At 41.7% G+C, this 528217-nt stretch overlaps 6 protein-coding genes, 2 long non-coding RNA genes and 1 pseudogene across 46 annotated transcripts; 5 read left to right on the top strand and 4 right to left on the bottom strand.

Moving 5' to 3' along the window:
• Nucleotides 1-28260: 28260 nt before the first annotated feature.
• RHBDD1 (rhomboid domain containing 1) lies at nt 28261-188833 on the top strand. 6 transcript variants are annotated; one of them, XM_054505986.2, is made up of 7 exons: nt 28261-28418; nt 53872-54380; nt 55635-55767; nt 89043-89131; nt 92482-92538; nt 99240-99383; nt 188751-188833. In XM_054505986.2, exons 2-7 carry the CDS (start codon nt 53948-53950, stop codon nt 188816-188818), a joined length of 924 nt encoding a protein of 307 aa, XP_054361961.1. In that variant the 5' UTR covers nt 28261-28418; nt 53872-53947; the 3' UTR covers nt 188819-188833. The 6 variants fall into 6 exon arrangements, with proteins under 6 accessions (XP_054361961.1, XP_045723801.1, XP_045723804.1 ...); XM_045867845.3 differs by lacking the exon at nt 188751-188833 and adding an exon at nt 145696-147215; XM_045867848.3 differs by lacking the exon at nt 188751-188833 and adding an exon at nt 117081-117878.
• COL4A4 (collagen type IV alpha 4 chain) lies at nt 156343-278614 on the bottom strand. Its single transcript, XM_054505988.2, has 49 exons — nt 278367-278614; nt 276569-276732; nt 261663-261815; nt 260487-260529; nt 256455-256532; nt 240558-240692; nt 238742-238786; nt 237970-238086; nt 234618-234686; nt 230191-230226; nt 228767-228829; nt 228387-228422; nt 228128-228169; nt 224052-224132; nt 223186-223239; nt 222860-222919; nt 221938-221982; nt 221553-221606; nt 220719-220788; nt 219857-219961; nt 216193-216357; nt 214006-214095; nt 212779-212942; nt 207571-207643; nt 206502-206608; nt 204649-204832; nt 203184-203252; nt 202175-202282; nt 201471-201689; nt 199512-199673; nt 198050-198220; nt 197325-197468; nt 195115-195222; nt 193791-193972; nt 192895-192958; nt 188916-188990; nt 184690-184797; nt 183977-184084; nt 177850-177921; nt 176569-176697; nt 176365-176478; nt 175058-175213; nt 172825-172932; nt 171740-171748; nt 168698-168823; nt 162452-162568; nt 160482-160670; nt 158444-158730; nt 156343-158088 (listed from the first exon to the last, which is right to left on the bottom strand). The coding sequence occupies exons 3-49, from the start codon at nt 261722-261724 to the stop codon at nt 157825-157827; spliced, it is 5067 nt and encodes a 1688-aa protein (XP_054361963.2). The 5' UTR covers nt 261725-261815; nt 276569-276732; nt 278367-278614; the 3' UTR covers nt 156343-157824.
• LOC123838782 (large ribosomal subunit protein eL31-like) lies at nt 160623-167876 on the top strand. The gene has a single exon (XM_064587158.1). It carries the CDS (start codon nt 166604-166606, stop codon nt 166979-166981), a length of 378 nt encoding a protein of 125 aa, XP_064443228.1. The 5' UTR covers nt 160623-166603; the 3' UTR covers nt 166982-167876.
• A 325-nt stretch (nt 278615-278939) lies between the features above and the next one.
• On the top strand, nt 278940-406765 carry COL4A3 (collagen type IV alpha 3 chain). Its single transcript, XM_045867844.3, has 52 exons — nt 278940-279179; nt 342285-342341; nt 344371-344460; nt 347637-347681; nt 348331-348375; nt 349119-349181; nt 349853-349906; nt 351118-351144; nt 351689-351763; nt 353888-353950; nt 354104-354139; nt 356237-356278; nt 356495-356572; nt 358281-358343; nt 358741-358800; nt 360012-360056; nt 360560-360613; nt 361551-361592; nt 363636-363720; nt 364941-364976; nt 367178-367342; nt 370161-370253; nt 370955-371050; nt 373244-373314; nt 374135-374317; nt 376443-376611; nt 378240-378332; nt 378986-379090; nt 381147-381244; nt 381779-381929; nt 382279-382392; nt 383357-383524; nt 384971-385060; nt 385360-385494; nt 386211-386309; nt 387428-387517; nt 387848-387987; nt 388444-388570; nt 389817-389897; nt 390228-390326; nt 390558-390605; nt 393617-393802; nt 394442-394572; nt 397136-397208; nt 399482-399553; nt 399641-399766; nt 400584-400682; nt 402774-402986; nt 403620-403797; nt 404164-404278; nt 405662-405834; nt 406628-406765. The coding sequence occupies exons 1-52, from the start codon at nt 279093-279095 to the stop codon at nt 406710-406712; spliced, it is 5013 nt and encodes a 1670-aa protein (XP_045723800.1). The 5' UTR covers nt 278940-279092; the 3' UTR covers nt 406713-406765.
• LOC123838780 (uncharacterized) lies at nt 391328-413923 on the bottom strand. The gene is made up of 4 exons (XR_010410315.1): nt 413789-413923; nt 402215-402313; nt 393650-393821; nt 391328-391425 (listed from the first exon to the last, which is right to left on the bottom strand). It is a non-coding gene; the product is annotated as an uncharacterized LOC123838780 (long non-coding RNA).
• A 76-nt stretch (nt 413924-413999) lies between these two features.
• On the top strand, nt 414000-446081 carry MFF (mitochondrial fission factor). 34 transcript variants are annotated; one of them, XM_064587172.1, is made up of 14 exons: nt 414005-414186; nt 415089-415227; nt 417473-417584; nt 418358-418535; nt 419451-419671; nt 420615-420784; nt 426928-427016; nt 429630-429704; nt 430964-431041; nt 434397-434555; nt 437884-437916; nt 439479-439538; nt 442328-442412; nt 445231-446081. In XM_064587172.1, exons 4-14 carry the CDS (start codon nt 418498-418500, stop codon nt 445360-445362), a joined length of 1140 nt encoding a protein of 379 aa, XP_064443242.1. In that variant the 5' UTR covers nt 414005-414186; nt 415089-415227; nt 417473-417584; nt 418358-418497; the 3' UTR covers nt 445363-446081. The 34 variants fall into 34 exon arrangements, with proteins under 34 accessions (XP_064443254.1, XP_064443258.1, XP_064443242.1 ...); XM_064587171.1 differs by having other exon boundaries at nt 415089-415212; XM_064587179.1 differs by lacking the exon at nt 415089-415227 and adding an exon at nt 419247-419373.
• Nucleotides 446082-452538: 6457 nt separating this feature from the next.
• Nucleotides 452539-463728, bottom strand: TM4SF20 (transmembrane 4 L six family member 20). The gene is made up of 4 exons (XM_045867330.2): nt 463546-463728; nt 458288-458353; nt 454632-454783; nt 452539-452913 (listed from the first exon to the last, which is right to left on the bottom strand). Exons 1-4 carry the CDS (start codon nt 463726-463728, stop codon nt 452625-452627), a joined length of 690 nt encoding a protein of 229 aa, XP_045723286.1. The 3' UTR covers nt 452539-452624.
• A 344-nt stretch (nt 463729-464072) lies between these two features.
• LOC123838474 (protein mago nashi homolog) lies at nt 464073-465131 on the bottom strand (annotated as a pseudogene).
• Nucleotides 465132-495276: 30145 nt separating this feature from the next.
• On the top strand, nt 495277-498114 carry LOC135363784 (uncharacterized). Its single transcript, XR_010409851.1, has 3 exons — nt 495277-495398; nt 496349-496440; nt 497786-498114. It is a non-coding gene; the product is annotated as an uncharacterized LOC135363784 (long non-coding RNA).
• Nucleotides 498115-528217: the final 30103 nt, after the last annotated feature.

Here is a 528217-nt window from a genome sequence, read left to right on the forward strand (position 1 = left end):
GAGGTGCGCCCAAGGGCATATATTGGGGGATTCTGATCACTCCGAAATGAAAAGAGGGATCCCGGTAGAGTGTCCTCTGTCCGGCGCTGTGGGGCTAGCTGCTGATCAATTAGGGAGAAAATGTAAATATCTGGGCTCCCACCCCGCCCCTACCCATCCTTCCTAGGGAAGGGGCGGGAATCCACAAGGGGAAAGGCTTGGCGAGAAAACGAGATGCCCGTTATCACATTCCGGCATCTACCTGTGTTTTTAAAAAGATGTTAGGGACCTACAGAGGGTTCATAAGGCCAAAACCCTACTGTGTAAATATTGGCTTAAGTGTTTGTTTCACGCACAGCTTCCACACCCATTGAATCACCCCATAAAATTTTTACCCTTGACCATAAGGATAATCGGGAGAAAACAAGGATCGTGCCACCTCGACGCTATGGGAAAATGAGTACTTCACGAGTAGAACAGGCCAGCATCCTGGATCTACTTGAACAGACTCTTACAGTCACCTTGGGGTATCAGTCTCACTACAAGCAAACGCTCCCCGAAGTTGTTGTGTTTTTTTTAAGCTGGCCTATAAGCAAGCAGTGTGTCCCTTGCCCAGTTGGCAGTAAGGACCCTACGAAGATGACGTTTGTCATTTGGTGTACTGCTATCTTATTTATCCACCCCATTCCTGGCCGATTTGGGGTTTCCGCCCCGTCTCCACGCCGGGGACCGTCCTTTGCCTCCAGCTCTCAGACACTGCGGGATGCTCGCGGGGAAAGGCGGCAGTGGAAGTGCTGGGCATGCTCCGTGGCCCGGCAGGCTGGGCCGCGGAGGAGCGCGCCTGGGCCTAAAGCGGGGGTGAGGGGCGGGGACTGTTTCTTGGGCAAGCTGCTGATTGGTAGGGCTGCCTGTCTTTCAAGCCTTGCATTGCAAGAGGGGAGGTGGGGACAGAGGGTGAGGGTACCAAGGTAGGTTGCAAAGCGTAGTAAAAAAATAAAATAAAAGAGAAGAACCATAGGCGCCATTCAGTGGCGTGTGGTACGTGAATTGGGGGACCCGGCATCTGCGGAAGCCTGGGAGCCCCTCATTTCTCCTCTTGCCTTCAGGTCCCCCAACATCATGCGGGCTCATCTAAACCTGGTTCATCTATCATTTGTGTACACACTGTTGAATTGAGAGCCCGCCCTTCTCTCCCTCTGACAGCTTGGTGATGGGGGCACACGTGCCCACTACTGCAAAGCTATAAATAGCAGATATTTGGAGCTGGTAAGGAGGCGGTAACAACAGTGACCGAGATTCTGGGAGCGTAGCTTGCTTTATGGGGAGCAGGGGAGGGGGGATGCGGAGCAGGGAAGACTGAAGTTAGTAGTAAAGTGTGATTGTGTGGGGTTTTAACCTTGGCAAGAAGAAAGTCGGATAAAAGGGTTGTTTGTTAGTAACAACGTAATCTAAGACCAAAGGGCTTTTTACAGGTTTGATGGTTAGCGCGGATGGGAGTGGAGGATATTTCACATTTTGTAGGAAAACAGTCCAAATCCATAGACTTTCACTTTTCAAATGATCCTTTCCTTCCCCGCCCTCCCCCCAAAAGCTAAAGGGAATATACCTCTATGGAAAACAAAATACTCTTGCTAAAAGAAGGCAGGAAGATCGATTTAATTTGCAAATATTCTCCAATAACCTTCACAGAAAAGTTTGGATTTTAATCATATAAAACAAATTACTGCATAATTATATAAAAGCTTTTTTTTTTAAATGTCTCAGTGGGAAAGGATTTATGCCTTAAAAATTCAATTTCAGTGGCTAAAATGTTCTATAGAAATCATGGAATAAGTCAGATTGCTGCAACAAATTCTGTTCAGACCAGTGGGTTTCAGGCGGAGGGTAACTGCTGATCATGGGATGTTACTGCCATCTCTTCCTACATGCTAGTGTTTTACTACCAACGTTAAAGGTGGTTAATATTTATTCTAATTATACTATAGTAAGTTCGTTTGTTCTTCACTTTTTTTATTAATGGGTTGAGATAACTCTGGAAATGCACATTTGGTTCATACAAGATATAGAGTAGAAAGAAATGCTTTTGTGGAATCTGAAGTAATTTGGAGCAGGTACAAGTATTATCCTGTCACCGTAGGCTAAATTAGTCATGTGGCATACTGTAATGAAATACACCGTATGAAACATTCAGTCTTAGCTGATAATGCACAGAAACCAAAAAGCAACCTATTACCAAATGTATTGCTCAATGCCGCCATCTATAGGATAGTTAGAGATGATTTGTGTAATAGACTAAAGTGCGTTTTAAAACTAAAACAGAGCTGAAATGGTTCATGGGAACACTGGGACAGTTATGTTGATATTCACAAATGCAGTTATGATTCCAGGAGCTAAGACTTCGTATTCCATGGGTGCACTGCATAATGCTATCAGGGACATTATACAAACTTTATAAATTATTACATATATCCTTAAAGTGATCTCTAATTAGAAACTTATTTTGGTTATGAATTAATCTGTTATAAATTAAACATTTTACATATTGTCAACATAGAGAAGTGTAAGTTACTGTCAAAAATAACAGAAATTAGATTTGAATTGGCTGAAGGTACAACTAAGAATTTGACAATTAGAAAGTATTTCTTATATCAAAACATGTTCTACTTAGGATAAATAGCTTATACCTGGAGGAGCTGTTTAAATATTGTCATCTTTAAGATTTGGGCAATTTAGAATGATGCTTGAAGGGAAATAAAAACTTGCCAATTTTCTCATTGTAATGTCTATTTGTTATTTTAAGATAGCTTCATGGTAACAAATATTTGAATGCCTACTCTGCAAGGTGGTATAAAATATATAAAAGAGACAGCTTCTTCTAGCTTTGATGGCATAATAAGAGATACAAAATACAGATGAATGATACCCAAAGTAGTGTGTGTGTGTGTGTGTGTGTGTTAAATGTGGAATAAAGGGTATTTACTGAGAGCAGGTAGAGATCATGGCGGATGAAATAACTAAAGAAATCTTTGTGGAGGAGAGAAGCTTTAAGCTTGAACTTGAAGGGTGGCTATCACTCAGATAAGTGATAGGCAATTTTTTTCCCCATTCAAGTGCTGTGGAGCACCTCCTTTGTCAGGCATGAAGCTGGGTGATTAAGATTTAGATTCCTGACATATGATCCTGCCCACAAGAAGCTTACAGTAAAGGTGGGAAACAAATGAATACAATTACAGAGCACTGTGATCTCTCTTGTAAAAAACAGTAGGCACAGGGGCACCTGGGTGGCTCAGTTGGTTAAGCGACTGCCTTTGGTTCAGGTCATGATCCCGGAGTCCCGGGATGGGGTCCCGCATTGGGCTCCCTGCTCAGCAGGGAGTCTGCTTCTCCCTCTGACCCTCCCCCCTCTCACGCTCTATCTCATTCTCTCTCTCGAATAAATAAATAAAATCTTTAAAAAAAAAAAAACAGTATACACAGCACAAATGAGATCCCATAACGCCCTATTACCTTCTGTTTTAAAAGTCATCAATCACAAACAATATGATTTGGGAGCCTGGAGATGCCCCTCCCCTTAATAACCTTTCTCTCTCTCTCTGTCTCTCTCTCTTTTAAGATTTATTTATTTGAGAGAGAGAGAGCTCGCAAGTGGGGGAAGGGGCAAAGGGAGAGACTCCTCAAGCAGACTCCCGGCAGAGTGTGGAGCCCAGCTCAGGGCTTGATCCCACAACCCACAAGATCATAGCCTGGGCCAAAACCAAGAGTAGGCTGCTTAACCCACCGAGCCACCCAGGCGCCAACACCTTGTTCTCTCTTATAATTAAAATCTCTCATCCTTTCAGATTTAAAAAAAAATGTGAAGTAGGGAAATTGAAAGTGAGCTAGAAAGTCACATTGGGCTTGAGAATCTGCTAGATCAATGCTTCTCAAACCTGAGAATGTTACTAAAGTGCAGGTTCTGATTCAGGTCTAGGGCAGACTGCTGTCCTACATTTCTGACACATTCCCAGGGATACTGATTCTTCTGGGTACATGTGGGCACGACCTTTTCTCTAGCACAGTTTCAGATGACTGATGATTGGTCGAAAGGCACCATAATATGCTGCTGGGAAATGCAAGCAGAGTACTTACATTTCAGTATTCTAGGCATTCCAAGAGAACAACAGCAATAACGAGTCTACTTAACTGAGGCATTATTGCATTGGGGCTTCTCTCTTTTCATTCACCGGTATCAAATCTTTCTGACAAGTGTGAAGAGTTATTATGTCTCTTACTTGTGTGAGTGTTTTCCAAAGTGTGATAAAAAAATATAGAGTTCTGGCTACATCCAAGTCCTATTGAATCAGAATCTCTTAGAGAATGCTGGACCCCCACTATCTGCATTTTAAGAAGCATTCCAAGAGACTCTTATTTACACTAAAATTTAAGAATCAGCGGCTTAGGTACAAAGGGAAATGTTTAATTAAATATCTTGGGAACAGGTGAATGTACAGCCTTAACCAGTAAACAAAAGTCTCTACCGTGGAGTAGGCAGTGACCCAGGTCTGGTAAGTCTCTGAGTCTTTGGAAAAATCAATTACAGGCAGTCAGCCAGTAAAAATCCAGTTCTGCTCTGGTCTTGATTTCATCCTCCCTCTATCCTAGAGAACTCAGAGAAGATAAATGCACTGCGAACTAACACAGGATTTTAGAAAGGCATTAACACCCTCAACAGACAATTTCAAACCTTTTGCTGTTTTTGGTATAAACAAAGCATCAAATAAACAGATGACTGAGGTTGGAGGAGAGGGAGAAGGTGAAAACTCTGTCACTATTTAGTTCTTCCATTTCAGAAATTTTGTTGACTGGTGATTTTTTAGATTAGTCCCTAATCATTGACACCTATCTAAAAGACTTGCTTTGTCTTTTTAAAAATTTTATTGATTTAATATATTCTCATTTTCTACATTCCTTGGTAAGGACTGGAGGTTTGCCAGTCAATATTTCATCTTAGATAATGCTACCAACTCTTTTGGTCACTTAATCCAAGGAAGGAACCCCCAGCTGTTTCTTGTATTCAAAGAGACATCTGTTGTATCCAGAAAAGCATATGCCTAGGATTTATAGACTTTACAACAACTCTTACTGGTTTTGACCCATTGTTCATCTTAAAGTTGTCTTTTTGGTGCCCTCAGTCTAAAATTTGATAACCAAAAAATGTCTTCAAAATAATTCTGCAACTTTACTTGTTTTTTGATAAGAATTTCCCTAATGATGAAGTTGCAATGCCTTTTATTTAGTAGTCAGGGTCTGGAGGTAAAATAATTTGGTTTTCCTAACAAAGAATCCCCGGGTCTCCCATGGCCCCTCATTTTTTCCCACCTACCCCCCTTAATGGCAAGATTAATAATCATATCTTTTGTTTCCCTTCTTCTTCTTCTTCTTCTTCTTCTTCTTCTTCTTCTTCTTCTTCTTCTTCTTCTTCTTCTTCTTCTTCTTCTTCTTCTTCTCCCCCTCCTCCTCCTCCTCCTCCTCCTCCTCCTCCTCCTCCTCCTTCTTCTTTTTGAAGTAATTCCTCAAACTGAGGATGGCTCATGATTTCAAGGTCCTTTACTTAAAAACAAACACAGGGATGCCTGGGTGGCCCAGTCGGTTAAGCGTCTGCCTTCGGCTCAGGTCATGATCCCAGGGTCCTGGGATCGAGCACCGCATCGCGCTCCCTGCTCAGCAGGGAGTCTGCTTCTCCTTCTCCCCTCCTCCCCCTGCTCCTGCTCTCTCTCTCTCTCAAATAAATAAATAAAATCTTTAAAAAAACAAAAACAAAAACCACAACTACACAACTGATTAGAAGCTTAGGAATATGTGTGTACCAGGAACATGTGAGTTAATTTGAACTCAAGACATTTGTAATTACATCAATGCCTCTGGTGTTGCCAGAGGGTCAGCCACATCAGAATCACCTGGGTGCTTCTTAAATGTGCAGCTTTTTCTATCCCACCCCGACTCTACGAAATCGGATGCTGTCTAGGTTAATGTGTACTTCCTCCATTGAGTTTTACGTGTGCTAAGATTTGAAAACGACTCATCAGCTTATACCTAAAACCATATATTTTAAATGAAAATATTATATGAAATACATAAGGACTCACCTTTGGTCAATAGTTTTATTCTGAAATACTCTACTGCAGTGACTTAAAAAAATTTTTTTTTTGGTAAAGATTTATTTATTTATTAGAGCGAGAGAGCAGGGGAGGAGAGAAATCTAAACAAACTCCAGGCTGAGCACAGAGCCTGACATGGAGCTCGATCCCACAATGCCAAGATCACGACCCCAGCCGAAACCAAGAGTTGGCCAACTAACTGACTGCACTACCTAGGTGCCCCGTGACTTGAAAACTTTTGACCATGACCCCCGGTTAAAAATATTTACAAACACATTGTACATCAAGCCCTGTACAAATGCAGGCAAGCAACTGAAATACAACCTACCCTTATGCCTTGCAGTGCACTCGGATCTTTTTACTCCTATCTCTCTCCTTCGCATGCTCTTCTTCTTTTAATGTTTGCTAAGACCCACTAAGTTAGTTTCCGAGCACATTAAGGTGTCACGATCTGCAGTTCGGCTCACTACATGAGTATTTCTGAATTCAAAAGCAAAACAACCACCACCTCTAGTTCCTTGGTTGTGCTAACCATCAAGTCTCTTAAGGAGGAAATGCACATGTACTTCTGATGGATTCTAGTTCATTTAAATTATACTATTTTTAGTATGAACCAAATATGATTTTTCCACTACTTTTTTTCTTAAGCTGAAGCCAATCTGTACCTGCTAAGCAATGAAATCTGCTACACTCAAATTTTCCATCTATTTTAACAATGGAAATCTAAATACAGGTAAAAGGCAAATTAAGAACACAAAGTAATTCAATTACTATTTTCTTGAACATTACAAATGTTTATTATCAGTTCCCAATTTTATTCTCTTGTAATATTGAGTTAATGTCATTTACCTTGCACTGTGTATAAAGTATTTGGGGGAGAGAGGTGAAGTAGACATAAATGCATGTAAAATATACTCATATACATTTATATTTTATTTTCCACCAGTGTTTGGATTGAGGTTACATAGGAAAGGGACTGTCCTTTTTTGTAAAGGAGATGTATTTAAAAATGAATTACTTATTAGTAATTTAAATTGGTCTTATCAACATTAATTTCATTAAACTAGTTAAAATGTTAAATGTCATTTTGTACCCAACTTACCAAACATAAATTTCTCCAAGTACTAGGAAATTCCATTTTGAAGGGCTAATTTTCATTCATTCACTCAACAAATATTTATTGAACATTTACTATCTGTCAGTCACTATTTCAAGTGCTTGAGGTACAGCACAAACAAAGCAGATAGGTATCTGCTCTCAAGGAACTTATATTCTAGTAAGGGAAGACAAATGGCCATAAAACTAAACATCCTAAATGATTAGAACATCTAGTATGTTAGAAGGTGATAAGTGCCATGGAAAAAAAATTAAATCAAGATTAGGAGGTTTGGGAGTGCTGGTAGTAGTAGAGGGTTGCAATTATAAGTAGATGGTCTACCCAGGTACGTCTCATTCAAGAAGGTAACATTGAGACCCAACAAAGGTGAGCTAATAGCCAACTGGAACATGGTGAAGTGTTTATGCAGAGGAAGTAGCCAGTGCAAAAGGCCCAAGTTTTGGAACATGTTCGCCACATTCAAGGAAACGGTGAGGAAGGAAGAGTTGCTGTGGCCAAGCAGGGGAAGGGAGAATAGGAAGAAGAGAGATTCAAGACAGCACAGTAGATGAAATCATAAAAGATCATGTGGGTCATTTTAAGGACTTTGGTTTTTACGCTGAAGGAGATGGAAGCCACTGGAGGGTGTTTCACAGAGCATGGGCAGAATCTGACTTATATTTCAAAGACCCATTCTGCTGGTTCTGTTGGGAACAGACTGTCAGGGGAGAGGGGACAGGAATGAAGGCAGAGGTGGGGAGACCTGTTAAATGGCTATTGCAGAAATCTAATCAAGAGGTGGAAATTCAGCTGGCAGTGGAGATGGAAGGAAGTGGTCAAATTCTGAATATATTTTGAAGGTGGAGTCAGCAGGATTTGCAGGTAGTTTGGATGTGACATGAGAGAAAAAGGCCTTTTTAATCTGTGCATCCAGAAAGGTAAAGTTTCCATGAGCTGAGGTAGTGTGTCAGTTTTCTATTAGCGGGTTAACAAACTGCTTCAAAGGAAGTCTCTTAAAATGTCAACCGTTTCATTATGCTCTAGGATTCTGTGGGTCAGGAATTCAGTCAGGGCTCTGTGAGGTTGGCTGCCTCTGTTCCATGATGTCTAGGACCCTGGATAAGATGGAATGACTAGTTGGGGGCAAATTGAATGGCTGGAGCCTGGAATCATCTGAAAGTGTCTTCACTCCTATGTTGGGCACTTGGATTGGGATGACTGAAAGTCTAGGTCAATCAGAGTCCTTACACCTGCTCTCAACATGTGGCTAGAGCTTCTCTCAGCATGAAGGCTAAATTCCAAAGGATCAAGGCTGCAGATGGAGCACCCCAAGAGCAAACATGCAGAGAGGGGTATTCCAAGAGAATCAGGCAGAAGTCGTGTAGCCTTTTATGACCTCATCTCAGAGATCATAGAGCTTCACTTCTGTATGTACTCTGTTGGTCGAAGCAGTCACCAACCCCTGCCAGATTAAAGGGGAGGGAACCTGGACCATATTTCTTCCTGGGAGGAATAACAAAGAATTTGTAGCCATTTTTTTTTTAAGTACCACAGATTAGATGACTGTGGGTAAACAGGTACAGGGATGATTGGAAGATCAGGAAGATTCAGTTCCTGATTGAAGAGAATGTTGATTTTCGGATGCTTGTTGAACCTGTAAGTGGAGATATCAAGTAGGCATTTGTATATATATAAGGTTGCCGTTGAAAAGACTGGTCTGGGCAGAAGATGTAAATGTGAAGGTTGTCAGCATATGTGGAATTGAAAGCCCATGATACTGGACAAGACCATCAAGAGACAGAAAGTAGAGAACAGAATAGTGCAGAGGAACCAGCAAAGGAGACTGAGAAGAGCAACTATTACGGTTGTTCTCTTTAAGGAGAAGGGAAGGTACTGTATCAGGGAGAAGAAACTATTGAGTCAGTTGCTGCTGATGGTCTAATCAGAGTAAACCTTGGAATTGGCACAGGCTTTAGCCTTATTGTATTTGTGTTATATATGAGCATTGACCTCAGGTGCACACAACATGCTTGGGGTATGATTTGATTCTTCAGGGAAATCACTAGTGTTCAACCCACTCCTCACATGTATATAGTACAGTAAATGTATATAATAAAATCTGTAGGGCTTACATGGATAATTATGGCAACACATTTCATATTTCCTAAATAACTCTAACTTGAAAAATTGCCATGAGGATAAAGGTATTGGTATGTTTGATGCTATATTAGATAATTCTCAACAAGGACTTTTACCTTCTTATCTTTGAAACCTAGACTTCTAGACATTTCTTAAAATTCAGACAGAAGGAGGGAAGGGGGAAGGGTGATGAGGGAGAGAGAGCCATAGAAAAAATTTCCAAGAGAATATGTCCTAATTTTTTTTACCAAACTTTTAAATAATATTTTTAGATGAAAGCTTATTTCTAGAAATTTACTTCTAGATTAATCAAATTTTACTGATTAAAAAATTTCCCAAACAAATGATAGCTCTCCCCTTTATCTTGAATTACTGTTAAAGATTAATGGAAAGTAATGCAGTGCATCCAAAAGGCAAATATTAATACTAGCACTTAATTTTAAGCTGGAAAAATAAGAAATAAAATCTTATGTAAAATAAATCTATACCAACAATATAATTATGTAAGATAAAAATGACTGTGTCATCGATAGGCACACTATTTACCAGAATAGAAACCATACCTCTTAGAATCTTTATAGAACTACAAAATATACTTAAACACAGTTTTGTGAATTGTGAGACTTTATTATGATTTTAGTTCTGCAATTTCCCCACCATAATATAAAAGTAAAAATAAAGAAAATCCATGTAATTTGTTATATGTCCGCTGTGAATGACAGTTGACCCATCCTTCCTCTACCCAGTGATGATCTGCTGACTCCCCCATGTGACCTTGCTTATGCAGACATTTGCACAGATGACCATACTTCCCACAAAATTGCTTGCTCTCTTTCTGTTTGGACAAGGTTGATCATGGTTTCTTTGTTGGTTACTGAGAGTATTTAAAAATTAACAAAACAAAAATATTTTCTTATCTCTCTCAACAGCTTCTTCACTTTCTTATTCCCTTTTCCTCCTCCTATCACATTTCAATGGATTTTGAAACAGTGCACTATGTGGTAGTTCAGGACCACGGAGAGCGTGACCAAGGGGGGCGCTTCCAAAATACCCTAGTCATGTAGGTGGAAGAAGAGATGATTCTGGAATTGTTGCTGGACATCTTTCACTTAAAGGACACTATTATAAAGAATAACAGTGAAATTCCGACTCCCTGATATTTAGGAGGAATGATTTCTCTGGACTTTCTACCAGCTTTCTAAATGTCTCATTTGAATTCCATCTAAGGAGAAGATACCAAAAGTATGGATAGCCAGAAGTTGCCAGTGTAAAACATCTTTTGAAGTTTCGTGTTTATACTTTGCTACATTTTCACATTTCTTTTCTTTTTTTTTTTTTAAAGATTTTATTTATTTATTTGACAGAGAGAGAGAGATCACAAGTAGGCAGACAGGCAGGCAGAGGGAGTGGGAGAAGCAGGCTCCCTGCTGAGCACAGAGCCGGATGTGGGGCTCGATCCCAGGACTCTGGGATCATGACCTGAGCCGAAGGCAGATGCTTAACCATCTGAGCCACCCAGGCGTCCCCATTTCACATTATGAGACCCACCAGCCTACCATTGAAGAAAATTAAATCATACAGAGATTCACAGAGTTGTAATTGAATAGTTAGAGCCATGTGTGCAGGGTCTGCTCCCAGGTCTCTAGAACTGCTCTAGAACCTGCAACTCATCTTTCAAATCTGTGAACTACTTAGAATCCATTCAGTTATTATCCTCCCCTGTCTTTTAATTTTCCTTAATCTAGTTTCCCTTGAGTTTTCTTACTTGCAACTGGATATGTCCTACTAATGCAGATAGGCAAGATTTAGATAGACAAATGAGAAAAAGGATAATTCTAGGCTAGGAGCAAAGAAGATTACAGGAAAGGAGGTAGGAATGTAGCTTGGGGTTTTCTGGGATAGTGAGAAAATTGGTTTAAGAATATTGAGTGTTTTTTAAATAGCTTCTTTATACTAAACTGAGTAGGAGTATGAATTCTTTCAGCCTTTTCAGAAGGCAGTTGAACAAGAGCTATCCAAGTTTCAAATGCATATACCATTTGATCCAGCAATTCTACTTCTAGAAATGAATTCTAAAAAATAAATATGTAAGGATATTCATCAAAATGTTCTTTTGTCATAGAAAATAACTGAAAACAACATACATGTCCATCAGTAGAAAATTTGTTAAATTTACATATTGAAATACCACATCGCTGTTGAAGATAATTCAGTAGATCTATAAGTGCCATTATGGAATCATCCTTACAGGGAAAAAAAAAAGGTAAGATGCAAGCTGTATAATAAATGCTATCATGTATTTTTTTTAAAAGAGCACATGTATATTTTCATACAGAAAAATTCTAGAAGGGCAAATAAGAAATCTTAGCATGGTTTTCTCCGGAAGAAGGAATTTTTAATCCCATGTTCAAGCAATCTAAGATTTTTTGCTTGTCTTTGAAACAACATTCACATATTACTACTTGAATTAAACTACTATCACTAAATATAACAAGGGTAGAGCAATGAATTTTAATGATATATAATGGTTATTGCTTGCTTAAGAATTTCTATGTAGACATTGTTTTAAGCCCATTAATATATTATTTCATTCGATCATCACAGCAACCTTATGAAGAAGAAAACATTTCCTCAAATTGCACTTGGGGCTGCTGCAGGTAAGGGGGCAGGAGCTCTGAGAGGCATCATGCCATGATTCCAAACTGGCTCCAAAACCCTTGTGTTTATTCTTCTTTTTGCCACCCTGAACTGCCTCTGACTTTGTTGTTGTACCCCTGAGGACTTATTTCTGTGGATAAAAACTAAGTCTCCAGGGTGCCTGGGTGGCTCAGTGGGTTAAACGGCTGCGCTCTGCTCAGGTCGTGATCCTGGGGTCCTGGGATTGAACCCTGCATTGGGCTTCCCTGCTCAGCAAGGAGTCTGCTTCTCCCTCTGCCCCTCCCCCTGCTCATGTGTGCTCCCTCTCAAATAAATAAATAAAATACCTTAAAAAAAAAAAAACACCTAAATCTCCCTGTAGTCTATCAATGATATCCAATAAGGATTCTCTTCATAATGGCTAATTAAACAAATCACTAAATAAACTTTTCCTTCTGTACCAGGTGTGTGTGGTGTAGAGATTTTCTTAAACTGACAGCCAAGGTATACACAGCCTCATAAATTTTATTAGAGAGCAATATATAGTAATGGTGTCTCTCTCCAGCAGTGGATGACGTTCGGTTGTTTAATCAGGATAATGACGAAGTTAGACTTTCATATTGAATAGATAGCTCTTGTAGTTTTGAAGGATGGGTAGAAGAGAGGAGATTGGAGGCACAGAGGTAGTTGACATGGAAATTTCTTGGGCATCTACCCAGCACTAAGTTTCCCCATCTTTTGCCAAGAACACCCTCATATTCCATAGGTCAATTCATAGAATGACTATTAGTTTAGATCTCAGATCTGGACTGCCTTGGGTCAACTGGCTCTGCCACTTACCATCACTGTAAATGCTGACAATTCATTCAATCTCTCTCATGTTTCAAGTATCAGTAACATGGGAATAAAATAGTATTTCACTGAATCATTGTGAGGTTTTAAGCAGATAGAGCATATATTATGAGTGCTCAGTAAATATTAGTCATCATCAGCATTATTATTGTTGTCCTCAACCATGTGTTTTGAATGGGATTAGTCCCACTACTCCTCATCTCCCCCCGCCCTTCAATCCACACCCCATCGCAGAACAGAACCTACCATAGAATGGTGAGGATCACAGAAATCCTGTCCCTAAAGAAGGGGCAAGACTTTGTCAGTTTGACACTCTTAACTTACTTTATTTTTCTTAAATATCATCAGACACATTTTATACTTATTTATTCTCAAAAAGTAGAGAATGTGTGTGATTTGTTCACTGTTGTCTTTGGGTGAGCAATAAAGAAAGGTGGCTGGGGCGCCTGGGTGGCTCAGTCACTAAGCGTCTGCCTCCCCTAAGGTCATGATCCCAGGGTCCTGGGATCGAGCCCCGCATCTGGCTCCCTGCTCCACAGGAAGCCTGCTTCTCCCTCTCCCACTCCCCTTGCTTGTGTCCCCTTTCTTGCTGTCTCTCTCTCTGTCAAATAAATAAATAAAATCTTTAAAAAAAAAAAAAAAGAAAAGAAAGGTGGCTGAAGAAAGCATTCCTGGAAGGGGACTATATGAACAATGGTGGGAAAATCATGAAGAAACACGGGCATTCCATGTGGGCCGGAGTAAGGAGAACATGTGGCTGGTCTATAAATGAGATCATGCGTGGAAAGTATTTAGCACCCATTAACCATCATGACAGCCACGATAAGAAGTGGCAACTACAAAGTCTTTGAGAAGAGTGTCCACTTCATTCAAGAATTGTTCAGGACATTTAGTGCCATGTCCTTGTTGTATACCAGGCACTTGATACTCAACTGTAGGACAGAATGCCATTACATATCCTTGAGTCCCACAGAGAGGACTGTGAATGCAGATCGAAGAGTTTGGGCTTATTTCATTCATAAAGAAGAGCACTGGGTATGAGAAACAGGCGAAGTGACATGAGCAGACCCAGGAAATAGAATAAAATGGGCGGGGGTAGGCTAGTAAGGAGTCCATTTCAACAGACCTAATGAGATAATGTGGGTTGGGGTTAGGTCTGTGGTGGTAGAAATGAAGAAGACGGAACAGATACAGAAAAAATCCAGAGGTGGAGACAATGGGCTTTGAAAACAGGTTGGATGTCCGGGACAATTGCGAGAGAAGTCAAAGATGACTGGAATTTTAATCCCAAGTGATTGCGAGGCTGGTGGAACATCTGATCACTTTTTTCTTTTTTAGAATGAAAGAGTCTATTACTCATAGAAAAGGCAGGATCCAGAAGTCAACAGGTTTGCGCCAGTTCCCTATCCCCCCAAGTCCACCAGGGGAACACAGGTGGTTGAGATGGAGGCTGCACATAAAGGGGCGGTTGGGACAGGAGAAGAGCCCAGGCCCCCAGCCCAGCAAGCAGCCAACAAGCCACCCTCCCATCCTTGCTGTCCCCTGGAGTGGGCAGTTAGGGCAGTCATGCGCACATTGACCTCTGTGGTTGCCTGTGTGACCAGCTACAGAAGCTGCTCAGCATCAGCAATTGGAGAAGCCTGCAGGCTGACCACTCAGAATTTTTTGAGACTTCTTCCTGCCGGTGGTGGATGCCCTCCCAACACCATTATTTAAAGTGCATGCATTGGATTACTTGTTAGGTTTAACTGGCTTGAATTTATTTTCTTTTCTTGGCCCAAACTCAACCAAATTAATTTTTTCTTCCCACGATCCTTATTCATGAACTCTAATTGTTAGTTACTTTGAGGGCATTGGCTGTCTTCATGTAATTTCCCATACACATAATGTAATTATGTGACGAATTAATTTCTGCAATGGGCACAGTTGAAATTATTTTTCTAATTTCTAAAATCACATTTTATCATGAACAATTTCCTAGAATCTGCCTTCTGGAATCCCACTTCTCATCCAGTTTGGGGATTCTCTTTTCTAAAATAAAGATCTGCATATCAGATAATACAGTTACTATACATTTCATCCAAGCTTTAAAAAGGCATTGGGTATTTTACTTTTTAACTCCTCTAGGTAACACAGAACTCTTTTGGAAATTTTTATATTGTATTAATCAAAGCATATCAAGGTTGATCGATTCCAAGACCATGAGCTTTACCTACATAATAGAAAGCAAAATTAAAAATTAGAACTTGCAATTTCTATTCCACTCCATTAATTCTAGTTGAAGTTATTTCTGCCAAGTGTGTTCTGTGGAAGAAAAAGCTTATTTGAAGACTCGTCACTCTATCTGTCCCTCTTCTTTATCCCAGTTGCTCAACAAACGGAAGCCTGAGTTTTCCATAAGTTCTTCAAAGTATAATTTCCAGGATTCTGGCATCCAAAGGTTAATTTTTATGTCTCTCTAAGTTATATTCACGGGTTCTTGAGACATTAAAATAAAAGGTCAATCCTTTGGGGTGAGGGGAATAGAAAATAAAAGAGGCTATTTATAGTTTTAAGTTCTTTTTATAAATTGTTCCTGCTCTGTGTCTCTAGTTTGTGAGGGGATGCTGATGGCTTATCTATTAGTGTGCAGGTGGGGTGGCCTTTGTCAATGCGTCTGGCTTCAGCTAGGAGGTGAATTCGATAACATTATGCTGACTTGCAGGCTACAAAGCCTCTGATGAAGGGTCATCACATCTGATGCCTGATTTTATGTCTGTAACTAACCTTCTTTTCACCTTCTTCCCCATGGACTTCTTAACTTAGTATTTCTAAAGATATTATACAGGGCCATCTTGCTGACTTAGAGGAGGCAGTGACAAATTTAATGTTACTTCACCTCTGCAAGGGTGAATTCAAGACCCATCACTGTGTCCGGGATCCTAATAGCATATTTGAATATTCTGAACTGCAAGGCTGGTTGCGTTAACTAGAATAGCATGGAAATGATGGGAAAAGACAAGCTGTACAAGAAATTATCAGTTTATCTTCTGGAGAAGGTTACCTTGGAGGCCAAAAATTTCTTTCGTCTAACAATGGGTGGAATGCTTTAAGAAGCAGCTTATTTATAGTCTCAGCTAAGTGATGAATAATCTCTTAAACTGGGCCTCACACCCAGGTTCTGTTGTCGACAGGGTATGAACACCAGATAGAAAACACAGGTCCAATACCTTTTCCTGATCTCAATGTTTTTAAAAGACAACTTGCATTTTGGTTCACTTTTCAGTGAAACAAAATAACAATTTACATTTCAATTGTGGTTTTCCCTAGACACTAAAATGTGTAGTTCATTGAACGTGTCAGTCTATCAGCATTTTCTGCAGCTAATGTTTCCAGTGTCTAAAATGGTGTCACTCTGACACTTTCATGATACTATTTTCATCCTGGATAAGAATGCACAATGAGATATATACTCCTTATAATATGTTTACTTCCTGAATTTAAGAGCAGGTGAGGTCAGCAGTCATATTATTTGACAATGGGCTCATTTGGTCAATGTCATCAAATAATTTTCTAAGAGCTAAAAATTAGTCAAATTACTGGCTTACCTAAAATGCCTAGTGGGTTAAAGTAAGTGATTGTTTGGTTCAGTCACAGACAGCGTGCCTAGTTGACAATGTTGTAATTAATACATTATAATAGTCAATCAAAAATTACTTACTGGGCACCGATCAGGTACATTACACTGATACTCAGTAGGGAGCCAAGAGGAAATAACCCACTAAGACATTAGCTAAATGAAGACATATACTGAGCAACCATAAACAGCAAACTAATGAGGTAGACATTTGTCATTATGAAGTATCAACCTGTAACTTTGGAATTGAATGACCCAAAAGCACAGACGTGTTCTGGATCACCCAACCAAACAGGGATCCAAAGGATCCCTTTAAATCAGAGCTGTCCCTGCCTGGAAGAATAGAGAAGATACAGTCGTGTGGGCTGGCAGGGAAGTGACCACACAGCCTGCAAATTCTCAAAGTGGGAAAACTCCATTAATGGCTGTTAGAATCATCTGGGGATTGAGGTGCTTGCACAGATTTATAGGAGCCACCTGAGACCTAATTAGTGTAAATCCAGCATGCGCATTTCAAATAAGCTCTTTAGTTAATTCCGAAGGAAGTGGTGTATAGTTCACGTATCAAGAAACACACAGTATGGTTTCATATAGCATGCTAGGCCTACACCATCTTTCCTGTTTGTTTTGGTAAAGTATAACTCAAGTGCATTTTTAATGTTATCTAAAGGCTAGTAAAGAGATAAAAGAACTCAGAACCATGAGATCATTTTCAGGTATTCTTTCTATTACTATTTGCCTTATTTCCTTAAATCAGAGGTGGTAACCTGGTAGCTTGTTGACCAGATGTGGTCCAGGGTGGTTTTATAAATTGGCCCAAATAGCATTTTTAAAATTAATTGTCAACATTAAATATTAGAAGATGATCCATTAAAATTTGAAATTCTAATCTCTCTTTAAAAATCAAATGATCTGAAAGCACTGAGCCCCAATTCCCAAATGGCCTCAGTCAGCAAAAATGGAAAAGCAGCTGCCCCTTTGGATGGCCAGTTTGCCATAGTCCCATGGCTCCAGATCATCTCCCTGACTCCATGGCCAAGTGTCAGGTGCCATTTATCACCATCATGTGTCAGGTTCTTTCCTCCACCCAGCCCGCTTGACTCTGTATCACCTGCCTACCTCCTCCAGGCACTGGAGTTTGCAACCTCTGTCTGAAGAGTACTTCAAAACCAATTGCTTTTGAGCAGTATTTGATGATGAAGACAGATATTCCACGTTCCGACTTGTTCTAGTGCCTTCCCCTGGGATGGCGAGACTATGCTCCTGGGCAGAATCTGGGCTAATTCATTTAAAGATTGCCCATTAATCAAAAGAAGGTCTAATCTAACTCAAGTCTTTCTAAGAGGTTACACAATTTGCCACATCTAATTGATGTGCATATTTTATTTTGTGAATATTTTTTGACAGCCAAAAGAAAGGCACTGCTAATAGAGACCGTTGGTTTATAGGAAATGCAGTTGGTTAGAATCATTTACCAAAAAATAAATTAAGTAATTTTAAAAACTACTTTTAAAAACTTACCTTAAATCAATCACATGTGGTTAAAAGCCCAAAAATATTCAGTAAGCAACCTGTTTTATATTTCTTCCATAAAAATATAGTTAAAATATGTCATATTATTTCTCAGTAGGGACTTCAAAATTAAACAATATGTTGCCTTCCCCCAAGATTAAATATAACCTGGCACTGGAAAAATCAGCCTTTCTTTCATTACTTTTTGTCCCTTGATCATGTGCACTGAAAATAAGTTTCAAGAAAATTCAAGGTAAAAACCTGTTAATAAAATAACAAGTCGAGGTTTAAGTAAGAAAACTACTTAAGCTGGTATTTTTCTCCTACAAATCAGGTCCCCCTTGTAGCTAGGGCAACTGAAGATTTGTGGACGAACTCATGGTGATTTAGGTTTAGGTGCCGAGTCTCCCACTTTCTGTCTTTGTGAACTTGTATCAGTCATTTTGTTTCAGAGCTTCGAGTCTATAAAAGGAGAGAATAGTCCTACTTCAGAGACTTACTAGAAGAAGAAATGAAGTTTGATGAGTAAAGTGCATGGCCCAGGTTCAATAAATGATAGCCTTTATTTTAATCAGTGATTCTTTTTCTGATACCGACTAAACAGTATTTCCGAAGGCCTGGGAAAAACTCCCCCGAAAAGTCACTAGTCAACCCTTGTTTCAATTTGTCTCTTAAGGAGTTTGTTCACGCCACAAAAGGAAAAGGCGAATGAATATATTATCTATGACAGAGCGTTGTTTAGGCTAAGACCTAGTCATCACTCCCAAGACTCATGCTGATTCTTCCGTTAATCACGAGCATATTCAAAAGAAGGCCACAGAGAAGTATTTGTTTTAAAGATTAACTTTTAATTTTTGGAAGTTAGATCAGAAAAGCTATTAACACAAATGGAAAAAGGAGCTGGTGGAAAGTTAGCTGTTGTTCCAGAGAACATCGTTGAAGAAATGGGGCCTGTTAGCTGGCCCAGGAAGGTGGGTACCCAGCACCCCCAGCCTCAGTCAGAACTTTTCTGCTCTTCCTCTAGCCTTTTCCTCCTCAAAGCAGAAAACTGAGTATGAATAATGGAAAGGCTGATATTACAGTTAATTTTTTCTTGAACCCTTAACTATGTGCCAGTCACTGAGCTATACATTTCACATGCCTTATTTCCGTTAACCCTGGAAGGAATTCTTGCCCCAGGTAAGAGGTTGGTCAGATCACTGAGGCCCTTGGCTAGGGCTGGGACTGAAGTCTGGTTTGTCTGAATTCAAGCTACTTATGAATGCAATAATGATTACTAGTGTTTTCTGTATTTTTTTAAAGGCAGTGAAAGAATTTTTGGTATTTTTTCCTGTTACATTAAAAATAATCAGTTTATTCTTTGAGTTGGTTTTGCAGTTGTTGACTTTGCTTATATATTTTTCTTTTTTCCCCCTATGACTTAAAGGCTCTCAATAGATACAAATGTTTTAAATTTATGCTGATTTATTTTTCGAGTTATGCATTATCTATAACTTAGATTTCTTTGTCCAGAGCTCTAATTGCCTCTCATCATAACACAAGACATATTTATTAAGTAATTGTGAGTTGTACTAAGTTTATTGACTGCTTCTTGGTTCTATTTTCTTCATTCTAAAATATAGCAAAACTGTATGTTTTATTCCTTTTACTTCATTATTAAAGTTTTAGTTAAACTCGTGTGCATTTTTAAGTGTTGAAAATTATGGTGATTTTTAATCTGTATCTTAAAACTTTCCTTTGGCTCAGCAACTTTTACTTTTAGTCACATTTTGTATTTTTTGGCTACTTTGATTTTTTTTTCTAGCATGCTGTTTATTTTTTTCTTCTGCATCTTAGAATCTTAAAATATTTAAGCTGAAGGAGAACTGAAGTAACTTCATGTGATTCCCTCGTCTTACAGTGGAGAAAATGAAGTTTCAGAGGCTCCACATAGCTAACTCAAGGCCTCATAACAGCAGCAGAGCTGAAACCATATTCTGTGCACTTTCCAATTTTTGTTGCTTTCTTGCTTATTCTAAGTCAGAAACATTAGAAACAAAAACCTGGGGGCTCCTGGGTGGCCCAGTCCGTTGAGCGTCTGACTCTTGGTTTCTGCTCAGGTCGTGATCTCAGGGTCCTGAGATGGAGCCCCACATCTGGCTCCACGCTCAGTGTGGAGTCTGCTTAAGGCTCTCTCTTTCTCTCTCCCCCTCTGCCCCTCGCCACACTCAAATAAATAAATCCTTAAAAAATTTAAAAAAAAAGAAACAAAAACCTGTATCAGGCCTTCAAATAGCTTTAAAGGTTTATATAACAGTAATTTCTACCACAGGCTGTTAGACCCATACCCACCCCCACCTTGCCCCATCCTTGATATCTTGTTCCTTATGGATTATATTACAGTCATTCAATCAATTAATTTTAAGGTTCTGGGCTATTAGTCAAATGAATTAAATTTTGTTGGAATGTTTGTTCTTTTGTGCACATGTAGAAAGAAGTTTAGGAGTCATGTTGGCAGTTCAGCCCAAAGGGTCAATTTGCATTTTATTTTTTTTAAATCCAGGTTGTGCTCTACTTAATAGTCAAATGTATGGTCTAGAATAGAATGGATGGCAACATTTCCTCACAACTGGGCCTCATGGCACTTGGGTGGTTTGCAGTGTAAAATGGATAGAATAGTGTGCTAGATTGACCCTGGAAATTTAAGATTAATAACCTTTTCTTAGAAAGCAAATCTTGTCCTAGGAAATGCATACAGAAGCAAAGGACCATCTTATCTGCAATTTACATTAAAACAATTGAGAAAAATTGTGTGTGTACATATATTAATATACTAATATTAATTTATATATAAAGACAGGGAGAGGAAGAGAGAGAAACAAATGTTAACACTTAGGACATTTTGTGTACAACTTTTCTATAAAGTCTGCAATTATTTCAAAATAAATAAAAAAGTAATTGACAACATAAAACCTTGTATGATCTGACATCCACTTAATGGCTGGCACACTTATAATTTAAGAAAAATAAACAATTACCTGTAAAAAACCTTTTCTGCTTACATATATATAGTTAATGTTCTCAAATGACAGTCTTTACTTATGTGGTTAGTGCTCAAAAACACATATCCTCTGGGAAAGACATGCTTTGATTGGAAATCAGTTGTGTTAAAACACAAAAAGACAAATCTAAATGAGGTAAAGTGGAGCTCTCTGTCATTATAGGTGATATTGAGAACTCCTCCCACCCCGTGCTCTGCCCCGTGGTTTCTATTCTTCCTAGCCTATTGTAATACATTGGGTAGAACCTTAGCAATAATTTTGCAAGTTTTTCAACTACGTCTTTGGTCCCTGGATCCCTCCATCTGAGATCCCTCCGTGTCCAGTTCCCCCCGCCCCAGGCACTACCCAGGACTGCCATGTGCTGGTGGACAGGGTGACCCATTGACCTTTCACTGACATTCATTCTCTTCTAAGTGTTCCCTCAACAGTGCTCCATTTTAAACGTTATGTTTGAGTGTGGTTGGAAAGGCCTTTTCAAAGTGATTTTCATTATCAGCAAGCAGTGGTTGAGGTAAAGCTATGTGTACGTGGGTGTGGACAGGCTTGTTATGTGTCCAGGGTAAGTCCTGAAATCACTTGGGCTACAGGCAAATGGGAAGTTGGCCCAGATACCTGAGTCACCTACTACTGCTATGATCATAGCCTCATTTCCCATATTTTTTTTTTTAAGATTTTTTATTTATTTATTTGAGAGAGAGAGACACACAGCAAGAGAGGAAACACAAGCAGGGGGAGTGGGAGAGGGAGAAGCAGGCTTCCTGCCGAGCAGGGAGCCCAATGCGGGATCTATCCCAGGACCCTGGGATCATGACCTGAGCCGAAGGTAGACGCTTAACGACTGAGCCACCCAGGCGCCCTCGTTTCCCATATTTTGATGCAAATTCCTTTTTGGACATTTTTTTTTCCCCTAGCAAGAAAATTAACAGCTCTTCCTTTTCTAAGAATTCGTTATCTAAGTTTCTCATAAAGCACATGTTCCGTATTCATGATACATTCTGCCAGATTTGAGGAGATGTGGTTTAGGGAGTCTCCTGTGAGGTCCCAGATAGCACATAGAAAATATGATTTGGCAGATCGGAGTCAAACCATTCATTGTAGTCATGGAAGCATCAGAATTTTAGTTGATATTAAAACAGAAAGGCATTTGCAGATGTAATAGAAAAATACTAAACTGTTAAAAATAATTATTAAAATAGATTATTTAGGATTTATTATTTGAAAGAAACAGGGACTTTCAAACAATATTCTCTACTATCCTGTAAACATAAAAACAATGGGACAACTGTAAACCCAATTTAATTTTTAGATAATCATGAGTGAAAACAAGATTAAGGAAGATCTATCCAAAACAATAGAAAAACTACTTTTCAAAGTAGAAAAATATGGAAAATTGAAAGAAACACAATCATTCAAAATAATTCCGAAATGGATAGTGAATGGTTGTTATTTCCATTTTTAACAGTTTAGATAATTAATGAAACAATGAAAACTTTAAGCATGTATACGAATAAAAACAAAATTACCTCTTACATAGATGATTCTGCATCTAGTGGCATACAGTACTGGATATTTAATATTTAGAAGTAAAAATAATAGAAAGTTTGAGCCATCATTCCCTTTACCCACTAGGTATGTGAGCTTTGATATATTACTTAGACTCTCTGACCCTCTGTTTCCTTATTTTTATTATTCTATTTTTTAAGATTTATTTATTTGTTTTAGAAAGAGCAAGCATGCACTATTGGGGGGAAAGGTAGGGGGAGAGGGAGAGAATCTCAAGCAGACCCCCGCTGAGTACGGAGCCTGACATGGGGTCGACCTCAGGACCCTGAGATCATGACCTGAGCTGAAACCGAGAGTGGGACACTCAACCTACTGAGCCACCCAGGTTCCCCTCCTCATTTTTAAAAGAGAGGTGAGGTGCCTGGCACACGGCAGACGCTCAACAAATGGTAGCTAATAGTAGTTATAATGACAGTGAACATGTATTGAATATTTGTGTAACAGGCACTTTGGTAAGACCTCAAAATGTACTAACTTACATAAGAAGTGGGGGTCATAGTGGTGGTAAAAGTGAGATTTTGTAGGATGTTAGAGGATTAAGAAAACAATTTTACAATTTACCAAAATAATATTGAGTTGTACAAAATCAAAATCTGTATCTGAAGGTCTTAGCAGGAGTAGGTCAAGGGTTGAGTTAAAGTTCAAAGTATCTTTTTTTTTTTTAGATTTTATTTATTTATTTATTAGAGAGAGAAAGAGGGAGAGTAGGGGGAATGGGCTGAGGGGAGAGGGACAAGCAGACTCCGTGCTGACTGCTGAGCCAGACACAGGGCTCATTCCCACGACTCAGAGATCATGACTTCAGCCAAAACCAAGAATCCAATGCCCAACCACTCAACCAATTGAGCCACCCACGTGCCCCAAAGTTCAGGGTATCTTGAGATAGTCATGCTAAAGGTGCTTTAAAGAGTACTCAGCCTCCAGCTCTCCCGCTGAAGCACTGTCATTCCTGGTGCTGAGATGATGATGGTCTCCAACCATTTCCAGATCTCCTAAGAGTCCAAGTCTCAAGAGAGAACCTTTGACTAACAGATTCCATGTTCTATTCCTGTTCTCTAGTGGTTACTGGGGTAGGGACAAGGAAATTTAGGTTTATTTATCTTCTATGATGGGAGGGGATTACTTCTTAGACAAAAATTTAGACAATACATGAGGAGAGAATGAAGTTTTATTGGTTTAATGCCCCAATACAAGAAATAAAATTATCTGTTTATGGTACGATTGGAATCAGGAAGAGGTTGATCTAGGGGCAGGAGTTTAAGCATTAAATTTTAAGTTGTTTTTTTTTTTTAAAGATTTTATTTATTTATTTGAGAGAGAGAGAATGAAAGACAGAGAGCATGAGAGGGAGGAGGGTCAGAGGGAGAAGCAGACTCCCCGCCGAGCAGGGAGCCCGATGCGGGACTCGATCCCAGGACTCCAGGATCATGACCTGAGCTGAAGGCAGTCGCTTAACCAACTGAGCCACCCAGGCGCCCCTTAATTGTAAGTTTTAAAATACCTGCAGAGTAACATGAATGATTTTAGTGTTATCACAACCCTTCTCAGTCACAGTAGACTAATTGAGAGTTGATTAGTGAAAATTCATATGCAATTATAATAATGTCCATAATAATGTCAGGATAATTAACCATCACAGGTCTACTGCAAGTCCATTGCTATTTGTGGTTTTAGTATACCTTATTACCACCAGAACTTTTCTCACTGGCTGTAGAATAAACTCAATCATGATAGATCCTTAATTCTATATTCTTCCTTTAAGCCAATAAAAAACCATTTGAATTCTAAAGCACACATTTCCATATAAAGACTCAAAGACAAGATCATTATAAGAATTTCTAAAACATGTTAATTGACTGCATAAAAATGCATTATTAATGGGTTTTTTTTAAGTAAGATTTAACATTCTCTATCTTACATCCATATTCTATAGCTAACCTTTCCTGTTATTCTCCAAAATTCTCCATTCCCTTTAGTCCAGTATATACATTGTAATGCTCATATACCAAGAATATTGGACATCATGGACACCTTTTTCATCTGTTACTACTGATCAAAATAATACCCTGGTTCAAATAATACATATAGCATACACCACCCTAGTGATTCCTCACAATATTGTTCTTACTTTATTGTTTCCTTTTTGGCCGAGAATGCTCCATTTCATTCATGCTCATGGGTCCAATCCTACTTCTGTATCAAGGATACTATTCAAATGTCAACTCCGCAAAGCACTCCCTCATCTCTCCAACTCCTATTAATATTCTCTTCCTCTGAAGTCCCAAATCAATTGCACTAAACATAAAGAACAGTTAGCTCTTGGGACACATGTGTGGCTCAGTTGGTTAAGTGTCTGCCTTTGGTTCAGGTCATGATCTCAAGGTCCTGGGATCAAGCCCCACATCTGGCTCCCTGCTCAGTGGGGAGTCTGCTTCTCCCTCTGCCCCTTGCCCCATTCTCTCTCTCTCTCAAATAAATATAAATTTAAAAAAATCTTTAAAAAGTTAGCTCTATCTGGCTTCATTGAAATTTATGTAGATCCCTTGGCTCCTTTTTAGGACTAGACTTTCCTGGAGTATGGCATCCATATCTGATTGGTATCCCCTGACTCAAGAATTATGCTGTGAACATGGCATGTGGATGGGTAGGCCCTGGGTAGTTTGCCATGCTCCTTCTTTATTAGGCCTTGTGGATGACTGGCCACACGTGTCCACAGACTGGTTATCTTTTCTCTTTAAACAGCTTTGTTGAGATGGAATTTACATACCATAAAATTCACCCATTGTGGGTGTATAGTGTCCCTATGTAATTTTTAATACATTTGTAGAGCTGGGAAACCATCTTCACGATCCAGTTTTAGAACATTTCCATCATCCCTCACAGTTCCCTCCTGTCCATTTAGTTAACCTGACTCCCACCTCCAGTCCCAAGCAACCACTGATCTGTTTCATGTCTGTATAGATTTGCATTTTCTGGGAATTTCATATGAATGGAATTCTACAATACATAGTTTTTAGGGTCTGCTTTCTCTCAATTAGCATACTGTTTTTGAGGTTCATGAATGTTGTAGGAATAATCAGTAGCTTGTATCTTTTTTATTGCTTTATCCAATCAACAGCTGATAAGCATTTGGATTGTTTGCAAGTTTTGGTTATTATGAATAATAGCACTGTGACATTTGCATTCAAGTCTTTTGTGGACATATGTTTCATTTCTCTTGGGTAGATTCTTAACTATGGAATTGCTGGGTTGTATCGTAGTGTATGTTTAACTTTTTAAAATAGACCTAGGTTGTTAATAGATCTGTTAGGGGTTGAATTGCATCACCCAAAAAGACATGTTGAAGTCCTAACCCCTAGTACCTCAAAATGTATCCTTATTTGGAAATGAGGTCATTGCAGATGTAATTAGTCAAGGTGAGGTCATTCTGGAGTAGGACTGGCTCTTAATCCTCTATTAGTAGTGTCCTAATAAGAAGAGGATAGAAAAATTTTAAAAACTATTTAAAAAAAATAATCCAGTTGTTATTTGCTCATGGTGTTGTTGCTTGATGTCCTCTCTCCTTCAGGCCAGGTTTTGAAAGCTGAAAATGACTAATCTGCCTTCCTGCCAGCAGCAATCCTACATTTATGAACTGTATAAATGTTGTTACCACAACTTCTCTATTTGTATGCAAGGACCACATTTTAGGAACATTCATTTACGTCAAATGGCTTAATCCCAGGTATTGTTGCTCTCTTACAAACCTTTGATAAAATTAGAAAATTGTTCAGATTAGATGGGTCTTGAATATCATACACTATGTGCATAATGCTGCTTTTTCTCATGATTAAGATAATGAATACTTCGAGTGTTTAGGAATCATCCTACAAAGTAATGTAACAACTGCATAAATTTAATGTTAAAGGTCTTCTTCTGGCACTGATTCTTTGTTATTTGTTCTATTATTTGCTATTAAAGCCCTGCCTCAGTGAAAGGATGTGTGACTGCCTCATGTTAAAGATGTACACTTATTATCTAAGTGATGTTTGCCAATTTAAATAGGACTTGAGTATACAACATGCTGATTTCAATAGGAATTTTAAAAAGTTCTGGTCTACTGAATGAATCATATAGGACAAAAAAGGTCATTTCTTAAAAGGTAGACTTCTTCCGTCCTCTTAAATGTCTATGAAATTTATCACAGATAATATTTGAAATGGAATCTAATTGCCTAAGTATATTCTTAACCTCTATATATGACATTTTTGAGATTACTGTATTGAGACTTCTTGACTTGTGGCTCCCTTAAAATTACTTCTGTATTTGATGGATTAAGATAAGAACAAGAAAAATGATGCAATTATAGAAAGGTGCAAGGGGTGCGAGAGAATGGAAGATAGGATTAGTATTAATTGAATTGATGCATATGATCATGGATCAGAAGGATAAACGGAGACCTCTTCTTTCTGAAGAATTACCTTTTTTCCCCTTAGAAAAGTCTACAAAATACTTCTATAGGCAATCCATCTACTCCACATCCCCCTTCAGTTGACTTTCTAGGAATGCAGTTTCTCATTGTGGGCAAGCTTTCTGATCAGCATATTGTTTTCAGAAGAAAGAGGTAACTTGTAAGGCTCAAAGAATAACTTGCAATTTCCTAAGAATCTTTCCTGTCACTTGAAAATCTGTTATATTCCCCTGCCCCCTGTACATGAGCCAAATTTTCATCTAAATTCCAAACTCCAAAATAAACATTTCCGTGAAGAGTGCTTGCAATAAACAAAACAAAAGACAATCAAAACTCTTCCGATTTAGGCAGTTTCTAGGTAGCCGCGCTAAACACAGCTGCCACAACTTCCAATAAACAGAGAACAGGATACCACCACCTGCATTTGGAGCCCTCCTTGAAAAATGCGTGTCTTCCTCCCAGTTATGAGAAAATTCCATTCCAGCCAGTATGGTAGCTTCTGCATATTGCAGGAAATAAATAACAGCATTACTGCATTTAACTCAACCCGACTCCTACAACTAACCCTAAAACTCGTTCCACAGTAGAAGCAGAACCCCTAATTGAAAGAGCATCAAAGGATACTTCCATCGAAATACTTCACACCCGAAGCCTTTAAATGGGCAAACAGACTAATAAAGGCCGCCTCCAACCTAAGCTTCGGGGAGTGAGCAGCACGCCCGTGACCTTGTTTGGGTGGCCGCCTTTCTAACTGCGGGCTCGGCCAACCGGACGGCCGCTCCCCTGCCGTCTGCGGCTAAGCCGCGAAGGTGGGAGCTTCTGCCTCTCCCCCCAGCACTTCACAGCCAGTGTCCGACTCCGCCACGCAGAAGCAGGACCCCACGGCAGGGATGAGCCAGTTCCTCTGCCGCCACCGGGCCCACTCGCCGCCTGTCCCCACGTCCAGTCCCTGGAAAGCAGGTCGCGCCTTTGCTTCACGTGTGAGGAGGCGATCACCAGTTATTTATGGCAGGAAGGAATATTATCCTCGTGTCACTCGGAGCCGGGGGGAGGAGTCGAGGGTGCAAGGCCCCCACACGGCTGTCTGTGGTGAACCCCCACCTTCCGCGGGGCCCTCGTAACCTGCCCCGAGGAACCGCCATGGCACGCGGGGGGGGGGAGGAGGGGGAAGAGCGCGAGCGCGCAACTGAGCATGCGCGGAAGGAGACTGGCCCTCTTGCTTTACGTCCCCCTCCACCCCCCGCCCTGCCGGCCCTGCTGCGCGAGCCGCGTCGCCCTCGCCCTCTTCTCCCCGCCCCGCAGGCCCCGGGGACCAGGAGCGCTGGGTATCTGGCGCCCGTGCGAGATGACGCACATGCGCGCGAAGACGTGGGGACGCAGGCGGGCCGTAGAGAGCGTGAGTTTCCGCGTCTGTTTGGCACCCCGTGCGTCGTCTGTGCTGCGGGGTGTCTCTCGCCCTTTTCCCAGGGCCGCGGCGCGGGGCGCTGAGGGGATGCGGGGCGCCAGTCGGCACTTCCGGGGCCGGGCTGGGGGCCGGGCTGGGGGCGCGCTTCCGCACTCCGGGCACCCTGGTCAAGTCCGGGAGCCCGTGGGTGCTTCCCGCAGCGAGTCGCCCTGGGGTCCCATCGTCTGCACAGCGGCCTCTTCTTGGGGCTGACCGCCCCGGGAGCTACGTGCTGGGAGGATGGGGTTGGCTCTGTGGGAGTTTGAAAAGACTCCTTCGGAAAGCAGGAAGTTGAAAGTGACGTTGCGTCAGCAACAACTTGCAGTTTCAGGCGCCGGAGGGGTAACTTTGTTTCTATGAACAAGTGTGTGGCGAACACAATCCTCACTAGTGGTATTTCTCTTAATAGGGGATAGGAAGTCCGCATGTGGATTTAACCCTTTTTCTAGTCACACCTTAAAAAGCCTGTCCAAAAATGGATCACATGCTTCATTTTTCCAAACTGCATAAACTTTTGAAGACTCAGGATTGCTATTAGAAGGAATTTCTGCATTGTCATGATTCAGTCATCGAGTTGTGTAGGTCTTTTTGCAGGACACTCAGAGGCAGCTGGATTTTGCTGCTTTTAGTCTTAAAAGTCTAATGTCTCACATTTATGTCGCTTTTTTTTTTTTTTGCCAGCTCCAATAAAGTATAAATTTAAAGACTTATAATTTGCTGCTCACATGGCAGCTTGGGGAGGCAAGTAATTTTACAAAGAAGAATAGCAATACACTCCTAATCGTCCCAGGACTACTAGCATCAGCATCACCTGGGAACTTGTTGGAGATGCAAATTTTGGGGTCTTATCCCAGACTTAACCAGAAATCTATTTTAACAAGATTTGCAGTTAATCCACTGCACGTGGGTGCTAATGTGAATATTGCTGTCGTGATAAAGAGGAGAAGTCACAGAATGGAATGTGAAACCAGGTGAAGCCTTTCCTAGGTGTAAGACCTTGGGATCAGTTAAAGGTTTCTTCGTAGGGCTGTAAATATTCAGTGTGAAAAAGCAGGGAAGATAAGTTTAACACTAACACAAGTAAGAAAACACTCAAAGATGAGATGTTATTTAATAGCTTGTTAGAACTGCATAAAGTTAACTACTTAGATCGTGCTGAAAGGATTTTCATGGTGTTCAGTGTGAGTTGAAGTTCCTGAATATTATGACCATGGCTTAGAGGGCATTTTATTTATTTCTGGATTCTAATTATAGTCTATATAGTCAAGATTGTTGGATGCAGGATATTCTGTTGAAAGTTATAGCAGTATGTTCTAATACCAGTGCTATTGGGGCTGCAGTATTTTTTTTTTTTTTTACAGGTTGGTTGGTTGGTTGGTTTTTAAAATATGCCCCATGCCCAATGTGGGTCTTGAACTCACCACCGAAGATCAAGAGTTGCAGGCTCTACCGACTGAGCCAGCCAGGGCCCCTGGAACTGTAGTATTTTTTTTTTTTTTTTAAGATTTTATTTATTTATTTGACAGAGAGACAGCGAGAGAGGGAACACAAGCAGGGGGAGTGGGAGAGGGAGAAGCAGGCTTCCCGCGGAGCAGAGAGCCCGATGCGGGGCTCGATTCCAGGACCCTGGGATCATGACCTGAGCCAAAGGCATACGCTTAAGGACTGAGCCACCAGGCGCCCCTCCTGGAACTGTAGTATTTTTAAGAATGAGATAAGTAATTGTGTTAAAGAGTAGCTTTTAATTCTTTGGCCTTTTGGTCTTTTCAGCTTAATTATACCTTCTCTTGATCCAGAACTTGGTAAACAAGTTGGGTGGATAACCAGAGATAAGCCTTAGCCATAGAGCTGAGGGGTGTTAATGACTTGCATGCAGAAGCCTAGGCTGAAGATGTTTCTGCCCTTATCTTTCTTTCCCATGTGTCATGTAGATCCAGGAAGTGGAGGAGGCCTCATGGTAACTACTCCCTATACCCCTGTTTCCTGGAAGCATCACAGGAGCTAAGTTAGCTGTGCCCTTCACCTGCTGTTTTTTTTTTTGGATTGTCAGTTGCAGGGTTTACTTACAACTTTTCCCTTCCCTTTTCCCGGGGGTGGGGGGTGGGGGGGTGTATTTTGGATTTGAAGCAGTTGCCATAAAACCTAGACTCATTCAATTTTGAGAAGGATCAGTGCCACACCATGGCTAAACAACATGTCACTTTGATTAGAGCACACTGTTCCTGAGCCACACCATGGCTCTTAGATACTGTGGGTGAGAGTTTTCGGATAAACATGAGTCACTTTGGATATCTGCTTCTGTAATAAATTTGTTAATACTACCACTAAATTAACACTGTCCCATCATGAAACATTCATTTTTCAAAGGCCCTAAACAATTTTCTTGTTCTCTGTGTTAAAGAGGCAGATCTATGGCAGTGGTTTTGGTCAGACCTTGTTTTGAACCCTGCCTCTACTACTTACTGAGTTCGTTAAACAGATTAACATCCTCTCGGCCTTAATTCTCTCTTTTGTAGAGTAGGAGTCATGGTGTGTGCCTATCTCAGGACATTGAATTAACTGAAAGTGCAAAGCATGTCTACCATGTGAAGGCAGAGAGACCCAATAAATGCTGCAGTTGGACAGGGGGAAAAAAGGTAGTTATCACCCCAAACCTAACTTTACCTCATTCATTTCCTCATACTATTTTTATAAATGAGGTAATTTTGTTATTACCTAACTGCACTGCTTTTCTTTTTAAATGCTAAAATCCTGGAGAGTCAAAGCTTTCACGTTGAGAGAAAGCAAACACATGGAAAAAATTAAAACTCTAAAACCTGGTAGAAAAACACTATCTTCAGTTTTATCACTGTAACAGAACAAATTCCATAAAATTGTTTTGGGTGTTTATTGGAAGGTCAAGGTCAGGGGATGATTAATATTTAAGTATCTTCAGTTAGTTAACCAGGACAGTCCACTATAGGGGGGACACTATGTTCCAGGAGGTGGAACCTCACTGAATATATGCACTGTGCATTTATCTTCCATTAAAAAAAAAAAAATATCTCCTGTGTTTTTATGTATATATATTATATATATGAGCATGGAAAATACTTGAAAGGAGTCATACCAGGTCATAGTTTTGTTTACTTGGCAATGTATTATAATATGGAGATGGGGATAAATAATCTGTACATTTATGTAAAGTTACATGGGTGCATGTATATATAAACATCCTTTAAAAAAAAGATTTATTTATTTTAGAGAGAGAGAGAGCATAAGCAGGAGAGGGGAGAATCTCAAGCAGTCTCCATGCTGGGTGTGGAGCCTGATGCTGGGCTCCATCTCATGACCCTGAGATCACGACCTGAGCCAAAACCAAGAGTCGGATGCTCAACCGACTGTACCACCCAGGTGCCCCTAAACATTTTTTTTAAATTTATTTTTAAGATTTTGTTTATTTATTTGAGAGAGAAAGCACGAGCGACTGGGGGAGGGGCAGAGGGAGAGGGAGAGAGAATCCAGGAGACTCCATGCTGAGTAGGGAGCCCAACACAGCTGGATTTCACAATCAGGAGATCATGACCTGAACAGAACTCAAGAGTCGGACACTTAACTGACTGAGTCACCCATGCGCCCCTAAACATTCTTTTAAAAAAACATTTAAAAGATAAATAAAAGCCATTTAAAAGATAGAAATGATGCTTTAAGAAGATAGATTTCCTTTTATGCTTTAGGTCTAGTCACATAAGCAGTGGTCCTTAGATTTTTTTTTTTTTTTAAGCAGGGAACCCTTTTTAGCAGAATCTTACCCAAAAAGCTCAGGAGCTGAGAGGCTTTAAGAGAGGTTGAAGGGCACAGTTCTGCTTGCTGGTGCTCATCTTGAACTTTTTGCAGTGATACTCCAAGGCATGTCCCCAGAACCCTGGAGTCCAGGGCACTGGGTATGAAACTCTTCATCTGTGGGATAGAAATCGTCAAGAGACAGTTATATCTAAAAAGTCATGGCATTAAGAATTATTCTGAGTGGGATTCACAAACTTGTTCTGAAGACAGTTCCCAGGATTTTCGGCAATGTCAAATGTATGTGTAACTTCTCATGCAGAGGAGTGAGTGGTTATTTAAAAAAAAAAAAAAAAAGGAAAGGAAAAAATCCAGTCTTCAATATGACCCATTTTTTTACAAAAAAGAGGAGTTCTATGAATGCTTTTTGAGAAATCATCTCAGGGTTTTTTTTTGATCCCTCTAAGCCGTGACAGCTGTATCACTGTTAAAACTATTTAATATTTTAACTGGATATTGTTTAGCATTACAGATGACTCAAGGAAAAAGAAACAAGAGGTCAATGGAAATATATTACCTGTGTTTATTGTCCCTCTGTTTTTTTGTTGTATGAAAGCAGCTGGTTTGCAATTTGTATGGTAAAGGGTTTTTCTTAAAGAGTTAATTTTTAGTTAATAGTGAGCTTTCATAAGAAAAATAATCTCAAACGCTATTTGTAAGGTTGTTATTAATAGGGGTAGTAGTAATATCACATTTGTCTTTTTTCACACATTGAGCAGGGTTTCCTGGTGACAGCTGGAGTATGGGGGAGGGGGAGTCACTTTCAGTCAGCCTGCTGCTCGGTGCAACATCATGATGGCCATAGTTCAAAGCCTGTGGGATAATTTTGGCTGTATTCAGAGAATAAAATGTGTCAAATTTCTGGGAAGCAATGGATAGGGCAGAAGAGCCATATAAGAGCCCTTTGGGATCTAGATGATAGTCAACTAACAATGTGTGCGTTCAGGTTTGCTTGTTGGTGTTATTTTACCATCTAGTTTCTTGGACATTGTTACATGCACATCATAATTATAAAGCAATAAAGTCTAGTTCCATGGGGGGAAAGGCTCATTACTTTATGGAGAGGAAGGGAGATTGGAAAACAAACTTTGGGAGTGTGCTACGTGCTTTCACATAATGTGCTATTTCATTTATTCTTCACAATGACTCCAGTAAGTAAGTAGAATTTTTCTCATCTATGGATAAAGAAGCAGAAGCTCAGCAGGATTGATTATATGATTTGCCTAAGGCCACATACTAGTAAACGATGGCATCCATATTTGACCCCAAATCTGGCTTCAGCTCCAGGAATGTTCTCATTATACCAACAGCTGTTTCTGCATGGTGTAAACTTGCTTATGCATTTTTAATCCAAAGTCACAATATCAGGATAGTTATGAATGAAATTTAATACATATTACAATGACTTCAACCTTATAAATAATATATAGGGGAGTGTGTATGTGTCTGTGTAGGGTCTGTGTGTGTTGGCAGCTACTTCTAATTTTGGATTTTTTTTTTCCCTTGAGGGATTCTCTTGGGCAACACTGAAAGAAACTTTGCTACATTTTTTTATGTTACAAATACTAGCAATTTGCAGTCATGTGGTTGTAATGAATCAGTTTGATTCTAAGTTGGAACCAATGTAGGAATAAATATTGTGCATACTTCCCACCTAGTCCCTTCCTTTCTACCAAAGTGTTCAAGATTTACTCGTTTCTTTCAAGGTATGTTAATTTTGTATTAATAAGGGACCTTTTGGCTTTCCAAATTTTTAGCTTATAGCTATTATGTCCACCAAGTGATGACTTAAATCCTTTTATTTTTGTGAGATTACTCGCCTGCTTTTGATTATGAGTTTCACAGATCATTTCATCTCCTTCTGCATTGCCCACAGGATAATGGCTGCTCAGTATTTTCATTCTTTATCCCACACCCCATACAAAACCTTAAAACTTATTTTGCTATTGTCTAAACATTCCGTGCACCTTTATATGCATTCCTGTTTTCGTTATCACACCATAATGTCTCTGTTTGTATTTCTGCTCTCTAGGCTTCTAGGCTGTGGTTGCCTGAAAGGACAGTACCTCTCCCTTCATAGGCATTCCTGTTTATTAAATGAAAGAATACAGACAGTGAGATATAAAATTATCTGCTTAATGCTTTTACTGCTATAGTTTCACATTCATTGATTTTCTTCTCCGGGGCTTATAATTAGAGAAATGTGATGAATTACAGGATGGTGGAACAAAGGGGTAAACCCACAGAAAAGCATGCAGGATAATTCCATGATCTTTCTTTTTTTTAAAAGATTTTATTTATCTGACAGAGACAGAACACAAGCAGGGCGAGTGGGAGAGGGAGAAGCAGGCTTCCCACTGAGCAGGGAGCCCGATGAGGGGCTCTATCCCAGGACCCTGGAACCATGACCTGAGCCAAAGACAGATGCTTAATGACTGAGCCACTCAGGCGCCCCTCCATGATCTTTCTTAATAGCCTTTAAGAAGGCTATCAGGTTGAAGGAACCTCTTACTCAATTTCTTTCCTCCTTCTTTCCTTTCCTTTTTTTTTTTTGTAGGTGAATCTAAATGATTCATTGCCTCAAAGTCTAGTCAGAAGTGTTCAAGTGACAACATTTTATTAAGTGTAGAGAGTAATCTTATTTTCAATGAAGAACAAAGGCAAGGAGTATGTTTTGAAAATCAGTAATTAGATGTATTCTTTTAAAAACCTTGTATAAACAAAAGACAAATTTTAGATCATACATTTTTCCTTCTGTGATTACATTTTTCATCCAGTGTCCAAGTTTAGACACTTAGTTTATGGCTTTAAGAGGACTTTGCCTTATTTATGCAGAAGTTGGCTCTTGTGCTCCCATCCTTAGCTGGGTGCGCTCTTCTTTCTCTGGTGATAGCATGGCCATAGCAGACCTTTGCTACCACTTATATAAACAGCATGTTTTGGTTCTCCCATGAGCTCGAGTGCTGTACCAGGAGACAATGAGAGTTAGTAATGCTTGATATAGACTAGAATCTGCTTGCCAGCCCTTTGCAAGTGTAGTGGTTTGGGTAGTGTTTTGAAAACAAAGGAAAGTAGGTTAACTGTGGTATCGGGATAGCTTATTCAAGAACAAGAGATTTACTGGAAGTCTGTGGATAAGCTCAGGGAATAGACAGAAAACCAAACAACCAAGCCTTGGTAAAGGGTAATAGCTAGGTGAGCTCTCAAGGGTTGGGTAAACTTGGTGGACTTGGACAGTACTTTAAGTTTAAAGCTCTGTCCACTCCAGATGTTGTTGGTCTTAGTGTCTCTGCACAAGTTTTAGATTCCAGGGAGAGAGTTATTATGTCAGCTCTGGTCACTATCACCCTTGAGTCAGTGTGGGAAAGGGCACCTTTGATTGTTGGTCCCTCCCAGGACCATATCCAGTGAGGGTGGGAGGCAGCTTCCTGTTCCTGCAAGAATGAGGTATTGTTGCTGCTGGGCAGGCCAAAACTCCAAACTGCCCCCACCACCCAGTGAATAATGGACGTACTGTGTGCTTTGTGGGAACATGAACAGCATCTCTGAAGTCAGCCATGTTCATCTCCCTCTTGACTAGTTCTTGTGCTGGGAGGATTTCAGTCACATACATAATTCACTAACAGTTCTTACACAGAGATTCAGTGGGGGGATGGCTATCATTTTTTTCATTGACTTTAGGCAGATAAACGAAGAAATCTGGTGTGGAGCAAAGGTGAGCATGGAATTGCTCGAATCCTCCTGAAGGGAGTGATGGTGGTTGCTGGCATTGCTGCTCCACGTGTGTCTCCTGGTTAAGGGCCTACGTCTGAATGGCTGTCAGTCGGAGAACTTTAATGAGCCCTCATTACACTAAGACGTGTAGTCTGAGAGAAGGAACTGGCTTATGATTGATACTGGAAATCATAAGTGCTGATGGATCAGAATTGGAGTTGACACTAATTGTCATGGAGCAAAAGTCAAGATTATATACAAAATCCAGTAGTTTCATTTTTACCTGTATAAAGATAATCTAATCATTTCTGTTAAGACTGTAACACTTTAAAAAGGTGGAAAAAAATAAAAACTTTGTCATCTGACTTAGAGACTTTTTTAATCCTAAAATGGAGGCTCATTAAATTCTCAAATTATCAGATAATGTTGACATAAACTCTGGTTTGAGACTTTATTATAAAATTTATTTTAATTAAAAAATGATTTCTGCTTTCATATACATTCCACATACCCCATCATATTGTTTTTAAAATGTATGTATACTTGAATCATATGCAGTTTAAAAATAATGGATCACAGAAAGCCCAGAAAAATGATAATTGGTTACTAAGTTGTAAAAATACTTTAAAGCTATTTAGAATCTTTAATCTTCAGTCTTATTTTAGTTTGTTTACATGGATAAAAACGCTATTATTTCCCAACTTACAATTTTATATATGTAATCTTATTTAATCCTTGCAAAACCAAACGAGCCTGCCTCATGTCCTTTTGCAGGTGAGAAACTGGCAAACAAATTTCTAAGGCATATTGTAGAATTTTTAGCAAAGACCATGCCCTTAACTACTGTCCTATACTGCATACGTTAATATTGCTGCCCCCATATATCTTTTTGACAAAAAGCATTGGGACATTTCTCTTCCCAAAGCCTATCTGTTTACCCTGTTTCCTGACAACTTCTTTATGTTCGGAAACTGTTCAGATGTGTTGTTATTAGCCATCACCTTGAGCTTGTGTTTGCTGTGAATGTTCCTTCATTGCAGCAATATGCCCTGTGAAGCCTTTTGTCCTTTGTGTCTTCTTAGAGTAGCCTGACAGCCTTTCATGTTGAGCTCAGCAAGATTGCTTTTCATTTAACAAAGATGAGTGTTGCTTTCTAGGTGAAAAATAATTAAATGGTTTTAAAAGATGTATTTGATTAACTGGAAGCTGATGTGTGTAAATTAATTATACCTGTAATGATGTCACAGCCTTGTCTTTTGTTATTAACCAGGTAATTGACCAGAAGTTTGGAAGCTTATTGTAACTGACAGTTAGTGGTTTGACCTTGTATGCTGTCTAGAAGTGAAACATGCACAATGCATGTAAATGCAGTTTTTTTCATTGAGCTGCGTGTATTGTCAGAGCATCTGATCTTGCGTTCTTAGTTTTACTCTTCCCTCTTTGCTGAAATTGGTACACTCAAACTATATATTATACTGATTTCTCTGACGAAAAGCATCTGGCCAAACACAAGTGTGGTCTATGTCCTTGAGTAATTATAATCAGAGATAAACATGGCACATTAAGGAAATGTGGTCAAGTAAACAACTGCCAAAATTAAAGGAATCTTGATTTTAAATTCCCCACGTGAAGGAAGGTAAAACAACTTTTGGTAGAGAAGACATAAAGGGGAAAGGTAAGGGCATATTTGATAGGTTGAGAGAGAGAGTTTGTCCCCTCTTACTCTAATTTGTCTGAGAAAGGTCAGGGCACATGGTATTCTAAATCTTTGAGTGATGGGAGCCTCTAGCTTCGGTGAGTTTGGTTAAAAGATAGGATTGTAGGAGTGAAACGGAGTGAAGTGTGGTAATAATGACTGACAAGCAGCAGTTCTTAAGTTAGCCATCCTGCCTCCCATACACTTTACACTAGCGTTATAGCAGCTCTGCTACGATGAGACATAGGCATTCCTGAAATCACCATGCTGTGCAAAATCATGGAGTAAAACCACAGAGTTTATGGTGCAGATGGTGGCAGGAGCAAAACACTCACAAAACTTTGTCAGTGGCTGGGCGCCTGGTGGCTCAGTTGGTTAAGCGACTGCCTTCGGCTCAGGTCATGATCCTGGAGTCCCGGGATCGAGTCCCGCATCGGGCTCCCTGCTCAGCAGGGGGTCTGCTTCTCCCTCTGACCCTCCCCCCCCCATGCTCTCTCTCTCTCTCATTCTCTCTCTCTCAAATAAATAAAATAAAATCTTTAAAAAAAAAAAAAAAACTTTGTCAGTGGTACATTTAAAAAAAAAAATGGTAGCACAGTTACACATGTTAAGTGGTTAAGACATACAAAAATACTACAATAAATACGGCATGTTGCTTTCCAAAAATCCTGAACTGTGCAAGTGAAAGTGGTTGTCAGGGGATTGCAACTTATAAATTATTGTCAAGTGGTAGAGTAAGGATTATCTGGAATTGGGAGGCAAGTTGTAATTGCAGATGTGAATGGGTGTAACTCCTAAAATACTCTCTGAACTTAGGTAGCTGGTAGATGTTTGAGGTGTGTGAGTATGTGCATTTGGTGAATTTCTTTGTAGTTTGCTTCAGCTGGGTGCAGTGTTCTGCTTTCATCTAATGCTTTTTGCAGATGAAATCACACATAATCAAATGGGAAATTTGCATTATGCTTCAGTTGTTCCCTGATATATTAATTGCATTTGAACAAATTTGCTTGTTACAAAACAAGCACTATAGCAGAACTGACCAGACTAGTTAACTTACACTTCTCTAATACAGTTCAAGCATTTATGGTCACAGCACATGCATGCTGTTTCCTTTCTTAGAAATATCTTCCCTCCTTTTATCTTTCAAAGCCTGGTGCAGGCGAGGAAGTTTCATTAAGGTATTCTCTGAATTGGATTGACTTAACATTTCTATAATTAGCACATATTTGTACATTTGCCTATTTCCAAAAAGTGTTGGGTTTAGAAATGACACAAGACACAAGTAAAGGGGGGATAAACAACCAAATGGCTAAGTGGTTCTTAGCAGAAGAAAGCATATCCATTTATTAGGAGAAATTAAGTTTTTTCTAGCTCTGATGGGATTTTGCACAAGGAATAGTAAGTTTGATTGTATAATGTGAAGTTGATTCCTATGTGGCAGTCCCTTGGGGGAGATCGATGTCAAGGCTTCAAATAATATGAAGGTGCATTTCTATAAGAGTCATTCTTCAAAGGCAAAGTGACATGATGTGACCATGCAGCTTTTGAAGATTTGGTAAAACACAGGGCTATAAGTTGGGATAGTGATCCTTTATTCCAGCAATTCTTAAAAGGTAGAAAAGATATTTTTGCTTCTACATGACTTCATTCCCAGATTAAACCTTACTTTGTAGGATAGGACTGCGGGTGTGTGTGTGTGAAAGAATGCCAAGCAGGGTGCATTTCACTGCCCCTCCCCCCCGACCCACCTTTCCAGAGGCCTTCCCAGCAAGGTGCCTGGCCCTGGTGGGAGAAAGAGAAGGCATGGAGGCTTTTGTTCCTCAGCTTCTCTGTTTGTATAGCATGTATATTCCAAAATGAGAAAAAATGACATTTGGGTTATTGTTACTTTTTTGTTTTTAACTTGATTCTTAAATTGATTTTTTTCTTGTTTCTTTTGGCTCTGACTGTGATAATTTCCAAAAGAGGTGGGGTATTTGAATGTTACTTTGTACTACTCTCTTAAATATAGATACACAAATTGACTTGTATCAAGAAAACAATTAGATTTGATAGAGTAAAAGTTTTCTGTAGTAAGATTTTCTGTGTTTGAAATATTTTCAAAATACATATACATTTTGACATGTTTAGTGGAAGTCACCAACTGCCCTTTCTTGGGAAAGACTATTCTTCAGGCTGAGGTTATGCCCTTCCTAATTTTTTTGGTGGTTAAAGTATCATATCTCTTATTAAAAGACAGTGGGGTGACTTCCTGTTTCAGCTCTGACATGTGTAGAGTTTAGAAGTTGTTACCCTGGTCCTCACAACAGGACAAAGGCTGAACAACCTGAAAATCAAGACTTCTTAGATACATCAGAGAACTGAGGACATAGGCAAACTCACTCCCAAATCTGAAGAGGCTTATATCGAGAATCATAGACAAATTTGTGTAGGGGAGGAAAAATTTCTGTTCCCTTCTGTGCTCCTGGGTTCTCCAGTTGTAGCCCTGTAAACCTGACTGACAAAACACAGATCAACAAAAGAAAAACAACTTTATTAGCATTTGGGGGTACACAGAGATGAATAACACAAAGGGATGGTTAGAACTTGGGCTTATATAGCATCTTAACAAAAGAATAGTACTTTTTTGGAGAAGTGACAAGACTAAAAGGACTTTGAGTTTCTATAGGAGGCATATATGTGGGGGAACTAATGGAAGATACAGACTAGTTAGTAAAGTTTGTTATGTAGATTCCACAGGTGGCAGATCAAAGGTTTGTCCCTAGTGATTAACTTTTGTCCTTCCTGGTAGATAGGGACGGGAACACCTATAAATTCATGTCCTGCTGTTAGGTAAATGAGAGGGCAAGGACCTTTACTTATATCTGCTGCTTCTCAGTTGCCTTCAGCTCAGAAAAAATGTTTATGCCAAGTGACATATATTGGTGGCATATTCTGCTACCCTGCGATTAGCTTACCTGGATCTGGGTCCACTGAAGGTAGTAACTAGTAGGACCATTTAAGTGGTAATTTCAGTGACTTTCTGGAGCCTAAGTGTAGGCTACTTTGAGAGTTAAAAACACTCAACTTTTCTGCAGAGACAAACCTGACTCATAACTTCATTTGAAAAACAGGGACTCTGGAGCTAGATTTTATTGTGGTTAAAATTTCTGCTCATCTATAAAATGGGGAAATAATAATAATAATACCTGTTTAATAAAGTTTAGAGGACTGAATGAGACACGTGAAATAACAAAACTAAGACAATTTAGTAATGAGTTTGGTATCTTTATCCAAAGGAAAACAATCCATGGATTTGGGGGCAGGGGATATAATACTCAACAAGCAGTGGATCACTCTTCCCTGGGGATTTTGGGCAAGAGAGAATGGTATAGGATATTAGAAGAGGCAATGTGGAAACAGGGTATGGTTGGCTAGGGGGTAAGGGATTTCCTTATGAGGCTGGCAGGTCCTGTTTTCTAGAGTAAGATGAGCTACCTAAAACCAAAAATGGAGGATTGGTATTAGTGTTTAGATTTCCTTGACAGTGAGGCCTTTCTTGTAAGTATAGACTGACTATGGTTTAGGTTTGTGATATGGGCTGGGCCATTGGTACGGCCTCCATCTGTGGGTCTAGATCTATGAATTAACTTTATCAGATAATAGCACACATGTCAGGCTTGAGAGCAGTACTACCAAAGATGAACTAGTAATATGTGTGTGTAATTGTAGCCAGTGATTTGACTTTTCTTTTAGACCTGTATTTTAGAAAAACTATCAATCAGTAGAAAATGAGTATTTCTGTTTTAAGTCATTAAAACAATAGCTAAGATTTAATGAGTGTTTACTGTGTGCTTGACATTATTTTAAGCACTTTGATGTTTTCAGTCATTTAGTATGTACAGGAATCCTAGGATCATGTTTAGCTATTGTACTTACAACCCCTTTTACGTAGCAGGAAGCTGAGGCTTAGTTTAGGTGACTTGCATAAGTTCTCACAGCACTTAATGCTAACGCCAGTCTGTGGGACCAATTTGGACTCTGGAGCGTGTGCTCTCAATCCCCAAGACACACTGAAAACATACAGTTTTCAGAGAAAATGATAATAGTTTCTGGTGACATCCTATTGACAGTGGTGGGCCATCCATTCTGAGAGCAGTGTGGGACATGAGTGCTTGGTCAGGGAGCCTGTCAGTGAGGAGCCTGGATGAGAGCTGGGCTCTGCGACTGAGGAGGAATTGAATGGGTTGGGGGTTATGGGGGGGCGGGGGAATGTGTCCTGGGTCCGGGAGTGATGCCAGCAGGGCCCTGCCCACATGCCCTTCATGCATTCTGACAGACTTGTAGCCTCCAAGACCTGCAGTTCTTTGCCTGAGTGCTTTCTCTGGCCCCTGTCACTTGCTTTGCCTGCTGTGGAAAGCCACAAGTGACAGGGACTTAAGGCAGACCCTCAGCCCTTTGGGTGATAGCACTGGGGCATATCCATACTAGCTCCCAGATTTCCCAGTGAAATTAAGCCCCAGGCACCCATCATGACGGCTTGCTTGATAATGCACACAGTTTTGGCTGTTCTGCCTTCCCTGTTTTGCTTTCCCACTCCTCCACTAGTCAGTTGGCTTCTAAATAAATTACCATAAATCCCAAGTGTGTCACCTCCAAAATAAATTACTTGCACAGAGACCCTTGTCTTAGTGTCTGCTTCTTGGTGAAGCCCAAACAATGTATAATAATACCAAAACAAACTGCTGTAATCATCAAGAGTGTGCTAATTAAATCCTCATAGCAACCCCTTTTACAGATGGGGAAACCAAGGCTTGGATTGATGAGCTAGTTTGCTCAGGGTAACTAACATAGCTAATAAACAGAACAGCTGGGTGATCTGATCTAAGGCAGCCCTCGTAACCACCGCTTTTGCTGAGCAAAGACCTAGAGACAAGCGTGACCTGATCGGAAAGTAGGCACAGAAGAGTAATAGAAAATAAGGTCAAGTACTCAGTGTTTTAAGTTTAATAATTACAGGGGCCTAAGGGGAGGGTCTCTTGCTCTGCCATTACAAAGCTGCACAAAGAGGTTCTTCCTTTTAGTGGTTGCTTGGGTTGGATTTATGAAATCAGAAGGCCCCCACATTATCTAGACTTTGGCACGTTGGTGATTTTCCCAGAGTTAGGAAAGTGCAGGGAGGAACAAGGCCTGACTGCCCTTCTCAGGGGCCACCATCCTGGTCTTGCACATGCATGTGCACGATTCTGGGCAGGTTTATAGCGAAGGGGACCTTTACACTGCCCCCCTTTCCTGATGATCTTATCCCTGAGAAATCTAAGGCAAGGTGACTTAAGAGGCCCTGTGTCTGTGTATGATTTTCTGAGCGGCCCTCCCCGATTCCACTGAAATTGTTTGAAAGCCATCCAGCAAATGGGCAGCGGTAACGGAGTAGAAGTATCTGTGTGCATAGAAGGACTCCTGCTTACTACAGAATCATGTTCTGCAAAAGCAGGGTAATTCTGTAGAACTATTTTGTGTTTCTCTAAATCTACATCCTTTATCACCCTGTGGGGGTGAAGCACTGTTGCTTCTCTCATTATGTGCATGGAATAATCAGAGCAACTTTTGTTTTTTTAAGATTTATTTATTTTAGAGAGGGGAGGCAGGGAGAGGGAGAGAGAGTCTCAAGCAGACTCTGCTGAGTGTGGAGCCCGACATGACACTTGATCCCATGACCCCGAGATCCCGACCTGAGCCAAAACCAAGAGTTGGGTGCTCAACCGACTGCACCACCCAGGCGCCCCAGAGCAACTTCTTACCTCGTTTGAAACAAGAAACAGTTGTATGCACTTTGTCTTTTTCTTTCTCTGAGCCTAATTCTGCCTCGCCTATGGTAGATGGTCAGTATGTTGTTTGTTGACTGATCGCATAGGTGACTTTGTTAAAATTTAGCCTCTTCCAGGCTGAGAAGGAGTTTAACTTTCTTCTGCCAGGCCAAATGGATGGATTTCTCCCTGTGTGTGCATCTCTGTGTCTCTTTCTCCATCTGTATATCAGTCTCCGTGTTTGATGCGTGTGTTTGGGGAAGATAGATCAGTCTTATGACTAGACTCATACTTTCTGAGCTTTATGTGCCACAAAGCAGCTTGATGATCCAACTCAGCCTGAAGAAACGGCCCATTCCAGAGGTTGGTGTTCTTGGACACTCAGAACCCCAAAGCAAGGAGCAGACCTAGGCTGAGTAAAACCAGAACAGCTAGCAGAAGTTGGGGACAGAGTGCTATCTCATCAAGAATAGTTTCTCTGGTTCCTTTTATTTATTTATTTATTTATTTTTAAAGATTTTATTTATTTATTTGACAGAGAGACAGACAGAGAGGGGGGGAACACAAGCAGGGGGAGTGGGAGAGGGAGAAGCAGGCTTCCCGCCGAGCAGGGAGCCCGATGTGGGGCTCGATCCCAGGACCCTGAGATCATGACCTGAGCTGAAGGCAGTCGCTTAAACAACTGAGCCACCCAGGCGCCCCTCTCTGGTTCCTTTTAATCTTCATTATGCTTTTGACCTGAAGTTTTCAAATTGCTGGGGGAATCCCCAGAATATTGCTCAGCATGACCAAGGCTTTGTCTTTTCCTTTCACTTTGACAGAATCCCTGGTTCCTTGGAATGTATGGTGAATCTTAATTTCCTCTATTCTGTGTAAATAAATTGGCACCCAAAGCTCTTCTGTTGTTACTGTTCTTGAAACTATTTTAAAGCATTTCCTAAATCTGAAGTTCCTTTCCTGAGTCTTTTGCCTTTATGCGAAGCCAGCTCATTGTTCCCCAAAGCAGAGACTTTTCCACAAGTTTGATGACATGTGGCCCCATGATAGAGCCAGAGGAGACAATGATCTTGATTCTCTGGTTCCTAGAAGGGCTTGGCCTAGTTCTGCAGCCTCAGCTCAAGTACTACTTCAAGAGTTATCTCTTGACCAAGATCACTGAGTCAGATGGGACAGTGGAGGAGCTCCGGGCGCTGGTAGACAGTGAGGGCAGGACAGAGACCCAGTAACCCATCAAGATAATCCATGATCACCAACACTTTCAGCCCTGGGTGAAGCCTTTTCCCATCCTCAGTCAGTCCCTAGTGAAGTAGAAAAACTTGGTTTTTGTTGTGATAGTGTTGGTGGCTTTCTGTGTTTTCTTGTTTTATCTTTTACTTCTTTGGCCTTTCTGTCCCCTTTCTTAATGGTGGGGCCGGGATGGAAGCTGATGTCTTCTTTTTAAACTTGTGTACTTTCTACTGCACCATATTCCCTCTTAGGTGAAGCTGATGGAACCTTTGCCTTAAGCACTCTGAATCTTATCACTTCCTGAATATTGTTAAGAATCCACAGGAAAGAACAGATTATCAGGTCCTGACCTGACAGTTTCTTTTGGTGATTCCATTTATTGCAGTGGGCATGTATTTCTGTGGCTCAGAGTAGATGATTGTATTATTTGAAATCACTTTCCCATCTTTAATTGAAACTACTCTTTTCATAGCTACCACCTAGCTCTGCCTCAGTTATTTTTGTGTTTATAAAATAAATTTTATTAAAATATCTGCATGCAGCGGCTCCAGAAATTCTGATGGCTCTAGAATTTCTGTATCTAAGGGTCTCAGAAGTAGAAATCTGATTGGAAGTGGGGTGCAGGTTTGGGAGCTAGTAACTAGGGGATGCCTTGAAGCTGTGTTTTATAGCAAGCATGCTGTTTTTAATTAGATTTATGTTAATTTAAGGGGGGATGATCATGAAGATTAACTTTCTCCACCAGTGGACACTGTCTCCATATTTCTGAACTATGCAAGTCTTACCCATTTTTTTTTTCCAATCTTGCTAACATACCCTTCTGCCCTCAGCAACTTTATGGTTTAAGCCCCAGAATTTCTTCACATTGGTTTGTTTTCTAGGAATTTTACTTTAAGATGCCTTTTACTTCTTTTGAAGTGTTAAAAACATAATTGTCTCCTTATAATAATTTTTTTTAAAGAGACAATGTATTTCAGTGACCCTCATTGTTGAAAGCAATATCTGACTTAAAATGTATTGCTCTGCCTTATTGCTCTTGGTGAGATCTTTTCATAAAAGGAAGCCCTTTGCTAAATGGTTAAGTATTGAAATCTTCACACTTTTATTCACTTTTTCCTCATTATTATTTAAATTAGTTCTAATAAAATTTTACACTATGTAAGTAGCGATTGAACTAAATATTAAACATTGTTTTATTCCCTTTTCGTACTTTTAAAAAGTTCTCCCAAACTTGAGTTTACCCTCCAAGAAGCGTTTATGTGAAAGAAAAGTAGCTGGCATTTTCAGAGTTCCTAGGGTAGTGAGTTAAGTTAAAAAATATTGATTATGAAGTAGAACTTTGAACTATTTTCTGGCCTGCCTCTAGATCACAGCCTAGAATTTTCAAAGATTTTTATTTAACCACTTGCAGACCTTGGAGACATTTGGTATATGCTGTGGACGTGCAGACCTTTTAGGACAGCTTCTCATAGGAAGGGTCACAGTAGTGGGAGAGAGCACCAGATAAGCAGTTCCACCTGGTGGGAAGGGCTGGATTTGAGTCCTAATAGTCCAGTTTATAAGCACTACCATCTTGGTTTATCTATACGAGAAAAATGGAATTTCTTTCTCTGTCTCATGGTTTCCCACCAAAACTGCTGAAAGGATTTCTATCAAATTGGGCAGTTGTGTTTGGAATGGGCAGACTTAAAATGCAAGCTATGGGATGTGTGGGAAATTTGCTTTGGCGACCTCTGGTGATGAGAGTGCCCCAAGCCTGACTGTCCATCTGTGGAGATGGCCACTAACTAAGTACCTTGGACAGAGAAAGCCGAGGGCTGAAGTTTGAACATCCCCAGAAAGTCTCGAGGGCAGAAGCTCCATTGAGCTGCTCCTCATATAGGTAGCTCTAAAGAGTATGCTTCACACAGGTACCTGGACAGTTAGGTGATTTTCTTGGCAAGTGCTGGGTAGACCAGCTAGTGGATAACATGGAACTAAGTTTGTGTTCAGACATTTGTGAGAATTATATGAAACAAATTAGATATAAATACTTTGAAAACTATAAATAAATGTGTTAGATATTAGTTATTATTGTGGAAGTATGTAAATATTATAAGACTTTGAATCCTAGGCTGAAATGCTTCAAGTTGATCAGGTATGAGGGTAAAAATTTAGTATCTGCTAACATCAATAGGGTGCTTGTTAGGTTTCAGGTACAGTCTGCATGGATGACAAGTATTAACTCATCAACAACTCTATGAGGCAAGTCTTATTATTATTTAGTATATATTTTATAAATGGGGAAACTTAGGCACAGGCTGACTGAGAATTTGACCAAGATCATACAATTCCAAGCAGTTGAGTCAGAATTTGAATGCAGGCCTTAGGCTTCGGAGTCCATGCTGTTCACTACGACACTCTTCAGTCTTATGAAGATGTTGTAGAGAATGCCATCATACATGAGAAACAAGATGGATTGGGGGCAGGGGATAATACGATGAGATTGGATTTTCAGCAAATCTAGTCAGGCATCATATAAGTGGATTGGGGGAAGAGTGTCCAGTGATAAGTGTTTGACTTTTGGTGCAATCTGTCACTGCATGGTATATGCCCTTATTAATGGTTTCTTACTTATCTGGAACATTTTGTTACTTCTTATGTTGTTTTAGTGGTCTCAAATCCCATCCCCCTCAGAGGTCAAGGATTCTGCCTTAATATTCATACTCAAGGCAGGCTATTCTAAACAACAGTTGGGCAGTGTCTTATTAAGGTATGCAAAATCTTACATTTGTTTTCATTGGGAGAGATGGTAGATGAGGGAAAAGAGGAAGGAGGAAGTCTTGTGTCTTAAAAACTCTATGTCTGGTAGCTTAAAGTCAAAACGATTTAGCCGGTTGGCATTCGGGAGATAGCCTAATGGTTATATCGAGCCATGTAAGACAATTTCTCATGTAGTTGTAATGATGAAGCATATGAGGGTGGAGAACCATTGAATGGGTTCTGAAGTCTCAGAAGCCCTCAAAAGGGAAAAGTGCTTTCAATTCCCAGTTTCTTCTGGAAGAGCCAAGTTGTGGATATTTCCGTGAGTGGGATGCAATTACTGAGAGTGTCACAATGTTCATGACTAGATCCCCATTACCTTCTTAATATAATTTGATTCCTGTTTTCATTTTTTATTCATGAAGTCAATTTTCATTCACTTGACTGTTTTCATTTCTTTGGATCTCTCTGCCTTTAATATGAAATAGGAAAACAGAGTCCTACTCTGATTCTTTGACCTTAACATTATTGTGGTTCATGAAGCCACTTAGATCCAGATGGCTAGAAGAAATTTGTCATTTATGTGCAACTTGCCATTAAACAATTATGGTACTCTGACAAAGATTCCACCCAGGACCCCCAGGACTCCCCATTTACTAATCAGCCTAGGTGGATGATGCATTCTGGTAAATTGAACATGGGGTAGTGATGTGAAGCCATACCATTCGCTGTTACACTTAATATTTATTAAGTTTTAAAAGCATAATTTACATGTTACTCATATGACTGTGTATTACATTTAACAACCATATATTGCCTATGAGCTACATAAACTTTGAAATTTCATATATCTGAAAAGAGGAAACAAATTACTTTGCAAGTGTTCAGTTAATTATTGTTTTTTGCTAAATGCAAATACATATGACACTGTACCATTTTCTTATTTTCAAAAATATTTTGGAAATGTACATTTTCTAATTGGGTTCTCTCGGGACCTAAGGAAGCTACTACCTTTTAGGACAAATAAAAGTATTCTAAGAAATTTTATTGGAAGAACAAAGAATTTTATTATTTTGTGCCAGACTAAAATGCTCCCATCTATTGGCCCTATAGTAAGAAGTAAAGAAGACAATCTTGTGTTTGGATTAGAAAAGCCATGAATGATAGGATTCCTGAGAGAGTTAGGGAGTGAGAAGAAGTAGTTGAGTCCAGTGAATTCCCAGAGAGAGTTCATTCTTAGAGAAAAAAAATGCATTGTGTTTTGTGTATATTTTGACCAAGTTAATGCAGTATTTACAATGTGCTAATTTGTTGCACAGCTCTCATAAATTAAAAAGCAGAGGATGCTTTTATGTTTAACATGATCTGCTATTTCCATAGCATTTTTGCTTTGTTTGAAGCAATAAAACATACTAACCCTCTGTTTCTTTCAAAATTTTACAGTATTTATCGTCAAATGAGTGGGCCCAAGCCTATGACCCTGCTACTGAAGTACACTCACATTCACTCTTAACATGTCCCATCCAGGGGTATGGCAGTGCTGAAATCCTGGCAGGTGAACCACAACAATTTCTTTGTGGTTCCGTCTTTCTTTCTGAAGCTTTCTTTTGACCTGAGCTTGTTAAACTGTTTCTCAGAGAGAGAGAGAGGGGGGGAGAGAGAGGGCATGAGTTTCTCTGTATGGTTTTGCATACCTGTCAATATGCGTGTTTATATTATATTTTAAGCAATGAAAATTTAGGCATTTGCTCAATGTCATTAGTCATTAGGAAAGTCTAAGTCAGTACCACTTCACACCTACTCAGTTTGCTAAAACGAAAAAGGTGGATAAAAACAAGCAGTGTTAAGGATGTGGGGAATACAAAATGATGCCGAAATTTGGAAAATGGTTTGGCATTTCCTCAAAGAGTTAAACATAGAGTTACCATATGACCCAGCAATTCCACTTCTAGGTATCTAAGAGAACTGAAAACGTGTGCCTACCAAAAAAATATATACATGAATATTCCTAGCAGCATTATCCATTCAAGTCAAGAAGCAGAGACAACCCAAATGTCCATCAACTGGTGAACGGATGAACACTGTTATTATCAGATGCCCCTTTGGGGATATAGGGCATTTTAACTGAAAATTGAGACATTTACCACTCTAGTAAATTCTAATGATGAAGTATTTTGTGCTTTGTAAGTAGAATTGAAAATCACTGTAATTAGATTTTTTTCCCCTTTTTATAAAACTCCTTTCTCTCCCCTTTGAGACACATTGGTTTCCCAAGTTACGATTTCAGTTTCTTTTGTTTGTTTTAGCCACTTAGCTTTTCTTATTACATACCTGTTTAATTTTTAATTTCTTATTAAAAGTAGATATGGCTATTTTTCCTTTCAATATTTCAAGAAGTCTTCCATTTCTCTCTGTCACAACTTTGATACAGTGCTATCTAGTGTGTATTACTACATAATTAAAATGCCATTTTTTAATCAAATAGTTCTGGCAAAACAACCTATTAAATACACTTTACATGGATCAGAGGTTTATTTCTGTAAAGTTGAGATAAATGTTATAAACATTCTTCTGGAACTAAAATGTAAATGGAATAGTATGCATAGTGCTATGGGGAAGGTCGCTACAATTGCAGGAAAAATACTTAGAAGATGAACAGATCGTAGTCTTTTCAGTCAGTCTTATTTATTGTATAATGTGGATATATTAAAAAATACTCATTTTGAGTCCTTGGGCAAAGAACTTGTAAGCACTGACTATATGCCAGTCATTGTACTAGGCTCTGGGTAATTAGTGGTAATCAAAACAAAGTGATTCTGCCCTTGGCCATTTCTGCTGCAATCCCGGAGCTCCTGTGTTGGGAGCACCTTGTGGAGGGAGCACCGTGACTGGGGCAGAGACCAGAGGTGGGCGGGGTAGTGGTTGTCACAAGTGTGTGGTTATGGTGAAGAGTTTGGACTTTATTCTAACTGTAATGATAGGCCATCGCAGGCTTACTGCAGGGAATCCAACTTCAGTTTTACAGGGATTATTCTGGGCGGTGGTGGAAAAATGGTTGGTGGATTGTAGGAGGATAAGCAGAGAATCCAGTTAGGGAGTTTGTTGTAATCCAGGCAAGGTATGACTGTGGCTTAGATTGGAGTAGGTCTCAAGAGCTAGAAAGAAGTAGATTGACAGAAACTGTGGACGAATTAATGAAGTGTGGTGGATGGGATGGGAGGATAGGAGGGCGATGAGGGTAGAGGACGGGTCAGGGATGTTTGCATCCTGACTTGAACAGCATCTCTGACTTGAACAGCAGGGGAGCGGGAGATTCTGTATCCTGAGATGCTGAACACAGAGGAGGAACAGAATTGGAAGGGATGGGTCCAGCGTTCAGCTTGAGGCAGGTTGAACGTGAGGGAAGGATGGGTTTATGAGCTGGGGGAGTACAGGGACTAGCCTGCTCTTCCTTGGGCTGTGGTAACTGCTTTATGGTCCGGGTACAAGTTAGAATAAATAAATCACTTCCCAAACCAAACAGGCTGAACTGGTTTCCAGCTTATAGATGAGTTGCTATAACCGATCATGCCTCTGTGGTCTCTCTTACAGCTCAGCAGTCTGAACGTTTTTATATATTTGATGAGCAGAACAAAACAACATTCATTTACAGTCAGTGCTGGCTTATTGTGATCTCTTCTCTTTGGTATTCTTAGAACCCTGCCTGCTGGGCCCACAGGGTCAAGTTACAGATGTGACCTTCGCATGGACCACATGGATTTTCTGTGACCCTGTTAGAGGCTGCATCCCTCACTTTTGAAGGCTGACTTGATAGCTTATTTGGAAGGAAAGTGAGCCGTAGAGTTGGTATGAAATATGCCCATTTATTTGTGCTACTGAACACCCCAGACTTACGTTCTATCCACACTGGTACTCTAGTGGCCTTTATTTGTAATCGTGGAGCCCAAAATATATTCTGCACTTCTCAAATTGGCTATGGTTCTGTCTGCCTTCCCATTGAGTATACATTTGTTGGGAACGTGAACCACATCATTTTATTCATCCTTTGATTTTCTATAGCCAATATTTTTTTTTTTCCAGCAAATAGAAATGGGTCATTTAGGGGCTGAGATAGTGAGGGTTTCTGTTCTTTGTGATACCTCTGCTGTCTGGCATGAAGACCGGCATGTGCTTGGCACTTGATATTTATTAAACAGATGAGTGACCTAAGGAATGGCTAAGTAGACATTTTGTGAGAAGGTGGGGGTAATTCAGTTTTCGGAAACCAAGAGATCAGACAGGCTGTATTCTTCCAATAAGATTATGCCCCTGCAACCTACTGAGAAATCAAGGGTGCAAAATAGAAATTTGGGGAGCCAAATGACAAAACGAATTTTAGAAGCCACGAGAGTAGAATTGCATGAGTGTGTGTTGAAGAGAGCAAGAATAGAGGCAGAAGGAAAAGCAGAGGAAGGGGGATTGCTGGGGGGAGAGGGGGTGTGTGGCGCTGCAGGAGAGCACAGGGTCCCAGGGAGACAGGGACCTTCACCAGCCGAAGGTGGTGGTGAGAGGGATGCTCAGGGAAAGGAACCACTGGATTTGGGCAGAAGTCAAGCAAGTGCAAAACGAGCCTGGGTGCAGTGTGAAATACTATTGAGGAAGTTCCACTATCTTTTTGTTTATACTGCTCATCACTAATGATTCCCATCGCGGTGGAGGGGGGTCATTTTTCTTAAGCAAAGACCTAATTAGTTTTGATTCTGTGCTGTGCATAGCCTGGCATCATAGGACACTATTTATACTGAGATTGAAGGGTTCATTTTGTGATTTCTTGTAAGCTGATTACTTAATGATCAAGGCCAGATTTTTCCATTGCTCCTATTATAGGTATTGAGGTTTGATATTAAAATTATTTAGGGAATGTTGCAAAAAGAGTAATTGGAGATTTGAAAATTGACTTGAATGTCAATGTGAAAAATATAGACTATTTCTCTAAAATAGCCTGGGAGCTCTTCAGTTGAGATTTTATTAAGTTCTCAAGTTCCTGAGAATGCTACAGAGCTATAATAATAAGCCCATAGCAATAAAAAAAAAAAAAACTTGGATTGTGCTAATAACGGGGATGTACACAAACGCATACATACATTAATGTGTAATTTTTTCTTGGTCGTTTCTTAGAATGCATATGGGAAGAGGATGGGGGGAGTACCTTTGAGCCTTATTAGGATGCTACCATTTGCAAAGCTTTTTCACGTAGGTGAGATTACCTTAGAGTATTGAAAAGTGTAGCCACTGTATATTTAGCATCTGCTTCGTTCCAGACGTGTTACAGTAATCCTGGGAAGGAGGTATTATCATTTCTAGTTTAAAGTGAAGAAAGTGAAGTTCAGAGAGTTTAAGTAATTTGCCCTAGGTCTCAGAGCTTCTAAGTAGAACTGTAACCATTTTTGCCCCCAAGCTCACATACCTTCCAGTGTCCTGTCCGAATGAGAATCTTTAGGGGATCAGATAAGTCACATATTTGGTTGGGAGCCCAAGAAGCTCCACAGAGAAAAACCACTAGATGAGAACTTTTCCCAGCATCCTGACCCTAATCTGCCTCTTGACCCATATCTGCAACTGACATTTTTCTTCTTCCTTCCTGTTACTATGGAGAAGGCTGGTTCCCTCTAAGGACTTGATTCTTTTTGTGTATCTTTTGCATCTTTAGTCTGTGTCTCTTTCTTTGCCAGCTTCTTCCCATAAGCATAATCGAGGCCCCCACCAAAGCAAATACCTTCTGTATTGGTTAGTAATTGCTGCATAACATAGCACTCTAACACTTGGCAAAGCTACAGACTGATTTATTTAGCTCACTGTTCTGTGGGTCAGCAAATTAGGCTGGGCTCTGCCGGACTCAATTTTGTGACGATATAAAGCATCCTAGCCATTGATAACTGGCAATATGGAGTAGAAGATAGTAAATGCTTGCATTTTAAAACCTGCCTGTGGAAGTTTAAAAACTTTGGGGCAGACTGTATTGAATATATCAAAATTGAATATTTCTTTAAAAAAAATTAAGGGGATAAAGAATCCTGTTCATCATCTGGAGTAGAAATCATTATTAAATATTTACACACTATCTTTGTAGGGTTTTTATGAGGTTACCAGCTTATTTATAAAGAAGACAAGTCTTTTTTTCATGGCATATTTGTCAGAGAAAGCATACCCATCCATTAACTGGTCCTTTGGGATTTGGGAGAAAATTCCTATTTTAGAATGTTAAATGAGGAAGGATGGCAGCCAGCATCCTGATGTTACTCTGGAAGACACTAAAAAAAAATGTTTCTGTCAGATGGGAGGTGGGATATATATAATGTAAGCTCATCTTTAAATGAGTATGCCTTATCAGTTTATTAAGTCTTCATTGATGGATTTCCATGTGCATTTTGTGTTTTAGGTTCAGCTGCCTATATATCTTTCCCGATTCCTAAAACCTGATCACATTTTCCCAATACTGGGTTGATAACCTAACCATGCAGCGGAGATCAAGGGGAATTAACACTGGACTGATTCTGCTACTCTCTCAAATCTTCCATGTTGGGATCACCAATATTCCACCCGTCACCCTAGCAACTTTGGTTCTCAACATCTGGTTCTTTTTGAATCCTCTGAAACCGCTGTTTGAGTCCTGCCTTAGCGTGGAGAAGTGTTACCAGCAAAAAGACTGGCAGCGCTTACTGCTTTCTCCCTTTCACCATGCAGACGACTGGCATTTGTATTTCAACATGGCATCCATGCTGTGGAAAGGAATAAATCTAGAAAGAAGACTTGGAAGTAGATGGTTTGCCTACGTCATCGTCACATTCTCCCTACTCACTGGAGTTGTGTACCTGTTCTTAGAATTTGCTCTTGCAGAATTCATGGATGAACCTGGCTTCAGAAGGAACTGTGCTGTAGGTTTCTCAGGTAAGGCAGACACATTTCTAAGGGAGCATGCATGAAGACAGTAAGGGAGGTGTAACTGTTGTCATTTTATGAAACGGGGGTCCTTGTTTGGGGAGCGGACTGAATTCTGAGTGGCTAAGGATCGCTGGGGCTTGGATTTTGGAGAGAAGGATGATTGGAGCAGAGGAGGGACATAGATCTTGCTATTCTATTTTAACGCCGCATCATTCACTCTTGGACAGTTTGGACCAGGGTCTGCTGCAAGGTAGTTTTGGAGGAGATAGTTCTAGAAATACACACTGGCTCCTTAATGGTGGAAAGACCCACTGGTGTATCTGTGATAAGGAATTCTCTAGAACGATGGGTATGCCTCTCAGTAACAGCATTAAAATACACGTACGACACCTTACCATGGCACGCTCACTATGTTTAAGGGACCATGATAGTCACTCTGCCTGTATCTCGGAGGACGGAATGGCCATCGGGGCCAAAATGAGGTAGTCTAAGAGTTAGAATGTGACGGGCAGGAGGGAAATAGTGCTGGAACAGAAGGAAATCTAACTCTTCCCTCTACTTTCCCTGCCATCTGGCACCCTTTCCTTTAAGATACATCCTCGTGCAGCCAGTTGTGGGAAAGAAAGGAAACATGCCCTGCCCTCAACATGTCTTTGCATAGAGGTTCGAAAAATACACATTACTGCTATTTTTTTTCATGGACTTAAAAATCATGATGCATAGGGGCACCTGGGTGGCTCAGTCGTTAAGCGTCTGCCTTTGGCTCAGGTCATGAGCCCAGGGTCCTGGGATCAAGCCCCGCATTGGGTTCCCTGCTCAGTGGGAAGCCTGCTTCTCACTCTCCCACTCCCCTGCTTGTGTTCCCTTTCTCGCTGTGTCTCTCTCCCTCTCTGTCAAATAAATAAATAAAATCTTTTAAAAAGAAATCACATAGCAAAAAATTAACAATGCTGACGTGAACAGTTAAGTGGCATTTAGTACCATTTCAGGTGTTTTATTACCATTTTACATGTATATTTTCTAGCATACTGAAAGTCAGTATGAACTTCTGCATTAAGAAACATCAAAAGAATGATTACCTTGAACATATTTGTCTTTCTACCAAAAGCTGGGTTGACTTGTAAAGAGGAGAGTGTTTCAAAACAAGAAGGGGGATTAAGTCAAATAATCATTTTTGCTTTCAGTTAGTTTTCTTTGTTAAGTGTGGATTATCTCCACATTCGGATTGTTGATATTTGTATGCTCTTTATTCTCTTCTAGGAGTTTTGTTTGCTTTGAAAGTTCTTAACAACCATTATTGCCCTGGAGGCTTTGCCAACATTTTGGGCTTTCCTGTACCCAACAGATTTGCTTGTTGGGCAGAACTTGTGGCTATTCATTTCATCTCACCAGGGTAAGTGTTTACTCCCAGAGAATACAAATGAAGAACCTGATGTTCCATGGAGAAAGAATTGCAATAATAATGAGGTAACCAGTTGGTTTTTTTTTTTTTTTTTTTTTTGCAGTGAAGTTTATTCTTTAAGGACGGCACTGAGCTTACTTATTTCAGTGTCATTCCTGAGTTTGAATCCTGTCAACTACTGAGCCCTGTGATTTTGGTCACTGTGCCTTATCTGACGTTCAGTGCCCTTACCCTTTAAGTAGGAATAAGAGAACCCAATATACAGATTGGAGGATCTGTATCAATGAGACTATCTATTCATGAATTCTAATAATAGTAATGCAGAGAGGCACGTAGAAACCACATAATCATAAAGATAAAAAATCACAAGACACGTTGGTCCAGTGCTTTTAAGGCATCTCAGTTGTGAGGTGTCTTGGTGATAGAACTCTTTAAACAAAAGACTTGACTCACAACCTCAGTATGTAAAATGGATCAGTGATGCACTCTTTAAGGTTGAGAACAAGCATGGGGCCCCATTCCCTTCGCCTTACCCCCTGTGCTCTAAGCAGTACAGTGGGAGAACCATTGATCTAGATGAATCCCTTCCTTTTCGGAGGAGGACAGGAAAAGTCGTGAGGTTAAGGTACTTTCCAAACAGCTCCTGGTAGACACTAGCGTAGTAAGGTTGCAGACCTCCTGACTCCTGGTCTGGTGCTCCTGACTGGGGTGCTATGCTTTCCCACTTTGGTTCCTTTCTCTGCTTTTGTTTAGAAAAGGGAGGGTGAATTGTGCTTTTCTCCCACCTCCCACCAGTTTCCCTTCTCTTAGTCTGTATAGGCTACTGGAAGCACATGGTTTTTTGTTTATTTTTACTGTAAGCACCTAGGTACTCTTTGGAGAAGGAGGAAATTCAGGAAGATTCAGGAAGAAGTAAGGAGGTGTGTTTTTTTGTTTTGTTTTGTTTTGTATTTTTGGCCACTTTTCTTTTCAGACAGCAGTTTTATTTTGCTTTTGGTTCGTGTGGGTGTGTTGGGTATTGGACTCTATTTGATAATTTTCTCTTTGTGCTGTGCCTCAGCGCAATAACCTCCAGAGAGAGTCCCTTCTCTGATGCTGACTTCCCATCATGGGCAGCCATTGGCAGCTGGTCTGCAAAAGGCAGGGATGTGACCACTGAGCACCACTCATTTGCAACTGTATTGTTACCTTGTGACAGTTCCACGAAGAAAGCCTAACAAAATCTTCAAAGTTTTCTTTGAAAAAGGGCCCAGTAATGTCTGTCCCTTGTCTGAACAGGCCTCTCTATACCTTGTCACTCACAGTTCCCTGACTTGCTTGATGTGACTTGGTTCTCTGTGTAGACGCGAGACTCTTGTTTGTGACCGCAACACCCAACATTCATATTGAAATCACTCCCTCTGATACTTGAACTTTTATTCCACGTCCATTTGAATGGCTGTGCCTTTAATATTCTCATGCAACCATTTCTGAAGACTCTCAATCATCATGCACTTTATTTTTTTTTTTAGCGCCCCCCCCCCCCCTTTCCCTGGAAAAGGCATGGTTGCATTTTTATGTAATATGCTTATTCTGCATGGAGGGACCTGATATCCTGAGCCTGGGAATTACATGAAATTTCCTATCTTTGAAGTTTGAAAGAATAAATCTCTTTTGGTGTTTTAAGATTTGACTACTTTGAATGATAAACTTCTGATACCCAAGCATCTGCTTCTGCCTGCGTCTACATAAAGACCAAGCTAAACACTGGTCCAGGAAACTAAGAAGTGAGTGCTTCTTTGAGATGGATCTTGGAAGAATGGGAGAGACCAGGGCTCTCTTTGCTCTGCATTGTTGCTCTCCTGCTGGTTGTCAATTAGATTTGCACTGGGAAAACACTGTAAATCTTTAGAACAAAGCCCGCTTTATTGTCAGATTTAATGAGCTGCCCTCTGGGGAGAAAAAAAAAACCTGCCAAGCAAACATTTGGTGGACCTCTGTGTTTTATGAAAGCCACGGAATTAGTAATTTCCCCCAGTTACAGCGTCTTATGGAGGCAAGCCACTCCAAACAGCTGGCCGTTCGTTAGGCACTGTGAGGGGCTGGACTTGACCAGCGGAGTGAAGGAATCACACTCATAAGTGGTGCTTTCGCTTTTCACAGTCCTTGTTTGTACCTTGTTTTCCGTGATTGCTGTGCCTCACATGGTCCTTTCATTCCCTGGCGTGTCCTGGGATCCTGCTGGGGAGGGGCCTGTGTTTGAAGAAGTGTCCCTGCCCCTGAGGGGGCCCAGCAGGGACGTGTGCCGGCCCCTTCAGGAGGCTGCCTCCTTGTCCACTGGCTCTTGGTCCTTCCTGCCTCCTCCCCGTCCTGTTGATGGAAGAGAGGGGGTCTAATGCCAAGTGTTGCCTCCAACCTCTGCAGTTTCTCATATGGACCCAAGGCTATTTTAGTCCCAAACTGAAGCTCAGAGAAATGAGTGTTGCCCACCATGAGACAGCCCCTTAGTGACCCTGCTGCAGGTCAGTGGTCACGTGTGAAGGAGCTGGGCCCGCCTGCTAGCCGTGGGACCTAAGGGAACTCCTGCAGCCTCTCTGAGCCTCATTTTCCTCCTCTGCCCATTGGGAATATTACTTGCTTTCTCTGTTTGCTAAGTCTGTTTTAAGGAGTCCAAGAGGTGGTCTAAATGAGGGTGTTTATAAATTATAAAGTACTTCACTCATCATTTTTACTATGAGATAAGTCACTGGGAGTGTGTAGTGTCCCTGAAATGAATCCTACTTCTTTTTATTCCTAAAATCAATAAAGTAAGTCAAACAGAATTTTGTTTGCTTCAGTTCTGTCTCTCCCCTGCCCCGTTGTTCCTGCTTGACTTTTCCACCCAGAATGGCAGTTAGCAGTCTAAAAATTCCCTTGGGCTACTCATAAACACAAATTAAGCAGGCCATGGCTGCATTTAGACCCTGGGAGATTCTTCCGTGTAATATGGCTGTTCTGAAAACATTAGCCCCTGGGCTTTGGTACTGCTTCACTGCTAATGTCTGATGAGAGGAATTACTCTGACTCTGAAAAACTTCTTGGTTAGATTGACCAAGTGAAAGAAAAATAGATTTAATACATTTTTTTACTTATTTCAGTTTTTTAACTGTAAAAATTTTCAAACATAAAGAGAAGTTGCTAAACCATTTGAAAGTAAGTTGCAAACATGAGGCTAACTTCACCCCTAAGAACTTCTAGCGTGTGTCTCCTAAAAATATATTGCTTTATATAAACACATTACTGTTGTCATATTGAAGAAAATTAACAGGAGTTCCCCCAGTGTTGTTCAGTGATTAGTTTAGATTTAAAATTCCCCGTTTTTCAAACATCTTTTGTAACTGTTGTGCTTTTTGGGGGGAGGGGGGTAGAGATGTAAGAGGATTAGGATATAGTTAAAGTTCGCACATTTGATTACATTTTTTTGTTCCCTTTTACTCTAAGGCAGTCCTTCTACCTTTTTATTTTCCTATGACATTGAGAAATAACTCATGGGATAGTTGTGAAGAGACTAGATTTTGTAGAATGTTCCAACTTCTAGATTTCTTGTTTACTTGTAGGGTTACTTAACTCCTTCCTTTAGCCCCTGCATTTCTGTAAACTGGGAGGTAGGTACAAAGGTTTACTTACATTCAGATTAAACTGGGTTGTTGGCAAGAATACTTCATAGGGGTGATGCCATAAGCCTACCCAAGACCATATTGCATCATGACAGGAAGGACATGATGCCTGATTGTCCCTCTATTAGGAATTCTAAATTTGATCAATTAGGATAGTCTCCATTGTAAGGATACATCTGTCCCTTTGCAACTTAGAAAGTAATCTGTGGGGTGATAATTGGACATCATGCAGATAGCTTGTTAATAACCTTCTATCTTTTCAGTATATGTTAGGGGGAGCTATGAAGAATGATTTTCTAAATCTATCATTCCTTCTACATTTATTAGGTGGGGTTAATCCAGGGTTAGAGGTTAAGACCCAGAGGCAAGGGATTGAGGAAGATGAGTGTTCTGTCAAGGGAAGATCTGATTTTGGTAGGCTTGAAGCTATTCAGTTTTGTGGGTTCTTTTTAAGAAAAAAAAAAAAAATACAAAATTGGAAACAAAAGTAAGAATTTTAAATGACAATACAAAGCACAACAATTTATAAATTTTAAAGAGCTGACAAATACCATAAACATTATAAAATCCCTAAAAGTAATGTAATATTCTGTTAACTCCCTGGCAGGCCTTTATAATATTTTCCCCCAGGTTTGGCTGAGTGCTTTTGATCTCTTCTTCATCTGACAGTAATTTGGCAATAACATTTCTGTAGAGAGAATAGCATGGTGTATCAAAATTAATTTTTTATCGGAAGTTTAGGAGAACTTTTACAGCTTTTGTAAATTTTTAGCATTGTTTTCTGATTTGGAAAAAATCTCCATCAAAGCGTTTTTACATAGAAGCTATAAAATTTCAGGGCTTTTCAAGATTATTTGTGCAGTGACCAATATCTAGTGTACTTTGAATGATTTGAGTGTTGTCCCTGATCTTCAGTGGCATGGTAGGAGATTCACGTTTTCTTCACTGATACTAATACTTTGTGCCAAATCAACAAGAAATTTAAATATTAAAGCTCTTCATTAATTGGATTACCAGAACTCTTAAGAGCCTATTTATTCCTTCAGTTTACAGCTTTTGATTTGATTTGAAAATATTTTTGAAAGCTACAAACACAGGAATTTCAATAAAGTTGATTTTGCATGATTCTCAAAAAAGAAGCAGAAAATGGATGGCGCATTTATGATTGCAAACGCTGCGTTACTGAGTAGATTCCTGGCAGAAGAGAGTTTCTGTTTCATGGCTGTTTTTACTGTATATTAGTGGGAACTGAATTCCCCCATTTATAGTTCTACATGTTTGGTGATCGGGAGAACTTTCCAGACACTGGGCTCTGACACTACATTGGTGGTGCTCCCTGCCCCAGGACACTTGAGAGTGCCGAAGGACTTCTGCCCCTCGGCCTCCTGTTACAATTCAGGTTAAAGATGCAAAGTGGGCCTTAAGAGGATTTCCTGAAGCCATTACTCTGCACCGAAATGACCATGAACCTTGTAAATAAACCCCACTGAATCCCAACTAAATGTAGGTTCAACTCAGCTTCCCTTTAGCTGAATCCAGAAAATGTCTATGGCCACACCAGTGCCACCTGACAAAGGAAGTGTTGGAGTACACAGAGATAGCAGTTTTAACCAGTGTGGTTAAGATATCCCACTTTCACAATTCTACAAAAGTATATGACCCTATGAACACATTGCTGGGACCTCTCTCATGCTCTGAAGGATCCCTGGCAAGTGAGAGGCCTATTGCTCCGTGAGCGTCTTGGCAAATTCACCTGTGGATTCTGTTGAAAGGGTTGTCCCAGTGATGCATATGGGGAAGGGAAGGGAACTGGAAAGGCCTAGACATGGTGGACAAATGGAGGGGTTAAGACCTAGGAGGTTTTGTCAAGTTTGGAATTGAGAGAGCTTTGAGAATAGGAATTGGCAGTCAGAAGACAGGATGTTAGGGACGCCTGGGTGGCTCAGTCGGTTAAGCGTCTGCCTTCGGCTCAGGTCATGATCCCAGGGTCCTGTGATCAAGTCCTGCATCGGGCTCCCTGCTCCGCGGGGAGCCTGCTTCTCCTTCTGCCTCTGTCTCTCTCTCTGTCTCTCATGAATAAATAAAAAAAAGACAGGATGTTGGAGTTTTTACTGGTATGTCTGTGTAGGTGTGAAACTGGAGAAATGGTGGCTCATTGGACTCAAAGAGCTTAAGAGATGGTAGGGTTCAGGTGTTGGCTGGATTATCTACATGAGCAATGATATCACCCGGGGTAATTATAGGAGATAGGGTAGAGATGAAGATAGTAAGATTATTCCAGAATCCTCCATGGATGTCAGGAAATGATACTAGAGACAAATAGCAGACAATGTCTGTATTAGGCTCCTATTGTTGCTGTAACAAATTACCCCAAATGTGGTGACTTATAATAACAGAAATTTATGCTTTCATGATTTCTGAAATTAAGTGTCCAAAATCAGTAACACTGGGCTGAAATCAGGGTGTTGGCATGGCTATACTTTCTCTGGAGGCTCTGGAGGATATCCATTCCTTATCTCTTTCAGCTTCTTGTGGCTGCTGGCGTTACTTGGCTTGTGGGCACATCACCCAAAAGCCACCAAAATCACATTGCCTTCTCCTCTTCTACCTGTGTCCAATTTCCCTCTGTCTCCCTCTTATAAAGACACTTGGAATTGCATTTAGGACTCACCCTGATAATGCACCATAATCACCCCATCTCAGAGTCTTTAACTTAGATGAGGACGTGGATATATTTCAAGGAGTCATTATTTGGCCTACCACACCATCAAAGATGGGTAGAGAAGGTGGTGAAGACTCAAACTCAAAATACCGACCAAAAGTGTCTGGGCCTCTGGGAGTGCATCTCCTTTTCCTTTCTTTGGCATACCCTTTATTCTTTTCTCCTGTGAATTCCTGGATATCCTTCAAAACCCAAATCAAATGATAACCTGTTCTGTGCTGCTTTCCTGGATTCCTCCAGGCAGAGTTAATTCTTTATTTTTGTTCCAATAGTCTTTGTAGATTTCTCTACCATAAGCACTTTCTTCATTATAATTTATCCTTTTCTTTTCCTTCTTCTCTAAGCGAGGAGCTTCTTGAGACTAAGCATCTTTCCTTACTCATCTTTGTATCTTCCTCATCCGCCTGACACATAGTAGGCACTGAGTAAATATTTATGGTTGAATGAACATAAGTTCACTGTGAATGGGCGTCATCCAGTCCATGGAGGGACTGAATAGAACAAAAAGGTGGAGGGAGGTTGAAGTCTTCTCTTTCTATCTGTCTATTTGGACTGAGACATCAGCCTTCTCTTGCCCTTCGACTGGGACTCACACCGTTGGGGTTCCTGGTCCTCAGGCCTTCAGACACAGATTGGAATTTACACCATTGGATTTCCTGCATCTCCAACCTGCAAATGGCAGATCACAGGACTTCTAAGCTTCCATAATCATGTGAGCCAACTCCTTATGATAAATTTATATATAAATTACATGTAAATATAAATACATACGTTATATATACAATAGCTAAATATGTTATATATCCACCCATCCTATTGGGGTGTTTCTCTGGAGAACCCTAGTATAGGCATTGAAGGGACCTGTAGTTTCTGCGGTTACTTTTGGTCTGAAATCTTCTGATGGATTCCTTTGTGACATATGTCAAATATTTTAATTTTATTACTTTTTCAGTTGATAAGGTGGACCAATATCTCATTGTTTTAGAACTTGGTATCTCATTCAGTTGTACGGAGGGAGTAATCTTGAGCAATTTTGAATTAAATTTTGAGTAAGAACAGATTTATTTCTCTTGTGCCTTTGCTTTTGGGGTTCTTGTTAAATATTGACCTGAATCAATGTGCTATCCCTCGCTGTCCCCCCGCACAACTTCACAATTTAGTGAAAGAAACACATACCAACAACTAACTGAAACAAAGCAGAAGGCAGAAATTTTAGTTCAATAAAAGCACAGGAACAAAAAAGGAGGATAATTAACTCCAATTTGAGAAATCTTTAGATTTGGTGGTAGGAGTCTAACTTAAATGTTGACCTAGACTAGAGAAGAAACCAGAGACCAGAACTAGTGCAGGGGCTGAGAGAAAAGAACAGGAGGGAACACATGGGGGAGAGGTTGCTGAGGCCAATTCGATGGTCCCTGGGGCATAATCATCATGACTTTCCTGTATGGGGGACTTCCTACCTGCCAAGTACCTTTGTAAGCTCTGTATCTATTATCTCTTGTATTTCTTCACTTACTTTGCGAGGAGGAGTAATTACTTCTCTCAGCAGATAAGGAAACTGAGGCATGAACATTTTTAAATACCTTATTAAAGTTAGTCAAATAGGGGCGCCTGGGTGGCTCAGCGGTTAAGCATCTGCCTTCGGCCCAGGTCATGATCCCAGGGTCCTGGGATCAAGCCCCGAGTCAGGCTCCCTGCTCAGTGGGGAGTCTGCTTCTCCCTCTGCCCCTAGCCCTGTGTGTGCTCTCTCTCACTCTGTGCTCTCTCTCTCTCTCTCTCTCTCAAATTAAATAAATAAATAAATATAAATAAATAAATAAAATAAAGTTAGTCAAATACCAGGTAATAAATGGGATAGTCAATGAAGTTAAGCTTCAGCAATCAGGTCTGTGAATTCAACCTCTAAACCAGTGGTTCTTAAACTTTTTGGTCATTAGAGAAACTTAAGGTCTTAAAAATTATTGGTGACCCCAAAGGACTTTGGTTTATGTGGATTACATCTATCAATTTTGACCATACTGGAAATTAAAACTGAGAATCTTTTTAAAAATTAATATTCATAATAATTCACTTAAAATCATAACCTCAATTACTAGTAATAATTCATTTAAAATAATAGTAAGCCTAACCCAATATATGTCCACATAAATAATATTTTTTATGGAAAGTAAGTGTATTTCCTACACCGCAAAAGGGGAAATGAATGACAATAAAAATTTTTTGCAAAACTCACTGATGATTAGCTTAATAGAAAAAAATCTGACTCCTGTATTTGTTTCCCCAGTTAATCTGTTGAGCTATATCATTTTGGTGAAAGACAATTTGGCCTCACACAGATGTATGCTTAGAAAGATTAGGAGGGAGCATTTGAATAGCCTTTTCAGATAATTGTGGATACTCTTCTTTGTACCATACAAAAACTTGGCAAGTGGTACTTTCTTAAAGGCTAACAGGTCCACGGAACACACTTTGAGAACTACTGCTGTAAGCGCTCATGCTGCCTCTCTAGTCACGTGAAGGTTTCATAGCTTGTATGAAAGGAAAAGTGGTGGCATAGAACCTGGGCAACTAGAATCTTTTCCAGGGATGCTTCATGCAGTCAGAGATGGGAGAGGGAGGGACGCTGTGGGGTGTGTGAAAATATACATAACCACTGAAACTGCTCAGTAACACTGTCAAGGTGAGCAGTTAACTCTTTGTCCAAAGGAGAATGGCTACTTGTCCCTCTTATCCCGGAGACTGACTATAAAATCTGCCTGTGTTCTATGTGGGACAGAATCCCTTAGACTGCATGGAATGTCCATGCTACACTGAGTTCTCTTCTTCCATCTGCTTACAGTTTGTGGTAAGTTGCTTCTGGCATATTTGTCTAAAACACAACATATGGGTTTTTTTTTTCCCCCAGTAGTACTGAGATGGGGAACACAAAGGAAGAGGACAGTGATCAGCTTGGCTATGTTGCATTTTAAATGCCATTTGACACCCATGTGGATCTACGTACGTGGTAGACTGTTGGTTCTCTGCCTGGGAGTTAGGAGTGAGGTTGGGGAAGAACTGTTTAGAACATGACTATGACACCATCTACTGTCCCATGTCCTTCTAGAACTTGACCACTCCACCATCACGAGGAGGGGTCCAGTTCACCTCCCCATGAATTGGATGGTTTGTGACCCAGTGTAATCAGTAGATGGCTGCAAAGGGGCCTCATTACTTCCGAGGCAACATGTTTCTTGCTTGGTGAGCTGAAATACTTGGCCCTGGGGTCCATGTAGGAAGTCCAGCTCCCCTGATTGCATCATGAAGAGGTGGCGTGTGCCATGGGAGTGGATGGCCTTTAGAGACAGCCGTGGATCCACCTAGCCTCAATGTTATGGAGCAGAGACTGTCCACCCCTCCGTGGTCTTTCTAAATTCCTGAACGTGAGTCAAAGAAAATGCTTGTGTTATGCCACGGCATTTGGGCAGATATGCTCCGCAGAACCTGTCATGACAATAATGAGTTGGATGAAAAGGGGGAAAGTAGAATGAAGAACAGTGAGTACAGAGGACAGTATTTGGGGAGTGGCAGAGATTGGAGGGGAAGCAAAGGACAGAGGTGTGGGGCAAATCCATGCCCAGATGCTGGGCTGCCCTGAGTCATAGCAACCTTGGCCAGCAATAATGGGGCTTTAAAAGCAGTGGTTTTCAACTGTGGGTTCTAACCCTTTAAGAGACCCTGAAATCAGTTTAGTTGGTTACAGCTGGTATACAGAAAGAAAAGAAGGAAGTGGGAGGTGGGGGGAGGACTGGAGATATTAGTGTTGGATACAGTAAGAATAAGTATTAAATCCAGGAACCCTAGCTGTATGTGTATGTGAGCTAGGTCAAATCTAAAACGTATCTTTATTGTGGGACCCTGTACAAATTTCAAGAGATACTGCTTAAACTAGAGCGAAATGTGTATGTTTAGGAACAGTGTCATTCATTGTCCTCAGCGGTAATGAACTGCCAGGACATTGGTGGCAATGAGAAGAACAGGCTGTGATCACAGATTTTTACTAATTTATTGTCTTTAATTAGAATGAGTATTATTTGTTCACGAGGCTTGGTAAAGGCTGTACCAGCTCTCAGGATAGTTCTCTGTATAGAAATATGTGCTAACAGATTTGGAGTTCACCTAAACCAAACCTGCTAATCACAGTTGTTCAGTCATAAACAACATTATTAATAAAATCCTTTGAAAATCGAAGGAGGGGGGTTATTTAGAGCAAAGCAGAAAATGAGGTAGAAGAGTTAACACTTTTTCCCAAATGAAAGCATAACATTCCTTTCTAAACTGTTTAAATGTGGAAATATTTCCAAGAGCTTAGTAGAAAATAAAACAAAACCCAAATGGCTATAGGGTCAAAATATACATTGGGGGGGGAGGTTTGTATAAACAAGCAAGTGACAAATAAGTAATTCCAGTGATACCCAAATTAATCGTGCTAGGGAGAGAAAGCTCCTTCAGACATGGCCTGATGGATGAGCCTGAGAAGGAACTGTGGTCCCTTTAGGGTTGGGGCGGTGTTTTGGCAGCTCATTGAGAGGAGAGAGGGATTCATGTTTTTCAAGGGTGGGTTAAGTTGTTTTTCAAGAACTTATGCCAATTTCTTATATCATTTTTGTCTGCAATTGACCTGCATTCGGGATCATTATTTAAAACATAAACTTTTTTAGTAGGTCTAATATAATGTTGCCAGGTTGTTTCGTGTGTGTTTGTGTTTATGTATGTACATGTATATGTGTGCATGTACAAATCTGTTTATTCATTGTCCAGGATGAGCATTTTCTGAAGTGTTGGTGTTCTGTTTATAATATATACTCACAACTTTCGTTTGTTTCTACTGGGCTGTTGCATTTTTCTAATAAGCTTGGATGACAAATGTTTATAGCATTGTTACTCACCTTCTGTTTTATTTCATGGAAACATGTTTTCACAGCCTATTAAGGAGAGCAGTTTGAATCAACATTCCAGGACTATTCTGAGCAGATTTTGTGAAGTAGGGGAAATTTTTTTTCTGCATTCCTTGGATGTCCATTTATACACTTCCTCCCTCCCCTCTTTATAGGCTCCCATAAACGAAAGTTGTATGAATCATATAAGAGTTAGTTAATTTGTCTGTCTCCCAGGAGGGCTTATATTTGAACAGAACTCAAGGTGAGAGCAATACTTAACCAAAGCAATGAATGATTCCCTGGAGTTAGATTTTATGAGAAGAGAATGAGAAATTTCGAGGCAGGGAACTTTCCCTGCCTCTAGAATTGGAACTCCTTGAGGGGAAGGGGGTGTATAAATCATCTCTCTGGCTCTGGAGTCCAAGCCTGTGGACAGCAGGGAGACCCAGTCCTGCCCTGGACCACTTGGACAGAGTGAACTTTGAGCTGCATAGGAGACTTGGGGAGAACAGAAAAGACAATTTCATCTGACTACTGAGTTTTCTTTAGTTATTCTTTTCCAAGAGATCTGTATAACGATTTCTTTTAAAAATTGGTTAAACTACATAAATAATTGAACTGAAAACAGCAGCTAAGTGGAAGTGTGACCTAATTTCTCAGTTGCTAATCTTCCAATTATCTGCATACTCATTGTAGAAAAGTTGAAAATATGTCAACATATGATGAAGAAAACAGATTGCCCGTGGTCCCTCACCCTGAGAAAACTACTCTTAGCATTCATTCTATCACACACCACTGCCCTCATACACAATTATGTTTCCCACTTAATTCCTGTAACTTGTAAGCACAGTTTCTTCAAAAGCCTCGGTTTTAATGGCTGTGTCAGGATTCCTGTTGTGGTTCCTTGAGTCTGTTTTCTCATTCACTAATTTTACGTACTAATTTTACTACCTAATCATTCAAATTACAAGTGAGGATGTCTGTCAGCGCATTATTTGCAAGTCTTGGCTCCCAGGCCTGAAGACGTCCTCGGAATCGATTCCCAGAAATACAGTCAGTGAGCTCAGGCTTTGACTTACTTTCATGGCTTTTTATACATATTACCAACTTGCTTTCTGTTAAGTTTGTTCTGGTTGATAGTCCACTGACAGCCTACGAAGGGGCCCACTTCCTGGCCAGCCTGAATAGTCTCTTTGGTGGTTTTTTTTTTTGAAATTTGATATATAACAAAAATTATTCCATTGCTATTATTTACAGCAGTTTTTTTTATTAGTGAACTAGGACAATGCATCATTTCCTTTTCCTTTTCAGTAAGCTGTGTTTTGTTGTGTGTGATTTGTCTGTGTCCCTTACATTGTTTTTAAGAAGTTGTGTTATTGAATACCATGTAGTTCTTATTAGATTATACTGAGAGACCTTAAGTACCCAGTACAATCTTATGTTCTATAAATAATAACAGAGACAGTGGTTTGTTGTTGTTGTTTTTTTTTTAAGATTTGTTTGTTTAGAGAGCATGAGTTGGAGGGAGGAGCAGAGGGAGAGGGAGAGAGAATCTCAAGCAGATTCCATGGTGAGCTCAGAACCCGACTCAGTGTTCGATCGCACAACCCCAAGACCATGACCTGAGCCGAGATCAAGAGTTGGACGCTTAACCGACTGAGCCACCCAGGTGCCCCCGTAGACAGTGTTTATGGGGACTTTTTTTCTTGCTGATATTAATGGTTGAAGATATTTTCTAAACTATAGCTAAGAACAGAAACTTCTTTACTACAAAAATAAATGATATATGATGGAGTGTTTTGGAAGACTGAAGACAGGTTTTATTTACTTATATATCTTAAATAAATTTTATTTTTTAGAATGTCCTTAGATTTGCAGAAAAATTGTGAAGCTCTATAGAAAGTTCTCATATAATCCATACCCATTTTCACCCATTTGACATCTTAACATTAGTATAGTACATTTCTTATAATTAATGAGCTAGTATTGACACATTATTAACTAAAGTCTGTACTTTATTCATACTTTCCTAAGGTCCTTTTTGCATTCCAGAATCTCATCTGGGATGCCATATAACATTTAGCCTTCATATCTGCTTAGATCCCTGTGTCAGTGTCAACGGCCATGACAAGATACCATAGATGGTGGCTTAAACAACAGAAATTTATATTCTTACAGTTCTAGAGGCTAGACCCCCAAGATGAAGATGGTAGCATGACCAGTCTCTGGTGCAGAATCTCTTCCTGGCCTGTGGATGATTACCTTCTCACTGTGTCCTCACATGGTAGGGAGAGAGAACAAGAGAGGGACGCAGGCTTAATCTTTGGTCTCTTGTCCTCTAAGGGCGCCAATGCCAGCATGAGGGCCCCACCCTCGTGACCTCATCCAAACTGACTACCTCCAAAAGGCCTCATCTCCAAATACTATCACTTGGAGAGTTAGGGCTTCAACATAGGAATTTGGGTGGAGACAAAATTCAGTCCATAGTAGCTTCTCTTGGCTGTGATAGTTTTTTTTTTTTTTTTTAATTTTTAGTGAGTAGTTGTAAAATATTATTCCTAAATGTCTGTGTGTATAAGCATTAACTTCCTTTTATTTGCCCTCATGTGATTCAGAAGCTGTGTTCAGCTAGCCACTAACATGACTTCTAAGCAAGTTTTAATTTAGGTGTATGAACCCATATTGTTTTCTGTAATTGGACAATCTTGCTGTGGTTCCATTTTAAAATGGGGAGGGGAGTATGAGAAATTTCCCTCCCAACCAGAGTGCACCAGAATAGAAGCTGCCTGCTGTCTGTAAATTAGACCTTGCTTGGGGCCTTCTTTACCCAATTGGCTGGCTCAGAATAACAGAGAAGAGCAGTAGGTAGAAATAAGGAGGCAGCTGGTTTTCCAGTTGAACATAGAGTTGTCTGGAATAAGGCTCACTACCCAGGTTAAAACTAATTGGCCATCATGCTGTGATGTAACTGTGGGTGTGTGGATGGAGGCACCCACCAAATCTTAAGTAACTAGACTTGTTAATGATCAATTCTGGTGACTTGGTGACAGGTGCAAGACATGGGTTCACGGTGTTGGATGTCTCAGGTAATAATGACTGGGGGTTGTTTTAAAAAGGTATTTTTAAAAATTGAAAAGTTATATATTCTGTGCTCAAAGGTGATATCAATAAGTTCATCTTATTAAATTGAAGAGCTCTGTGTAATGTGTCTTATCGAAAAGGGATATTTTTTAATCTCAGAAGTTGATTACCAAATGTAGCAATTATTTTGACTTGATTTTCATTTTACTAGTATTTTTTCATTAAAAAAATAATGAACTCTGTGAAGCACATCTATTTCCCTTTGGAGTATTTGGAATGCACTTTGGGCTGTTTGGAATTTTTTTTTCAGGAGTCACTGTTGGAAATAAATGTTATACAATTAAGTATTCACTCTCAACTAATAAGCTGATAAATCACATCTCTGGAGATTTCTGATATATTTACTGAATTCCCTTTCTGTATAGGAAGGGATGTTTTTAAATAGAAAGTTCTTTATATTTGCTAATTTCTTTCTTCCACTTCTGCAGTCTTAAGTGATTTTTAGTTAAAAGTCATGGGAGTTAAATAGGCAAGAGGACTGTTTTCCATTTACATTCAGGTTTGGTTCAAATTATGCAAAATGAAGGCAGTCAGTGCTATGAATTGAAATCATTAGTGCATCAATTATTCTGTGATAACCAGCTGAGAACAGGCTGCAGCCTCCTTCCATTTAAAAGTTGGCTTCTCATTAGCTTATGTGAGAGATAAAATAATTTGATTCTAATTTATCTCTCTTTAAATGAACATTGTTCCCCTCTGAATTCAAGAGGAGAGCATTTTAATTTTGTAGTCATTTATAACACAGGTCAAATAAACAAGTTTTATTTCTAGCAATATATGTCGCCTCTGTTATTTATATCAGCATAGTTCTTTGATTCTAAGACACACTTTTTTTTTTTCTACACCTTTTTAGGACCAAATAGGCTACAAACATAATAAAGATACCATCAAAAATCAGTAGGGAAAATAGAGTTATTTAGCAAATGGTACTTGAAAAATTAACTACTTGGAAGAAACTAAAGTTAGAGCTTTACCTCACTACACTTCAAAACAAATTTCTTATAGATTATGTTTAGACTATTTTAAAAACATGTAAAAAATATCTAAGACTATGGGAAGGAAGTTTTTCAGTTCTTGAGTTGGGAGAAAATTTCTAAGCATAAATGCAATGAACATAATCTCAAATGAAGGCAAAGCAACACATTTTTCTCTGGATCCTAATAGGTTATATGGTAAAATAAAAGGTAAAAAGGGCATAAATTAGGAAAAAGAGGGTCACTTTTGTGATGAATAATACTACAAGAAAAATATAGGCAAATTGAAAAAGTTCATCAACAGTTGACAGAAAAAAACATCAGTGGCTAATAATTGTATGCCATGAACATTGTTAATCAAATAAAGGCAAATTACAATAATAAGCTATTTTACTAATTAAATTAATGAGATTAAATAATTATCACTGTTGTTGAGGATTTGGTGAAATGGGAGTATACATAAACTTCTGATGGGATTCCATATTGGTACAAACTTTCTGAAAAGTAATCTGATGATCTGTATCAAGAGCTGTAAAAAGTTTATACCCTTTAATTCAGTAACTGTCCATCTAGGAACCTGCCCAAATTATAAATAACCAGAAATACAGAAAAAGATCAGTAGAAGTATACTTATTGTCATGAAGTATTGGAAACCACTTAAATGTCCAATAACAGGTAAATAATTTAATAAATCATGATGCAATAGAATATTATACAGCCATTAAAATGGTATGTTCAGAGGTTATTTTAATGGAATTAAATATTGGAAATATTAGAATTAAATTTGAAAATCCGTGAGATAAGGGTAGAAAGTAGAATGCAGTGTATTATGTGTAATATGATTTCAATTTTTTTCCTAAAGAATAGTCACAGAAGGGACTAAAAAAAAACCTGTAAGAATAGGATTAATGTTTAATTCAAGGTTATGGAATTGTTTATCATTTTTTCTTTTATCTTTTTTCCTAAATTCTCTATAGTGAACATGTATTATTTACAGTAGAGAAAAGGAGTTATTAAGATATAAATATATAATAGCATATTTTCATGAGTATCTTCATATTGTCATCAATCTTAACTTGCTGGTCTCCTGTAAGTTCCAGGAGGGCAAGAATATCATCTGTCTATCCCATTCACAGCTTATCCTCAGTGTCTGAGTTGGTGCCTAGCACATCACAGTTACTCAGTAAATGTGTTTGTAGAATAAAGCCAGAGTGTAGGGTGGCTGGCCCGATTAAAGACAAAAGGCAAAGTGTAAATAGCCAGGTAATTGCCCCATGTCCAGAAGTGTAGGATGGGTAGTAAAGAAAAGTCAGATCGAAAATCTGAGTACAGAGCTGGAAGGCAAAGTCTAGGATTCAAACAAGAGAAGGGAAAATAGGCTTCAGAAGACTGAAAAGGCAGCTCAACACCCATGCGAGAATGGATGAAGTGCCCTGCCTCATCCCACATGGAGACTGCAGATGCCTGCATGAGATGGACAGGCGTTGTCCATGAGCCTACCAGGGCGCCTTCAGTCAGCTCTGGAAACAGGGAGATTTCATAGGCCATATTCTGTGATCACAAAGTAATAATAAAGACTTAAAAAACTAAATATGAGCCAAAGGAATATACAATCCCAACAATCCTAATCACTTGGAAATTTAAATAACTCCCTGATTTAAGAGGAAATTAAAAAAAGAACTTTATGAATGAACAGTTAAGAACACTCCATATCAAATCCAGGGGCTGTGGCAAATTCTGAAGTGTTTTTTTTTTATAATACAGCAAGAAAGTTTACAGAGTAAATAACTTAAACCCTCAATTTAAGAAGCTACGAATGGAACAAATAAAATGTTAGAGGAAGGTAAAGATGGAAGCAAAATTTAATAAACCAAAAAGGGAAAGTATGATAGAATTGATCGTTGAGGAGTCTTGTCTTTGAAAAGACAAATCAAGTAGGCAAGCCTGTGGCAGGTTTGACTAAGAGAATTAGAATTAGCTGAAACAGCAGATATGAAAAAGGAAATGGAAGCATTGGTGTGGAGGAAGCTAGCTCAACTTCTGGAAGGACGTATGTTTGAGGGGAAATATCTTCTCCTGGTTTAAGAGATCACCGGGTTTCTGGCGGCGCCTGGGTGGCTCAGTTGTTAAGCGTCTGCCTTCGGCTCAGGTCATGATCCCAGGGTCCTGGGATCGAGCCCCACATCGGGCTCCCTGCTCAGCGGGAAGCCTGCTTCTCCCTCTCCCACTCCCCCTGCTTGTGTTCCCTCTCTCCTCGTCTCTCTCTCTGTCAAATAAATAAAATCTTTAAAAAAAAAAAAAAAAAGAGATCACCGGGTTTCTGTGTGTATGTTTTCATTAAAGTTTTGGACTGGTATTATTAAAGCCAGATTTTCTAAGAGAGAGAACATGGAGATTTTGTGATCCAAGGAATATTTAATATATGATTTGTTAAGTCTTTGAGTTTCTCTGATGTATTCCAACCGCTACATCACTGTTGCATCCAAAGCCATAGAGTTGATGAGCTCTTACCGAGAGAACACTCATTTGTAGAGTCCGTTTATCCAGGACTCCCGACCCTGTAACTATGGAGGGAGGATTTCCCAGTGTAACTGACATTGTGCAGATTTTGATGAACCAGTTAATTTTACTTTAAGGGTGGTATAGTTTCACTGGATAATATATACTGAGTGATTTGAATTCTGAACGAAGGGCCACATTCCCCCCCATTTCTCTCAAGTGATTTTGTGAAGTGTGATACACCGGTGGGTAAAAATCTCTTAAGACTTGTTAACGAAAGACAGTGTGTACAGAATCTGCTTTTCTAGCACATATTTTTATAGATGTTGAAAATGCTGTTGTCAAACAGTATTTTAAAAACTGTCAGGTGTGTGTGTGTTTTTCAAATGAGTTTTAAATAATTCAGTACTTATGTGGGCGGCAGAAAAATGACTTTATAAACTTGCAATGCTCTTTTGTACTGAATATACAAATAGAGTATATAAATTAAAAATGAACACTATCCTATCCATCTTTTTACTAATAACCAGTGTAGTAGTGATAGAAATTTGCTGTTACTAATGTTTTGGGGTTTTTTTCCCCCCAAAAAAAACCCCCACAGAAAATGGAGGGTTTAAGGTGATTTCTTAAAGTCATTTCAGCATAGACACTACATGTGTGCATATGGAGAATAGGTTTTTTTTTTTTTTTTTTAAGATTTTATTTATTTATTTGACAAGGGAGAGAGAGACAGCGAGAGAGGGAACACAATCAGGGGGAGTGGGAGACGGAGAAGCAGGTTTCCTGCCGAGCAGGGAGCCCGATGAGGGGCTCCATCCCAGGACTCTGGGATCATGACCTGAGCCAAAGGCAGACGCTCAACGACTGAGCCACCCAGGTGCCCCGAGAAATAGGTTTCTGAAAGCAAGCCTTGTCTAGTTTATCTAACTTGATGGTGACTCATGGCAGCCTCTCTCCCTTTGTTTCCCTCCTGTGAGCTGCTGAATGAGGAAGGATAGAGTAGACAGGGAGGATGGTTTGCTTAGAAGAGCCCCCTCCTTCAAGAGTCTAATTGTTTGAAAAAGTAGGGGTCATAGATTATTATGAATCTTAGCCACATTTCTCATAGACTCATTACTCAAAACTTACTTTTCTCCTGATCTTCCTGTCCCCAGTTTCTTTTTCTAAGGAGTGACAAAGCCAACCTTGTTTATGTGAAAAGGCTGGATGGAATGCACAGTACTTGCCAATAAAGAATTGTGGCTTTTCTGAAGGCAGAACAATTTTCTTCATTGTCATCATTATGAGTGTTACTTGGTTTCATTTTCTTCAGTTGAGTATTTTGTGCTAGTCATAATCGTATTATTCATGTTCAGGAATTATCAAATCTCTGAGATTCTCAGAGTTAGGAATTAGATCACTTTCATGGCAAAAGATTGAAGGTGTATTTTCAGGGCTTGGGAGCCAACTGAGTCATAGCCACAGAAAATGGAGGGTTATGGTTAGATAGTAGACACAGGAATGGTGAGAACACCTGTCTTGGAACGGTAAATTGAACGCTTTTTGCATTGTAGCAGTCATTTTAAAGATTTGATGGAAGAAACAGTAGAAGTTCATTTAAAATTCATAAATTCCACTCCAGCTTCTCTGCGTACACTGCCGGTGATTGCTCTCAGGCTTCTCGAGCACGCTGATTATACGCTGTTTGACACACATCATTTGTAATGTATTTCAAGTGCCGCAGACTGACTTGTCCCACGTATTTAGTCTGGAAGGATTCATCAGCGCTGTTGTTCCCGATACGGGTGGAGGTAGACTGTCTGCTTAATGAGAGGGGTGTTCTGCATGCGCTCCATATTATTCCAAGATCTTCCTCAGAGGGCTTCATCTTTAATGATGGCTCAAGTCTGGGTTTCATAAATTTTTGCATGTTAATTGCAGTTGAGTTTTCTTAAGGTCCTGCTCAGGATCAGGGGTAAAAAGAAGACTGGATGGGGAATGGGCAGCAAAAGATCTTAGAAAATAGTAAAGGAGATTAAAATCACCTGGTGAAATAGAACTTTCAGTAGATTTGAAGAAGGTGCAGACTCTTTTTTGAAAAAGATCATTGAGGAATGCAACTTAGAAATCAGAGTAGATTGATTGATTTTTGGGGGACGTGCCTTGAGGGTCAAAATGTGACCCATAGTATCGCTAGACTTAAATCACATGAACAGTTATCTGGTTCCTAGTCATACTTTTGGAGTCTCATTCCGTGTTCCTCATTGCATATTATACATCCTAGTTAAACTTTCTTAGATGTACGGTGTCTAAGGCAACGTCAAGCAGAAGGTGTATTCATCAGCGAGGGCATCCTGGGTATGGATCCATTCTTGAGACCGCCTTTCTGCACACATTTATTGACTGCCGCTCCCACTTTCTCCTGGCTCTCCATTTCATAACCTTGGCCCTTGGTTTTACTTCTCTAAATCTCAGTTCATCATCTGTGAAATGGGACCAATAATAGTACCTGTCTAATGGACTTTCTGGGAGAATTAAAAAGATACCTTGGGGAAAGCCCTGAGCTCAGTGTCTGGCTCCTCGAAAGAGCTACCCCCACTTCAGTGCCCCTGAGTTGTCTTCTGTGGCTGCAGGAAGAATAACTGAAGCTAGTCCGAGCATATCAAAGTCTTCCAGAGCTATGTGAGTCCCGCAACCCCCTTGGAAGTATGTGCTAACAACTTACTGAATAAAATATCTATGAATTTCAAAGAGCTCCTTCATAGAAATAGCAAATAGCGTTTCTCAGTTAAAAAAGTGAGATGTTTGAATTTTTTTCTCACATTTTGCTTGATACCTACAATATGTCTGGCATTATATGGAATACTTTTATATGTATTTTCTCTATTAATCCTTTCAATGTCATTATTATTATCTCCTGCACATGAGGAATGGAGCTGTATCTAATATAAGGGTGTAGGTTCTGAGAATTAGTTCAGTGACATGAACGTCTGGGTTAATAATTCTTCAATGTGGTGACATTCTTTTGACTCTGTTATTAGGATCATCAAGTCCTCCATTCCACCTGGAGTCTTAGCTTACACTGGAAATGAGATAGTGTATCGCAGAATTCCCCTTCAGACTTTGAGATCTGTTGGTTCTACATTGCCTCTGTCATCTTTGGACACGTTCATTGCGATTCTCTAGTTATAGTTCAGAGAAGCCTGGCTCAAACTAACTTGATCAAAGGAAAGGACCTCTGTTGGCTTACATAACTAAAATTTCCAGTGCTGCAGGTCAGTGTTTTAGACACATGAGATATGATGGAATTTGGGTGTGCAAGCAAGGGCATCAGGATTTTGTCTCTTCCTGTGTTGGCTTCTGTGTTAGTTATTTATTGCTCTGTAATAAATGCTAGGTGTAGTGACTTAAGCGAACACACTTTTTATCTCATGGTGTTTGTGGGGCAGGAGGCTAGGAATGGTTTATCTGGGTCTCTGGCTGCCCGATTTCTCACAAGACTGCAACAAAGGTGTCAGCCGGCACTAAGGTCTCATCTGAAGGCTTCACCTGGGAAGGATCAAGCTATGTGGTTGATCAAAGAACATAGTTCCTTGTGGGTTGTTGGATTAAGAGCTTTGCTGTCACCTGTCAGCCAGGGGCAACCTCAGTCCCTTGCCACTGGAATCTCTCCAAAGGTTAGCTCAGAGTATGGAAGTTTCCTTCATTAAAGTCAGCAAAAAAAGAGTCTGCTAGTTAGGTAGAAGTTATAATCTTACGTAACACAGTAGTGGAAGTGGCATTCTGTATGCTGTTTTGGAGAAAGTCACAGGTCCCACCCATGTGCAGGAAGAGAGGATTGTAAAAGGTTTGAATACCAGGAATCAGGGATCATCAGGGCCCATCTTAGAATCTGTCTACCACAACTTCATTCTTCACATGCAGAAGCTCTCCCACATGGTGGCAGAGTTGACCACAGGCTCCTGTCTTGCATCATCTTAGGGTGAGTGGCAATTCTAGAGAAAATAGAGCAGCATATCTCCTCAGCTTCCATATATGTACCTGGAACCTACCAGTTGGGATTCTTGGCTGAACACATTAGAAATCAGCTCCGGCACACTTAACCACAAAAGGACTAATTGGAAGGCTGTCGTTTTCTAGAATTGCTGAGAATACTGAAGCACTGGGCTGGAAACACCTGAGAGAACTAGATGGACCCTGGACGCTGCTTCACTGGCCTCTTGTCACTAGATTCTCAAGATTCAATGCAAGGTGTATCTCACTGGCCAAGTAGAGGCCCCCTGCCTGTGGATGAGCTGCGAGGAAGAGCGATGAGGGGTATCTACCTGCCTTGGACCTCCGTTGGAGGGGGGACTGTTTCTTTGACTGTGGTAGTGCTCTCAGACGAGCTCATATGGGTCTCACGGCTTCCACAGATGTTCAGCCTAGCAGCTTGCATCGCGTACACAGTCTCCTCTCCTAGGCTATTTTCAGAACTGTGTCGCTGGTGGGACCGTGCTCCTGTGCCTTCTAGGCATCCCAGCAGAGCTGCTGTGGGAGCCATCTGGGATAGCAGTGGCACGCCCAGGTCTCTGAGTCAGACAGGAGGTGGGGCATCCAGACTCAGAATTTTGATTCAGTCCAGATTTAACCACAAGTAGAGTTTGATTTTTCTGAAATTGTAGGCTAACTTTAGGATCCAGTTTTGTGTCCGTCTTTGTGTTGGATCTACGGATCTGGGGATTACCTTAACTCTACTGTTGTCATCTTTGGCCATGTATATATGACTTTCTTGGGTATGTGGGTACACTCGCTGAATCATCAGGTTTTTATAAGTCCGAAGAACTTGTAGATCTTTTGAAGTCAGCTCACATGCTTCCTTGCATGAATTTCCGAAGTTATACTTACTCTCTTGCAGCATTACAGCAGACTATATTACGACCAACTTACCAAGAAGGGAAACAGATGTCACTTCTATGGGGTAATTTGCAGGGTAGAGAGTGTTGCCGATACTCAAAATGTTTTTCTTATTGGCCTGTTATGGCAGCTGTACTCTCACCATTAGAATTTGAACTTTGGCTTAAGATCAGGAGACCTCAACACATTAACATCGCCTAGGGAATTAACAAAACCAGAAAATAACCAAACAAAATGACGTCAGGGTCCTACTTCTAGAGCAGTTTTGAAGAATTTCTGGGGGTGGAGTCCAAGGAGCTGTAACTTTTAAAATCTCTTTAAGAGAGTCTCATGTCCAGCCAAGGCTGAGAAACAGTGGCTCTAGACCCCCTGCTGGCAAGGGCAGCCCATCTACTTGTGTTACGGTGGCTAGAAAGAACGTGTAAAAGTCATTTCCATGGTTCACAGTTGAGATCATTCCCTGCCGCCCTTTCTTCCTTGTGTCTCCCTGTGATGACCCCTGTTAGTCGAGGTCACTTTTGCCAGTCTCTTCCTGCAGTCTGAGAGCCCTGCTAGCAAAGGGCCATGGGATTCTCAGGTATCCATGCTGCTTCTGCAAACCCCTCCATAAGGCTGAGCTCACAGGAACATCTATTTGCTTCATAACAGTAGCACATGTTAAAATCAGGCTATAAACAATCCAACTTCTCTTTCATTTTATATTTACTTTCTGGAGGTGATGTGCAAATAATCATTCATGTGGTATCCAGAAATATTTTTGTCTATAGTAATAGCAGATGGCAGAGCATTTTTCACGTGCCAAGTTGCATTCACTCTACCACAGTGCAATGTGGAAGTGATCATGGCCTCTTTCAAATATTCTAACTCCCCATGTGCCTTTCAGTCGGTGGGAAGTTTTCTTGCATATCAGTTCAATATGTTGTAGATTTACTTGGAATCGTTGGAATCTGTGCATAGTGTAGTCACATGGGAAGTACTTTGGAAAGAAATATTTTTGAGGCCTAATGAGTAAAGGTCATCAATTCAACAAACATTTAATAAGCATTTACTCTGTGCTAAGCCCGTGGTTTTCCACTGGGATAGGTGGCTTAGTCCCCAGGAAGGAGTTTGGAAATTTGCTGGGTTGTGTTTTGTTATCATAATGATTAGCGGGGGTGCTAATCATTGGGGCATTTGATACGGAGGGGCCAGAGGTCCTAACTGCCCTACACCGTGCGGGACAGTCCCCTACAAAAATGATCCTACGTAACTCCCCTGCCCCCACATCTGTCGAGAGAACATTTATGTAGGTGAACAAGCTGTTTATGATTATCCAAGCCTAAAACCTAATTGTGCTTTTCATATAAACACAAGATTTGTGTTTTGTTTTTTTTTGTTCTTTTGTTTTTTGTTTTTCTTGGCATGGATTTAATATACAATGACTTTTTCCAGGAAAATTGTAAATTGAATTGTAAATGTAACTTAAGGGAAAATTATACTTCGCTCTTTTTGGAATCAAAAGTTATTTTCCCTCACATAAAATCATGTCACTGATGGAACCCTGCATATGGTCTTTGAGTCACAGAAAGCCCATCTGTATCTGCCTGCAATTATTAATCCTACCTTCATGCAGATTCCGTACATTGGGGCCAGCAAAGGACCATTTTCTGTGTCTTCTGGTGGTGATATGTGTAAAATCGTTCCTATTATTTCATTGTATCACTTGTGAAATTTTTTCCTTATATTACAGCCAGGGCATTATGTTAAGTTGAGATTGTGTTTGTGTATGTGTCTGTGTTTTAAAAAGTATGTGTTTGTTTGTAAATTCCATTTCAAGAAAACAGAGGGAGCATTACAAACTGTTGGGGCTTAAGGGGGCATTGGCTCTGATAAGGTTGAGAGCCATTAGATTATGCAGCAGGGCGACAGCAGATAAATCAGCAGACAAGGAAAGGCCTGGATGCCAGGCAAATGCAGAGGATACTTTGCAGGAGCCAGAGGAGCAGCCCTACCCTGTCCTGCGGGAATGCACTGGCCAGGAGTGTGATTAGGGAGGCCGTTTTGCTAGGGCTTAGCTGGGTGAAGTGGAGGGCAAAGGGAATATTACTAACCAAGTCAAGAAGGGTGAAAGCAATGGCTCAAGCTTGGCGTGCAATAGGGCTGGGGGCTGGCAGTAGAGAGTGGAGCCTTGGAGGCAGACAGAGGCACATGGAAGATGCAATAAGCCTCGCTTGTATTTTATTCTGGAAACACTGGGGAGCTACCAAGAGGCTTATGGATTGGGAGGAGGCTTGCTTGTTAGAGAGAATGCTTGTCACAGAGGTGAACCTGAACGGGGCTGGAGCAGGGCACGGGGGACTGAGCCAGGGAGAGGCCTGAGCTAAGGCGGTGGCCTCTGGGAGAGCCAGGGAAGGTGCACATTAGTCCTGAAGCTGTGTCAGACCCAGGATTCAGTCCCAGGTGGTCTAACTCCAGTTCTGTGTTCTCAGACACTTGCCTGGATTACCTGAGGGGCTAGGGTGTGTGTGGGATGGTGCAGAGCAGGCGGAGAGACTTTTGGCACGTGATAGCTACTGAACAGTGAATATGGGAAATGAGGGGCAGGGAGGTCTAGGATGTGTCTGGTCATGTGAAGTGTCTGGCAGGGAAAGGAACACAAGTCTCCCTTCTGGAATTGCATTGACTCTTTCACGTCCGTGCCCCAATTAAGTGTGTGTGTGTGTGTTGGGGAGGGGATGGTGGCTCATTTATTTCACGTGTAAAATAAAACTTACCTATTGCTTTCAATTTATTTGGCACACCTTTCATTTCGTTTTGAAAATCTGAGTAACCACAACAGACTCTTAAGAAACTTAGTAATACTGCCGAACTACAGATTTCATCTGGAGTGCTATTTAAAAACACTTGCTGGTGCCAAATGGGGGAAAGCATTCTTCACGATTTACCCTAACAACAACGAAAATATTTAGATTTATCCACCACACTGATGAGAGTAATACTGTTTTTTAAATGAGGGCCTTGCCCAATTTCTGTGCCCTTTATATTTGAAAAATAATAATGCAGTCATTAAAACAGTATTATAAGAAGTTTGGAAAATAGGGGGATGTTACTCCCCCACCACACACACACATTATCTGTTGCTGTTTTAATGTATTTCCTTTAAATCTTATTTTTAGGGGCTCCTGGGTGGCTCAGTGGGTTAAGCTTCTGTCTTCAGCTCAGGCCATGATCCTGGGGTCCTAGGATCGAGCCCTGTGTCGGGCTCCCTGCTCAACGGGAAGCCTGCTTCTCCCTCTCTCTCTGCCTATCACTCACCCTGCTTGTGCTCTCTCTCTGTCAAATGAATAAACTTAAAAAAAATCTTTTAAAAAGTAATCTTATTTTTTAGGTATATGTATATTTGTATGTGTATAATGTGTTTTATGTTATATTCATAAAGATATAGTGTATACAGATAGTCCAGAAATCCAATAAAGTGAGATATGAGAGCAATATTTTGAACCATCGTTCCCCTCAGTTTCTAACTTAGTACCCAGCTACCTACTGAATATGATACTAGGTGTCTTTGCTTAGTTGTCTTGCAGGTATCTCTCCATAAACACATCAATACCGAGCCTTGAATTCTCCGCACCCGGTCCTCTCCTCTTCCCAGTCTCCCCCATCCCAGTAATGGGTTCCACTATCCATCTTGTTGCACAAGCCAGCGGCCTAGATTTCTCCCCTTCCCACACCCCCCACATGGAGTCCTTCTGCAATTGCGTTCTCTTCTCTCTGCTGCCAGAATACACTCCGCCCCACTCACTTCTCTCCACCTCTGCTGTGCCCACCTCCTTTCAGCTGCCATCATTCTCCATCTGAGCTACATTAGCCTGCTTACTGGTCTGTTCCACTGGCCATTCTTGCCTCTCTAGAGTCTGCTCTCCCCGCGGTTGGAATAGAGCATTTTTAAAATTCTCCCATTTAAAATTCCTCTACGGCCTCCCACTGTACTTAGGAAACAACCCGAATTCTTCCCCATGCACGTAGGCCTATAGGATCTGGCTCTTGCCCATATTTCCAAATTCATCTCAGGCCGTAGGATGTCCTTATGCTACCTCACGGTGCTCCAGTCACCTGAAAGATACCAGGTTCTTCCCAGCCTCACAGCTTTTCCCTGCAGGAACCTCCCCCCTGCCTTGGGGCATGCAAGCTCCAAATGCTATGGGTGTCACTTTATTTTTCTTTTTAATTTTATTTATTTATTTGAGAGAGAGAGAGCGCGAGCACGGGCAGGGGGGGAGGAGCAGAGGGAGAAGGAGAAGCAGACTCCCTGATGAGCAGGGAGCCCAATGCGGGGCTCGATCCCAGGACCCTGAGATCATGACCTGAGCCGAAGGCAGACGCTTAACCGACTGAGCCACCTAGGCGTCCCATATGGATGTCACTTTAAATGTCACTTAAGGAGCCATCCCAGACCACTCTAGGAAAAGTAGACTCACTTCCTTATACTTAGCACAATTTGCAGTTAGGGAAAGAGAGAGAGAGAGAGAGAGAGAGAGAGTGTGTGTGTGTGTGTGTGTGTGTGCATGCACACACACATGCTCCCACCAGCTTGTAAGCTCCATGAGGCAGTGACCATGTTTGTCTTATTTATGCAGTAACCAGTCAGTAAATATTTGATGAATGAATGAATGCTACCTTCTTGAACCAGCTCATGAAATTCTCTTGCTGCCAGGCTGAGGGGCATGGAATTGAGAGCGAAGGAATGGCTAGGCATCATCTATTCTCTCAGAGGCTCTTTTGTAGAAGAGGCTTTTTCTCCCTTTGCAATACCCTTGTTTTTCTCCAGATCGTGTTTGTCTGGGACTCAAGTAAATGTCAGTGGTCAGCTCCCAGCCCTAGGCCGGAGGTTGGTGCCATGTTTAATAAATCAACATGGATATTAGAGGTTGCATGGCCAATATTGCAGTGCCTCCCTTGAGAGGGAATATAATATTGGAAGGGGGAATAGTTTTTACTTCTGCAGCCCAAGGTGGCAGGAGGGGGGTGTGCCAGGGAATGTGGTAAAGAGAAAGAACATATAGACCAAGTGTCTCCCACATTGCCATTGCCAAAGACACACAGTGGCATAGTGGTTGGAGCAAGCATCCAAGACAGAAACCAGACAATTTAAGATCAGTTTATGTTGGGAAGAAGCAATCCTATCAAGGTCTTTCCGAGTGGCATGACTGTTCAAAGTCTGAAGACTTCTTGCCACATCTTCTTGTTGTAATGCCAGTTTATTAAGACCATTTATTAAGATCCCCAAACAATGCAGAACTTCTGATCAGTGCAGTCCCTGCCTGGTATTAACTGCTTGTAATTTACAGGAGGAAATTATGGGACATATGATATGATAGACCACTCCTAGCTGACTGCTTCCTCCCTTACCTTGTTCTCTTGCCTTGTCTAACATTGTATCTCCATCAAACTCTGTAATCCTTAATGAGGTCATTTGCTCTGCATACACCATGAGATTATGTCTCAGAGTCATACATTTTCTGCTTTCTGAGCTATGCCTGAGATGGAAGCTTCTTCAGCTGTGGAAGGAATTTGCCATTTACCAGAGGAGGACCTTTATAGCTTGTCACAGCTTTCAATCATAGCTTTAGCTTTTGATTCTTTAACAGTGGCACATGGGAGCAGGAACATTTTGCATAACCACTTAGCTCAACCTTCCAAGTCGCCTCTGAAAGGAGTGAGGGAGCAGTTTATGCCGGCATGATAGGAAAGAACACTCTGTACTGGTGTTAATAATATCTGCATATAGTTTGCATAACTGAAATCCACAATCATCTTCTTTCCAGCCTTATTGAAATATATTTGACATGTAACACACAATAATATCTATAATATCTTCATCTTAGTTTTGCTTCAGAATTACTTTTCTACCATCCCTGTCCCTTACAAGTAATGTGTACCAACATTGGTTTGATTTTAACTTTCCATTTTTTTCTTTTAGTTTTTTTTTTTTTTTTTCCCCTACAAACACGAATTGAGCCCCCATTCTGTGTCTGTGCTACATCTCTGGAGGTCCAGAGAACAAAAAATAATGGCTGAAGGTTTTTCAGAGTTGTAGAAAAACATGAGACCTCAGATGGAAAAATCATGGCGAATCTCAAGGAGGGTAAATAAAATAAATCTACAACTGGAGTGACTTGGCATAATGACAGTGTACCCAAAATAAATAGAAAATCTTAAAAGCCCAGAGAAAAGACAGATGAAGGACTGTGCAGCTTACATTTCTTAGCTGGAGCCGTTGATCCTATGCCTATCATTCGAGTAGGAGACTGAAATAAAGACCTTTTCAGACATACAGAGAATGGCAGAATTTTTTACCCTCAGACTTAAACTAGAAGAATGACTAACAGGCAGACTTTCGCAGGAAGGAAATTGAATCCAGGAGTAAGTTACGCTATTACAGAACAGTGGTGCCTCAGACAGATTGGGCTCATTAATAACCATCTAAACAAAATGGCTGCCTCTGTCTTAGGATTTGAGGACAAACAAGATGTTTTTCCAACTGAGTGTATAAGTACTTAGACTTGGCACTGAGGTTTAGAATTCTTGTGTTTGTGATGAATGATTTTCACTTCAGGCAAGGGTCTGGAATTCAAGCCATCCATGAACATCTTAAAATTATAGGTGACATATTTTGTGCATGTGTAATTTTTCTGCAGATGGGATTCATGGCTTTCATCAGGCACTTAAAGGGGCTTAGAACCTGAGCAAGCTTAAGAACTACTGGATCAAGAAACTGTCCCCTATTGAAATGAAATTACATTGGTACCTGCCCCGAAGTTGAGAAATGATGACCTGAATTTGAATAAGGATCTCTGCAGCACTCTTGAGACCCCAGACAAATGATATTTCTTCTCCCTGTAGTCCATCTGTGCAGTGCACAACCTATGTGTCTGTACATGGCCGTGATGTGTCTTATAAATCACAGTAAGGGTTTGATTATAGCTCTTAGGATTTCTGAAGGGAGTCAGTATTGAGCTATCAGAAGAAATAAAGCTTCTAAGTGACCACTTTGGGGATGTAATCATAGGTTTAGTGCTGCTGTTTTGTTAATGGAGAGCATGTTTTGTGTAACACATTGTCCAGGTATGCGGGATGGGGAGGGTGTTGTGTTCAATCACTCTCTCTCCTGATGAGATTTGATGCTAAAACAACTATTAATGGGTGACCTTGCATAACTTGTGTTTTTATAATACAACTGTAATGTATGCTAGAAATGTGCATTTTGTATGTAATTTTAATTCCACCTCTCCACTCCTTCAGTAGTTACTTGTTGAGTGCTAGTGTCAGGCTGTTTACTGCACAAGTAAGGTCATGGGTATAGGGTTGAATATGGTGGTGCTGTCCCTGAGGATTACTTTGAATTAGGATGGAGGGTGGCAGGCCGTCACCAAATCCTCAGTCCCGGTCTAAGACCCAGTCAGGTCCAGAGAAAGCCGTGTTGCCGAGAGCCTGACGCGTGGGGATCAGCCCATCTGGGCGTAACTCCGAACAGAGCAGCGCGCACACTTGGAGGACAGCAGTGGGCTGTCCCAGACCGCCAAACAATTAGGTTATAACTCAACCATGGGCCTCCTCAGACAGCACAGACATCAAAACGTCTGCTTTATGTGTAGAGTGATGATCACAGTAAGACGATCTGCTTCTGAAGCCGTTAACGGTCTTCCTCCAAAGCCCAGGCAGGGGTCTCCTTGTGGCTCTGCAGCACCCCAGGCAGGGATGAAGCATCCTAGCGCTGGGACGGGGGCTCCCTGTCCTGCTGGGAAGGAGACAGTCTCCAGTTCCATTTCCTCTGTCAGGACACAGGTGTCTCTTCGAGGGCCCAGGAGGTGGTTTGTCAAATGCTTAACAAAGGTATGGAGAAAGTTGATATGCCTCTTAAAATGGGCCTGGATTTCCTTCTTCATTGGCGGCATCTCCCTTTTTTTGTGTGTCATGTTGGGAAATTCTCAGTTTGAGTTGATCAAATCATAATCTCTTCTTATTTTAGAAGAAAAACACCCATAGAGAGCTTAAATGTAGGGATAAGGACAGCTAGGGTTTTGAGATGGGGCTTTTGTGAAAATTTGGAATTTGAGTGATAATGTAGTCTGGTCTCTGGCCAGCCAGCTTTCCATCCCTGGTTATTCGCAATTATATTAGGACAATTAGATTCTAACTCAAACTTCTGCAAACTCATTTAGAGAGATAAGAAATTCATTTCACTGCATTGTACTCTAAATTGTAAATGAGGCTCAGGACTGATTGTTTAATAGGTTGGAGTTTTAAATTGAAATTTTCTCCCATGTTATTTTATGTCTATATGATTCACCGTAAAGATTGGTTTAAAAAGTTTAAAAATGTTGATGCCGTTTTGTTCTCTTCAGTTAAATCGAGGTTACTATTTTTAAAAAATTGATTCTGGCTTCTTCTTTCTATCCCTCAAACTACCACTTTCTTTGCCATTCCTAGCACTATTTGAAGAGTTTTATGTAGCCTAAAAATAGAGTAAAATAAGCACAATTTTATTTTTTTTGGAAAAGCTAAAGAAAAGCATAGTTCATGCTATTCTTCCCTGAAAAATGGGAGCCCAAGCGTCTGATCCCATGTTTTTATTATCAGGTTACACATACTTTGAGGTAAATCTATGTGATGAAAGTAATAGCTCTCTTGACCGTGTGCGTGAAGCGTGTATGTGCATATGCATGCAAGCACACATGCTGTCACTTGCCATGTGTGTGGACGTTTGCAAGAGCTTGTTTGAGCAACAGTAGGTTTGAATTGGCTGATGGAATGAACAGCAGGGCCTTCCTGTCCATAGAAGGCTGCCTCTCGTCTTTTCTCTAAAGTGTTTCATTGTCTGTTCTTTTCCTGGAAGCCAACAGGTCTTTTTGCTAGCTCCATGACAGGGAGAATGACTCGTGGCTGTCTTGCTTGTGCTTCTCCAGGGTCTTTGCTGCAGGGAGAGGGGAAGTGTGTTGGCTCTGATTCTAGGTCTCCTGGTGAGGCAGGTGGGGGTGAGGGGGCAGAACATCAGCCCCGAGCTCCATCACTGCCATGGCTCCGTGTGTGCTCTGAGTTGAAGATGTAATGGGTTTAGCTTGCCTTCTGGTCCTGGGACACTTGGATCACTCATTTAACCCACATTCAAGTGTCTGTCCTGTGCCAGGCACAGCCCGAGGAGTGTGCAACACATGAGTGAAAACCCAAGATTCACTGTACTCCTGGAGCTTACATCAGCTCCTTAATAACTTTCGGTTGCCCCCACTTCTGGAGTGAGGGTCATTTCCCCAAGCTGTGGAAGTATTCATGCACTTACCTTTTTTGTTTTTGCTTTTAGCTCCTAATGTAGCATAACAGATGAGTAAGAAGACATCATTGCTGCCCTCAGGGAATTTGTAAGAGAGAGACAGACATGCCAGCGTGTAAATGCGTCACGACCCAGCAGGCCGAATACAGGCTATAGGAAATGCAGAGGCAATGACTGGGGGAAGGTGGAAGGAAAGAGGGACATGATCTTTGTGATAGGGGTGCCTGCCATTCAGCTCAGCCTTGTGGTCACCTGCGAGCACATGGGGGTCTGGCAGTGGGCCGAGGAGATGGGCTTAGTGGGCTATGAGGGTGGAGGGGAGGGACGAGCAAGGCCAAGTGCCCAGAGGCCACGACTGTAAGCAGACGGGTCAGAGTGTCCCGGTTGGTGGTGACATGACATCCCCACTGTTCTAGAATAGCTGATGGCCGTGTGAGATGCACTGAGAGCAAGAGCTGGGGGCAGGGAGATGGCGAGATGATTTTCTTTCATTTATTCTTTTACTCATTCAACAAAGACTTAGCTGGGGCTTGCCTTGAATTTATAAGCTTGAGTTGCCAAGCTTAGATGCTACTTTAAGAGGAATGGAGCCAATTTAATGCCCTAACTCATCTTTCAAGCTAGAAGTTTACAGTTTTGTTTCTTTTTGCTGAGTGACCAAAAGGTACCTACGAAGACAACTTCAGGGGGACGGGTGTGGACATTCTAGTCTCTCTCCTCTGCTGGGTTTCTCCTGCTCTTTGCCTCACTCATCAGCGGTGAATAAAAATGCAGCAGTCTGCTCTATTACACGGATAGCTAGTGGGCCTCACAGTGGCTGCATAATTCAAGATGTAATTCAGAGAAAACTGGTTTCATTTATGTTTTGAGATAAGAGCCACAGAGAAAAACTGGAAGAAACAGAATGTGTTGTCTTGACCAAACACTTCCATTGCTCTGGAAGGAGCCAGCCCACTTCTCTTGGCCAAGGAAGGACACTGCATCTTAAACACGTGGTGGTTGTTATTCATTGTACCTTTTTTTTTAAGGTAGGAAACGTTCTTTGGACGGCGTTAAATGCCGCACAGCATAAAGGACGTGATACAGAACAAAGCCTGCAGACTGTGACAAATTGACATGCCCCGGACTAATGAGAAGACGGAGTGTATCTACTCAGAGGCAGAACAAATACTCACAAAGGGTCTCCTTCTCTCCTAGGACTTCCTTCGCTGGGCATCTGGCCGGGATTCTTGTTGGACTAATGTACACTCACGGGCCTCTGAAGAAAATCATGAAAAAATGTGCAGGTACAGAACAAAAACACCTTTGGCCTGACAACGGGCTGGAAGTTCATCTTAATTTTAACGGAAACAGAGGTAACCCGAGGTTTCCCTGTGGTTCCACTTAGGAATTCCCTAATAGGCTCTTTTTAAACCAAGAGGCAAAACAGCTGGTGCAGTTCCTCATACTGCTCCAAAGAAAAGGCAGCAAACCCAAATTGTAAACCTGAAGCTTTCTTAAGAGACAAATAGCAGTATGTTTACCTTCAGCAGTAACGGCGCTCACAGAAAACCGCAATTTTCTTGAAAATACAGAGAACTAAAGTGGGTTTAAAATGATGCATTCTTCTGTAGTATTCCACGAATTAATATATGTGCAAGGCAGAGTTAAAAAAGAAAAACAAATCTGTACTGAAGTGCAAGGCCAGTACTTGAAAGAAGACAGAATGACCGTTAGGTTCTCGGCAGGCAAGATGAATATTCATGCATGGCTAGAGCAAGTCTCCTATTGCTTGAAGCATGTCTCCTGCTTTTAAAAGTTTTGTTGTTGGCTGTTTTGTTTTGTTTGGCTTTTTTCCCTGTCAAATTGATGCTCAATGAAAATACTTTATTTAGAAATATATGAATTTCGGGCGCCTGGGTGGCTCAGATGGTTAAGCGTCTGCCTTCGGCTCAGGTCATGATCCCAGGGTCCTGGGGTCGAGTCCCGCATCGGGCTCCCTGCTCCTTGGGAGCCTGCTTCTCCCTCTGCTTCTCTCTCTCTCTCTCATGAATAAATAAATAAATCTTTAAAAAAAAAAAAAAAAGAAATACATGAATTTTTTAGCCCTCTTAATTTAAAATGCTATACTGGCTTTGACTTATAGGAAAACTATTTTGCAAACACTTGTTTTATAGACCATATGAGTTCCAATATTTCATCTTTTATTCATGGGAAATCTTCTGAGACTATTTTACCTTTCCTTGAACCATAAATAATTTGTTTTCACAGTTTGTGCCGGCGACTGGTATTCTTGAGGACTATATAATATTCATGATATTAGAAAGCTTTCCAGGCACTGTGCTGCCATCTTTATTAGTGGGTTGTGTTCACTTTCAGATGATTTTTACAGGCTCTGTTGCCTCTAAACACATTCCCATTTTCCTACCTTTGCTTATTACTGTGTTTTCAATGTGTGTGCTTGGAGGAGGCAGCGGGAACTGCATTTATTGAAAATGTCCAGTTCCATTATATTTTTGATACAACTTAATTGTGGAAATCTAGTAATGAGCTTTGTTGCCCAAATGCTCTCTTTTCGAATAAAGGAAAGGAAATAATTCTTGGGAGTTTAATGTTCTCTTTCATTTTCTATGTGTGTCTGAAGTTGAAGTGGTCTGTAAAGCCTTCTGCAGACATTTTATGGAATTTAGGGGAGTATTTTGATTTTAAAGAGGATTTCCCCCACAATTACACCATTTACACTCTTAGCTTTCCTTCTTAAATTAACCTTGCCTACCTTCTATGGAGACTTACTTTTTACATCGTGTCCTTTTCAAAGTAATCCAATAGAAAATTGGACATGAAAAGTCAAAACAAACACTCAGTGCTATTTACAAATAGCCCGAAATCTCTCTGCCTTTTTTTTTTTTCTTTTCTTTTCCGGGGAAGCCTGAGAAAGTTCTAGAGTGACCTGAGAATTGAGGCAACACAGGAAGCCTGTGGAAAAGAGCCAAGTGTACCAAGCTGTTGTCTGACAGCTCCTGTAGAAAAGCAGCATTACGCTGAGGGTGTGCCTCTTGCACCCACTGTCTGTCCCTTCAGCAGAGCTGAATTGACGGTCGGTCGTACTGCCCTTCTAGGGACAGAGGAAGAAGAGTAAGAACCATGGCTCCTCTAACAGTCTTGTTGGGGGCAAGTCCTCTGGATAGCCAGAGCATCTCTGCTGGGATGGGGCCTCAAAGCCCAAGCTCAGCACCTCAGAAGGCAAAGACCCTCTTAGGTCAACAGAAACCTCTCAGGAACTGCAGAAAGAATTGAAGAGTTTCAAGGTTCCCCACATTCTGTTCCCTAGAGGGCTAGCCCCAAACAAAAGGGAGTTTATTTATTTATTTATTTTTTAAGATTTTATTTATTTATTTGAGAGAGAATGAGAGAGAGCACATGAGAGGGGGGAGGGTCAGAGGGAGAAGCAGACTCCCTGCTGAGCAGGGAGCCCGGTGCGGGACTCGATCCCGGGACTCCAGGATCATGACCTGAGCCGAAGGCAGTCGCTTAACCAACTGAGCCACCCAGGTGCCCAAAAGGGAGTTTATTTTAACAGTTGTTTAGAAATCATTTGAAGTGACTTGGCTTTGTTATAAAGAACCTCCTAACTGTTGGAAGGATTATCAGTTACTTATGGCTGTTTTGTTCCATTGGTTGATGTGTCTGTTCTTATGCCAGGGCCATACTGTTTTGATTACTATGGCTTTGTAATACAGATTGAAGTAGGGAAGTGTTAGGACGGCTGCTATCAGAAAGACAGGAAATAAGCAATGGTGAGGATTTGGAGAAAGGGAAACCCTTGTGTACTGTTGGTGAGAATGTAAATTGGCACAACCATTGTGGGACACAGTATGGAGGTTCCTCAAAGACTTAGGACGACCTTATGGTATAGCAGTCCTACTTCTGAGTATATATTCAAAGGGAAATGAAATCAGTGTCTCAAAGAGAGATTCGCACTCCCAGGTTCATTACAGCATTATTCAGAATAGCCAAGAGAGGGTGAATGTCCATCAGATAAATGGATAAAGAAGATGTGGAGAGAGAGAGAGTGTGTGTGTGTGTGTGTATGATGGACTTACTCAGCTATAAAAATGAAAGAAATCCTATCGTTTGTGACAAAATGGATGAACCCAGAAGACATCATGCTAAGTGAAATAAGAGAAAGACAAATACTAAATGATCGTGCTTATATGTGGAATCTAAAAAAGGTGAGCTCTAGAATCAGAGGGTACAACAGTGGTTCCCAGGGGCCGGGGACATGGGAGAAATGGGGAGATGTTGGTCAAAGGGTACACATTTCTAGTTACAAGATGAATAAATTATGGGGGTCTAATGTACAGTATAGTGACTACAGTTAATAATATGGTCTTGCATACTTGAAATTTACTGAGAGTAGATCTTATGTTTACACACGCACAATATGGTAACTATGTAAGGTAATAGGGTATTAACTTGATTGTTGTAATCATTTCATATGTGTGTGTATATCACATCATCATGAGATACACTTTTTAAGGATTCATGTTACACAACCTGAATACATGCGGTTTTTTATTTGTCAGTCAGACTTCAATAAAGCTGGGGTGGGGGAGTCCTTAGGGCTACAATTAAAATGTCTGTTTCCTTCATTTAGGCATTTTTTCCTTCAATATGCATTATTACGGACATCAGGACCACTTTAATAGTTCAGGTAAGCACTTATTTGATTTAATGCACTCTATCTTCAAAACTCCTGGTGTTTGCCGCCATCGAGCTGTGAAGGGTGATACCAGCTTGGCTGCTGTGGGGTCGTCTGCACTTACATACTCATGCCACTACCATGCGTGGAAGCTAGATGGAGCCAGACCCCAGGGAGATATTTGGGTGAACTGGTAGAGAAGGCCAGGGAAGGAGGTCACTCTCGCCTGAAGGTATTGTATGATTGGTATGAGGTCTCTCAACTATGGTAAGATTCAGACTAGACCTGGGTCCCTTGATGCTCAGTCTGCAAGTCCAGACTGCCTGCTGAGTGTTAGAAGTCAGTTTCTGATCTACGATTCTCCACATTCCACCCCACCTACACATTCAGGAAGAATCACGCCTAACCTCCGAGGCTAAGATAGGCATTCCTCTAAGAGTTGATGCCATGTGACTTAAAGAAGAGAATATATTTTTTCTAGATGTCTTTGCAAATATGTAGAAGGGACTTCCTGTTCAAGCATCTGCCCTGTTTTAGACGAAGGCCCTTACATTCCATGCTGGGGAGGCTGCCCTCCAGTTCCCAGGGCCAGTTCCAGCAGGTAGGAGTTAGAGAAGCCGTAGGCTATGGAAGTCTGGGTGTCTTTTATAGTCATTCCATTGGAGGACCGTTTGATCCCTCTAGCGCTTGTTTTTAAGTCCTTTAAGGTGGGTCTAAAGTAACTTTTATTCTAGGGTTAATTCTGTGCTGCTATTGAGGTATCACTTTTCTGGGATCTCTCCTAAATGGGCTCTCTGTTCTGGTTGGTTGAAAAGCGAAGGTCTCCCAGCCCCACCCAAGCTCCTAGAATTGTTCAGCTCATAGCTCTTTGTCATTCTTTGTCTGGTCCTGTGGCACTTCACTCACACATGTGTGGCTTAATAATTCAGCAACATCTCCAGGCAACCCCTGCAGATTTCTGAAGGTCTTTCTGTACACTTAGTTTTCTCCTTTGCTATTCTCTGCCCTGCAAATTTCAGCTCTGCTCTAGGAGTCTGTTGCATCTGCTGTGTCCCCTGTCCCTATACCACAGTCTAGAAAGTACCTCCAGGCTCCTTTTCCTTTCTCTCAACGTTCAAAATCTTGTATTGCCTGTTAGACGATGTCTGAAAACGTTTGTTTCATATATGTTCTCCAGTTTTCTAGCTGATTATGGTGGAAGGGCTAGTTCAGTCCCAGTTACTCCTTCTGGCAGAGGTAGAAGTCTAGTTCTGCAGTATTAGCAGTGTTCAGCCTGAGAGGGAGGAGTAGTGCAGGTTAGTGCAGGTTATTCAGAGGAAGTGGAGGGCAGGGTCTTGAATGAGTAAGTAGAAGTTAAGGAAAGCAATGGGGAAGAAAGGGCTTTTCAGGCTTTTATTAAAGGGCCTGTTTGAGATTATCCAGAATGTGCTGGAGTGCTACTGAAGGATTTAATCAGTGGAGTAATACTATTGGAGTTACATTCAAGCTCTGTTTTTTATGTAGTTATAAAGGCTTGGATCATGATTATCAATCCTGGCTATATGTATGAATCTCCTGAGGATTTTTTTTTCTTTAATATATTCATGCCTTGAATTCATCCCAAACCAATTAAATTAGAATGAGGGTAGAGACAGGAACTTGGACTTCTTTTTTTTCCAAAGCTTCCCAGGTGATTTTAATGAGATCAAGAACAGAGGCCTAGATGATGGGGTTTACCTAGACCTGGGGGCCACAGAAGTGAATACTGTTGATGCCCAAGAAAAGCCTCACTTCTGAGGCTTTTGCCTCTGCCAATCTGAATGATTAAAACACTAGAAATGTGGTCTTGGTGCAGGAGAGGAATGGTTGTTGGACAGTGCCAGCTCACCTAAAGAGAAGGGTGATGATTAGTTATTGACTAAGCTGATAAATACACTCATTTTGAAGAGTGTCCATTCCTTTTTGTTGTTGGTCCTGGACACCAAGCTTACACTGACTTAAGTATAAGAGCTTTATTGGCCTATGTGACTAGGAAGAGGTGAGTTGGACAGGAAGACCATATTGGTTCTCTCTCCCATTGTGATTTCTCACTTCTTATTGACTTGATTTTCTCCACTTCACAGGGAACATGGCCCCTAACACCTGGAAGTTGGTAGAGGATAAAGGGCTTTTCGCCTGGTTGATTTATTAAATCCCCAAAAGTAACAGAAATGTTCCTCTGGACAAAGAGAAAAAGAACATAACTGTGCACATACATGCCTTAAACTGTTGTAGATTCCCTAGTCCTAACGTCTTATGTGACAACAAGGAAACTGAAGTTTGGAAATGTTAAGTCATTTGGCTAACATCATACAAATAGTGATAAAACAGGGACCAAAAATGCAACTCACTGATTCCTAGCCTCTGCTTTTTATATATTACAGGGATAGGAGATGGCCGTTCTCCTGATTTATCCTTACGAAATAGGACAGTTCCCCTTACTGTCTTTTAGACTTTCCTTTTTTTTTTTTTTTGCATTTATTTAAAAAAAAAGGAAAAAGGGAAACATCTTTTCCTCCTCCGTGTGGAAGAGGCATAAGCCTAGCAGGCACAGACCATAGAATTAAAGGCAAAAATAAAAGCCCCTTTTACCTTTCTCTCTTATCCCCTGTAAGATTATCATATTTATATTCCTTCCTCTGAAGTGACTGGATTTCTTCAAAAGCAGAGCTACATAAGGACAGGTGGCCCTGCTAATGTTCATCTAGGGAACTTGTATGAGAGCATATGTATCTCTTACAAGTAATGATTTATTCTTAATATGGCCGTCCTTAGCTGGAAGAGTCTTTATAGGTCAAAGAACCTCATGAATGTTTAAAAAGCTGTTACCAATTTTTCTAATCTTGGTGGTGTTTCTTGATCTCTTTTGCCATGAAATCCTGGTATGTGTATAAGGAACAGATGGAGTAGTTAATAGAATAATGATAACCAGAATTTCTTTTACTACAGAGCCAAAGTATATAGCTACAAAAGAATATTAAACTGCTGTTCATTGCAGGATATAATTAAACTTACTTATCCTAAGTGTTTGATTGTTGGGTTTTTCCAACCGTGTTTATTATGAAGATTTAAAAATATCTGATTGGGCCAGAGGAACAGCTGAAGAAAATTTTTTGTCCTAGGAAACCTTCTCTCATTATAATAGATATTGATAGGAGTTTTGATCTTCTTGATGATTTATGACTGATGATATAGAACTTTTAACCACACTAGTCTTTTTGACTTAACACGGTGAAGCTTTCCCTTTTTTCCCCCCATGTTTTGTCTGACAAGTACCAAATTAGATTTTATAATATTCAGATGTTTAGAGTTGTAGACCTTATTTCATTAAGGTCATGCTGTGTTGTTTTTTAAATAAGAAATAACATGAAGAAAAGTTTTTCTGTGTCAAGAAAATATTGCCTCAAATTATAGCGAATTTACCTGGCAGTTGAAACTCTATAGATGTATGCAGTATTTCTGATATCTGTATAGATGGGTATTCAGAGCTTTGGGGTTATTTTGGGTTCTGAGTGAGCTGAACATTTTCGAGGGTAGATAGGTAGAAGTCCTGCTTAGACCCTTCTATAATAGAATGACTTTCCACAGGGGTTTGAAAGTGGTAATTGGCACTCTTAGGGAATTAGGCAGTCTCTCTGTTCAGGGATTGCTGAAGCATACCATGGTGTTCAGCGACTTTTCCATAAGTATTCTATTATGTTTTGGAATGGTTGCCCCTTTCTTTTGTTCTTTGTGAAGTAGACATATTGATTGTATTTTAACCATTTGCCCTTATAATAAAGGTTTTTCGTTGTTGTTGTTTTGGTGGGAAATCTAGAAAGCAGTATTTGTAACAGTGCCATAGTCTTCTTTACTCTCAGGATACGAAACTTGCTGGTGGGTGTTCCCCAACATAGCAGTGGAAGCTAACTTTTTTTTCATGGGTCTGTTGAGTAGAGACCAATTTGAGGAAGGTTGTTGATTTTTAAATTGGAATCCAGATCCAACTTCAGTCCTACACTAGTGTGAGGATTTGGGAAATTTACTTATATCCTTCCCCTGTTACAAATATCATGATGTTAATATTCTGACATGGGAAACAGGAGAGAGAATGTGGAAGTTGGGTTATTGGAGGTATTTAGTAAATTCCCACTAATTTTTACTACTTCGGGAGCAAGCCTTGTCAGAATCAGTCCCCCAAATCCTGAACAATTTTATTTAATGTTTATTTAAATCACTCACTTTGTGACTTTCAAGGACATTGTAAAATATTACCAAAAAAGAAGAGTGTTGTAATAATCAGTAAGAATGGGCAAGGGCTCTGAATAGACTGCTGTCCAAAGAAAGATGTACAAATGACCAATAAACCTGTGAAAAGATGCTCCATCTCATTAGTCATCCAAACCATAATGAGGTACCACTTACACCTACTAGGATGGCTATAATTACAAAGATAGATAGTAAATGGAGAAATCTGAACCCATTAACATAGCTTTGTGGAAATGTAAAATGGTACAACTTTGGAAAACATTCTGGCAGTTCCAAATGGTTAAACATAGAAGTTCCATATGACCCAGGAATTCCACTCTTGGTTATGGACCCAAGAGAAATGAAAACATATGTCCATACAAAAACTTGTCCATGAAGGTTTATAGCAGCATTATTCACAAGAGTCCAAAGGTGGAAATAACCCAAATGTCTTATCAATTGATGGATGCTATATAATCATGCAATGGAATATTATTTGGCCACAAAAAGGAGTGAAGTACTGAATCATGCTACAACATGGACGAACCTTGAAAATGTTATGTAAAATGAAATAAGCCAGACACAAAACACCACGTGTTCTATGATCCCATTTATATAATTGTCCAGAATAGGCATAGATAGCTATAGAGACAGAAGATAGATTAGTGGTTACTTAGGGCTGGGAGGGATGGGGGATGATAGCTAAAGGGTACAGTTTTCTTTTGGGGGGTGATGAAAATGTTCTAACATTGATTGTGGTGAGGGCAGAACTCTATGAATATATACTAAAAGCCATTGAACTGTACACTTTAAATTGATGGATTATATAGTATGTCAATTATGTCTCATTAAGGCTGCTCTAAAAACATAACCAATAGACACATATAACATGACAGATATTTATTATAAATGTGTATAGTTACATTAGATTATCAGCTGAAACTAGATCAGTGTGTTTTATTATCATTTCATTGTTTATATGAAAATACTTTTGGAGTACCTGAAAATTCTTATGGGAAGGAGTTAAACTGTTTCCTTTTTAATCTTGCATTTTATTTATAACCAGCACAAAAGTAAACTTTAAAATAGCCTCAGGACAGGGGCGCCTAGGTGGCTCAGTTGGTTAAGCAGCTGCCTTCAGCTCAGGTCATGATCCCAGGGTCCTGGGATTGAGCTCCACGTCCAGCTCCCTGCTCAGCGGAGAGCCTGCTTCTCCCTCTCCCTCTGCCTGCCACTCTGCCTACTTGTGCTCTCTATCTCTCTGTCAAATAAATAAATAAATAAATAATCTTAAAAAAAAATAAAATAGCCTCAGGACTAATTATCAAATATTCTGAATATTAAATCTTAATTAACCAGATTCTGCTGTATACTGTTCCTCTTTTTGGTCTTGTTATGTGTGTGTGTGTGTGTGTGTGTGTTTTCCTTTAGTCTTAAAGCAATAAGAAATTTAGACTCAGGTGTGTACTCTGTTGATGATATGGAGACCTATGACACATGACTCAAAGGGTAGGAATGTTCATCAACAACAAAAAGCACATTAATTAACTATTTGAAAACTCATCCCCAAAGGATATGATAATGGAAGAAAAGAAGGAATAAAGCTAAACAGACTCTTCTCTCTCATTACACCAGAATTAGACTGGTAATCTTTTGGGGGAAAAGATTCTCTTCCAAACAAACTACATAAAAGTGGGCAGTTAAAGAAGATGTAAGGAGTAAACTCAAACCAACTTGAAAAGATTGATGGAAACACCTTGCAAAAGTGAACTCTGCTCTGTAATTGACCTTCATTAATGGGATATGTAAGTCTGATACTTAAAACATTATTTAGTGAGCAGGTTGTTTCTTCTCTCATTTTATCTAGCAACCAATTTCTTGAAAGTGCTATTAATAGAAACTATGTTCTTTGACATAAAATTATAATTATAGAGACATCGCCTTGTATATCTCAATGTAGTTATTACTGTCCAAAGTATCACACCCAGCACAGAAATCCTGCAGTATCTGCATTAAATGTTAATCTGCCTCTCATAGTATGGAGCCACCAGACAGAAATGCTTGATCAACTATTATTTCAACCATTCCCTTGACCCTAGTCAGGACTTTACAGAAAATACTCCAAGTAGTGTATAGCTCTAAACTGCAAGAATCCACTCCAGATGAAAATAGCTCATACCAGCCCCTCTCCAGTACCCCTCAGACCTTCTAAATTAGTATCTTCTTCCTCTTCAGCTCACAAGGACTCACACATGTCCAGTCCCACGCTGGGCACTGTTGGTGCAACAGTGATAAAACTGTCATTGCCCACGGTCATGGAGGAATTCTCCATTTGTCATCTTTTCTTATTTTGATTATTACTATAATCAGCATGATGACAGATTATTTTATTGTGTTTGCTTACAAATGGGAAGAATGGCAAGAACAGTACACAGCCGTGCTCTATAACCTTTCCCTTGTGCCTGTAGGCTACTCCAGGTATCAAGATTATTACCCATATGGCCAGCCAGGTTACTCTGAAGACATACCCAGGAACTATGATGCATACACAGCAGGACTGAGTGAGGAGGAACAGCTAGAGAGAGCATTAAGAGCCAGCCTCTGGGACCGAGGTAGGAATTTTGCGCCCTTCACTTATTTTAAAGCATACCTCACATGGTGAGATGGTCTGAAGAAGGACTATTTGTAGCAAATTAAACTTTAAATGGTTTATAAAAAGGATATGTAGATGAAAAAAAATGTGTGCAGATTGTGATTACAAAGAATGGGATGTGATGCCATATTCCCAGCAACCTAAGCTAATAAGGTGCCAGACTATGTATGTATTGTTAAAGTTGTTCTTTTTTAGGCCTGCTGCGCTCCTCAGTGCCTTGGCATTAAAGTTAAGAAACTTAAAAAAAAAAAATCTTAGGTGTGTGAAAAAAGGAGTTTACTTTGGACTTCGTATCTACAAAGCAGGCTGTATGTCACTGTGTATATCAAAGTGTTGCCTGCAAACCTTCCCCAAAGTCACATGGACAGCTTGGTAGGAATTCAAACTTAGGGTTCTACTCCAGACCTACTGAACCGATCTCTTTGGGGGCAGAGCCTAGGAATTTGTATCTTCAACAGGCCTTCCAGAAGATTCTTTTATAGACTGATATATGAAAACCACTGTATTTATCGTGCCATCTTTGGCATGGGGTTGACTTACTACTGTTATTCTTGTTTTAGTAGTGACAAAAAAACCATCCATTCGTTCAGTAAGCATTTATGAAGGTCTTACTATGTTTTGCGGTCTGCGTTAGGTACCATAGGGAATACAGACAGGTAAAAGATGTACTCTCCCTCAAAAAGTTCACAATCTCAGGTAGAGGAGTTGCCTGCTAGATGCATGGACATCTAGATGCATGGACAGTGGACAGGTAAGCATAGTATCAGGTGCTCAGGTGAGAGCACTCAGCTACGGGAGGCCCAGGCTAATTGCTAGATCCAGGGAGAAGGGGTGAGCTCTTCCTTCACTAGACCTACCAGACTCTCACAGAAGACTCAGACCTTCAAGAATGTGTCACATTTACAGAGATGTGGGGAGAGTCAATATCACACAGACAGGAAGTAAGGATGTGGTCAGCCAGCCCTCACTTTGGAACGGAGCCTTAAGAGAAGAAGGGGAAGAAGAGTGGGGAGCGAGGCTTCGGCCTGATCACAGAGGTCCTAGAATCAAGTAAGCCAGGTGGAAAATGGACCTGGTATGTCCTGTAAGTGCTGGTAGGGTCCTGCATCGGGAGTGATGTGACCAGAGCTGTGCTTTATGAATCTGGCAACAGTGATTCCACAGACAAGGACTGAGCACCTGTGGGGGGCACCGGGCATTATGCTAGATGGTAGGAATGCATACATTATGGCAACCTGGCCTCTGACTTTAGAGAACACAGTCCAGAGCAGCAGCGTCCTGGAGGTAGAATGACAACAGCAGTCTGAACAAGGAATAAAAGCCCAAATGAGGAAGGGGGCAGGGGCGTGGTGGGGAATGGAGAGGAAGAGATAAGTCAGTATTCCTTGGGTAAAGAGCATCAGAATTGTGGTGTATAAGTCATCTCTAACTACGTAACGAATCACCCTGACATGGCTGAAACCAATAAACATTTTTTCTTGCTCTTGAGCATATGGGTCCGCTGGCCAAGCTTACAGGATCTTGGCCTGGCCCGTGTGCTAAGGGGTCTGCAGGGGGTCGCGTGGAGCTGGCTGCTCTGGGATGACCCCACTGACTTGCCTCACTGACTGTCATTGGAGGTGATGGTGGAGGTGAGGCCGCACACCCCACCTCGTCCAGCAGGCTGGCCCAGGCTCATCTGCCAGGCCTCAGGCCAAGGGTTCCAGGAGAGTAGAGACAAGCAAGCCTTGTGCTGCTGCCACGCCAATGCCACTGGATTTTGCTGCTGAAACAAGTGACCGCCCAGACCCATGGGATTCAGAAACACTCCGCCTCCTCATGGCAGGAGCTGCAAAGAGTATGGCTAGAAGGAAAAGTAGAGAATTAGGGCCATGCTCGTGGTCACTGTATCACATATACTCAGTGGTTTAATAGTATCATGATCGCAAGCAGCCTGCCTTAGCCTTCCTAAATTTGGGGGGTAGGGCCCCAGAGCCTGTACTAAAATAAATTTTCGTGGTTTTATTCCTATGCACACAGCAGTTTAATCACTACTAGGCGAGACAGGGAATATTACGGGACAAGTAAGGTTGGAGTAAATCTACTGAGCATGGACTTTGTACCAAGCTTCATTTAGGACCCCAAAGGGACAGTGGGAGGGAATTTTTTGAGGTGATGTAACTATTCTGTATCTTGATTATTGTGGTGGCTGCAAAACTCTGTGTTTGTCAGAACTCACTTACCTGTATATCACAAAGACCTGAATTTTCCTATCAAGAAATTTTAAAGAGGTAAATAAGAATTAATAAGGAACCCAATGAAATAACTGGTAGTCCTGCAAAGACCATCAAGGACTACAAAAACCATCACTTAGAAGGTTATTGAGAGACAGGACAGTGATAATGTATCACCTCATGGTGGAAGTGCTAATAACAAAGGGAAAGATGTCCCTTTGCAAGGGAGAGATTTGGCAGGTCGCCACCTAAATGCCGTGATCAAGCTCAGCGGTATTATCAGTGAGCTGGCCTGTTGCGTGTCTCCTGATACGATGCAGTCTGAGGAACATAGCATCAGGTTCTTGCTATAAGTGTTTAACCTGACTCTGAGTCTTCCAGTGTAAGCGTCAACATACTGGAAACACATGGGATAGAGGAACAAGCTGAGTAACACCATGGAGAAATAATCAGACAAAATATGGGATTTCTGCAATTCAGTGAGACTGGTCTCCTGGAGGGGAAAAAAAAATCCATGTCAAAAAGAAAAAAACAGGGTGTGGTTTTTATTAAAAGGACATAACAACCAAACATAACATGAAAACCTTGAAAAACTGACTATAAAAACATTTTTTTATAAAACGGGAATTTTGTATTTGGGTAGATATTAGAAGTTTTTAGGGAAGTAATCGGACTTTCTTGGATGTGATAATGGTGTTGCGGATAAGTAGCGGAATGTCCCTTATTCTTGGGAGATACACTGAAGTATTTAGAAGCAAAATAATGTGATGTCTGCAACCTACTTTGGAAGGTCAGCCAAGGCAACCCTGTCCTGTCTCTCTCACCAGCCTATGCACAAGTACTGTATTCAAATAAATATGGAAGACGCCGCAAAACTGTGAACATATAGCAAACTATACCCCGTTAAAGATCCAGAATATCACTGGTATACTAACGATTCTAATTAGTTCTGCAATTAGGAAACCAATTTATTAAATTAATGTTTTCTAAGAGCATATGGAACTAGTTCCAAGAAAACTGACCTAAGGAGACGTCGTGAAGTGTATTATATAGTAACAGGTGGCAAGAGAGAAATTAGCTTTACAAATTGTTTATATTAATTTCAGTTTTATTTTCTTTAAAACACTTTGTGATTGCCTTATTAAGAACAAGAAACCAAAGAGACATTGTTTTAAAGACCTTAAAAATTTTTTCCCTATTCTTATTTTTTTTATTTTTTTTTTTATTCTTATGTTAATCCCCATACATTACATCATTAGTTTTAGATGAAGTGTTCCATGATTCATTGTTTGTGCACAACACCCAGTGCTCCATGCAGAATGTGCCCTCCTCAATACCCACCACCAGGCTAACCCATCCTCCCACCCCCCTCCCCTCCAGAACCCTGTTTGTTTTTCAGAGTCCATCGTCTCTCATGGTTCGTCTACCCCTCCGATTTCCCCCTCTTCATTCTTCCCCTCCCGCTACCTTCTTCTTTTTTTTTTCTTAACATATATTACATTATTTGTTTCAGAGGTACAGATCTGAGATTCAACAGTCTTGCACAATTCACAGCACTTACCAGAGCACATACCCTCCCCAGTGTCTATCACCCAGTCACCCCATCCTTCCCACCCCACCCCCCACTCCAGCAACCCTCAGTTTGTTTCCTGCAATTAAGAATTCCTCATATCAGTGAGATCATATGATACATTAAAGACCTTAATATTTTTTATCCTTTTTTTCCCTATGGAAAAAATACTTGGTTTGAGTTTTATTTTATAAAATTCTGACCATATATACATACTATTCTGTACCTTACTTGCTTTCATTCAGTGTTATTTTGTAATCAGATTTTCATACCACTAAATGTTTTGAACGTACAGGTCCTCCGTGTATTATCTTAGATTTATACCTAAGTATGTTTTTTGGAGGGGGAGGTGTGCTATTGTAAATAGTAGTTTTTTAAAAAAATTCTATATGTTGAGATTATTACATATTTTTTCTTCTTTTTATTAGTGTTCAGTGGAGTGTGACCTAGGTGAGCAAGTGCTCCCATACCTCTTTAGACCTCTGTTTAGTTAGTTGTCTGACTGCTTCAACTCGTGATGGGTTGAGAAAAAGTCACTAATTTGCAGATTGTCTCACATTTATGTTTATTATAAGATAGGAGTGATGCTCTTCCTAGCTTTCTATACCCCAAAGGGAAGCTGGAAACATTCCTTATTCTTCATTGGGGTTTGAATCTGTCATTCTTAGTACATTTATTTACTACCTTTTTTTTGTTTTAAGTAAAGAAGATCTTTCCCTTATGAAGTAGGTAGAATCTATAGTCCTTTTTTAAACGCCTGGATAAATGCTTAATTTTTTCTCTTTGATTTCTAGTTTTCAGAGTAAGAAGTTAGTGTAATAGAGTAACACTGAGACTTCCGAGGGCCAACTAATAGAAATTCATTTGGTAGAATGCCAGTCCAGCAAGAAACATCCAGAGCCAATTAGTTTCAAACTGTTCTTTAGTTAAATATATTGGAGGAGTAAATTAAAGAATCAAGGTAGCACCTTTTTAAGTTCAGAATTTGCTGTTTTCATGGTCCCCACCAGTACCTGGCCATACAGGTCCAGAAGCTCATGCCGGAAATAGTAATACCAAAGTAGCCTTTGTAGGAGAAATCTCGAAATCCCTATTATTTCAAGGAACATGCACGTTTACTATTATCATCAGAAATCTTGTCTTGTTCTGTTGGCAGTCTCTGCTTTTATAAGCAAGTCCAAGAGGCAGCTGATACCACAATAATAGAAAAATTCTGGAAAAGAGCCATCCCTTTCTTTGAGTCAAAAGGCAGATGCCAAGTAGGAACATTAGCTCATTGCATTTTCCTCTCCCCACTCCCCCACATCCTCCCATGTATAATTTGTGCCTTTTTTTTTTTTTAAATAGCCTGCCACCAAGTTCAGCCAGTGGCTGGGTACAAAGCTGTGTCCTTCTCAGCTCCTATCTGCCAGCCTGGAGCATGTGTATTGGTTAAAGCTGGAAATCCTTACTGGCAAGTGGCATAACGTGTGCTGATTTTCTTAGACTCCTCTGCAAGGCAAATGGACACAGTCACACTTTGGCTCTCTCGTGAAAATCAAGCAGCTCTGTCTCCCCGCACCCCCTCCCCACACTGTACAGTTGGGGTTGCTGGTTAGCCATATGTGAAACTATGGTGGAATGGACTACAGAGGTCTTGGCTCCAGAATGAAACTAGTTGCTGCTTTGTCTCTCAGTCTTTGGATGTGAAATTACCAGGGAAGCCATTTTGGGGAAAAAGAAATATTTAGGTTCCAAATTAATATCGTGCTTTTGTTGTTAACAGATGATTTGACAGAATCTTTGAGTCTTGTTTATAAGCATCATGTGTTTATAGGGACCAATTGAGACACATTTTAGGTAAAGAAAGAGAACTACTGTACATTCTTCCTTTTACTGAAGCTACACAAACGTATATAAGAGCAGCATTTGTCTTGTTTCTTTATTGTGTGGACATTTTTGAGAAAAATGAAATGCATTATGTTCGTTCTTTTTATCTTTCCCGGTGTGGTACAAAGGGAAAATGATGGGAATGTCAGTGGCCTGCATTCAGTCCTGGCTTATTAATGAACTTAGCTTTACTTGAGGTGTGAATGACTGAGTCTAATCAGACCTTTGTTTTATTATCATTTTTTTATAGTAAAGAGTTGAATTGGGTACTCTCTTCCTTTTCCATTATTCTGTGGTAATGGACTGAGAAGGAGGGGTGTAGCAAGAAAGAGGTGGAGGCACTGGGAACTGTCAGGAATATTGGCGTGTGGCACGTAGATCTCAGGGCTCACGGATGGAAGACCGTTTCAGGAATATAAATTGACACAGCTATTGACAGCAGATCTCAACTGATCCATACGTAGATTACGAGGTGGTATCTTATTCGGTTGCACAATTATATGGTCCTTCCTTGGCCCAGTGCAGGCATAATGCAGTTGGACCGTTTTTTAACATAAGCAAATGTTCGTGGCTGGCCTGCTTGGCTTCGAAGAGGCATTGGAGGCCAGGACAGAGATGTGCAGCTAATTCTGTGTGACCGCTTCACTTTTTTTTTTTTTTTTAAAGTAAATTGCTGTGTTTTCCCCTAGGAAAAGTTTCTATGTAATGAAAAAGTACCATCTGCCAGATTGTCTAAAAGCAGTTTCATTGCAGAACACTTCCTTTGGATTATGATTCTCACTTGCTACTCTGTGTTGGAGATACTCACTTCAGTGAGTGAAGTTTCATATTCGAGACTGTGTCTAGATGTCAAATTGTACACATAAAGAAACATAAGTATATGAGTTTTAAAATCTGTGAAACAACATGTGAATATCCCAGCCAGGGAGAAAAATAATAAAATGAGTGGGACAGAGTTCTGTGTAGGTCCCTATTGTAAAGGAGCCCGCTTCTCTTGAGATCCCAAATTTTAAAATATTAACCATAGCCTGCCGTTACTGGAATAACAAAATAGAAATAAAGATACATGAAATTTAAACATATTTGGGAACTTGACAGTAATGGTTATGTGTATATTTATAATTTTTCCTCTGCTACCCTCCCACAATCACCATTTATTGAAAGCATTATTCAGATGCTAATGAGTAGATTTAACAATACAAGTATAAACACAACGCTAATGAAATAATTCCACCCACCCATGTCCCCGCCATCCTCCCCACACTTGGAGACTGCTTTTGGGCTACCAAATCTTAACGGTTTCAGAAATATTACCTTGCACACTCATGTTGCTCAGATCATCATTCATTCTGTTACTCAGCAAATCTGCATTTGAGCCTCTTGTGTCAGATCCTGTTAAGCATTGTAGGCTACAGAAAGGAATAAATCCTGTTCTTTACTATCAGACCAAAAATATTATTCTTTTTGCTGAACAATAGGAGATTTAAGTGACTTACTTCACTTCAGCGAACCAATATATTAGATTCACGAAAGAGATATAGTAACTCTTGAAATATTTTTAAGAGAGAGCGACAGAGAAAGAGAGCACCAGTGGGGAGAGGGGCAGGGAAGGGGCAGAGAGAGAATCTTAGGCAGGCTCCCACTGGGCCTGCCCAGGGCTCAATCTCAGGACCTTGAGATCATGCCTGAGCCAAAATCAAGAGTCGGACACTTAACCAAGTGAGTCACCCAGGTGCCCCTAGTAACTTTGAAAATGAGTTGATCACTTTACTTAATCCATCTGTGAAATATTTCAGCAACCATGATTCCCTAAGTTATATAAGAATTTTATAGACTATCAAGTTTACTAATATAATGATTTGTATACTCAAGCTCTCTATACAGTTTTTAATCTCAGAAGTAATTGACGTGTATATTCAGTCTTTCATAAAATCAAATAATTGCAGAAAACAATTTAGGCCTAAGAAACTCTTGTTGTTTCTACAGAAGTGTATTAATTTGGAAAAGAGATATCATAGAGTGCTTTAAAATTACAGTGGATCTTACGTTCTTATTAATCAAACAATTAAGGGTATGAGGAAGTTTCTAATCCTGCGTATTTATACTAAAATATAAAACAAAACAGTTTTTTTTTTGAGCTGAAGGCTCAGACTTTGTTACATAGACTCAGTAGTTGATATTTTCAGTGAATCGGATTTTATTTTCTTTTTATTTGAGCCTTTATAATTCCTCTTTCAGCATTATAATTACACATCAAAAGTATATATAATATTTTGCATGATTGTGCCTTAATATTCCATCTTCATCTGTGAGTTGAACTACAACACCAGTCATGAGTTTGGGGTCTGTAAAGAGCCACATCGTTGAGCATATTAAGCACATGACTTCAGTTTAAATCTTGGGGAGGATGTGTTGTTGTGATCCTTTGCTTAATTTATTTAAATTATTTTTAAAGTCAGTGACGAAGAATGAGACAAAGCAGCACCATTTTCAAATGTAACTGTGATATGCTGGCAGTGAGCATGACCTTAGAGGTCATCAACCTGCTTTCCCCCAATGAGGAAACAGACTCAGAGAAGCCCTTCACCATCTATATACGTGTCTGTGAGCTTGGCCTCGGTTACTGTTGACAGTGTCCTGCCCTGGGGACGCAGGTGTAAAGTAGGCAGGTGTGAGGAGCTTGGAAGTCAGGACCTCCCTAGAAGGTGCGAGATTGAACCCACATTTCTAGGGCTCCTATGAGGCTACCCTAGAGCTGAACCCCTGCGTGAGCCTTCTGTTCTTGACCCCAGACAGCCTTTCAGCTTTCCCCTGTCGCCAGGGGCAGAGTTCACCTGGCCTTCCAGGGAAGGGGGAGATGGGTGAGGAAGTGTGACAGGTGGCTCTCATGTATGTGTGCTAACACCAGTTAAGATGTGCACCGTCATTGCTGTGTGGGTCTGCTTTTGTTTTGCCGTGGGAGGGGACAGCACTCAACTCCTTTTCTGGAAGTTCTACCTGAATTCCAGATGTCCTAAGGTAGATGGTGCTGAGGACCTGAGACAGGTGATGTCCTAAGGTAGATGATGCTGAGGACCTGAGACAGGTGATGAGACAGGTACCTGAGCTCATCTATCATGGTCTTTTATGATTTGGGCAGCATTTGTCATTCTAGTTATAAAAAGCAATATATATTCACTATGGAAAATACAAATAAGAAAAGAAGACAAAAAAATAATCCATAACCCCACCACCCAGAGAAAAACCACATAACATTTGAGGTGTATCCTTGCAGCTATCCATAATATGGGCGCCCAAAAGAAAGCACCGCAAATGCTTTGGTGAAATTATTTCCAAGTCAACAAGAATTAAGTGCCTGTCCATGGTGCTGGGAAGGTTCACATACCCACACTGCGCTACAAAATAAGCATTTGTAGTTAGCTTCGTTTTTCAGATTGTGAAGAGGTGGCACAGAGAAGTTAAATGATTTGCCCAGGGTCACATTCTAAGTTGTAAACAACAGACAAGGAGGCCAGACTTCTCTGTTCCTAGTTGGGACACTTTTGTATCATACAACAGACCCTTTTTAGAAGAAGCTTTTCTAGGCTGCCGCCGAATTGTCAGTTACAGTAGAGACTGCTCTCCATGTAGTCAGGACGGTACTGAGCTGGAGTTTTGTTTGTGCTCTGGGAGGTGGATTGGCTGTTGTGATCTTCCCGAATTCAGAATTCTGAGAACTGAGATGGGTGTGGCTGCTCAGGAACAGTCTGGGCTACATTTAGAAAGACTATTACTTCTAGAATAACAAGGACATTTCTCTTACTGTGGTCCTCACCTGTCCATAAATGATTGGCTAAGTTCTTTTGTTTGGTTGGTTTTTACACAAGAAACCTGCATCTCAGGTACCTTATAGGACACACACACTAAAAAAAAAAAAAAAAATGCTTACTGTACACAATCATAAATCATCTGCTTGGCTGTCATTCCTTTCTACAAAAATTTGTAGCATATGAGCATGAAAATATTTTTAATACAGACACATTAGTGACATTTTAATTAAAGATATTTGTATCGTTCATTTAAATAGGGTTCTGTTTTTGTTCAGTAGCTTTCCTTTTTGAAGAGAAATGATTCAGAACAAAAAAGAATATGTGCTCACATTAAGTGTGGCTGAAGACATCAGAATTTTACATCAGGCTGTTACACATTTCTCCCGCTCCTTGTGAGTGGGAATTATTCCCGAGAGAATTTCTAATGCTGTCTGCTCTGCCTCTCAAAGTCCTCTTGCTCAGAGTCGTGCAGTCTTCTATCCATTTTGTTGTGTTGTGTTGCTAGTAAGAAAAATCAAGAGTCATATGTTGATTTCCATTTATTAGAGAATCACAAATAGCTTTCACAGTGGTCTAGTTTCATCACATGGCAGTTCTCCAAGGGTCCAGAACTATTTATAATTCTGTTGTACTTAGTTATGGAGAGCCAGATGTGAGAATCATGCATAATATGTATTTATATATCTTCATGAATCTCAATTAGGGACCAGAAATCTTCCTGTGTCACATCTGTGTTATTTAAATCTATTTTTGTTATAACACAGGACTGAAATTGTGCAATGTTATGAAGATTACTATAAATATTAAGCTGATTAAAATTACATTGAAATCATCTGCTTTGGAAAAATTGCAAATGGCCTAATCATGCCACGATAAGGGACAGAGTAATAAATCATGATGTAGAATAATACTCAGCCATTAAAAAGACAGAGAGGCAGGTTCATGGTGTATCAGATGAGAAGCAGGGATATAAGCAGTATTCTTAGTAAAAACCCATTTATTTTTGGAAGACCTAGTAAATGTGCTGTAAAAAAGATTGGGATAATATTTAACAAAATGCCAATTATCCTTATTTCTCAAGAATAAGATTATGGTGACTTTTATTTTCTTGTTTTGGCTTAACTCCATTTTCTAAAATTTCTGCAAAATCATGTGGAACCTTTAGAAGGAGAAACATATTATTAAAATGAATCTATGCATTGCTAAAAATATTCAGTATTAGCCATGCCTTCTCTGATGTTCTCTCCAGGCCCCATTCTGTTGAAGGCATCAGGTTGCTGCAGAAAAATTCAGACACCTCTACGTCATGCATTCATGCTCCCAACCTCTGCGGGCTCCTGATGGGCAGTCAGAGTGATGGGGGAGACTGAGAAGAGCCCAGTGAGATCCTGTCTCCCCTTTTCCTTTTTGCTTATCTCTTTTCCTTCTCCTCTCTATTCTGAACCTTCCAAGCTAAAGTTATCCATACCCTGCAGACAAGAAGGCCTGCTGCTCCTGTCATCAGTAGCTAGCTCCCCTGCCTACTGTAGTGATTTCCTTCTTAAGGTCCCAGGACACACTGGATTCCTAGTTTGTGGCTGCTTTAGCACACAGGTTAGGAACCATGGCACCAGGCAGTTCCATTTTACCTGACAGTATGTATATGAAATGTAAAGTTTCGTACATTTTATGGAGAGTGGTCCTTTCCTATCTGTTCCGCTTCATCTGAGTGAAAGGTTGTGTGGTAGTTGGAACGCAGAGGTTTGGGTCACCAGGGAGAGGAGAAGTATGGCGTGCTTTCTGTGGAAGAGCATTTTTGGGGGCGCCTGGGTGGCTCAGTTGGTTAAGCGACTGCCTTCGGCTCAGGTCATGATCCTGGAGTCCCGGGATCGAGTCCCGCATCGGGCTCCCTGCTCGGCGGGGGGTCTGCTTCCCCCTCTGCCCTCTTCCCTCTCGTGCTCTCTGTCTCTCATTCTCTCTCTCTCAAATAAATAAATAAAAATCTTAAAAAAAAAAAAGAGCATTTTTGTATTGCAAAATACAGTTTTGTGTTACCAGAAAACAGTATGGGCTGACTCTTGAATCACTGCATTTAGAATTCTTTACAAATCAACCTAAACCACCCAAAGCCCAGTAGTTTTTAATTTTCAGCTCAGTGAGACTAAAAAGAAACAGTTTGCTTTTGGCTACAGTGATGCTGAAAGAAAACAAAATGCAGCTAGTCCTTCGACATTAAGGGAGATAAAGTGTTTAATAAGTGTCTTCTAGAAGAAGTGACATCTGTATAGAACACCTGCTGTCTTCATTACAACTTTAAATAAGCTGCGTCTCTGGGGGTTCGCAGGGCCCTTCTTTTGGCACACGCTGCGGTGACAAAGATAAATTCTAAACCCCCAGTAATTTGCTGTTGTGTAGAGGATGCTTTTTGGTGAGACAGTTGGGGGTGCAGAGGGGACTAAGCCCCTGACTTAGATAACTCAGGCCAGCAAGGCCCATTTTGAGCATAATTTTGACACGATGACGGTTGTCAAGTTACAACATTTCCTAGCCCTTGGTAGCCCTGATGATTTGCTAATTATCATGTTAATGTTTTCCGTATCACAGAAACATGTAGACCATTCTTCTTGGTATGTGGGCATCTGTTCAGTGGAATTCTGGATTTCTTTGTATGCTGTGAGGAAGGGACCTGAGGTGTGCCTACACTGATGGCATGTTTCTGCTCTGATTTTACTCATTATGGTCCCCTGCATATAGGGACGGGTGGGTGGATGTGAAAGAGCTTCACGGGAGAGCCTTTCTCCGGAGGAGATTACATTTTGGCAGATTACAATCGAACCAAAAATGATTTCCATCAGCAAAGGTTGTGAAAAACCATGTGGCCCCGGAAAAATAGCATTTAACCAGCAATGTGGTTCATCTTATTAGCCCGAGGAGAAAATAACTCCCCACCAAATTCTACTCGATTATAGATAAGATTGTTTAAAGCCCAAATCAAAAACATCTGCTGTTTTTTTAGCTGCATGAAACTAAAGCTTTGTCCCCCAAAGCAGCAGCTGTTTGTACAGATGCTGTGTACCCTGTGTCTCTTAGACCTTGACACCGTGCGAGGGGGACATCTTCAGAGTTAATGAGCAATTAGGACATTCTTTCCTGTCAATTACCTGGCCGAATAATGAGATCAAATGAGCGCTGTCCGTAAAATCACCCAGACTTGTATTTTCTAAAAAGCATGCCTTGCTCTGCTCTTTGCAGTTCCATGAACAGAGAAACAACTCCTTAATGTGAAAATAACTTAAAAATTGCACCTACAGCAAACAGAAGACAGAGTCATACAGAGAGGACGCCATTCACTCGAGACTCAGAATTCAGGGATCTTCCTCCGGAGTAGTGACGTCATAACATCTGCCGTCACCTTACGTGTCATAAAGTTCAGCAGATGGAACACGTGGGTAGTGAGCATCCTTTCTCATATGAATGGCTGTATCGTATCTAAGTTGGGGGTGATCTGGGTTATGGACCCTAAGTTTCAATTAGTGGGTTCCAGACCATGGCCCATCTAAGGATTATGGTTGTTCCCCTGAAAGTGATGAGTCATGAAGGGTTTGAACCAAGAGGGGAACAGAGAAAATGGATGAAGACCCCGAGCTGAGAGGATGGCCCATTGGAAAAACCAAGTTGTCTGGGCCTGCAAGATATTTTTCACGTGGAGCCCCCAAGTGGCGAGCTAGGTGGGAATCCACTTGTGAAAGGTCCTGTACGTGGTGTTTAAGGGTTTTGTAGCTGGCCCTGGGGATGGTGGAAGCCAGGGAGAGTTTTAAGTAGGGGAGCAATAAGAGCAAATACGGATTTGAAGGTCACTGTGCTGTGTGTGAGGATCGGGTTGCAGGGGGAGAGACGGAGTTTAAGTGAGTCCTGGCATACCAGGCACCATTGTAAGTGACCTGCATCTGTGTGTATACGTGCGTGTGCGTGTGCACGTGTTGATCCAACAACAATGAGGTGAGTTTTACTATTTACCGATTCCAGAAAAGACGAAACCAAACGGATGCTGACTGAGGTCACACAACTAGTAGGCGGTAGATGTGAGCCCAAACAGTCTTGGCTCCAGAGTCTCTGGACTCAGTCACTGTTACTTTCCCTCTCGTACTGTATTGGTAGGGTTTTAATTTTAATTAATAATAATAGTACTAGTATTCTATGAAATGCTACTAGTACTTTACTAGCTTAGTGAATTCTTTTTTTGTATTCATACTCATTCCTATTGGAATGAAATTTTAGAAATTTTAGTGAATCAGAGCTGTGTAAATTATTCATCAAAAAGTTTCAGATTAAGTTTTCCAAAGAGAGGTTAATGTATGTCTTCTTGGCCCACTTTAAGCTTTGTATGGGAATGTGTGTGGCAGATTTCATGGTTGAGTCTTTTCAGGGCCTGCAGTGGATACATGTGAGAGTCCAGGGGATATGAAATCCCAAAATGTTTTCCAACCCACAGGTAACATCAGCTAACTGTAGATGGAATCTCCCAATTCAGTGGAAAGACAGGAAAGGCAATATTAAGAATAAAGGAGAGTGGACTTTTCTGAAAGATACAGCTCACCGTCAGCAAGGAGAACTGAATATATTCCTAACTGTGGTGACCTCACTTGGTTTCTGAAAACAGAATAACCATTGTTGTCCCGTGTGTTTCCGTAAGTGAATGGTGACCGTGGGTGCATCCAAGGACTGTAATTCAAGAAAGACCAAACATACAGTTGACTAGTATTTAAGTAACTAGAGGAGATGGTTTAGAGATTTTGGTGGTGCTTAGCTGCCCTTCTGTTAGAATCACATTGGGACCTTTTTAAAATTACGAGTCGGGATCCACAGCTGGTGGGGTTGGCCTGAGGGAGTGTGCACAGAGATTCTTTGTAATCTTGCCCAGTCTTCAGGTGGAGAGATCCTTGAAGACCAAGGTGAGAGGTTCCCATTAATCTCTGCATCGCTCCTTAAGGAGCTCTAACAGAAGGCAGTGAGCGCTTTCGTTTTTTTAAGTTGGAGGTACAGATAATACCACCCATTTCAATAGTACCTAGATTTCTAAATTCTTTATATATACTTTTTAGAATGTATGGAAAACGCATATTGTGCCACATAGGGGCGAGATAGCTCCCCTTGTTCCCCCAAAATGAAGATGAAGACCACATTTCCTGCCTTCAGAGAACTTGGTCAAGAGGGAGAAAGAGGAAGGGTGTATGGAGGGAGGGAAGTACTAAGGCATCAGCAAAAATAGCTCTTATTTAGGTGAAACCATTGTTAGTAAAAGAGAAGGGGGAAGGCTGGTTGGGAATGTTTAGGGATGTGAAGGATGGAAGAAAGGGTGGTACATGGTTTCTTGACATGTCTCCATGACAAAAAAAAACGAAAAAACAAAACAAAAAAACAAATACTAAGCCCGTCTTATATCACATACCAATTCTTATTGGAAATCTTGCAATTAAGAAATTATAACATGTTTGGTTTTTGTTTATTTTATTCTCCAGACTTAAATATTACTGAACAATGCAGTGGATTTTAGTGATTATTGCTCGTAGTCCTTCTTTGTATTATTATTTTGCCTTTTAACATGTTTATTCTTAGAGGAATGAAATTTACAGGCCTTTTCATGGTTAGGGAAGTTGCAGTTCACGAGATCACCAATTAGAGATGATTCTAACCTGACGGGTCTGCTGTGCCATTTAAAGAGTTCAGCTAACACTCCCAGCAACTGCAGAACTGTTCGTCTGTGGGCCCCGTGGCAGTGGTTTGGCCTTATGAGAATCACCCAGAGTTCTTGTTAACATAGTGATTCCTGGGATTCTAAGTCTGTAAGTGCGTTAGGAATGGCCTGGTCCTAACCACCTTGGCAATGTGTACCCTGGGGAAAAAGGTTGTTATTGGCTAGAGCTTCATGGCTTATCTATCCTGGGGCTTGTCCTGGAATCCACATCATTACACTCCCCTCTTAGAGCTGTTTCTACTCTATCATGCAAGTTCATTTTTAAGCATAATGTGCAATCAAAAAAAAAAAAAGAGTTCTTTGATGTGCAATAATGCACATTCTAACCATTACTAAAGATTCTCCACTACCTTAGAGGATTGTCAGGAGGATCCTTTGGTGTCTGTCTTGCTTCAAAAGCAATTAGTGAGCAACTAGAGTAGAGGTGGGAAGATATATCCTTAAAATAAGTTTTAACAGGTTCCAGTGGTTAGTGTGGATCAGCTTCCTTTTTAATATCTTTAGGAACTTCTGTGGATTTTCTGTTATCTTGCATTTAACAAATAACCTTGTGAAATGATCCAGAACATTCTCCAACTAGATGTTCTCTTCATATAGTATTTTGATGCTATAAACTTTTGACCCGATTGGTTTTAAGGTATTGCACGATGTTTAGACAAGATTAGGTGTCAAACTTACCACATTTTATTAGTTGTCTAGTTTTATATGTTTTATTTATTTATTTTTTTAGTTTTATATGTTTTATACAGAAATAGATTTTCAATTGAAATCAATTGTAGTACCGACATCTTGCGATATTCGGAAATAGAAAACCTTTGGACTAGGAGAGATCTTAGCAGATAGATGCCCTCTTCAGTCATTTCTGGACCACTCCCTGCAGCACTGGTGAGATAGGCCATCTTACACTGTCAGAAATAGGAGTCCCTGGAAGGACCTTGTCAAATAAAACACAGAATGATTCGCCTTTTGTGGGCTGGTGCCAAGTTGGTACTTAAGGGAATTAAAAGTGAAACGATTAACTGACCCTAATTTAACATTTTATGGCATTTTATGGTAGTTATCAGGTAAAGTTTAGCCAACCAGCCAGAACAAGCTTTTGCCTATCAAGAATTGGATTACTATTTTTTTAAAGATTTTATTTATTTGCCAGAGAGAGAGAGAGAGGTTGAGAGAGAGAGAGAGCACAAGCAGTGGGGAGGGGCAGAGGGAGGGGGAGGGTTAGAGAGGGAGAAGCAGACTTCCCACTAATCAGGGAGCCTGATGTGGGTGGGGCTCGATCCCAGGACCCTGGGACCATGACCTGAGCCGAAAGTAGATGCTTAACCGCCAGAGCCACCCAGGCGCCCCTGATTACTATTTTTTATATGTAAAGGGAAAAAGGAAAAAGGAAGCAGAAAGAGCTTAGTGTCTGTATACCCCTCAGTCTGTGGTGAAGCTCTTTGCAGCCTTACTTTCCCACCTCAACACAGTCTGGGTCTGGGCTTTGCAGTCAGTCAGGCCCCCAGTTGGAATCCCAGCTGTCCCTCCTTCACCAATGAGCAGGGTCATTAAGGGATTTATGGAGATTTGGTGGCTAGGGAGTTAAGCCGTGCTCGAGGCCCGTGGTGGTGGCCGCCACCTGAGACATGGATGAAGGACACACGGCACAGAAGGCACTCACTCTAGCACCTCTTCTTGCCACTTCGCTTTCCTTTCTTCTTTGCCACACGTTTTCTCTCTCCACTTATCTTAGATCACTTACCGAAACCTTTCTTTTGGCATCCATTTCGATTTCCGAGATTTCTCCCAAAAGGTAATAATGGTAATGAACACTTAAGGCACTAACATTTAGCAAGCCTCTTACAGACCACGCAGAGCATGTACATTACATGCTTTTTTTTTTTTTTTCCATTTACTATTCACGAGAACTTCCAAGACAGGCACAGTTGAGGCTCAGAAATTAAATGTAATAGAGTCAAGGTATGAATCGAGACCTGTCTGACTCCAGAGCTCTTCATCACTGTGCAGGTCACTCTACAGATCTCCTTCCAGGAGTCTTCACTTCTGTCTCTGCCCCCATCCCAGATGGCGAGTGTTATGAAAACAGTAAGAGCTAGTACATGCTTCACCTGGGTGCTGCTCGAAGCCCCTTGCGTGTATGGCCTCATTAGAAGCTCACCACAACTCTGGACAAGCTTGGGCTCTAGTCCCATTTTTCAGGTGAGAAAACCAAGGCACAGAGAGGCTAAGTAACTTGTCTGCTTACCCGGGGTCACACAGAGTTAAAAGTGGTGTTCCAACTCTGGTTCTTTGTCCCCCAGCTGTCTTTCCCCTCTGTCTCAAGCAGTTCTTAAAACTTATTTTACAGTAGGTCTGACAACTCAGAGAAGAGACAGGAGCTCCCTCCTGCCTACCTTAACCATCCTGGCTATGCTTTCCAGTTTTCAGTAACGTGCACATTCTTTCCTTATCCTTGCCACAGTCCTTCCAAAGGAGTGATGTATCAGCTATTTCGTCTAGAGGCTACACGGAGACTAATGCCTAAGCAAAGAAGAACAAACAGCAAATTCGTTAACTAGGAACCTACTTACAGTCCATTCCCAAGGCTCATTGTGTAGCCGGTGCCTCCACATCATTTAGAGCTTCTAATAAATGAAAGTCTTTGCATCTTTCCAAGTGTCTTGATATTTACAAGCCTCGTATTTTACCATAGGAAGCAGCCTCAACAAGCATATTCATGTGTTGACAGTTCTAATTAATATAAGTAATTAGTCCTGACAGTGGAACCGTGAAAAGAAGACCCATTCATAAATTTGCTAATTATGTTACTCTGCTCAGACTTTAATCGTGGCCTGGTCTTTCATCATTTCTATATATGGGCAAAAGCCTGTCTTACTAAATTCTTCCAACTTTCACATTTACTTCTGGTAAAGGAATTTTGTCAAGATGAATTTATCATTAGAACTTAACTCTCCACGCGGGAAGTAAACGAGAGGATGGGAAAGCAAGGCAAGGAAGGAGGGAGAAGTCAAGTGCATCCATAGGCTTTCTTACTATCTAAACCTTGTGCCTTTTTGTGTACTTGTTTTGATGCCTTTTCCAAAAACTAAGTTGGTTTTGTTTAGGCCATTGGGATGTTTCTGGGACAGAAAATTTGAAGATAGTTACCTCGATCCCATAGTTGAGCCCTCTTCTGTCTGTTGTAAATGGCCTGCATTTTCAAGGAGCTTTGCTCTGGAGCAGGCTGTCTTTAGCAGTATTGACCTTTTGGGCTGGATAGTCCCTTGTTGAGGTGGCAGGGGGCTGTCCTGTGCATCATAGAATATTGAGTAGTACATGGTCCCACCCACTGGATGGAGTGCACCTGCCCGCCTAGTTGTGACAGCCAAAAATATCTCCAGACCTTGTCGACAGTCTCCTGGGGGGCACAGTCACCCCTAGTTGAGAACCACTGCAGTAGAGAGAAGCTTTAAAAAAGAAATCAGGTAGAAGTTGTATTTAGGACACTTGCCTAGAAAGATTTATTTATTTATTTTAGAGAGCACAAGCAGGAGGGGCAGAGGGAGAGAATCCCAAGCAGACTCCACACTGAGCACAGAGCCCAACGTGGGGCTCAATCCCAGGACGTGAGAGTTGAAACCAAGAGTTGGACGCTCAACCAGCTGTACCACCCAGGCGTTCTTCTCCCAAGGCTTCAGTTTCTGTTTGTAAGCCAGCAACTTCCAAATTTATCTCCTCAGACCAGAGGAAGCTCTTTTTGAGCTTCTGAAATTACATATAACACACTCAAGGACATTCCAAATGCAGCACGTACAAAACCAAATTCATAATACCTTTCTACCTCCGTGACTTATTCCTCATCAAGTGTTGTCAGTAACCAGGTCCTGTTGGTGCTAATTCAAAACATGGCTCACGTTCTTCCAGTTCTTCCCACATGCACTAGTCTGAGCCAGTGCTGTCTGCCCAGAAGGTAGGTGAAGATAGAGAGGTAAAAAAGCCAGATCATGTAGGGCCTTTTAGGCCAGTCTAAGCACTTTAGTTTTCCTGACATGAGACCATGAGAGGGTTTTGAGCAGCAGAGTAACATAATTTAACTTTTTTAAAGGATCACCTGGGCTGCTGTGTTGACAATGGTCTGTACAGCAGCGTAGTGGGTTGAGTGGTGACTCCCAAAAGACCCCATCAGAATGTGACCGTATCTTAAGTGTCTTTGCAGATGTAACTAAGGTAACGATCTCAAGATGGTGGACCCTAAACCCAATGGCAGATCAGTCCAAGCAAGCGGGGACCACAGCTCCCATCAGACAGCTGCCCTGGAGGAGATGCAAAGAGGTCAGCTTCTGGGTACATTTTGAAGGTGGTGCAGAAGGATTTTTTGACAGAATAGTTGTGATGGTAAGAAAGGAGAGAGAGGGGACTGAGGTTTTGGCTGAGGGCACTGGAAAGTTGGAATTTCCATTAACCTGAACATGCAGAGAGAACAGATCTGTGGGGAAAAAACAGAGTTCAGTCTTGGGCCTGGAGAGAGTGAGAGGCTTATGAGAGCTCCACATAGGGATGGTGAGGAGGTGGTTTGTAAGAGGCCAGATGATAGGTGTGGTCTGGAAATATGTTTGCAAGTCCTCAGCATGGCATAAATGGTATTTAAACTCATAAAACTGGATGGAATCTCCAAGGAGGTGAGTGTAAATAGAGAAGACGATCGAGGACCGAGTGCCTGCGCTCCGACATGAAGTTTGTAGAGAAAAGAAGGTACCAGCAAAGGAGAGTGAGAAGAAGGAGCCAGCAATGTGGGGAGAAAATGGAGAAGAAGAGAGGGTGGCTCCTTGAAGATAAATCCAGGAGGAAGGAGCGCTCAGCTGTGCCAGATGGCCCTCGTAGTCCTTGTGGGATGACAGCTGAGAAATGGGCCCTGGATTCAGGAAGGCCAAGGTCAGCAAGGGCCTTGACAAGAGCTCCTTAGGAAATGAACAGTGGCTGGTGCTATAGATTCTGCTTTTGTCTCTTGTTCCATCGGAGTTAGAACAGGGGTCCTGTGCTTTTAAAGGCTCGAGTTTCTTAACCCCCACCTCTATCCCCGATAACTAATGAAAAGGAACCTGATACCTGACATCAGTTGCATTACTGCCACTGGATCCCCCAGCCTTAGCTGGTGTTCAATAAGGAAACCCCTGATGTTACTCCTCCTGGAGCTACAGGAATGGTCCATGTGAGAAGAAGCTTCATCACAAAGCGGTTTTTGCCTTTGACTTGGACCATCTGGCCTTGTGCTTTTCATTGTAAGGTTAATACATGCAATTGGTCTTTTCTCTGCCTACAGTACCTGACTATATATGGAAAGGGTCTTCTAGGGGGCTTGTCAGTAACTGAGAGCAGCACTGTCCAACAGGACTTCCTGCAGTGATGGACATGGTCTGTGTCCTCGGTGTCTAGTCGATTAGCCACTAGCTACTTGTGCTGAGCCCTGGGAATGTACAGCAGTTCTCCCTTATCCTTGTACATTCCGTACATTCCAAGGCCCCCCATGGGCGTCTGGGACCGCAGATACTACTGAACCCTGCATAAACGACGTTTTTTCCTATACATACATACCTATGATAAAGTTTAACTTAGAAATTAGGCTCAGTACGAGATGAACAACAATAGTAAAATAGAATGATTGTGACAATAGACTATAATAAGAAACTAAGTGAATGTGGTCTCTGTCTCTCTCAAAATACCTTGTACTCACCCTTCTTGTGATGATGTGAGCTGATAAGATGACTACGGGATGAGGTGAAGTGAAGGGAATGACGTAGCCTTGGGCTGCTGTTGATCTCGTGATGATACATGGTTCACAGCGGAAAGCAAAACCACGGACTACTACTGTAGTCAATACAGCTGAGAAACTGAATTTCTAGTTTACTTCATTTGAATTCACTTAAGTGTAAATAGCCATGTGTGGCTAGTGGCCACTGGACTAGTGCAGATCTAGAGCACGGTTTCTCAAAATGTGTCCTAGGGAACCCGTTAGAAATACAAATTCTGGGACACCACCCCAGACCTGCTGAATGCCCCACTAAGCAGAATGCCCCATCCGCAGAGTTCCTGAATTAGCAGGGCTGGGATGGGGGTCTGAGAATTTGCTTTGCTGACAAGTTCCCAGATGATGCTCTGATGCTGGTCTGGAAATCACCTTGAGGCCGTGATGTAGAAGATGGATCACCTGTTTATGAGGTCCCCAGATCCCCCAAAACGAATCCCATGAATGCCACATAACTAATATTTGAAGTCAGGACATCCCAAATGTACCCTCTGCACTCCCCGAAAATCTTTGTAGCTGTTTTCTCATGAGCTAGTAACAACGAGTTTCTGGCTCACAGAAGGGCTCCTGAGTATTTGTTGAATTAATAAAGAGATGTATATCCTTAGCCTGGGTAAAGTGTCTGAAGTTGAGATCCCTTATTCCTGCCTGCCTGTGACTTCCTGTATGGGGTCGCTTGTTGGCATTCATGATAACCTGCTAGTCTGTTTCCACTTCTGTGATCCATAATTCCGCAACTTGTTTTAGGAGAAGCCATTGTCGGTATAATTTTTTACTGTGTATTTTGATAAATTTTAATTGCTATAATGCTAAGAAGGCAATTTTTGATAAGCATCGTATGGCCCCTGCAGGGGGCTCATTTGGAAACGTGTCTTTTTTTGTTGTCACATCGACAGGGTAGAAGGAGAAAGGTTGTAATCATCGTTCAGTGCCGCAGGCCCAGGAATGTTAACTGTCCTGCGTGCAGAGGATTGTCCTGTCCGGCAAGGAGAAACCAGTAACCGGTTTGTAGGTGACAGAAATCTCCCCTTGGTGAAATCACCTGTAAGGCTGTGACCCTCCTTTGCTTGTCCTTCCCCGTGAGCATCTTGTCATCAGGTTTACTTGTTTCACAGGAGGAGGAGGCACTCTCTTCTGCTCTTGCATTACATAATTTAATTCTTCCGTGAATATTTATTCATACTTAAGGCTAAGTACTGTGTGGCTTACAGAGAGGCCCGAGACCTGGGCCTGCCTGCAAAGAACTTACAGTACTAGCAATGAGCTAGAGAAATGGCTTAAGAATTATATAAATGACAGGAACATCATTTAGAGGGAGAAACAACCAGTGGGAGACACGTATTAGGAGATTCATTGCAAGGAATTGGCTTATGCACTGGAGGGCGCTGAACAGGGTAGTCTGAAATATATAGGGCATGCCTGCAGGGCGGGCAGGCTGAAGCTGCCATCCACAAGTGGGATTTCTTCTTTTTCAAGGAAACCTGAGCTCTGGTCTTAGGGCCGTTCTGGATTATGCCCACCCAGGTTATCTAGAATAATCTCCCTTAAAGTCACCTGGTTATGGACTTTAATCATATCTATTGAATACCTTCACAACGGCACCCCAGTTGGGGTTTGATGGGGTAACTACAGACCACAGCTGAGCCCTGTTGACACATTAAAAAATAGACCATCACACTTAGAGGCTGAGTGTTCAAGGATCCTATCTTGACAGGTGTGGCATTTGTTCCAGTCCTTAAAGAGTGGAGATTCTAGGACTCAGGGATAAAGGGAGGAGGCATTCTAGAGAGCACCACTATTAAATATTAATAAAAATGAACAGGGGCGCCTGGGTGGCTCTGTCCATTGAGCGCCTGACTCTGTGGCTCAGGTCATGGTCTCAGGGTCGTGGGATCGAGCCCCACATCGGGCTCCACACCCATCGTGGAGCCTGCTCGAGATTCTCTCTCTCCCTCCCTCTGCCCTTCCCCACCCCCCGCACCCTCTCCCTTTCTCTCTCTTTCTAAAAAAATAAAAATAAAAATGGACAATAAAAGATACCAAGACAGGAATGTACAATTGGTGTTGCTACATTGGCTAGTAGGTGCTCTAGGACCTTCCTGTGAACCTGATCTCCGTTTGCTCACTTAAGGGTCGAATGCTCATCATGACTGTCCCCTAGGATGGAATGAGATGATACTTGAAGGTACATTTTGGAATCAGTAAACACTACGGATGCTAAGGTAGTTTATAGTGATGATGGAGTATTTGCATGTGAAGTTCGGTTAAAAAAAAAATGTCTGAGCAGGTAAAACAGTGCCTGATTATTGTGGACTTTGCCTAAAATTTGCAGCTTTAACTCAGGGGGAAGAAAGGTATTCTCAAAAGTTTGTTCTAAATGGACTGAAAGGAAATAAAAACATTTCTGTGTACGTAGCTGCACCTCATTGTCGAAAAGACACAGACGCCATTTGCTCTGGGCCTAAGACGACTCAACATTTTTTTTTACAGAAGCGGACCTCTGTTTTTGACACGATATTGGGGATGAAGAAGAGTCATTTATTATAAACTTATTAAATACTTTGCCTAAATAGGGAAAAAGAATTAAACCATTTCCAAGAAAGTTGTTCCAAGTTTCTTAGGTAATGGCTGATGGAGCCAATTGACTCAGTCACCAGAGAGAATTCCAGAAAGGGATGCTCCAGTGAGTGCAGTTTGACACGCTGCTTTTTTTTCTCCTTTTTCCAGAGCTGTGCTCTGCAAACCAAGCTAATTTTGCCAAGCAAGTCCCCCCCCCCCATTGTTCAAGCCATATACATTTTGAAGGAAATTTAATCCATATGTTCCCGAGTCACTTATGCCTAAGTCATTAAAATGTTATTTTGTAAATGTGATTTCATGTTTGAAGTCGTAGTAAAGAATTTTTAGGAGATCTTCCCTCTTCATCGCGCTAAATTTTTCTTGGTTTGTTTTCTTGTTTTACTTAAACACACTGCCCCTCATCTTAACACACCCTGTGGTGAGCCACAAAGGGAGTCATGAAGCCAGAAGGAGGGTCTAGCCTAACACATCTGAAGCCACCAGTTTTCTCTTCACACGAGTTGATAAATGTTGTCATTTATCCTTCAGTGTTTTCTGTTGTGTCCTGGGCTGCTTTTAACCTGGTCGTATCCCACCCCTGCTCTCTCCCATGCTGCTCCCCGAACGGGTGCCCACGAAAAAGAAGAGGGAAAAGAAGAAAGGAAAATAATAGAGCCAGACTGCCTCCTAGGGTCTGCTTCTCCGCTGTGCCACGTGATCATTTCTTCCCAAAATGGAGTTCATTTTCCCCTTTTACCTACTAGCATTGCCAGCTGGGAGGATTTAGGTGTTTCATAAAATGTCTACAAAAGAGAGAAGTAAAATTGAATTCAGGAGCAGCCTATGGCTTTTCATTCTTAGGGCAAGTAAATAGTGGTGCCTGCTTAGGGCTGAAGCTAATTGGTTTCATGTTTTTTCCAAAAAGAAGTTTGTTTTTTTTTTTCAACCTCTGTCTCTTTGGAGTCCCGTGATACGGACCAAGATCTGTCTGTGCATGAAGCATCCTGGTTTATGTGTGTCTATCCATCGTGAACATCTTTTTAGGGTTGGTAGAGATGTGTCCATCCTGAGACCCAGTCCTTCAGAGGCAGCAGGTGCAGCGTCAAACATAGTAAGAGACATTTACCACCCAGGGGTCCCCAGATTTCAGGGGGTAACAATTTGACTTCTCATCAGTTTGAACTTGTGAAATACTTCCCCGTCTTGTTTGTTTGTTTGTTTGTTTGTTTTTATTTCGGTCCTCAAAACTGCCATGAAGGCTGTGGTTTCTGGGTCGGTTGTTTTTTCATAAGGGAATTAAGGTTCAGAGAAGTTACTTTCTCAGCTCTTTCACAAGGGGATGGTGGCTGTTGGTGTGTGCCTAAGACCCCACTCGACTATGAGCTCCGTGAGAGCAGAGATGTCTGTCCATCATGTGGGGATGTTTGAAGACTTTGTGGGCTTTTATTTTTGGAAGTCCTACCTTATAGCATGTCAAACATATTAAAACATATGACTGTGGGACTTTTTTTAATCCGAAGGTGACTCTTCATCTTTCTTCAAAGCTCTAGGATCTGGTAGCGAGTGACCTATTGAACATGGTGGAAAGCTAGAGAGAGAGAGCTCCTTTCTTATGAAAGAAAGAAATACAAAGGGACTAAATGAGGAGGGGTGAGGCTAGGATTATCTAAAAAGCCATCCTTTTCTTACTCAGACCTGATTTCACCCTAGAAAAGGGGTCCATGATTATGTGGATGGACAGTGGGAGTACTTGCTCCTCACAAACCTCTTTGGAGGCCACCAGAGTATACATGAACTAAACTCAAAAGCCTGCAAAGCTGGTGGATGGGCTGAGTTTCTGGATTAAGGCAGAAATGGTGCAACTTGCCCTCCATCCATGAAAATTCTTTGGGATTCTGTCATTCAGCAAATACTCATTGGCCACTTGCACTAGCAACACCACAGTGACCAGGACAGACTTGTCCAGAGGGTCTGTCTCTCCACACTGGATCAAGCTCTTGCTCCTCAGGGTACCTTTTTTGAAGTATATTTGACATGTCTTGCTTTTTTATTGCTCATTTTTTGCACATGCACAAGTGACCTTGTGTATTCCTGAATCCTTCTGTATATAAGCGAAAGCTAGAATGGGGAAGGAAGCCTATCGCATAAAAATTGGGCGTGTAAAAGTTCAGTTTCTCCACTGCTAAATTAGTCTTCTGTATTTCTTTTCAAATCTCTTAGTAGACCTGGCCTGCAGAATAAGAAGATGCAGAGCCCTTCTTGAGTTTATACTGGGCCTTCTGGCACTGCCCTTCCTCATGGCGGTTCCTCCCTGAACTCCAACCCAGAGACTCTTGTTCACTTTCAGTATTTCCTTTCTGCATGCATGTATATACCTATATGGTTCTTAAGTGACCTTTTCCTAAACTCATTGAGGGCATTTAATTTGTGGCAGGAATCCCAAAGCATATTCTCACCAGAGAAAGAACGAGATTTGCCTGCCATCAATTTAAGGATAAGTGGGTACCTGAGGGGAGACGTCTGGCCTCTTTGTCTAAGGAAATTGGGAAGGTGGTATTTTCATATTCCCTTTTCTACTCTGCTTCCTCATATTATTTGCAATAGCATACCCAAAACTATCCCCATCGGAAGACTGGTATTTATTTATTTAGAGTAAAACTCCATGGCCTTGGGTGTATTTCCCAAGCAATTCCTAGATGTCACCTCTCCTATTGACTCTTTCGTCCCTGCCCAGTCCCCTTCAGCAAGAACTTCTCTAATATGTTATATTCGAGTTGTTCTCTTTTTAGAGAAGATGGTAAATTAGACCACGAGGAAACAAGCCTGCAAGTTCTAGAGATCATCGTTCTCGAAAATGTCTTTCATGACTGTCACCATTATTGTCTTAAGGAGTGAAAACCAAATTAGAAGAATGTAGAGCTCCTTCATTCATGGACAAAATTGCCACTGATTGTATCCCCCTCCAGAATTTCTGTGAGCCTTAGAACATCTCTACCGTCAACAGAGCCTTTGGTCCTAAAATCATAATCCTGACCATTGACCCTCCTAGCTGCTCCCTCTTGAGAGTCCCATCTTTGTTCAGGTACTAGATTGGCCGCCGGGCATGTGCTGGACTTGTGGGTTTGCGGGGTGTGTGGTGGGGCTGCCTCACAGCCTTGCCACACTTTGGCATCCTTACCCAGGAGCCTACACCTTGACGAGTGACCAGAGTCAAAGATTCCTTTTACACGGCACTGGGTGTAACAATTTGAATAAATAGTTAGGATTCCGACTGTCATGTTTGCCCAGCACTCAAAAGTTCTGAACATACTTTGCTGTCAAATATAGGTCTGAAGTTTGGTTTGAAATTAGCTGCGCTGTTTGCTCGCTATTGAACCAGGTGGGAGGAGCAGTTCGTTGAGGAACACAGAACTCTTTGATGGGAGGTTCACTGCCCACCAACTGCATGTTTGAGTATTTGTGGCCTGACATCAAAGAGAAGTTCTAACAGAGTCGGGTTATGTGTTATGTGAGCAAGGCCAGCAATGCCCTGTGGCCGGCTGAGCCATCAGAATGACCCCTTTTGCTGGAAACCTGGTTGCAGCACATATATTGTTTGAGTGCTGACTCGGAGGCATGTCTGTAGTCCGTAAGAATGAGGAGGGCGAGGTTCTAGTTCCAGAGTTATGCAGTTTAGCTGAGGGAGCTGGGAAAGTTTCTTAGCTTTTGTGAACTCTGTTTCAGGATCTGTAAGACAAGGGGGTGTCTAGGTGGCCTCGTTAGCTTTAGAAATTCTCTATACGTTTAATACTGGTTTTCATGCACTTTAGGTCTCATGGATGTGAACATATGTACTCATTTAAACCATATAGCCATATTCATCTTAGGTTAAATGGGCTCCTCAAGAGAAGAAACTGTACCTTATTCGTCCTTAATCTAGAATGGTGCCTGACCCCCAGTTGGTGTTTTCAGTTAATGTTGGTCATATAAATTAAGGAAAGAGGGGAGAGGCAAGTTGCTAAAATTTCAGACTGCCTCAGAAACTTTGGTAGAATTAGAAATTACGAGCGCTAAACCAAAATAAAGGAGGTTAGGGGGATGAAAATGAGAAAACTAGCTGTGTTCTCTCTTGGCTGTCACTGGCTGGTAAGGCACACTCCTTCTGTCCATCACTGCGAGAGGGTCACGTCACATGATGCACGTTCAGTCCTTCACTCTGCACCGGACGCCTGGAAGACACACAGCAGAATGTCAGCTCTCATCGTAGGAAGAAGGCAGTGAGTTTTCTCGTTAGCTAAAGATTATCAAACGAGGTGGGTCACCACTCAAAAGAACTGAAATGTGAGAGCACGTTTCCTTCCCACCAAATTTTACTAGACTTAACATTTGGCTCACAGGATCTTTTCAGGGTCAGTCCCCAGAAGGGCAGGTCTCTGGGCACTGCGGTGAGGGTGGAACTCAAATGTGGTTCAGCTGAGCCAGGACCTGACCCCGTGGTGTTGTGTGAGCGTTGCCTTTTTCGAGTCCCGATGATCCAGGTGGAGACTTCTGTCTGGTCTCTTGTTCATTAATGAAGATGTTCAGAAGAGACATGTGGCCATTTGATTCTTCTAGTTGGTTGAAAAATAAATTACGAGTTTACCCTGGAAGTGATTTGCAAAGGCTACCCGTTAGTGACTGGTACCCCTCACTGAGGGCAGTGTGGTGGTGACCCATCTGGAGCCAAGGGCGTTGTCCTGTAATTGGAGCTTGCTCCTGTAAGGTGCCTGGCCTCACACGTAGGTGACCGGGTGCCTTCTTTACCATTTCAGGCCATGTATCTCTTCTAGGCTGTGTTCGCACGGCACACATGAGGCCTGGGCCCACATATGGACCAGCAGCAGCGCTGGCTGCCCCAGCTCATTCAGTGCCGTGACCCCGCGGAGGGCATGGGGAGAGTCGGGTCTCCCGGTGGTGCTAAGAAAATTGTGTTTTTAAAGCTTCCAGTACGTTCCTTCCCTTTAGTCAGCAGTTCCATTTCTAACATTTGAGCTTTCAGACCTGAGCTCATGTGGGGTCTCCCAAGGTTTAACGTGGTGCCCGGAGGATAAAGGAGCATAAAGAGAGACTCTTTCTGACAGGACCGTGTCGGACACCTGTGGAGTAGATGCCCTTGAGGCCCTCCCTCAGGAACAGTTTGCTTGCCTTCCTCAGAGTGGTCAGCCCCTCGAGGAAGGGCCCTTCCTCCTGGAGCGAGCCAGTTCTCAGTTTTCCTGACATGTTCTCATTTCCCCTGGAGCCCTCAGAAGCCAGGCCAGTCCCACCTAGATAACAGAAACTGTTGGTTAGTCTCTCTCTCTCTTTTTTTTAAGAATTTACTTACTTATTTAAGAGAGAGAGAGAGAATGTGAGCATGAGTGGGGGGAGGGGCAGAAGGAGAGGGACAAGCAGACTCCCCACTGAGTGGAAAACCCAACATGGGGCTCAGTCCCAGGACCCTGAGATCATGACCTTGAGCCGAAGGCAGACACTTAACCACCTGAGCCACCTAGGCTCTTGATGAAAGGGGGTGGTTTGGGAAGTCTGCTTGGATGCAAAGACACTGTCCAGTGTTGTCTAGTGCAGAAGGGCATGGAAATGGGTATATTTCTACACAAACAAGGAACCCTTGAAAATCTGTTAGTCTTGGAATTTTCAATGACAATCTAAACATAGTCTTAGATACTGCTTTTTACGGGCACATTAGAAGTTGTGGTGATGCTTATAGAAACTACATATGATTTAGGGAATAGTTGAAAAGAGATGTTACACATAAGCCAAGTTTCGCCATTGCTGACGGGAAGCGAGAGCTGAAAACGTCCCCCTGTGGGCTCTGCTGAGCGTGTCCGGCTGCAGGAGTCAGCTGACTGAACCCGGGGCGCTGTGTTCCGTCTCTAGGTCTGAGCAACGGAGAAAATACGAGAGCAGTCACACTAGTGGGCTCGGTTTAAAATAGTCAACCTTTCCATCTCCACTGGCATGGCCGACCTGCCTGGTTACAAGTCTCAGTTTTTTGTTTGGAGACTAAACGCAGTGTGGATTGGAACAAGGATGAAACCTCCCAAGTCTTTGGCACGAGGGATGCTGTGAAGGTGTGACAGGACTGGCCGCTGTCCCTTCAGGGCCAGCCCAAACATAGCTTGCAGGCAGGGCCTTTGGGGGCAGCTGGTACCCTCCACTCATCCTGGATCTTCGACATTAACCCCCCCACCCTCCATCCAGAAACACCATTAGACAAGAGAAACGAGGATGCCAAGTCACCGACTTCCTAACTCCAGCCACTGTGGCGAACAGCGACAGTGATGATTTGTTGTGAATTGCTAAGATGTGTGAGCCCGACCCACACCCACCCCACCCTCACCCCTACCCCCTCCACTTCTCTGATCATGGCATCCTCACTGATGCAGAATGTGCTCAGGCTGAGTGCCACCTCCACTTAAGCTCTTCTAGAACATTCTTCTCCCTGAAAGGAAGTGAAAAGAAACAGTCTGAATTCATAGATCAGGTTACTATATCACTTTGGGGGGAGGGGGGCGGTGAGAAAAGAGGATCAGGAGTAGTCGCCTGGCACTTAGGGGTTGCTTTGGTACAGGAACTGCAGGTCCGGAACTCCAAGCAGCCTGCGGTGGGGTGGCTGGAGCGTGGACTTCTGGCCTGGGGCAGGCGGGCAGCGGCAATAAGCCTCATTGCCCCCAGTGCTGTTCTTGTGATTTTGATTCCACCTGGCAGTATTGCATATATAAAACTTGCAGCTTCATTCATCCTGCCCCTCCCCCCCTTAAAGAGGCATGTAAGAGGCCCCAAACCAGTAGGGCCCTGGCGAGAGGCCTCACATTTGGTACAAGACGCAGGTTCCGACAAACTGCACTCGGAAAACAAGCGGCTGCTCTCCTGAGGCCCCCATCCTTGGGGAAAAGCGACTTTTGTGGGCATTTGGATCCATGCCTTTGTTTTCAAAATGAGGCACTGAGGCCCAGTGAGGCGAAGGGACTGTCACGAGAATTTGTGTCTCTGGTTTCTCAGTTTGGACTTATGTCTGCCCTTCGGTTTTTGCTCCTTCCGTTTCATTTTGCATTCAGTAGAGCCTTGCCTTTAGGACTGCCTCCTCTTTTTCTCTGTAAACATTCATATGAAGTATATTTGCTTTGCTTTTCAGCCTTGTCTGCCCTCCGTGTGTCCAAAATAGCCAGCTGGAATTCATGAGAATGTTATGTCTTCAGATGTTTATAATCTGAAAGAATCCCTTATGGGTTGTTTTTTTTGTTTTTTTTTTTTTTTTTTTTTTTATATAATAAAACTACTTGGATGTCAGTATTTTATGTTGGAAAGGCGAGCCAAGTTCACAATGCAGCAATTACAATGCAATGCATTATGTATAATTTGTAGCACGCCCCAGGAGCGATGGTAAACCGTGAAATGCCGTCCCAGCCCCACAGCATAATTAGCAGGATCAAACGCTGTGTAGAGAGAAGCACAATAGTTGTCGGCCGAGGTCAGTAAAAGTGAGGAAAAGTTCTGATAAAAGCGGTACACCCCAAATTAGATAAAGAGCAGCCCCTAAATCAGGCTGCAAATATGTCAAAAGCCTTCCCTGCTAATTGAAGAAACCTTTTGAGGTTTAACAGCTCATAAATTTGCACTGGGAATGCCCTATTGTTCTGAGGTTATAAGTCTTGTCTTTGAAATTTAACAGTTGTACTTTTATATTGCATTCCTTCAAGAGTACCATTGTAAACATGAAGGGTTTGCATTTTAACATAAATTTGAACAATGTGGTTTTAAAAGGGTTCACCACATCAAAGGGAGACTGTTTGGGCATGTTTTATAAATTCTTTTTTTCTACAGTATTTAAAGCTGCAAATAACTCATAGAAGTATGTTCCATTTATATCAGTCATGTTGGTATAATGTCCTCATCGGGGCTTTTTACTGTCCTTATTTTTTCTAACGTAAGAGCATCTGAAAACAGGTCTAGGCCTTTTGCCAAGTCAGTTGCCCTTAATCTACTATCTTCAGACCCATAGAAACAATTCTGGAAATGTGGTTATACTTGGTCTAAATAGCAACGAATTCTGTGCCTTTCATGGTCATCTTTTTTTTTTTTTTTCTTAACTCAAAATATCCAGTGTATCAACTTGCAATTTCTTCCTTTTTCATGTACCAATTATGGCCCCTCCCGTGCCCTCATAGCCTCCCATTTTAAAAAAACCCACTAATTTTTTGCTGAGCCACTGGTTAGAGTGAAGAAAGTTGGATGTTAAAGGGAAAGATGTGGGTGCTGGTTTCCAGAGCAGCCTGGTGGTATACAGAGAACAGCAGGCTTAGATCCAACCCCTGGTGTCCAGGCCACATTATTTGCTGACTATGAGACCTCAGGAAATCGCACACCTTCTGGAGCCTCGGTTTGGCCATCTGTAAAATGAGGACAGTAGTTACTCCTCTACCCGTCCCTGCCTCCCTCTCTCTCATTCGTGCATCCATTCGTTCATTTAATCACCCCTGGAGAGAGAATGTGAACACAGCCCCTCACTCCTCTTAACCCGCAGAGCTCACAGCCCAGTGAGGACATACATTACTGAACTAATGAGTCCTGTCAAATTACTAATAGCAGCCTCCTGTGCTTTGAAGGAAGGGGACGTGCTCCTGTGAGAGCGGAGGGCAGAGGACCTCCTCACTGAGAGTTCCAGGGAATGCAGTCCCTTTCCTGAGGATCCAGTATTTGCTGGGGAAGGGATAAGCGGTGAGTGGGAGGTGATGGAAGGCAGGCGTCCTGGGCTAGGTACAAATTTTGATGTTTATACTTAAATAAAAGGAAGCCCTTGGCAGGCAGAGGATGAACTTGATGAGGTGTGTGTTTTCCAAAAGCTCTCCCACAAACTGTGTGGGGAATGGCCCATAGGAAGACCAGAGAGAATGTGGGGGGATCATTTAGGGGCTGAGACACCAGTCCAGGCTCACAAAACAGGTGGCTCAGGCTGGGTTGGGAAGAAATGGACGAGTTCGGGAAATGTTCAGGTTAAAATGCCAGGATTTGGTGGTGTGTCCCAGAGGGGCAGCGAGGAAGAGGGAGGTGTCCAGGATGACTAGGGTCTGGGTATGTGTGACTCACTGGCTGTGGGGTGGGGACATTCCCCGGATGGGGCAGCCTGGAAAGGGGGGTCATTAGTAAAATAATAGGCACCACTTACCCTTGATTGTTTGGGGCCAGGCACTGACATCCTTTGATTCGTTCATTTCTGAGCACATCTATGCTGCACAGATAAGAAAATCAAGGGTCAGGGAGGAGAGTAACTTGACCAAGGACACAGAACAGGGAGCAGAGGTGGTATTCAAACTGCAGTCTGTCTGGCTCCAGAAATCGTTCCCTCCCACTGTCCCCTACCAGAGCCAGGTAAACCACCAGTGTCTGCTCCAGGTGTGACAAGGGAGCTGTGGGTTACGCAGGATGAAACGCCTAGAAGAGAAAATAAGACAGCTGGGCGGTAAGAACAGACCTGGCTCCTGGTCCTGCATGAACTGGAAAACAATTTACCCTCTCTGGGCTTCTGTCTCCCATCTCCGAAATGAGCCGATTGGATGCCACCATCCCGAGTGACCCCCCCCCCCCCCCGCTCTGAAAACCTGGGATTTTTAGGATGGTCTGGACGCATCTCACACAGACTCTCCTGCCCACACTTGATCGAATCTTCAGAGCTTCCTCCTTAAAGCCATGGACAGGCCTTCCAGGAGGAGCTTTTAATCTGGCTGTAGCACACACGGCCCACACTTCCAAAAAGGCTCAGAAAGCAACATAATCCTTTCCTTCATTGAAATCATCCGTTTTCCAAGATAAGCCAAGTTTTAGGCTCCGAACTTGGCACTCAAAGTTCCAAAAATTTAGTCCCGAGGTCTCCCTTAATGTTCATAAAGTAAGTTTTATTTTACTAGAAATTATTAACAGACCTGTAAGAATAAGTCACTGTTTGTTGTTACTGAGTACCTCTCAAGAGCAGAGGCCATTTAGAACCCTTTCTGAGCAGTTCTAGGTCAGTTCAAGGCAGTTCGAGCCAGGCTGTTTCAGGGGGTGAGAACAGTCTGAGAAAGCCCCCAGGTCTTCCCGAGGCTGGGAGGGGAGGGCTTGTTTATGAGAGATGCTCCTGTCACGGGGTGTGGGTGTGTGTGTGTGTGTGTGTGTGTGTGTGTGTGTCTCCACATGCACTCGCCCACGCAGAAGCAGGTGCATGCGCAAACACACACACTAATGGGGCACAAGATCAGAATGGGGTGTGGGTAGCAGTGAGCTAACCAGACCTAAAAGAACACACAAAAAGTGGCAGTTAGGCCCAGGGTTGGCCTAAATACCATCGAATGCAGAAGCAAGCATGGTTTTAAAATGACCGTCATACTTGTGGGATAGTTTGTCACATCCCAGAAATCCATAAGCAGCACAGTTCAAGGTGGAGAATTTCTCGGCTCTGGGGCGCAGAGAACAAGGCTCCTGCTGGTTTGTGTCTTTCCCCCGATGGCCTCTCTCGCCCGCCTATCTCCTGGGGCTGATCCGCTGGGAAAGGCTCGAAGCTTGTGCTGTCCTCCCCTTCCCTGGTATGGATGCCTTGGTAAGAGGAGCTTACCGGTTTTCAGAGCCACCAGCCATCACCATTGAGAATTCACGGCTATCATACTTTCGACAAGGGTGCCTCATCCTTCTTTCCCTTATTTCCACCTCCTCCCTCTCCTGCCCTTTTTTTTTTCTTTAAACCATCGGGGCACAGTACTCACTGTTTCATCTGCTTGTGGCAGGGTGCAGAGCTTGTTTCCTGGGGAGGCCCTCCGCCTGCCCCCCCCCCACGCCCCATGGACGTGGCCTGCTCTGTGGTGGGGTTTCTTAGAGCAATCTGACTGCAGGCGGCGTTCAGCTTTTGTGAGAGCTCTAAACCACGATGTTCCCCATGGCCATCAACAGTGTCAGGGACGGTTTCCTAGGTCAGGGATTATTTTTCAATTCTGTGTTGATATCAGTATCTCTGGACATGCGGTTATGCACAAATCAGGCCTATGGTATTTGAAAAGCAGAAATAATTGGAATTTTTAAAGTGTTTAAGATGCATTCAGCTGGGATGTACGTAATCCATCTCCTATCTTGGCCTGCTTCTGGCTACTGAATGTTTTCTAAAGTATGGTGAGCCCCAGAGCCCAGGAAAACTTCAGGAATTTCATAGAGGAAACAGGCTGAATTGTGTTCTGAAGCCTCGGGGTGTGTGGCCTCCCCTCACCTGTTCCTCACCTATGAACATCTCAGGGTTTGGGAGCTGGCTAGCGGCCCAGGCCAGAAACCAAGATCCCCAGACCTTGAAATTCCCTACCTGCCACCATTATCTTCGTTTCTCTCGGTGCCCTCTGGCCCCGCTGTTCTGGCTGGGTCATCCTGACCCCCTCTCTGCTCAGCGCCAATGGATAGAACATCAGTTGGTTCTTTGCCCATTCACCAGACATTTGTGATGCATGCACCATGTACCAGGCATCAGGGACCCAGACGTGAACCACTTTGTTCCGAGGACTGGGGGAGGGATGGTGGGCCAGTTTCCACAACTCTGATGTTACGACTCATAGAATCTCCCGGGCAGTACTATAATGGTATTTGTCATATTCTTCAGGAGAGCTGGGTTATGCTGATATCTTACACATCATCCAGGATTGAGCACAAACATCCCATGAAATCAGCAGCATCTCCGGCTCATGAAAAATGTGACCAAAGACCTCCTTGTACGAAACCAGTCGCCATGCTGGTGCTGATGGTCAAGGCCAAACGACCCCCCCACCCCACCCCCCCCCGCCGCCCAAAACACATTTTGGCATTCTTTTGATCCAGGTTTCTCCAGGTGGGGCCAGCAGCTCACTGTAGGTGCTTGAAGGAAAAAAATGCAGATTCCTGTGCCCCAGCACAGACATTGGCCTGGCATTTCCCAAGTTACAACCTAGAATCTGCCTCTCACCTAGCTCCTCCACATCCAGCTTTGGGACTTCCTGTTCTAGATCCAGTATCTGGCCTTTAGTGCTTCAACACGCCATGTTTCTTGCAGGACTGGGTGACAGGGAAGCGTTGGGTAGCTGTGGGGCCTGGTACCTGTGGCCACCGAGCCTAGGAGTCAGCTGTCCCAACCCCCGTGCCTCCCCAGGCCCCGCAGCCTCATTCCTCCTGACACGCAGGTACCTGCCCTGGTTGTCCAGGACGACCTGGATTTGACCCCCGAGTGGTCGCTGTCAGCAGAGGTTTCCAACCTAGGTTCCCTTGTCCCTTTCCAAAGTTCTCCTCACACTGGCTCTCCATATTCTTTTCCTTATTCCTTGATTTCTTGGGATGACGTTTATTTGTATTTTCATGCCCAAAGGCTAAACAGTGTTTTTCAGAAGATTGAGGTTTTTTGAGTGAAATATTGTCTAATTTTAAATGGTCTGTGATTTCAAAAATCAATGAAAACATTATTGGAAGCCTTTGCTTAAAGAGCTGGAACTTGAGCTGTCTCTGATTTGGAATTCAAGGCAGAGGGAGTGAAAAAAAAATGAAATAGGTCTACATGTCATCCAAAATGCTTCTCTGTACCTCTGTCTGAACAGGGGCTTTGAAAGCCAGAATAAAAAACAATAGCATTGGGGACTTTGTTGTTTCTGAGTGAAGGACCTCTCCCTGAGCATGAAAGGGGGTGGACTATGCACCTGGCATCTTACCCCTTGGATCCGGGGAGCTGCGGGCCAGGCGGTTATGGACCCACCACCTCAGGCTGGGCCTTAGCCACCAGGAAGCACATCTCCGCCTCCCTCAGATCGCTGAGGGCTGCCCAGCAGCCGAGAACGCCAGACCACCAGTTACCAGCTGCCAATTTCCAAGACCCCTTCATGGCCCCTCTGGGCCGTGGCTGGCCAGGATGGCAGCTAAGTGTCTAGGGTCATAGTCTAAGGAATTAAAAACATCCTCCAGGGAGGAACCATCGATGCTGGAGTTCTTTGCAGACTTCCAGAACTCAGAGAATACTCCGTTTATAAATCCTGGCCCTGCACACTCTGAACCACCGCATCAGGCACAGGCAAGAAGGACCCCGAAGGCCCTTCTTGATCTCGCTTCCTTCCTCCTGATATTCTGCTGGGGCGGTACGAGGAGAAGGGGCAGAAGGAAAGAGGATCAGGGGCAGGTATAAATGGAGGCTTGGGTGAAAATGTGGACCTGTAAGCAGAACCGCTTTGATTAGGTTTTAAAATAAATAGTTTCTAGCATCACTGCATCCAAGATTGCCTTATTACCACAGATTGTATCTTGTATCTGTTTATCTTTTCTAATTTGGAGTTGGGGTGAAATAGATCATTGCAATAAAAAGCACTCTGGGATGCAAGACAGCAAGAGTAGATTCTGAGTTTAGAGCTGGTTAAAATATGTCTCCACATACATGTCCGTACCCGGGTCTAACCCTCTGAGTGCCCCGTCAGTGCCCTCTGCTCTTGAAGAAGTCTGATGGGACCTAGAAGCTGCTAGATGCTGGCAAATAATCCCCGCGTTTCAGACCATCGAGACAATAAACAACTCCTTCATGTTCAGTGCAGCAGCTTCTGTAGAGCCCATCTGTTTCAAAATAACCCCGATTCTGCTTACGATGCGGAATGCTTTGTGGACTGGAATTTGCCCTAGTTTTCGTCAGCCGACTCCGTGTCACAGGCCTCTGGGTCCACCTGCTGGCAAGTGTAAAAACAGGACCGAAACCCGGGGTTGGAAGAGAAATCCAAGCTGTAGCTCTGTGGTTCCCCAGAGCTAGTGCAGGTCAGAATCACCTGGGAGCTCATTAGAAATACAGTGACCTGGGTTCCACGCCAAGCCGACGGAACTGGAAACTCTCAAAACAGCTGGTGCGGTGATTTGCACACTTGCATCAGTATGAGAAAAGCACAGCGGTTCAGGGACCTGCAGCCCGGGGACAAAGCCTGCTGGAGGTCCCCATGCCTGCTCCTCCCATTTTATCCTGGTAATGCTTGGTGGCGAGAGTCAATGCTTCATTCCCTCAGAACTCATCAAAAAAGTTTAAAAGTGGAGGAATCTGGCAAACACGACTGAACCAAGTGCTCAAGGTTACATACATGACGTGTGATTAGTCGTGTTGATAGCGGGAACCCCAGATATGATCACGGAAAGGGTGCCTCACCTCTGTGGCCTTCTTCCTAAGACCCATAACCCCAGTCCAGACATGAAGAAAAACATCAGACAAACCAAACTGAGGGCCATTCCTAAAGGCTTCCTGGCCCATACTCCCCGAGATCGTCAAGGTCATAGGAAGCAAGAAAAGATGGGAGAAGCTTCCACAGACCAGAAGGGGCTAAGGGGACATGGCCAACTAAATGTGCCATTGGATCCTAGTACGGAGAAAGAAAATTCGTGGAAAAACTGGTAATATCCAGATGAAGTCTAGAATTCAGATAATAGTCATTCACCTATCCCTGGAAATGAGTCCTTAGTTTTGACAACCATACCATGGTGGTGTTAGATGTTAACATTAGTGGAATTGAATTGTCTGTATTATTTTTGTAACTTTTCTGCAAATCTAAAATTATTCCAAAATAAAAAGTTTACTAAAAGTTAAAATGTCAGAGCAGAGGGGCACTGAAATAGACCAGCTGAGTTGGAGGACATTGCCAAGGAGCACAGCATGGCCCATTGTGCGCTCAGCTGCCGGAGGTCACAGCCAGGCTGGCCACCGGGGGCAGGCCGGGTCCTCCAGCGTAGCGGCCCAGGCTGGGGACAACAGAGGAGGAGGCTGTGGCCCGTGTGGCCTGTTGCGCTCTCCCATCTTAGGCCAACCAGATGTCTCACTGGGAACCACACAAGTCTCGGAATCTCTGTGCAGAGGGTGAAATGTCTAGTCCAGCACCATCAAGGCACAGATGAGCGCGAAGCCTGGGGAGGAGAAGTGACTTGTCCAGGGTTCTGGCGGAGTCAGGATGTAAACCTACGTCTGGTGAGGTGTGCTCTTCTTCCACAGCACTTCTCAGTGATTAGATACACCTCTTACAACAGAATCCCTTGGGTGCTCATTAAAATGCAGCTTCCGGGGCGCCTGGGTGGCTCAGATGGTTAAGCGTCTGCCTTCGGCTCAGGTCATGATCTCAGGGCCCTGGGATCGAGCCCCGCATCGGGCTCCTGGCTCAGCGGGGAGCCTGCTTCTCCCTCTCCCTCTGCCTCTCTCCCTGCTCATGCTCTCTCTCTCTGTGTATCTCTGTGTCTCAAATGAATAAATAAAATCTTAAAAAAAAGAAAATGCAGCTTCCTAGGTTTCCTGCCAGCCCTTCCCCCACGGGTGAGCTTCTGCCCGAAAGATAAAAGGCCAGAGGGTCAGAGCTGACCCAGGCTGAGGAGCCCGGAGACTGGTGCAGATAGCCATTTGGACCTGGGGAATCCTTCATGCCTCTGAGAGTTCCTGGAGCGGGGTCCAGCAGAGAGGCGGGCTGGGTGGGTGTGTTCAATATCTGCCCTCATTCTGAAGACCAGTCAGCACGGGCCCTGAAGCTTCTGAGAGGACTGTGGAATTCTCATTTCCCGAAGAGTGGGCCTCTTTTTTTCTAGCATTGTCCACACTCGTGTATGTATGTATGTGTTTGATCAGAACCCCTTCCTCCCTTGCAGATGAGAAGTTCTGCCTTCAGTGTCCTTTTTTCTGTTGTAAAGTGTGTGCTCAAATCTGTGTCTCAGGACGAGGCCCACGTTTGGTTTCTGTCATCCCAGGCAGACACATAGGGTCCCTCATATGTACCAGACAAGGAGAATACAGAAGTGAGAGCCAGCCTCTGTCCCCAGGGAGCACTGTGTCTGGTTTTCCAAGATTTGCGTGTGTTTGTCCAACGAATATCCCTGGATGATTTTGAATTGAAAAAAAAAAAAAAAATTCAGTCCCAAAGTACATGGATATTCTCAGAGATAGTCAACCTCTTCAGTTCCCAAAATCAGCAGGTAGGATGGGTAAACTGAGACACCTCCAGATTGCTGACCAAATGGCATTTTGTTTTAGATCAAGGGAAATATGAAACATTCCAAAGCATCATTAAATGTATGTAAAAGGTGTTTGAAAACCATTGCTACCGTCATGAAAACCCATCTTGCTCAAGTATGAAGGTGGCGATGGAATTTTCAAAGGTTTTAAGACAGATGGATTTTAAAAAGAGGAAAGTCTTTTAGTATTAAAATTCACATTCATTCATTAAAAAAAAAAAAGCAATCCAAGTGTCTGTCAGTAGATGAATGGATAAAGAAGATGTGGTCTCATATACAGTGGAGCGTTCCTCAGCCATAAAAGAAAGGATGAGATCTTGCCATTTGCACCACATGGATGAACCTAGAGGGCATGATGCTCAGTGAAGTAAGTCAGAGAAAAGCAAATGCCATATGATTTTACATACATGTGGAATCTGAAAAATAAATGAATAAACAAGCAAAAAGCAGAAACAGACCCATGAATACAGAGAACAAACTGATGGTTGCCGGAGGGGAGGGACAGGGAGGATGGGATGGGCAAAATGGGTAAATGGGATTGGGAGATCCAAGCTTCCCGTTCTGGAAGGAACACATCATGGTGATAAAAGGCACAACCTAAGGAATATAGTCACTGGTATGCTAGCGTGGTGACAGATGGTTGCTTCACTCTGGTGAGCCTAGCATCATGCACAGCATTGTTGAATCGCTGTGTGGTGCACTTGAAACTGGTGTAACATTGCGCGTCAACTAGACTCCAATTAAAAAGAAAAGCCTCGTGTTCCAGTGATTGCTGACTACAGGTGGACACTCAGCCTCTCCTTCCTCCCATGCTGCTCCTCCAGCATAGTGAGGGAGAAAGTGCACCAAGAACTATTTCTGCAAGAAGTTATAAACTGTTCTCTGTTAAAAAAAAAAAAAAACAACTTGATAGGGAACTACCAAGGCTGCCCTTGAGCCCTGGGCCTGTTGCTAAAACTACATGCGTCATCAAAGGAAACCCTAATCCCAGATCCCTCCAATTACCCAAGAAAGGTTACTGCTGGCCGCGAGCCCTATCTACGGCAGAAGGCAAACTTCAGATCCTGCCTCCAAGTCATGATTAAAGCAATAGTATTGTTTAGGTTTACAGAGTCTGGTTTGGGATTAAGGAAGACAACTCACACACCTCAAATCTGGAGCAGAGTAGAAAGGGATCCATCTGGGTTTGAGTCTTGACTCAGCCACTCACTGCCTGACTATGGGTCCTTGGCAAGGTACTTGAAATCTTTAAACCTCAGTTCCTCTGTCTGTAAATAGATGAGGAAGTTCTTACTTGGAGGGGTAAGTAGAGTAAAAACCACATAGAGCAATATGGATCACAAACAAAACAAAATGAAGCCACTCACAAAGGTTGCATATTATATGAACCAATTTAGGCACAAAAATAGACAAAGGAATCCACACCGTTGGAAATCAGGATAGTGGGTATTGTTGAGTGTGGAGCCGTGACTAGAAGGGTACGCGTAGAGGTTTGTGAATGCTGGAAATGTTCTGTATCTTGATCTGGTTATTGGTGCCACATGTTGAGTTCATGAAAATTAATTAAGCTGTGCACTTGTTTAAAAGTAAAGAGACTAAGCAGGGTGAGCATTTAGCAATGGTCCAGCAGACATCCCTTGTCTCTGGAACTTTCTCTTTGTTCTAGAGGTCAGACCATACATTGTCTATACTGCAAGAAAACAGACACAGTAGACCCAATATTTTAGGTTACTTGAATTGCTAACTGGGTAATACTCTATTTATTTTAAGTTCATTGTAGCCATAAAGATTTCCCAAATTAACTGACTTGAGATCAGAGAGAAAAGGACGACAGGTAACATTGTAGCAACTGAGTGGGTCTCCATTTCAAAGCTTCTACTTTTGAGATTCCAGATACTATTATTTCAGAACAAAGAAATATCCCCACTGTGGCTGACTTGATTGGTTGAGGAGTAGAAATGGGATGATTTTCTCTCTCAGGTCACTTCTAAATGTTACCTTTCCTGTAAACTGTAACAAAGCTTCCCTTTGTATGGAGTTAGGAGGTTTTAGGTGAATTTCAAATTCCTTTTAAAGAGAGAGATGGATAGAGAGATGTTACAATTAGTGACTCAAAAGTAAAGTGGTCTTATGAATATCTCCCCTTTTCAAAGAATGTCTTGCCAAATTGTTGGACTTGGAATTTCTTCCACCTTTTTGGTCTTTGTCAGTTAATGACTTAGCAACCATCCTTTCAGAAGGCATTGTGGGAGCTCTGTAATTCATGGAATTCTAATAAAGTAACCTTCTTAAAAGAGAGAATGTGGGTCCCATGCTTCTGCCCTCATTTGACAGTAGAAATCCCTGAGAACACTGGTGATTTATTTGGAGGTTTCCTGGTTAAAAAAAAAAAAAAGTGATTGCCTCTTTAGCTTCCTAATACAAGGGAATGATATGCTATCCTGTGACTCACATCAGTATGATTTCACTGAATGGTATAGAGTGCTCATCAGATCATGGGCCAGGTCTGTGAATACCAGCAAATTAAACATCTCTATTTACAGGGCTGGCGGACAGGAGGGAAAATGGCTATCAACTCTTGGTGCTCTTTTTAGCAATTCTTATCTGGATGAAATTGCTTCTCCTCCCTTTGATGTAAAATGCAGAGGTTACTGCATTATACATAAGGGTAGAGAACTGAAAATTTTTCCATCAAGAACCACGAATCAGTAAATCTTATGATCGCACTTCTGGTGCTATAATTGAGCTAAATCGACTTAAAATGGGCACTGTTCCTGAGGTTCTTTGAAGCATGCTCACCGTTTCTTTGAGTTACATTGAGGACTGACCTCCATTTACAGGGACGCGGAGGCAAGGCTCATAAATACTAATATTCTGTACCAGGTTCACCGGAGCAGGGCTGTCGCAGCCAGGCCTGTAAATGTTCAGTGCATGCTCTTTAACTCGGCAGAGAGAAGGAGGTCTTGGCTGGGCCACCAGCTTTCCCAGTGACTGCAAGGCTCCTCCGTGTTACAAAAGCTGCTGCGAACGGGAGGCTATTCATCATTACCTTTTGTCGGTATCTGTTTCTTAGAAAGCACATCTTCAGTAAGCAGCAACTCCACATTTTGTACGAAACCCTGCCAAATGGGCTTCAGACAGAATTGGGCTCTGTCTTCTGAGCAGTCACTGTTTTTGTCATTTTATTTTGTATCTTCTACCGAGTTAGTTCATGATGCTAACGAGTAGACATCTGACACATGATTCATGATGATGTTAGAGATGAAAAATGATAACATCCAGCCCTCATCAGGCACTCACTGCATGCCTGGCGCTCAGCTAAGCATTTCATGAGCAACATTTCTCTTCTTGCCTCTCAACAATCCAGGGAAGGAATTCCTCTTTAGTCCTTTTTTATAGATAGGGAAACTAAAACCAAATGTAGGTAACCAGCCTGCTTCAGGATGTGCAGTTAAAAGTAGAGGGGTTGGGATTTAGTCCCAGGTGATGGGACCACACCGTGCTGAGAGGGACCCAGCAATCACCTTGCTGCGCAGCCTCCCCTCACACATGAGCCCCCACCCCCGCCCCCGCCCAAGAAGCTGCAGAACAGAGACTTGCCTGGGCTCTACCCTCTGGTTCCAGGTAGGGCTGGAAGCATTGCCTGATGCCCTCCCAGCACTTTCCCATGACGCCCCCGGGGAGCGGATTGCGTCTCCTCCTACCACCCAGCAGAGGCCTGTCCACATCTTTTCCAAGTGCTTAATAAATGTAAGTACATATCAAAACCACTTCTAAGACCCTTTGAGAAATGCCTGCAGAGCATCCTGGAGGCTGCGGAGGGAAGTGATAGATCATGTGACACAACTGAAAACTATAGAAACAGAGAAGCGCATTTAAAAGTGAGTGAATAGCAGGGGATTGGAAGACAGAGCTTAGCTGAGACTTGAATGGGACAGCAGAGGCCTCGTCCCCAGGGTGGCACTGACTGAAAGTAACGACGTGACAAATGGTGTCATCTTTCATGACTGACATCAAATGTGTTACTGTCTCCAAAACAGCAAAGATTAATTTACACTTGAGAACTTTCCAAAAAAATTAAGCACTGGGATTAAGGACAGTGTAGTGTTCAGAGCCTGAAATGAAGCAAATAAGGCATTCTTCAGAGAGTGGGGTGGCTTTGATGATACCAGAAACACTGAGTTTGAAGGATTTTAAATACCCACAACATCAGGCCTGATTACAAATCAGGTGTTGTGGTTGTGTTACTGTTAGAACCAGGGCCCTATGCTGGTTCTGGAAAGCCAGGAACTTAAGGGGACCCATGTGGGAACGTTGTAGTCGTGTCTGTGATGACAGCAGAGTCCTGCCGAGTCGACAGCTTTCAGCTGGATCTCCTCTTTCCAGATCGCATGAGCTCTGCACATACCCATCTAGGTTTGGGCAGGAGCGCACGGGATGGCAAAATGCCAGAGGTGATGACAACGATGTGGGGTCGTGGGGACAGTGGGTGGGAGCCCCAGGTGCAAGATTTGGCTGCCGCTTGGGCCGGCTTCATGGCCTCATGTATGTCCCTAACGCTCTCTGAGCCTCAGCTCCCTCGTCTGTAAACTTGGGATCACAAAATTGGGAGTGCGAGCTGACTGACCTAGGGCACCTTAAAAGGGCTCTGTGAGCAAGAGTGATCATTGCTCCTTGATGTGGTTATTGGCTTCAATACGTGGCACTTCCCTTGGCTCAGCCCCATTCTCCCCAAATGCCCTGTGAGCGGGTCCGAAGTGCATGTGTGCAGGCTGCTCATTTTGAGAGCTGGACCCAGGAGCCTTCACAGTCCGCAGCTCTAAGTCCCTCCCTCCATGGAAATGTTCATTCTCGGGCTTTCTCTTGCAACACTGTGATTCACTTTGGGAGTCTGAGCACTCCTGCAGCTTCCACGGGCTTGTGGCCCGTAGCCCAGACTCAACATGCCACATCGAGCTTGCCTCTGGCTCTGCCCACAGCTCTCCCTCCCAACACAGGGCTCGATCTCACCACCCTGAGATCACAACCTGAGCCAAAATCAAGAGTTCAGATGCTTAAGCGATTGAGCCACCCAGGTGCCCCTTTCTGTAATTTCAAGGCATTTGCCTCTTTGTTAAAAGAGAAATTCCTTTTTAAATATATACAGTCAAAACCGTATCCAGTTAAACTTCAGTCTTAATAGTATTCATAAACTCTTTATGGTGAAAGTCTTATAAGCCCGTTCTGTGTTTGAATGTCATCTTTAATGAAGGTTGATGAATCGACATAGGTTACACTGTCCCAAAAACTCTTGGAGGAGAGTGTAGCCAGCAGGAGTGAGCATGGGGCCAGGCCTGCCCAGCTCACGTGTGGGTTCCTGGGCCAGAAAGGCTGCAGGGTTTCTGGGGGGTACTTCTCCCATGGTCTCCAAAAGAAAGGAGAACCAAACAAGGGTAAGTGTTAGGGAAGCAACAGAATGAAAGCAGGGTTACCTTTTGCCTGCCTTTAAAAAAATTTCTTGTCTTCTGACCTCTGAAGTTCCAGTGGTGGACTGAGCAGACTGATTTTTTTATCAATTTTTTTTTTATCCATTGTAACTGACATACAACATCGTGTAAACGTAAGGCATGTACGTGCTGGTTTAATACATTTGTACATTGCGGTATGATTACTACAGGGGTGTCAACCAGGACTTGTACATGTCACATACTTACCAGCTCCTTTTTTGTGTTGAAAACAGTTGATCTAGTCTCCTAGCAACCTCGAAGTTTGTAATACCGTATTCTTGACTGTAATCACAGTGTTGTGCATTAGATCTCCAGATCTTATCTACGAGTTACAAGTTTGTGCCCTTAAACAGAAGCTCCCCAACACCTCCTCCCACAGCCCCGGGGAGCTGCCATTCCACTCTCTGCTTTCCCATGCTCGGTTTTTCCAGTTCCACGTGTAGGTGATGTCCTACGGTGTTTGTCTTCCTTTGGGAGAAGGCTGACTTAGTTTCCTGGGCTTTCTCTAACATTTTTTTCACCACAGTGTTTCTTAACAATCATCCTATCAAAACCTATGACCTGGGAACGTCTTTGAAAAGGCACTGCTCTTGGAGAATGAGCAGAAAACCCTTTCCAGGAAAGGTGTCCATGGTCCTTCGTGTGATTTTCAGATGTTACGCCTGCATTTTTGTCTGCCTGCCCAGATACTGGCCATCACAGTAACAGGGCCGCCGCTCTGTGGCCCCTGGTATTCTGTGGTGCGTGTGCGCTTCAAGCACACGTGATTCTGGCTGGCTGGGCTGGGCGTGGGGGGCTGCAGGAGGCCGCGGGGCAGAGGGAGGAAAAGGGAGGACCTGGCGCTGAGGAAGAGACCCCAAACTGTACTTGGTGGGGAAGTTAGAAACAGCAAGGAGTTACCTCTGGGCATAAATAAATAAGCCCTGGGGACCTTGTAGACATTAGATGATGTCAGTTACAAAGCATGATGGAAAAAAAAAAAAAAAAGTGGGGAGTTTTGTCAAGAATCTTCGAAATGAGTGGATTAGATTCGTAGACTGGACCACACCAAAAATATTTACTTGATGTTGAAACTGAGTATTGACAGCAGAGGTTGAAATATGTTTATGTTTCTGCTTCGTGCTAAAATAAAGACACCCAGGCCATCAGTCTTTCCTCCCCCTTGAAATCCTCGGACACAGGGCCCTGTAAATGCCAGAACGATGGATGAGCAGCGCTTGGCGTTTTTCCCCTGTGCTTTCCCCCGACAGGAACCAGCCCGCCGAGCCCCCCGCCCTACGGGTTCCATCTCTCAGCAGAAGAAGAAATGAGAAGGCAGCGGCTGCGCAGATTTGACCACCAGTGAGGGGTCCAGTTGCGGGATTACTGGCCACGTGGTTCGTCCCCCGAGCCCTGACTCTGCACCGAAGCCGAGCGCAGCCTGCTCTGCCGTCGGCCCGCCGTCCCATGGCCCCCGTGGGTCTCCGCGCACGGCCGCCTTGACTTGCCTTGAAACCAGCGTCTGGGTGCAGCTCACAGCTGTCGGGGAGTGGCCCTTCTCCTGCCCGCCCCCCCCCCCGCCCTCCGCCCCCCCCCCCCCCCCCCCCCCGCCCTCCGCCCCACACGCCGAGGGCGGTTCCACCTCGCAGCCACCAGCCGCCTCCACTCGCCTCTCGCCTGCTGCTCCCTCCGCGGTGCCCCTGCCTCGTTCGGTCCACGAAGACCGTGACTTTCACCAGCCTGGAAGATCAGCGCCCCCGACCCCCGCCGTGCCCGGCGCGCCCCGGCTCGACCTGGCAGGAAGTGAGAAGCCGTCCCTGGGCCTCCTGACGCGCTGCCCTGGTGACCTCCCGGGAACACAAGGTGGCCACCGTAGCAGGACGTTGTGTGGTCACCCCTGCCCAAGCGCCCCGGCTCCTGCGCCCCTACGTCTGGGTGGCGCTCACCGCGCCCTCTCTCCGTTCGTCCGTGGCCCTGCCTTTACGGTTTGGCTGAAAAAGCTTGGGTAAGATCTCAGGTGGGGAGGCCACCCACACACTCCGTTAGAAGCCAGGTGGCACCGACATTTGGGGCTCGCACCAGCCCCTCCGGTGACAGGACGGGTTCCCAGAGCTGTGACATGTGTTAGTGAAGCAGCCAGCAGGTGCGACGGGCAGAGGAAAGCAGACTCGTCTGGTGCGCTGGTCACTGAGAAATCCCTCCAGAGGAGGTATTTTTTCCTCATAAAAAGTGCCTTTTAAATGGCCACGGTAACAGCCACTTGTCCTGTCCAGGCCCAGGACCCCTGCAGCATCAGCCCACAGGCCGTCCAGGTCACTCCTAGCGCTTGGGTTCCATGAATAAAAAGACAAAGTCCGATATCTCTGCTGTCTTACTGTCACTGAGATACTTGTGTTTAAAGAGCATTGGAAGCAGAAAAGGATCCTCCTATTTTCATTTATATTCCTAGCATTTATATCTAGTTTTCTGATAATGAAAGTAATATATATGCCTTCTATATGCACAAAGCAAACACCTGAAGGAATTATGCCCATACATTAACTAAAGTTATCTTTGGGGGTAGAGCACATAGGATTTTGCTTTCTGGTTTTTTACAGTTTTATATTGCAGTCTTTTTTCAAGTGTGTGTATTTGTATGTATGTGTATTGCATTTGCAATCAGGACAACTGATTTATGTAACAATAAAGCAAGAACTATATAATCAGGAAAATACACTTAATAAGTACTATGTTGGCACTGAGAAGATTCACAATATAAAAACTACAAATAAATACATGTACCGTATTAAAATCAGCTGTATTCTCACCATTTGTAGGTACCCAGGGTTAACATTTTGGGGGCACGACTTTCTCATCTTTGTACACGTTTGACAAACTTGGAGCATACCAGCCATGCGGTTTCGTATCCACTTTCTCATCTGAATTGATCTGGGAGAGGCTCTGACACCTGCATGCAGATGAGCTAAGAAAACCCTCAGGTCCTGGGGGCCGTTCTGACCTGGACAGGGATACCTGAGCTCCAGGGGTTCATTTATAATCGATGTGAAGCTACACGCAGCTTGTTTGTAATAATGAGTCGTGTCTGTGAGTCTGGCTGCCTTAAACAGGTTAAAACGTTCAAGTTAAATGTCATTCCTCTCACTCCCAAACTCTCCGGATTTCTCTCCCAGTTCCCCCAGTTCTTACACTGTCTTCTCTGATGTCTTGCCCTGTTACTGTTTGTGCACAGCTACGCAAAAGCGTGACTTCTGCCCGGGGAGCGTGGACTGCGAATGGCTCAGGGACAAGGACTGTGTCTTATCTTGCTGCACTGTCCCTCTCTCCCCTGCCACCAGGAGCCCTGGCTCCTGGGACGCACTCCCTGAATGTTTTCCCAAACTGTTCTTTTTATGACATTCAAGTCCAACCTCTGTCTCTGGAAGTATTTTTCTTAACGGCTGTTGAGTCTGGTAGTAATAGCTCCTTGCTCCGTTCCTAAACAAATAGATGCAAAGACACCGGAATTGGATTTTGAATGGTATAAGTGCTATAACCTTCTTTATTTATGGAGTGGAACATCACTCAACTTCAGAGATGTGGGAAAGGTTGTCTTAGTTACAAATACAAACCAAATATCTCAGCGCAACAACGAAGGTGTTCTGGAAATCATTATGATTACTTTGTTGCTGATAGACTGGCCTGTGACCAATGCTTACTATTTTCAGTGTCCATCTTATTTTTCTTTCCTGCGATAAGGAATCCCCACAGTTTGTGTCAACGAACTGGAATTGGGCGGAGGAAGACGAACAAAAGCAAGTGTATTAGACGAATTACCTCTAAGAGAGAATAAGCATTTCGGGCTCTTTTTAAAATTTGGTTGGTAGTTTGGTTAATAGCAATTTCCTGACTGTCTATTAAGCATCCAGTCGCCATACTTTGGTTCTGATCAGCCCCCTTAGGAGACCTCTCAATTCAGAATCTTTCTGAAGCTGAGGGAACGGTTACAGTGGCTTATAATGATCTTGAGTGCACTGCCTGTGATTCCAAAGTCCTCCATTGCTAGCTCGGGCTCCTCCATTCCTTTGAGCCGTGTGCTGCCGAGGCATGGGCCTGCAGTGAGTGGCAGGGTTTGGTAGGAGCAGGGCCAGCCTACGTATCTAACACCCGTTCTGCCACTGCGGGAGCGGGTATAGAAGAGATGAGACCCGCCACCCAGAACAGCCCGTAAGACAGGGTGTGGCAGCCCTGGCCTCCTCGTTCCCAGGGTTTGTGCCTCTTGAGAGGTTCAGTATTCAGTAAAGAATTGTATTGTTGGTCATTTTTATCAAACCTTGTATATACAGCTCTTCCTTTCTCTTCCTATGAGGTATTGCAATCCTTTCCTGGTTTTTTGGTTTTGGTTTTGGTTTTTGCCCCACTCTTGCATCTTAGAACCACAGACTCTCTACTTAGAGGAACTTAACATGTCCCAATTCATTGCTCTACTTGATACTTAAAATACCTCTTCACTCAGCTCTACCAGCTCTGCTAGCTCATCTTCCAAAATTGACCCTTGTGCTGAGCACTCATCTCCATACCCTTTATTGTCTCTTTTGGCCAAAGCACGAAGATCAAACTCAACAGCCAAGCTTTAGACCTCATTCCCAGTTATCCGTAACAGAGTCTGCACTTCTGCTCATGGGTCTCCCCGTCTAAGGCATGAGCTTTCCTGACCCTGTGACTTAACTGTGACGTGCTTTGACGTCTCTCTCAGCCCATCCAGACCTCCCCATCCTGCCCCCAGATACCACAGCCCAGAATGATCTACTGCTCTTGTTGGCTGCTGGTCATAGTTTCCACAGCCTCTTGGAACTGCTAGGTATCCTGCAGTGAGAGAATTTTTCTCTCTAGATTGTAAGCTTCATGAGGGCAGGGACCATGGCCGTTTCTGTGTATCTCCTCACAGTACCTCAAGCAATGCTCTGTCTGGAATTCAGAACCAATAAATGCCTGTGGATTGAAACAGAAACTCATCGATACCATCAACAGTGGCACATATAAAAAGATATGCATGTTGCTAATTGATACTGTTGTGGTTTTTTGGTGTTTTCTTGAATCCCATCAAGGAAGGAATAACTTGAAGGAGAGGATTTGCCCCTAGAAAGAATTTCAGGCTTTTCCCAGGCTTCGTAAGGTAGCTCGCTTACTGATCAGAAGGTGGGGAGGGATCACCACCCTCATGAGTCTGTCCGAAGACACACCCCACGTCACGGCACAACATTCAAGATCCCAGTACATCCAAAAAACGTCACTGAGCCCTCTGTGTGTGTACCAACAAATCGGGTTATTATACTTTGCAGGAATGCTTTTGATGTGTCCATATTAACCTTTTTTCTTTCTATTGTAGTTAGGGGGAGGGGAGAGTGATCTTGACATCTTGTTCAGATGACAGAAATGAACTGGCCGATTTGAACGTGTGATTTATGCTTTATCAGCAAAAACTAGAACATGGCCAGTAGAAATCATTAAATTTGGTAGTAATACATATTGGTGCTTGGGAAGAGACTGGGATGATCAATAGTATCGTGTGGCTTAAAGAGGCTCTTGGTATCTGGGGCACACACAAGCAGAACCCAAGAAACAGCACCCCACTGAATGGCTCCCTGTAAACACAACTGATGCAGGTCCCTTTCCTAAACATTGGAACAAGCTGTTCACCCACTGGCCGAGCTTCCTGCCAGGAAGTGGCGAAGTTGTTTCTCTCAATTTATTCCCTCCTGAATACCCAGTGTAGTGTCTGGAGGCAAGTGTTAAAAGCAAGAACAAATCAAAGTATGTGACTTCATAGATTCTTGGTATTTATTTGAGGTCCTTAAAAGTTATTGTCTGACTTTAACCTTGAACTGTGGTCTCTTTGTAAGATCCCCCCCCCATCAATAATTTAAAAATATCCTGCACGTCCTTAGTAGTAGCAGATGATTCTTAAGACAACTGAACAAGGTCTTGAGGATCTCATTAAAGAATAGCACCAGGGCCAACTTTCCGGCTATTCAGACTGTGGGCCCTGGGCCAGCACATCCAGCAGCACCTAGAACTCCCTGGAAATTCTGACTCCTGTTGCCAGACCAAATGAATCATAATCTGCATTTTAATAGGTCCCACGTGTGCATGAGTGGATAAAGACGATGTGGTATACATTTACAACGGGATATTATTCAGCCATGAGAAAGGAGCAAATCCTGCCATTTGTGACAACAAGGATGGACCTTGAGGACATTATGCTAAGTGAAATAAGACAAATACTCCATGATCTCTCTTATGTGTGGAATCTTAGAAAAAGAAAAAAAAATCCAACCCCGAAACAGAATAGAATGGCGGTTACCAGGGGGTGGGGAGAATGGGGAGATGATGACAGAAGCTTTCAGTTACAAGATGAATGACTTCTGGGTATCTTAACAGCACGGTGACTGTAGTTAATAACACTGTAGTGTATACTTGAAATTTGCTAAGAAAGTGGGTCTTAATGGTTCTCATCCCCAGGGAAAAATAATGAGACTATGGAGGTAGAAGGGGGGGGGGGGGAGAAAAAACTGGTCTCAAGTAGTTTATAGGCACCAAAATCCTTCTCAAATTTCAGCGTGCACAAATGCATTTGAAGATGATCATGGTGGGGGGGGCGCCTGGGTGGCTCAGTCGGCGAAGCGTCAGACCCCTGGTTTCGGCTCAGGTCGTGATCTCAGGGTCGTGGGATCGAGCCCGTGCCGGGCTCTGTGCTCAGTGTGGAGTCTGCTTGTCCCGCCCCTGCTCCTCCCCCCGTTCTCTCTCTCCTAAATAAATAAAACCTTTAAAAAGCGAGAGAGATGGTCATCCGTTATCTGCTAGGATTGTGACAACCATCCTGTCCGAGAACCAGGCACCCTGTTTTCATCCGGGATCCTGAGGCTCCAAGGGGTGAGGCGAGGGACCCCGGGCTCAGCCCCCGTACCTGGCAACGCCCCCTGCTGTTTCTGTTGTGCGGAGCAGGAGAGAGAGGGCTTGGTCTCAGCAGAAGGGAGCCCGAGGGGAAGAACGCACTTGCAGCCCACATACCACCTCCCTCTTGCACGCAAGGCACCAATCACAAGTACTTGTGCGCGGAGCTGTGGGGTCCGCACCGGACCGGCCTGATGTACTCCAGATGCGCAAGGTGCCGGTTACTCCTGGTTTACTGTGAGAGCAGCATAAACGGTGGATCCAGCCTGCACACGTGCTCACAGGTTGGTGATCCCCGGGTATCGTGTGTATCGCAAAGCAGAGGGGCTACTTGGCGACCCAAGCTTTTTATTCATTTTTAAAATTGCCTTGCTTTTTCCAGATAAAGAGATGAAAATGATTACTGGTTGAGAATTGCACAGTTAGCTGATAAAATCATAAAGCCTAGGTATTTTATCATTGAGGGTGCAAGCCCAGAATAATGCGTCACAGAAAGTGCCTTGCTGGCAAACAGGAGAATGAAAACAGCTAAGTTGGCTGGTGCCACAGTGACCGAGCCTCCAGGGAAGGACCTCCAGATACTTATTTCTCCAACTCAGAGAAGTTCTCCTGAATGGCCGAACTGGAATGGACATCCAGGGGCTCCAGAGGCCTGGCCAGTTTTCAGCAGACCCTGAGATACAGTGGGCCTTTCGGGCTCCCCCCAGATCACTCTGCCCTCATTGGTTCCCCCCACCTCCTTCCCTCCAAGGACAGTTGAAGACCGTCTCCACATCGAGCTGGGCAGACTGCCTAAGGACTGGGACTTTCCAGTGATAGCAACAGTTCACAGTGACATCTACATGAGACCCTTCATTTACTAGCCAACCTACAAATGGGGAAGCTTCTGGGAGGTGATGGTTTAACAGGTAAGAGCACAATCTTTAGTGACAGACCAGGGTTCATGTTCCCCTGGGTGCTGACTGTGACCTTGAGCAAGTTACTTATTCTCCCTAAACTTCAGTCTTCTTGTCTGTAAAATACGATCGTTGGGACATTGGGGGGAGCACATACAACAGGGTTAATACAGTTCCTGTCATTTAGCAGGTGCTCAAGAAATGCTAAATACTGTTCTTTCTCCATGAAAAGTTATTGACTATCAATGCCTAACCCCTAACTTCCAGTTACGATGGTTATCAGTGAGAGTACCTTACATTTTTTTCTCTTTGTAGTTGTATCTCTAACTTTTAATCCTCAGGACAACCCTGTGAAGCAGGTGGTCTCATTCTCCTTCAACTAGTAGGACAACTGAGGTCCGCAGGGTCTGAGCCCCCGGGCTCCTACCCACACAACTCAGACCCTTTGGCCCTGAGACCTGGTTCCTTGTCCATCACCCACCCTGTCACTGTGTGCGGCAAACACTCCCCAGAGCCTCCGAATCCCATCCTTTCCTCAAAGGGGGCACTTCCTACACTCTGCCCATGCTCTTCCCCCCTACAGTCTATACCTTGACCATGTAACCCATTCTCCCCACTAAGCCAACTCCAAAACGAGCCACAGTAGGAGTGAGGTACTTCAGAAAGTAAACTGACTCTAGCTTGAAAGAAAATAAATGCACCAGATAAAACAGCTGTTTTGGGAGGCCATCACAGAATTTTATATATAATGAACAATATTATAACTTATAATACAACCAAGATTTAGGTGACAATAGCAGACCAGGTATCTTGCAAGTGTTACATGGTTAAAAATCTTTATACTTTACAACCATAGGTTAGAGAGAGGGATGCAATTTATTGGACACATCTCACATTTTTTCCTATGAACCATTAAATATTTAAGCACCATAAAATTCAAGCATTTCACATGGATGTGGCAGCCAGCCTTGGCGGTTTAAAATGCATTATGCAGAGTCTCTGGCAGATAATAACAGTGACAATTGCAGAGTACTGATTTTTAATGTCAATTGTTTTGTCCCCTGCAGAACTTCCTGATAATGTCCCTGTAGGAAATTGTGATTTTGTGTGTGCATGGGGGGGGGGGGGGGGGCAGGTTACAGTAACTTTGAGAATTGAAATAAAATAACATTCCCAAAGACACGAAGAATTGCCAGGTATAATAATTCTAATCAGTAATTTATATGCCCTGTAAGAATCATAATATAATTCTACTACAGAGAAAAACCCAAGAAATGTTTTTTCATATTAAATTGTTTTAAATAGAAGATGTGACCAGAATAAATGCGCAATGATTGTTACGTGCTAGACGTATAATCTAACTTAATTTTCGATGTAAGAGTAGGTGTTATGTCCCATTTTATAAATGAGGAAAATGGGGTTCAGAGAGCAGGTGTAACTCACCCCGGGTGACACAGCGGGGAAGTGACAGAGCCAACTTCAAACCAACTCCAAAGTCCACATTTTCCCACTATTCCTGCAGTCGTACAAAATAAAAGTAAAAATTATCAAATTCGTTTGGCGAGCTGATCGAAACAAATCTAATGCAATTTCCTGGAATGCACAGAATGGTTTGCTTTATTATAATCTACAAGAGGCTCAAAATAAAATCTGATACAATCCAGTTTTAGTGGACCATTCCGTTGACTCTTTTGCTAAGCACAGAAAACACGTATACAGGCTTCGTCGATGTGGTCTTGTACTAGGAAGCTCTCACGTGATGAGGGAGGGAGTACAGGTTAGGGCATGAGTTTAGTCTTGTCACATTTCAGTGAAGAGCCTTCTCTCAGCCAAATCTCAAGGATCTTATCCTTTCTGAAATTTCAGTTTTGGAAAAGTAAGCTGTATTTCAGGAGGGGGTAAGGGTTACCGCTTATCAGTTGGCTTTCTGTCAGTAACTGTTAAGAGGAGATGGTGGGTGTGCAGATCTGTGGGTGCATTCACATATTTTGAAGTAAGAAATGGTTTATACTTGTTACCGTTTTGTCCACGAGAGCCCTACATGCACCTAACGCCTAATGGTACTTATTGAACTGTCACTGAAAGCAGAATTATCAGTAATGCACTCAGCTCTGTGTAGGCACTGGGTGTACAGTTGAGTGAAGCTTGGCCCTGCCCTCCAGGGGCCTGCACTGGACCAGAGAGCATGGAGGAAGTGTGAGCAGACCTTACCGGGGCGAAGAGGGGGCATGGGAGAGTGGCCAGGCCCATCTGTTGCCCTGGGAGCAGTGGAAGGGAGTCCGAGTCTCCCTGGGGAAATTCACACCCACCTCTCCCCTCCAGCTCATTCCCTCTGTCAAGAAGCTGTTGCATTCCAGGGGACTTCCCTGAGCGGGGACGTCACTGGGAGAAAGAGCAGGAGCCGGGTCACAGAGCTGGGAACAGGCCTCTGGGGTGTGTGCACAGGAGAGCTGCGGGCAGCCTGTCACCCCACCGGAAGTCACTTGGACCTCACAGGCACAGGAGACATTGAACGATTTTTTAAGCCCAAGAAAAACAAGAACAAGTTTGCATCTTGGAGGAACGACTGGGATTTGAAAAGTGGAGGTGTCAGTTGGGAGCTGTTTACCATCAAAAGTATGGGGGAAAGACAAAGGCTGCATTAAGGCACTGAGACCAGAGGGGAAGGTGGCAATCCACAGGAAGTGGTCTCTGAGTTTCAGTCTGGGAAATATGAGAGGACAAGGAATGAGCCACCCACCACCGGCAGCACAGAGACCTGGGTACCTGGACACCTGTATGGATGGGGCTCCACTCACTGAGAACAAGAACCCAGGAGGAAACATCCCGTCCTCCCCCGCGTGACCCAGAGCAGTGCCCACTGGACAGTGTATATGCTTTCTTTTTTTTTTTTTTTTTAAGATTTTATTTATTTATTTGACAGAGAGACACAGCGAGAGAAGGAACACAAGCAGGGGGAGTGGGAGAGGGAGAAGCAGGCTCCCCGCAGAGCAGGGAGCCCGATGCGGGACTCGATCCCAGGACCCTGGGATCATGACCTGAGCTGAAGGCAGTCGCTTAACCAACTGAGCCACCCAGGCGCCCCAGTGTATATGCTTTCTAACCAAGGGGCTTCCTGGGAAGGAAATTTTGATAAGGATCATCACCAGTCATGGATTAGCCACCACTAAGCTTTGTTCATCCTTCACAGAGAAAGGACATTTCAAAGTACCAGGTGAAGAAAGCAGAGTCTTCTAATCTGAGGAGTTATCTGTTCCACAGTTTTGCCCTTTAGACCAGTTACAATAATTTTCCAAAATTGGAAGGCAACAATTGTGCAGCATTTAGAGAGGGGTTCTTGCAATATCAGTATTTTGGACAGTCTCAAACACAATCCCAGGCTCGCCGTGAGTAAATTGTCCACTTAATTCAGCCTGTGTTTTAAGATGTATCTGGCAAGCTTACTAAGATAATATTCTAATGTGCATAAAATACTTCAGCAAGCAAGGTACGTCTCTAACGTTCTATTTCTCACCCTTATCTCTTCCCAGAAAATGTTCTCAGACCAAATTCATGAATGAACAAGATGAAATTTTAGAAGGCTTGACATCTGGTAACACATAACAAAACTTGGGAAACAGAAAAGTGTAATAATTATAAACGAGGTTGAAATTGGCTTAATTTCAGGTGCTCAAAAATACGTAACATGCCATAGCACGATTAAAAACAATCAATAAATGGGTCAAATGAACTAGGAAATACTCTGTTTTCATCTTAAAATGTACATTTTTTTTCTTTTTACTGGAAAGTATTAAAATAAATTGCCATCCCGGGAGTAGCCCATAACAAGGCTCATTTGAAATATGTTCTACATATAAGAGCTCATTGCTAATCAATGTTTGGCAAGTAAAACATCTTATAAACAAAATTTTATTATGTTTTTCTTCTCTCAATTATTTTTAAGCGCATTGAAACTAAGCACAAAAATGAGTGTCACTTGCTCATGAGAAATTTCTTTAGTTTTTTTCTAAAATGACGTGTTTTTAAATAAGGAAGGCAGGTTTCCTCCAATTTATTTCCAACAAGGTTTCTGACTTTTAGGATTAGACCACTGAATCCCTATCAGAATAGGAAAGTATCTTTTGCTATTCAGAAAACTACTCATTCTAAATTGACATATCTTCTAAACTTTTATAGAAAATATTAATACCAAATGTCAAACTGCTGCCTTGGTAGGATACTGACAAAAAATAGAGGAATTTTTTAAAATTGGAAAAACAAGATGCTTCTGTAAAAACCAGTAACAGGCACATAAAATTCAAATTGTAGGTTGTTTTATTTTTTATTTTTTTCTAAAATAGCACCATATCTTCCTGGCGGGGTGACCATGACTTAAATGAATCTTCTTACCTAAGTTTAATTAAGCCGGCCCTTAATTTTCTCCCAAGTGCATAATGATAGATCTGTCACTTCCCGGTATGAAATGCCATTATGTTTTGGAGGAAAAGCGTCCGTGGCAGGCTTCGTTCGAGGCAGCTCTGCAGGCGCTCCTGGGGAGGGGAGCAGGATGCTTTGTGTGAGCTGCTGCGTCTGAGTGAGCCCCATGTGGCTTCAGTCCCATTAGCGCGTGCACACCGAAGACTAGCTGGACCCCGACTGGGCAAATGCCGTCTGTTTGGAAGTTCACTGCAATGGGGAGTCCATTTTTGTGAATCACTGCCTTAATATTCATTAATAGCTCTAAGGCTCTTAATCCCTTATTGAATATAATTTTTTCCATAAATGCTACTTTTCAAAAAGGGTTGCCAAAGTAGGCATTTCCATTCTCTGAAAAATGCAGAAGAGAACACGTTTTATGTTCCTCTGTGATGTATTTATGCTAATGTAGCATCTCCGGAATCCAGCCACTGGGGTCCTTCCTGGCATAATGATTCATTCTGCTTTGAAATGAACTGTTAACACTGGCTGTGTGGGTTTTTTCTTTCTTTCTTCCTTCCTTTCTTCTTCTTCTTCTTCTTTTTTCTTTTTTTTTTTTTTACATCTTCTTGGGTCACAGTTTCACAATTATTTAAAGTGCATGGGGAAACAGATTACAGAAGAAATCATTTTGAGATGTTGGAAATCTCTACTTTCTAGTTTCATTTGTCGGCCTATTTTTTTTTTTTTCCCTATAAAAATCCATCCGGAAGCCCACTGTATTACAGAGTAATTGACTTCAATTGTTTGAGATGCTATTAACCAATGAGTGAAGTTCTCAGTAATGTAATTTGTAATCTGGCCTTTATCATCTCTTTGCCTTCCTGTGAATTAGCATCATTTTAAATAAAGCTGGCTCTTCCATCATCCTCAAAAACATAAGGATATCTGGGTTTCATCAAGATTGGTAGGTCCAAACAAATCCATACGAGGAGCATTTGCTTAATCTGCCCCAAACAGAGGAAGGGATGAGAGGTCAGTGGGAAAAACCACATACACGGAAGGGGCAGCTGAACCCGGAGTCTGAAATGAGCACCATTAATCTCTTAGCGCAGCCTGGGCCCCCCGGGGGCCCCGAGGAAGTTTCTCCTGGCCACATGTTGGCCAGCTGTGGGTTCTCTAGCTGTGCTTCATGCACACCTGGCACCTGCTGATCCTCTGGCGCTGGGCCTGGCTCTCTTTTAAGGTGTCTGGCGAGGGCGCGGAGGAAAACTGCAAGTCAGGTCTCACTGTCGTCAGCCAGAAGCTATACTCGTTTGCAAAAAAGTGGCAAGTTCCCTGCCTGCCTTGGCATTCGAGGAACGGTGCGGCTCGGAAATCTTCCAGACAGCTGCCAGGGGACATGAGGGCCTGCCCTCCTCCCTGGTCCCCGGCCCCTGTGTGCTGCCAGGACAAGACAGAGTTAGGGCTCAGACACGGGCAGACGACCCCAGGCCCAGTCCGTGCCACGTGGAGGGCTCCCAGGAATAGCTGACTAGGATCCCCCGAGGAAAGGAGTGGGGGACACAAAATGAAACCACTTTCTCTGGGGGGACTGAGACAAATCCAAAGTCTACACCCTCGCAGAATCATAAAAACCAACCAACCAACCAACCCGGATGGGCAGTAAGAAGGAACGGCCCCGCATCTGGACAGGCTAGGGTTTGGGGTGGGCTTACGACCCCACGTCCTAGTGCCGTCTGCCCCTCCGCAGAGCTCCCGGAGTCCCCGGGGGGCACGGGGGGCCTGCAGGGCTCACCATCAGGAACGAGTACCCGATCCACAGGCTCCTCCAGGTCCGCGGGCACGGGGGGATGGACTGGTCCTGGCTGTGCAGAGCCACCACGGGCGCCGGGGCCTCGCACACGGCACAGCGGCTGATGTAGGGGCGGATCTCCTCCTCCGACAGCGGCGTCCCGGGCAGCGGCGCGGCGCTCGCCAGCCAGTAGGACCGGTCGTTCCTCTGGCCGTAGTGGCACACTTGGTGGATGTTGCAGTAGGCGAAGGGCAGCGTGCTAAACATGGGGAGGCAAGACCCTGCCAGCCCTTGGGAGGGAACACGAGGCAAGGTGGTGGGCGAGGCGCCAGGCCGGCGGTGCGCAGGGACCTTGCCCGCGCGCGCCCTCCGCAGCCACGCGTCCCGCCGCCCAGATGCACCTGCCAAAGCCCGCTTCTGTGGCAGGCGGGGAGCGCAGGGTACGCGCCGACCGTTCTGCCATCTCCCTGGCCCCGGGGCCAGCCCTCATCCACTCATCCACTCCTCATTCCCTCGGGAACCGAACCGAGCAATGGGCCAGCCGCTGGAGGGGTGCGGTTAGTCCAGCTCTGTCTCCGCAAAGCTCACGCCCTGGCTCGGCTGGGGAGACGGCGGGGCACTGGGGCCAGCCCTAGGATTGAGAAGGCAGGCGCACGGGGACTTCGGAGAGGATACCCGGAAGAATGAATCTATGCTAGGGCCTGAAATACGACCGGGATTTGGCCAGGTTTGAAGATGGTGACTCTTCAGAGGAGGAGACAGAGCAGGAGGGAGGGCCAGAGGTGAGGGAGTGTGGAGCTCAAATAAATCAAAGGAATTCCGGGGGGCGAGGGGTGGGGGGACGTCTGTGTGTCTGTGTGTCTCAGGGGGTCCAGAGAGAAGTCAGACCAGAGGCTGCGGGTTTTGTCTGTCTTGTAAGGAGCTTAGATTTTACCCCAGGGCTCTGCAGAGCTTTGTGAGGAGGCTCTGGCTAGACCGGGGTGGGAGGAGACGGATGGAACAGAGGCCAGGCAAGGGGGTCGGAGGAGGCGAGAAGTCCAAGAGCCAAAATACTAAACATTACTTCTTCCTTCCCCCTGACCCCAGGCCCTCTACTAGGAAGGTCCACGGCTAAGCCCAACGGGGAACGACCTGTAAGCAACTGCCACAGCTAGGCCTGAGCTCCTGCCCACCCCTGCTAACAGCAGGGGTCATAGCCCAGTGAGGGCAGTGAGGAGGCTCCCCCTCCATCAGCGCCCCCTGCTGTCATGTCCCTCCTGCGCCCACTACCCAACCATCACCATCTGGGTGAGACAGCGTTTGCCAGCACCTGGGTAAACTGACTCAAAATCAGTCCTTGCAGCTTACAAATCTACTAATGAAAATGGACAAGTGGGGCGCCTGAGTGGCTCAGTCAGTTAAGCGTCTGACTTGGTTTCGGCTCAGGTCCTGGTCTCAGGGTCCTGGGATCAACCCATATCAGGCTCCTGGCTCCGCCGGGAGTCAGCTTGAGTTTCTCTCCCTCTGCCCCTCGCCTGACTCCCATGTGTGCCTGCGCATACTCTCTCAAATAAATAAGAAAACAGACAAGCAGCAGCAAGGGATGACTCCCAGAATCAAGTTCTATAATTTAAAAAACCAGCTGGAGTGGGGCGGGGAGCTAGTACCAGCTAATTGCACATCATCTAACCGCCCCCGGCCGCTGTGGATGCGCCATTTGACATGTAAACACAGGAACTGACCATGGCCTGATTAAATAATGTACTTTGGGAGGTAAAAACTACACTTTATATAAGAGTTAAATTTAACCTGCTGAGGAAGGATCATTTTTTAAAAATGAGTCAGTAGCCGGATGATAACTACTGTAGCCAGATTGAGCTGCTCTGGTGCCCCACAGGATCGCTGCTTTCATAGAATTCACTGGCAATTAGCATGATTGTTTCAAAAGAAAAAACTCCACGGGAGAGGAGTGATCCCTGAAGATGTTGATGAGTCTGTAAAAGTAACCCAAAAGCTGTCCTCCTAAGTGATGGACGTGGATGACCACGTGCTCCACACATACCAAGGTCTTGATTGTGCGCCTTCTCCTGTCCTTCCAGGTATAAGAGGCTGTAGCCCGTCCAGAGCCTGGGCATGCCCGCGGGGCAGGCGGGTTCGCCATCCGTCTGACTGTGGAGAACCAGGAGGAAGCCACTGAGGTATCCAGGCCCAAACCCTTTGGGCCCAGGGTCCCCAATGGGCCCAGGAGGGCCTGGAGGAATAAAGAAAAAAAAAATGGAGGCAGGTTAAGGGGGTTGCTTTAACAAGCACTTCTGAGCACCTCCGTTCTGAGCACTCAGGGAGCAGAGAGGAGCATGACAGGGCCGGTCTCAGGAATGGCCCCTGACAGGACTGCAATATATACAAACAACTCACTCAGCAAGTATTTATTCCAAGCATCTCCCAGGTGGTCAGATTAATTTAGCATAAAAACAGATGCGGGAGGGGAGGTGAAGGGGGGATGGGTTAAATGGCTGATGGGGATTAAGGAGGGCACTTGTTGGGAAGAGCCCTGGGTGTTACACGTAAGTGATGGATCACTAACTTCTACTCCTGAAACTAATGTTACACTGTATGTTAACCAGCTGGGATTTAAATAAACACTTGAAACTACAAAAAACAAAACAAAAAGAAAACACTGAACAGACAAAACTCCCAGCCCTCCTAGAGCTTACATTCTACTTGAACAAGAGAAATGACAAACCATAAAATGTGTTAGGAAGTGATAAATGCTGAGCAGAAAAAGATGGGGTGGTGTCACCCCTGCCGTGTGACCTCCCAGATATGTGTGACCTTCTCAGACTGGACTGGGAGCCTGGTGATTGTCAAAGCGGGTCTTCCTTATCCCTCCCAGACCTCTCCCACAGTTCTGGCATATCCAGGGGATTGGGACCCACATGCACCACTTGGACCTTCTTTTGGGAGGCAGGGAGGAGGAAGGAAGCCCTAGTTCCGGCATTCTTGCCGGCAGGTGGGAATTGAGTAGCTCTGCAGGATGCGAGCAGGGTCTGTCTCCTGTGGCATGTCTAAGGGGCTGGCCCACTGAAGGAAGCCAATGGCTACTTCTAATTGCCAAGAGCCAAAGGGAAACCAAAAGTTGTTTATTTTTTTAAAAACTCATTTCTGGAAGATTGGCAGGCTCTCCCCATCTATACTGTAAACCAGAGGTTACAACATGGTAGCTTGTACACTGGATCTGGCCTGATCCCCTGTTCCGTTTGACCAGTCCAGACTGCACGGCGGGGGTCTTGGACTTGGAAAGCAGAGCATAGGCAGCATGGAACTCTCCCCTCTACACACAGCAATTGGCTGAGGCTGAGCTGTAGGCTCCGTTTTGTTACAGACATCACCGGCCCCCTTCACTCCTCATTAACAACCTGGGAGATCCTCCGCGAAGATGAGACTGTACCTGGGAGTCTTGGGGTCCCCAGCATCCAGCAATGTTACCTGGCGCGTTATATTTCAAATTACTATTCTGTCATGTCTTACCTCTCTCCTCACGCAATGCCTACTCCCCAATCTTTTTCTTAAGAAGGAGCCTTGTATTCTATATAAATGCATCCACAGTTGTGCAATAAGATGAAGGGAACTCAGAAAACTGAGGCCAAGTGATTCGGCCAGTCGTGGCGGGTGAGAACGCCCCTGCCACCCTCATCTTCCTCACGGCCTCTCAGTAGCGATCACACACAATGCCAGGCTTGCCTTGGGAAAGGCTGAGGCTTTTATGGTAATGCATAGTGGTTTGGGGAAATACTAAACGGGGGAAGAAGGCCTGGACTCATCTTTTTGGTGGTTGAGGATCAGTCAGAACGTGGGGGATTCATCCTGTTCCACTCTTGCTGCTTCTGCCTCCCTGATACCTGGTGAGTCCACATCTAAGGCAAATGCTTTTAATAGGATCAGTTTGGAAAGCCGCTTGAGAGGCCAGGGATCTCATACACAGTTCCCAGATCTATGGTGTCAATGAAAAGAAGAGAAGCTGAAAATTTTTACCTGGTACTCCAGGGCAGCCAGCTTCTCCCGCGTCCCCTTTGCTTCCAGGAGGCCCAGGGGACCCTGGGAGTCCATCCTCACCCCTCCTGCCATCCGGCCCAGACTCTCCTTTGCACCCTGCATGAGAGTTCACGACGGCATTGGTGAGAATGGCAGGACACGGGCTAGTCCTTCCGGCCCGGGGCTCCCCCTTCGGACTGCACTGCATTTGCTCACGTCGTCTTCCCAGATACATGGAGTTGGGATTGTACTATGTCGGCTTGGTGGTGGGGTCATTAGGCTCTGAGAGATCAAGCCATTTGCTTAAGTAAAAGCCAGTCATGGGCAGAGCCAGGATTTGGAGCTAGACCAGGGAGATGTTGGAAGAGAGGTCTTCACGCTTCTTCATATTCTTGTATATTTAATTTTTTTTATATCGAACATATCTGATGTCTATAATTCAATATTAGCCTTATTAATGATTTTTTTAAGAAAGCTGAGTGGAGGAATAAGTAAAACTTAATAGGATTCATTGGGAGTCAAGTTACATTTGGAGCAAGATAAGAGCAGCAGTTTTTTAAAATAATAATTGAGGGTTCACAAGGTGGGAGGTACCAGCCTTTACGTGGATTAGCCAATTTGGTCTTCTCAACAGCCACATGACCAGGCGCTCTCGTATGTCAGCCTGCCAGTGGGGAGACTGAGGGTCAGGAAGGTGACAGAGCTGGTCCTGCGGGTTGAGGAACCGCGCCCAGGCAGGCTTCATGACAAGCTGCGGAGCTCAGGTGTGCCCCCTGGAGGACGTAAACTGGGGGCCTGGCAGCAGTCACACGGATACTCGAGGGGTTCAATGTTTGGTTCCTTATGTCCGAGGCATCAAATCATTAGCCACAATCTCCTCTCATGAGTAGCAGATAGGGTCCTTGGCTGTGGAGGAGTGTTTTGCCATTAGCCTGAATTCCCTGCATTACTAGCCCCCCAAGGGTTCTGGTTTCTACCTGTTCTTCGCTCTCCCTTTCCCGCTCTCTCTGTTCTATCTTTCTCTCTGCCACGAATTAGCCTAAAACGAACCATGAAGTCAGAGAGGGCTCACGTTTTCACTCTTGGACTTGTTCTTCAAGTCAAGGGAGTGGGGAGCTACCTGAGGGTTGAGAGCGGGGGACTGGATGCTCGGGTGATCAGCTGGATGTCCCACTCGGTTTCCTGTCTCCCACAGAACCCCCTCTTACAGCCATTTGAAATGCATGCCCCTCCAAACCTCAGTGCTTTTGAAAACCTGTTCTAATATTTCCTGCTTGAGAGTGTCCCATGCAAACCTCCTCTGTCCCCACCACCAGCCAGTCCGTCCCCTCCACATCCCATGCTGGTATCCCCAGTATGCCTGGCTTTTGGGGTACTGTCATTTCTCTTTCCACTTCCTTGGGTTTTAAACAAATTCTCTTGGATTGTCATGCAGTTCCTGGACTGCATTCTGTCCATGATCATCATTCAGGAGGTGAGAAAGGAAACCTCTCCCTCTCCCCATCTGGGTGAGAGACGCCCTCTCCTTTCCAGTAACTGGGCAGAAGCCTCTTTCCGGGTGGGGCTGCTGTGCGCTGGCTGGCATATTCCGTGCCACCAGCTTCAAAGGGAACATCAGTTACTTCGGAAGGAACACAGGGCCCTGATGGTGAGCTGAGAGCATTCTTTTCTCTCCCACCCCACGAGATGATTGCAACATGGGGCCACTGTGCTATTCTGGAAAGGGCTGCCCAAGTGTTGACAAGCCAACAAATGGTCTGATCATTGAAAAGGCCACAGGCATCTTCCTGAAATATCAACGTGCGGCAGGATCACTGTCGATCTGGAGAAAGAGCTCCCCCACAAGATGTTGAGATATAGGCTTTGTTCCCTTTGGAGAAATTGTCAGGCAATTTCCAGAGATAGGAAGGAAGGCCTTTTTAACCGAGTTGTGTGCCTACGTCTTTCCCTATGTGGACTTGTTCTCCACTTGGAACTTGTTTCAAGGACTAGAGCTACATCTAAAAGCCCTCCAGTGTTTGATGGATTACCTCCTCGGAGAGCGTCACATGTTGACTTGAAGATTAAACACACTCTAACAGGATGTGGGGATGTCCATTAGGCGGTAACAGTTCAAACCGATATGGAAACCACCTTTGTGTTCATCCCAGGAAGCCCCAGCCTTTGAGGGCCCCCCGGGGAAGGAAAAGTTATAGATCAAAGAGACGTGCGAGCAGAAAAACTGGAGGCCTTCCATGGTGGAGGACTCTTAACAGAAACAAATTATATTTAGTGTGGCTGTTACCCACTCACCCTGGGCAGCAAAGAGCCAGAACTTTGTTTTTTTCTGTATAGATCTCGGCTACAGCACCAGGTTACAAAATCAGCTTAGCAATGAAAGAGGTTCGGAAGGGAAAACAAGAAGAAGCCAACAACGTCATCTGAAGTGGAGGTGGTCCTTCCCAGTGGCAGCTGATCCTTCGCAACCGACCTCGGGGGCAGCACATACGACCCCCAACACCGAGCTGAAAGAATCACCTTCAGGAGAGGACAGATGACGAGCCACATGCCCTGAAGATGACCCAAGTCAGCCAGGGTTCAGCTGCTTTGGACCCTCAGGATAGACTTACTGCTTTTCAGCAACTGGACAGTGTGGCCAATGTATCCAGGGTGGCCAGCAGAAACAGGCAGGGGAAGGGGGCCAAGGAATATACTGCAGGCAAAGAGGGTCCTTTACAGCAAGAGCTGGAGGCCCATGTCAGAGAAGAGGGAGCCAAAAGGGAACACTGGCATGGGAGTGGGTGCTTGGGGGAGGGCAGAAAGGAGCTCCAGGGAAGCTGAGCCATGGAGCAGCGTAGCACCGCTATGAGACCAATGGGTGGCACCTCGCGGGAAGGGCTGTGCAATTGTCTTTTTTTTTTTTTAACATAACTGTCATATTTTGTGGCGCAACGGTGGCCTCAGGTGCCCCCACTGCCAGCAGGCAGGGTCAGTGACATCAATAAGGAGAGGGCACAGAAAGCCAGAGAAGACCTTCTGAGGCCACCTGCAACCAGATAAGCTCATCCGACCCCAAGTTGGGCAGAACGAGAGATGACTCACAGGTGATCACTCGCAGCTGGGCCCATGTAGGGTCGCCTGTCAGCGCTCTTTCAGAAACCCACAGTCTATGGACAGAGAATCCTGAATGTGCCCAAGATAACTATTTGCCCTTTTGTTTTTTTCTTCTCAGTCACTTTCTTTGGTTCTTTTCCAAAGCCACCGCAATGGGTGAGCCCAACCGCCCAACTGGTCTCAACTGGTATTGGGGGCAGCAGCGGGTCATCTGGGGAGCTTTTCCAAAACACTGATCCTCGGGGTCTGCCTCCTTCTGCATCCCATTGGTCTGGGAGGAGGCATCGCTCTCGTTTCCAGCCCCTCCATAGCGAGGACTGAGTCCCTAGGGATGGCGTCGCTCTTAGCTGACTCTTTTAAGGACAGCACTCATATAATATGGTTAGGGTTTCTCAAACTTGAATATACATATAAATATTCTGGGATCTTGTTAAAATGCAGATTTTAACTTGGTAGGTCTGTGCCTGAGTGGCTACTGGTCCTTGGACCACACTTTGAGTAGCAAGGATGCAGCCCACCTACCCCACCTGTGCCCCCGCCATCTCCCTGTTGGAAAGTCTGGTTCCTCAAAGCCCCGTCTCCCCTTATAGGCTCTGTTCAAAGGCCGGCTCTTGCCTCGGTCTCAGCAGTCCTGCAGCCCTCCACACTAAAGTTCACCTCTCCGGTCCCATTGTCCTCAGGCCTTTGCCAGAAACTCCTCGAAAACACAAACTATGAACTCCCATTATTTAGAATTACTTATGTTCGGCTAGCTATTTCTGCCATGAGGTTGTGAGGCATTGGAGGGGGAAAAACACATCTTACTCATGTTTGTATTGCCCACAACACCTAGTACCATACTTTCTAAAGAGCACAGAGGATCTGGAAGTATTTACTGAAATAAATTTGCAGAACCCCAGTACTGGCCATATCGTCTACTTGAAAGTAGATTTTTTTAAAGGGGTGTGTATATATGTGTGTGGGGGGGTCCCAGCCCTCAGTTGCAACTGTATACATAACAAGGGGGTTGGTTTGAAAAGTAGGTTGAGTGGCTTCCTTTCCAACTGGGGCCCCGGCAGAATGGCTCCCGCGAAGAAGGGTGGCGAGAAGAAGAAGGGCCGTTCTGCCATCAACAAGGCAGTGACCAGAGAATACACCATCAACATTCACAAGCACATCCATGGAGTGGGTTTCAGGAAGCGTGCCCCTCGGGCACTCAAAGAGATCCAGAAATTTGTCATGAAGGAGATGGGGGCTCCAGATGAGCGCATTGACACCAGGCTCAACAAAGCTGTCTGGGCCAAAGGAATAAGGAATGTTCCATACCGTATCCCTATGCGGTTGTCCAGAAAACATAACGAGGAGGAAGATTCACCAAACAAGCTCTACACACTGGTTACCTATGTACCTGTCTCCACTTTCAAAAATCTACAGACAGTTAATGTGGATGAGAACTAATCACTGATTGTCAAATAAAGGTATAAAACCACACACACACACAAAAAAAGTAGGTTGAGTGACGAGTGATTCTGACGGACGCAGAGCTTGATCCACGCAGTGAGTGACAAAGACCTATGCTCACTTCCCAGTGTCCCCCACGCTGTTAATGGAAGTTGCTCCAAGTGACACCCAATTAACTTAGTGCATAAACACAGATGCAGTGCAGCAAACACAAACAAACCAAAACCACTACCACTATGAGGGAGGCTCCAGGTTCTGGACGCTACCCAACAACTTCTCAGACGCCAACAGAGGGGATATCTTTTGGGCCCTTAGCTATTTGGCTTTGGATAACACACACACACACAAACAGGTGATGCAAAACTCAAGTTCTATTTCCAATTCCTTTGTCCCCAAACCAGAAAGAGCCAAGGCCACACCTGGGCAGTGGGAAGCCAGGAGAGAGAATGGCCTCCTGCCTCCTTGGGTAGTTTGCACACAGGCTATCTAGAATCCCGGGCACTGCCAATTGGTCTGAAGAGATCAGTGACCTTGAGCTGCCAGCCTGGACTCCCTAATTTCTTTGTCAGTGACCAGTGTGATGGGGATCTGTGAAGAGAAAATAAAGCATCTGGAAGATAGTTTTTAAAGGAATGGTTTGTGAGTGAAATAAGTCAAACAGAGAAAGACATGTATCATATGATCTCACTGATATGAGGAATTCTTAATCGCAGGAAACAAACGGAGTGTTGTTGGAGGGGGGGTGGTAGGAGGGATGGGGTGACTGGGTGATGGACACTGGGGAGGGTGTGTGCTCTGGTAAGCGCTGTGAATTTTGCAAGACTGTTGAATCTCAGATCTGTACCTCTGAAACAAATAATGCAATATATGTTAAGAAAAAAAAAAAAGAAGAAGAAGGTAGCAGGAGGGGAAGAATGAAGCGGGGGAAATCGGAGGGGTAGACGAACCATGAGAGACGATGGACTCTGAAAAACAAACAGGGTTCTGGAGGGGAGGGGGGTGGGAGGATGGGTTAGCCTGGTGGTGGGTATTGAGGAGGGCACGTTCTGCATGGAGCACTGGGTGTTATGCACAAACAATGAATCATGGAACACTTCATCTAAAACTAATGATGTAATGTATGGGGATTAACATAAGAATAAAATTTAAAAAAATAAAATAAAATAAAAATTAAAGGAATGGTTTGGTCAGAGTGCTTAAATAAGGATCCTGCTACCCTGACAATGAGCAATGAGCAAATCAATTAAATGAACACGCCAGTCATGACCATAATTTAGAATGACCCTTCCCCTTTCGCTGTCCTTTCTCCAAGCGAGACACTTCCTTCCCCCCTTCTCCGAGGCTGTTTCTGCTCCACTGAGTCTCAATTCAAGTGTTTGTAATTCAAAATCCAGTCAACAGCTACTAATGACTATTAATAGAGCATCTACTCTGTCCTACAAGAGGCTTCAAACCTTGTGCCCCAAAGCTGCCCACGTAGGAGAGATTCAAGCAGGAGCCCAACATAAAACTAGTAGGCTTGTGCCGATCCAGTGAGGACATGAGCAAACCTTGGAAGAAATGTAGAAAAATGTGTAAGAGGAAGGAGATTACATTGCTTCCTACTCACGAGGTGTTTAGGCTCCATGCTAAAAACTACATAGCAAGACACCTAGATTGTCCTTCCAACAGCATCTGATGCAGATAAATGAACAACCAGTGTGAGCCTCATACCTGGTCCTGGAGGCCCTCTTGCTCCAGGGACCCCCATGGCTCCTTCCGGTCCTCTTGGGCCTGGTACCCCGGGAAGCCCAGGGATTCGGGGGCAGGACTCCACATCGGCAGGTGGCCCTGGTTCACCTGAAATTGCAATCACCACTTGTGTGACAGATTCCAACCTTACAAACAAGCTCCTTCTGTCCCCTCCAGAGTGCTCAACAGCCCAAAATAAGCTCCATGAAAACGGGACTTCTGTTCACTGGGGGGCGCGTGAGAAACTTCCAGAAAGCACTGTGTTAAATACACAACTGAGTGAGTGAATGGGATCTCAGAGGAAGCCAAACAAGAACAGAATAGTGAAGGCTGGTTGGGGCAGCAATAGTTTGGTGACCTTCACTGGATTTCCGACCTTTGGGCGCCGGTCACAGGTAGCAGTGGGAGAGCTCCCCGGATGACTCCATCATCAGCCAGGGCTCCCTCACTGTTCAGCGCTAAGAAGCTCTAGTTCTGACTTTAGCGCATCACAATCATCTGGCCGGCTGGTCAGAGCCCAGAGTTTCTGAGCACATAGGTCTGGGCTAGTGTAACATGTTCCCGGGTGAGGCTAACGGTGCTGATCTGCAGATCTTATTGGAGAATCACTGCTCTAAAGATTTGCGTGTTTTTCCTTCCTGGTTATGTTCACATCTTTAAGATATTTTTTCCTAAAGCTTCATTCAGTCACCCTGCAAATACTCCACAAGGGAAAAGAAATCATAATAACACTAACCAATAATGATAACAGCTAACACTTCTTGAATGCCTTATCATGTGCGAGGTCCCGTGCTAAGTGCTTTACAATGAAAGGCTCCCAACAAGCCTGTGTGTGTATGCGCCGCTATTATTAGAGTATTACAGGTAAGAAAACCCAGGCTCAGGTAAATAAGTGACATATCTAAGGTCACACAGCTAACACATGGCAGAGTCTAGATTAAATCAAAGATGGCCTGGGTCTAAACCTGTAGCTGTAACCAGGACACCATAAGGCCTACAGAACACTTCACATCTGCGTGATGAATTCCAAGAAATACAACATATTTTAAAAACACACTGCTTATCAGTTGTGGTTTTGTTAAAATTCATGCAAATGTGCAAAATAAGTGTAAGAACAGCAGTGATTCGGCAGCAAGAAAACCGTAGAAAATCTGGCCATAGTGACAACGCAGGTGACCCAGTAGTTAGTATGTCTGTGCAAAACAGACTTGAACCCAGGGCACCCGTGTGGCTCAGTTGGTTGAGCGTCCGGCTCTTGATTTCAGCTCAGGTCATGATTTCAGGGTCCTGAGATCAAGTGCCGCATCTGGCTCCGCGCTCAGTGCGGAGCCTGCCTGAGGATTCTCTCTCTCTCTCTCCCTCTCCTTCTGCCCCTCCTCCAGCTCATGCTCTCTCTCTTGCTCTCAAATAAATAAATAAATCTTTAAAAAAAAAAACAGACTTGAACCCTTGTCAGCTGTTTGGAATTTAATCTCTTATAAAATATTGTATAAAACCACATGTGTATTTTTACAGTACATACAGTTTAACGTAAAATGTGGCTTTTCCACTCTCGGTGACTTGAGGGAGATGCATATGAATATTTCCTATTTTCCCTGAATCACCTTGTGGATTCTGGTGGAGCGAAGGAAGCAGGTAAGGGAACGGGGGGTGGGGGGGTGGGGGGAGGGTAGGCATTTGGCTGGTGCTTCATAGTTAGGATTCTAATGTTATCTTCAAATGAGTTTATACATGCAAACACAGAGAGACATGAAAAGGACGGAAATGGAAACATTAAATATGAAACTGTAATTTTTATTTTTATCTTTTAAAAGATTTTATTTATTTATTTGGCAGAGAGAGAGCGTACGCACGAGCAGGGGGAGTGGCAGGCAGAGGGAGAAGCAGGCTCCCCACCCAGCAAAGAGCCTGATGCGGGACTCCATCCCAGGACCCCAGGATCATGACCTGAGCCGAAGGCAGACACTTACCCAACTGAGCCACCCAGGCATCCTGCAACTGTAATTTTTAAATAGAAACATTTAAAAGAGTAGGATTCTTTTTAAATTCTGATTTTGCTTTACTTTTTAATAAACCAGAAGCTGAATGAAAGGGGCCAAAGTGTCTCTTGTGTAAGGACCCTGCATTCAGGGCAAATTTTCATTAGGGTTAATAAAGAGATGCCTGGAAAGAACAAAAATGTGTACACTCACTGAGTTTCTTTTTTTCTTTTAAGAAACTCTTTTTAGTCTCTTTGGAAACCCCAGACATGAAATAATATGTTGTTTCTGCATTGTGGTGAACACTTAGTTGAAAAGAATAACAGCATTTTCCTTGTAACACGCAAACACATTTGTTCCTTGGAAATGGACTTCGATGTTATGGGAAAACCTTGTCACAGCCCCTTACTGGGTGTGAAGGACCCATCTTTTCAGGTTGTTGATACTACTTGTCTTAGGGATGTTCTGTGTATTTCTATTGTAGAATTTATAAAAGAAACTTATATGGGTATGTGCTGGAGCATTTGACAGAGAAAGCACTCACACTCTGCACCTGAATTGAAATTATGTAAGCTGAGCGTCTACTCTGCCCTGACAACCTATAATGAGACTCGGCTTTAGAATGCTCTAATATGTGGTTACCATATCTGTAATGAGGAAGCGAGGGCACTGACACCTCATATAATTACAGCATCCCATCTATGAAAATGTAACAAAGTATAACTCACAAGTACAGTGAGAAAGGCCAGTATAGAAATAAGTAGAAGCCAGGGGTGCCTGGGTGGCTCAGTTGGTTAAGTGACTGCCTTCGGCTCAGGTCATGATCCTGGAGTCCCGGGATCGAGTCCCGCATCGGGCTCCCTGCTCGGCGGGGAGCCTGCTTCTCCCTCGGACCCTCCCCCCTCTCATGTGCTCTCTTTCTCATTCTCTCTGTCTCAAATAAATAAATAAAATCTTTAAAAAAAATTAAAAAAATTAAAAAAAAAAAAAGAAAGAAGTAGAAGCCAGATGTAGAGGAAATTACGGATTTTATAGCAGCACTTACCTCTGGGACCTGGAGCGATCCAAAGTCAAAAAGTGAAGCCATGCAACGATTTTCATATGGTGGAAAGAGATTTTGAATTTGTCAGTTAGGACAAAGGTGACATGGGTTATTTGAGAATATACATAATAACCTGAGGATGGCATCAATGATGAGCAAAATGACAGCATCTTATTTACATAACTAAGTCCACATCAATGTTACTGACAAGAACAGCTCTGATTTAATAATAGAGCTTTCACATCTAGAAAAATGTGAAATGAAGCTCTCTTGTACAATATAAAATGAATTGATTTCTTATAGCAAATATACCCTAATTTTACATATATAGAAATTCCGTTCTATAGGCAGGCTTCTGAAAATTTCGTATTATTTAGCCAAGGTTTATAGGTTATGCACAGAAAGGAAATATGAGATGAATCCAAGTATAAGCTATTTGTCATGTTGTTCTGTGATCCATCGTAAAGCGGTGCAATTTATTTATTCTTTGGACTAAAGCACTAATTTAGGAGATTGCAAAATATTCCGAACTGACATCACATTACCGTAATATTGGTTTAGGATCTCAAAAGATATTATTTCTGCCAATCTCAAATACGCATGTCTGTTTGCCCTCCCAAATTTTCCTTGGCCTATTTTGATCCTATGTTGAAAACATGCTGTCGACTGAGCTTAAATTGAATAGCCTTTTTGTCTTTGTAGGAACTAATGTGTTTTACAAAAAAAGTTAAATAAAACATCTAGGAAAATCAGTGGGAATTCAGGGAGAGAAATGAATATGGTCCTCACATACAGTAATCAAATCAGCCTTTGCCTCTTGTGTGAGGGAAACACAGATTTATTTAACTTAGAAATGTTTCTGTAAAATCAGCTCCTAATTTGCAAACTTACTCATTCTAATAATAAATATTAGTTTACCAAACATAAGATTGTGTAGTGAGGCCTGAAATAAATACAGCTTAACTCTTAGAAATTGCAGGCAATTTTGAGAATAAATTACTTGCTTCAAGTCGACCCTCACAGTAAAGATTGAAACAAAAGGCTGTCTGTAGGCTGCTGGGTGAGATCATTAGGCATTAGGAGCTTACCTGGAAGACCGGGTTGCCCTTGCCTGCCTGGAATGCCAGGTAAACCCTTCTCCCCGGGGAGCCCAGGAAGTCCTTGTGGCCCCTGCAGCCCTGGGAATCCTATTGGTCCTAAAAGGAACATAAAGACAGGGGCACTGGAATGGAGCAATATCAAGACAATGACAGTCAGGTGGACCGAACTCAGAGATTCACCCCAACAAAATTCAGGGCAAAGTCAGCCTTAGAATCCAGATGAGCCTCTCACTTTTTCTGTAAAGCTAAGAGCTGCCTCTGTCTGAAGGAAAAACAAGAGTCCGTCAAAAGGAGTAAGGAAAATGGTTTCATGATCAAGACAGGACTAAAATAGAATGAAAAGCCCGGTCATCCTGAACTTTCTCTGGAGACAGAGGACTGGGAGTGAAGGGAAAATAGGGGATGGGCTTGGCCACGTGGGACGATGTGCCTCCTGGCCCTGAGCTCCTGCCTCTCTTCCTCACAATCTCCTGTTTCAGCCCCGCCAGCCACTCAGTGCCTCATGCGTGAGGTTCCTTCTCTTCTTCTATGCCTACTAAGCCTCACTTCCTCGGGGAAACCCTCTCTGGGGCCCCAACCCAACTCCATTTGCTCTTGATGTGCTGTCATAGAAGAGTGTCCCTTACTCGGAGCACCTGCCTCAGTTTATATTGATGGATCCTTTAGTGTGAATGTCTGTCTTCCCCAATGACACTCTACACTGAGTATGAGTGGGGACTGTTTAAACCTGCTCACTGTTAAATTCCTGTAGGTACCTAATAAATGTTTGTGGACTAGATCAAATATTTCCCACTGTTTAAGTCTGAAAAGGTAAAATGAAGAAAATCCCTCCTCCTTTCCACAGTTAAACACTCTTTGGACCATACGCCCACAGGAATGGGAGTTAAGAAGCATGCTTAGTGGTTTCATCAATATTTCTAAGTCGTTGTATATCCTTTTGTTGGTAGCTGTTACTTATACTGCATAATATTTTCCCAATCCTGAAGAATATTTCCAGGTGGAGGTTCATTCTCTAGAGTAGCAACTGGGAAGAAGGAGTGTCTATTTGGGAAAGGAACAAGGTTATATAGCTAGCCTCTTCCTTCCCTTTGGTGACCAGCATGCTTGCCTGTTTATCCAATTCTGGGGTTCAGTAATTGGAAGCCCACATACCTGCAGGTATAAGCCACATTCTCTAAAATTGATTTTATTGCTAATAAAGTTGAAGAGGGTTGTTGTGTACTGTTGTGCAGGTTGTGCACTGCACCATTACAGGGATGCCATTTGCACTGTCATCATGGCAGCCTTGTGGTAATTCTGATCTTCATTTTGCCCTAATCTTTTGCTTTATTTCACATTCGGTTCAGAAGTCAGGCAGAGTGCCAGTTATTGGGCTGACTTTGACAGTTGCTTCTCTATCCAGCTTCCTTATCTATGACATAAGGAACAAAATGATAACCATTATTGGTCCCTTTTCAACAAAAAAGTTCTATGAACTGAATAATTCTCTGAAACCTGGTGACCAAAAGCTAACATCCCCAAATATTAGCAGTTAGGTAAAAGTGAATTAAAAAATATTTTGGCTTTAAAAATTGGGGGAATCCAATAATGGAGACTCTCTCATGAAAATAAGAGAGCAAGGTCAGCAGTCTAAAATCGAACTGTCCACTACAGAAGCCACGAACAGCAATGTGGCTACTCAACACTTGGAATCAGCGCGTCCAAACTGGGGTGTCCTGTACGCTGAGACACGAACCAGACTTCAAAGCTGGGGAGGAGGAGTGTCTTAGCTGGGAGAGGGACTAGGTCGTACCAACAGCCCTGGTCATTGCACTTGTAATTTATGTCAATGATGATATGATAACGCAGTAATATTTGAATATATTCTGTTAAAGGAAATATGAAAGTTCATGTCGCTTATTTCTTTTTACTTTTTCAAATGGGGCTACCATGCCTTTTCATTACATGCATAGTTTGTGTTCTATTTCTGCTGTTAGTTCTGGTCTAGAAGATTATCAAGTATGTTATTAGGGGCTGAAGATGAACTTGTGTTTCTTCTTTTCACTCGTCCAACTGTTCCCCAAACTTGAGGACTCTTTGGGAAATGCAGGGCACTTAAGAAATGCAGTGACTACATCCATAGGAAATGAAGTTACCTCCCAGGGGTGCAGAAACCCAGACCCTGAAGGGCAAGATAACAAGAGTCTTCGGGCACTACTTAAGGAACAATGTGCATTCCTACCTTTCTGGCCATCTTTTCCATCACATCCTGGGAAGCCTTTGTGTCCTGGAGGGCCGGGTGGGCCCGGGGGACCAGGAGGCCCCGGCAGACCACAGTCTCCTGGTTCCCCTTTCAGAAGGTCGACACTCCCAGGGGGGCCTGGGGGCCCGGGCACTCCTGACCACAGGGAGGAGGCAAAAAACTTCTTTCAGTCAAAGACAAATGTGACTGCGGGCTACCTGAGAGCTCCTTAAGAAAAGTAACTGAATGCAAGCAAGTGATGGAGGGAATCAGAAGAATAAAAAAGTCAACAATATCAGAAGCGAAACGGGGATTGTCTCACGGAGCCCCCAAGCTGGGAGACGGTGTAAATGGTGTTAGTAACTGTTAGACAAATGAGCCTACAGAAAGCCTTCCTTCCCTTCCAAGCCAGCCCTTTTGGAAGCAGGGGTTTATGGCTTTTCTTTGCATTGTCATCCCCCTGCTTTAATATGATAGGTAGAAGGATGGATGGATGGGCGAACAGACACATAGATGACAGGCTTTTGAGAAAAATCTGGCTGATGGAAAAGGAATATTCACTCAATTAAATATTTAATCCTCTTTGAAAACAGGGGTCTACACCCAGGAAGTGAGTCCAAACTCTACTCCTACTTAGCTTCTACACTGCCTAGGGTATTTTTGAGCATTTTAATTTTTCCCAGCGTCAAATAGAATCCCATAATCTTTTAGCCCACCCTGACCAAAATCCTAAAGCTGTAAAGGTAGGGGGGGTTGGGTCTGTCTGAAGGAGCGCTAGGAGCTATTAGCAACATGATTGTCTGCCCTTTGCAAAAGCCCCAGCCCCAGCCGGCTCCGGTCAGACCCCACTCTGGGAAATACTGCCTTGCTGGACTTCGTCCCTGCCAAGTGCCGAGAGGAATGACATGTACCGGGAGCCGCACTTGAAGAGACTCTGCTTCTGTGTGTGCCAGGCCTGGGCAGTCACACTGGCCGGGGGCGTGGTGGTTCTCATGGCTGGTGCCAGAGACCACCGGGCAGCGTGAGATTCCCTCCGGCCGGAGGCTTCTGCACCCTCGTGCTCAGCACCATGCTGGCACCGGTGCCTGGAGAGCCCCGCTGAGGGTCAGAGCGCGTCCCCAGAGAGCCCCGGCCCAGGCTGGGCCTGACAGCCCCGCAGCGCCCACACTCCCCGCCTTCCCCATCCGCCCGCCTGGCGGGGCTGCTAAGGGGCTTCAGCTCTGCCATTCTCCGGTCCGACGTCCCTCCGGAGCTGGCGGCATCTAAGGAAGGGAGGGTCACCATCCTTTGCCAGGATTTTCTCATACCTCTTGGACCGTCGGGGCCAGGAGGTCCCTGATCTCCGGGGGGACCTGGGTCAGGAATGTCCCCTTTAGGAGCTCTTCCTGCGGCACCTGCAGGACCAGGGGATCCAGGTCTCCCTGGGGAGGGACGTGTTCAGATGTCAGCCTCCTCACGTTTGGAAGGTTCTGATTTAGTTATTAAGAGGGGCAAAGCATGCTGCGTCTTACCTGGGGGGCCGGGGGCACCTCTTCCTCCAGAAAGGCCTGGGGGAGAAATTCCCGGGCTCCCGGGGTCTCCCGTCTCCCCTTTCAGCCCGGGTACGCCCACTGGACCAGGTGGGCCCACGTCGTGCAAACCTTGGCGAGGGAAACAGCATTAGTACTTCGTCTTCTCCCTGTTTGTCCCTGTTGTGGCCCCTGGAAAAGAACTGCTTCCAGACGGGGTGACAGGGGCCCAGCGGGTTGTGCTGAGTCCGACCACCTGCTGCAGTGGTGGCCCCAGGGCTGAAAACTCTCCCTGGGTCGGCCGTTACGTACCCTCTTACGCCCCACCACACCGCAGGTCAGCCGTGGGCTTATTTTATGGTTATTTCCCCCGTTGAAACAAAACCGAAAAAACAACAGCGTATCAACGTTCCAACCTCTACCCCGGAGTGAAACCAAATGAGATCCAGCCATAAGGAATTATGAATACAATGGTTTGAAATTTAAGGTGGAAACTGGCACGTAAATAACCATTGCGGAGTTCACACTGAAACGGGAGAACATCACTGGTTTCTTGGGGGAGGCACACATTTTATCAGGCTCTGTGGAGGAGCCTCTAAAATGAATCCAATGTGATCTAAATTAATTCTTGGCCTTCCACACTGTATCAAGAGTCTGTCTCTCTCCAGCAATTGCATCCAACCCTCTGCCCAAACACCCTCAAACCTCCATGTCTGAGTCCATCTGCCCTGTCTGGTTGTGGGCTGTTTTTCTGAGACACTTAAGCAACAAACGAGCACTATATTAAGATACCAGAACAAGCTCCAATGCAGTTGTTGATGATTAGCCTGTTTGGGATAGCGAAGATAACAGCGACTTGCTCAGGTCATTTGTTTAAGCAGCAGCCCATTGGGGGCGCAAGAAGTACTCATTAGACCCACGTGGTCGTACTTGCCATCACTACACCGAACACCAAAAAGACAAAACCTCCCAACTATCTGTTATTGGTAACATTTAAAATTCGAGTTCCACCTAGGCAATTATTCAGGATATTTTCAGCAGAGAGATAATCCCAAGCAACATCAACAGAAGTCACTGGTAACCATCTATTCCTTCTTAAATTGGGTTTTCTCAGGGGTCCTTTTTAGAGAAGTCGTCTTCAGTACTAGGAACAGTCCAATACTGTGTCTCTCAGGTAAGCCAATTTCTTAGTTCGGCACCCCAAATCCTGTGTAGTGAAGGAATACCACCAGCATCTGAGGCTGCTGACGGCAGTTCAATCTTTTGCAAAGGATTTTCTCTTACCTGAAGTGCCTTTGGCTCCTTTCTGACCCTTTAAGCCATGCAAGCCGTTCAGACCGGGTGACCCGGAGGGACCTGAAACACATCACAGGCCTGTGACCCACCAGGGAAGATCCAGTGTTGAAGTTCACCGGCCATCGGGCCCAGGCACGCCCAGGGGACGACTCGCTGATGGCCACCGACAGATTGTTCAGGCGGGAGCATGAGGTCGCACTGTCTAGATGTCATTATCAAGGCTAAATCCGTGCCAGTGGTTATTACTTAACACATTCATTTGATGGACATTTTCTGCAAGACAGCTTAACACATTTCTTTGGTTTTACCACACTTCTCTTGGTTTATGACCATCTCTCTCTATCCAGATACAGTCTAGAATTACTGAATCTTGGTGTAGGAAGGGACCTTTGGTTCTAGGACAATGAACTCATCCTAGACGAGAGAAAAGAGATTGGACTAGAGCAAACCCAGGCCTCCTTCCTCCCAGGCTCAGAACCTGTCCACTCCACCATGGTCTGTAGATACTAATTTCTTCAGGATCTAGTCAGGTAAATGTAGTAAGACAATAAGGACAGGTGGAGTCTGTGACAAACTGGGGAATACATGACCTACCTAACTTTTCTTCAAGTACCGTACTACTCAGAAAGAAGAAGCTTGCAGGGCAACTTTGGTTGGTGCTATTTCTTTGCCACTACTTCTTTCAAAACAAACCACTCTGATATCTCTTTATTGAAACTAAATTTATTTCATAACGATCACTGAAAATTCCTGTCTCTGTAATTAGGTATGATCTCTTTCTGCCAGGCATCAGTGTAGTCCTCCAAGGAGATATCTACCAGCCTGACTTCACATGAACACTGAACACCTATCAATCTATAGATTCATAAATATATAAATGTTTAAAGTATCTATAATACATTTATATTATAACATATAGATATATAAGTGTATAGATTTATAGGGAGGGAGTAGAGGAAGGAAACAAGGGATAGACAGAGGGAGGAAAGGAAGAAGGCAGACGACTGAGACGTACAGAACATTTCCGGGAGCTGAGCCCTCTGCCAGGTGATTCATACATGTCTTGTCTCACTGATTTGGGGGAAAGAATCTTCTCCCCAGCCCCTGGCCAAACGTGGTGACCTTCCAAATTCATTGGTGGATCTTTATTGGAGGCTGAGAGCCAGCCAGCCCCTCACTCAGTTTAGGGCCACATTCCTGTCCTTTGCAATCATAATGCCTTAGCAAACATCAAATGGCCCTCAGCTACCCCATGATACCTACACAGAGCTCCCCGATGCCCTTCTGCTGGTGCCTATCCCACATCATGCCACAAGCAAGTCTTTGGGTGACTGGATTACTTGGGTAAATTAATTGAGTGCAAGATAAAGTCTTATTAGTCATCCCATGCCCCCATTTAGCATGTCTCCTGACACACAGTTGGTGTTCAATACGTGTTGGTTGAATGGGTGAGTGGATGCATGAATGAGTGAGTGAGAAAATTTACCACAGGGAAGGCTGGGACGTGAATGGGTGGAGAGAAAGCTGTGGGAGGGAGGGGGTACAATGTCTATTTGCACATTACATGGTCTTTGGTAGATTTATGGGAGGAATAAGATTTGATTAAGTTAGAGGCATCCATTTGTGTATAAATAATTTAAGTGCTAATTATTATCTACTCATTAATGCAAGTCCTCTGTGGGCTTCTTATTAAAAGAGAGAACACTAAGCTAGTTCCACTCTATTTATTATCAGTACTTGAAATGGACATTATTCTATTTTTAAACTCAAACTTTAGATTGGTGCAAATGAGCCATATTCTCTCATCCCCACCCCCCACCCCCAAAAAATGGGAATGCACCCTTATTTTTCCTAAAGCTCTTATTTCCTAACCACTTTTCACAGTTCTGGCTGAGTTTATTTTTCAATCCTCTTTCCTCTTAATGAGCCAACCTTTCAAGTCTGCACCAAAAGCACACACAGACCTTCTTCATCTGCCAAATCTGGATATTTATTGCAATCTATCTGAAATGATAATAAATTTTTTGAGAACACTTTGCTATTTCAATGTGTTTTGATCTCCAGCTGGAGCCACCAAGATTGATGGCTTGGGGGACTTAGCTGGGGTGGAATGTCTCAGCTTCTGCCAACTCTCCATTGTCCCATCAACGCATCCAGATCCCGGGCTGTCACAGGCCCAGGCCCTCACCATTGTTGAACTGGCCGACCCTTATCTGACCCAATGTTATCTTTCTAAATCGAATGCAGCTACATCTGGGTAGGATTTTAAGGGCAATTTTTCCTTTTTACTGAAAGCTTTTTATCAATCCCATCTCTAAATCAGAAAGTTGTTCATGCATAAAATATATACAGTGCAGATGAGAGGCAATTAGGCTAACAAAGCACATTCCTTGGTAATGAGGATTTTTTATTCACCTCTCTGGCCGTCCTCCTGCTTAACACCCTTCACGTAAGGCTGCACCTCCCTATGCTCATGGGACAGCACGTGCTCCCCCCCAGTCAGAGAATCAAAACTCCTGCCCCAGCCCTAAGGGGAATCACAGCCTCCATCCCAGTTAGCCAGCCCACTCAGAGACTGGGTTCTCACTGAGGTTTTCTTTTGTTCTAAAGCCTGAAAATGCTACTCTATCCCCGGTGGCCTTTGTACAGGTTTATACTTTAAATGGGGTGACCATCTCGTCCCTGTGCATGGGGGACTTGCCCAGTTCTGGCATCCTGAGGCACCCCTCCATCCCAGGCAAACCCGGACAGCTGGTCACCCGAACGTGAAAGCCAATGGGAAAGGGACCCACGTAACTACAGGTAATGGTCGAACACAGTTGAAAACATATCAAAACAGATTCTGAAATAAGATATATATGATTTTTGGTTCAGAAACTACATGAGTGCCTACTGAGGAGAGGCACAAGAGCATAAAGACATGGTCTCCTAAGCCCCAGAGCTTCTGTCCCCAAATGTCCTCGGTGACAGCTGCTGACAAGACAATGGAGAGCACGAGAGAAGCAGTCCCTGACCTGACAGAACAAATGGGCAATTACTTCAGGAGCAGTAAGTGCTGTGGGGGCAGGGCTGGAAGGACACTCCTCTCAATGGAGAAGAGGGGAGAACATTCCCATGACTTCCACAGCTGTAACATGCATGGCATTTCTTTCCAGATAAACGACATTTCTAGGTGCCTTTATTTCTGAGGAAACATTTCGCTTGCCACCAGCCAAAACACCCCAATCCACATCGTTATGGTTGTTGCCATGGAGCAGACAGTTGTCTTTAGGTTTTCATTATTCCAATCTCATGAACGCCTAACGAGGAACCGAGTGTCTTCCCTTTAGAGGGCATATGTGCTTGAACTTAATTTAAATCTACAAATCAAGCCCTTTTTAGCATATGTTTAAGTTAGAGTTTAAATCTGCCTGAACACAAGCAGGACTCAGGATCCACGTGGCTGTTCCAGCAGAACAAACAACTTTGGAGTTCAACAGCTGGTTTGTTCAAACAAGATAATCAGTCCCCTTGACTTATTTAGAACATACTTCAAATATTTAGTTTCTCAGATCAAAGTGTTTCTGCTGGAGTACAGTTCATTTTTATATCAGCATGATAAACTGCAACAATGGATTTATATTGTGGACGTTTTTGTTTTCAGGAATGTATTCACGGTTTGGTCGGGTTGGGTTGGGTTTTTAAAGACTGGTTGTTCATTGGGCAGTTTGCAGAGACACAGTGTCCCTGAGTGGCCAGGAAGCGCCACTGCTGCGTCCGTCTGTGTGCCGGGGTGAGTATTTGGGGTGACAGAGTCACTGCCTCACCTTCTCGTGACAAACTCATTATTTTATAGCACAGAACTCCAATGTGGTTGGAGATTATTTTTCGAGTAATTCTGTTACTCAGTCAATGTCATTGGCTATTAGTTTTTAAATAACATATCATAGTGAGGGCGCCTGGGTGGCTCAGTTGGTTAAGCGACTGCCTTCGGCTCAGGTCATGATCCTGGAGTCCCGGGATCGAGTCCCGCATCGGGCTCCCTGCTCAGCGGGGAGTCTGCTTCTCCCTCTGACCCTCCTCCCTCTCGTGCTCTCTGTCTCTCATTCTCTCTCTCTCAAATAAATAAATAAAATCTTTAAAATAAAATTAAAATAAAATAAATAAATGGTGGATTGGGGGCGCCTGGGTGGCTCAGTCGGTTAAGCGACTGCCTTCGGCTCAGGTCGTGATCCTGGAGTCCCGGGATCGAGTCCCGCATCGGGCTCCCTGCTCGGCGGGGAGTCTGCTTCTCCCTCTGACCCTCCTCCTTCTCATGCTCTCTGTCTCTCATTCGCTCTCTCAAATAAATTAATAAAATCTTAAAAAAAAAAAAACATATCATAGTGAAATTATGTGATAAATGCAAACTAATTCAAGGGCAGGACAAATCAACAACAGCAACCTGAGCCCAGTGATTTTAGTCAAACTGAGTGTCTATTGTTATGGCACTGAGAGGTTTGAAAATCCTTGCTATTTTTATTAAACTAGGAGGGTGAGATGAAGGGGAAATGCAGTAGGAGTGGTTAATAATGGAAAAGTTTTCTTTTGGGTTTTTACCAATTTCATCGTCCAGACACGCGAAAAAGTGTCCGAGGACACCCCACCAAGGCTACAGGGATTTTCCAGGGACAGCAAACAGCCACAATCACTAGATAAACTTTTAACATTAAAAAAATTACGGCATTGCTTGAAATCCTAAATTTATCACAAATCACTGGACTTTGCATTAAATGTCAATGAAGAGGGAGAAGAACAGTACAAAGATGTCTTGTTTAGTTATGGGAACCAGAAGCCAAGTAATATTTGGCCACATGGAAATACATAAGTACCAGCACTCCAAAATAAAGGGCCTCCCTCTCTGCAGAATACTGCCATGTCACACATACCACACTACTGCGTGTTGGAAAACAAACATGATTTGAAAGCTATTTGGTGAGGGGAGCGATGAAAGCGTGGAAAATTTTAATTTGGATTTTCAAAACAATAAAACAATGAAGCCCAAAGGAGGGGTTTCCAACTCTTCCGAGTGGAGGTAATTTCCATTTGGCCAAAATTTAGTACATGGATGAGTCACCTAGCAGAAGCTAAGGGGAGGAAGGAGGAGAGAGAGGAGCTTAGTTATAGAAATCTACTAAGTAAGGCTTGACCCTTCGTCTGCTTATTCAAGTGAAGACCCTCAACTTCATAGCTATTAGCTCAGTTGTCCATTCTTCTACTTATCCAGTCCTCTATTAATTTATTCACAAACTTAAAAATACTTACAATAACCATCCAGGAGATTTACTGGGTATCCACTGGGTGCCAAGGATACAAAAATCATATTCTACTTGGTGAGAAAGACCTCTAAACATACAAATGTGTAGGACATAGGTGCCACACTAGAAGTATATACAAAGTACCCAGGAAAAACATTTTTTTTTCTAAAATGGGAAAAAATGGACTGAAGAGGAGTAAGGACTATGGAGGAATGGAGGGGCATGAAGTTCTGTTAACAACAAATAAATATGACGTACGATAGGATATATGGTATTATTGTAACCAAACTTATAACCAGTTTACTATTACCCATAAAGACCAAAAATTCAACCAGGAAAAAATGTTTTTTTAATCTAACAAAGATAAAGAATATTGGTAACTCTTTCTCCATAGCATTTTTATTCTTTTCCTTCCACTTATCACAATTGGTAAATGTAGATTTATTTACACGTATGTTTTTAATACGTCTCCACGACTACACTGTGAGATCCCTGAAGGCAAGAACAAGGTCTATTCTCTTCAGAATTGTACACCTAGTGTCTAACACACAATTTGGAACATAAGAGGAGCTTAACTATCCAAGGAGACAGTAAGTGAAGAGGCCTGAACATTATGGAAAACACTGGGGGAAATGCTCTCAACAAAGGCAGCACCATATTTTGGTAGAAGGCAAGTGGAGAGCCTAGATGAGCTGCCTGAAGCTCTGAGTGAGAAAGAAGAGGAAGGAGTTGATGGGCATGTGGGAAAGAGTAAGGAGCCATGACCAACAGAGGTGACATGCAGCGCAAGAAAGGCGCTGTTGATTTGCCCTCATGGGTGGGGTTTCCTTTCCACTCACCTTTTATTCCTGGAAGACCTGATGCCCCTGGATCTCCCATCATGCCTCTTGGCCCAGGATCCCCTGTTTCTCCTGGAGGTCCCTGCAGCCCAGGCACCCCTTGATTACCTGAGGATGAGAGAGGGAGGTTCTGCAGACACCCACATGAGATAGGAGTTACCTTAATGGGGAAGGTCATCTGTGCTCTTAACAGATGGGTAATTGGGAACATTGTCATCACTTTTTTCCCCTAGACCTCCTAACTCTACAGAGAAAAGCACACTTAACCTCAGACGCAGCAAATCACTTTGGAATGATTACCGCTGCCATTTATAATTTTAAACTTTCACTATATTCTGAATCGGCAAGACGAGGAGCCATTAACATGTTGTGCTGTCAATGTGATATGTGTCTTAAGTCTAAAGGAGAAAAGAAAACCAGCATCTGAGTCGCAGGGGGATTAAGGAGGGATGGAAAGGAGCTTTTATCTGTCAGCCCCTCACTTTGCGCCTGGCACCTTGCTAGGCTCTTAACAGGTGTTGTCTTGGTTTACTCCCAGACCAACCCACTGGGATTGGACTAGCTCCACCCTATGGGTGAGGAACAGTAAGTGTGAGTGACTTGTCCAAAGTCACAGATCTGGGAAGTGGCAGAGTCTAAGCGAAGGTTGGCTCTTTCGGATAACCTAGAAGATAGATGAGTGCTCTGGAAATTTCCAGGCTCCTTTCAAATACCTGGACACCCTGGTGGTCCGGAGGTACCAGGTAGTCCTGGACTTCCTGGTGATCCTGTGGGCCCTTGAACACCGGGCAAGCCCTGCTCCCCGGGTGCTCCAGGATGTCCTAAAGAAAGAAGAATCAAACATCTGAGTAATTGTGGATTGGTCTTTGAGGCGGGGCATCTATAAAACCTCCAACTTCAGCACCTGACATTATTTTCTAGTAGTACTTGTTTACTTGTTGAAAAGATAACACTAAGGAAGAATACAAAACACCTTTAATCCTACCACCTTAATACAATTTCTCATGTGTATAACAATGTGCAAATAAGACCCACAAGTTTATATTCTGATTTTTTAAATTAGCATCATATTATAAGTAATTTTCCAAATTTGCTATTATTTTCTTCTTCTTCTTCTCCTCCTCCTCCTCCTTCTTCTTCTTCTTCTTATTATTAAAGTAGGCTCCATGCCCAGCGTGGAGTCCAACACAGGGCTTGAATTCACAACCCTGAGACCAAGACCTGAGCTGAGATCAAGAGTCAAATGTTTAACCAACTGAGCCACCCAGGCACCCCTCTAATTGTTGTTTTGAAATGACCAACTGATAGCTTATTGGGTTAATCTTAATTAAATTAATTAACCTAATTTTCTCTTACTATTAGCCATTCAAGTTATTTCTCTTTGCTGTTATGCATAATGATCTTTATATATTTTTAATCCATTTTTCTCAAATTATTTCCTTAGGAAAAATTCCTAGGCATAGAATTTCTAGGTTATATTTTGGCTCATTTTTATGCATTTTAAGCTGCTGAAGTATTTTAAAGTAAATCACAGGCATCATGGAATTCCATCCCTAAATACCTCAGGAGGTATGCCTGAAAAAACCATTTTTCTACATGGCCAAAATAACATCATCGCAGCCAAGAAAATTAATACCAATTGTTAATATCATCCCGTACTCATTCCATACTTGAGTTCCCCCACTTGGGCCCTTAATGTCCTTCACAGCTGGTTTCTCCACACTGACTCTCATTCCAGAAACACACATTGTATCTGCTGGCTACATCCCTTAAGTCAAAGGAAACAATCTACTACAGTCTCTATCTCAGGACAGAGACTTGCTGACGAGAACAGTTCAGCTGCTGTTTAGTCTTTCAGAATAGACCATTCTGTTCTCGACAGAGGTGGCCAGGTGGTTTGGGTAAGTGCTGCCCGAATGCACACCACTGCGTGTAACTGGTTACAGCAACTGTAAGTGCCTGCCCTGTGCTCACTGGGGACTTGTGAGTTTGTTGGTTTGTTTTCCTGCTAATTCAGTAAGAAGAAAATAACTCAGACTTCCTTTAGTTACATTTCTTTGATTACTACAGAAGATGACTATTTCCCCTTGTTTATTTACAATGTATTACTTTGATACAATTCAGATTTACAGGATAACCCAATAGTCCATACTGAAATTAGCCAGTTGAATCTGCAAATAAAATATATGCCTCTGGATTTACAAACCCGTGGTGGGAGGCACAGGCATTATTTATTAGAACACACATGAAACAAGCCTGTGTTAGTCTATACCTGGTCCCTGATCAGCTTTAAGATCTATGAGCCTCACTGTGTGTTATTTTATTTATCCTGAAAACATTCCTGCAGTAAAGGTACAACAGTGTTATTCTCATTTCCAAATGGAAAGACTGAGGCTTGCCTCCCCAGTTGCACCTGTGTTAAGAACAGAGCTTCTGAGTTAATCTGTGCCGAATTTTCTCGCTGAATTGAATGGGGTGATGGGGGGGTAGAACTAAACCCAGTACAATCATTTCAAATCCCCTGAGACAGGCAGCAGCTCTATGCCTTCTCGTTGGGCTCATTCAAACTCAATCAACGCAGCTTTTCCCAGTCAATGGAACTTGTGTATTTAGGTAAACTCTGTGCTGGTGAATAACATATGATGTAATTTGGAAATTTTAAGCTAAAGCTATGGCATATGAGAAAGGGAACAGATTAAATGGTGATAACTGCAGGACACCAGGGAAATTAGGCTAAGGCAAATTTTCTTGAAAAAGTTAGCCTAAATGTAAAATAACTCAGATTTATAATTTTTCACTTAAAATACTAGGTAATACCAAGGCTTCCATTTTGGACTAGTTTCAGCTTATAAAATCTTACTGTCTTAATGGTTTACATAAAAATATCAGTAAAGGTGGAATTTTCAGTTTACCCCCTGCTTTCAAGGAATCTTATCTGATCCTCAGAACAATCCTATAATTATGCATGGGGCCAGTTTACAGGTGAGGAAACTGAGCTCAAAGATGATAAGCAACCTGCCCAAGACCACATGGACAGTAATAATGGAGACTGACTTTGAACCACTGGTTTCCCTTCTTAAGGCTTCTTTCTCACTCTGGTACTTATTATGAACCCCCATAATGTTAAGCTCAAAACTATTTTCCCCTCCAAATGTACACTTCAGCTGCATACTTTGGTTAAAATACTGTATTATCTATATCTATTTGACCATGTCAGAGGGAAAAGACCAATATGAAAGAGAGTGGGAAAGTTCTTGCCATTGTAATAGCTTGTTTTTCTGTTGGACTTCATTTTAGCAATCTTATGGCATAAAAACAAACAAAAATTTCATATAATAGGGCGCCTGGGTGGCTCAGTTGGTTAAGCGACTGCCTTCAGCTCAGGTCATGATCCTGGAGTCCTGGGATGGAGTCCCACATTGGGCTTCCTGCTCAGCAGGGAGTCTGCTTCTCCCTCTGACCCTCCTCCCTCTCCTGCTGTCTGTTCTCATTCCCTCTCTCAAATAAATAAATAAAATCTTTAAAAAAAAAATTTCAGATAATACTTCTGCTCATATATTCTTTCTGTTGTATGTAATGAAACATGACTAATGTCGAAGACAATTTTAAGATAATGCACAAAACGATGGGCACCTGGGTGGCTCAGTCAGTTGGGTGGCTGACTCTTGATTTCAGCTCAGGTCATGATCTCAGGGTCCTGGGATCCAGCCCCGAGTCAGGCTCCAAGCCCAGTGGGCAGTCTGCCTGAGATTCTCTCTCTCTCCCTCTCCCTCTGCCCCTCCTCCCACTCTCCCTCTGCCCCTCCTCCCACTCTCCCTCTCTCTCTCAAATACATAAATTTAAAAAATGCACAAAACTATTAATAGGAGATATTTTAACTTACAAGGGACGTATCGAAACCTATCCACTACCAGCTGAATGAGATCGTGCATACTTCCTTCACCTATCATTTGTGGATGGCATTTGCTCTTTCCATGCAATGAATATTCCTGTGCATGTATCTTTATACATTTGTCTGATAATTGACTTCAGATAAATTCTTACAAGTAAAATTACTAAGCTAAAAGGCATGTATATTTCATCAACGATGGGTCATGTACTGTAGCCCAGCCACAGCCTTGAGCGGAAGGCAAAAGATCACAGGTACATCGTAATCCGTTCTGAGGGATTACATGTCAATCATCACTGATAAAGTACCGTTTTGAATAATTTAGATTCATTGTTGGTGGCGAAATTTTACTTTTTTTTTTTTTTGGTTTGGTTTTTAGTAAATTAGATATTTAGTAAACGAGATATTCAAAGATAGCTCAACGATGGCACTCCTCACTGGCATTCACATATGATTTTCTGAGTAGGAAAGAAAGGGCAGGAATGACAACCTGAGGCTGTGGTCAGTGCGAATGGTTACTGCCAATGTATCATTTATAATTCTAGAGATTGTGAAATAGTTCAGCTTTTGGTTGCTTGCCGTAATCATTTCTGACCATGTCAAAATCTGGGCATGCCAAGGGGAGTGGATTGTTATGTCAACATCACAGGTCATGTGAGCCATGGTGGAAAAAGCCTGAGAATCCCTGGGATATAATCCTGATGTCCTTCTGGGCCAAGGATGTGGTGGCAGCATTTATACATAATCCTTCAGGATGTACCTTAGTGTGTAAAGGGGGGAAGAAAATACCGATAGAAGTATTGCCAGCTAGGAGTATAAAGTAATTGCTCTATTTTTCAAACTAAATTTATTCTGTTTTGTTTTGTTTGCTTGCTTTTTAAGTAGGCTCCATGCCCAATGTGGAGCCCAACATGGAGCCCAGCATGGAGCCCAAGTTCATGACCCTGAGCTGAAGACCTGGGTGAGACCAAGACGCAGACGCTCAACTGACTGAGCCATCCAGTCGCCCCTATTCGTTTTTGTTTTAATAAGAAAAACATGTGGCTATACCTGGACATCCAAGGCTACCTGGTTCACCCTTTGGACCAGGTGAGCCAAACTGACTTGCAGGGTCACCTTTGTCTCCTGTAAGTGATAAAATGCACATAACATTATTTAAGATAATTTAATTTTGTTTCATACACATGACTTAATAACTGTCATATTTGTCTTTATAATTTATCTTCAAATATTACAGAAGAGTTTTTGAAAAAATGCTTTTTTTCTATATAAAAACAAATGGAAACATAGAGGCAAGATGTGATCTAAACACACACACACACCATTTTTATAGTTCATAACAATCATAAGAAACTACAGATCTTAATAAGTTTGAGTTTTTAAGTTCCCAAAAATAGTTTCAAATTTAGGTATCTATTTAACAGATTATTTGGTACTGATTGACTATATTCTTATATGGTGTTTTAGAAACAAAAAGCAGAAATTGCCCCTGTTTTAGCTGCTGTAATCACATTTTATGCTCTCTGCAAGGAAGTTCAACTCAGCGTCCTTGTAAAAACAAAATTAAAAGGCACACTTTATTGATGACTTCACAAGAGACCACACATTCGCAGGCCACGGCAGGCAATGGTTCCCACGGTACCACAGGGCTGTGCCACACTGGGGCTATGCTCTTCCCGACACAGGGCTTCTAGCTGGGGGCCAGTTATAAACGGAGGTCTCAGAATGGTGTGGCAGGGACGGGCAAGGCAACAGATGGGGTTATAAGAGAGAGTAAGAGTCAATTAGGTATGATTTATAATATCTTCCTACCCACACCCCTTTCAAAGGGGTCCCACCCACATCTGTGGAAGTTTCTCTTCCACCTGACCCTGCTCATAGTTGTGGCTTTGAGGGATAGAAATCTGGTCCATCTCGGGTCAGTGAGTCTTTCCTTGAGAAGTTGGGATAAAAAGCAAGAGTTTGAGGTCATTGGTTATTGAGGCAGCGACCAAAAGGATCATCACGATGTCATTAGCATGATGCTTCAATGCAGAGCATGTTTGCAATCCAGACATATCCAGAAAGATCCAGAAAGGATACTGGTGATGAAGTCAGTTGGCAGGTAAGTAAAAGCCAGCCCATAAAGAAAAACAGAACGGTCTCAAGAGAGAAACCATGGGTTGCCTAAGGGCTGGGTTTCATTAGCCTTATGGTGGGCTTCATGAGACCACTTTTACTCCAGGGACCACAAGTGCATTTCAGTTCCTTGCAAACATGGCCAGATACAAGAATTAAGAACATAAGAAGAAGTAGGCTTGTACTTTGAGAGAGGCAAAGGGACTATAATAAATGCATAGGGAATTAGAAGAGGACTGAGTTTTAAATCATGAAGCTATAAAATGTCAACTCAAATATGAGAACTTCCCTACTTGTAACTATTTCTGAGGAAAATATATCGATTATTCCTTCTGAAAAAATAAGTTGCACAGTTCATTTTTTCTTATAGCAGTTATCCTATTACTTATGGAGTGTCTCTCAAAATGCAAAGCATTTTGTGGTAAGGGAGGAGATTTTTAGGTGGTTCATTAATTACTCTTTTATAGTTCATTGTACTTTTTTTTAAAGATTTTATTTTTAAGTAATCTCTACACCCAACATGGGGCTTAAACTTACAACCCTGAGATCAAGAGTCGCATGCTATTCTGACTGAGCCAACCAGGTGCCCCTACTCCTTTATATTTTAAAGTTATTCATTTTCATCCGTATAAAGTAAAACATAACTGCTCATCAAACCTGTGAATTCACAGATAGTGAGGTTAAAGCTAAGGTTAAAACAGTGAATCATATTTAAATAGATTTAAAGAAAAATATTAACCCACTGGTATACAAGGACAGTAACAATGTTAAAGAGTTTACATAAGGGGCTCCTCCTGGGTGGCTCAGTGGTTAAGCGTCTGCCTTCGGCTCAGGTCATGATCCCAGGGTCCTGGGATCGAGCCCCACATCGGGCTCCCTGCTCAGTGGGGAGCCTGCTTCTCCCTCTCCCACTCTCCCTGCTTGTGTTCCCTCTCTCACTGTGTCTCTCTCTGTCAAATAAATAAATGAAATCTTAAAAAAAAAAAAAAAGTTTACGTAAACATCACAATTTAAGATATCCTGATTTTTGTTTGCTTGTTTGTCTGAATAAAAGTTAAATGAAACCTCTAAGAATATTTTTATCCACAGGTAACTTTGTGTTTCTGTTTCCCTACAAATCTGATTAAGGTAGAATGTCAGCTGTGTTATGAGGCAGCATTGTTTTTGGCACAAGGTAAACCAAGACTATGAAGCCAAACCTAACCTGTAGCTTTCTGTAAATAACTTCTTAATGAAACACAGCCACACCCCTTGTTTGCATATTGTCTGGCTGCTTTCTTGCACAGTTGAGTAGCTGCAATAGAGCCCACAGAGCTGAAAATATCTGTGATCTGACCCCTTGAAAAAACACACTTGCTGACCCTTGGCTTACGGTAAAAATAACCCAACTGAAAATTAAATGTGGCCCAGAAATTCTTAAGTGATGTATTAACACCTGGAGGGAAGTCATGGCTCTGGCCTTCTCTGTGTCCTGTGACTCTTGTCACTGGGAACCTAAAAGCCCTATCTACAGAGTCTTTAGAAGAGACATTATCTCCTATGGGGCAGGAGGCTTCCAAGCCAAGGTAGACGCTGCCCACAATGTGGATCTGGTCTCCTTGTACTTGAGCTGCCACATGGGGAGCTTCAGTCACCACACAGACTGCTCAAGGACCCCCACTGAGGAGAAAGACCTCTGTGCTCGCAAGCATGCTGTTCTCTACCTGCTACCCTCGGATCTGAATGACAAACGTGGATGATTTGGGTCTTGAGTGTTTGACTGTCTAACAGAGTCTAAGAAGAACCCCTTGGCTAGTACCCAAAATATATCAAGAACTTACAAAACCCCCATAATGAATAATTCATTAGAATCCAAAATATATCAAAACCCTTACAATGCCCCCCAAAACGAATAATCCAATTTAAAAATGGGAAGAAGACAAGAACAGACATTTTTCCAAAGAAGACATCCAGGCAGCCAACAGATACATGAAAAGATGCTCAACATCACTCATCATCAGGGAAATGCAAATCAAAACTACAATGAGATGTCACCTCGCACCTGTCAGAATGGCTAAAATGAACAAGTCAGGAAATGACAGATGTTGGCGGGGATGTGGAGAAAGGGGAACCCTCTTACACTCTTGGTGGGAATGCAAACTGGTGCAGCCACTCTGGAAAACAGTATGGAGGTTCCTCAAAAAGTTAAAAATAGAACTACCCTATGATCCAGCAATCACACTACTAGGTATTTACCCCCAAAATACACTACTAATTCAAAGGGATACATGCAACCCGATGTTTATAGCAGCATTATCTACAATAACCAAACTATGGAAACAGTCCAAGCATCTAGCATTTCATAAATGGATAAAGAAGATGTGGTATATATATATATACAATGGAATATTATTCAGCCATAAAAAGAATGAAATCTTGCCATTTGCAATGACGTGGATGGAGCTAGAGGATATTATGCTAAGTGAAATAAGTCAGTCAGAGAAAGACAAACACCATATGATTTCACTTATATGTGGAATTTAAGAAACAAATGAGCAAAGGGGAAAAAGAGAGAGAAGGGGGGCAAACCAAGAAACAGCATCTTACCTATAGAGAACAATCTGCTGGTTACCAGAAAGGAGGTGGGTGGGAGGATGGGTGAAAAAGGTAATGGGGATGAAGGAGGGCACTTGTGACGAGCACCGGGTGATGTATGGAAGTGTTGAATCACTATATTATACATCTGAAGCTAATATTACACTATATGTTAACTAACTGGAATTTAAATAAAAACTTAAAAAATAAAAAGTAAAAAAGAAGCCCTTTGATGTTGCAGTTTGTTGGATATACTTTAATTTTCATACCAAATGTGCATGCTCACAATATTACAGACATGAACTTGGTGGATGGCTGCTGTATGTCCAAAGCATACCTTTAGGTCCTCTCATTCCATCAATTCCTGAACGTCCGGGGGACCCTGGAGAACCTGGCTCACCCTGACAGTGTAACAAAAGACTTTAATTTGGTTTCAAATACAAATGACAAATTCATAACATTATCCAGTTATAATCTTCCATAACCCATTTCCATATGTTTGCAGTGGTAAAGAAAATCAGAAATGCATTGCAGCATACTAATACATGTGTCTAGCTTTTTAAAAGTGACTAAAACTCCAGAATTAGAGGTACCAACAGGTAGCATGATTACAAAACAGTAAATGTATCACATAATTTGAATTTTAAGATTTGATTGAGCAAATTAATACCAAATAAAATATTGTTAGAAGACTTTTTTTTTTTACCAAAAACTTGAAAAATCTATTTGATTCCAAAAGATGGGTAGCAAATTATATCCATCTTCTAGAAGTTGTGATGTAGTCTATGACACATATTGTACCTCCTGGCTTCTCAGTGGGGGTATTTTACTCATGGTTTTGAAGACCAAATATATTTACAGCAAAATCTGTGATATCTGCAACCAGACAGGAAGGTTTAGACACTGGAATTTGGGTTATTTTTCAGAGGATTCTTTACTCTGATAAACCAGTAGTCACGAGGAAAGTTTCTGTGGAGCTGTTTAAACTAGGCTTGGGGGGGTAGGGTAGTACATGGAGTAAGTGACTCTGTCATCTGTCATGGGAAAACAGGCATGAGCCCTGCTTAGAAATTATAGTCACATCATGGCCTTCCAGAAGCTTCCATTCTTTTCGCTTACATTCTAAAAGCCAGTCAAAGAGCAATGATGTACATTGGCAAATTATGACTCCTATGGGCATCCGAGAGCAAAAGGGTTGTATTATTTCTGTCCTCCCCAACCAAAGCCACTTACCTGGTCACCTGGAAATCCCGGAAAACCAATAATCCCTCTTGGCCCAGGGGAGCCTGGGGGGCCTGGGGAGCCGGGAAGCCCTGGCTGCCCAGTTCTACCAGGCTCCCCTCTGTGAAATCCGGCTGCTCCGTGTCTTCCTGGCTCTCCTTTCCTCCCCTGCATCCCAGGATCGCCTTTATCACCTGGTGGGGTTACAAGTATGACAAACCTCTTCAAGGAAATCCTGGGTGGAGCAGTCGTGAGGCTGAGAGTTTGGGTCCTCTATTTAGGAGATGAAGCCCAAGGTTTTGGGGAGTCCTGGTTCCTGCCCTAAGCCCCATCGTGATGGTTTTGGGCTTCAGTGACCTCACTGGGAAAGAAGCGCCCATGAATTGACTCAGGGAGGAATGAAGGGACTCCAAGGGAGGAATGAGCCTGCAGGGTCATCCATCTGCTTTGTCACACATTCATCTCACAAATGAAGAACTTACCTAGCTCAGTTAAAAAACAGTCGCCCCCTAACAACTAGTTAAGGAGAGAGCCAAGACAAGAGCCCGGGCCTCACGCAGATTAACCTGAACTTGGGGGGCAGGAGAATACAAATGTGGTGCCCAAAATCCTTGCCATATGCTGTTTCTGGGGAGCACAGGCATTGGGGTGCTTGTTAGAAAGGAAGAGTGGGGCCTGCCCCAGATGTGCCAATCCAGAATCTGCATTTCCACAAGAGCCCCAGGGGTTCGTGGGCATGCTGAAGATGGAGAAGCATGGGTCAAAACGACCTGGACAGTCATCACTGTGTTACTTGTTTTAATACCAGTCACCACAACTGGGGGTACTGGGAAGCTGGAACTGGTATTAGATGTACAATCTTAGGACTGATCCTAGTTTGGAATATCCAGACCTATACATACGTATGAACTTTAACTAAGTTCTGGCATGGAAAAGCCAAAGAAAAATGCAACATGAGGTTAATCTGTGTATATTTGTATCTAAAAAAAGTGACCTTGGGGTGCCTGGGTGGCTCAGTTGTTAAGCGTCTGCCTTCAGCTCAGGTCATGATCCCAGGGTCCTGGGATCGAGCCCTGCAACGGGCTCCCTGCTCCGCGGGAAGCCTGCTTCTCCCTCTCCCACTCCCCCTGCTTGTGTTCTCTCTCTCGCTGTGTCTCTCTCTGTCAAATAAATAAATAAAATCTTAAAATAAAATAAAATAAAATAAAATAATTTAAAAAGTGACCTTCTCCAATCTCAGCATTATTAGGAAAGCTGCCGCTTATGCATGCTTCTTTGAATGATCTAGAAAGGCCAACTCATTTGATACAGTTAAAAAGAATGAGCTTTTACCTACCTTCTTCTCCTGGGAATCCACCATCTCCTGGAGGTCCGGGTTCCCCAGTTTTCCCCTTTTGGGAAATGATAGCCATCTCTCCTTCATCTCCTGGGGGTCCTCTCTCCCCTTCAGATATTAATTATGAAAGAGAAGAACAAACAGAAGCACCACACACGTGATTTTTCTGTTACGACACTTCAGGTCCAGTTTGCAAATCCACATTTCATTTCCTAAACCATATTTATGTTTACAGCTTGCACAATATCACAATGGATTTCCCAAAGGAAGGGCCGCACCTTTTTACATCCCCCTCCCAGTGTGTCCAGCAACAGGGTCTGGGGTACAGGCAGTGATCAGTGGATACTTGCTAAATTCAGCCAAATGGGTCTCCAAGTCTTAGGTGAAAACAGATAAGCTTGAAAAGTTCCAAATCTGAAATATGTCTCTTCATCCAGTAAAACGTGAACTGCCCATCTCATATTTTACAGTTCCCTGCCTTTCCCTTCCTAGCCACCCTCTATTATTTTCCTTACATTAAAAGAACACTTATTTCAACTTGCTTCTCCACATAGAGAATTCTGAAAGGTAGGACGAATATACGGTATTTCTACCTGATTTTCATAAACATTGTCCAGTTGTAGAAAGAAGTGTGCTCAAGTGGGCTCATACCAGCATGGTGAGAGCCAATTACTAACAAGCCAAGAATTTTGTAAACCAGTTATTAAAGTGCTGGCAGCTTTAAATCAGCCACGGTGGGAGTATTTCTACCACGGGAGCAAACACCAATCAGGGCATTTTTTTTAAAAGTTTTTATTTAAATTCCAGTTAGTTAACATACAGTGTAATATCAGTTTCTTAAATTTGTTTTATTTTGGAGACCATAATAGCATAGCAAACATCACTTTCTAAGCTAGCTAAGAGTGACTCTGATCCCTTGATTCTTTTATAAAAAAATTTACAGGCTAGTAAAACAAAAATAAGAGTAGAATCAATCCCCTAAGAAGTAAAAGTAATTTAAATTATATAGGAGGCTATTTACCCAAAGGGCTTTAAGGACAAAAAGACTTGTTTCTCAAATTGTCAAGCATTCATTCTCAAAACTGGAAATGAGATTTTACCTTCACTCACTATGGCCTCCTAGCTAAGTGGTAAAAGTAAATATGTAACAGGGATGGACACAGAACATTTACACCAGTAATCTAGAAATTTTTATTTTTTAATAGTAAGGACAACTATTATTTTAAGATTTTATTTATTTGAAAACTTTCATTTTTTTAAAGATCTATTATTTATTTTAGAGAGAGAGAGAGAGCATGAGCAGGCAGAGGGGCAGAGGGAGAGGGAGAGAATCTCAAACAGGACCCCCTTACCCCTCACTGAACCTGGAGCCTGACACAGGGCTGGGTCTCAGGACCCCGAGATCATGACCTAAGCCAAAATCAAGAGTCGGACACTTAACCGACTGAGCCACCAGGGTGCCCTGAAAACTCTTCCTTTAAAGGAAGCTGGGGAGGCGTAACTCATGGCTCAGATGAAAGCGGACTTACTCTATTTCAGAGGTCAGCAAGTTACAACCTGAGAGCCAAATCCCACCTGTGACCAGTTTACGTATAATCCGTGAGCTACGGTTTTTACATGTTTAAATTATTAGGGGATGGAACTCAAAATGGGAATAAATAACATTTTGTGGCATGTGAAATAAATGAAGCTCAAATTTCAGTGTCCATGAAGAAAATTCGATTGGAACGTAAGTTATGTTAGCATGTTTCCATGCAATGTCTGCCTGCTTCCAGGCTGCAGAAGCTGAGCTGAATGGTTTCAACAGGGACCACAGGGGCCTGTAATATTTACTATCTGGCTCTTTACCAAAAAAAAGTATTTTTTTTTTTTACAAAAAAAAAAAAGAAAGAAAAGATCGAAACAGAGACTGGGGCCTCACCCCCTTCCCAACTGGTGAGAAGGTTCTTTTCAACCCAATAGCCATATATCAAAGCACTTGTTATCTTTTCTATTAATAGAGCAATTCATTTATCAGTTATATGCAATAAGACTGAAAGGTTGGAAAATGAATTTGGTTTAAGATTCTAAAACAAACACCAGCAATCCAAAAGGAAGAGGAATCCAAGCTGCAGGATAGTCCCATTTATTTTTCAAAGACCATCTCTATACGTTCTGATCAAATACCAAAACCACCAATGTGGCATCATCGTGCTGTCAAGTGCATTTACCTTTGGCACCTTTCACCCCACGGTCTCCGAGGAAGCCAGGCCGACCGTCTTCTCCCGGGTCCCCCTTACGGCCAGCACGTCCCTCGGGGCCAGGCTTTCCTCTTTGCCCCGGAAAACCGGGGAAGCCAGGCAGCCCCTGGGATCCTGATGAAATGAGAACACGAATTTGTAGAAAGACATTTTAAAGGCTAGCATGCTTCCTAGGTTTGCGTTCCTTGTCGTCGGCACGGAGATTTGCCCTCCCTCGGACCTCAGTTTGTACCGAAGGTGAACGACCACTATCAGCCCCACCACATGTATTGGCTGTGCTCGCCTACTCAGCTTTCCACCCCATAGGGCTGAAGTGGGAGCCTTTATGTTTCTAAGTCCTGATCTCATGACGCTTTAAGATGTGGCGGGGGGGATGTGGGGCTGGCGAGTGGGGGCTCATCCGATGTGGAAGTACATTAGCCCTGACCCAACACCTGATGTGCTCTACCTAGTGTGTTGTGGGTTCTGTGGGCTTAATCTCCCTACCCACCTTGTCCCATTTACATATGCCAAAACATTCTGCCACTGGAAATAAAAATATAGGGGATAAGAAGAAGGGAGCTGTCACTAAGAGAAGGACAATATCAGGCTGAAATAACAGTAATTCAATAGTATGATCATATGTAATAGTCTTCACTTGGCAGTGGATTTCAAGTTTATAAAATAGGGGTAAATAATGGAAAAGTGCTACCCACCCTTTGGGCCTGGAAGACCAGGCAGTCCATCATCCCCTGAAGGGCCTGGGACACCTGGGAGTCCTAAGGGACCATGTGCCCCTGGCCGTCCTGGAACTCCTGGGAGGCCCTTCATTCCAGATGGACCAGGAGGCCCCATATCCCCTCGCTGTCCTTTCCAACCTGGGGCACCTGAGAAAAAACACAAGGACAACAACATGTGAAGACCGAACACTGGCTTCACACACGGGCAGGAAAAAAAGTTCCCGATAGCTTAAATTGTGTATCCGTTCCTATGAAACAAACAATGTTTATCAGCTAAACCACAGTGGCAATTCTCCATCAGTCTCAGAACGTCTTTTTCTGGCTGCTATAAAAGGAAAGGCAGATTACTTGAATAAATATTTCCCAGTAGAGATACACGAATACTATAAAGAGCATTTTAAAAATGGAAAATGGGGAAGGGTGAAGAACAAAAACATTATTTGTATTTACTCTTGAAACCAATGGAAGTAAACTTTCCAGATGTTTCCTGCAGCTCTGGCCAAGTAAACTTGGTCAGATTGTTCACCAGAGAACTGTAGAAATCACAGCAACATCATCTACTTTTTACTGATGCTAGAAATAAAGCTGTAGTGGCAGGGTTTGCCCCAATCTCATTTTGATCCATTCAGAGGGCATCTTGCTGCCATTTTTGGATAAATGCAATAGGATTTAAATAATAGGTGACAAACCAAATGGTGAAATGAAGATCACACTGGAAACAGCCCTCTAGCACCTTGGGTTGAGACACACTTCTTCCTGGGTCTCTTGAGCCCCTACGTGTCTTGCTGGGTGCACCAAAAATACAAGGTCCTGGCCGCTCTTTATGGGCTAGAACTGGGCTAGCTCTCAAGCTTGCGTGTGTTGCCCACGGATGACACAGCACCTGCCCCAGCATAAGGAGCAGGCTGTCCTGCCCGCGGCTAGGAAGCAGCAGCTCCCCAGGCTCCGTGCTCCCTGCAGATCCTGGGACCCACTGTGCATGCAATGCAACATCTCCAAGCCCCACTTCGGTGTCCCCGTGAGACTAGGGTGACAAGGGGAAATGACCCGAACCACCAGGAAGCGCATGCCACTTGCCATTCTAAACAGATTTTTTTTTTTTAAGATTTTATTTATTTATTTGACAGGGAGAGACACAGCGAGAGAGGAAACACAAGCAGGGGGAGCGGGAGAGAGAGAGAAGCAGGCTTCCTGCGGAGCAGGGAGCCTGATGCAGGGCTCAATCCCAGGACGCTGGGATCATGACCTGAGCCGAAGGCAGACGCTTAACGACTGAGCCACCCAGGTGCCCCGCCATTCTAGAACAGGAAAGTCCTTCATCTCTGCTGCAGGGTCTTGGTTGTGCTGGTCCGTAAAAGAGCAGCAGGTGGGCTCATTCCTCCGGAAGTAGGGTCAAGTCCCAGACTCTTCACAGGGCTTGGTGCATGCTCACACTTACCTGGCTGGCCTGGAGCCCCAGGGACTCCCGGTGGTCCTGCTATCCCTGGGGCGCCTCCTTTGCAGGACTGACCAGGTGGACCTGGGATTCCTGGAAACCCAGCACTTCCCTCTGTGCCTCTGGGGCCTTTGAGACCTGGGAATCCCGGCCTGCCAGCTGGCCCTGAAATGATACAATGCACTCCTGACACTCTTGGTATGAAACTAGGGAGTCAGCCTGCCGCAACAGGGGCATGCATAGCAATACCAGAAACAAGCATTTCCATCCAGCTCAGGGCTCAAACGAGTGAAGTTTCTCAAAGGATTTTCTTATCCTGGATGGTAGTGAGTTCCAAATGAATGGGAAAACCATGCATTACTAATAGAGTTACTTGTTATGGTTACGTAGGCAACAAAGAAGTTGCTTGGGCAAATTTAAACACCATGAAGTTCTTCTTGATTTTAATTAACCTCTCACATTACACCAAATCTCCACAGTGCTTACACACCCAGTTTGCAGTTTATGGATGTGCTTTTTGTAAGCTATTTCATCCCTTAAACTCTTAAATTTCTATATATTGGAAAGGCAGAGTAATAATTTTCAGGAAAGAAAATCAATCCCCCCACCATCCCATGCCCTAACCTAAAAATCTATTCTATTTTTCCACGTTTTCAATATACTTCTGTTCATAAGTTTACATCTTTTAAGTAGTAATCACAGCGCATAATTGTTGGATTATTTCACATCACATATTAATCTGCAAATGTTTTCAATTTTGTTATAATCTTTATAATTTTAGTTGAGATAACTTTAGTTGAAAATAGCTGAATGGTATTCCTTTGAGTGTGTGTGTGTGTATTACTTAACTCTATTGTTCCCATTTGTTCATCTACTGTGGATAATACAAGAGTATTTTCACAATAACCTTTATTTTCTGCTGAACACTTTCCTTAGATACATTGTCATAAGTGAGAGAGTAGGATTACTAAGTCAAAATATTTTTCATTGACTCACAGAATGTATTCTCCTGTTACTTTCCAACTAATTGGGGTTTTGTATATGAATATTTTGACTTACCAACTACAGAGTAAGTAAGCTCCCTGGTGACAGAGAAAGTGACTTAATCCCCTGCCCTCCATTTCCCTGTACTATGATACTATTGTGGATACCTAATAAATACTGGCCCATCTACTGTTCGAAAAGAACCAGAACAGTGTTTGTAAAAGTCTGGTCTGGGGTCCACTCTTGGTCACCATCACCCAAGGGGCTGGACTGCTGGGACCCAGCCAATTCTGATGTAATGAATCAAAATTCCTGAGACTGGGGCCCCAAAGATGATGATTTTAAGGATCCTTACCCAGGGTTACTGTTAAATACATTAAAGACTTGTACTGAGGATCCTGAGGAATCCTTAGTGATTTTGGAAACAGACGTAAGTCAGTGCCAGGACCATCCTCCCACCTTCCTCACCTGCTGCCCCTGCTGGAATGAAAGTGCCTCCATCCTGTCACCTGTCCAAATAACACAGTGTGCCTGCCAGGGCCCAGCCCACAGCCAGCCTCCCTGAACACCATCGCACACTGCTCTGCCCCCCTGAGCTGCCCCTCTTGCAGCCTGTCTTCTTTCAACCTGGCCTTGGCAGTGGGCAGGTGACCCGGTGCCTGCTCCTTGGGCGTTTACAGTGCTCACACGCTATCCTGAGTCCGAAGCAGACAGATGTCCAGTAGCTGCTGAATCAACCCGAATGGACTGAGCCACAGTGAGCTGCCCTGAATTTGAAAACAACCCATAAAATATAAAGACAACGCTACAGATGCAAGTTCCTTGAAATGTGACCAGTGCTCATTTAGAAGGGAAGATGCTTAGGGGGGAAATCTTGCATTCTAGATTTCTATGGCTAGATAGTCTAAATACTCTTCAATGACCTGTTCCAGAGCTGAGCCAGCTTTATGGACCACAGGGACAGAGCGGCCCTCATACCTGAAAAGCCTGGACGTCCCGGGTCACCTCTGTGTCCTTTTGACCCTGGCACTCCTGAAAGACCTCTCTTGCCTGGGGCACCTGGTTGGCCATAGGCAGTGTCTCCCATGACTCCTTTCTGACCATTTGCTCCACGAGAACCAGGTGAGCCTGGGGGCCCGAGAACGGAGGACCCCTTTCCACCTCCAAAACCTGGATCGCCCATGTCACCACGAAACCCTATTGAACAGAATAGTTTAAATTTTTAAATGTACAAATATAGAACCAATACAAATGGAAGGCTACTACTTTGATAAAAACACATTTTTTAAAAATACAAGAGTATTAACTAAAATTAAGAATAACTTACTAGGCAATGTTGCTTTGCCACCTTTTGTAAGAAAATACATTGTGATTTTGTATCTCCTAGAAGCCAACGATGTTTCCCTCATTGCTTTCATTCACTGACAGTCTGTCTGGACTGAGCAGTTTCTATCAAATAACAGACCAATAATAGGCTGGAACTCATGCTTCAGGTGGAAGGAGCCCTGAGAATTTACAAAATTACCAGCACCTAAAAGTTATCAAAACATAGCTAAGAGCTTAAGGTTTCAAGAAAAAACATCCCCGCCCCCATTATGTAGGGCTCCCTGGGCCGTCTGCTTACTAAGCTCATTGAGTGTAGGAGGCATATACACATTCTTAAATGAAAAACACTTATTTACCAGGTGGACCAGGTATTTCTGATATTCCTGGTTTGCCACGCTGACCTTTTTGCCCATCCAAACACCTCAACCCCGGAGTGCCCCGAGGACCTGGAAATCCCTTTGGTCCTAAATAATAATAACAAAACACAGGCTCAATAAAACACAAATCAAATGAGAACAAAATCAAGTGATTTAAAAAGAATCTACACTGTCCTTTTCAGAGTATTTCTACTTTATGTAAGTAAGAGAGTGATTTTGTTAAAGCACTTTCTCAGAAGCCATACTTTAAAGGATTCTCCCTGAAAGCCTTTGAGACATATATCACCACTCCGATGAATCTTTTGGTGCCTTCCCTTGCTCCGTCTCAACACAAATATTCGAGCAAACCTCCTCCTTGTAGGAGGAAGGAGACGGCAGCCAGCGTGTGGCCTGCTAAGAAACCACCAGGATAAAGGCCAAAATCTATTTCCCTGCACCTTACTATATTGCCCTCAAAGGAAGTATAGGCTAGAAGCACCTGCAAAAGGAATCGAGATTTTTTTTTTTTTTAAACGTTCTGTGATTTCTTGCTGGAAGTTCTCTCAGCTAAAATAACTTTAAAGGAAGTGTAACCGCCAAGTTAAAATTTGAGTGTTCACATCCCTTGAGGCTTGGAAAGAAGAATAGAGTAAAACTTACAATCACTAAGCACATTATCATTTTTCACTCTTGGGGCATAAGAAAAGAAAGAAGGTACAGTTTTAAAATTCTCAAAGGGCAGACATTTCTACTGATATGTGATCACATCAAGGTAAATTTTGCTGCGTAGAAATTAAAAAAATAAATCAAACAACCCCACCTAGAGTATGTCCAAACCAGTAGACTTGAGCCCCAGTGTGACTTACCACAAATGCTGTTTTCCCAGAGTCCCTCAAAACCTGATGATAATTATCCTCACTAGTTGCCAGATGATTAACTATCGGTTCATCTGTCACCAGTTCCTTTACTCTGGGGAATGTGTAAAACAGCAATTTCTCATTGATCCTACCTGGAGGCCCATCAAATCCTGGGGGCCCTGGCCTCCCAGGGTAAGTGACGTTACAAGAAATTGTATCGCCTGGAATGAAAACAAACAAACAAACAAAGCGGCATTCACACAACCAATAACCCCACGTAAAGTGAATCTCAATGATAACTCAATCAAGATATTTTTTCATATAGTATATGTGGATTTCAAGGGAAAAGAAGACTCCCAAGTGTTCTCAGATCATCTGAACTAGCTTTATTCTGAATTTCTAAAAGATGGGTCCTGAAATCTGAGCTTCAACTGTCAGACAGCTATGAACATAAGGGGAATAAGAAAAATCCCAAGAAGTTTCAGTTTTAATAGCCCAGAAAAAAAAAAATAATGTATTGACAGGCCCAATGACACCCAATACAATGGAATCGGAAGACCTAGCAAATCCTGATGTAGGAGCGACATCGAACAGTGAGCTCAGAGGACTGGACTCCTGGTTTGGGGGTGGGAGGCCTGTGTAGATGAGGACACTCGGTGAGGTATTAATGCCAGTAGCCATTTCCGGAGGGCCTGCCATGGATCTGGGCCTTCACATGTATCGTCTCTTGGTTTTGTTAATGACTCTGCACTGTGGTCGCTGGTGAAGACAGGAAGACTCCAAAGCTTGGGCCTCTTGGTTCCCTCCCCCTTTGAAATGGAATATTTCTCTTTTATAAGAGAACAAATGGATTATAATGTATTGCTTCATATGCTCTCAAATCAAAAATGTATCAACTGAATAAAAATAATGTTAGATTCTGATGGGTCCAGAACCATAACCTTAAGCCTTATTGAGGACCAAATTATTGCCTATGTTTTCAAAGCAAGAACCAATGATACTATCTCAGTTCTAACACCTTCACAATTAATAATGTAGCCCAAGGCATATGTACATATTACAAAGGAAAAAAATCTTAAATAAATCTTTCTGCAGCCTTTCCAAAAGCTTTCCACTCTAATACTGCAAGTCACTTTACTGTTTAAATTCAGATAACTGTCAAATATATTTGAAATCCCTTCTTTGTTTTTCTTCCTAGAAGGCTTACACATGGGTTTTCAAGGACAATGATGTATTTTTAAAATGAAATATTAGTGTTTTTTATTAAGATACACCGCACTGTCTCAAAAGACTGTAAACAAATAGGTATTTTGAATATGTATGTAAATTTAATACAGATTGCACGAGTTGGTACTGAGAAATGAATGAAAGGCAATTTCGGTATGCCAGACAAATACAGCAACAAAGACATTTTAGTATTTTAAGAATTTGTTTTAAATATTGATTGTGCTATAATGTTTTTATTTGTTAGACAACAATCAAGGTTTGAACAGCAGCTAGAAGGAATGTTATTTAGCGGTTCTAGCCATAGCTATAATAACTTTGCCCAGGAGAGAGGATCACTTTAGCTTCCATTATTTCCCTTGCCATTCTGTAACACAAAACATTCAAAATTACCTTTCTGACCCTTCAAGCCCTCGAGGCCCCTCTCGCCAGGGTGGCCTGGAGCTCCTGGTGGCCCTCTCTCTCCTGGTGGGCCGGAAAATCCCAGACCTGGTTGTCCCCTAGGTCCTGCTCTGCCCGGGAGGCCCGGCGGTCCAGGAGACCCTTCATCACCTGGTAAAGCGTCTTCATGATCCCCCTGGGAATGTTTGCATCATGAGTCAGTTAGCAATCTTTGCTAGTCCATGAGTTCAAAGCAGTCATTGTCATAAGCTATAGAAACACATAGAAAAACCTCATAATTCTAGGAGACTCAATAGCAAACATAATTTTAAATGATTAACTCAGCTTCTTATTCATATTTTACATAAATATTTACAAACACTTATATGCTGGTGGGGGGGTTGAGCCTCAAATACAGAAAGCCATGTGTGTGTTATATATTAAATACACTTGAGAAATTTTATGTGAGAACAACTCTCTGATACCAAAGTAATGAAATACAGAAATATATAATTTGAGGGAGGTAGAAGGCTTACAAATTGAACAAATAAGTTCTTATGTATTTGAAATTGTTGTCCTGTATTCTTATGAGGAGACACAGGGATAGACTCTACCACCCTCCACATCTGCAAGCCAAGGGCTGACAAACACTTTCTGCTCCCGCTTAAGAATTTGACCTTTGCTTAACCGTCTAGTTTTGTTCCTCAGGCAACTTCATAAAAGCAGGGTGTCAAGTACATCACAAGGCAGCATTGCTTATGGTAAAATCAATCCCCGCTGCAAAGCTTGCACCTGGTCTGGAAAACTAGAAAGATCTTTGTGGAGCCCTTGTTGGGGCTTCCTCGAGCAGTGGTTCCTGGAACTGGCAAGTTCCCCGTGGGGTCCCCGCAAGCTGTGCTCTGGTGGAGAAGAAGCCTCTCAAGCCCCGGCTGCCACCGCGTCTGCCGCATGTGGGGCTCATCTCATTCACTCCAAAGGAATGAACAGTTTCCAGGACTCTCACGGACAAGGAAGGCCTGCTGCTCTCAGTGGCAGGGAGCATGTCTAACAGAAGCAGCACGTGTGTTGGTGTAAGACAGACTGGGGTTTTCACTCTAGTTTAGCCTACTTGATAGGTAGGTGACCTAGAGTAACATACCCTTAGCCTCCATTTCTGATGGTAAAATCTGGGAGCAAATTGCTCTTCAGAAGACTGATGATATGCACGAAACACCTCGTTCAGTTCTTGTGACATTGCAAGCAATCAAAAATGCCTCATGTACCCAAGATATTTTAAGTTCTTAGCACTGGATCATGTCTCATAGTCTTTTCTTATGACCTGCGTTACCTACACATGGTCTCCACCCAAAACGTGTTTGAAAAATGCAGAAATATCACTTGTCAGTGGGATTTCCCATCAGCCAATATGTAAAAATTCAGGGGATTTGCACTAGTTGACCCTCCCTTGCTTACGACCTCCCCTCATGTGCCTCTTCATCTGGGGACAGAACTGAAGGTCATTTTCAGGACCTGTGTTCTATCCTCCGTCCTATAGAGTTAACTGAACAGGCCTGAGGTCACTGGGGGCTTCGTGGATGTGAGGGCCCCTGAAACAGATACACAACATGAGAATGATACAAAGACCGAAGACAGGACAGGGAGTCTTGCTATATAACTAAACCATTACTCAGGATTTCAGACCATCTGCAATTATGTCACACCTTTTATAACAATCATCTTTTCGTGGCAGTCACTAGAAGGCAACTCTGATTTCTAGCACGTTGGCACTTGACTGCATTATAGTTTTAAATTGAGAACGGGAAAACAGAAGCTTCATGGCCATATAAGAAAAGGAAATTCGGTAGCCAAAGAAGAATGATACATACTGGGGGGCCTGGATCCCCCTTTTTTCCAGGAAGTCCATCCTGACCATGTTGTCCCTCTTGTCCTGGAAATCCTGGGAGCCCATCAAGACCTCTTTCTCCTTTCTGCCCTGGAAACAAAGGCCAAAAGATATTCAAGCCTTCTCAGCAGTGGGTGAAGTAGAAGGAAACACAGGACAAAGATAAAAACAATGACCTTGCCTCTGTGTGGGCTGGTAGAGACGCCTCGGAGTGTCTCAGTCGACTACAGTCACGCAAAGACAACCATGCAAAAGTCGGAGAGAATGACAATTGCCAAACCCACTGACTCTCTTATTTGCCAGGGAGGCTGTGTGGGGAGGCACCAGTCACAACAGCATCTGTCCCTGCTTGTATGGCACCAAATATGGTGCCCCATCCCCTGGCAGTGGTGAATGGGGGTGGGGCAGTCTGTGGTTGTGCACTGCCCCCAGCCTAGTCCACTTCTTCTTGATTTTTTTTTTTCAAACTAGAACTGAGAAGGTAGAGCTCTCTTTCTTTTTGTAACAACTTGGAGCTTTTGGCAGGAAGGGCAGCATACCCACAGCCCAGGAAAGCTAGTCTTGGGGAGAAATGCAGATGGTGTAATGAAAGATGCAAAATGCAGGAAGAAATCTCCTGGATCCAGCCGTACCAGTGCGAACCCTACATCTATTGCTTCAAATTTTGTTTGGGTGAGTCAATAAATTACTTTCTTTCTCTAAAATGACTTCAAGCTGGGTTTCTGTCTTGACCAAAATAGTCTTGATTAATACAGGATGCTCTAATGCACTGGATAAACAGTAGGCAAGTCAAAGGTGGTCTTGTGTCAAACCCAGATTCACAATAAGGAGGACTCGAATATGTTTTTTATGTTTTCAAATAAGGGATAGAGGATTTGAGGCTCAACATTCTCACAAGAAATGGGAGGGGCAAGGAATATATTTTAAGCAATCTCAACAATCCTGAATCTTCTTAGAGAACTGATCTGTGGTCACAAGGGAAATGAATGCAAGAGGATGGTTCCTGTATCATTCATTGAATGGCAGGGAGCTACGTGATTGACTAGGCTCACCTTTCACTCTTGATACAACCATGTCACCCTTTTCTCCTTTGCTGCCAGGTGGTCCCGAGGCACCATGTTTCCCCTTGGTGAAAATAAGAGGAACACATCAGTTTAATTTTGATGAGGTAAAAGTTATTCATGTACATCTAATCTCTCTCTTCTTTCCTTCTAAATCACCTGTTCTAGATTCTGGTTTGGTACTCTTAGTATCATTCTCTTCCTTGCCCTCTAACATGGGTCCTACCTTACAAAACGGAGGCTCTTGATCTACATTTAAAAGTTTGTGGATTCTGGAAAAGGTCTGTACCAGATTCAACAGAAATGTATACCAATATCAATTCCCTGGTATGGGCAGTTACTATGGTTACGTATGCTATCATGGGGGAAGCTGAATGAAGGGTCCATGGGAACTCTCTGCATGATTGTGCAACCTCTTTGGGTCAAAAATGAAATTTATCTCAAAATAAAATCTTTAACTATCTTGGGCATTTTAATGTAGAGTGTAGAGGAAAGAGGAGGAGGGTAGGTTAACCACAAGAGCTGCCACTAAAGCTGAAGGGAGAGGTTTAGCAACAAGTGTGTGATATTGCGGGAAGTTGATGAGCAAGAGGAGGGAAAATAAGAACCTTTGTTATAGTTCATATATTTCCTCTCTATAGCAAGTAAACAGCTAATTTTGGCCAATGGGCTCATCATCTTTTGACCTCAACATTGCTCTGAGACTTGACTATTTGGGTCATGGTTTTTATAAGCATTATGTATTATTAAATATTAATCCATGTCAAAAACCTGGAAACCTACCATCAGTATATTAGAGTGGCCAAGCATCATAGTAAACACAGCTACAGGAACACCATACATAGCTTAAGGTTACTCATCCCATGATCTCAAAAATCAAGAAACTCTAAATCAAGAATTTAGACGGAGGTGAAAATGACTGAGCAAACAATTCTTCTCTCACAGAGATGCCACCTTGTCTTATTTTCATACAGTCTAACAACATGTTCATGCAAGCTTAATTACCTTCTTGACGGGCACTTTACAAGCAGTTAACTACAAAGAGAAGAAGGTGCCAGTAGAGATAAGCATAATGGCAGTATTAAGCAGTAAGAATGAAGAAGAAGCCAAAACTCTACGCAACAGGCTTAAAAACCCAAATGGCAAAAATGTGTGGGAGCCATTTGATGTAGAGAAAAAGCATTTCCACGTACCCCCTCGAAGCCCCCAGAAGCATCACTATAGTATAGCATACTGTGTAAGAATGTTTATGAGGCACCAAAAAGGTGGGTGGAACAAATTTCCAAGTAGAAATAGCTGGATTAGACAGGAAAGGAACTTTAGAAATTATAACGTGCTAATATGGGTTGAATGTTGCTTTAATTCTTAATTTTCCTGTATATGCTATGTCGTAAGTGACAACCAGACAGGGCCAAAGTATAGAGATACAGTATTCAGTCCAAGAGGCAGATAATGATAATGTCCTTCTGATAAACTATCAACACATAAAACCATTCACTGAGCTTGTGAACCAAGTCCGCTCCAGAAGGCCAATGCCGGTGGAGTGCTCCTGGGAGTCTGAGCAGTTTGTTAGTTAGCACGTCGGAGATTTAGAATGTACTCTCAATTGCTCTAATGCTCTGCAGATACAGAATTTTAAGCACTAGAGTCAGATCACAGACTTAGGTGAGCTAGTAAGGAAAAAAAGTGATAGCCAGCACTTGTTTTGGAATTCACTAAAGAGACATTTACTGAGAACCTAAAGTGTCAGGCTTTACTTGGACACAACAGATAATGGCAGGTAAGGGATTCAGATGAGAGGTCCAAACTCGAGATACAAACACTGGCTTTGCCAGGTTTTTCGTGATATTTCGTGCACAGAGTAGATGGATCTGTTTTGAAATGGTTCGCATCCGCTGACCGTTATAAGTGACTCGAGTTGAGGAACAACCTTTCAGCTACTTGGCTGCTCAGAACAAAGTCACTGCCCCATAGGACACTCCTCTGAAGGCTAGACACTGCCCACCTGTCCCATCGTTATTGAAGAGCCTTCATCCCGGGATGACCTGGAGCCTAACCATCAGCCCCAATGTGCTCTTTTCCATTTTCCCCAGGGAATGCCATGAAAATAGGGCTCCAGGCTGAAAGCCTTAAGTGAGGGTGACAGTTAGGCTCTCCTTGTACCACCCTTGACACCCGTGCAAAGCAAATGGTAGGTTTCCAGGTTTTTGACATGGATTAATATTCAATAATACACATTACAAGGACACAACAGATAACAGCAGACCATCTTGCCTTCATGGCGCTTAGATTCTTAGTGAAACAAATGTTGAATCTAAAAGATTCTTGGGCCAAAGGTTCCCAGCAGCTGTGGGATCAAGAGCTACCTGTCACTGTTCTAAGATCTGAGATCACTAAATACATGTGTTAATACAACCACAACATCTCAGCAGCAATCAAAGAACCCCTCTCTGCCAGGCATGTACTGGTTGTTTAAAACATGGTCTACATTAGGGACTTTAGCCACAGAGGCTGAGGGGCCATGCCTACCAAAGGAAGCAGATGGACGGACTGCGTGGGGACATGAGCACCCAGCCCTACTCCCACAGGCATGGCCACCTCTCAGCTCCTGGAAACTGTAGGAATGCACTGACCCTGTGTTAATGAACTTCCAATCTCTCAAGGGTAGCCATAAATCTTATTAATAATACAAAAACAAACACCATGGAGGCAAAATCAACATGCCAGTGGATCAGATTTAGCCCATGTCAGTTGGTGACCTTTGGTTTGCTCTGCAACTCACTGGGGGCACTGACCCTGGTTGTTCACTGGTGTGTATACCTTACAGTCCTCAAAATATACTGCTGAATTGAATCCTTACCAAGAAACCTGTAAGACAGGTGTCATTATATCCATATTATAAATGAGGCACTAAGCTCAAGAAGACCGTAGAGCTCACCAATGTCATAGTTGGGATGTGAAGGTGGGTCCACGTGCCCCTATGGCCCCGTGCTTTGCACTATAGCATCTTGGTGGGAAACCCCCATCCTCAGACTATGGTGATAAATACAAAGCACTGGTCTAACCACAGAAAAAATTGCAAAGAATCTAAACCTACTTTTCTTTTTTCTACTCTCCTACCCATCTGTGGCTGCTGAGGCCAGGGACCAGATGCTGAGAGAGGACATGTCAGGGGAAGTGAGAGCACCCACAATGATCACCCATGGCTCCTCTGTGCTCTCTCCTTCTACCCATTCTTCTCCCTCCACCATTTTTCCTTTCATGGTGCCCATGCTATGGACCTAGTCCCTCACTATGACCACCCTGTGATGAATTTAATGCAGAGAAGTCGTATGGACAGAATTAGACACAGAAAAAGGACGTTAGAAATAGAACCTCCCCAAAGAGGTGAGCCCTAGAGCAAATGAATTGCAGAAAGCTCAGCCAGGACAACCCTGGATGAACTAGTCATTCACACTAAAAGATGTTAGCCCTGAGAAGCAACTCAAGAGGAAGCCACAGAAATATTTTAGAGCCAGTATACTCTTCATTAAGAAGATTAAGTACCAACATAAAAAAATGACTATGCTAAAATATTGAATTAAAAAAGCAGCAATAAAATACAAAGTACTTAACAGCTGCAGCCATGTTCATTCAACATGCATTAAGGAATTAGCTTCTTGCTGAGTGGACTTTGCCAGGGTGCTTTGCATGGGTGTCAAGGGTGGTACAAGGAGAGCCTAACTGTCACCCCCACTTAAGGCTTTCAGACTGGAGCCCTATTTTCATGGCATTCCCTGGGGAAAATGGAAAAGAGCACATTGGGGCTGATGGTTAGGCTCCAGGTCATCCCGGGATGAAGGCTCTTCAATAACGATGGGTCAGGTGGGCAGTGTCTAGCCTTCAGAGGAGTGTCCTATGGGGCAGTGACTTTGTTCTGAGCAGCCAAGTAGCTGAAAGGTTGTTCCTCAACTCGAGTCACTTATAACGGTCAGCGGATGCGAACCATTTCAAAACAGATCCATCTACTCTGTGCACGAAATATCACGAAAAACCTGGCAAAGCCAGTGTTTGTATCTCGAGTTTGGACCTCTCATCTGAATCCCTTACTTGAATATCATCTCACTACCTACTCAACACCTTGACTGGTCTAACAGGCACCTCAATTTTTTTTTTTTTAAAGATTTTATTTATTTGACAGAGAGAAACACAGCGAAAGAGGGAACACAAGCAGGGGGAGTGGGAGAGGGAGAAGCAGGCCTCCCGCCGAGCAGAGAGCCTGATGCGGGGCTCGATCCCAGGATGCTGGGATCATGACCTGAGCAGAAGGCAGACGCTTAACGACTGAGCCACCCAGGTGCCCCAACAGGCACCTCAAATTTAAGACGTTACCAATAATACTGCTTCCTTCCCCCCCATTGCACATCGACGCCTCACACTGTCTTCCCCATTTGGGCCTCAGCCTTTACTTTTCTTCTAAAATCCCGTGTCTAGCCTAACAGCCCATCTAGTAGCAGTGTCCTCAAAACATCTTGAGAATCTGATCACTTCTCGGCATACCCAGCACCAACATGTTAATCTGTCTACCATCACATTTCACCAAGATTACTGTAATCATCATCCAGCTCATCTCCCCACTTCTTCCCTTGTCCCCTGTGATCTGTTCTTACCAGCGCTATCAGAGTGATCCATTTGAAGCTAATGTCAGATTATGTCTCTCTCTTCTTAAAACTTTCCACTGTCTGTTCCATGCCATCCAGAGCAAAAGCTCAAATCCAACCCACCTACCAAACCCCGTGCTCCACAGCCCCTCCTAACCTCCAGCCACTCCCCTGAGTTCATCTCCTCCAGCTCTGCCCCTCAAGCCACACTAGATGGTGATGGCCTTTATCATCATCATCCATAAACACTCATCTATTTGTTACATAGTGTGTCTCCACCCAACCCCTGGAGTCCCCAGGAGGGCAGAGACTGTGTTCTGCTCCTTATTGTATCCCCAGCACCTAGAACGGCACCTGGAACATAGTAGGTGTTCAATAAATATTAGTTTGATGAATGAATGAATATAGATGATTTTTTGGGTCATTAATATACATATATATATAGGTTCAAGACATAAAATATATATATCATACCATACATCAGAAAGAAGGTCAGTTGAATTTTATCTCTATCTGTCTCTTCCAACTAGAAAGTTTGTTACTGATAAGAGCTACTCACTGGTGGTCCTGGAGATCCTTCAGCTCCAGGAGGGCCTGGGTGACCTTTCTCTCCAAGCCACCCAGGGAGCCCCAAGTCTCCCTTACTACCCTGCCTCCCAGGAAGTCCCGGAGGTCCTGGTGGGCCCACGGGACCGGGCTCACAGGCACAGAGCCCCGTGTTTCCTAGACAGAGGATAAAAGGCAGCTTTGTCATATCTCCTGCACAAAACCCCAAAAAGCCTTTACTAAACAAAACCAGAAATGAAATAACAAAAGGTTCTGATAATGTGTGACGTGGGGGCATGGGGCACTGTGCAAGGGCTCCTAGGCATGGTCTGTGTGGGGCAGATATATCATTTTTAGACAAATGGGGTGTTTGGGGTCTTAAGAAACCCATCCTGACAAACTCTAGGGGGAAAGTTGATATCCAACTCTACCAAAGAAACTTTAAAAAAGCGATCTTATTTTTTAAAGTGTGAAAATCTTTTATTTAGTTTCTACTGAAGAAACAGAAAAAAAAATGGGTTGGAGCATAAACTCTAAACAAATAAACTAATACGTGAAAAAGGACTATTGAGTGCATTGCGTATTATAATTGATAATTCACTACAATGCATTTTCTAATCATTGGGACTTTCAGTCTAAAAGAAATGCCTTTAGGATAGTCGAACTTAGCTGTGTTTATGCTCTCATACCCACCTATCTCAGATGGTCAAAAAGGCATTAAACAACCTTTAGGGTGGAGAAACCTAAAGCCAGAGACATTTGATGAGTCTGGGAAATATGGGCCCACAGAGAGAAAGGGAAATAAAAGATCCATACTATCCTATCTCTGCTTTTTCAAGGAATAAAAAGGACCTCATGAAAAAAGTCACCACTCTGAGGCAAATTTCACAGCAGGCAAGTGTCCCCTTTAGACTCTCAGATAGAAGGACTTGATTTTGTGATATGCAACTAATGAATCATTGATCACTACATCAAAAACTAATGATATACTACTATATGCTGGCTAATTGAATTTAAATAGAAATAAATAAATAAAATTTTAAAAAAGAAACGAAAAGAAGGACTTGACTTCTGGTAAGTTCTAATCACCTCATAAGCACATAATGAAAAGGAATGCTCATAGGGGTAAATAAGGCATATAACGCATCAAAGTGAAATGGCGCATTGCTCACATCATAAATGCCCCCAACCCTCCATATGCTGCTGTCTTCTGGAAATCCTACCTTTGATGCATACTTGCCTTTTTCTCCTTTTGAGCCTCTTCTTCCTGGAGGACCCACTTTGCCTTTTATTCCTTGTGGTCCAGGGTGTCCAACACTACAATATATAACTTTACAGTAGGGAAGGGGGGCGAGAGAATCACATAGTCTCTGTGAATGTCTTCTAGAGAACAAGTGGGAGTGTCTCTTGCACTCCCATCTTCCTCTCAAGCCCACCTTGTTTCCACTCCTTCCCCATGATTCTTTCTCTCTGATAGAGAGAGATCCTACTCTCAATCCCAACTTAGTGGGTGGCAGAGCAAGGCAACGGACAACAAAACAAACAAACCAAACCAAACCAACAACCAACAAAACAAACAAAATAACTGTATGACAAGGATCTTTTTCTCCTCCAATTATGAATAATTACCAAATTAAAGAAAGCATAACACATAGCTCATAAAAATATAAATCTAGAGACATCTGATTAAAGGTGACATTAAACACAAACAATAAATTCCTTATCCTTCCCAAATCCCAGTAACATAGCAAATAGTACAGGAATATTATAAAAATGCATAAGCCTGCAGGACAAAGAAAACAACAGCAAAAAAATATGAGAGAACCTAGCAGACCCTGAAAAGCTGACATCTAAGCAGGCTGTGGGGAAAGGCAAAAAAGAGCACAATTTACATGAGAAATCTCTCCCAGACTTCAGGAATTGGTACCCTTTTTTTTGAAAGAGAGAGAAAGAGAGCATGTGCATGGGAGCAGGGGAGGGAGGAGCAGAGAGAAAGGGAGAGAGAGAATCTTCAGGAGACTCCATGCCCCGCACAGAGCCCGATGCAGGGTTCAATCTCATGACCCTGAGATCATGACCTGAGCTGAAATCAAGAGTTGGATACTTAACTGACTGAGCCACCCAGGTGCCCCAGGAATTGGTACCTTGAAGTAGAATAACAGTGATGCCTCAATCCGAATGACTGGTTAAAGAAACAGTTCAATCTTAAGATCTCCTTCTCAAAAATTACAGCAGTAACCGTGACCCCTCAGAACTGGAGGTAACCGACAACATAGCAAGAAGAAAACTTTGAAGTAAACTATAAAATTTAAAAAGTAGATGAAAGAGGGCATTTCATCCCTAAAACATGAACAGATGGCTACAAAAGAAAACATTAAAACAATAGCAACAACAAAACCCTTAGAAATTAAAAAAAATTATTGTCAAAGCAGAAATTGAAAAATTCTGGAGCAGAGTTGTAAGAGGGAGTTGGGGAAGTCTACTAGAAAGTGTTACAGAAAAATATAAAGGTGAAGAAGAATAAGGATGAGAGAAAGAGACACATAGGGTGGATTCTCTAACAGGCAAATGTATAGAGTCCAGAAGGAGAAAACTGAAGATATGAAGTATCTTCAGAGAAACACTTGAAGAAATTTTTATTTTATTTTATTATTTTATTTTTTAAATTTTATTTTATATGTTGTTAGTCACCACCTGGGTTGCCCAGAGCCCCAGGGCTACAGGGACCTCCGGGATCAGATGATCTGATCATCTTCTATGGAAGGAAGTCAAAAGATTAGGCTCAAACTCAAGAATGAAAAAAATAGTGGGGCACCTGGGAGGCTCCGTTGGTTAAGCAACTGACTCTTGATTTCGACTCAGGTCAGGATCTCAGGGTCATGACATTGAGCCCCACATGGGGCTCCATTCTGGGCACGGAACCTGCTTAGGATTCTCTCTTTCGCCCTCTGCCCCCCCCCAAAAAAATTAAGAAATAGCAATACAAGTACATTGAAGGTCACTAGAAAGTCAAATAACAGAAAATCCAACTACTTGTGTGAAAATAATGTCCCCTGGGGAGGAAGGAACAGGAGAAGGGTTGCCTGGGATGGCAGTTCTTCATAACAGGCTTCATAGAACTGTTTGATTCTCAAGCAGTCCATCTGTACCTCTGATAAAAATTAAAACTACACTTAAAAAATAAAAATCATATTCACTTACAAAATTTCATAATTCACACTTAAATGTTCAACCAAATATTTTCATATGCTGTAGCTGATGTGATATCTAACATCAGTCTACTTTTTAGTATTATTAATAATACTAACTTGGCTCATGAAATATTAGATAATTTTTAAAAATATTTAGAAAGTCACATTTTCTGCATGACACTGCAAATATCACATGCAACATAAATGCCAATGAATGTGAACGAGGAGCACTTTACCATCTGATCCCGGAGGTCCCTGCAGCCCTGGGGCTCCTGGCAACCCGGGTGGTCCCGGGTTCCCTGGCTTTCCTGGACTGGATTCAGCTCTCCCAGGGATACCAGCTGCCCCTGGAAATCCCGGATGACCAGGAAGCCCTCTTGGCCCAGGAGGTCCCATCACGCCTCCAAGAGAAATCAAGAATTAAAACCACATATATCTCTCAGAGTAAACTCTTGTTTAGAAGAAATGAAAATCAGTACATTCTTCCTTAGGCTGTAAATACTTTTAAAGGGGAAAAAAAAAGTACTTCAAAATGACTTAATATCCCAGCCATAAAAATACCTTACCTTCTTTGAAATAAGCACACAAATGGAAACAGGTTTGAGGAATCAGATTTTCTTACTTTTCCCCTATTATTTAGGGTTATTGGGGGAAAATACATATTATTTAATTAAAAATACTATTTTTCAATCTTTCCACTTTGATAATTTGGTTAAAAATAATCCTGAATGAACATATTAGCACATGTAGTAAATAAAAATACAGACTCATGTATCATCTATGTGAGACATAGAATACCGTACCTTTCATAGCAACCTAGGTTGGTGGGGAGGCAGAGAGGCGCTGGATTTGAACCCAGCCTCTGTCTCTCCAGCCACATGTACTTAAGTAAGTTACTGAACTTCTCTAACCATCTGTATTTACCTCAGAGGCTTGTTATGAGGAATAAATAAAATAATTCACGTAAGGACCTTAGTGCAATAGCTGGTAATTGCACATGCTCAAGGAATGCTGAGATGCTCAGTGTGTTCAGAGGTCAGAGTGCGTCAAAGCTAAATCCTGCTTTCCTGTGGCATCCAACCCCCTTGCTGGGGACTTTGGCTAAAGACAGCTCGAAGCCTTCCTATGAGAGTGACCACTTCTCACAGCTCCTTCTTCCTGAGCATGAATCTCCCAGGGGAAGACTGTAGTTTTCAAAGATGGCCACCATAGTAGCTCTTCTCCCTCACACTGTTGTAGGAGCTTGACGCTCTCCTAGCAAAAGGTGACATGTCCCCTTCCCCTTGAATGTGACAGCTTTTCGTGATTGTTTGGACTAATGAAGTTCAACAAGAGTGACACTATATATATAAGGTCAAGGTTAGGTCATTAAAGATGATTCAGCTTCTGTCTTGTGAGCCGAAATGCTTGGGATTGCAGGCCTGAGCCACCATGGAAGCAATATCACTGCTCTAAAGCCACCATGCTATAAGGACGCCTAAATAAGTACAGAGCAGGATGGAGAGGCCATGAGACTACACGAAAGGTAGAGGACAGAGATGCCCAGCCAGTCCTCACGTTCTGGTTCCGGCCATTACGTGGCTGCCACCATAGGAACATCTCTATCTAGAATTGGTCAGCTTAGCCCTTCCTGAACTCTTGAACCACAGAGTGAGGGGTAATAAGCTGGTTGTTGTTTTAAGCCACTAAGGTTTGGGTAGTTTTTTCAGCAATAGACAACTGAAACCCTGTCAGTAATCAGTAAGTGGCACTCTAGCCAAATTAGCAGCATTCATTATTGTGTGCATGTGCTGGGTCCTTACATACACTTTCAAACGTTATCCTTACTCCTCAAACAACCTTGCAAAAAGTTTGTACCTTATAGATAAGACACAGAAAATTTAGGCCACACATGAGTAATAATAATAGCTAACATTCTAAGAACTGTATACATATTACTTCTTTCAACCCTAACGAGAACTGCCCTCTGAGGATGAGAAAACTGAGGCACAGAGAGGTTTAGTAAATGCCCAAGATCACACAGTTTGTATGTAGTAGAACATGGAATGTTTTTAGTCCATAGTGTAAATGCATATCTATTTCAGTATACTACATGAAGTGGGGCAAGGCTGGGATTCAGTCACAGGTATCTAACTCCAAACTCCTGCTTATCTCATGGTAAATACTTTAGATGATTATAAAATATGTATAATAAAGGCTATAGACATTGGTGTACTTAAATGAAATGTGCTCCTGTGGACTTGGCTGCCATCTTGTCTTCATGTCATTCCTAAGACCTGTCTCCAAACCCCTACGGTCATTGGATGGACCTGGATGCTACCTGGTATCTTGTCCCGGTGCCATGGAAAATCCTCAACCACCTTTCAACAGGGAAAATGGGTTACAGTGTCTGGCATAGAGCAGCCCTGACCACCCATGAAATCAATTAAGTTGTGGCCAGCATTAAAAATTTTTTTTCAAAAGAAAAAAGTGGCACAGAAAATATAATATGTCATACACAAAAAGGTATTATTTTGTGAAATTTGTGTTTCTTTTTTTCTTTTGAAATTTGTATTTTAATCGTATGTGTATGTGGACACACGTATATGTGCGCAATGCAATATAAATGCAATATAATATAAAATGTATTTTTTATAATGGATTGTAGTCAAAATCTGAAAGCCACTAGGTTAGTTCTTTTTAAAAATCTTGTGGAAGTAAGTCTTTCTATTACATTCGGTTTTCAGTCCGCTAGAGATATGTGTTGCTTACTCCCACTGGGTTTTTATTTCAATCTGTTGGAACCCCTATTTTATTATGAACAAGCCCGAAAGGAGATATCTAAGACCAGGTGCTAATGATTCCTGACCAGCTGAGTACTCTCTCTATGACTTTTATAGTCCTTGGTCAATTAAGCCAAGGCCACAGTATCTACAGTTAAGTCAACTAAACAAAGCTTTGCCCCCCTTTGTAGTGGGTTATCAGATCCCACAAAGTGGAAGCTGGAATCGGGGATAGTTAAAGAACTTGGTAGTTAACAGATGAATCTCAGGAAACTTCTTACTCCTTCTCAGTAAATATAACAAGAGACACAGACTGGATAAAATTGTATCTATTCAAGACTCTCTCTTCACATGTTAAATCAGTTCTCCTGAGTTCACAGAATGCAAATATCCTCTAAACTTCTATTCCTAATCTTACTTGGGAATATCAGTTAGCACAGCACTTGAAGGAGTTCAAAGTCCTCTATCAACAGGATTCTTTCCCAGGCTCTTCCTCCACTATTACCACGAGTTCTAAGGTGTTTTTGCTTGGTTTGTTTGTTTTTGGAGGGGGTGCAGATTTGGGGGGGCGGGGAGGTGAGGACTTTGGTTTTGGTTTTGGTTTCTTAACTAAGGCTGAATCACATTTCATTTTTTAAATTATTTAATTAATTTTTACATTTTTAAATTCATAATCTGATTTGCGCCTTTCACATAGGAGAGGAACTCAATTTTAACGAACAGATGTCGACAGGGAGAGCCTTCCAAGAGGGTTTTAAGACCTGAAAAAACATTCTACCCTGGCACCCATTTCCAAATCTTATCTGCCTGTGAAAATCTTACGGGATGCTTCTTACCCACACATATTCCTCACCTCCCCGCTGCCCCGAGGTGCAGCTGAGGAGCCTGGCTTTCTTCCAAGGAAGCCACTCATTGGTTTGAGTTCAGTGGCTCTTAAGTCCAGCTGTCCATTAGAAATAGGAGGTGCTTTTATAATAGCAGACACCTAGATCCACGTCCCAGAGAGCCCAACATGCTTGGCCTGGGGGCCGGGACAGTCATGAGTTTTTCTGAAACGCTCCTAGTTGATCTCAGTATCAGCTAGAGTTGAGGATGAGGATGTAGGAAACCTGGCCTGTAAGAGCCAGTGGAGTTCTACCTGCACAGTCCTCCCCTGGTGGACCGGAGGGGCCGGGAGGACCAGGTGGTCCAACAGACCCCGTTTCTCCGTAGCGGCCAGGGTGCCCCGGATCCCCTGGAGGGCCTGCCCAAAACAACAACACATGTCAATGTAATAACTATATACATACATTTTAGAATCCACACACAATTACTTCTTGTAAGACTTGGTTGAGCACAACTAAGAGACTGTTCTTGCGATTTCTCCCGACATTTAAAAAAAAAATGCAGGATCTCAAACTAGAACCCCCTTCTTCAGCTGCCCCTGCTCTGCAAACACATGAACTGGGGGAAGCACTGTCTCTCTCAGTGAAATGGGTCACTTTTTTCTTGGAAGCAGCATCTCAGTAGGTCTTTTTTTTTTTTTTTTTTAAAGATTTTATTTATTTATTTGAGAGAGAGAATGAGATAGAGAGAGCATGAGAGGGGGGAGGGTCAGAGGGAGAAGCAGGCTCCCAAGGAGCAGGGAGCCCGATGCGGGACTCGATCCCGGGACTCCAGGATCACGACCTGAGCCGAAGGCAGTCGCTTAACCAACTGAGCCACCCAGGCGCCCCTCAGTAGGTCTTAATCAAATGGTTTAGCAATTAAAAAAAACCCTACTTTTGTAAAGGTGAGATAACAGTTTCTGCATCCTAAAATCACATTTGGAGTCGTATGCCCATAGAGATGATTCAGATGCACCTATCTACTGGCACCTGTAAATTATATATTCTTGCTAAAATTAATGTACTTAGCATACCAGGTATGCAATGTACAGAAATACTGGGCCAGACTCTTCTGTCAGGGCACCCAAATCCCATTTCCTAATAATTTATGAAGGAACCAAACTGAACACAAACCTTTGAGTGGAAGAGATGGAGTTACCAAAACCCCTGGTGGTCCTGGGTACCCACGGTCTCCGGGATCCCCCTGAAATCATTCATTCATATGCTTTTCTTAGAAATATTAGTATTTTTCTCATGCTGCCCATAACTATTGGAAGGAACAAGAGTGCATTCATATAAGAAATGAAGATTATAGGCTGACTGGAAACATGAATGGTTCATGGAGTTCTGGGATAACAAAGGCACCCAGCCTCCCACCTACAAGCAGAAGATGACCAACTGACAAAACTCTCACAAAAGAAAAAAAAATTAATTCCCAAAAAACGATTTCGTGCTCATAAATTAGATACCTCTGAAACCATGAAGTTTCTTTAGATGTCCTATGAGCATTCACGTTGAACTTGGCACTCTAGGACAAATAGTCTATTCACCTATAAAACCTGAATCTACATCTTATTTTAACAGCAAATACTGTCGCCCTCAACTGTGTCCCCTTACTGCCACCATGGCTTGTCCTGAGCAAATGCTGGATGTGAGGTCACAGAGGTACAAAGGAAAGACAAAAAAAATGCACTAGAAAAAGTCAGGAGCTCTCCACTGCTCCATCTGATTATAATCCTCATGGAATTCTTGAAACTTCTGTTACTATTCACCTTCAAAAGGTTGAACACTTTCTCAAATGCAAAACATAATCATTACAACATGCACTGGAATAATACATATACAATTAACTCTGTCTCTTTTAAAAGTTATGTTTTTGAATGATTCAAGTATTTTTTAAAAGGAATTAGTTAACATAAGGGATACAGAATTTTACCAGGCTGTACTCAAATACACCTGCCTTTTTACCTTTGGGCCAAGAAATCCAAATGATCCAGGCTCTCCAAATAGTCCTGGTTCCCCCTACAAATAACCACAAACATGCCTTTAAAAGAAAAATCTGACTGGGTGACAAATTATCTCATTCTTGTTTAATTTGAATGACACATACTGAGATTCTGTGCAAAATCTTAACACTGCTTTTGGGTTGTATCAGACAGTTTTGGGTTGTATCAGACAGTTTTGGGTGTTAGTTTTTGCATCTACAGCTAGATTCTTCAATTTGCAAAATAAATGTGTCTCTTTTTCCAATTAGTGTGTGCGTACTTGCATGCCCTAGTACAACTTTTGAATACACTGAATTGCATTTTTGAATAAAAATGTACTTATCATCTCTATAATTGTGTGCATTTACCTTTAATCCCAGAAAACCTGGAGATCCATAGGAACCGGGATCACCCTAATAAATTCACAAAAATCAACACAAGCAGAATCAAATCCAAGTGCTTGAAACCAGTTCAATGCATTATTTTTCATCTTATGAAACTGCTTTATGGATATTTCAACTCGTCTGCAAAGGGAGCTGAATAAAAGGAAATACATATAAAATAGAGTCTGTTTCTTTTTAACATTTGCTATTTCAACCGATCTTCAGTTTTACTTTAAAAATTCATGTCCTTGCCAGTGATTTAAAGTAAGAACATATTTTTGTTGTTGTTGTTCTTGTGTTTTAACTTATTTACCCTAATGCTTGCACTGGGCTAAATATTTTTGGAATCATTGCAATATAATTTGTGTAGAAATTAATAGGCACTCTGTGCATTACCAGCAAAAAAATTACCATGGAAGCCAATGTCATCCCATTAACTACTGAATCTGGAGCCAAATAAACTCAGGGCCCTTGCCCATGGGGGCTCTGGCCTCTAGAGTGACCCTATCAATGGTGACCCCATTAGTGGCATGTTTGGTGATGTTTGAGTCCTGATGCCCCAAGATCAGTACCCTCTTTTATCAAGTAGGCTTAAATGAACAATTCCAAGCTGCTATCACAGTGACACTGAGCCCCAGTTGTGGAAGGAAATGCCACGATCCTGTTACTTCCCACCAATTCTATCTTCTGCTTGCCCATTTTATCTAAATGATGTCACTGGAAGGGATGTCTTGTTGGGACATTTAGCTATGACATAATTTTTGTCCAAAATGTATTGTTCCTATTTGAGAAAATCTCTACTTTTGAGTTGTTAGAAATATAGATCTAGTTTTGTAAAAATGTGAGAGAGGAAGGCCTCCAACTCACTGATGTTAGGGGCAGCCTGAATGGCATGAACGATCCTTACCCGAGGTCCTGAGAACCCAGGGATACCCTTCTCTCCTTTTGCCCCAATTCCAGGTTCTCCCTTAAAAGAGATGACAATATTTGGAGGTGTTCAAGCAACAATATTTCAGCAACATGGAATGCAAACACAAAATGAGAGATAAAAATTCTTGCCAGCAGCTTAACGAAAACAACCACCTTAGAAGAGATGCCCTACGGAATCAGGATAAAATAGTGAAAACTTCGAGTAACATATATTAGCATTAAAGCAATGATAAAGACCATGCAAAAAAATTTTTAATTAAGATATCGTATCATCAAATAAAAAAGGGTATTTTAATAAACTACCTTGGGTCCCGGTGGTCCTGGAGGTCCAGTCATGCCAGGCATTCCTTTTATGCCCTAAAAATCACACTGAATATAATCAGGCTCTTATTATTTAACTCTTATTATTTAACATAGTGAATGCCATGTCTTTCAGAAATTCTCTCTTTCAAGAAACATTTTACTAATTTTTAAAATAAAGGATTACTCTTCAGTTGTTGCTAGTTAGCGACTAAGGTCCAGGTGCATTTATAAAGCTGACACAATTCAGGCCAGCTCTGGGTGAGAGCTGTAGCTTTGTGGGGTGCAGGGGGTGTGACCACCACGGAGCCAGGGCAGCAGATCCAAGCTGGGAATGTCGTCCTCGAGAGGAGTGGCTCATTTTGATCAAATTAGTGGAATTTAATCCAGTAACTGAAAATTGACAACAGAATCTTCAGGTGGCATCAGTAACATCCGTACTGCAGGCTGGCAGAGGACGTGATATTCGCCAGGAGTCTATTTCGTGCCCAGTACTATGCACCTGCTACCTTTTCAATCATCAAAACATCAAGCCCATATGTAATAACAACTGGGCTTCGTGTGGTCCTTTCAGCCCATATATCAAATACAGTGTCAATGGGGGACACTGGGGGACATGTCATGGTTTAGCAGCCCACGCTAGGTCTGTGATTCAGCAAATGAATAAACTTGAGAATACGGGTAACTTTTCTAAGCCTTATTCTTCACGTCTGTACAATGGGACTACTAGCAGTACCAATCTGCTGAGGTTGCTTTGGGATTAATGCAGCGATGCCTGCAGGTGCCCAGCACTTTGCTGGCACAGGGGCATGTTCGGGAAATGCTGGCTGTTACTACTTTATCCAGGAAACATATGGATTGGCAATTACCTTTTCTCCTTTATACAGACAAGAATCAGGTGGCTGTACCAATAAGGTGGGTCCAGGAGAACCCTGCTGGCCAACTTCACCCTTTCAAAAAAATCAAGATAGTAGGAATTTCATATTAACTTTATTTTGAAATAAGATTTGAAGTGAAGATTTTCACTCACTTATCATGATATAATGCATGCAATCCCGTGTGTCATGGATTTAAAATATAAATCATGGCCAATAACGTCATGTAATTTGAAGTATTTATTGTTTTTTATAAGTAATGATATTTATCATTAAAAATAAGTTTCAAAAACAAAAGTGATTCCTAATCCTACCGTCAGGAATCTCTATTAAAACTTTGGTATAGGGGTGCCTGGGTGGCTCAGTCGTTAAGCGTCTGCCTTCGGCTCAGGTCATGATCCCAGGGTCCTGGGATCGAGCCCCGCATCGGGCTCCCTGCTCCGCGGGAAGCCTGCTTCTCCCTCTCCCGCTCCCCCTGCTTGTGTTCCCTCCCTCACTGTGTCTCTCTCTGTCAAATAAATAAATAAAACCTTTAAAAAAAAAAAACAACTTTGGTATAGGGCGCCTGGGTGGCTCAGTTGGTTAAGCGTCTGCCTTTGGCTCGGGTCATGATCTCAGGGTCCTGGGATCGAGCCCCACATTGGGCTCCCTGCTCAGCGGGGAGCCTGCTTCTCCCTCTGCCTGCCGCTCCCCACTGCTTGTGCTCGCTCTCTCTCAAATAAATAAAATCTTTAAAATAAATAAAAAATAAAACTTTGGTATAAATCTTTGTGATGTGTGTGCTTGTGTGGATGTGTCTATAAACATACATGTATGCAAATAATGTACATATGTATATACATGTATATGTAACCAAATGAGATGTTAAATACAATTTAAAATATAATCAGAATGCTATATAACATATGTAAAAATAATTTAAAATACACAGTATGGTTTTTATTTTTATATTTTTTAAAGTTTTAAATTTTAAAATAATTTTATGTTTGTCTTTTATAATACTATTTTTTGCACATTTTCCAATTAGATTAGAAATTTTTCAAAAACCTGATTTTTAGTGCCTATCATAAGAATATGCTGTCATTTATTAAGCCATTCCACTCTGGTTAGATTTAGGTTATCTCTTTTTTTTAAGATTTATTTATTTTAGAGAGAGAGAGCGAGCAAGTGCTCACACAAGCAGAGGGTGGGGAGAATCTCCAGCAGACTCCCTGCTGAGTGCGGAGTCTGACATGGGGCTCGATCTCACCACCCTGAGATCATGACCTGAGCCAAAATCAAGAGTCAGATGCTTAACCAACTGAGCCACCCAGGCGCCCCAGATTTAGGTTATTTCTAATTTGTTTTCAATAATATGTTTAAACTCTCTGTATAAAGTAATTAGCCAAAAGTTGTCATTTATGTCATTAGAAACGTTACTCTCTTGGGAATAAAATGTCGCTTGAATTGGGTTTGTCATAAATAAGCATAAATTCTCACCCTTAATTAGCAGATAACTATTTTTTACTTTTTGGACTGTATCTACTATTCTGCACTGAGACACAGTTAAGAGCAGGTGATAGAGCCGGTCACCTGGGTTTGCAAACCAGGCCCTGACTGACTGCTATTTCGGACAAATTCCTTAAAATCTCTCTTAGCCTTTTTTCCTTGATTCCTCTGAATCTCACTTTCCTTCTCCGTGAAATGGGGGTTATATTGCCGCCTACTTCAAAGTATTCTATTTCATTAAATAGATAATGCACATAAAATGCTTAGTACTTACTACGCTGAGTGGAACAAAGAAGATTCTCAAATATATGATTATTAAGCCATTAATGTTTTTGGTAAGTGGGATTTGGGGAAGAAGAATACTATTTCCAGCGTAAATGAAGTAAGACAGCCTGCACTTCAATGCCTACCTATCCCCTGGAAACTACAGAAGAAGCGGGTTAGGGACGCTGGCTTCTTTTTGTCGCTGTACCCCAGGACCTAACACAGTGTTGTTGTAACGGCTGTTGTGAAGACGTCTGTTACGTGAACGAATGATTGAACAAACGCTTAAACGATGCGTACACAAGTGAGTAACGTGCACTGGTAAACACAACCGTTCTTATTCTTGCCACTGTAATGAGCCTGACCGAAACCCATAACGGCTGACAAGCAAGGGAGCCTCTTCAAAATGTTGGTCATGCCACTATTTTTCACATTGAAAAAGTACCAGACATTCATTTAATCAGAAGTGCAAGGAACATAAATCATGAAGAACAAAATGTAGACGACCCATAATCGCATCACCTAGGACAAACCAGCAGCAACCGCTTGGGGTAGCGTTTCGTGGGCAAACATGTTCTTGCCCATCTGAGAGTCCTGCATCAAAATTTCAAAATGATGTCTTCCTTTAGCAGATAATCCAAAAGAATGAAAATAAGCCTATTTTGTATCATCTGAATGGCCGCCTCATAGCCAAACATTTCCACATGATTCTATGGCCTGAATTTGCGACAGCATCTGATTGCACTGGTGCTGAGGTCCCAAAACCAGCATAGCCTGCCTCGCTCCACAAGGCGGAGAGTCTCAAGCTGGGCTGCATGAGCCTCTGGGGCTTCGACAAGCACATTCTCAGGGGTCCACGACTTCCCAAGTCTGAAAAACCTTGTTGTAGTGTGTTTCCTTTCAGTCATTTCTCTAAGTCAGTGGTTTTTAAGGTGAGGGGGTAAGCAACTGGACATACTACTCCCCCCAGGGACATCTGGCAAGGTCGTGACACATTTTATGTTGTCACCCCTGGGGAGGAAGGGCTGTTTCAGGCATCTAGTGGGTAGAAGCCAGGGATGCAGCTAACTGTCCTACCCTACAATGCACAGGACAGCCTCCACAACAAGGAAATAGCAGTGTCGACGTTGTAAAATCCTGCTCTAAGTGTCTATTTTTTTTTTTTAAAGATTTTATTTATTCATTTGACAGAGAGAAAGACACAGCGAGAGAGGGAACACAAGCAGGAGGAGTGGGAGAGGGAGAAGCAGGCTTCCCGCCGAGCAGGGAGCCCGATGCGGGGCTCGATCCCAGGATCCTGAGATCACGACCTGAGCCGAAGGCAGACGCTTAACGACTGAGCCACCCAGGCGCCCCTCTAAGTGTCTATTTTAATGTCTCGTGTTGTTTTTACAAAATTGAGCTTCTACTTTTGTAACCTGTGCTTTCTGATCAACATTATACCATAGGCACATCTGCACATCGTGACGTCTTCCAATATATTTCAGGCAATCGAGTCATTTTGTTCAACGGCTGTACCATAACTTACCCAACCGCACTGGGACTCCACGCAAGTGGGATCAGGTCTGTCTTACTAACTCCCCACATCCAGCACCAGTCCTGGCTTGGCACAGAGTAGACGTTCAATATCTCCTTGCCCACAGTTGTGGCATGAGCCACTTGCCAATCGGTAGCCATTCAGATTGTTTGCAGATGAGCTGCCATCTTAAAATACCTCTCTAAAGCTTATCTTTGCTAAGTTTCCTGCCTCAGCAGAAAGGACTGTGGGTGTGAGGGAGGGAGGGAAGGGACGGTGAGGATGGGTGTGAGGTGGGAGGGAGTGGGAGACTATCGCTAAATGCTTTTGTTTGCAGGTATTTATACTTTTATTTATGGGCAGAGTTTAGGATTCTGAGGAAATTTGTGAAATTAAGCCACACAAACCAGTAATTAAACAAACTGTTTGCAGGTATTTATACTTTTATTTATGGGCGGAGTTTAGGATTCTGAGGAAATTTGTGAAATTAAGCCACACAAACCAGTAATTAAACAAACTGTCCCTGCGATATACTAAATTATCAGAAATGTTCAATCTCTTTTTGCTAGGGTAAAATGCGTCATATACATTAACTTGAATTTAGTGTTAAATTTTGTCAGAACACTCATTTTACGGTCAAGGGTAATGGCGCCATAATAATTCAGCAAAAAAATTCTCGGCCATAAAATTGGGCAGCGACTGGATAATGAACACAATTTAAGTGATAATCAAAACAGCCTCTGCCACCTGGGCAGCTCATGCATTTTAGCCCCTGCTCCTCCGGGTGAAAGGGGATTCTTACCGGGTCTCCCATTTGCCCCTTGACTCCCACGCCAGGATTACCCTGGGAAACAAAAGGAAAAAAAAAATGTAATTGCTTTTGAATATTAAAAAGGTAATTATAAACAAGTAAGACTCTGGTTAAGCAATTAATTGAAGTTTACAAAGTATTTGGGGAAGTCTACTAAGGGAAAGACATAATTCAGACAGAGCTCAGCGGTCACTTAGCTCATTGGACACGGACAGTCTCTATTTGTTGCATGTTACTCATGACCACCCACCTTCAAGCCCGGTCTCCCAGGATGGCCTGGAGCACCCTAAATCAAGGGCAAAAATGCACAAATCAATTTATCAGTCACAGAAATCACAATGTGTCAGCGTTGGTTGCCCCAAGTTCCTCTTTAGGAAACCCTGAATTTTAAGACATGCCTGCTGGACTGCCCCTCACAGCTGGGCTCCTTGTTGCCCTGGGGACCCATGCTTCACGATAAACTCACCCTGGTGATGGGGGGTGTACGTGGATTCATCAGTGATAACCTCTCAAATGACCCACCTGCGCCCCACCCATGGCTGCAATTTGCCTTTTTTGTTTGTTTGTTTGTTTAATTTAAACATCCAGGCCAGGTTTTTAGAGGGACAGAACGAGCAGTGCTCTACTTACGGCTAACCCGGGCTCTCCCGGATGTCCCATTGGGCCCGCCGGTCCTCTTGCCCCCCTCAATCCCTAAACATGAGAACAGTCAGTGCATTGGTTACCAAAACTCAAACTCATCGTTCACAGCAAAACCTACGTGGAATCCCAAGTGGATAAAAACCTCCAAAGAAATCACGGTCACAGACACACCTGCCCTGTAGCAGGAGCACCTTCACCGCAGTTGACACGGCCATTAAAAGGTCCATGATAGCAGCACTCCGGCAGGTGTGACCAACTCCTATGTTTAGGATTGAATTAAGACCGAGAAATCAATCTACTTGTTTGCAAATAAATCTTGTAATAGCAAAAGTAGAGCACAAAGAAAACTTGTTACCAGCTATTCCTAAATTGCATAAATGTTACAACTTTGACATACATCAGGATGTTTTTTAAAATATTCATATTAATTAATAATTGATTTTAAAATACGAATGTATTTATACTCTTCGTTATGTTTTTAAAAGATGTCGCATCAGATTAATGTGAACAGAAATGCCCCCAATTCAAGATTAATGCCCCAATTCAGCCACCACTTTCTGTAACACATAGGTTGTAGCATAATTCCACACAAATTCACAAGGAGGGGTTATAGCTGTGCGTTCCTAGAAGTGTGGAGAGAGGCTCTCTGTTCTCCCGCCAAACCTGCCCACATCAAATAATTTGCGAGTATGCAAGAAATTACTCTCTCTAGGAGGATGAATTGGTATTTATTTTAACAGTGACACGAAAGTATCTCATCGATTACATCGATTACCCTCGCTTCAGGGATAGCGAGGAAAGTAATGTGGGAGAGTAATCCTGTCTACAGCCAGAAGTTACCAAGCAAAAATTATATATATTAATCAGTTTGGAGGCAAACTACTTTCAATTTTAATCTTGTGAACACTGGTTCATTAATTGCAAACACTAATATAATCACTGAATTACAAATTTCAGGGAGATAAAGATGAAGCAAAAAATTAAATGCAACACACACTTACTGATTCAGCAGGCAGAATAGTACAGAGAAAATCATTTCTACTTGACCTGTATTATTTAGGTAGACTTGAGGGAACCTTAGCTTCCCAAATATTAAGAGACTGTATGTCCCCGAATAATGACAAATGATCATTAAAAGACAGAAGAGGAAGGTAAGTAGAAGCTTGCTGAGACTCCAGGACAGTTCCACGGGCCTGGGACCTGTGTGGCCACATAGGGGCTCATGCCTGATTTAATGCTCTTCTGGCACTACCTTGAAATTCTTAATAATTTTTGAGCAAGAGATCTACCCTTTGATTTTGCACCGGTGTGCTCTGTAAATGATGCAGCTGGTCCTGCTAGGATGCAAACAGTGCGGACCACAGGCTGACCGAGGAGCAAAGAGAAGCACAGGGCCTGCTTGGGAGACTTACCGGCAAGCCAGGAGGTCCTGGGTCCCCTCTGTCGCCCTGCAATAGGAACGATGCACTGCTTTAGAAGAGCGACACCACTTTCCTAAAACACACATGACGTAAAAGGAGGAGTCCACACAGGAATTATTTGGACTGTCCGTGCAGGCTGTTCGATTGTCCGGCATTGACACCCGTGGAGGGCTCTGTGGAGAGGACTTTCCGTGTCCATTCCTAACCCCAGAATCCTGCTTCTACTTGGCTGAAACCAAAGATTGCTCGAGTCGTGATGACATGGAGTCAAGGTGAGACTTTCATCTTTCCATTTACAATCTAAATTCTCAATCCAGTGGTCCCATTTGATCACAGTTTAACTGTCTCTGGTCTAACTGCCAGAACTTGCCTCCCCTAATAGACACTTTGCTGCTTTTTATCCCCCTAGAGTAGATGTAAAGGGAATTCTTGTGGAAATTCTCTTGCACCTGCCTCTGTGCGCATCTACAGTGCTTTAAAGAACCAAAGGGTATTTCAGAGGGACAGGTCTGTGATTCAACAGTCTTACACAATTCATATATGTTAAAAAAAAAAAAAAAAAAAGAAGATGGTAGGAAGGAAAAAATGAAGGGAGGAAATCGGAGGGGGAGATGAACCATGAGAGACTATGGACTCTGAGAAACAAACTGAGGGTTCTAGAGGGGAGGGGAGTGGGGGGATGTGTTAGCCCAGTGATGGGTATTAAGGAGGGCACATTCTGCATGGAGCACTGGGTGTTATGCACAAACAATAAATCATGGAACACTACATCAAAAACTAATGATGTAATGTATGGTGATTAACATAACAAAAAAATAAAAATAAAAGTAGCTGGAAAAAAAAGAATCAAAGGGTGTATATTCTCTTGAATATAGCTTCTTTTTTTTTTTTTAAAGATTTATTTATTCATGAGAGATAGAGAGAGAGAAAGGCAGAGGGAGAAGCAGGCTCCCTGCGCAACGGGGAGCCCGATGCGGGACTCGATCCCAGGACCCTGGGATCATGACCTGAGCTGAAGGCAGACGCTTAACCGACTGAGCCACCCAGGTGTCCCTAGCTTCTTTTTAAATATAAAATATATGATAAATCTACATAAGATAAGAGTTAGCATTTTAGCCCTTTTGAAGTGTACAATTCTGCGGTGTGAAGTACACTCACACTGTTGTGCAACCATCACATTCTTCCATCTCCAGAACATTTTCCTCTTCCCTGGTGGAAACTGGAGCCATTAAATACATTTCCCCTCCCCCTGGCTCCTAGCAAGCACCATTCTACTCTTGGTCTCTGTGAATGTGACTACTCTAGGAACCTCATATAAGTGGAATCATACATTATCTGTCCTTTTGTGACTGGCTTATGTCACTTAGCATGATGACCTCCAGGCTTCATCCACATTATAGCAGGTGTCACGATTCCCATCCTTTTGAAGGCTGAATAATACTGGGTTGTATGTATAGATCCCATTCTGTTTATCCATTCATCCAACAATGGGCACTTGGGTTGCTTCCACCTCTTGGCTATTGTGAATAATGCTACTAGGAACATGGGTGTACAAATATCTGTTTGAGACCCTGCTTTCATTTCTTTTGGGTATATACCTGGAAATGGAATTGCTGGATCATAAGGTAATTCTACATTTAATTTTTTGAGGAGCCATCATACCATTTTCCAGAGCAGCGGTACCAATGCCATTCCCACCAGCAATGCAGAAGAGCTCAGATTTCTCCCTATAATTGTCAACACTTTGGATTTTCTGGGTTTTTTTAAATAACCATCCAAATGGCTGTGAAGTAGATATGAGCTCTTAAAAGTACTGGTTCTCTAAGGTTATTGATCTACAGATCTTTTTTTTTTTGTTTTTTAGAGAGGGAGAGAGCAGGGATAGGGGCAGAGGGAGCAGGAGAGAGGATCTTAAGTGGGGCTCAATCTCACAACTCTGAGATCATGACTAGAGCCAAAATCAAGAGTCAGACACTTAACCAACTGAGCCTCCCAGGTGCCCCTCTGCAGACCATTTTTATTTGGGATCTTCCGTTTCTCTTTAAGATGAGGAATTCTCTATATCCACTTCTCCTTCTATCTCACTTATTCTTTCTTGCACTATTGCAAAAAAAATACGCATCATGACTAAAATTGTTCAGAATAGCTAAAATTAACAACCCAGGAAACAACAGATGTTGATGAGGAGGTGGAAAAAGGGGAATCTTCTTGCACTGTTGATGGGAATGCAAACTGGTGCAGCCACTCTGGAAAACAGTATGGAGGTTCCTCAAAAAGTTAAAAAGAGAGCTACTGTATGACCCAGCAATTGCAGTAGTAGACATTTATCCAAAGGATACAAACATAGTGATTTAAAGGGGCACCTACACCCCAATGTTCATAGCAGCAATGTTCACAATAGCCAAAATATGGAACAAGCCCAGATGTCCATCGACAGATGAATGGATAAAGAAGATGTGGTATATACACGCAATGGAATATTACTCAGCCATCAGAAAGAATGAAATCTTGCCATCTGCAACGACATGGATGGAACTAGAGGGTATTATGCTAAGCGAAATGAGAAAGACAAATACCATATGATTTCACTCATATGTGGAATTTAATAAATAAAACAGATGAACATAGGGGAGGAAAGAAAAATAAAATAAGGTGAAATCAAAGAGGGAGGCCAACCATAAGAGACTCTTACTATGGGAACAAACTGAGCGTTGCCGAAGGGGAGGTAGGTGGGGGGAAGGGATAATTGGGTGATGGGCATTAAGGAGGGAACTTGATGTAATGAGCACTGGGTATTATATGCAACTAATGAATCACTAAATTCTACCCCTGAAACTAATAAAATACTTTATGTCAACTATACTGAATTTAAATTTTAAAAACTCATCATGACTATTATTGTACAGTGCATTATAGTTGACGTGTTTTCATATAAATTATTACAATGGATCATCAGCATTGAGAGGAAGGCAGGGTAGATATTACTTTATTTTCCTTTACAAATAAGGAAAATGAGGCTCAGAGAGGTTGAGGGGGTTGCCCAAAGTCACAGTGGTTGGTAAGGGTCAGTTTACTCCTTCTAATACACCATACTGGTTCCTAGAATGACCCTGCTTTTGATGCTAAGCTTAACATATCATTTAAGCCATAAACAAAAGCATAGTTCCTGCCGCTTAACAAGTGTGAATAGGCTCAGAGGTCACAAATGAATACTGTGAGCTCACTAAAGGAATCACCACTCAGGTGAAACTTAGGGTCTAACAGCAGAAATTTAAGTTTTATCTAACTGTTGTAGAATATTCTTCCTTAAGAGAAATGACCATGTTTTGCAAATGTACCATATTTTTCCTCTTGATTTATATCTACTGATCTTCTGCTTATTCAGGGTACTCATATTAGAGATATAGGTGGTCATTCAAGAGTTTATTTCTGAATGTTTGTCTATCACTGTATACAAAAACACAAAAGCATTTAATTTACCCAGGATAGTGCTAGAAGGTTTCCATAATTTTCAAGTTCAAAAGTGGTGACTTCTCTTATCCTGGATGGTAAGTATTATCATTACAACATTCTATCTACAAATAAATCAGTGCTTCTCAGCTGGGGTGATTTTTCTTCCCAGGGCACATTTGGTAATATCTGGAGATATTATTTGGGGGGGGGATACTATTGGCATCTAGTAGGTAAAGGCAGGGATACTGTTCAACATCCTACAATGCACAGGGTCAGCACCCACAACGAATGACTATCTGGCCCCAGATGCCAATAGTACCAAGACTGAGAAGCCCTGAAATAACTGTATCTGTCACACTTTGCAAGAACAGTTAGGAGATACTGGAATTTACAGCCAGAGCAATTAAAGCCAAGTACCTTCACACAAGAAGTATGGTGCCATCGAGAGAGGCAGGGTAATGATAAAAACAGTGTGCTCCTGGGCGCCTGGGTGGCTCAGTTGGTTAAGCGGCTGCCTTCGGCTCAGGTCATGATCCTGGAGTCCCGGGATCGAGTCCCGCATCGGGCTCCCTGCTCGGCGGGGAGTCTGCTTCTCCCTCTGACCCTCCCCCTTCTCATGCTCTCTCTCTCTTAAATAAATAAAATCATGGGGTGCCTGGGTGGCTCAGTTGGTTAAGCGACTGCCTTCGGCTCAGGTCATGATCCTGGAGTCCCTGGATCGAGTCCCGCATCGGGCTCCCTGCTCGGCAGGGAGTCTGCTTCTCCCTCTGACCCTCCCCCCTCTCATGTGCTCTCTGTCTCTCTCATTCTCTCTGTCTCAAATAAATAAATAAAATCTTAAAACAAAAAAAAAAAAACAGTGTGCTCCATGACACTTCAAAAGAGATATGTCCATGTGTTTCCTGGCTGGGTTTACCTAGATGGAAAAATAATTTTTTTCAACCCACCATAACCATAAATCTTACCTGAATACCTTTAATGGCACCTAAAATGAACACTGAATTTCCTTTTTCTCCACTTTCCCCAGGAAGGCCCTGAAAATAAAATATTCACTTAAGAGGGGGAAAAAAGCATATTACTATTTCAGCATTTTCTTTTTTGTATGAAATATTACCAGTAAAATACCATTATAGTCATGTTTTACTAGTGGGGATTTCTTTTTTCTCTTCATTATTGCTATCATCCTAAGGTTCTCATACATATTTATTCAATATTCAGTTAAGATCTATTAATGAATCTCCAAAGACAGAATATCTATTAATATACACATATGTTATAAATATATAATATATGTAAGTGTTACATTATATAATAATATACATAGCCATTTACTAATTATTCAACAGGAAAATTACATTTTTCCTCAAACACAATAATTCATATGTATTATTCTTACAAGTAAATAATTTTGCAATTGTCAGTTAATAATTTATGCCCTAGACATCGTGTTTTAAAAATTGATTTTATTCATTTCAGTTGTTGTGTTCAAAATAGAGCCTCTGTATTCTTGTTAAGATTAACTTTTAAAAACGTATCTTCTTTTTGGAAGGTTTTTGTAAGCAGCTGCAAGCTTACTGAGAGTATTTTTAAAAAGTGAATGAAATAACTCAATATATTCCTTTTTCCCCCAAAGATTGCCTACTGGATATCTTAACATATCTTAACTTGGTTATCACATAAGAATTCTACCATCTTCATGTATCAAGCTCCCGCGCAGGACATGCAGATTTCAAAGTTAATCCCTTCTGGAAAAGTCCTGACTGTGCTTCCAATGGGAGACACTTAAGGCTTTTATGGTAAGTTATAGCAACTATTTCCCTTGAGAAATCAGATGGGCCTACACAGGCAGTCCTTGCTTCACGCAGTTCCAATATGCATGAGTTTTAGTTCCACAGTTAAGTTAAATAGCACCAGTCCTCCAACAAAAGGGTTCAAATTTCAGTTACCACCTTCTATTAACTGAGTAACTACACCACTAGCTCATCGGCATAGATAAGTAACAGATGGGAATCATGATCCCTGGTCCCATCACTCTTTTCAGTCTGTTAATGATTGATCATTGCACATCTGTGAGTCAGTAGGCGCAAACGCATGCGCACGCACGCACACACACAAGCAAAGTGTGTAGTTGTGTTCCCTCCTTATCTCCCAGTGATAAACCCAAATGATATTTCATGAAAATAGACCCCACCGCAAGAGGCAATTGGCCATCAAAGATGAGAATAAGTGAGGGAATGAAAAATGATAAAGCTGGCAGTAAAATTCAGACAGAATGTAAGTGGAGTCTTAGAAGAAATAACTGAGCAATCGTGGAATGTTGAAACTCCTGAGCCAGAGGGACTCCATGAAGACAAAGTTCTCAACACAAAAAAGGGAAATGGCTGGGACAAAAAGGTTAAAGATTGCCAGAGGACATGGCGCCGGCTCAAGACCCTCATCGCAAAGGGACTCTGAGATACAGTTCACAGCACTAAAAGCTGATCCAAACTCAGAAAAAGTATGACAGTTCACCAGAGCACAGAAAGACGTATTCACTTCATTACTGTAAGTTACACGGCCAGAAGGCACTGTTCAAAACACTCTTGGTAAGTGTTTTCAAAGACCTGAGACACTTCGATTCTCACTGTGTATGTTTTAAATAACAGTGTACTAAATCAATATTAGTTTTTTTGTAAATTTTCCCTATGTATTTATAACTCACATGAAGAGAGTTTTTAATATTTTAACAAAACGTATTAGAGGTCATGGAACAATACTACTTTTTCCCATTGGATGTTAAGGTTGCTTGTGTGGGGCCAGCTTGCATGGTCGTTCTTCATGCCTCACACTACTGGGCAAAGTGAGGACTGACTGTAAATGAAATGGGCCAAGGGGAAGAAAGCTGCTTTGCGAAGACACCATTATGGCAAACTTCAGTATCGTGGTCACCATGGCACACTGTGGGAAAGCTAAAATCGAGAACTCCTCCTCTTCTGAACATTTGTGGACACTCAGCAGAATGGGGTTTGACCCAATTTGAAGATCTTAAGAAATGTGCATTCACCAGACTGCACTTGAGCCTTCAAATGGCTGAGTTTGAAAACAAAGGGTGGTTGAGAAGCTTAACTATAGAAGATGGTTGTTGTTCTTCCTTGGTACTAAAGAAAGATGTAAATTTGGAAATTGTTTTTGAGTTCTGTGTTCAGGTCAGTCACACTAGAATTGAGAGCAAATGGAAAACCCATGAGGAGAAAGCAGGATGATTACAGTGGTGATGATAAGAAAACCTTTTAGAAGGAATCTTGGGAAATAGTATTTACAGGGAAGTGGAAAGGCTCCCGAAGTCTCAGAAAACCAGTTTTAAAAGGCCAAATCATCTCCAATCTTTATGTGAGAAAAAGGAAAAGAGAGAGAAAGGGAATATCAGGGGTACAGGAAAGAATAGTTCTTGCTAAATTCATATTTAAATAAAAGTCCACATTTCTGAATAAAAAAATACCTAAAAGCAGTAACGTTTTCTGAAGTGCTGGATATTGTCAACTGTTTCTAAACATCCATTCAAACGCCTTCCCTTTTTCTTATTGCATAATGGGGATGAGAAAGCTAAAACTACATCTCCCAGACCCCTTTGCAGCTGAAATGGGACTTAGGGCCCACCGAGGAGATGCGCTTATGAGATTTGGAAGGCAGAAGTAAGGAAGACATCCTCTTCCTGTATTGTCGTTACTGCCAAGCAGGTAAGGTTAGAAACTTGAGTGTTTGTTTGCCGGTGTCTGGACATGGGGGTGGGAGGCAGTGGTCATGTGCAGGAAAGCCTCCTGGCTGCTGGATCTCAGCTAAGTGCAAGCCCTTGGAATCACAGTCCAGCAGTGGTCCCTGAATTCCACTCCTCCAACCTTTCCAATATGTGTCAAATTCCCTCTATGAAATGCCTTCCTGTTTGAAATACCTAGTGGGTTTATGAGTCTGCTGTGAACCCTGAATGATAAACAATGGAAGTTTTGCTTACTGACCTCCCCGCTCCTTCCCTTACTATCCATTGCCCGCACGACAGCCTAGAGCATCTCAATGGAACATCAATCAGATCATACTGCTTCCTTCCTTGTAACCCCCCCGGTGCCTTCCCATGGCATGTAGAGAAACTCCTCCCACAGTGTGCAAGGCCCAAGAGCTCTGGGTCTTGCACACCTCTCTGTCTTCACCCTCCAGCCACCCCCATTTGTTCACCATGCTCCCAGCACACTTGTATGAACACTGTTTCTTGAACACATCAAGCTTGTGCCCCTTGTAGAGCCCTTCACTTAAGATTCCCCTTAGGATGAGCTGTGGGGGTCTTACTGGGGGGCCTCCTGGGCCAGGAACTCCTCTCTCTCCTGGAAACCCTGGATCACCTCGTGAACCATTATAGCCGTGCATGCCAGGCTTGCCTCTGGATCCAGGAGGCCCTGGGTGCCCCTGTAAGAAAATAGCTGATGAGTGAGGTGTTTTTGCAAGAATACTGTAACACAAAGTTTCTGCAATATGGGTAACCAAATTATGGCAACTTTGACTCACGTGTTATTGAATTTGTGAAACTTCCTTCCCACCCACAAGTACTATGTAGCGCATTAAAAATACAGATAAATTTTAATATAGCCCAACTGAAATTAATTTAGTTTGGAATATTCTGAGAGATTTGGGAGAGCACCTTTTTAAAAATCCTTAGACTCTAATGGATTATAAAGCCCTTGAAACACCTTTCTCTCCTTTCATTTGGTTTTCATATTAGAAATGAGAGATTAAGCCCCCTTCCTCCGTTAAAACTAACCAGCAAATAAAAACTTTCACTATGAGTATACATTTATTTCTAGAACATGGCAAGTGCATGTAGCTTAGATTTTGGAATGTTTTTCTCTAATCTGTTTGAAAACCTTGCTTTTCAAGTAGTGTTTTGGTCTCAAAGTTATTACACAACATTAAAATGCAAGCATCCTTCCATGTACTACCAGGAGAAAATAAAGAAGAGTTTGCCAAATAAATATACATAGTGAGAGATAAAATGTGATTTTAAGGGCTTTGATGAGTGCTTTTCCTTTTAAAAAAAAAATGGAAAAAATTTAAGGATACTTACAGGTATGCCATCCAAACCTGGAAATCCAGGAACACCAGTTGGACCCTAACATCCCGGAAAACAAAGATACAAAAGTTACTAAAGTATTAGATTAACAGACTGATTTACTTGAAAACATAAATAATTAATAACTCATTTTTAAAAAAACTCTTAGCAGTTGTCATTTATTTTTTACATTAATTAACTTTTTTAAAAAAGATTTATTTATTTATTTTAGAGAAAGGAGGCGGGCAGAGGGAGAGACAGAATCCCAAGCCAACTCCTCCCTGAGCGCAGAGCACAACACAGGGCTCATTCTCAGAACCCTGAGATCGTGACCTGAGCTGAAACCAAGAGTCGGACGCTTAACTAACTGAGCCCCCCGGGTGCCCCTTTTTACATTAATTAACTTAAATGCCAATATTTGAAAAAACCTTTTGTACTTTTCTTTTTGTACTTAGGAAGCCAACTTGGCAGCATCCGTTCAAAGAAAACATTCGATACCCTATATGCCAGAAATTCAACTTCTCAGAATCTGTCTCTCCAAGAAATATAAACTCTTAAATTTAACACAGGTAATTTACAGGATTGCCTTTGCACCCGGCACAACACAAAGTTGGGACAGGATATCAACAGGGAATAAACTATAGTTTTATCTATATTGTGGCATATTGTGCAGTATTTTTGAGAGAATAAGTTTAATCTACATAAATTGATATGGACTGATCTCTAAGCCATATGGTTGACTAAAAAAAGAAAGGCTTAGCATGATAAATATATCACTTAGGTTTTTAGGAAAGCCATGAAAGAATACAACCCTTCATTGCGTACACTCATGTATTTGAGTGCATAGAAAAGTCTAGAAAGACATGCTCCTCTGGAAAAGAGTTAGGGAATGAGGGCTGATTACGGAAGAGAAGTTTAGACTTAATTTATTATAAGGTGCTAGTACGGGCTACTTGTGATTATAAAAAAAAATCTGGCATGCATTTGTAATGACATGGATGGAACTAGAGGGTATTATGCTAAGCGAAATAAGTCAATCAGAGAAAGTCATGTATCATATGATCTCACTGATATAAGGAATTCTTAATCTCATGAAACAAACTGAGGGTTACTGGAGTGGTGGGAGTTAGGAGGGATGGGGTGGCTGGGTGATAAGACATTGGGGAGGGTATGTGCTATGGTGAACACTTAAGACTGATGAATCACAGACCTGTACCTCTGAAACAAATAATACATTATATGTTAAAAAAAAAAAAAAAAGAAGAAGAAGAAGAAGAAGATAGCAGGAAGGGAAAAATGAAGGGGGGGAATCGGAGGGGGAGATGAACCATGAGAGACTATGGACTCTGAGAAACAAACGGAGGGTTCTAGAGGGGAGGGGGGTGGGGCGATGGGTTAGCCTGGTGATGAGTATTAAAAGGGCACATATTGGGGCGCCTAAGTGGCTCAGATGGTTAAGCGTCTGCCTTCGGCTCAGGTCATGATCCCAGGGTCCTGGGATCGAGTCCCGCATCAGGCTCCCTGCTCCTTGGGAGCCTGCTTCTCCCTCTGCCTCTCTCTCTCTCTCCCTCTGTCTCTCATGAATAAATAAATAAAATCTTTACCAAAAAAAAAGGGGGCACATATTGAATGGAGCACTGGGTGTTATATGCAAACAATGAATCATGAAACACTACATCAAAAACTAATGATGTAATGTATGGTAATTAACATAACATAATAAAATAAAATTTAAAAAAAGAAATACAAACTTTATGTTGGAAAAAAAAAATCAGGCATGGTAGCGCTGGTGAGTTGTTAGTAAGAATTTCTCACTTAAGAAGAGTCTTACCTTATCACCTTTGTCACCTGCTGCCCCAGGAGGACCACTGTCACCTCTCATCCCTTTCTCTCCTGGAATGCCAATGGGTCCCGGCAGTCCCAGGGGTCCAATAGGACCTTGTGGCCCCAGTGGTCCTGGTTGACCCTAAGAAGGAAGATTAAAAAGGCAGAGGGCTGGCTGATTCTTAAGTACTGTCTTCTAACACAAACATGCTCACTTGGCTGACAAAAGACTGGAAAATTAGAGTTTGAGCAAATACTAATAATAAAAGCACAAATGATCTATTAATCACAAAAATAAGAAACATCAACCTTGCCCTTTTCAATCTGAATTAAAGCATACAATAAGCTTGAATTATTCCATGTCTATACACACACACACACACACACACGTACACACAACTTGGTTATAGTTCTACTACTTTCATTCTGTCGATGACATTTATAAATCTTGAGCTGTTTAGCAAAGCAAGGAACTTGCAAAACAAAGCAAGAAAAAAAATCAAAATGTCATTATGATTATGTTAGTGATACAAATCAAGAGTGGAGAAATATGCCAGATCTTTTTTAAAATTTCATATGGCTAATGGTTTTTCTGTCCTTTTAGTGGAAAACGTTTCTCTTTTTTAGCTGCTTTTTACCTAATATCTATTTCTTAATTTGGAAGTAGACTCTCCATGTCAATTTATATTTGTGCAATCTGACTTTCCATGAATGAAAGGGTCACCTCTTACTTTAGGTGAAGAAGTTTCATGAGCTCAGTTCTCCCCCTGAACCCACAGTGGGTACATTTCCAGTACAAACATGAGAAATCTCTGCTCCCTTGTTGCCTGTCCTCCATTGCATTTAGATGGGCTGATGCACCACATGGACATTGAGTTATTGCCCACTAGAAGCAGCTTTGAGTCTCACCGCTCTCTCTATTCTGGAGTAGGGAAGACTGGCCTCAGAGGAACACGCTCCCTGGCCCCCCTACGATTTGCTCTCTTCTCTGTTCCAGGCTCCCTTCTCTCTCTCCACAGTCTGTACACTCATGGTTCCCTCTAGGACTGAAATTTTAAATATCATGGGTTCAAACAGCACCACTTATATATCTCAGCACAGACCTCTCTAACTTCCAGAAGACTGAGCATAACCAGCTGCCTCCTTGACATCTTCTTGGATATAATGATACCTCCAACTTAAAAAAAGATCCAAAATGGAATTCTTGATTTTCCTCCGAAATTTAATCCACTGTCAACCTTCCTGAACTACCCATTTAATCCAGCCAGAATCCTGGAGTCATCTTGATATTCTTCTTTCCGGTTCCTTCATACAATGGAACACCACACAGCCTGTCTTAGCCTGGGTGCCCCAGAAGCAAAGCATAGGACAAGGAGTCAATGCAAACCATTTGTTTGAGAATCAAAGGAGATAGGGTAAGGAAGCGGGGACGTAACACAGAAAAGGGAAGACCCCTGTATGGTGATTAACATAACAATAAAAAATTAAAGAAAAGGGAAGGCCCGCAATCAGGGTGCAGAATCAAGCCAGTCACTGAGACAGTTAGAGACCATGGGAACAAGCCCCAAATGAAAAACCTTATGCACCTGGGGCACTTTCTGTTTGCTGTATTGTTAAACCGCTTCTCTTACAGAGCAGAACCGGGACCCAGCTCCATACACAACCTCGACTGAAAAGAGAGGCTCCACCAACCTGAAGCCCCGGCTCCAAAAGCACCAGTAAGCTGCCTGAATTGCCTGCCAATATCAACCAATCAGGATGAGGCCCTGCCAACCAATCAGGACGAGGCTCTGCCAACCAATCAGGACGAGGCCTTGCCAACCAATCAGAACTAGGCCCTTGCTAACCAATCAGATAGAGGCATTTTTTCCCCCTTTCCCTCATTAGCATCGTGAACTGGAACTTTCTCCAGATAAGCGAGGCCTCCCTGTTGCTCATTGCTTGCAGAGGTCAGCCTAACCACGCTCTCTGTTGGTGCTGAGTCTCCCTTCAGTTCAAGCGGCAGCCACAAGAAAGCCTTGCCTGGGCCTTTGATTTTGGGGTCCAGCCTCGTTTCTGTTGTCGGGCCCAAGAATCCGACTCTAGTAACATTACCGGTGGGTCACTGGAATACACCCCAGATCAGGCACTCGGGGAATCAGGGTAGAATACACAACCTCAGTGTGATCCCATCCAAGAGCGAGGGAGCTGCGGTGTTTAGGTTCTCGCTGGAGGACCACGGTGGTGGGTGCAGAGTGCCTGCTGCCAAGCGGGCAAATGGGGCTCTGAGAGCACCCGCAGAGAGACGCAGAGACTGGCAGCTGGAGACCCCCAGGGCACAGAGCAGAGCACAGACGTAACAGACCTGATGGAAATGTGGAAGGCCTGAACATCAAAGAGAGCAAGCAAGGCTTTCTGAGCTGACACAGATCACCCTCACAATGCTCATGAGGAAGACAGTGACTGAACATCCAGGCTCTGCAGTCAGGCCCCTGCGTTTGAAGCCCAGGCCCACTAGCTGTGTGACCTTGGGCATGTTTCTTACCCTCTCTGTTCCTCAGCTTCTTTCTCTGTCAGTGGCTGGTGAACATAAAAAGAATAATGCATGGCATATGTTTATGGCATAGTGCCTGGCACAACAATGCTAACTATTGTTATTATTATATTTATAATATTATTATAATTACTATAGGAACTATTTAGTTCATTGTTCAAAGGGGGGGAAAACAAGCTGCATGTCATATCCCACCTGTAGAGAAACAAATGGACAGACATCTTCTCTAAATGCATGTTTATAAAGGAATATTTCTTGAAGGATATACAAGAAATAGCATTTTGTCATGCCCCAGGAGGGAAAATGCAAGCCAGGGCAATGTTACCATTTACCAACAGCAAATGCAACCTTAAAAGACTAACATTTCTCTTTCACCATGAAGTCACCGACTCAACAATTATCAACAACCTTTAACACCTGCCTAAACTTCACAAATCAAAATCGTACTTCATTTGAATCTGCCCTTCTCTTCATGCTTTTTCATCATCATCATAACAGCTACTATTTATTGAGTATCCATAAAAATACTAAAAGCTTAGAATTTTCAAGGAAGCTTAAATGTATAAATATGTATTACAAAACCGACAACAATAAAATATGAAATGTAATTATATAGGCACAAATCATTTGGGGGCATTTTGAGGGCATATCAATTTAAATATTGCACAAATTGTAAACAACAATGTAAAAGAATAAATAATGACTTCAACTACTTTTTTTAAACCTATGTTAATTGCTCTTAGTAAGATTTCCTGAATATAAGCCTCAGGAAATTAACTGCTTTTCCTTAAGTTTGGGAATTTATCTTTTCATCTTACAGGTAATTTACCAAAAAAACCTCCTAAATTATCTTTTGTGAATGCTGTACTTTACAATAATGTAACATTTAGAAACAACAAAATGTACATTTAAACATAAAAGGGTAAGTGAGAAAGAGACAGCCAATTAACTGCCTATAAATCTCTTTAATGTGCTTCATTCTGGACATACAGGGCCAGATCCAGTGAGCTAATGGAACTTTGGGGAGAAAAAAAAAAAAAAAGGAGTGGAAATGTACAAATGGTGGTAAGAATGATAAAACGCCACTCAGTATAGAAATGATAGAAATGGGTTCTGATTTGAGAAGGTGCCATCTAAAATGCTTTTAAAATAAAATAAAACAAGGAATGGTTATTTGCATTATTCAACTCTGGACCCCATGCCCTTCCTCCTCCCTTGCCCTGATCTGTTACACTGACTTCCTTGCCTTCTCTGAATAAGCTCTGTTCTTTCACAGACTTGGCGTCCTGTCCCAGAATTGTCCCTCCCACTCCCAAGGTCATCTCTCAGTGTTCGCATGGAAAGACTCCCCAACCTCCTGCCCTCCCCTCACACACCCTTCAGAACTAGATGGCTCTCCAAGATGCTTCTATAATAACACCCTCGCCTATTACAGTGACCATCTCTTTATCCCCCAACCCCACAAATGCTAACCATGAGCTCCTGCAGGGCACAGGCTATATGCCCAAGGCTATGATGGTAGGAAGGACAATAAATACTTAAGAAAATAATACGAACAGTGAAACAGTCAATGATTCCACATTGAGGTGAGCAGAGCACACAGCCCCACATCATGAACAATGGCTCTGACCGCAATGATATCGTAACTTCTCGTTGAGAGAGAACACAGGCATTGTCATACCTTCATTTCAACCATATTAAATGGTAAATATAACTCCTACTTTGCAGGTGGAAAAACTAGCATAAAATATTAAATGCCAACTTATTTACAACCACTGGGGAAACCTGTGGTTTGTTTTATAGTTAGTGCTAGTTTTTTTTTTTTGCATATTAACAGGTAATTCATTATAGGATAGATTTTTTAAAGAAATACACTAAACCTTGTATCACAATATTAAATCTGTCAGAAAGCTGCTCATGAAATTTTTCCAAACACCAGTCTTAGAAATAGTCATTGCTAGTTCATCCGGTTTGAGTAAATAATTTATCCACAGTAATATAGAGAATAATGCCAATCTCCTTAAACTATTTCATATTTAAAAGTAGGTCAGTTTTAAAAAAACTGTAACATAGGGGCACCTGGGCGGCTCAGTTGTTAAGCATCTGCCTTCGGCTCAGGTCATGATCCCAGGGTCCTGGGATGGAGCCCTACATCGGGCTCCCTGCTCCACGGGAAGCCTGCTTCTCCCTCTCCCACTCCCCCTGCTTGTGTTCCCTCTCTCGCTGTGTCTCTCTCTGTCAAATAAATAAAATCTTAAAAAAAAAAAACTGTAACATACAAGTAAATATTTGAGCTTACTCATTTATAAGGCTATAATGGAATTAACTTCAGGATGAACAGACATAAATAACAAGCCCATAGGAGATATTTCTGTAACTAGAGAATCATTAAATAATCAAAAGAATTTTGCATCTTTAAAAAAGAATTTTAAAGAAATATTTTGCTCCTAACTATGCACTGTCCACCTATGAACAATAACATGATATACAGTGGATTGCTCTACACTGGATTCAGGCTAGCAAAAAGGAAAAAAGAAATGCACACTAGTGGAATGAATGACTGACTTTCAGATGTAGTTTCCCTGATCTTTCTTTCCTTCTTCCCTTTCCTTTCCTTTCTCTTTCTTTCTTTTTTTCTTTTCTTTTGTTTTCTCCTTTTTTTCTTTTCTTTTTTTGCTACTGGGTGCACAGAATTGCTTCTTTGGCTTATGACTTTCAGTGAGAGCGAAATCAGAAAAGATTCACTGAATCCAGAAATGACAGTCATCTTGGCAGCTGAGGAACCTGTGGAAAGCCCTGTGATGTCCCACAGGTCATCCCCTCCGTCCTCCTCGAAGCCCACGCTGACACCATGTCATTGGACCTGCCCTACTTGCCTCCCTCCTGAGGCTGCAGAAGCAGTAGGCTCCCAGGCCAGCTGTACAAAGAGAGGATCACGGTGATCAGAGAGGAGAGAGAGTCACCCAGCCCTCTGGGGCCAGGGCATTCCTTCAGGATTCTGTCACTTGTGAATCATCTACATCAGGCACGGCTCTTGAGCAGGGCTAAGATCAAATCATTTTTATTTCACAACTTGGTAGAACAGACGAACAGATGAGAAAATATGTATCTTTTTAAAACCAAAATCTTCAACTCAGCCTCTGGGCTGCCACTGATGTGCTTGCCCCCAGGGACCAAACCCTTTGGGGAATGACAAAAATCTAAGAAACCCTTTGTCATTTTAGCAGTATGAGGCTTGGGAGAAATAACTACAGAGAGACAACTGCAAGTATATATCCATTCACACTTTGTCTGTGACAGCTCTCTGTTCCTTCCCAACCAGAAGCTGAATCAGTGCGAAGAAGTATAAATATACGTTTGTTCCCTCCTTCATTCATTAATGAATGAACAAATGACTATGAAAGATGCTTTTATTATACTAATTATGCACACATTCCCAAATCACCCTTGGTCTCTAAGACCATGAGAGTGATCATCAAAGTGTCCAGGAAGGGAAGGAATTTATTTATGGAGTTTGGTTGTGTGCCCACCACTCCCCAGACCTTGTCATTGCCTTGTCCATTGCCTCCAGCCTTGTCTTATTTTAAACTTAAAAGAAAATTATCTTAATGTACTCTATGTTCTTTTGTAAAGTTTCTTTAGGAAACAGCAGTATTCATCAAATTAATTCAAGACCTCTCTTTTTGTCGTTCTCAAATCCAATGTTCTAATCCTATCCTGTAGGTCCAACTGTTTTCTAGATGCCTTCTTGAACCTTCCTCCTCCGTTAATTCACACTCATCACGTCAGAAGCTGAGCGCATCACTCCCAGACTGGCTTCCCTGCTCTCCTCTTCCCAGACCCCAGCAGATGGCAACTTTTTTCCTTCCATCATGTAAGCTCACCACACGGCTGTCAGCTCTCCCCTGCTTTCCATGTCCACTCTGCAGCCAAGGCCACCCTTCCTGCCTTGACTTAAATCTCATGCGTCTGTCTTACTGTCATCCCCCTGCGGAGACTCCCTGTCCTGGTCTTGTCATCTCGCGTGGGTTACCCAAGCACCAGCCGCCCTCCCTTCCTTCACTCTGGGCTTCTACCCACTTCTACAGACAACTGCCAACTCCTCCTCAGTCTTCTCTTGCCCCCGTCACTGCTTTCATCACCCCCTGTAATGGGGACAGTCTGCCCTTCTCCACCGCAGCCAAACCTACTCCCTGTCATTTGCTCACCTACGCCTTCTGCTCCAATCACACGTGTGCCTTCTGTAGCTCAGATTCGACCTTCCTCCAACCAAAACCATCCTGGTGGGGGTGGAGCAATGGTACTTGTTCTAGGCACTGACACAGCGCTGTGTATTCGTCTCATGGAATCCTTACATCCATAAAGCAGGAGGCCACCCTGTAGCTACTTTTCTGTCTCCCAGATGAGGAAACTGAGGCTCAGAGAGATGAAGCAGGTGACCAGAGGCCACTGGACTATCACCTAGGGGAGCAGAGATTCAGACTCAGGTCCTCAGACTCCAGTTGCTGCTTCTCTCTTTACCCCAATCCTGATCGATCTCACTCTTGTACTCTTCTGCCCACCCTAAAATAACACCTAACTAGACTGATGACCTATTTTTCACTATTATTTCATGCATGTTACTTTAATTAATATCTGCTTGGGGTGATGTATTCTGATAAGCTTTTGGGGGTTAGGGATCTGTGTACATTTTATTACCACTCCAGAACCGTGGCCACTGCCTTGCACGATATACATTCTAAACATGAACTCATGGACTACTGAATGGATTAAGACTTTATAATTAAAATGAACAATTCAGTGGCACCCCCTCCTGCCTTTTTCACGCTTGGCTGTAATTCAAAGATTCACCCACTAGGTGACACTGTAACATCACTTAAAGCCTCGACAAGGACTCCATGCATAGCGTAGATCCTTTAAATAAGTGCCCCCAGGGTCTTCCCCTATAATGGGAAAAACTGCTAGATATCATGAAGGGTTTTAAAAATAAATAATAAAAAGGTGTTATTCATGGAGTAGACAGTCAAAGGAGACTGGACTGCAGTGGCGGGGTATTTTCTCGTACCTTAAGATCACCTCTCTTGTTAATAAGAGGATAAACTGGTCCATTAAGCCTGGAGTAGCACTGACTCAGGATTTCCAGCTGTGTTCTTAAGAGGCTGCGTGGTGCAGTGGAAAGAACACTGCTCTGAGAACCAGAAGATAGGGCTTTGCCGCTGAGCCATAAATAAAGTCACCTCTTGAACCTGGGTATTGAAGAATGGTTTCCCCATTTTTAAAAACGGTGTAAGAGCAGCCCAACATCATACAGCTGCTGTGGGAACTGAACGAGGCAGTGTGGAGAGCTCTTGGTAGCCTCCCTGAGGAGCTGGAACCAACTGACCCCCACTCTGTTCTCCCGGTGTCCCCGCCCCTTGTCCTCTCCGTATGTTTTTTCCTGTGTCTTCTGTGCCCATCCCCTTCCTCCTACTGGGAGAAGCCCCTTGGAGCTCCACAGGGCTGCCCTGGCCTCTTCTCACTTTCTCTTGGGCAAACTTGACCTTTTCCATGGAGTTAATGGCATCTAATGCTGAACAACCAACCCTTCCACGTCCCTCCCTAGCCCAGACTTCTCTGTGGAGCCCTGGCCATATTCAGTTGACCTCCAGCTCCACAAATCCAAAACGGGACTTGTAGACCCACGATCATGCCCTCGAATGTGCTCCTCAGTCATACATCACTGCCTGTACAGCTGTTCACACCCCCCCACCTACCTGCACTGTCCCCCTCGTTCCTATCAATCCTGCCTCCCAAATATTCCTGCCACCCATCTGCTTCCCCTACCTCTTCGCGCACCTCCCTTGCTAAGCAACCTCACCTCCCACCTGGGGACTGCAGTAGCCCCCTGACAGGTTTCCCCTAACACCGCCCCCCACGCACACTCACCATATTCTCCAAACAGCAGCCTGAATGATCTTTTTATAACCTATGTCCAACACGCTTCCACCCTTCTCCGAATCCTTCAGAGCCTTCCTATTACAGACAGGAGGACCTGTACCTGCCTTTCCCACTGCACCTCATGTCCCTTGCTCCCTCACCTACTACAACCAAACCTTTCTGGCTACTTTTTGGTTGCTCAAACATGCCAGCCCGTCTCCTTCTCACTTCAGGACCCGAACAGAGGCCGTTCTCTCAGCCCAGACCCTTGCACAATGGGTTGAATGGTGGCCACAAAAAGAAAGGATTTGCGGATGTTGCCTTGGATGGCAAAAGAGGTGCTAAAGTTAAGGACCTTGAGAGGAGGGCTTGATCTTGGATCATCCGATGGGTCCTCAATGCCATTACATGTACCCTTATAGGAGGGACACAGAGGAAGATTTGTCACAGATACACAGAGGAGAAGGCGGTGTGAAGGCAGGCAGAGATTGGAGCAACATGGGCACAAGCCAAGGGATGCTGGTAGCCACAGAAGCTGGAGGAGGCAGTGAACGGGGCCTCCCCTCTTGCCTGTGGAGGGAGTAAGGCAACAGCGACCCCTTGCTCGTGCACTTCTGGCTCCAGAACTTGCGAGAAGATAAACTTCTGTGGTTTTAAGCCACCAAGCATGTGGTAATTTGTTATGGCTGCCCTAGGAACTGTCGGGACATGCTTCCGGGCCATCACTAGGTGGCCTCTGACTCCATTGCGGTCTCCGCCTGCCCCGCCCCACCCCCCACACAGGCTCCCATATAAAACTGAATTAGGGCATCAGGTTATCCCAGGGAGAGAGCAAGGATCTCTGTCAGTTCTTACCCTGATGCACCCCAAGCTCCTAACGGTGCCTGGCACTCCTCAGGCACCCAGAAATAATGGCCAAAAGGTGAATCTCTGTCCCTTCTGCTGGTCTCTGAGCTCCAGGCCACAGGACCTTTTTTTTTATCATCAAAGCCTCATGATGGCAGGCACAGGGCAAATGCTCAATGACTATGAATGAATGGGACAAATGAATGGCCATCTGCTGAATGAATTGCAGATAAGCTCCTATGACAGAGGAGTGAAAAAATTAGCACCTTTGAGACATGGCTGTTTCCCTGTGGATTTCTTGGCAACTTACTGAAAATGGTATTTGAAAGAAGAAATCTACTTTTACCTTCTTTGTAATTCGGCATTTTAATTAATTTAGTCAGATGTTACCCTTGCACTGGAGAGGTTTTCTAGAGCTACAAATACTGCTTCCCATTTTCCTGTGGGGAATATGGCCTGCTTTGGGAAGCACCTGTATTCTAGCCCTTATTTCTCACCAACAACAAGGCTGTCTCCCCTTTGGTAATGACCTTGATCCTCTCAAGTTCAGCGTAGTCCCACATTTGCTGAGCTCTGCGGCCACCCGGCCTCAGTTCACGCTGGGTCGCAGAGCTCAGCAGTCTTCGTTGCTATGGAATTGAACTCCACATGAGGAGGCCAAAGGCTCTGCTGCAAATCACTGGCAATTTAATGAGATGACTGATCAGGGCAGATACGCCAAAACCTACCTTCAGACCCACTCTGCCACTAGGATTCCCCGGTGAGATTCTGCACCCCTGGCCTGTTTGGAAAAACAACATGTTCTACAACATTGTAGGCAAATATAAGCTGGTTTTCTCTCCTGCCTTCTCCAACACAAATGCTAGATTTAGAGAGAGCTCTGTCAGCATACTGAAAGCCATGTTAGTTAGTTGGAGTCATTCTTGTGTATGAACACGAGCTGCCACTGCAACTTCTACCACTATGATTATTAATGGGCCAAATAGTATGAAATGATAGGCATGTATCCTCCCTCTCCCCACTTGGTTTCCCACGCCCTGTTCAGAAATACTCCCTCCAGCACCTATGACTGAAGATCCATTCTTTTCACGTCTGCAAATTTTTCATTCTTCAGAAATCAAGGTTACTATTCCTGACAGGGGAACACTTTAACAAGCAAAGCCAAAGTTGTAAACAGCTGGTGAGCTAAATTGTACTGGGAAATTTGTTTCGTATGCACTATGTTTTCTCCAATTCTGGGTCCTGATGCCTTTACGTGACAAATGCACTGTCCGGCTCCCCACAGTCCCCAAGGCCAACGTCCCTTCCCGGGGCCCCTCACTCAGGTTACCTGCTGTCCCCTGAAAACCCCTGAGACTTCCCTCAGGCACGGCATCATTTCTCAGAGAATTCTCCAACAGAGACAAAATGAGCTAGGGAGTGCATTCTTGGAGGAGAAAGATGTGGAAGGAAGAGAAGAAAGCAGAACCAAAAATCTAAGAGGTGGGTGACAGATCAAATTTGTCAGTTGTCCATGGAATCGGCTTACCCCAAAATATAACATAAGTGACTTATGTGAGCTTTGGGACCTAAAAATAATTGCTCTGTACCATTTATCAGGCCACAGTTATAGAGTGTACTAGAATACAGCTGTGTGAGGGATAGAGTTCTAGAACTTTGTGTGCAAATAATTTAATGGTGAAAAATGTTAATAATTAAAATCCCCAAGCAAATTCCATTTTTATCATGGAATGCAGGCTCTTAGGAGTGTGAGGGACAAATGAATGAGATTGTGGGGAAAAATACTTGTACATTTTTTAATGATTTAAAATTCCCACATGAACCACTGATTTGCTAATGTGTGATTTTAGCTTTCAAACCACAAAAACTAAGACAGGTCTTGAGTTTTAAGTTATTTGACCCCTTGTATAAAAACCACCAAATTATAAAGTTCTTAATACAACAGTTAACAGTTCAACAGCTGCTAGACTCCCTTGAATGAAAAACAATATGGATATATATTTTTTATTCTGGAAAAAGCTGTAGAAAGTGTCTTTAGTATCCTGCTAGTTACTAAAGTGGAACTTATAAAAGGTCCCATCCTAGTCTATAAAGACACACAATTTTCCCTGCATAGAGGCAGCCATCAAAAACATGAAGATTCCTCCACTGAAATTAGTGAAGAAAACTTTAAAATCTTGCCCAATGCCACCTCATTCATATCCTTAAAGAGGGACCACCATGAGGTTAGGGGAGATGTTAGGGCATCGTTGCAAAATATTTTGGAAGCCCATTATATAGCTGTTATATGTAAAAGGCCATGCCCACATCACAGAACCTGAAGCTGTTAGGGCCTGGAGGGACAGGACCAGCCCCATAGTACAGACCCTTACTTCCCAGCTGAGACTCTGAACCCGAAAGAAGCCACAGGCGTTCCAATCTCCCACCCTCTACCTGGAGCTAAAGGGTCCTGATTGCTGCCACTGCTCTAAGTACTTATTTCTGGCCCTACCTGAAGCCACAAGGGAATATTTTTTAAAGATTTTATTTATTTATTTTGAGAGAGAGCACAAGCAGGGGGAGGGGCAAAGGCAGAGGGAGAAGCAGGCTCCCCACTGAGCAGGGAGCTCGATGAGGGACTCGATCCCAGGACCCCGGGATCATGACCTGAGCCGAAGGCAAAGGGCTTAACCGACTGAGACACCCAGGCGTCCCGCCACAGGGGAATTTGAATGTACTTGAGATTATGCGTTTAATAACAGGTTTAAACGATGTGTGTGTGGGGGTGGGGGGAGGACGGAAGTGAGGGGCTCCCTGCTAACTCTGTTCCCCCCTGCAGATATGGTAGGTGTCCCTGCAGGCACGCTCCAGGCTCCCAACCCTGCCCAGGCTGGAGTCTGGTTTTAATGTATTGATTCATGACTAAGAGCCTTTTATGTGCCATCTACTGTGATCATCTCGAAGTAGTACAAGAAATGGACCCCCAGTTCTTAAGGGATCAAACACAAGTAAGCAGCTTCGATTCTAGAGTGTCCACTGTGGGCCTGGAGCCAACATCAACATTGTATATGTGTCCATACAAGCACCTTGAAGGAGCGCATGCTTACGATCTCAGCAAGAGGGTCAGGGGCATCCACGCTCACACCCAAACAGACCTACAGGCCCGGGTATGAGCAGTACGAGGGAAGGGAACGGGGTCCCCAATAGGGGCATTGGCACTGGCTGGGAGGAGTTGGAGGGGACGCCTTGGGAGGGCTGGGGTCTCCACCGAGCTCCCCTGGGGAGGGCAGGAAAGACAGAGGCTGAGTGCAAGTGGGAAGACAGGCCGGAAAAGGGTAGGCGGGTGAGATTATGCCCAAGGGAGAGTGAGCGGTGCAACCGATGCAGCTTGGCGGGCGGGGGGGGGGGGGGGGCGGCCAAGGGGAAGCAGCAGGGGTCGCTGGTGGAAACACGCGGGGAAGCTAGACCGGGGCCTCCAGAGTCCACCGATGCGGCTGAACTTCACTGTCAGAACTGAAGGCACCCGTCCTGGGTTCCCTGCCTTCGACACACCCCAGCGCCACCTCAAACTCCCGCGCGGGTCCCCAGTTCCAACCCTAACCCCAGTCCTTCCAGGGGCGCGGCACCGGCCTGGCTTCCCAGCAGTTGCTGCAGACACGGGCTTGAACTATTCACTCAGGCATTCACCCCTAAAAGGGGAGTCATTTCCTTCTGAGGAATGCCTGCCTGTGCCACTCACAGGCTCCTCGACCCTGCGGGATTCGGCATAGCCCTGTTTCTCCAGTCCCCCTTGAGCTGTCACTGCAGCCCCAGAGATGGTATGTGAGTTGGCCGGCTGCTGAGCACTTGCGAGCACCCACCCCCCACCCCACCTCCCAGTTCTGCACAAGCCGAGCTCCCCAACTCCCGGCCCGAGATCGAAATCGCTGCCGGCAACTCGCAGCCTTCGCGTGGGAGCCCTCTGTCTCCGAAAGGGCAGAGGTGGACGGGTGTCGTGCATTCTGCCCTCGCTGACCACCCAGGAACAGGGACACCGACGGCAGAGTGCGGCCCAGCCCCTGAGCCCTCGCCACCCCTGGCACCCGACACTGCGCTATGGGACGCAAGGTGCATTGCTTGTGACTGCCGAACACACACCCCAGGAAACAGGACAGAAAGGACTCATGGTGTAAATACGAGCAAGCCGAGGCTCGGGTGCGCACCCGAGTCCACAAAGTTAGGACGAAAGGCTGGTGTTCCAATCTGAGTGACGTCATCTTCTCGTGAAGGTGGGCCAAACGCTGAAACTGAAGTCCGATACCAGGGTGAGGCTCCCGCCTCTTCCACACACTAGCAATTGGAAATTCAGGTTCCTTGTATGGAAAGAGGACGGTATTTGTCGCAGCAGCCTCAGAGCTGTGGTGGGATTAGAGCAGGGTTTCCCGACCTCAGCACGGTTGGCTTTTGGAGACCAGTAAGTTTATGGTGTGGGGGCGGCCAGTGCATGGTAGGTGCTGAGCACCTCCCCTGGCCTGTAGCCCCTAGACACCAAGAGCGCCCCCGCCACCCAGCTGTGATGGCCAGAAACACGTCTCTAGACATCGCCCAATGTCCCCACTAAAAATGACTCTCAGCCTCATTTAAATCAGAGCTTTACCCAAGCAACTGTTCCTCTTTGTTTTGTGGTGCCCCCATCCCCTTCCTCTCACAAAGCTGATCGATCCATTTTTCTTGGGTCTTAAACTCAAAGGGTCTTAATATTTAGATGCACTGGTTTCTTTTCCTTCTCATTTATACGATCTTGGTATGTTTATATTAAAAAAATTCACACAGAGGCCAGGCTTTTCCCCCCTGAATAATGTGTACATTTATATAAAAAAAAGTTAAAGCACTTCTTAGATTGCTAGCTTTAGGCATCCTTACTTTTTAAAAGAATTTTTATTGAGATATGATTGACACATAACACCATGTTAGTTTCAGGTATACAGCATCAAAATCTGTTATGTGTGTATATTGCAAAACGATGACCACGAATTGTTTCGTTAGCATCTATCATCACACAAACTACTGGTTTTCTTTCTCTTGGGATGAGAACTATTAAGATCTACTCTCAGCAACTTTCTAATATACAAAACAGTATTATGAACTATAGTCACCATGCTCTGCAGTACATTCCCAGGACTTACTATTTTAAAACTAGAAGGTTGCCCCTTTTGTTTTTAAATTATATCATGAAGGCAGCTTAAAAAAGCTCAAGATAAATTCTGAGCACCAAAGTTTTTGAAGTACTAAAGAAACAAAGCAGCTTAAGCAGAAAGGGACTTGCCATAGCAGAAGCTCAATAAGGTAGCTGCCTTCAGGGAGAGAGCCGAACAGAGGGGCCTCTGGCAGATTGCACATGTATTGTGTGCAGATAAAGTGAAGCTATGGGGAAAATACACGGTCCCTTCTTTTAGGAGATGTTTTGCGTCCTTGTAGACTGATCTTTACTGAATTGTGCTTTTTGAGCATCACGCCCTATAGGATCGATGTGGACTCGTTCCAACAGAATCATTGATCTGACTCCAAAAAAACCATCTGAAGTTTCTGAAGCATGTTCTTTTCTTGTAAGATCGTGGGAGTATTTTTAGTCAAAGGAATTGTTTGATCTAATGCTCTAGCCCAAATGAGTTAGTGGGCTGCCGACTGCTACTGTCAGAATGTAAGGGAGAGGTCCACAAATATTCCAATGACCTGATACACAGTAGCCGAGAGGCCTCTTGTGCATCGCAGGACAGAGAATCTTGTGTAGTCACCCAGAGGGCCATCCCGGGTGGACTTGATCAAGACACTGCAACTCTCTGAGCTTTGATCTTCTGCCCCCCAAAGTCGGCATGATGAGATGGTAAGAGAGCTGTTGCGAGGAGCCAGAGAGCTAAAGCATTTTCAGAACACAGAACAGCGCCTGACACATGAGAAGCACACAATCAATGTAGCTATCACTTCAACCATAGAACACTATCCCGCTTGATTTCAATAGGCGTTATCCAAAAAAGGGTCTTGTAGTCAAATGTCCGGATATACCACTTTAAATAAGGTTAAACAAGCCTTCTTTCTCCACTCGCTGCGGTACTTCTCAGAGCCTTTAAAATGCTGATATACAACCTGAGTTTCAAGATGGTGGTGACCCAGTACGGACCATTTGACACGAGGACCCCTTTTGCATAAAGCAGTTCACAAGACTAGTGTCATAGAAAACACTGGGCGAATCATGGCTTGCACTTCCAAGCATGACACGTAGCGTAATATAATTGGGATCTCTTATCAGGATATACAGAACTTTAACTGTGAAACATATAAACACTGACAATTACCAGAACATGCTAAGAATCTGGGGCTACTTAATATTAAGCATTCACAATGGCTCAAATTTCAGTATGCTGTCCATGTTTATCTTTTTTAAAAATGTTATTGTGGTAAGGACACCTAATATGAGATCTACCCTCTCCCCCAATTTTTAAGTGAACATTACATCATTGTTGATTGTAGGAAGATGTTGTACAGCAGATCTCTAGGGCTTATTCATCTTGCACAACTGAAACTTTATGCCCTTTGATTAGCAACTCCCCATATCTCCCTCCCACTGGCCATGCTGATTTTTACATCACTTACCCGAGACCCTTTTTCATGAAAGCACTGGCACACTGAGCAATCTCTTCCTCCGCAAGGACCCACAAACTTCTTTCCACTCTGGAAAGTGAAGCATCTGGTTTAGTAAAGCAGTATTCCTCACTTAGCTGAGTACCTGATGTGTACTTTCTAACGAGCACCTTGGTTTCCCTAACCCACGAGAATTCCACAGTGTACTTTGACCTTTGGATCTGCAAAAAAAAAAGGCTAACGTTGATATATAAAAAGGCAAAGAACTTACACTGTGGCTTGATAAGAGGGCAGATGATTATGCAAGCAAAATAAAAGTTCATGTGAGCTAGCATTAAAAAGAAAAGAAAAAAAAAAAGCCTACTTCTGAAGCCATTTTCATTGGCCAGAATCTTCTGCAATGTCTCTCTTCTACCAAGACATCACTTACTAAGTTGTGGATCATCTTAGAGTGTAAACTATATGGTTAGGAAAATCATAAGTACACAATGCTGTCTCACTTAAATATAAATTCAGTTGCTTTTCAGGACCTTCTTGCTTCCCCTCCAAGACCACCGAGTCCTTCCTGGTCACTGCTTGAATCACAGCCTTGAACTTCACGTGACAACTCTTTCCAGGAAGTTGCTGAAACTCTAAGATGGTTCTTCTAATGTGCCTCTCAACCAGAAAGCTCCTGAACTTGAATCCTTTGGGCCCCTTCTCCACTTCTCCCTAACTTCTCTCCAACATTCTCTTTAAAGAGTTACTCCACACTCACATATTTTCTTAACACACACACACACACACACACACACACACGTGCCTTTTGGGAAGAATCAGCCCCTTGTTCTCACAAATCCTCATGGTCTGTATCCAGAGTCATCTGTCACTTCGGTACAAAAGCATAATCCCAGAGTAACTATTTCCATAAGTAGACACCTTAACAACAAAACAGCCACCATGACGCACCTGCGCTGACAATGGACACTGAGCATTCCTTCAGAGCCTGGGGCTGTGGGTTGGGAGGGAGGGGGTAGCAAAAGCAGCTCCAGGTGCTAGGAGCTGAGAACATGGATAGGAATATCAGAAGGGCACCAGGGATAAATTTGGCCTAGTTCATGATCTTGCCTGGTCCAGCCCTCACTGCAATGCTTAGGTATTAACCACACATCTCTATGATTGACAGAGCTTTTACACTCAAGGCTGTAAATTTAAGCCTTTACGCCAAAGTATGACAGGGAACATAAAACATTCGAACCAATAGTTATAGTTCTGATGGAAGACCTCTATACATACATACACACCTATGTGCATAAGTATAAATGTAAATTACATCTGACTATGTGTACATATGAATACACACATGTACACATACACATGTATACGAATATGTGTATGGGAGGGAAAAGAGTCTATCCAAAATTTTTTTTTTAATCACATAATTTAGACCTCTTTTTTCTAGAAAAATATGCTCAGATGCAATAAAAAAAATCTTTAAATTAAGCATTAATAAAAAAACATTATTATAAACAAAACTCCTTAGGGTCATTGAAAGTATATAAGAATGTGAACCTTGACAAGAGTTAAGTTAAAAAAATGTATTTGAAGTTTCAGAAATATATGCCTCTTGAGTTTTGAGTCACATTGTTATCTATGAATGCAGAAACATCAAGTTCAAAACCCTGATAAGGTGAAAAAAAATGAAATGCCCAGGTCCGGGACAGCATGAAAACACTTAAAATAACTAGTCTGAACACTTGGGTTCACTTAAGGTTGGGATTCATTACTATGTGTTCAGTGAGATATCAAAACAACCAGATAAAGAAGGTCGTTGATTAGCTGGCTTGATAATAAAGGCAAGTTTGTTTTTTGTTTTGTTTTGTTTTGTTTTTTACTTAATTGTGCCAAGCATCACAGAGATGTTTGCAGCAAAATTACATTTCAGGAAAGAATCAGTTTAAGATAAATTAGCAGATTATAATAAAGAAACAGAAATAGTCACATATAAAGCTTTGACTAGTACTGATAAGAGAAAAAGGCAAGAGGTAATTTTAGTCTCTGAAGTTCTTCTACATTAGACATTTCTCAATAAATGCCACCTTAAAAGGGGTAGGCATTTGTAATGGAAGAAGCTGTTCCTCAAAAACAGATCATATAAACCCATTTGACAAAGATAATGACCTTATCTTAGACAAGGAAACATTCAAAGTATAAACCATATTCACCAGCAATACACTGGCATTCTCAAAAACTAATGTTACTACTCCTCAAAGAGGAAACCAGAAAAATACCCATCCGTTTTTATCTCAGATATTTTTAAACAAACGTATGTTGAATAAAAAATTTAAGAAGTTCTTAATTTCTAGATTAATAACCAGTCCTACAGGTCTACCTCGATTTTTTTTGAAAAACATTTGCACATAATTAAAAATTCAAATAGGGCAAAAGTATAATGGAAAAAGAAATTGTCTTTTCCAACCCAGGCTCCCTGTTCCCTCACCGAGAGGTAGTCACTGTTCTCACTCAGGGTCTGGATAGCTATGAGCATGCTCACGCCATGATCACATACGAGCACGTACATGCACACGCACATACATGTACATGCACGCACATGCAGACATACACACATGTACTCACATGTACACCCAGGCACACGTACACACACACACACATGCACTCTTTTGTGATTTTCGTCTTGTTTTTTTTTTGTTTGTTTGTTTTTCGTCTTGTTTTATTTTTACCCAAATGGTATATTTCTCTGTACCTTTCTGTTTTCTCTTAATCAGATACCTTCACAGTCATTCCAGGTTAACAGAACAGCTCTCCATCGGATGAAGTACAATAGCTTGTTTAACTAGTTCTTCTTGATGGGTGTTTAGCTATCTCCCTTCTTTTGTTACTGAACACTCCCCTGCAACCAGTATTCTTGTGCATTTTCTTTATGCCCAAGTCAGTATAAATACGTATGATAAATTCCAAAACGGGAAATCCCTGTGTCAACAGGATTGACAGCAATTTGGGCGGATAATGCCAAGTTGCCTTCCACAGGTACTGCATTGATTTACATCACTACCTTTAAAACCCAACTATAGTATAAGCTACTTTTTGTGAGAAATCTTTAAAACCTCTGCATAGTACAATTTGCTAAGAGGATCCAGGCTAGAACAGTCAGGTTCAAGAATTATATTCACTCATATGGAACATAAGAAACAAAGGCAGTGAAATTTAAGACTCTCTAGACTCTTATAATGGGAGAAAAAAAAAGAATATAATACAGAAAATAAACTTGGAAGAATCAGGTAAAAAAAAATCCAGGCATATATATTTCAATGTGTTTCCATTCATTATTTCAGATGATGCTCTTAAAGGCATGTGAACTAAGTGAAGCAAGTCTGACTATCCCTAATTGGGGAGAGCTTCTCATTCCTTGACATGTGTGCTTTCTGTTCCTGACTGGTAGGAAAAGGAGAATAGAAGGCAACTTTCTATTTTGATTTGCTTTGAAAAGACCTATGTTATTAACTTAAATAATACAGAAATTGGATTGGATAAATCCAAGCTAGAGAGGATGGACAGATGCAGATGTGCTCAATAGTGATTGAACCAGTTCCGTTGTCTCAAGGTCTACCCGTGTTACAGGCGGTCTGTGGTGTAATTTCCCAGAAATGTCTGGGGTTGGGTTTAATAACTCAGATTCCTCAGTGAGGAAGCAGAAGAAGGAGATCTTATTACAGAATATTCTAGGCTTATCTTTCTCCAGAGTTAAAATGTTCACATTTAATCTTATATTTCTTGATTTAATCTTGAAGTGGCCCAACTGCTTCCTGCCCCTCTCCAAAAAAAAGATTTTAACAAAAGATTATGTTATCAAATAAAGAAATCTCCAATACCTGGGTAATTTTTAAGGAGTCTTGACTGTAAAATAGAAAAGAAATCCCAGAGTTCACCTAATCCAACCCTTCATTTTGCAGATAAGAAAACTGAGTCCCACAGAGTGGCTTGCTTGAAACAAAAAGGTTTATAACGAGAGTAATGCATGCAGTCAGAGCTAATTAATGTACTTACCCCATATACATGTTGTACAGAAAAGAGGATAAGTATAAGTGACCTATGAAACAGCAAAAATGCAGATTAATTTAAACTGTTCATTTTCATGCAAAACAAACTAAAAAGAGAAAGAACAAAGGAATAAATCCCAGAAAGCTTCTTTTTATTTCTAATAGGCCGCTGTCATCAGTGACAAGATAAATGTTATCCCCTCTCTGGCTGTCATCATTACCTTCCCTCTTGCTAATCAGTCAAGAAGTACTCACAGCCCTTTAATGGGATCCTCACTGTGCCTGGGACCCTGGGGACACTCTGAAGGCGAGACCCAGATGGGTAGCTGAGGGAAGGGAGACGACTCTCTGAATGAAATGCAGAGGAGTGAGGGAAGGAGGCAGCTGTGTTCAGAGACAGTGCAAAGACCAGTGTACCCTGAATGACATTAAGTGAACCAGCTGGAAGGAGGGAGGAGGGAAGAAAACCTATCTGGACTGGGGAGATGGTTTGGAAGGGAAGGAAAATAATATGAACGTGTTAGGGAAGAGTTAAGTAGTTCAGATGGTCTCTTCCATCTTCAGAGCCAGCAATAGCCAGTCGAGTCTGTCTATCCCTCTGACCTCTGCTTCCATTGTCCCATCTCCTTCTTTGCCTCTCACTCTCCTTCCCCCTCTTTCACTTTTAAGGATCCTTGTGATTATACTGGGCCCACCCAGATAATGCAGAATAATCTCCCCAAGGTCAGCTGATGAGCAAACTTAATGTCATCCACAAGCATAATTCCCTGTTGCCATGTAACAGAACATATTCTCAGGATCCAGGGATTAAGATGTGGACCTCCTCAGGGGCTGTTATTTTGCCTACCATACCCCTGAAGCGCCCTGTCCTAACTCTGCTAGTTAGAGGGCCCCTGCTGCTCTGGACATTAGGAAGGATTTGCTCTTCAAACCTAGTAATAGAGCAAGAATCCACAGCCTTTAGATGAGTGTCTTTTCCATTGGTGATGATGGGAGTGTAATTCAAGGAGAGTATTGGTGTTTAATAAAAATGAATCACAAAAAAAAAGCAGTCATAACGCACAGATTTCTGGAACAATTTGGCTTTTTGACACATGAAACATTCAGACAATTCATAACTATAAAACCAACGTTTAGGAAAAATTATTGAATAAAAGCAAGTGATCACACTAAGGACACTCACCAGGGATCTGCGGCCAAGGGCTTGATCCACCTGAATGAGCACCTTATTGACGCCATGTGCATGGATTACTTCAAGTCTTGGTACTTAAAAAAAATTCTGTCAGGTTTCTCTTCTCTTCCAGAAGACTCTGACTTATAAGAGAGGTTCTATGCCCTGGGTTTAAAGTTTATATATATTAAATATAAGTATATCTCTTAAAACACAACATGCATTATAATGTTGAAAACAATGACTTTCATCATTCATAGTAACGGAAATATTTCCTAAAAGGGGAATTCAATTTTTTTATAAGAATCTTAGTGATGATTAAACTGAATAAATATCAATTTCATTCTTAGAAATAAAAATAATTTCCAGTTATGTCATAAATATATTTTTGAGAAATGAAAGAGAGGTGTATATAATGCTCATATAAAAGTTATTGTCTCATTTTGTTATGTGGTATTTTCTACTACATAACATTTGCCCTTGAAAATCCAAGTTAAAATTCACTTGAGTTTTTTTGTTTTTGTTTTTTACTTTTTGAAACTAGGAAAGGAACCCTTTAGTATAGAAAGACACACTTTGCACACAAACAGCAAATACATATAAAAATATTTTTATATAAAATGGTACCACTGCTATGGAAAACATTTTGGCAGTTCCTCAAAAAGTAAACACAGAATTACCATATGATCTAGCAATTCCACTCCTAGGTATATACCATGAGAAGTGACACTATGTTCATGCATAAACTTGTATATAAATAATCATAGCAGCCAAAAATGTCCAAACGTCCATCAACTGATGAATGGGCAAGCAAAATGTGCTACATCCACACAATGGATTTGGCCATAAAAATGAATGAAGTACTGATACATAGATGAACCTTGAAAACATTATATTAAGTGAAAGAAGTCACATATTACATGGTATCATGTATATGAAAAACCCAGAATAGGCAAATCCATGAAGACAGAAAATAGAGTAGTAATTGTCAGGGGTTGGAGGAGGAGAGAATTGGGAGGTACCGGGTTTCTTCTTGAGGTGATGGAATGTTCTGGAATTAGCGGTAATGGTTGTGCAACATTATGAATATACTAAAAACCACTGAATTATAAACTTTAAAAGGGTTCAAACAGTGAATTTTATTTTGTGAACTTTATCTCAATAAAAGAAAGAAAAAAGAATTTGACTCCAAGCACTCTGTATCTTTGATAAAAGATCTCTGGCTTAAAGGAATGTCTTGAAATTGAAGTGTCTTGAAATTGAAATGCCTCATCTTAAAAACTCTGGCTTCTCTGAAGACCTGTACCAATGAGAATTGGGTAGAGAGAGGAAAACTGGGAGTGTTGGAGCTATTTTTAAATTTCTGGATAAAATCTGGATAAACTAACTCAATGCTGTATTTACGGGAGACTAGTTCTCCAAGTAGGTGGTAGAACCACCTTCCATGATACAGTTTGAAAATCAAGTAGAAGCAGAATCACTCTGAGTGCCCAGATCATTTTCTATCCCCAAATCCATCGTTTTAAATACTTTTTGAAGCTGCATTCTGGGAGCAAGTCTCAATAAAACAAATTATTGATTTGGAAGGAATACACATACTGGCTTGAATCATTCAAAAGGTACTCGTTATTTTAAACAAATAGGAAACAGTCAAAAATTAAAGAAAACCAGGGACATTTGCATTTAACCCCCAAACAGACACATGATGCAATTAATCTCCACACATATTGTGATAAGGGGTGTACAAAAAGGGATTTTATTAAAATAGAGTGTTGTTGTGGTCACTTTCAGAACAAGAAGTGTTAGGGCCTGATCATGGCCCTAACACTTAGGAGTTTCTCAATACATTTTGTAATTGAATGGCTGGCCAGCTGGATGCATGGTTGGGTGGACAGATGGACCAATCCGCAGAAATCTAACTAGTCTCTCATGAGTGAAAGGACCTTGCTGATTGGGAGCCGTCAATGCATCCTCATCATTATGCACTTAGTAAGCCCTGTGACAATAGGGATTTTGTCTTTTTTTATTCACAGTTATCCCCAGTGCTATAATAGTGCCTGGAATACATTTAGTGCTTTATATATATAATGTGTTGGATGAATGAATTTACAGAAGATACTTTGGGACCTTTAGAATGTGAATCAAATATATTTAATAGAGGATATAAGATAAGGCCAATACACATGGGTTGGTAGAGGAAAGGAGAAAGAGGGAGATGGAAAGAAGGATCATACAGCCTTGGGGGAAGTGGAGAGAGAGTGATGCTGATTACATCCGGGACCCTCTGCTAAGAGTGCTGTGCACATCAAGTCACTTACTTCACCACAATTTAGTAAGGAAAGTATTGATTCTGTTGTAAAAAACAAAACAAAACAAAACAAAAAAACAAATTAGGTCCATTTAAGTAATTGGTGCAAAATCACAGAGCTAATAAGTGGTAGAATTGGAATTTTTTGATTCCAATATGTATCTCTTCTCCCAGTAGACACCTAAGCATGGCAGCCTGCAGATGTCTGCTCTCATACTCCCCTAGGAATGGTTTTTAAATTATGCACACCCCCTCTTCTTTTTTTACAAGTTAACCTCTAAAAACTTTCATTTTCTCTTTAAATAGTTGCAAAGTATAATTTGGAACATTGTACATGGTGACCTAGAAAATAACAACAGTTGCAGCACTATTTTTTTAAAATTTTTAAAAGATTGATCGATTGATTGACTTGAGAGAGAGCAAGAGAGAGAGAGAATGAGAGGGAGAGGGCAGAGGGAGAGGAAGAGAGAATCTCAAGGAGAATCCCCACTTAGCACAGAGCCCAACACAGGGCTCAATCTTATGATCCTGAGATTATGACCTGAGCTGGACACTCAATAGTCAAGAGTTGGATGCTCAACCGACTGAGCCACCCAGGTGCCCTACAGCACTATTTTAGATGTAGCTAATGGACCATCATAACCATCATAAGGATGGTTCTCACCACCATCAGTTTAAAATTCATGCACACAAGTTCTTTAACAGCTAGAAATTTTATATCATTTTTCTTCTTGAATTCATATTTCCATTCCACTCCCCTACATATCATAGTGCAATATATTTTTATACTTGAAAATCTTATATTGATCACCCTACCATACTTCTCTGCAACAAAAATATGTATATAAATTACTTTTTATTTTCTATGATCACAAATCTCTAAGTCCTAAATTTTTTTCACCTGAATTTATTTGTCATTATGATGAGAAGTAGTATATAATCCACCAAAACCAAGTAAATTTAAATTTTGATAAATAATTATTCAACACATTACAAATGAAATTTTACTGGAAATGTAGTTGACAATGAATGAATTGGGCTTTTTGGTTTCTCAAATAGTTTATTTAGCCCAGATCAATAAGGAGATCTGGTCAAGAAATGATCAAGCAACTGTCCTGCTTCCATTTTAGTGTCTTAAAACTGTAAATTCTAATAAACCTATTCACAGAAAAAAACAAGTTGTGAATGGAAGGAATTTGTTCTATATATCACTCAATGCTTTGAACTTCTCCTGAGTTGTATACCAAAAGCAATATAGAATTCATCATCAAGAATCATTTTGAGTGATCTATCTGATAAGTCTTCCTCAATTGCGATGAAAGCAAAAAGTTGGGAACCACCTGGCCCTGGGATGTGGAGTCTGAGAGGTAGAGTGCTCTCTGTTCTTAGCACCTGCGTTTACACTGCCGTGTCTGGCCTGCAAACAGTTCTTGTCTTCGGGGCAAAGCAGGGTGGTAACATCTGGGATGCCTGGGGGTGGGGTTGTGCTTCTCTGGTGTAAAGTAGCAAAAGGAAAATTATGAAGGGGTTGGTTAGAACCTGAATCAAAGGCCCATCTTCAGATTGAACAATTCTAAGAACGAGTATCTATAGCAGTTGAGAATCTAAAAATTGATTCCTTTACTTAATTTTCCAAGATGCCTACACAACTGTTAGGAATCTATTTGTGTCCCGAGGTGTATGTACCTCATCTTGAAGATCTCTGCTCTAGATGAGCTGCTAAAGGTAAAAAACAAAAACAAACAAACAAAAAACATGCCATGTTCACTGTTTGACCTGGAGCAAGCCTTGGATGACCATGTGCTTATCCCACATGACTGTCGAGCCCAAAACTAGCCATGAAGAAGTCATGGAGAATTTATAACTGTTCTCCTGTCTAAGTTGCACCAATAGCTGAGCAGAGGGCCCATCTCATTATCAGCTGGACACCATGAACATCGGTGTGCACTGTGCCCTACGGTTCACATAGGAAATCCACAGCAATCTGAGAGGATTTTCTTTGCTGCAACTGCCTGTGTTAAGAGCATAAAAACTTTTGTCTCAACCAAGCTGTTGACTGCACCAAACAAACAAAAATACTCTCGCTCAGAACACTGTCCTTCTAATCTACCTTCTCACAAATACATGGCTGTCATTCCATGGGATTGGACTCACTGACCAAGGCGGTGAATTTCCAATGGAGTCTATCATTAGTACATTAAAAAAAAAAAAAAAAATGCTTTAACAACCCAAAGGGCTGTGCCACTAAAAGGTATGCAAATAGCAGCTTTGGGAGAGTGCCTACCCAGGAAACTTCTGCCAAAGTTCTACACCTTTCAAAGCACATGCTTTGTTTGGCCAACTGTTATTCTCAGGAAGGGAGCATTCTCCCTAAGCTACTGCGTCAGGACCCACTCAGGCCCCACCTTCAGCCCAGCTAAGCAAGGGTGCGGCCAGATTTTCATCACCCAGCCACAGCGCAGAGGAGGAGAACCACTGGACCCGAAGGCAGCCAGACCCAGACCTGGACCTAGAACTCTGACTCAGGGCTGGGGAGGATGGTGCAAGAAGATAATCTGGATCAGTCCTCTTGGAGCTGAAATTAGGAAAGAGAGGAAAGGGGGGATAAAGGAGTAAGGAGGCGTCAGGAGATACATCTGAGGTACAGTCAGCCACTCGAAGGCTGGGACAGGTCAAGGTGAAGGACAAGCCTGAATTCAGAGGAAACATATATTCTCAGTAATCATAAAATGCTGTTTTTAAGAGAAGAAAATGCAAAAGGAGAAAGACGGAGTGTCTATGATGAGAGAATGAAAGACTAGCTCATTCCTAAGAGCTGCCCCATTTCTGATGCAAGCTTAGAGCTTATTCCCTTTACCTGAGTAAACTGACGTGTCCAGCCAAATCTGATGAAAAGCATTGCCCCATCCCCGCAGCTGGTCCCAAGGCTATGACACCCCAACGGAAGCTCTCTTGGAGGTTCTGCCAGAGGTGGAACATAAGCACTCTGGACCTTCGACACAGGTTTCACTCCACAACCCAAGTAAGGTGCCCAGGCTCTTTCCCAGCCTCTATTTATTTCAGTCATTTCTAGCATGTATATTCAGTAAATGTCATCAGCTTCTCTTCCTCCACCTCCCTGGGCTGGTTCTTCTTTTTCTTCACTCCTTTATGAAAGTTCCTGGACTCCAATTCCCCTGGGATTCCTTATGAGTCTCCACTTGATATTTTCCAAATACTATGTCTGGGAACAAGATCTGAGATCTTCCAAATCATTATTTCTACTATGAGGAATTTGTTTTCTCTGAAACCCAATCTTGAAAAGAAATACATCCTGCTTGGGTTCTCATCGATTGGGGGATGGGGCGGGCAATGGTCAAGATTAGAGGACCAGATTGCAGGAGACTGAGTATTAAAATCTTCCAGTCACAAAAAGGTAGTATAAGTACAATGTCTTTTTTCTTTCCAAGTAACATTAAGTCTTTGACCTCTTCTTAATAATAACATTTTTGTTCTTTCAGTGAAATAAATTCCTATTAACTTAATGTCTACATGTTCTTTCCTTTGACCTTCTGACACTGAGCTATCTGAAGACTATCTTTCCAAGGCAAAAAAAAAATTTTTTGTGGTCTGAACACCTGTTTGAATATACCTTTATCTTTTCCAAATAGAATGCCTGAAGGCTCATCTTTGCAAAGAAATAAGCAAAAGGCCTCAAAAGATAGAAGGAAAGTGCTTCCAGGAGAAGAATGACATGCTCTGTCCACCTTGGTGGCTGGATATCTCCCTTTGAGGTTTACACTTTCCCTGTTAAGAGATGATCTGACCTTTCCTCAACATTCAAGCTGATTATTTGGTTTTGGTCCTTTGAAAATCCCATATTCTTAGATTGACTCTACCTTCAGACTTTCAAAGAGTTCAGGTTGGTTTGAGCTTTTTAGCAAAAACAGTCAATCTCAACAAATATCACAAGGTATTTAAAGCAGGTCATGAATCTGGGTGGTCCATGGACCACTGGAATGTGGTTGCAGCTCCATGTGTTCTCTGAGAAGCAACATGGGAAAACTTTGAGAACTACTCAAGTAAATTCTTGAGAATGACTCAGTTCCAACTTGACCAGAATGTTGTTGGATTATGACCAAGCCCACCCCCACTTTGCCCCCCCTCCCCCGACCCTCCAGGTTCAGTTGAATTGTTTGAGAGTGCTATGGAGTCTTTAGTTGACCTTGGAGTTCAGTTTGCTAGTCCAGAGCCAATTGGACCATATCTCAGCTAACCTACTACTCTGCCAACATAGGCTTTTATTATCATTTTCTCATTGAGAACTCCTCTGAATATCAACAGAAAAGTTGACAATAACCATAATAATGTCACCACTTGGAAACCACATGGAGGTGATATATGTTCCAAAAATATACAATTGATTTTCAAAACCAGATGGTCCCTTTACCTCTAAGTTAAGAATGACATTCTTTTTAAAGATTTTTTTTTTTTAATTTTTATTTATTTGACAGAGAGAGAGACAGCAAGAGAGGGAACACAAGCAGGGGGAGTGGGAGAGGGAGAAACAGGCTTCCCGCTGAGCAGGGAGCCCGATGTGGGACTCGATCCCAGGACCCCAGGATCATGACCTGAGCTGAAGGCAGACGCTTAATGACTGAGCCACCCAGGCGCCCAAGAATGACATTCTTGACTCAGAATGCTGTATGTCTCTTGCCAAAAACAGTAATCCCCCAGGCTGTTCTTGGTCTGTGATTTTCCCCTCGGGGCAGGACTGGGGTGACTCTGTATGAATTCTCTGGAACTTTCAGACCTCTGGGAACTGCCTTTGTGTTGAGCTCTGGAAGTAACACCCTACGATCCCAGCAGGCAGGGCCCACTGTGAGGCTAATGTCTACCTTCAGTGACTTCTCCCCTCCTCCACAGATACAGTCTGCCTTCTACTCCTGGTACCATGTGCTCTCACGTTAGGGATAAAAACAGGCTGTGGAGTTAGAAAGACTTGTGTTTAGATCTTGATCACTTAGCAGCAGAACCCCAAGCAAGTATGTACCTCCTCTTAACCCCTGACTTCTCAGCATGTGAAATTACAGGAGTCTAAATTAGCACCCAGCATAATGCCTGGCACAGTGGCTCAAGAAATGTTTGTTTCCTTCCTTCCTAATTCCTTGTAGGAGCAAAAGAGCTCCCATATATACTATATTAGAAAAAGGTTAGAAAATTGGGAACTAGAGCAAGCCTGGAAAGAACTCAGAGAGAAGGCAAGATTGATCTGAGGAGGCAGGAAGATCTGGGGAAATGAAAAGAGGAATAAGCTATGAGAGTCCCTCCTGAAGTACCTTTTAAACACGAGGAGAGAGAAATTATGGAGGGGGATGAATCTTCGGTTAGCAGTCACCGAGTCAACATAAATTGACTCTTAGAGGACACCAGGAAAAGGTTGGCATTTGGTGTCACCAACCAGAAAACCAGCCCCTTCTGTGGTAACTGCTGCAGCTCTCCCCACCCCCACCCCATTACACACACTCTTCTTAGACCTCCTTCTCTTCTTCTGCCTTCCTTTCCTTCCTCCTCTTCATCATCACCATCGTCACCACCATCCCCACCACAAGGAAGTATAATGAGCGGCATCTCCAGAGGGCCACCTAGGTGCTAAGCACAGCTAAGGGCTTAACTCAGTGCTGCGGCCTCCACAGTCACCCTATGAGGTAAGTAATATGATTACAAGTAAGTCACACAGGCAGTAAGTGGCACACGCAGGATTCAAACGCCAAAGCTTTCCCTATTGACTATTACACTACACAACTCCAAAGTTCATGAAAATTCCTGGGTGAGCTTCAGGGATGCGTGTCCAGGAAGAACGACTCTAGCCCCCAACATAGCTACAACAAGGACACTCAGTGTTGAATGCAGTGGTGCACTAGGACCCAAAGACATTCGTTTCCTGTGAATCCCAGGAAACTTGAATTCTTGTGGGAAGGTCTTAATGTCTGGAAACTGCTATAGGATGGTTGGAGATCTTAAAAGTCACCATTTCTAACTAGAATGTAGAGAAGTCAAATATCCAAGCATCTAAGGTGGTTGCGTAGGCCAAAAAAGAAGGAGAGTTCACCAAAGTGTCCAAACGAACTTGAAAGTTAAACAAAAATACTGGGGTGAGCATGCAATTGGTTCCAAAATAGGAGGAAAGCTTTGTCTTGGTGAGAAGGAGCACAGTATTCATGAAACTCTTAGGCCTTTTCTGAGGAAAGCTTAACTACCTCCTTTTCCTCTGGCTGCGTTCGCATCTTCTGCCGAGTGTCCATCTGTCTTGCTTCTGCCAGGAGTTGGCTCCTAGAAACTCAGGATCTCCTACTGGGTCTCCCCTTTGGGCAAGTCCTGGAGCTAGACTCCTCTAGGAATGCTTCTGCCACTCTAGAACCTAAGAAACATCTTAAGGGCATCCCTCAAACCTGGGCTTCAGAGCTAGGCCATCCTATAATCTGCTACAGACCATAAGAACACATTCAGTGTTTCACTGTGGACATTACACATCAGTAAATAACAGTGCAAAGCCAAGGCAATGTGCTGGGTATTGGATGAGGATGTCATGCGGGCAGAGTGGCCAAGACAATCAACAGCCGGAAGTTTCGCAAAATCATACAGAATTCCACTGTTAAAGTAAGACTGTCTCCCTGTTCTAAAATTTGAAAGTGAGATTTTTTGAAACTTCAGAAATTAAAGATAGGAAGAGGTCTATACTTTTTAGAACAAAAATATCAAGCATATAGAAAATAAAATAATACATAGAATCTTGATTATATATGAAAATAACAAGATTTGTAAATTCAAATCCACTAAAAATATAATAATGTTTAAAATTTGAAGTGATTTTCACTTAACTTGCCCAGCATTAACCAAAAAATTTTTTCTGGAGTCAATTCCATATATTTTTGGTACAACATAAATAAATAGCTATGACTTTGTTCATCCAAGAAATATCTATCAATCTCCCATTTGGTATCAAATACCATGCTAGGCACTGTAGATACAAAAATGAATTTGATTTACCTGAAATAATAAAGTATTACTTTTAAGGGGATTGGGAAAAGTTAAAGACATATATTGTAATCACTAAAGTAACCACTAAAAACAATGCAAAAAGATGTAACTAGAAGCCAAAGAAAAATTAAGATGGAATACTAAAAATGAATAACACAAAAGAATGGCAAAAAGAAGGAAAGGGACAAAAAATAGATGAGACAGATAGAAAAGAAATGGAGAAATGGCAGACCTAAATATAGCCATATCAGGGCACCTGAGTGGCTCAGTCACTAAGCGTCTGACTTCAGCTCAGGTCATGATCCCCGGGGTCCTGGGATCAAGCCCCACATCGGGCTCCCTGCTCCACGGGAAGCCTGTTTCTCCCTCTCCCACTCCCCCTGCTTGTGTTCCCTCTCTCGCTGTGTCTCTCTTGGTCAAATAAATAAATAAAATCTTTTTTAAAAATATGGCCACATCAACTGCTTTACATGAAAACAGACTAGAAATTCCTATTAAAAGGCAAAGACTGTCATACTGGATTAAAAAAAAAAAGCCAACTACGTGCTGTAAGATGTACACTTTAAATAAAAAGACACAAATAGACTGCAAGCAAAGGCTAGGAAAAGATATCCATACAAACAGTACACATAAGACAGACAGACTGGCTTTGCCAACAGCACATAAAATAGATTTGAATACACAATTATGATCAAAAAGTTAATATACCAGAAAGCTATATAAATATTATAAATATATGGGCTTCATAGCAGAACACCAAAATACCTGAAGTAAGAACTGAAAAACTAAAAGAAGAAATAAATAAATTCTCAAACATAGTTGGAGACTAATGCTTCTCTTGGTAACTCATAGAACAAGGTAGAAAATATTAGTCAAGATACAGAAGATCTGAACAACACCATCAACCACCTTGCCCTAATTTATATACATATATATAAACACTACACTCAACAACTGCAAAATATATATTCTTTCTAAATGGATGTTGTGTGTTCACCAAGACAGACCATACACTGGACTATAAAACAAGTCTCTAGATTTCAAAAGACTGAAATCTTGCAGAGAATTGAATCAGAACTCAACCATAAACCACCTAGGAAATTCCCAAATATTTGGAAATCAACACACTCCAAATAACCCATGGGTCAAAGACAATATTTTGAACCGAATGATAAACAGCATATCAAAATGTATGGGATACAATTTACCGAGCCCAGAGAAAGAAAATATAGCTATAAGTGTTCATAGTAGGAAAGAAGAAAAGTCTAAAATCAATGATCTAAGCCCCTATTTAGAAAACTAGGAAAAGAAGAATAAATTAATCCTGAAGTAAAGGCTAAGGAATCATGAAGGTAGAAAAGGAACTCAGTAAAAGAGAAAGCACTCAAGCAATAGAGAAAAATGAAAGAAATTCTAAGTTAGTTCTTCAGTTTTTTGAAAGGGCAAATAAAATGGATCTACTTGAGAAATTACCCATGTCAGAAATGACAAAGGGGAAAACATTACAGATCTACAGGTATTAAAATGATCATTACAGAATCTTCTGAACACTTATATACCAATAAATTTGACAATGTACAAAAAATGAACACATTTCATGAAAGATGAATATTATCAAAACTGACACAGGAAGCAATAGAAAATCTGTATAGCCTATATCAATTAAATTCATGATTAATTAATTGAGTCATTCAAAACCTTCCACAAGGAAAGCTCCAGGGTCAGCTGGCTTCACTAGTGAATTCTATCAAATATTTAAGGAAGAAATGATACTAATTCTTCACATAATCTTATAGAAGACAGAAGAGAGAATGCTGGACAACTCATTTTATGAGGCTAGTATTACTCAGATACCAAACAGGCAAGGATATTACAAGAAATCTACAGATTGATATCCCTCATGAACATAGACACAACTCTCCTTAGCACAACATTAGCTAATCAAATCCACATATATGTAGTTCAAATTACCTAGGATATCATAAGCTATTTTTTAAAATAACAACAAAGTTGGAAAACTTACATACCCTGATTTCAAGATTTGCTCTAAAGCTATAGTAATAAAGAAATGCAGTATTGGTGAAAGAAGAGACATGTCCATCAGGGGAACAAACAAACAAAAGACCCAGGGGCACCTGGGTGGCTCAGCTGGTTAAGCATCTGCCTTCGGCTCAGGTCATGATCTCAGGGTCCTGGGATTGAATCCCACATCATTCTCCCAGCTCAGCAGGGAGCCTGCTTCTCCCTCTCCCTTTGCCCCCACTCATGCTTTCTCTTGCTCACCTCTCTCAAATAAATAAATAAAATCTTAAAAAAAAAAAGAAAGACCCAAATATAGATGATTAATTGGTTTTCTATGAAGGTGCTAAGACAATTTAGTGGAGAAAGAGAAATCTTTTCAGTGAATGGTGCTGGAACAACTGGATAACAATACAGAAAGGAAAATTTAAAATAGATCCTTGCTTCACACCATACTCCTAAATTAACTTAAAATGGATCATTGACTTAAACCATAAAAATACTACCAAAGAAGAAAACATAGGTGAAATCTTTGTAACCTTAGCGTAAGTGAAGATTACTCAGATAACAAGAAAAGCACAAACCAAATAAGAAAACATTGATAAATTAGGCTTCATTAAAAGAAAAATATCTGCTTTAAAAAGACACCAATAAAGAAATGAAAAGATGAGCCAGAGAACGGGAGAAAATATTCATAGTAAATATATCTGGCAAGGATATTGTATCCAGAATATATAAATAACTATTATAACTCAACAGTAAGAAGAGAAACAATCAATGTTTTTTTTAAATGGGGAATACATTTGAACAGTCACATCACAAAGGAAGTTCTATGAATGGTTAATAAGTACATGAAAAGATATTCAACATCATTAGTTATCAGGCAAATGAAAAGCACACCAACATACCACTGTATAACTATTACAATAAAATTAAAAACATTGAGGATACCAAAAGAATGCACCACAAATATATGGAGAAACTGGAACTCCCATACATTGCCGATGAGAATGTAGAATGATACAACTCCTTTGGAAAACGGTTTCTTTTATAATTAAACATACATCTAGCCATTTCACTTCTAGGTATATATTCAAGAGAATGGAAACAGGTGTCCACACAAAGCCTTATACAAAAATATTCAGAGCAGCTTTATTTATAATAGTCCCCAAACTGGAAACAAATCACATGTCCAACCACTGGTAAATGACATTTAAAAAGCTGCTATCCATACAATGGAACCCGACTCAGCAGTAGAAACAAACCACTGTTATACACAACATGGATGGGTTTCAGCATCATTCCGCTGAGTCAAAGAAGCCAGACACAGAAGGGCACATACTGTTTGATTCCAGGTATGTAAAATTCTAAAAAACACCGAGTAATCTACAGTGACAGAAAGCAGATCCATGTTTGCCTGGGAACAGGATTAAAGAGAGATGGACTACCAAGGGGCAAGAAATGAGAGAAAAGCTCTGTATCATGATCTGTATCATGGTTTCACAGGATGAATGCATCTTGGATTGTGTACTTTAAATAGGTACTGTTCTTGGCACAGAAATTACAGTGCAGTAAATTAATTTTTGTGCTGCATTTATTATGTTAAAAAAAATCACCCTCTGTCCCTGCCCTCTAAGGCCTTGTAATCTAGAAAAGTAACATACAGTACAAAAAGTTGATTTGGGACCACCCTATTCTATTCTAAGTAGTGTGAAATTAGCTGTAAAGTAGACAAAGAAGGGTTTCTGGATGCTTTAAAATAAGCAAGCAGGGTGATGTAAGTGATAGGCATTACTAACATTCACCAAATATTTCCGGCTCTCTTTCCAGGCACGTGGTAGACTTCATTTCCCCATCACTTACAAAATGAAGTGTGGCCAATGAAATGTGAGTGTATAAGTAGTATGTACTAGAGCAGCTTCTGATTTGGCACATTCTCTTTCCCTTCTGAAGAGATCAGAGAATATGTTGCATGGGAATTTCGAGGAGGTTCCTGAGTGACTATGATAGGCAGAGCATCTTCCCCTTCCTTACCTCCCCACACTCAGTGATGAAAATGTAAGGAAAATGGGGAGAAAAAAATCTTATTACCGTAAGCCTCTGAAATTTGGAGACTGCTTATAAGTGCTCTAAGAGTAAGCTGTCCTTTTCCACACAACGTGCTATTTTAGGTAGAGCTCTGACAATGTTTTAGGAGATGAGTTGCAGAGAGAACTTGCAGGGGACGAGCTAGAAAGCTACCGCCATCCTTAGACGATGAGCGCAGCATGAGGCCATGTGAATCCTGAGGGAATTGGTTACATCATTCAACTTCCTTCATTCAACAACAGTAAAGAACTCCAAAAAGACCCCTGCCCTCATGGGGCTTCCACTCCCATGTAGGGAAGCAAATGCTATGCATTTAAGCACTGTGTAGAAGACAGACATGATATTGAGATTTTGAAAAAGGAGCAAAATAATAATATCGAGCTTGTCAGAGGCAATGGCCACTTCGCTTGGTTCAAAAACCCTCATCTGCCATCACTGTAAAACGTAGAGGTCTCTGTGTCCTTTGTACAGACAAAAAGAACCATCCCCACTTTACTTTTGCTTTATTACATTGGATGGGGTAACTGGGTGATGGGTATTAAGGAGGGCAGGTGATGTGATGAGCACTGGGTGTTATACGCAACTAATGAATCATTGAACATTATATCAAAAACTAGTGATGTACTAAAAAAATAAAGACAAATTGAAAAAAAAAAAACAAAATAAAAATAGAAAAATAAAGAAACAACAGTGGAAAAATCAACTCTCTTGACCCCAAGCCTATTTTTTAAAAAATCAAGAATTCCGGTTTACTAATACCACCTAGTGAGTGTACCAAACATTTTGTGTGTGTGACTATTCTTTTTTATTTATATTTATGTATAGTTGACCTAGAATGTTATATTAGTTTCAAGTATACATCACTGTACCAAAGGGAATGTATGCATGCGGGGGGGTGGGGAGTGCGGTGAGGAATGGGAGGTGAAATTTGGCTTTTAGACAAGCCACTTCTCAAAGTTTAATGTGAGGAGGATCAGCTGGAGACCTTGGTGAATGCAGGCTCTGAATCAATGGGTCTGGGGTGGTACCTGAGACTCCGCATTTCTAACCAGCTCTCCAGGATGCCAAAGCTACTGCTCCCAGGAATGCCAAGTAACAAGGTTCTAGATGCCTTAGTAGTTGGTTGACCTCAAGGGAGCAGGTGGGGTATGTTTGGCTATCACCCCTTTCCTACTGAGCTGAGAAGAGCATCTCCATCTTGTGCCACCATTTCTCATTAGGTTCCCCCACTTTTCCTTTATGCAACTGGAGAATCAGATCCCAAGATAAGATTATTTTGTGAAGACCCTGGACAGGGGGCTTCTAATGCATTACTGCACTGGATTCCTGCAACTCCTGGCGGTGGGTGCTATGATTATGGCCCATTTTACAGAAGAGAAGACCCCAGACCAGAGAGGTTAGCTCATACTAGTAAGTGTGCAAAGGATTCAAAATCCATCGGCTACCCCAGAGACCAAGCTCTTCGCCACTGCTTCCTCCTTACCGTGTTTACATCACAGGGTTCTTTCCTGCTCTGTTGCAGCGTCAGAAGTGACTTGCCGTTGACTGCTGCCTCCCAGTTCAAAGTTAATAAAGCCAAGTCTGATCTTCTGTCAAAATGACTTGGTTTCAGGAAAAAGCAATTAAAAACCAAAATTGAGAGATCTTCTGGAATTCGGCAAAAATAAAAAATATTTAGCACTAGCATTGAGGGGTTTTCTTTCTTTTTTTCCTCTAGGAAGTAATGCCAGGTCTTGCAATATTATCACACTTGGAATTCTTGGACACTTTTATTTCATCAACCGAGCACCTGATGTCCTATCTAACAAGAGTGACAAGACAAGTTTCCATAAGAGGTTTCCCTGTCAATAGGGAGAAGCTACTACGTCCCACACTGCAATATTTGTGGCCTGAACACACCTAAGTCTTAATAGAGAGTTTAATATATGTCCTTTTGATTTTCCCACAAAGGAGAGGCCCTAATTCAATTCAGCTAACTGAAATATGCATGTAAAACGGTAGGTCTCAAACTTGGCTGCAAATGGGAATCTCCAGGGAACTTCTAAACACACCTGAGTCCTACCATTGGAAGATCTGGTGTGATGGGTTCGGGATGAATTGGGTATCGGGGTTTTTAGAGGTTCCTTAGGAGATTCTAATGCATAGCCACAGTCAACAATCGCTGGCATGAAAAACAGAGGGAAGACAGTAAAATTCACTCATCCAAAAAGGGGGGGAGTTGTCTTCATTCACTGTCAGGGTTTTGCCTACCTACATAGCTACGTAGGTCTAATATAGTAATAGACCCTATTCTAATTGCGAGCAAGTGGTTCTCCACAATCAGTGACCAAAGCACATATTTCACACATGGTACTTGATGACCAACTACTGCAGATTGGTCCTTAAGGTGGAGATGGAATTCAGGTGGTCTGTGAACTTGTATGGCAACAAAAAGTACAGTCTCTTTTCACTAACCTTTCCTGGAAGTTCAGCATTTCATGCAGTTATGAATATAGGCAACAAACTACAATCGTTTTGGCAGCTCTTGAGAGGGCACCTGTAGGTGTTTCCACGTCACATTTTAGTTTTGCTGTCAACACTAGTTTGCGATTACAGGTGTTGGACAGATCTGTTGTTAGCTGCAGGTATTTAGTGCGATAATAATGTCGCACATCTGTCACGATATCATGACTTTAATACACTGATACCTGTATTCCAGTAAAACTGATTCTGATTTAATTCTGTGATTTTGTGTATTTAATGACATGATTCCGAAAAGGGGTCTAAATGTTTCCCCAGGGCCAACGTGGTCAGTGGCACAAGAAAGGGCAGGAGCCCTGCTCTGAAAATAGCGCCCTAACAAGCCAGGTCCTGCGCCGCCGCGAAGGGCACCCTCAGGAGGGAGGCACCCTGAACAGAGTTGGCGTTTGGTTTCCTCTGAATTTCCGCAGATAAGATTTACCCTGAAAAGCCAGTTCAGCGCAGCAGAGAATAGGATGAGCTTTCTCTTTCCCCTCGGCTGCCTCTTGCTTTTGGCATTCCGGAGTGCCCAGACTGCCAGGCTGATAACTCGAGCCTCCAAATTCATCAAAACACAGCGCCCAGTTCAAGCCCGGGCACAGAAGCCCGGGAGCCAGACAAGCTCTCCCCTGGTGACCCCGGGACCCCAAGTCCCCAGCCCCGCGCGCCACCCCGCGCGCCCCACCCTCAGTTGCCACGCTTCCTCCACTGCCCACCCCCCCCCCACCCCGGACAGGTGCCCAGGGACAGCGATTGCCCAGACTGGGTGGTGGGCGCCTTACCTCGGAGCCACCCTCGGCGCCGGAAGCCGCCTGGTCGCAGCGCGCGCGGCGCCGCACCTCCTGGCTCCGCCGCGCCCAGACCCACGCGCGCCGCGGCGGCCGGGTCTCGGCGCTCCCACCGCCCAGGGCGGCGGCTGCGAGTCCGCGGCGGGTTGAGAAGCCGAGAGCGGCGCGATGGCACCGCCGCGGGAGCCGGCAGCAGGCTGGGCCGCTCGAGTGCGGCCGCCCGGCGCGCCTGCCGCTTAATCTGGGCACCGCCGCTGGCCACTCCCCCCCGCCCCGCTCAGCCGCCTCCCCAGCGCACACCCCCAAACTCCCCACCTCCGACCCGCGCCCCCCGGCCCCGCCTCGGCCCCGGGACCTTGGGAGCATCCTCTCCGAACCCCTCACCCTGGATCCGCGCCCACCTGCCCCGCAGCGCACAGTTGTTGTTTTTTTTTCCTCGCCCGCTGGGCACGATGCCCAGGTCGGAGGGACATGGCCTGGTGAGTTGAAGGGGGGGGGCGCGAGGGCGGGACCTGAGCCACTTCTCCCCTCCCTTGGAGTCACAGTCAAAAACAGTGGGGAGGGACGGACGGCGTGGCTGAGCCCTACAAAACCCGCCCCGGGCGGGCTGGCGAGGCGAGCTTCACAGCCAGGCTCCCCAGCCCGCGTCGCGCAAGGGACGCGGTGGCCGCAGAGCCCGCGGGTCACTGGACGCGCCGGGGCTCTGAGCGGGCGCCCACCATGAGCCCCGGGACGGCGCCCAGGCCGCCCGCGCTGCTACTGCCGCTCCTCCTGGTGCTCCTGGCGGCGGCGCCCACGACAGGCAAGGTGAGCGACGGGCGGCGCGACGCCCAGCCCCTCGTCCCGGGAACGCGCGGGGCTCAGGCCTTGAGCCCCTGCCCGGTGCGTGCGTGACTTTGGGCTCCACGCCGGTGCCTGGGCGGGCGGCTTGGGGATGCGTGCAGGCCGGCATGCCCGGGTAACAGGTGGAATGCGCTGGAGGAAGGCCGGTGGAAGAGGAGAGGAGCAAGCCTGTCTGGTTCCCTCTGAGTCAGGGATCCTGGGGAAAGGCCTCCAGAGGTAGATGATAGATGGACAGATGGACGGATGGATGGATGGATGGATGGATGGATGGATGGTAGATAGATAGATGATAGATAGTAGATAGATATAGACGTAGGTCTGGGATAATGGCTAAGGATGAGAACACCAGCTACAGAGACATGCTATGTCATACTGGTGAATCAGAGCAGGCAGCATAGCCTGGCAGAAAGCATGGAGGGCTGGGGGAGTCCCAGCCCTGACATTTCCTAGATGTCACCTCACACTGAACTCTGACCTCTCTGGGGCTCGGTTTCCCCCTTGTCAAAACTCAGACTCCAGTGTTCCATCACTATTGTTGGGAAAAGCTAATGCCATCACTGAAAACTTATTAGCACCTTAGAAATAAAACTCATGTTAGGATGAATTAAGCTATCTGTCACTTTGATTTTGATTCATAATTTGAAAGATCCCAGACTCATTTAAATGCACTCCATATTTCTTATTCTTTGCAAAGATAAATTGGGTGTCCCCCAAACTATTACAACTCCTAGTTGACTTACTTGATTTGAACTTGTGAGAGTAAAATTTAACTTGTCAGATGAGTCTGTGATTTATACACTTAAAAAGTTAATGTGGGTAATAGTGTAGCATAAGTTTCATTTCCAAAGATGAGCAGTTTTACAACTTCATGATTGAGACTATAATTGGAAGTCAACAGTCACACAAATATGTGTTATGACCATATGTAATCTAAGTACTTTTTCTTTTAAATTAAGACATGAAAGATGAAGCTAAAACCCTCTTTGAGCATCCTTATTCTTCTCCCCCTTCCCATCTAAACAAAGGTCATCCACTCACCACTTCATGTTTCTTTCTGGACATTTTCTATGCATTTAGGTACACACAAATAGACCCACAAACAACATATGGTTGTGTTGGTGTTTTTTTAACATAATCGATACCATGTTATATGCATCCTTTTGCAACCTATGGATCTGTCCATGTTAGTATGTGAGATACAGTCACCTCTTTTTCTTTTTGCCCTGTTGCATGATTTTCCACAGTATACGAATATGCCAAAGTCAATTGAACTATCCCCCTGTCAATTTACATTTAGGTTACTGAGTGTTTTACATTCTAAGGGATTTTGTAATCCATGTAATCTCTTCATGTAGCTGGTTCCAACAAAAATGCCCTTTGCATAGACTAGGAATGCCCAACTCAATACTTCTGGGTATGGTATATTAAACTCATCCAAGTCGGTGTAGATTATCTACCAACTTTAATCCAAGAGCAAGTAAATACAACAAGCAAAAAACCTAAAGAAAGTATATGTTGTGGGAAGGCCAGAGCAGAGGTCCTGAGCAGGGTTTGCACATCCTTCTAGACTCCAAAGAAGAGGAGAGGTAGGGGAAGTGTTGGGAAATGAGGGGTACATAAAGATCAGCCTGGAAAAGTGATGCTCTGTGATCATACAAACTCTAATTATGCCAATTTTTAATTATATGGTCATATTCCCTTATTACTTTTTACATGTAACTTTTTTTTTTTTTGGTCTTGAGTTTGGCCAAATCTTGATGCCTTCTTGCTGATAATACAATTAACCCATTGTATTATTTTTATCATTGCTTGAAGCAAGTTCTTGTTAAAATTGATGAGAATGATCATTTCCATTGCACCAACTGAATTATATAAAAATTGTCATTAGAAACCATGAAATGTGTGTAGAAAAAAGGAATCATAAGTTAACCGGTCACTGGTCGAGAGGATGCCAGCATGCCTCCCTCCACAAGGTAACTCTGGTGCTGGACAGGGCACTTGACCTCTCTGAGCCTCAGGTTTCTCCTCTGTAAAATGAGGGAGTTGAAAGCCCTGGAGGGGCCAGCAGGTGAGATAATGAATGAGTCAGGCTGTGGGGTGGGGGGCCGTCTTCAGGGCCAACCATTTGTTGGCATTCTAGAATTCAGGCTCAGCAATGCCAGAATCCCTGCTTTCTTCAGGAGAGAAGGGGGGTGGGATGAGGAGTGGATGGATCCAGTTTCTATTAGAAATCTCTCAAACTCTAGATGTTAGCAAATAAGTCAAAACTTTGCAAAACACACAGTGGTTTTTTTGTGGTTTTTTTGTTTTTTGTTTTTTTGTAAAGTGCTGAACAAACACAGGGCCAAATAATGTACACGTGCAGGCTAAATTTAGCCTTTGGGCCATCGTATCTATCATCTTGGGGCTGCGCCCCTTAAGAACATATTTTGCTTTCAATTTCTGCAATTGTACTTTAGCAATTTCTCAAACCAGGGAGGTAGTAGTGGTGTTGACCCCACATTCTGAGTTCAGACAGGGTGGAACTGTCCACCCACACAATTTGTTCTGAAGTCCCGTCAGTGAAATCCCTCTGTGGTGCCAGGCCTGGCTGCTCAGTGCATCCTCAGGTTTATTGCTATTCCCAGGCCCAGCTGGTCAACCTGAAACTGGGAAGCGTATTGCTTGTTGCCTCAGGCCATAGATCGGCTAGAGGGAGCTCCTTCTCTGATAGCTGCAGAAGGTGAAGTTCATGTCTGAAACATGGCTTCTACTTCCTCTTTTTGCCTTAAAATTCCAGACAGAGCAGAAATGCAGCAAGCAACTATCAGAAGCTGAGTAACAGCTACATTTTAGGGAAGATGCTTTCTCGACTGATTTCATTTTAAATTTTAAGAAAAAGTAAGTTGAACTGGGAAACGTTCCAAACAAACAAAAAGTAACGTAACAGCAACATTAAGTTACATAAGAGTAACATCTCTCCCTTTACGGAAAACAGTACATGAATACAAAAAGTCATACACACATTCTTTGCCCCCTCTTTTGTGCATGGTTTTGTATTTACACACACTGTGTGTGTGTGCGTGTGTGTGTGTTAGTCACAGTGAAAAATAAATACTATTGTTTTGTGGTCCTTCAAATGCAATGAATGGTTTCACATTAATAGGTACCTTTTGGAGCTTGCTTGCATCAATCAATATAACGGTTTTGGATTTCATCCATGTTGATACATATAGATGTGATTCATGCACATACATATGGATGTAAATAAAGCACAGTTTATTTTTCCATCCCCCTAAACACAGGAAGTTTGTTTCCATGGTCTTGTTTCGGGAAGTTGGAATGTAACATCTTTGTATAGGTGCCATTGTGACAACTAGATTGTGAATTCCTACACAGGATTCAAAGAGGGCTATGCGAGAAAGCATATTTTAAATTGTATTAGGAATTGTGAAATGGACTCCAAAAGAGTTGCACCTGTTTCCCTACATCCTCAGCAAAATTTGGTGTGTTTAGATGCTCATGAGTACAAAATAGGATCCTGTTTTGACTAGTGAGTTTGTGGATCTTTTCATGTTTTAATTGGCAGTTTAGATTTACCTCCGGGTGAATTCCATGGACAACCCTTTGCCTATCGATCTCTTGTGGCCGTGCCCTTTTCGTTGCTAATAATTAGGGGTTATTTATGTATTTGGATGCCAAACTTTTGCCATTTAAGTGTGCAGCAAAGATTTCATTCCATTCTCTGGTTTATCTTTTCATTTAGTTACTGGTGCCTTAACATACAATTTTTTTTTCACTAGACTCTCAAACCAATCCATGTTTTCTTGATATTTTGTGTTTTGTGTCTTGTTGAAGTAATCCTTTTCTTCCCCAAGAGTATAAAAATGTTCTCTGACCTTAAAAAAAAAAGAAAGTTTTACAATTTAACTCTTTTACATTTGGGACTCTTAATCCTGGAATTGTTTTTTTCTACTTAAGGAATATGATTTTATCTTTTTCCATATAGATGACAAATTGTTCCAACATTATTTATTAAACAATGCATTCTTTCCCTCAGGGCTTTGCACTGTTATATCTGCAAACATGTGTACCAATCACTCATTCATATACAGGTCTGTTTGTATTCATTTATGGGTCCGTTTATTTAGGGCTTTCACTTCTCACTATGTTTTAGAGTTTTCTGTTTCTTTAATTTTTCAGATATTTTCAGTACAATTGTAAATTTTTTTTTTCAAAATTTAATAGCCTAACTATCAAAGATATAGCAAACTGGTTGAATTTTGTATTTTGACTTTACATAAGCAACTTTGAATCTTTCAAATGCATTTGAGGCTAAAAACCTTCCCCCAAATACTGCTTTAACTACACACACACATTTTAACAAGCACTATTTTAGCATAATTATGTTCAGAATCCTTTCTAATTGATTTCTTCACCCTATGGGTTATTTAGATACTTATTTCTTAATTTCCAAACATAGGGAGATTTTTCTAGTTAATCTTTTTTTTATGAAATTATGATAGAGATGATATTCTGGCCTCAAAGATAGATATATATATCTCAATTAGGTCAAGATTTTTTAATCATGTTATTAAAATTACCTGTGCCCATGTATTTCTTATGTATCCTACTCAGTGGATATTTAATCTGAGAGTCTATATTTTTCATCAAATCTTCAAAATTCTCAGATATCCCCTTTTTATACTTCTCCTTTCCCGCTATCTCTACTCCTGGCATTCTTAGGATGCATCCTGGACTTTCTCGTCTTCTCCTCCAATTCTCCTAACTTCTTATAACGGAGACCTTTCATATGCCACTCGGATCCTCTGGGCCCCACCTTGCTCGTGGGCTATGGCCACTGACTTACCCCAGCTGCCAGCTTGACCACAGACTTTGCACATGAAACAGTCTATGGTTTCTCTAGACTCCACTCATGGTTCCCTGTTGTCCTTTAGATGGAGGGTATTAACCCCTGTGGGGCACATCTTTAACCCGTGGGTGATGGGAGCCATTGCATAACTTCTCTTCTCCTCACAGAAGAACTTGGTTAGAAATGCAGAGGTTCACCCAGCCTCTCCATGAGACCAATCCTCAGATGGACTTGAGACCCAGGGGTAGCATATCCAGCTTCTGTCCCAGGCACTGCTTCTCCCACGTCTATGAAGCTGCCTCACATCTTTCTTTCAATTTCTAATTCTCTCTTCTGCTGTTTGTAAGTTTCAGTAGCTTGTTCAATCTATTGTAATTTTCAGTAATGAAAAAGAACTCTGGATGGAACCGTTCAACTGGGTTTATAACCCCATATCTATTCATTACCAGCTTCTACATTTTTTGTCTCAATTTTTTTATCTTAAAATGGAAGTAAGAGACAGAGCTCAGGATTTTATGAGGATTCAGTGATTTGATACACATAACGCATTCTTTACCATGCCTGTCACAGAGTAATCATTCAATAAATGTTAACTATAATTATTTTTATTCATTAAATTTTAATTTCAGTGACTACTCTAGGAGTCCTTTTTGGAGTCTAAGTCTGTCTGGGGTTGGGTTTTTTGTTTTGTTTTGTTTTGTTTTTTTGCCTTTTTTTTTTTATAGATTTCCCCCTCCATCTTATGCTTTTAATCATTTTACACATACTCATTTTATACCCAATCCCCTTCTCATTGTTTTTCTATGATTTCTATGTGTCTTCTATTATCACCCATGGGGAGACCATGTGAATGAGAAGTTTAGGGAAATAAAAGCCTCCTCTGTCATCAATCAGCCTGCCCCACCCCCTCCATTCACCTCATTGCTCACAGATTGGAGCTGTTCTGCCCTGGGAGGAAAAAAAAGAACAAAGTAGTTCTGTGGCTCCCAGAAGAATTTTTTCCCATTAGAATAGACTTACATCGTAATGGTTTGGGAGGATGGAGGGCCCCAAACATGTTTCCTTTTGTCTTCTCAGGGCCGCCCTCCTCCAGACCCTCCCACTGCCCATTTCCTCCAAACATTCTGACTTCCATTAGATGAGGTGGGGGTCAAGGCCAACAACAGCAAAGCCACCAGCTTTCTCTCTCAGCCTCCTCAACCTCTCTGAGGCGGGCCTTCCTCCTTGAGCATTTCTCTGGGCTTATAATAACTAGTTTGCTTTCAGACATGATCCTTGGAAAAACTGAATTAAATGAAATCTGTCTTTGCATTTCCCTTATAAAATTTCCCTGTTATGGAGAGCACAGCCTTAACTGTCTAGTGTTAACTATGAGTAAGGGTAACTTTGTCAAATATTGCAATTGATGAAAACCCTCAAATTCAGTGTCCGATTCCAACAACAGAGCTGTCTGGCTTGCAAATGCCCTGTGGTCCTTCATCCGTGTGCATCTGACCATACTCATGCTGTGGCCTTCAGCCAAAAAGCGTCCATCCACTATGGAGTAAAAGATTTTCCAAGATCAGTGAAAGCACATGGTGCCCAGAGTGTTTTTGTTCTACAAAGTATATATCTGGCCCCCGCCTAGACTTTTTAATCATAACAGACTTTCACTGTAAGTTATTTATTTCACCTCTGTTTTCAGTTTCAGAAAATAAGGAAACTGAGATCATATCAACTTCTTAACAGAATAGACATTTTCCCTCTCAGGCCTCCCACCGTGGCCTTGACCAGTTACATAATCCCTCTGAGATGTCTTCATCTCTAAAAATCAGATAAGAAAGCCTCTCACTCTGAGTTCTATGTTTATCTCCCAAGGTATCATCGCTGGCTCTTGTCTTCTGAAAGCACCCATGTCAGTCTTTTCAGCCTTCCTGGGCTTCCTTGTGCATCTGCCAGCTAAGACCTCTGGCTTCAGATACATTTTCTAGCCAAGACTGAAGGAAAGTATATTGGTTCTATCATTTTTCCACCTTACATGGTTTCATAAGTTCAGATAAATGAACATCGGTGTCCACATTATGCAATAGAAAAACGTGAGGCATACCAATGAGCCACATATGTAATTTTAAGTTTCTCAGTAGCCACATTAAAAAATAAAAAGAAACAGGTAAAATTAACTTGAATATATTTCACTTACGCCAACACATCCATAACTTTATCATTTCAACATGTAATCACTAGTAAAAACACTAGTAGATATTTTACAATCTTTTTTTCATAGTAAGTTTTCAAAATCTGCTATCTATTTTGCCTTTCTAGAACATCCTACTTCAGAGTATCTACACTTCAAGTGTCTACAGCCCCGTGGGGCTACCATCTTCGATAGCTCAGACCCATATATGTGGTGTCCAGATATGAGAGGGAGATGTTGTCCATAAGATCATATCTCTGAATGGAACACATTTTGTTTGCTGATTTGCCATAGGAAATAAGCACGTTGTCAAGATGACAAACTTCAGTTAAAGACAATAAATCAGCATGGATTGTGCCTAAGTATCTGTGCAACTTTTTCTCCAGAAAGTTAAGATGGTTGACCTTGGCTACAATGCTTAAAGTTGCACAAATTACTTTGTATACTTTTAGTCATATTGCTCCAGTATCAAAATATGAGTAAGTTGTGTACCTGAGGAGTTGAAAGAACATCACAAAACAGTGATCATTTGGCAAAAGGAAAGGAGAAAAGGAGAAATATATTGGAAACCAACTTGCCTTTCATCTTAAACTATAAACTAAGTTATCACTACAACTTAGCCAGGCAAGAGGTTTAGTGTTCCTTTAAGCAAGTTACTTCCAAAAGAATCTCTGCTTTTCTTAAAGTAATAGTTATATATAACTATAGTACCATATTTATTGCAGATAAACTACTCACCAGGACCCACAGCTCTTGTCATCTAGCTACAATTATTTTATTATTATTATTAAAAGCAGGAAGGAGATAATAGGACAGGGACATAGGCATGTGGGCTAGGTACTGGAGATTCACTGATGAAGAGTCTGCATCCCTGGCCATGGTGGAGTTGGGTGTCCAGGGGAATAGGGGAGAGAGACAGCAGCTCAGTAAACAAACATATAACCGTAGATTGGGGTACCTGCTAGGAGAGAATAATGTGGTGATGGAGGAGAGCATTTACCTTAGCTAGAGGTCCTTGGGGAAAACCTTTCTGACGAAATGACTCACAGCCTTATATGGAGACTGAGGAATGTGGGAAGCACTGAGGAATGTGATTCAGGCCAAGGCCTCTCAAGAGTGAAGAGAGGTGAGATGCTTCTGATGTTATGGCTCCTGGGTTGTCAAAGAATAAAACCAAGACCAACAGAAGTTTTAGAAAAAGAAAAAGAAAATGCTGAGTTTATTTACTCACCATGAGGGAATACATATACTGGGTATTTTACTAGAGGTGGGGTAGGGGATGGGAAGCAGGGAGGCAGGGTGCTCCAGAGGGGGACAGGCTCATGGTGGTTGTGCTAATTAAGCAGGGGAATTGCTCCCTGGGTAAGCTGAAATAAATCCACAGGATAGCATGTGGGTGATCATCCTATAATTTTAATGTTTGCACTTAACAAATTAATATTTTAACAAAAAAGAGACAATATAGTATATTTATGCTATTCACAAGACAGTTGTTGCATTAATAATGGATGAGTAATGAATTCACACTGTAACTTGGTAACGGGCCCACATGTAAAGAGATGTGATGAAAATGTTCTTTCCTTCTTGTTGATGTGTCTCTGTCATCCTCGCTTCAACCTCACTGGGACGGGTTTGAATTTGCCAAATGTGGCTGTGAGGCCCAGGGCCAGAAGCTAAAGCTGGGCCAAAGAGCCCTTGTCCTAGCTGACAGGTCCCGGGCCAGAGAGCATTCCAAGCCAGGGAAGAATGAAACCCAGCGAAGGCTCTCCCAGAGGAGGTGAAGAACTCCTCACTCATGGGACCCACAGCACCAGCTTCCTCTCCTGGTGGGTGCTAGTTAGGAAGGCAGAATGTCATGTTGAGCCCTTCCCCAAGCCCACCCCAACTAAAATCTGCATACTGATCAGTTCCCCAGGAGATTCCATTCCTGGGTACATTATCATCTGAGAACTGTGCCAGCCTTGGTAAGGACTCTAAAGGGTCCCTCAAGGTGCAGGGGGATGGCACTGGGGCGTTTCAAAAGAATTGTCACATGATCTCTATTTTAAAGACTTGTATGACTGACACACAGAGAGGGTTGACTGTTCTCCTTGGGAACCGAGCCTAGGTAAAAGAGAGGTGACAGAGCAGGAAGCAAATCTTGGTGGTGCTTTTTTTTTTTTTTTGGATTCTGTTGGCTTTGCAGTCAGAGAGGAATGGAGGAGAAAAGTCTAGATCAACACAGCAGTTGCTCAATGTGTCCCTGTTAATTGATTCAGTGCAATTAACTTGATAATGATTCATGCAATGAGAGAGGGTTAAAAATCCAGTCGGGTGCCCTGTACATACAATGTCAGGCTATCAAACAAATACTTCCACACATCACTGTAGGTAGTATATATGTGTATGTGTGTTTTCTTAAAGTGGAAATTATAAAAAATTTTATAAAAGGAATTGATAAGGAGTTGTTTGAAAAAAGAAAGAAGAGGATTTAAAAAAAAAAAAGAAAAAAAAGGGAGAGAATGTGATCAGGCAGGGGAGTAGAAAAAAACCATACACTAGAGATTTAGGGTATATTTTGATCTGTAAATACACATTTAAGGAGTATTTGGTAATCTCATATTTTGGTATTACTGCAATAAGATAACTTTTTTTAAAAAAGTGTAATCCTCAGAGCTATTTAAAATGTAATTGTATAAAGATCTTTTATTTTTCTGACAGTAGTTTTGGGGTAAGTTAGGAATTTTCCATTTTTAATCTTTAAGATTGATGTTTGTTAATTAGATCATATCTCCAACTTCATTTCTTAGAGAAGTGATCCCAATGTTTAAAAAGGAGTTCAAGTGTATTTAGAAACCTTGGGAGATTTGTCATTAGGTAGACAAAACAGTCAGGTCACTGGATTTTTTTCCCACCAGGGTATTTTGTTGTTACATGAATTTCTCAAGGAAAAAGTTCTACAAGTGGAAAGTTGAGAAATCTGCAATATTTTCCCTTGAATCAAGTGTCAAAGTATGTCTGGAGAGACCTGAAACAAAAGGTTAATATTCATTTTCCTTGTTTAACTAGATGATAGGATGATTTTATTCTGTTTATTTGTGTATGATATTGGCAAAGCTGAAGCATTCACATGCTGGCTTTAAAAAAAGGTTTCCTGTGGACGGGAGTGATTGACTGCTTTTCTCTGGGACTCACTGAGGAGTGGGGCCCGAGTTCTCGGCTCCTCCGGGGTGGAGATTGGGAGGTTGCCCTTTCACTCTCGTCCTCCAAAGCTGTACGGAAAGCTTGCAGGGAACAAAAGCTCCGGAGAGCAAACCCAAGCAGATTACTTAGCCCCGGACAGGGCAAGGGCGGGGCAATTCCGCCTCTGGCAAAGACATTTGGGAACCACGGCAACAGGCCCCTCCCCCAGAAGATCAGCGAGAACAGCTGGCCAAGACCAAGTTTACCGATCAATGAGAACGGCAGAACTCCAGCGCTAGGGGAATACTACACATAGAATTCATGGCTTTTTTACCATGATTCTTTTGTGTTTCAAAGTTAATTTTTTTTTAACTGTCTTTTTTCTTTTTTTTTTTTTTTGAATTTTTCTTTTTCCCTTTTTCAACCAACATCTTATCAATCCCTTTTTTAAAAAATATTTTTATTTTTCATTTTTAGAGTCATATTCTATCCCTTAATAGGAGTTACCCATATTTTTGGCATATATATATAAGTTGTTCTCTCTTTAAAATTTTGAGATAGTTTCTTCTAACAGATCAAAATATACCCTAAATCTCTAGTGTATGGTTTTTTTCTACTCCCCTGCCTGATCACATTCTCTCCCTTTTTTTTCTTTTTTTTTAAATCCTCTTCTTTCTTTTTTCAAACAACTTCTTATCAATTCCTTTTATAAAATTTTTTATAATTTCCATCTTTACAATCATATTCCATCCCTTCATCATATCAACCCTTATTTTTGTACATATATAAGTTTTTCTTTCTTTAAAATTTTGGGAGGCACTTTCTTCTAAAAGACCAAAATACACCCAAAATCTAGTGTATGGCACTGATCTATATACCAGCCTGATCATATTTGATCACATTCTGTTTTTGTTTTGTTTTGTTCTGTTCTGTTTTTGTTTGTTTTTATCTTTATCTTTATCTTTTTCTTTTTTTTTCTTTTTCTTTTTTCTCTCTTTCCCTTTCTTATCCCACTGTTTCAGGTCTTTTCTGATTTGTTTAGAGTATATTTTCTGGGGACGTTGTTACCCTGCTAGCATTTTGTTCTCTCATTAATCCATTATCCTCTGCACAAAATGACAAGATGGAAAAAATCACCTCAACAAAAAGAACAAGAGGTAGTACCGACTGCCAGGGACCTACTCAATATGGACGTTAGTACGATGTCAGATCTAGAGTTCAGAATCATCACTTTAAAGATACTAGCTGGGCTTGAAAAAAGCATGGAAGTTATTAGAGAAACGCTTTCTGGAGAAGTAAAAGAACTAAAATCTAACCAAGTCGAAATCAAAAAGGCTATTAATGAGGTGCAATCAAATATGGGGGCGCTAACTGCTAGGATAAATGAGGCAGAAGAGAGAATCAGTGATATAGAAGACCAATGATGGAAAATAAAGAAGCTGAGAAAAAGAGAGATAAACAACTACTGGATCACGAGGGCAGAATTTGAGAGATAAGCGATACCATAAGACGAAACAACATTAGAAAAATTGGGATCCCAGAAGAAGAAGAAGAAAGAGAGAGAGGGGCAGAAGGTATAATGGAGCAAATTATAGCAGAGAACTTCCCTAATTTGGGGAAGGAAACAGGCATCAAAATCCAGGAAGCACAGAGAACCCCTCTCAAAATCAATAAAAATAGGTCAACACCCCAACATCTAATAGTAAAACTTACAAGTCTCAGAGACAAAGAGAAAATCCTGAAAGCAGCTCAAGAGAAGAGATATGTAACCTACAATGGTAGAAACATTAGATTGGCAACAGACCTATCCACAGAGACCTGGCAGGCCAGAAAGGACTGGCAGGATATATTCAGAGCACTAAATGGAAAAAATATGCAGCCAAGAATACTATATCCAGCTAGGCTGTCATTGAAAATTGAAGGAGAGATAAAAAGCTTCCAGGACAAACAAAAACTAAAGGAATTTGCAAACACGAAACCAGCCCTACAAGAAATCTTGAAAGGGGTCCTCTAAGCAAAGAGAGAGCCTAAAAGCAACATAGACCAGAAAGGAACATAGACAATATACAGTAACAGTCACCTTACAGGCAATACAATGGCACTAAATTCCTATCTTTCAATAGGATGTACCCTGAATGTAAATGGACTAAATGTCCCAATCAAAAGACAGAGGCTATCAGATTGGATTTAAAAACAAGACCCATCGATATGCTGTCTGCAAGAGACTCATTTTAGAACCAAAGACACCCCCAGATTTAAAGTGAGGACCATTTACCATGCTAATGGACACCAAAAGAAAGCTGAGGTGGCAATCCTTATATCAGACAAATTAGATTTTAAACCAAAGACTGTAATAAGAGATGAGGAAGGACACTATATCATACTTGAAGGATCTATCCAACAAGAAGATCTAACAATTGTAAATATCTATTCCCATAACATGGGAGCAGCCAATTATATAAGGCAATTAATAACAAAAGCAAAGAAACACATTGACAACAATACAATAATAGTGGGGGACTTTAACACCCCCCTCACTGAAATGGACAGATTGTCTAAGCAAAAGATCACAAAGGAAATAAAGACTTTAAATGACACACTGGACCAAATGGACTTCACAGACATATTCAGAACATTCCATCCCAAAGCAACGGAATACACATTCTTCTCTAGTGCCCATGGAACATTCTCCAGAATAGATCACATCCTAGGTCACAAATCAGGTCTCAACCAGTACCAAAAGATTGGGATCATTCCCTGCCTATTTTCAGACCACAATGCTTTGAAACTAGAACTCAATCACAAGAGGAAAGTTGGAAAGAACTCAAATACATGGAGGCTAAAGAGCATCCTACTGAAGAATGAATGGGTCAACCAGGAAATTAAAGAAGAATTAAAAAAATTCATGGAAACCAATGAAAATGAAAACACAACTATTCAAAATCTTTGGGATGCAGCAAAGGCAGTCCTAAGAGGAAAGTATATAGTAATACAAGCCTTTCTCAAGAAACAAGAAAGGTCTCAAGTACACAACCTAACCCTACACCTAAAGGAGCTGGAGAAAGAACAGCAAATAAAGCCTAAACCCAGCAGGAGAAGAGAAATAATAAAGATCAGAGCAGAAATCAATGAAATAGAAACTAAAAGAACAGTAGAACAGATCAATGAAACTAGGAACTGGTTCTTTGAAAGAATTAACAAGATTGATAAACCCCTGGCCAGACTTATCAAAAAGAAAAGAGAAATGACCCAAATCAACAAAATCATGAATGAAAGAGGAGAGATCACAACCAACACCAAAGAAATACAAACAATTATAAGAACATATTATGAGCAACTCTATGCCAGCAAATTAGATAACCTGGAAGAAATGGATGCATTCCTAGAGATGTATCAACTACCAAAACTGAACCAGGAAGAAATAGAAAACCTGAACAGACCTATAACCAGTAAGGAAATTGAAGCAGTCATCAAAAATCTCCCAAAAAACAAAAGCCCAGGGCCAGATGGCTTCCCAGGGGAATTCTACCAAACATTTCAAGAAGAATTAATACCTATTCTTCTGAAACTGTTCCAAGAAATAGAAATGGGAGGAAAACTTCCAAACTCATTTTATGAGGCCAGCATTACCTTGATCCCAAAACCAGACAAAGACCCCATCAAAAAGGAGAATTACAGACCAATATCCCTGATGAACATGGATGCAAAAATTCTCACCAAAATACTAGCCAATAGGATCCAACAGTACATTAAAAGGATTATTCACCACGACCAAGTGGGATATATCCCTGGGCTGCAAGGTTGGTTCAACATCCTTAAATCAATCAACATGATATAATACATTAACAAAAGAAAGAACAAGAATCATATGATCCCCTCAATAGATGCAGAAAAAGCATTTGACAAAGTACAGCATCCTTTCTTGATCAAAACTCTTCAGAGTATAGGCATAGAGGGTACATACCTCAATATCATAAAAGCCATCTATGAAAAACCTACAGCGAATAATCATTCTCAATGGGGAAAAACTGAGAGCTTTCCCCCTAAGGTCAGGAACGCGTCAGGGATGTGGAAAACCCCAAAGACTCCACCCCAAAACTGCTAGCACTCATACAGGAATTCAGTAAAGTGGCAGGATATAAAATCAATGCACAGAAGTCAGTGGCATTCCTATACACCAAGAACAAGACAGAAGAAAGAGAAATTTTAAGGAGTCGATCCCATTTACAATTGCACCCAAAACCATAAGATACCTAGGAATAAATCTAACCGAAGAGGCAAAGGATCACAATTCCGGACTTCCAGCTCTATTACAAAGCTGTCATCATCAAGACAGTATGGTACTGGCACAAAAACAGGCACATAGATCAATGGAACAGAATAGAGAGCCCAGAAATGGACCCTCAACTCTATGGTCAACTAATCTTTGACAAAGCAGGAAAGAATGTCCAATGGAAAAAAGACAGTCTCTTCAACAAATGGTGTTGGAACCATTGGAGAGCCACATGCAGAAGAATGAAACTGGACCATTTCCTTACACCACACACAAAAATAGACTCCAAATGGTTGAAAGACCTCAATATGAGACAGGAGTCCATCAAAATCCTAAAGGAGAACACAGGCAGCAACCTCTTCAACCTCAGTCGCAGCAACTTCTTCCTAGAAACATCGCCAAAGGCAAGGGAAGCAAGGGCAAAAATGAACTATTGGGACTTCATCAAGATAAAAAGCTTTTGCAAAGCAAAGGAAACAGTCAACAAAACCAAAAGACAACCGACAGAATGGGAGAAGATATTTGCAAATGACATATCAGATAAAGGGCTAGTATCCAAAATCTATAAAGAACTCATCAAACTCAACACCCAAAGAACAAAGAATCCAGTCAAGAAATGGGCAGAAGACATGAACAGACATTTTTCCAAATAAGACATCCAAATGGCCAACAGACACATGAAAAAGTGTTCAATATCACTCGGCATCAGGGAAATCCAAATCAAAACCTCAGTGAGATACCACCTCACACCAGTCAGAATGGCTAAAATTAACAAGTCAGGAAATGACAGATGTTGGCGGGGATGCGGAGAAAGGGGAACCCTCCTACACTGTTGGTGGGAATGCAAGCTGGTGCAGCCACTCTGGAAAACAGTATGGAGGTTCCTCAAAAAGTTGAAAATAGAGCTGCCATACGACCCAGCAATTGCATTACTGGGTATTTACCCCAAAGATACAAAAGTAGGGATCCGAAAGGGTACGTGCACCCCAATGTTTATAGCAGCAATGTCCACAATAGCCAAACTGTGGAAAGAGCCAAGATGTCCATCGACAGATGAATGGATAAAGAAGAAGTGGTATATATATACAATGGAATATTATGCAGTCATCAAAAGGAATGAGATCTTGCCATTTGCAACGACGTGGATGGAACTGGAGGGTATTATGCTGAGCGAAATAAGTCAAACAGAGAAAGACATGTATCATATGACCTCACTGATATGAGGAATTCTTTTTTTTTTATTCTTATGTTAATCCCCATACATTACATCATTAGTTTTAGATGAGGTGTTCCATGATTGATATGAGGAATTCTTAATCTCAGGAAACAAACAGGGTTGCTGGAGTGGGGGGTGGGGTGGGAGGGATGGGGTGACTGGGTGATAGACACTGGGGAGGGTATGTGCTCTGGTAAGCGCTGTGAATTGTGCAAGACTGTTGAATCTCAGATCTGTATCTCTGAAACAAATAATGCAATATATGTTAAGAAAAAAAAAAAGAAGAAGGTAGCAGGAGGGGAAGAATGAAGTGGGGGAAATCGGAGGGGTAGACGAACCATGAGAGACGATGGACTCTGAAAAACAAACTGAGGGTTCTAGAGGGGAAGGGGGTGGGAGGATGGGTTAGCCTGGTGATGGGTATTGAGGAAGGCACGTTCTGCATGGAGCACTGGGTGTTATGCACAAACAATGAATCATGGAACACTACATTTAAAACTAATGATGTAATGTATGGGGATTAACGTAACAATAAAAAATTAAAAAAAAAAACAAAGTCAAAAAAAAAAAAAAAGGTTTCCTGTGTTGTACAAAATCTGGAAAACATTTAAAAGTACCAAAAGAAATTTAAAAATAGAAATGATCCATAATCATATTACCCATAGAAGATTACTGTTTTCTATTCCCTACCAGATTATTATTTTTTTATTCTACTTTTTTCATGTAACAGTGGACTGTGAAGATTTTCTGAGTTATTAATTATTACAAATATCATCTCTAAATGTCTACAGAGCACTTCATTGTAGATTGGTACCATAACTTATTTAGGTAATACCCTTCTGTTGAATTTTTGGGGTATTTCCAATTGTTTAGAAATAAAGCTACAGTGGAACTCCTTGAAGACTAACACTTACTAAACTCATATTTTAAATAATTGTGTATATAGATGCTTTCTTATCAGATGTCTGGTTTTGTGAATTTCTGAATAAGATGGCAAGGTAGTATCATTCCTGATTAACAGGTAGGAGTCTGAAACAAGAGAACCCATCAAATTCATGGAGGAAGTAGGTTTAGAATTAGGAGTTCTGGTTATTTGGGTTTTTTAGTAGGACTCTGTCTTACCAAAACTTCCCAGATGATTGAAAAGGAGTACCAGATATCACTTTATTCATTATTTAAATAACTATGCACTATTTGAAATAAGATTGGTTTTTAAAAGCCTTTGGTTATTCAGAAAGAATGATTTCTGAGACTTTTATCCCGTTACAATCAAAACATCAATGCAATACTTTTATTTACTGAAGTGTTATTTGTCTCTGCAGTCTAGAAAGAGTTTATCCTATTTCCATGTTGCTTCCCCTACTGATCCCCTGGAAGACAAGTGTTCTATCTTATGCCTCTTTTTGGTTTCAGCTCTTGGCATGACAGCTCTTGGCATGACTATTAGTAGTCCTCAATGAAGGTTTATGGAATTGGACCAAGATTTTATTTTAAACAGTAAAACTAAAAAGGCAATAAAGAATTAGTAGATTCTTTTTTTTTTCTTTTTTTTTTTTTAAGATTTTATTTATTTATTTGAGAGAGAGAGAATGAGAGACAGAGAGCACGAGAGGGAAGAGGGCAGAGGGGGAAGCAGACCCCCCGCTGAGCAGGGAGCCCGATGCGGGACTCGATCCTGGGACTCCAGGATCATGACCTGAGCCGAAGGCAGTCGTTTAACCAACTGAGCCACCCAGGCACCCAAGAATTAGTAGATTCTTGAGTCCTTTGGCACAAGAATAAAAACAAAACATTATTCTTCAGGTGAAATGTTGCATGCATCACCCATTAATTCAGCTAGATGCTGGGAACAAAGGTAGATAAAGCCAACATGGTCCCTCCCGCCCTCACAGAGAATACCCCCAAATGAGGGCTTTAGATAAGTACACAGACAGTAACAATAAAATCAGATATGCTATAACAGGCCAAATACAGAAAAGCAAAATTTGACTGGAGTTGAAAAGGAAGAATAAAGATCGGTTAAATGTCCAGAACAGTGGACATGTGGGCTTTATTATGTAACGGCAATAAATCGTGTAATGACAACGGAGCCAGAAAGTAGTAAGGTTTCAGTGGCTTGAAAACGCAGCTCATCTTCAAAGTAAAGCACTTAAAAATGTTGTAATGAGTGCAGAAAGCAGCATGTAGAGTTACTAGCTGTCCTCCTACCTGCTTCCAGCCTCCACCCCCACCAGAGCCCTCGTTAGCATTCAGTTAGCAGAGCCCCAGAGTTTACACACATGGGCGGGATTCTCTTTATTTCGCCATGTTAGGCAAAAGCAATCCTGCAATCCCTTCCAAAAAGTGAAAAAAAAAAAGAAAAACTAACTGAGAACAGTACGGTATCTGAAATCTCATGAGATAAGGATCCTATGGGTTGGAAGCCACACGACATGCCCATGCAAGCGCCAACACTCTCTAATGCCCACATCCTCTGGAGAGGACCACCAAGAGGTGGATTGATCTAGCACTGCATGTGCCCGTGGCTGTGCCCATGGAACCTTCAGAGCTTCTACTCACTGTGACCTGCTCAGGCCTTTCAGAGATATAGCATTCAGAGCACACGTGACTCGAAGGAGCAGCAACCCCAGACCCCAGGAGACCAGTCATGGAGACAAGGATATCTGAGACACCCCACCATCCAAGAGTCACTGTTGGGACAGTTGGGGCAAGTCCCTTGAATTCCAAGGCTCTCCATTGCCTCAATCATGAAATGTGGCAGATAAAACCCATCCCTTCTATCTCCAGAAATCATTTAACTAAACACATTTTGCATTCTACAAATGCCAAGTAGTATTGAGACAGGAATGAATTTCAATATCAGAAAAGCAATAGTCCAAAGTTTCTTAAACTCATTTAATTCTCCTGTTACTTTGTGACTCAGTATCAACTTCCTGGAATGTATTAAGGAGTTTCTTATTTTCAAAAATATTATTCAGTGCATTCTTTGCTGCTGGTATTTTCTAATAACGTTATTTGGAAACATCAGCAGAAATGGCATCCTCCCTGAGCACTGTCCCCATTAAAAAATGAACAGTGTGTTTACCTTACACCACCCCATGTAAATACTAGTGCTAAAACTCATCTGGTGATTTCATCACTTTCATGGTGACTTTCCAAACACCTCGCCTAAAATACCTGTTAATTACAGAGATAATGCTGGGGAACATTTGATAGTCATAATTTGGTCCTTTCTTATCTTTCAAATATAGGGTTTTTTTGGCATGAATTTAGAAGAGATGGAACCAGTCTTGGCACACAGCCTCCTTCAGATCCCATTAATGTGTAATGGGCAGCAATAGTGTAAATTCACTTGGTGCACATTCACTGAACACCTTAAGTACAGTGCACTATGGTAGGGAAACTCTTGGACTATCCTCTAAACAGCATGGCTCCTTGGGAAGGTTGATGATGAGGCTGCTGGAACTAATTATCAGACTAAGTGAAAATATTTTTTCTATGTTGATCTTTTTTTCCCAACAATAAAAGTAATCTATGCCCCATTTGTGAACATTCAAGATACATAGATAAGTATATTTTTAAAAAGCTCTCCTAGTCAAAGAACCCAGGAGTAGCCAGTGTTAATCTTTTGTTATATTTGTATAAAAATGAGATCGTATAGTATAAGGTATTTTGTATCCTGCTTTTTTGACATTATATTATTATTTTTCACATCATTAAACATCTAAAAATGATTCCATACTATTCCATCATGTTTATATACCATGATTAGGTTTATGTAACCTAAATTTTTGATATTATAAACAAAACTATGATGAATTCTTGCCCATGTACCTTTTTGTAATAGACTTTTATAGTAAAATTATTAATTAGATCAACTGGTATAATTTTTTCTCTTTTTTTATACCACAAATTCTACTTGTCAAATGATAGACATAGTTTTAATACTGGTAAGTAGGAAGAAAAAAAATCAGTCCAAATCCTATCATGTAAATATAACTAGAGATAATATTTTGATATATACTCTATTGTCTTTTTTTACTTAATCCAAAATATGATTTGGTGTATGACCTGAGCCAAGGATCTAAATTTTTAAAATTTCCCAAACTAGTCAATTTTCCCAACATTAGTTTTATAATAATTTACCTGTTCCCCCATTGACTTCTTGTGATCTCAGCTCTGCTCAAAAAATGAACCAAAAGAATATCTTGAATAGAGCCAGGATTTTCTTAGAACACAGAGCTGATGATGAGATGCATGGCTAATGGCCACAAATAAAATATGGGGTTTACCAGTTATTTTCTTTGTTATAGACCTAGAGTCAGTGTAGCATTAGATAGATTTAAAGACTCTTGCCTCAATCAATTTACCATTTCTCAGTGCCCCTTCATCCCTCACTCTTAGCTCTGCATCTGGAAGGGGGTAGGCTTGTTACAGAACCGGAACCTGGACTGGATCACCTGACGGAAGAACCAAGCGGCACCTGGAGGTCTTGGAGAATAGGAGGTTTATTTAAGGCCGGCGGAGTCAGAGGAGAGTTGTCTCCAAAGATCTGAGCCCCAAGCACAAACAAAGGGGGCAATTTATACACTTCTGCTTCTGCCTACTGGGCACTTTTGGCACGTGTGTGAAGCGGGGCAGGGAGAAGAACCCCGAAGAGCCCTGGGGCAAGGACTGGGACTCTCTCACTGGCTCAGTTGGCCAGTACACAGATTTTCCTTCTCAGACTCAAAGACCCCCACTAGTCATCACCATAGGACATCCCATTGGTTTTAGATCATTCCAGTCATTTGGAGAAAATGGACCATTTCCAATTAATATGCCTAAGAGCAATATTTTTTTCTCTCCCAACGCCATTCCATCTACCCCATCTCCTCTTGCTTCTCTCACCCATTTTTACGACTTCCCAGCAGGTGACATTTGGGCCTAGAATCTCTTAGACTTTTTTCTAGGTTTTTGAAGGCCAATCTGGCTTAAACCATGCATCGAAATCAAATTGATTTCCTTATGACAAGCTGAGCAGTAACTTAATCATACAATCTCAGGAAATTGTATAATGGCTGCATTGTAACCTCAGAAGCAAATATGGTTGCAGGAAAAAAATGCAATAAAGGAAAACCTTAAGACCCATAAAGGGGGTAAAGGAAAACTGTTGGAAATTTTGACCTATTGCAACAAAATACCACCTGGACCCCTCTTGAACCTCATCACATATACTACTCAGGAACCTTTTATTTAAGGTTGGCATGAATGCAATGCGTTTAACATTTTCTGATGTAAAAACAGAAGACTAATACCAATTACTCTTAACATCCACCCACTAACATACTGTAAATGATTTACTTGGGAATCTATTTCCATACAGTTCACCTTCAGAAAGTAGCAGTCAGAAAAGTTTCACAAAAGCCAGACTTGTTTCACATGTGAAACTGCTGTGCTTTTTCATTTGGATAAATCACTGACTTGGGCTAAATAGAGGGGGCTCTTTGTTGTTGTTATTATAAGCTTTTCTTGGCCTAGAATTTTCCTGTTTATTCACTATGAAGAAGAGCAGTGCTTTGTGTTTCTAACATTGGAGTGGTAGTTCCTAATTCTACAGTCACGTTGAAGGTGATGGTGTTCATCAGAACCACCACAATGAGCCACGGCCAAGAGGTGATCTCCAGTGGTCTGTATCTGGGGCCTTCTGGAGAAGTACAACTGAACAGAGTTACGCATTAGAATAAAATCAAGGGATTCTTAATTCCAATCATATTTTCTCCCTGAATTCTCAAATCCATCATTTCTCACCATTTTTACTAGGAGAACCTTTTCCCTGGGCAAAACATTTTCACAAACTTATTTGAGAAGATAGAAAGTCAGTCCTTACATAACTCACTTCACCAAGAATTAGCTGCGTGTCCCTGGCTAACTTTGTTGAGCTTTGTTTTTCTTATTTGTAAAAAGGGGATAAAAATATGTGTGTATAGGTTCATATATATCATAATGATTAAATACGATAATGTCTATAAAAGCTTAGCGCCATGCCTGGCATGTTAGGAACTCAGTTAAATATTGCTGGTAGTGAGTGGTGATATTTGGCAGTATTTGACCAAACCATCATCTGGGTTTTTACCTACTAGAACCCAGCAGTCAAAAGTCTTTCAGTTTACTTTCCAGTCTCTTGTGAAACACCTGGGAGATCAGGTGGGATATTCATTTTTAAAAACGGGATTCTGATGGTATTTGTTTTAATTTTTTATTTCAGTTTACCAACAGGAATAAACATAAATTAAATTAGAATTGTTCCTCATGGCATTGTACTCACTGACATTGGATTTTTGAAAGGTCTGACTTTTGAACATACGTGAAGTCATTTCTATGTAAATAGATTTTCAAGGGTTCTGCATTTCCAAAGGAAGTACAGTGGTTCTGTTTGTTTGCTTGCTTGCTTTGCCATTTTTAAAAAGATTTGGAAGTACATATATAAACAGCTTGAATTGTTCTGCTTAAAATAAGCATTTGGGGCCAGAGAGTCCGGGATAATAGTGACCAGCATAAAAACAGGGTGAATCTGGGGGATTTCTGGAGAAACTGATGATCCAGGAACATCTGAATGTTCCAAGCAGAGACCAGAGCAAAGAAGTGTGAGGGAATAAGGGCAACACAAATCAGAAGGCTCGTTGGAATTCATTTGACTTCAGACTTTAGGTCAGGCCAGGTAGAAGATTGACTCAAACTTAGTGGTTATCAGACTTGGCCAGAAGGACCTAAACAGAGAAGAGACAGTGTGTCCCAGGTCAATAGGCAGGGCAGGCGGATGGAAACCAGGTGACCCCAGAAAACAAAGTGCAGTGGACATCTGCTCTTTTTTCCTGACCTCTCCCCTGTCCCTCTCTGGTGGTAGCATGTTGATTTTACTTTAGGGAACTATCATCCCTTCATTGCCAAGGGCGTGGGCACATGACCTAAGCTGAGCCAGTAAGTGCCCTCCCCCAGGAATTTGGATCTTCAACCGAAAATGCAAGGAGCTTATTTATCCTGACAGCAGTGCCCTGAAAAACTTTCTGTTAGTTTTTGTACCTTGATCCTCACAACAGCCCTGAGGCTGGTCTTTTCTGAGGCCTGTTTGTTTAACTTTTCTTCAACTTCTGTGTGCTGCCCCATGTCATTCCAACAAATTCCTCTTTTATCATTGAATTAGCCTAAATAATTTCTGTTGCTTGCCACCAAAGAACCCTGGCAAGGATCCAGGAATCCAGACACCAGTCTGGCCAGCAGAACTGGTGGGTCAGCAACCTTCTCCCCTAGCCAAGAAGCCTCTTATATTAACATGTGAGGAGAGAGTTCCCCTCAGGAGCAACAAATTCAGGCCAGCAAGTGCACATGGGTGAACTCTTGCTAGAAAACTGGTCTGGCAGTTACCCAAGATGGACTAGGGGAATGTGAGAACTGAGTTAATGGTTAATCATTGCTTATCACCAAATTATGAGGCACTGTCCATTTTGAATGCCTCTAGTAGGAGCACCAGCCCAGGTAAAAATCAAGATTGACTCAATCAATGTATAGAAGAAATGATAGCTATTAAACTATTATCTCTTCCCAGAAGATGTAACTTGGACTAGCTACTTGACTTAGACCTTTGCCGAGGTAAGCTCGCTCGCCAGCTTAGTTGTAGCCCTCTGCCTTGCTCATCCAGGCCTCTCGAGAAGTTATGGTCCTTGCCTCTTGTACCAAGAAGGATCTTGTCAAGATTTTTGCTGCACTCTATCTTTTGGTATTCATTTCTAAGTCTACTGTCATGAAATATGTGTTTTCACTTTGTGCCTTTTCTTCACCAGCAATATTTGTGGGTTTTTTAGCTGTTTTCAATAATTCAACTTGAACACATTTCAAGTTCATAGACAGAACCATACAAACCAAATAAAGCATTTTAAGTACATACAAAAATCTAATCCTGTTTTCTTCATTATGCACATTTTGGAAAAATTCTCTGTAAACTGGTGTACGCATTCTTGACCCTTACTCTGCATAGCTGCCTCACTGAACTTTTGACAGCAGGTTGAATTTGTTTTTTAGAAGTGGATTTGGTCAACCAAATTGTAAAAAATCAAGAGCTTCTGGCCAAGTGCAAGGTTCAGTTGATTACTGATTAAATGAAGAATGGGTCGCTTGAGGTGATTTGCCACAGGGCTCTCAGTGATCACCCCAGGTAGGTAGTACATGGTGCTGTTAGTCAGTATACAAAGATCACATAAAATCTCCATATGGACTGGCTGACTTCTAGCTGTCCGAGGGAAAGACCAGTCCTACAAGTTGTCTTTGCTCTTGTATATCCGGCAAATCAGTAGTTACTACTGGAGGAGCGATATAAATGTAAGTTTAAGATACTGTGTTCATCTTCAAATATAAAAGGAATAGATTTCATTTCATGTGTCATATTCATCCAGGTTAACTTAACAATACAGTTGGATTGGATATATATTCACAGTTGGATTTTTTAATATATGTTTGCCTGGAGCCTTTTATACATATTTGGCCCTGTTGAGACCAGAGGGGTGAGGCCCTAGTGCATGGATAATTATGATCCCCACAGAAAAGGGTGAATAATCTGTCAGTTGACAGGAAAGAAGTAAAAGGAGAAGTGAAATTCAGAAGGAAAGCCTTAGACCAGTTCTCAAACTTCAGTCTGTGTATTTGTCCTGTGTGGAGCTTATTCTAGGATGCAGATTTCCTGACAAAATCCTCATGGTGTGGCCTGGGAATCTTCACTTGTCACATCTCAGATGATTCTGGTACAAGGGGTCCTTCAAGCTCTCTTGTAGAAACACTGCCTCACACTGATGGGAGAGAGGAATGCCTGCCTCTCTCTAGACCTCCTCCTCCGGCCACTGAAAAAGTTCCCACAGTTAAACAAAGTCGAACAAGTCAGCCTCTCCTACGGAGAGTCTGCTCTACATTGGGCAGGGAGGACTCTAGCAAAATAGGAGAGTGGACCGTACGCTGTAAATCATTGTGGCTGGCTGTGTGTTACTTACTCCTTTGGTGAAGATTTTGGGGGGAGGGAGAAGGGAATATTCGATATGATTTTTGCTCTATGTTCAGGGCTCTACTGTATCTCCATCATACTGCTGTTAGAATTGACCGAGATCAGGGATATTACACAGTAATAAGTCAAACAATGTTGGCTCTTTTGATAGTGAGGTTGGTTGACGATGACTGTCGGCAGTGATAACCATGATGACGACATGGTCTCTGCTGTCCTACTAAGAATTAAGAGCAGAATGTGGTATCGACCCCTCTCCCCCAAGCTAGTTATTTATGTTGGTATCAATGCTTCTAGTCTCTTCGCTAGCACAGCTGGGAGCTCACGGTGAGAGACCTTACAAGGGGAATTTGACTTTGATTGACCCCAAAACGAAGCTACAAAGTCAAGCCACTTCTTCCTGCAAGGAGATTCTTCCTCTCTACCAATGTAGGATGATCCCGAGTTGGGTTTTATAAGGGAGCAAGCAGGCTCCCCTATTTGTAGATTTTAATATGATTGGTATGTCATGGGAGGAGTGTAGACCATACATTTTTGAGAGGTATTCTATAAGATGAAATGTCCTTGTTTCAGGACACAGGAGAAGAATAGGAGAGGTTCTCTTCCTAATTCTTTTTCATAAGTCAGCTTTCAGAATCATATTAATAATTATCTTATAGATTCACTTTGCCACATATTTACGTTAATTGTTTGGTTGTGTGTTGGACAATGAAATGTATATGCATCTATGTACACACTGTGTAGCAATTAGACTTTGTTGTGTGAAGGTTGAAGAAAAATACAATTAATTTAGTTGGAAAAAAAACTAGTGTTTGGTCATCATTGTAATTTACTATATAAAACAGATGCATTTTAGAAAAGGCTCCAGGCAAACATATATTCAAAAATCCAACTGTATTGTTAAGTTAACCTTTATCTTCAAAGAGGTTTTGAACACATCAAGAAATAAGCATTTAAGAATCAGCCTCCTGTTTAGTATTTACTGTATCTTTAGCACACTTGGCAGGAAAATTAAATAATACATCGACACTAGCAATGCAGAGCCAAAATGTAGAGAAAATGAAGAAAATTTAGTTCTTGACAATGTCATACATTTAGGTGCTTGTCAATAGGACAGAAAATCCCACCTGGAACAACTAGTTAGAAACTACTTGGAACTCCTCTCACTGAAGGTTTTCTCATTTATTAGGCATTTCCCAGGTATTTTCAGTACACATGGCCAAACTGCAGGTGTCTGGCAATGCATTTCTTCTATCTTGTAATCCAGATGCCATGTTTTTAAAAGTTCAGAACACCTTACTCAGGATAACAGAGTAATTCCCCATCTTCTTCATGAATCAGGGATCGCAGAAACCATTCAGATATTGAGTTAACAAGATGCCAAATGGATTCTTCTGCAAACTGAGAAAATTGGAGGAAGGATGGGAGTTAGGATGGGGGAATGATGGCGATCACACCACTCTAACTGGGATGAGATTGGTGAATCTGGCAAGGCTTTTGCACTAATGGGCTTTGAATGGTGTGGCCACGCCAAGGAGAAAGTATGGCTGCAGGGAACCGTTGTGTAGAACCCACATGAGTCTGCGAGCTGTTTTGAATATCTCTGTCTGGAGGAGGCTTTTTTGATGGGGAACAGAGATTCTTCTGATATCTCAAGAAAGACATTTTTTGTAGGTATACACACCTACCAATAAGAGAAATAGGCATCTAAGTCTTGAGGCAGGTCTCATGGATAATGGAAGTTACTGTAGGAAGATGCAGGTTTAGTGACCAAGTTATCTCATTGTCCCTGCATCAGCAGCAACTCAGTAGAAGTTTCTGTCTCTTTCATTCCTGCCCCAGCTAACCAACCAGCTCATTCCCTACCTTGTGTGTGTCCTATCTCATGGTTTCTGTTTATTCACATCTTCTGCCAGAGTGGCTCCCTTTCCCCTTCTCTCTGTTGGTCTGGGCATCCGCTCCCACTACCAAACACCTAATTCCCCACTTCAGAGAGAATCTTATTCATCCAGCTAATCATACCATCTTTGCCTGGATATAGCTTTTGGTTCAGGGCATAGCACAGGACAATGGACTCACCTACTTCAGTCCACTCGGCCGTGTCCAAGGATTCAGTCCATAATAAACTCTCAAACAACAATCCCTATCATTTTGCTTTTATGGGGTCTTCATGAGGACAGTGTCCCCAGATTACTTCTTTTTAAAAACTGAAGTAAATATTTAATAAAGCCAGATATTATCTGATTGTTCTGCTCTATTAGAAAAGTATTTTAAGCACAAATCTAACAACTTTCCTTTATAGGCTTCTTTCTCACTGAGTTGTTAAGGGACTTTATTTATTTCTCTTAAATCACTTTCAGTATTAACATGGGAATTTTTTTAGCACCTGGAGTTAAAAAGTGATAACTCTTTGGACATTGTACCCTTTCTCTAGGAGATTTTCAGTCCGATTCTGTTCATAAGCAGGCATTTAACACTGAAAAAGGGATCCCAAATAGCCTTTTCAAAGCTCAGTGATCCATTGTGAGACATTGGCTTAACACAAAATACTTTTACATAACCCAAGCCACCAAGAGGGATATCCGGGCGGCTATTTTTAAAGCCCTCTCCCCTACAGCATCTCACGTAACAGAGTTACAGCAGTTTGCTTAGAAAATTGGCACAGGTTTTGCAATTCATGAAATGAAAACCCAAATGAAATGTTTTTAACTTCTTTAAAACTGGAACCACTTTTACTTAGTGTGCTACAATGCCAAAAAACTAACTTTCAGGATTAGACACACATATATGTATGCACAATATACTATATAGATATAGATAGTATTATGTGTTTGGTTTACCATATGAATAATCTTCTAATTAATTCATTCAACAAGTATTTTTGGAACTCTTATTGTGCACCAGGCGCTGTGTTACAGCTGGGGACCAAAGAGTGAGGAAGGTGGGCCTGACCTCACAGAGCTTCCAGGCTAGTAAGAGCGGGGCAATAGACCCGTAGGGTGGTGGTAGAGAAGGCTTCCCCAAGAAAGTGAGATCCATGCTGAGCCCTGAAAGATGAGGAAAAGCCAGCCAGGAAGGATGGGAGAGAAGAATCTTCCAGTAGAGAGAACAATCCATACTGGACTACGGCTTCCTATCTGAGGGCCAGAGAAAGGGCCAATGTGCCTGGATGTGGAGAGATAGGGGAGGAAGGAGAAAGGAGGTTGGAGAGGTGGGTAGGACTCTATCGCACCAGATCATGGTTAAGGAGTTTGAACTTGATCCTGAGAGTAATGGCAAGCACAGGAAGGTCTCAAACAGGACAGAGATAACGATCAGATTTATGCTTTGGAAACAGCACGTTGGCTGTGGTGTGGGGAATGGACTGGAGGCAGGGAGAAACTGAGGCATGGTAGTGACGCAGGTACAAGATGGAGGTGGTCTGAAAGAGGATAAGAGTCAAGAGGGTGGAAGGAAGCAAGCAGATTTGTGAGGTTGTTTAGGTCTAATCCATATGATGGTAGATGGATGGCTCTCCATCTACCCAAAGTCAGCATCAAAGCCCTGGCCTCAACTAAGGACTTGTGCTACATCATATTATAAATTAGTGTAAGGGGCTTATCTGTTTTACCATATTAGTATGCATTCCTTTTATCAAGTAAGAATGAAATAACCCAGAGTTTCAATTAGCAGCCCTGTAATTGTAAGCAACCTAAAACCCTATACAAAATGGCACAAACGGGGGCACTTACCTGGCTCAGTCGGTGGAGCATGTGACTCTTGATCTCAGGGTCATGAGTTTGAGCCCCACATTGGGTCTGGAGATTACTAAAATAAAAACAGCACACACAAAGAAGAGTCTGTTTTTTCGTTTTTTTGTTTTTTTTTTAATGGCATAAACAATAAAAAGAATATTTTTTGTTCCCATAACTTAAAAATCCAGTGGCCAGGAGAGTTTCAGGTGAGGCTGGACCCACTGGCTCAATGATATCATCAAAGATGGTTTCTTTCGCTCCTGTTCTTTATATGATGTCTGGTTCATCCTAAGGTTGCCTTCCATCACAGCCTCCACAGTATACTTCCATGTTTGTGTCATGACTACCATGAAGAGAAACCATCTCCACCAGTTATCCCCCCCCCAAACTGCAAGTTTCATTGCCCAGAAACACTCAGGGAACTTTTTTGGAGTCCCATGCTCTGGACTAGAGAGAAAGAGGTGCTCTAACTAAGAGGAAGGAGAAGAATGTCAAGAATAGGGAAAGAAACCAAGTATCCATTACATTTCAGTAAATTTCTCTTTGCATCTTAACTGAAGTTCGCTGTTGTAAATGAGTTGAAATAGTTCACCAAACAAGGATATTTTGAAATAAATTTTCATCTTTTAGTGCCAGGGGCATGCAGGTCCCCGTAAAGCTAGGAGCATGCTCAAGAGAGGGGTGCTTCTCCCTCCCCGGTGCCCTGGGCCATCTGCACTGTGACCCACTTACTTTCTCTGCTGGTTCTGCAGACACACCTTGAATCTCATCTTTTGCAGATCCTGATACTCTTTTAAAACTTGGACATAAAATGATGCTCTCCTAGCAGTCTATATCCATTCCTGAATAACTAAAACTGAAATACTGTTGCAGTCTAAAGCAAACACATAAATCGATACATGTATTTTATGTGTTATTTAAGAACATACATAATTTTATTATTTCAGAACTAAATATGTAACAGATGAGGGACTTTCTGTATTCTCTGTAATAAGGCTAAGATTTATAATGATTAATTAATAATAAAATGTGTGATTTTCAATGGTAAAAGTAATGTGTGCTTAATGAAAGAAAATGTGCAAAATTCTGAAAATTTGAAAGGAAAAAGTCAGTCGTAGTTTCACTATTTAAAGACAATATCATTAATGTTTTTAGTATTTTCCATTAGCATTTTTATTATGTGTAGGATATTTACAAATATAGATGTAAAGATATTGTGTATACAATTCTATGGTCTTTTTTTTCTTACAAAAATAGACTCTAAACAATATTTATGTGGTCTTGTAAACATTTTTTAAGATTCCATCTTTCTTGGCTGCTTCTCTCTTAGTGAACACTCAGGACATTCCAAGTTTTTTATTACTGTAAATAATGCTGCTATAATCATATTTGCATATGGCACTCTGCTTCCGATTTAGGATTCTGTTCTCTGTATAAATTCCCAGAAATGGAATTGTTACATCAAAAGATGTGAATGTTTAAGATTCTCGATACATACAAAAGACCCATTTACTGAATTCAAATATTACGGGGAAAAAAGTGAGAAGGCAGGAAATACAATCAGCTTTATGAAAGTGTTTTGAAAAACACTCCACAAAATCACTCTGCATCAGTAATACAAAAAATGTCGAACGGCTCCATCCAAGAAGCATTTATGAAGCACCCCTGGTGGCCAGGCCCATATCGAGGATTCGAAGCAAAATGTGCCAAGGGGCCGCAGTAGATTACAGTGACTCAGCAAAACAGTTATCAAATTTCAAAGTCAGCCTAATAACTCATCTTGGAGACAGATGTGGCTAAAATTTTACACCCTTGGCTTCAACTTCAAGAAATTTCCATGTAATTCTAATAGAAATCGACTGTGAAATCTCACATAACCTTTAATGGAAACCGCTTTCTTATTTGGGTAATTGCAAAGCCTAAAAATAAAGTTTTTTTCATAATCCATTTCTGAAACACTAAGAACAGTAAGAATCTCGAATGATGCTAATTCTCTCTTTTTTTTCCTTACAAAGCACAAAGACATTGGAATAAGTTTGATCATTTCTTCAAGGGCATTGCCCTTATCAAAAACAGGGCAATAAGAGTCATGGAGAGTTAAAAAAAAAAAATCATCGAAAGAAAGAAATTTTTATTTGCTTACGTTTCTCTGTGAGTGTGTCATTTCTCCATTCACTGAAGCACACCATTTAGAAGAAAGAATTAGGTTGCTTTAAATTCAAGTACTCATTTTAATTTCTCTGGTTATAGGATGAAAAGTAAGCCACAGGGCGCCTGGGTGGCTCAGTCGGTTAAGCGACTGCCTTCGGCTCAGGTCATGATCCTGGAGTCCCGGGATCGAGTCCCGCATCGGGCTCCCTGCTCGGCGGGGAGTCTGCTTTGCCCTCTGACCCTATCCCCTCTCATCTGTTCTCTCTCACTCTCTCTCTCTCAAATAAATAAATAAAATCTTAAAAAAAAAAAAGAAAGAAAGAAAAGTAAGCCACAGAGTATAAATACTAAGTTACATTATACCATTTGTAGGCAAAATGTATTTGAAAGACAAATGGTTAGTCAATCCCCTTATTCCGGGTGCTGGCAACCTCTCATCTATGTCTCAATTTCCTCTTGCTACATACATCTCAGCTTATTGTGGGGATGAAATGATATAGCAGGTGTGAATATGTCCCTCTTGTCTTGGGGTTGATGATGGAACTGCGAAAACTCTTTGAAAGTAGTTGTACCTGTCACTGGAAAGAGACTACATGATAGTCCTCTTCTGTGACAAAAATCCTCAATCTCTGAAAGTGTCCCTTTTCCTGGGACTTTGCTGTGTGTGTGTGTGTGTGCGCGTGTGTGTGTGTGTGTGTGGAGTTGGGGTTGGGGGAGGAGGGAGAAGTGGCCTGGAAGAAGAGGATACAGATGTGTCCTCTGTGTGGGTGAAAGTGAAGAGTGAATAAAAGATCTTTGATAAATCAAGTTGACCAAAATAAGGAAGAGTTTAGAGCGATGTTTCTTAAATTTTCTATAGTGAAGGAACAGTTTCGTTTTGTGGTTTACTTTCCATTTTATCTTGGAACATTACTATTATAAAATATGGTGAAAATGAATTATAAGCAAGTGGAATAGGAAATATATAAAATATAAGCCCAAACATTTTGTTTTAGATTCAACCGGCATTGTTAGCTCTGTCAAATTGCTCTAAACTTTCTAAATCCTTACTGCCCAGTTCTATATTTATTTAATTATGAGCAGGTTTAGAAACTAAGACCCATGCTTTGAATTGCACGGGTTTAGAGGGCCTGAGTAATGCAATTAATAATTAATCTGATATGCAAACTATTACCTGAATACAAAAATACATCTTTTCCAGTGCTCATAAAATGTTTATAAAAAATTGACCATAATTTACCACAAAGAAAACCTGATGGAATCCCACAAATTCCACAAATAGAGTAAGAATCAAAATGCTCACCATGCAATAAAATTATAAACAAATAAAATTAGAATCAAACATCAACAAAAACTCTTAGCTTAAGGAAGAAGTCAAGATCACAATGGCATGATATTTAAATAACTATTGATAATGAGAAGATGAGGAATAAAATCCTATGGGATGTATTCAAATGTCCTCTGAGGAAAATGCATAGCTATTGTGTCAGTCAATGTCCCAACAAGACACATGCGGCACATTCAAAAGCAGATGATTTGAGCAGAGTTTATTTATGGATGCCCTGTTTACAAATTGAGGTCCAGGGAAACATAGCAGCCAAGGTGTTCCCCCCTCTGCTTCCTTTCCTGGGACCCAGGAATACAGTGGTACTGAGCTGGTCATTAAACGGAGGGGTGCAGGGAACACAGATAGAGGGGTCATTTCTTGCTCGAGTTTGGAATTGATTTATGGTGGTTAAGGCAACCAGGCAGGGAGGGAGCCAGGACAATGAAGACCCTAACCTCATCTGATCCCTCCCTCCCTCCATCTCTGTCCAAATACTTGACATCTCAGGAACCGCTTGTGGTGGAGCTGGGCTGTGGACCTCACAGTCAACCTCCCAGGACCAGGAGCAGGCCTGGAAGGAGGTCCAGAGTTACCTGCCCATGCTGTAAAATCACATTCTTCACAAAATAAAGAAAACACATGTAGTATGCCATCAACTGAAAAGGCTTCTTTAAAAATTCAAATATACAAAACTAAATCAGAAGGGGGAAAATCAACTAAAAACATCGAAGTGAGTCTCAGTGAAAATAGAAAAACTGTAAATTCATAAATACGATACCTAGGTTGTTGGCAAATAGTTGGAAGTAGGAAAATATGAGCTCATCTAATTTTTAAAAAATAGAAAAATCATTGATATACAAAATGAGGTGTGGAAATAATGACACAAGTGAAAGTAAAAATAGTTTGTTCTATGCTAATAAATTTGAAACGTAGATGAATTGGGGTGATTTTCAATTAGAATATATATTATCAAAATTGAGAATTTTATAAGAGAATTATTAAAACTATTAAGAGAATAATTAAGAGAATTAATAGAATTAGCCAATAATATTGAAAGAAATAATAAAGTTCTCTAATAATTACCCTCTAAGGAAACTCTTACCCCAAAGTTGTCACAAGTGAATGTTTCTCCATTTCAGGAAGTAGTTAAGCTTCAGGCTATTAAATGGTCCCAGTACATAAAACAAAACAACAGGTGTCCTAATTTTTTGTTTCTATTTTTGTGACTTTACAAACCACCATAAATCAATTCCAAACTTGAGCAAGATATTGCAGAAAAAGTAACAGGAGTGTTAATCCTGTAAGTGTCCCAATGAAAAAGTCCTGAATAAAACATTGGCAAAATAAAATAAAGTAAGAAAATTAAAAACAGTACAGTATTTTAAAAAAATAATAAAACACCAAGAACAAGTCATATCATTACAGAAATGAAAAATTATTTAATACTTTTCTTTATAAACTGACCATTTTTAGGGGCACATAGGTGGCTTAGTCAGTTAAGCGTCTGCCTTTGGCTCAGGTCATGATCCCAGGGTCCTGGGATCGAGTCCCGCATCGGGCTCCCTGCTCATTGGGGGAGTCTGCTTCTCCCTCTCCCTCTGCCCCTCTCCCCCACTCATGCTCTCTCTCCCTCTCTTAAATAAATAAATAAAATCTTTAAAAATCAATGAATAAATTGGCCACGTTTATGGGTCAAAAAAGAAAAACATAACCTTTTCCCTATAGATACTAGAAAGCATTTGAAAAACTTCGGGTCATTTCTCCATTTCTCACAACACACACACACACACACACACACACAAAACTTGGAAGAGTAGATGTAAGTGGATAATTATAATAGCTAACACTTACAGAGCCTACCTACTGTGTGCCAGGCATGGTGGTAAGCATTCCACCCTGTTAATTAGAATGCTCCTATACTCCCATGAAAGAGGTTACAATTATTCTATTTTACTAATGGGGAAATGGCAGAGACAGGTGAAGTGTTGAGAGTGGTGAATGGTAAAGTGGCCTGGCATTCTGGCTCCAGAACCCTGGGTGTGAGCACTCCAATATTCTGCCTTCTCCATGTCCTCTGTAAATATGGAAATCATTTTTATGCCCAAGTGAACAATAGTCAAAATGCCAAATGTCTTGGAAATAGCCCCTGTTTCAAAAAGAAAAAAAAGAAAGAAAGAAAGAAAGAAAGAAAGAAAGAAAGAAAGAAAGAAAGAAAGAAAGGAAGGAAATAGCCCCTGTTTTCCTCTTACCTGTGTATTAGTGAGGCCCACTCGTTGGATTGTTGCATTTTTCTCTTGGTTAGAATAGATTTTATTCAGTTCTTAGCTATCTATGTGGGTCATCTTCTGTAAGTGATAGTGGGGGCAGATATCTTCATTTTGTAACCCCTCATGGCATTGAAACCAAAGTCTGGAACTGAGATGTTTGTTTCCTGAATCAAGCTTTAATCAAGCAAACTTGGATTGGTGAATGGCTATCAGAGTTTGATTAGAAGTAGGTACTTAACCTCAAATGTTGATTTTTTTTTTTTAATTATCACAATGCTTGTTTAAAAATTTAACTATAACATATCACTGGACCTAGAAGGTATTATGCTAAGTGAAATAAGTCAAACAGAGAAAGACAAGTATACCATATGATTTCACTTACCTGGGGAATCTCAAAACAAAACAAACAGAAACAGACATAAATACAGAAAACTGATGATTGCCAGTGAGGAGGGGAGGTGGCAGGATGGGTAAAACAGGTGAAAGGAATTAAGAGGTAAAAATCTCCAGTTAATAAAATAAGTAACTCATGGGAATGAAAAGTACAGCCTCAGGAATAGAGTCAATAACATCGTAATAACTTTGTAAGGTGAAGATGGTAGGCCTATCCTGGTGAGCATTTCATAATGTACGTGTCAAATCACTATGCTGTGCACTGGAAATGAATATAATATTTTATGTCAACTATACTTCAATTAAAAATTTTTTAAAGAAACAAAACGTCTATAAAAAAAGAAAAAATATATATAATGTATCATTTATGAAGAACATGAACTGTTACATCAATTAAGTACTAAACTGTTTCAAATGAGCTAAGGAGAATTGAATATGGTTACAAACGTATTATTTCTTATTACTTTAAATGAAGCACGTGAAATATATACATTATGCTATGGTGAGCACTGTGAATTGTGCAGGACTGTTGAATCACAGATCTGTACCTCTGAAACAAATAATACAATATATGTTAAAAAACAAAAAAGAAGAAGAAGATAGCAAGAGGGTAAGAATGAAGGGGGGGAAATTGGAGGGGGAAACGAACCATGAGAGACGATGAACTCTGAAAAACAAACTGAGAGTTCTAGAGGGGAGGGGGTGTGGGGATGGGTTAGCCTGGTGATGGGTATTGAGGAGGGCACATTCTGCATGGAGCACTGGGTGTTATACGCAAACAATGAATCATGGAACACTACATCAAAAACTAATGATGTAATGTATGGTGATTAACATAACAATAAAAATTTAAAAAAGAAATATATACATTAATTTTTGAGACAAATAAATTTTTGTTTCTTATTTTCTTTCAAAAATATATTCATTTAACAAAAACTCCAGGCCATGTGCTAGTGCTGGGGATTTGAAGAACAATGAGCCCAGGTAATTCCTATCAGAGTGGTAGATTAGAAGTTTCCAAACTACTTATAGAACTGCTATAGTGAGGTAAGCATTCAAAGAGAGAAGAGCTCTAGGGGCCTGGTTGAAGGTTCTTGGGAAGTAGAAGGAGAGGGAGAAAGAGAAGGTGGGGAGAAGGAGGGGGAGAAATAGTCCATATTTATGAAAGCCCCTCCTCTTCTTTTTCCATTTTAGAGTAATTACATATATTGAAGGCAATGTAGGGTTTTTAGCAGGGAATCAACATAGCCTTATATTCCAAAGAGGGTATAAAGGGTGGGGGGAAAGAAAATTGACTGAAAATCCTAGGAACTGGAGTGGTCCTACTGAACCCAAGGAATCAAAGCAAGGGCCTGGGACGTTAGAGCCCACCCTGTCCTAGCATCCCATTGCTGCACGCAGGCTGGCCCACCAGTGGGGATATGGCTTTGGACAAATGACTTACGTCTCTGAAAATTTAGGCATGTTCACAGAAGATCCAAAATAGCGTTCAGCACACTTGAAAATAAGATGACTAAACTGAGGGGCTATTTTAATATTTTCCTTGTATGTAAAAGGTTATCTCTGTTTGTTGGTTTGGTTTACAGTGGAGAGTACCATTTGTTTTTACTCTTAGCTAAGAACAGAATAGAGAAGATGAGTTCAGGAATAAAAATTGAGGCTCGGCACAGAGAAGCACATTACCCATAAGTGAAGACCAATCAGCATGGCAAGGGGGCATTTCAAAATAAACATCTTCAGAAGTTTATCACAAGAAAAATTCTGTGTTCCTCTGGAGGATTTACCTTGGTAATTGCAAACTCAGTAGTTTTATAGCAGTTAGTTACTAATTTCCTTGTCTATCCTCCCCCCCCCCCTTTGTGTTGTTTCTATCACTGATACAACTTGGAAATTTTTGCCTGTGGAAATTCCTACCCCTGGCACACCATCATTCTAGAAAGAAAAAAATAAAAAGTATTTTAGAGATTTAAATATAACCAGATAATCAATGCCCTGTTGTAGTTCGTTTTGGTTCGGTCTACAACTATACTGGATCAAAACAGATCTAAGGGGTTTATCTCTAATCTGAAGCATTCCAAAGAGATTGATTTGAAACTTCCCTAAACTCTCTGAAAGTACTCAGCCGGAGAAATGGCTCAGGGTCAGGCTTAATCCCCTGCTTCAGTGTTCCTGAATTGTTTGTTGCCCACAAGGCAGGACAACAATCCTTGGCATCAGAATCACCTGGGGGAAAGTAAATATGCAAATTCCTGGGCCCAGCCCAGATTCACTGAATCATTCAGAATGAGGACTGGTTGTAGGGAGCAGAAGTTCAGAAGGGCTTGTACTTTTGCCCTGTTTCCTGGGTAATTCTTGTGCACAGAAAAATGTTAAAAACAAAACAAAAAAAACTAGAAAGATGGGTCATGCCTTCAATGATTTTTAGGGTAGGTAAGTTGAGGTAAGTGCTTATCTTTACATAGTATATGTTAATTAGTAAATTACATTGCATGTTTATGCACAGCCTTCAAGATATCCCATTGTGTAGGCAGAGCAGTTTGACCTTGGCATAGAATGCTGGAAGTAGAAGGTGCCATTAGAGGTGGCTTTGACCAGTCTAAGGAAGCTGAGGATCAGGAGTGAAGCCTTTTCCAGGTGCGCAAGGCTAAATACTGGCAGAGCCGACTGTGGGATGAGTCCTCTCACCCTACCATCTTAAGACATTTCTTTTTGGGGCGCCTGGGTGGCTCAGTCGTTAAGCGTCTGCCTTCGGCTCAGGTCATGATCCCAGGGTCCTGGGATCAAGCCCCGCATCGGGCTCCCTGCTCGGCAGGGAAGCCTGCTTCTCCCTCTCCCGCTCCCCCTGTTTGTGTTCCCTCCCTCACTGTGTCTCTCTCTGTCAAATAAATAAATAAAAGCTTTAAAAAAAAAAAGACATTTCTTTTTGTGATCTGGATATTCATGGGAAGAGAAAGAGCAGAAACAGTTTCGTATCTTTACGTAGTATATATATGTATATATAGTTCCAGGCAGAGGCTGTTTTTTCTTTTTTTCCTTGTCTTTAATGTAAAGCTACTTTCCATTAGAATACTGGATTCAGGCATTCCCAGAGTCCTTCCCAGGTTCCAGCAGTCCCAGGCACCCTCTTCTCTCCACGGTCTCAGCACTCCTTCCACATAGCGTTTCAACCATTGATTGTTCTCTCGTTCATTCTTCTCCCTCTTCTGTTCTACATCTTTGGCTCCTTGGAGGCTGACCCACCATGGGATTTTTTCATGGTTCCAAACATAGCTATGGCACACCATAGGTACTTAAAGAATGCATGTGGATTTAATAGTTGCCCATTTTTAGAAAATAAGAAAGGCGATGGTGGACGTTTCTAGTTTACACAGGTGCTAGGACTTAAAAAACTGCTCAGACTCGCAAAATCATTGATAGCAGGCCCTTTGTCTGGGTAGGAGAGGAAAATCTTTTTTTTTTTTTTAAAGATTTTATTTATGTATTTATTTGAGACAGAGAGAATGAGAGAGAGAGAGCACATGAGAGGGGGGAGGGTCAGAGGGAGAAGCAGACTCCCCGCCGAGCAGGGACCCCGATGCGGGACTCGATCCCGGGACTCCAGGATCATGACCTGAGCCGAAGGCAGTCGCTTAACCAACTGAGCCACCCAGGCGCCCAGGAGAGGAAAATCTTTTCCTCCACCCTCTTAGGTTGAATGCCAGAGGCTTGTGAATTAAACTGACAAAAGATAGATGAACAGAAGAATAGCATACAGCTTTTATGTGATGGTAATATTTTTACATGCACAGGAACCTCACAGAAAAGAATCGACTTGGGGCTTAAATACTATTTTAACAAAGGGCAATAAATTATGGAGAAGTGACTGACAGGGAAAAGGGGGTTGAGGCTTGTGAGTGATAAATATGTGAGGGAAACTAATGGTAGATAAGAGTTATTTATTAAAGTTTATTTATGCAGACTCGTCTCAATACTGTCTCTGTCTCTGGTGGTAAGGGTTTTTCTCCTCTTCCTGGTATGGGGGAGTGGAGAACACCTTCTCAAGGGGAATGCATGCGTTGCTTTGAGGCAGATCAAGGGAGGACAGGGAGCAGCGCATCATGTACCCTCTATCTCTTTTGTTCTCAGTTGCCTTCACCTCAAAATAATCCTTATACCAAAGTGGCATATTTTGAGGTGGCATATTCTGATCCCCTTCAGCAACACACATAGAGCTAAAATGTTTACAGTCTAGACTGTTAATTTTAGAAACCTATGCACACTCAAAAGCGGGGTTCTCTAAGAGAACTAAAAGAACATCTTAGTTCTCTGTGCTTTGCACTTGTAAATTTGTCTCTATAATGAGGTACATGACATTAATTCACAATAATGATTACGACTTCAGTTTTCAACTGCAAAGGTAACATCTCTGCGTATTTTTTACTTGGTTTTGTTTTGCATTTTTTTCTAAAGTTCTATTATAGGGATTTTCAAGCTTGCAGGAAATTTGAAAGAATTTTTCCCTTACATTTACTTAAACTTAGGTTAGAAATTGTATTTTTCACATTTAATTTTAATGTGAAAATCACAAAGTGTCTTGCTTGTTTTTTAGAATAGTTTTGCTTGAACAAATACATTTTATAAAGTTGGATTGAGATGTCATCTTGATGAATCTGTATTCTAGAACCAAACATCCCCCAAAAGAAAGAAACAAGAGAGGGACACCTGGATGGCTCAGTTGATTGGGCAGCCAACTCTTAATTTTGGCTCAAGTTATGATCTTGGGGTCCTGGGATTGAGCCCTGCATCAGGCTCCACGGTCACCAGGGAGTCTGCTTGAGATTCTCTCTCTCCCTCTGCCCCTCCCCCTGCTCATGTACTCTCTCCCTTTCTAAAATGAATAAATAAATCTTAAAAAAAAAAGAAAGAACCAAGAGAATAAAAGTTGAACAAATTTGACTTAGCATCTGTGTAAATACCAAGGGAATATTTTCTGTGAAAAAAAAAAATCTTCCTATTTACAAATTCATGAATAGTTTTCAGACATGAAATATTTCCACTGAGAAGGAATAAAAAAATTTCCTTGTTGGTAAAATGTTAACAGTAATATAATAGGAGCAACACAGCTGAGTAGGATCAAAAAGCAAAATCAAAAATAAGAGAAAAGAAAGGAAGGAAGGAAGGAAAAGAAAAAGAAAGAGAAAGGAAGGAAGAAAGAGAACCCAACCTATTTGGGGTTGGAAAGCAAATTGTCACATCCCAGACTCACATTGTATTTGGGATATCCTCTCACTCAGTGGTTTCAGCTGAAGTCTGAAGACACAAAAAGAAGAATGGAAGCAGAGTATTAGTTTCCAGTTGACCTTGATTTCAATAGACGTGAAATCCAAGGTGTGGGGTCCTGTGTTTAAAGAAACAAATAGTTCATTCTCAAAACTGAGAAATACTTGCTGTTACTACTGGCACCAGAGAGAAACAACTGTAAAATAGAAAGGATTCTAAATGGAACACACGATTTAAAACCATCAATGAGACTCAAGCACTCCAGTTGGATATATTTCTCCAATTGAAATGAATGACTTGCGTCTATTGGAATCAGATTACCAGGCTCATTTTGTCCAAAGCACCCTCTAATTCCAAATGAGGCATTGGTCTAGTTTGCCATTACTTGTTTTGACAGATCCTTCAGACCCCATGGGATGATGTATTATTAACTAAAAGAAACTGTGGTATACTCTAAATACCAACCCTTAACCATTAACCTGAGCACTGATGACAAAGGACTTCAAGATTTGCCAGTGCACTAAGCCCTATTTAGCAGTTTGATTTCAAGGTTGGTTAACAGCATAAAAATCCAGGTGCAGAATTCTTTTCCAGAATTATTGTAGTATGGTGTACTACTAAATAAAGTTTCATTGGACCTTGATGTTTCGATTGCAGGGTAACATTTTAGTGTTTCAATAGCAGGGCATTCAAAGTGCTAGCTTGCCTGAGCTATGTAGTTCACCTGTGTTCAGACAACTGCGTAATTTATACTTGTCTGTATTTTCTTTGTGGTTATTCCCATGTTTTTTCATGTTTCATTGTCCTTCCTGTCAAATGTTACAATTTTTGCTATATGTATTTCTTAAAGCACTAACTTCTTTAACAATGGCATCTTTCTTTAGCACCTGAAGTTTGCTGTCTGTATTAGACCGAGGATATCGGTTTACTAGTATTAAAAGAAAAAAAAAGAGCCCTATATGACAGTCCATTTTTATCTCCTAGTTCATTTTATTTTCAGCATTCTCCACACATATTTTCTACATATCAAGCACATTCCCCCAGAACATAAGCTTGAGTGGGTGTGGAATGTTTGCTGCTGGATCTCCAGCACTTAGACCAGTGCCAGGCACATAGTAAGGACTTAATAAATATTCACTGACTTATATTCACTTTTAAATGGAAGCTGGGTATGCAGTACTGGAAAAATGATAAGATCTTTGGCAGTGTGGAGCTTGCCTTCTTCATGAGAGCAGCAGTTTACAGCATGCATATCATTGGGTGTCATCTTGATAGCACGTGGTAGATCTAGACTACCTGGATTCAAATCCAGTTTCCATTATTTACTAGCTGGGTGACCTTGGGAAAATCACTTAGTCTCTCGGTGCCTTGATTTTCTTTTATCTGTAATATGTTGTAAGGATTAAATGAATTTTAAAAATAGCACACTTAGAGCAATGTCTGGGCACGTGAGTATTCAGTAAATCTAAGGTATTATTTTTAGATGCCCTGGTGCTATGCTTATTGCTCTCTTTTCTTCTCTTGCTTCTATTTCTCTCCATCTTTCCTCTTACCTCCTTTTTTGTTCCTTCTCCCCTTCTCCTCCCTCCTCTCCTTCACTCCAATCCTGCTAGAGACTCTCACAGACATTACTTAATCCACTATACATGAAGGGGCCCATGCAAATGATGGCTCAAAAATACAGAATTTTGTAGCTTCTGGAGACAGGCTCACAGAATTCCTTGTTTGTGCTTTCCTTATGAATGCCTCTTTCTTAGCTTAATCCTGTTACCCAACAATTGCCCAGCTGGACACAGGACCAAGAATCCAGGGATTTTCCAATTTTATCCCCAGACTTGCCTCAACCACCCTTTTTCTCTTAAGTTGTTTATGTAGCTTCCCTGTTTAATCAGGGAAATGTTTAATGAAGGAAACTATGACATTCCCTCACTGTGTCTGGATCCTCAGAACAAAAATGTGTGGTGTCAAGTGTGTTTGTGAATGTATACACACATGAACACAAATCTTAAAAATCAAAATCGTTTTTGATATTTCCAGTGTGCTTGACTAATGACCGGTTGTATGCAGGGGCAGGCACACGGTGCGAAGAGTGTGTAGGCGTGCAGCAGCAGGTGATGAAAAAAAGGATCCGTATGTCCTCTTGGTTCACCTTTAAAATGTGTAAATGAAAATGATGGACAGATTCAATTATATTCCACATAAGAAACAGAAGTTTCTTTAGGCAGAAACGTAGATTTGGTTACTTAGCGAAAATTGTATAAAACTTCATGTGTTACCTTGAGATGTATTTTCTTTTATTTCACTGTTTTAACCAGTCGAATCCATATATTGGAGTGAAAACACAACAATAAAATTCTGTTGTTCTAGATTAGCAATATCTGCAGTAGCACAAACATATGATATTCCTTTTAACAGAGAATTTATTTTCAAAGCCTTAGGACCTACAGTGTTTTCATTATATTCCGTAATTACAGAACTGATGTTTTTTTAAGATTTTATTTATTTCAGAGAGAGAGAGAGAGAGAGCAAGTATGAGTGGGGGGAGGGGCAGAGGGAGAAGCAGTCTTCTCCCTGAGCAGCGCCCCCCCCCCCCCTCCAATGCAGGGCTCCATCCCAGGACCCTGGGATGGTGACCTGAGCAGAAGGCAGATGCTTAACCGACTGAGCCACCCAAGAGCCTCAGAATTGGTGTTTTATGTTGGAAATTACTTTTACCATTGCAAATAATCCCAGAGATGTATACATTTTTTGAAAATATTAATTTATATCTGAGATTACTATCAACTGAAATTAAAATAACATGGAAGCAAGTAAATTATTTTTTGAATATTTATCAATGATGTTACTATGTTCCATCTCATAATTGAAACTCATACTAGTACACAATTCAATACAAGAAATATTTTTTGAAATCTCATTCAAAATGCTCTCTTGTGAGTTACATGAGCTTTAAATATTACCAAGATAAGTCTCCACTTTGGAGGAACTTTCATTTGATGAAGTAGAATAGGACAAGGACCTAGGTAACTAAATAAAACAGCAAGATGCCAAATGTCATAAGAGAACTGTCTTGGTAAGTTACCCCACCGTATCTGGGGCGATCAGGAACTACTCAGCAGAGGCTCTAGGGCAGATGTTCTCCCCCTGGACTTCCAATGGAAATCATCTGGGCAGCTTTAAAAAATATGACAACTGAGTTCAGCCTCCAGAAATCCTGATTCAGTTGGTCTGGAGTGTATTCTGGGACTTCACAGGTTTTTCGGAGCTCCCTGGGCAATTCTAATGTGCAATCAATTCGATTTGGGGGTCTAAAGAATGAGTAGGATTTTGATAGATTGGGAAGGGGACCAGGCAGAGGACAGGAATAATAAGAGAAGATGAGAGAGCAGAAGAAAGAGGACCAGGAAGGTAGCAAAAGAGAGTCAATGTGGGAACAATAGGAATAAAGGAATTGTCTGGATCCTTCTAGTCACACCATGAGTTTCACCTGAGAACTTGCTAGAAATGCAGACTCTCAGGCCCCACTCCAGACTCACTGAATCAGAATCTGCATTTTAACAAGCCCCCGGGTGATTTGTATGCACGCTGAGGTCAAGCTAGATCACAGATTAATAATACTGATGACAAACACTGACACTATGGTGTTCGGCAGTATGGGTTATCATCTCTGCTAAGCTTCCTATGAATCCAGAAGGAAGGGTTCTTTATCACCACCCCATTTTCCAAATGAGGAAACTGAAAACTCAGGAAGTTTTGGTACCTTGTTCACCTAGAAAGTAGTGGAACAGGGATTCAAGCACTAGACTCCTATTTCAGTATAAAGAATACAAAATAAACTCCCTGGTGTGTGCATGCTTTAATATATAGGATATTATCAGGATATTATTGATCTATCACAACTGTGTTCCCTTCCCACAATCTCCTGGCCACCAAATGCGATCTGGAATTTCATGTTATTTTTTTTTTTTCTTTACAGTTTCACTATATATATACATATATATGTGTGTGTGTATATATATAGATAGATATCTAGATTTATATAGATAGATATCTAGATTTATATAGATATAGATATAGTGTATATATAGATAGATATACACACATATATGTATGTATTTCTAAATAAATATATAAATATACATATATATTTTTCCATTCTCCCTTGAAGCATATGTGGAGATTTTCTATTTTCACTATTACAAACAATAGTGTGCTGAACACGTTTGTACGTCTCTCCTGGTGCACTTGTGTCAGGTTTTCTCTAGAGAATATTCTAGAAGGCTGTGGGATACAGTATGCACATATTTATCTAGATTAGGAAATGCTATGTTCATGTTGGAAAACAGCTTATAGTGTCTCCTGCGGGATATGAGTTTCAGTTTCTCTTGATCTTCACCAATGGTTGGTGCTGTAGGACTTAATTTTTGCCATTCTGCAGCCCACTTTTAATTTTCACGAAAATGGTGTGCATGAAGTCATACCTGAGTTTGGATTAAACTTGCAGTTTTTCTGATCACTGAAGGTGTTGAGCACGTTTGTATGTTTATGGTCTGTTTGTGTTCCCCCATCTGTGAAATAACTGGTCATATCTGTTATCCATTGTTTTGTCTTTTTCTTATTGATTCCTAAGATACTAATTCTTTGTTGGTGATATATACTGCACATACCTTATCACAGTTTATCTTTTCATTGTCTTTATGTGATCTTTTGAAAAACAAAAGTTTTTTCACTTTAATATGGTAGAATGTATTAGTCTTTTCATTGACAGTGTGCTTTTGCATCATGTTTAAGATACATTTCCCTACCCTGAAGTCATAAAGAAATACTCTTAAATGTTCTTCAAAAAGTTTAAACATTTTGTCTTTTTCATTTTAATCCTTAGTCCATTTGGCATTGGCCCTTTGCAAAGTACGAGTTGGAGAAATTTTGCATTGTTTTCTAGATGGATGACCAATTGACTCAGCACCATTAATTGCATGTCTATCCTTTCCCCAGAGATCTGCTTTGCTGGCTCAGTCATATGTAAGGTTTCGATATATGGCAGATGCAAGGGCGCCTGGGTGGCTCAGTTGGTTGAGCATCTGACTCTTGGTTTTAGTTTAGGTCATGATCTCAGGGTCATGTGATCGAGCTCAGTGAGGAGTCTGCTTGAGCTTCTGTTTCTCCCTTGCCCTCTGTCCCCCTCCTCTTGTGCATGCTATCTTTCTCTCTCTAAAATAAATCAATAAATTTAAAAATATATGTATATAATATATAACACATATATATGGCATATATATAACATATATATGGCAGGTCTATTTCTTGGTTCTTTATGTTGTTCCATCTCTACACCAACACCACAGTGTATTCATTCCTAAAGCTTTGGATAATAAGTCTTGAAATCTCGAAAAGCATCCTCCCTCCCTGGTTCTTTTATTCAGATATATTTTGCCTATTATGGGCCCATTTCCCTTCCATATATGTTTTAGAATGGTGTTTCCAATTTTTTGTGGCTCTCGGTCATCCCCAGTGCATATTGCTACTGTCTTTATGTTAAAGGAACATTCTCAGTTCTTACTGTGGGGCTTCAGATGTCAGGCAACAGCCTGGGTGAACATCCATGACTTATAAGGTCCTGGGGAAGGTAGCTGAGAGGTTTCAGAGTCAAGACCAACATTGCCCTTATATACTATAAACCTGTTTAAAGTAAAACCCAAGACCCTTGCCCTAGAGATGGTTCTTGACTCCATCAGAAGGGCCACAGCCATTCATAAACAAACCTGTTTGGGTTAAACTTTTGGGTTTAATATTTAGAAAGTTGTAAACATCATCATGTCTCCCCTTCATCCTGACCCAGATTGGCTTCTTCCAAAGCAAATCAAGGTCACAGTGCTATTCTCTGCATGCTATGCAAATTAAATTAGGTTTGTTAGGATTTCTTAAATAGCTACAGTGTAGCACAAAACACAAACTTGAATTAAATGACAAAGAGACCATGTGTGTAAGCAGATGGAGACCCAGAGAGGGTCTTCAACCAGCCCAAAGTCATACCGTCTGAAAAGTTACTCAAGTATTTTTGCCTTCTGTCCAGTTCCAAATCTTTCTCCTCTACATTGGGGGTCAGCAAACTTTTTCTGGAGAGTCAAATAGTAAATATTTAGGCTTGTGAGGCAAGAGGCAATGTCCTCAACATTCTGAGCAACTGTTCTCCTGGAAAGGCTAATAGTCTTTTTACATCTGAAGATGTAAAACCATTCTTAGCCTGAGGTCCAGACAAAAATAGTGGACAAGATGTGCCCCACAGGCTGTATTCTTCCCCCACCCCCCTGCTCTAATCCACACCTCAGGGATGAAAACTCTTGTTTCTGCCCTTTTGGTGATAAGGAGCACATGAAAACAAAGTCAAAGCCCCAAAGTAACAAAGATTCTGATTGTGTGTTCCAAGCAAGCACAGGTGAAACACTGTCCCCAGACAGAAACTTAGTTCTGTACTCTATATATTTGAGCATCCATTCTGAAGATGGCTTAAGTCATTTGGAATCTGGTTCATTTTAACTTCCACACATTGAGAAGTCTGTATGCCTCAGGGACTCATTGGTACCAAACCACAAAATTAGGAAAAGAAATTGATGTGAGATTTCTTGATCATCTGGTAAAATGTCCTGCATGTGTATTACAATCCCTTAAATATGCACAAGGGGACAACAGGGTTATTAATATATATCATACTTTTCCTTCATTTGAAGATTAAAAGGTTGTATTGAGTAATTCTTAGAGTTTCTTCAAACCCAAGTATATTATAACTACGAGCATATAGACATGCCAATAGTATTTCTACTGTTCTATTGGAGATGTCTTCTTTGATGGGGATTATTTTGTTTGTATTTTCTGTGGCTTAGACAAAAGTTGTTTGTCTCTCACACATTTTAAAGGAAGATGTGTTTTCACGACAGCTTAACGTCAGAAACTCTTCTCTGTTTCTTGCTGTAAATCCGGATCCCTATAGAGTGTGCCCAGGGTTGTGTCTTTTTTCATTTTTTATTCCTTAAGCCGGAGTCTATAAAAACACTTGACAATCCTATCTCTAGGCATACAACTAGCTTTCCATTCTTCAAATACCTGTTCATTCTTATAGGCACTGGCTGTGTAAGGTGAAAAACATTTCAAAGATTTGTGTGTAGAGAACTTGAGACTCACTGCTGAGTCCTTTGAAATATGGTTGCTAGGTATGTTCACTTCCTTCCCATTTATTCATATTCTGAAGAGGCTTTTTGTAAACTCATAGGGCTCTATAGTCTGGCTGTCTCCTTTAAGAACTTTCTTATCACATCATTACCTACAAAGGACGCTATTTATCAACTCCACAAAAATGAAAAGTGTACCTGAGAATATTTTTCAGACTGACTCATTCTTGAATGTCTGAAACTTTTATTGGGTTTGTTTGTTTGTTTGTTTAATTGGCTTAGAATGTAGGATTGAAATGAGAAAGTAACATAAACTAAACCTAAAATAGACTTTTCTCAGCAAAGCATTTTTGTTTTTCATTTTTTGGAAGGGTCACCAATCTACCATTCCCTCATCATTATTATGATTTCCTTTAAAAAAAAATGAAAATGTTATTATTGTTTTTTCTTCCTGATTGTGAAATAATGTAGATGCCAAAGTTGTAACATAATTCAAGGAAGTAAAAAGTCAAATTTGAAAGACACCTTAATTCCACCACTAGAAAGAACCATTTTTTAAAAAGATTTTATTTATTTGAGAGAGAGAGAGAGAGAGGAGAGGGGCATCGGGAGAGAATCCTCAAGCAGACTCCTTATTCAGCGCAGAGCCCAATGCGGGCCTCGATCCCAGGACCCCGAGATCACAACCTGAGCCAAAGTGAGATGCTTAACAGACTGAGCCACCCAGGTGCCCCAGAGATAACCATTTTTAACTTTTCTATGTATATACTTCCAGACATACTTCTGTGCATACACATGTGTTTCATACAAAACTATGATCATACTGTTTAGCAGTATATTTTCTTCACTTAGTGTCATATCTTCTCTCCAAGGTAATACACCTGGATCTGCCTCATCTTTCTAGACATCTCCATAATATTCCACTGTATTGATATGCCATAATGTACGCAACTGAGTCCTTAGGAAATCTTATCTGTCTTATGGGCACATTTATATTCCCTCAGCTTTTCCTAGCATCGTATGTGCGGGTATGCATCTCATGACCTTGGCTTTCAATGACAGATGTTTTGATATTAAAAATTTAATTATGGGGTGCATGGGTGGCTCAGTCGGTTAAGCGTCTGACTTCAGCTCAGGTCATGATCTCAGGGTCCTGGGATTGAGTCCCACATTGGGCTCCACACTCAGTGGGGAGTCTGCTTCTCCCGCCCCTTCTCTCTCTGCCCCTTCTCCTGCTAGTGCTCACGCTCTCTCTCTCAAATAAATAAATAAATAAGATCTTTTAAAAAATTGAATGATGACAAAACAAGTAAGAGGGTAGTTACATGTTGCAGCATGGATGAACCTTGAGGGCATTATGCTCATTACATACGCCAAAAGACAAATAATGCATGATTCCACTTATATGGAGTACCTAGAGTAGTCAAATTCATAGAGAAAGAAGGAATGGTAGTAGTTACAGGCTGGGGGGAAGGGAAATGGGGAGTTGTTTAATGGGAACAGAATTTCAATTTTGCGAAATGAAAAGAATTCTGGAGATGGGTCACACAACAATGCAAATGTACTTAACACTATTGAACTGCACACATAAAAATGGTTATGATTAATTTTATGTTATGAATATGTACCACAAAAAGTTTTGTAAATAAGCGGATGTTTAAATATGACTGTATATATTTTATTGTAACTATTTACTTATTCATTATATAAACACATCGTTACCTAACGATTTCAATTATCTAAAGATAAACAAAAACCAGAACAATGCTACAAATATCCTGAACTTTGTTTATCACTGAGGCCCTCAAACTTTACCCAGAGTCTCTTTATTCTGAATTTATAAGCAATTCTACCAAACTTTAGTTACCTGAGTTCTTAATTAATAGCATGTATGAAACAGTTAGAAATGTGGGGAGAGGTACAGACAGCTACAGGCAGGAAGTCAAGAGTAGAAAGAAGGAAAAGCAGAATGCCTAATGAAAAGAGCCTCCCTCAAAAGAGAAAGAAAAGCATATTTAACAACTGAAACCATATACCATCCTGCAATCAAATGATATAGATGCAAATGTCTCCATATATGCAATAGCATCACTCAACAAATATTTCTTCATCATCAGTTGGGTGCCAAGAATCCACTGGGGCACAAAAGTGTTGACAGGGACAGCAATAATGTTTAGAAAGGGAAGATTATGCCACTTACAGTCTATTTACAAAGGCAAAAGACCATGAAATACAATGACAGTTGATCAAAGATTGGGTACTTCAGGGGTAAACTTCAGTTATCTAGAAATTGTATTTCTTAGAATGTTTCATGTTTCCCAACAGCCTTGGGTCCAAATGAGACTCTTGTTCAACAATCGTATATGGATTAGTGACTTTATCTATTTACGCTGATTTCAACCAACTTTTGTAAACAAGCCATTTGTAAGCATGTTATTCACCAAGCAACAGGTGTGCACATTATGAAGTCATATTTGCTGGTTTTAAACATTTGCAATGACTTCATTTTAATCACCCTGTTTTCTTGGCTATAGCTCTATTTTATTTGGGTATTTGTGCCAATAACTGCAGTTCGTAGGTTTGGGTTATAGAAAAACCTGACACAGGACAGAAAAAAATAATGCTGGGTATACCATCACTACATAATGGTTAATTTAGGGGGCTTCCTCTCTTTTTCTAGGAACATTGCAAATTGTGAGAATCATCTGTATGTTATCTAGGAGTTTATTTACCACATGAAGATTCAGAAATAAAATGTGTGGTTTTAGCAAGTGGATTCAGTAGTAGAGATAATGACTCAGAAGAAATGTGCTCATACAGAATCCTTGGTTGCCATAGTCTCTGATGGGACCTAAGTATTTTTCTTTGGAGATAAAGTATTAAAATTTAGAGGCCTGGGAGTACCTGGGTGGCTCAGTCGGTTAAGCATCTGCCTTCAGCTCAGGTCATGATCCCAAGGTCCTGGGATCGAGCCCCACGCATCGGGTTCCCTGCTCAGTGGGGAGTCTGCTTCTCCCTCTTCCTCTGCCCCTTGCCCTGCTTGTGCACCCTCTCTCTTGCTCTCACTCAAATAAATAAATAAAAATCCTTAAAAAAAATTTAGAGGCCTGAAAGTTAAACATTATTTGGGACATTACTGGCTTTGCTCATTCCATGGTGCAGAATGTTCCTGCAAACAAGACCATGCTTGCTTGTGGGAGGGCTGAAGATACTCTCAACCCTGCTGTGATATTCATATTCAAACTTCCAGAATTAATGACTTTTGAAATACCTGAATGTGACTGAATACCAACATTGTATAAAGACTACGCACAACACCCGTCCCTGCTGCCGCCATGAGCCCTAGCTACCAAAGTCTTATCAAAGGATAGCTGCACCATTGTCTACGTGTGTGTATGCACATGCGTGTGTGTGCGTGTGTGTGTGTGTATAATTCTTTTGAATTTGCCAGAATGGCTAAACCTTTCCTTAGTGTTTTCTAAATACAGTTGCACATTTGAAAAGATGTCATGTAAAAGTCAAAGCTCTGCATTTTTCTATTGGGATATGATACTGATTACATCTCTGTCTTAAGAAAACTAATTTAAATATGCTTTTGTTGTTCTTTCTGTAGTCTTCTTTCCAAAACTAACAGTGAAGCAAGCTATCTAGATGCCTGCTCTGTTGATCCAAGTCCAACAATCAAATTCTATTTTAGCAACAACAAACACTATTTTTAATATGAAGAGCAAAGCAGATACTGGGGAAGTGTGAAAATACAATCATCTTCATAGAGCTCCAAAAGATATCCGATGCTTAACGTTTAGAGATTTAGTGACCTAGATCTCAATTGCTTTGAATTCTAAATTTTTATTTTTGCCTACTTTTCCTTTTTATTCTAAAATAGGGAATTAATAAAAACTCCGTTTTTCATATTCTTTTGTATCCTTCCAAAACAGATGTCACCATCGTGCAGAATTTCCCTCCTATCGATCTAAAATAAAAGCACGGAATGAAGTTTCTGTCCCCTGACCCATTATTTCTACCTGATCTTTGCCTTTTCCGCTCACTGTGCTTTGAGGCTCATGCCCTTTACCTTTTCTTGGTCCCTCCTACTTCTAATACTACACTGTTCCAGCTAGAACATTTCTTTTTTCCGAGTGCAGATCCTAAGGACTCTGGATAATTCTCCCCTGGCTTTCTCATCTACCTGCTCCTATGATTTTTATTTACTTGGCATTAGTCGTCTGGATGAGAAGAAAAAATTCAGTCAATCATTAAACATGTCTAAAATATCCAAATGTTTGTTTTTCTGGAGACATAGCTTACACTTTCTTATTTATTTTTGTATGATGTCTCACTCCAGCTGTCATCATCATATTTATATGCTTATCTCTCCATAGTCTGTTTTCAGTCCCATGGAGCACTGTATTAGTCTTGACATGTGCCCAGTTTCACTTTTAACTTTGTTTGGTTGCTTTAATAATAGTTATCTATCTTATATAGTTATATAAATTATGCTTACCAACTTGATGTATTTAGTACCCGGTAATCTATTTTTTCATAGGGTCAATATTTATTGAACATCTACTATTAGCCACTATAACTCCAATGTTATGTAGGAGTATCCTGTCCTTTGAGATTTAAAACTACTTGAAATTCTTTGAATACCATCTCAAATCCATGGGAAATCCAAATTCTGCCCAAGATTTCTGCAAAGTCCCTGGGGCCTGCATTCTCTTGGTAGCTTCTCCTGATTTCCTGTACTTGCTGAAGACTGAATGGCACCAACACCTCAATTTCCACAATTATTCTTTCACTTGTAGAGCAGAGCAGGACAATGTCCTGCTTGTTCAGTTTTCCCAGGATAAGGCAGTTTTTTTACAGAACAAACTTTATTGAAGATTCAGAGACAAGACAGGGGACTTCAACCATATTTGTAAAGTGCTCTTTCTTAGGCTGGGGCGTAGGTGACATTTCTCTTTATACCTTTCCATATATATCCCATATTTATGGACCCCCGCACCCCCACCACTCAGGTTCGTCTTGAGGGCCTCGTTTTTTAATCAAACAAGCCCGGATGTCACGTGACACAGCTAAGCCAAATTTCCCCCCTGGGAGTACAGCTCTCTTCCTCCCCTGCTCTGTAAACTCTCCCCTCTCCTAGGAAAATAGAGATGACTATGTTCATAGTCATATGAACTATGACTGGTTCTTTTTTTTTTTTTTTAAAGACTTTTTATTTATTTATTTGACAGAGAGAGGGAACACAAGCAGGGGGAGTGGGAGAGGGAGAAGCAGACTCCCAGCCGAACAGGGAGCCCAATGCGGGGCTCCATCCCAGGACCCTGGGATCATGACCTGAGCCGAAGGCAGACGCTTAATGACTGAGCCACCCAGGCGCCCCGAACTATGACTGGCTCTTATGAGAAGCTTTGTTAGATGATGAAAAAACAAATAATTACAATGCAATTAGATATGTGTTATAAGAGCAGTTATGCACAAAACAGAGGAGAGAACAAGTAACTACCTAGAGGATTTAGGGAGGTAGTCTTCTGGAAAGAGGTAACCTTTGAACTGCTCCAGAATGAGCACAACTTAGCCAAGCAGAGTAAGGGGCATTGAGAAGTGGGCATTCAGGCCAAAGGACCATGTGGAAAATCCCAGGAATGCGAAAGAGAGCTCGGAGTGACCAGTGGCCTCCGAGCCTGAGGAAATAGGGGGACCAGAATACAAAGAGCCTCGTACGTCACGCTGATGAGTCTAGACTGGCACTGCCAGCCGTAAGGAATGAACGAACAATTTCAATCAGGGGAGTGACATAATACAATCTGGGAATTTATTTATGGTTGATAACTAATCCTAACTTCTATTTTTGAAAAGAAATACTGTTTCCTTATTTCATAAATACCACAGATGTAAGTGTAATAGTTTTCCAGATGAGTCTCCGTTTCTGTTTAATGCTCAAAAGGTAAAGTTGATTCTCCAAGTGTGGTCTGAGGAATCCCTGCAACCCAGTCTCTGGGGCTATTCTCTAGACTTGGGGTCCGGGAAAAATTAAGACTACTAAGGGCTCCAGATAATTTTTGTTTACTAGTGGTTGAGAACCACTATCCTAACTTTCAGTTGGAATACCATGAAACTAAACGGAGAGATTTTTCTTGATCACAATTTGATTTGAACTACTGCCATCAAAAAAGCATGTTAATCATAACAAATGCAACCAAACACCCCAAACATTTCTATAGTTTGTTTTAAAAAGCAGATTCGGGATATCAGATTCTCTCCTTATCCTTTGTAGAGATTTTATGTTTGTGATTTGTCGGCTTATGTCCTGCCCCAATCAAAGTGTTAGGTAGACAGCATTTACTGTCCTCCAGGCTTAGGGAGAAGACAGTTTCACGATAGTGGCCAGCGTGAGCCAGGAATGGAGCCCCAACCCAATTCAGCCATAAAGAATTATTCTTCTCTAATGTGGGCACAGCTGAGACAAAGCCCACAGGTTTGTGGGCCCTACCTCTCCAATCTAGCCTGGGCAGTGGGCAGGAGAACTAGCATGTATAATGGCCTCTCTGCTTAGAGAAGTTTGCCAGTCTCCCTAAAATGTAGTCAGCTCCTCTGCCCAAGAGAAAAGGAGAGGTTCTGAGCTCCACATAAAATTTGGACCAACCTTGGACTCAGTATGAGACAGATAAACCCTAAGGCCTCTTACAGTCTTAATAACATATGACTTAGAACAACAGAGACTGTAAGTCCCCCACCCTACCACTAGCAAGTGGTAGGTCAGGCAACCTCCAGGACTGACCGTCGGCAGAGCATCAGCTGAAGGTGTCTTCATCAAGTGATTGAATCATTTTTCTTTAAAATTTTCCTATGTTTATTTTTACTGTGTTTTTTTTCTACCAGGAAGTCAAAGCTAGATTGGTGATTTTCCAAATTGGAGAAAAACATCACTGAAGATGAACTTAGAATGCTTCTTAGGTTGAGAAAACAATACGTTATTAGACTTCAAATGTGAAATTAACAGGAAATTTTCTGGTTTTGAGATGAACTTTCTTTTTTATTGTGAATTTTGAGCAGAGTAAAAAAATAAGGATAGTAAATAATAATAATAAAATACTTGTAGTATCAAAAGACCTGGAACAAAAGCAAAGTCCCCGTCCAGCCTCCCCTCCCCCAAACCCCCCTCCAAAGAGGCAAACGCTTTTAAATCTTCCAGCTATTTCTTCCACTTATTTACTTCCATATTTCTGAAAAACAGGCTCATAAGAGTTATTTTAACACTATTGACTTGCAGCTCAATAGGTGAGGACACTTCTGTGACCTACAACCCTCCTTTTCCTCAAATGTTCCCAACATGCTTAGATCAAAACTTTTGGTTAAATCAGCAGTATATGGTTTTAGAAAGTATGTTCATTGCTAAGCCACTGCTTTTCATGTTTGTGAACTTTCTTGGACAAACTTTTGTTTTTCCTGAAGCTTTTTTAAATTTTCTAGTCACACTTGTCAGACAGTTTTCTTGGTGTCCCCCAGGGGCTGCCAGCCTCTGGCTCCAGTCTAAGTTATTTATACCATGGTCATCCTGAGACGCTCATTCTGAGTTAGATCCTCACTCCTAGATCCCAGGTCTTCCCCTTTCTTGACCTAATTTGTTTTTTTGGTGGAGCACATCCTCTGGTAGTTAACCATGGAAGTATGCCTGGATGGTAATATTTTTGCTTCATTATGGACCTGAAAATAATCTGTGTCTCCTCAAACTTAATGTATCATTTGGTGAGTATAAAAGTCTACATTGAAAATCAATTTCACCCCAGAATTCTGAAAGCCTCATGCCATATCTCCTTCATAGTATTGCGGTTGACACATCCAAAGCCGTTTTGACTCCAAGATCTTTGTATATGACTGTTTCTTCTTGTTGTTTCCTTCTAGAATCTTCTCATTGTCCCCAGTGTTCTTCTGGGATGCTTTGATAATGTGCCTCAGATGTGTGTATTTGTAAGAGGGGGACATTCAGTGGGCCCTATCAATTAAAACATTTATTTTCTTTACTGAGAAAATCATGTATTATATTATTTCTTTAATAATTTCCTCCAATTTTCTCTCCATGGCCTTTTTGAAACTCCATTTGGTCAGATACTGGACATCCTGAATTGATCCTCAAAACTTCTGCACTTTTTTTTTTTCTTATTGTTCACCCCTTTTTCTTTTGCCCTATTTTCTGAGAAGATTTTTGAATTTCTCTTTTATCATTTCCAGCAAACTTTTAATTTTAGTTGGACCCCTGTATTATTTATTACTACCTAATTGATTACCCCCCAATTTTTCAGTTTAAAACAGCAAACATTTATCATCTCATACATTCTTTGAGGGTCAGGAATCCTGAGTAGGAGTCTGGGTGATGCTGTCTCCAGGTCCCTCATGGGGTTCAGAAGCTGTAGGCTGGGGCAATAGTCATCTAAGTCTTGACAGAGTTGGAAGAGTAGCTTGCAAGATAGCTCATTCACAGGATTGTTGCCAGAGGCCTCAGTTCCTCAATACATGGGCCTCTTCATAATGCTCCTTGACTTGACATGGCAGCTGGCTTCCTCAAAGCAAGTAACCCAAGACAGAGCAGATAGCACAATGTTATTTTTATGACTTAGTCTCAGAGTGACATAGCATCACACTTGTCCTATTCTATTGGTCCTACAGACCAACCCTGGTTCAATATGGGATGGGACTACGAAACTGCATGAATGCCAGGAGGAGGGATCACTGGGGGCCATGTTGGAGACTGGCTACCACAGTTCTGTATTCCAATTTTTGTTGTTTCTTTTTTCTTTCTCCTCTGTGTGTGCCCACCCTTTTGGAATGGCCCCTGTTGGGAATACTTCATGACCCCAATCCAAATAATTTTAAAATGGTGTTTCTTGGCTCATGTTCCTATTATGCACAGGAGCCAAATTCCAAACCACCACAGTTGGCTTCTAGACTCAGTCCAAACATGGGATGATTCAGTCCCCCCCACCGCTTTGTGTTGTCATTGAATGTTGCTCACCAGAAATATTTATCTTGTTTTTGAGTTTGTCTTTTTTATTTTCTGGTTTTGTGTCTTATCTTTTATTGGAACAGAGGATATGTGTCAGAGTATTTACAAATGTAATGGTCCAGTTGATGTGACGCTTTCACTGGCCACCCAGGTTCCAACAGTTGACACTTTTCATCTGTTTTTGTCTGCTCACCTGTTTTTCTCATCTTGTGAGTTGGTACTCTTTTTTATTCTTTATCCCTCATCTTATTCTGGTTTTCTCACACACACACACACACACGCACACACACAAGAGGACAAATGCAAAAGTATTTAAACAACTATCTTTCTGGATTAATGTTTTTCTTTTAAAGATTTTATTTATTTATTTGACAGAGAGAGAGACAGCAAGAGAGGGAACGCAAGCAGGGGGAGTGCGAGAGGGAGAATCAGGCTTCCGGCTGAGCAGGGAGCCTGATAAGGGGCTAGATCCCAAGACCCTGTGATCATGACCTGAGCCAAAGACAGACGCTTAATGACTGAGCCACCCAGGCGCCCCTGGATTAACTTTTACATACATAAGTGAGCCTGTTTTTTTTTCTCCTTATTATTCAAAATAATATTGCTACCCAAGTAGTGTCCATATTTTCAGATAGTATCACATCAGAGTCTTCCCAAAAATCCAAAGAAGGCTTCCATTTGGAAAACTGGCCTAGTCGTAAGGGTGACCTTCAGCTTCTTATATTCCTTTTAGGTTACCTTTAGGTTCACAGATAGAAAATGGATTTTCCCTTGAAATGCCTTATATTTATGTGATGAAGTGCAAGGTTTCTAAACACTTCTAGCAACTCTCCCAGAACCCAAAGCTGAAAAATGTAAAACTTTGAAAATCCCGGAAGTGGTGAAAGGCACATGATCATCCTCCACATGGACAAGAGCTCAGGGCTGCTTCTCCAGATTTCTCCCATCGGAAGTACCATCCCTGGAGAGATCAACAAGGACTCTGACATGCCTGGTTCGAATGTCCTTCTTCACTGGTTGTTCACATGAAAAAGGAATAGATGAGTTTTATATACAAGCTACTTTTTTAAACAAGTAATAGTATCAAAGATATTTTCTGAAAGACCTGGTCCTACATACAGGCAAACCAAACAGGCAAGCTAAGGGGTCCCATCTGCCCCAACATGTGTCTCACCTGTCAGTCTGGAGTTGTTTGAATTTTCTACCACTTGGGGCATTTATGCACACTGTGTGTGTGTGTGTGTGTGTGTGTTAAGAGGCATTTATCAGTAAAAAAATGTGTCAGTTACAGGGCATATTTTTAAAAATTAGTTCACTAGTGTGCATTAATTACACTGTATGAGATTAGCTTGCTGATACCTCTCAGAGGGAAAACCGTAGTAGTAAACAAAGCAGATAGTGGTTGACCAGAAGGATTGTGGATGGAAGAGGGGAGACAGCTGTGACTAGTTCAGTGCTTCCCAAAGCCATGCCTGTGTTGGACAGTGTAGACTTTCACCAGACCAAGGGAAATGAGAAAAGTAAGAACAGCGTAGATATTGCTTATGAAGTAAAAGTTATTTATTTTCACTTTAAAGGAGCACCTTGTAGTCCATGAGCACTTATTTGCTTGCTTCCTTTACAGTGTTTTAATTTGCTTTTTCTTGGGGCACCTTGGTGGCGCAGTTGGTTAAGTGCCCAACCCTTGTTTTTGGCTGGGGTCATGATCAGGGTCATGATTGGGGTTGTGATTGGGGTTGTGAGATCAAGCCCTGAGTCAGGTTGCACTGCAGGCTCAGTGCTGACTGGGCTTAAGACTCTCTCTGTCCCTCCCCCTTTCGGGCAAAAACCCTTGCATGCTCACTTTCCCTCTCTCTAAAATGAATAGGGGAATCTAAAAAAAAAAAAAAAAAAAAAATCTTGTTTTTTTCTTATGGAATGATGATAGTAGATGATAGATTTGCTGTTGGCTCATGGGTGGGAGGGTAGATTTGCTTGTTTGTGTTTGAAGATAGCCATTGCCCTTACATATCAAAATATAAATAAAACAATCCACTGTTGGTCTCCATTAAATTTTTTTATTTTGTTGCCCTGTGAAGTTCAAAATATAAGGAACTTTTAGATTAGACGATCTTCTGGATTCTTCTCACCCATAATTTGCATCACCTGGGCCCTCCCTGCCAACAACCCTTAGACTGAAGTGTCGTAGGAAGAAGGGGAGGAACATAAGGGAGGGAAAGGGGGGAAGAGAGAGATTCCTGTGTGCCATTCTGATAATTTTCACACGTCACAAAATATTATTTTTCTTTTTCTTTTTTTCCAACTATTTGAAAATACAAAAATCATTCTTAGCTCAAAAGTAGTGCAAAAACAGACTGCAGACTGGATTTGGCCTGTGGGTTGCAGCATGCCAACTCCTGATTTATACTGCAAAGTCCATGAACTACCACGTTATGTTCATCACTGGGATTTTACATCCCATTGTTGGGGGCACAGCGGCAGTGTGAGGGGAAGAGATACATCTGAGTCCCTCCCGCAATGCCTCAGTAGCCCACAAAGCCAGCCGATAATTAAATACAGCACAGTGCTTGAGAATATGGCTGTGGGTCAAACCACCTGGATTCATATCCCCCAGCTCCATTCACAACGACCTCTAGCCTCCGACATCCAGTTTTCTTAGCTATAAGGTGGAGTTAATTCTAGTACCTACCTCACAGAATTGTTATCGGGTGTAAACGAGGCCGTGCATGAGGCAGGGAGCCTGAGCAGTGCCCTATGCAGTCACTGCTCAAAAAATGTTAACTATCGGGGCACCTGGGTGGCTCAGTCGGTTAAGTGTCTGCCTTCAGTTCAGGTCATGATCTCTGGGTCCCAGAATTGAGCCCCATGTCAGGCTCCCTGCTCAGCGGGGAGTCTGCTTCTCCCTCTCCCTCTGCCTGCGCTCTCTCTCTCTATCAAACAAATACATAAAATCTTAAAAAAAATGTTAACTACTGAAATCATCATAGGATGGATCCAAGTTCATTTCCTCTACAGCATCCTTATCATGGGATCCTTCAGAGTGAATGGTGAAGGCCTCTTAGACCTGCTAGACTCAAAACATTTTAGGACAAGGAAAAAAAAAAAAAACCTGGAGTTAACGATTATAAATCCCACTCACTGCCTTACATGAGATGGATGGAACTTTCTTACCGATTTGTTCCCAAATGTACCAGAGACCTCTGATTGCCCCCTTCTTTGTCAGAGCCAGTAATGTGCATGCTTGCTGTCGTCCAGAAAAACAAAAACGGGTGGCTGATTTAGATGTCTAGACTAGTGGTGTCTCCCTGGACAGGGCTTGAAAGATAGGAAGTGGCATCTCCAGTGAGATTTCTGCGATACCCAAGTGGGGCGACAGCGGCTCTGGGTGGGGAAGAAGGGGCCACCGCGAGCACAGCGCATGGGTGTCATTCCCCTTTACTGGAGGGCATGCTGCCAAGGCTCACGGTCAGTTGCTTAAGGCAGACACGGGATGGAGGGGCCCTGCGAAGAGCAGTTCATGGAGTCTGTCTGGCTCAGTCAGCCACACTTGGTCAGCTCTTTTCACACACAAAAACGTTCGCCTCAGGCTATTGGCTGGGCAAAGGATCAATAATCATAATGCAGAATCAACAGACCTGCTCAGTAGAGTGTTAACCAGCTTTGAATGCTGCCAACTTCCCCTTACCCTAAACTAGGCCAGGCTGGGCGTGGGGGAGGAGAGGCTAGGGGACAGGCAGGAAACTAGAATATGTCACCCCAAATATGTCTCTCTGACATAAAAATTATTTTGAACTGAAAGCAACAATGAAGCAGTAAATGCAGAGGAGGCTTTTTATTTTGTTGCATTTTTTTTTTTTAAGATTTTATTTATTTATTTGAGAGAGAGAGAATGAGAGACAGAGACCATGAGAGGGAGGAAGGTCAGAGGGAGAAGCAGACTCCCTGCCGAACAGGGAGCCCGATGCGGGACTCGATCCCGGGACTCCAGGATCATGACCTGAGCCGAAGGCAGTCGTTTAACCAACTGAGCCACCCAGGCGCCCCTGTTGCATATTTTTAAAGGGGCATATTTTTCAACTTCTCGGAGGGTTTAAAATTTTCCAAAAAAAACCTTTTCAGTCCAAGCAACTAACAACTAATTAGCCTGGTGTTAATTTTAACTTGTATTAAAATAACCAAGGCTTTTAGTTTCATTTTTTTGCCACTTCATCGATAGTTGTGCATAATTCATGCGTAAAGAAAATATCCCAGTCACAGTAGAGCAAAACAATAGCAATATGATTCATATGTCTTGAAATTCCAGGTCCAAATTGGCTGTAAAAAAATTACCAGTTTTCCATCTACCCATTGATCTATTTAATCAATCCACAAGCATTGGTTGAGGATATATTATACATCAGGGTTACTGATGTGAACTAGACTAAAATTCCTTCCCTCCTGGGGCTTACAGGCACCAGGGAAAATATACATTAAACATAGGAGCAAATAAGAAGGAGGACCTGATGTCATTTGGGGGCGAACATTTGTTCAAGCTAACACTGAAAGATTCTCAGTAACGAACAGCAAACATGGCTTTTACTCCAAGAAATAAAATAAGGCCTGTCTCATGACCTCCATGTACCTTCTCAGAGGTTAGAGGATTGGTAATTTACTTCCTCTTACCCGTGGTCCTGAGAGTCTCAGAGAGTGCTGTGTTGTGTCTGGGAGGCAGAAGGGTCAGAGATGCTCATTGTCCACTTGAAACCGTGGCCCGCCACCACCACGTGAACTCGAGCATTGGGTCCTCGCGTGGGTGGCACTTCCTTGCCCAATATCTAGTGCTCTTGGGTGTAGGACTCAGACTCCTTTCTGAAGCCCCGCTGCCCCCTCCAAATGCTGTGTGGGAGCAGCGTGCTTGTCCCTCCAATCCTTGGGGCCAACTGTCAGCAGGTACTTAAACCAGAAACAAAAACTACGGCTCTTGTCTTCAGGCAGCTTTTGCTTTCCCAAAAGTGAGGGACAGAAAAGCCTGGTTACTTGCTTGGGATGACAGGAAAAAAGACATCGCAAACAAAAACAGATGTGCAAATTAGTGTGTCAAATGATCTAGTGTTCGGAAACATTTAGAGGATTAGCTCTAGCTTGCAGACTCAGATTTTGGGTGATAGCTTAGACTAGTGGAATCAGAATCACCCAGAGGGCCCATTAAAACAGAATACTGAGACCCACGCCCAGGGTTTGTGATTTAGTGTGTCTGGGGTGGGCCGATAGTTTGCATTTCTGACAAGTTTACAGGTGACGTGGATGCTGCTGATCAGGGGATCCCCACTTTGAGAACTATTGCTTTAGTAGAGTATGCGTGAATATGTGATTGAAATGAACATAAAAGTTGAACAATCTAGAAAGACAAGATTAAATATATTATGTCAAGGTATGACTTAATGACCCCAAACATCTAGGAGGAAAATCAGAAAAATCTAGTCTTCTAAAAAGTACCAAATATCCAACACTTGGAAAGAATATAGATTTTCCTTTTCAGTCAATCACTTTCCATTCATACAAATTGTGAGGTATGTACAAACGCGGTGTTTGAAAATTACTATACACTTCCCTTCCTTGAAAGGTGGCATAGCCTAGTGCTCTAGGCTAAGGAAATATATTTAATTAAAGATATTTTTGCTTGAGTATTTTATTTTAATTGAACAAATAGGATCCTCCATTTTGGAAATGTCTGAAGCAATTTCTCTTTTATTTTTTCTACCAACCAGCCAGCACAGGTCCTAGACTTGCCCTGCCTTTGCTGTCAATTAATATTCTTTTCCTGTGGAAAGCAAACTCATTCTCAGTTAATATTAACCTGAAGAAAAGAATTTAAAAGGTAAATACATAAACATAGAACATGTGTCAAAACACATTTTAAATTCAGTATTTTCAACTACCTCTTTGGTCCTCTGCTGGCAGAGAAATCTTTAAAAATCAACCTTCACTAGAGTTGGCCTGTCCATAGGTTCTAAAATGTGTCAGAGTAACTGAGACAGGATAAGAGTTCTCAAGCTCACAGCTGAATTTTTGTTTTTGCTTTATACCAAGAATATGTCACTACATTAGTGAATTAGTTTGTTCTCCTTAAAGACACATAGTGGGTATTGATCATCTTTTCTCAGTCTTGAACATCATTTCAGGAAAAGAAAACCTTTGAATCACTTATAGAAGATATGACCAGTTAGGGGCGCCTGGGTGGCTCAGTCGTTGAGTGTCTGCCTTCGGCTCAGGTCATGGTCCCAGGGTCCTGGGATCGAGCCCCGCATCGGGCTCCCTGCTCCGCGGGAAGCCTGCTTCTCCCTCTCCCACTCCCCCTGCTTGTGTTCCCTCTCTCGCTCTATCTCTCTCTGTCAAATAAATAAAATCTTTAAAAAAAAAAAAAAGAAAATATGACCAGTTAATATACACATACGCACATATTATATATATGATATACATATTTACATATATAATATACATATTATATATATTATGTTAAATCTAAGCTGCCAACATTAGACCACTTTCTGCTTACGGTTATGGGCAATTTCATATGGTACAACTACACGTTATCCTGAAAAAAGGAAAGATGACTTCGCCTTTTCCATAAATAACTTAGAATTCCCAAATACAATAAAAATGATGCACACTCACCGGACAGTTCTCTTACGTGCAACATCTTTTCACTTCTCGGCTCTGTTTCTCTTGATTTATTATTGCCCCAGTATAGCATGGCTCCTAATAAACGGTGTTTAACGCTCAAAGAACAGAAAAATATGTTTGCTTTTGCCCTGCCAGCCAGGATTTATTAAGCTGTTTGTTTGGTTTTTTTTTTTTTAAGATTTTATTTATTTATTTGACAGAGAGAGAGCACAAGCAGGGGGAGCAGCAGAGGGAGAGGGAGAAGCAGGCTCCCCGCCGAGCAGGGAGCCTGATGTGGGACTCAATCCCAGGACCCTGGGACCACGACCTGAGCCGAAGGCAGACGCTTAACCGACTGAGCCACCCAGGCGCCCCTATTAAGCTGTTTTTAAACAAAACTCTTTCTTTTTCCCTTTTCCTAGGGTTGTGTCTGTAAAGACAAAGGCCCGTGCTTCTGTGATGGGATCAAAGGGGAGAAGGTAAAAAAAAATCTTAATATTGCTTCTTTCTTCTGTAGAGCTCATCCAGGAATTTGTTCTTATCAGAAAGACCCGCAGTGTGTTATTCCATTCCCCAATCCAATTTTAAAGAAATTGTATATAAACATGAACCAAAGAAAAGGAAAAAAACAAAAACAAAAAACCTTCTGGTAAGTTTCAGACAACTTGTGTAAATACCGTCAGTTAAAATGTAACTCTTTCGGTCTGTAAAGAAAAAGGAGCAAGTTAGCAAAAAAGAAAGCTTATCAGAATGCCTCTCTATGTAGAAATGTGGATAAACACGGGAGAACGGAAAACAACTGGATTCACTCACTTTGACGCGGGCATTGAAATCCCAAGACCTCAAGGCCTGCAGCACTGGTGCAGGCGCGCCCCCTGGCGAAAGAATCCTGCAATAGCCCCCTGGCTGAGGCCAAAATGCAGCACCTGAAGTACTCCCGGTGTCCCCCGCTTTCTGAAAGCTCGCCTTGCGCCACTCCGCTCTTAGGAAAGACCCACGTTGCCATTCGTTTTGCTAACCAAAAGAAATCCAAAGAGGATTTTGCTTCTATGAAAACAACAACAAACAAACATTACCATACCAACGTAGGTTTTTCATAAAAGCAAAGTGGTGTAATTCAAACTTTCAGAAAGCGGGGATTTTACACCATTTTACACCATTTCAATATTTAGGAAAAGTTTCGTAGGACCTCTGTGCCTTCAGATAGCGGGGCAAACCTGTAGCTCCATTACAGAATTCAAGAAAAAAAAAGAACGCCACGAAATCTCATTAATTCGCTCCATTAACTTGCAATTTGTGATAATTAAGACAGAGGCCGAACTAAAGTTTTTTCTTTGTTTATCAGACCCTTTCCTCAGGGACGCTAATGAATTGCTTAACAATGTTGAAGAGTGACTAAAAATATTTTTAGAATGTATTTTTAGCTCTTTAGATAAAATAATCTGCATATAATTTATATACTAACGATATAATAATTACTCTGTTTATTTTCAGTTATTCTATAATTAACACGGACTTTGATTTAGGTTTTTCCCTAAAGCTATGAATGTAGTATATTCAGATGCAGGTTGGAAAGCCGGGATTCATTTTTGCTCTCAAGAATTTATTGAGTCCCTACTATGTGCAAGATGCTATTCTAGGATGTGTGAGAGTAACTGAGTATTGAGAGAGGACTAGCATATTCTTTTGTCTCTCTTTTTATGGGATGTGTGTGCACATAACCATGTGAAATAGCTGACTTGATCTCTTTCTAAACTTCTTTAAAATTTAATTTACCAATTGTGTAATTAAATTGACTGAATCAACCAGTGACCTTTATTATTAAAGAGTGATCCCAGGACCCATGTTCACCAGAAAATTATTTGTTGGCAGAAACATGTCACTCATGGGGCCTAAATTATTTTCACTCGCTCGTTACTAGGGGCATTCTCATAATATCATCTCTTTCTAAAAAACAATTTAGCTCACCCTTTTGTTATGCCATTCTCGATATCTCCTGCATCTCCTACACAAAGAGCAGATTGAATTACTAATTCCTGTGTAATCAAGAAAGGGCTAAAACTGATAGCCTGCATGTTGTTCTTTTCAAGCTACAAAGCAATTATGCGCACCCCCAAACACATTCTTGTGCCTTAGCCTCACTCTCTCTCCATCCCCAAGCAAACACACTGCACCAATCTCAACTTTCTCACTGGCCTTCCCCCCTCCAGTACTTGATTCCCTCTCTCTTGATCTCTGCTCTGTGTAGTGCCACCATTTGGGGAAAAGTAGTTCCTACAAGACCAAAGGCAAACACTTTCAAGCCTATAGACAAATACTAAAAGCGGGTAGCTTTCCATTTACTGTTATACTTACTGCTGAGTGTCAATTTTGTTGTTCCAAGGGAAGAAAAAGATAAGTCAAATGTCCTCCTTAAGTTGTAAAGAAAAGAAAGCAATGGTTGTGGGTATGTTTATTGCTGGACAGTGCTATTCTGTGTGTTTCTTATCCTGTGTTGGTTTTTAACAGGGGGAGAAAGGCTTTCCTGGACCTGCTGGTTATCCAGGCCAGAAGGGATTCCCTGGTCCCGAAGGCTTGCCTGGACCACAGGGACCCAAGGTATGTCAGTTTATAAGCTTGGAACATCCCCAATTCACCTAACCTTCTTTATGCCTACCCCTAGGTTGCTGGGAACCTGGAGAGAATTCGGCATCTCAGCCAATTGGTGGGTGCCATGGTGAACTACTGCTCTCCAGGCTTAGCCAGGTCCTCTCTTATCCCAAGAGATTCAAATGCTCATCACCTTGAAGTTCCCTACTCAACTTCCTCCTCCTCCTCCCTGATCCAGATAGCTTCTATACCTGCCTGTTTTCTTTCGTCTTGCATGAAAGGGTGAGTTCTTTTGGCCTTTCATTCAGGACCTGTTCTTACCCCGGTGTCCTGGTCCTGGGATTCCCACCAGAACCATGCCTCTTGGCCATTCCTTTCTTTTTTGTTGTTAGCTTTTCTCTTTTAATCCTCAAGAATGCAAATGGCCCCCCATGCTTATATAAAATTTCCTCTGGCTATTTCAGGTCCTGTAAGCAAAGGATTGCCATCCTTTCCCTGTCTTCCCTTTCTCTGTCAAGATTTTAAACACAAACAAAGTAACTAACCAGGCTAACTGTAATTCATCTCCTATTCGCTCCTCAGCCGCCATAATTTTCCTTTGATCCCCCTGCCCTGAAAACGCTCCTGCAGAAATCACCCATGACTTTTGTGTCCTTCTGCTTTGTTTCACCATGTGGATCACTCTCCTTGAAACACTTGTCTCTCTTTGTTTCTGGAATCATCCCTCCTCCGATTCTCTTCTTTCATGGGTTCCTCTTTCTCAACTCATCACACATTTTTATCCTAAAGTCCGTGATACAACAAAGGGCTTTGTTCAAATAAATACCCTAGAGGATTTGCTAAAGAACTACATAACCACTAGATGTGCTGATGGTTCTTTCCTGCTGCGGACATTAGCTAGACTTAAGCCTGGGCTCTCACGCACTCACGTGGTTGTTCCCCTGACTGCAGGCCTCCAGCAAGCTATGAACGAATGAATAAGCTATGAAAGATCATTGTAATTGATCCCCACAGAGTCTTTTTAAATTTCATACATGTGTGAACTACTTACTTGGCCATCAAAGGCAACAGTTACTGCGAATTTCTTCTGTGTCAGGCATTGGGACGTTTACTGTTGACTCTCTCAGCTACTCTTCACGTTGAACCCCAGAAATCATGACTATGGTGACTCAGTCTCTCCGTTTTAGGGATGAGGAAACTGATGCTCAGAGCACTTAAGTAACTTATCCTGTGCTCCATGGTTAAAGGTGACAAAATCAGAGTTCAAATCTGGTTTTATATGATGCCAGAATCAAACTCCCACAACCAAAGAAACGAAACCCACACCTACAGTTTCTAAGTAAACAAGCAACATGTTGTGGTATTCCAGGAATTCTACCATTTCGTGTCTGTCTGATTCATGTATGTGTAGTTCCTCCATTTCTCTTTCTTCTGACCCTAATTTTGAAAAAAAAAAAAAAATCATTCAGATTCTGGACATTTAGTGTCTGAATTCGGACCCATTCAGTGTCTGACCATCCCACTGCCTTATTGCAGGGCGTGGCCTAGGATAGTCCCGCTTTTCACTAATAAAATGAATTTGCCACTTCAACTCTGGGCTTGGATCAACTCATGTCAACTCCTTCCTTTTTGTTTTGTTCTTTACTCCCATTCCTCTCGTTATGCTGGCATTTCTTTAGAGAAGCCAACAATCAATTAAAATAATCATTGCAAACATATGGTGCTTATGATGGGTTATGTGATGTGGAGGTATTCCATAAAGTTAATCCAGAAAATTTGGGGGCCATGTTGTCATGGAGTTTGTATACGACAGTGTACTTTATAGATGTGGCTACAAAAGATAATTTGATCCAAGGCAGACAATTATTGCATATTAAAACCTGACCGGGCACCTGGGTGGCTCAGTCATTAAGCGTCTGCCTTCGGCTCAGGTCATGATCCCAGAGTCCTGGGATCGAGCCCCGCATTGGGCTCCCTGCTCGGCGGGAAGCCTGCTTCTCCCTCTCCCACTCCCCCTGCTTGTGTTCCTGCTCTCGCTCTCTCTCTCTCTGTCAAATAAATAAAATCTTTAAAAAAAAAACCTGACCAAAAAGATTTTTAAGTGGGATCGAGCCCCGCATCAGGCTCCCTGCTCAGTGGGGAGCCTGCTTCTCCCTCTCCCACTTCCCCTGCTTGTGTTCCCTCTCTCGCTGTGTCTCTCTCTGTCACACAAATAAATAAAATACTAAAAAAAAAAAAAACCTGACCAAAAATATTTTTCAGGTTTAAAAATTTCCTCTCTTAATTTTAAATATTGTATGCATGAAAAGAATTACAATTTTGGGGTCTTGTGCATAACACAAATAGCATCCTGCAGAGAAGGAGAACGTGGGCACGCGCCCAGGCATTCCACCTCAGTCAGCGAAGGCCAACTGTGGCCTTGACCATCCAATCTCAGAAGACTCTGTAACAACCCTTTTCTCAAAAAAAAAATCAAAAATACCAAAACATACTGAAACTCCCAGGAATGATAAAAACGGCTTTTGGACAATAGAACTTTCACAGCAAGTGGTCTGGTTCAAAAAGTCTCCATTTAAGGTTATTCTCTAAGAAACAGGGCCTCTCAACCATATTCATCATATGCCCGAAGCAAGTTTATCTCTGGTTCAGGCAGTTCTTACTTGGCTATTTATTTATTTGTGCATGCCAGGCCCATTTTGTTAATAAAGTCTTTCTCATGCACAGAAATATTGGCTGCCATTCTCATCCCCCATTGTAATTGTATCATCATCCTTATCAGACCTCTGCAGCTGTCTGGCTAATGTGGGGTTTTTACAGCAGCTCTTCTCAGACATTAATGTGAACAAGAGTTATTTTCTAATCTGGTGAAAATGTAGATTCAGAATCAATCCGTCTGAGAGGTGGGGGTGGGCCTGAGAGCCTGCGTTCCTCACAAGCTCCCAGGTGATATTAATCCTGCAGGCCCCTGGACCCCACGTTGAGCAGCGGGGCTTTGAACGAATTTCTGTTGGTCCTTTCTGATAAATGTTTTAGCTTCAATTAAGCAAACAAGCAATTTCACTGTGTTAACACTGAAATAATCACAAGAACAAAACAGTTTGGCGTGTGAATAGAATGGGGACTTTTAATTTATGGTTTCTTAGTGCCAAATAATTTCCAGTGCCTTTTTTTTTTCTTGGATCCAGGGCTCACCAGGACTCCCAGGACTCACTGGTCCCAAAGGTGTGAGGGTTAGTAGTCCAACTGGTCCATCCTGATTGTTTGATGAAAATTCTTCTTTAAAAAATAAGAACTCTGCACTGTAAAAGTTATACAAATGTCACAAAGGAGTACATTCTGTACGATACACTCTATAGATGAAGTTCAAGAACAGGTAAAAGTAATCTGTCATGGCAGAAAACAGCGGTTATTCTGTTGCGGGTGGGTATTAATGGACTGGGACAGGGTGTGAGAGAACCATGGGAGGTGGAGATGTTCCCTGTTTGGATGGGATGGTGGTGATACCAATATGTACATGTACACATATGCAAACATTCCTTAAACTGTTTGCAGAAGCTTGGGGTACTCTACTCTATGCAAATTATACCTTAAAAGTCCACCCAAAAAAGGCAAAAATAATCATCTCTTTTTAAATATTGCACTGTATGTTAACTAAAATTTAAATAAAAATTTCAAAAAAGAAGTTTGATAAATGTAAGATTTTGAAAAGTTTGTCAAACCTTTTTTGTTGTTGTTTTGTTTTGTTTTCCAAATAGTGTTTAGCCATTCCTAATTAGAGTTGCAGGATGGGGTTATCAGAATGGTAAATACTTTTATGTTTATAGGTTGAAACACTTTTAAGTGTTTTTCTTGTCACCTTCCCCTTTTCTACGTCTGTAGGGAATAACTGGATTGCCGGGATTTTCAGGTCCTCCTGGACTTCCAGTAAGTAATGGGGAAAATGTGTAAATTTTAAAAAATAAAAAGAAAGCTCATTTTAATAAAGAGGTTAAAGCAAGAGCACAAAGAAATAGGTACTGAGACATGTGCTACATGATGAAAATGTTACAGTAGAATCACATAATATATTAGAGTGTGGATTTGTAGGACACACAGGTCCAGTTGGATTTCCTAAAATCCAAGCAGAACAGAATGGAATAGAATGGAATGGGACAGAATGGGACTTGACAGTATGAGATGGGATAGAATGGGATGGGATGGAATGGACTAGAATGAATGGGATAGGATAGGATAGAATAGAATAGAATAGAATAGAATAGAATAGAATAGAATAGATGGAATAGATTAACTCTATTTAATAGTGTAGAATAATAAAATAATAGTTACCTTGTGTATACATACTTCTTCTTTTTCCTTTCCTTTCTTCCTGTTTAAAACAGCATGTTAAGGGACTTCATTTTATATAGAAAGGTCTTCTGTTTTATCTAAAATATCTGTATCTCACTTGATAATTTTGGGTTTTGATTAGCCCATTTTATTTGCTATAATTTTTATTTAAATTATCTAAAATAACTAAATATACTATTTAACTATTTAATAGCCATTTGTATTTAAATAAGTATCTCAATTAGGCCATCTCTTCCCTCGCCTTGGGTCCTTCATGATGGCTACTTGTTCCCGGGGCCCGGGTGGTGATGCCACCTCTCTGAGACTTGCTCTGTTTTCAGGGCATCCCGGGCCATCCTGGGCCTTATGGACCTGCTGGTGTCCCAGGATGCAGTGGGCCTAAGGTATGTACTTCTCACACAGGAGATGGTTAGGAAACATTTTGCAGAATGAATCAATCAAGGGGAAGGAGGAAAGAGAAGGCACAGACTTTCCTTGAGAGACTTTTTTAGCCAGAACCATTGGTATGTGTCTTCAGGACAGAAACATGATGGTCTTCTTTCTTCTTATGGCTTGGTTTCTGATTGTCTTTTGAGGACATTCTCTCATGTTCTTCCACAGAAGGACAACTGGGGGCTCACCCTTCACCTAAGGTTGTGAGTGTATGTAAATCAGAAACGAAAGCTTGGAATGCAAAATTGGTCTTTTGAGAAAAGTGACTGAGCTTTCCAGTGTTCACTCGTGCCATTTGTTTGGTGACAGCACCCTCCTTTCCCCCAGAATGGTGGCCATGAAAGAACTAATTACTCAAGTTTCAAGGAAACAGCAATTAAAAAGTTCTTGGCACAATTATACTTTTGCCGTTTATGCACAATTTGAGAAACAGTAGATTCTAATCCTGTTTTCAATTAAGATAATGGTTGTCTGGCCTTCAGCCTCATGACCCAGTAGCCATAAGGAATTTGGGTTACTTAGTCTAGATTTACCACTGCAGGGCTGGGAGAAACAGGGAAAATATCTCAATAGGCTGTTCTAGAACAACTAAAAAGAGTAACAAGCTTTGTATGCCTTCCAGGGTGAGCAAGGGTTTCCAGGCCTTCCGGGGACACCAGGCTACCCGGGGATCCCAGTAGGTATCCATCTCTAACTCTGTATAAAGTACAAACAAGAGTCATTTACAGAATGGCTGGGTGCTGACATCCATCATGACTTTGCGGAAGTCGGGGGCCGCCGGTAGTAGACATTCAGCGCATGGGTGGGGGGATGAATGAATAAATGCATTTTGAGTTCAGGTTTGTGCTTCGAGGTTTTATTTCGCTTTTGAGACATCCAAGCAGAGATGAGTGATAGGCAGCTGGATTCACTTAGAGGAGAGGCCCCAGATGGTGGTGACACAAGGAGCGAGAGAAGGAGGGGAAAAGACCCTCAGAACAGACAAGCCCCAGCACAGGATGGCTGGGTCAAGGAGAATACACCTGTAAAGAGGAGGGGCCTCGTGGTAGAAAGAAGACCAAGAGGAGTATATTATGGAAGCCCAGGAAAGATGTTTTTGAGTAGAGGGAGTGGCTGACAGCTGACTAATGCTGCTGAGACGTCCAATAAGATCTGAGGTCTTGTCATTGATTCTAGCAACGTCACCGTCATTGCAAGCCTTAGGAAGGGATATTTCCAGCATGGATGGAGGCAGGAGGCAGGTGGGGCACTGAGGAATGAACAGAATGGGAAGATTGCAGATGACACGAAGGAGAGACTGGTGGGGGGAGATTTTGTTTGTTTAAATGAAAGAAACTCGAGCATGTTTAAAAACCAGTGGGAATATATGTGCAATGGAATACTACTCAGCCATCAAAAAAAAATGAAATCTTGCCATTTGCAACGACATGGATGGAACTAGAGGGCATTATGCTAAGCGAAATAAGTCAATCAGAGAAAGACAATGATCGTATGATTTCACTCATATGTGGAATTTAAGAAACAAAACAGAGGAGCATAGGGGAAGGGAGGGAAAAAGAAAACAAGATGAAATCAGAGAGGGAGACAAACCATAAGAGACTCCTAATCATAGAAAACAAATTGAGGGTTGCTGGAGGGGAGGTGGTGGAGGGATGGGGTCACTGGGTGATGGACATTAAGGAGGGTACATGATGTAATGAGCACTGGGTGTTATATGCAACTGATGAATCACTAAACTGCCTCTGAAACTAATAATACATTGTATATTGATTAATTGAATTTCAATAAAAAATTTAAAAAAACGGTGGGAAGTAGACAGTGGGAGAGGGGGCAGAACAGCAGCAAGGACCAAGCAGTGATGTTAAGTATTTGGTTTCCTTTTTATAGGGTGCTGTTGGTTTGAAAGGAGAAAAGGTAAGTCACGTGTGGCATATTATTATTGAAAATCTCTAAGTGGACATATGAAAAGATTTCTATTAAATAATGAGGTATAAGAAATTACAAATTAGGCTTCATAATTAATTCAGAAACCAATTAATAATTGGGACATGATATTTATTCCTATTCAACAACTTCTTTTAGCTCTTGTCATAAATATCTCTTAAGGAATACAATGTTTGTAAAATCCTTTTAGGAAATAGAGTCTAGGGGAAGAGAACTAACCTCAGCCTGGCGGCACCACCTTCTAGATCAAGAGTTGCCACTAATTTTGGTATCTTGAGGAATGGTTTCTCATCTTTGTGTCTTTCTTCCTTCCACAGTAAACTGTCAATTTTAGGAGATAGGAAAATCTTTTATTTCTTCAAAATGGAGTAACTACACAATCCTAAATCATTTCCCCAAGTATATATCCTGAAAAGCACTTTTATCCTTGAAGCAGTAGGACCTTGAAGAAGCATTTAAAGGAGTTTTGAAAATATAACATCAACTATGTTTAATGAAGTTCTTCATTTTCAAGGGTGCTCCTGCTGCAGAAGGTATAGAACTTGATGGAAGAGGTGACCCCGGGCTGCCAGGAGCTCCGGGATTCCAGGTATTGCACGTCAGAGAAGGTCTCATTATTCTCAGTCCTCTGGCTCTGACTCTGGCTCTCTGTCTGTCTGTCCCTCTCCTTTTTCTCCTCTCTGTCTCTGTGGACTCTGTCTTTGTCTGTCTCTCCTCTTTCTCTTTTCCCCCAAATCTCTTTCTCACTCTCTTAGGAACATTTTTATGGTTTGTTTTCTGTTTTCTTTTTTCTTTTTTGTTTCATTTTCTTTTTTTATTGAGGTATTATTGACATATGACATTATATTCATTTCAGATGTGCAAGGTAATGATGAGATATTTGTACATATTGTGGAATGATCCCCACAATAAGTCTAGTTAACCTCCGTAACCACAGTGACAAATACTCTTTTTTTCTTGTGATGAGAACTTTACTTTCTTAGCAACCTTCAAATCTGGAGTACGGTATTGTTAGCTGTAGTCACTATGCTGTACCTTACACCCCCAAGACTTATTTATTTATAACGGGAGGTTTCTACCTTTTGACCCCCTTTACCCATTTTGCCCTCCCTTCAACCCCACCTCTGACAACCACAAGAACATTTGAAGTAGACATTCATATTTCTTCTGTTGGCATTGACTTCATTTCATTCTAAAAACATTCACCTCATAAGAAACTCCATGAAACTAATATAAAAGGATGATTTTGTGCTTAAGTCTTTTAATCTCTTCTTAAATCTCAATTACCCAGGCTTTCCTAAACCTAAGGAGGAATCTTCAAGGAATAGTTATGCTCCACTTATTCTGTATTTGTTGAAATCAAGGATAGGTTTATATCATACATTGAATATCATTTAAAACTATAATGTTAAATAACAGCCCTGTTTCAAATTTTGCATGACAGTAAGTAACTGGGTTTTATTTAAATGCATCTTTCTCCTGTTGAGTGGTTTACCTTCTGATCTATATGTATGTAGATCTGAGTGTGATCCCTAATGGGTAGGAAGAGACACAGCTATTTGGGGGACTGTGTATGCTTTACTTTGGGATTCAAAAGGGTCTTTTGATAAACCTAAGGCACAGGTACTAACTTCAAGGTTAATTAACCAGAAATATCTTAACTTAGTTCAGAAGTGTATGTGGAAATTTCTGGAAATTTGTCTAAGTGAGCCAAAGAGTTTGAGTGTAGGTTGTCGAACTCCCTGATGGTGAGCCATGCCAACTGAAGGTGAGCCACAAAATGACACAACGATGCAGTTAGGAGCCTTTACTGACCTTTGAGGAAAGATGCAGAACATGATGGCTCTTCATTTTTCTTGCTTAGGAAACATTTATGGGGCCTGATGCTGGAGGAAAGGGATCCAGTAAGAAGAGATTAGCAGCGCATCTGGGACATTAATGTGCCCCTTAAATGTACATTGAGTGTTGGCTAGGTACTACCAAATGCTGCTGATGAAGATATAGCAGTAGGACATTCATCTATACAAGAAATATTTATTACATCCCAATTATGTGTCAGCAGCTGTCCTAGGCTCTAGAGATACCATGGTGCATAAATTAGCCAAAAAAGGGTTAAAAAAAAATTCTTGCCCTCATGGATCTGACATTCTAGTAGGGGAAAACAGAAAAGATATAAATTAGTAAGTGCATGGTGTGTTAAATAGTAAATTTCAAGGAGGAAAATAATGCAGGGGCAGGGGAGAGGAAGTGTCCAAGTTGGAAGGAGGGTTGTGGCTTTAGATTGGATGGAGGGAAAGGATGACATTTGAGTGAAAATAAGAAAAGGGAGAAGAAGTGAGTCATAAATATGTCTGGGGAAAGAGGTTCTAGGCATAAGGAGAGCAGGTGGAAGGCCCTACCAAAGGAGCATGCTTGGCTGAGAGAGACAGACAGGCAGACAGAGAGACAGAAAAGCAAAATTTTAAAAATTTAAAAACCTGCTCTGGTCATTCTCCTGGAAATGTTGCCATCAGGATATTCCTGGCTGCCTGTTATACATGGCAACACACTTTCAGGCATCTTGTTTTTTTCTTTTTTTGTAATTAACTGCAGCCATAAATGACAGGCGTCATGTTCCTCAGGTTTCATTAAAATATTGTAATGGATTTAATTAATGGACATTGTTCTTAGGTGAGAAGTAAATTCAAACTCACTCTATTCTCTTAAATTACAGGGTTTACCAGGCCTTCCAGGCTTTCCAGGACCTGTTGGTCCACCTGGCCCTCCGGGATTCTCAGTGAGTATGAAGTCATCACTGCTATAGACCCTGTAACCTAATAAATTCATTATATCGAAAAACTTTACACAGAGTTTTCGGCTTGGCACATTTTCTGCTGTAATTTTAACTTGTGGCTTTTTTTTTTTTTTTTTAACTTGTGGCTTTTTCTAGGGCTTTCCAGGAACCATGGGACCTCCAGGACCTAAGGTAGATTACAGTTCATATATCACAGCAGCCAGAACACTGAGAACAAGTTAAAAGCCAAACCTGGTCTGATTGGACACGTGGTCACTGCCTGGCCCCTCTCTAGAAGCCACAGGATTCCCGGCAGGGAAGGAAACAGGACAGGCAGCTCTGTACCCCTCATTCTCTTCTCCCTGCACTTAGTAACTTGATTCCTGATAATTCAGTTATAAGGAGCTCCCTATTAAGAAAGGGCAAGTCCGTGGGGCGCCTGGGTGGCTCAGTTGGTTGGGCGACTGCCTTCGGCTCAGGTCATGATCCTGGAGTCCTGGGATCGAGTCCCGCATCGGGCTCTCTGCTCGGCGGGGAGTCTGCTTCTCCCTCTGGCCCTATCCCCTCTCATGCTCTCTCTATCTCATTGTCTCTCTCAAATAAATAAATAAAATCTTTAAAAAAAAAAAAAGGGCAAGTCCATAGATTTCTCATTTCCGATAATCCTACTGATCATCCAACACTTTATCCTATAAAATTTGTGGTGGCCTGCTTCCCAACACCAACCTGATCTTGATGCTAGGAAATGAAGGGTGAATATTCATGTGCTTATTAAACAGAGTCCTGCATGTCTTTCTCATGAAAAGACCGATTGCTGGTGTTGGGGAGGAAAAACTTTTCTCTATCCTCTTAGGTTCCTGAGAGGGGACATGCATATGGAACTGAAAAAAGACTGATTAACAGGAGAAGAAGGTTTATTTCATATGCATGTGGGGGCCTCACAGAAATGAAATGAAAACCCCAGAGAGGCTGTCAGGCCCAGAGGCTTGTGTAACATTTTAACAAAGGGTGATACATTTGTGGAGGAGTGACAAGACAAAGGAAAGGGGTTTTGAGCTGGTAGGGGTAGTAAATTGTGGGAAAGTAAGTATAAGGGGGAAACTAATGGAAGATGAGGGTTATTTCAGTAAGGTTTGTTGATGCAGATTTCAGTCAGTGCTGGGTCCAGAGATCAGAGTTGTCTCCTCTTCCTGGTACAGGAGAAGAGCCAGGTGACATCTTCACCAAGGGAAGATGCCTCCATGCCCTGCCCTTAGGTAGATGGAGGAGGGTAGAGAACTTTTTCTGCATTTGCTGTTACTCAATTGTCTGGAGCTCAAAATAATTCTTATGCCAAAGTGATATTTTGGGGTGGCTTATTCTGAGCCCCTTGTTTAACTAAGTAGGAAAATGTGGAGTGAGGCTGAGGCCCCTAGGAAATTAGTCCTAACGCCGTATCTCTTGCTACTACCAGCTAGACTTTGTGTGTAGGGAACTTGCCAAGGTGCTTTCACAATAATTATCTCATTATTTACGTGAGTTGTCAAAGAGACAGTAAATGACAGAGCTGAGATTTAAAGTCTTTTGATTCCTCATCTTGAGCATTTGTCCTATACCTTGTGGGCTAATGGGGGGAAGATCTGTATACTCAAGAGTAAAACCTCAAGGAGGCACTTGTGATGCGCACTGGATATAGTATGGAAGTGATGAATCACTGACCTCTACTCCAGAAATCAGTATTGCACTGTATGGTAACTAACAAAATTTAAATAAATAATTTTAAAAAGGCAAGGAGGCATTGGTTGAAATGATAGATCAGCCATTGTTAGTGAGACAGACTGTTCACATTAGACATAGCTCATTTCACTAAATTACTAGTGAAGTCAGATAGCCTGAAATGTTTTCTTAGCCTCCCTATCAACTTTTGAATTTCAGAATCCAGAAGTTCAGCCACCCTTCCTTTGTATCTTTAAGACGAGAATTTAAGACTAGGGCATCAGAAAATTAGATAACCAGCCAGTGGCTGAGCCAGAAAATGTCCTCTGAGCTGGTTTCCCTTTCCCATCCCGCCACACGTCATGTCATCATTTGCCATAGAAAGTCAATCCATTAAGCTTTCTGCACTTCGTGATCTCCACTTTTGAAAGAAACGTATTGCCCCTCTCCTCCAAGAAACAGCTAAAGTAATTTTTATAATACTAACATTACCATTAAAATATAAACGTTCAGTTACAAACATTGGAACGTCAGTGGATTTAGACTCTTCATCTCCATTTTTAAAAAATAATTTAGTGTTGTCTTTTCTTACAGGGTTCCATGGGCGATAAAGTGATAGGACAAAAAGGAGAGCGGGTAATTCAAATATTGTGGTTTATTTGTGGGCAAGACATTTTACGTCTCATAGCAATCATCCTGTACATCTTAGTCACTAAGTGACCCTGGAACAAACATGTTTGCTCTGTCATTTGCGCTATCTTCTTACCTAAGAACCAAAGGGGAGAGTCTTTCTCTCCAAAAAGCAAAGGTGATGTTGTTTGGTTTTGCATTCCTGAATGTGTTTGTCTTTAGGGTGTGAAAGGATTAACAGGACCCCCTGGACCACCAGGAACGGTTATTGTCACGCTAACAGGCCCAGATAACAGAACGGTAACTCTTCCATTTTATTACTCAGGTTGTACGTTCTCACTTCCGGGGTGAGGTCCTCCTGATCCCTTACCTCTTTTATAAGCTTTGCCCTCTGAGCTCTCTCAGCCAGCCTGAGCCTCTGGAGTTTATTTTTTCCCATCTTTTACTCGTGAACCAGAAAACATGAGACAGAGATCTGAGGCAAGATCAGAGGCTAGCAGCTTCCACGATTCTAGAAGGTAGAGCTTGGATCTAATTTTGCTCACCTTTTATCCTCACCCCCTCTCATTGTTCCTAACTCAGATGGGGATTTGGTGAGTATTTTTGATAAATGATAACAAAATAGGTGTATGGCTGTGATCCAACTGAATAGTAATGACCTAAAGATATCAGTGGAATGGTATTACAATCAAAGGGGACATTTTTACCTGACATTATATCCCCAAGGGCAATGTGGCCTGCATTCTTCTCCAAGGACACTGTGGCCCTGTTTTTCAAAATGAACATCTGCTTTTTGCTTCCACCATGAGGTAGCTAGAAGGACCAGGATATAGAACTGAACTGAATGCTCAGAAAAAGTGAATCACAGTATAATACCCCAAACCTAGACACAAGGTTGATCCCAGAATGTCTGGGGGGGTGGGGAAGTGAGGGGTTAATTAACAATTTTTTTGTGGATTAACTAAGAAATAAATATAAATTCTTGTTCTCTTTTAAACTTCTGATTGTTTTTAATAATAGCTTGATTGAAATGTAATTCACATACCATATAATTCACTGTTTTAAAGAATAAAACTCATGGGTTTTAGTTATAATTAATTTTAACAACATTATTCAGATATAATTTATATACCATGAATCTCACTTATTTAGTACACAATTCAGTGGCTTTTAGTGTATTTGTGGGGTTGTACAACTATTACCACATGCAATTTTAGAACATTTTCATCACCTAAAAAATAAACCCCTTTGCCTCTCCAATATAATTAATTCTTAATGATAGAAGTTTTGTTTATCAAAACAAAACTGAGAAGAGTTAAAACAAAACATGGTGAAATTTGATATGACCAAAATAATATCACTGAAGATTGGAAAAAATTGATGTAAGGAAAATAACTAAACTTCTCAGAGGTAATCAACAAAAATAAAATTAATGAAGTATAAAATTTTATTGGCTGGAAATGGACAGAAAAATAAATCTTATCTTGACAAAAACTAGATCTGGAAGATTTGACCTAGGCGAAAATCTTTGAGTTTGAAAAAAATGATGCTCCACAAGGAGACCCACACTGGAGAAAATACAGTCAATAAATGTGATAAGAACACAAATAAACCTGATTAACACAATCAAATCCTCCTTATAACATCTGATCAGAAACTAATTGATCCCAATGAAAATAATTCTGTATATTTATATTAAAAATGAAAATAAGATACATTGGGAATGATTTGAATGTGGTTATTGAAAACTGATTCAGGAATTAAATTGATTTAACATATTTGGACCCAAAAGATACTTTCTTTAAAACAACAAAAGTTCATATATGGCTTCAACGGGTTCACAAGTATAAAATCTGAAATAGGAAAAATGATAATCTGTCATGTTAACAGGAGATACATAAGTAGTTTGTAGATCCAGTTTGTTGAACAGATGGAGAAAATTTTCAAGTAAAAGCGGTATAATCTTGTTTGATCTGTGTGTAATGACTTTAAATTGTTTTTGTCGCAGGATCTCAAGGGGGAAAAGGGAGACAAGGGAGCCCTGGGGAAATCCGGACCTCCTGGACCCTCAGTAGGTTCTTTAGAGTCATGCTGTTCCCTCGAAACATGAAGTAGAGCCTTAGTGTGTATTTGGATGTATGATCTACTTTAAAATCTTAATATTAGCTAAAGCATGATAATATTTCACCACAGACATCATGGAATATACTAGAATTATTTCACAGCCTCTTCTAGCTGAAATCCCTGCGAGGTTGTGCACCCACCCACTGCCTCTCTCCCATCTTACGATTTATCTTCAGCATCTGGTATTTTAGCATCTGTTTTTAAATGAACACTTATACATGAGATGACCTCCCATTTGAACATTTTAAAATATAACAGAATAATCAGAAGGAAAAACTTAATGACAATCGAGGTGAGTCAAAAAATCGATTCATAAAATTTGACATAACTCTCATTAATTACAGGGACCGCCTGGAGAATCTTATGGATCTCAAAAAGGTGCTCCTGGAGAGCCTGGCCTGCAGGTAAATTTGGAAACTCAGTATCGTGTGCAGCCTGTATCAGTCAATGCTTAGGTCTCTTTAGAAGGCAAGTGTAAGATGCCCAATTCAAACTAGCTTTGATTTTTGTAAGTTTTTTTTTTAAAGATTTAAGAAATGAAACTTATTTGTTCAAGTATCTGAGGATTTCAAGGCTAAAACAGCCTTCGAGGACCTCAGAGCCTGAAACAAGATGGGCAGGACTCTCCCTATCGTGTCTCCTCCTCTGTGGGTATTGGCTTCGTGGTCTCCTTTGACACTGATCTTCCACATAGGCGTCAATGGGGAGGAAGAGCAGGAAGTAGCAGAGGACCGCTTCAGGTTAATGGCATCCAAGAAGATAGTGTGTCTCCCTGTGTCCACTAATAACACCCCCAAGAATCGCTCTCATTGGCCCAGCTTGGTCCTATGTCTCACCCTGGAGAGACGACTGTGGCCAGGAGGGAAAGTTCCCAGGATTGGCCAGGCCAGCGGGGTGGGGGCTACTGTGACCGAGAGTCCCATGAGACCCACACAGAGTGAGGAAAGGGCAGCTCTCCACAGAAGATGGGGCGCACTGTGGCGTGGGTGCTGGGAAGACAGAGGCAACCGGGGTCCACTCACCCACCCAGCTCTATTTTGGAAAGATTTCAACACCTATATTGTTTAAAGACTCTAAAGATTATACATCAAGAAAAGTTTTTTTTTCTAAGAAAAAGTGTTCAGTCAATATGATGTTTAATTCTATCACAGAGGGTAAACACTGTAATAGTTCATCTAAAAGCCTTGTCTGTTTGGGACACTGCAATATGCCTTTATAAATATATTCAAATATTGGCACGTGTGCGGGTCAGGGAATCGCCAACATTTCAAATAAATAATTTGAGCGTGAACTCCTCCCTCCTTCTAGGTCTTTTTGTCCATTTCTCTGGTTTTTCAATTTTTCTTCCAAGCTGGGATGGGCAGTATCAAATCTCATTGAATTAGCTAATCTTACTTTCCGATCTTTCTTCCATTCACCCTCCCTAATTTCCCATTCTGACTGGCTTCTGCCTTCCTCAGCAAGAGAAGGTCTGTGATTAAATTGGTTTTTCTTCTAACAAATGGGTAGAAAGTTTCAGTCAGGCTCTCTTGACCGAGGTCAAGAGGAAATGATCATATCATTTACGTTTTCCATATTTATTAAATTATGTATTTTTGCTTTGTTTTTGTTTTAGGGAAAACCTGGCAAAGATGGTGCCCCTGGTTTCCCCGGCACTGAGGTAAAGACATGTTTGGCCCACTGATGTTGTTGAAATGTCAGTCCCATTAGACGAAGAAGGATTTGGGGAATCACTGTTAGTTATGAAGCTAGCAAAAGCATATAGCTTTTTAAACCTGTATTTGAGAATCATAGTGTTACACCCTCACTGCGAAGAGAGATCATCCGAACACATCTTAGTTTGTCTTTTCAAAAAGGATTTCCAGGGCGCCTGGGTGGCTCAGTCAGTTAAGTGTCCGACTCTTGATTTTGGCTCAGGTCCTGATCTCAGCATTATGGGACTGAGCCCCGAAATGGGCTCCATGCTCAGCCGGGAGTCTGCTTGAAGATTCTCTCTCTCCCTCTCCCTCTTTCCCTCCCCCACTCATGGGTGCACATGCTCTCTCTCTCTCTCAAATAAATAAATAAATCTTAAAGAAACGGGGGCGGGGAGTTCCAACTGTTCCTGCTTCCCACAGAAGAAATTGACTTGTATGTCTTCTGACCTATTCTCTTTTTCCACAGGGAGCCAAAGGCAACAGGGGCTTCCCTGGGATACGGGGTAAAGACGGCATTAAGGTGATCCCCTCTCTAACATCCTGTCTTCAGCCTTTTTAGTTGGTTGGGTTTTCCCACCCTTTCCCAGTCATGCCCTGAAAAGAGGTACAAGGGATTGCAATCAGAGTTCATTAAAGTAGCTTAGTTTTATTTGTTAAGAGGAAATGAGAGATGTAACGAATTTACTTAGACACCCAAAGGGCAGTTTTGTGGGAAAGATCTAAAACTTGTCTGTGTGGTGGAAGCTGCCTGACATCATGACCAGTGAGATTTAGTTTCTTCATGAGGAAGGAGTTGGACAAGTCCTCCAAGTGAAGGTTTCTGGTCACTGGAGGTCAAGTGTAGGCTGAACCCCATGAGTCTAGTTCTGGGTCATGACACACTCAAAGGTCATGATCAGTGAATTATGAACTGTATTCCATTTCGTTTGTTGCTGACAACATGTTACAGATGTTTTCAAATATTGTCATTTCAAGTCATTGTAGGCATATGGGCAGATTCAAGATTTATCCTATACTAATATGACTTCTGGTAGAATTCTGAAAGTGCTGTCCTGATTTGGTAAGGAAGGGGGTTGGTTACAGGTTAGTTGGGACCCTGGGAATTGCACACAACCTGCAGCCTGGTTTTGCTGTGCCTGTAATCTGGGGGAGAACATGCGGATGTGAAATGCATAGGAACACCCTCTGAAGGTATTGACATGGAAGAAACACGTAAAAGCTACTAGAACAACAACCTCTTCCCAAGACCTTGATGACAGGATTCTTGTCCCAGATATGGTCCTCCAGGGAAATGACCCAAAGTCAATGTCCCTTTCATTTTAACTTGGTTTGTACGTTACATGGAAATAACATGACTTTTAGCATTAATTTATTAACTGTTTTGCTTTTTAAGCATACTAAATATGTAAATACTTTGGATTAACGTCCTTATAATTTGTAACTGTCTTTCAATACAGGGGTGGAAAGGGGACATTGGCCCTCCAGGATTTCGTGGTCCAGTAAGTGTAACTAAAGACAGTATCCATGTCGGTGCACCGGGGTGGCTCAGTGGTTAAGCGTCTGCCTTCAGCTCAGGTCATGTTCCCAGGGTCCTGGGATCGAGCCCCGCATCGGGCTCCCTGCTCCGCGGGAAGCCTGCTTCTCCCTCTCCCACTCTCCCTGCTTGTGTTCCCTCTCTCGCTGTCTCTCTCTCTCTGTCAAATAAATAAAAATAAAAAAATCTTAAAAAAAAAAAGACAGTATCCATGTCATATTTGATCAAGTCCTTCAAAGTATCAAGGAAATTTTGAATCTCTCATTAAAGATAGAGATTATGGTATTTACTTTTTTATCAAGCCAGGGAAGAAAATAGCTGTTGTCATTATTTGTCCATTGGACAATGGATAAATGTTTCTATTTGGTCCTATTTGGTCTCTGGAAGGCACTAGAGATGCCCACCCTGGGCCGTGGGAAAGAAGAAACCCCTTGTCCAATCAGACATGGCCCAAACAGACCTGTGCCCTTGGGCAGAGTAGGAAGGATGCACTGGAGGTCAGCTGGGGCACCCAGGGGAGAAGGAGCCCGCTCCACCCACTCCAGCTGGGCCCACATATGACAACCTGTATTTCCATGCACCAGAAGCTCAACCAGGGCCAGCGAAAACCAGTGACCACCCCCCCCCAGCTCAAACTCCTCTCTCCGGCATGGACATGGATTTGATGTCTGTCAGCTCCTGACTTCAGAGTGCCCATATTCTCTATTTTGGGACCCTGTAGCTTAAGGACCCAGGCTCTGAATTCTGGTATCCCTTTCTCTCCTGCCTTTAAAAGACCGTAGTTCTCACATTCAGTGTGCTGAGCAGAGCTGCCATTTGTGATTATGCTGGTTGTATGGAAAGGTCCATGATGATAAAACTCTCATGGGGTGGGGGTGAGAAGGTTCCATTACTGCGTTGCAGTTCTCAGACCCCTCAGGCTACCCAATTTAACTCAGTAACTGGAGGAGCATCCTGGAAATTCGCATCTTCACACAACAAGCCAATGATCCAGATGCAAGTAGTCCCAAAATACTTTTATGGAGTTGCCAGAGAGAAGAAATGGGCCATTTTGTGAAAGCACTTAGCCAGCGCTTGGCAGGTGCACGTATGTCATTATGGATTTTGTGATGGAGATTATTACATTATCATTACTGTCACTATTATGAATTATTTTTGTGATTTTATACATAACTGATTAATCACAATACCTTTGTTATCTTTTTCAAACACACCAACAAAGTAATTGGCCCCATGCAGCATATGAGAAAACAAAACAACACCCAAATTTTTATATTTCCATCTTCTTTCCTTCAGGATAAGTGTACTGAATTCTAAGCGAAATCGATTTGTCAGTTGCGCTTGAGAGAAATTCTTAGCATTCCTAGTTTGCTGTGTGTTTTTCAATTCTATATAATTCTGCAGCTTCTAGTAACTTCCTTGGAAGTTCTACTTAGGAAGCAGACGGTTAAGGAGACCAGCAGTAGGTCCACCAAGCGTGTTAGAAACAATAACCCTCAATATTATTGCAAGCCAATGGTATCCTGAAATTCAAAGAAACAATCAATGGAGTATTTTTAGATGTGTGGGTCCCAACATACTCTGAAATAAAGTTAGTCCATAAGGACAAGCGTTTTTAAAAAAAAGTGAAATAGAATATAATAAAAAAAAAATCAGAGTTGATAATATGTCAAAATGGTAAGTCACTGCTTGTGAAACTTTAATTTCAGTATACATATCCCCACATATCTAGGTATGGATAGAACTGTGAGTGAGCTGGCTCACATCATAAAATGTATTTCTCACTGAAAGCCCATGAAATATATGATATGGTGATACCAGAAACATCAACTTTGATCTTTAAATTTACCCATCATGTATACATGACTTTATTCTTGCTAACACATCAACTTATGAATTCAGGAAAATACCATTTGGGGGTGGGGGGAAAGGACATTGAAATATTGCATTTGGTGAGCTCACCATAAATAGCTATCCTTTCTCTTTATTTGTTTATTTTTCCTTGAAGACAGAATATTATGATTCGTACCAGGAAAAGGGAGATGAAGGACTTCCAGGCCCACCAGGGCCCAAAGGAGCTCGTGGCCCACAGGGTGAGAATAAATTTCTTCCTAAAGCATTTGCTGCCCATGTCCATGTGCTTATTTCCAGGCAATGTATAACAAACGTGCTTATAGACCTAGAATTTGTAGGGGGCAAAAGGAAGGTTTCCCAATTTTCATGGATGGTAGTATTGGTGTGTCCTAATTTTCATACTTTTATATGAAGATTCCATAGGTGCTATACCATAGAAGGTAATTAAATTCTCTTTGTGTGTGAAAACATCAAGTTCGAGTCTGACAAGAAAACACAAATGTGGCCAGAGGGCAGGAGGAGGGAGTGGGAAGAATCGGCAATCTCAGGGGGACAGAAAAGAAAAAGACAGAGACCCTGAAAAACTGTAACTTGAGAAAATCCACCCAGTCGTGACAAGAGGGGCCTGAAACCTGGGTTTCCTGACTCCTGGCACCATGAAGTGGAGTCACATCTACTCAGATGCTGTCCCTTTGGATAGACTAGAAAGGTGTAGGCCAAGAGCTCTCCTCTGTGGCCACACATCAGAGAATCCCTGGGAACTTCTAAACAATGACATGCCAAGGTCCCATCCCTGGCATTCTGATGTAACTGTCTGGAGGGGGGCCCTGGGCACCGGGAGATTGTAAAAGCTCCCCAGATTATTCTAGTGTGCAGGCAGGATCGAGAACCACCGACCTAAGGCAAATTGTTGATACAAATGAGATTTCAAAGGAGAGTTTCACTTACAAGAGTACAAATTCCCAGTGTTCTTAAATAAATGGGCAGAGAAGTATAGAACGGATATAGATTTTTTTTAATCTGGTATGTCCACTATAAATCACTCATATGTATCAGAGAATTAGAACCCCGTTGCACTGTCACGGCTAGAAGTGATCTGAGAGGTAACATCTGGACAAACCACAGGACCTGGACAGTTCCAGCTATTTGCTGTTCTTCCATCTGCACCATTCCAGCCAAGCGTCAAAAGCAGAGCAGACTCCTAGTAAATGTCTGCTGACTTGTTTGCGGGTGGTAAGGTGCCGTGATTCGCTTCTGAGTGTTAGGCATCTCAGACTAGTTTCTTCTCTGTAGTTTGTCTAAATAAGTGAAGCTTTCTAATATCTATGTGAGAGTGGAAGAGAAAGTATGAAAGTATTTATTATTAATTACGATAATGTGGTCAGCCAAGATTTCAAAAATGGGGGGAGGGAAGTATTTATGTCCTTATGAGTAATCAGTTACTGTTACGGATTTGTAGGTCCCAGCGGCTCCCCTGGGGTTCCTGGAAGTGCTGGTATGTACATGTTTCTTGGGGCACCAATAGAATGGAAAATTACGGGGGCGCCTGGGAGGCTCAGTCGGTTAAGCATCTGCCTTCGGCTCAGGTCGTGATCTCGAGGTCCTGGGATGGAGCCCCACATCAGGCTCCCTGCTCAGCGGGAAGCCTGCTTCTCCCTCTCCCTCTGCTCCTCCCCCCTGCTCATGCTCTCTCTCTCTCTCCAATGAATAAATAACAAATCTTAAAAAAAAAAAAAGGAAAATCACGTTTGCATTGCTTACATAAGACAAATGTTTCATTAATTGATCTAAAAATTATTCCAGCTTCATTGTTAACTTTGTGACTCATAGCAGAAAAGGGAGTGGAAGCTGACACAAAGCGACTTAGGAATGCTCTTTTACTTCTCAGTGGTTTTAACTAAAGTGTAAGGCAAAAACTGGTGTAGGAGCAGAAGCCTTGAAGCTCAGAGGAGGCACAGAGGTAGAAAACAGTAATTTATAGTAATTAGGTTGGTTAAAAGTCGTAGTTTTCATAGTGTACCACATGTTGTGTAAGTACATAGATTGCACTTTTTTTTTTAGATTTATTTATTTATTTGAGAGACAGAGCGCGCACAAGCCGGGAGAGGGGCAGAGGGAAAGAATCGCAAACAGACTCCCTGCTGAGTGTGGAGCCCTACACGGGGCTCAATCCCACACCTTGATATCATGACCTGAGCCGATACCAAGAGTAGCTGGCTTAACCAACTGAGCAACCCAGGCAGCCCATAGATTAAACTTTTATGTGTTTATGTTTTATAAAAACACCCATGAGTCACTGGAGTGGTTGCCTCTTGAGAGACGAAGACTAGGATCAAGGACATTTAATCAAGGATTAACCTAAGTGACTTTAATTATAACTAAAATGCTGTCATGTGTCATTTTGTAGAGGAAACGAAACCATGAAAAAAATAGCAAAGATTTGATAAGCCCTGCCATTGATTACATTTTTCTCCATACCTTGTTGTATATTTAAACTATTTCATAATTTTGAAAATGAATTGAAATTAAGTGATTGCAGAACTATATGTATCTTATAATCCCACTGTAAAAAAAAATAGATAAATGGATAAATATTATAGGTACCTGCATGTGCATGGAAAAATATACACCAAATTGTTAACAATGGGTATCTCTCTCTTTTTTTTTTTAAGATTTTATTTATTTATTTGACAGAGAGAAACAGAGAGAGAGAGGGAACACAAGCAGGGGGAGTGGGAGAGGGAGAAGCAGGCCTCCCACTGAGCAGGGAGCCTGATGCAGGGCTCGATCCCAGGACCCTAGGATCATGACCTGAGCCGAAGGCAGATGCTTAACGACTGAGCCACCCAGGCGCCCCAACAATGAGTATCTCTTGAAGTTGGAATACAAAAGGATATTTTAGAGATCTGGCCAAAGATTAGGGAAGAGTTTTTTCTCTCCACCAGCGCCCCCCAAGTAATGAATAGGCTCCTTTAGGAAGTAAAAATTACAAATCTCTAAAACAGATGCCAATCACAGGGATTTGCTTTTATGGCAAAATCCTTATGCTCAATAATCAGAAATAATCAGATATTACCCCTGCTGGTTCTCAGCCCTTTGGTGGTGAGGTCTTTCTTCTTTAAACTGTTTGCAAGGCATGGATTCGAGACGGGCCCTCTCCTCACATCCTTGTCACCTTAAGAGGGATAGATGAAATGGTTTTGTACCACCTGGCAAGGCTTGTCTCCCAGGAGATGCCTACCTCCCCACCATGCTCTTTTATAACTAAGATGTTTGGCAGGAATGAAGTCCAATTAGGACAGTCTCTCTTTCTCATTTCAGACACTGAAAGGTAGGTATCTTCTAGTCGCTAATGAAAAAATCCACAAAGCAGCACATATCGAAGAATTTCTCATGAGGTCCTTTTAAACAAAAAGACAACAGTGTGTCTCTAACTGTTTCAGTCCCTTGTAATAAATAAGTCCCTGTCTTACTTACCTCATGGGACTGGGACGTTCTGGGCTTCGCTGTGCCGTGAAAGTTTAACAAGGCCACAGATGAAGGAAGGAAGATATTCTTTTTGTTTTATATGCTTTCTATGCCTCTCGATTGTGTAACTTTTGTTAATAAGAATACGTTACTTTCTGCAATTAAAAAAGTAATATATATGAGTCAAGAAAACATTGAAAATGCACTAACATGATTCTTTTCTCCAAGGGTCATTGAGGCTTGGCCCCAGAGGAGCCCCTGGATCTCCAGGAGTGAAAGGAAGTAAAGGGGAACGAGGGCCCCCAGGAAAGAATGCAGTGGGGCCTCCTGGGTCCCCAGGTTGTCCTGGTTCACCAGGCCCTGTTGGGTTGCAGGGATATCCAGGACCACCAGGTAGATACCTAACGGGCCCCTATTGTGTACATTGCCCAATAACAGATGTGTGCAAATCAATGGCAATGAACCTTCCTTGCATCTTGGCCGTCAGTCTGTGTCGGTCTTAGGAGCAATCTTTCTGCTGCCGTTTCATCTGATGAGCTATCTGTGAAGACAGCTCGGGTAGAATAAGGACATAGCAGGTGCAGCAAGGCTTTAGCCTGAGCTCCCACAGAGGGCGGAGTGCGAGGCAGGGACAAGGGACAGTGAAGCAGAGAAGGAGGGATGGTTATCAGGTTGGCCTCGGCCAAGTCTGCAACTGCTTGTCTGGTCCCTGGAGAATATCTTCCTAAAAGCTACAACTTTGTGTCAGGACAATTTGTCCCAGGGGAACAAGAGGCAAGAATTTATCTACCCATTCCTATTAGTCGTGGGTCGAAGATATATCCCACAGGACCACACTAACCCCCCCCCCCCCCCACACACACACTCTTCCAGGCTGTGTTAGCATGGCTCCCAGGGCATCCCATGCCCTGGCATCAGCAGGAAGACCCAGGGCAAGGAGGTGTGGGCTGGAGGTGCAGCAGGGGCATGGGGCAAGATGCTGCCAGATAAAGTGGGTCAGAGACCACACAGCTGCAGCCTAGAGGACAGGAAGTGCCTGGAGTTGTCTTCACCTCTCTAGCCCCCCACAGCCACCTAGCATTCTCTGCTGGCTGACAGGTACACAGAACCTCAGAACATATGCGTCACTCTTTGTTTCTTAAAACACCTCTCTGGAAGGTGCCTGGGAGGTCTTGTGTTTTATACTCAACCTTCCTAACAGCCCTAAGAATCTTCTGTTGTGTCAGGGATTTTGTTTTTAAGAAAGGATTTATTATTTATAGACAGTGTGATTATAAATCTGGAAGATCCAAAAGAATAATCTGGAAAACTCTTAGTGTTAATAAGATAATTCAGCTAAATGTCTGGCTATTTGAGCAATATTTGAAAAAAAAAATAAAAGCTTCCCTTTAGGCCAATGGCTATTTAAGAAATTATCCCATTAATAAAACAATATAATGTCCAAGAACAAAAGCTGTCAAGCTCTGGTGTGAACCTATGTGGAAAACAAAGCAAAATAAAACTTAACTAAAACCTTTCATTGTGTCAGGGATTTTAACAATTTCTAGTCCTCCAAGTCTTTTTCAAGATGTAGGTTTAATGTGCTCATTTTATTGACCAGGGGCTTAATGTGCACAGCTCTTGGTGCTGATGAGTGCCGTAATCGGGCTCTGGACCTCGGGTGCCTGAGGTAATACAGCTCCCTCTGCAAGACACCATGCATCCTCTCCCCATAGAGGTGGCCCTGGTTTCCTGTCTTCTCTTACCTAAGCAACACCTGTCTGTCCATCTAGTTGCAGCTTCAACTTGAAGTCCTGCAGAATGTTTACACTGAGCCCACATACTGTAACACCCAAGCTTATCCCGATAGTAGCGTTTCTCACATTGCCAGTCTTTGTCAGTTTCCCCTACTAGACTTCAAAGCTCTTTGAGGTCAGACACTGTGTCTGGTTTGCTCTTTTAAGCTCAGCATGTAGCACAGGGGCTGGAACATTGTAGGTACTCAAATATTTGTTGACTTAAGTATGACATGACTAGGAAAATGTGCAAGTAAATACAAATGTATAAGTATGTAAGTATACATATATGTCTACCTTAAGTATAAAACTGCCATTACATTTTACTGTTTAAAGATAACTATCCAAGTAAGAAGGGAAAAATGAAGGGGGGGAAATCGGAGGGGGAGACGAACCATGAGAGATGATGGACTCTGAGAAACAAACTGAGGGTTCTGGAGGGGAGAGGGGAGGGGGGATGGGTTAGCCCGGTGATGGGTATTAAAGAGGGCACGTTCTGCATGGAGCACTGGGTGTTATACACAAACAATGAATCATGGAACACTACATCAAAAACTAATGATGTGATGTATGGTGATTAACATAACATAATAAAATTTTTAAAAATTAAAAATAAATAAATAAATAAATAAAAATAAAGATAACTATCCAGCCATCTTAAAGACACAGAAAACTGGGTCACAAAATGAGCATTCCTTTCAGAGTCAAGCAAACATTACCCACACCCCATTCCATCTCAATTAAATGTCTCCACTGATACCTTGTTGCTCTGAAGTTTCGAGCAGCTATAGGCATTGCTTTGAAATATTTAGTTTCATCAGCATTGCCTTCAACCTAGATTTGAAATGGCAAGACCAAAAAATCCAGTCATAGAACACAAGAGTTTAAGAGCATTAGCTGTTCATTGTAACATTATGGTAGCAGACACATGTGAAAAACTGGGAAGAGGTTTCTTGAAGAATGACAAACTCAATTGATGTGAATAAGCCATGCAGAGAAAACAGATGATACTCTACCAAAACCTTTTCACTCAATATGTATTAAGCATCTACAATATATCAGGAAGATTCAGTGTACCTGAGATAATAGAATGCGATGTGACCCTTTGCCTAAACATTCTAAAGGATAGTCTTGGAATAATTGGAAATAATTGGCTAAAATAACATAGGTTGATTTTATGATGAGAACCAACCAGATAAAAACTTTCAAAGAATCACCGCACGAGTATCAAAAAATATCACATGTCTGTAGTGAGAAAGGAAAAGCTGGTCAACACACTTCAGTCTTCAATTGCAGATAACCTTCAAAAGATGCAGCCTCCAAAACAAATATGGGGGACATGCACATAGAATAATACATCTTACTGAAACACTTGCTAATTGAATAAAAAACACAAAAAGAAACAAAACACTAGTTTTGGTGTTGTCTTTTTGCAGGTGACATCGTTTTTCGCAAAGGTCCACCTGGAGATGGTGGACTCCCAGGCCTTGTAGGGTTTCCAGGAATCCCGGGAGCCGATGGGCCCAAAGGTTGGTTCAATCAGTGGTGATGCTCTATGAAAGCAAGCCATTCTCATCATCATTCCTATCACTGATTCGCCCCTCGAAACAACAATGATCCCAAACTGCAGTCAGGGGTGGCTTCTTTTGCAAAAGAATTGCCTAAAAATATTCATTTATCTGCAAATCAATCATGTATTTAGCACCCATGCAATAAATTGTGGGATATGCCTAGAATATGTGTTTTATCCTGCACTGAAGGAGAGAGGTACTGAGAGACTAGATATTTTATTCTTGATTCAGGATTTCCTCTAAGAATACTAAGAAGGTCAGATAGAAAAAGTAAGCCAATATAATACATGAACAATTTTTCAAAGATTTTGTTTATTTATTTGAGAGAGGGAGAGAGAGCACAAGCATGAGCAGGGGGAGGAGCAGAAGGCGAGGGAAAAGCGGACCCCCTGCTGAGCAGGGAGCCCAATGCAATATGGGGCTTGATCCTAAGATTCCAGGACTAGGACCTGAGCGGGGGGCAGATGCTTAACTGACTGAGCCACCCAGGTGCCCCAAGATGAATGATTTTTTATTAACATGCACAATGTCCTTGATGATTTTCACTAGCCCCCCCCAAAATTTTTAATGTAATAAATGACTGTGTGTTTGGGAAACATCTGTCCTTTCTGCAGACTTGGTGTGGGTTTATGAGTAATGTACGCATGCTCTCATTGCAGGGGAACCTGGCCTCTTGTGCATACAATGTCCTTGTGTCCCAGGGCCCCCAGGTCTCCCAGGACTGCCAGGGTTGGACGGCATAAAAGGAATCCCAGGTACAGACATTTTACACACAAGGGTTTAGGCAAGTACAAAAGGGTCAGCTCACTGGGTGGTGAAAAAAGGTATCAGACATCTGGATGTCATGATGTGGTTTGCATGAACTTAGAGATTTTCAAAAGCATACTCTGTTAACATAAAGCAAGCCAAAATAACACAAAAACTGGCATTTCCCCCGTTCCATTTTAGTTGCTGAATTCTAGCAAACCATGGGGTTCCCCATGAATTATAGACTGGGGTTCCTCCAGGGGTAGGACTTAGGAGGGGTAAGGCAGCTATCCCACACACACACCACCTTTTTCTTCCATAAAGAAATAAGCTCTCTCATTTTTTCTTCTTAAAAGACACAACTCTCCTCAGTCTGTTTTTTTAAGGTCCCCACTTTTGGTAGAGCCAAGGGCAGATGCTCGGTTTCATTCTTTAGAAGGATGTAAGTGCAATAAATCAGCACACCGATGGGGGGCGACGGCGTGGTAAGGACTCTGGTAAACTGGAAGGCACACTGGAGGGGCCATCCCGCACCAGCTCCAGCCTATTGTTACTTTTCAACATTTTAGGCCCTGTGTTGATAGATTTTCCAATTTTTCCTGAGAAGAAAGAAATGAGGGTTTTTATCTGAAGTCTTACTTTTTTCAATATTAGCTACTAACTCCATTTTTGAGGGAAGAAACCATCTCAGAGGCCAATATTCTGAGAGCTAAGTAAAGCCCTTGTCACTTCTCCTGTCGAACTCTGTGCCAAACCAGGACCCTCCCCCACACCTGGTTTCTCCAGGCGTCACATCCCTGCTGCCCTACCTCCTCCCCTTTCCTCAGGCACAGAACTGGCCGTAGACAAAACCCTGAGGCAGAGAAAGTCTCATTAGTTGGGTTCCTCTGCCCCTCCTGCCACTCTCCTGCTCCTTCATAAATGCCTTAGTTACTCGGTAGTCTCTGCCCCCTGACTCCCTGAGATGGGCCTGAGAGGGAAGGATGGGGAGGGAAAGAGGGGACAAAGGGCTGGCGCGAGGGGCGGACTATTCCTCATGCAGCTCCTATTCAGTGCCTAAGACTCTGGGTGAAATGTCCTATTAAAACAAAAACTAAAAAGGAAGGGAAGGAGCTGGGGAGAGAGGGAGGGAGGGAAAGAATAGAAGGAAAGCAATCATTATTTCCCTACATTCCCTTTGAGTGACCTCTAGCCCAAGGGTAGAAATGCAAGTGGGCAGCTCACTGATGACCAACTAGCCGTGTTGAATTTTCCTTGGTTTCTCTACATTTGGCATACTACAGGTATAGCTCACAGAAGATATATAAACAGGAAAACCATGTGGATGAGTATCAAAAAATATACCCTGACTCAAATCTTGCAAAAAATAAAATCTGAATATACATTTGTTAACGCATTGGCTTGAGATCCATCCAAAAGACCCTCTAGAGGATCATCTTTACAGAGATATTTAAATACATATAGGAAGTATAAAATTGTACAATAAAATGTAATTTGGCAACAGATATCCAAAGCCTCGGACAAGTTTGTGTCCATTTGGTCTTGCACTTACACTTTTAGGAATTTATTTAAATTACTGGATAACTTTGAAGTACTAAATACTTAGGGATACCTATCATAGCATTGTTTACTAGAACTAAAGTTGGGAAAAGATCTAAATTCTAAAAACAGCAGTTGGTTAAATAAATGTTGGTTGACCCACACAATATGCTACTACGCAACCCTTTAAGTGAAGCTATAAATCTGTATTTATTGACATATGATTCCAAAATACCATGTATATGTCCAGTGTGTTATGGATATAAAATTTTATGAGTCACATACATGAACATTTTAGCAAATATTGTCTTCTGGTGGTGGATTTATGGGTGATTTTTTATTCTCTTCTTGCTGAATCTGTTTTTTACAATGAGCATATGGTACTTTTATGATCAAAACAAATAAATGTTTCTCCTTAAAATTATAAAGACAAGAATTTTAGGAAGGTAAGATTTTTTTTTTTAATGCCTTTTATTTTTTTTTTTTTTACATCACCTCTTATTCCACTTATGTACTCCCATTCACTCCCTGCACTGGGTGTTTTAAGATACAATTGTCTTTCTTTCCTCAGAAGAAAACACCCTATTCCCTTCATATACTGCATTACCCTGGCTACTCAGAGTTGGCATTCAATGAATATTTAATAATTTACTGCTTTCCAGGAGGACAAGGGCCATCTGGCATTACAGGAAGCCCGGGGTCCCCAGGAAGTACGGGTCTTCCAGGATTTCCAGTAAGATTTCATGCTTTGGAAGCTTTAGTGTCAATTTGGGAAACACCACACTCTGGAAATACAGTTGTGCCACACAAAGGTTATCAGTTTGGTTCCTGGCAAAAAGTGCTTAATATTAGAGCATTTGATCGATACTTGACTAAAGGAATGAATGAATGATGTGTGAATGAATAAGGGAATGAAGTAATGAATTTATAATCATTTAAAACGGTATCAGAGATAGTAGGTGGATCTGTTGTTGCCTGCGGCTGAGGTTGGGAACAGGGATTGACTGCAGATGGATTTGAGGGAATTTGGGGGGGTGATGGAAAAGTTTTAACACTGGATTGCAGTGATTGTGGCATAAATTACAAATTTACTAAAAATCATTGAATTGTTTTCGTATACAGATACATCTCATGATACGTAAATTATACCTCAATAAACTTTTAGAAATTAAATTTTTGATTATCACGGTGAATCAGAAAGTTATATAAAGATAAATATATTTAAATCAAATATCCATAGATGCATGTTAAAATTTACCAATATTCTAACATAATCTAAATTATGATGATGTTTGTATCATATTGAATAATATTACTGGGTGTGTGGCATTGAATTGCACTAACCATATTCTTTTCCAGTTTTGGAAGCAAACAGAGAGAAAAGAAAACCAAAAAACTTGACATTATACTTGTAGGCCAAAGAAAGTGTCTTTAAAAAAAAAAAACCCACATTCATTAAAATTGAAAAATTCTGGTTGACATTTTCTTTTTAAGATTGGCAGAAGAACAGCCGTACCCAAATGCAATGCAGCCTTGTTTCTGTACTGCCCTAGGGATTCCCAGGTGCTCTGGGGGATCCAGGACTTAAAGGAGAAAAAGGTGAAGCGTCTCAGCCTGAGGGAGAAGTGGGTGCCCCAGGGGACCCCGGGCCCAGAGGGCATCCTGGAAGAAGGGGCTTGGATGGAATTCCTGGAACTCCCGGGATCAAAGGATCACAAGGACCCAAAGGTGAACCGGTTGGTATCAAGTAACTTTTTTCAGATTACCTTCCCTGCAACTGAAATGCTCTGAGGGGACGACATTGGGCAATTTCCATTCAGAAAATGGTTGGCCACTCAGCACAGTGGGTCCTTCCAACTGCACAATGAGGTGCCTTGGAAGGAGCAGTAATAACCCCAGCAAGTATGTATAGTATTTTGACACAGACTTGATGGTGCTTTTAGCCCAGATGAAATTCTGTGTTGATAATGACCTTGTCTCCTACACAAGTTACAATCCCTCGTTTGTGTCCGGTGAGTTTATACACAAGTTCAGAAAATGATAAATAATGGAAAGTTTTGGTCAATATTTTGGGGGCAGTGTTCATTCTTTTAAAGTGAAAAAAAAATACTTAAAGACCAGAATATTTAGGAGTAGCACCATCAAATAAAACAGATCAAATGTTTTGTCATCTAAAATATTTAAGCTTCTGTAGATTCTCTTTTCATGAGATAGGGATAGAATCTCTCACATGTTCACTTGAGAGATTCCTACCAGGAGCAATTTTAAATCATCATGGGATCAGAGGCTGAGCACCTCCCCCCAGTGTATTTGTGAGAAGCTTGCCAGGCATGCTGCCCAGTCAGCTCCAGGAAATACCAGGTTCTTCCAGGATTTATCAGTGTTATCCAGTTAAGAGGGTCCCGCCTTGAACAGGAAAATTTGGCAAATAAATTTGAAGATTCGTTTACACACCCTTTAGTATCAGAATATAAAGTGTGGCTCCCCGAGATATAGATGTGGTATACAGTCTTCCCAACATCTTTTTTTTTTTTTTTAAAGATTTTATTTATTCATTTGAGACTCAGAGATACAGAGAGAGGGAGAGAAAGCATGAGCAGGGAGAGAGGCAGAGGGAGAGGGAGAAGCAGGCTCCCCGCCGAGCCAGGAGCCCAATGTGGGGCTCGATCCCAGGACTCTGGGATCATGACCTGAGCCGAAGGCAGACGCTTAACCATCTGAGCCACCCAGGTGCCCCCTTCCCAACATCTTTTTGATGACAAAATATTTTCTGGCTGAGACCAGCTAGCAGCAGGTTCAGTGTTTCTCAGACACTTATCTGGCAAAGGGGTTGGCTGTCCCAGGACAGGGGGTGGTGCAGTTATACTTTATAAAGGGACAGAGTCTAGAATTCTCTGGTCTAGTATTAAGACAGTTCACATGATGCTTCCTTTTGCATCTCACTAATTTCCTTATTAGTTCCAGTAAAAGTAAAATAAAGAAGAAAATTAAGGAGGTGATATGTTGAGTCTTATACCCTGTCATTACGGAAGAAGGAGAAAAAAAACAACACTTAGTCACCCAATGATACTGAACAATGAAAAATCAAGTCAATTTTATTATTTGGGGCCATATTGGGGAGGAAGAGGAACTCGATTATTGTGTCACATTTGACTTGTTTAAAATATACAAGCCATTTCCAAAGTTATAGCCTATGCAGTTACAAAAAAATATTTATGGAACACCTGGGTGGCTTAGTCAGTTAAGCGTCTGCCTTCAGCTCAGGTCATGATCTCAGGGTCCTGGGATCGAGTCCCGCATCGGGCTCCTTGCTCATTGGGAAGTCTGCTTCTCCCTCTGCCTACAGCTCCCCCAACTTCTGCTCTCTCTCTCTCTGACAAATAAAATCTTTAAAAAGCCAAAAACATATTTTATAAGAAAAAAATGCATACAGTCTATCTGTATCTGTATCTCCTTTGTGATGAAAATAGCTGGTGAAGACCAAACAAAGGTTTGCTGTGCTGGTTTTATTTTAGAAACGCGCTATTCCCATGAATGCCGCTCTAAAGCTATTTGAACTGTTGGCTGATATGAACAAAGTTTTAGGGGCTATTATATGTATAACATCCTGCTGGAGGACACCTCCAGTGGGGCTCAAGAGACTGCAAGTTCATGAAATGTTGCTGAAATCCAAAGGGCACAAAACGGCAGAAACCAGACCGCACTCTGATTTTAGTAATAATTCCCTTCAAATGCCAACTGCTTTGTAATTCAAGATTTTCTCATTGGCTGCTTATCTGGTCCTCCTCTTCATGGTAAGATTAACCTATGTAAGGAGATACTGGACTGAAGCACTATCCAAACATATTCCTATTGTCACAGGCCCTGAGAGGTGAGAAGGGGGACCAGGGTCCTCCAGGGTATCCTGGCACCCCTGGGTCCCCAGGACCTGCAGGACCACCTGGACCATCAAACTATGGACCACAGGGAGAGCCTGGTCCAAAGGGCACCCAAGGAGTTCCTGGAGCCCCTGGACCACCTGGAGAAGCCGGTTGGTTAGTTTTCTTTCCAGTCCTGTTTTCCTGTGGAGTGGGTCCATGGTTCCTAGAGCAAGTGAAGCTCCCCCAAGACTAATGAAGGCATAGAAACTTGCTTCTAATAAGTAGAATATGTCAATTCACAGACACTGGGAAAGAATATGTAGGATAGGTTAGAGAACATTCATTTTCCCTTTACTGAGTTCAGCTGAAATTTCCTGATAGTCTCTCTACATTTACTAATAGAAATATACGGGATGGGGAGCACCTGGCTGGCTCAGTTGGTGGAGTTTGAGACTCTTGATCTCGGGGTCATGAGTTTGAGCCCCATGCTGGGTGTAGAGATTACTTTAAAAAAAATCTTAAAAAAATATATGGAATGAGTGGAAGTCAGTTACAGTAAACAAAGGGGAGGCAGAAATCTATGAAATTGATCTTGAGAAGCCTCTTGTAAGTCTCAAGGGCCCACTAATGTTATTACAAATTTGTTCTTTTTGACCCATAATCCAATGGATGGTTTATAAATAAAGCTTCAAAATATCTAAGATAAATGAAGAAAGGCTTTCTGATAATAACTCTAAAGTCCCAGTAACTTTTGGGATCCACACGTACTGAACATAGTTGGTGGATTCAGGAGGGAGCTGATCCTCAATGTTAATCTGTGGTGGAGAACATGGCAGAAGATGAGAATTGCCATGTTACTGACAGTTTTTAACAAATAATGTCCCCCGATCATTTTTTACTTCTAACATCACTTTTTAAAGGGTTAGACCCAATAAAAGAATGGCCTCTAAATCTTTTTATGGTATCCTTCATTAGTAAAAAATGTGTAAGTGCCTCCCCCCAAGTATTGATATATTTTTTAAATTGTTTACATGCATTCCTGTCCATACATGTACATAAAGCTTCTTTTATGATTATATATGTAGGTATATATAACCTCTAATATATATATATATATATATATATATATATATATATAACCTCTAATATATATATATATATCTAATTTCTAGCAAAGGACTCCATTGTCGTAAAATATATTATCAAGCTTTTCCCATCACACTACTGTAAACTTATTTTTTTCCTATAAATATATGGATCATACAAATCACTAACATGTTTTTAATGTTGGCCCCCATAGCCACATTATCTCAAATATTTATGGGCTGAGTAGGCTTTATCTTCCCAATGACACATGAAGAACTTAATCAGAGGTTAAGATATGTGCCCAAGCCACACTTCATGTTTTGTTCAGCATACTGTACTTCCTTCTCATGCAAACTAGTGGCCCAATAAATAAATATCCTACCAAATAAATATTTGCCAATGTTTAAGATGAATTCCATATTATCGATTTTTTTTTTAGAACAGCCTCTCTTTCAATAGACCAGCATTGAGGTGGGCTATTAATTAAAACAAAGCTTAGGCAGTAGTCAGTGCTTATAAATATTCTTCAACTGAATAAGAAAGTTTCAGTGGGTTAGTCATCTTTATGCCAGTTTTGAAGCCTATGAAGCAGAGACTATTATTTTCTATTTCTGGGGATATGTTTGTAAACCCCTTATATCGCATTTGTTCCCTCTGAACCAAAAAAAGCTTCAATATGCACACCAATCTTATGATCACAAACTTTCTTAAGGTCCTAAGGGAGAATTCAGTATTTCGACACCAGTCCCAGGGCCCCCAGGACCTCCAGGGCCCCCTGGCCGTGCTGGCCCCCAAGGTCCACCTGGTGAGTATCCCCTCTGCCAAGTCTGGTGCATGACATCAAATGGCAGCCTGACTGTCCTCGAAAAATATTGTCCCCTATGTAAGGAAAAACTAGATTTGTTGGTGCCAAAAGAGAGCAGAGGCCAGAGTTCTGTTAGATAACAAGCCCACAGGCAGGGGACTTGTCATTGTTCTTTGGGATTATCCAAATTATTCCCATTGGTGCCTCTGATTCCAAAAAAGAAAAAAGAATCAATATAATTACTTAAAAGGAATTCGAGAGCAGAACAATCTCCATGGATTTTTGGTCGGGAAATAAGTGATGTTTGCCAGCAGTTAATCAAGCCAGTTCCTGCAGCTTCTTCATTTGAAAATGTAACTTCTTTGCCAATATGATCTAAAACTTAACTTTGCATGCATGATGGGAGTCTTATGTAGCTCAAGATATCTAGAATATTTCTTTGTAGGAATTAAATTCTATATTAAACATTATTTGTAGCTCCTAATGATTAGTCCATTGGATAAGAATGGAGAGGGAGGAAGAGTATACACTTGGGGTTATGTTAAAATTATCTCTTAATTTCCAAAAAGGCCTAGGATGACACAGAAACTTAGATTTTTGTTTCAAGACAAGATGAAGGGAAGTTTCTTATGTGGATGTGTGTGTGTTTTCAGGTGTCCCTGGATCCACAGGAAAATGTGGTGATCCAGGTCTTCCTGGGCCTGATGGTGAACCAGGAATTCCAGGAATCGGCTTCCCTGGACCCCCTGGACCTAAGGGTAAATGTACAAATTTTAAAACATAAATTTTGTTGTGGATATTTAGAAAATATAAATACAGGTCTGAATAACATAGAAAATATCCATAATGTGATATTTAAAATAATGTTTTCCACCCATCTTAAATGGGAAAAAAAAAATCTTACAATGATGTTACGCAAAAGGCAGAATTCACATATATTTACGTGTGTCATCTCAATTACGTTTTTTAAAATACATAGAAAAAGTTGAAAGAAAATTCACCAAAACGGTAGTAGTGGTTCTTTTTGAGTGTGGAGTTACGAGGAATTTTTTCTTTACTTCTTAATAAATGTCTGCACTTTTTACACTTACGCGTTTTTTTTTCACTTTATACATTTCTTTTATAATTAAAAAAGAACTATTAAATCACCAATAATTGGTTTTCCTATACACTCCCCTATAAATTACAGAAGTTACTTCCTTTGGGAACAAATGCTGTTTCCCATCGAAGGGAAATCACCCCAAAGAAATCCAGATGCTGAGAACTCAAACCATAACCTAACAAATACATCAGAGTCTTGTCCAGGATGACATACTAGCCATTTCAGTCCCTGGGCTGTTGCATAGATTTGCAAATTTTTATAATCTTTTTATGTTTGTTTCAATATTATTTAAAGCGACTGTCAAACTATAATCCACTTTTTGGTACTTGATCTCCTAGATTAATATGTCATCAGTGCTTATCATGCATTAGTCCTACACAAATACGGGAATATTGATCTCAGTTTATGAATATTTGAAATGGAAAATGTAATAGCTTCAAGAATGTCTTTGACTCCAATTTCTTGGATGTCTTCCCAATGATCTCATGCAGCCTGGCCCGTATTTTTGCCTACTCCGTCTTGGACCCTGCATTAAGAAATTGTATCCTTGTTTGTAACCCTACGGATTCACCCTCTGAAAGGAGACTGTAAATTATGGGGACCAGAAGTAGCCTAAGAAATCCTTGAAAGTTCAGACTCAAAATTTCCCAGTTGAACCTATAATAATCCCATAAACTAATGATGAATTAAAAACTGGTCGGGGAGCCTGGGTGGCTCAGTCGTTAAGTTGACGGCCTTTGGCTCAGGTCATGATCCCAGCGTTCTGGGATCAAGACCAGCATCGGGCTCCCTGCTCAGTGGGAAGCCTGCTTCTCCCACTTTCACTCTCCTCTGCTTGTGTTCCCTCTCTCGCTGTGTGTCTCTCTCTGTCAAATAAATAAATAAAATCTTTTAAAAACTGGTCAAATTAGAGGCACAAAAGAACTCTCTGAACGCAGCCCTTCTTCACCAGGGTTTCCTCTTGCGGACCACGGAACAGAACAAATGATATGTGTGATTCCTTTCTAAATTCTAATATAAATATATGAGAAAGAAATTAATCCATTATGTTCAATGGCATTAGAAAGTAATTCTCTTGAGAAAGGCTACCTAGGGCACCAGATATGCTTTATATCTTTTTTTTTTTTTAAAGATTTTATTTATTTATTTGACAGAGACAGAGACAGTGAGAGAGGGAACACAAGCAGGGGGAGTGGGAGAGGGAGAAGCAGACTTCCCATGGAGCAGGGAGCCCAATGCTGGTCTTGATCCCAGGACCCTGGGATCATGACCTGAGCCGAAGGCAGACGCTCAACGACTGAGCCACATGGGCGCCCCTGGATATGCTTTTTATCTTCGTCTGGGTCATGCTTAGATAGGTTTCTGGACATGCAAATATTCATTTGGCTGTATATTCTGTGTAAAATACACTCCAAAAGAAAAAGTCAGCCAAATGGTCAACTGGGATCAGTGGAATTGCTACATCAAAATTATAGCCATTCTAAACAACGAAATGGAGAAAGTCGTTTTTTCAATTGAGGCTCTGTTTTGGAATGGGATTTTTTTTTTTTTTTTTTTTTGCTAATGTAGCAGTTGGCTTTTTCATCATTCAGACTTTCATAAAAACATCTCTAGCAACTTGCCCCATAAAAACATAGATAAAATAACAGAGATACTGCTCTAAATCTTTTACTAAGCATACTCCTGCAACTTGTATTATGTTTCCTCTGTAGGAGAGCAAGGTTTTCCAGGAGCAAAAGGAGCATCGGGTTGTCCAGGAGAAATGGGGAAGCCCGGGTCACCTGGAGAACCGGGTCTCCCAGGAGCCAAGGTCTTCAAGAATTAAAACTCAGATGGATGTGTGGGGATGACGGGGGGCAATCACAATCATCCAGTTAGGATCCTCTGGGTATAGGAATTATCTATATATTGGTAGATGATGAAGATATTAAATACTTTTTAACGATTCTCTGAACCATCCCTCCCTTTTAGAAAGGAAAAGTGGTGTTAGAAGACAGTTTTGCCTCCCCGTTTCCTCCCTAATCTTTAGGAACATTCAGAGTATTTAAAATGGAAGGGCTCTAAAAAAGTGTGGATCACCGAGAAAAGCTGTCACAAATAGAGACATCTAGACTGTTTACAGACAATTTCAGTCTTCTGCAAAAGTGGCGGTTACAGAGCCTCAAGAATGGTCAAGCATAATTTTATAGAAACTCAGCAACTAGAGTTGAAAAGGAAAGAATGGTAGAATGGTGGTAACTGCAAGAAGGATTATTTTCAAGTCAATAGCCCTAAAGACCAGTCAATAGCCAAGAAAGAGTTGGAAGTGTTACATAGTGAAACTAATACAATTTCTGTGCCACAGGGAGAACCAGGACTAGCCATGCCTGGAGAACCAGGAACACCAGGTTTTCCAGGAGAAAGAGGCAGTTCTGGGGAAAATGGAGAAATTGGACTCCCTGGACCTCCAGGTCTCCCTGGGATTCCAGGAACTGGAGGGCTTGATGGACCCCAAGGTATAATAGCAAGTGTGATTACTTTTCTCCATAGTGAGTTCTGCTAAAATGCAGCAAGTTGAAGGCACTCTGGGACGAAGAATTCTTCTCAGACTTCTAGTTTAACAAATACAATCTGTGGGGTCTAATTATTTTTCCATTCAACATTGCTGCCCTCCCTTTGTTTTTTTCTTTTCTTCCTCCTTCCTTCCTTCTGTCCTTTATAATGAGTGTCCTTTATAAAAGGCATATCAGTGGTATTAAATATAGGTTCAATTTAGGGGGGGAGGTTACAGGAGAAGGATCGTGATAGCAGTACTAGGACCTTGGGTTTTGGCACCTGAATATATTCCTGGCCTCTATTTTGCAGGGGATCCAGGGAAGCCTGGACCACCTGGAGAAAAAGGACCCCCAGGAAGGTGCACAGAGGGCCCCAGGGGAGCCCAAGGACTTCCAGGATTAAATGGATTGGAAGGGCAACAAGGTAAGAGGAAGGCCTTGAAAACTAGTCATTATGTGGACAGGTGACATGGAACTCCTGCTCTGTGCTTTGCTGCTTAACATGGGAACTGTCCAACAACAAGACCTGACCACTGTTCAGTGGGAAATGTTATTTTAGCAATCTAAACCTTGTCATGGATTTGTTGCAATGAGTAGCACCTAGAGAGTAAGAGACCTGAAATTAATACAGTAAAATTGGTTTGTGTCTTGTATGCAAGACAATGTGAACACTGAAGATACATGTAAACTTACATTTGCACGTATATTTATATACATATAAACTCTCAGAGAAAGTTTTATCTTTACCTCCCTAAGTATATCAAGTGGTAAATAGATTATGTAGTTAATTGCTTCCCAAGCAACATAAAATAAGGGTGTGAAATAACTAAATGCTGCAGGCTAGGTGGCCTAGATTATGAGAAACTTACTCTATTTTGCTGGTTCTTCTCATTCAGATCTGTGAACTGAGAAAAATCCTTTAGAACTCAGCTAATGCCTATGGGCTGTCACATTGCTTTTATGTTCACAAACCAATTTTTGGTCAAGACATTAATGGCTGTAGTCGTGCTATTATTACTTCCAGAAGTATCTGGTGGCTCACGTCCACCTGTGCTTATGTCATGTATTCTGCAGGTGAAAGACTGAGCTACAGTCGTAAAGCGCAGTCCCAGGATGTGTCTGCAGGACTAAAGAATAGATCTAAATTCTACACTTTTATTACTGCATGAATCACTGAAACAGAATGTTAAAGCTAGAAGGGATCTTAGAAATTGTACAGGAGGGGATGTCAATCAATCAATCAATCAGATAAATGTGTGGTTTGTCCATAATCACACATATTTATAGCCATAAAAAATATATTTCTGGAGTTGGTGGGGAAGGCAGCTGTGTGTTCGTTCATTCATCCATCCATTCATTCATTCATTCATTCATTTATTCATATATAGGCAGAAGAGGTGAAACAGGGCCAAAGGGAGACCCAGGTATTCCAGGCTTGGATAGGTCAGGCTTTCCTGGAGAACCTGGACCACCAGGAATGCCAGGTCATCGAGGTGAAATGGGACCACCTGGTCAAAAAGGATATCCAGGAAATCCAGGATTTTTTGGACTACCAGGTATCCTTTTTTGTGATTTTATTTTTCTTCCATCTTCTTCCACATTTTCTTTTAAGGTGGCTGTATAAATTGGACATAGGCCTAGGCTTTCGACTCTACACTCCTCTTTCAGTTAATGTAAGTGTTTCCTACTGAATTACTTGCAAGGGGTTAGAGAGCAGCGCAATGGTGGTGGTGGGATGATCACATTTCACAATTACCCAGGGTATGACAACTTTGGCTGTGCAATCCTTTTTATATGTTTCTACTAAAGAACATTTGCTAGTATTTTCTTCAGAATTTTTGCATCTATATTTGTAAGGGATACTAGTCTGTCCTTTTCTTTGCTCATGGTATCTTTGCCTGATTTTGGTATCAGGGTAATGCTGGCCTTATAGAACAAGATGGAAAGTATTTCCTTCTTTTGTATTTTCTAGAAGAGTTAGTGAAGAATTGATATTCCTTAAACATTTGGTTGAATTCACCAGTGAAGTCATCTGAGTCTGGGCTTTTCTTTGTGGGAAGTCTTTACATTACCAATTCTATTTCTTGTTATAGGTCTACTCAGATCTTCTGTTTCTTCTTCAGTCAGTTATGCCTCTCTAGGAAGCTGTGCATTTTATCTAAGTCATCTGATTTGTGGGCATAGAGTTGTTCATAGTATTCTCTTATCATTCTTTTTATTTCATCACTATTTTTATAGTTTATATGTTTGGGAAGAATATTCTAGTAGTCTCCTCATGGCATAAAGACCTCACCGATCTCTCTCCTCCAGAGAAGAACCCAGAAGAACAACTTAATCTGCAAATTGTTCTTTCATTTATATATATATTTTTAAAGATCTTGTTTATTTATTTGAGAGAGAGACACAGTGAGAGAGGGAACACAAGCAGGGGGAGTGGGAGAGGGAGAAGCAGGCTTCCCGCCGAGCAGGGAGCCCGATGCGGGGCTCAATCCCAGGACCCTGGGATCATGACCTGAGCTGAAGGCAGACGCTTAACGACTGAGCCACCCAGGCACCCCGTTTCGTTTATATTATTAAGCTCCTACCACATGTCAGCACTGTACCAAGTCCTAGATACACATCAGAGGACAAGACTCCACCTCTGAACTGGGGGAGACCATAACAAATGCATTTAAAAACTAAGTTCAACTGCTTTGAGGAAAATAAAATAAGGGACTATAACAGAAAGTCGCTGGTCGAGGACTGGGAGGAGGAAGTGCTCCCAAACTTTAACATGTTCTCCTTTCATCTGCAAATGTGATTTGCTACCAATGACCTCCACATACATAATGTAATAAAGACCGTGTACTAACCTATCTCCCAGACAAATACAGTTATTATTCTATTTACAGAAACCATTCCTTCAACCCTCTTTAGAGGTATAAGTTATTTTATTTTATGGAATATGTCACTTCTCTCATTCTGCACAACCTGACCTGCTTTGTGTGAACTTGTTTCTACAGGTGAAAAAGGAATGATGGGGATGATGGGCTATCCGGGAAACACTGGCCCTCCTGGGCCCCCCGGGAACCCAGGCACCCCAGGACAGAGGGGTAAGTGACAGAGTATCTTCCCAGAATCAGGAGGCATGAGCAATGTTCTCTTATTTAGCAGCAAAATAAAATCTGTTTTATCCTTTGAGGGAAAAGTAGTTTCCCCGAGAGAACCATGTCTTTGATCTTGCTATTTTCTGTATTCCTTTTTCCATTTGAATGGAGCTGAATTTTCTCCCTGCCATTTTTGGCTTATCTGTCCTCTTTTGTTTTGTTTTATGGTAAGCACTGTCAACTTTTGAATCCTTACAAACTACTTCAAGAAGTAAGGAACTGATGTTGCTCCTTTTGTTTTCTAGGTAGCTTTGGAATTCCAGGAGCAAAGGGTGAGAAAGGGCCCCCAGGAACGAAGGGGGAAGAAGGAGATAAAGGACCTCGGGGGCCTTCTCAAATATCCAATTTACTGGGGGACAAAGGAGAACCAGGCCTCAAAGGTACAGCCTTCTTCTGTTTAGAATCACAACATCGGGGCTGGTTCTGAGACTAAGAATTATCCAAGAAAATCTCTGTAGTTGACAAATGAGGACAGTGAGAGCTGGTGTTTCACGTCCTGCCCACCGTCACAAAGCCAGCTGGTGGCCCCAGCCTGGATGAAAACTGGGTCTTCTATGCCTTGCACAATAATCTGTTGCCTCCTCAATGCATGACTTTTTACTTCTATGATAATTCTACGTTAATTCTGCATTTGGTCCGCTGTATTTAAATGGCTACTAGTCCATTTTATTTTATTTTTTTAAAGATCTTATTTATTTATTTGACAGAGAGAGACACAGCCGGAGAGGGAATACAAACGGGGGGTGGGGGGGTGGGGGAGAAGCAGGCTTCCTGCAGAGCAGGGAGCCGAAGGCAGGCACTTAAGGACTGAGCCACTCAGGCGCCCCAGGCCACTAATTGTTAAAATGTTCATTTAAAGTGTAAATATTATCATCGCTAGTGTTATTTAAGAACCAACTTGTGCCAGGCACTGTGCTAATGCTTTATACGTATTATCTCATTTAATCCTCTTTTGGAAAAGAGCCCACATCTGCCCATGCTCTTAACAAATATGTTACGTGGTATTACACTAACATGTCATCAAGTTTAATCAGGATGTAGAGAAGTCTGGTAAAATTCTAACCTGTGTTCCCTCATACATGGTTTTTAACTTTAGGATTTGCTGGAAGGCCTGGTGAGAAAGGAAACAGAGGCATTCCAGGGTTCCCAGGTTTAAAAGGACTGGAAGGACCACCTGGACCACCAGGTCCACCAGGTATAGCTGATTCTCTGATAGAAATCTCAGGCTCTAGGAGTGGTGGGGGGGTGGTGGGAGGGATGGGGTGGCTGGATGATAGACATTAGGAGTGTATGTGCTATGGTGAGCGCTGTGAATTGTGCAGGAGGGTAAGAATGAAGGGGGGGAAATCGGAGGGGGAGATGAACCATGAGAGACTATGGACTCTGAGAAACAAACTGAGGGTTCTAGAGGGGAAAGGGGTGGGAGGATGGGTTAGCCTGGTGATGGGTATTAAAGAGGGCACGTTCTGCATGAGCACTGGGTGTTATACGCAAACAATGAATCATGGAACACTATATCAAAAACTAATGATGTAATGTATGCTGATTAACATAACATAATAATAATTTAAAGAAAAAAAGAAATCTCAGGCTCTAAGTGTTCCCAGATCTAAATGTAGCCAAAATGTGTCTCTTGACTTACTGTGTTGAATATGAATTTTGCTCGCACAGTGTTCCAACAGACATTTGCTTCGAAATTAAATCCAAATTAAGCTGTTTATAGTCAGCCTATATTAACTAAAAAAATATTAACTTGCACAAAGTTCCATTTTTGTACTATGAATGTTATTTTGACACTGCTGATATGTATTATGAAATACACATACTATAGTTTATCACGATATTACATATCAGAGAAGAAAATCAGATAACGATTTAGAGGTTTTCAGATCTGCCTTTTTCTTTTTTAAACAAGCTATTGATTTTGCAAAGAAAATTTTCAAACTGAATTAACATAGCCCCTTCTTCTCTATGACCACATTGGTGACAAAATATGTTACGTGGGCAATCATATTTCAGTATTGCATTTCGAAATCTATTGTTATATGGTGGCAGGAGCCCCCTCTTGTCTGCTGGTATTGGTCCTGGGATGACTGTGATGTTTGAAATCCAAGAATCTAACTTTCTCTAATTTTACCTTGTCCGGGTCCTCAGTCCCCTCCTCATTTGGAGGCAAAAAGGCACTACACTAGCACTTAAACTAGCTGGTTTGGCTGCTCAGAATTCATTCATTCATGCAAGCAACAAATATTTATTGAGCACCTACACTGTCCAGAACCGTGCAGGGCATGTGACTATTTATTTGTTCTCAAGGCCTCAGGGGAGGTCCAGGCAGCACTGGGAATCCTGGAGAACCAGGACTGCATGGCGGGCCAGGAAGAATGGGGAACATGGGGGTGCCAGGTAAGGTATAAGATCCTATTATGAGCTTAAAGCTCATGATGGCTCTCAATTCTAAATTTTCTGTATTGCTTGTTGTTTTGGTTTTCCACTTGGCAGAAAGTTGGTGTAAAACTAGATTTACTTTTAGACAATGTACTGTGTGCCCTTAGAACACAAGTGAGAACAAAATAGTCATATTGTGTAAAAATCATCCATTATAACTCCCCGATGCATTCGTGATTCTGAAAAGCCAGCTTCTTAGGAGAAAGGTGGTTTGTGCAAAAGTTAGAAGTAGAATGCTTCAAGATCCCTGTGTTGCCCCATCTTACCTGACTTCTTTCCTAATTTCAGGTCCTAAAGGACACAGGGGAACTTCGGGACTACCAGGTTTAACTGGAAGAACGGGTCTCCCAGGTGTTCACGGTCTCCGAGGAGATAAGGGAGAGCCAGGTTATTCGGCAGATACAAGGCCGGGACCACCAGGACCAAAGGTATACTGGCCACTGAAGTAGTTATGTTTTGGTGGTGGAGTGAGTCTCAGCAAGTATCAGCAAGTGTCTGGACTCAGTGTGGGCAAAGGACATTGGCAATACCTCTGCGTTTTCAGGCAACTACTTGGGTTTTTTACCCTCTTTCCACAGCTCAGAATGCCTACCATATAGCTATCAGCTTATGAGCTTATCCCTCCTGTTTCAATCCCCTAGGAATGGCTCATCACTGTCCCTGCACTTGATGTGTACTGTCTTTGCATTTTGCACTGGTTCCCACAAATACCGTTGCCATCCCGTGCCTGGCCCCGATCACGGTGCTGGTACACAGCAGACACGTCATACGCATTGCTAACTAAGTAACCGAATAACTAAATGCAAGCAAACATAGTTCATACTCAATTATGATCACATATCCTGCTTATATGAGGATTTTAAAGGTGTTTGACTGACTTTAAGGGAGATCCAGGATTGCCAGGTGACATGGGAAGGAAAGGAGAAAGAGGGCTACCTGGCACCCCTGGACATTCGGGGCCTACTGGAACTGAGGGAGCCCCTGGAAATCCCGGAAGTCCCGGCCATCCAGGTGAGCGAGGGCTTTATAACTCTGAAAGCCAGAAGCATGACACTTAGCATAGCCCTTACCTCCTGGAATCAGCTCTGTGAACAGGAAGCTATTTAGGTTTTTGTACTACAATTGCTTTCATTCAACTTTGATTTTCAAATTCTTAGACACTAAGGAACAGTAAATTAATCGGGGGGGGGGGGCAATTTTTACTGATCAGCCAGTTTGGTGGGCTGACCTCTAAAATCCAGATCCTGTACAGGGCACCTGGCTGGCTCAGTTAGTAGAGCATCTAACTCTTGATCTTAGGGTGGTGAGTTCAAGCCCCATGTTGGGTGTGGAGCCTACTTAAAACAAACAACAACAACAACAACAACAACAAAACCTGATCCTATAAACAAAACTTAAATGCTGTCTCAAAGAATTCAGCCTAAAAACACAAAATGTTAGTTCATTGTCCAATCTCATGATATTTGTATTAGTTTTCTAGGGCTTCCATAACAACACAGACTGGGTGGCTAAAATAAGAGAAATTTATGTTCTCAAAGCTCTGGAGGCTGGGAGTCCGAGATCAAGGTGTCAGCAGGGTTGGTCTCTTCCAAGGCCTCTCTCCTGGGCTTGTATTGGGCATCGTCTTGCTGTGTCTTCACATGGTCTTCTCTGTGTGTCTGTGTCCTTATCAATTCTTACGAGGACACCAGGCATATGGGATCAGGGCCCACCCCAATGACCTCCTTTTAACTTAATTGCTTTTTTAAAGACCCTATCTCCAAATACAGTGATATTCTGAGGTACTGGGGTTAGAATTCAACATGTGAATTGGGGGGGGCAACACAATTAATCCGTAACAGTGTTGCAATTTTTTTTCTGGTCTGTTTCCAGGTTGAGCGTTGGCCTTCTTAGTTGCTTATCATTTGAGTTTTTTTGTTTTGTTTTATTAAAAACAACTGCCAAGCTACTGGGTTACAGCTTACTTGAAGATACTATTTAAATGATCTTTTCAAATACTGAAAGGTTCAGTGGATTTGCTGTTAACTCCCAATTAAAGTAACAGATCAGATACTGAGTAATCCATGTGGGAGGTGCACACACACCTTTGAAAGGGATTCGACACATCTCTGCTGTGCTTCTGTGGAGAAACTGTAGCCGGGACAAAGCCTGAGGGCCAGTGTGAGCACGGGGGGTGTAAGAACTGACCACTTCAGCCATCATCGTAACCATTCATCTTGTGCTGTTCTCCTTCCTTCTCGTCTCTCTTCATTTATAGGCAAGCCGGGCCCTGATGGTGATTTGGGGTTAAAAGGCATCAAAGGCTTCCCTGGTTCTCCAGGAGTCAAAGGCCCTCCAGGTTCCATTTTTGTACTTTTGTCTATTTCCCCTTCACAAGGGAGGCACATTTTCTCCTGAGGTTGGAATCTCTGTATACCTACCTATCCACTGCCCTTTAGAAGGTAGCTTCCAGTTACTTGGTCCCTGGACAAAAATGCAAAAACTGTGAGCTTAGATATTTATACCTATCTAACTCAAAGATCTGCCAACCCACACATTCTCACGTGATAATCCTCATGATAGTATTATTCTGTTCATAGTTTTCACTGTGAATTGAGCATCACATAACCACAGTTCTGGGAAAGGAGCACCTTTAACAGAATTCAACACATGACGTTTCTTTTCTCAGGACCTCCAGGATTGCTAGGATCTCCTGGACCAATGGGTATGAGAGGCAGCCAGGGACATGATGGAATTCCTGGTCCAGCGGGAGAAAAAGGAGAAACAGGTACTACTTGCTCATTAGCTCAGATCCCCTGGCTTTCTTTTCCATTGAATGGTTAGCGGCAGCGTAATTCTTGACGGCTCTAGAGATTCTTCTCCCACAGAACTGATGATCTTTAATGTCCAGATGTGTGGTAATTAAACTGCCTTCTAGTGCCAAAGTGAAACTGACCAAGCGGCATAGATGAAATTACCCACATATAAAATATTAACACACCAAAATTATCTCTTTCAGGTTTGCTGGGGGCACATCCAGGCCCGAGAGGGAGCCCTGGTGCTCCAGGTGAGAAGTGCTTCCTCCCTGACCCTGGCGATAGCTTCAAGAACAGAAGCTAATAGAAGTGCCTGATATATCAAATAAACTCCACATATTGAATGAAAGAAGTCCCAGTGGGAATATAGGATATTTATATTCTTGGCTGTTCAAGTAAAAATGCTTAAAAATTATTGCCATCATAACAGAGTGAGTGAATTAGAATTAGAAATGGGGATCCAGTTTTGGAATTTCCTTCTACTGAAAGTCTTTAAAAATCAAAAGATTTGCTATGTGTTCCTTCGTTGTGGTTGTTGGCATGGTTTAAATGTACCGCCTCCTAAAAGGGTAGAGGAGGCGTAGCTGGCTTCTCCAGGAGCTTCCCTCCCTGCTATTCTGAGGAGGGAGGGCAGTAAAAGCAGCCATACCACGAATTCTTTCCCAGCTTGTGGGAATGGGGGTGACGCCCACCCCCAGAGCCAGCTCGTGGTTCATGCTACTTTTTTTTTTTTAATTTATTTGAGAGAGAGCACATGAGAGGGGGTAGGGTCAGAGGGAGAAGCAGACTCCCTGCTGAGCAGAGAGCTCGATGCGGGACTCCATCCTGGGACTCCAGGATCATGACCTGAGCCGAAGGCAGTCGCTTAACTGAGCCACCCAGGCGCCCCCATGCTACTTTTTATCAAGGGCTACCAATAAGTCCCTCAACACCAAACATGGCAGTTTACCAAACATGTCATTCAAAGGATATACAGGTTTTTAGGCTGCCAGACTGTGGGTCTGGATTTCTCATGCCAGTGTTTGACAAGATAAGCAGCTTCTTCAAACTTTTTCCGTGTCGTAGAGAAACCTGCCATAAGAAATATTAGATTGTTTGCACCTTCTATTGACCCTTCCCAGATGTGGGTGCTGGGGAGAGGAGTACGTTATTAGCAGAAAGGGCTCTACTTAACGAAGACCTCAGGGTACTGAGGCTTACAGGAACCAGCAAGGAGTAGCTAGGTGCTACAGAGAAGCTCAGAGGGGCAGGAACTGCCTCTTGACCTACCAGCTCAACTGCGCAAAGTCTACAAGAGCTGTCCTTTTTCATTTGTTTCTTTTTTTTTTTTTAAAGATTTTATTTATTTATTTGAGAGAGAGAATGAGAGAGAGCACATGAGAAGGGGGAGGGTCAGAGGGAGAAGCAGACCCCCTGCTGAGCAGGGAGCCTGATGCGGGACTCGATCCCGGGACTCCAGGATCATGACCTGAGCCGAAGGCAGTCGCTTAACCAACTGAGCCACCCAGGCGCCCTCATTTGTTTCTTGATAATGACATAGTCTCTTTGGCTGAGCTCAATGTCCTCAAACCTCCCACACTCCCCCTTCCCCTAAGAGCATAAAGGCTTCTCCCAAGTCATAGATCAGTTTTAGAAATATGGTCAAAAGGAGAGTTTCTGGCCTATTTTCCTAGGCTAGGCTCAGAGTTTAACCATTTGGAATGAGAACACTTTGGCATCTATTTGGAAATAAAATTTGATGTAAAATGATCATACCTTAAGTAAAAAGGCCTTAAAAACATAACAACTAGCCTAATTATATAAGTAAATGATTATGCACCTCAATCCCCGTAGGATAACTAAATGTGGAGAAAAGTTCATTGAGACTTGGAAGGTATGAATCATTTTAATTAGTTTTAATTCTCCCAAATGCTAAAAAGAAATCATATTGTAAACAAGGAAGCATCTTCATGGGCATGGACTATATAACCTAAGACTGCATCTTGGTGCCTCCGACCATTGCCAGACCCTATCGAACAAATACAGCATTTCAGAGCTCGAAGTGAGCTGAAATCATCTACCCCCCCCGTCTTCAAAAAGCACAAATTATAGGCATAAAAGAGCTAAAGAACATGATAGAAAAAGTCTAGATATTCAATATTCATCCATTTCATCTCATCATTGCTCTTTTTTTTAAGATTTTATTTATTTATTTGAGAGAGAGAGACAGAGATAGCAGAGACAGCAAGAGAGCATGAGCAGGGAGGAGAGGGAGAAGCAGGGAGGAGAGGAAGAAGCGGGGAGGAGAGGGAGAAGCAGGCTCCCCGCTGAGCAGGGAGCCTGACTCTGGCTCGATCCCAGGACCCTAGGATCATGACCTGAGCAGAAGGTGGATGCTTAACTGACTGAGCCACCCAGGCGCCCTGATCACTCTGTCTTCCTGCACAATAACTTCCCAAGCCTTTCCCTGTGCTAGGAGCCTCACCGTCACTTTCCGTTCTTCTCCTTCCTGTCTGTCTCCTACAAGTGTGCCATTCACTATTTCTAGAATAACCCAGAGATAGGAAAGAGGAGGGAGTGATTATTTTCAGTTCATACAACATTTCCCATTCATGAACATCAAAGCACAATTTCCTTGAAGGTTCTCCAAGATGAAAAATACTAGTAATTAAGTGGTGACCCCTTGGGTATCCTCTTTGGTAAATCCAAACCTCCAGCCACATTTGTCCCTTCCAGACTAGTGTTTGTGTTCTGGGGGGAGAAGCAACCAGCGGACAGAATAGGGATCTCAATTTTGTTGCTCCTTTGGGTGTAGCTGGGTGCTTCTTCAAATGCGCACATCAGTATCGGGAGGTTTGGCTCTGAATGCTCTCTTGAATTGTCAGTGATTAAATAATGGCATTATAATTAAAGTTCATCAGATAATAATTGGAGCATATAGTTACAGAACACTTTGGAGCTTACACTACACTTTTCCATCTGTATATCATCTCACTTGACCTTTAAAGACTGAGCTACATCAGGTATTAACCATCATTTTTTAAAATAAGAAAAGTGACACATACAACAGTAAGGTGACTTTGCCAAAATCAAAGAACTGAACTAAGGCAGAAATAAGCCTCGACTCACTTCCTGGTAGACCTATAGTTCTTTTACCAGCCTCTATTAAAAAATATTTTGTGAATCTTTAAGCACAGTGTCTCTGCATTACCAGAGTTACCCCTAAACTGTAACTCCAAGTATAAGGGCATTACAGAAACTTACCAAACCATTTTCTTTGCAGGAGCCAAAGGAGACAGGGGCGCCCCGGGCTTACCTGGCCTCCCGGGCAGGAAAGGGGCAGTGGGAGATGCGGGGCCACAGGGATCCACTGGCGTGACAGGACTCCCAGGGCCACCAGGTGTTCCTGGCACGATCATCCCTGGCCAGAAAGGAAATCGAGGCCCACCAGGCCTCAGAGGAAATCCAGGTAGAGGGTCTACTTTTATCTAAGATAAAGAATGAAAAGAGCGTTTGACAACAGAAGCTTTCAACCTTCCGCTGGTGCGACCTCGTTGCTTCTTTTTCCCTCTGCTCTTCACCTTCTCCCACCCACTCGCTCTCATTCTCGCATAGAAAGCAGCAAACTGCTGCTGGTGGTCTTGTTGTTTTTATTTTAATTCCAGTTAGTTACATACAATGTAATATTAGTTTCAGGTGTACAACATTGATTTAACACTTCCGTATAACACCCAGTGCTCATCAAAGCTGTTGGTGGTGTTGAGGCTTTTGGAAAATTAGTAAATACCAAAGTAACAAGCCTAAAAGAGTGAGAGAGATGTATCCCATCACCAAGATTTATGGAGTTGCTACTATGTGTTGAGGACTGTGCTGGGTGCAGATCCTGCTGTAACAGACCTTCAGGAGGGAGAAACAGTTCCTGCCTTGAGCCAGGTGCTTCCCTGGCATTATCTCATTCAGTCTTTACCACAAGCCCATCACACTCCTCAACACAAAGAACGTGCGGGGTAACAACAGGTGCAGAGTTTGCCTGTCATCCAAAAACATCACCCACAGAACCGGCCACGCTCCAGGACAGGCAATACTGACAGGCCCTTTGTAAATTCAGGTGAGACTGGTCCTCCGGGACCTCCAGGGAGCCGCGTAAGAGGCATCAAAGGAGACAAGGGACTCCTGGGCGAGCCTGGCCCCAGGGGTCTGCCCGGAACTGTAGGAGCCGAGGGGCCACCGGGTCCGCCGGTAAGTGTGGGAAATTATTTTGACTTCTTATATTCTTCTACATCAATTGCCAGGAGCAGATGTACCCAGAGGCAAAAAAAAAAAAAAAAAAAAAGATTACCATTTGTGTTGCTTCTGTGCACCTAAGGAAGAGTCGGAAGGTTCAAAGAATCTTAAGAGTTGGACAGATTTGGCCTCTAGAAGTTTGATTTGTAGGGGACCCTTTTTTTTTTTTAAGATTTTATTTATTTGACAAGCAGGGGGAGCAGGAGAGGGAGAAGCAGTCCCTGCCTGATGCGGGGCTTGATCCCAGGACCCTGGGATCATGACCTGAGCCAAGGGCAGACGCCTAACCGACTGACCCACCCAGGCGCCCCAGGGGACTCTTTTCTATGTCATTCCTGACTTTTTCTTGTTTAGACACTGAACAATTCCAGTAATGGAATCTTTAAAAAAACACCTAAGAGTTTGGGGTCACTCTAGAGGACAACACAATTTTTCTCTATTAATAATGCTTTCAAAGTTATCTGAGCTATCCCCTGAATGTCTATTTACTTTTTCCTGTTGACATACCTTCCAGTGTTTGTAAATAGCTGCCACTTCCTTCCAGTATTTTTCTCCCCTAATAAATACCTGTGTTTTTCAAATTCAGTTTAACCCTTCATCAACCCTGCCTCTATTCTGAATATATCCTAGTTGGTCAATATCTCCCTTAAAAACACAGCCCCTGAGACAAGCACCCCCTGGGAGTAAGAACTCAGTTCCCCCATGGAGTGGTTAAAGGAGGGAAGAGTCTCACCACCTTGAACATCATCATTTTATAATCCAACCTAAAATTCCACTTGGGCTGTTCAGCTCCCATGTCACCACATTGTCACTACACAGTGAGCTTCTGGTCAGCCAGAGCCTGTGTGTATACATGTGTGTGTGTGTGTGTGTCTGTCTGTCTGTCTGCCTCTTCCTCATAAATGGCTTCTAAGTTTCCTCCATTACTTTTAGTTCTTGTCTGTTTATTTGTGACTGGGGTGCAGAAATTTCACATTTATTTTTTATAGTTGTCATTGTGTTCAGTTAGGCTTATGCTCCCAGCCTATGAAATTCTCTGAATTTCTCACCAGACACCCCTGTTTACGTCAAATTCTGGGAGACTGATGAGGAAGTCAGAGTTATGTCATAGACGCTCTGTGTTTTCATCAGTGATGCGCAATGAGGTCCTTTAACATGGTGGCGTGTCAGGAATCATGTTCTCTTGAGTTCTCTTGGTATTTGGTTTCCAGAATCTACCTTTTTAAGACTTTTTTTTAAATGAAATATTTGCCCAGTCTTTGGTATCTCTTATGTTCTCCATGATTCTTTGAAAGTGGCAAACACTGATCCTATAATCACAGGGAAAGTCCTTCCAAGGACACTGGGCAGTGGAAAGTATTGTTTGGAAATGTGATCTCTCTTAAGTCCACTGGGCTTCGACATTTGCACTTGAAAGGTAATTCTTCCTGAAGGATGTCTAAACTGGCTCTGTGCCCTGAACAACCCTCTCCTTGCATGGAGCTGCTCCCTCCTTACCCAAGGGCTGGGCCTGCCACCAGGCCCTCCTTCCTGGTAACATGTGCCTCGGGAGAATAGGCCAGACCTCAGGAGCCTGAGAGTCCTTGACCAGGTGGTTCTATTTTCTCTCTCTTCTTTTTTCACCTCACAACACCGTATTCAAGCATTAGGACTATTCCTTCTTTTGTCTTCTTGTTCCAAAGACAGTTGGCTCAGAGGCCAGTTTTGCTATTCTTGGCATTTTGAATGACCTTCAGTTCATTGTTTCCAAGTAACAGTATCCTGTCTCAACTCATATGGACAGTGTAATAGTAGATTTAACTTACATTCTGACATGTAGCTCCTTTCTGAAGCTCTGCTCCCTTCCCCCTTCTCCTGTGGGCTTGCTTGAGTATTCCATGGCTACAAGGGCATCTAGTGTGGGCCTCATAAAGAGGGAGCATCTCCTCCTGGTCAGATCACTGTATCCTTGCCAAAAGTGCATGTCAGAGCTCCCCTGACAATCCCTTCATCCCAATCCCTAGACACTTGACTTGTCTACCACTCTGACCAGGAGTAATTTATAACTCTGCCAGCTTAGAATTAGAACAATGGTGGGTGCCACAATTCAATATTGGCCCTGCTGTGTTTGCAAAAATTACAAAGAAAAATTATAATTTTCATTCTGGCAGTCCAGTGCCTGCTCTTCCTGAAAGATCTCCAAATATTGGGCAGTTCCAATTAGGATATAGCACATTCAATTGTAATAAATACTCATACAACAGACATTAATATCCAGAAGTTGTGTTTCCTCTTGAGGGTAAGGACAGGTTTGCTTCTGTTTTATTGACAATGCTAAGGAGAGGTCTAGGTGGTGGAAGAGCTATAGGGGGATTGGATGGATGGGAAGGTAAAAATGATGTCGGTCAATTCAGCTCATTCTGACCCAACATAATATTATATACTATTCACTTAAAAAAAAAAAAAGAAAAGAACAGCAGTGACTATTGTGATTTTTAAAATTTGTCTCTGGTTCTGCTCCCTTTTATCTGAAATACAGGGAGCACCAGGAAGCCCAGGTCTGCCAGGGCTCAGAGGTGATCCTGGATTCCATGGATTTCCAGGTGTGAAAGGTACTGTCTTTGTGCACTACCCTTTGGATGCAAAGACAATGATTTTGATTTATATTTTAGGGCATGGAAATGTTTACTGAACAGCTCAAGTCACCACGGACAGCTGGGGTGCAAACAGGACCTCAGTTATGAGTGAAGAAGGAAGACCACCAGCACCCAACCCCAGGGGTCTTAATAATTAAATCCATACCTTAAGAATAGAAACTATAAAAAAAATAGTTTAAAGTGGTTACCTTTGAGAATACTGATGTATGTTGGATTGGGGATGGAGAACTACATCAATATCAATAGTATTGCTTTGAATTTGCTTATTTTAACTTGTGTATGTGTTATAATTTTAAAAAGCTGAAAATCTAAATGAATATTTACTCAACTGTGAATGGGGGAGGGTGAGTAAATTTTTATATGAAGATTTAAATATTTGTTTAGGCACATGTATTAATGTTTTAATTGGAAGAGAACTGTAATTTGGGGGGTAAGTTTAAAATTTTCATGCACATAAATTTAAACTTCAGGTTTCAGAAAATAATTCTCAAGTCTTCCATAAGGATGCTATGACTTTAAATAAGGTTTTGAATATTGTATTTGTTGTCTTCACTGATTAAATCCTCTGGCATTGTTTTTGTCAGCAGGGAATCTATTACCATAGACTATGCAGGTACTAAATAGTGAATGTGGAGCCAAAGGGAACAAAGCCACATTTTCACAAAGGAAAACCTTTTCCAGGTCCAAGAGAGGACAAGGTATAGAGTTCAAAGAGAGCCTTCTCAATGCTTTCAACTGCTGACTCTTCAAGGAGCAAGTTAGTTAAGAATAAATCAAAGCAATTGATTCTGAGGAGTCCCACTAGACATTGTGGGGAAGGGTGAACACTGGCAGGCAGCCTGAGAAATGTGCCCCACCTGTCACTCCCTACCTCTCAGAACAGAAATATCTAAGATTGGGAAAGATTATATAAAGGCTTGGGGTCCTGGATCCAGATGTGCCTCACATTTCTGCCCTCAGCCAGGAGTCTGCTTCTCCCTCTCCCTCTCCCTCTGCCCCTCCCTTTCTCCCTGCCCCTCCCCCTCCCCCTGTCCTTCTCTCCTCTCAAATAAAGAAAATCTTTTTAAAAAATTATATAAAGGCTTCACTAGAGAAAAACATTCCGGTGAAATATTTAGAGGTATTTAGATGGGAGATTCATAAAATCAGTTCTTTTGAAATATGTCCCATGAAACACCTACAGTTTTTCTTAGATTTCAGAATAACACTATCTATCAGCTGGCACTACTGACAAGTTTGTACTTTATTTGTAAATTTTTAATCCCCAAAAGGAAAAATGGTTAGGCTTCTTCTGATGTATATAAATATGGACATCTTCCTTAAGTTCTGATACCAAGTGGATAGAGTGTAGTTTCCAGTTAACTTTTGGTACTATAATTATTTTATTGTATTTCTTCTGCTTTTTAAAAAATATTTTATTTATTTGAAAGAGAGAGAGCACAAGCAGGGGGAGGGGCGAAGGGAGAGGGAGAGGAAGAGGGAGAAGCAGACTCCCAACTGAATGGGGAGCCTGACGACGCAGGGCTAGGTCCCAGGACCCAGGACCCAGGATCATGACCTGAGCCAAAGTCAGGCACTTGACCGAATGAGTCACCCAGGGACCCCTTGTACTTCTTCTGTGAATACCATATTTAGTATTAAAGTCTTTCTAAGTGATCAGATGTAATAGCTACAATATTTCAAGATTTTTAAAAAGAGAGTATTTCTCCAAATCAGTGATTCTTGGTAAACTTTTATTCCTGTCAAAGACTATTTGGGAGAGAAATCGTACCATTTGGAAAGTTTACATGAAAGCAGATATTCTATATGTGTTCATGAGAGTTCCTAACATAACAGGCTCTTAGTAAATCTAGAGTAATAAGCCAAGAAAACAGATGACTATAACAATCGACATAAGCACTAAAAGAGGTTTTAATGTCACTTCATACTCTAAGTCAAATATTAAATTGAATTGGTTTCTGGACTTAAAAAGTGAACTCTTAGGAATTCTTCTCCTTCTATACTAAACTACAAGATCTTAATGCCAACTTCTAGAGTATATTTTTTAATAGACATTAAACATGACTGACTGAGTCCAAATAAAATGCCAAAAGTTGTAGCCAGCATCACAGTGCCCAGCACCTCTAGTCCTAACTTCCAGTGTCTATTCTTCCGGTTGATCATAAACCTGAAGAGCTAGGGAACCCATTGTTCTAAATGAAATCAAATCACCTTTTTTTTTTTTTAAGGGGAGAAGGGTAATCCAGGATTTCTAGGACCAGCTGGACCTCCAGGGCAAATTGGGCCAAAAGGACCACCCGGTAAATATTATTTCCTTAGTGTTGCTCTTCATGAATAAAAGGTAACTCATCAGTGAAGTCATCATTCTCTTATGTTCATATCAATAGGTGTACGTGGAGACCCTGGCACTGTCAAGATCATCTCCCTTCCAGGAAGCCCAGGGCCACCTGGCCGTGCTGGAGGACCAGGAATGCAAGGAGAACCTGGGCCACCAGGGCCACCAGGAATTCTAGGTGTGGCACTGGCAGCATTGACATGGATTACTAGGAAGGGGTCAAACTAAAATACCTGCAAAGTGCTTTGGAAGCAAGCAATACAACTTCACAGAAAATGTTACACGTTACAGTGTTTTTTACAATCAGTTTTAGGATTGAACTTACTTTACTCTTGACCAGCAGATAAAAGATCTTTTGAATCTACTGAAAACTGTTGCGTATAGTATAAGCTTGAGGAAATAGACTTTAGGGCACTTACAGGTGTTTTTTATTAAGCTCAAGTATTATGTCTGTCTTCTCTGACACTCTCAGTCTTAGAGCTCTATTTTGAAATGATTGCCTGAATAAACCTGAGTTCTGTGTATGTACACTTTTCTCACACTTTGTACAGCACTTGGAAGAGCAGTAAATGTAAATGTATGCTTAATCTTATGAAATCTTTTCCAAGTATTGGTTTATGGAAACTGAACTAACCCCCTGTTTGGGGTTAGCACACTGTAATAGCCTTCTGAGCAGAATGGTTATGTTTAAGTTTGCCTGAATTACCTGGGATATAAAAGAGATATTACTTTGATCAGTACAAGGGCATAGCAAATTCTGGAACAGCGTCAATCAAAATGGCAGCACAATTTTAAACTGCTGTTATTTCGTATGTTCCTAGTTTGTTTTTGAGGGTATAACAAGCTGGATGACCAACTGTCCCAGTTTGTCCGCAGCTCAGTTTGTAGGACTTCCATTGCTGAAACTGGGGAAGCCCCAGGGAAACTGGGATGGTTGGCTACCCTACGTTTTATCTTGTATGAACCATTCAACACAGTGTTGTTTTTTTGCCTAGGACCCTGCGGGCCAAGAGGTAAACCAGGCAAGGATGGAATACCAGGAACTCCTGGGCCAATTGGAGAAAAAGGAAACAAAGGTTGTAAAGGAGAGCAAGGTAAATATACAGCTGGTTTGTTCTCTTCACTGAATGAATGCTGTTTCAATATACAGAGAAGTCTTGTTTGAATACATGACTCTAAGAGTCATCTAGGTCTTTCAGTTTGTGTTGTTCACGTTGAAAGCCAGGAACAAAATGTTCATTTGGAAGAAGATGAAAAACGAAGAGTTACTGGAATACACCATTCTTCCTATCTCTTATCTGGGCACATGTACTCCAAATTTTTAGCCTGGGGACAAGTAGACCTAATAAAGCATGAATTCTATATTTGGAAAGGTCAGTACTGTTTTTAATTATTTATAGGAGTACTTATTTAATAATATCTACTTATAGGAGTGGCACATAAGTACAGAGTTCGAAAAAATATTATCTTGATGTGAATAGAAGAGCAACTTTGTATCTTTATCTAGGAAAGCCATCTTTGAACTATGCTATGCCATTTGTGAATATTGAATGACTGAACAGCTCATGTGTTACAATGAAAAAGGTCCTCTTAAATATTTTAGGGTGGAGGTAAGGGTGCTGAACTTCGGGGGCAAATATGTGGGGCCTGCTGGGAACAGGATGCCGAAAATGACAAATATGTCTAGAAGGCTATGGTCGAAGGCCATTTTTGCTGGCTATACACAGGGTGTCCAGAACCAGAGGAAGCACACAGCTCTTCTTAAAATTGAAGGTGTTTATGCTGGAGATGAAACTAAATTCTATTTAGGCAAGAGATGTGCTTGCTTATGTGTACAAAGCAAAGAACAACACAGTGACCTGGTGGCAAACTGAACAAAACCAGAGTAACCTGGGGAAAAGTAACTCATGCTCCTGCTTCTGCCAAATTCCAAAGCAACCATCCTGCTAAAGCCACTGACCACAGAATCCGTGTGATGCTGTACCCCCCAAGGATTTAACTTACTGAAAAATAAAGGTGTAGATTTGCTCTCCTGTAAAAAAAAATTTAGTCTGAACATAAGCTATATATGTCAATTTGATATACCTGGATCAAAATCTACCTTCTGCAGAAGTTTCAAAAGCACTTTCTAGAAAATACCCACATATCCAAAACTTATTTTTTAGAAATGCTGATTTTGTTAAATAAAAAAAATTCTAAATGCAATTTTCCAATTTATTGACATATGACCATATCCACTATAATAAAACTGTAAAGACTAGAGACTTAAATCTTTAAAAATTCAAATACAATGCTAATAATATTAATTATGATATTAATTGCATAATCACTCATGATTTAGTATTGTCATGAGTGCACTTTAGAGCACGCTTAATCATTCAACTTTCCTTAAAATGTGTTTTCCAAAGTGGGAAAATGTAAAGCTTTTATTAGTAATTCTACTAATTAATTCTACTAATTAAAAACTTTATTGACCAAGTTTCAGAATGGGGCCCTCGCGAGAGTGAGGGTCCTACAATACAAATTGTGTTGAGAATCATTCACAAGTAGACAGAATTAGTCCTGATGCCACAAACGCCTCACCTGGCCTCTCTCAGAAATGCAGAAGATCGTGGATCATGCATACCTGCATGGCAGCTCACCACCAGGTCCTGTCCTGCTCCTCTAATCACAATTCCTGTGCAGAGATCTGGAGGCATCTTTTGCTTGTGGCCAGTTACAGCCCCTTGGGAATGAGGGTAGATATGGGGAAAAGTGAAGAAGGTGTATCTTCTCTATCTGATATTAAAAACATACAATTTTGGATGACTCAAGTAAGACATGAGACTTTGGTGAATTTAGGTATGACCTAATTTTTAATTTCAAAGAATAAGCCAAGATCCCGGAAAAGATAGGAATGATGGGTAGATGGAAAAATATAGAATCTTGGGGCTTTAACAAATCCTGGGGAAAGGCATCCTGATCTCAAAAATTCATCATACAATATACACAGATATTTATAAGAAGAGGCATTGTGCGATAAACTAGTCAACATTTAATATTGTTTGGCCATTTTGTAAGCCACTCTCCTTTAGGACCCCTTAAAGTGGGGCTCCACAAATATACATAAACATTGAAATTAGTACTTTGGGAAAATGAGTTTGAGGTTTTGTTTGTATCACAACACGTATAATGTGTTTTTAAAGGACCACCTGGATCAGATGGACTGCCAGGCTTGAAGGGGAAACCTGGACACATTGGACCACGTGTAACTGCAACAATGATGAGAGGCTTTATCTTCACCAGGCATAGTCAGACCACAGCGATTCCCTCCTGTCCAGAAGGGACAGAGCCACTCTATAGCGGGTTTTCTCTTCTTTTTGTACAAGGAAATGAACAAGCCCATGGACAAGACCTGGGTAATGTCCCAGTCCTACTTTTCAGTCATTTTGTTCCACATACTGATTGTCAACTTTTATAGCATGGGGGTACTTCTCTCTCAAGTGTGAACAAGCCTGAGTACCTTACAGCACTTTTTAAAGAGAGTGAATAAAACAACATTGGCCTAATGTCTAATTTTCATTCTGGAATGTACAGCTCTGGAAGGAGCCTAGCTAATGAATGTCAGTCTAGCTCATCCTCTTCAATGCAAACAATTTTCAATCACTTAAATCATCTGTTTACTTTTTAATCTTAAAAGCAGCATCTTTTCTGAAGCTTAGTTATTAGCTATTATATATATATATGAAGAACTGGGAATACTTTGAAACAAAGACATTTTCCCAACTGACCTCGACTAGTCCGCAAGTGCTAAACTGATTAGAAAAGGTCACCTGGAGTATTAAGGGGGTGGGAGGAGAAGGAGAATTTGTTTGCTTTTATTGGATCTTTGATTTCTATCATCATAAAAACTTTTTAATAACACATTCTGCAAATAACTTTTGGGTTGTCTTATTCTTGCCATAGGTTGTTTTAATTAGCCTCTACCTAGTAATGATGCTCAAAATAATTTTAACTTACTGAAAGTGATACTCAGTCTGATGTTTCATTAGGAACTCTCGGCAGCTGTCTGCAGCGGTTTACCACAATGCCATTCTTGTTCTGTAACATCAATGATGTATGTAATTTTGCATCTCGAAATGATTATTCATACTGGCTGTCAACTCCAGCTCTGATGCCGATGGACATGGCTCCAATTACTGGCAGGGCCCTGGAGCCTTATATTAGCAGGTAAAGATCTAATCCCTTAGTTTTGTGATGGGACCAGGTGAATCGTTTCATTTGTAACGGAACGTAAGGCAGCACATCACGGTGCAGAAAGTGGTGATGCTGCCATATTCTTTTTTTTTTTTTTTAAGATTTTATTTATTTATTTGAGAGAGAGAGAGAGAGAGAGAGAGAGAGAGAGAGAGAGAGAGTGTGAGTGGGGGAGGGGCAGAGGGAGAGACAAAAATTGCATGCTGAGCTCGGACCCTGACGCGGGGCTCGATCTCCCAACCCTGAGATCATGAACTGAGCCAAAACCAAGAGTCAGACACTTAACCAGCTGAGCCACCCAGATGCCCCAGCTGCCATATTCTGTATTTCACGTTACAGATGCACTGTCTGTGAAGGTCCTACGAATGCCATAGCCATTCACAGCCAAACCACTGACATTCCCTCATGTCCCAATGGCTGGATTTCTCTCTGGAAAGGATTTTCGTTTATCATGGTAAGGAGGAAAGGAACAGCAAATTCACAGTAAAGATTACCCTTAGAACCTTACATTGGACTGGGTGAAATGTGGCCCCCAAGAATGATGCTGCCTGACATTAATGTGCACAATATTCCATGGACATTTGCTTTAAAATCTGGAAACCCTGTTTACAAGTGTTCTACAGTCAACAAGTAGCCATGGGTTTGTACTATTACACCAATAAAGAGCCAAAAATGTGATTTTTGCCACCCACCAAATATATTTAACATTTGTATATGAACTTAGAGCAAGTTACTGACTGAAACCACGAAATGACCTGCTGCTCTTTTAAGTAAGTTGGTTTTTTGTAAATAATGGAGCATTTAAAAAAAATGACTCTACCCACAAATTCTAAATAAGACATTTAGGTGATGAGTAATGCCATATTAGTAATAGAATGCCTTTTTTTTTTTTTTTAATGCGGCAGCTGCTTTATATAGGTGTTCCATAACTCTTATGGAAGAGTTATGGTTGTTCCATAACTCTAATGGAAGCCCTGGAGGTAGTTCCTGTCTTCTACAGTTTCGTAAATAAAAATGAAGACCCCAGGGTCTCACAACTAGGAAGTGGTAAAGCTAGGGTTTGAACCTGAGTCTGTCTGCTCCAAACTCTTTTTGCCTTACACTATGCCCCTTTGACATTCATATGAAGATGGGGGCTAAGAGAAAAAGCCTTTTAAAGAAAGATGCCCCAGATGTTAAGTGCTAAATGAAAAAATCTATGGACTGACCATCAATGATTCTGATAGCCACACATATGTGGTTGGTGGTTATTCATATTTTGTATAGCATCAGTTATGACACATTATTCCCCCTTCTTTACTCACAGACATCCATTCATTCAACCATTAATTCAACAAGTATTTATTGAACACCTACCATGTGCCATGACTGTTCTAAGCACTAAGAAGAACACCAACAATGAACCAAAGTTCCTGCTGGTCATGGAACTTATATCTTAGTGGTGAAGGTAGACAACAAGCAAGAAGACAAAATAACCATAATGGTAATGAATTCAGATGGTGATCGCTACTCTGAAGGAAACAGGAGACTGTGAAAGGGACAAGGTCAAGGAAAGCCTCCTGGAGGTTATATTTAAGCAGACCCCTGAACTATGAGAACGAGCTAGCTGACTGAGGAAAAGGAGCATTTCAGGCAGAAGAAATAGCTTTTCCTTTCTTTTTGATGACTAATCCTCAACTTGGAAAGTACCTGGAGTATTAGCAGATCTGGGTAAAGAAGCATAAGAAGTTTATTTCATACTATTTTTTTTTCTTACTATTACAAAAAAAAAAAGTAGAGCATGGAAAATTTGAACACCATGCACAGAATTCTTATCCAGATATTTTTATCGTAATAGTTCACAAGTGCGGGTTCTGAGGGCGCTGGGCAAGCACTGGCCTCCCCTGGCTCCTGCCTGGAAGAATTCCGAGCCAGTCCATTTATAGAATGTCATGGAAGAGGAGTGTGCAACTACTATTCAAATTCCTACAGTTTCTGGTTGGCTTCATTAAACCCCCAAAGAATGTTCAGGTAACTATTCAAAGGCAAGTTTAATCTGATGACTCAGTTGCAGAACTATTCAGAGGTTGCCATGTTAGATTTTCATTACCTGTGTGTTGATGAACGCACATTTAAAAGAGCTCCCCGTGCCAACAAAACCCTGTTTACAAGTGTTCTACAGTCAACAAGTAGCCATGGGTTTGTACTATTACACCAATAAAGAGCCAAAAATGTGATTTTTGCCACCCACCAAATATATTTAACATTTGTATATGAACTTAGAGCAAGTTACTGACTGAAACCACGAAATGATCTGCTGCTCTTAATTTACTGTACGGCAAGACTTGTGAGTAATACAGACTATTTAAAGGGTAAGCGTGGTTTTTATTACAAAATAGAGAATCTGCAAGTTTGCATCACAGCCTATGTTTTCCTCACTGCTGCTGAAATACAACTAAATTATAAAATGTTGACATATATACCTTTCAGAAATATGCCTCCTATAATAAAGCTTAGATGAGCTACAGTATTTTTTAAGATTTTATTAATTTATTTCAGAGAGAGAGAAAGAGCACAAGCAGGGGGAGGGGCAGAGGGAGAAGCAGACTCCCCACTAAGCAGGGAGCCCCATGTGGGTGGGGCTCAATCCCAGGACCCTGTGATCATGACCAGAGCCGAAGGCAGACGCTTAACCGACTGAGCCACCCAGGCACCCCGTAGATGAGCTACAATATTTATTAATAAATCTCAAACCCAGCAAGTATTCCGTCTTTATCTATACATTGATGAGATTTTTTTGTTTGCGTTTTTGCTTTTATTTCAGAAAACCTATTCCATCAACTGTGAAAGCTGGGGAGTTAGAAAAGATAATAAGTCGCTGCCGGGTGTGCATGAAGAGAAGACAATGAAGAAATCAAAAGAAAAACAGAACTGTTATTTTTCATCCTAAATAACCAAGTAATGATGCAGAATATACATTTATTTAGGTATTTTTCTCTAACCAAACAATATGGTTCTGTGATGACTTGGTACAAAGTTTCTATTTGTTTCCCCACACAACAAAGCATTTCTTTTAAGTCAGTTCTGCCATCCTGGTATCTAAATCTGTGCTCTTGTGAAGTTTCCTAGGGCAAGGCAGCAGACTTTTCAAAAAATACCACTGAAATCCTATGCCACTTGTATCCATTGCATGATCTCAATGGCAATTGTATAAAGTCTCATGCTACAAGTTAAGAGCTATTTGGTCACTGGATGCCCAAGATTTGCCCCTTCTATTCCAGTCTTTGAAACTCAGAGAGGCTAAATGGGGTTTAGATTGTGCCACCACCCCCTTTAGCCCCTGAGACTGGATGGAGACGGGGTCAGGTGGAGTAATGGCGCCTCGTTAACTGGACTGGACTTTCAGACCTGTTCAGTAAACTAAAGCCTGAGGAAACCAGAACTGAACTAAGGTTCATGGTTATTCTAGGGCTCTTTCAGGTGTACCCAAGACTAAGGCCAAGAGAGGGTTTCCCTGAATGGTTTTGTTCATATTTTTAGAAAGATTTTTTGTTTGTCCATTGAATTCATTTCACCGCAGCAATGTAACCTGCTTGCATTCAAATTTTTACCCTTAGTGAATTAATTTTAATAGGATGATGTTACACACATACTCTGAAATGTATCTTTTTTTTTTTAACCAGTTCACCTACCCAAATAACAAGGATACTACTTATTAGATATGTACTTTATCCCCATCCCTATAAATGTTGAGAAAACTTAAGACATTTGCTGCCTAATCAGGCTCAAAATATTTTTCCTTTGTTGTGATCCATTCATATTCCGTGTAACATGGGTATTTCCAGATTTATTCCCTGACTACTTCTCTAATTCTTTTGTAAAAAAATTATGTGTTTTATATTACATAGTCTCACCAACCATGTTGAAAGAGTCCTGTAAAAATCTTAATGCACAAATTGTATAGCTTTGCAGATATAAGACTTAAGACTTGCTTTTCAGTGTGTTGATACATTCCCAAGGTTACTTAATTCAACTGAACAAGCATTTCATTTAGCACCAAGCCATGCCCCAGGCACTGTGCTAAATTACAGATAGGAAGAGGGAGAAAAAGAGACTAATGTTTCTGATCTGATATCCCAGAAAAGGTAACTAACTCACTGTTGCTGTTAAGACTCCCACATTATCTGAGCTGGCTTTCCCCCCCCTTTTCTTCCTTTGTCACTGTTCTTATATTCCATCATCATCATTCAGTAGGCCTCAATAAAGGTTTACAAAAAGATCTCTGCCCAGGGAAAGCCCAGGACATCTAGCTTCTCTTAGGCATCACGGAAGCCAAAATAGGAACAACGTTAAGAAAACATAGATCTGCAAGACACTAAGAACCACTTGAACTTGATGGTAGCGCTATTTGATGGATCTCAGAGGCCAGGTATCCTGAGGCAAAGCTCTGAAGATGCTTCCTGATCCACCCAGGTGGCGTTGGTGGTGCTGATATTTAAATTCAGGTTATTGCTTCAGTCTCAGTTGCTCTGTAAATGAAGGTGAAGGTGGGACCCCAGAGGACAGCACAGACTGTGACCTCGGTTCCCACCCTTCACTGCTCAGGTGACTGCTCTCAAGCCATTTTTACATTTAAACATTATAAAGGGCATTCTACTTAGCTTATTTACTTAGACTCACCTGATACTAAGACTTTTTTGCTCTAAAAATATCCTCCTGTCCCAGTTGTACCATAATGGCATATAGGGGCTAACTGATGGCCACAAACCCTCTATAGGACAATAGTTCTCAAAGTGTGGTCCCTGGACCAGCTGCATCTGCAGCCTCTGGGAACTTGCTACAAATGCAAATTTTAGGGCTGACCTCAGACCTACAGATTCAGAAACTCTAGGGGTAAAGCCCAGAAATCTGCATTTTCACAAGCCCTCCACGTCATTTCCGACACACTCAAAATTAAGAACAAAGTGCTGTAGGTAAACAGCCAAGAAACGATTCTACAGGCAGTTATGAGGTACAGCTGGCCATAACTACTCCATCTGTGCCTCGCTTTAAAGTCCCAAATCACAAACAACCCTAAGATCGTCTAATTTTACTAATACGTAAAAGCCCTAGATTGGTGCTAATGCCTAATTACTGGCCTCTGCTTATCCAAGCCTCCGTGTTCTCTTGCCCTCTTAGCAGTGTTTAACTTCTGAGGAAGCCAGGTGATGCTAAAGCCTTACATTCCAGTGAAGCCATATTAACAGTTGCTCAGTAATACCTTTGAGACTGAGCCTTAAAACACAGCTCTCATGCATTACTTTCCAGATGCCTATGAGTAGCTTACAATGTTATGAAGACTTAACTTTGTAGATAAAATGTAAATAACTTGTTTCTTTTCTAAATGGGGCTTCAACTTTTGAATTTCACAGTGTACTAAAATAATGGATTTCTCAGCAGTCTCTCTTTTTGCAAGGTAAACATTATTAACTTATTTATAAAAGTATTACAATAATGCTGAATTTGAATTTTATTGCTAATTTAACTTACAAAGACTTACTATGCAGCAAATGTAACTTACTGCAACTAAACTTAATTTAATGTTTACTCTATAACCAAATGAAATATATTTAAAATATATTGAATATTTTATATTATATCCTGACAACATTACAATATTGTAATGGACTAATATTTCTGTAATTATAGCTAAAATTATTTTATTGTATTGTCTAAAAATAAAATTGAAAAAATTATTTCTGGTCTTATTTTTTTCAAAGTAGAAATAATTTTTTTGAATTGTAAAAATAAATGTTCACTGTAAAAACAATAGACAATACAAAAGTTATGAAGAATATAAAAATTGCCATGATCTAACCAGTCACCCTCACCCAAAATAATTAAGGTATATGCCCTTCCAGAGTTTTTCCCTATAAATATGTTTTTGAACAAAAATAGAATAAAAACATGCTGGTTGTAACCAGTTTTTTTTTAACTTAATACTCTATGGATATTTTTTCACATCAATAGACAAGAACTAATCATTATTTACACCATAGTCCACTGCATGGATTTACAACATAAGTCAGTGAATCCCCCAATTGATGGACACTTAATTTAGTTTTATTATGGAAATACTGTACACATTTCATTTAACATTTTCCAGTTATTTCCTCAGGATCAATCTCTAGAAGGAAAATTATAGAATCAAAGGACTCACAGGATCTTAGGTCTTTGGTATACATATAAAAATGTTCTCCAGGGGCGCCTGGGTGGCTCAGTCGTTAAGCGGCTGCCTTCGGCTCAGGTCATGATCCCAGGGTCCTGGGATCGAGCCCTGCATTGGGCTTCCTGCTGGGCGGGAAGCCTGCTTCTCCCTCACCCACTCTCCCTGCTTATGCTCCCTCTCTCGCTGTGTCTCTCTCTGTCAAATAAATAAATAAAATCTTAAAAAAACAAAAAATGTTCTCCAGGAAGGTTAGAATTTCCAGCTATATCAACAATGTAAACACCCATCTCCATATGCTTTTACCAATTCTGGATATAGCTGTTCTTTTACAATTTTGCCTATCCCATTTTAATTTACAGTCTGCTCACTACCAGTGATGCTGCATATTTGTCACTTAATTAGTATTTGCTCTTTTAATTAATTAGTATTTGCTTTTTTATTTTTATTTGTATTTGCCTATTTTGTATTAGTGCCTGTTTTTTGTTTTCCTTTGGAGGGCGTAATCACATCTTTGCTCATTTTCTATTAGGGTATTTAAGAAATTTTTACAAATCAGTAAGAAAATGTATAGATTACAGAAATTATGGGTCATACATTTTGATAAATGTTTCCCATTTATAATATAAATATTCCTCATTCAAGGAAAAATATTCATAAAATTTTAAATGTAGAAAAATGGTAAAGAGGAATGCTTTTAATATACAAAATAAGAAATTTTGTAAGTAAGGAACTTTCAGGCTGTGTTAAATGCCAATCAAGATTATCAAAGGAAGAAACTGAACAGTGATCTTGGGTAATAGTTCTAAGAAGACAAAGAAGATTGTTGCTCAAATATATTAGAAATATTTTAATAATTGGGCCAAAAAATCTACATTGAAAACATTTTGAGCCAAAAAAATGTGTTAATACCTTTAAATGAACATATTTTTACTGCTGGCAAGTAGAGGGATGAACATTGTATTTGTGATCTCTCTCTCTCTCTACTTGCAAGTCTGTTTGGAAGGAAAAATTGTGATCAGTCTCTAATGGATTCTTAGCAACCTACTGATGGGGGACTTGCAGAGCCCTAACACTGCCTAGTTCACCTCATCCTATTTCCAGCTCTGCCTACTGGAAACTGAGAAACAACCAAACACAGAGGAAAAAGTAACTGATTTTGAATAACCAGGCTAAATCTAAACATCCAGATAAAATATGACCCTCTCCAGGTGTTTGTAGACTCTATAGTTTTTCTAAAAATGCTGACATTGCTCAAAACCTTTTTAAACTACTGCTTTGGAATTGGGTTTATCAGCCAAACCAGGAAGTAGGTCTCATCACTTTATACCCAAGACCTACAGCATGCTCAAGATATTTGGCTCCACAGAAGACATCCAGATGAGTAAGACATAGACCTTGGTCTCAAACATAGAACTTAATCTGGTGGCAGAAAATAAGGCAAATACATAGATTAATTATAACACTGGACAGAATAAGTGCTGTAAGAGATGACAAATAGTGATTCAAAAGTTGGAGGCCTCAGGAAATAATTATGAAAGAAGAAATTTTTAGGTGGTCCTTTTAGGGCAGTTAGGATTTCAAGAAGCAGGAGGAGGCCAGAAGCAGGATGGCATTCCAGGTAGCAGGAATATTATGGATAAGGGTAAGTAGTTAGGAAAGCACGAAGCAATCTCAGAGAATAATTAATGGTCAAGAATATATAGAGTAGGGTGCCTGGGTGGCTCAGTTGGTTAAGCGACTGCCTTCGGCTCAGGTCATGATCCTGGAGTCCCGGGATCGAGTCCCACGTCGGGCTCCCTGCTCAGCAGGGAGTCTGCTTCTCTCTCTGACCCTCCCCCCTCTCATGCTCTCTCTCTATCTCATTCTCTCTCTCAAATAAATAAATAAAATCTTAAAAAAAAAAAAAAAGGAATATATAGAGTATAAGAACATACATGGAATAGATAGGAATATATGGAATATATGTATTCTCTGTATATGTAAACATCACATGTGCATACACATACACAGTGGTAAATAAACTGGCATTGTAGGAGTTAGGGCCATATTAGCTAGAGTTTCAAATACCAGGTTGAACTTGTATTTCATTGGCCGGTATAAGAGCAGTGAAGATTCTGACAAGAGTAGAATGATCATATAAACAGTAACCTAGAAGACCCAGTATTTTATATACTGCCCTTGCCAGGCTATTTCATAATTTCAAGTGTTTTTAAAAATTACTGGATTGCTGTTATGGACTTCTGAATTGTAGAGAACTATAAATCATCAGTTTCTTTTAAACCTGGGGCTTCAAATTTGGGATTTCACAATTTTTAAAACTAGGTTCTTTGTGGATTCAACCTCTGGTAACAATTGGAGGAGAAAAATGATTGGAGCTCGGGAGGCCAATTAAAAGGTTATCAGCCCAGATGATGGGTAGTGATTTAGCATTGGGAACAGGACAGACAGAGAAAGTGGGCAGTTGGCATTGAGGATGGGGGCTTGAGAGACAGTGAATGATGACTTCAGAATTTTGAAACTTGATGATTGGAAAATAATCTTGCCATTAACTGAAAAAAAAAAAAATCAAGAGAAGGTATCTGGACTGGGAAGAAGGAGAAAATTGAGTTTGAAACCCTGTTAGGATTAAAACTCTAAAGGGGCACTTATGAAGAATTGGCTAGAACTAGTGCAACAGGATGAGACGAAATGTATGTGCTAATTTATTTAGATTTATATGCCACCTTTTCCCCACAAAAGATTTGAGGCAGTTATGGGTGCAAAGATAGTCAGTGATGGATTGAATCCTAAACAGGAATGTCCACATTAATGATGGAAGACCCAGCATGAAGCTGTATCACAAAAAACAAGGGGGCAGAGTTTCCAGGTAAGGGAGAGAAAAAGCCTTTTTTTTTTTTTTCTTCCGTTGAGAATCTACCAATGTTTGGTGGTTTCATGTACCACACTGACTCCTTTAACAGAACCAAATGATTCAGGAAGATTAAGGGTGATCAGAATTAAAGGAGAAGACTGGATCTGGCAACTGGTTCACAACCTTCATTTGTTCAAAACGTTTTTCGTGTGCGGAGGGGGCAGGAGTAAAACTCAAACTGCAAGTAATTGAGAAGTGGAAGGGTGTGGGAGGCAGCAGGGCCCTCATTTCCACAAGTCTTGGTTATGGATGGCTTACCCAGCTTGGTCTTTCTATCCTCCCCCAAAAGGTTGGTTTGGAATGACGCAGCATTCCTAAAATCTATCTTTTCTCACAGAAGAATGGTTTGCCACTATTAAGAAGGGACCCGAGAACATAATTCTCCAAGTGCTTCCCAAATTATTTTGAAGAATGGTAACCGCTCTGGAATACCTCTAGATTCTAGAGAGGTACCTACTCATGTGAATGTCCTTGTTCGACTGCTAAAATTCAGGCATACAAAATACCCCGCGATTTGGCTTCAGTCTGTCCCAATGTTGGGGAGCATAGCACCGAGTTTCCCACGGGAAGTTAGTTAGCTGGTTAGATCCAGAGAGGGCTCTCCCGAAGCCAAACAAGGCTGCTAGCTACTGTCAAACCGAACTTCTCCTTTTCCAGCATTCTCATAGTGAGGGATTAGTGAAGCCAGTCAGGGCAGCGGTCACTGTCAAGAAGACATCTAATAATTAGAGGGCTCGACCAGTAATCAAATTTGGAGTATCACCTGCAGAGCTGGTGAAATATTCAGAGTATTAGGCCTCACGCCACAGAGATTTTGATGCAAAAGTCCTGAAAATAGTCATTTTAACTGGCTATCGAAGGTTTACCTTGTAAACACGTGGGTCTTACAGATCACGAACTCTAGTTAAGTTCAAGCGTGAACCAAACTCAAACCACAGAAGGGTTGTTGCCTCCGGTTGGCGCGCTTTGCCCTCAACAAATATGTCCCCGTATCGCCGTCGCACTGCCCCCGCTCCTGTGCGTGAGCCTCACATCCGCCCTTCCCTGCGTCACATGACCAGGAACCCGCCTCAGCTACGGCTCCTGGCAAGGGCCAGCCCCGGCCGTTCTCGCGTCTCCGCCGGCCCGCTTTGGGCCGCTCCGGCCGCTGCTTTGCCCCGGCGCCGCAGTGCGCTCGGCCAACCGCCTCTAGGAGCGCCCAGCCGAACGCCCCGGGAGCCGGCGGGCGGCGGCCCTCGCCGCGGACCCTCCAGCGGGCCCAGGGGTGAGTGCTGATGCCTTCCCGACCCGGGACCCGCGACCCGCGGCCCGAGCCGGCCTCGGGCCTATCGCCGCGGCCGTGACCGTCCGGCCGACGGAGGGACCCGCGGTGGCCGCGGCCGGTCCATGGTGTCCCCGCGAGTCCCGACCTCCGGGCTCTGGCCTTTCCTCCTCCTCAGGACCTTGCCGCCTCCTCGGTCTCTGAGGAGAGCAGCACACGCTCCTGCGAACGTTTTGGGGCTAACCTGCCCCCACCTTTCTAGGTCGGGGTCTCACTGGGACAGTCTGGGGGAGGGGGGGAACACTGGGGGCGTCCTGAGAGCTTGAACGCGGAGCTTTGCTGGGGGTTTCCCCTCATCCTTCCCGGCCGAGGCTCTGGCCCCTTTCAGAACGACCTTGGACCAGACGCCAGCCGGCTTGACAGGTAGTTTTTTGTTTTGTTTTCTTCTTCTTTTTTTTTTTTTTGCTTTGTGGGAGATACGTGTGTTCGGAAAGGAAGGCGGTGCTGGAAGCCGGTCGGCGGCGGGGGCCCCGGGTCGGGTGGGTCTGTAAGCGCGCTTGCTCGCAGGTGTGGACGCTGGGAGTTAGTTGCTCCTCGATTTCCTTCCAGGAGCCGGGAAGCCGGGGGAGGAAAGCTCGGGCGCGGGTTCCGCCGAGCCTCCGACCTTCACCGGCAGGACGAGGCCCCTTGGATGGTGCAAGAACACCCCGGGCCGCGTCCTACGGCGTTAGAGCCAGGGGCGCTCTGTAGGCATGAGTACCCCTTCCACGTGGTGACCGCTCTTCACTGCGGCAGATAAGAAACGCCCCGCAGCCCTCGTTCCGCAGTGTGGAGCCCGTCGTATTCAAGGCTCCCATCCACCGAGAGACCTGACCCGAAGGACCTTAAATGTTTTCTCTCCCTAGATTGAAAGCATTTGTCTCTGTGTCCGTTTCGTCGGCTAATGAGATCCCAGAGGAAAAGCCCTCAGGAAAATGGATTTGGAAAGAATTAGGACGACTTCGTTATACTTCGTAGTCTTCTCCCCGTGTAATTAAATTATGTGTAGGACCTGCTATCTTTTTGGTTTCAAACGCTTGGGAATTGGTTTAGCTGTTCTTTCCATAAGGAAATTGTGTGTTCTATCCCTTCCTGTCCGATAGGGCTGCCTCGTTTCAGGATTACAAAGTTTAGCAGTTGCTTTCCTCCCTTCTGCTGTTGAAACTTGTTTTCTGTGGATTCATAAGCTTGTTTTAAAATTTGTGGATTTGTGGGGGTTTTTTTTTTCAAGTTTTTGGTGGCTTTTCTTTCCAAACTACAATTAATCCTGCATTACTACAACCTGATTTGCTAATGCACCTATTTTTAAAGTATAGTTGCTTGAAAAGAGAACAGAAACAGGGTGACCTATATAAAAACCTTGAACTAGGTCCACACAATAAGTGATAAAGAACCGGACTTTTTTTTTTTTTTTTTTTAATAATTGGAGAATTATATAAATCTTTGCAACCACAATCAATTTGACCCAAGTTGTTTCTGCGACTTCCTGGGCGATTTCTCTGGGTTCCAGTGTTCTAATATAGAAAATAAGAAAGTCAAGCTTGAATCATTTGTCCCAAATTTGGGACACTTTCCAGGAGTGGAATTTGACTTGATTCTAAATAGTATATGGATGAGGATTTTTTTCTTTTAGTTATGTTTTGGTTACATGTATTTATATATGTATGGTTTAAGGCAGTAAAAAAATAAAATACATTTAAGATGTTTAAAAGTTGAGTTAAAGAAAAACTTAAATGTAGGTTGAGAGTAAATGCACTGTGGGAATGTGGAAAAAACTATAAAATTGGTAAATTACTGGTATTTGGGAATTTGTAGGCTTAGAGATTAGAGGTCTAAAATCATCTGTGATTCTGAGAGAGATTTTGTCTCCTTAATTATATGACGGAGAATCGTGTACTGGCTGCCTAATAGATTCTAATGACAGAACCCCTGGAGTTAATATCTTAACTCCAAATGAGAAGTTTATTTTATGTATTGCCAAAAGATAATACCAAAAATGCTACAGTCTAATGAGGGAGGAAAAAAGATAGATTCTGATCTAATTAGGACAGTACAGTGTTATATCTTAGAAAAGTTCTATTTTTATTTTATTTTTTTATTTTTATTATTTATTTGACAGAGAGCGAGCGAGAGAGGGAACACAAGCAGGAGGAGTGGGAGAGGGAGAAGCAGGCTTCCCGCCGAGCAGGGAGCCCGATGCGGGGCTCGATCCCAGGACCCTGGGATCATGACCTGAGCCGAAGGCAGATGCTTAATGACTGAGCCACCCAGGCGCCCCTCTATTTACTTTTTAAATTTAAGTAGCTCAAATAGGCTACAGGAAAATTTGGCTTTTTCTAGAGGTTGTCTTTTCAGCATCTATCTTTATGATCTAAGTCTGTGATATTTTACAGGCTGACAGATTCTCATAAGATGTTGCTATAGAATGAAACTAATGAAATTTTGACCTCATGGGATGATGTATTGGTGGGAAGCCAATATGACTGAAATGCAGTAAATGGAGTGGGGAGAACAGCACATTTCAGGGAGATAGTGTTCTGGTTATTTGTGTCCCTTGTTTATTATAAAACTTCAATTTATAATGTCCCAAGACTATGATTATTTTGAGATACCTCTTTTTAATATCATATCTGAATATAAGCTTTTATTGTGCTTCATCTACACACAAGTATTGGAAGAGTTTCTCCTCTAGAAAGATGCACAAAAATTATAATAGAGATTGCCTGTGGGGACCTAGGTGGTTATAGGATAGGGTCTGGTGGGACACTGTGTTTTCTCTGAATGTTCTTGTGTGCTTTGTACCATGTGCATATATTACTGGTTCAAAATCAAATACTGACTGAAAGTTGTGAATGAAATAAATAGGAAATTAAATCAAGTATTGCATGAAAATAGCTGAATGAAAATTTAGCCAAAATGCATTTTTTCCTCCTTAATATATATCTATATACACATAAGTATTAAGATTCTTTCAAACTTAAATATTTTTCATCTGTCACATCTTTCTAAATTCAAATCAGAAATGATGACAGTTCTTTATCTTATCTTGCATTAACTAATGAATGATTGTAGGGCCCTGTCCGTGGGACTAAAATGGGTGGTAAGCTTGTTAATTTTTTCTGTGTTGTATTGGTTTCTTAATATAAGGTTGTGTATCTTTGGTGACTTACCATGTAGAGGATTTCCAGCAATGAATCCCTAATGTTGGTATCATGTAGGTTTTCAATGAGCTCCTATTTTTCTCCCCTAGGGACAAAAGTGGCTCTAAATCCAGCACAGGCACATTGAAGCGAGTTAAAGGATTTAATATGAAGCACAGAAGCAGATAGTGCCAAATAGCAAGCTGTAGTTGGTACACATTTGTGAGTAAAAATTTTGTCTTTTGAATCTATTTTCTTAGTCTTTAAACCATCTGCATGCCAGATCCTTAAAATTCACACATTTTGGTAAAGAATAAAGGAAGCAATTTAGCAGTCATAATTAGCCAGTTGTCAGGGCTTAGCACTCGGAGCAACCTCCAAGAACTCTCCTAAGCATCTTACTGAGGTAGTTCAAGGGTTGTAACGCATCTCTGACATGGAGTTTAGGAAATACCCCAGGTATGACTCACCTTTATACCGTCTTTACTTTTTATTGCCCTTGATTTATATATGATATCTTTTGCTGAAAATTCAGTGTAATTTGGCTTTTGAAGCCATTTCCTTTTAAGGAAACCATTACTTATACATCAATTTTTTAGGTTACGTCAGATATATTTATTTCTGCCCTTTACATTCTCTTCATGATTTCTTCCTTGTATTGTACTTAAGCCTTAAAAAAGAAAAGGACTTTTTCCCCTTTCAGAATATAATGATTAAAGGAGTCTTATGGCAAAAAAAAATTTTTTTTTTTTTACTCTGACTTCATATATTTATATACGTTTGATTATCCTATTTGGGAAATCATAAAATAGTGACTGTGTGTAAAATCATCTTTATGAGTTTTGAGGTATAGAATAACTCTGGGAGAAATATGAGAATTGGTTTTGTAAATCAAGTCTTAGAGATAATTTTAAGTAGATATTTACTTTTATTCATGGTTTTTTTTTAATGAATGAATTGTTGAAATACTGATTTTTATTCTTTCTTTTTTACAGCTGGAAAAGCAGTGTCCGTGTTGTTATGTACACCTCCAAAAAAGTTCAGATCTGTAGGGGAATTGTTGTATAAAGTAAACTGAACTACAGGGTAGCAGTATCTTAATAGCTATTCTAGACGTGTATTTACTGTATTAAAAATGAGTAAAAGAACAAGCAGTGACACACCCCTAGGAAGGTCAGTGACATTTTATTCAGTTGAGCTGGTACTGTAGGCTTGAGAGATAGTGGCTTTAAAGCTGATTGCCATCGGCTAACCATGCTCTTTTACACTTCTTTCAACATTTTGTATTTGGGGGTAACTTTTCTCTGCATTTTCCTGAAGCATGGATCCTTCTCTAATTTAGAAAGTTATTCAGTGCATTTGTACTGTCTTTCCCCATTAAGGCATGTTATGCTTTTTAAAAAATATACATGTAAATATGAAATTAAATACAGGTTAATGTGAAGCTTTTAATCCCACGAAACGAATGCATCCAGGAAGGATTCATTGCTACATATTCTATATTTGGTGTTCATTGCATCTCAGTCACCAGGTATACATTCAGTAAGAGAAGTTTGAATTTGTATCTTGTGATTTTTCAGGGGAATACATTTTTTAAATAAATTTAGAATTAGCCTTATTTACTTTATGAATTTGATTTTCATCATTAAAAGGTTTTATTTTTTTCATGCACGACAGCAATTCCTAATTTATTTTTATAAAATCCTAGCAGCTTTCCCTCAAATTATTAACTAGGAAATTTTAATTTAAGTTTTATTTCATTCATTTTTGATTTATAAGCTGCATGCATAGCTATGCAGAGAGAAAGGTAGTGTATATGTGTGTGCACATTTGTTTTGTGGTTATACAATAATTTAAAATTTTGCTTTTAACCAATATCCTTAGGGTGCCAGTTCAGCTGATAAGTGAGAAGGCATTATGTTGAGGAAAACATTTTCTTCAGTCTTTTACTTTTCCTTTGTACGTATTCACTACTCACAAATGAGAAGTCTCCTTTTGCGCTTCCTACAAGGTATTGTCTTCTAACTTCACTTCGTAAAGAAGACTGACATTTTAACAGTCACCCCGTCTTTAAATTTTTGCCCACAGAGTGAGTGGGGCAGCATTTCCTTCTCCCACTGCTGCTGAGATGGCGGAAATTAGTCGAATTCAGTATGAAATGGAATACACCGAAGGTATTAGTCAGCAAATGAGGGTCCCGGAGAAATTAAAGGTAGCACCACCAAATGCTGACCTGGAACAAGGATTCCAAGAAGGAGTTCCAAACGCTAGTGTCATTATGCAGGTTCCAGAGAGGATTGTTGTAGCAGGTATTTGACATTTGTTTATGAAGTTACCTGATAAGTCTTTGTTTTATGTATTTTTATGAAAACTTCTGGGTTTTTCAAAATACTATTTAGAAAAGGGGATGGGAAATACAACTTTACATTATTTTCAAAAGTTTTATTATAATCGCCTGAAATTTCAGACAGTATTTTTTACTAATTGAACTAATTGAGACATAATTTACATACATAAAATACATGTAATTTTTAAGTGTGAAGCTTGATGAGTTTTGACAAATGCATATACTCCTGTGACCTTCTACCACAGTCTAGATATAGAACATTTTCATTACCCTGAAAGGTCTCCTTGTGCCCCATCTCCTTAAGTTCCTCCCGCCTCAATTCCAGGCAACCATAATCTCCTTTCTATAACCAGAGACTAGATTCATCTCTTCTAGAGTTTCATATAAATGGAATGATACAGTTCATACTCTTGGGTCTGGCTTTTGCTTAGTGTAATGTTTTTTGAAATTCTTTCCTGTTCTTGCTTGTATCAGTTGTTCATTCCATTTTATTGCTGAGTCCTATTCCACTATTTGCATATACCACAATTTGTTTGTGAATTCACCTATTGATGGAGATTTGGGTTGTTTCTTGTTTGGGTCTGTTAGGAATAAAGCTTCATTAAAGTACAAGTTCTTGTAGAGATGTGTGTTTTCATATTTCTAGGAGTGGAATTGCTAGATTATACCATAAGTTATGTTTAACTTTATGAAAACCTGTCAAGCTGTTTTTGAAATTGATTGTACATATTATGTTCCCATCAGTGGTGTATGAGAGTTTCCATCGCTCCACATCCTTGCCAACACTTTGTACTGTCAGTCTTTAATTTTAGTCATTGTAGGGGATGTGTAGTGGCAGATACATTTTAATAAAACCACTGTCTTTTAAAACCTCCCTCCTTTCCTTTTTATTTTTTTACTCCCAGGAAATAATGAAGACATTCCATTTTCAAGACCAGCAGATCTTGACCTTATTCAGTCAACTCCCTTTAAACCTCTGGCACTAAAAACACCACCTCGTGTACTTACACTAAGTGAAAGACCACTAGATTTTCTGGATTTAGAAAGACCTCCTCCAACCCCTCAAAATGAAGAAGTAAGTAGAGTTTTAACATCAACTGAATTTGAAATATAGACAAAAGCAAAAGGTAAAGAGGATTGAAAGCTAGAAATCCTACATTAGTAATATGTAATGAAAGCCTTCCACATGGACCATTGCTTACTATAAATTCTGGTATATAGATACCTCAAATAATTTTTTAAAATTTAAATGTTATGTTTCAGGAAAATGGAAGTTTTGTGGAAATTATTAACATTCACATGGTCTAGGAGTTATGGCCAGGGGTTATACCTTAAGCAATACTGAAAGAGTTGGGAGTTTAGCATAGAAAATTAATGCGTCACTTTGTTACAAAAGAAGTCTGGCAAACAGGGCAAAGAAAGCTCTTTTTTTCCTTGATACCACCTCGTCTCCCTGCTTGCTAAAAAGCCTGACTAAGTTAATGTACCTTGTAACATTAATAGCCCTGTTGACCTAAATATGGCAGCTTCGACTAATGAGGTGTTAGTAGCAAAGTTCAGATCTTGCCTCTCCCATTGATTCAGGGCCAATCTTGTAAAATTTCTTTCCTGTGATGATACTTAGAGTTGCAGCTTTTACACTGTAGCTTCTGAACTTCTGTGTTGTCATGAAGCTAGTATAAGACAATGTGCAAACATGTTTTTATTGATAGTGGAACTGCCTGTGTGTCATTGTTCATGTTAGTCCTTACCAACGAGGGTAAAGTATCCATATAACCCAGGGGAGTGCAGTGTCCTGGTACCGGGGATGGCCTGTTCTTAGGTTGAAAGTTTCTGCTGAGGTAACTGAGATAATATAGGTGCCAGTTTGGACATTCTAGATATATGCTTGGTGAAAAGCACTAAATTTGAGTGTTCACATGGTGAAAAGGCACTGAGATACTTGTAGAATTGTATTTATTTAACAAACATTATTTGAGCTTTTGTGTAAGACCCTGTGTGGTGAGATAGAGTTTCCGCATGGTGGCATGAGTGAGGGAAAGACACCAACACACACAGAAGATACGAATTCTTAATAGCAGAGAATAATGAAAGGTATGAGTATCATCATGCGAGAGGAAAGGTATCAATCATAGCATGCTTTCAGTTAGAGGCCCTGCTTCCTGGCCCCCCAAAAGTTCCCAGTGGAAATTGCTGCTGTGGATAATAATATCTTAGAGTGAGGATTCTACCAGGGGAGAATATGCTTCGAGTTTTGTTTTCCTTTTGATCTTTCTGCTCCCACTGTTTTAGTTACTTAACTGTCTACTTGGTGAGAAGAACTGATTGAAAGCAAGTCAGGCACTTTCTTGAGTGATTACTTTCCCAGGATTGCCCTCAATAGACCTATGGGGTTTACTCCTGCAATAGTAGGAGTACATTTAGTCAAAAGTGATAAATGCCCAAAGTACATAGCACTGGAGTGAAAAACTTAGGCTGAGAATGAGACCTAATTCTGAAGGCCTACTTTGCTACTTACTAATGACATAACCTTGGGTAACTTACTTAACAATTCCAAGGCTCATCTCTAAAAGAAAGATAAGAATAATGCCAAGTGCTTAAGATTATTGTGAGAATTAACTATAATAATGTGTGTAGTGTGTTTAGCACATGTTCTAATTTATGTTAAAAGCTTGTATGTTTAAATATTATTGTTATAAAAGTTGAGATCCTGTGGCAGGAGCCAAATCCTGAGAAGCAAGAGAGGCGTTTCAGACATTAGTTCCAGCTGCCTATTGAAAGGAAGGCAAAGACGATGATCTGTATTTCAAGTCCACGGAAGGGTCAGGCAGCCTTTAAGACAATCAACCTCTTGACTAGAGGAGAAAGGAAAAGAACCAGAATTCTAGTAGCTTCTAGAAGATGGATTGAAAGAGGAGGCAGTAAGGCCCTGAGTGCTGCATTGATGATTCATTCAGATGCTAGTCAGAACCTATGAAGTGAGATCCCCTGAATCATTGACTCTGGAGTAGTCATTTTACAGCATATGCCAAGGTTTCTTAACCTCAGCACTGTTGACATTTTAGACTGGATAATTCTTTGTTGTGAAGGCTATCCTTTTGCATTGTAGAATGTTTAACAACATTCTTGATCTTTGTGTACTAGATACCAGTGGAATCCTCCAAATCATGAAAATCAGAAATGTCTCTAATAGCTAAAAAAAGGTGGAAATAACCCCAGTGTCCATCAACTGAAGAATAGGTACACCAAATGTGGTATATCCATATAGTGGAATATTACTCAGCCATAATAAGGAATGAAGTACTTATACATTATACAACGTGCATGAACCTTGAAAACATTATGCTACATCGAAGAAGCCAGACAGAAAAGGCCATGTATTTTATGATTCCACTTACATGAAATATCCAGAATAGGCAAATCCATGGAGACAGAAAGCAGATTAGTGGTTATAAGTTCTTAATAGCAGAGAATAATGAAAGGTATGAGTATCGTCATGCGAGAGGAAAGGTATCAATCATAGCATGCTTTCAGTTAGAGGCCCTGCTTCCTGGCCCCCCCAATCCACTGGATTGAGGAAAAGGGGAATTGGGAATGACTGCTTAATCATTATAGGATTTCCTTTTGGGTGATAAAAATGTTCTGGAACTGGGTGCCTGGGTGGCTCAGTTGGTTAAGCGACTGCTTTCGGCTCAGGTCATGATCCTGGAGTCCCTGGATCGAGTCCCGCATCGGGCTCCCTGCTCTGCAGGGAGTGTGCTTCTCCCTCTGACCCTCCCCCCTCTCATGTGCTCTCTCTCTCATTCTCTCTGTCTCAAATAAATAAATAAAATCTTTAAAAAAAAAAAAAAAGTTCTGGAACTAGGTAGAGGTGACGGTTACACATTTGAATGCGTCAAATACACTGTATTGTATAGTAGTTTAAAATGGTGAATTTGGGGCGCCTGGGTGGCTCAGTTGGTTGAGCGACTGCTTTCGGCTCAGGTCATGATCCTGGAGTCCCGGGATCGAGTCCCGCATCGGGCTCCCTGCTCAGCGGGGAGTCTGCTTCTCCCTCTGACCCTCCTCCCTCTCATGCTCTCTGTCTCTCATTCTCTCTGTCTCAAATAAATAAATAAAATCTTTAAAAAAATAAAAAATAAAATGGTGAATTTTATGTTATGTGTAGTTTATCACAAAAATAAAGGAAAAATTTTCTCCATTCATTGCCAAATGTCCCCGAGGGCAAAATCATCCCTAGTTGAGAACCACTGGTCTATGGCAAGAAAGGAGACTACAAGAAGGTGGCTTATGAAGAAGGCTATAGAAATTGTTGTCTAAAATGTTGTCTGATACGAGGAATAAGTTTGCAGAAAGTAATTGCACTTGGATTCCTAAACTGGCTTGAAGAACCCAAGGGAACCCATGGAGAGGGCTTAAAGCATGATGCAGATAATCCCCTTGCATAGACAGGGTTTGTAAAATCTGGAGGCTTGGCTGGTAGAGAGGAAGTTGATGAACCCTTTCAGTATACCTAATCTGTATTTGGAAGGCAACTCTGGGACATGACCATTGCTTGATGATTCTACCCACAGGAAACTAATAAAGGAACTGAACGGTAAACTGATCTGGGTAAGAAACTGCAAAATAACCAAATCATGACAGTTCTTAGTGTTCTTAGCATTGATTAGGCAGTATAAATGAGGAGGGAGGAATTTTAAGCCTATTATCAGACACAGAAGACCCTGAGACCTACAGGAGGTTACCTGAAGCTGGGAAACTTTCTCAGCTTCCGGACTGAATACAAGTTTTTAAATGGGTAATCAGTGCCGGTCGGGTCTGAATGAATTGAATTGTCAACTAGATTTCAGTAAAGCTGGAAAAAAATAATTTTTAAAAATAAATAAAAACCTTGGATTGAAAAAACCACCACCATGACTGAACTAAAGTGTGGAAGTTTTTAAAAGATATGTTCCTTATCACCTCAGGCTGTGTCCATGCACTTTGGTATTATAGGATACAAGTTGGTCATATCAGAAGGCATGACAAATGTATGTTTTTGTCTGAAGTTGCTTTTTCCCGCCATTATGGCAATAGTATCAAGCTTAGTGTTCCTGGTAAGTTGTCTTTAAATCAGATTTCAGATGGTGAAAATAACAGGCTTAGGATCCTCTAGTTTCCAGGCTGTGTTGAAGTTGTAGACATAATTTGTCTTCTGTCACTTCCTGTCCTGCTTAAATCTTAGTTCTCAAAACACAACAGCAGAAATAGTAGAGAATTCATCTTGATCCCTGCAACATGGAAGAGCTGTTCTCTAGGGAAAGTGAGCACAGCTGTGCAGCAGGTAGGAAGGCAGGGATCATTGGGATTCTCACAGATCACCCCAGTACTGTTTTCTGAATCAAGTGTACTTGATTGAGGAGGGAGGTGTTAAGCTATATACATATATATAACACCAATATATATGTGTGTATATATATGCATATATAACAATATATTGTTAAGTTATATATATATATTTAAGTTGTATATAACTTAACATACATATATATATTGCTTTGAAGTAATTTTTATTTTTGGTTTAACTGTAAAGAGCTCTTACCGTAGGCTCCAAACTGACTCCTTTTTTGTTTCTAGAAGTGTTTTTTTTCCCTTTTGCTCAAGTGGTTAAGTGTTTCATAACCCATAACCAAATTTAAACCATGCTCTGAAATTATGTACTGTATAGTGTGGTTTTAAATTTTGTTGTCATGGAATCTGGATTTATTCTCCATTGAAGGTGCTTGCAACCTGGTAATCTACTCTCAGGTTTTTAAAAAAATCATCACTAGGTACTGATTTGTGTTTTTTAAAATCTTAACTTTCAAGTTCCTTGGTTCACATACAAATTGTCCTTTATAGTAAAGTTTACTTTTTAAAAAAAAAACGATGAAGTTGCCATGGCTATTTCTAGTTAAAAACAAAAAAACCCTAAACAGGAAAGTTAGTGATTACCATTGTTCTATTGCTCTGTAATAACCCACATTAAGTGGCTTAAAACAGAAAGGAAGAACCAAAATTTCATTTTGCTCATGGACCCGGATTCTGTGTCTGAGGAATTTGCAGCTGGCATGATGGGGAAAGCTTGTTTCTGTTTTTCAACATCTGGGTCTAAGCTAGGAAGTCTCAGAGCTAGGGATGACTCTGGATGACTCTATAGCCTGAGTCTACAATCATCTGACGGTTTACTCCCATGTCTGTTGATACTGGCTCAGTTGCTGGTGGGCGCACCTACACGTGGCCTTTCCACGTGACTCGTGGGCATCTTCACATCATGGTGCCCCTGTTCCAAAGATGAACGGCTTAGGGAAGATAGGCAGAAGCCTTATTGCTGTTTATGACCTAGTCTCAGAAGTCACATTGCATCATCTCTACAGCAGTCACCAGCCCAACCAATTGCAAAGGAAGGGAACATAAATCCTGTCCCTTAATGGAGAAGGTCAGTGATATATTCTGTAAGAAGAGAGCATGTGGGATGGGAGATTGTGGCCATTTCTGGAATGCCAAAACCTTTAAGCTAGTACCAAGGCTTTTTTTGGTCTAGTTTTCAAATATCCAACCAAATCTGAATTTGTTTTAACCCCAGAAGCCTGGAACATTTATTTGTAATACAACTACATCCCATTTCCTATAATATACATGCCTTTAAAAACTGTTGTAAATTGTTCTTAATATAAATGTGTTATATGAATTACAATAAATAAAAATATAATGGTACCAAGTAAGATTGATACTTAAATAGAAACCAGGGGCGCATGGGTGGCTCAGTCATTAAGCATCTGCCTTCAGCTCAGGTCATGATCCCAGGGTCCTGGGATCGAACCCGCATCGGGCTCCCTGCTCGGCGGGAAGCCTGCTTCTCCCTCTCCCACTCCCCCTGCTTGTGTTCCCTCTCTCGCTCTCTCTCTCTCTCTGTCAAATAAATAAATAAATAAATCTTTATTTAAAAAAAAATAGAAACCAGAAGTAGTTTTTTTCAGTAGGTAAAGAAGCATTCCTAAGTTTATCTGCATTATAATAAGTAGGTGGTTTTTGTTTTGTTTTGTTTTGTTTTAACCTGTACTCATGCTTGGCAGCAATCTTGGTTATGTTCTCTGTAAATTTTGTGAATAACCTTGGATTAAGGTTCTTTTGATGCTAAGTAGCTACTAGGCTACTAAGAATATTTTCTATTCCTCTCCCTTTCCTTGTGCCCCACAGATCCGTGCAGTTGGCAGGCTAAAAAGAGAGCGCTCTATGAGTGAAAATGCTGTTCGCCAAAACGGACAGCTGGTCAGAGCTGACTCCATGTGAGTAGAACCACTGAGCAGTGTATCTCCTTCATTAGTTTTCTGTATGTATTCTCCTGTCTTTTTCTAAATAATTCTTTTTTTTACTCCCAAATATGAAAAAAAAAAGGGGGGGGGGGACCGTATGTGTTTCCTGCCTAAGAACCTAAGAAAAAAGTAAATAATTTGCTTTTAAGTGTTTGAAATCTATTTTACATTTACATCAATTTTACATTTTTGCAGTTATTTTTATAGCCTTAAAATATGCTGTGAGAGGTTTCCAGTAGCAATATCCTCTTTTATGTGTATGGCAGAATTCTAGAAGTATGATTTACTTATTTGGGGAATTGTTTATAAAGTATACTTAAGAGAGATTGATAAATGTAAGTGCTCAGTTCTGTGCAACCTTCAAAAATGTTTAGCATGTAGGTTGAAAAAACAAAACAAAAGGAAAACACTCTAAGTAAGTGTCTTTATTTTCAAGTTATTCAATTTGTCCTCAGATTGTGAACCAGCCCTTTCAGCTCTGCTTCTAAAGAGCCATGGTAAACAATGTAGTTTAGGCAAGTGGAATTGTTTTACTTTCCTTGGGTTATTGTTTAGCTCTCTGCCTACTGAGTCATTGAATTGTTAGATCCATTTCATCTTCCAAAAATACAAGTATGTTGTTTAAAGGGCTGTTTGTTTAAACTTTTCTTTTTTCTTTGGTTATATTATCATACTGTGATCTTAAAGCTACCCTGCTATAAGATGTTTTAGATCAGGCAGAATTTTTGGTGTTTCATTAAAATTAATGGATTTTTACAGATAAAATATCCCTTTAAAATCTAATCTGTTCAGAATTTTAAGTGTCAAATCCATTGGTGATTGTAGCTTTTTTAAATAGATGATTTAGATTGTTTATGTAAATTAATATATCTTCCTCATTACATTTTTGGTCAGTTTTCATGAACTCATTCATCATGAACCATATTTGATGCCAAGCATCCTGTTAGCTTCTCTGGGAACTGCAACAGAATCAGGAGATGGTACATCTCTCTCTGAGTTTGCAAATCTAGATAAAAGCGAAACACTTAAATGTATACACAGATAAAGTAGAGCACAGTACAATATACCATTTGTGTTAAACCACATCAAGTTCTAGTTTGGAACTGACTGAAGAATATACGGATGCAGAAGGGGCTTTGATGGGATTAGGCTCTCTCTTCTCTTGTGGTAGGTGCAAAGGAGAGCTGTAACTGCTCTGATTTCTTGGAAAATCTTGAAATGTCTCCCAGAGTAGTTCTAGTTATTCTGAAGGGTTATATAGGAAGACAGTAAGTGAAAATGAACATCTCTCTTCTTCAGGAAATATCTGAAAAGTTCAACCATTAGTATGACAATTTTTTATGGTAGTTATGTTTCTCTGAAGATACCTGATTGTCAGGGATGTCAGCTGGTCCATGAAATCCATTTTTCTAGAATATTTCCAGATATATTACACAAATAGTAAAAAGGCTACATAGTTGATGGCTGGGATAGCTTCTTGATATTTAGTACCTAACAGAATGATTAAGCATATGCCAGAGGGCTTTTGTTATTTTCTATTTGTAATATTTTTCAAGGTAGCAAAGGGTTCTAATAAACTTTTCTGTTATATGAAGATGTGGTTTATTATTTAGGTCTCTAATAAACTTGAAATTTCACACTAGTGAGATAAAAGCAGGACTATTTTAGTATAGCATCACTTTTGGTTTTTAAGTAACTATCGGTAGCTGAGTTGAGTTGAAGAGAAAGGAAACAGCTTTACTATGTTTGAAAACCAGCCTAGAGAGGTATAATTTAGAGTAGATGATTAGTTCATAGGTATTTTTGTAGTTTACCAATAACCTAAGTTCCTTATGACAGAGAAGATTAACAGAGTTAACTAATGTTTGCTTTCTTTTTGTGTTTCACTTGCCTTAATGGCACTTTCTAGATGTTTAACAAAACTGAAAATCTCATGTTTTAATTTTTGGTGGTAAAAATAACATGCATATTTAACTACATTTTCACAGTGAAATTCTTATATTACCATACTTAGATTAACCATACTTTTTTATTATGTATGTTACCATGTTATGGAAAGATGCTTGACCATCTTTTTGTTAATAATGTAACCTTGCTTTTTCTTCCCCTACCACTATTAATTTTAAAATTTATAATTGAATTCATTTGTAAGCCTTCTATATGTAATTAACGTTAGGAATTTTATATAATGAGCTTTATTATATGTTCAGTGTTGGTAGTGTGGTAACGAAGAAATTGTTGATGTAAAACAGCTACGTTTTACTTCCACTAATGTAGTTATTAAACTTTTGCTGTCTTTGCCTATTTTAGTCTCTTCTTTGTAATGTAAAATTAATTGTGTCATTGTGCATGAACCTTTGCCTGCCTCCATTTTATTTTATTCCTTGGCTTTAAGAGTAGAAGTACGTACAGACATAAGAGCAGGAGCACTGGCCTTTGTTTTCTTAATTGCTTTCAAGAGTTAGTAGGATTGATTATTGTCCGCTATTGACACAAAAAATGAATTCTGACCAGTAGACTTGTATCTAGCTTTTTCTTTCTGTTATAAAAGCTGAATATGTAAAAGAAGCATAATTGTTATTTAAGGTGGCACAGATCAGATTCTGCCCCAAGAAATAAAATTTCAAGGTTCCAGGCACCGATTTCTGCACCAGAGTACACGTAAGATTTTATCTGCTGTGCTTTTCACAACTAGGAGTTGTTTTGATTTTGCAGGCTTGTGTTATACTAATATTTCACTAAGTAATTATCATCACATAATACCCTAATGCTCTTACTGTCTGGCTTTTCAGTACCTGGGTTTTAGGATTTCTCGAACTGTCATCATACACTTTGTTAAGGAAAAAAAAAAAGAAAAAGACAACTGGACCAATTAAGGAAGTTATGTATGATTTGGAGTATAGCGGTGAAAGTAAAATGGAATAATTTACACATAAGGACCAAGCATCCTTTTTTATTTTCTTTTTTTTGCTTTCGTTGGCATATTAGTTCTCTATAGATTCAACTTAACCAGGTTTGGTGTCTGCCTTATTTTCATCCAGAAGGAGAATGGGGTTTAAGAGTGTTTGTCATTAAGTTTTTTTTTTTTTAATTCCATAGATTAAAATAATGCTTAGAAGAATGTTTTGAGATCATTTAAACCCATTCTTTCTCTAAGTGTGACAGAACAAGGTGTGGGAGTGACTGACCTCTTGTGGGGATATTTCAGCCTGCTGTATAGGAATTCAAGAGCCAACGCAGTTCATCACAGAAGTTGATTTTTCTCTTATTCTAGTTCTCTTATTATGCTTCTAGGAACCAGGAAATTGCCTTAGACAGTGGCAAAAAATTAAAGTTTTCTATTTAAAATTCTCAAGAGAGGGCGCCTGGGTGGCTCAGTTGGTTAAGCGACTGCCTTCGGCTCAGGTCATGATCCTGGAGTCCCTGGATCGAGTCCCGCATCGGGCTCCCTGCTCGGCAGGGAGTCTGCTTCTCCCTCTCCCACTCCCCGTTTGTGTTCCCTCTCTCCTCGCTGTGTCTTTCTCTGTCAAATAAATAAATAAAATCTTTAAAAAAAAAAAAAAAGAAAAGAAAAAAGAAATATTTAAAAAAAAATTTATTTTCAAGAGAAATGGGGCACCTGGGTGGCTCAGTTGGTTAAGCATCTGCCTTCGGCTCAGGCCATGATCTCAGGGTCCTGGGATTGAGCCCCACATCAGGCTTCCTGCTCCACAAAGAGCCTGCTTCTTCCTCTCCCGCTGCTTGCTGCTCCCCCTGCTTGTGCTCTCTCTCACTCTCTCTCAGTCTCTGTCTCTGTCAAATAAATAAAATCTTAAAAAAAAAAAAAAATGTTTTCAAGAGAAATGGTACAAAATTTGTGTTTCCATGAAAATTTTTTCTCCCCCTTTTCATGATTTTACTTTTACTGTTTTTTTTGGAAGAGGTTGGAGCCTCACCAAAGAGGTTATACCCTCACAGTTTGAGAAACATTGTTCCTGTGAAAACCCTTGGGGAAAGAGGTACTTGACTTTGGACTGATCTTTTAATAATGACATAGTTATGCCAAATAAATTTTCATTTAAATTTTAGTTCTCACATTGGCTAGTGTTGTTTACTTAACATTCATGTAGTAAGATTTCATATATGCATGAGGTGGATCTATTACTGATGAAATGATATGGTAAACATGAGTGCTTTCTTCAAAGTTTCCTAATCTTTTGTAAAAGAAAAAGATAAAGTTGAGATTTTGCTGTTTTATAACATTACTTAGATCAATTTATTATCAAAGTACATTTCTATTAAATTACTAATATTATAACATTTGCTTTAATAATCCCAGTGCCTTAGCAATATGTTTACTTTTTTGTTTTTCACAGTAGTTCACTTGTCAAAACAAAAAGTCACTACACCTTGGTTGGGTGGATGAGTGGACAGAGATGAAAATCCTAAAAGCACTGTTTCCTTCCAGTGCTGATGCCAGTCAGTGGTGGAAGTTCCAGCTAGCATCAGGCTGATTGCTAAAATGGGCTTATTCTTTTTTGTTCTTAAACTTATTCGAAAAAAAAAACACCTGCAAGACCACTTGAAGCTTTAAAAAAGAAAAAATTGCTAAAGTATTTATTGCTTCTAACTAGGGTAATTTTGGTCATTTGTGATTTAATCATTTGGTTCAACTGTAGATGGAAATAAATGTTAATCAAGGGCATTTAATCTATACCTATACTGCCCAAAGTGGTCAACAGTTTTAAAAATAGTTCCTGTTCTGTTTTTGGTATTTATGAAGGATTACCAAATAAATACAGAAAAGTAAGTTAAATTTCTTACTACTCTTTGGAACTTTTAACTTCTTTTGAGAAACAACCAGAAATCCAAGTGTGCTTTTGATGTTGGTTTTTGATGAAATAAATATCTTTACTAGTATTGATAAAGACTTAATTTCATCTTTTATCTTTCTACAATATTTTGTCTCATTAAGTTACAGTTGAGGAACCTGTAAGTTTTTTTCATTTGTTACCATATTCCAATTTTCATATGATCATGCGTAGAATCTTAGAATCAGCAGAGATCTTGTTGACTGTTTTCATGCTCAACCTTCTGTGCATTCCCTCCTAAGAATTCTTTGCAGCTATTCTGAAATTAGTTTATGCTTGACTACTTTATAAATGACCACCTGATTTCACATGTATGGACAGGAAATACTTGCACTTTTAGAACTTTAAATAAATAGTTCCTATCACTTGTTTCTGACAAAATTATTTCTCTCAAAGGAAGTAACCCTTCTGTAATTTTTAGTGGACAAAAATCCGTCAAACTTCTGTCGTGAATTTGGATTTAGTTTATTGACATTGTTGCTCTAAGATTATAATTCTAAATGCTGATTATTATAGCCTTTAATATGTTAGTGTGTAGCTAATGTATTTACTGATGCAGAATGATGTGCAAAGTGTTCGATTTAAGCCCTAAAATGCAAAGACAAAAACTTTAATTATTAAATCAGAATATTGTACCAGTTAGTCTTTTACAACTTAAGTTAAATTTAGCCCAGTTTGTTGGCAGCTCTATCAAGAGAATGTAAGTTGGATTGTTTGATTATAGTAATGCAGAACTGGCCTTCTTATTTCTGCTTCTGGTGACACTTTTCTAACATGAATTCAGTCTGGTCTCTCACAAAGAGCAAGAACTTCAGGTTTTCCCTGTACTCCCTAAAGTGAAGGCTGAGTAGAAGGTTTGTACCTAGACTTTGTATCCCAAATAATACTGATTTCTTTTTACTCTTCTTGGATGCTCAATGTGGGTTTGGCCAAGTATCATGGGTCAGTTGTTAAATTGGCTTATATATATTCCAGAATCTCTGGACAGACATTTAGGGTAATCATCCATGAGCCTGTACCTAGAAGTTTGCATTTATCTTGACAGCAATAGGCCAAATTCCTGTGAAGAATCAGCCGTGATAAATTAATTTCTCAATATGCCAAGATATGGCTTAGATCTTTCTCTTCTAAATAGTCTTTGGAAAACATGGCTTTCGTATTTATAATACTTCTCACTTAGGATTATCAAGACATTCAAAGTTATTCACAAAATTGTGGATTTTGTTTTTAATGTTTTTAATGTTCTAGGGACTCTGGGAATAACATTAGATGTCAGCTGTCCTTTCAAAAATGATCCCACTTATGTTGTGGTTTCCAAACAAAATGCATGTTAAGTTAGAAAAGATTACACAAGTCAAAATAAAAGATTTTCCTCTTTTCAGTTGTTCACTGTCTGCTCCACTTTCATTCTTTTGGATGAAATATACAAGGATGAGTTTTAGCCTAAGGGGTTTTGCCCTGACCCTGAGAAAAAGTGTTGAGCCCACATCCCAGGGTCATGGTCCTCCTATTGCAACAAAGCCTCTTAACATGACAAACCAGATGGCCAAGTCCTGGTATCACTTAAATACCTCACACCGCTGATCATGCCCTACCATTAAGCTGCTCTGTGAAAATACACCAAGCTCAAGAGTTTATGTTATAACTAAAATCGCTTCATTCAAGTATGTTTAGCTTCTATTAAGCACTGGCAGTGGAGCCAAGGAAATTGTGACTCTCGGCTTACACAGGGAAGAAAGATTAAGATTATGTCACCAAGAAGCCCAGAAATGGTTGTTTAAGACCCATCTGGAGAATTAAGAAATCTCCTGCCTCTGTTCACTCTCTGCACAGAATTGGGAGTAGTTTTATGTTTTAGTCATTTAGCTAGAGACCATATGCTTTAAAATAATGAAGCTATCAAAATGCTTTTGTTACAGCTTCCTGAAACTTTAATTCATTTTTAATTTACACATCCTAAACTCAGCTTGCTTCATTGTCTTTCTTTGTGAAGTATTTGAAATGGCGTTTTCATGGAATCACTTTGATTCGTGTGTTTGAGCTCTGACACTGTTCTACTAGAACTCTCTGTCTGAACCTTCTCACCACCCCTAAGTCACAGTGCAGTGTTGGTTGTGAGAGGTTTGATTGACTGGATTGGAATACATACACCGAATAAAGAACGCTGCTTCTCCAAAGCTCGGGGTTGACCCCACCGCTTGCTGTAGTTCTCTTCCTGCTCCAGAGTTGTTTTTTCACATTCAGTTGGCTTAATTTGATGTGTAAGGGTACACAGTCACAGATGTTGCACTGTAGCTGCTTTTTTTTAAAAAAACAATTTAATACTTTTATTAACTTGTTTGGTTTGACTGTTTTCGTAGGGGAAAGTGAAGGGTGGGAAAAGGGACAAGAAAACGAAGATAATTCTTAAAATATTAAGGGTTTGGGGAAACGGCTCAGCTGAAGTTTTATAAAAATCTGACTTGAGTGTTTTTCTCTTCATTTGCTGTGCTTGTGTGAACAGTGTGACACCATCGCCACAACAGATTCGGGTCTGTCCTCCCCCAGTGTTACCTGAAGATGGAGCTAATCTTTCCTCTGCTCGAGGCATTTTGTCGCTTATCCAGTCTTCTACCCGTAGGGCTTACCAGCAGATCTTGGATGTGCTGGATGAAAATCGCAGGTGATTGGCCATCAGTGACTCTTGCTGGCTGTAATGCATATTTTTTTGGCTCCTTGTTAGTGGACTGTGGTGTCTTCCTTTTGTGTTTGCACCTTCGTCTCTTTCCAAGATGAAGTGGTTTTAAACAACTTGCTTTGCTTTCTTTTAATTTGAAATTATTGTCCAAAATTCACATTTCACAAGATTCTGTTAGCTTCTCTTCAGTCAGGGAGAGTATTCAGTTAATAACTATATACAGGAAGTATAATGATTTTTTTCAAAGGCTTTGTTGACCTGTTCGGAGTACTTGACTCCATTGGAATATGGGGAGGCCTCCTGTTGGACTGAGTGTAGGATGTTGGACTGAAGCATACTGATTTTCTTTAGTAAGTCTTTTGATTGAAGCATTTATGATACTAATATTGTTGGATTAATGAAGCAAATCTGAGAGGACAGTATCAGTGTAGCTGCCAGGACACTTTTTTACTTTCCTTTTAGCTACGGATTTCTAGGCCTATACTGGAAATCCCAAGTGCTGTTATCTTTTTGGAAATACTGATATTTTTCAGTATTGATAACTTCTCTCACTTTTGAACATCCCCAAATGAAATCAGTAGTAGTACACTTAGGCTTGCTCATACAAATTCTTTTTGGCCATTATTTCAGATATTTTTTTTGCCCTTGCTTCTTCACTACATAGTGTTTTTAAAAGATAACATTTGGGGAGCTTTTTGGCATAGTGTGGGAAAGGTATAGGCAGTTTCATTTCAACTCCAAGCATTTTATCTAGTGACTCTGTGAGCCAGTGTTTGAATTTTCATGGTCATTTTAGTAGACTGTTCACTTTTGAAGAATTCCCAGTAAATTAAGCTGGCCCTTCCAGTAAACCTTGTTTCTTACCTTAGGAATTGATATGTCTTGTGGCTCGCTCTGAACAGACTTTCTTGTTGAGTGCTTTTGATCCTCATAGAAGCCTCAGAGGTTTTGCCATACTTCATGAACACTTGTCCTTACTGTCGACTGGTGTTTCTAAACCTTCCCAGGGTTGATGCAGTGCTATCCATTTGGGCCCCAGAACTTAAAGCTGCACCAGGAAAGAGCTTAAAACAGAAAGCTCGTAGCAGGGAAAAATTATATGTACATGTATGTGTATGTATGCATGTGTGTATACATATGCATCCCCCTCCCCAAAGGTTTAGAGGACTATCTGAGAGTATTTGTATTCTGTAAGAAGCAGCATGGTTCAGAAGAAAAAGCATGGATTCAGGGGGCCAGTCAGATTTGTCATGATCCGCCCCACTGAATAGCTAGCTGCATGAGGGCTTTGGACAAATTGCTTAGCTTCTCTGGGCCTCATTTTCTTCATTTATAAATAGAGGGATAATAATAGTATTACCTAGTTTTCTAGATTCTTGTGAGGACTCTTTCCGCCCCCACCACCATCTTTATATAAGATATAGGTAATAATGGCCTCAATCAAATTCCTTATTTAGGGTCATGGCAGATGCTTCCAACGATATTGAATATGAAGTACCTGGCACTTAAGAACTGATCTTCCCAAAGGCCTATTTTCTAAAACTCCCTCCTTAAAATAGGTTTATTCTTCACCAGGTACCCTCTTTTACTTTTTAATTACGGTAGGTCCTTAGAAGAGACCAGATTATGAGGTCAAATTTTGTCATATCAAATGCTATTACAGGGAAAATATCTGAATGAGAAAGATATTTATAAATTCGATATAAATTAAGTGATTATGGCTTCACAAAACAGTCCTCCGTAATGGAAAAGAATTTTGCTTCAAGTTCAAAAATACAAAATCAGAAATCTTACTATTCTAGAATTTACTTTGTATTCTTTTATTATGAAAAGCTGTTTTGAGCCCTAAATGAAATTTTCTTTATTTTTTAATGTAATGAATTGATAGCTTTAAAATCCATTTTCTGAAAGGAATGATCTTTTCTTGTTTACTTAAATGAGATTTTTAAAATTCATGAAGTAATTGTGTTAATAATTCTTTGCTCCTGGATACACACCATTAGTTATTACCTTGGAGCCTGGAGGGTTAGATTCTTATTAGTCTTACTGGATGCTTTCATTATTGAAAGGGTTCCTTTTTTCTTTTTTTTCCCCTCCATGATTAAATTAAATTTCTTATGATCTAAATGTTGAACAAGATTTAATCAGAATTGTAACCAAATCAGTTTTTATTTCTACAAGAGAACTGTCTGGCATGACTTTGCAGATACAAGAAGTAGGAATGTGAAATTTGGATAATGTTCTACTTGCATGATTATTAAAATAATACTGCTTATAAAGTTTTAAGTGCTTTTATGTTCCTTGCTCTATATCATTTTTTTCTTTTCAATTTTATTACTCTTGGTGGTTATGCTAATGCAATATCCTATCTTTGGTCTTCTGCCCTCACATTAGGTACAGTTAAATTAAGCTAGAACTATTTGGCAGAAAGAAAGAAGGAAAAAAACTTCCTGCCTGCCTTATTATCAATGCAGATTCACAGTTGCTTGATAGAAGAACAATTTTTAGTTGACATTTTAAGGAACATTGTGGAAAGGTTTATGTACTATATTTTTGTTTTCTCCTCTTATGAGAACTTATTTGGTCTAAAACCAAGCTCCACATGGAGACAAAGCTAAATCCTTGGTACACATTAGAAAAGTTTATTTACACAGGTCAGTGCTGTGCATTTGGAAAATTGATGTATCAAAAACTTCATTGCTATTCTGTTGTGTTTAGTCCTTGGCTGCTCAGGAAATGCCCGTGTCTCCTGACATCTCCTAGAACTCCATATCTCATTCTCCAGTGCAAAATATTGACATTTAAAAAAAGAAACTTAATTCTCATGTAAGAACATTATTTAAATATCAACAGATTAGTCATGCTTAGCATGCTTAAGTTTTATCTTTAGAAGGAGCTTGATTATTTTTATACAGTTTTTCTTGAGCAGATTGTATTGGCTTTGAGTGAATAGAATACAAAATCATTGTGTAAATAATTGATATCTTTGCAAGTATGCATATAAATATATTACTGTTTATTCACCATAGCGGTGTCCGTTTTTTTAGTGAAGAAGCACATACTTTATTAAGTCAGAGCATTTATTTACTCAAAAATGTTAATATACAAGTTGGTGCTAGAACTTGGAGAACCTTAGATCTCTTTCCCTTTTGCCACTTTAGTTACAAAACATTATTGTCGAATATATGATCAAACTTAAAAAGATTTTTTTAATGTATTAAATCATACTTACGGTAGAAAGTGGTACTTGAAGTTTCTAACTTTGCCAAATACCTGTCTAATTTACTTTTATATTATATGTGTCAATTGCCAGTGTGAGAAGACAAAATGAAATACGTTGTGAAAGGTAACTGTATTATTTTCTGGCTCTGCATTATAAAAGGGAAATCTCTGTGGTGGAATATGTTGAATATGGCAGATCCATTTGAACATACAGTATGAATTTTTTAAGAAGAGCTTTAGGTAGCACATAGCGGGTGCTTCATTTAGTTGACCATTCTCCTCCTATAAGTGTAACAAGACTGTAGTGAAGTAAGTTTTCCTAATGCCACAGAGGGAATATATGAGTAGGATGGGACGATTTAAAAACCTGTTTCAAGCATACGTGATTTCTCACTGTTCTTTATTTAGCCAGCATGATAGAAGTCTAACATGTCTCCCCTGAAAGTCTCTGAATCTCTTATCCTCTAGGCCCCAGAAATTTCTTTAAGCACCAGTAGTGCCTTTAAGGAAATGTACAAGCTAAACATTAAAACTTCCTTGTATGAATTAACTCGACAGAAAGTAGTGATTTGTATTGTAACCAAAATTCTACAGCTGTACCAACTTACAGAAAAAACTAATTCGTTTGGTATTAAATGTTTACCAAAATTAAGTATTGCCTTGATACTTCCAATTCAGGCAAAAACCTCATCAGTATTTAGAGAATGAGACATTTAAAACAGAAGGTAATAATTCTTAAAATCCTCATATGGACCCTATAGCTCAGCCTCCTTTCTCTGGTTTGTAAACGTTGCTGATTACTTTTGGGGGAATTGACCAGGAACCACAGAGAGCTTTTGTTTTCTGATTTTTAAAAATGAAATTCATTGCAAAGGTTACTGCTTACCTAAGTAGAGAACGAACTGTCCTCTAGAACCAAAGTATGTACTGAAACTGATGAAAAGCCCCACAGAGTTGTCCAGTGCACCTTAGTCTTCATTCCCAGCAGCCCTATATGTCACTCCTGGTTGTCTCAGGATGAGACTCACACATGTGATTGTACTTTGTAATGTGCCATCACGTAGCCCTCAGAGCCTGTGCTCAGACCGCTCCAGCTCCAGAACCAAGGCTTACGGCTTTGCTCTCCAGAGCCGAAGTTTGAATGAGACACAGCTACGTTAAGGTATCAGGCGTGAATCAAATGAGGTGGGAGGGAAGGAATTGTGGGAAATGGGAGTTACTTGACATGTTTAGTTTTCGAGACAGGGCTGCTGTTGTCAGACGAGCAACCATGATCATGCAGGTGTTACTAACCAGTTGTTGACATGCTTCCAAAAGTGGCTAGTGATTTTCTTTTTCCAACTAGAAAAGAGAAATTAGACTTCTTAAATAGCGTTGTCCTCTGTCTTGAATTTCATAAATTAAAATATAATAGGCACCAAAGAAAACTTTTGATGTGTGTGCTGTCTTGTCACACAAGATAGATCCCTTTTGTTTTCTAGCCCATGGTGAAACATTAAATTTATGAAAATCAAAATGGAGGCCATGTGATACAAAAATTTTTAAAGTATTTGAAAGATATTATATTGTATTACGACATACAATATAATCCTATTTGACTTTTTTTGTCTTGTTTTTGCTTTTGTTTTACTGCTTCTCTGTTTCCTGATTCTGTCTTGTGCCTTCTCCCGCCAAAACCTGCCTTAGACCTGTGTTGCGTGGTGGGTCTGCTGCCACCACTTCTAATCCTCATCATGACAACGTCAGGTAAATTTTGAGACTTTGTAATTACCAGGGTAAATAGTTGACTGAATTTGTATTTTGCAGGACATAATGCATGTAGTAGCCATGCCTGTATATTATAGCTCGAACTTCCACATCCTGAGTACATCCTGTTTTTCTCTGAGAACAGCGAGCCTAGTCATTCATGACATTTGTCTACTACACGTTGAAGAAAAATGGAATCATGGGAACATCTGAGATATTTTATTTAAATACAGTTTTAGGAGCTTACAGAGGATCATGCTGAAACACAGAAAAAGTCATTTTAAATCTTGTTTTATGTGCATCATTATAATTGTTGCCCAGGGTTCTGTCTACCATTTCCTTTTTAGTTGTTAATTGTAGTGTCACTTGCAGTGTGTGGAGAAACCTTTGTGTAAGGCGTAATCTTAAATGGGGGGAAATCCGCATTCACAGTCTAGAAAGCTCAACGTTTAAAAAAGGAATTTAGTTTGAAGAGTTTTTATCATCTGTTGATTTAAGCTTTTCCCTCTTACTTTTGCCCTTTTAGCGCTTTCATACAGGATTCCTACCCTGAGTAATTATTTCTTCCTGTCATGCACAAAGACAGATAGAATGGCACGTAGGAATTCTTAGGGTTCTAAGGTGCCAAAATCCCCATCTCCCATCTTCTGGGGAAAAGAAAATTGGTTGGTATTCACAGATACCATTACTGTCGTTTTTTCCGAGCTAATTTTATTTTAAGCAGAAATATATGCTCTGTTGCAGTAGATTTAAAACTGTCCACGTTATTTCTATGATGAGAGGACTCTGGCATGTTGATTTTTAGGCAAGAGAAGAGGGAAACATCAGTTTCTTAATAATATTGAATTCAGGTTAGAGGAATTGAAACGTGTATCCTTGGTGGTCCCTTACCACTCTGCTGACTGGTTTCTTTCACAGTATTAATTCAATCCATTGTAAGTTTACCCTTGCATATTTCCCGAAGTTAGAACTTCAGTTTGTGATCCTTTTCTCTTTCTGTGAAAGAACTTTCAGTCTGTGATCTGACTTAGCATTTTTTACAGTTTTTAGTTCTGATAAATACAGCTTTTAGTTTAAGACACGCCTTAAAGTAATTTTTTTTCTGTTGTATGTTGTTATATAGGTAAAGCCTTTTGCCATATCCTTAGATTTCTTTGCAAATGAAGATTTCCTTTACAGATGTTTAACACCTTACTTAATTCAAGATTTAAATTGAGTAATCCCTATCACTTACACTTCCTTCTCCATGTTCAGCCTAGGTCCCTTTACCTTTGAAGGCATTGCTTCCCTTCCCCCTCTCCCCCCGCCCAGTTTATATCTCATAGGTAATCTCAGAGAAATAGAAAAGTTTTATTTTGAAGATCAAGTGTAGAGAAAAGGAATCTTCAACCCTTATTTTCTCCTCTAATCCTTTAATAATTCTGTCTTAATGTTTAAGAGAATGATTAACTCAGATATTTATAAACCCATAGTCCCAGCATCTGCTCACTTAGCTCACCTTACTGATGCAGTTGCTGTCAGTCTTCCAGGATATTTAGTCTTAACAGTGAAGGAAGGGGCGGGTAATTGAGAAAGCAAGTTCATTTCACCATAAAAGGAACATTTAGAGATTGTTCTAGATTGTCTAGAGTCAGTGCACACCATCAGTCCTTGAAACTGCAACACGTATAGTTATCATCAGTGTTCAGAATGACGACACTGGCTGGGAGCACGCTGAAAAAGTATAAATTCTGTTCCACATACTTTATTAAATTTTCAACAGCATATGAAACAAGGATTTTCTGAATAGACGTGTCTTTAACATGTCTGGATGAGAACTGTAATTCTCTTCATACCCCTTTGTGTGATAATGTGCTTTCTGTAATGGGGACTTGCTTGAAAGATTAGAATATATGATCTGTGTCCCAACTCTCTATGGATTACAGAAGAGTTACTTTTTAATTCAGTTTATTTATATTCTGCTCATTCAGGAAAGTTACTGTGCCATTGCACTGAAATAACCATACAGGATTAAAATAGGATATAAACATGTGAGGTGAATTGTATGGCATGTAAATTATATGTCAGTTAAGCCTTTAATTAAAATAACCTTTAAAAAGTGGAAATCCAGGCAAAGGGGAAGAATAGCATTTGTGTGTATTTGTTTCTCAGAGGTTTATTGTCATGCATTTAAAAATCAGTGCTCTTTTAGAAGTAACTGTATTTGCAAAAGAAGTATTTCTTAATGTGCTTTCTCTGGAGTTGTTCTTAGTGGCTTTCCAATGTTATTTTATACACAGCCTCTAAATGACTTATCATTGAGCCAATTCTGTATCTGAACGTAGTGACAGGATGTACTCAGGCAATTTTATAATTGCTTCTGTGGGAGACACAGTCGAGATAGGTAATTAGAAATAAGTTAAAGAGTAGAAATGGCAAGAGAAAAGGCAGTAAGAAGAGGAGGAGAAATAAAAAATCTGTCTTATCTTTTTAGCTAGAGTTAGTGTACTTTGTGTTCCCTGCCAGTGAGTCTCAGCAGGGACTCTTGTGAAGTACATACGGACATGAGTTTGTGGAAGAATTATGCATTGTTATATCCTAGAGTGGCAGCTCTTAAATCAGTGCTCAAAATACTTGTACTTTTTCCTCTGCTTTCCTTTGTTAGTACCAATTCAGATGGTAAAATATTTTAGTAATTCATATTGTGAAATACCAGTCTTTTGAACAGTAACCCAACACACGACATAACTTGCCAGATACTCTTAGTTCTATTCTAATACTAAATTGTATTTTTATTTCTCATCTGCTAGGCATGGCATGTCACATATAGATACAACAATTGAAGGAACTTCAGACGACATGACTGTTGTAGATGCAGTTTCGTTAAGACGACAGGTATTTAACGTACCAGATAAGATGTAATCCTAAAGTACAGTCATACAATATCTTAAATGATACTTTTTTAACATTTTATCATTTTCTGTCCTGTGGAACCCATGAATTGAAATATTTTATTTGTCTTGCTGTTTAATAAGCCGTAATTGACTTTTCCATTTTTTTAAAAGGATTTATTTGTTTGTTTATTTATTTATTTATTTTAGAGAGAAAGAGAGCGAGTGAGCACGGGGTCGGGGGCAGTGGGAGAGAGAAACTTTAGCAGACTCCTTGCTGAGCTCGGAGCTCGACGCAAGGCTTGATCTCACGACCCTGAGATCATGACCTGAGCTGAAACCACAGGGCGGACGCTTAACTGACTGAGCCACCCAGGGGCCCTGACTTCATTTTCATTAAAGATATGTTAAAACACCATTTACATGTTTTGATCAGCATAAAACAGTATTACCAGGATGGATTGGTATAATTCTGGCCAATAACAAACAATCTTGAAGTTTTAGCAAACTGGTATAGTCATAAATTGCTTGTTTGACTTTTTGAAATGTGGAACAGTCACTTTGGGGACCTCTGTTACCCTGAGAATTCCATTTTGGAAGTCACTGCTTCCACTTCGCACAGTGTCTTTATAAACACAGTTCTTGTGTTCTATGAAAAGTCCTGTCTTGGAACTATAGTTTCATACGCACGTTTTTAATATGAGTCCCTCAGCCTCTAGAATCGCATAGACACGTACGTGTGGAGAAGGCATAGTCGGTGTTGTGACTGTGTCTGTGCCGAGGAGAGGTGAATGAAATAAGGTATTTCTAAGAGGAAGAAACTATTTTAGCATTAAGAATAAATCAGAATATCATTTTAAAGGTTTAATATAATAAAAAGATAATATGAAGCAAATATTACTTTTTTGAGTTTCACTTATTAAAACAAGTGGATGCTGTATTATAAGTTCTTACATATTTTCTTATACTTATTTACACCTTGCCTATCGAAGGAAGGGGGTTTCTTTGGCATTTGTCTTTGAATTCACCATTACACCAACAACCTTGCCTTCCTGAAAGTGTAATAAGAGCCTCAGAGTTTTAACAACATCCATTCAGTCTTTACCTTAGGGCGTGAACGAGTGGAGGACAAAGATACCAGTCATTATAAGCAAGTCACACACATTCTGTGAGAATTTGAAAGTAGTAGGAAGCCATCTGAGAAACTGAGTTTCTGAGATCAGTAACAAAACGGAGTCCCAAGAAGATTCTGCAGAATTCACATTTGTGACCCTGGCGGCTTTGGAAGCTATGCTTCTCTGGCTGTCATTGCCCTGTTGCCAACGTGCAGACTCAGCAAGCTGCACGCCGTCGGGTCCAGGCTAGGGATGAGGGACTCGCGGGCCACCTGGCTCCAAGACACACAGTGTGGTCCACGATCAGCGTGGGACATTCAAAAGCTGCCTTGGTGTTGCTACTTCTCAGATGAGCCCAGATAAAAATATTTTAACAGCTCAAGATCAATGCCGATTTTTTTCATTGACAATAAAATGGATTGTTTAGTGTAAGAACCTTATATCCCATGGGACCAAATAAGCCCTTCTCGTTGTGAATGGTTGGGAAAAGGTAATCTTTATGCGCTCCTTTTTTTATATATATATAACTGAATTGGCTGTAGGCGGAAAATGGTTGCTCAGCACTGACCAAACCTGAAGTACTTTTTCAGGTTGTTAAAATGGTTATCTCTGCACCTCTATGTCTGGTTCTGCCCATAGACTCCCATTCCTGGCTCCACCACCCCGCACCCCCAGTTTGTAGTTCTCTCAGTCCTTGAAGTGCTAAGGATTCTGCATTATGAAAATGCTCCTCCTTCAACCTCTCTGATAAAACATTAGTAATCCCTTTCGCTTTTGTAATGTGTTGTTACATAGGTGTTGCAGGTCAGACTCCTCAGAAGGCAGATTCTGGGATGACGGTTTGCACGAAGAGAGCTTCCCAGGGAGTGCTCCTGAGGCGACCACCTTCAGGGAAGGAAAGGAAGCAGGATGGGGCAAGAGGGGAGTGTTGGGCTGCAGTGTAGTCGGAACAAGGGCTGCATGTGGCCAGCCTCCTGCGGAGCTCTGAAGCCGGGTGACCATTCAGAGTTGGAATGAGGGGCTGGGCCTTTCACCCCATCACTAACTGGTTATTGATGCTGCTGCCCCAGTGAAGGAGCCTAAGCCAAGGCAGTCGTTCAGCCCGTGTGTGTGCGCTGTGCACAGTAGGGACCAACAGCCGAGGGCAGAGTGCTGTCAACCAGTGACACACTCCTAGCAGCCCGAGAATTACTAGCCTTTCAGTCCCAAAGGGTCTGGGTGGCAGAGCACAGAGCCCGCTGTAATAGGTTATTTTAGGAGATCTCCCAGTCACTCAGAGTGGACGGAGAAGGCACTTAAAGCAGGTTAAAGATGAACAACTGAAGCTGAGTGACAGAAGCTTCTAGAAAGGAGCCGGAGCCCCTCATCCTTTCTGCTGTGTTAGGCCTGCCTAAATGTGTCCTTGGGTCTTTTCGATCAGAATAGCACACAATATGCAACAGTTTCCTCGCCCCACATTGAATCAAGGAAGGAAGGAAACTACACTTTTTCTGACTCAGAAATTTGGAGAAGGGAAAAGGAGAAGATTATTTCAGTGAATTTAAGCTGTCATGGGTAACATTTTTTCTACATATAGATTATTTTGCTCCCCACGAAACTTTCCATGTTTATAAGAATTCTTTTGAAAAATCATACTGCTTTATAAGAACCAAGTTGCTCCGTGCATTAAAGTTTCTCTTTTGTTTGTTGTTGTTGTTTTTCACTTAGATAATCAAACTAAATAGACGTCTACAACTTCTAGAAGAGGAGAACAAAGAGCGTGCTAAAAGAGAAATGGTCATGTATTCAATTACTGTAGCGTTCTGGCTGCTTAATAGCTGGCTCTGGTTTCGCCGCTAGAGGTAACCTCAGCTCTCAAAAATATTGTCTCAACAGCTGGAAATATAAAGAATTTGCAAACTTCTTTGTTTCTGTCTTTGCATTGTATGCCGTTTTATAGTCCATGCACTGAACATGTATTTCTTCCAGAAAGGAGGGGGGAAGGACTGATATTTGCAGAAGTGAAGGTGTATTTCTCTCACTCAGCTGTAGTCACTTTTACGCAGATCTGCAGTAACAAACACCTTAAAATTCTCCCTTTGCATGTTTTGTAAATAGGCTCTTGTTTGTTTTTTTAAAGGAATTTTTGCCTCATCAGCTCACACAATTAATTCTCTGAATGGGAGAGAGAGTGCATAGGAAATGGATTTAGAGAAGTATCTGTAGAAGAAAAATAGTAGTTTATTTTGTCCTGTTTCTCAAACACTGTTAGACTGAACAGTTTTGTTAATAGACACTTTTGCATCCATGTTTCAACATTAACACTTCTGAAGTCATGGTCTGGTGTTAGATTTGATAAAGTCAAGGCACTTCATGTTTTCCAGTCACCTCCATTACAGTAATTCCTAACATTTCCAGCAGTTTATCTAATATGTGTGTAAAATGTGTGTTCTTATTTTTATTTTAGTTTTGCAGATGGTTTTCTATAAAGTATGTTTTTACTAAGTCCCTGTGTGAATGATTTAAAAAACTACAGAATAAGGTACAAATGTAGTATATTTAATAAACTGTCAACTAAAGCAATGTTTGTCGAAAAATTTTATTTCATCATGTTGTGGTGTGAGCTGTATTTCATATCATATTACTGTGAATGAACCCGAGTCTTCCTGTCTCAGGAGGAGGTAATGCAATTAATGACTTGGCTGGTAGCAAGAACCTGCCGTGTTTCCTTTCCGATCTCCATCCTGTCAGCCTCCGGCGCTGGTAGCATTACAGGTGGTTTTCTAAGTCGTGGTATCTGCCAGGTGCTTCAGAGGAAAAGAGCTTGATTGGTGTATGCTTTTTGCATTGTAGTATTTAGCTAAGATACTAAATCTTGTGAGCTTTAAGTGTACCAATGAAACCAAATCCTGGGAGCCTTTAGCTCTCAGAATTATCCCCCCGATTTTGTATTCAGAAACAGATAGCATTTTAGTTAAATGTAGTATTCACCACACATCTTCAGTATCTCTCTGAGTGATCCTCCCAATTGCAACCACAAAAATGATAGAAATGGTGGGTAAAATTAGCACTTCTTTCGCTGGGCAGGCATGAAAAGGATTCTGCTAGGGCTAAAAATGAAATAAAAGCAGACATTCCAGGAGATAAGCGAATATGAAAGCTGTTTTCTCCTGTTAGTTTTTACCAAACCCTGGAGATCTAGAACTGTCTCCCTTAGTGGCTGTACGGAAGGCAGGAGAATACAGTCCCATGTCTTAGGCAAGGCACTAGCTGTGACAGGAGATTTCTGCATGAAGCTGGGACCCCAAAAGACTGTGCCCTCACTGAAAGGGTAAATAGGAAATCAACTTACCACCCAAAAGGGGACAATAAAGAAACGTGTCTTCGCCTTGTCACAGGTCTAAAAAATAGAAGAGCTTGAATCTCTCACTCCAAAGCCAAGCCCTGGTCCACCAGCCTCCCTCACCTGGAAGTTATTCATCATTGTAAGAAAGTGGTTTTGGAGTTCAGAGGAACAAATTCATTCCTGGTCAGGATGGTCAAGAAACACTTGCAGATATTTGAGCTGAACATTGAAATACATACTTACACACACACACGATTTCAAAAAGCAGAGAATGAAGAAAAGATTCCTGGGACAGGGAAGGTGGGAAAAGAGTTTACAGGTAGTTACAGTGCTCAACCTAACAGGCTAGTGTCATACAACTAAGTACAGAACTCTACCTAAGGGAGTTTCTTTTTTCTCTACTTCTGGGAATACTTACTGAAACAGTGGAAGGTTATTTACAGTTTGAGGGATAATTTTAGGAAAATACATTTGCAAGAGGAATTTCCTTTCTTGCATGAATGTCTGTTTTCTAGCTTCTTCATTATGTTTGACATTGAAATCGAACTCTTTTTCTGGGCCCCAAGTTCAGAAAGGTTTAATTTACCGTGACTGCTGTTTACTTACAATGTGTTGTTGTGTCACTAAGTGGAAACTCACTTGTGCACCACACCTCTGTAGTGAGCAGTTACAGCAGGGAGGCCACAAGCCCTGACCCTAAGGAACTGACAGATTCATGGAGGAGGGCGGGGGGAGGCTCATTAAAGAATTAGAGGATTATAAAAATGAGGAGGAACTTGAGATACAGGCTGAAGGATAGGGAGAGGAGAGTGTTTCGGATGGTGGACACAGCAAAAAAATGAAAGTGTAAAGATGCCACAGTGAGACTGAACATGGGGGCAGAAGTGAAAAAAAGATAAGTGAGCTTTGTAAATGACTAGATGTGGACTGTGTGTGTGTGTGTGTACCTACATTCATTTGTAAGTTTAGGTACCAGAGCAGAGATGGCATCACCCCAAAAGATCTTTAACCACCAGTGGCCCGTAGGCTTTAGCATTTAATCCATAGCAGTAGTGTCCACAAGACTAAAAGCAAAGAAATAACTTACCAGCCACTTCAGCTGATTGTGCTACTGCCAGCCAACCTCTCTTGTGCCCTCTGACACGAGAGGCTTAGGTTCCTGTCTCTTCATGACCTTGTGGAGAACCAGAATCATCTCACCCGTTTCCAAGGTGATGAGAAGAGTGGTTGCACCGTCACTGATCCTTGTATTGTTCAGTCAAGTCCATGAGCGGTCATGTTCGTTTCACTTGTGTTTTGATTTTATGGCTATTAGCAGTTTGGCATTGATTCAGTAAGCATTGAGTCTCACTAAAAGCTAAGTAAAAAAGATTCATTAATTCAACAAAATATTTATAATTACCTTACTCTGTATCAGGCACTGTATTTGGCCCCGAGGATACCAGGAGTGAGTAAAAGAAACATCTCTGCAATCATGGAGCTTATGGTCTTATGGGGGGAGAGTAAAATTTAAGAAACAAGCACAAATAAAAGTGCTGTTGCCATTGTGATGAGTACTATCAACGGCAGAATGCAAAAGGAGAAAATGAAGGGAAATCTTTATTCGGTGGTTAGGGAAGGCCCCTCAGAAAAACTTGATGGTTTTGCTGAAGTCTGAAGATGAAAAGGCCTTAGCCAGAGAGATGAGATGAGTGGGGGCTGGGGACTGGGCAGAGGAGAGACCTTGCTTGCTAAGGACAAGAAGCAACCAAGGGGTTCCTCAAAAAGTTAAAGATGGACACTACAACCCAGCAATTGCACTGCTAGGTGTTTATCCAAAGGATACAAAATAGTGATTCGAAGGGTACCTGCACCCCAGTGTTTATAGCAGTAATGTCCACAATAGCCAAAGTATGGAAAGAGTGCAGATGTCTGTCGACTGATGAATGGATAAAGAAGATGTGGGATGGATGGATGGGTGGATGGGTGGATACATACATACAATGGAATAGTATTCTGTACTCTGACAACTATAGAACACCTAAGAAAGAAACTGAAGAAGACACAAAGAAATGGAAAAACATTTCATGCTCCTGGATTGGAAGAACAAATATCTATAAATGTCTGTACTACCCGAAGCAATCTACACATTTAATGCAATCCCTATCAAAATAACACCAGCATTTTTCACAGAGATAGAACAAACAATTCTAAAATTTGTATGAAACCAGAAAAGACCTCGAATAGCCAAAGTAATGTTGAAAAAGAAAACCAAAGCTGGGGGCATCACAATTCCAGACTTTAAGCTGTATTACAAAGCTGTAATCATCAAGACAGTCTGGTACTGGCACAAAAACAGACACATAGATCAGTGGAACAGAATAGAGAGCCCAGAAATGGACCTTCAACTCTATGGTCAACTAACCTTCGACAAAGCAGGAAGGAATATCTAGCGGAAAAAAGGCCGTCTCTTCAGCAAATGGTGTTGGGAAAATTGGACAGCCACAAGCAAAAGAATGAAACTGGACCATTTCCTTACACTGCACACAAAAATAGACTCAAAATGGATGAAAGACCTAAACGTGAGACAGGAATTCATCAAAATCCTAGAGGAGAACACAGGCAGCAACCTCTTCGACCTCAGCCACGGCAACTCCTTAACACATCTCCAGAGGCAAGGGAAACAAAAGCAAAAATGAACTATTGGAAGTCAGCAGGATAAAAAGCTTCTGCACAGCAAAGGAAACAATCAACAAAACTAAATGGCAACCAACAGAATGAGAGAAGGTATTTGCAAATGACGTTGGATAAAGGTCTAGTATCCAGAATCTATAAAGAACTTACCAGACCTAACACCCCAAAAATAAAAAATCCAGTTAAAAACTAGACGACAGGAACAGACATTTCTCCAAAGAAGACATACAACTATGGCTAACAGACACATGAAAAAATGCTCAACATCACTCGGCATCAGGGCAATACAAATCAAAACCTCAATGAGAGACCACCTCACACCAGTCAGAATGGCTAAAATTAGCAACTCAGGAAACAGCAGATGTTGGCGGGGATGCGGAGAAAGGGGAACCCTCCCACACTGTTGGTGGGAATGCAAGCTGGTGCAGCCACTCTGGAAAACAGGTTCCTCAAAAAGTTAAAAATAGAACTACCCTATGACCCAGCAATTGCACTATTAGGTATTCACCCAAAGGATATAAAAATACTAATTCAGAGGGGCACGTGCACCCCAATGTTTATAGCAGTATTATCTACAATAGCCAAAATACAGAAAGAGCTCAAATGTCCATCAACAGATGAATGGATAAAGAAGATGTGGTATATACATACAATGGAATATTACTCAGGCATCAAAAAGGATGAAATCTTGCCAGTTGCAGCGACATGGATGGAACTAGAAGGTATTATGCTAAGCTAAATAAATCAGAGAAAGACAAATAGCATAAGATTTCACTCATGTGGGATTTAAGAAACAAAACAGATGAACATAGAAGAAGGGAGGAAAAATAGAATAAAAATAGAGTGGGAGGCAAACCAAAGGAGATTTTTAACTATAGGGAACAAACTGAGGGTTGCTGGAGGGGAGGGGGCGGGGAGATGGGGTAACTGGGTGGTGGGCATTAAGGAGGGCACGTGATGTAATGAGCACTGGGTGTTCTATGCAATTGATGAATCACTAAATTCTACCTCTGAAACTAATAATACACTTATACATTAACTCGAATTTAAATAAAATTTTTTAAAAGAGCTGATGAATAAATGGATGAGAAGGACGTGGTTCCTGTTCTCTCACATTTTCTGGTAGTAGTGGACACACAAACATTTATGTTACATTGTGACAGGTATGATAACAGTGGTCTGTGTAAGTGCTAACTTAGTTTGTTGGAATCCTGCACCCTGGGAAAGCTTTCTCAAGTGAGAGACACTGAAGCTAGACCTCAAGGATAAATAGGCCTATAAAGGAGTATAGGAAGGTCTTTATACAGCAAATGGATTCAGCAAAAAATGCCTCTGTGTCCTTGATGTTACTAATTTTGAGGGGAGTGGCTATATAGGTATTGAAAATTATTTCTAGAACTTAAGCCCAGAAAACATAAACAATTGAAATAAAATGCAGGAATGATCACATTCAGAAAATTGGATTTTCAGGGCGCCTGGGTGGCTCAGTTGGTTAAGCAACTGCCTTCAGCTCAGGTCATGATCCTGGAGTCCCTGGATTGAGTCCCGCATCGGGCTCCCTGCTCGGCAGGGAGTCTGCTTCTCCCTCTGACCCTCCCCCCTCTCATGTGCTCTCTCTCATTCTCTCTCTCTCAAATAAATAAATAAAATCTTTTAAAAAAAATCTTTAAAATCTTTAAAAAAAAAATTGGATTTTCAGTTTTGTCTGTTTTATAAAACATTTTAATATGGTAAATGCATGGTTTTGTTACCCTGTCTTTTAAAGATTGGCATGTGTAGAAAGCAGCTTTGGAAAGGCTGGCTTTTTTGTTTCGAGGCATTTATTTTTTTTAATTGTGGAAGAATGCAAACAGGAAAATAGAAGAGTGTAATGGATTGCCATATACCTGTCACCTAAATACAACATTTTTCCATAGCTTCATTTTTTGAGTGAAGTATTTTAAAAACATACTTCCCCCCAAACACAGAAATACACATTTCTTTAAAAATAAGAACATTTTCCTGTGTAACCATAAAGCCATTGTCAGGACTAAAAATGTTAACAGTAATTCTTTGATATGACTTAAACCAATCTCCTTCCTTCCCTCCCTCCCTCCCTCCCTCCCTCTTTCCCTCCTTCCCTCCTTCCCTTCTTCCCTCCTTCCCTCCTTCCTTCCTTCCTTCCTTCCCCTGTCTGTTTAAGTAGGCTCTACGCCCAACATGGGGCTTGAACTCATGACTCAGAAATCAAGAGTCAAAAACTCCACTGACTGAGCCAGCCAGGCATCCCCCTAAACCAATCCTTGTGCAAGTCTCCCCAGTTATCCCCCAATGAAATGAGTCTACAGAACACCTTTCATTGAATCCTGTCTCTTTGTTCTCTTAATCTGGATTAATTCCCTCAGCCCGCCCCACCTTTTATTTTTCCTATATATTTTCTTGTTGAAAACGGGGCTATTGTCTGCTTACTGCCCCACCTTTTGGATTTGTCTATGTCCTCTTCCCCAGATTGCCTATAAGCTGGAAATTAGGTCTAAAACCATTCAGGTTATCTGTTTATTCTTTTTTCTTTTTTTAAGTATAAAGAAATACCATAAAGAAGTTCCATATTTTCACTTCCAGGATAACTTCTGTTCCTTCCTGTCCTCTCTTCCTCCCCGTCTTCCTTCTCCTTTCCCCCTCCCTCCCTTCTCCCTCCACACACAAGAATATAGAATTACAAAATTTGAATATTACAGAAGTACCAAAAGATACAAAACAAATTGAAAACTCCTCTCCACCTTTCCCCAAAGTCAACCACTGATGATTGTTTTTGCTTTAATACATGAAAGGCTGATTTTTTTTTAATCACCTCAAAGATGATTTTTGGTGTAAAGAGACTCATACGGCTTTCTAGACAGTGTTCCATTTTTGAAATTCTACAAGAGTGTCTTTTTTTTTTTTTAAGATTTTATTTATTTATTTGAGAGAGCACAAACCAGAGGGAGGAGAAGGCTCCCCGCTGAGCAGCACCCCTCCCCCCAGGATCAAGACCTAAGCCACCCAGGCGCCCCAAAGAATGTCTTTTAAATGCAATTCTCAAATGATTCAAAACTGCTAATATTTCCATTTTATTACCACGAAACTATACAATTCTACTTCTCCGCTTAGTGACTCCACACAGACAGCCAAGGAAACCGATGACCATCTGACTGAGCCCAAACAGGAGCTCCAGAATCCCCACAAGTAGTAGGCCTAAAAACACTGAGAAATGGATCACCCTGTCTTTGTTTTCTTTAGAATTGAAGTGCAAGGTATATTTTCTCCAGTCACTGGCCATGAAGCCATCGATGGTGAGATTACTGAAATCAGTAGGAGCGAGGCAAGACTCACTAAAGAACCACTGCAGATTGAAGGATTCTGGATGAATGTCACTGAAATGAAAGAAACGATATAAGATTTTCAGGAATATCACTTACCATGAAAAGAATGCATCATCGTGCCCAGAAAAGGGCAAGTATACTAAAACAGCAAGTCCTTTGAAATACTGTGCCCAGAAGCTATAGCTAAGATCTGGGTTTCTGATCATCTATCCATATACTCTGACAGCTACAAAACTTATTATTGAGTATCTGTCCATCCTCTAACCAGCATTTCTATAGTACCTACTCTTGGGTTGAACCATGTGAAATTTTCTATGTCAGAAATGGTCGAATATTCTTAATCTCACATGATTCAACCTAATTATACAGGCGGTCCTCTACTTGCTAAAGACAGGTAAATTAAGGAGCCCCCCCCCCCCCGCCCTTGCATGGAACTCAATTCTTAGTACAAAACTGCAGTGTTGCATCTGCTCTTAAACTGGCTATACAACTTTTACTGACAAAAGGCATGTTAAAAAATGTCTGATTAAAGGAATTTGTACCCATTGTAACAAGGTATGGAAAATGAGAGACTTCTAGCCCAAACACCGTCTGCCCTAAGATGATTTTCCCCCCGGTTTTTCTAGAGTAAGGCTAAGTATTCTTAGAGAGTTTGCATTTCTGGATACCAACAACTGACATTTATCCTGGGAAGACAACAGTATCTTCAACACATGGAATGGGAGTATGCTTTTTGCAGTTTGCCGCAAGCATAGGATCCGTCTTGTAACTGCGTTACTATGTCTCCCCAGTTGCAGTGGCTCTTATCTCCAGAGCTTAGCCTGGTGCCTGGTGAGTTATTCTCTCCTAAGGACCAAATGTGTAGAGCATCTGTGCTTGAAATGTCTTATTTTAAACTATAGATCTACTAGGAAAGGGATTTTTTTTTTTAATTTTGAGTCACAACAACTGCAGCATGCAAATTTTGAGAGATTTTTCTTTCTTAAGGTAGCAAGAGAAAAGGAGGGGGATTTTTTTTTTTCATGTAATTATAAAAGCGAATTCTGGTTCTTATCCAAACTGAGCAACATACAGATAACCAAGAGTCAGATTGTTTTTTTCTTCCAGTTTTACAGATTGTGCCTAGATTCAGGCACAGAACCATGTGACAAGTCTGAAATGAGCCACTTACAAGTAACTCCTCAATACTGTCACTATATGAGTTAACCTTGATCCATTCCCATGCCTGCAGTATATTTATAGTACTTCTGCATGAATCCATCAACTGCTTTTGTTTCTTTTAGAGCTTATAAGTAAGGCTCTAGATTTTATGTATTGCGTTTTTATTCCATTTTTTTAAATTATAAAGGTAACACATGATTAGGACTGAGAACCTGAGTTAGTTCGGAAGTGTAGAAATTTAGTGCTCCCTTCACTTCCCCAGGGCGTCCCCCGTGGCCATTCTTCAAGGATAAAAGTTAAGTTTCTGGTGTATATTTCTAGAAATTCTTTAGACACAGACACACACGCAGCCATGGGATAAGCCATCTGAGTCAAGTACTCCTTTTGGACAAGATTCCTGCCCTTCCTGCCCGCCCCCCCCCAAACCATTCTGAGTGTTTCCTCCATTTCTGTGGGATTGTACCAAGTGTCATTAAGGTGCTAAATCCCTAAGAACCTGTGTTCCACTCATTCCATCAAAGCACAGCATGGCTCCGTGTCAGCACCACACTATTCTCATGGAACTAGCTGCAGCATGTAAGACAATCTGTGAAAATCAGGATACTCACGTCAAGTTATTGAATGAAAATTCACAACTGGAAGTGCTGTTCTCTTGAGAGTTACAAATGAGAGGACCTTCCGAGAGAGCCCGGATAGATACCAACATGCAATACACAGCACCAATGACCGTGATTACATTCAGAAGTGATGACAGAAGCATCTGGAAAATAAAGGAGGAGATTTGGCACACGTTCTTACGTGTTCCTGGTCTGTTTCGAGACTCAGCAGCAGGTGCAGGCTTCTGATCAACTGCTGCTGGTCTCCAGTGCCCCCGTGGTCCTAGGTCTTAAGATCTCCATTTGATTAGGTCTGAATTATCAAAGAACAAGGAGGGCAAAGTCTCTGCCATTTGATTAGACTTATTAAAAGATTGTTGGGCTTGCTACTGTCTCCAGAAAATCTGCACCTTTATATACCTGAGTCTTGTCTGTTTCGAGAGACCACTCACATCTGGTACCTCCTCCCCATTCTGTGTACTTCCTACTCCACAGAACCTGGACTAGATCCTAACCACCCACATTTTGGTGTCTGATCTTCTGACTCCCAACTCTTTCATCCAGATTTGGCCCTGATGCTGTGAGTGGCTAGTGGTCCCCATTCTGCAGGGATCAATCAATAGTGTAGTGTTAAGCGGAGTTTCTCAACCTCAGCACTGCTGACATTGGGCATTTTGTTTTGGGGCCTTTCCTGTATATTCTGGGATGTTTGGCAGCATCCCTGGTCTCTACCCACTAGATACCAGTAGCAGTCCCTCCACCCCTCCAAACTGTTGACAACCAAATGTGTCCCGGACACTGCTGAATGTCCCTCTGGGGGGCAGAACTGCCCCTGATGGAGAACTATATTGTGTTAGGGAGAAAGATTGTAAGCCTTTAAGCACCTTTCATTTCATGAAAGAGAGTCAGAGAAAGCAGAAAAAAAGCATGGAATTTGCCAGTAGGAAATGTTATGGCCCAAGTGAATGTTGGTATATGTGTATGCTTTCCAAAAAAAAGCTCTATGTTGCTTCAGCGAAGTTGTTAGTCAATGATAATTATGACTTAAAATCTGCAGAGATGAAGGAATACTTGTCCTTTTCCTTGGATGCAATAATACTACCACTTCCAGAGGGTTTAGGAGACCTGGCTTAAATGAGTAGGCAGAAGAAGTGGCTTCCTTATGTACCTTATGCATGTTGTGGGATATTGGGCTTTACATATATTATCTCATTTAACCCTTTCAATAACCCCAAGAGATAGATACTATTATTCCCACTTTATGGATGAGAAAAATATAATTCAGGGAGGTTGGCAAACTTGTCAGAATCTCACAGCTGAGAAATGCTAGTGCTCAGATTTTAATCACTACACCAGAATTCATCGAGCTGAAAGCGCAGAATGATGGACTTGGGGTCTAATTCAAATCCAGATTCTTCCACGCTACTGTGGACTGTGCCAGTTAATTTGCTCATCAAGAAGTGCACTATTTATATTTTGGTCATTTATTATTTCTAACTTCTTATCACTACAAAGGGGCCTGGCTTTAGAACTGATCCTGTGGGGGTTCATGTAAATGACTCCGCAAAACCAAAGCATGTGGAAACAAAACCAAGAATTGGACAAAGGGAAGGAGCAAGGAACAGTTAAAGTACAGGAAATAGTTGGAACAGTTAATACAGGAGATAAACCTTAGTGACCCCATCTTCCACCTTAAGATCTAGCCTTTATCACCTTTATGATGTCTTGGTCTTTTCTAGACTTGGAAGATACATAATATGACTTAAACATCAGTCTCTCCATGACTGCCACAAAGTGAGAAAAGTGCCTAGGAACACTTTATTGCATATAATCAATATAAGCTGGAAATTTTAAATAAATAGCCAGCACCACTATTATTAATAGAGCATGAGCTGTATTATATAGCACCCCCCGCCCTTGGCACTCCAGAGTTCCTGTAGCTCCTTGGCACATAATAATCTGTAATGTTGCTGAAGCATGAATTCCAATGATTTTCAAGGTTGGTTTGGGGAAGAAAATCCTGCTGAGTTAAGCCCCACACCTGCATGAAAAGGTGTCTTGCTTATTTTCAACATACGGCCCTCCAAGGACAGAAAAAACCTAAGTGATCGTTGAAAAGATGACTTGTCATTAAAGACATGTGGGGGGAAAAGATTCTTAATGGAAATACGATTTGAGACAAAAATTTAGGGAAGTGTTCTGATATTTTAGAGTTCAGGGATTAGAAATATCTCAAGATGTCTTTCTCAAGAATGTAAGTAGAATATAGAAGTAAGACAAAGTCAAACTGCAAATTATAATTTAAAAAGAAAAGTGCCAGAGAGGGGAAACTGAAAACTAAATTTATTGATATTAGTTATCATAGTTATCATTAGTTATCTTAGTGGTTTTGAGAGAATTAAATAAGGTTGTAGAGTTGGAAGTGTTCTGAGCATAGTAACAGAAGGTTAAATATTCACTTCCTTTACTTTTAACTTAGTTATAATTTTATACATAATGGGTGCACAGTAAAAGTTTGGTGTTTAAGTCATACCGTGTATCTTCCAAGTATCTATGGTGTATCAGGAACAAAGATGGACTATCAACAATTAGCAAAGTAATTATAATCCTAGATAAATATCAAATGTCAGAAAAGGGTAATTTTTAAAAATATAAATATGTAATACAGATATAAATATGCACGCTTTTAAACACTGGGTCTCCCCCCTGGGGTTGCATTGGAATCACCTGGGGTGCTTTTGAAAAATACTGAATCTCTGGGGGCCACCAGGCATTGATATTTTTAAGATCATTCTGGGTGATTCTAATGTTCTCCTAAGGCTGAGCACCATCGTTTTCAAACCTCAAGCTCAGCCAGGAATATTTACTATGACTGCTTGTTTATTGATCTACCCCCCGCCCTTAGAGAATTATTAGAGTCCTCAGTGTTACTTAATAACAATGGCCATGGCATAAATAGTGTAAAGATTGTGAATTTTGGAGTCTGATAGATTTGGATAAAAATTCACCTACTTACCAGCTGCACTACCCTGGCAAATTATTTGCTTTCTCTGAGGATCAATTTCTCAGCCAATGAAACAGAGACCATAATATTTCCCACTTAGTGGTTTTGAGAGAATTAAATAAGGTTGTAGAGTTGGAAGTGTTCTGAGCATAGTAACAGAAGGTTAACAAATATTCACTTCCTTCACTTTTAACTTAGTTACAATTTTATACATAATGGGTGCACAGTAAATGTTTGAAAAAAATAACCATTGTCTCCTTTAACTGGATAAGGACAAATTATTCTGATCCTAGCAAAGCCATCTTTCATAGAATTGAGGGTACACTTTCCCGAAGTCTTTATACACATCACGAAAATAACAAGTATTCAAGAATTATGAAACTGATTACAGCTCTGGGTGTGCCTTCCAAATCTCCTTTCTTTGAAAACCTTTAGGTAGTGAAACTGGAGATTGAGGAAAGGTCTGAAGACTGACTCCAAAGCTAAATTCTTATGGGGACAAAAAGAAAAAAGAAAAACTTCACACTTTCCATAATATCATGGAATCGTTGTAAATTGCACGTTTCTATGGCTGTGGTCCTGCCACTGACTGGGCAGATACTGATGACTCATCAGTCACCAACTCTTCTTGTGCTCTGGCTCCGGGGGATGGCACCATACTCACTCCAGTTCTGTTGTTGCAGCTCGCTCTTTTTCTTGCTGCCAAGGACATTGTTGTTGCTGGAATGGCCTGGAAATCACATCAACAGGAACGATGAATGTGATTACTTCTCATCAGATGGAAAAAGCACTCATCACCACCTCCCACAGTTGTGGGAAATCAGGGCTCAAGAGAACAAAAGGGGAAATTTGGCAATATCCCTTGATCTCCTGCACTTTGGGATCCCCATTTCAACCACAAAGATTAAAGTGGGGGAGGGCTGGGACCTCTCAGGATAACAGCTTCAAACTCTTCCATCTACATTCTTACTCTCATCTTTAGAGAGACTTGGATTTTAAATGGATTAGAATGAGTTAGTTATTCATTGTTTTGGAAGGAATGTTTCTGAAAGAATTGTTTGCACCATCCAAAATTCTTTTTTTTTCTTTTTTCTTTCTTCCTCTTCCTTTTTTTTTTTAAGTTACTATAATCTATGACCACTTACCCAATTTCCCAAAAACTGTATAAATTAATCTGGCAAGCATCCAGAAAAGGAATTGTTTGGTTGGCAGTTGGGAACTAAGAATTCTGTTCCCACCCTCTCCCACTGCCTAACTTCCCTCCTACCCCCTGATTTTGGGAAAATTTTTTGGGAAAAAATTTCCCAACCCCTGGTTTAGAGAGGGTCACCACCATCTCGCCTGTCACCAAGCTTATGACCGGAGAATTATTTTTGGTTCCACGTTCTCCTTTCTGCTCATGGATCCATGAAAGGTCGTGAGCTCACTTTTTGGGAATCCTGCATATAGAGCCTTCTATGTCAAGGGAGAGGCACATTGCTGAGGAAAACTGTGAGAAATGATGCCTCATTCTCAGGATTAGGTTTCAATTTTGAGTAATATCTAGTCAGTAGCCATGACTAGAAATTCTTACTGGAAAAAGTTTTGTATCATTGAAGAGTGAAATGTAAATCATTTCCTTCCACTGTAGAAATTTTAGCCGTGAGCTTTTTCTGCTCTCTCAGTACTACTTCCCTAAAGCAGTTCTCTCTTCTTCCCACTCTTGTTTTCTAATGTTTTATTGAGTTCTAACAACAGGCCAGGTACTGTTGTAGGTGTTGAACATGGTTCAGTTCATTCCAGCCTCATAACAATCCCATGAGGTAGGCGCTAGTATTACTCCCAGTTTTACCAAGGAAAAAACTGAGACACAGCAAGTTTGAGTTACTGACCTTAGAAAGTGGATGAGTGGGGATCCAAAGCTAGGCATTTGGGGTCCAGAGCCCAGACTTTCAACCATGACTCTACACTGGCCAATTCTGACAGTTCTCTCTTCCTCCATAGAGTCTATTCATTCTCATCCTTCCCCCCCGCCCCCGCCGCCCCCACACCACCACCTGATTCATCTCATCGTCCTCCTTACTGCTCTTTCCCTGATGCTTCTTTTCAAGCCCACATCCACCTTTGTTCTTTTAGAACAGGTCTAAGATCTGCAGCTTACAAGGCAGCTTCCCTGACAAACTTCACCCCGTTCTGACCGTGTGCTGACTCCATGTCACTTGTAGAGAAGAGTATTGTTATCAAGTTTTGCTTATATAGTGCCTTGAACACCAACACTCTTATAATTCAGGGGGCACAGGTATGTATGACAACCCAGCCACTCTGGGGCATAGCTTAAGAGCCCAGAAGAAAAGGAAAAATAAATTTTAGCTTCCAAATAGGTGTTAGCATTCATGGGCTAAGCTTCCTTTGTTGTACTCATAAGCTATACTATCTTCTGAATTTAAGGAACAAATAATTTAGAACAGAAACTGGCAAACTGTGGCCCACCATCTCTTTTTTTTATAAATAAAGTTTTATTTGAATACAACCATGCCCATTCACTTAATTGTGCATGGCTGTTTTCACACATCAATGGTACAGTTGAATAGTTGAGAGAGAGACTGGATTGCAAAGCTGCAAATACTCACTATCTGGCTCTTTATAGAAAAAATTTCCCAACCCCTGATTTAGAAATGTAATGAGTCCGTTAAAGGTGGAACAACATTAAGCTACAGTTTAAATGGATAAATCATTCCATTTTCCTTATTGATGTAAATAAAACTTTAACTTTCTGGAGGATTAATTTATCTCAGAAATGCTGAACATTTACTTTTGTAGTTCTTCTCCCTTGCAAAGGTGTTTTATAAAGTAATAATGGCTTGCAATATATGAATCCTCACCCAGTTGACTTCATGACATCTTAACACATCTTTATTCCATCATTATAGGTAACGTGATAATTCACTGTATTTCAACCATTTTGTCCATTCAAAGTTTTGGAAGTTGGAGGGGCTCTTTATAAGATGGACAATAAAATGTGATTTTATTTTATTTTTTTTAAGTCATTTTTATACCCACCATGGGGCTCGAACCCACAACCTAGAGATCAAGTTGCACCCTCCACCGACTGAGACAGGCACCCCTGGACAGTAAAATATGAAAGTATGTGTGTGCATATGTAACTGAATTATAATAAATCTTCCAGATAATCTCCTGTGAAAATGAGTAATTAGGAAAATACTCTTTCTCTTCAATTCTTAAGCACGCTTGAATGCATGAGTTTTTGTGAAATTAAAAATCTTGATAGACATTTGTTTTTATAAAAAAGTATACTACTTTTGTTGAACAATACTTGTTCATTTTTTTTAATAGAAACCCATACTTTTATCCAGCTTTAGAAGTAAGGTAGTAAACAATTTTACAAATGAAGTAATAGAAAGCTTTTAGATCATTAAAACTTGGACAGAATGCAACTTTTGGGATTTTTCTAAGTACTTGAACATGAGAGTAACACACAAAGCCGTAGTTCATCATAAATATAAAAACTACATTTTGAGAATTCTTGCTGTACATAATATCTTCTAATTTGGTTAACGTTCAACAATTTGTTAAGACTTTAGTAACTGATAAATTATCGTTATGTAATAAGCACACTCAATGAATAAGCATGATTAAGATCGGACTTCCAACTGATCTCACATAAAAATAAAGTGTCCTTTATATTTTTTAGAGGAAACATTTCAAGTCTTTCTTTTTAGTACCTGAAAAAAAAAAAAAACATGTATTGATTTTTCTACTTAGCAGACAATGATTGTAGATAATTATGTAATATCTACTCTTAGTCATGGTTTCAAAGGATGAAAATGTTCACTTCTCTTTTCACTAAATCATAAAACCATAAAATGAATGTGTATTTTATGAAGTAATCAATAATGAATTCCATAGTTATTATTAGCCACTTCCTGCAAAATCCCCTGCTTTTGAAGAAAATTTAAAATGCCGCAGCAATTTTAGAAAGATTTCAAGAGCTATGACAAGAGTACTCTCACAGGTAGTGAATGCTTCCTTATTAACTTTTCTGCATGTTTACAAGTATATGAAGAGTTCAATATTTTGAATGAATCCCTTTGAAAAAGATATTCTTTCACATTCTATTTATAGCCAAGGAGCATGAAGATGTATCTGTACTCAGCCCTTCTATCACTTACCAGTCTGCTTGTGAGCCTAGTCTATAGTTTGAGGCTCAGTCTATAAAACGCCTATTGAAATTTTCAGGTAGTTTGCTGCCTTGATGACCTTCTACAGTACTGTGTAATAGAGATCCCGCATGTGATTCCGGGTCTTCATTAATATTTACTGAGGATGATAAAGTAAACCTAGTCCTAGAACCAAGAAGTCCAGATTTTCTGGAACTGTTTTGCAGATTTATTTCACCTTTCTATGCTTCTGTTTCCTGGCCACTTAAATTTATGGATTAGGTTATGGATTTTATCTTTCCCCTCTGTCAACTGGAGACAGCTGTTGAGGATTATGGTGCTAATACTGGTGGAAAACAGAGCTTTGGAATCAGATAAATCTGGAATTGAGTTTCACACCTACTATGCGCCTTGTTAACAGTCCTAACCTTCTGTTTGCTGATCTGTTAAAATACAAATGGTAATATCTGCTTAGCCAGATTATTAGATGAAATGAGATAGTGTAAACCCAGTAGCTGGCACTTAAGAGTACTCTCTGTGCGCCCTTCTCTGTCTTCACCCCCTCCCCTTCCTCCCCTCCCCCCACCAACATAAACACACATGGAATGTAGGTGTGTACAATCACCAACTCAGGCTCCATTAATGCAAGCAAGAAATTGTTTTTAACTGAGACAGGTTTTGTAGTAGAGCCAATTTATAGTTAAAAAGACGTGACTTATTCTAAATGGATTGTTTTAACTGAGGTACTTTTGGGGCCTCGTGGAAATTGCCCTCATTGGTTAGACTTGGTGAGCTGCTCCTGTCTTTTGGTCTAAGCAAGATGCAAGGAAGCTCATGCTATTTAAGTGGAGAGAAGCTTCTAGAAGGGCAGAAAGCAGACACAAGGATTGGCAGTTGCATCAGGGCTGAGCACTGTTGATCACTTTCTCTCAGCCTGGAAGGGAACTCTCAGGGTTGTTTGAAGAAACAGCCCCTCTGCCTAAAGCAAGGTGAATAGATTGCTCACGATGTTAGAGGGAAAGAAACCATCGACTTTTGGGGAATGCTTCCTAAAATGGCTTTTTGGGGCCAATGTGGTCTCAAATCCAGTGTGCCAGCCAAAGGACAATTTTTTTTTTTCTCATTAAACTTTTGTTTTAATGGGTCTCAAAATTCTGTGACAGATTTTTGGTCAAGTTGTTTTCATTAAAAAGTACTGATTTTAAAAACAAATAACTTTGTGTAAGGACAAATTTTTATCTAAAGTTTAACATGTAATGACCCAAGAGCGTTTTCATAAAGTCTGGGCTAAGACCAGCAGCGGTAACTCATCACCACTGAAATGCACACAGGTTCAAACAAAAGCTCATTTCTCGGACATTAACCAGACTCCCTTAGGTACCACTTACCACTCCCGTATTCCTGGAGTGAATACTTAGAGACTAGTATTGGCAAAGGAAAGCTGAGGGAAGGGATTCAAAACACCTTGAACACTAACTTTAAAGCTTAGAAGAACGGCATAACACCTGTGAAGAAATAGGATAGGTAACAATCCAACCAACTTTTATCAAATTATTAATTTTTTTGCCCAAACTCCCTAGTCCATACCACAGTTTATTTAAATTGTCATTCTTCACTGATGAGGGTATAAATTAATACCATTCCACTGCTCCTGACAGTATCCTGAGCCAAGACATAGTCCACTGTAAAGCTGAAAGATGGTGTTTAGGATTTTGGTAAAATAGGCAGTCCTTTCTCCAAATCAAGCCAAATAAATGTTACTCACCATCAGACCTGCTCCTATAATCCCTGGGAACAACCACTCAAAGCAAGAGATGGGGTTGTGAAAAAATTGGCCTCCATCCACAAAGTTGACAATTAGAGGGATTGCATTGAGAACTATTCCCAATAGAAGTAGAACAAGCAAGCTGAATCCATTGCAGGATGTCCACCCTTCACAGCAGGTCATGGTCACCCCCTGGTTCAGTGAGAAACCCTTGTCAAAGTGGCTCCTGGCATGGCACTGTCTTGCCTTTTATCCTGAGCCTTCTGGTTAGAGTCTAGAACTTATGAAAAATAACTGCAGGAAGTTCAGAGTCCATCCAGTAGGGCAGGGCAGGGCATTATTATGAGAACTGTTACAGGAAGTAAGTTGGATTTCTTTTTTTTTTTTCAGTTTGTTATATATTTATTAACAACAACTATTTATAGTTTATAAAAAAATTGCCCTGATATACACAAAAATTTCCTGATAATGGTTATTAAAAACAGCTACTCCCACCCACTCCCCTTGTGTCCACCTCAATAGTCAATCTACACTGGCTTAATCTGGAAATGTAATCCAGTAAGACTGAAGACAAAACACTTCAGGTCCTGGGCAAGATAATAAAATACCTGTAAGCCTTCTGGACCCTTGGATTGAGTGACATCAATAAGACAGCCAATTTTTGATGTTGTTAAAGAAACGTGTTCATCTCCAATGACAATTTCAAACTCCTGCCAGCCCACCCTATCAGGAGGAGGCCACAGAGCATCATCCTTTCTGGTTATCATGCTGCCAACAATTATTCTCCTCAATATCTCCATCGCACTTTGATGTACATAAGCCCGATCATGACATCATTTGTGTAATTGCAATAGATGACACATCTCGATTTCTCATCAGGTGGGAACTGAAACTACAGGAATCTGAGGTCAAACTTGCCCTTGTGACCCACGTAATAATGCAGATAAAGGTCACTCTCCCTGGCTCCATAGGGGAAGGAAGGTGGGGAAAAAAAGCTGTAGTTTCTGTTAGATACATTTATGCAAGAAAATAAAGAGATGAAAACTAAAAAAAAAAAAAAAGGAAAAAAGGAGGAAAAGGATGGGTTTAGGATATGTTTCCTTAATTTACATTTTACTAGTATGCCTTATAAAAAGTAAAAACAAGAATATCCATTTTATAAAAAGTATGTTTTCCTGTTGTATTGATATTATTACCACCTATGGAAGTTCCTTATTTTGAAAATGTTCAATAAGAAAATGAACATATATGAAACAGAAAATAATTTTCTCTGCTGCAAATGTTCTTGATTCGTCAAAACGTTAGGGCTCGGTTTCAGACTGTATTCTCACATACACAAAATTAAGAAATTTTTTTGATTTCATATTTTTCCAGTCTTATAGACGAATCCATTTAGATGTGGCCTGTCCAAGGCTAGTGGGAGTTTCCGTTAACACTGGAAAACTGACAGTATTCAAGTATGGAAACCAGAATGAAATGGGAATAGGAGAAAGATGGAGGGGCAGATAGATTATCATGTCTTACTTTCTTCGAACCTTGAGCACTTACTTGGTTATGCCCAGTATATTTCTGGCCTCTGGCTTCATGTTGTCTCCCTACTAGTTTGTGAGTGCCTCAAGAAAAGTTTCCATCAGTTGGGATAGGCTTTTAAACACCAAAGTTCTCACTCATGCTAACTGGCCATCGTAGATCAACAAGAGGGCTCTGTTTATGGTTGTTACTGAGAGATTCAGGGGCACAAACCACTTCTATCCCAGCTTTCACAATTGTGGAGGCAGAATAAAAAGATGTGGTGAGCCACATACTGGGTCTGAACGTTTTTTTGTCCAAAAGAGATCCACACCGTGTCTTTTCACATTTTCTTGGCCCAATGGTCACTCAGTTATGCTTGAGTTCAAGTGCGTGATGAAATACAAACTGATGTGTGTCCAGAAGAGAGTCAAACATAGGCCGCTCTAATACCTTCCATGCCTGCCTTCTGTAATCCCCTTTCCAGCCCTGAGCATGGTTTCAGCAGATGCTATTGGGAATGATGAATGGATGGAGGGGTGAATGCAGAAGTGGGGTCGGTCATGGTCTTGGAGAGGAGCATGCCAACCTATAAAAGCAGGAGGGCACATTGCGTGTGTTCCATGGGGCGACCCTGAAACATTAGTTCCAGTTTCCCATTCCAAACAGATTAAGAATACCCCATTCATCAAAAATAAAAATAAAAAATTATAAAATTAAATTTAAAAAAATATCCACCTGTCACCATAGCATGCCACTGATAATGACGGAAGGAACCCCCAGTACAGACCATGCTACAGCATCACAGAGAGAAAGGGGATACGTCCATTATATGATTTGTATACTTCTGCATGGTTGAGGAATCTAGAATAACTTCATATTTGTTTTATAAAAATTAACAATTAAAAACTGCCATCCTGGGGGCACCTGGGTGGCTCAGTCGGTTAATGTTTGACTCTTGATATCAGCTCAGGTCTTGATCTCAGGGTCCTAAGTTCAAGCCCCACATTGGGCTCTGCACCAGGCATAGAGTCTTCTTAAAAAAACAAAACAAAACAACAACAAAACTACCACCCCGTTGAATTCTACAAATTATATGACTACGGAAATATTATGGAATTATAATTATATATAAGTGAATTATATATTTATTACTGAGATGACTACATGGGAAGAGGTAGTTACTTATTTTCAGATGTGGACTTCACAATTTCAAATCCTTTCCCATCTTCATAAGGAGCTGAATTAAAGAACTGTTTAGGGGGCGCCTGGGTGGCTCATTGGTTAAGCGACTGCCTTCAGCTCAGGTCATGATCCTGGAGTCCCGGGATCGAGTCCCACATCGGGCTCCCTGCTCGGCAGGGAGTCTGCTTCTCCCTCTGACCCTCCCCTCTCTCATGCTCTCTGTCTCATTCTCTCTCTCAAATAAATAAATAAAATCTTTTTTAAAAATAAATAAATAAATAAATAAATAACTGTTTAGGTACTAGTTTATTCATAGGGACCTGAACTTGTTAGACTCTACCTGACTTCGAGACTCTAAGACCAAAACTAAGTAGCATGCTTTGCTAGTGGCCATAACAAAACTTACTTCTGCTTGGGTTTGGTACTCTTTACACTTGTGGCTAAAAGTAGGTATTTGAAAAACCGTGTAAAAATGTAGAAGTATAGGGGCGCCTGGGTGGCTCAGTCGTTAAGCGTCTGCCTTCGGCTCAGGTCATGATCCCAGGGTCCTGGGATCGAGCCCCTCATCTGGCTCCCTGCTCGGCGGGAAGCCTGCTTCTCCCTCTCCCGCTCCCCCTGCTTGTGTTCCCTCTCTCACTATGTCTCTCACTGTCAAATAAATAAACAAAATCTTTTTTAAAAATGTAGTAATATAGTCTGTATTATTAAGGGAAAGATATTTAGGGATAAAGCAGAAAAGGGAATCTGCTTATAAAAGAAGAGAAGGAGCAGAGCAGACAACTTTTAAGGTACCTTTCTGACCCATATGCCTCCTTCTGTAAAAACAATCCCCACAAGTTACATGAGTAGACCCTCTATATCTCATTTGTATTATGGAACTTTGCTCCCCTGCTCATTGCTAATCCCGGTAGATATAGGAGTTTAGCTCTTCCAATCTCTCCCAGGAGTTTAGAATTGAAAAAGATACTAGTTATTCTCTGCTATGCATGAAATGGGAAGACATGCTTATCAGTTAGGTTTAGGCTTTAGTTGCATGTAAAAAGAAATTCAAGATAACAATGGCTTAAGTAAGACAGAAGTTAGCTCTTCACAAGAAGTCTGAAGGTAGGTACTCAAGAGCCTGAATAATAGCTCCACTTCCTCAGAGATCCTTCCAGCTTATAGAACCACCTTCTCTTTGATCCCTTCATTCTCATGCTCGAAATACGGCAGCCATAGCTCTAATCATATCTGTTCTCCACTCAGAAGGATAAAGGAAGAGAAAGGCCCACCTTCTTCCTTTTAAAGAGCCATCTCATTGGCTAGAATGTAGCCATGCAACACCATTTGGCTGCAAGGGAGTCTGGGGATTAAGTAATATTTATTTCAAGTGATTTGTGCCCAGTTAAAATTGGGTAGGAGGGTAGGAGACAGAGGGTACTGGGAGGGCAATTAGCAGTCTCTAGAGGTCATATAAATTCATGAGCTATCCCAGGGGAAAAGGAGAAATCAGTCTGCAGAAAAGAAAGGAGAGGAGGAAGAGAAGATGCAGATGTGTAGAAAGAAGTGAAAGACCACGGGGTTTTAGAGGGAGACAGAGAACGAGTAGCTGCCTGGCTTCTCGAAGGCTTTCTTCTTGATTCCTACCCTATGAAGACTGATTGTAGGTTCTGTCTTTGTTTTCTGTCAGATGCCTCTATATTATAACCAATTACCCCTTCTACACTATTTTAAATGGATTTCTATTTTTTTACAACGCCCCCCCCCCCAAAAAAGCTAAAACCGAATGTTACAAAAATCAAGGATAGAAAAGAACAGAAATAATTTCTCACATGCCCTGCTGGAGCAAAAGAGTTCAGAACAAGGAAGGATTCTATTAAGATGGGCAGGGAGCTAGAATTCCTCCCGGCTTTGGAGGGTGGCTAGAATTTGACACAAAACAATGGTCAGGGGGCATTTCCTGTACTAGTGTCAGTTGCAGAAAACCAAAAGTCTTAGAAATATAACTGGGAAATTATGTGTACAAATTACTGGGAGGTTTGGAGGGGCAGGTTCTAGGCTAGCTTCCAGAAATGCCTCCCAGGACATGACCGCTGTTGTACCTGCGGTAGTCAGAAGGGAGAGAAATCAAGAAGCACCCTCTGGAATAATTGAGTTCAAGCATATACCACTAAAGCTACAGCCTAGGAAGTTCATGGGATGCTTTAGGAAAGAATACCTTTGGAGGGAATGTTGTTGGATGTGAAATTGGGAGGGGGTCATGATGTATTAGGAAAATGCACTGGGGGTGGGGGGTAGGAGTCAGTCCCCTCCAGATGTTTGGCTTGTGCAGGTCCCTCTAGCTTCATGTGACTTCCTCACAAATAATTTCTTCTGGCCTAATGTTGCCATTATGTGGTCATTCCCCTGATCTTATATCATATTCCACATTTCATTGAGAACATTATTCACTGAAAATAAACATTATTAATTTAATGGGATCCGATTTTAGTCCACAATCAACATGAACCTTGGCATTCATCTTCCTAAAATGCTCAGCTCTGCCCAAGGTTCAACTCGGAGCCATAAATAGGAAGTAGACAAGACCTTGCTCTCTCCACTTTTCTACCTCAGAAGAAAGAAGAATATTCATCTGAGAGGAGGACATGGATTAGGATGAAGGGGAAAGTAGGAACACACATGTGATTCTTTTAGAATCTTGCATCTTCTCTACGGCAGAGCGGTAATAAAAGCTGCCAGGAAAATTTCTGAGTAGCAATTCTAATAGAGTCATTTGTTATGTATCAGCAGCAAATGACCATGAATGAAATGATAGTGAGTTGTCTTGCCTGTGGAGGTAGTTTCCATACAGTTTCTAATCCAGTGACCGTCATCATTTAGACATAGAGTATTTGACCTTGTGGTTTTGTGCACATAGAAGCACATATGACAATTGTCTAGAGTCATGAAAACTTATAAGTCATTGGAGTGTTAGATGAAGCATAGCTCATCCTTCAGCAAATACTTACTGAGAATCTACTGTGTAGGCTCTGTTCTCAGCAAATGGGATGAATCAGTGAACAAACCCAACATAGATCCCTGCCCCACAAAGCTTCCACACTCATGGGTAGAAACAAAACATAAATATAATGGATAAATATTGAGTACATTAGAAAGTGGTAAGTTCCAGGGTGCCTGGGTGCCTCAGTTAGTTGAATGTCTGCCTTCACCTCCAGTCGTGATCCCGGGGTCCTGGGACCGAGTCCCATGTCTGGCTCCTTGCTTGGCAGGGAGCCTGCTTCTCCCTCGGCCTGCCACTCCCCCTGCTTGTGCTCATTCTCTCTCTCTGATAAATAAATAAATAAAATCTTTGAGAGAAGAAAGAAAGAAAGAAAGAAAGAAAGAAAGAAAAAGAGAGAGAGAGAAAGAAAGAAAGAAAAAGAAAAAGAAAGAAGTTCCTTAGAAAAGGAAAGCAAAATAAGAAAAATTAGAAGTGTGGGGTGGTTTTGTAATTTCAAATTAAATCATATCTATATCATGTGTTTCATGCAGCTTTTTATCTTTTTTTTTTTTTTTTAAGAGAGAGTGTGCACACGAGCAGGTGGGGAGGGGTGGAGGGAGAAGGAGAGAGAGACTCTCAAGCAAGCTCCACACTCAGCGCTCAACGCAGAGCCCCATGCAGGGCTGGATCTCACAACCCTGAAATCATGACTTGAGCTGAAACCAAGAATCAACTGCTTAACTGACTGACCCACCCACGCGCCCCTCATGCAGCTTTTTAAAAATGAGATATGTGTATAGAGTAGACATTGAAAAATCTCTAAGACAAGTTAAGAGGGGGATAAAGCAAGTTACAGAACACTATGAACTCATTTAAAAAAGTACGTGTGTGTGTGTGTGTCCGTGTGTGCCCAGAAACAATTGAAAAGACACACACCAAAAGATGCTTCTGCACATCTCCCATCTCCCCACCACCCAAACTGTGGCAGACACAGTAGGTAGGTCACTTCATCCCCGGTGGGTTTTTCCAAGCCCTGCTCTCATTGAGAGTGACCCTGTGAGGGTCCACACTTTCTACAGGGGTCCCTGCTTCAGTTCTCCCCCTCACCCACTGAGTTTGTAGTCCTCTTCCTCTTCTTCCCATGTTCTAAATATTTTGTAGAGAGGGAAGACTTTTTGGGGTGTCGGGTCTACCATCCTGCCAGAAATGGAAGTGATCCGTAGAATTTTTTAGAAAGGTATATAAAGCTGACATTAAAGTGAAAAACAACAATTAGATTTGTTCATTCTATAGCTGTTCTTGAAAGGGATATATTGACAACTGGATGCCACATCACAGGGAAAGAATTCTTCGCCTAGCAAAATGTGAGGAGAAACCCTCAGGAAAACTGGCAGAGCCCTTCAGCATGGATAACGTTGTCAGGAAAAACTTGCCAAAAACCCTGCAATCACATCTGAGTCATTCGCTGTTCTAGAAATTAGCACATAGTTGGAATGATAACCTATGTTTCATTAACTCTAAAACAAAATAATTTATATGCATAATTTTTAGTTTATTTTTTTCAACCTATCAATAATTACTTTATTTTTTACGTTTTTATTTTAATTCCAGTATGATTAACATGCAGTGTTACATTAGTTTGAGGTGTCCAATATAGTGATTTGAGGATTCTATACAGTCCTCAGTGCTCACCAAGATATTTGCCCCATCCCCGCCACCCGCCTCCCCTCTGGTAACCACCAGTTTGTGCTCTAGAGTTGAGTCTGTTTCTTGGTTTGTCTCTCTTTTCCTTTGCTTGTTTTGTTTCTTCTTCTTCTTTGTTTTTAGTTTCCTTTTTAAAGATAAGGTTGGAATCATACTTGTTACTAAATTATTTGCTGTGACACTTCAGTTCCTATTTAACTAGATTCACTTCAAGTTATCTGCCCTCTGTGCTAATTACTCCTGGATAATGAAGACTCTAGTATTCCCGTTTCAAATGCGAGATATTGAGACTCGAAGAAGTCAAGTACTTTGCCCAAGGTCCCCCAAATAGTGATGTAGAGCAGGCTCTGACCATTCTGTGGGGCAGCCAGCGAGGGAGGGGCCTGTACCCGGGGTCTCACTCTGGCCCACCTCTCCGTTGGCCTGCTCCCTGCTTGCTTCTCAGTCCTCCCTCCCCTATCTGGGTCTCCTGAAATGTTTGGCCCCAGGAAAGGGGGATCCAATTTTAGGTTTGCTCTCCTGGCTTCCAGCTTGAGGGTAGAAACTCTCCATTTCTCTCATAGGCCCCACCCGTCACAGCTCCAGGTGACAGACAGACCCATGGGCTGGTGGCCTGATTCACATGAGCCAGTCTCCTTCTGAGCCCAGAGCTGACAGATGAGGGGTGTTGAAGGCCATGTCTCATACCCTGTTCCCGAGATATCATCGTGATTAGCTTGGGGTTGGAAAGTTGACCCTGCTGGCTGGGTGCCTGCGTCAGTGGGAGGGCTGAGTCCCCGATGCCTACCGTGGCAGCTCTGTTCCCTTCGTCATTCCCTGTCTATGGGGCCATCACCCGGGCTCCTGCCACAGACCTATTGCATGTTCAGTAAGTAATTTATAATACGCAGTGACTGGTGACTTCTCATCCTTGTTGACGTAGTTTATAACATACTCGTGACATATTATACAAGGTATGTTATCTCCAGATTATCTGTTTCCTTAATGTGCCGATTGTGTATTCTGCCCTTCCAGGTCCCTAGACTTTCTGAACACACAGAGGACAGGCAACACACAGCGTTAGGATCAAGTCCCAGTTTTCACGGACCAGGTGTACACGTGAGGCTAAATAACCAATAACCATGTGGATCCAATTGCTAGGGACACTCAAACACGGTCTTTTTTTTTTTTTTTTAAAGATTTATTTATTTATTTATTTTAGGGAGAGAGCGCCAGCAGGGGGAGGAGCAGAGGGAGAGAAGCAGACTCCCCGTTGAGCGCAGAACCCTACAGGGGGCTCCATCCCAGGACCCTGAGATCCTGACCTGAGCCGAAATCAAGAGCCAGACACTTAACGGACTGAGCCACCCTGGCGTCCCTCTAACACTGTCTTAAACCAGATTTCATCCATGCAAAAATCATTAGTTGTCTGTCTTATCCTTATAGATTCTCCAGAAAACAGGTTATTTAACCTCTTTCTCTGCAGTCAAGGATTTTTTTTTCCCCATGTAACTAACCTGAACTCTTCTGTAGCTTAAAGCCGGTGGAAAACAGAATAGGTGGAAAATATCTGGCAAAAGTAAAAAATCGAAGAGCCCTACACGTGTTAAGTAATAGTTACCAAATTACCGGGCACCTGGGTGGCTCAGTTGGTTAAGCGACTGCCTTCAGCTCAGGTCATGATCCTGGAGTCCCGGGATCGAGTCCCGCATCGGGCTCCCTGCTCGGCAGGGAGTCTGCTTCTCCCTCTGACCCTCCTCCCTCTCATGCTCTCTGTATCTCATTCTCTCTGTCTCAAATAAATAAATAAAATCTTTAAAAAAAAAGTTACTGAATTACCTTTTAGCCATTTTATTCTTCACTAGAACATGTTATTCTAAGTTTTATGATGATGATGATGATGATGATGATGATTTATACTTCCTTACTTCTTTCTGTCTGTTTCTTCAGTCAGGTCCTGCCCATTTCTCCTCTTTCCTGTTTGATTCTCTTCCCCTCCTTAAACTCCCAGTGCCTTCCTAGAGCTTCCAGAAGAGAATCCAGACTTGTTGGAGTACCTTATGAGGCCCTTCCTGGTTTGTGGATTACTTCTGGCTCCCATCCTCCCCCCTCTCACCACGCTCGCCCTGCCCCAGTGCTGCCAGACTCCAATAAACCTGTTCCCACCTCAGGACTGTGTGTTCACAGTGTGTAGCAGTTGGAACTAAATCAGGAAAAGAGAAGCCACTCTAGCAATTGTTTTAAAGGGCAAAGATTTCATTGAGACCCTGATGCATAACAATGAAAGGACTGGAAGGGGACAGGTGCTTTTAGCCTCGCAGCCAGAGCTGAGCACCAGAGAATTGTGTGTGCGTGTGTGCGTGTATGTGTGTGTGTGTGTGTATCAGAAACCACTGCTGATGGGCACACCCGCCAGGTATGCAAGGGCACGTGTAACACCAAAGCTCCCATCTGCCAAGGCCCACACATTCCACTGCAGTGAGAGGAAGAGTGGCCTCATCTGCCTGCAGAACATGGGTCCCAGCGGCTACCCTTGTGTGTATGTGGGGGGGGGGTGCATGGTGGAGTGAGAGTGGAAAGACCAACAGACAGAGCTGCTCCTGCTGTCAACCCTCCAGCCCCTCTTCTTCCAGAGGCTCTCTGTTCTCATCAAGATCTGCTCTTTCCAAGGATCCTAACCACTCCTCTACAGGATCCTCTTGCTCATGTGACCTTCCTTCTCTTGGCACTTCTTAGCACCTGAGATCCCTTATTGGTTTACTTTTCTATTGTCTATCTTCCCTCACTGTAATACGATTGTGGTGAGAGCAAACAGCTCTCAGCTGTAGACCCTGCACTCAGAGTTGCAGACCCCGCACTCAACAGTAATATCGTTTTGGGAATGTTGGCGAGGTCCGGAGCCCACAGCCAAGAAAGAATTCTTGAGAGGACTTTGGGGCAGAAAGGTGATTTCATGAAAGCACGGGGACAGGACCTGTGGTCAGAAAGAGCGGCTGCCCCGGGTTGTGAGGGATGACTGATTACATACTTGGGAGTTGGGGGAAGTAAGGAAAAAGGGAGGTGTCCCAAAGGGCTTTGATGTGCTAAAGAAGACTCCCAGGATCCTGGAGGCCTAGCTGTGCCAAGCTAAGGTTTTTTCCTTCTAGCAACGCATTAAGACAGTTGGGAGCTTCCTGGAGGAATGTTATACTCTGCCTGCCTCAAGTATTTGTCCATGGGCTGCAGGTTATAAGGAAATTTAATTTTATCTGCATTTCCTTTTATCTTTGTTTCCTACATCACTATGGATGGGTGGGTGATGTTCAGGCTCCAGGAAATGGAGTCTCTGGGTCTATCAATAACCTAACTTCCAGAGACCCAAAGAATGCTTTTTTCTTGTGAATCACTAAGACATTTGTGAACTGATGGAGACTCCTGGCCTACAGGACTGGGATCTCTACTAGTTAACCATTTGTTTTTCCTTCCGTTAATTTTAGAGCAGCCAGGAGTGCCTGAGGAATGTGTCAGCTTGTGCTTTGTCCTCAGCTGGTGCTTTGCCCTCATCAACAGGGACCCTGCACTCACATGTAGACTCTGCACTCAGTGTAAATCCTACACTCAGTGTAGACTCTACACTCAGAGCTGGAGACCCTGAACTCACAGGGGAAACCCTGCACTTACAACAGGGAATGGCACACAGTAAAAACAGAATAAACATTGTCTTTCCTCATCCCACCCTTCACTCCCAACCAAATAAAGAAGGAGAGTTTTCTCTGAATTCTATAGGCGATAAAAATAATTATGAGTGACTTTACAAATATGAGGAAAGCACCGTGGACCCACTGTGAGAGGAGCATGGATTTTGAGTCCTTCCCTCTTGGTTCTCAGGAGTCCTTTGGGTGGTTGCTCACATGTGAAACTGTTGCATGTGCTTTGGTGGTGGTGAGCGTCCCATAGGACCACCCTTTCAGGTCTGTGGGCGTGCATCCCTCAGAGAGACGAGCACTGTAAATTCTGGCTGGCACAGAGATGAAGAACCTGGCTCTGGAGTCAGGTGGCGCGAGTTGGAGGCTGGGCGCTGCATGTTCTTGTTTATGGAGCTTGACCTGACCTCAGCCCCTCTGTCTGATGCCGCCTCCTAAGGCACATAATGAGCGCTCAGAAGGTGTCATCTAGTACTCTTGTTACTCTTTCTCCTCATGTAAAGTAAGGGTCAGCAAATGACAGTTCATGGTCAAGTCTGTTGTTGGCCTGGTTTTGTACCGTGCCCAAGCTCAGAATGGTTTTTACATTGCAAAAGGGTTGTAAAAATAAGAAAGAAAAAATAAGAAGATGGGGCAGGGACAGTAGGTGGCCACAAAGCCTGACTGATCTACCACTTGACCCTTTGCAGAAAAAGTTGGTGACCCTCCCTGTTCAAAGGCATAACTTCCTTTTGGCTTCCTTTACTTAATTGACTAGAATGAAATTTTTTTCTTAACTAAGAAAATACTACTATTCTGGGAAATTTTCCAAAAAACTGATAAAAACAAGGGTGCACAGGCCAGTGGGGCCTCACTGCAGAGATGTGGGCTGTATTGGTCTCTGTCCCGGCTGAGGATTTATTCCCACCCACGTGTGACTAGGAATGCACAGATTAGCTATAAATGTGCCTTAATGGCACGTCTTTGGAAACATTGAGTGGATTACCAGCTAACAATTGATCTTGGGGAATTTCCAAGGTGATACTTCTGGCTTTTCTTAGCAGCCTTGGGCCAACTCATTCTGAGAAAAGAGGAGAACCGAATGTAGGCCGCCTGCCTGTCAACTTCCCCTCCCCCCTGCACTGCCTCTGCATCTCCCCTTGCCTGTCCTCTCACTTCCTTCCTGCGCTTGGCTTCCTCCTGGAATCTGAGTGCAGACACTGGCAGGTGGGGGTTTGGGTGTGGTGGATATCCCTCACGCAATTCTATCTCGATCCTGTCCGCTGCTCCTACAGACCGTTCTCTGGTTACTTGAAAGAGAAATTTGTCATGAACTCACGTTCAACAGGAGTTGAGTTTTGCAAGGACAAATGTTTCGCATAGACAGGTGCAGCCGTTCGTAGAGCCCTGGGTAAGCACAATGTTTTATTGTTGATGCTAACTCTGTTCTTCCCAAAGGCTTTTCCAGTCACTCCATTGGGCCCACAGCACCCATTCACTGCCCACCTTTGCTCATGCTTCTGGGCTTGCTCGGAAAAATCCAGTTGTTGTTGTTACTTCTTACCACTGTATTTGGTAGAATGTTTTATTTCTCCCATAAACATTCACAGGCAGAGTCCTTAAGATATTCAACAGCCCCGAGGTCCTTTGACTTCCTGGGTTCCACCTTCCTTGGAAGGCAGTGGTAGTTATGAAGAACTAAAGATACATTTTGGTTACAGTGGTGAGGGCTGCTCTGAAGGAGAAACATATAGCAGAAGGATCTTACCCTAGCTTGTGGGCCAGGGAAGGGGTCTTTGGAGAAAACAGCTGAGGGCTGATGTCTGACCAGGAGCTGGCCACAAACACGGGGGGACGAGAGCATACCAGGGAAAGGCAAGAACAGGTTTGTAGGGTCTGAGGTAGGAAGGTTCTGGACTTCGAGGAACTGAAAGAAAGCTAGAGCGCATGGGCTGTGGCCGAAGGAAGGGGGAATGGCTTGCATTGAGGAGAGTGTTTCAGGACCTGTGGAATTCTGGACTCTCTCCTGAGAGCAGGGCGTATGCTCTAAGCAGGACAGGGGGAGTCCGCTGGCCGAAGTGTGGAGAATGGCGTGGAAAGGGATGAAGATGGAGATGGGGAGACAGTGAGGGAGCTGTTGTGACAGGCAGAGAGCCGGAAGGACCACCGTGACAACCTGCTGTGGGAAGAAGTCAATGGGTTGCCATTTTCTTAGAAGGGACTTAAAGGTTGATGAGGGAGGGGTGTGATCAAGAATGGCTCTGGGTTCGGAGTGACCTGGTGTGGGAGGAGCAGTTTTGCTGTTGGGTGGCTGGGGGTGAACACAAGATTGGGGGTCACTCACGAGGGACTGGAAATACCTGTGATGGTGTCATGGAGATGCCACGTAGGCTGTGGGATGAACGTGCCTGAGACCCAGAAAACACCAGGGCAGGGAAGCCCCAACAGGAGCTACGGAGGGAGAGGCAGAGCTGTGGTAGGAAAGCCAGGAAAGGTGCCAAGAAAAGAGAATGTTTCTGGAGAGAATGAGCAACTTCCGAGAGGGCAGATCCTACAAAGAGCTCGAGGATGAGGAGAACCAGACATGGTGCCCTGGATTTAGCAATATGAGGACTGGCACGAACCTTCTGGATGGTGTGATGGGCTCGATTAAAACAGGCTGAAGGACTGGCTCGAGCGGTGGTGTGTGTGTGTGTGTGTGTGTGTGTACATTTAGACTTCTCTTAGATTCTCCACCCAGAAGAGACCCCTCTCCAGCCTCAGGAAAAGGAAAATGTCTCCAGGAATCACTTTGCCGGGCTAACCAACCTACTTACCTAATCAACCCAGTTGGGCGTCGGACACCTTAGAAACTAGCCTGGAGGTAACCGAGTTGTTGTTATGTTTCTAATCTTGTCTCTTTTACAGGAGAAAACTGTGACTCCGGGAGCCCTGCCGTTTACCTGTAGCTTCAATTCACTTTAAAGAGAAGTCAGAAAAAAATGTACCAGAAGAATTTAGCTCAGAGCAAGTCCCAGTCCTCCCCGCCAGTTACACAGATGGGATCAGTGCTGCCCCCTGCAGGCTCTCGAGGCAAAGGTCAGACTTACACGGCTAAGGGGCCAGTGTCCTCTGGTCAGTGAGTTTGGGATAAGAAATAAGAAGAGAGAGAGGCCTCTTGTCACAGACATAACAAGGACAGACATAGGAAGTGTGCTTAAAGGGATATCAGAGAAGTGCCATCCCCGCATCTCCCTCATCTGCTGGTCAGTAACAAGGCCCGTGAGCTTTCTTCCTCTGAGCTAAGGGATTGTGCCCCATTAAAAACAGGGTGTACCTCAAAGCACAAAGTGCGGGAGGTGTCAATGGGGGCAGGGAGGAGGCAGAGTACTGATGGAATGGGGATGGGGATTCAGAAGGGGACAGAGGAAAGCCAAGCTTGACTTCTCGAATTTGCTGAGTAGTGACCAAAGTGGGGTTTGAAAGGCGTAGTCTGAGCACTCACGCTCTTTTGTCAATAAGGTATTTTATCGGGGCTGCTTCACAAAGATGTTCGGGTTGTGCACTGCACACCCTCGGAGGCATTGTTTACATAGCATCCGGGGCCTCCCACAGAGGTCCTAATTGCAGTTTTTGCACCTGTATGAGGGGCATCCATAAAAAGCATGCTCCTTCAATGCCAAGTGTGGCTTTATTCTTTATTTGTAGTATGTAACCCAGGACAACACATACTTGAGTGTTCAGAAGATGGTTTTTATAATGTCAATGGTGAAAGTGTCTTTGTTCTAGTTTCTTAAAAACAAAAACAAAAACAAAAAAACAATAGAACAGAGGTTTCCATCCACCGGTCTCATCCAGGGCCATGCTTGGGCCAGTGAATATGAGAATTTTAGATTCAGGTGCTTGTCAGTCTGTGCCAGAAACCCACCTTGCACCTGCTTAACGGGATGGAGAGCAGGGGATGCGTCAGGGTTAGAGACCCAAGGTCCCTCTCCCTCCACGAGAAGGCACGTGAGCAAGACAAGCAGTCTTACATTGAGACTGAAAGCGCAACCCAGTCCATGGGTTTATTTCTGCATGTGTGTGTGTGTGTGCATGTACAAACAACACAAAAAAGGACATGAAAGGGGATTCAAAAGGCAAAGCCTTGAACATGAAAAAGCTCGTGGTACATCCTCATGCTTCTACTTCATAGGCCAAGTGTCAGTTTATGGAAAATGTCCAACTCCGTTTCAAAGTAGAATCCTCTATTTATGGGCTCTTGACTTTGGATTCCGACAGGGCTGATTTTATTTGATTTTCAAAGCTCTGGGTTGGGTAGTTAGTACCATCTTCACAACATGCTGGATTATTCTGGGCAAACTGGCATGTTTGTTCTCCCTCCCCACGAATGCGGAGATCCTTGGGCCTGAGCTGTAGACTTCATTCTGCGGCGCGTTAGCAGATGTGGAGAATCATGTTGTCAAGCGTGCGGTAGACACTAGGGGGCGGTGTGTGCTCAAACGTCAACCTGGGCAGGGGAAAAGGACTCAATCTCCTCCTGGAATTGTTGGCTAACTCCCAGAGCTAAAAGGGATTAATAAAATATGTTTGGGAGGGGCAACCTTGGCCCCGAAGCCTAGTCAAAGAGGCTGGATGTAAAGTCAGACTGTGCAGGCAGCCTATCAGGAGCTGGGGAGAATTCTTGTCCTTGAGTTCAGGACCAACCGTAGGCAGTTTGTAGTGCAATCCAGGCTCAGGATGACTGTAGTCAAGACTTGTCCTCTGTTGGGACATTCAGAAACGGCAGACTTGAAGACTGCAGAGCATCAGCTTCTGTGTTGATCACTGTTCACAAACACTTTATTCTGGGAAAGCCCCTCATGCATTCGAGGAAAATGCACTGTATGTTTGCTCTGTGCCCGACGTGAGTCTAGGGGCTCGGATGCAGCCCTGGGTCAGAGGGCCCAAGCGCCTGCCCTCCTGAAGCTTATTTTCTCACAGGAGGGCAGGATGAATAAATGAGGACAACAATCAATAAGCTCAGGCTCGCATTTCCACCTATCTATCGGCTTCTTTCCTCTCCCAGCCAGGCCTCACCAGCACAATCCTACATTATCTATTCTTATTCTGAGAGAATGCAAGTCACACATTCGACTCTCCAATCATGGCTGCAGGCCACATTTTTAGAGATACCATCTGGTCCCAGTGGCTCTGACTGCCTAGTGGAAAGTGGCGATTGCAACAACCTTTTACCAAGTGAAAGGGGATATGGGAAATGCGTGTGGTCTTGGCCCTAGAGATGATTTCTGGCTTAGCCTGCTTGCACTTCATGGATTTGGGGGTTTATTCCACAAAAGGAACCATGCATGCTCCTCTTCGCCGAACCTTCCCTAATCTCTTTAGCCAGAGGCCAACTCCGACCCCTCTGCAACCCACATGACATGGCGCTTCTGTGGGAGACCACGGCTCCCTCAGATGCCTGCCCGTAGTACCCCGTTTGAACTCCTTGCCAGCTTTTCCCGTCTTCTAGAAGCTGCCGTGCCGTTAGCTATTTAAAAAAAAATCAGGATTTGAGGAAAGACGGAACAGAAGGGCTGATTGGGTTACAAACACTACAGCCCGGCTCCCCACACAACACACGTCTCGCCCATTAGGCGGCAACACTCATGAACGCTCCCCAGAAAAGACTTTTTTTTTTTTTTTAATCCTACAGTGAATGATGTAATGAAAAACTCTGGATCCAGCCCCTTGTTATCCCTTTAGCGTCAGGGCAGCATGTTCAGATTTGGAGCCTATCACTGGCTGCGTGTGGCTCACCTTCCAAAAAAGCTCAAAGGGCACCACAGAAAGAGCTACTTGGCTATGACCTAATCCATAAACCTTGGCACCGTTCTGTTAAACAGCCTGATGGGAGCGCCCCTCCCCCCTCCATGTGTCCAACGGGCTGTTTGGCCGCTAATCCCTTCCTATAACCACGGTTGCGTAGCTGGATCTCGCAATTTCCTGGCACAGAGGCCTTCACAGGTCATTGCCAGGGCGCGGGGAACCATCGTGCAGTGAAAACTGCACCCAGTCAGCAACAGGTGCCGAACCCCACGTGGGGCTCTTTGACGTTCATGTCTGTTCAGAAGAAATGAGAAAGGCTCCACAGTGAGTTGAGTGAGGCTGGCAAGTGGATGCCATGGCTGAAAAGGACATTGATTGGCTGAATAGATTGACAATAAGAAGGCAGATATAATTCCAAACACATTTCACATCATGCTCTAACTCAGTTTTGGTGAAAAGTCCAGATTCTGTCAGACGCACATGTCTTCGTCTGTCAGCGCCTCGGCTCTTGCCAGGACTCTTCCTTCTCTCCGTCAGGCAGAATTTTCAGACCTTGTCTTTCCTGTCAGGAAAAGTTCAAATCATCATTTTCCTCAGGGCTTGAGAGAATTTCTGACTTGAGAGAAAAAGTGTCGGAGGGAGTGACTTCATGACAAAAATAAATAAGCATTACAGCTCTTTCTTCATATGTAGTAAAAAATTACTTAATATGTAATAAAAAAATTACTTAATGTTGAGTACAAAATGCAGAAAGTTCAAAGGTGAGGACAGGGGGGAAACCTCCAGATGTCCACCCTACTTCCCAGGCACCTGGCTCCTCCCAACAGAGGCAACCACGGGTACTAGGTCTTACATCTTCCTGAGCAGAATCTCTATATAAATTAGCAGAGATATTCGTCATTTGTCTCTTGAGAGCATCTTTCTTTAATTTCAGTTCAGATGAATTCTGACAGCCATATATTAAGTATACATTCAAGTATACTAAATGCACTAAAATGGTCATCCAATTAAAACTGGATATTAAGGCACAAGAAACACGCTGTAGCCAACTTCAGAGTCCCTAAGATGTTTCCAGACTGATTTACGAGCTCAGTCACATCTCTGTTAGAGCAACGTAACAAAAACCAAACAAATTACAGCATGTTTCTTGTGCCTTAATATCCAGTTCGTCATTCCTTACTTATGGTTATTAGTCATTTCCCCTTGAAATGAAGAGAAGAGCCTCAAACATTGAAAATGAAGGAATACAGTTCTTAAGATGAGGTCTTTTGTTATTAAAAACTAGGAAAAAGCTAGTTGGGATCCAAATAGCCACACTCCAAGAGGGGACACTTGGTCATTGAGAGCATATTGGGTGGTCTAGGGAATTGGCTGAGTCTGGGAGGACACACCTGTGATGTTCCCAAAGCTTGGAGTTGAATGGAACCACAGCAGCTGGTCAAGTGGCATGAGCCGACATTAACAGGCCGGGCTCAGCCAGACCAACACAGCTTTTAGCCAAGGGCCATCACTCAGACACAAGAAATCAGTTGCTTTTGTCTTTTTCTGTGCTCTGCTCCACCTCATACAACCCCCAAGGGAAAGCTCTCCAGGCCCCAGAGTGGGTCGAATTCATCTTTTTCTTCTTCTATAGCATCTGGAAGAGTGTCCTGTACAGAGAAGAGCCCCATACATGCTGGCTGTAAGGAAGAAATGGGGACGACCAAATTTCTTCTGTCGTCTATACCCTTATTTTATTGATGTACTGTTTTTGAATTAAAGTTCTTCACTTTGATCTGGACTTAAAGATACCTAGACACTTAATTGTTTTTGTTCGATACTTTTAGATGTCTGAGAGGAGTCTGACTTCCTTGCTAAGGAATTTGCCTCAGGAATTAGATGCATATCAACTTTCAAATTCCCCTCCTCAGCACTTTGAGAGGGGTGGTTCTTGGGGGTATGCTCCCCAGCTGTGGCTACATTGGAGCTTGGAAACTCTAAGAACTTGAGACGTGGTGACCAATCAAATGCTTCTGAAAATCCTCAGCTTCTTAAATCTTAATGTATCAGTACCCTCTTTAATCTCTCAACTGCTTCTGAGGTTCAGCTGTTTATCTGACTGAAATGTTTTATTTACAAGTTGACAATTCTTGGTACCCCCAGGCAGCCAAATTTACCTCTCACATAATAAGGACCCACCTGCTCATTGCTACAAGCTATATGGCTGGAGAGGGATTCTGGAGATAAGGGCGGGGGGGGGGGGGGGGAGGTAAGTCCTTTCACTTGGGTTTATTAGTTCTACAAAATATATCTGGGTTCTTTGTGAGAGACAGGGTTCTTTGCTCCTCATTCCCTCACTTAGACCAGACAAGAGAAAGTGTATGCGGCCTTCTGGGGAGAAATTACTGAGTGCGAAGATCTTAAGTCTTTCAAATTTTATCAAGTCCAGCATGCCAAGGTAGTAACTCAACCAAGCCACTCCTGCTCTTCTAGGAGTAGGTAGAGTGTGGAAAGACAAGCAACCACACCAGGGCATAGCCAAACTAGCCACATTGCCTCCTTAGATCCCTGGATCTAATCCTTGAGGATTCCCAGGGCACTCTTAAGGTTCTTCAGGTTCAAGTTATGCCATTCTGGCTGCATTTTGACTCATTTCAGTTTTCTGTTCACAGGCAAGCAAAGGCAAAACAAACCTGCCAACTTCTACCTCAAACCCAACTGAAAGAGACATGGGATTTCTTGCAGTTTTATTTTTACCTATTGTTTTCAGAGCAGAAGTTCCATCACACGGCAGCATTTCTCTGTGCCTTATCTAGTCTGCATATCAACTATTATGGAGTTTGGAAACCACGCCCAAGACCTTGACATCTGACCCCCAGCTGACTGGAACAATCTGTGCCTATAAAAGCCCAGGGCCCCCTGATTCCCACCTCCTATTTCTGTGGGCACTGCCCCTGCCCAGACAGAAATGAATAGGGGTGAGGCATTCTCCCTAGTGACCAGGTGGAGGGAGAATTTGCCCTTCCGGGGGGAGGGGAGCAAAATGGGAGAAAAACCAACATCTGGGGATCCTTGTTTCACTCGGGTGTCTCCTTCTTACCTACTTCCATTCAGCTCACCAGGGAGGCTTTCTCTGATCCCCACAGCTAAAATGCCCCCCACCTACCCCTTCACCATCAATCTCTGTACCGTCGCCTGGCTTTGTCTTTACTTCTGTCTCCCCAAACAGAACGTGAGCCCCCAAGCATAGGACTGGGCTGACTCCCTTACTGCTGTACCCCCAGTGCCTGAAATAGTACCTTTCCCATTTGTGGGCACATAAAAAATATTTGTGAAACAAATAAGGAAACCTGACTAATGCCAGCACTGCATCAGTCCTGTCCATACACCTGTCCATACACCATACATTTAACCCAAGTGTTAGCATCACCATTTTACAGGTGAAGAAACTGAGGAATAATGAAGTTAAGCAAGTTACTCAAGGTCACACAGTTAGTAAGGAGTGGACTTGGAATTTGAACCAAGATTGTCTGCCTCCAGGGTTCTATTACCTCCTTTTATGCACAAAACTAAAGAAATACAGAGAAGCCAGCATGTTCATTCTTCCAATGACCTCCATTTTCCACACAGGTAGAAAAATAGAAGGAATGGAAATATATAGGGAACACCTTCCTGAAGGTCACAACTTAAACAAGCAGAGCCTAGGGCGCCTGGGTGGCTCAGTCGTTAAGCGTCTGCCTTCGGCTCAGATCATGATTCCAGGGTCCTGGGATCGAGCCCTGCATCGGGCTCCCTGCTCCGCGGGAAGCCTGCTTCTCCCTCTCCCACTCCCCCTGCTTGTGTTCCTTCTCTCGCTGTGTCTCTCTCTGTCAAATAAATAAATAAAATCTTTAAAAAAAAAAAAAAGCAGAGCCTAACACAAAATATTCTGAACTGAAATCAAATAATTCTCAATATCTCAGAGAATTTCATTATTTTACTTAAAGTTCTTGATCGTCTCATGCATAGTGACTGAGCCCCAGCATGTGCCAGGCTCTATGCTAAGAGAACAAAAGACAAGATCCTCCCTTCTCTTGGGTTTACTTGGGTTTACTGTCCTCCAAAGTAGAGAGACATCAATCAATCATGCACATTTGTGATTATAAACTGTGAAGAAGGAAGAAGAAATATATGGCGTGCCTGGGGAACAGGTAAAAGAGGGTTCTGGCCTTCACTGTGGGGCAGGGAGGCAGGTCAGGGAAGACGAGCTGTGAAATGGTTTTAGGATGGAACTAAATTTACCCTGGAGATTATAGTAGTGAAAGAAAAGCAAATAGTAAACAGCCAGGATGCACCACACAAAATTACAGAAACACTGACAAGAGGAAATCTGGGGGAGGGAATCAGATGTATGGGCTAGAGCTATATATTTGGAAGTCCTCAGCTCTAGAGGGTAACTGACATTAGAAGTGTTGATGAGATTACCTTGGAAGAAATTATACCGCAAGAAGGGAGGAGAGTCCCTCGCTGAGCTTTAAGACCATAGAACATTTAGTGGTTGGGAAGAGGAGGAAGTGCCAGCAAAGAATCAGGGAAGGGGTGGGCTAGAAGAGTCGGAAATCCAAGGAGCGTGGCCTCACTAGAGTCCAGGGAAGAGAGACTCACTAGGAGGTCACCTGTGTGGAGTTGACACTGCTAGGGGCAAGAGAGACAAGGCCACTGGTGACCTTAAGGGGAGGCCTTTAGGTGGAAGGATGTGAGGGAGTCTAAGGGGAGGGAGGGATTCCAGGGAGGGGGAGAGTAGAGACCAGCCATCTACAAACCTGGGTCCACAGGCCAAATGTGGCCACAGGCCTCGTTTTGCGAAGTTTCATTTCGAACACAGCGAGACTTCTCGTTTACGTGCTATTACGGGCTGAATTGTGTCACCCCCAAAATCTGAATGTTGAAGTCCTAACCCCCAGTACTTGAGTATATGACTGCATTTGGAGATAGGGCCTTTAAAGAGGTGATTAAGTTAGAATGATTAGGATGGGTCCTAATCCAATAGGAATAATGTCCTGACAGAAAGAGATGAGGACACAGACGACACCGTCAGAGATGAATCACCACGTGAAGACACAGCAAGAAGACGGCCATCTACAAACCAAGGAAGGAGGCCTCAGAAGAAACCAACCCTGCCCACACCTCGATCTTGGACTCCTAGCCTCCAGAACCCAGAGAAAATTAACTCGTGGTGTTTAAGCCACTCAGTCTGTGGTATTTCATTATGGCAGCCCCGGTAGACTAATACCCTGTGTTCAGCTGGGTTTGGGCAGCAACAGCTGCTAACAGTTGGGTAATTATGACGGGGACTGTCTGGAGAGCAAAGTGGAAGGTATCTGCGAGCTGGCCCTTTATAAAAATTATTTGCTGACCCCTGTTGCAGATAATAGTTTCAAGGTCACATAGCTGGAACATTCCAGAGCTGGGATTTGAACTCAGCTCGGCCCCCAGGGAAGCCCGTCCATGCCCTGCCTCCTGGAGCGGTTGCCTCTTCTCGGCTGGGAGTGCTGACATGCACTAGTGAAGTCAGTGTGGTTCTTTTCTTTTCCTCAGTTCGTGCTCTGTCCTGCGGGCAGCTCTTGTGGGGAAATGCTGAGTCATAAATAATTCTTACATTAATGCCACGGCAGCCAGAAGGGAAATGTCAGTAGGAAATGGTATTTCAAATAAGTGCAAATTTCATAATTCAGCCAATTTTTTTAAGACTATTTCTCACAGCAGTCTTTCCTTAATTTGAGTTGTGGTGAAATGTTAAATGTGGAAGGAAACGTACCTCCATTTGGACATTTGGTCCAGATAGACACGTGATACAAAAATGAAGGCATTCTCCTGCCATCTGAAATGGGCCAAATGGACCAGAGCAAAGAGAGGAACAATCAGTCCTATTGATAAAACCTAATCCTTGGATCTTTAAATCACCCAATACAATTACAGTATTGTGACATTCTCTACTGGGGCTTGTAGTGGAGAGGCTCCAGGAAGCTTCGATTCCTGCTACACAGAATGGCTGGGTGGAACTTTCTGGACTCCATCACACAAGTCTGCCCTCACCATCAGCTTCAGTCCCATGAAGGCCCTTGCTGGGTGGTGTCCGGAGAAGCGGGGGGGTGTACCTGCCGGCGCCCACAGGGCCAGGCTAGTGGGTTAAAGAGCGAGGCCAGTCAGGTGAAGAAAGCTGCTCCTCCCCCGCCAGCATATTGCGGCCATGAGGAAACACAGGCCAGCTGTTCCCAGATCTGCTTTTTCACCAGAAGCCGGAAATCCAGATTTGATCTGAAATTTCTCAATTTCTAAATCTTGGCAATGAATTCGAATTAAAAAACAAACAAAAAAAGAAACAAAAAAACCAACAAAACCCAAAAGAACACCTATGCCTGACCTTTTTTCCGCCCCCACTGTGGACGGGATCCAACAGGGGCCCCCAGTTTATGAATCCTGCCCGGGGCAGCCTGCAGGGCAAAACTGAAGGTCGAAATGTGCCCCAACTCCTTTGTGTTCATGTCTATGAACGCCTCGCCGCAACGAGGGTCTGCGCACGTGTATTTATGTGGCTGTATCTGACCCACCTCGTCCCGTGACCAATTTCTCTCTGCCCTAGATTTCGGGATACTGAAATTCGTGGGGCTCTCTAAGCCGCTGCTGTTGGAAATGTCAGCTTCCGAACTGCGTGTTCCCGAGCACGGAGTCAGGCTGGGCGTGGCCGGTAGGAAGGATGGAACTAGGTTCTCCTGACACCCCTGACAGCGTTTTCTAAACCTGGAGTGAGGCTTCCTGACTCAGTCTCTGCTGCTCTTCACATGGGAGTTGCCAAGGAACAGAAGAAGGGATACTAAAAATACAAGCTTTGTCATCGTTCTCTTTTTTTTTTTTTTTATCTTTTTCTCCACCAAACGCCTCTAACCAAATCCTGAATCTCCATTTGTTTTTCTCGTTTGTTCTTTATTCATCCACTCAGTAAACATTTATTAAGCAAATGGTATGTGCCAGGCACTATGTTAGGTGCTGGGAAAGCCCACATAAATCAGGCTCGGTCCCTGCCATTGAAAGGCTTATGGTGACATGACTGGGGGGCTCAGTCCGTTAAGCATCTGCCTTTGGCTCTCAGGTCATGATCTCGGGGTCCTGGGGTCCTGGGCTGGCTCCCTGCTCAGCAGGGAGTCTGCGTCTTCCTCTCCCTCTGCCCCCTTCCCCCGCTCGTGCATGCACTCTCTCTCTCAAATAAATAAATCTTTAAAAAGAGAGAGAGAGAGAAGGAAAGGTTTAGGGTGACATGGGTTCTTGGATGATCCAAAACTGAGGCTTGAGTATGTCTGGTGACCACAACCCTTCTTCCTGGCCACCCCCTCCCAGGTATGGTGAATTTGGCTTGGGAAGGTGGAAGTGGACAACGGACACCAAATTGAAAGGGAAACCTAAGGTTCCTTAGGAGAAAAAGTCATCATCATGGTGGCTTGCCTTTAAGCCAAATAATGATTTCAGCAAAGGCATTATTATATTTTATTTTTTAATTTTTCTTAATGGACTTTATTTTTCAAAGCAGTTCTATATTCACAGGAACATTGAGCAGAAGGTAAAGAGATTTCCCATATACTCCTGCCCCTACATACACACGGCTGTCAAAACACCCCCATACCAGAGTAGTTCATTTGCCACAGTCGATGAACCTCCATGGACATGTCATTATCACTCAGAGCCCATAGTTTACCTTAGGGTTGGCTCTGGGTGTTGTACATTCTATGGTATCTGATAAGTATATGATGACACAGATCCACCCTTATGGTGTCATAGAGAAGAGCTTCACTGCCCTAAAAAATTCTCTCCCTATTGACAGTATTTCTGAAATTTTGAAATGCTCAAGGAGAGGCTGGGGCGCCTGGGTGGCTCAGTCGTTAAGCGTCTGCCTTTGGCTCAGGTCATGATCCCAGAGTCCTGGGATCGAGTCCCACATCGGGCTCCCTGCTTGGCGGGAAGCCTGCTTCTCCCTCTCCCGCTCCCCCTGCATGTGTTCCTGCTCTCGCTGTCTCTCTCTCTGTCAAATAAATAAATAAAATCTTTAAAAAAAAAAAAAAGAAGAGGCTCAGTAAAATGTCGGTAGCCCAAGAAGAGGATGGTTCAATCAAATTTAGGAAATGAGTCAGTTGCATATCAGAGTTCAGGGGGCAGCTGCAGGTTGTCCTACAGGAACATGGGAGATTTCCGCCCAAATTAGTTAAAATGATTGACTAGCATTAGGCAGTCAACTGAGGAAACAGCAGCAAGGCCATTCATGAAGCCGTCGCAAAAGCCCTACCTAGCCTGTCCCTTTACCACTCCAAGCACCGGCAAGCCTCAGTGCTTAACACACCGACAATACCACTTATTTGTTTAAGAAAGATAATCCTAACTTTTAATTTGATTTGAAATTCCTCATTGCAATGAGGAACGGCTATATTTGCTGAGCAGATTTACCAGAAAAGGAAGGCATCTTCAGTCCAAACTCTACTGGACTTATATTTTTGGAAACCTCAGTGAAGAAAAAAATCTCCTCCATGAAACATGTGCAAAACAGCTTTTATATTAAATGTTTGGATTCACATCCTTAACTGTTTATAACTTCATCAGCTTTTATTTTGTCATCAAAATAAATGTCTATAGATTCATGGTTTGAATAGTCTTCTAGAATTGGGGTAGATAGTAAAGGTTCGACTTCAGCCTCCTCCGTGCGTGACTATTATTCAGAAACCAAGCAGGTCTTAAATCTGGAGTCACCTGCTCTTGGGCCCACACCTGACCCAGCCAGATAAATGGAGGTGTGTCAATGGCCTGGGGAGAAAAGGATTTTATGTAAAATTAAAAGAATTGTTGACTTGACCGCGTTACACCTTGGGTCCAAGCAACTCTGGGTATGGGCCCATTTAAGCGCAGAACCCAGAAGAGGAGGAACCGCCCCTTAGTGAAAAGGGCGAGATGAGACCACCAGCCTGGATCATCACAACCCTGGTCACTGACCTGCAGACGTGGACAGCGCTGAAACCTGTGCACCAAAGGCATTCCTACTGTAGCTGAGACACTTCTAGGGACCCCTTCCCCCCCCAGCACCCCCCCCCCCGCAAGATACCAGAAGGGAAAGGAGCCAAGAAAGGGCGGCTGAGGGACGCCTGGGTGGCTCAGTCGGTTAAGCGTCTGCCTTCAGCTCAGGTCATGATCCCAGGGTGCTGGGATCGAGTCCCACATCGGGCTCCCCGCTCAGCGGGGAGCCTGCTTCTCCCTCTCCCTCTGCCTGCCGCTCCCCCTGCTTGTGATCTCTCTCTCTGACAAATAAATAAAAATCTTTAAAAAAAAAAAAGAAAAGAAAAGAAAGGGCGGCTGAGCCCCTGCAGAGGTGTGGGTGGGAAGGGGAAATTGCATTGCCAGTTTGACCTAATTTATACCTGGGCGGGCACGAAGCTGTCTTCTCCCCGCTCCAAACCCAACCTTCCACACCCTGCTCTGTGATTCTGGGCTGAAGCGCTGTTGACCACATTTTTGCTGTGAAGTCGGCTCCCTGGAAGGCTCTGCCTAGAAGATGCTGGAGGGGGACTGCAAGGCTGGAGGAGGTAGAAGGGTAGGCTCCTTCCTGACCACTGCCCGCGGCTGTGAGTGGCAGCCTGGCCACGCTTCTGCAGGGCCCAAGGCAGCCTCCGCTTCCGGTCTGCGGTCTGCGGTATTTCCGGCGCTCCGGAAGCCGCTCTCCTCACGCTCCGGAAGCCGCTCTCCTCACGCTCCGGAAGCCGCTCTCCGCACGCTCCGGAAGCCGCTCTCCGCACGCTCCGGAAGCCGCTCTCCGCACGCTCCGGAAGCCGCTCTCCTCACGCTCCGGAAGCCGCTCTCCGCACGCTCCGGAAGCCGCTCTCCTCACGCTCCGGCAGGGAGCCATCTTTGCTCCTGGTCTGGTTTTCAACACCGGGGGGCTTTTCCTTTGAGCACCCAAGATTCAATAGTTTCGGCCTCTTCTCTTTGTTTCCAAGCCCTAGGGGTGATGGCTGCTTCCTACACTTGCTGCTTCCATGATCATTTATTGCTATCTTGCTGCCATCTCTGTTATCTAGTTAACAACTTGGCACTTAGTTGATCATTAAGTTCTCTCTGTTCAACCATCTCCTGACTGGACCCTGACTGACAGACACCTGGAGTTTGCTCTGTGCTTGTATTCATTCAACAAGCACGTAATGAGTCCCCGCTGTGGGCCAGGCACTGCCCGAAGTCCTGCGGATTCAGGGCGGAGTAAGTCCGACCAGCTCCCGGCACTCATGGCGGGAGGAGGGAAACAGACCCTGTCAGGCTGATGGTCGCGCTCCTAGCCCCCTGCTCCCACCAGGCACCACCCACACTGATCCAGAGCCCTTGTGTTTGCTCCGGATCCTGTGGGTGCCTCTTGTATTTATGTTTCTGGTTACCTTATTCGACGAAATAGTACGTAACTCAACAAAATGTAAGTGCTCAAAGGATGAGCATTCTTTTTATAAAAAGTAAACGATATGAAGGTTATTATCAACAGCGGTGCCAGTAGATAGATAGTATGTGCCTGAAGGGCATCTCATCTCTGTGTGTCCTTTCCAAAAATCCACAACTCCAGTCTCATGAAAAGAATGTCAGGTATTGGGAGACATTCTGCAGATACCTGGCCAGTTCTTCTCCAGGTGGTCAAGGTTATGAAAAACAAGAAAAGATGGAGAAACTCTCAAAGACCAGAGGAATCAGGGGAAGATGGGTCAACCAAATGCCATGTGGCACTGGGGGCTCGCTCCTGGGACAGGAAGAGGCAATGGACAAGGGGGGGGAATCCAAAGAAAGCCTGGAGTTCTTAATAGTTAATAATAATATATCATTGTCAGTTTTTTAGTTTTGACAAATGCAGATATGTTAATGACTGGGAGAAGTGGGGTGAGGGGTATTTAGGAACCCCCTGCACAATCTTTGCAAGTTCTTTGTAAATCTAAAATTACTCCAAAATAAAATGTTTGTTGTAAAGAAAAAAAAACAAAACCCCAAAACTAAATTACATGCTTTGGAAGATTTGATAATTGCGGGTTGCTTTCAAACAATGCCTTTAAATTAGATGTGGGCAAGGCCTAATTGTAAAAGACAAGGGAAAATTTTTCAATCTTGCTTTCCAAGTTTCTATATGTTCATGCTCCACGTTAAAGTAACAGAAACCAGAAATTAGAGAGGATGCTCTAGGGTTGTAGTTTATGCAAGAAATATGATGCTGAACTTGAATCAGTGAACTCCTGTTCAGGATGGTGACCTTGTCTCTAGGTTAAGACTGAGGCAAATTAACATGCATTTACTTAAATTTTCACAAAAGTATTTGACATAGACATAGATCACTTTTTTATGATTCCCCAATTTTTGTGCCTCATGTGCAAGCAACCTACTAACTATTGGTCTCAATTACATTAAATGAGACTGCTTCTGTTAAAAATTAAAACAAGGTAATTGTAGGGTGTGAACAGTGCTCTCAAAAAAAACAAAAATAAAAACAAAACTAAACAAACAAAAAAACAGGCCTGGTAGAATGGAGAGTGACCAGGCAAGGATGTGAGGGCTTCTCAGGGGCATCGGAGGAACTCTCTGAGGAAATGGTATTTGAGTTGAGGTCAGAATATGGCTTAGGGAATTTGGGTTGTCAGAATTTAATGACGGAGACAGCGACACAAACAAATAAACGCAGCAGTGTCATTAGATGAACGTGCTGGCCCAGAGCGGCGGGGACCCGACGATGGGAGGGCGCTCCTTTAACAGGGGACTGCCATGCAGCAGTGTTTAAGAGAAGGCATTTCCCAGCCAGCGGCAAGAGGGAGCAAAAGGGAGCAGAGAGATTTCAAGCACAGGGGGCAATATTAATAAAGCGCAAAGGTGTGAAACAGCCGGCGGTATTTGGGAAGAAGGGAGTAACAAGGTCAGAGTTACATGTTAGCAAGAGTGCTTAGCAGCAGCCCAGCTCTGCTACTTCAAGTGTCGGAGGAACAGCAGCATCACCACCGCCCCAGAGCCTGTTAGAAATGCAGAATCCCAAGACCTCCCATGAAGAGGGAAATCTTCATTTTAATAAGAATCCCAGATGATGCAGATGCACCTTATAGTTTAGGAAGCTTTGTCCAGAGGACGGATTGGAGGGATGTGTTCGGATGTCAAGAGACAATTTAAGAAATTATAAAAGTCTGGCCACGAGATGAAGATGTCCAGAGCGAAAGCACTAACGCTAAGGAAGGAGAGCAGACGTTACAGAGGTTCAGGGGATGGAATTATAGGACTTGAAAACTGATGTAGGTGGCATGAGGGAAGTGGGGAGCTCCCATGACCTTCAAAGGGTGGTATGCCAGAGCCAGGAGGCAATCCCATTGTATGTATACATAGCTATTACTAAAATTTAAATTATATACATGGACAATAAAATAAATTATATTAAATACAAAGGTAATAAATTCTCAAAAGTCATCGCTAATTATTTAACTACCTTTTACTGTTATCTAAGCTTTTGCGGTTATTTGCATCTCCTGTATCTGTCCGCTGGAAATGCCACATAAGGATGTGCTCCTGAGCATCTCTTCCTAACTTAACACTAGTTGCTTGAAATCTGCCACGGTGGCGACATTTATACTATGGAAATGGGAAAAAGCTACAAATCAGGACTTACCTTGTTGCTTTGTTGATTTTTTAGATCAGGAGGTCAGCAAACTTTTACTACAAAGCGCCAGACAGGGCTTTCTGGGCCAAACAGTCCCTGTCAAAACATTCAACTCTGCCACTGAGGCGTGAAAGCAGCCGTGGACAATCCATAAACGAGTGAACTTGTTTTCCAGTAGAATTTTGTTGACAAAAGCAGGCAGCAGCCCGATATTTTGGTTTTCCTTTTGTTTTCTGCCCAGCCATAGTTTGCCAACGCTTGTTCTAGATTTAAGAAAGTGACAGAGAGGGGCGCCTGGGTGGCTCAGTCGGTTGAGTGTCCGACTCTTGATTTCCGCTCAGGTCATGATCTCTGGGTCCTGGGATCGAGCCCCGTGTCAGGCTCCCTTCTCAAGGGGGGTCTGTTTCTCCCTCTGCCCCTACCCCTGCTCGTGCTCTCTCTCTTTCTCTCTCTAATAAATAAATAAAATCTTTAAAAAGGTGATGGAGAAATTGTTAATAATGTAAGTTAAACATTAAAGGATTTCATGTCTGAAGGTATTACATTGTGAGTAGCATAAAACCCTGAAACTTCTGGTACTCAAATCTATTATCTGATTCAGCTAAGAAGTCATCCGCATCATAGATGAATGAGTGAAGAGCCAATATATAGCTTCCTTGCCTCAGATTCACTATTGCAAACAAAAATGTAAATATTAGCCACCATTCATGTTGGAACCACTCTCTTCCATCTGTCCCACAACACAATGGCTGTGGTTACGAGAGGTCAGTAAAAATCGACAGAAACATTCAGTGAGCATTTACAGTAAAGATTATTATATATTTTATTCTATTTGTAAATTTTGTGCCATACGTTCTCTATATCAGTAATAGTTTTCATACACATATGTGCATGAAGGCATGCTGTTTTGTTTCCAGGAGAGCTTGTTGTGATGCATTTATCAGCACACCATAGCTCAGGTTTCTGGTGTAGGTGAGAAGGTTGGTGGGGTGCTGGGACACAGAAGGAGCAGTTCTGCAAAGAAAATGGAGTTCAGTTTTGGACCGATTCCCCAACTGTAATAGGCTACTTTCAAAAGGGTAAAAAGCAGAGCCCACTTAGGGCCCAACCCCACGTTCCGTGAGTCACCCTAATTTCTTACCAAATCTTGAGTGGAGTCAAGAGATTTTCTTTTCTTTTTTTTTTTTTTAAAGATTTTATTTATTTATTTGAGAGAGAGAATGAGATAGAGTGAGAGCATGAGAGGGGGGAGGGTCAGAGGGAGAAGCAGACCCTCTGCCGAGCAGGGAGCCTGATGCGGGACTCGATCCCGGGACTCCAGGATCATGACCTGAGCCGAAGGTAGTCGCTTAACCAACTGAGCCACCCAGGCGCCCAAGTCAAGAGATTTTCTAAAGCCATTCGGTTTCTGCTCACATCCCCTGCTCCTACTGATGGAAATGGGGCCACAGAGCGTGCTACTTACTTTCAACCCTGCGGGCCGGCCCTGAACTACAGAGCAAGTGAAGATAAGATACAGATCAAACTCTTTTCTCTCTCTCTATCTTTTTTTGTTTTGATGGGTGGTTAAAAAAAAATTCATAACATAAAAATTTGCCTTCTTAACCATTTTTTAAAACGATTTATTTATTTATCTTAGAAAGAGAGAGAATGAGCGGGGGGGAGGGGTAGAGGGAGAGAGAATCCTCAAGCAGACTTCCCGCTGAGCACAGAGCCTGACACAGGCCTCGATCCTAGGACCCTGAGATCATGACCTGAGCTGAAATCAAAAGAGTCGGCTGCTTAACCGACTGAGCCACTCAGGCCCCCTATCTTTTTTAACCATTTTAAGTGCATAGTTCATTAACGTTAGGTATGTTAACATTGCCCTACCTCCTGAACTTTTTCTCTTGCAAGACTGAAACTCTATACCCATTAAACAACAGACTGAACTTTTTTTAAATTTAATTTTATTATGTTATGTTAATCACCATACAATACATCATTAGTTTTTGATGTAGTGTTCCATGATTCATTGTTTGCGTATAACACCCAGTGCTCATGCAGAATGTGCCCTCCTTAATACCCATCACCAGGCTAACCCATCCCCCCGCCCCCCTCCCCTCTAGAACCTTCAGTTTGTTTCTCAGAGTCCATAGTCTCTCATGGTTCCAGACTGAACTTTTAAAAATAAAATTTCAAATTTATTATAATTCCTAGAAACAGACTCAGAGATACAGGGTGGTCCGAGATTTACAAATACAAACAGCAAAATATATATTGCTTTTTTTTTTTTTTTTAAATCATCTACATCTATTTGCTCAAGCACTGTTTAAGTGGTAACTTTCTTTCCTAACTAACTTCACTTTTAGGGCAGAAGAGCTTGGGTCCTAGTCAAAGATTCTCACCAACACAGAAGTTCCTCTTGCTACTCAAGGTCTGTAGCTCTCTGTTGGCTGACTTTTTATGGAACTGGTAGCTGGTATTTATGAAGTTATTTTGTAACTGTATTTTTCCCCTTGACAAAACAGTATCTAACTTTATTTCAAGCACTTAATTAATGCCAGACACTGGGCTAAGTGTCTTTAATGTAATATTTCATTTAATCCTCACAAAAAGCTAAAGAAATAGGTACTATCTTAATTGCTACTTTACTACAAGAAAATAAAGGCGCAGAATGCTTCCTGCCAAGGGTCGCATAACCAGCGCGGGGCTGAGCCAAATTTGGACGGAATCTGGAGTCTGAGCTCTTCATCGTGAAAGTACAGATTGTCTTTTCTGTACTCCCAGATCAGATTTCCAGGTAGAGGCACAGCTCTGACTCTCAAGTTGAGGTTTGGCAATCTGGGAATTGCTTGTCCTAAGAAAGAATGGGGATCCCTTCTTCTTCTTTTTCATCACTACCCCATTCAGCCCCACAACCACTTCCTGCTACAGGGCCCCAAACGGGCTGCTCAAACCTTTACCTCTGCTGCCCCTGCCTGGTGCTGCTGGGGTGACTGCCACCCCGCGTCCGGCACCCTGAAGTAGACTCCATCCCACCAAGGAAGCTTGGGGTGTTGCAACGACTGGCCCAGAAATTATTCTAGACACTTTGCCAGGAAAATGAACCCTGGTGCCGGGTTTCCCGAAGTGTGTTCTGCAGAACAAGGAGAGTTTATGGGGAAAAAGGGTTCTGAGTCACTTAAATTTGGAACGCTACAAGTTAAGCAAAGTTAATCATAAAGCGAAATGTATTTTAATGAACGCAGAACATCTCAGAGCCTTAAATGGGCCAGTGTAGACTGCGACTCTTCCAGGGGGTGTAGAACAGGTAGCATTTCTCTATGTACATGACCTCAGAAGCTCTTTTTCCATGCACATCTCTCTCATGTCTATTGTTCTCAGAAAGACACGCGACAAACAGTTCCCCAGGGTGACCCCAAACAGGATGAAAAATAGCTTCTTTCATCAGTCTGGGCACATTTCTCTTCTTTAAGGTAAGAGTGTTTATTCTAATAGTTTAGGTACGGCACTGTAGGGAAGGAAAAAAATTCTTCCTCTATCCATCTTAGGTTCTCCAGCTGGGGTTCTGTAAATTAGGCTGGCTGAAGACAGATTAACAAGAGAAAGCAAACAGAAGTGAATTTTGTGCATCGTGTGTAAACATGGGAGCACTCAGCCCTGAGGAACTTAAAGCGGGGTTGGAACCTGGGCTTATATACTGTGATAGGCTAGACAAAGGAAAATGGGTCTTGGCTCCTGGGAGGGGAGACAAGTTATGGTAAGGCAATGAGGAAAAGTATGCTAAACAAGGACTAAAGTTTAGTGACATTTATTATATGGTGCCTCTCCACCAATAGGAGCTGTTAAGAAACCTTCCCTTCCCAGGAAAGGAGAGGAAGATGTCTCTACCGATGTAAATTTCCTTTACAAAAGGAAACTTGTGCCCTGTTTTTAAAGCTTTTCCTTCTTCTGCTGGTTCTCAAAACCATCCATCTGCCAAAGACACAATGTTTTGGGGTGGTAGATCCTGGTGCCTTCCAGTACTTTCCAGTTTCCAGATCTAGGCCAATTTTAAACCAGCCATTTTCACCATAAAGTAAAACTGGATGAGGTTCTAAGCTGAAGCTTAAACTGGCCTCATCCATAGTCAGGGACGTAAAATCTGGAATCTGGAATCTGTTCACTTGTAGATGATGATAACAGAACCTACAGGTCCACTCACACAGATGTTATTACTCCTTACGAGATAAAGTTACTCAATTACTTAGGAATTCCTAGGTACTTAAGCAAACATAAAGTATCTACTAGCTGTATCTATCCTGTTACTGCACCGGCTGTGGAGAGTTTTATGGATACTCCCAGGAATTAGTGGGGGCGGAGGGGAGGAAACATTTTCTATCCCCCAGTAAGCGAAAACCACAATAGAAACAATTTAAATGTTTCCTCTTATCCAAAGAACGTCCCATGTAGTACTTGGGGCGCCTGGGTGGCTCAGTCGTTAAGCGTCTGCCTTCAGCTCAGGTCCTGATCCCAGGACCCTGGGATCGAGCCCCACATCCAGCTCCCTGCTCCGCGGGGAAGCCTGCTTCTTCCTCTCCTACTCCCCCTGCTTGTGTTCCCTCTCTCGCTATGTCTCTGTCAAATAAATAAATAAAATATTAAAAAAAAAAAAGAAAAGAAGTAGGATAATATTGTCAGTTTGGGAAGCGAGAGGGAGAGAAATGACAAAAATTGGGGAGTAGAAGAGACACTGTGCTTCATACCAGAGATGCCGAGATTCAGAATCATGGGATGTTAGGCAGTTGTAAAGATTACTCGGTGCAATCTTTCGTCTTGCAGATAAGGAAGCTGAGCCCTAGAGAAGGAGCGTGTACATGGATACCTGGTTGATTTGGTGGAGCCAGGAGGAAGGAGAACTGCCACATTTCCAGCTCATTCTCTGTTAAGCTCTGGCCTCTGGATGCACCCTGCAGCCTCATCCTGCCTTGCTAATGTGGGTCAGGTCCAAATCCACGTGTTGGTCAGAAATGCTTCTACTTGTACTAACAGCCTTTCACTCCTGAGCTTTGAGAGCCAATTTCTATGGTACCTGCTGGCCCTGGCGGCTCACCTTTCTTCAAGCCTTTGGTGGTGCAATGTAAAGGCATCAGAATCGCTTCACAACAGGGGACAGTCCGGTTTGCAATTCCTTTCCTAAGCTGAGTTAATGGCTAAGCTCCTGTGGGATAGGGAACAACTGAAATCCTATTATTTAGTGATCAGAAATGGCCCTAGTCCTAGTTTCTCATTTCCTTTGAAGGAGCCAACATGCTTTTCCTCTTTTTTCTTTTTTCGTTTTTATATAATACAAACTATAGGGATTGTTTTATGTTGGCGAGATCTTTTATGGGCAAAAAAAAGATTTTTTTTAGATAGAAAATATTTGCAGCTGTTTAAAACGCAAGCGAATTTGAATGAGAGCCTTGTGCCTCTTTGCAAACTACTTAAAACAGATGAGCTAAAAAGACATAATGGAAAGAGTGAGCTTGTAACAGATCAGGAACTATTGAATTTCATGTATCAGGTTAGGAAATCGATCAATCAATAAATATAAAACTATACACATAAAAACCAGAAAGGTAGTTCATATGGCTTATTACCTGAGTAAGAGTAAGTCACAAAACAGTATCATACAATATCAAAATGAAAGGCATTTAAAAAAAAAGATCAGTTTTATTCACTGAGTTATGGTTACAAACAATAAAATTCATGTATTTAATAAAGTTTGATGACCTTTGACAAATACATACATTTGTGTAACCATTGTATCTGCCATGACACTCAAGAGATGAAACATTTTCATCAGCCAATAGGTTCTCTCATGTTCATCTAAGAATAAGTTGCAGACATAATGATCTTTTATTTCCTAAATAATTGTTTATGTTTCCTAAAAACATGGATTCTCCTGCATGACCATGGGACAAGGATCAAAATCAGGAAATTAACACTGAAATGATGTTATTATCTTATCTATAAGACCTTATTAAGACTTTGTCAATTGTCCCCACGATGTCTTATTTTATAGCAAAACAATCCAAAATTTGAATTCAGACATTTTGTCTCTTCAGTCTCCTGTGATCTGGGACATTTCCCTGAGCCTTTCTTTCTCATGACATTGGTATTTTTGAAGAGTACAGGTCAGTTATTCTGCAGACTGTCCCCCCACTCATGTTCCTCATGACTAGATTCAGATTATGCACTCTGGGCAGGAATACCACAGGAGCGATGCCCGGTTCTCAGAGTAGCCTAGCAGGAGACATGTGCTGTTGATTAGTCCCATTGCTGCAAGCTTATCTTTGGTCATTTGCTTAAGGTGGTGTCCACCACAGTTTTCCACTGTAAAGTAGCTGGTTTGCCCTTCCCAGTGAAAAAGTATTTGGGGGGAATATTCCTTGAGGTCCACCATATGACTTAGCAACTATATTCATGAGCATTCTTCTCCAAAAACAGTAAAATCTCGACTAACCAGAGTCAATAAAATGGAAGTTGTTCCTTGCTAGACTGTTGGTTGCTCCCTACAACCCGGGGAAAAGAGAGGATTTAAACATTGTTTTAAAGCTGACATCAGGAATTTATCCCTCCAAAAGGATATTCTAGGGTCTACCTGAGGTTCTGAGGGCTGGTCTTGAACCCTGGCATCTAGCGTAGCTGGCCATCAGCACAGATGTTTTGATACCTCAGTCTTCAAGGGTTAACGCAGCCATGATGATTCTTTGTGCTTAGAAAATCAGGAAAGCTTATATATTTTAGTAAGAGTTAAAAAAAAAAGTGTTGAAATAAAAGTCCCATTTCCTATTTAAACTTGAATAAAACTTTCAGATTAATCAAAATTCTCTAGCATATAAGGAGGTCCTGTTCCATCTTTGACAAATACATTCCTAATACATAGTACTTATTCCATATTTGATTTTTTATGCTTTTCCACATATATGTGAGATTGTATTAATGGACCATTTGATTTTTACTACAATAATTTCTCTTGTCATTTAACCTTCGGGGTTAACTGTTTTTAAATGAACATTCCTGGCATCAAATCATGTGGTAATTAATGGGCAGGAATTATGTTCAGTCTCTAAAATCATCTTCTAGAATATTTATTTATTTTGTTGTTTCTTTAGAAGAAGTGTGGGAAAATGTGCTACACATATTTCTCAAAGCTAGGCTGTTACCACTTTAAAAAAACACAAAACGCCTGGATTCTAAATGCTTACTCATCGCTGGGAAAGCTTTCACAGCTTTACATTTACAGAAGTGCTGGGCCCTCCAGTTCCAGAGAGTCTTCATTTTATGTTTTGTTAAATAGGAAATGAAGACTTGAGAGGATATATGTCTGAGCATGAAGTCTGACTGAGAGTCTGTAGCTTCCTATTCATTGACATCCACTGACAGATTAGTAGAAGGAGAGCAAAACTTTCTTTCTCAAACAAAATCAGATGTGGAGAACAGAGAAGCAGCAGTGAATTGGGGTGTGTCTGGATGCTTATTTGGCATTCTCATCCTTCATGCCCTTCCCTGACTCCCGCGTTGGCTATGAATTGCTCTCTCTTTGGCACTTCCCCAGGCCTTGACCAACCCACCATTGTCCTGTGGTGTGCTTAGCCCCCACTAAACGGAGGACTCCAGTTCTTATTTGTATCTAGGACACCTAGATAAGCTCCTGAGACATGTCAGGCAGTTGAATGGACAACTGAATGCTTCAGAGGTTTGATTAATATCACATAACATTTTATAGGCAGAAAGAGACTTAAAATAATTTAGCACAGTGCAACTTTTTATGGAAGACGAAAGCAACTCCATGTATTTAAGTGACTTGCCAACTATTTAGAAGATAAAATAGGACTGGAACTCATCTGGTACTTTTTCCAATGCAGTATGCATACATAAATTTGATTCTTATAGGATTGGACAAAACCAAATTAGAGAGAATGTAGAGACTTCTCTCCCCATATTCTTTACTTAATGTTGATATAGCTGAGGTCCCCGGAAATTCACCTTTTGAGACTAACAGCCTTGAAGGTCAGAATGAATGACTGTGACAGAAAACCTCTGTCAACCTTCATGTCCAAGCGATGATCCCCAGAGGGTCATCCCCAATGGAACCTGCTCCATTTAAATGACATTTTCCATTTTAAAATTGAGTGCGTAGATGAAACTCCGGTCATATTACTTCTGAATCTTTGTTCTCAATAGTCCCTCCACTTGGAATGCGTTCTACCTACTGAAAACTTTCTGAGACGTGGAGTGATCTGTAAATTTTTATTTATTTATTTTTACTATTTTTTTTAAGATTTTATTTATTTATTTGAGACAGAGAGAATGAGAGACAGAGAGCATGAGAGGGAGGAGGGTCAGAGGGAGAAGCAGACTCCCTGCCGAGCTGGGAGCCTGATGCGGGACTCGATCCTGGGACTCCAGGATCATGACCTGAGCCGAAGGCAGTCGCTTAACCGACTGAGCCACCCAGGCGCCCGATCTGTAAATTTTTAAATGTTGAGTAAATAAGAAAGTTGCAGAAGGATAAGCATAGTATATAACAACACTGACGTAACTTTTTTCTCTACTTTTAGTTACGTACAATAAAATGTACTCTTTTTGGTGTACAGTTCTGTGAGTTTTGACAAATTCAGACAGTTATGTTACTACCACTATAATCAAGGTACAGCACAGTTTCATCACACCCCCCCTAAATTTGCTTCTGCTACCTCTTGGTAGTCAGCCGTCACTCTACTCCCCCAAGCCCTTCCACACTCTGACGAGCACTGATCTACAGGCTGTCATTATAGCCATCTCCAGAACGTCCTATCAATGGAATCATAGAGAATGCAACCTTTTCAGACTGGCTTTCTTCACTCAACATAATGCCCTTGAGATGAACCAAGTCGTGGCTCATACCCAGTTATTTTTTCATTATTAGGTAAGTCTTCCGCCGTGTGGACAGACCTTGTTTTGTTTATCCATTTCCAAGTTGAGAGCCATTTAGGTTTATTTTCAGTGTTTGACACTTGTAAGTAAAGCTGCTGTTAAACATTGCACACAAGTTTTTGTGTGAACATGGATTTTCATTTCACTTAGGCGACAACCCAGAAATAGGACTACTGGGCCATATAGTAAGTACATATTTAACTTTATGAGAAACTGTCGAGCAGTTTTGTGCTACATCCTTGCCAATACATGGCATTGTCAGGCGTTTTATTTTTTTAGTCACCTTAATAGCTATAGTTATATTTCATTGTGGCTTAATTAGATTTTTTTCTAATTACTAATAATTTGAACATCTTTTCAAGTGATTATTTGCCATTAGGATATCTTCTTTGGTGAAGTATTCGCTCAAATCTTTTTTTTTTTTTTAAGATTTTTTATTTATTTATTTGAGAGAGAGAGAGCACATGAGAGGGGGGAGGGTCGGGAGGGTCAGAGGGAGAAGCAGACTTCCCGCCGAGCAGGGAGCCCGATGCGGGACTCGATCCAGGGACTCGATCCAGGGACTCCAGGATCATGACCTGAGCCGAAGGCAGTTGCTCAACCAACTGAGCCACCCAGGCGCCCTTCGTTCAAATCTTTTGCCCATTAACAAAACTGGATTGTTTTCTTATTGTTGAATTTTGAGAGTTCTTTATATAATCTATATAAAAATCCTTTGTCAGAGATGCAATCTGCAAATACTTTCTCCTTTTTTTTTTTTTCCAGTTTTTTAAAGATACCTTCTGCAGAGCAAAACCTTTTAACGATGATGAAGTCTAATTAACCATTTTTTCTTCTATGGATCATTGCTATTTGTATCACACCTAAGAATATTTTGAGTAACCGGGTGCCTGGGTGGCTCAGTTGGTTAAGCGACTGCCTTCGGCTCAGGTCGTGATCCTGGAGTCCCGGGATTGAGTCCCGCATCGGGCTCCCTGCTCGGCAGGGAGCCTGCTTCTCCCTCTGACCCTCCCCTCTCTCATGTGCTCTCTGTCTCTCATTCTCTCTGTCTCAAATAAATAAATAAAATCTTAAAAAAAAAAAAAGAATATTTTGAGTAACCTATGCTGTCCTCAAAAAGTTTTATAGCTTTATATGTTACATTTAGATCTATGGTCCATTTTGGATTTGTTTTTGTATTAAGATGTGACATGTAAATTTTTAAACCACAAAAGTACTGCTAGATAAACATAAAATAAACGTGATAGATACACAGGGTAGGAGAGAAGACCATGGAATTGGGTAGAATTGACAAAGAAGTGTTCAACATGAAGCATAACATTTTATTTCCTTAAAAATCATGAATCTTGGAGTTATGGGTACATGTAATTTTCCCTATTTCCCTAGCCTGAGTACAACTACAAAGGCTGGACATTACATAGAAAACAAATGTAAGACTCTGAAAGGTGAAGAGAGGAAGGCAGACTGGCTAGGGACCTCAGGTCTCCAGGAATGAAATGGTGCTAAGTTCCCTGGGTTTTCCTTCTTTCTGTCTCTTTCTGTCTCATATATATTCCAGAGAAATCCACAATTATATTTGGGGACCTCAGCACTCTGCTTAACAATTGATAGAACAACTAAATAGAAAATTAGCAATGGTATAGAATTCAACACAAATAACTGACAGGACCTCACTGATATTTATAGAACCCTCCACGTAATGACATCAGAATACATATTCTTTCCAAGTACCAGTGGAACATATACCAAAATAGGTCATATCCTGGGCCACAAAAGAGAGCTCAGAACATTTAAAAGAATTAAAATCATACAGTGTGTTTTCCAACCACAGTGGAATCCAGCTAGAAATCAAACGTGGAAAGATAACATGAAAATCTGTAAACACTTGAAAACTAAACAACACTACAAGATGATCTGAAGAGACTGTCTCAAAGGAAATAAAAAGTTACATTGGCCTTAATAAAAATAGAAATAATACCACATATGGAAGTTTGTCCCCATGAAGATTATATGATTTTCTACGTAGAAAATCCCAAGGGAAAAACAAATCGATCAATCAATCAATTAATCAATCTCCCAGAACTAACAAGTGTGTTTAGCAAGGACATAGGATACAAGATAAACTTACAACAATTAATTGTATTTCTATATACTAGCAATGACCATGTGGACACTGATTAAAAATATAATACCATTTTACAATTGCTTTAAAAAATGAGTTACTTAGGTGTAAATTTAACAAAACATGTACAGGACTTGTATGTAGAAAATTACACAATGCTGATGAAAGAAATCAAAGAAGAACTACTTCTTTGAGAGACACACTGTGTGCATGGATTGAATATTCAACATCACGATGATGTCGATTATCCCCAAATTTATATACAGTTTTAAGATAATTCCTATCAAAATCCCAGCAAGAATTTTTGTAGATATAGGCACGATTATCCTAAGATGTATATGGAAAGGGAAGGAAACAGAATAGATGAAATAATTTTGAAAAAGAAGAATAAAGTGGGAGGAAGTAGCCGACCTAATTTTAAGATGTATTATGTAGCTCCAGGAATCACAATTGTGTGATATGGGTGGAAGAGCACACTTATAGATCAGTGGAACAGAATAAAAACCCAGAAGTAGGCCCACACGAATATGCCCAATTAATGTTCGACAAGAGTGCAAAGCACTTTAATGGAGGAGGAAATGTAGCTTTAATGGTGCTGGAGTACTGAAATATCCACAGGCAAAACTCTGAACCTCAACCTAAGTCTCAAACCTTCTAAAAAATTAACCCAAGGTGGATCATGGACCTAGTGTAAAATATAAAGCTATAAAACTTTTTGAAGAAAACAGAGGAGAAACACTTCAGGATCTAGAGCTAGGCAAAGCACAACAAAAGCACAATCCCTGAAACAAAAGCACAATCCCCTGAAAGAAAAAAATTAATAAACTGGACTGCATAAAATTAAAATTTCCTTCTCCGCCGAAGACCCTGTTGAGAAAGAAGAAAAGCCACAGAGTGAGAGAAAATCTTTGCAAACCACATACCTGACAAAGAACTAGTATGTAGAATATACAAAGAGCTCTCAAAACTCAACAGCAGAACAATCAACGATCCAATGAAAGAATGCACAAATGACAGGAAAGGACATTTCACAGAAGAGGATATACAGATGGCAAATAAGCATATAAAAAGATACTCAACATCATCAGTCATTAGTGCAAGGCAAATCAAAACCACAAGGAGATACCAGTAAATACCTACTAGAAGAGCTAAACTAAAAACTACTGAGAACACAAGATGCTGGCAAGGATTCAGAGTAATGGGGCGCCTGGGTGGCTCAGTCAGTTAAGCATCTGCCTTTGGCTCAGGTCATGATCCTGGAGTCCCAGGATCGAGCTCCACATCCGGCTCCCTGCTCAGCGGGGAGTCTGCTTCTCCCTCTGCCTCTGCCCCTCCCCCTGCTCCTTCTCTCTCTCTCAAATGAATAAATAAAATCTTAAAAAAAAAAAAAGGATGTAGAGTAACTTGAGCGCTCATCAAACTACTGATTGAAATCTCATATGGGACAGTCTTTCTGGGAAAGAGTTCGGCAGTATTTTAAAAAAGTAAACATGCTGCAACGCCTGGGTGGCTTAGTTGATTAAGCATCTGACTCTTGATTTCAGCTCAGGTCATGATCTCAGGGTCCTGGTATATAGCTCTGCGTCGTGATCCGCGCTCAGTGCAGAATCTGCTTGAGATTCTCTCTCTCTCTCTCCCTCTGCCCCTCGCCCCTCCCCCTGCTTGTGCTCTCTTGCTCTCTCTCTCTAAATAAATAAATAAATAAAATCTTAAAAAAAAAATAAACATGCAATGACTACAACCCAGTGATCATACCCCTGGGTCTTGATCCCAAAGAAATAAAGACTTATGTTCACACAAAATCCTGTACATGAAAGATGGAAGCAATAATAACGTTTATTAATAACAGCCCCAGGGGGGTGGGAGGATGGGTTAGCCTGGTGGTGGGTATTGAGGAGGGCACATTCTGCATGGAGCACTGGGTGTTATGCACAAACAATGAATTATGGAACACTTCATCTAAAACTCATGATGTAATGTATGGGGATTAACATAAGAATAATAATAAAAAAAATAACAGCCCCAGATGTCCTTCAATGGATGAAGGGCTACATAAGCTGTGTACCATGGAAGATTATTCAGCAACAACAGAAAAAGAACCCACTAGCACACGGAACAGCTTGGATGAATCTCCAGGAAGTTAAGCTGACTGAAAAAGCAAATCCCCAAAGGTTACATATTGTCTGCTTCCATTTCTATGACATTGGTGACATGATGAAAGTATGGAGATGGAGAGCAGATGAATGGGTTCCAGGTGTTAAGGAGAGGTCAGAGTGGGAAAGATGGTTAGTGTGGTTATAATGGGCACCATCAGGGATCCTCGGGGTGATGGAAATGTTCCATATGTTGACTGTATCAATGTCAGGATCTTAGCTGTGATATTGCAGGATAGTTTTGCAAGATATTATGGGGTGAAACTGGGTAAAGCTTACAGGGGAGCCTTGTCTTATTTCTTATAACTGCATGGGAATCTACAATATCTCAAGATAAAATGTTTAATTAGAAAAGTGAATTTGAAGCAAAAATGGCAACATGTTAGTATTTATAAAAATAGTACATGAGTGCTTATTACATAATTTTCTGTATTTTTTTATGTTGGAAGTTCCTTTATTTGAAAAAAAAAAGTGCGTTGAGACTCAGTCACATGTCATCCATACTCAAGGCTGCTGTCAGTTAGAATTAGAGGGATTGCTCTTTCTCCATGACTCTGTGGGAATAGAATCAGAATGGGAGCATCTTACGCCTAGCACAGTCTATCCATCTTTCTATACACCTCTCATACCCCAGGATTGAGTCCAGTGCCTTGAATACAATTGTTATTCTTATTGGTACTGTTAATATGATACATTTACCTGGGTTCTAGGGTTCTCAATTAAAAGGAAAGAAAAAAAAAACACCACACAGTTTGAGTCTTCATTCCATAAAGAAAACAAAACAAAACAAAACAGGCCAAAACAAACACAATAGAAGTATAGAAATTCAAGGAAATCATAAGGTACTGCAAAGTACTCGCAGTGTGCTTTTTTTTTCAAAGCAGTTTCTTTACCCAAGAGGACAAAATACGGTTTGTGGAGTGGAAATTCTGTTTTTGTTGCTTTGAGGCTGGTTTCTCTATCTTTGTATCATTCCGAATGCCTTCGGCGTCAAGTAGCAGATGCTGAACTTAACCAGCTTACACGGTGAGACCCTGTCTTGGTTCACAGGCCTGGAGAGTCGGTGTGGTATGGTCAGGGTGGCTGAATCTACAGCTGTAGTCCCAGGTCCCCAGGCTCTGCTACCCTTGTGGGCTAACATTCAGAAGTTCTGGGCCTCATATCCTCGGTGACTGTCTGGAGAAAGAAGGGAAAGGCCTTGTTTTCTCCTCAGAGTGAGGAGACTTCAGGAAAGCTCGCTTTTTACCTGGGCTGCTCACTGCGCATTGCCAAACCAGCTGCTGACAGTAGGGCTGGGATTCTGAAGATGGAGGCTATCTCCCTATCAACCCTCACTCAGCTGCCATTTATTTATGCCTTTCTCTTTCTGCAAATTTATTCGGTTTTAGTTCTATTAATGGGGTGGTACCAGGAGTTTAAAATTCTGGATTGATTTGAATTTAAGAGAAGAGAGGAACTTTCTTCTACATGTTTTCTGCTCATGATGATATATGCTAAAAGGCTAGGGCCAGATGGAGCATGTTACCCACTAAACATCACAAGAAGGGATTCCCTAAGCCTGGGGAGAGAGGACTCAGGTGGAGTTCTGCTTCCAAGTGGATAGAAAGCCTGAGAATGCCTGGCAGGTGACAACAAGCCAGGGGCCTGTCACTTTGTGGCAGTCCCTGAGTGGCTTGGGTGAAGTTGGTGAGTTTCCCTAAGAGCAGACTTTCCCTAAGAGGCCAGAAAGACTCCACAAAGATCCTCGGGGGCAAGCCCAGATACAGTAGGGCATATCTGGTATGTGTTTTGGTTTTTTTGTTTTTTTTTTTTAAGATTTTATTTATTTATTTGACAGAGAGAGACACAGTGAGAAAGGGAACACAAGCAGGGGGAGTGGGAGAAGGAGAAGCAGGCTTCCCACTGAGCAGGGAGCCCGATGTGGGGCTCGATCCCAGGACCCTGGGATCATGACCTGAGCCGAAGGCAGACGCTTAACGACCGAGCCACCGAGGCGCCCCTCTGGTATGTGTTTTTAAAAGCACAAAGGTTAAAGGTACGTCCAGGGAGAACAGGAAACCAGCCAGGAAGATAGCTGGGAACATGATGTGTTCCTGTTTTAAGATTTAAAGGGAATGGTTAGGGTCCTGCATCTTGAAGCAACAAGATATTCAAGGTCTGTGTGTCCGCTAATGAACATCCTAGTTCCACGTGGTCTCCTTGGATTTGCAGGATCAGTGTTAGTTTAAAGCTCCACTGCATTTCACTAAATGAGGCCCTTTTTGTAATTAAGGAAAAAACAGCTACATCATTCAAAATGAACTTGGGAACTCGGATTAAAAACAGATAACAGAGAGAGAACCCAGAGAAGGCTAGTGACAATATTATTAGAGGTCTGCCTCTAATACTAAGAGATTATTTTCTTTAATTATCTCTTTTGTGTATTTGGAATAGCTTGAGATATTTATGGGACTGGCCTGGTAAAGATTTAGTGGTGATATAAAGTACTGTGAGCTCTGGAAATTTAAAAAAGAGAGAGAAAAGGAATTGGGGCACAGAAAAAAATCTTTTTTTTTTCTCTTTTCTCCTCTCCGAAAATTTCTAGGAGAACACATGAGAAACTATTAATAGTGCCCGTTTCTGAGGAATGGGGCTGGAGGTTGGGCAGGTAGGGAAAGGAAATTTTTTCACTACCACTCTGTGAGGTAGGCATTTTTTCATTCACTATGAGCTTAAATGAATATTGCATTTTGTAGAAATTAAGTAAAATAGAAAGAAGGGAAAAGCATTTATTAAGTGTATTCTGAGTTTACGGAGAAAGTTAGGGCTGGATTTTTCAATTCTCAGTTCTGTTATGATCGTGTTATTGTCTTCCCTGTGAAGAATTCATGTTTGAATTATCCTGGGCAGTCTTCATTCAGGAGAGGAGGACTGTAGGCAACTGATTTAAATAACAATAAAGAACTAAGATTCTAGACTGTACCCTGTGTAAAGATGCTTCATGTACTAAATATCACCATAAGAGACTCTTTTTTTAAAGATTTTATTTATTTATTTGAGAAAGAGCAAGCTAGAGAGAGAGAGCGAGAGAGAGAGCACACAAGCAGGGGGAGGGGCAGAGGGAGAAGCAGACTCCCTGCTGAGCAGGGAGCCTGATGAGGGGTTAGATCCCAGGACCCGAGGATCCCATGACCGGAGCCCAAGGCAGACACTCAACTGACTGAGCCACCCAGGCACCCCCACCATAAGAGACTCTTAACTGTAGGAAACAAACAGAGGGTTGCTGGAGGGGAGGTGGGGGGGATGGTGTAACTGGGGGATGGGCATTAAGGAGGGCACATGATGTAATGAGCACTGTTACATGCAACTGATGAATCCCTGAACTCTACCTCTGAAACTAATACACTGTATGTTAATTGGATTTAAATAAAATAAAATTAAAAATAATTAAATTAATAAATATCACTATGAAGTCTCCGCTAAGCCTTAGCTGCGCTATTGTCATAAATACCCCAGGAAATGCCCGAAGATCAGACACACAGCTCATTAGGAAATGTAACAAGAGTTGTAACTGAATGCAAGTGACAGATTTTAATTCAAGTTAGCCCAATAATGCAGAAAAGTCCACCCTTGATTCTGTTTGGGGTGGGGGAGGGGGAAGAATGTCATAATCAAGGCACAATTTCAAGGAAAGAATGACTCCTTAATGGGTTACAGAGTAAATATCTTTTTTTTTTTTAAGATTTTATTTATTTATTTGAGAAAGAGAGCACAAGCGGGCAGGGAGGATCAGAGGGAGAGGTAGAGGCAGACTCCCCACTGAGCAGGGAGTCCGATGCCGGGCTTGATCCTGGGACTCCAGGATCATGACCTGAGCCCAAGTCAGACATTTAACTGGTTGAGCCACCCAGGCGCCCCTGGAGTAAATGTCTTTATTATTTCACATGGGCACACATTATCCTGCTACCCATCTCAAAGAGTTAAACAAAATCCCATGTTATTTCACAAGGATTTGCAGGGGATCTGGCTTGCTCCTCACACTTCCAAAACATCAGAGCTAACCTGGAATTTGTAACAACTCTTTGGTCTTCAAAAATATAAACTCAACTTAGATTCCCCAAAGCAGAAACTCCAAGCAAGCAAAAATATTATGACAAGTGATAACCTTAAGCCAATGTATTTGTAATGCTGCTTACTTTTTTGATACCAGTATTTTGGTAACAGTTCCTAAGGTAAATTGTTTTATCCATTTTTTTCCCTTTATAACCTCTCCTGACCTGTAGCTTTCAAATCTGCATTACTGGAGGTTGAAGAGCTAACCAGGAACCTTTGGGCCACCAAGGTCCTTCCAAACCTACACACACAAAACTTTTAGTTATGTCTCTCCTTTCCTTCTGTTTCATCTTTCCTTTCCTTACTTTGCCCTTATGCTACTGCCCCATTCTAGCTTATATTCTCTTTTCCTTTCTTTCCTTCTAAGGGAGAATGAATGCTGGATATTATTTGGGGTAAGGGCAGGCGATAGGGTATCTATTGAATACTCAAGATATTTGCTTGCTACCAACAGGTTTTCACTTAAGGTTTTGACTTTAAAAATCTACTCTGCCTATAAAAGCGTATGCTCGAAGAATACGTAAAAACAAAAACATAAGCTTCTGATGAATAATAGGGCTCTAATAATTTAGGCAAGTACGACGGTTTCTTTTCCCTCAAGGTTCTTGAGTGTGATTTACCTGATCTGGAGTCTTATGAAATTCAACAGTGTGACTCTTGAAATAACTAGAGAAGGTGCTTTTGTTTCTCTGTATGATTTTTAATACTTGCTTAAGCTGGGACTAAGAGCCAGAATTAGTAAGAAACTAGTTAAAATGGTTTATTTCAGAATAATGTGTACTCCTTGAAGCCAGGAAGCCAAGGAATCTCTTTTGCTTGGGGCTGAGTGAACAGTTAGACAACAGGAAAAGAAAAAAAAAAAAGTATAGGAAAAGACCTAAACCAGTTTCTCAACCTTGGCAGTGATGATATTTGGGGCCAGGGAATTTTTTGAGGTGGTGGAGGGGGATGTAATACGGGATGTTTATTTAGCAGCATCCCTGGCCTCCACCCAGTAGATGCCGGTAGCGCCCTCTGCTCCCTCAAGGCGTGACAACCAAAAATGTCTCCAAATATTGCCCAATGTCTCCTGGGTGGTGGTGCAGGGGGCGGGGGGAGGTGGGGGTACACAATCGCTCTCCGTTGAGAACCACTAACCTAAATAGAGTAGTGTAACTGTTCTATGGACAGTCTCCGGGAGTTATTTCGGAAACTTGGAAAAATTAAAAGCCTATGTAGAGGGTAAAATTGTACACGCCTCTTCATTTTCCTTGGTCATTTGCCTAAGATGGTGTGTCACCACCTCTCCCAGGGGACATCGGCCTGCTCCAGGAATGGGCTTTGATGACCTAACAGATCTTTTCCTGTCTCAGGATTCTGGCTAATGACAGCATAATCAATGTGCTGATGCTGAAAACATGCTGAGAAAACAAGGGGAACAGGGTCGAATTCTCCTGAAGAAAGATTTTATTTATTTATTTTTTTTTAGTAGCCTGGGCCAAATACAACATTGCAGTGTACATTTTTCATAAGGCAGAAAACGCTAGAGATTCAAGGCAAAGTAAAAAGTCGGCCTTTTTAGCGTAGTGAGGTCCGGCATGGATTTGTATACAGATGAGCTAAGATACAGTCGCAAAAGGGGAAATCTTGACATATGTAACCAGGTAGCTTCAAAATCACAGCCAAATCTAGATATTCAGTTTGGCAGTAAGACACCTTCTTTCCTTTTTGGGAGAGATATCACACTATGCCTCCTAGATTCTGAATTGGGAAATACAGAAATTGAGACACGGGGACCAAAAAACCAGTTTTTCCCTGTCTTCTTTTCTTCTTTTTTTCCATGATGGTGTTCACAGATAGAAGAAAAGTTGATTCAACACATTTGGATTGTAAAATCAAGCACGGGGCATGGATGTGTTAGTACGAGCATTGAGTACCGCTAATGTGCAACTTAACATTGCAAATCAAGCAGCTGCCTTAGCCAGCCCCGTGAAGAAGGTAGCATGGATTTTGCTATCTTCTCCGTAGCTTGCAGAACTTTCCCTATTGTATGAAGCCCGGAGGGGTCTTTAGTTGTAAAAGCGAAACATTATTCCATAAACTGCTTTCTGGTGGGTGGCTGGACAACTGGCTGAACCAGCCAGGTAGCTTGATGCTCCTGAAAACGTCTTCTGCTAGGAGAGGTATGAGGGGGTCAGACAAGTGACTGGCTCATTGATAGGAATTTCACTTTATGGAAAGACACCCCTATTCATGTTTCCTAAACCTCATCAGTAGAATTTATCATTAAAATCTGACCTTCCGGCATCCTATACCATGAACGGACGAAATTCCCTATGCTCTGCCCGCCTCCTGGATTTTCCCACTTCTAGCCTTAGTCCTGGTTGTTTCCCTTGTCTGGGATGGTCTTTCATCCCAGGGCTGAGTGCCCTCCAAAGCCTGCCCATCTCAACTGCCACCTACATCCTCCATGAACGCTCTTGTCCCTTATCCTTTGAGACCAAGGAAATCACGCCTTCCTTTGAGCTGCCTTAGCACATTATCTCACCACGCCTGTGATGCTTCACTTTCTGTCTCATTTTGAGGTCATTTATATTTCTTTTCCTATTATATAGAAAACCCTTCCAGGGAAGGATCTGTCTCTGGTTCCTTGCTCTATTTCTCCTACCATGTGGCCGAGGGCACGGCTTTCAGTATACAACATGTTAAATATATGGCCCTGAAGATACCACATCCATGTCTGATGTCTGTTCTACCCTAAGTAATTAGGTCTGGAGGTCAAGAGAATGGAGTTAAGCTTCTCTCCAGCCCCATCAGGTGAAGAAAGGCAAACAAGAGTTTTAGTTCCACCCCTGATCTAATGTTGCAATAGTTCCCTTTGCAAACATGTGTCAGCATTTTTGCTACCATTCTTTCTACAGATCTGGGATGAACGAACTCCCTAGTAAACAGGGGCTGCTTCTTGAAACAATGGGCCGGTTACTAAAGACACAGTCATTCTTTTTCTCTCTCTGTTGTATAACACACCAACCTGCTCATTCATATTCAGAAATATAAAAACAATTACGTCACCTAGTCCAACCCCTTTGCAGGGGAGCCTCTGCAGGAGAGACGCTGAAATGACACCATGCCTGACCCTTCGGAAACACAAGAATGTTCTGGAAGTGAATTCGTCGGGCGAGGAAGGACGACGTTTAAGAGTTCCTAAATCCGTTGGTTTGTTACTTTATATAAATTGATGTTTGGATTAAAGGAACTATTTGAGCTGAATATTTCTTCCCACAGAATGAGAATTAGATTTCTTTAACTTGGCCTGGCTCAGGGTTTGTCTGTCTTCCTCCTTTTGAAGAACTGAACTCTGGCAAAACAGTTTCACGTTTTCTGCCAATTTGTGGCCATTGCCTCTTTTGCAGTATTTGAGATTCATATAAAATTTCTTCTGTCTCCAAGATACTGTGCCATTGGTGGGATCTCAGATGCTATCGGGGAAAAGGTAATGGTGTTCTGGTGGGCAGCATATGGAAGGGCACCCGGATGGGTGTCCTGGCTTTGTCACTATTGGTGATTTGGTTTGGGGAAAGCCAGTTAACCTCTCCTCCTCCCAGTTCCCTATCTGAGAAGTTAAGACAATAAAAATACATATCTTCTAGAATTGTTGCAAGATTTTAATGAGATAATGCAGGTGAATATGCATTGGAACATTGTTCAATGTTCTATAAATGCCAATTCCTATATCACCAGGCTCTCTGGTATCTGAACCGTACATTCATGTCAAATCAACACTTGGTGTTTACAAACACCTTCTCCATATGAGGGAGAGACAAAGTGAGTAAGAGTTGCTGACCTTGCCTTTGGAGGACATTTAATCTAGAAACGAAGAGGAGGAGGCATGTGAATTTGGTCATGTTTGCTTTGTGAATCTCACTTTGGTCAGTGTTGTTTTCCTCAACTGAAAATGAAAGTAGTAATACCTACTTTTCAAAAACAAATAAGAGGATACACATGAAGTATTGAACCCCCATGCCTGACACCTCTAGTTGCTCGGTCAATGCTACCTTTCCAAGGGGATAAGAAAAATGCCAAGCTAGTATTCAAGGCTTCAGATTAATAAATAAGAACCAAGAACCATTACATCTGTCTGAAAAAATCTGGCCAGGCTTCACATAAGACTGACATCTGGCCTGAGGCCTGGAGGATAAATACATTTCTGCATTTGAAGATCATGACAACAGGGGGTAATATGTGCCCCGCGTTGTTCAGAGCACTTTACATGGGCTGCCTCATCAAATATTCACCAAAACATGGTTAGTGTTGTCATCCACTTTGTAAATGAGAAGATTAGGGCACAGGCAGGGGAGGCAGCTAACCAAAGTCCCACACACCATTTGGGGCAGAGCGGTAACTAGACCCAAGTGGCCGGGTTCCTGAGCTTGAGTTCATAACCTTGGCATGGAACAGGACAGGGGGCAGGTGGGAGGTAAGAGGGATAGGGAAGGCAGGGCACAGGAAGATGTATAGGGGCAGAGAGAGTGAATGAAAAACTCAGAGTCTTCCTCTCCTGAGAAGCAGCCGTGTGAAGGGGGGAAAGAGGCAAGGTCAGGAGGAAATGGCGTGTGATGAAGAAGTTTCGGGATACAAGGGCCAGAGGACAAGGCTGGGCACTGTGGTCACAGAGAGGTCACAGAGAATGGCCTGGCTTTGAGCCCTGTTAATACCTGTTGACTTCGAAGGCAGCAAGAAGGAGGATTCCAGATTTTGCAAATTCAGGCCATATTTAAACACAGGGCCTGGGTTTTCTTAGGAGGCTACCTTATCTAGGAAACCAAGGTTAACCCCTTCTTTCTCTGTCCATGAAATGCTGCTGACCTTTGACTTACACCAGGGATTCATCTGAAAAGCTTTCCTCTGGTGTCACCTCTCATCAAGTCTTAGCAATTACGTGTGCTTTTTTAAAAGGTTAGAGTCGCAATTTTTTTATGCCTGCATAATAGAATGTTGTTGTGCTCCTGTTTAATCAATCACGTTGGCATCTAGACTGTGAAAAGTACTTCGGCAAAGTACAGTGAAGGAAACAAGAAACACCTGTCAGTCTTTCAAACAGAAACTGCTACAAAAATGTACATTTCCCTTAAGAAGCATAAAGCCTCTGAGTACATCTAGTTTGTATTATTGTTTTGCAGGAGATTTCTTCTCCTCCCTCAGATTCAGAGTTTTGCGGACACAATTTCATGGAAACTCCAATGTTGGACTTTCTTTTAAAGAGAATCATGATGTCTTTATATAGCCCAATATTGTTGGCATTTAGATTCAAGTTTGCTTCCTCTACAGAAGTTAATTGGATGGGATGATGGTTATTCCATGATAATACATTACACTGCCTTAGTGTTACCCTTGGGCCTGGAATTTCATTAACAGTCCAGAGAGCATGTCTCACTAAGGCTTTTTGGCTCCTCATCACATGAGCTCACCTCTGCATGCAAAATTAGAGTCACTGAAAGGTAGTTAGCATAAATTATTCCATCATTCAACCACAAAAGCATTCTTTCTTTGGGCAAAATATTTATGACTTTTAAGCCACTTCCTTGTACGTGCATTTCTGCTTCCTATCCAATGAAGGGAAACCTAATGTTCTGTCAGAGTAATCTAAGCAATAGTTTGTTTCTTGCCCAAAAGACCCAAAGATCTGCTGGGAACTTCTTCAGCTTAAAAATAAAATTACTGTAAAAACTACCTGCTGGAAATTTTGTCAGTTTTGTTCCTATAAAAATAGGTAAATACCACCGGTGAGTAATATATCAAGGAGAAGGGTAAATGCTATTATTTGTGTTCGGCCTTTCTACAATGTTAATTTTCCCCTCCATTTCCTTACTTCAGAAACCCTTTAAAGGGGATGTTTTTTGCCACTAGTCAGTATGCATCCCAGAACAAAGGCTTTATTCTCTCGTTTATTTCCTCATTCAACCATTTATGCATCAAATATTAACTGAGAACCTCTTAAGTGCCTAGCACTATTCAAGTCCCTTGGAATGCATTAGTGATAAAGAAAATTAGTGAAAAAGATTCCTGCCCTCCCGGAGCTTATATTCTCATGGGAGATAGTCCAATAATAAACAGTAATCATAATAAGTAAGAATGATATAGTACCTAGGAAGTTCAGAAGTGCTTTGGGAAAATAAAAATAAAGACAAAGGGACACCTGGGTGGCTCAGTCATTGGGCATCTGCCTTCAGCTCAGGTCATGATCCCAGGGTCCTGGGATTGAGTTCCGCATTGGGCTCCCTGCTCCACAGGAAGCCTGCTTCTCCCTCTCCCACTCCCCCTGCTTGTGTTCCCTCTCTCACTCTCTCTGTCAGATAAATAAATAAAATCTTTAAAAAAAAAAAAAGACAAAAAGGAGGGTAGGCTAATGGGGATGGCGGCCTAGAGTGTGCATATGTGGAGACAGGTTAAACAGGGCCACCAGGATAGGCCCTGTGGAGAAACCAGGATGAAGAGAAGCGAGGCAGTTGGCCAAGGAATATCCAGCTTAACGTAGAAGCAATAGTTAGGGGCCCCACTGGGCTCTAGGGTGAATGTATCTAAACTATAGAGTGGATACATACAGATGCTCTTGTTCCTTTTTTGTTTTGTTTTGTTTTGTTTTTATTTTTGTTGAGAGAGAGAGAGTGCTAGGTTAGGGTGGTGGGGGTAGGGGTAGAGGGGAAGAGAAAATTTTAAGCAGGCTCCACACTGAGCACAGAGCCCAACATGGGGCTAGATCTCATGACGCTGAGATCATGACCTGAGCCAAAATCAAGAACTGGACATTTAACTCCGTGAGCCACCTAGGTGCCCCAGAGCTGCTCTTCTTTGATATTTAGAGTGACAAGATGTAAAATACCACACTGTTCCTTATCTGTCATTGTCTTTGGATTTCGTGAGATAGCTTAGACTTTGTCTGTGTCATCTATCTTTTTCTTTTTCAATATCTAACATTAGGGCATTAGGGATGTAGTTGAGAGAGAGAGAGAGAGAGAGAGAGAGAGGAGAGAGATCACTGTTACAAAAGAGTATCAAAAACCAAGACAAAAGACCTATGGGCAATAGTAAGGTTGAACCTGATACTTGGAAAGAACTGTCTTCATAGCCCATGTCAACATCAGGAAGTCAGCGAGAATTTTTAGGGCCCTCTTCATTATTTCACATGACAGAGAATGTAGGAGCACAGCTATGAGAAGAAATCCTAGGAGAGATCACTGCCCTAGAAAGGGAGGTCTCTAGGCTTTTGCCGAACCAAGTAAAGCCATCAGAAAGTTTAAATGGGACTACAGGGAAATATCTACTCACAAGAGACTAGAAACAATATTGGAAGGTCATTTAGCACTAGGATGGCAAATAGGTTGCAGACCTCATTGCCTATTGGGAGTAACATCTGGAGTGCTGAGGGGAAGGATTCTGAGACCACACCTGGTGTTGGTGTAGACATGGGTACCATGTGGACAAGCAATGCCTGCTCCGGGCTAAGGGAGTGGGAATGGTGTACGCAGACCACGTACTTCTCTTTCCTGACTAGCCCGTCCTCTTGCCTTCATATTTATCTACGTTTAAATCATCTAAGAAAGATGAGGTGCTATTCTATTTTTAAGAGGTTTGCAGAGGACATTATATAAACTTCTTTCAGAAATGCAAAGATTGTTGCTTAAAATAAATTCCCCTTGCATTATCCAAGGCTTTGTTGCTTTAATGTGAAGTTCTCTTTTTTCTCGGCCTCAGTGGAGAGTGGAAGAGAGCCAGGTCCTGGGAACCCACTGCGGTGTCCTGGTCACCACCTGTGTCAAAGGGCTAGACCTCGGACTCTCCCCTTGCTCTGACCATTGGCTCTTTCAGTCCGGGGCTTCCCCTCCCTAGGTACCCTCTTCCCCATCTTTGTCGCCTCTGCCGGCACACTGGGGTCTTCAGACTGAGAGACAGAAAGAGCCTCAGGGAGATGGTGGCTCATGGAGGACCCACGCTCTTTTCCTGGGTTTGCCACAGTTCCCTTTGAGGACTATTTTGCTTTATCTTTCAGAGGCTAATATTCCGCATCTGTAAGACGAGGGGGATTTTAACCTCGGCACAAGGATGGGACTGAGATGATATATGCTCGGTGCACAGTTCAGGGATGGGGAGTTGGCCTCTTTTATCAGATTCTCAAAAGGAGCTGTAACCCCCACACTGTTAAGAGTCAGAGGCATAGGTAATTTCTAACACTTGTTCAAGTTGAAACATTGCATGTAAAGATCTCTTGTCCTGTATGGATGGATCACTGTGTCTCATGCTCACAGCTGCAAGATGGGACCAAACCCTTCAAAGGGCAACTTCCAGTTCTTACAGAGAAAGGACCCACCTTAATATTAAAGGACCTATATTAATCAACTTTGTAGAAAATGACTAAGGGAAACCAAAAATGTAACCTGTGTGAGAAAGAGGAAGTAGTGCTGTTAAAATTACCTTGAAAGCCCATGAGTTATGAAAGAAGGAGACATTGTTCTAGAGGATTCCCTTGTCTTTTAAGGTCGTGAATCAGAGGCAACATGCATGGGGGACAGGGCATGGTCCGTGAGGTACCTGGGATGAGGCCGTGGCGGCGGCAGACCTCGTCCTGGCCATGGTCCGGGGGAAGCTTTGGTTTTACTGACTTGTATTTGTTGGTAGGGATGCTAGTTTCACACACTAGGTGGCTGAAAACAATTGGAATTTATTCTCTCACAGTTCTGGAGGCTAGGAGCTCAAAATCAAGGTGTCAGCAAGGCCATGCCCCCTGCGAAGCTCCAGGGAAGAATCCGTCTTTGCATCTTCCAGTTTCTGGTGGGCCCAGCCTTTGCTTGGCTCATGACAGCATCACCCCAATCTCTGCCTCTGTTGTTACATGGCCTCTTTCCCTGTGCATCTGCACGTATCTTCTCATCTGCTTTTTTTTTTTTGAAGATTTATTTATTTATAGTAGAGAGAGAGCTCGAGCAAGCAGGGGAGGGGCCCAGGAAGAGGGAGAGAGAGGAGGAGGGAGGCAGACCCCATGCTGAGTGTGGAGCCAAATGCCGGGCTTGATCTCTGAGATCATGACCTGAGCTGAAATCCAGAGTCAGAGGCTCAACTGACTGAGCCACCCAGGTGCCCCTCCTCTCATCTTCTTCTAAGGGCATTGGATTTAGGGCCCACTCCAAATCAGGATGATTTCATGTTGAGATCCTCAACTAATTACATCTTCATAGACCCTATTTTTTTTTTAAGGTTTTATTTATTTATTTGTCAGAGAGAGAGAGAGAGCGTGAACGCACAAGCAGGGGGAGCAACAGGCAGAGGGAGAAGCAGACTCCCTGCTCAGCAAGGAGCCTGATGCGGGACTCGATCCCAGGACCCTGGGATCATGGCCTGAGGTGAAGGCAGACGCTTAACTGACGGAGCCACTCAGGCATCTCTTTAGACCCTATTTCTTTCTTTCTTTTTTTTAAGATTTTATTTATTTATTTGACAGAGAGAGACAGAGTGAGAGAGGGAACACAAGCAGGGGGAGGGGAGAGGGAGAAGCAGGCTTCCCGCGGAGCAGGGAGCCCGATGCAGGGCTCGATCCCAGGACACTGGGATCATGACCTGAGCTGAAGGCAGACGCTTAACGACTGAGCCACCCAGGCTCCCCTAGACCCTATTTCTTAATAAGATCACATCCTGAGGTTCCAGGTAAATGGAGGATGCGACTTAACCCACCACACCAGCATTGTTTGAAGTTTTTGTTTGTTTGTTTGTTTTTAATAAGATTGTGCTCTTGTAGTACTTAGGATATTAAAAAAACAAACGAAACAATCACAGAAAAGAGTGTTCTAGGCAGCTAGTACATGTGTATACACCCACATATATTTGCTTCCTTACCTTGGCTGAGTTGCAGGTGAGGCGGTTGATGGGACGAGAAGGGAATATAATAATACCTAACACTTGTAGAGTGCTTACTGTCTGCCAGATACTGTTTTAAGTGCTTTTACCTATTAAATCACTTAATCCTTAGGGCAATCTTATAAAGTAGATGATATTATCATTCCCATTTTACAAGTGAGAAAACTGAGGCACAGAAAAGTGAAGTTACTTCCTCAAGCTCCCAGGGGAAATCCAGGATTGGAATGCAGACAGTCTGACTCAGAAACGGTGCTCATAAGTGCCCTCCTGTCCTGCACAAGGCACACGTAGATGTAGGTCTGCTTAAAGAAACTTCTCACCACTTCCTGAACAGGCACAGATGCGCACGCTCTCTCTTCCAAATAGAACAATAATCAATGAGCGGGTAGCTTCTGTGGTTGGACGTGTTTGGAGCATTTCGTCTGCAGAATCTTTTGAACCAGATACAGTCAGACATTTACTCAGAACAGATAAAAGCCAGTACGGGCTGAGTAAAACACAGTCGTTCAAGTGTATCACCGACTGCCTTGCAGATTCCTCAGACCACACGTGATTACCACTAATTAGAGTGTGATATCGCCCGGGTCAAAGAGGAGCCACAAATTGGGGGGGGAAGGGGGTGGTTCACTTAGAGCAGCTTCGAGCAAATTGCTCTTCAGCTGCAGTTGTGGATGACTTGGTGTCTTACAAGCAACATACACCGAGTGAAGGAAAGGGAATTCGTAGGTATATTTAAAATAAGAAGAAGAACGACTGTAGGACTTACATAAATGCCAGGTGCTGTGCTGGGTATATTGACTCATTCAGTCCTTACCGCAACCTTCTGAATCATCAATCGCCCCAGGGCTGGGACGGTGACTAATAATAAAGTGGTACATTTTCCTTATGATAAAAATGGCTATGGGCTTGTTCCTGTAACTTGCTCCAGGGGCTCCCCAACCTCCAAAGCGGACTTGGCTCTATGGAGCCCCACGCACATTCACTGAGGACCAAATCTGTAGGGCAACAATTACCTAAATGAACATTCAGGATGTTTTCACTGTGGGAGCTTGGTGTATGTGGCCTTTCAGGTAATTTCCCTCATCTAAATAACTTCTTGAGAGAAGACAGGTCCTTCAAGTGCACGGCCTAAAGTTCTGGGGGGAAGGCAGCATCCTCATGAGCAGAAACTGGGGCTAACACAGCCCAGTTATGTGCCGGGCTGTTCGTACCCTCAACGGCCAGATTGAGAGCAGGAAAGCGCACATGCCTCTTGATTTTTCCTGCTTTCCTGTAGGATCGGGCTTGGTTGATAAGAGCATCCCACCAGACACTGCAGTGCTGACTGTGGAGGCTGAGTCATGGGCTCTGGAGCCAAAGGGCCAACTTGCAAATCCCAGCTCCATCACTTTGTATGTACGTTGACAAGGTGCTTATGACGTTGGCAAGGTGCTTAACTCGGGAGTCTTAGTTTCTTCATCTGTAGAATGGGCATAACAATAAAACGTCCCACCCAAGGCTGGTGTGAGGATTGATGGGGTTACTTTCAGCATGTGCTCTGCAGAAGGCTTAATGCCTCGGGCAAGGAAATGCTAGTCATCATTACTGGGATATCAACAGTGGAATTCTGGGCAATTGCTTCCCTTCTGGAGGTGAGGTGTGAAGGCAACATCATTGGACTGGACTCAAGAGAGTTACTTTGTGCTCAGTTCACCTCCTGTTGTACAAGGAACCATGACCCATCTGCCAGCATTAGGTGAGAAATAGACAAGGAAGAGGAAACTTTTCAGGGACCCACTTTTAAAATGTCTCCATCTGACCACTTCCTAACAGAGGGCTGATGGGGAAGGATCCATTTTCCTTTTCTGTAAAGTCCCTTAGGCCCTGCTAGCTGTTTCTTTTCTGATAACTAGAGCAGGTTTCTCTCCCCACAGGGGCCCCTTTCTTTCCCCTGAACCAGAAGGGAAGATCCCTTTTCTCTCTTCAGTAATGGGCAAGAACAAGGTTCCATTGACAACTTGAATGGAGTGTTTCTTACCCTGGGACTCTTCCTGCTGCAGAGGCAGGGACCTTTTCTCTCTCCATTGGCTTCCGAAGACGATGTTCCAGCTCTCCAGAGGCGGCCAGGGCAGGCGGTTCAGGATTTCTGATTCCAGCACGATCTGAGGAAGGGAAGCTGCTCAGTTTCAGGGTCTCTGTAACAGGCCATTTTCCTTATGATTTCTGACATGCGCAAGTGCCAGAATTTTCCCTGTGTCACCTGCCTCTGGGCCTGCCCTGACCACCCAGCAACATCCCCTCCTTTCACACCACCTTCCCTCACTCTGCTTCATTTTCCATTAGAGCGCTTAGCACCACCTGGTCCATTTCTATTAACGTGTTTATTGTTTGTTCTTGCTCTTGTGGGAGCACGAGCTCCAGGAGAGTAGGGACTCTGCCTTGTTCATTGCCCCATCCCTAGTGTCTGGCACAGACCCTGGCAGCCAGTAGGTGCTCAATGGAGATTTTGTGAATGAATGAATGAATGAATGAATGAGTGAAGGCTGAAAGGTATTTCTGGTTTCCCTCTAAAATCCGGAAAGTGACTTTCTGATACATGGATAACTGGAGTCTAGCTGCAATCGTTCTTCCAGAATGGCCTGGGTTTGGATCCGTCAACTGACTGGCATGATCCTTCTAGGGCCTGGCAAACTAGAGACACAGGTTATCACCTGATCCTTGCTCTCTGGGCAGACAGAATTTGGCTGGTGAGACAAAGCTCACAAAGGACAGGGTAAAATGAACCCCAGCAGAAGAGAAGGTCTTAACAGCTTGGACAGCTGTGGAGGTAGGTGGGGTGGGTGAGGGGTGGTGGGGGACAGGTCTGCAGCCTCTCTGTTTATTCCCGTCTCTTTCAGGAGAAGGAAGCCAGGTTGACAGCCTGGTGCTGAGGGGTTCGGGTCCTTCAGGTGTCTAGTTTCTTGGCGCTCTCTGCAGAGACTACCCAGAAACCACACCAATGTTTCCAGGAAGTGTGTACTAACTGCATGTCTTCTGCAGGTTTTTTCCCCTCTTCCTTTTCTATCTCACTGCTTCTTGCAAATTAAAAAGCACATCAGAGAGCAATGTTAAAAATAATCAAACCACAGCTAAAGGAAGGCGCTATCAACAGAAGAAAGGGGAAAAAAATTGAGTTGAATATTATTCCGCAGGGCTTTATACACAGGACCTGTGATTATTCATTCTGTGAAACCCTGGGGGCCTGGGGGGAATTAATGGGGCCACCATTACTTGCCTTTTGCATTGCTTAAACAGGCCATAAGAATGAGCATTGGTTTCAGGGCCACAGGCTGGAAAAAGTCATGCTATGGGGAGGGAAGTTGTCAAGAAAGAGGGAAAACCCACAGGTCCAGTTTTCCTAGATTGTAAATTCTCACTGTCATCTCGTTATGCCTCTCCTAATCAAAATCAGCTTGGGGCATCAGGGGGTCCTGAAGGAAAAGAAGATATGAAGACCCTAAGAATGTAGAATCGAGGCTCCCCAACAGCCCAGGCTCACCAGCCTGGAACTGGGTGTCTGAGGGAGGGCCAGGAGCTTCTGAAAGGTCAGCGCTCCAAGCTGGAGCTGGGCAGAGAGGTGGGGAGTAGGGTTTATGCCCCTTTGGTGTTTTCAAGGCTCCCAGTGTATGAAAACATGGGGTCACAAAAACTGTGGCATATTTAAAAATAATTATACTTAACAAATGAGACGTTTGAATACCCAAGCAAACCAAGAAAACAAGACAATGGTGCTATTCACAAAGTAAATCCAGGACTTATTAAAAGTATGAATTCGGCTAAACGGGTGATGGGGATTAAGGAGGGCACTTGTAGTAATGAGCACTGGGTGTTATAGGTAAGTGATGAATCACTGAACTCTACTCCTGAAATGAATATTACACTATATGTTAACTAACTAGAATTTAAATAAAAATATGGGGAAAAAAGAAAGTATGAATTCAGGATGTGTTGCATGCCGCTGGTGGTAGGGATGGACATGGGACACGCACGTGCGTCTGGCAATATCTTCTTTCTATTCTGTCGGTGGATCCCCTTAACCCTGTGGGTAACCCAGAGAGTACTGTTAAGTCTAAATTTGAGTCCTGCTTCAGTGGGGAGCCCTCCTTTCCTCACTCCGATGCTCTGGGCAATTAAGTCCCTTCTAGCTATCCTTTGATACTTGTTAATGCTTGTCCTGCTCGGCTGTCTGGGAAGACACAGAAGGGCCTCCTTTTTGGGCTTGGCCTCCAGGCGCTGAGGGTGGGGTAGCCTAGGATGAGTTGGCAGCTCAGTCGCTGGCTCCTTGGGGCCTCTCCCAATGCCACGGTTTGTTCAGAACATTTTCTCTGAGTCACCCTTGGTGATAAGACGGGCGGGAGCCTCTAAGCAAGTCAGGTTTTAGATTCTTACCCTCAGAGGTTTTATTTCAGAATTTGCAAGTTCTTTAACAAAACTATAGGAGCTTGGGCAGAGCTGTAGTCATTCCAGGAGCCAAAACAGCCGAGACAACAATAAACAGATGCATAAGATTGAAGGAAGCTTTATTCTCTGGCTTCCCCACTGCTGCCTTCATTCATTCATTCAACCAATACTTGCTGTGCCCCTTCTAAGAGCCAGGCTCCATGCTAAGTGCTGGAGGAATAATGGTGAGCAGATGCAGACCTAGGTCCCTCCTGAGTGAAGTCCACTGTGTAGTGGGGGGCTAGAGACCGTAAATGAAAATCACAAAGCATTGTAAATAGCCATAGCAGCAAGTGCTCCAAAGGAGAGGTACATGCTACCATGAGCCCTATATGGGGTCTGGCTTAATTAGGAGGGAAAGAGAAGGATCTCTGAAGCCAGATATTGAGCGGGATCTAAGGGAGGAGAAGGAAAAGAGAGGGAAGTCTCTTTTTGGAACCAACAATGCATGTGCAAAGGCCCTGAGGTGGGACAGAAGAGAATATAAAAACCAGAGAAGGAAGTGGGGCTGGAGCAGGGTGGTGGAGATTTAGGGTCATGCCTGAGGCACTTTGGAGCTGGGGGCAGGGTGTGGAGGCTTAGCATGGTCTGCAGGAAGGAGGCCACTTTCAAAGGGCTTCTGGGCCTCCCAGATTTTCTTTCAGCCTCAGAGCAATGGGAAGTCACTGAAAGGCTTAAAGCAGGGGGAGGAGACTGGAGATGCCTGAATCACATTAGCATTTTAAAGATCCCTCTGGCTGCAGTGCTAAGGTCTCTGAAGGTGATTTCTGCTTCATAAGCAGGGCCAGGATTCAGTTACTGGAAGCAGAAGCTGGGGTGGCGCAGCCCAATGTGGGTTTGAATCCCAGCTTCTTGCTTCATTTCCAGCATGGCCTAGGGCAAACCAGTATTTCAGACTCTCAATTTCCTCCTATATAAAGTGGGGATAATAATACCTCCTTGCACGTTGGTGTGAGGGATAAGCAAATTTCAGTAAATAAATGGTCTGGCCTGACACACTGCGAACTTCCCTTGGGATTTTTAAAAGTAGAAACCTGCTTTGATATTATACAGAGTACGAAAAAGCCAAGACTCAGCCCATCATACGGACTTTCAGCTTTACATGTAGGAAATATTTTGGACTTCCCCTGAACTTCACCTTCTTACAGATGGATAGTCTGGAAATGCCGCTGCTGCTTCTTTAAACAAGATGGTAATAAAACAACAGCGTAGTAAACTGTTTGTACAAGGTGCTACAGCCACGCCTTCTGATTTTGGCATTTATCAGATGACAAACCATGGAAAGATGAACCAGAAAACATACACATGACAAGGGAGCATCACAGAGAAGCAAGCCACTAGCTGTGGGTTAAATGCATTTGTTGGTGATGAGTAAGAGTCTGCTGGGCGTCTTATATTTAGCCGGAATGGGGCTGGTAAGTAAGCCTGTTTTGTTCAGGCCTGGTTTGGACATTCCAGTGCTGTCCTCTCCTAAACAGCCCAGGGCCCTGGTGTAAGGGTGCTCCAGATGACCTTAAGTCAAGGGTCTTGTCAAAAAGACTCAGGAGCCAACTTGAAGAGGCTCTCACTGGCCAGTGATGAGACAATGTGAGCACCAAGGATATGAAACATATCAACTACGTTTAATTTCTTGAGTCGCTCATGACATTGACAAACATCTTGATCACCATTGCAAGGGGATAGGAAACCAATATATTATTTTGCAAATTTGTGAATAAAGGAAAGGAATCAAACATTTAACCTGTCTTTCTGACAGGAACTGTGCCAGAGAGTAGCTGAGGGGAAGTTTATCCTTATAGGAATATTTCAGCTGACAAACAGAGAAGGAATGACAGAGTTAGATTATCACCACTCTGTGACCCTTCATAAATTAAGGAATCTAGATATTGATCATCAGTGGCTGCTAATATCATAAAAAGATAGAAAGGACCCCCCCTCCCCCTCCCCCCATCACGGGCTGCCTGATAGAAGCAGACAAAGAAATAAAATTTTGCCAAGAACAACAACAACAAAAAACTGAACTGGAAACAAGTGAACTAGACCCAGCCACAAATTTTAAGAAAGGTAGGGGTGTTAAGTAACATAGGCTGTGGGAAACAACATGGCAAAGGGCCCAGTTCCTTAAAAAAAAAAAAAAAAAAAAAGGAATTACAAGGGAAAAGGACATAGAGCAGAAACACAGAGACTTTAGTACGGTATATCACCCAACTACAATGTATGAATTAAAATAAACTATAAGCATCTTTTTTAAACATCAATGAGAAACTTCAAATCTTGCTGGGATATTTCATGATTTTTAAGGAATTATCGTTAATTTTTTAGGTGTGCTAATGGTATCATGGTTCAGTTAAAAAAAAGCTTTATTTATTTATTTACTTATTTATTTATTTTAGCAATGCAAACTAACATATGTGCAGATGAATGATATGCTGTCTGGAATTTGCTTCAAAATAACAGGAGGGGTGATGGGAGGATGGGGAGGGTAAGAAAGCCTATTAGCCATGAGCTGATAATTGACGATAGGCCACAGTCTCATGGGAGTTTGGTATTTCCCTTAATAGAAAGTTAAAAAATAAATCCATTGACCAATCCAAAATCTGTTGATCACTTTCTCGTAATATTTAGCTATTACTGATAGCATTATATTAACATGAAGTCTCACTTGGGCATTTCGTCCAGTTACTTTCAAGGGATGTCTGAGGGCTGGCCTTGGCAATTAGGAAATGTGGGTTCTAATCTTACTTTCCCATTCACCAGCTGAGTGATTTTGGAACTTCAGCTCTCTGGGTCTCCCTGCCCTCCTTTGGGAAAGGAGGGCAGGGATGATTTCTAACATCCTGCTGTCTGTGTTTGCTTAGAGCAATGAAGAGATTTGGGTCCTACAGTCTGACTGTCTGGGTTGGAATCCCAGTTTTCCCGTATGTATCCTCCGGTAAATTTACTTAATCCCCCAGAGCTTTAGCTTCCAGATTTGTGCGATGGAAAGAACAGTAATGCTTACCCCAAAGGGATCTTGTGAAGATTAAATGAGATACTGAATGCATTCATTCCATGAACACTGAGCACCTAGCTTCCAGCTCTGGGAGGGGCAGAGGGTGGAGCAGTGAGGAAAATGCTGGGGCCAGGCTGTTTGGAGCCTAACCGGGGATCCCAGACAACACTCAGTAAACACGAAATAAGAAGCAGGATTTCAAACAGCTAGAGCTAGGAAGAAAACCCAACACAGCTATTTCATGGAGGGCTACTTTCAGGAAGGTGGGTCGCAAATTTAAATAGGTTGGTTGGGTTGAGGAAGTTTGCCTGCCAAGCGTGCATAAATGAACTGACTACATCTTTGTCTACCATGGCTCCACATTTGGCAGTGTGGGGGCATTTTTGATTGCCACACGGAGGGTGTGGGGAGGGGGTCGTTCTGGCATCTAGTGGGTAAAGGCTACCAGGGATGCCGTGCAATATCCCTCAACGCAATATCCCCCTCACCAAAAAATTATCAAGTCCAAAATGTGAATAGTGGCAGGACTGAGAAACCTTAATAGAGAAAGAACAGCAGGGCAAGGGTCCTGGGTCAGAAGGGAGCTTGTCGTGTGTGGGGTACAAATG

The sequence above is a fragment of the Mirounga angustirostris genome, unplaced genomic scaffold (genome assembly GCF_029215605.1).
Source record: "Mirounga angustirostris isolate CCGP_5_RB_7025 unplaced genomic scaffold, mMirAng1.0.hap1 SCAF_3, whole genome shotgun sequence".
In the NCBI taxonomy this organism is placed as follows: Eukaryota; Metazoa; Chordata; class Mammalia; order Carnivora; family Phocidae; genus Mirounga; species Mirounga angustirostris.

What these genes read in the sequence shown, in the direction of transcription:
- RHBDD1 (XM_045867845.3), top strand. Translation starts at nt 53,948, where the DNA reads ATGCAGCGGAGATCAAGGGGAATTAACACTGGACTGATTCTGCTACTC. An exon ending in AATCATGAAAAAATGTGCAG is followed by an intron (nt 89,132 to 92,481) that starts GTACAGAACAAA and finishes TCCTTCATTTAG; the next exon opens with GCATTTTTTCCTTCAATATG. An exon ending in GGACCACTTTAATAGTTCAG is followed by an intron (nt 92,539 to 99,239) that starts GTAAGCACTTAT and finishes TTGTGCCTGTAG; the next exon opens with GCTACTCCAGGTATCAAGAT.
- LOC123838782 (XM_064587158.1), top strand. Translation starts at nt 166,604, where the DNA reads ATGGCTCCCGCGAAGAAGGGTGGCGAGAAGAAGAAGGGCCGTTCTGCC.
- COL4A4 (XM_054505988.2), bottom strand. Translation starts at nt 261,724, where the DNA reads ATGCACATGGCGTCAATAAGGTGCTCATTCAGGTGGATCAAGCCCTTG. An exon ending in TTGGATTTCTTGGCCCAAAG is followed by an intron (nt 220,789 to 221,552) that starts GTAAAAAGGCAG and finishes GAATGATTTCAG; the next exon opens with GGGGATCCCGGAGACCGTGG. An exon ending in AGGATTTGATGGGCCTCCAG is followed by an intron (nt 202,283 to 203,183) that starts GTAGGATCAATG and finishes ATTATTATTTAG; the next exon opens with GACCAAAGGGATTTCCAGGT.
- COL4A3 (XM_045867844.3), top strand. Translation starts at nt 279,093, where the DNA reads ATGAGCCCCGGGACGGCGCCCAGGCCGCCCGCGCTGCTACTGCCGCTC. An exon ending in CAGGCTACCCGGGGATCCCA is followed by an intron (nt 349,907 to 351,117) that starts GTAGGTATCCAT and finishes TCCTTTTTATAG; the next exon opens with GGTGCTGTTGGTTTGAAAGG. An exon ending in AAGGATTTTCGTTTATCATG is followed by an intron (nt 404,279 to 405,661) that starts GTAAGGAGGAAA and finishes TTATCGTAATAG; the next exon opens with TTCACAAGTGCGGGTTCTGA.
- MFF (XM_064587172.1), top strand. Translation starts at nt 418,498, where the DNA reads ATGAGTAAAAGAACAAGCAGTGACACACCCCTAGGAAG. An exon ending in ATTTCTGCACCAGAGTACAC is followed by an intron (nt 429,705 to 430,963) that starts GTAAGATTTTAT and finishes TTTTTTTGGAAG; the next exon opens with AGGTTGGAGCCTCACCAAAG. An exon ending in GAAAACCCTTGGGGAAAGAG is followed by an intron (nt 431,042 to 434,396) that starts GTACTTGACTTT and finishes TTGTGTGAACAG; the next exon opens with TGTGACACCATCGCCACAAC.
- TM4SF20 (XM_045867330.2), bottom strand. Translation starts at nt 463,728, where the DNA reads ATGACCTGCTGTGAAGGGTGGACATCCTGCAATGGATTCAGCTTGCTT. An exon ending in TTATAGGAGCAGGTCTGATG is followed by an intron (nt 458,354 to 463,545) that starts GTGAGTAACATT and finishes TGTGATTTCCAG; the next exon opens with GCCATTCCAGCAACAACAAT. An exon ending in GCTGCAACAACAGAACTGGA is followed by an intron (nt 454,784 to 458,287) that starts GTGAGTATGGTG and finishes TTTATTTTCCAG; the next exon opens with ATGCTTCTGTCATCACTTCT.